General features: G+C 43.3%; 5 protein-coding genes and 1 non-coding gene across 10 annotated transcripts in view; all 6 read right to left on the bottom strand.

Annotated features, from left to right (window-relative positions):
* Positions 1-21,353: 21,353 nt before the first annotated feature.
* Positions 21,354-341,094, bottom strand: NTF3 (neurotrophin 3). Of its 3 annotated transcripts, none has more exons than XM_053661416.1 (2): positions 341,059-341,094; positions 21,354-23,271 (listed from the first exon to the last, which is right to left on the bottom strand). In XM_053661416.1, exon 2 carries the CDS (start codon positions 23,248-23,250, stop codon positions 22,480-22,482), a length of 771 nt encoding a protein of 256 aa, XP_053517391.1. In that variant the 5' UTR covers positions 23,251-23,271; positions 341,059-341,094; the 3' UTR covers positions 21,354-22,479. The 3 variants fall into 3 exon arrangements, with proteins under 3 accessions (XP_053517391.1, XP_053517392.1, XP_037016657.2); XM_053661417.1 differs by lacking the exon at positions 341,059-341,094 and adding an exon at positions 84,180-84,208; XM_037160762.2 differs by lacking the exon at positions 341,059-341,094 and adding an exon at positions 89,207-89,466 and having other exon boundaries at positions 21,356-23,271.
* Positions 341,095-403,294: 62,200 nt separating this feature from the next.
* On the bottom strand, positions 403,295-406,100 carry KCNA5 (potassium voltage-gated channel subfamily A member 5). Its single transcript, XM_037160796.2, has one exon. It carries the CDS (start codon positions 405,867-405,869, stop codon positions 404,064-404,066), a length of 1,806 nt encoding a protein of 601 aa, XP_037016691.2. The 5' UTR covers positions 405,870-406,100; the 3' UTR covers positions 403,295-404,063.
* A 14,130-nt stretch (positions 406,101-420,230) lies between these two features.
* On the bottom strand, positions 420,231-432,586 carry NDUFA12 (NADH:ubiquinone oxidoreductase subunit A12). The gene is made up of 4 exons (XM_037160626.2): positions 432,457-432,586; positions 431,498-431,580; positions 428,678-428,765; positions 420,231-420,510 (listed from the first exon to the last, which is right to left on the bottom strand). The coding sequence occupies exons 1-4, from the start codon at positions 432,540-432,542 to the stop codon at positions 420,330-420,332; spliced, it is 438 nt and encodes a 145-aa protein (XP_037016521.1). The 5' UTR covers positions 432,543-432,586; the 3' UTR covers positions 420,231-420,329.
* Positions 432,587-438,813: 6,227 nt separating this feature from the next.
* Positions 438,814-480,236, bottom strand: NR2C1 (nuclear receptor subfamily 2 group C member 1). Of its 2 annotated transcripts, none has more exons than XM_053662280.1 (14): positions 480,148-480,236; positions 470,787-470,860; positions 467,685-467,915; positions 462,237-462,315; positions 460,880-461,059; positions 459,507-459,654; positions 459,319-459,409; positions 455,109-455,293; positions 453,782-453,935; positions 452,848-452,969; positions 446,319-446,458; positions 444,783-444,920; positions 442,712-442,817; positions 438,814-440,581 (listed from the first exon to the last, which is right to left on the bottom strand). In XM_053662280.1, the coding sequence occupies exons 2-14, from the start codon at positions 470,838-470,840 to the stop codon at positions 440,407-440,409; spliced, it is 1,803 nt and encodes a 600-aa protein (XP_053518255.1). In that variant the 5' UTR covers positions 470,841-470,860; positions 480,148-480,236; the 3' UTR covers positions 438,814-440,406. The 2 variants fall into 2 exon arrangements, with proteins under 2 accessions (XP_053518255.1, XP_037016484.1); XM_037160589.2 differs by having other exon boundaries at positions 438,815-440,581; positions 453,770-453,935.
* Positions 457,447-457,628, bottom strand: LOC119060615 (U2 spliceosomal RNA). Its single transcript, XR_005084616.2, has one exon. It is a non-coding gene; the product is annotated as a U2 spliceosomal RNA (small nuclear RNA).
* Positions 480,237-481,712: 1,476 nt separating the features above from the next.
* FGD6 (FYVE, RhoGEF and PH domain containing 6) overlaps positions 481,713-507,622 on the bottom strand; it is a 115,694-nt gene continuing 89,784 nt past the window's right edge. For both annotated transcript variants that reach the window (XM_053662279.1, XM_037160590.2), the window contains exons 10-21: positions 504,278-504,336; positions 504,124-504,195; positions 503,318-503,386; positions 502,740-502,823; positions 501,915-501,994; positions 495,065-495,167; positions 494,429-494,575; positions 493,328-493,430; positions 491,461-491,585; positions 489,532-489,660; positions 488,385-488,533; positions 481,713-486,284 (exon numbers count right to left, since the gene is read on the bottom strand). In XM_053662279.1, the coding sequence (XP_053518254.1) occupies positions 486,248-486,284; positions 488,385-488,533; positions 489,532-489,660; positions 491,461-491,585; positions 493,328-493,430; positions 494,429-494,575; positions 495,065-495,167; positions 501,915-501,994; positions 502,740-502,823; positions 503,318-503,386; positions 504,124-504,195; positions 504,278-504,336 (1,157 nt within the window). In that variant the 3' untranslated portion in view covers positions 481,713-486,247. The remainder of the gene's footprint in view (positions 486,285-488,384; positions 488,534-489,531; positions 489,661-491,460; positions 491,586-493,327; positions 493,431-494,428; positions 494,576-495,064; positions 495,168-501,914; positions 501,995-502,739; positions 502,824-503,317; positions 503,387-504,123; positions 504,196-504,277; positions 504,337-507,622) is intronic.

Here is a 507,622-nt window from a genome sequence, read left to right as displayed (position 1 = left end):
CAAGTTTTATGTGTACTCTAAACTGAATGCAGTAAAATTTTACTTTTCTGGCTTTACTAGAAGCAAAATCATCATTAATATTTTCAAAATCTATTTCTTCACTTATCTTATTTTCTCCTGAAAGTGGTGAGCTACAACAAATAATATTCCTATTATTATTGAAAAGGTTCGATGACTATAAAAGTTTATTAAGAGAAATGAATTTAGAAAGAAATAACAAGTAAGAAAATTAAAAATGCATGAATTATGAAAAAGAGTATGAATTAGGGTGACACTGATACATATCAAAGAGAAATTAAGGGTTTAAGTGTCCTGATTTCATATTTCAAATGGTGATAAGAAAATGAAACAAATTTCAGAATTTGAATTTTTAGCTGTAAAAGCTATTTCCATGAATAGATCTGACTTACAAAAAAAACCCCCATTAACCTAGCTCTTAAATATACTGACAATTTAAGCACTATAGAAATTTCCTGAAATGGTGGTAACTATGCAATATCAATCACTTATAATGTAAAATAATATTGTATTTGGATCTTCTAAAACTGATTCACACATTTTGCTTAGTGTAATTCTTTCCAAATTTAAAGGCGACCTTGAGAATGTTTTTTAAACAATACTTGTTAATGTTGTTCTGTGAAAGAAGTTTTAGTGAGTTGAAGTCAATTAAAAATTATTTCAGACAGCCACTTGGTCAACAGATATTGTCAAATGCAGCAACTCCCTCCACTGAAAATGACATATATCAACAAGCAGATGCTAAAAGCATTACTGATGAGTTCGCTTCCATTTTCAGCCAGAAAGTTAACACGATAATTCACTCTGGTTCTGATATGAATAAAATACTTAAAGTAATGTGAATTCTATATACTTACTTTCAATTGTCAATATTTAAAAACTCCTTGACAATGGCGTGGAGATCGCCTGAGGGAGGGAGGTGGGGACAACTGTAACAGCATGAACAATAAAATATAATAAAAATAATAAAAAACAGAAAAACTCCCCGAGTGTTCTGGGAAGACATCAACCACTAGAAATACACATGTACTGTATGTAGGGAAGTCCAGTTTTCCCTTTTGCCTCAAGCTCCAACATGGCTGGACATGGCTTTGTTTTTATTTACAATTTTGATATTTTATTCAGCATGATTCTTTTACATTAATTTTAGAATTATTTTTAAAAAACATTCTTGATCTGGATTGCTGAGTTTTGTGGCATCTCCCATTCTGCTCGTTCCCATCACGGCCCTTGCTGGGTCACGGTGCCCTGCTGTTCCTGGTCCCAGGTGCCACAAGACACCTGGGGCCCATACCTTTGTAAATAGTCTCTTCATACACCTCCCCTCGAACGACCCAATCTGACTACACCTCTGCTTCCAGCTGGAGTCCTCACTCATACGAGGTCAAAAAATTTGCCCAAGGTCACACAGCTAGCAGGCAGCAAAACCTGGGCTCAGATCCAATTCCGTATGACTCCAGAGTTCTTGCCCGCTCCCCTGTGCTGTGTGGCCTCTCTCTGTCCCTCGTGATAACAAGGACTTGCAAAAAATGAGGTTCTCCAGGGGGCCACCGGCCTGCAGAGGCCCCTGTGCTTTCTCCTCCTGTCTGGAAGTGCAGCCTGAGCAGGGCAAGATTCTACAGGCTGCCCCCAGCTGAGCACACTGCTGAATGTTCCCCCTGCAAGCAGAGGAGTGGCAGGCGGCTGCACCTGGGAGTCCCCAGGCCTGGGGTGAGCGGGCTTTAGGAGAGGCTGCAATGCTGGATTTTTTTTTCCAAGACATCCTCTAATTGAAAGTGACCCCATGCAGCTGTCAGCCTGGAGGCTTTTGGTGTCTATACTCCGGCCTGTGCCAAGTGCAGAGATCCTTGTTGTGATGACATCAAGCACATACGCCCAGGAAGACATTAACAACTGTTTACTCGCGCCTGACAAGAAGGTGCTGGAGAGTGCAACCTTGGGCTCCTGGAGGCTGGCAGTGTTCCTAGTAACCAGAGACCCACATGCACAGCGCCTGTTCATAGACAGAGGCAAGTCCCAGCCAGCCCTAGGAGGGGAGGGACCGGTGGGGCAGGGGCGGGGCCTGGGAAGGGGCCCTTGTTACAGGAACTGAGAACACAGAGTGCAGAGGTGTTGCCTCAGAAGTGACCCGCAGATCACTGTCTGGTCGCAATGCCTGGAGAGAACGTGCATCCTGGATGTCGGACCTCTTGGTGAGACAGCAGCACTGAGGCTGGCTTTCCTCCTCTGCGCCTCAGTTTCCTTTTTGGTAAGGTGGACATGACGACAGTGCCCCTTAGGCTGGGAGGAGGGAAGGCGTGATTTGAAGAAGGAAAAACAAATGCTTGTTTGTTTCATTTTAATAGAGAAGCCATGGGATTTAATTCACACCTTCTGAATTCTAAGAGTCGTGTTTGAGCTATACTATAATTTTGCACATTCAGTTAATGATTTCTTTACAAAGTGAAAAAGAAATACTAGGAAAATTAATGTAAACACAGCCATTTGTTCTACAAACACTTATTACGCCTTACGCCATTAGGAAGAGCAAGGGACCGTTCAAAGTGCCAGGTATATGGTGGTACACAAGACAGCCGAGACCTCAGTACTCAGCCACTCACATTCAGCAACATATGTAATATGATACAGGATGGTGGTCAGCAGGTGAAAGGATAGAGAATGAAGGGCAGTATGGAGGAGGGTGGAGTAGTGGTGATGGGGGTATTCTAGCTCTGGTGGTCAAGGACGCTCTTTCTGAAGTTAGGATTTGAACAGAGATTGAAACGTCATGAGAAAATGATCCAGGAGAAGATCCAGGTCAGAAGGGTCACAGGCAGAGGGAATAGCAAGTGCAAAGGCCCTGAGGTAGGAACGTTCGTGGATTTAAAGAAAAGCAATATCACCCATTTAACTTGAGCAGCGTTAGCGAGGGAGAAACCGTGGGGAGATGTGATTCGGGAGGTGGTGAGGGCCAGGTCATTGGAGGCCTGCTGGGCTGTAATAAGAGGTCTGGATTTTAGTGGAAGTGCAACAGAAAGCCTATGGAGGGCGGTGAGCTGAGGAGTAATCTAACCTGACTCAGGTTTGAACCAGATATTCTGCCCACTGGTTAGAAAAGTATGTAGGGGAGAAGGATGGAAGCAGGAAGAGCAGTTACGAGATTTCTGCAAAAGGCCAGAGGAGAGGTGTTGATCGCTACAGCTAGGATGAGGGGGTGGAGGTTGTAAGAATCGCTTGGATACTGTATATATGATCAGGGTAGAGTTAGAAAAATCGCAAAGGATAAGATATAGTTAAAATAATAGGCTTCCTCTATAAATATAGAGGATTTTGTTTTGCCACAGTGGAGGATAAAGCTGTGGGAGACAGGTGTGGGGAGAGGGATGGAAATGGGTTTGCCTTTGAATGTCCATAGTACTTGCCAAGAAAAACGCACTTTGAGTGAAATTTGAAGAACCGTAACCTCATAAGTAATTTACGTACCTTTCTAATTATTGATCATTGATTATTCTGGCTTTATCTCCAGACTTTGAGAAGAAAGAACTGAATGGGAACCTAATCATACATTGGCATATGGTCCTGGTATTTCTCTGCCTCTTTGGGATTATGAGCTAGTAAGTTCCTGGAGGGCAGGGGCTCTGCCTTACTTAGCTCTGTCACCTCCTGGGTTTAGCCCAGTGCCTGCTGTTTTACTACAGACTTCTGACAAGTGTTAACTGGACGCACGAGGGAAATGGAATGCTTGCACAAGAAAGCAGAGTCAGTTCTCAGCAAAGTGATGGGTATGGACTTACTTGCCTTAGAGATCCTGCTTCCTTGCCCTGTTGAGTGCCAGTGACATCACGGAGGCCCTACTGCCCCACCTCCTGGGTCTATACACCCACAGGGACCCCTTCCCAACCACAAAAGTGCTGGTACCTGCACTGGATTCCCACTTTGCCCAACAGCTCACACCACTGAGCTGAAGGTGGAATGTGTGCTCATCCATGCGATGTGTGTAATCTGTTCTGTTGTTCAAAGGACTGATTTGGGGGATCACAATGTCAGATACTATGGCTGGCCTGAGTAGCTGTGCTTTATGCCACCCAGTGTTTAAGAGACCCTGAACAAACATAATTACATCCTGTAGGCAGTTACCTGTATGTCTTGATGTATACTTACAGAGGGGAAGTTGTATTTTTAAGAATTAAATTAGGCAGTGCGGAGGCAGAAAGTGCAGACCACATGCAAGGCTGCTCTAGAGCACAAAATAAGGGACAGCTGAGATACTATTGAGGTGGTAGGAGGGAGATCCAGAGAGTGTCATCAACCAGCTAATGCTACAGAACAAACCGCCCTAACACAACCATTTATCATTGCCCACGAGTCTGTGGGTGTCGCATAGCTCCACTGATGTTAGCTGAGCAGTCTTCTGGTCTTGGCTGGGGCTTGCTTGTGTGTCTGGTGCACAGTTGGCTGTCGGTTAGTCTGGAATAGCCATGGCTGGGCTGGCTGGCAGTGTTCATGTGTCTCATCCTCCGACAGTCTAGCCTAGACCTACCTTTAAGGCAACTACAGGGCTTCAAGGAGAATAGAATGGTGCAAGGCCTTTTGAAACCTGGGCTCCAAATTTACACATTGATAATTTTAGTGCGTTCTTTGGACCAAAACAGCCACGAAGCCAGTCTAAATTTAGGGAGTAGGGAGACAGGCTCTACCTCTTGATGTGAGGAGTGTGAACTCACATTGCAAAGGACTCGGATTCAGGGTAGGGTGGAGAGCTGGGGCTCTTTTCACACCCAGTCTACCCCGGGGAGCAACTCAGCTTCTCTCTTGTCCAATAAGGTCCTTATGATATGTTGCAGTGGCATATTACAAAAGAAGGACAGCCCTGGGGACAAGCAGGCAAGGGTCTGGGCTCTAGAAAGGAAGCCCTGTTTCCTGTAATTACCGGGTCACAAGGTGTCTCATCACAGGGGCAGCCCCCTTTGTGGTTGTACCCTGTGTATGGGCTTCAGAAGCTCACAGCTTTCCAGATGAACCCTGTACATCAACCAGCAGCATCTCCCCCCTTTACAGAAAAAGGAGGCCCAGAGAAGGGAAGTAACTTATCAAGGTCCAACAGCTACTACTGGCTGCAGGAGAATCTGGAGATGTTTGGAGGAACAAAGAGTGTAAAATCACAACCTCTTCCCAAGTGAGGGAGGAAGTCGAACTCATTCGATCATAGCAGGATGGGGACGGACAGAGTGCCCATGGTGGCCAGGGAAGGCGTCCTCAGGGAAGTGACCTCTAAAGTTGCCACCTGAAAGACGAGAAGGAGATGGCCAAGCGGAAATCTGAGGAAAGAGCGCTCCGGGTGGACAGGCCAGCTAGCGCAAGACCTCCGTAAGGAGACGCAGAAAGGGGAGGTCCTGTCTGCTGCAGAGCCTCACCTGTCTCCTCTAACACAAAGCAAGTTTTGCTTTCCAAACAGAATTTTTAAAAAAATTTCCTATTTGTACAGACTCTGCTAGAAGTAGGTTAGAACCATTTGCTTGGCTGACAGGGGAATAAACACATAGCCCTTGTGTCTCGATGGCCTTTAGCGGAGCCAGCGCCCTGGTGTGTGGGGCAAGAATGATTTGAGCCCTGGAACCGCATCCGATTTCTCCCCAACCCCAGTAACAAGATCTCAGATGCTTGACAAGCGGGCCCCTCCCCGCTTCCCGCACCGGTCCTGCCTCCTGGAATTCTCGGGCAGAACAGCTGCACTGGGGGCTCAGTTTTCAATGAAACAATAAAATACTCCTGCGTTTCCCTAGGAGGATGGCATTTATGACTGGGGTGGGCCAGCTTCCCTGCACAGACAGCCCCTCCCCGATTCCCAGGCTCACCAGCCCAGACGCTCACATGTCCCACAGCTTGTCCTTAAGCCTCTGGGAACAGCAGCATGGGTGCCTCAGAGGTCCTGGCCCAGAGGACACTGGGGAGGGGGTGGGAAAGACACACATATCCAGTGAACAGAAGAACCTTTGCCAAGAAGTACAAAATGCACTGGCATGTCCCAGGTCAACCAACCACCAGGGCACCCTCCCTGGCACCGCACCTTCTCCCAGAAACCCGCCACCCGCACACGCACAGCTGCTTGGGGACACTGTCTGCTCCAGGATAGGAAAGCCCTCCCTGGCTCTGGGAGGTAAGCGGGTGTGGCCCACATTCCTCCAGCACCCCTCCCCAACTCCCTGGTTCTGCCCTGGGCTCTTCTTTAATGGAGCAAGAAGTCTTTGACTTGCGTAAATTTCCCTTGTGCTCAGTGTGCAGGTTGGGACACTGTGCACTGATCCCCAGGATTTCCTTCCAAGTGCCAGACTGGAACTTCCATGCCCAGGGGGTCAGACTTTCCCAGCTTCCACGTGGGGTGCAGCCTGCCGGCTAACAGCTCAGTGTCAGCCTGTCCCCCTCTGCCCCAGGCACAGAGTTAGGGCAGTTTATTTTGCACATTTCATTGAGTTTTGTCTTTACGGCATTTTAAAAAGAAAGCAGTGGGAAGCAGGGCTAGAAAGCGTGCGTCTCATAAACAAACATAATACAGATGAGGTCAGCGTCGTGAGGCACACCCAGGGAGAGCAAAGGCACCCCCAGCGGCTGCTCACCAGAACTCAGCGGACTGAGGGCTGCAATGGAGACCGGACGCATTTCTGCCCTTGGCCCTCTACCCAGAATGCCTTCCCTGGACTGCCACGTGGCTCACCCCCTCACCAACTTTCCAAGTCACCACTCAAAGCTCGGCATAGCAGTGGGGCTCCCCTGACACTTCTGCTTCCAGATGCAACCCCCACCCTACCCTTCGCCTGCATCCTCGGTCCTCTCTACTCTGTTCTGCTCTGTCTCCCCCTCCCCCCGTAACACTCATCACCATCCAACAGACTGCCTGGTGTCCCTCCACTGTCTGTCTCCCGCCATCGTGAACCATCAGCGCCACGACAGACACATCCCAAACGCCTAGATTGGCAGGGAGGATGCCGCCTTGTTTTTCAACATTAATATTAACATCAGTGAATGCTGAATTGTAAAAAAAATAAATAAATTGAGAAATATGTTCAAAATATGGGTAGTACGTGGCAAAAATTGCTCCTAAAAGGTGAGAAACAGCAATTATGATATCCCTATTTCTTTTAGATCCCTGAGAAAACACCCTTATGCCATGTAAGCCTATGATTATGCTTTTTAATATTTTATTTTACTGCACAATTTTGGAAACATACTATGCATGACAGACAGTAGGGGCTGGCTCTTGAACAAGCTAGTCCCAGAGTTAGAGCAGATTCAGGTTCAAGGCAGGAGAGTGAAATCGGGAAAGGCCACGGGGAGAAGCAGCATGACCCGCACTGCTCATGGCTGACGTTCGGCACACACTAGGTCAGGCTGACAGCAGGGCTTTGCCGGAGTCTGGCCTGGGAGCTGCAGCCTGCGCCTGCCAGGGAGCCTTCCCAGGCGCTTGCTGGTTGGCCTTCGCAGCAGGAACCGCCACCTTGTGCCCTCAGCCTGGAAGGAGCTGAAGCCTGAGCCTCCCCAGCAGGACCCGCTTCCCTGCCTGCATCTCATAGAAAATGACAGACAAGACACACGGCTGTCCCTCAGGCCAGAGGAGCAGAGGGTGCCGCTTCCAATTCCAATGAAGCCTTGAGGAAAGGGGATCAGAGGAGCCCCCAGAGCAAGGGCAGGACCTGTGCGCCCTAGCAGTTTCCCTGATGCCCCAGATTATCCCCTTATGACAACATTAACTGTCCTGCAGTGAGCCCTTGTGATGGGTTCAGTCCTGTGCTAAGTGCTTCCCCTGTGCTGTAACTCATTGCTCACTGTAACATCTGTCCTCTGTCAGTAGGGGTACTTCCTTCCATGAGAAAAGGTGGGATCGGAGGGGTCGGTTTGCCCCGGGTACGGTTAGTATGCTGGTATAGTTCATGTCAGGTCCCGCTGTCTGGCTGCAGACCCCACATTCTGAACCACGGTCAGGGCCACACAGGAGACAGGCCACACTGGGACCCTGGGAGTCCTCTCACCTACCTCTGACAATTCTTTGACCCCCAAAGGAATGCAGAGGTTCAGTGTGGAATGGATAACAAAACACAACACTTTAAGACTGCTGAAAAAGAAAAACATAACCTTTACACACAAAACCAGAGAAAATCTTACTTGGGTATATCGGATGAATAGAGTAGGCAATGCCCTCAAAGGCAAATTTATTTTGGGTTCAGAAAATTGTTTTTCTCTCGACACACAAACACAGAAAATGTGTGCAATTTCCTCCCAACCTCACAGAACTTCGCTGCAGCCTGAGACTGTGGGTCTGAGGATGTGCGCTGCGGCCGGGGCGAGGTGGAGGCTGGAAGTGTGTGTTCATTTAGTTCAGAGCCTCAGCCTCCAACCTTGACCAGGGCTGATTCACTGGGCAGCTGATGCAGCTTCAGCTTCAGCTCCGCCACCTGCTCCCGCCCCTTCCACAGGCTGGGAGGGGCCCGAGCAACATATTCTTATGTTATGTGGTTTTTAAAATTTTGTGAAGGTAAGATTTAAAATGATTTTGATATAAAAAAAATTGTAACCAAAAAATCTCAGATCACACTAAAGTATTAATTCATCGAGAGATAAATTTCCAATAGAAATGATACATTTCCAATAGAAGTAATGAATAGGCTCTTGGATTGTTACATAATCCAATTAAAGTAAAGGGATGAATTATATGTTCACATTGGAAAAATAATGTCCCTATTTTTTGCTGATTCAACATAAACTGTTATAATGGATAAAGATAACATAACCCTACAAGTGTGAACGATGATGACAGGTTAGTTAATGAGAGCTGGCAATTCAAAGAGCATTTAAAATTAATCACTGCATTAAAACAGATGGAAATGTCCTGACATTTTTCAGCTGATATGTGAAAGAAACTTGGTAGAGGTTTTCCTAAATTTGGTAACAATTCTGAAAACATACTTGACATTACCAAGATTAAGTTGTGAACCTGAAAAAACTTTACCGAAACATCAATACTAAGAAACAAAACTTGATTCATTATGTTACAAGAGAAACTAAATTATCTTATTCTTTCTATAGAAAAAATATAATCCTATTGTCAGACATGAAGAATATGCAGACAAAAAATATGGGAAGCAAAGTATTATAGAGGTATGCCAGGCAGTTAATTAAACTATTAGTATTAGGTTTTGTACGTTTTCTGGTTGTTTATGGTACCTGTCAGCTTTTAACATTTATAATTTGTTGTGACTTATTTTTCCTAAGTACCTGTATTAAGTTTGCTAGGGCCGCCCTGACTAAGGGCTGTGGGCTGGCGGCTTGAGCACCAGGACTGCGCCGTCTCAGTTCTGGAGGCTGGATGTCTGAGATCAGAGTGTTGGCTGTGATGGTTTCTTTGAAGGGCTACGAGGAAGAAACCCTGCCCCAGGCTCCGTGCGTGGCTTGTAGATGGCCGTCTTCTCCCTGTGCCTTCCCACAGTTGGTCCTCCGATGTGTCCAAACCTCGTCTTCTTATGAGGACACCAGTCAGATTGAATTCAGAACCACCGTAATGACCTCATTGTCACCTAATCACCTCTTTAAGGACCCTGTCTCCGAACACAGTCACGTCCTGAGGCACTGGCGTTAGGACTTCAACACTTGAATGCAGGGGCACAATTCAACCCATAATGGTACCCATTCTTGTATTGTGTTTTTAAAGAGGATTTCGGGGTCTTTAAGTTTTAAGCACCAAAAATCTGGACCTAGACCTATGGGTATCTTTTCTGTTCTTCAGAAGCACCTCTTCTGAAGTTTATAACCTGCGACGCACAGGATGTATTTCCAACTCGATAAGCATTATTGAGGAATTATTGTGTGCCAGGCACTGCTGGCCCTGGGCTTCCGCAAGGATGGCCACAGGTGCTTCTCCAATGCCCGGGAGGGGGAGGGGGAAGGGGAAGGGGAAGGGGAAGGGGAAGGGGAAGGGTGTGCTTGGAGGGGAAGCCCCAGGTCCTCCGGAGCCCAGAGCAGATGCGAGGCGGGGTCCGTGGGTGTGCGGGTTTGGCAGTCACGTGGGGCCCTGAGTGTAGAGCTCTGTGCTTGGCGTTTCATGTTTCGCTGTCGCCAGTTTGAAATTCTTCATTACTTATAAACAAGAGACCTGTGTTTGCCTTTTGCGCCAGACCCCCAACATTCTGTAGCCAGTCCCAAGGAGGGGAATAGAGACGCAGCTTCTGGTTACGGTCAAGGTAACACTAGTGGCTGGCTAGGGTTTGCCCTTCAGGAAAAGTGAGGGATGAATGCTCCAGGAGGGAACGTGTCTCATGTCGAGACATGTGGACAAGAGTCAGGGAGCACGGGGTGTGTAATCTAGAGCTCTGTCCCTCCACACGAGTTGGATGACACAAATTCCACATGGAGAACATGTTGAGGTGCGATTTCTGAAGCTGGAGCCCGTGGGTCTGAGCATCAGAACCCCGTTCACCAACCGTGACTGCAGGTGAGTTACTGACTGTCCCTGGGCTTTAGCATCCCTATCTGTCAAAGAGTCAAGACTTTAAACATGGGCCACTCCTTATCTGGCATCACTGCCAAGTCAGAGCAGGAGAGGCTGTTGCGTGTGATGGAGGCTGTTGTCAGGGAAGGAGGTGGGAGGGTGGGGAACCTCCTACTCCAAGGCTTGGAGGTGGGCATGTGCAAGGCAGGCCTGAGAAACCGGGAGCTGATCAGTGGGGCCATTCTCAGTGTTGGTGAGAGAGGAGAATGGTTAGGAAAACAGCTGGGGCTGCACTTCCAGCAACTCCAAATACCCAGCCAGAAAGCATGGTCTCTAGTCAGTGGAGACCCCCCAAAGCATCTGGGTGGGACCTGATGAAAGTGGTATTTGATGAAAATTCCTGGGAATATTCTCATTCAGCTCCTCTCAAACACCAGATCAGGAAAGGAAAAGCCAACTCTACTGCAGGGATTCTGCAGGATGAGAGGGTCTCTGCCTTGTTAGTTCAGCAATGCAAATGAATTGATTAGCAGGAAGCCTGTGCTCCTAAAGCCACCAGAACTGTGCTCTGTCTTCCTACCCACCCTGAGGAATTGTAGCCTTGCTGACCCTGGAGTGAAAAGTGACATGTGGGTCAGTGGCCTGGAACAGGGCCTGTGAGTTCAAGAGGCTGAGCTCAGCTGCAACACCCACCCCGAGGAGGCTGGTTCCAATAGGCTGAGAGTCACACTAACATGAAGCAGGGTTTGTGTCAAAAGTTCGGAAGGAAGTTTGACAGGATGAGGGAGAGGGGAAGCAATGTGGACAGTGCAATTATCCCAGGACTGAGATCTAGCATCTAGCCTTTCAGCTGTAGGAGACCAAAACGGGCAGTGACCAGAGCTGACTCTCCCAACAAGCCAAGGAGACCAGGGAATGCAGAGTGAGGCTGAGTGATGGGTCAAACTCAGATGAGGAGATGAAGTGGCCCCACCATAGCCTGACTCTTGTGTCTACCTTCTCCAAACCTGGCTTGCATTCTGCCAGAATGCCCCCACCCCCAGGGCTTTCCCTTTAACAGGACTTTGAGCACATCCATCCTCCAGAGAGAATGCAATAGACTATACTGGTCTATTGCATGGGGGCTGATAGACAGCTGGCCACCTCTGCTCATCTGACTCTAGGCAGGCCCAGGACTGCACAGATACAATGGATCAGGTCTAGAGGGTGAAGCTCAGAGCCCTTTTATCCAAGATAAAGACACTTGGGTAACCTAGCTATTGAAGGGCATCTCCTAGTTAACTCCCATAGGACACAGGCTCCCCCTTTTCTGTAGGATGAAGTCCAAGCTCCAAGGTCCAGGTCATGGAGGCCCATTGTGCCTGGTCCTTGCTGACCTCACTCTTATGTCCCAATATCATAAACCTATGTGTTGGCTGCAGGCAGAGTCCCTTTACTGTGTCCTACTACAGTGACCCAGGCTGTCATGAAAGCTCTTGGAACATTGAACAATGCATCATAGTTGTCTGGAGAGATAGACCCACACTGTCACAGTCATCTGGGTCTATCTCTCCAGGAGATTATGCTGTGGTCTCTGGTTTGACACAGAGCCAGTGCAGAGGGAGGAGGGAGTGGATGTGGCCCAGAGACCTTTGACTCATCTGAGTCATGCAGAGGACCAGGGTCCTCGAGTTCACATCCATTGCTCTTGATGGCCACACCGGGCTCTTGGTCATCTACAGTGCATCTGTCTTACCTCTTGCTCAATCAGAAGGACCAGGATGGGGCAGCGCCTCACCCATGAGTAGAGGCAGGCCTGAGTCCTGGGGAAGCCACTCTGCTAGAGCATGAGGAAGAGGAAGGGTAGGTGTACAATGAAACCCCTGGGAACTAGGAATGCTCTGCTTCCTGACTGCTGGTCCTGTCCAAATGGCAATGTGCTTTTGGAGCCTGAGGTATTTTTATAAGAGTGTTAGAAAGCTGCCAGGTTTGGTCAAGACTTAAAAATTAAAAGCACTAGACAAACTGACCTGGGCTACAGGGTGAGGCATTTGGGCAAGAAAAAGAAGCACTTCCCTGTGTGTAGGGTGGCAATGAGCAGCAGAATACTGTGTATTTGTGCAGGGCAGCCTGCTAGCAGCTAGGTTTCCTTCTTAGGGGCCTGCAGGCACCCGTCCTATCTCTCAGGTGGGTGAGTCAAAGTTACTGAGAGCTTCCTGGATGCCAAGCATGCTTCCAGGTGGCTTCTGGGTTTGCCTCCCCTCCAGACAACATCCCTGTGAAGTAGGCAGAGTGGACAGCAGGCTGGAAGAAGGTACAGCTGGACCCATTGTTAAAATACGAAATGACTACAGTACCAGTTGGTAATAACTGCTGTTCCAAGGCCCCCAAGGAATCTCCACTCCCCTTGCCCTTCCCTGGGGTCTCCAGGAATTCCCTGTTCTCCAACACACAAAGAAGGCCCAGGGGAGGCCCCAGGACCCTGCTCTAGCCTACTGATCCACAGTGTGGCCTGTGCCAGCTACAGAACATTTAGCTAGAGAAGTGTTCTCTCTTCCCTAGCAAATTAGAAGTACCTGAGAAGTAGGTCTTACCATCATCTCCATATTATAGGAAACTTGAGACTGAATGAAATAATGGGAATTGCCTTAGGTTACATAATTATGAATGATGAGATTAGGAGTCCAGCCTAGGTCTCCTGGACTTGGGTCATCAACCAGAAGGACAGTCCATAGAGGGTCTGACAAATACGGATTTAACATCCCATGTGGAGAATTCCAGGTCTCTGAGACAGCAGGAGCACTTGCTGGCAGGGCCGATGCTGGGCTGATACCAGGTGGCCCAGCTGAAGTGTCTAAACCTCTCAAGTCTTATAATCCTGTAGTTTGGTCAAGAAGGTATCTATTAAGGCAGTCCCAGCTCTGCCCTACAAGGTCAAGGCTGTATGACCTTCACTGGCTTACTGGATTGGGGTTGGAAGCAGTTCTAACAGCCTTTCTGGGGCTTCTCAGAGGCCATGCAGGTTGCCTTTCCTCTCAAAGTTCTCACCCCTGCCATTCATTCTTAAGGTAGGATGGGTACTTTGTAATTGAACTAGGAATATTTTCATACCTGCCTTTCAGAAAGGAAAACTGGGGGCTGTGGAGTACAAATGACTACAGTCCCAAGAAAAGTTACGGTGATGGGAACCCAGAAGTCTTCTTGAAGCATCTCTTAGATTATAATTCCCTTGGGCACCAGAATCAGAAATACAGCTACCTACCCTCTCCTGCCAACCCTGGCTGGAGATCTGCCAGCAGGAGCCAGAGGTACAGGAATTTGGAGGGAGTGGCCCTGCCCACTGCCTGCCCCCAAGCCAGGCCTTCTGCATCTGGAGGGGGACCAGAGCGTGCACCCTGACAGCAGGAGGGAGTGACTGAGTCTTGTTGCTCTGGAATGGAACAGGTCTGACAGGATAAAAGTTCTTCAGAGGGAGGGAAGGTTGAAGAAAAAACCCTGTGGGGAAAAGCAGCACTGTTCATAATGCTTGCCTCTGTTACAGGGAAAATGGGGTGCCTGAAGTCTCGGGTACAAAGCTTCACCTGGAGCTGAAGACGGATGAGATGACTCGTACGCTGGGTCCAGTTACACTCTTCTACTGCCAAGACTTGACTTTTGCTATTTGGTTAAAGATCCTATGCTTTAATTAGGGCCGTTGTATGCTCAGATATATGGAAAAGTGTGTGGCTTCCCTTGGGCATGCTGATGTTTCATGTCTTGAATTTCATGGCAGCAAGCATTTTAATCACTGGAAATATACAGTAAATAACACCACTCTCACCCTGCCCCAGCTGCTCCCTATGCATTCGCTATCCTTTCACTGTTTTGTATTCCTTTTTAGTGGTTACCACTATCTGAATTATCTTAAAGATGTATTTTCTTACTTATTTTTTTCTACCACACCCTCTAGATGGGAAGCTCCTTTAAAGTATGAGGCTCCCTTGCCCATTTGTCATTAAATTAATCAAAGCCTAGGAAGAGAGCTGGCACACAGTGGGGCTCTAGAGGAGTCTGCTGAGTGAATGCACGTTTGGGTGGATGAATGACGGCTCAACGAATCCTGATGTTCTCTGTCTGAGAAGGTAAACATAGCCCTGGTTCATGACTTTGTGTTTTGTTTCCATTTGCTTATATTTAAAAGTTGTTTTCTTCCATTTTGAGTCTTCTTCCCGACAATTCACTGATGGAATAATGGAGTCTTAAATCTTTGGACTGAAAAGAACATTATTTTTCTATATTGTGGAGCTTCTTGCCTCCAAAACATACTCCCTTTACTGATGACATACAGTTTGGACTAAACCAACATGACCGCTAGTCAAGGAGATTACAGCCAAATGGAACGATAAAGCCAACAAGGTATTACCCATACAACCATATAGCTATCATTGAAGTCGTGTTGTGTGATAAGACATAAAATGACAGGTGTTACAAGAGTTTACAAAGGTGGGAAGCCTAGGCCCTAATGAACTCAGAAGGAGGTGTCGGGAGAGTTCTCTCCGAGGAACAGGAATTGACAAACTGGGATCTGAAGACTCAGCAGGAGCGAGTGACAAGGGAGCTTGAGGACAAAGGAAGAGCATTCAAGGCAGAAGAAGTGACACGTTTAAACTTCTGGGGCAGAAGGTTGTTTGGGTCCTTCCAGAATTTTCCTAAGAAAAAGGACTCTTCTATTTTCCTGATTGACCTAGAGGCTTTCAAAGAGCGAAGTTAACAACTGAGAAAGGGCCTCATACTGAAAACAGAATCACAGTAAATCCTTTTTTGACCAGAATCTTCAGATTTCGGCTTCCCAACATGTTACATTTTCCCCTCAAAATGGAACCTGAATTGTCTCTGACAGTACCTGACCACTACAGCACGTCTCTGTGGAGTGACACGGGTCTAAAGAAGCCCTGGGCCTCAGCACACACATTTCCTCCTCTCGGTTCATCTTCACGTGCTTTGTCCGGTGTCCGATGTGGTGGAGAGTGGTGGGAGGAATAGGCCTTCTGCAGTGGAAGCCAGACCACAGACCCCTGCAGGGAGGCCAGATTCTACCTCCTGATCTGCTCGTGAGCTTTCGCCCATTCTGGCCTCAATGAGACCTATTTGTGAACAAAGAGGCTTATCTGTGCTGGATTATTTCTAAATAATTAAGAGCTGTTCTTTCATAATTTCAAGCATACATCTACCTCAATCATTAACTCCCTATTGTATATCTCTACCTTGATGTCCCATGGACACCTCAAACTCATTATCTATCATTCCCGCCTTCATACCCACTTGCCTTGCTGTTCTGTCAAATATGATTTGGAACAATTATGCCTTCAGAATGTTGTGGTCACCTTCCTTAATGCCTCCCTCTCTCACCTTCCACATCTACTCGTTTACCAAGTCTTACTGATTCCATGTCAAATAATGCTTCTCTAATCTGACATTTCTCCCTTTTTCCACTGCCTTCTCCCTAATCTCTGCCCTCAGTGGTGTTATTGAACTCTGATTTTCCAGCGAGCACCCCACCAGTCTGTCTCCAGTCCACCCATCAGTTATAATGCCACCAAAATTATCTTCTTTAAAAAAATAACTGAAAAAAACCCTAACTGATTCCTCATTGCTTAATAAACCAGTGATTCCCAAACTGTGCAGCAGCAGCATCACCCGGGAACCAGTTAGAAATGTGGGTCCTCAGGTTCCTCTGAGACTTAATGACTCAGAAACTCAGATGCTGGGGCCCAGCAGTCAGGCGATCCTGATGCTAAAATTGAGGGTACCCCAGTAATCAAATGTGAACTTCATAGCCTTTGACACATGGCCTTTACTTGGTTCCAACTTCTCTCTCTAGTTTCCCACATTCATGAAACTCTTATTATCCCAAAATGTTTACTTTCCTCTATGTCAGACCCTTAACTTTATGCATTTTTGCAGATTGTTCTTCTGTCTGAAATATCCTTGCCCTCATTCTTCCTTTTCAAACTGTTACACCTCCTTAAGAGCCATCTTAGAGGTCATCTCCTCAGTGAAGTCTTCCGTGATTGTGCAAAGCAACGCTTCATTGCTCTTTGTCTGGAATTCCTGCAGCCCTTCTGTTGGCAGTCTAGTCGTGGCTGCCGTATCTGTATATTTGGCTTCAATGTAGAGAATGGATTTCTATAAATTCATTAGAGCTGTGTTAAAATAGAGCCAGCTCCTTGTGAGGAGGTGCTTATAGAGAGGACATGGAAATCGTCAAGGCTGCTGTAAGATGCTCTATCTTAAAGTCCTGTCTTTTCACTGCCCTTCCCAGAGGGTTAACATCTCCCATGTTGAGGCCATACATTGAGCAGGGTGTCTGATGTCTAGTAGGCATTTAACAATAAAAAAAAAATGTACTGAATGAATAAAAGATTTCTATCTTGTAAGGGAAGATAGAAGGTTCTGTCCAAATTTGAAGCTCTTGTCTTAGAAGAGTCCCAAGGTTCATGACAGCAGTGCTGACTGTCATACATAAAGATAAGCTACAGCCACCCTCCCCGAGGACAGTGGTCGTGAAGTTGCTGGGGTGGAGGGATGCAGGGTTTGGGTAGGAGGCCCAGTCCTTCTCTCTAACCTCTGAGAACCCCTGTGGCAGTGAGCTGCTGCACTGATGAGCTGAAACCTCCCTCATGGGGGACAGCTTTTGGGAATTCTGCTATATGGACACTGTAATATCTGTGTGCCAAGGGCATGCTACCCTCCTCACTCCCCTTGCCCCACTGAAATTCTGCAGTCAAGGCCTCGGAAGCACTCAGCATCTTCTCCATCCTTGTCTTACTTACCCAGCTAACAGCATGTCCTTCCACAGAACACAGACCTCTGGGGCTCCTTGCTGGCAGCTTACCCTCACCCACTATATGAGCTTGGGCAAGATACTTAACTATATGTCCTCAATTGCACAAAAGAGTTAAAACTACCAGAATAGACATGGTGCCTTACATGGAGGTTGCAGCCAGTGAATGACAACCATTACTATTATTTATTCTTTGGTTTGACTTATCTCCCACCCCTAAACCCACACTGGCTTCCAGTGCTTTCCTACCAAATCAAAAAATCCACAACTTTACTTCCCTCTGTTTGGGCTGGTGGAGTTGGCCTGCTGCCTCTTCTGTCTGCAAATCCTCAACTCAGACCAGCCTGTTTTCTAGCCCCAAGAATGTTCATTTTCCATATGCTCCCCAGCTGGCTACCCACTCTGTCTCCTAAGGGTTAAACTTATATTCTGGAACATTCTTTTCAAGCATTTCTTTTCCTTTAAAAACTTCAATGCATTAATGGTTAGGATATCAAAGCAACTACACACACACGAACACAGGTGCATGCAAAGGACACACACATACACATGTGCAAACACGTACATGCCCACCCACCTCCATACACTTACTTCCATGTGAAAAGCCATCTAACTCATTAGGCTGTTTCACAATTTCCCAATAAACTTTTATGCTTTCTTGCCCCAGAGACGTCTCTAATTGAATGGGCAATGCTACTGCTGAACTCTGCAGCAAATCAACTCAGCCAAACTCGTCCACTTCTAGAAAAGACTTGACACTTTTGGGCTCTTATCTTCTCTGCCTCCTTGCTCCTCCCTACTGCAGGCACATTTGTGCTTGCTTTATTAGCCTTCCATGTGTTGTAACCAAATACTGGCCGAGGACAGAAGGCAACAAATCGAAGGTCCTTCAGAGTGCTTCGACCTGCGCTGTGGTTCTTCTCTTCCAAGCTGGGCTGACCTCCATCTGAAACCAACCAAAAACCCAGGGTGTGCAGTCACCACAGAGGCACTTGCATTCAGGTCACTGTGAAACACATGTGCCTTTTGAGAAGTCCACTCGCCCACTGTAACCTGAGAAGGCATGCATAAGGACGCTGGATCTCCTTAGATCTGGAGCTGGGGAATTTGAGGAAGAAGGTCAGGCTAAAGAAGGTTCCAGTGAGATAATCAGTCTTCGATGTCTGTGGCAATTCCTGGGTCTGTGGAACTGAGCATGTTCCAGGCCCTCTGGCCAGGGTTATTAGGGCTGAGGGTGGGTAGACAGTTGTCTGTTCTCCAGGTTCCAGAGTGTGCTCTCTGAGGCTGAGTGAGCTGGAGCTCTGCGAGGTGAAGCTGGGCCTCGCCGACGGCCTGGCATTGGCTTTGTACACCCAGGGCCATGAGACCTTGAAGCCTGGGGGGACGCATCTTCCTGGGGAAGCCAGACAAATCTCCAGGTAGTCATAAGTGGACTACACAGATTTCATGCTCAAACACATGTTCAAAGGGGATAAAATACATGCAGATGGTTTCTCCAAGCCTCAATGGAGGGTTTTCGCATCAAGCAAACAAAGTAAAAAACACACATAAACACATACACCCGGGAAAGAGACCCAGCAAAGATATCCTCAAAGACGCCAAACTCCAAACCACCAGCCTGGAGAAAGCATTGTTGGACACCAGTGGGAGGGAGGCAGGGGTGGTGGGGGGAGAATGAGAACAAGAACAAAGCTGTCTTGTAAATTTTCAAGGAGGAATGAAACACACACACTCTCTTCAGAAGGTCAGGTAGGTTGCTAGCAGTTTCCTGAACAGAGTTAGCGATCCTCCCCGCGTGTGTAAACTGAGAAGGATTCAAGGCCCATCAGTGGGACTGGGCCACAGGCACTGAGCCAGTGCCATCCTGGGGGCTGCTTCCCATGGGGTAGATGCTGGCTACACTTCCACTGTGTACCTGAGAAATTCCTACCAGAATTCCAGAATGAGGGCTCCTGAAAACCCCACAAAAGCTAGTTGTCGTCATCATCATCATGATGTCACACTCAGGGGCTTCCTATGTACTGGGAACTGGGTGTTTTCCTTACGCTGCAGAACAATCTTAGGAAGTCAGCACCATCTTCATTTTATAGACAAGGAAGCAGAGGCTCAGAGAGGTTAAGTAACTTGCTCAAGTTCACACAGCCCACAAATAGGGGAACCTTAGAGGTGAATAAGAGGGCAGAGGGAAGCCTCCACCAGTGGCAGACAGAGCACGGCATTCACTAAGGAAGTGGGGACTGTCCAGTCTGCAGGGGATCTCATGATGCACAGAGCTCCTGTCAGGACAGGTGAGTTATCCAGGAATATCCAAGCAATAAGGGAAGATGGAGGAGAGTGTGGAGTTTCCAGAAGCTAGACATCAGCCCTCCAAGGCCCTCCAATTGCAAAGATAAGTTTGATTTTCAACCTATCACAATGGCAAATGTACACACTGGATAAAAGTAAGCCTGCTCTGAACCTTCAAGAAGGCTCTGTCCCAGGCCCATAAGCCTAACGTGTTGACTTGGGCAGTGTGTGAATGCCTCCTAATGCTAATGAAGTAGCTGAAATGGACCCGGATAATGCTTCATTGCTCTGCGGCCCAGCGTGGGGGAAGCAGAGCTGTCACATGGCCTGAAGCCAGGAGATCCTTTCGGGAAGGTTTTCTCTCTTTTCCACATTCATTTTCTCCTCGGAGCCGCACCTGCCCTGCAAGCATGCCATTCCAGACCCGCTCTGGACACGGAGGCAAATGCCTTCCATTCGAGGCAGGGCCCAGGACTCAGCCCTACTGTTTAAGGACTGTGGCTTTCCAGGCTGGGGTCTAGGGCCTCTGTTACCTCAGCCCATCTCCCCAGGTAGCCAGAGCCTCTAGACCAGCCCTCTACTCATTTGAAATAGAGGTTCCAGAAGAGGAATAGAAGTTCCAGTCTGAGATCTGGGCTTGGGTCAAGCACAAGCCTTCTACTACCCTGTCGGTGGGTTTGCTGTAGGCTCATGAAAGGATTCCATGCAGAGAACCACACTTTTCATTTCTCTAGGACTTTAATGTGCATCCTGAAATGCAACATGCCATGCAGGGGGGACAGGGAGAGACTAGTGAGGGGGAAATGAGGCTGCGTCATCATTCAAACAGGGATTTAGATCTCTGCTTGCTCCTTACCTGCTCAGCAGTCATCATGGACAAGTCCCAAGCCCGTTTCCCCACCCATTAACTGGAGATGACCGTGACTACCTCAAAGGACCTGTGACCACTGCTGGTGGATGTGTTTGGAAGTGCCCAGCCCACAGAGGGCATGGGGTAAATTCCTCATTTCCTACCCTCCTCTGGGCACTAGAATCAAGCGCAGTGGAACGATGCTCTTCACCAATCACTGCTATTTGCTGAGCCTGTTTCAAAGACTCATGGCACACAGGACACACCTCCCACTGGGCATGTTTTAGAGAGGTCCTGGGGCACGGGCTGATCTCCATAGAGAGAGCACCCCTGGGCCTTGAAGGCAGGGCAGTCCAGGGAAGGCCCAGGACAGGATGGCAGGGCAGGGACAGTGGCTTCTGCAGTGGGATGGGGCACCCCGCATCCGTGGCAAGATGGGAGATGAGATTCCTTAGGTTCCAACCTCAAGAGCTTGAGGGACCACTAGTGTCCTCCTCAGGCCTGCCATGGCAGGACAGGTGTGGCCATCTGCACAGGGACCCCTTGGCTGCTGTGACTCCTTCCAAGACCCAGTAGGCACTAGGGAGATTCCTTCCATTTGAAATTTTACACTGCAAAGTGATGAATCAACCGAGAACAATAGAGACACACAGGAGCTGTGAAAGAAGAGAAAAGCTTTCATGGAAGGACGTTCGCTGCCAGACAGCAGGCTGTCCAGCACGCCGAGGAACACTTGTCAGAGTGGCACAGACGAAACTCAAAAGAGGGCAGAGCCAGACTGTCAAGAACCTTGTACGTAATTATTAAAAAATTCCAAACTTGATGCTCTTGAAATTGGCATAAATTATCTTCCTGAATTTACTTGCATTGCAGGTTAACATGCTTAAAACTTTTGTGCTCAATAGTTTTTTGATAAAACATATTAAAAAACATGATACAAAGACACACAATAGCTGAGAAAGAAGAGGAGGAGAGGGGGGAAGGGACGGTGACTCTTGAACGCCTACCCTGTGCCAGAAGTCTACAGGGGTTATTTAGCTGAGTCTCCAGGACAGCACCATGAGGTAGGCAGAATCCCATCTGTCTTTCTGACCCTGGGTGACGTGGGCTCAGGACGGCTTCCCAGCCATGCTCCAAGTCGCAGGGGAGTAGCTGGAATTTGAACCCAGGCCTGACGGCAAAGTGGGAGCTGTTTCCAATTCCTCTTGCAGCTCTAGGAGGCACCGCCAGAGGAGGTGCCACCAGAGGAGGCGCCAAAGGCGCTCCGAACAGTAAATTCTCTCTTGTGTGTGGACTATTCATAAGCCATTTCAGTCTGCTTCTGGGTAACCATACAATTATTCTGTTACAAATAGTTAAAAATTTTTTCCTATGTATTTAAAGGATGAAAACCACTTACAAAAACAAAACAAACACCAAAACCAAAAAAGAAGAAAAAATCCAACCCTTCAACAACCCCAAACAACAAATGTGCTGAAAAGAAACTTCCAAAACTAAAATTGCCAGGTTTGCTGTAATTGTACTAGGACATACCACTGGGGCGAATCATCATTCTGACTGGCCAAGCTGACAGCTGGGAAAGGAAGAGCAAGTTCTTGACAGTGAACTTGTGGCCAGAATTGAGAGTAGGACTCAAAGCTACCGGGTATCCTTTTCTATGGACCTGACAAGTGTTTTTAATTAATCAAACATGAAGTATACAGGGGCAGGGGGGCAGATATTACTGTGTCTACACACAACTCTGACATCATCTGATTTTAACAAGTTTACTAAAACGACAGTCATGGCCTTGACAATCAATACTGAATGCCAAATACTGGTGTACACAGATTTTACAGAGTGGCTCCTGAGAGCTGGGTCACAGAGTAAGGTTTAACAGATGGGAGAGGCCTGAGGGAAGGCAAGCACACTGATTTTATTGAGAAAAAAGCTTATATACTGTAGGGTTGCTGAAGTTTAATAAATAAAGGTCAACTTATAATATATAAAAACAATATAAACATTTATATGCTACATGCATATCATATAATTTAAAGTAATAATTTATATATGGGGAGAGATGCCAACTCATGTTCTTCCGATCTTCCTCGACAAGGCACACACACAGGAGGTGTCTATTCGTATCCACCGCCAGCCCACGAGTTTATTGTTTTCCGACGTCAGTGCTCGAACGTAGGTTTGGGACGTTTTGCACTGCGAGTTCCAGTGTTTATCGTCAATCCCCCTGCACCCGTTTTTGACAGGCCTGGCTTCTTTACATCTCGTCTCATAAAAGTATTGTTTGACGGGAGAGTTGCCGGTTTTGATCTCCCCCAGCACCGTGACCTGGTGTCCCCGAATGTCGATGGCCGAGGACTTGTCGGTCACCCACAGACTCTCGCTGTCACACACGGAGTACTCTCCTCGGTGACTCTTGTGCTCCGCGTACCTCTTCCGCCGTGATGTTCTGTTCGCCACCACGGGGCTGCCCACGTAATCCTCCATGAGATACAAGGGAGGGGGCTCCAAGGGGGTGCTGTCACTCAACAGGACCCGGGGTGAGTTGTAGCGTCTCTGCTGCCGCAGTTCTGTGTCCATTGCGATCATCGGCTGGAATTCCGACTTGGTGGGCTCGCCCTGCTCCGGCTCCCGGGGGCCCTCTCCTTTGGGCAGGGTGCTCTGGTAGTTTTCCTTAACGTCCACCATCTGCTTGGAAAGCTTGTTTTTCAAAATATCTGCCTGGATCAGCTTAATAATCAGGGAATTTAGCGAGTCTTCTGGCAAACTCCTTTGATCCATGCTGTTACCTTGGATACCACGGAGATAAGCGAGAAATATCACATAAAACAAGATGGACATCACCTTGTTCACCTGTAAGATCTGAAAAGGAAACACAGGCGTTACTAGCAGGCGGTGGTAGCTGATGTCATTCTGGGACCAGCCACCTGAGGTCAAGTGTCCCTGTGTGGGTGAGAGAGAAAAGGGTGTCACCACCATCTTAGGTGAGCAAACAGAACTCTGACGTCCACAGACAGAGCTTGTCTGTCTCTGCCCTCAGCCCTGGGAACTGCTGCCTTCATGCCACTTTCCTGAATCTCTAGGGCGCCTTTCCCTCCTAGACGACCAAGCCTTTAGCTCAAGTCTTTCTGCTAACACCATGGCGGTGTGATGGGGAAAGAGATGTGTGTTGTGTGTGTGCATGCGCATGCTGTATAAGCATAAGGGAGAGGGCAAAGCACATTTTTTTTAAACAAAATATACCAAAAGCATTGGTGGAGAGAATTACAGTTTAAAAGGGTTAGGTCTCTGCCTAGGACCCACAACACGAAGGTGGAGGCAGGGTGAGGACGGCGCTCCAGTCCTTGGCCTGGGCTGTTCCCCAGACAGACGGCACCCACTGCACTTGCACCTGATGGCTTCTTCATCTGCAGCTTTCTGTGGCCGTGGACCATGTCCTCCCACTTCTTTAAACATCACCGGAGCCTGGAAAGACCATATCCAACTCCCCCTTGGCAAAGTATGAAGAAATTAAACCTGAAAATTATAAATGCATCTTTATAGCCTTTTATTGGGAGCAGCATCCTTGCAAATATCTCAAGAAACAGCTCGACTGTCCTCAGCTGCAGCCCCCTGGGCTCTCGAAGGAAGACCCTGAGGCTGGGGGTCGGGTTGGTTGCTTCTATATTTCAACATCTGAAATGGACTCATCCCTGGCTGGGCCACACCTGGTGGAGCTGTTCCATCTCCAACCCTTGGAAATGAACATGTGGGGCCACTACCCACGTCGTGAGAGGGCCTGAGTTTCAGGGTGCTCTGCCAGCTTCCCAGCGAACATGTTGCCCAAGGACACCCCACCACCGCCTGGCGACCATCTTCACAAGTAGGCGGCAGAGGATGCGGCAGCAGCAGCAGCAGCAGCAGCAGCAACCAACTGACATGAATGAGCCGGACTTGTCCTGAACAGCAAGATTCCTTGCAGATTATTTTCGTTTGTTTGTTTGGCTTATAAATGTTTACATTACAAAATGTTTCTTGTAGTGGTTAGATTTCTAATTCTGCTATCTCCTTGTTTAATGGCATTTTAACCCATCAACACTCTCATTCTCCCACCCTGGTGGAACCTCAACACGGTTGTCGCCCAGTCCTTGCAGAATCAGTGGGCTGATCTCAAGATACCTTCCTTGCTGGTCTCTCACTAGAGCAAAGCCCAGATTCTAAAAGCTTGGCCCTGGAAGGAGACTGTCTTGTTAGGGTGGCTGCATAAGTCATCCTGACCTGGACCCTGTGACACACCACCCATTCACCCAGAGGTACCCATTCTTTAATTTCCACCACTACCATCTCGCTGGCTCCCAGGGGTATACTGTTTCCTGTTTAAAGTTCTAATCAAGTCTGGGAGATAAAAACCCTTCCCTCGGTTCACCTTTGGTATTTTCAGGAAAACTTGACTAAACCCGGGAGGAAAACAGAAGGAAAATAAACATAGGTGTCAAGGGGAACAGAAAAGCTGTCCTGCTTACCCAGCACCTGTGTCTGAGCCTGCCCGTGCTAACTGGTTCCCAGGACCCACAGGCGTAGCCTCTGCTCCCATCATCTCATCTGAAAAACTTCTCCCTTGTCCCCAAAGGCCGGCAATGCTGCAGGCACTTTGTTCCAATTTCCGCCTCCTGGCTCCTGGCCTGTCTCTCTGATAAGAGGACCATCCTTTTTCCATGGGAACCACTTTCTGGACAACTGACTCCCTCAAGATCAAAGCTGAGCAAAGGAGTCTAGCTTTGCTTCCCGACCCTACAGTTTGCCCTAGGAACCGTATTGTCCCAGGGAAGTTGTTCCTGTTCCCACAGGATAACTCACTTCTGTCTCACTCTGCACATAAGTGGTATTTCTTTCAACTGTGCAGCACCAACAAATTTAAAGTTGAAAAACACAAATATGGCATACATATCACTTGAACTATACCCCCTTCGCCCACCTCCTCACTCCCAAACAGAATACAGTTGCACTAAAGTAACTTGAGACTGAATGTCAATCAAAAACCAAATTTTTTAATCCCCCCGAAACCCAGTCACTATAAACCCAGAATACACAGTGTAGCTGCTCATAAGGAAAGAGATTAAATATGGTTAGTGGGGGGAGGTCCCAGGCAGAATAAGAGTCAATGTACAGATTTGCAAGGTCATTACAAAGGTGAGTTGCTGGGAAGAATGATGGATGATGCCAGTGGACTGGGGATGTGTCTTTATGGCTGGTGGTCTCCCTACAGAACCAAAGAGTATTAGAAGGAGAAGAGTTTTCAATCCAACTTCATTTGATAGATGAGGAAACCCTAAATTGCAGTTTGAAGAAGGGGGGTGACACTAGGGAAAGAGAGAGGGGTGCTGTGAACTCTGGCCCAACTCCCCTTTTCGTCACATTACCACTGGGCTCATACGCCCCACGCCCCAGCCTCATTCTCTACTCAAAAGACACTTGAATATGCTTTCCAACCCATGTTCACGTGTTGTCCCTCACCTTGAACACTTCCATCACCTCTCCCATTGACATTCTACCATTCCTCACTGCCTGGTTCAAAAACTAGCTTTCCCATGAAGCTCCCGGCAGCAGCAATTGCCACTCCCTCTGCATTTCCTGCAGCATGTTCTCCAAAGGGCAGTCGTGGTGGGTATGGCAGCCCCCGGGTTTTACACGGTTTACCCACTCAACTCTCTCTTCTCCGAGGCCAGGAGCCCTTTCCTCCCTGTTTGCACCTGTGCCCCTCCCCGGTGTCCACACCACAGGGCATACAAGGTGGAGGTGGAGGCCTGGGCGCGGTGAGTTGGAGTTGGAAGCTAATGGCAGAGTTGGGTGGCGAATGGCAGAACCAGCTACACAATGGGCGGGGCCTCATGCAAAAATCATTGTTATTTGTCTGTGTATAATGTGTACTTCTTGTCCAAATTTTTGAGGGAAAAAATAAGAGTGTGAATTATACATGGGTATAATGATTATGTACCATGGATATAATAATGGGTGTATAATGTGCACAAAAACACAGGTGCACCTGATACATGGCAAAATACGGTATTTAGAGGCAGGGTGGCTGCAGGAAGTGCGAGTGCACTTGGGTCAACGTGCAGAGTCTCCAGGCACGTGTTCCGTTGTCCCATTGCCTTTCACTTACAAATCACGTAACCTGAGATAAAATTCTTAAGAATTTCAAGATGGCAACCACGGAGCACTGCACCCTGAGTTCGACGGGTCCCTTTCTGGGTGTGGGACCCTGCGCCACTGTGCTGGTTGCACACCCATGAAGCCAGCCTTGGCTACAGAAACTAAGATGTTCTAGCTCAGTGAAACTGTTTGAAAGTAAGAGTAGAAATCCATTTTTGTTCTAGAGGGACGGGCAAAGCCCACAGAGTACTGTACAGCAGGGTGTCAGGTTCAGAGTGGTGGACAGTTGCTGTGGCTTTGGCTGTAAATCTGGCAGAGAGAGCCTGGGGTTGTGGGAAATGCAAAGCCCTTCAGACTGGCCACTTTCTTCCTCCGGGCAGTGGTGACCAAGGATGGAGGGAACTAAATGGGGCGGGGGGGGGGGGTTTGGGGTTGTGAGGGAGAACTGTTTTATCACTGACACTGCTACAAATTGCCAAAGTACGGTGAGCATAAAAAGCCGACTGACTTTAGTTGGTTTCATTGTTGTTTCTAAATTCTCTACAGACAACACTGCTGCTTGTACCCTGGTGTGCTTTCCTAGCAACCCACACCTCGGTGGACACAGCCTCTGGAGCGCCAGGGCATTTGGTGGGTTAGAACACAGTCGGCGTTCTGACTCTTTTAGAAGGCCCTGCCCCCTTCCAGAGTCCCAACACACAAACTTGGCACAAAGAAATCAGGCCAGCACTGGTGGGGGTGGGGTGAGACAAATGGGGAAAAAAGCTAATAATATCAAAAGCTGCTCAATGCCCCTGAGAACAGGTCCCGCCATTTCTGGATCTGCACTGTTTATTACCACCAAATCCCAAGGCTTCCTGTGATGCTCTGCACTCAGCGGTGAGAGCAATCGTCTGCAGACTGGTCAGTGTTGCTGCACTATTTGCAAGGCTGCGCTAAAACCCAGCAGGCTTCCTGTGGACTCCACTAGATAATCTGCTTTCAGCTTTTTCTGTGAAGAGTGAGCCCTTGAATGTGGGTAGGAGAACTCACCAAAACACAATTTGGAAGTTGGAAGCCGCCCTAGACAACCTCCTCATTTGTACAGATAAGGAAACTGAGGCCTGGAGTGCTGGTGAATGGAGTCGTCTAAGGTCAGACTGCTAAACTACAGCAGACAGAGATAGGTGACACTCGGTTCTCCTGCTCAACAAAGAATCACGGGGCTGGTGCCTGGTGGAGGTTATTGTCAGGGGCGAGTGGTGAAATCTCTGTGAAAGCACTTTGCACAGCATTCAGCACAGAGGGATGCCCTGGAAACACTGGTGGAACACAAGCCTGAATTGTCTGTGGCAGCAGAGATGCTGCATCCCCACCCTCCATGCGCTTACACAAAGTACCAGGGGACTAGTTCCCTGGAGAGGGGCTGTGGAAAAGGGACTGCAGTGCCAGTGTGACCCGGGAACGGCATGCAGTGAATTTCTGGATTTAGAGGGACATCTGTGCTCCTTCTCTGGTGCTCAGGGTAGTTTATAAACAACTAGCCTACTGTGTCAACACGGTCGGCATGTCTCCTCCTTGATGATGGAGCCGTGTCTTTTTCATCCATGCGAACCTGATGCCGAGCACGGGGCTGGTCTCATTTATTGAATGAGCGCCTACTACGATCCAGGTCTACCCGAAACACTGCTTACGGGCCCTCAATCTGTATAGACTTCTGCCAAGTCTGGTTTGGAAGCTAATCAACTCTGCCTTCTTTTCCCAAAGAAAATACAGGCCCTGGCTCTGAAGTAGGCCAGGGTCCCTGGGCTCTTCTTGGCTGTAATTGGAAAAAGACCTGTTAAATACCTCAGTAAAACCCCCTTCCTACACTCTCCCCAGTGCCCATTTCCCCTGCAAGGAGTTTTCCAAGATCCTGACCAACTTGCATATGCTGTTTTCCTCACTTAGAAATGCTTTCCCACATATGGTGTTTTCTCAGTCCCTGGAGCAACATTCCTACAAGGTTTCACCATCCCTCAAAATACTCAAAAGAGAGCAATTTCTGATTCCTCCTTTTTGGCTCAGTTTGCAACACACACGGAGGGTTGCGGGTATTTGAGAAGCAGATGAAGTGGAAAAGGAAGCTGGGGTGAAGAATGGCACAGGATCTGAGCACAGAGCAGGCACCGGGTCTGCCCTGACCACGTGCGGAGAGCTGGGGCCTGTCTCTGCCGAGTTCTGATTTCCCTTCCCCGATACTCCCTGGCTCCTTCTGACCACACACCAAAGACCTCACTTGTGCATACCTGTGAAGCAAATTTTTAGCCTGGCCAGAGTGGAAGCACCACAAAAGTGCTATGTGCCACGTACTGACATACATCTAATCTCTAACCTTGATAACAACTCCTCTGAGACAGGTACTTCCATTTCTGATGTTGGATGGGGAAACTGAGGCACGTGTTGGTTTAATAACTGGCTAACAAGCAGGAGAGCCACAGTCTGATCACAGTCTGGCTCTGGAGTTGATGCTCTTAACAATTACACTGTCTCTCTGTCTGTCCCTGCTCCCAAACATTCCAGAGTTTATTTCCAGAGGAAGCTCAAGTTCCAAGCCTGGGGCCAGGACAGCTGCCACCAGCAGGTTGAGCATCTCTCCAAGAAGCCTCAGCCCTAAGCGGAGTTTCCAGGGATTTGAGGCCACCACTCCCCATATTCCCTATAAAAACATTGGCCATGAAATCAACAAACAAAATTCATTACTCCGGCCCCTTCCTGGGCCTGACGCTCTCCCAGGTGAGTCCCTCTGCAGGTTGCCCGTCCCTGCGGAGGCCGTGTGTGGTAGTGGACAGAGGCTGTACCTTCTCTAGCTCTGGGTTTGGCGCCAGTCCTGAGAATCAGGGTGACAAACAAAGACGACCTACAGACTAGCTTTCCTTAGGGAGCAGGCACGAGATCAAATGTGGCAACACTTTTAAATCTGCCAAGCTTTTAACGTGCAAATTCAAGGCACTTCTTGATTTCTCGTACAGCCAGGCCCTCCGGAGGCAAAGCCGTCCTCCGGCTGGGGTGAACAAGGACACCGTCCAGCTGTGTCCAGAAGGGCCTGCTTCTTTGGAGAATTTCTGCAGCTATGACATGGTCTCTGACTAATGCTAAGGGCTCAAAAGACCACATCCTGCCAGATAACCCTAACATCTTGTTCAGGGAGTGGAAAAGGAAAGAGGTGGGAAAATGATAAATTCTACAGTAGAATGACAAAAAGGAAAGGAATGCAGTGGAAATATTAAACTGAGGCCATATAAAAGACTGGCTGAGCTTGTTCCCCGTATCTTAATTGCAAAATTAATTCAAATTGGCTTTGTTCAAACGCAGCTCCTGAGGTCTAAAAATTAGTCAGTGGGGCCACGTGAAGACGTCCTGACCCGTGAGAAGGTGGGGAGTGGGGAGAGACAGGTCCTGGTGGAGCCTCCGCTGGGGATTGGTCTGGTTTGGGTTAATCTCTTTATTAATGATCCGAAGCGGGAGAGAGGAAGAAGTGGCAGGTTAATTAAAATGCACAGATGACGCTCAAGGGGAAGGTGCTATGAACGTCGGTGAGGACAGACCAATTACTCCCCAGCACCCATGGGGCTTGGCAACCCGGAAATAGCATGATGAGATTCAAACTGGAAACATGAAGGTTAACTCACTGGGGACCAGATGAATCCAAAACCAACAAGGGAGGGAAGGGCTCGTAAAAGGATGAAGGCAAGGAGTGACTTGGAATTGTTACACTAAGTGAGTGGGAAATGAACTCACATGAATAGGGCCGTGTGGGTTTCCCCTATAGGACACCATTCTTTTCTAAAACCCACCTCATTCACTCTCAACACACCTTTGGAGTGGTGGCAACTATCACATTCCCTGTCGTAGGAAGCACACAAAAAATATGTAGATAAATTGAGCTTTAGAGAAGGCACAAAATGGAGCCAACATCAGAGAGCAAGTCAACACTGCCACCAGACGATGTGATGAGAACGCTCTAAATTCCCCCAACAAAGAGGGCTGGATGATCTAGAGAAGGAAGGGCCGCCTCACCGTGCTGTTTTGGGTGAGACCTCACTTGAGAACCCCGGGCCCCCGGGGCAGGTCTGCATCTACACAGAGTCAGGACAGAACAGAGGCACAGAGGCAAATGCCTAGTCTGTTCTTTAAAAATCCCTCATTCTGCATAGTTCCTCTGTTAAAACTCCTAACTCAGGGTTCTGAAGCTGACTGACATACTTGGCCCAAGATCTGGAAGAAGACAAGGTCCTCGGTTTTCAGGAAAAACATATTCCAGAATGAAACAAAACAAGAGAATCTCAGAAGGACGACCTGTCTCCCTCGGTAAGGAATTTCTAAATTGGTCTTAGAGGCCAATAAATGGGGACTAGAGACCCTTGAATGGACAAGGAACCTACATTCCAAAAACGAGCCCGATGCCCTTAGATGGAAGTTGAAAGCTGTGAGTTTTCTTTGCACAGCTGTCGGGGAGGAATCTTACATTGTTCAAAGCACACCCTCCTCTGGCCCCAGGGCAGGGAAAGATGGAAGGTATGGCACATGTCAAAACAATGTACACCAGCAGCTCCAAGAGGAAGGCAGCGCAGTAAGTCCTCGGGCTAAGGAACCCTCTGGCGTGGTCCCATTTTGGCAAAGAGATCTGAAAGGGGCTTGGTGTGCCAGCCCAAGCCCCAGAGAACCCAGATTTACTTTAACCTTTCCACACTACAAAGGCGCATTTCATGGCCAGAGGGTGGACAAGGAAGGATCTGCAGAGAAAATGCGTGTCAATCTAGCTCCTGGCCATAGGGCATTTATCTAGTAAACAGTTTTCTTTGTTCTGGGCACTAATACGCATCCCCCACTGGGCATAAAGGTGTGCATGCATGGGCTTGTGTGTGAGCTCACACACACGCACACCACACGGTGTACTGCACAGCTCCCAAGGATGAGGATGGGTTACAGTCAGGCTGGTCCCAAATTAGCATATCATTTAATGCTCTGACACATTTTGGTTTTGGTTTTATTTTCTGCATCTGGTCTAACTCCATTTTCCAAGTGTGAAAATACACGGGGAAGGTGGCTGCTTTGATTACATAGACAGTTTGGGGAACACCTTGTGTTAAACTCAGCATCAGAGAATAACTACTCCAAGTCGACCTTTTTGTTCTTAACTTACGGCTCATGTTTGAGGTGGGTTTATGAGTCATGCATGTGCATTACCTGCAACATGCTATATAGCTGTTGGTTAATATTATTATAAGGGAGGGGCTGCTGAGAATTGATCTGTAATGATTATAATGATGATGATGATGAAGAAAAAGTATCATTCTTGTCCACCTAGCCAAGACTGAGTCTGGAAATGGCAGAATAAAGAAGGCGGCTTCATCTGGAGAGATGGAGGCTGAGGGGAGTCCCAGAGCATGACTTCCCTCCACACTCTGGCTGCCTCTTCTAAACCAAGACCGCAGCTGGCTTGGCAACACCCAAACCACTGCCTGTGTATCAGCCAGAGCAGCAACAGCAAGGCCGGGATCAACCCAAACCGTAACAGTTTGGCCCCATGAGGACTTGGCCACGGTAAGTGTGGGCAGATGGCAGCCTTTCTCCTCCAGTCTTGACAATCAGCCCCGTGTCAAATACACTGTATGCCTCTCCCTCACACCTCCTCCTGGCCCCACAGCCAACCTCCTTTCAGGAGGATGCGGGATTGGCAATGGGGTCGTGGCTGTCTCTGGTCTGAATCTCTTCTCCAGGAAGCTGCCAAGGACAAGGCGTCCTTGCACACTGCAGGTGTCTCCCCCTCTGCTCACCTCGGCTGCCATCATTCACCAGTACACCCTGACAGACAGGGAAACTGGGACGAGAGAGGTGGCTGTGTGGTGACTTCCTGAGTCTCTTCTCGCCCAGTTACGAAGCGATGCTGGATGTGCACACAGAAAGAAAATCCATCTCCCGCTGAAGCTGGAGTGAGCGGTAGGCACTTCATAAATGTTCTGACTCCAATCCCAAACAGTCTACTGAGTCTCTTTCTGGGCAGCTGGGAGAGACTAAAAACCAACCCAAAGCTCGTCCTCTGAAAGCAGTTTTGGCACCAACACCCCGAACCCAAAGCTGCCTTTAATCACAGACACAGTCATAATAATCGCCAGCATTTACTGAGCCGTGCCATATGCTCAGGACTTTGCAGGACACTTTGCGTGGATTATCTCAGTTAATCCTCACAGATATGATTATTATCCCCACTTTGCTGCTGAGGAAACTGAGGCTCAGAGGGATTAAGTCCTTTTGCCTGAGATCACACATCGATTGAGAGGCAGAGCCAGAATGCCAACCTCTGTGTGTGCGACCGCACAGAACTCACTTTTAACCAATACTGGGTAACACCTCCCAATCCACTCCAGAGTCTAAGGCACCTGCTACTGGCTTGCAGTGAATCAGGCAGCAAGCACCACACTGGTGTATTAATGATTCTTTCCCTTTTTTGAGAAAGAGGCATCCAAGACAGGCTATCTGAAATGCGGAGGGCATTTCACAATCCGAGGCTGGCATCACCAAGTCACAGCAGCTGAAAAGCCTATTTCTGCAACTTGGGGATAATGGGCTCGTTCACCTGTGCTTCAGTCTCCCCAACTGGAAACTACTCCTTCCCTATTTCCTTATTTGATGGCAAAGAAGACCCGTCACCCAGGGATTCTTTGTGAAAATTGCTGGTGAGACATATTTCTGAGTCTTTGATTTTCCTCCATTTTAGTATATTTGCAGTTGACAAGGAAAAATGCCGAGTTGACAAGTAATGCCGACTCTTGGAACACTGCCCACTCTGATCTGGAGCTGAAAACCAGCTCTGCCAGTGAGCAGCTCTGTGGCTGTGGGAGAACCATGGCCAGTCTTGGGGTCTCAGTCCCTAACACAATTTCTCCTCGGGGGTGCTGCTGGTGTTTAGGGAAGGACAGCTCTTTGTTGTCAGGTTTTGTCCTCCACACATGAAGCCCTGGCCCCAACCTAAGTAACAATCATGTCTCCAGTTATGGTGACAGCTTAAAAAAGCACTCATTCTTTTCAAAACACCATCTGAGATGGCCTTACCCCTCCTGGTTAAGAATCACCTGACATAATGCCAGTGGACTGAAGCAGTTGTTCTTAGCCATTTTTGGACGATTGACCCTTTTTAGAATGCAACAGAAGCTAAAAAACCTTTACCCTACAAAATAAATCCGTGTGCATATAAGAGGAAAAACTGCAAAGTAATTTCAAGGCAATTCACAGATTCCATAGACAACCACAGATCCTAGATGAAGAATTCCTGAACTAAAAAGTTTCAAAGGTTCTTTCTGGATACAGTACTATATGCTTCACAACTGCCAGACCTGAGTCCTTTCTTCACTAGATCACATGATCCTTACCACCGGTCTCATTTTCCAGTCCTCCATGTTTCTCTGCATCCCTTTGAAACTATGGAGCCAGACAATGTCATCCTAATCTACTAGGATTCTCACATAATAGGAAATATTTGATGAGAAGGTAACCTGCCCAAAAGGAAACAATAATCTAGTGGAAGAGCCAGAACTAGAACCCAGCCCTCCAGAGGTCCAGCCCTGGGCTACTCATCAGCAACCAGCACAGAGCAGTATATTTAACAACAGAAGGACAGAAATCTGCCCACGAGGCTCAACTGTCATCAGGGCTTTCTCAGGGAGTGATAGAGTCCCATGTGAGACTGACCAACATGGCATGTTTAACACTACATGTGAGAGGGCTGGAGCCCTGGCAGCCTCACCCAGCCCAAGAGGTAGCCCATGAAGGCAGCATCCTTCTCTCCTTCCTCTTACAAATATTTGTGTGGCATCAGTGCTATTACCTAGTGACATCCACATTTCTCAAGTGCTTTGGGACTTTATGCATTTTCCTTTTCATCTCTCATCCTGCCATGACTCCGGATGACTTTACTTCCAACCTGGTGGCTTTGCCATCCCTTTGGTCTCCTCATTCTGCAACATCCTCAAAACCGGTGTGCTCCATTATCTCCATTATCTTTGCAATGTTCCTGTTTCTGAAGAGCCAGCTGCCACTATGGTTCTAGGGATGAGGAGCACTGGATGTGGCTGCCCAGTCTCTCATGAGAAGGAGCTGGAGGTGGGAGGGCTTCAGAGCGGGCACAGGACACTGGCCCGGGAGACACCCCTGGAAGCTCGAGAGAGGAGGCTTCAGCACAGTCTCTCTTGCTCCATCAGAGAGCAAAAGTGGACAAATCCATCACTCCACAACAGCGTCTCGCCAGAAAATACACTGTGGCCAGATACTGTGCACAAGGACGTTGCTAATTTAAAACATGGCTGCTGATTATTGACTTTCCTCCCATCTAGAGGTGGTGTCCATGTGCCCTTTCCTAGTGTCTGGGAGCCTTGTGGCTGTTCCGACCACAGTGTGGTGGAAGTAAGAGGGCTGGGCTGTTCTTGGAGCCCTGAGCCTCCGTGCGAGTCATCTGATGGTCCCAAGGCCACCACGCTGGAGGGGCTCCCCTGATGCTCTTCCACCCAGCCCCGCCAAAGTGCTAGTCTTGCAAGTGAAGCTGGCCTGGGTGATCCAAACCAGCTCATCAGCCAACTGAATAGCACCAGGCGGCCTCTGTCAATGCCACACGGCACAGGAGAATCCCCCACCCCAGCTCCACCCAAATCCCTGATGCACGAAATCATGACAAGCAATGTAAATGGTTGTTGCTTTACACCACTAGTTTGGGATGGTTTGTTCCCCAGCAAGAGATGAGCGAACACCCAGAGCTGCAAACACTACAAAGGATCAGAAGTGTTATCTTTCAGTCACATGTTGTTAAATTTGCTTAGAAGGGTCTGGGTCGCTCCCTGGATGAAGGATGTAAGGTGGGTCTCCAGGATAACCACTATGACCTACTAGCTACCTGAGGCTGGAACCCTGAAGATCAGCAATGTCACTGAATGTGGCTCTAGCTGAGGTGCTCCTATCCCAGTGGGTCTGACCACAAAGCGGCAACCAGAGGTGTGAAGCTACCCTCCTTTAGGGCGAGTGTGTGTGGTATGTGTGGTGTGTGTGAGAGAGGGGGGAGGCAGGGTGGGGAGGAGGAAGGAGCGAGAGAGACAGACAGACAGACAAGGGTTTCTTAAATAAGGGGTTTCGGCTGAGTCAAAGGCCCCTGGACAGGTGGCTTTTTGACCTGGCTGGGGAAACACAGGGGCAGTGAGAGAGAACGCCCCCACCAAGCCACTACTACTGTAGCTTCAGAGGGTGTCTACACTCAGATTCTTGTTGGAAACTGCTGTGCCCACCACCATCCCACAGCTAGTTAAATCCTCTCATCAGGTTACATTTTCTTCCCACCCACCGGGGGAATGAACAAGCCACTGCTGCAGACATGGCAGGCAGCGGAGGACCCCGTACTATGAGGAAGCACAAAGATATGAACACTCCGTTTCAAAAAGAGCTCCCTGAGTGACGCAGGGGCCCACGAAACAGACCATGAGGATACTGGTCATGTGTACCTTGTCCCCAGGGTGGCTGCTGCAATGCCCAACAGCACTGCCATTGAAGGTGGGTGGGAGGAGGAGTTCCAACCAATACACGTGCTGCTGGGAAACAGGCTGGGCTGTGTGTGTGTATTTCTGTGTGTGTCTGTGTGTGTGTCTATATGTGTGCCCTTGAGTAAGAGCATGCATGTGTATCTGTGTTGTTTACTGGGAGAGGGAGGTGAGAAGGGGAGAAAACCCAAGGGTTAAGAGGGATCCCAAGACTGGTGCACTCCCCTCAGCCTTCCCATTCAGCCACCATGAGACCTTGGACAAGCCTGTTCTTCCCTCCTCCCAACCACCAGTTTGCTCTTCTGCAAAGTGCGGGAGCCAGAGTAAATCATCCTACGATCATTCCAGTGCTAGCTGTCTGCCTGCCCACAGGAGGTCTGAACAAGCTCTGGGCTTGACGCTTTCTCTCTTGTCCCCTTGGATACAGAGAAGTGAGACATGGCTCTGGGGGCCGTCCTTATGCCCCCACCTGACACATACACACACACACCCTGTCAGCTCTGCAAATTTACAGAGTAAGGCACAGGGCTCTGGTGGCCTTCTCGGGTCCCTGCGAATTGGAAACAAGTAAGGACAGGCAGGGGAGAAGCCCAGGAGATGGAAAGAGAAATTCTGGGTCAAGTTTGCATTTCTCATTATTTCTCCAACCCGTCTCAAATTCCTTTTGTTTAGAAACCTCCTTGAGTTTCTGAAGCCTACCCCTCCCCCATCCCACCCCTGAAAAACTCTAGGAGCTCCTCCAGCCTGTAACCCTTCTGGGTAACACGTTCCATATGTCGGTCACTCTGCATGAAACGTCTGCACTCACTTTTCCGGTCACCTCCTCCGTGGTCTCCCCACGCTGCCTCTCCCTGGAAGGGCCTGCCCAGCCCCTCCCAGGCCCTCTATTCGAGAAGCCTGAGGTTGGCTCAGGTTGGAGCACCCTGTGCTTTCCCCCAACCCCCAGGTCAGTTCCCAGTTAGGATTCCTGCAGGTTTGCCCCATGAGTGCCCAGAGCACTTGCCTTTTGCTCGAGCCCACCCGCCGCCACGACAGCTGTGGGGACCCTCCTTTAAGCACTGGGGCTAATTGAGCAGTGCTCTGACCGAGCTGGCCACGTTATTTGCTTAGCGTGTGTGCTTTTATAGCAGAGCAACACAGCATTCTATTGTCTTCCTTCCCCACCCCAGCTTCCCCTCCTCCCCCATGGCTACCCACCACGATAAATAAAGGCTGAAGAGATTTTTCCAGTGTAACTTCCAATGTTCCTTTTGGGGTTGCAAACAGATCTTCCAGCCTTCCTCGCTTGATCCCTACCTCATGCACCTCCCCTATAAACCCTGCCCCCTCTGATACAGCGTTTGGCCACTGAACTTGACTCTTGGCGGGGGAGAGAAAACAACTGCAATGCACAGTTTCACACCAGTCTTGATGGGTTTCTACAGCTCTGGAGGGGTTGAATTGGGTGGGCTGAAGATGACCTCGAATTGGTCAAGGGAGCCGGAGAACTGCATGCAGCTCTTCTTCCTCAAAAGCCTCATTGTACTGAAAGGCTACAGGCCCCTATGGGTGCTCTGCAGAGCCAACAGAAGGCATCTTGAAACAGGAAATGAGGCAACCTTTTAACCTAACAAGTGTAGGCAGGAACAAGTGAGGAAAGTGGGGAGTGGACTGAAGGCTCAAGGCTTTCCAAAACAGACACATGGGTCTCAGGCAGAGAAACACATCTGGAGACATGGCAGAACCATCAATTCTTAAAGGAAGGAAGGATGGTACACTGAGCACCAACTATATGCCAAGGACTGCAATTTAAAACTTAATCATCCCATCCCTAGCTTTTCTGGTGGATACAGAGTTAGGAAAATTATAAAGAGAGGGTACTGCTATTTTAAAGCTGAGAAATTTAGGGCATAAAGTTGGTGAGTGATAGGCTCACAGTTGTCAGTCACAGTTTATGGTAAAGCTAAAACCTGACTCCCAATCCTACATGCATCATAAGAGATAATCCTCTCTATTATCAAAGTCCTAAATCCAGAGTCCAGATTACGTGCCTGTGATCTCTTCTCAGGAAGCAGAGATGCTCCATCTACCTGCGAAGTTTGGGAGATCCCTTACAGTATAAAATGCAGACAGTGTTTTCCCCCCAGGCTCACCATTTCTTGGATGCACCAATTTATACAAAGGGAATCATTTCTAAAGCTAGGCCATCTCCATTGCAAGAGCATCCCATCCAGGGAGGTGGATGGGGCCTGTCATTGGCTCAAGTTCTACACCCACTTCTTTTTAAGCCGTCCCCTACTCCTGTCTTCCCCCAGTGTTGGCGCCATTCAGTCTAAAGATTTATTGTATTCTGGAGATCAAACAACAGGTTAAGCTAAAGTGTGTGTGCAAAGCAATCTCAACAATACCTGTATTATAAAAATGATAATAGTGAAGGAAAATATGTTTGATGATGTGTTTGGATGATGCATGGTGGCTAATGAGACAACTGAACTAATGTAATTGGGGAGATCTGACTTCAAAAGCTTCAATTATGCTTGAAGGGCTTGGCGAGGAGCCCTGCAATTTGGTGCTAATGAATGGATTAACATGGAGGATAAGGGGGAACCTGCAAATTTGCAGGAATGTGTCCTGACACTGTGCTGGGCATGCAGCAGGGGGGCCAACAAGGACCTGATGAATTGAAGCGAAAAAAGGTTGGGGACCTCAGGACAAGTAGTTATTTTTGGCCAACAGACCAGTTCTTTTGCCACTGGACCAATGTGCTAGGCATTGGAGCCACCTATTTCAGGGAGCTCTGTTTCAGTTTGCTAGAGAGAATGCTGTAGCGAGTTGCTGGGCGCGCAGTCTAAATGACCAGGTTTACGGGATTTTACAGACAGGACTGCAGAGAAAGGTCCTTCTAGATCTGAGGTCCTGCGATTCAGGGTGGATGTTGTGAAGGCAAAATGCTCCACCTCAGGGAGGTCCATGGGGCCACCGAGGTCTGTGGGGCAGCGCGACTTCCACCCCAATGTGGGTGAGTCACGTCGTGGAGGGGACAGGATTGTTGCTGACTGATCAAACTAAAGGGTCTGGAAACAGACTGGCCTTGGTTCAGAATGTGGAACTTTGATTCTGTAACATGATACATTTTATTTCCCCTTGCTGATATTAATAATGGACTTGTCTAATGCCACCCTAACAAAAATTTATGAAGCACTGACTCACCCGAGAAAAGGAAGAAGTAATGATCTCAGTTTGTATACTACTTATGCTTGTGAAAAGGTTGGGTACAAATCAAATTTTTGTGAATTGATTTATGTTTTAAAGTACTAGGAGGGTTTGCAATATCAATCTTACTGTAAATTCCTGCAGAAAGCAGTAAATAATAACTCTTGAATTAAAAAAAATTATATATTGACTAGTTTTAATTTAAAGCAAAGGACACCTTTAAATGCAGAGCAACTCTGCTGTAAATACATTACAATTCCACAGTGAACATAAATGCTTTGAGACTGAAGTCTTTACCAAGGGAAGAAGATTTATTCTTTAATTAGCTCTTCAACTGTCTGGGTACCTTGCTAAAATGTGTGATTCCGCATGACAGTCTTCAGGAGGCTGCACACCTAGAAGAAGGAAAGAGGCCGGAGAGTTTCCCTGCAGGAAGTTCCCATGTTTCCACTCCTATGCCCTAAACATGTCAACCTAAGTTCCCACGAAAGTCTTCTTAAACATACCAATAAGGAAAGGGACAGAAGGAAGACAGGGCAAGCAGAAGTCACGAACTCTGTACTTAGTGAAGGCTCAGGAATAATTATAGTCTCAGTAACAATGACAGCTACGTCACTGAGCCTTTACTCCATGCCAGGAGTGGTGCTAAGCATTGTGCAATCACAACCCAGTTTATTTCTACTGCATGCCCATGAGGCAGGTCGTACAGTTCATGATCCCTCATCTGAAACCCTGCCCGTTATTGTGTGTTACCTAACGTGCCCAGTAGGTCTGGGGCAGCCCCCCATGACTGGACACGTTCGTATGACCGCTGCAAAGATATGTCCACTTGAGTGAGATAAAGAGTATGTTAACTCAGGTTATTCTGCAGCCAAATGGACTGCTGTCACCTTAAAAAATGACTCTGGGTTTTGAGCTTTTCAGGGTTTGGAATTGTAAACGAAAGACTAGAGATGTGTATTATTCTATTTCATAAAAACAAACGAACAAAACTAGCTCAAGAGAAGTAGCTTGTGTGAAATCATACCATGGCCATGGTCTTGTGAAGATTAGTAGCAGAGCTGGGATGTGAACCAAGGCATGTCTGATGCTGAAACCACACTGCTGAGCACCAGGCCATGCTTGTCATGGCCCCCACCCTGGGGCCTGAGGAAATGAAAACTTTCTACTGAGGTTTTCCGAGGAAGCCAAATTAAACTGTGATTGCCTTTCCACGTTTAAATAATTTTTCCTTAAATACGTTTTTCTATAGAGATTCTTTTTCTTTATTATTATGAAAGCATGCTGAGGAGCAATCTAAAAATACAAAAGTATGTAAAGAAATCTACCAGCTTCCACATATATTTTTATGGAATATTTGTGCCCAGGCTTTTTTTTTGAAACATGTGAAGTTTTCTACGTCCTGCATAGTTGAGATTGTTTAATATACATCTTTCTGTGACTTTCTTTCTTCATCTCATCATTTAAGCATATTATATATCTGAATCCCATCATATTAAAACTCTACATAAACAAAATGTTGACAACTACATAATATTCCATCCTAGGAATATGCCATAATATACTGGATTACACTGCCTTTGCATGAAAAATTAGTATTTCCAATTCTCCACCCTCATAAATAATGCTGCAATAAATGTCTTCATATCCAAAGCTGAGAATTGGTACAAGCTATTCCCATGGTTCCTCACTTCAGCCACTCTCGACCGTCTGGTCACATCTGCCTTGCAGGTCCCCACCTCAGGTCAGTGCAAACATCCATTCACCGCTGGTAGCCAGCCAGCTGGGAGCGGGGAAAACAAACACGCGTGTGCACTGCATGGTGCCAGCACGCTGACGCTGTCAGGTTCAGCCTTGCTGTTTGTGGAGCCACAGTTTGCCACTTTCATGCTTTCAGACTCATGCCAGCTCTTTCTTTCATTCCTCACAACAGCCTTTTCACACCTGCACTTGTCTCCTGGCCTTGTAGAACACAGAAAATCTTCCCTCCTACTTCACAGAAAAAAAAAAAAAAAGAGAGAAGAAAGAGTCCCTTAGGTAGGAATCTGTCACTCTCTAACACCCCCTACAAATCTACTTAAATTGAAGTGACCCGATACTTTATTATCCAACTCAGAACATAATTGAAAGTAAAAGGGAGCATTATTTATCATTTGGTTGGGGTAACTGCAGCACAGCAGGTCTGCCTTGGCCACCCTGAGTAAGCCACAATTTGCTCGGAGTTGGTCAGTTGTCCTTGCCACACAACCCTCTCTAACAGGATCCGCACTGACAGGCTGGTCCCACTCCCTTCCATTTCCTCAGAAGCCTCACTCCACCAGGGCTCCCTCCCAGCCACATCTCCAACCTGACCTCTCTGCAGGTTTCTCCTCTTCAGTATGTAATGTCTGGCTGTTGCCAACCTTAAGAAAAGAAAAAGGAAATAGTCGTCTTTAAGGATGGCTCCCTGATCCCAGCCCAACTTCACAGAAGAGCACCTGAATCCACGCCTCTCATTCCTGAACCCCCGGCAACAGGCAGAATTCTCTCCTCCCCCCCCCCCCAGCCCCAGGGCCCTCACAAGGCAGCACTCCTGGAACACCTGAGCTCCCGCTGTAAAATCAGACAGACCAGATGCATCGCTGTCCCTGCTTCCTCAACCTCTCACATCTCCCTCCTGCTCTGTGACAGCACTCGCTCATGGCTTGTCCAGTGGCTACCAGTGCTCACCTTTTCACTCTTTCAGTGTCCTTTCCCAGACGCTGCCTTTCTCTTCTCATCTGTGCTTATTATGACTGTGCAACCTCATGCACCCTGTGTATGAGTGGATGACATCCACATCCCCATCTCCAGCACAGACCTCAGTCCTAGACTCCAAGCCCATTGATCCAACTGCCTGCCACACATCTCCACTTGAAGGTCACAGAGGCGTCTCAAGGGCGATATATCCAACACAGAACAACCTCTTCCCCAGACCCTGTTCCTCCTCTGGCCTCGTGTGCTTGCTCTGACCAGGGGTACCAGCACCCATCAGAGATCACACAGCAGTCCTCTTTCTTCCCTGCCCCTGCACCAAATTGATCTTTAATTCCAGTTGATCCTGCCCCCTCCTATTTCTCAAAATCCACCCTTCTTTTCTCTACAGCCCATGCTATACCTCTCTGGCCTGAATTACTTCAGTGGATTCCTCCATGGTTTCTGAGACCCCAATTTTGCCCCCTTCCCAGCCTCCCTATCATTTCTTCTCCACACTTGAATGGAATGATCTTTATAACAGTAAGCCTAACAGGGTCACTCTGCAGCTGAATAAACTTTTTTTTTTTTAAACCTTGAAGACAAAGCCACAGTGGCTCAGCCTGGCATGAGACCCTTCATGATCTGGTTTTCAGGTGCCATGCTTAGCAGTGCTCCTCCGACACGGTGCACGCCAGCCACAGGGAGGGCCTGCGGTTCTGCAGACACTGCATGTGCTCTCTCACCTCTGCGAGGATTCCCCTGACTCCCTCCTTTGCCAGGAACACTCCCCACCACTCCCCCTACCTGGCTGATTCCTATTTGTCCATCTGATCATGCCCTTGCATCATCTCCCTGAGGAAGACTTCCCTTAGCAGTTACCACCTTCTTTTATAACCGTCCTTTTACTTGTTATGTCCTCAGAGACAGTGAACTCTCTTTCTGTGTTGGATGTCCCCAGCACCAAAGTGGCATCTGGCTCATCATAGGTACTCAATAAGAAGCTCCTATAAGCAACATCACTGGATCAAAGGGATGAACCTTTTAAGAAGTGTGACCATTTATTATTTTGTCCTGGTGTAATGATTATGAGTTCTCCCTTTCACACTCACCCTTCTCCAAAGGCCCAAAGTGTGCACCACCTGCACACTTTAGAGAAGCTCATTCAGAGCCAAAGGCAATAAAGTGGGTAGGGTAAATTGGCTAAAGATGCTTATGTGAGTCTTGGCAAAGGGACTTTCTGGATGGGCTGGGTGATGGTGGATGACCTGGGTGATCTCTCATGCAAAACTGCATGTCAGTAACTGCACAGCAAGACTCCAGATGCCAATGAGGAAGATAAAAATTTCAATTCCAGCAGCCCTGGCCCACTGCCCAGAAGCAGCACAGTTTCTTCTCTTTAGGAAGGAGGGCAAGAAGGAAGGCAGATCTCAGGTTCATAGAAAAGACAGCTGCGCTAAGATGACAAGGAACACCCCATCTTAAGATGGTCTTACACCTGTCTGCACCTGAGTCTCTCGTTCTCATACCCCACCTACTAGGAGAGCCTAATGCTCCACAAGGCCTCCTGGCCCTATAGCTCTGGCACAGGACCAGGATTAGATTGGGAATTCCTAGATGTGAATGCTCAAGACCAGAGAACCTGCAGATCAAAGCACCCAACAGGCTCATAAAGGTGAACTAGGACTGGACCAGAGTGCCCCTTAACCACTGCTGGGAAGTCCAAGTCCAGGCTGGGGCAGGGGCCTGGGAGGCCCCCCTATCAGCTCAGTGGTCTCATGGAGCTCTAGGTTATGGCTGGGTTTCATTTTTCCTGAGAACAGGACTCACATGTATTCATTTTTGCAGCCTCGGTGCCTAACACAGTGCCTGGCACAACATGAGTTGTACAATTACATGTATGGGTGAAAAAGAATTTACTCCCAGGAGATGTACAAGAATCTGGGAAGAGCTGGGTAGGCAAAAGGTAAAGAGAAGAAAGGCTTAACTCCCCATAGTGACAAAAAGAAGGTTCAGGTTCATGTCTTTAGCAAGACCATTTGGTGAGAAGAGGCTGCTTTTGAACTAAGTAAGACAGGAATTCTGCTGGAACTCTCTCCCCCAAGAACATTTACTGTATAAGTAAGCCTCAGAGAGGATACCCTGCTGGCCCAAAGAAAAAGAAGATTTGAAAATTTTTTGAACTTAAGAAGTCCACTGAATCATAGCTCTGAGGGAAAATTATGCACTAACGTGGAAATCGGAGGTCGCTGACTCTCTAGGACAGAGAACAAAAGACCAGACCAGTACCTGGCAAAGGTGGCCTTTCATCTTGGCAGTTCCCATGGCCATGGCTTTCTTCCTTAGCACCACCCTCCCAGGGACCCTAGGCATGGTGGGGGTGGGGGTGGGGTGGGAGGGGCAGGGAAGAGATGCAAATGGGAAAAGTGACCAGAGATGGCAGTCAAGCCAGCCTTGAGAAACTGCCCAGTCGCTGGCATCACTGGAAATCAGTGCCTCCCCTCCCCCACCCAAAGCTGGGTCAAATTAGAGCAATAAAAAAACTGACCAGAAAGAACAGAGGGTAAATCACCACTAAAGGGGAAGGCGAGGTTACTGGCAGTGGTGGGGCCCAAAATGTCATAATTCTTAACATATAAATTGCTCTGCTGTAAGCTTTCAAATTAATCAATATTGTAGCTCAATGAGATAGGAAGACCAGTAATTATTTCACTTTTAAATTTAAGAAAACTCAGTCTTTGGAAATTTAAATGATGTGGCCAATGGCAAATAGCCAGTAAGTGACAGAGCTGGGAACAGATACCCGTCCTCTGGTTCTCATTCTTTCCTCCTGACTACTCACGTATATTACAGGTCTGATCACGCGTGCCCTTCCCGCCACACCGTCCTCCCACCCTCTCTGCACCAACACGGTCCTGGAATTCTTACCCATCCCGTGAAGGGTGAGAAATTTCAAATTGTTTCTTAATAACAAATAATAAATAAATCCCAAAACTCGTTTACAGCCAAATTATGTATCGATGGCACCCTTACCAATAGCTAAATAATACCTCTAGCCAGAGGATGCCTTCTCGAGAGGATCTCAGATACCACATCTATCAACATGAAACTGGATGGAAATGGACAGCATGTAGACCAGGTCTCAGGACCCCAGACTGATTTCCTGTCTTACACATAATTCGTTCCTGCATCAGACCTGCAGGGTTTATGCCACACACTGGGGAGTTGATGCCCCTACCTCCCCCAGCCTTCCGACCATCGACAAAAACAGAAAAAAACCTCTAGGATACCTAAATCCCACTTTACACCTGCCACTAAAAAGCAGAAACTTCCCTCCATGAGATGTGTTTCTGCATTCCACAGAGATCCAGACATTTAACCCCAGTGAACAAATTCAAATCTGTGTGTAGAGGTCCTCCCTCTTTCCAATGCTTCTCCATGTAGAGTTCTTACTGCTCATCACCGCTTCCCACCCAGATTCCCTTCCTTGTCTCCAAGAAGAGCTCCCTAAGAGTATGGCCACAGAGGAGATTCCCATAATAAACAAGACTAAGGCTGACCCTTCCAAAGGCCTCTGGGAAGGGTCTGCGCCCCTGTGCATTGGTGTTTCTCCCTCTGTCTACCCTACAACTCCTCATTACAATTCCAGTCCTGTTACTTTTCATTAGTGGGAACAGAGTATTGACTGATCGTGTTTCTGTATTTTAGTGTTACTTTAGAATTCTAACATATTATCGCATTATGGGTTTCCAAACTCACTAGGTGTTTCTGTGTGACAGATGAAAAAACTGAGGCACAAAGGCCACTCCATAGTTGGTGACACAAGAGGAAGTATGCACCCAGGTGTCCCAGCCCCTTGTGAATCACTCTTTCCAGAGGCAGTGTGCTCCATGTTAAGAGCCCACGAAACAGTCTGTAAAAACCAGAGGACTTTTTAGTGCTAGAAAAGGCCTTAAAGTGATGCCATGTTTCTTAACACAGACTACACTGTGAATAAACAAACTAGTTAAAGTGTCTATTATGAGATCTAGTAATAGGGGAGAAGAGAGGACACCAGTAATGGAGGAGAGGAATTGATGGCCATTTGTGTTGCCAGAAGGAAGGGTGGGGAAAGGAAGGAGCTCAAAGCAGCTGTTGACAACACGTCCAGCTTCTGTGAATACCAGCCATTGAGAAACACACATTTTGTATTTCAAAATAATAGCCTTTATCAGAAGTCATTTGGGCTACATACTTATTTTACAATCAGTATTTTATGGCAGAGAAGCTTTAAGACCACATGGCATGCCCAGAGTGTGCATTTGGACTTTGTAGGTGAGGGAAACACCAAGTTTTCTGGTGTCGCAGCTCTACTGGGCCAGTGTGGGTAGGCAGAGACCCCTCCCTGGTCCCCCTTACCCAGCCACTGTACCAGGGACCCAGGAGAAGGCAGAGCACCCTCACCCAGGACTGGAGGTAAAGAGGAGGGCACAGGCCCCTGCCCTGCAGCCAGGGGAAGATGGGTGGTGGGAAGATGTATCAACAAGAACTACAGAAATGGTTCACTCAGGTCACAGCAGGGCCCCCAGGAGAATGTCCCAGGAACAGGGATGTCCTCGCTTCCACCTCGGCATCAAGACCATGACACAGAATTCAGGAATTAAACTCAGGGTGAGGGGGTGTTTTCCTGCTGTGAAACTTGGATGCCCTGGACACTGCTTCCAGGAGCCTGTGGCAGTGAATCCAACTTCCTGCTCTCAGTGGAGTTCAAAAGAGCTCTTGTCCCCATACCAGAGAAGGGGAGGAGTCCCAACCCTCTATGATTCTTGTTCCCCCATGAGAACCTCTATGCCAGAGGTCTCTTTTAAAATGAACTCATGATTAAGTCACAGTGCAAAAGGGAAATGGTGTTCTTCTGTTGTGCTTTTTTAAATATAGGGAGTTTCACTAAATCAAATATACAGGTAATTAAAAAAATGAATGCCATGAGTCTAAAATCACCTCAAAATTAAAGGTTAAAAAATACATGGTTCAAAGATTACTATTATTTTTGTATGTGAAGGAAACACACACTCAATAAGATTTGTGACTTTCAAGGAAGGTTTGGCCAGTGCTTTGACATTTTGCTTTATTGGTCAGGGTTAGTTGTAGGTTAATTATAAAATTATTATTATAAAATCCCACCCAATTCTCTGTTCTTCTGTAGCCTGTAGTTCAATGATAATATTCCTGTTTCCCCGTGATCCTGTGCACTGTGCCTCCATCACTGCCCGGCAGCGAGTGTCACTGGCCCCACCAGGCGGTGCCTCCCAGCTCCGTCCTTCCCCAGGAGCCTGTACCCTCCAGTCCCTCCCATCTCCCTCCATGGAGCAGGTCTACGTTCTGCGGCTCTAGACCCTCCCCTCCTAGCCTGTTGTTTGGGAAAGGGGCTCTGATGTCGTCATTATGCTCTGACTCTTCCACACTGTGGCTATGACTGTTGTAAAGTTAAATTTTCAGAATTCACACAAAATATATCTCTCTTAAGTGCCCAGCTCTGCACATTGAAGCCATGATTTCCTGGAATTGTCTGTTATAGATTTACAAGATCTCATTCAGCAATTCAACTGATCTCTCTGTTCCAGGTGACATGTACCCTCCCCAATGAGCTGATGAGTGTTAATGACCCAACAGGTTAGGGAGTCGGGGCTTCACTATCACTCAGAATAGTGTCTACCAGGGCAGTGTAATTATCAGGCTGATAGAATTCAGTACGGGGTGTGTATACCATGAGTTCCTACTACTAAGTTGTCATTTCCAAGTTCATATCTATAGTGCCTTCTATGGCCTTTTGTGTATCATTCCCCAGGGCCACCTCATTTCTTTTCTTCCTATTAAAAGAAAGAACTTATAATAGGGGCAGAATGAAGACTGACTGATGAGAAAGCACTACATGGTATTGGTGAGATGTGGGGAAGCAAACCGCCCACCTCACTCTTCATTACATGGATGAGATTTATGGTGAATGATAAAAGAAGTCTGCCCTCAGTTTACAACTAGTTTTTGACCCAGATTTAAATAGCTTTTCTTAAAAAAAAATTTTTTTAAAGAAGCCCCTAGATGAATCTGGTTCAGGTGATATGCATTAAGATACTGATTTCTCAGATGAATCTGGTTTAGGTGATATGCATTAAGATACTGATTTAGAGAAAGATGAAAAGAAATTACAGGCATGATAAAAAATGTACCTCTCTTACAATATATAATATACATACATTACATGTAATATATACACATATATATTCATTTAAGTGTGTATATATAAAACAGCCCGAGAGGTGGAGGACACAGAGTAAATTACATGAACAAATCAAGGCAGAGTTGATATCACTGAACAGACTGTGATTATGTTGATTGAAACCAGATTTAAAGAACCAGGGGAATTTGTTTGGGAACAGAGAACAGGACCATAATATTCCCTCAGAGAGGAAATCTCATCAGAGGAAAACCATGGGGGTGGGAGGCTTGATGTGGGGAGGTGGGGAGCAGAGCAGGCGAAGTTGCTTTATGGCTGAGTTTGGGAAAGTGAAATGAAAAGGAGTCACCTACCTCTCCACTAGCAAGTGTATAAAAGGAATACGGCATGGTAAATCCAGGGGACCCAGGGGATGGTGGGGCAAAGGGGAACCTGGGCAGAGAGGGAGGAGGAGAAGAGGAAAGAAAGTGAACAGGACCTGCCCATTTATCCCTCTGCTTTTGTGAACTGGGAAATAAATTCACTCCAAATTGATAACTAAAAAGTACAACATACCTCTTCTCTAACTGTCGGAATTTGAGGATGGACATTCATCATACATAAGTTTCAAAGAAGCAAGATTAATGGACAGGTCTAGCAGGATGCATCAAAAGAATCTTTTCAGACAAAACCATTTGAGGAAAGGTAAGAGGCAGAAGTCAGAAGAATCTGGCATTTGGCCAATCCCTTAGAGAAGAAAATGCCAAATTCAGAATTCCACCCTTCTGGGCCAGTCAAAACCACTCACAGCTGCAGGTGACCCCAGCCCGGCTGAATGACAAAAATCTCTCAGACACAACACAAGGTCATGGTCATGGTCATCTGGGGGATCTCCCTAAGTACATGCTTTAAAATGATGGCAGCATTTAAGGTGAGGAACCCTACAAAGCAGGATTTTAGTACTCGGGGGAACTTGGAGATCATCTGCTCCTCACCTTCATTTGACAGCTGCAAGAACCAAGGCCCAAGATGCTCAGGTGAGCTGCCCAAAGTCACACAGCCAGGTAATGACTGAGTAGGAACTGGGTTTTACACACCCAATTAAATATGTTTCCACTGATTTCTTTTTTAAGTTTTAAAAAATCTGTGCTGCTTTTAATAATTTTGTAACCCTCAATTGATAATTAAATCATAGAAGACACTCAAAGGAATGTGGCCTAAGAATAGGCAAGTTAAACAGGGAGGAAGAACAAGCACCACACTGAAGACCTTGTCCTCCCAGGCACCACGATGCCCACATTTGGGAGGTCTTTGAATGCAGTGCTATGATTCCCATCACTGAGGTTATGGGAGGGAGAAAGGAAAAGGTCTGATGAAGATCTCAGAACCCAAATCCCAGGACCAGCTCTTCCTAATTTCCTTCCCAAGGCCCCAAAAAGGGGGCTTTGGACAGTCCCCACTCTTCAAGGGTGAGAAGGAAAACTTCTAGGGCTGGTCCATTCCTGAGGCTCTCTCTCTTCTCCTTTCCTTCCCATGGACAAAGCGAACAAGTACGGAGAGTTCAGGTTCCCTAGCTGGGCCCAGGGAAGACACTCCCAGTCCTCCCGGGAAATCCCAACCTGCAGCATTTCTTGCCTGTTCATTCTAAAGTAGAGGAATTTTCATGTTCAAGTTTGAACAGGAGACTCTACCCAGGAAGAAAAAGAAAAAAAGCAAATAACAATTCAGTGAGTAGGCAGCAGTCCCTGATTATATTTCTCTACCACATCTGAACAGATTTAGAGTTCCTATCTCCCCTTTTTCCCCTTTTCCAGATCCCCCTCAAATGTGTATGTGTGCACACACGTCACTTCTGGAATGAATCAGTGCCTAGGAAAAGTCTGGATCAAAAGGAGAATTTGTCAGAAGAATTATGAGTGAACAAGCAGTTGTCGTAAAAGACACCCCTGGGGCTGGCAGCACATTCTTCTGGCATTATCCTTGTGGGCTGGGTTTGGAACTCAACTACACAAAAGGGGACAGGCCCCAGTTCCATTTAGACACCAGGGACAGCCATGAATCAGAATAGCAAGAGCTGCCCTCTCCAAGGTGCATCTCTTCATAGGCCACGGCAGAACAGAGCTGGGTCGGCCTTTCAGGAAGGACATGCTAATTGCCATGTTCAGAGATAATGCTTCAGAGATGTGCAATGCTCTAGTATGAACCTGTCCTGAGACAGGCTAATGGCAGCTCAGCCTGGAGGATGGAGCATGGGCACCAGGATACCCCAGGTCTCCTTCAGGCCCCCGCTTCTGGCTGGTGATACCTCAGAATGCTCAGGGCTCTTCAGAGAGGCTAAGCCATGTCTGGTACAAGGACAGTTAAGTCAGGGAACCCGCCTTTGTGTCCTGACCCTGCCACTGGAGCAACCCATGTCATATCTCTGAGCCTCAACAGGGAGCTCAGAAGAGAAATTTCTTGTGGAAATGTTCCTTGAGTAGCCACTCCTGGTACATGGTACCTGCTGGATAAGCATGGAAGCTGCCATGGGAGAAAGGCCAAGATTCTGCTGTAGCTGCTACTGCCAAGGTTTCCTACATGGGGGGACCTTAGTAGGACCACAAACCTGGGACTCAGGGCATCCAGTTTCACTAGGTGAGTTGGGCATCTGGAGGCTTTGATGCAAGAGGGTGGGCAGGGGAGTTAGACATACCCACACTCAAAGGCTGGCTCTCCAACCTCCTAGTAGTCTGACTATGAGTAAATATAATTTTGAGAAGCCCCAGTTTTCTCAACTGTAAAATCAGGCTAATGATACCTACCTCATCAAGCAGTTATGAAGAATAAATGAGGCATTTCTTGTGCATAGTATGCATTCAACAAATAGAAGATTCTTTCATTTAGGAAAATTCCTACCTTCCACCCTAGTTTTCCCGCTGGTAAACTTCTGGGCACTAACTCTGCCTTCCCTCTGCTTCCTGTGAATTCTGGGCAGATGAAAGAACATAAACATAGGCTGTCATGGTGCTACCACCTTAGAAAGTGGATATAAAGAAACTGTCATTCTCTGCAGCAAGAATCCTTCCAGATAAAAGTTGGGTCAGCTTTCCTGCTCTTGGCAACAAGCTCCAGCCTGAGTTCTCTGCCACCTTGATTCCAGCTCAATACCCACAGCCCACACTGGCCTCTCCCAGTTCCAGAATCCACCACACTTGGGGGAAGGGGCCACGCCTCACTTAACATGGAGTAGGGATCAGCCCTGGAATGAGAGCAGGAGATTTCCTTTGAAGCTTGGTCTCGCACTTGCTACTTCTGTGAATTTGGACATACAGATTCATCTCTCTGAGCCTCAGTTTCCACATCTGGGAAAAAAAGAGTAATACCTGACCTGTCCACTATTAGGAGCTCTTTTCAGTCTTAATTTTAAAAATGTGAGTCTTGGATAAATACCAAAGAGAAGGAAGATGATAATGGTGACATCATTTCACATATGAATGACTTGCCTTTCTAATGGGGCTATAACTTGTGTCAGTACTCGGAAGTGGAGAACTTAGCATTTCCTGACTTATATTCTCCATCTCCACCCCTCACCCCTAGGATATAGATGTTTATAACAATGTTGGTGTCCTATTGATGTTTTGTCAATAGGACACACAAAAAAAGAAGTATTCCACTAATTCAAATAAACTACAAATAAGGCAGAAGATAGTCATTCTGAGTAGTGACAACTGACAGTCCTCCTAGGTGAGAGCTCCCTGGATCAGAGCTCTCAGAACTGGGTGCAGCATCACAACCCTCTGGGGGCAGTTAATATGGCACATTACAGATTCTCGGGCCCCACCCCAGGCTTACTAAATCAACATCTGCATGGGATGGAGCCAAACAGTCTCCATTTTCAAAAAGTCCTCCACAGTGACTCTAGTAAGTATCAGGTCTGGAAAACATTCCATGTCTACCTGTCAGCCTCAAGACTGGCAGGACTCTACCTCAACAACCTCAGCATGACACCTGGCACAGAAACTGGCCATAAAAAATTTGCTAAAAACAAAACAGAAATAGACTCATAGATATAGAAAATCAATTGATGATTGCCAGAAAGGAGGGGGATGAGGGTTGGGTAAAAAAGGTGAAGGAGAATAAGAGGTACCAACTGCCAGTTATAAAACAAGTAAGTTACAGGATATAATGTACAGCATAGGAAATAGAGTCAATAATACTGTAATAACTTTGTATGGGGACAGATGATTACTAGACTTATCATAGTGATCACAAAGTAAGGTATATAAATGTTGACTCATTGTGTTGTACACCTGAAACTAATATAATATTGCATGCCAACTATACTAAAAAAAAAGTGTTTGCTGAACTCAGCTGAAATTCCAAGTTGGTGGCCCTGTAATGAAGAATGTGCTGGGGCCCTCAGGATCCAGCTGTCTACCTGTGCCTGTGCAGCAGACAGAGAAAGCACAGCTCAGACCAAGCCCCAAAACTGGACCCCTGACTTCTATGTGCATGTGGAAATAGATACTACTTGTTCCCACTCCCATCTCAAAGAGGCATGGCAAATAAATAAATACATAACCCTATCACATTTTCATCATCATCATCATCATCATCATCATCATCACAAAATCACAGGTGTCTGACCTAGAATGGGCTAATTCAACCTCCTGATTTTACAGGCATGGACGCAGAGGCGAAGAGAGGCAGTAGCTTGGCTGAGCTGGTACTTTGGTGGTGTGGTCTAAAGGAAAGTGACCTGAGCCAGCTGTGCAGTTATCCGGGCATTTTATAGGCTTGCCAAGATCCCACCCTAGACCCATTCTTGTGCCCATACACACCAGACTTCTGTCTCTAAAACCCAACCTCAGCAAAAGAAAGATCCCTGTCTGTCAGGCTGTGCCCCTTGTGTAAAGCCATCCTCATGGCTATCAGTAGCCTCGGGGCTTTTTACCTCCATGGCCTCATCCCCTTTGCCTGCAGGTCCTACTGTCCCACCCTTGGCTGCCTAACCACAGAGAGATGTGCTGCAAGACTGATCTCAAATACTACAATTCCCACCTCCTCCATGAAGCCTCTTGGGATCTGCCTCTTTGAAATTCCCAGGCATATTGATGATCTCTTTTGCAGATCTTCTATTTCACCTCATCCTTTGTGTATTTTTATCCCTCAGGACAGTTTTTAAGCTGTGTAAGTGTAAGGGCAGGGATTATGGTTTTTATCTGTCACTATCCCCTATATTATCTAGCGTACATCCCAGTGATGAGGGTGTATTTGCTTAATGAAATGGAATCTGGACCTGATGCAATTGTCTGGGTCCAGAAGAAAGAACATAATGCCATTGACTAACCTTTGGTACGAAGTGCCCACAAGTGAATGGAAGAAAGAACAAGGCAAAGTCCAAAAGGAATTTGAAACCACAGGGAATAAATCTATTCAGCTTGGCTTTTTCAGTGCATATCAGTAGGCCAGGAAGAGAAATAATAAAATGTACTACATATATGCTTCCTTACTCAAGGTATTATAAAAATACCTTGAGAAAGGCATTTGAAGTTATTGACATTGCAGGATATGCAAATTTATGATATTAAGACTTCAATTTGTTCAAGGAGTATTCCCTGAGGTTGCTGCTCTGGAAATAAGACCTTCGCAGTCTAGAGGCAAGGTCCAGTGCCAGTCAGACACCATCTTGGAGAAGGCATTCCTGGGTATGCTCTCCCTACACACCCCTCTCCAATCTTTTCTCCTTGGAATGGGATGAACTACAGTGAAACCTCCTCTAAAAGCCTGTCCTACCACCTCCACGTCAACACACTTCTCTGTCATCACACCAGGGGGAACACCACAAAAACAAGTTGTTATGCAAAGATCTCTCCTCAGACCTCTGTCAGGACTTTCCTCCATCACAGTGACGCAGGCCTGGTGGGGTGCACATCCACACATGCAATGTGTCAGGTCCTCACCCATGGGGGTTGACTCTGTCCTCCCAGGGTAATGAGGGAGCATTTTATTAGTTTGTGAAAGAAAGATTTCATAAGAGCAGGAAGAATGTGAAGTTAAAGTGAGGTAGATTTAGAGGGCCCAGCTGTTCTCCATCTGCCTTCACTGAGGACATTAAAAGAAGCAGCAAGGCTGAAAGATGTACCATCTATTGTTCCACACATTGTGGGGGGAGGGGCATGATGTGTCTCTGCCACTTCATGTTCGTATTTGTCTATCATTAGTGCATCCTTACGACATGCGTGTAGTGCTCTAGGCTCCACCACATGTTACCTTCTATATGTCATCTTACTTAATCCTTACCTCAGACCTCTGTGATAAGCACATATATTCTTAATTTAGAGAAGGAAACTGAGGTTAGATAATCATTATTAACAATTAATTATTAATAAGTAGTAAGTCAGGGATTAGAGTTCAGGTATCGTGACAAACCCTAATATTCTATTAAAGTAGAAGTGACAAGTGGGTTTCAATCTAAGTTCCGAATCCAATTGATATGTGTGTGCCTGTGTGCGCATGTGCGTGTATGTGTGTGTGTATAGCCATCTGGAGACTTGTATTGAGGATTAAAAAGCATTGTAAAGCTCAGTGGGAATGGAACTAGTGTTATGATTGATTTGTGATGTCTGCTACAGGCCTAGGAGTGATAGGGAAAGAGTGCTGTGGTTGACTAGTGATGTCTGCACCGGAGAATGGTAGTACATGCACTGAATTTATTTGTCATCCCCACAATAAAGCATAATTCAGTGAAAGAACAGGTCACTCTATTACAAAGTTTTATCACAAATCCTATTCTCCACCATACCCTTTTAAAGTTTCCCCATACACAAACCCCTCAAACATTTCCAACATTTTTTCAATTTCTCCCCAAGTTCTCCACATTTCTTTTTAATAGCTAAACCCCCAAAATAAGTCTTGGATCAGCGTGACATATTGATGCAGATTTTCCTTCTAAGGGCTTCTTCCTGTAAACAACCCCAGTTTCACCCTCCTTTTACCCAGAAAGGCCCTTTGGGGATAGAAAATACTCTCAAAACAGAGAGGGAGCATGTTTGACATGACCCTGAACGACCATTCCCTGGAATGACTGTTACTGCCTGAGGGCTGCAGCCAACAGACCATGAGGAATGGTGTCAAGGACAGTTGCAGCACCAGGCTTGGGAGTCACAAGGCTACACGTAGGCAGCTAAGTAGTCACTTTCAGGGTTTAGGCAAAACAGGACTGCCTGCTTTGAGCAGAAAACTGAGGACAGCAAAGACCATGCTTAATGGCCAATAGCCCTGCAGCCTAAAAGTGATTTACTGCCTGTGCAGCCAACCATTAAAAAGAAATAAAAGGGAAAAGAGTGGAGGGAAATGTCTCTTCTTCATTGTAACTCCACTGTCTTAATCATCGAAGTCATTTGGACATTGTGCTGCAGGCAGCACTGACCGCAGCTGAGAATCTGGAGAAACCGGATCCTATCCTGAGACCCCTTTAAAGCGATTAAACTCCTATCAGGCCAGGCTGGACCCCTTGACAGCCAAGACGTCATGCTTGGAGCAGCAACCTCAGGAAATGCTCATTGGGCAAATCAGGGCCTTAAAAAATAATTACAGTTCACACATCCTGAAGCAATAATGACTTCAAAACCCCTTTCACGTGTGATTTATATCTAAGCGTATTTCCCCCTTGAACCTTCTCCCCCATTTCCATTTGCTTGCTCCACCCATATCCAAGTAGTTAGAAAGTCAATATTCTTAGGTCCTGCTAAGAAGTCCAGATGGAAAAACCCTGGTCTGTTTCAGGAAGAAAAGAACTGCTAACACCACCTGCCATTAAAATTCTTATACACCCAATTGTGCATGAATGTGAGTATGTGTATGTATTCCAAGAGATTCAAAGGAAAAAAGAGAAAAATTAATTAAGTCTACACCTCTCTGCCAAGGTTTCAAATGCTCTCTGGGGCCTGGTTGCAAGGCGAAGAAATGTAGTCCTAAAGGGCTGCTGGTTCTGATCCGCTTTATTGTAGAAAGGAGAGAATGAGGTTAAATCTGGAGTAGGGTGTTGGTGTGGACCTAGCCCTCTTTTGCTGTCCCTGGGAAGGTGCCCCAGGTCTTGGGAGGAAATGTGCATCCATTATGTTCCAAGCATTGGCATCTGCAGAGGTAGAAAGGAACATGTTATGATAGAAAACTCTCTCAGACGACTGGCAATGTGGCAACAAAGGAACAAAACAAAGACCAGTTCTGCTTCAGCAAGGTCCCATGTGGGAAGCTGACAGGTGGGATCAGAAAAGGGGAAAAAGCAAAGGATTACCGAGCCCCTTAGGACAAATTACAATTGGAATGAGCATCTGGAATGGCTAATCAAATATCTTTTCAACGTCAGACTTCAAGATGTGAACTGAGTACACAAACTGAGTCATCCAACCGAGCAGAAAAAAAAGAATTAGAGGCCGGAGACCCCAAAAGAGAAGGCAGCTGAAGAAATGTGGCCCCTCAAAAGCTCTGCTAATGAAATCTGCCCTAGGAACACAGGCTCTTCTGGGAACCAACAGCAAAGCACCTTGATAACCTAGGTCTGGAACATCAGCTGAGCTCTGGTCTTTTTCCTCATATTGCAACTGCAGGTGTAAAGACATAAAAATGAAATTCCACAGCCTGGCCAGGATCCAATATGTATGTTCCTCCCTGAAGATAATTAAAAATTAGAACAGCCCCAAAGAGGATGGAATCACTTACAAGACCTCCAGGAAATAGCCTCTTGCTGGGGTGTGAAGGGCTGTCCCCTTAGCAGGGGAGTAACAGCAATATCTTTGAGAGTGAAGGACAGACATGTCCTTAACTGGGAGACTTAGGGACAGGCACTAAGCCTGAGTTTCCCGAGGCCTTGGCTGAGATGATCCTCTACCATCAAGAACTGGTTGCCTCTAAGTAGCTTCCAAAGAATTTGACTGGGGTCAAGCAGGAAGGGTGTGGTCAGTCTCCATCCTCCGACTTCATCCCATCTGAGAATCCAGAAGAGGAAGAAAAGACAAAGTCTAAGCAAAGAAAGGAGAAAGCTAGTTTGGGGGGAGCCAAGTAAGGTGTTAACCTTGAAAGGAAGGAGACTGCAGCACCAATGTCCTTAAAGGAAATCAGCAAAGGTTGAGCTGAAAATTCACTACAACAGTCACACCTGCTTCCCCAGATCTAAGGCTAAGGCAATTGTCCACGGCATGCCATCAGCCCAGACTGAAACATGAGTTACCATCTTGTAAAAGAGAAGAGTTTAGACATGTCCCTGTGTGTGAGCATGTCTCCAAGTGTGTGTGTGTGTGTGTGTGTGTGTGTGTGTGTGCATGCTCTCTCCTTCTATACCACTGGCCACAGAGGAGGAAGGACCAGTTCATCTACCTGCCAAAAATAATTTCAGAGGTCGTTTTAATGGACTTTCAAAGAAGGAATAAGATCCTTGTGGGAAGAGATGAAACCTTATTCAACTTTTTACCTGGCTGTGTGGCATGGAATAAATGCTTACCAAAGTGAATGAAGGTTACTCACCTGTTCTGGGAATTCATAAGGCCACCCTGAGGAAGTTCTTTCCCTAATTCCAGCCCTGGTCTTTGGTCCTATTCCAACTTTCTGCTGGGTAAACACTTTTTACTCACTCATCCATTCGTATAATGGCTATTTATTGACTATTTATTATAAGTCAGGCACTGAGCTAGGTGTAATTATAAATGATGCTATGAACAATCAGGAATATAGTTCCTGCCCTCAAGAAATCTATAGTCTAGTAAGAAAGAGGTTGAACCAGAAATTAGAGTAAGAAATGTTGGGTGTGAGGGAACGTACAAGGTGCTATGGAAGCATGGGGCAGGGAGCCCTGGCCTTAGAGAACAGATTAGAGACAACCTCCTAAAGGGAGTGATGCTCAAGCTGACATCCGAAGGGTGGTGATAAGAGTCATTCAAGAGGCATGGGGGGATGGAACAGAAAAACACTGTTCCAGGTAGTAGGAAAAATACCTAAGTACTGGGGCTCAGAGGCAAGAAGGTACAGTGTGTATTCTGGGAAACAACAAAATCCAGTATGGCTGAAGGAAACAGAGGAAAAGAAAGAAGAGAGGAGAGGGGGGAAAGGAGAGAGTAAGAGAGGAAACCATTATACAATTTCAAGTAGAAAAATGACCCCCTTAGCCTTGCAAAGTACAGAGCATGGCCAGAGATGACTGGGGAAGTGGCAGATCTGGACAAACTGAAGAGATGCCTAGAGGTTAGAAATGGGAGGACCTGGAGGTTGCCCAATATGTGGGATAAGAGAGTGGGAAATGCCAAGGATGATTCCCAGGCGTGTCTGTCCTTCACCAAATGCAGCAGCAGGTGGTTCCATTTACTAAGCTGGAAAACAATGGAGAATATTCACTTAGAGGTAGAGCAGGTTTGAGGCACAGAGCAGGCCCCTGTTCAGTTTGGGACACACTGATGTTTAGGTACCATAAGCCATTCTGGTGGAATATCTATCAAGCAGCTACATATGTGGGTTTGTGGCTTAAGAGAAAGTGCCCGTATGCCTGGGAGTCAGCCGCATTCAGATGTAGGAGACCACTGGAATGCCTGACACTGGCTGTGGAGAGTGTGTGGGGACGGGAACCTAGGTCTAGTGGAGGAGAAAACATCGGCTAAGAAAGGTGCAAAGACGCTTCCACAGAGGTAGGACCAAAAGCAGGACAGTGCTGTAGATCAGGGGAAGAGAGGATTTCAAGAAAGATGACAACGTGGGAAAGGGTGCTCCAAGGGCAAACACGACGAGGCTGGCTCTCTTCACTGGGTTTAATGACACACGGCCATGTCCAGGGGAAGGCTCTGTGGCACGTCAGTGGTGGGAGCCAGAGGTGGGGGGTTGAGCATGGGACAGCAATTGTGGAAACCAAGTCTCCATTAAGGAAGTTTGGTTGTGAAGAGGAGGAGAGAATCGAGGTAGGACCTGGAATAAAGTCATCTCCGAGTGGCAAGAGGGACACCAGGAGCCTCTAGTTCACAGACCCTAGAACTTTCTGGCAATGACGGTCATGACTGGTCACATTAATTTCTAACTTCTGACCCCACATTCCTAAAATCCAAATATGCCATGAATTTACACAGTTTCTATTCTCTCCGGAATTCAAAGAACTTCATAAGTATTTCCTCTTTGTTCTCATTCTGTATCTGTGCAAAAAAAGTAGCAAGAGGATAATCATCTCCACTTTGCAGGTGAGCAAACCCCGGCAGAGACCCTGTGGGTGGGTGATGGTGGTAGGAGGCAGCTACTGCCTCGCCGATCTCTACGGGATGGACGGCTGCGGGACACTCGGCACACGTGTGCTACTAACAGATCAGTCATTCAGAGATTGGCCAACTTGGGCCCAGATCACTTGACCTAGGGGGGCTTGTGCTGTTTCCTTGGCTATTCCAGGAAGCCTGGTAAAAATCAGAGCTCAGAAACAGAATCTGGTCCTTGTCATCCCATCTGCGCTGAGCTACTGAGAGAGAATCATACACAAACCTTCCCTATAACAGTCTGACACTTAGCAGATTAATGCCAGAGCAACGACCCCAGTCACTGCTGCAAGGGGTGGAGGGGCTCACTGACCTCACAGCCTGACAGAAACACAATGAGGACCACCTCAACCCAGAGAGAGGTCTGAAGAGCCAGTGTCAGGCCTACCTGAGGAGGCTGGGTGCAGTCAGCCCCGAAGTACGGGGATCAATTAAATAACCTTGGCACGGTTCCACCTGGGGTTCAGGAGGCCAAAGCCCCCAGTGTTCAGTGCATTTCTAGGGTGAGAAAAGAAAGCTGCAGAGTTCCGGCCAACATGGAGGTGTAGATAGAAACCCTTTGCTTCCTCGCACAACCAAAAGGAGGACAACAACCAATCTAAAACTAATAAACAACCAAAAACGCCAGAAAATCAAACTGTATGGAACTCTGACAACCCAGGAATTAAAGAAAAAAATCAACCAGACTGGTAAGCGAATCTGGCTGCAGACTCCGAAAAACCACGGCGAGGTGGCTAAGAGGCAGGGCTGACTGCCGAGCTCCGCAGAGCTGCACAGGAGGGACTGACTTAATGGGAAAACTGAGACTCAGAGCTGACTGTGGGCTACGGCTGGGGTTGCTGTGGTGGGAGATACTTTCAGTCTGACATGAGAGTCTGTTGGAAAGTGCACTAGAGACAAGCAGGCGGCTGCATTGTTCCCTCTCTGGCCCCTCCCCCGCAGGCAGTGCCACAGCAACAGGGAGGGCTGCCCTGCCAGGGTGAATACCTAAGTTGCCCCTTACAACTTATCAGGTGCACCAAGACAGAGAAATATGGCCCAAATGAAAGAACCTCAGCAAAACCTCAGAACTAAGTGATGAGGAGACTGCCAACCTATCTGATGGAGAATTTAAAGCCCTGGTCATCAAAATGCTCACAGAGCTGATTGAGCTTGGTCAAAAAATGAAAGAACAAATGAAAGATACCCAAAGTGAAAAAAGCAAAATATTCAGGGAACCAACAGTGACAAGAGAGAAACCAGGATTCAAAGCAATGATTTGGAACAAAAGGAAAAAATAAACATCCAACTGGATCAGAACAAAGAAACAAGAATTGAAAAAAAAATGGAGAGAGGCTGAGGACTCTCGGGGACAAACTGAAACGTTCCAACATCCAAATTATAGGAGTGCCAGAAGAAGAGCAACAGCAAGAAATTGAAAACTTATTTGAACAAACAATGAAGGAAAACTTCCCCAATCTGGCAAAGGAAATAGACTTCCAGGAAATCCAGGAAGCCCAGAGAGTCCCAAAGAAGTTGCGTCCAAGGAGGAACACACCAAGGCACATCATCATTAAGTTACCCAAGATCAAAGACAAAGAGAAGATTCTAAAAGCAGCAAGAGAAAAGGAGACAGTGACCTACAAAGAAGTTCCCATAAGGTTATTAGCTGGTTTCTCAAAAGAAATCTCACAGGCAAGAAGGGGCTGGAAAGAAGTATTTGAGGTCATGAAAGGCAAGGATCTACATCCAAGATTACTCTATCTAGCAAAGCTTTCATTCAGAATGGAAGGGCAGATCGAGTGCTTCCCAGATAAGGTCAAATTAAAAAAGTTCATCATCGCTAAGCCCTTATTATATGATATGGTAAAGGGATTTATCTAAGAAAAAGAAGATAAAAATATGAACAATAAAATGACAACAAGCTCATAACTATTTAACATGAACCTAAAAGAAAAGAAAAACAATGAGAACAAAAACTAAGCAAACAACTAGAGCAGGAACAGAATCAGAGAAATGGATATCACACAGAGGGAGTTCAGTAAGGAGGGAGAAGGGAGGAATAGAGGGGAAAAGGTACAGGGGAGAAGAAGCATAATAAGTAGGTATAAAACAAATGGGGAGAGATAAAAATGGTATAGGAAACAGAGGACTCAAAGAACTTATATGTACAACCCACAGATAAGAACTAAGTGGTGGAGAATGCTGGAGCATGGGTGGGGCAGGGTGAAGGGGGGATAAAGGGGAAAAATTGGGAAAACTGTAATAGCATAGTCAGTAAAAATACTTAAAAATAAAATAATAAGGCCCTAGCTGGTGTAGCTCAATGGATTGAGCGTGGGCCTGTGAACCAACCAAATAACTGTGGTTTGATTCCCAGTCAGGGCACATGCCTGGGTTGCAGGCCAGTTCCCAGCAGGGGACGCACAAGAGGCAACCATACACTGATATTTCTCTCCCTGTCTCCTTCCCTTCCCTTCTAAAGATAAATAAATAAAATATTTTAAAGAATAAAAAGAAAAAGAAAGAAAAAGTCAAAAAAAGAAAGCTGCAGTATATTGCAAAATTGCAAAGATAGTTTATTGTTTATTTTTCACTCACTGACTCAATATTGGGCTATGTAATTCTCAAAAAGGGCTGCTACTGGGCCTACTAAAGGGCATTCAGAAGGTGTGGAAGTGTTCCTGGTTGGCATGGTAACTGGAACAGTGATGTTTAGTGCTTGCAGCATATCTTGCACCGCTCAGAACTGTCCCATCCCAGCAAACTGATAGAATATTCCTGAAGCCCAACCACTGGCTGCAGAATTCCTAAGACACTTGAAGGAAGAAGTCATCTGTAAGCAAACAACTTGCCTGCCCTGCAAGGGGATCACACTCCTCCTATTCCTCTCCCAACCCCCCACAGCACTGAAGCTCACCCAGTCTGGGGGGGCCACTACGACCCGCAGCTTGCCAAAGTTGGTCCTGTTTCCCTACGCTCTCTAAATCATCTGATTCTAACCACTGACCTTCATTCCTGACCCTTTTCCCTGGTCATTTTTCACTGACTCTGTCTATAATAAAGGGCTTCAGTAATAGGATGGGCAGAGCCAGCTTCTTGCATGGCAGTGTCTTTGAGTTAGCAGTGAGTCCTCAGTTTAACTGCTGAGTGGCTGAGCAAGACATTCACTTCTCTGAGGCACACCTACCCTGCCCTTCCCCATCATCCATAGAAACAGGGTGCAGGTGCAGGCAGGCTACACTGAATGGCATGAGCAGGGCTTGGCGCCTTTGAATACAGGGGCAGGGTGTGGGGAGGAGCAGGTGGGTACAGAGGGAGAACAGGCCATCGGAGCCCTATAAACAGTAATATAAATGGAGCAACTTTAAAAGGGAGCCAGAGTTGCTATGCTGGAGGAACTGCCTTGTTGGTCTTATACTGCAAATCTTGGAATATTATTAAAACAGGGTAAAATAACCTCTGGACATTGTGTCCCAAAGAAGTGTTTCCAAAGATAACAGAAAGCAGTGATCATGACTACTGGACTGATGACTACTGGCCTGAAAATGAAAAACATCGTTTAGAATTAATATCCTGTGTTATGTTATTAGCACCAATAGAAGTGTTTTCGTTCTATTGATGTAATTGTCCCCTTCCCTTTCTCATAAATACCCCTTGTCTTTGTCTCCTAATCAGACCGCTATCTGAGCTTCTGCCAGGATCAGAGCTGCCTGAATGGCTGTTCTTACTGATCTCAAATAAACACTGGTTTCCTCTCGCTTGGAAGGGCCTTTTAATTTTTAAGTTAACAGCTCAAAGATTTATTTAATTGGTTAGAGCAGCACTTCTGGAGTCAAAGCTGAAGGCCAGGCCCAGGCACCCTGTCCCCACCCGGCTTATAGGCAACTTCCTCCTGCCTTCCAGATAACACAGAGTACGCAGCCCAGGCAGCGATGGACTGTGTTCAAGAAGCTTGGCATAGCCTCCCAGAGCCGACGATGATCAAAGACAGATGTAAGCAGTCAAAGAATAATGGGGATCATGAAAAGGAGTAGCAAGCTTACACATGGAAAGAAACAGGAGTTGGGAGTGAGAGGAGTGGGAGCCACTTGCAGAGGCGCAGGCAGGCACTGGCTGCGTGTGTGCCCGGGAAGGCTGTGGCAGGGCAGCCCTGCTCAGAAGGTGTTTCCACAGGAAGAGGGGCTGTGCTCTCTGCAGCAGGCCAGGGCCCAGAGCTTTCACTGTTCTGGCTAGAAAGGGGATCCGAGGCAGCATCCCCCACCTCCCAATCACGCCCATGGAGTAACCAAGGTCAGGAGAAGTTAAACACACAGGCCAAAGCCATGCGCCTGGTGGCAGGGTTGGGACAAAAACTCATGGCTGCAGAGCAACCTTCCGCAGTGCTTCATTCGCTGTCTCTTTGGGACCATCCCGCCCCTTCCCACTTACCTCCACCCTCTGCTTCTCCAGCACTTCCCTCTCTTCTCTACCAGCGGACTCTTGCTGTGCTACTTTCTCTAGTCAGCTCTCAGAAACTCCCAAATGGATAAAAGAGAGAGGCAGGAGTCATATTGAAAATAAAAAGGGTGGGATGGAGACAAGTAAGGCAAGGCGCCTTCCTCCTTGGCCATCAGTATTGCTGAGACAGACAAAGACCCCACTTGAAGGTCTTGTCCCTATTCATCCTAACGCTGCAAAGAACCCTCTGCATATTGGCACAGAGCCTGCCCTATGCATGCCTCAGGCCTGCCCTACACACGGTGTGTGCGTGCAGTTATGGATCCTCAGTGTCTTTTTTTCCTGTTGTGGGTTGAATCGTATCCCTCAGAAGAAGACATATTAAACCCCCAGTACCTCAGAATATGGCCTTATTTGGAAATAGGATCTTTACCGAGGTAATCAAGTTAAGATGAGGTCATTAGGGTGGGCCCTAATCCAATGACTGGGGAAATTCAGCCATAGACAGACAAGCACAAGAGGAAGACCACGTGCAGACATGGGGAGAATGCCATGTGAGGATGGAGGACTGGAGTGATCCATCTGCAAGCCAAGGAACACCTCAAGCTACCGGCAGCTAAGAGAAAGGCCTGGGACAGTTCCTTCCCTAGGACCTTCAAATAGAGCCTGGCCCTGCCAACACCTTCATTTAGGACTTCTGGCCTCCTGAGTGGTGAGGCAATGCACTCCTGTTTATTTAAATGACCCAGGCTGGGATTCTTTGTTATAGCAGCCCTGAGAAAAATCACATGCTTACCTACTCTTGTGCTCCTCCTAGGTGGCCTGCTGTCCCCTAGGGCCTCACTGTATTCGTCCACATCACAGAATATAAGGTTGAAGTTCTGGTAACATGCCACAGAGTACAATCTGAATCATGTATACTATGCATCAAGAGAGTTCCTGAAACTGTCTACAAAATTTTGCACAGTTCCCAACACAGTTCCTTCCCACTCCCTCTAAGCAGGCACTCCAGAAAGTCTTGCTGGCCATGCCACCCCTGGTGTTGCTGGGCAGAGGGACGACCGTCCGCACAGATGCCCCTGGTCTGTGGTCAGCTGGAGAAAAAATCCCAAACAAGCGGGGAGCTGGGACGGGTAGGAGGCTCGGAAAATGGGATTAGAAAGCCCAACACATCTGTTGGGAGAACAAATACAGTGTGACACGGATCAAAGAGATTTCTAAGTAACAGAGAGAATGTTTTACAACGCAGCACCAATAAAGCCAACTACAAAAGCTGCCAGCCAGGCTCCAATTCTTCCTAAATGGAACAAATAAACTGATAAGGTGGGAGAGACAGAGAGGAATGGGAAAGAAAGAGAAACGTGCACATGTGGGCAGATGGGGAAACCAGAGGAAAGCCCACGCTCTGTGAAACAGTGTGAGTCCCAGGGAAGGAGAGAAAAGGACAGGAAAACACTGAAAGGGAGAAGAGAGCTGGGGCTGGGGACTGGAGGAAAAGTCTTGTTGTCAGTCCCACACACGTTGTAGTGCTAACATCCTGCAAACCTTAGAAGCCAAAACAAAAAGAGTATATATTAATAATAATACTCTGTTATTGATTTCTCCATCTTAACACTTATCTAATAAACCACCACTTATTAAATGCTTTCTATGTGTCAAGCAGTGTTTCCAGCATTCTATTTGGATTTAGTCATTTAAAATTGGCACACTGCAACGAGGTCATTGAGGTTATTATCCCCATTTTGCAGATGAGGAAATTGAGGGTGACAGGTGTGTAAAGTTACTCACTGAAGGTCACCCCACTAGTAAGGGATGGAACTGGGATTCAGAACCAAGCTGGCCTGGCTCCCGCACCCATGTTGCTTTCCACTGCACTCTGAAATGCATGCGAGCTGAAAGGCTGGGGTTGACACGGGGAGAAAGACAATGGGAGAACAATCCAAAACTTAGCTCAAGAAAGCACATAGGCCTGGAAGATCAGGCTAAGGAAGCAAAGGGGAGGCGTTGTCTTTCTCATCACCCACGGTGCTCTTCACTGCGGCTGCACGTTGTGAGGTAGGGGGAAGGCAGCGACCCTTGGAGCTGGCCAGTGGGCCCTTCTGCTGTCCTGCCAACTCTGATCTCCCACTCAGAGCAGATAAGCCTTTCAAAAAATCACTGCCTTTCTTCAATATGTCATCTTTAATCCCAGAAAGGTAACATTTAGAAATCCATTCTAATAAAATAACCAGAGATGTGTATAAAAATGTATAGAAAAGGAGGGTTAACTGCAGTGGAAAAGCAGCGGCCACAATGAAAATGTGACCCAGTAATGAAATGGTTAAAGTACGGTGCATGATGGAATATAGTGTTTCATTTTATGCAAGTACAGTTAAAGATGCGGGATAATACATACAATGCAATATTAAGAGGAAAATGCCAATTAAAGATTGTTTATAAAGTATGATGAGCTCCCTTATTAAAAGAAGGCAACAGGGCAACTCATAACCATACACACACACAGACGGAAGAAATAATAAGTTCAAGGGACATGTATTAAAATGTCGATGGGATTTCTGGTACTTGTCTTCCTCTTTATTCTTCTTAACAGTTCCCTAATTCTCTAAAATGAACATGCATTGGAACAGGTACTTATTTCATAATCAGAAAACAATGTTGCATGTTGTAACTATCTCTGGAAGGACCCCCGAAGAGAGGGGGTCCTTAGCTGCCATCTTTCACCGTCAGTCTTATCCTCTTCCCATTGAACAGGAAAGGAAGACTTCCAGCAGCCCCAACTCAGCTCTGTGGGCCTCCTTTGGCTGTCATCTTATAATCTAGGAAAAGTGAAGGAGGCAAATGCTTTATGTTTCTGATTATATCAGAGAACTATATACAGGTTCATCATCCCTGCAGATTTAACAGGGAACCAACAAAGGATCTTGCTCAGGAGGCTGGGGACGCCCTGTGGAGGGGTCCTGTCACTTAGTGTATGTAGTAAACGACAGGTGTGCTCTTTACTCAATTACAGCAAGAAGGGGGAGAGGCACGGAAGAGAGGGGCAGAAGGGGAGATGGGAAATTCTTTACAAACAAAGAAGAAGGCAGTGTGAGGTAGGGGTTAGGAACGGACACCAGAATCAAAAAAGGAGTGATTCCAAGCTTGCTGCCACCATTTCCTAGCCATTTAACCTTGGGCACCTTGTGTGGTCATTCCACACATTTTTACTGAGCACCTGCCGTGGGCCATGTAGCATGCAGGTCCTGGAGATGCGGTGGCGAGGCAAGGACTCAAAAAAGCCCTGCCCCTATGGAATTTATAATAGAGAAAAAGAGACAATATATTTTTTTTAAAAAACAAGTGAAATATGTAGTTTCTCAGATGATCAAGCCTCGACTGCCTTGTTGGCAAGATGGAACAGTGATAATAGAACAGCTGTTTCACTGAGACGTTGTGAGGCTTCATGAGATGACATATATAAACATGGGTCTCAATTCAATAAACATTAACTATTACCACTGTTTTGAGATTGAAGGAGTGAAATTTACTCTTCTTGTCTGAGTGGTGACATGGGTAAAGTCCAAGGAAAGGTTTCAACCATTCAGAAATCGCAGAGGCAAGGGGGACTCAACCCAAAGTGATGAAGAAAAATTAACCCAACAATACTGTTATAGGGTATTGAGTTTCCTAATGACAAAAACAAAGAGCAAAATTTTTTCACTTTGGGGTTTATCCAACCTCCCAAGAAATCAGGATAATCCCTGATCACTTCCACTACCATTTAATAAAGATAATATCTGTCCTTTAAAATTGGCACACTCCATCCTTCTCCCACTGCAGGATGGAAATCAACAAAGGGCGCAAGACCCAGGGACTTTCACCTATGCCCATGCTTCTCTGGTAAAATTTCCTCCCCCGGGGTCTCTCTAAAGATGGCAAGGGCCCAGAGCAAAAGCAAGGCAGTCTGCTGCTCTTCCAAGTCCGCACATTTCTGGGGCCACTGGGAGTCACAAGATCAGTTAAAGACTCAAGCAGAGTTCTCCCAAAGCCTGGTGGAGTCAAATTACAAACCACTACGCAGATGCCCACCTGGGCTTTAGGGACTAACGCCCAGCACGTGAGAGTGTTTCTGATCCACGCCCCAACCACTGGCCAACGGCCAATGATCCTCCCAAGGAGAAAGGAAAGAAATGACACTGTGGCTAGGGAGAAGGAAACGCCTTCCAGAAGTCACATCCGAGAAGCCTTGGATTCCAGCCTCCTAAAGAGAACAGAAGTCACCAGGGGCTGGACAAAGGACACAGACAGATGTGTGTATTTGTATGTGCGTGGGCCATCAGATACATTTGCAGGAATGTTTTGAGTAACTAAATGCAGGGCTTAAGTCAGAGGGATTATCCCTGGGTTTTGCAAACCAGTAGCTTATTTTTGGTGGACCTCAGAGGGTCTAAATGATTTCTTTGCACTTGACAAAGAGTAGAGCTTGTTAGTGCTTTTCCTCTTCTCTGTAAATCCAAGTTTTGGCACAGCTCAGTAAACTTGGGAGTTAGAACTGTTAGGTTTTTCTCTGAAGCCCTGCTCCTACACTCAAGGTGAGTCCTTGTCCTGGGACAGGGATGGCAACAAGACAGCGAACATTCAGAGAGACACTTCTGGGAGGCTACAACCTGCAAAGCAGAATCCCATAGTGCTGAACTAAGAACAGATGAGAAGACCCCAGGACGAGTTTCCAGAAAGTTCAAAGAATACTCTTAGGTGGAAATAATGCAAACTGAAAACAGGAAAAGGGAAGAGAAGCCATGAAGAGATACAGTAGGCCTTTCCCCCCAAACCACAGTGCCCTGGGAAATAGGAAGAGGTTGCAGAGACCCAGCTTCTGAAACCACTCTGTATAGACTCTCTCCCCTTCAGGCATATTGGTCAGCCCCGGGACAGTCCGTGCTCTTCCCCACTTTGTGCCTCTGCCTGTGCCATCCGGATCTACCCCCAAAAATTCTCTTGCCTCACTGGGGGAGTCTCCTCCATCACCCACCAGAAGGCTTTGGAACTCCAACTGCCCTCTGTGTGTAACATCCCCATGGCCCTCTCATTTCTATCTCAAGTTTTATTTAGTTGGGGATGTCTCTTTTCCCTGGATAAACTCTAAGTTCTTGGGGGTGAGGAATCATGCATGTTGTATTCCCCACCAGCGCGGGACACAATACCTTACCATATCAGGCCCTCAGTAGCTCGTTGCTGAATGAGTGGCTTTTTTAGGACCAGAATTTATGCCCATTAGGTCACTGAGCCGAGTTCATTTTTCAGATTAGATAAATGAAGCATACTGAACATTCTATTTTTCTTCCTCTGGTGCTCCTGGTAATGGCATCATGCATTGGCAGACAGAGATGCTCTTTCTGGGGGTGGGCCTTAGGAACCTGGCCAGCACAAAGGTGTGCCGTCCTTCCGGGGCTGTGATCGCTCCTTCTGTGTCGCAGCTTTCTTTCATCTCACTCATCCATCAGCAAATCCTTCCAGTCCAGATCCCGAAGATCTGTTCTCCCAGATTTCTGTTACTTCCAAAACAGATCCCAAATCTTCTAGCTTCTTTATACCTCCCTAGTGACCACCCAAGTCCAAACCACTTTCTCTTGCCCTTCTTGGCATCTGATTTGTCTCACAGCCCCCACAGCCTGTCCTCCACAAAGCAGGCAGGGGGGCCTTTTAAACAATGTCCCTCATGTGACAACCTTCCCTGCTTCAAACCCTTTTATGGCTTTCCATTTCCTGGGGGGAAAGAGACTCTGACTTCTCAATATATATGGAGGGGGATGGGGAAACCTTGGCTTCCTGTCACACACCTCAACCCATCGCACAAATAAACTCTGTCTATAAGACCCTGCAGACCCTAAATTCTGTCTGTAAGACCCTATGGCAATTGAACTGCTCAGCCTCTCTCACTCTCTATCCCAGCCACCCAAGACTTCCTGCCAGGTCTTGAGCAAGACGATCTAAAATGCCCTCTTCTATGGTCTAGTGCATCACTTTGTTTTACTTCCCATGAGGGAGAATTTCATTCATTTGTCTACCTATAATATGCTTGTTTGCCTCCGCATTTATGGCTGTCTCCACTGGAATAGAGGTTCCGTGAGGGCAAAGGGTTAACTTTTCTCGTCCACAGCTCTACCTACAGCACCTGGAACAGTGCCTAGCACATCACGGGAACTTATTAAATATTTCTGTGTGGAAGGATCTTTCTGGTACTGATGCAAGTATTACCTGCTGGCGGAGTTCTCCCTAATGTCAACTAATGCCAGAAGAAATTCTTAGAGATCAGAAACCAAAAGCCAAGACTTTATAGCACTGGCCAGTAATTAATTAACTGCTTTTTACTATAGTTATCTAGATGAATTTCCCATGGAACAAAAGCCGGCTTTTAAAGAAAACCACAAACCTCCCCACAAAGATACATCAATGCTGAAAACAGTCTTGCCAAATTCCAGATCCTTGTACTGTTGTAAGTTTGCCAGGAGTTTGGTTTAGTGTAACCAACATTTTTTGAACACTGTATGAAGTCCTGGTGGATATGAAGATAATTAGAATAGGGCCCTTACCCATGAAGAGTGTACGTGTACAGACTCACTGGGGAGACAGACACACGAGCACACATAATGTAATCATGGTAAACCAGAGATGTTTCGGGCTTTAGAAAAGGCTTCCTGCATGGGCGCCTGTAAGAGTCAGCACGGCAAACAACATCAGGAGAGAGGTTCTAAGCTTTGGAAATAATAGGAAGAGAAGTATGGCTGCGAGAAACCCCATGCGGACAGGACACCCAATCATAAAATGTGAGGCAGGCAGAGTGTGTTGTGGAGGGACAGGACAAGTTCAAGGAGCTTGGTTGTGCTTGTGTGTGATGGAGAGAGTCTTTTGACCACACCAGATTTTTTCAAATACACAAGTGTTAGGCACTATTGGCTATACTCACACTTCTTCTTTCCCGAAGAACAAAACTGTTCAGCAACCAAAATCCCAGCTAATGTAGGGGAAAAAAAGAGTGAAAGGCAAGATGATAGCTTGGGACCTTCTAAGATTAACTCAAAAATTAATCTTAACAATTAGATAAAAAGGCTCCAATAAGAATAATGTCACAAATGATACTGTGTGGTTCTTACAGAAAAGCACATATAATAGCTTCACTTAAAGGAGGATGAAAGGAAGCTAGACAGACAATCTGCTCCTGAGCAGAGGGGATGCCATGCTGATAGGCAGCATGAAAGAGATCTGGTTTGTGATTAGGGCTGTGCTGGACAAGCTGCTTATCCCCTCTGAGTCTCAGTTTCTGCATTTGTAAAATGGGCAAAATTATTCCATCTTGCCAAGTGGTTCTAGGGTTTGGGAATGTGCACATAAAGCACCTAGCACAGTGCCATTCCCCTGTTGTGATCCATATGCAAATAAATAAGCCAACAAATCCTGAACACATTATAAAAAAATTATCACCCTAAAACTCCTCCTCCTGGATCACAAACTAGTTATCTAATTGCCCAGGATTTAAGGATCAGAATCTTTGCCATTTTGGCTATGTAAGGCCTTCATTGTTTAATCTTTCATTCAGCTCGGAAAATGCAGGGAATTGACAGGGTAAAGCTCGCACAAACTGGGAACTGCATGTGCACACTGAGGATCTGCACTTTCTGAATTGCAGAGGTGGAGTCCAGGAGGAGCTTCAGAGAGAAAAGCCTGAGATCTGTACTTGGGAAAAGATGCTGGAAGGAGTGTTTGGGCTCCCAGGGCTGCACAGCACGTGTGAGGGGGACTGGAGGACTGGCCCTATGAAGCCCCACCACGCCTTCCTGAACTACATGCAGAATTCATTTCATGGCTGTCTTCTCCAGCAAAGGCCCTGACTGCATGGCTGCCCAAAGATAAAGACCAGGGATGGTTCTGAACATGGCCTGAAGCTCAGCAAAAACTAGTCTTGCAGAGACACATCAACCTGTCCATTCCCTCACTGGGTGCTCCATGCGGTCTGCTTATTTGTCACCCATATCAGTCTGCATTTTGGTGACTGCTTCTCTCCTCCCTGTCACAGGAGCTCCTAAGGAGACTCTCTGCCCCACAATTTACCACAGGACTGTGAGCAACTCAGAAGAGACTGACCCCTTTCAGACTGCACTGTCTAGGCTCACCTGAGCAGCCTCGCATGTCCCATAGCTGAGTTCAGTTCTGGTGTGATGTATGGATCATTTTAGTGGATATCTTCAGGGTAAGTGCCTGGTCTACAGGCCCTCGTTCGGAAGAGCGGATCTTTGTGGAAAGGTTGGGCCTCTGAATTTATTTACATTCTACATGACCTGCCCCGACTCCCTGGTCTGCAACTAATGAACTGGTGTGACCCTCTGACTAAAGCTGGGCCGGCCAGAATCTCTGTCTACAGAATTCCCTGGGCCCTGGGAGAGTCAGCTGGTAGACCCAGAATGAGAGGGGGAGCCGGGCACTGATACACAGGGAGCAGAGCCACCTGATCCTGCAGACGGAATGGGCTTCAGGCTCTTTGGTCTCCCCTGAAGCCTGGTTGCAATTCCTGCCCCTGAACTCCCCAAGAGGACACTGTAGCTGTTTCCTCCCACTTTTGGTTAATGATATTCAACATAGTAACGTCATGATAGCAATGACTGACATTTATTGAAACTTGACCTTGTTCCAGACTCAGAGTTACATACTATGCCTTATGAGTCCTTCTAACAATGTAATGTCATCTTCTACATTTAAGGAAACTGACTGAATCTTAAAGATAATGTCAAGGTCTCCTGGGCAAGAAGAGGTGGAGATGGGATTTCAAACCAGGCTGATGCTCTCTTTTTAATCACAAAAATATACAGGTAACAAAACAAGTCCCTGCTCTGTGGCAGGCATGGTGCTAAGTGACTTAGCTCTTATCACCATTATCTTCACTACAGTGATCTGCTTAAACATTTCACAGGAGCATGGTATTCTTAAGAACTTGGAAGAGAGTCCCATTGAAAGGTGGCAGAATGAGTACCCACTGCAATCCTCCTCTTCCTGTATCAAATCACAACAAAAATATATTAAAGGTAATTTGTAGCTACCTAGGCTTGAAAACAAGGGGAACTTTTTGTGGTAAAAAATGATAAGGAACCCTTAAAAGAAGGTAAATATTCAAGAAACCACAGGCAACTCAAGAAGTTGAAGCCAAACACAGATGTCACATGCAAGGAACCCAGGAGAATCTGCCACGAGAGATGAGTGGGTGATGAGAGTGACCGACACCCATCCCAGGAAAGCCAGCATGCACAAAGAAATGGCAAAGTCCACTCCCAGATAAACTCAGAACCAAGCAAGCCATTAAAGAGCAATCAGAAAGGGACTTTGAATACTTCATGATCTCAAAGACATAAGGCACTGCATCTGCAAAATGATAGTAGAGATGTTTTAAGGGGACTTTCATAATGATGAGAAAATAAACCAAAAGTGGGCCCACTGCAGTAGAAAAGGCCATCGATGAGGTCTGCAACCAGCCCCATGATGGTGCTGGGAGGTTCTGGTTTGGAGGTATGGCTGTAACTGCAAAGAAAGAATTTACAAGAACAAATGGCTGGAGACAAACTCAGTGACCAGCCTTGCAGAAGGGGTGGGTGACACAGACTGACATAAACTCAACTTTCCCGTACCACATTATGGCTGCCTGTCCACTCTCAACATTCTGTCCCCTGAGCTGCCCCTCCCAAATAGCAGTGCCCCGAGAGCTTACATACCCATGATGACATCATCAGAAAAAGGTAAAAGAATACATTTCATCTTTCAAGACACAGCTGTAACATTGCTTCCCATTGCTTATGGGTGCCACATGACAGCTACCTCCCAAATGCTCAGAGTGGCAGGAGCACCCAGGTGCTGGCCAAGTCTGTTGAGGAACATGTCCCCAGCTGACCTGGAGCACAGCCCTCTCCCAAACAGAACAATGGGCTACTAGCATTTCAACCAAACTGTAACAGTTTAAACCAGAACATGTATTTGTAAAGTTAACTTACAGCTTGCAAAACATGTCCCTATGCATGAGCTCATCCAAAACTCCATGTGAATTATGTTAAGTAGTTAAGGTTTACTATCCCAGTTTACAAAAGAAGGAAAGAAGGCTCCCAGAGGTTGTGCCTATTAGTGATTGACAGAAGGGGAAATAGAGCCTGGGTCCTCTTGCTTAACTGTTAGTTCTCAGTTTCCTTCACTGTAATGAGGTTTACATTCCTTCACCATTAGCTCTAAGGCAGAAATAGCCTGAGGAGCACTTTCTCCTTAAACTCCCTTGCACAATCCTGTGTGTGTGGGGGGGGGGGGTATTGGAGGGCCATTCTTAACTTCTCCTACAGGTGATGTAGCTAATGTTCCTCAATACTATAGTCAACTTTCTACTCAGTCCATGGTCTCTTATGAACATGTTTTTGATTAGACTTTAGAAAATAAAATAAACTGTCTACAGTCCAGATATAAATGCTTCAGCTCATCTCTCTCCCTCCTCCTTAACACATTACTCTCCCTGATTTTTTTAAAAAGCCACTGCTGAAGGTGACTGAACTTGGGACGGGGGAGGGAGCAGTAACGGGGAGAGGTGGGTGGGATGGTGGCAGCTGCACAGTGCCAAGAATGACTTCAGTCCCATCCACATGACGTACAGGGGGAGCAGCAAGAGCCCTGTGGGGTTTTGCTATCCCTGCTCTTTGCAGGGCTCATGTCTGTCAGTGACATGCAATCCTTAAGCAGTTCCCTGTGCAAAAGAAGGGCTGTCCCCATGTCACTGCCACTGCTGCAGATCACGGCTGCCCCACCATCCGGCAGCCTCCCTCGGATCACCCTCCTCATATCTGCTCAGCATGGCTCACTCTATCACACCACCATAGTTCCTGAACCACACTTAGGCCATGCAGTGGTCAGGAGAATCCCAAATCTAAAATGCTTCCAGGAGCATGCACTTAGCAATGGGTGTGAGACACCCAGCCCAGCCTGCTGGACAGCATATGAAGGAATGTCTTTTTGTAAATGAGAAACTCAGGGATTGCAATGATTCCTCATGGTCCCCTTCACTATTCAGGTTATATGTGGTTGGAAATGTAGCTTTTTTTACAGACTTTCCCAATTTTTTTAGACCTTTATTTTTAGCTTCCTTTTCTGACCTTCCACTCTGCAGCACTCCTGCAAGCCCTGACCTCCAACAGGAAAACAAAAGGAGAACAACTACTTTCCGACCTGGAGTCCCTTTGGTTAAAGCGGGTCCTCAGCCTGCACCTGTTGGAAGCACCATCCAAGATGGCGCTTGGGCCGATCTGCACTGAACTGAGAGGTAAGAGAGGTGCTTGCTTTCCCACTGAGCCACCTGTGCCTGACAGCAGTAGCCCCGGTCCATGGCTAAGCCTAGAGTAGGAGCTGACTGTTATGCATATTCCCAGGGAAACGGATCCTTCAGAAACTGCAAACCATTTTGCATTCTGAATGCACTGTGGACTGTGCCCTCCAGCCTGGCATAACATCTGCCTCTGAGGGCTGTTGGAGGACTACTGAGATGCATACGAAAACATAAAAGTACCTGTGTTTATGCCTTGGGAATGCTGGTCTATGTTCCTTCTCTCCCCTGCTTCCTACCATTTACCCTCAATACTCCCTTCAGTAGATGGACGGGGAGCGGGGCACTCCAGAATCTCCTGAGCACCTGTAACCTGCCCTCCTAATCTCCAGTTTTGGAAGCAAATGCTGGACACATAGGGAGCAGGAGGGCTCAGCTCAAATGAGCTGAGCACCCTTAATTAAACAGGGTGTTCTCACAAGCACACTCAGCGTGGGACAGGTGCCGGGGCAAAGTTGCAGAGGGCAGGGACAGGGCTCAGGGGTCATACTGTAAGTTAGTGGTTCTCGATCTTGGCTGCACATCGGAATCACATGATGAGCTTTAAAAAATACAGATGCCTCTGTCCCCAGATACCCCAGATATTCAACTGGGGTATTGTATCTGGGGTACAGATACCCCAGATATTCAACTTTAATTGGCCAAAGTTAAAAGACCTCAAAGTGCAAGGTGAGATCAGAGCAGTAAGAACATGGGAGAGTCTTCGTTGAGCAAAGGCCTTTGCCATGACACTAGGGGTTCTCTTCGGCTCCCTTTGGCTTTACCAGTGGGAGTGTGTATGTTCCCACATCCAGAGCTGTTGGATGGCACGTCAGGTGTCTGTCTGGGTCACTGGCACACACACTCTCCTCAAATATGCTAAGCAATGTGACCATGCAGGTAACTATATAGATCCACTACTAGCAAAAGAAGTTCTGTAGAACTGGTAATTGTTTAGAGGCTTTGAAACACACACGTGCACATGTGCACACCAACACACACACACAAATCTATGGGAATCATCTACAGGTGCATCTGATGTCCAGGAATCCAGCTTTCTTCCCTCAGATGCCCCAGAAACCTCAGTGCCTGTCCACATTCTACTCTGAGCCTTTGAAAACATCTGAAATGCAAGCAGCCCCCTCTGGAACAAGTCACTGTCAGTTTCAGACTTTCTGGGGTGCAACTCCAAAGCCCCTTTCATTTTGGATTCTGAACTAAATCCAATTGGTATGGGAATGCTAGAAGAAGCTAAAAGGCTGGGAGACTTCCCCCCACTGCCAACCACCCATTTTAGTCCCCGTTTTCTACATCTAGAGCTAATAATCAATTTATCGACACCTCACCTATCTTTGCAGGCTGGTTTACCCTCCCCAGGAGTCATCACTGATCAGACTAATCAGAAATACAATAAGTCTTGATAGTCCCCTTCTACATTTCATTCATTTGTTCAGTCACTCATTCATTCTCCCATCAATCCAATCAACAGTCAATTTTCCATTGAACAACTGTGTTTACCAACAGCCATCTTCCACATTGCAGCCAGAGTGAGCTTTTCAAACAAAAGCCTGAGTGTGCCCTGCCCCACATGAACTTTAAATCTTCAGTGGCTCCCATCACCCATGGGGTAGAGTATCCCGATCCCCACTTTTGGCTCCTGCCTACTCCCCACCTCCCTGGACACCCCATGAATGTCACCATGCATCACCTACCTTGACTTCTTTTAGTTTTGTCAGTCCAAGTTTTTCTCACCTCAGAGCCTCTTTCCACCTGCCTCCTCACCTGAAACTCTCTTCTCCCACCTCCTTCTATCACCGATGATTACAAATCACATCACAGGCCATCAGAACACTTCCCAGGAATTTCCTGGGGTTCTTGGGCTCCACATTCGCAGCTCAGAACAAATGATTTCTCCCCGCCCTGGCTGCTCTTGGAAGAATGTCCCTTTCTGTCTCTACCTTAGCCCCTTCGACTATTTCTCTTTGGATGAAAGTCACAGACATCCTTGTGCCACAGGAAAGAACTTGAAAACCTGCTGGAATCCTTCTCCAATCCCCTAACATTTTCTTTTCCTCTTAGTCAAGACCTTCTCTAATGGCTCTGTCCCAGACTGCCTCTGTCAGCGGTCCCTCAAAGAGCTGCGGAGACTCGCAGCAGACAGACGGTAACTTTATACAGCAGCCCCTAAAGGAGATGTAAACACCGACAGGGGGACTGGGACGATACACTGCCAATTCGTACAAGAGCCAAAAAGTAAAAAGGAAATGTCAGAGGATTATAGTGACAAGCTGAGGTCTCTCTACCAGTAACCCAACCCAAATTCAACTTGATTTCCTAGACTTGCTAATAGACCACAATCTAAAATATCTTTCTCTCTTGTACTCTCTGTCTCTTTCTCTCTCTCTTGCACACACACATACACACATAGACAAGAACAAGAAATAAACACACTGAAGATTTTTCCCTGGTGATCATTTAAATGCTGAGAGAGAGAGAGAGAGAGAAAATATGAGAAAGTGTTATGAAAACGTTTTTCCCATTTTAATCCACAAGCATCAAAGTCACAGATACTTAAAAAAACTCCGAAAAGCAATGAATAGTAAAAGAAACTCTAGTGTGAGGGAATCTTACACTTGAGCTATGACTAATGCTACTGCAGTTTCTATCTTTGACTCAAGTTCTATACGGATATGTTTTTGGAAGGAAGGTCCCGGCAGATGTGGACAGAAGCAGCAGCCTGACAGGACCCCTCATGAAGACATTTACCTCCTTGTATTTGTATGGCACCTGAGATTCCTCTGGGGAAAGTCTCTCTCTCTCTGTCTCTCTCAAGTCTCTTGTCACTGTACTCCTCTGACATTTCTCTCTTACTCTTGGATAAAATTGCTCAGGTAGAGAGAGAGAGAAAGTATAAGAATGTGTGGGGGGTTGTTAGGACAGGACCACACCTTCAAGTGCCCCTCCCTGCATGGGACCCAGGTGGGACTCAGGCTCTACTGCCCCTTGACAAGCTGGAAACCAAGAGCCCCCTCCCACAGCGTGCAAGTGTGGTACCTAATGCAGGGTCAGGGGTGGGAAGATGCTGAGACAATGAGACCCACAGCCCCGGGTCACAGCAGGAAGGATCTCAGGCCTCCTGGGCCCCAGAACCCCCGATGCAGAGCCTGTTCTGTGGTGTCACGCAGCGCCTCTAGAAGGCGCTCTCCAAACCCTGGGGTTGCTCTAACCTGCCATCCTTGTCTTTCTCAGTCACCCCAGCCTGCAAGGACTTCTCCTTCCTCCAAACTGCCAGAGCCTCTGTGGTCCCTGCCACTCACGTGCCACTTACCAAACATATCCTGCCCCATCCTATGGCCTATTTCTCCACAACTCTGTCCTGACCTCCCAGTTAGAGTGCAAGGCTCACGAAGGTGTGGCCTGTCTTTCGCCTCCTGCTGCTCCACATGGGACCTGGCACGGAGGTTCCAGACAATCAGGAAAGACAGGAGGCTCCCTTAAAAATAACACTTTTGTTAAGTAAATAAGAAAAACACCTAACAGATGTGTTATGTTTTTTAAAGGCTCTCTTCTAAACTCCAAAAAAATCACTAAATAAGGACCTGATGTCTATCCCATTTTTCCTGGTATCTGGACCAATTAAAAACAGGATGTGGAAAAAAAAATGCTGAGGAGCTCACAAAGCAGAAGGGACTCAGAGGACAGAAGTGGACAGTAGATGGCAGTCTGTTCCTGTGTCAGAAATGGCCACAGAGACAATATGCACCAAGGCGGCAGGGAGAAGCCCTGAGAGCTCAGGCACCTCAGGCAGACCGGCCTTCCTGTCTGCGTGGGCCACAGCCCTGAGCAGGACGCTTCTGAAAATCAGACCTGTGAGCACACACACCTGCACAGCCAAGCCCTCAGGCCTGTCCCACATGCACCTTCCCCAAGCTCTCCCCACAAACAACTAAGGGGCACATGTCACAATGGGCTCTGAGATGCTCAGAGACTTGGTCTGACATTGGGAACTCGGGGACAAGAAAACCACTGTCCTGCCAAAGTGAAGAGTGTTCACTTTGCCTGCTCCTGACCAAGAGGACTCTCTGTCACATTCACACTACAACGCAACACTCCAGTGGGACCACTGCACTTGACCTCCAGGCTCACACTGCCCCTCCCTGGAGGACACTAATGTAACCCATCTGTCTCCCTCACCGAACTCTAGACCCTCAGAATCAGAGCTGCAGCATCCACCTCACATCTTCTCCAACATCAACACAGGCCTGAGCCTTAGCTACCAACAGGATGCTTACTGCATAATCTTCTAACACGTGTTTTCCAAGTGTCTAGACATCGGTTGCCCTAATTCATGTGCAATGACACTCAATTTCCCTTTGACTAAGAGTCCAAATTTGCAGAAGAGCCAGGAAGACTAAGCCATGGCAGGGAGGGGTGTACAACTAGAGAAAGAATAGCCTTTCCTAGTGGGCAGGCTTCATGACCTCAGGCCTGGTACAGGCCAAATGGAGACACAAAGAACAGGGCTCTGGACCCTTGACAAGTGCGTCACCTCTCTGAACCTCTGCACAATCACTACAACCCATCATGCATTCATTCCTCCAACTCATTTCTGTGGCAGACACTCTTTGAGGTACTGAGGGACACAAAGATGAAAAGACCAGATGATATTCTAGTGAGAAGATATAAATGCAAAAAATCTCCCAAAAACCAAACTTCAAGCTCCTAAGTGGTATATGGGATGGCTGCTGAAGGAGCCCCAGGCTCTCTGTGGAAGGCAGGGAGGCTGCCCAGAGAAGGTAACTGTGAAACAAAGAAGTGAAGGATGATTTCCATATCCTTGGTGGAGATGGAAGGGAGAGTGTTCTGAACACATCATACACACAGAATGTATCCTCCAAGGCTGTCTCCAATTCAAGAGTAGATCTATATTCCTGCCACTAGTACAGTTTTGCAATCAAAGGACATTTTTGTCTACATGGAAGTCATATCCCCTTATGGAATCATTCATCCAGGTTTTTCTACTAATTCCCAATTCCGCTGAAGCAGGAAATGATGAGGCAGGAAAAACTTTAGGCATCACCAGAGCCAGTAGCCCATAACTCGCTCACTTAACACACGAGGAAAGCGAAACCTGGTGTGGTTCAGGGACTCCCCCAAAGCACAGTTGATTTCTGAAAGAGTTAGGGGGGCATCTGGTCTCCTTGCTCATAGTTCAGGATCTTTCTGACTTAGCTTATTGAATTCAGCTACACAGATAATGTTATCACACATAAAACTCTCCCTATGCTCCCTATTTCCAGTTCGAGATCTGCCACAAATCTGGCAAGCTGGCTTCTTCAGCACGTTATAAACATGCACTCATCCATATGTTCAATAACTTATCTGGCACCACATAACTTAATTTCCTCCTCCTCCTCCCCATTACGTTTCTGCATGGAAGTCCTCCAGGCCAACTGGGACACCTGGAAATCCCAGGCCTGGGCCACGGTGAGCCTCAGGGACCAGCAGGATCATGGAATATGTGAGTTGTCACAACTGGCAGAGTCCTTTTGACCTTCAACTGAATCTAAGCCCCTCCTTTTCCAGAAGAGGAAACAGGCCCATGGAGGGGGAGTAATTTGCTCCAGGTCACACAGCTAGAGTCCTTTGCAAAGAGCAGCGTGGAAAGCTGGGTGTCAGGACAGCTGGGCTCCATCCATATCATAGGACACACTTATTGGGAACTGAGTGATATCCAGAGCTGCACTTCCCTCTTGAACCCCATGGTAGCGGGGCCATGACCTATGAACCATCAGGAGTAAGTCTTCTAGACATGGGATGGAAATAATCCCAGACTGAGAATTTGAAACATATTCTCTAGAGGATCGTTTGGAACCAGACGGGGAGGATATTTTTAAATGCCAGGGCCTTAGATGCAGAAACAGAGGGAAGGAGGCAGTAAATTTCAAGGACCTGGCTATCATTAAAAATTGTAATAGGGAAGCTATGTCATCATATAAAGAAGAAATGTACCACCTGACACATAAAAAGTTATTTTAAACCAAGTTAACACGTATTTTTAGAGCACCTACAACCTCACCAGCATTAGGTTAGTGTTTCACATTTATCTGCACATTGCAATACCGTTAAGCAACAAAACGAAGTCATTCTCATTAATTCCCTTGAAGATAAGAATGAGTGGGGGGAGAAAGAACAGCTTCGGCCACCCCCGACGAGACAGCACATGCAACCCAAGCACCCTGCTGGCTGCTCTGCCTCTGGTACTGCCCGGAGGAGGGCATGCAGCAGGCAGGTGCTGAGGCTGGAGGACTCTACAACTGCTCTGTTCCGACCCAACAGAGCCTAGGGACCCCAGTCCTTAGCAGCAACCTCTGACCCTGCCCTCTCAGCCCAAAAAAACATATATATATATTCACATTGGCCCTGGTAGAAATGGAGGGAATTCCCTGGCCTATCAAGGAAAGCCATTTTCCAATTTATTTTTTTTAAGATTTTATTTATTTATCTTTAGAGGGGAAGGGAAGGAGAGAGGGAGAGAAATATCAATGTGTGGTTGCCTCTTGTGCGTCCCCTGCTGGGAACTGGCCTGCAACCAAGGCACGTGCCCTGACTGGGAATCAAACTGCGATCTTTTGGTTCAAAGGCCCACGCTCAATCCACTGAGCTACACCAGTCAGGGCCATTTTCCAATTTCTGAAAAGCCCTCATGGCCTCCATTCAGATTTTCTTTTACTTTGATTCTGTGCAATCCTTATCACAGGACTCAAGAATGCTGGGTGGGACCTACCACCTCTTGTGGGCGTGTGGATCAAAACCAGACGTCCAGCTCCATGCTTGTAGAGTTCGCAAGGAGGCAACTGTAACTTCAATCAATACCCCCATTTTGGAAGGGCAGATTCTCTTGTCGACAGAATGGGAAGTAAAGGGGGAGGCCAATGGGAGCTAAGACAGATCTGACACATGCTTGCCAGCAGGTGGCTAGAAAACCTCAACATTTGTCTTGGAAGTGAAAATGAACCCTCCAGTGGAGTAGGTTTCCCTGTGGGGTGATAGACTTTGCAGAGGGCTATCAAACAATTTCCCATCTGGATGACACCACAGAGTGCAGAAAACAGAATCTAACTGGCAGGTGACGGATTTGGGATGATGGCCACAGGCTTCAGGATAGAAAGCAGACACCAACATCTAGTTGTGTAGCCATAAGCATACCTCACATCGCCTTAGTCTCCCGATCCGTACACGAGATTATTTTGGGTAGTTAGATAATGAATGCCATACACTATTTGTAATCGTGGCCTGGCACTCAGTAAGTACTCAAGTATTAATTATTATTATCATCATCGATCATCTTAAAGGTGGGTCCTTATCTTAGAAACACTGACACTAAGAGGCATTTACCTGGAAGCTAGATGATTAATTAGCATCAGGCCTACCAGAAAGCCAAGCCCAACCTCTTTCAGCTCTGTATACACTGTGCAGCCTAAGCCAACTTCGTGAGCATTCTTGGCCAAAACAAAACATTATGGCAAACTCTTCGCATGACTTTCTGTCTTTGACTCAGCTATTCCCCCAAATATAAAAACAGGAGCTCATTTAGGGTGTGCCAAGATGCACTTCAAGCAAGACATACTAGCACTGACTGGGGAGGAGGAAAGGGCTGCTATAGAATCCTAGGGTGGCAGAGTTGGAATGGGACTTGGAGATCATCTAACTCCAGCCCTTCATTTACAGATGGGTAAATCAAAGGCAAGAGATAACGTCCAAGATCAAACAACAGCCGATTCGTGGCAAAGCTCAACTGCAAACCTGATCTCCCACCTCCAAGTCAGTAGGCTTTCTGCTGCCCCGTGCTGCTTAAGATCACTCTCACCTGGCATCTCTCAACATCAGTAAGCTGCCTACAGCTCTGGCCCTGAATGAGCAAGAACCTTCATCCTTTCCTTTCAAAACTCCCTGTCTGAGCAAGTCCATAAAAGATTTGGGGCCCCAACAAATGTCTTCTCTGGAGATGCTGTTAAAAAATGAGCAACCGCAACAGACCCCACCCAATTTCACTTCAAAATCTGTTCTTCTCCAGCTAAGCCAGTTATAGTCTGAGGTTTGTCCTGCAGCGACGCCCCAAGACACAGAAGGCCTCCGGTGGTTCACAGTTCAGATCGCTTGAAAAGGACCATGGTGCTGATGAGGACAGGAAAGCGCCGTGAATTCTGACCACCCTGGGGTGCATGCCTCTTGGTATTCTGGGGTAGAATAAAAGGCTGAATTATGGAAAACTATTGACAACAACAAATACTTTAAAGATCTTGGGCCATCTGCATGTGCTTTCACAGCTTTTAAAAGGGGTCCGCCGAAAAGTTTCCTTTGTCCTGCCTTAATTTTTATAGAAATCTATCTAGGCACGAATGAGGTACAATCTACACTGGCTTCATATTTCTTAAAAGCTCATATATCTTCTATCTCCCTATACACATAAGCTGAAAGAAGTTGCTTCTGACTTTTCCCACAAGCTGGCCCTTCTGCGAGAACCAAAATGATGACAGTTCTATCTGAGCCAGGGACCCATACAGCTGACACCCACAACATACACTCTACAGATGCCTCCCGCTCCCAGGGCCACTCCGATGCTCACGTGTCCTGCAGCACACACACGTCCCGTGCTCTCCTCTCACTCTCCACACGCCTGTCCGTGCACAAAGTGCATCCACAGACCTTATCAGCAGCACCACACGGGGCTTAGGCTTGTCTCCAGGAGAAGATTTGGTCTTTCTCCAACAAACTCGATTTTAAATAAAACTAAATCTAAAACCCGAGCTACGGTCATTAGTTCAACCCACTGCCAGAAACTGCCTGCCTCATTAAAGAGTAAAACAGCAGCTGGTGAGGCCTGGAAGCTGGTTGGTGGGTTTTAAAAATCTTTAGTGCTGGCCTGACTCCCCTCTCCCACTTCAGCCAATGCGTGGATTTACATTCCTTCCAGTTGGGGTAGGACACACTGCTCAGAAGAGGTCTGGAGAAGCCTGGAGCAGGAGCCCCCACTCCATTCGTCATCCCGAATGGAGGGGAAGCGGAGAGGCCTGAACATCTGATACATCTGGGAGTGGACCTGCAGAGATGGGAAATGTTGTGTAATTAAACTCTGCTGGCTTGTCCTGCCTGGGGAATGTGAGACCCATCAGCAGTGACCTCTTCCAATCAACTTAATTGGCCCAATCTCGCCAAGAAAAGCAACAGAATTGGTTTAGTGCCTCATGGAAATAGCTTAGCTCCTGACTATTTATGGCCACTGAACTCAAGGATGGGAGCCTGACTCTGAGCCAGGAGCCGACAGCACGTGCTGACTTCTGGGAGGACTCGGAGGCTTTAGTGGGTTTCCGTGTCCCTCTGCTTTCATTTCTGTCTCTGGGGAAAGTGGCTGTACCAACCTGCTGCACTGGGTACAACACATGTCACATCTCTGAAGGCTCTTAGTTCCAAGGACCCACAGTTTAGAGTCCTTCATAATAATCCAGGATGGCTGGTCATCACTGACAATTACTATTTTCTCCCTTCTCAAAGTCACATTCATTGTGGTGTCACGGTCTGCACAGTTTGTGTTAAAGTACAGGATCATGTCTGTTTCTGACAATTAATAACATGGGTTTTTGGGCCACCTTCCAAAAAGTACGACAACCTTTTATTAATACAGATTTCCATCAACTCTAATCTAGGTTTGGCTGCCTCCATTTAATGGATGAGTAAGCTGAGGCAGTTAAAGAAAGTCCCACTCACCCAGCAGGTGAGCAGTAGACATTAAGACCATTTTACAAACTTACACTGTTGGGAGGAAGAGGCACAGATCCTAGTTTTACAATGGTTCATATACATGCCAGTGCTCGTATTCGATTAGACGTAATCTCTGAGTAAAGCTTTAAACTCCTAAACACACCAAACTTTGACTGGGAGAAAAGCAAAGTAAACTTTCCTCCCTGAGGCACTGAAGACGTTGCCCTTTTGCAAAAGGAGAAACAAAACAGAGAATCAGAGAAATGAGAAAACCTCCCTGAAGTCACACTGCTCCATAGTGGCAGAGTGGGACGAAAACCAAGACATTCCCAATATGGAGTCTTCCACCCCTACCACGCCACCCTCAGAAATATCTGCCACCAGATCTGACCAAAGGTCAAACCCTTTATTAATGCTCCCTCGTACAGATGCATTCCCAGAAAAATAAAACTGAACCTCATCATGGCACAGCTATCATTTTATAAATTCAGAGAGGTCATGAGTCAAATAAAGTCCCCCCAGACATGTGCTCTCACACTATTAGAACTTAACACGAGAGGTTCCCTATCACCTGGTCTAGACCAGCAAGTGTGTGTGGTCAAAGCACAGCATCTATCTGTTCTTTCAGCCACCTCGCCAGCTCTCTCAGGGTCTGAACCCAACCTACTTCACCTTCCCCTCACTTCCCAGAGGCTCAAAAGCCTACAGCTCTTCTTTTATCTGTACCTTTTTTTTTTACTTAAGATGCACATCTGAGCATCCTTCCTCAGACACACCTACAAAAACACAAACCTACTCCCCCCCACACACACAGAGCCAGAATATGCTTTGTTCCAATCCTCATGGCTAAGTTTCTCCCAGTTACTTAACTCTGACCTCAGAGTGTGTGTGGGCACATGAACACAATCATACACACACCAGGTTAGCTTCCCCTCATAGCCCAGAAAACGGCAAGATTAGCGAACACTCCCAACCCACATCTTCCCTGATTGGTGCTTCACCCTTCTGCAGCTCCACATGTCAAGTTTTATTCCTGCCAGTAAGTAGGCCCTTCCCACTCAAAAACTCACCCCTCAAATGTATGGGGACCTGCATTCTGACCTGGACTGAGGCATCCCTCACCCCAGTTCCCAGCTCACACCCCTAAAAAAAAACAGTAACATGCTCAGCTCCATCCCCATCACACAAAACTGTACCTCATCCCCATCTTTATGTCCTCTTGTTACAAAACCACAGATATATTTCAAGTCAGCACCCCCTTGGTCCCCAATATCCATAAACATCTCTAAAAATTGAATCATAGTTCTTGAAGAAACCTCAACTAGCATCAAGCTTGCTTCATTCCTCCTGGCAAAACTGCAGCAGTCAGCTGAGCTCCAAGAAGGAATGTTTCCAGGGCACTGTGCCATGGCCCAGTACCCAGCAGTGAGCTGAGCATCCAGTAGTCATTCCATAAGTTTTCATTGATAGCCAGTATCAGTTGGTGGCAGTGAATCCCTTATTAAGTAAGAAATCTACTATACAACATAACACTACTTGCATCTCTGCTACTAGCCATGCAAAATATATTCCTCCACTGGCTCTAATCCTATGCGTTCATCCTCCCTGACCCCCACTCAGTGCCAACACACAGAGGACTCTTCCTCTTAAATGTACATCATCCCTCATTCTAAGCCTTCTCCAATTCCCTCCTCTGGGGTTGGGGGGGGGGAGGAGGCAAAAACCAACCCAGCATCCTTCCCTGACAAGTCTCTCTAATAACAAGAGTCTGAGGAGCGCACCATTTCTGCCTCCCACACACCTCACTGCCATCCCAGCCAAACTTCGCAACACACACTTGTAAAGTTCACACTCTGCTCTTCTCAGATCATCTTTCCCCACCTCCACACATGTCCCTCTGGTAATCCTCAGGCGCCCAACCTTCCACACACATCCACCTTTCACTCCCACACACAGCCTAGCCGCCCTCCCACGCCACACCCACCCCTTGTGTCTGTGCAGGCATGCACACGCCATCTGTCTTCAACACATTGTACCTCTCTCCTCCTGCTCCGACACCCTTCTCAAGTGCAGATTTCTCATTAGCTACACCTATGTTCCCACATGCTCTCATCTCCTGCTAGTCACACATATGCTCCCCTCAGAGAGTCCTCAGAAACACCTCCACGGAGCAGAGGAAGGGTGGAGCTCCTGCACTATGGCCACCTCCCAAACACAACCTCAGGCAAATTTCCAAAAACCTCCTTCCCTTACCAAACAGAGCAACCAAGGATCCCGATCTAACCTCCACAGGAAAGCAGACCCTGTTACACAGAACCAAATCTTCCACATCCAGCTCAGTGAAGTCCTCACCAACACACTCCCTAATGCAACCCACCAGCCTCCAGTCTTTCTATTTTCCTCCAACACTGTTTACAGAATCCAGTTTCTTTTCATGTCACCTCACTCCCAAACCAAGGTCTCAGTGTGAGCCCCAAACAGAGGCTGCTGGGTTTTTATCCCCTGAATTCTACTGCTCGACTTTCTTTGTGCAACATGTCAGGGAAGGGATTGCGGGCCGAAGCGGGGACAGGCTGCATGTGCTGGAGGATTCCTGAGTGCTGTGAAAACGGACGGACTGAAAAGTTCCCTCTGTGTTACAAGCGTCTCCCTTCCTGACATTCAGGGCACGGAGCTTAGATGTTTTTCCTGCTCTCTGTTCTGCAGAGAGGGAAAGGGTATCTCTTTATTAAGAAGCAGGTCGTCCAGCACGTTCTGTAATTGTCTGAGTTGCAAACATCAGACTCCAGGAGTGACACCCACCCCCTTTTAGCCCCCGCCTCCACCCAGCTCCCGCCCCCAGCTCTTCGCACACATAAACAAGTCCACGGGCGCGCAGTCTCCGAGCTCTCCAGCTCTGAGTCCAGCCCTCCGGTTTGTCTAGGCAGCTGCCTCCACTCAGACTCTGAACCTGCCGCCCGACGCCAGAGGTCGCGTTCAGGTTCAGGTTCGGTGTTTCCTACACCTGGAATCCCCCGAGCCACAGATCCAATGAGAGGGATCCTCACTGATCTGCAAAGGGTTCTCCGTTCCGTGCACGTGAAGCGCGGCTGCGGAACGCAGCAGCTCAACTCCCCCAAAGAAGCAGCGCACCCACTGGCCCCCTAAAGCAACAAGCCGAGTCCCCTCCCCCACCCAGCCCCTCTTCCTCCAAACTTTCAACTCCCAATCGTCCCAAATTTCATAACGATTATGAACAGAGCTCTGGGGCAATGAAGCGAATTGGACCGTTGTGGATCCTTTCAACACCGACTTGGCTCCACCGGTCCCCGGGTGTCCCAGCCTTCCCACATCTCCGCCTCAAATTCCTAGAGCTGGTTCAGAGAAACCGCGAGGATTTCCCCAGGGATGGCCCGGTCCCCCCATGACCGCCGCTACTCAGCCGGGTCCCAGATGCCCTGGCCGCGCTCGGAGTCCAACATCTGCGCAGAGACCCTGGGTGGGGTGGCCGCTGGCCAAGACGTGCCCCAAGTGCAGGCTCGTTTCCGAAAAAAGCTTTCCGCGGAGCCAGAGGGACTCCAGAGCAGGTACGTCGCGCCGGGTGAGGAGTCTCAACTCCCCAGACTTGGAAGCGACCCTCCAGGTCCGGAGCTCCGAGAGCCCTCCCCCAGCCCACGCCCCGGCAGGGGCAGCCTAGCAGTTCGGAGAACTCCAAGCGGCTAGGAACTGGTCGCGGGGGGCGTGCCGGGGAGTGGCGGTGGCACCTCTCCTCTTCCCTGCCCGGGATCTGTCGGTCACCCCCTTTTGTTACAGGATGCGCAGGGAGACTTCTCTGCAGGAGCACACGCGTGTGTTGGGGAAGGGGGTGGCAGTTCTGCTGAATCTCTTCCCTGCCCTTCTGTCACCCCCATTTCCCCTCGCCTCCGCCCTTCATTTCCAATCCAGGTCTCTTAAACTGATCACTTTCCCAGATATCGAGCGGTTTCTTGGGCCGCAGAGGGCCGAAAGAGTGGAGGTGGGGAGAAGTGTGTGTGTGCAAGTGTGTGTGTGTACGGGGTGTTGTGGTAGCGCCTCGGCCGGGGCTGATCCCAGCACAAACTTTGGGGAAGACGCAAGCCCGGGAAAGTGAGTGCAGCGCGATGGGGGTGGGGTGGGGTGCAGAGTCAGGGCCACCGCGCTCCTCCACTTTAAAAAACCCCACGACGCCCCCCAGTCACGAACCTGCCCACCCAATGTGCCCTCCTCCCCTTACCGTGGCAGAAGTAACCATGGCATCCGTGTGACTGTTTCCAGGGACATCGACATGAAGAGAAAGGTGGACGCAAACTTGGTCATTCAAAGTCTCCCCCAACCCACCGCCGCCACTACCCAGCAGGGGTAAAAAAAAAAAAAGAAGAAAGAAAAGGGAGCAAAGTAGTTGCTCCGGGCTCTCTCGTGGGGCCGCGCGCGGAGCTGTTCGGTAGGGAGAGGAGCCTTCAACTCTGAGTCCCGTGAACATAATCTGCGCGGTTATAACCAGCCAACCCAGCCAGATGGCTCCGCGCTCAGCGCCTTAACCCCTTGTGCGCCGCGTCGTCCGCCCCCGCGACGGACGGGTCGCGCGCCTAGTGGGCCTGCGCCCAACGTCCGCCCCTCCTCCCGACTTGGTCTGGGTGCCAGTGGGAGGACTGGGCTATTCCTTCTGGCCCCTCTTAAAGAAAAACACCAAAAACTTCCAGATGAGTTGTCTGCTCCAGTCTCCCCCATGATGTCCCTTTTAGTGATCCAAGGGAAAAAACGAAATATTCAACTTTTTAATACATTTTACATGTTAATCTCTCCAGCCTGTCTTATTTGTTCTTTTTCTTAAAATTTTCTTTTTGCTCTCCCTTTTTTCTTTTTTATTTAAGATTTTTCTTTATTAGGCAGAAAGACCTTTCTTCCCCCTTTCCTCTGGGCGGCTTGGGTCGAATGTGTAAACTCCTCCTCCAAACCTTAGACCCTTCCATCTCCAGATCTCTCCCCACCCCCTATCTAGCCCACCCGTCCCTCCTTCCCTCACCCTCCATCACGAACACACCCAGGGACAATCGTTCCCCAGCGAACTTGCTGCCTGCTCGTGGGGACCGTATGTGTGCGGGTGGTAAAAGGATATCGAATCAGAGAGGTATTGGGGGAGAAAGGGTTGGGAGAGGGGGGTGGGGTGAGGGTGCTGGGGTGGGGGACAGAGAGTGCGCGTGTGCGCGCACGACGTGAACGGAGAGCCGGGTGGATCGGAGCCTCCAACCTCTGAGCCCCTCTCTCCAAACTAGGTTCGGGCCCTGCCGCTGAGCACCCGCCCAGCACCCACCAGTCCTGCACGAGGGGACCGTGCGTGCGGGAAGCAGAAAGACAAGAAACAATCAGATTTCTTAGTAGACCTCGGAAAATAGTGACGCTCACTTCCCCACTGGTGGATTTTTCGAAGAACGGAATGGGGGGAGGGGGAGCAAAATCTCTTATTTCGAGATAATTTTAGCTGCCCGTCAGACCCCCACATGTTCTGACCATTCTCTCTAAATTTACCAGGTTAAGTCATCTTGCTCTCACCCATTTGCCATCGAGAGATTGGGGCGGGGGTCACTTAGGGGTCAGTGAGAAATCCAGAGCCTCAGAGCGGAATTCTGCGCTCCTCCTTCCCTTCTACCCGGCTCCCCAGTCTTGGCCCCGCGGATCTCATCTCCGACCCCCCTCGGCTTTCCTTGCCATCATCTCAGCCACTCCTCACTCCATCTCCGGCCAGGACCTTTTGACTCTGCGCGCCGTTGGGGGAGGGAAGTGAGTACGTACCCCGTTTCCTCCCCGCCCTGCCGTTCCAGGTGTCTAATAAACAGTCCACTCTGTTTCAGCTAGGGTCCAGGTTCAAAACATCCACATTTCTTTGACTTGTTTGAAAATCGGGTCACATGCCGAGAAGAACCGGCACTTTGCCTACCAGATCAAACTGAACCCCACATGGAGAGAGGCTGCGGGGTGATGGGAAGGGATGAGGAGTCTGGGGCCTCCTACTAGACAGATTGTACCTGCCTCATCATTATCCTGGCTGAGGGAGGCTGCCACATCGAAAACGGCCAGAAGCGCCCACGGAGGCCCAGGGGCGGCACCTCCCACGGTCCCTGTGAAGAGTAGGGTTCTCCTTCAGTGCTTCCCTCAGGCCAAAATGTCCAGGTCCTCCTCCGGGCCAGATTAGGCTGCCAAGCTGTTCCCTCCGCCGAGCACACAGCAACATGAAGGCTGTACTGGGCGTGCTCTGTCAGGTTCTGGTTCTCTCCCCCTGCTCTGGCCCGCCTCCTTGCCCTCCCTCCACTTCCCGCCCTTGCCCCCCACCTCCAACCCTCATCTCTCAAAGGGGAGATTCGGGGCCCAGTGTTAGTTCCACAGGCCGAGTTCTAGGGTCACTTTTTCTGGAGCTCAAGGTCCTCCGGTAACCCGGAGGTGGGAAAGAAAGAGGTGGCTGGCTCCCACTTCTGTGAGGAATGGGTTAAAAATACGTGCGGGCTGAAGGGCCTACAGCTTCTCGGTCAATGGCAGTCTGGAGGGAGGAGGGGAAGGGAGGGGTCAAACCTGAATTTGAAAAATCAGAAGAAAAAGAAGAAAAGGCAGCAGTGAGTTTAAGACCGCGATTTGTTCTGCAGATGCCGGTCATTGAGTGGCTGCCTTACTTTTCGAGGACCTAGGCAGTCACAGGAAGAGTTCCTATTATTTCCCAGCTGCAGAGTGTTTTGTCCTGAGCTGGTGGGTCTGTCTTTGCGTGCAATCAACGTGTCTTGTAATACGAGAGGTGACACCTTAATCTTGCCAAATATGTGTGGTGCCTTTGGGTGGAGGGGGCTAGGGAGGGGTTGAGGGAAGGAGAGAGGAAGAGTGAGAGAACCCTGCAGAAGCAGAGCGTACAAGATCCACTTTTCTCACTTTTCTCTAAAGGCACAGTCACGAGCCCTCCCCTTTGTGGAAGACATTTTTCAGGCAGTCTCCGGAACAGGGACAATGCCTTTTCCTTTACTGTTCCTCTTTCTCCTTCAGAGCAAAAGATGCTCTTCTCACCTCTAAAGACGACTAGGGGTGGCCACCCAGGTCTTCCTTTTAGCTTCAGGGAGGGTGGTAAGGTAATAAAAACAGGGTGGCCCAAAAAAGGAGTAGAAAGGTGTTTCTTTTTCTTTTAAGATAGGATAAAAAATTATTGTAATAGGGAGTCCTTTTGGAACTGCAGAACATTGTGACTTGTAAGCCAACCTGATTTTCTAAATAGAGAAAGAACTTTGTGGTATCGATAGTTAAAGCAAAGAACAGAATTGGGAAGTAAGCTGGTGAGTTCAGCCCATACAGACAGTCCATCCAGAATGAGGTCTTTTTTTATTAGCTAGGTAATCACCTCCCTCCCAGTTGACTCATCGCCTGGGCCCTTCATCTGCTGACTGTATTCATAGGTTCCTGAACCTTTGTTTTCTCTCTGCTGCATCTGAATGTAAGGCCCTGACTCCTGAAAGTGGTTCATGAGAGCAGAAACCAGATCCAGTGTTTGAAAGCCCCTTTTCAAACTCTCTCCTAAAGCAAAATTCTAGAGCTCAAGTTCTGCCCACCCTTATCTTTTGCAATAGCACCACTCTGTGGTTGAAACATTGAACAGAAACAAAATGGAAATGGTAGGAATTGTGCCTTTACCTTTTGAAAAACAGCATTTATCTACTTGATGTTTCATATAAGTGGACTGTGTATTGGGGGGCAGTACCCACATATGATTTGTTAATTCATCGTGACATGCTGACCCAAGAAATAAGAAAATTGGTCCAAAGAGCCTCCAAGGATCCTTTCCTCTGTGACTGTATGTGGCAAAGACAAGCCTGGTTATTTCCCCTCATGACCATACAGCTAGCCTAGAATATTTATCCTCTCCTATTGTTTTTCTTTTTCCTGTCTCTGAGGTTGCTAAGCTGCACCCCACACTTTAGCTGAGCCTAAAACATTTGCAAGTTGCCTCTTCTGCTGCTGGAGGGCACTGTGGGGAAGTTTGGCAGAGTGGCTGCAGCTACTTCCTTTTGCCCTACCTCCTCCATCCCCACCCCCAGTCACCCAGACAGCTGCTTGAGTGGATGGAGCCCAAAAGTCTATAGTTCTGAAACAATTAAAGTGAGTGCAAAGGTGTGTGCTTAGAGACTGGGAATTTAAGTGTCAGGAAAGGCTTCCTGCTACCTTGGCTCCTGGCATTCAAAAGATTCCTGGCTGCCCACCCATTACTGCACGCAATTAGGTGCAGCAATACTAACCCACAGTCACACCAGTTATCACGCCAATTAGCAACTACGCCCAACCCAAATACCCTCAAGGGTCATGTGTGAGGGATTAGTCCTTTTTTCCTCCCCAAACTGGGTGCAGTTGTCCACAGACGCTGAGTGTGACTTGTCTGTATTTATTCAGCAAGCCCAGTCTTCACTAAAAGTTGTATCATCTCAAGAAAGCACAGCTCTGCTGTTACCAGCATTGATCTCTAAGACAGAGCGGGGATACTAGAGATCACATTCTATCAGCCTCTGTGTTCCCACTCTACAACTGATAGTTGAGAAAACTGAGATCCGAATTTCTTGACTTTCCCCAGGGAAACAGAAAGTATACAGTAACAGATAGAGAACCAGGACTCATTGAAAGAGTGGATTTGGGAGTATGCAAACCTGGGCTCCACTCTGCCTTCTTCACCTCGTAGGTGTGTATCTTTGGACAGGTTGCTGAACTTCTCAGAAGCCATCTGTAAACGGCAGAAACAATGAGAACCACATGGGAGGATTATGAGGCCCGAATAAACTCATTGATTTAAAATACTCAACACAGTGCCTGGCACAATGGGAGTTTTAACTCCCAGCCTAAGGGTCCTTAATCTGAAGTCACTGCCACCCCAGTGGTGAGGGATCTCAGCTTTAGAAAGATACTTGTCCTGTTCGTTATTTGTAAAATGTTGAACATTTCATTAATGTAACTGCATGGGCATATATGTTCTCCTTTGGACAAAGGAAGACATTAGTAGGATGAAATAGTAGACATATGCACTTAGACTTTAGAAGCTACACTTTACCTAGCTTCCTAATGTGGATCTCAAAGAATGTAAAAGACATACTGTATTTTTTGGACTATAAGACACACTACCCCTACCCTAAAATTTGGGAGGAATAATAGTTGTTAATGCTGCTGTTGAGTTCTGTTTTACATTTACATTGGTGAAATATTATGTTATTTATGTCATTAAATATTTTACCACATTTTTTTGCTTCAAAATTTTTTTCCTATTTTCCTCTTCTAAAACCTAGGTGCATCTTATTGTCTAAAAAATACGGTAGTTGAAGGATTTCAAAATCTCATCTTATGCATTCTTTGTCTCTAAGGCAGAACTACCTCATCATTTAAAAGAAAATTCCACCATGTCCTTCAACTCTTAACAGATTGCCTGGTATATTATTGGTTTGTTTTTATTGCTAATTATGTTCCAGGGCTTACATTTTACAATATAACGAATTACACTGAACAACGGTGGATCAACTCATTTTGTGAAACGGCATACATATTCATAATTATGTTTCAAGAAATTACCCGTAATGACAGAGGGAAGGTATGTATTCCTACCACACAGGTGGATATAGAAATCATAATAAAGTCTCCTATTTCACCAGTCATGACATGAATTCCTAACCACCCTATAAATTAACTTTATGCTGCACCAAACTCCACTCATAAAAAATGACATTAAGGTTTCCTAGGTAACTAATGCATTTCCAAAGGGAATAAGTCTCAAGAGACAAAGAGGGCAGGGAAAGGGTGGGGGTGGGAAAGGAAAGAAAAGGAAAGAAAAACATTAGATTGGACCCATGGGACATAAACAAAATATTTCATAGGGAAGAACTCATAAAGTTTCATTACCTGGGTTTGACAAAGATATGGCGCTGCCATTAATTCTATCTTTAGACAGTAAAATACCCAGGAGGCTGCCCTCATCACGTGTGCCAGCACTTCCCATTTCAGGTCCAGATTTGCAAATGCGGAGACCAGTCCGTCCCTTCCATGGGTCTGCGGAGCTGTGTCCACTCACCAGCTGGCCTATTCTAGGGCCCTCCACAGTTGTGTTTAGGCATAACTGAATGTTGAGATGAATGTGGAAAAGCAGGGTCAATTAGGAGGTTTCAGAATTTGCAGATGCTTTTGATCTTAGAGACTCTGGGGCCTTGGAAAAGATCTGTCAGCATCAGGAGAAGGCTGGGACCCAAGGGTTGGACAACCAGGGTCCAGGTAATCTTTTCACTGTGACTACCTTCATCTGGGGAAGGGTTGGGTGCTAAACATTGAATGCTTAGGAGGAAATTGAAGATTATAGGTGGAGCTTAAGCTTCAATTTATGCTGTAAGAACACTGAGTAACCATGAAAGGCAATGCTACCCAGAGAATCACCAGGGAGCTGGAGACTGTCACTGTCTCAGGAGCTAGAGCAATCTCTGAACTTTTGAGTTCCTTGGTTTTACCGTGTTTAAAAGGGATTTACCCTCATTTTCTTGTATAACTAGGAATAAAAATAAGGGAAAAACACACGAATAAATATACTATTGGGAGTTTGTATTATCTGCCCTCCTCCACCTTCAGTAGCCCTGGAATGACTCCTGAGTGAAAATGACTGCACACCCCAGCCAGGTGAGCTCTGTGCAGAGCATGTGAGTTTCCCTGCTGAGTCCAAAGCAGCAGTGTTCCTGCCCCTACCCCCACGCCCAGGGCTGACAGTGTGAGTGAAGCCTGCCTTTTGTACTCTCCATGGCTGGCTGGGAGGAGGACACAGGATGCAAGTTCATGGCTGGAAAAGCCAACTGGAAAACCAGCACTGTTTCTATTACACAATTCCTTCCATTGGAAATTGAAATCATTTGGAGATTTTACCTCTATCTGGGGGTTTGGGTGGGATTAGGATTAGAAGAGTCTTCTGGCCACAACCTCCATTTACTACCCCAACTGGGTAGTAAGAGGCAGGAAAAGTCTGGAAAAGTAAATGCATAGCAGTCCAAAGGTGCAGTTTTCCCAAGGATGTAAGGATAAATAGGATGGAGACCTAGGTCTCCTTACCCTGAAATAGGAGTCCCGTCTGGTCTAGCCATGCATGTAACAGTGACATATACTCATTGTCCTCTGGGTACTCTTCTCTGACACATCTCTCTTCAGAATTTGAGCCTGGAAGGACATGGCAAAAGTCATTTCATTCATCCTGTCCTCGCCTCCTGCCCCCAAGACCAACCCTCACAGACAGGACTGGTGTGAAGTATACGGAAGCGGGCAAAGGAAGTTCATCCTATTACCCGTATCTCCTTGAAAACATTCTTCTCTCCACTCCAGCCATCTAGGAAAGCTAAGAAAGGAGCAATAAATCACTGAGTCTTTTACTTCAAAGATTTTATGCCCAGAGTTCCCAGGAAACACTACACAAAGGTGTTGACAGTTATTGGGGGTCAAGGAAAGCTGAGTTCAAGTTGAACTAAGCTTATATACCTCTACCATCCCAAACATACACAAACATACACAGACAGACACACCCCTGCAGCCAACCCACCTGATGGTTTATTATTTACCAGTCACTGATAGGCCTGTTTCACTGATAGGCCTGCCCTTGTTCTCACACTGAGAGGAGGCTGTCCTCAGCCTCCATCCAGAATGCAAATAATGCTCATGCAACAAAGAGTACCTAATATGGGCTTAGCACTAGATTACTAGACCAGGAGGCAGAATTCATGTCTGAGCTCCCATGTGATCTTAGGCAAGTTAGCTGTCCCCTCTTAGACATCAATTTTTCAAGTCTGCTAAGGGGAAATAATAATAGCACAGACTTTAAAAACTGAGGTATAAAGACTTTACATAAGGTGCCCAAGGATACATGGGTATGAGTGGCAAGACAGGTTTGAACCTCAACTGACTGTTACTGATACATCATCCAACCTTGAGAGGGTGGCGTTTTTACAGATGAGGAAACTGAGACCAAGGAGGCAACAAGCAGCTTGCCTAAGATCACTCGGAGGAGCTCAGACATGAGCCAGGTCTCCTGTCTCTAGTCCATGGCTAAGACCAGCAGTAGCAGCGTTGCAGTATCTGTAGTTAATTCTCCTGGGCTCAAGGTTGTCCAAGGTGGTAGAAAAAGGGAAAGAAATGGGAGGATGGAGAAGAGTAGGGCCAGGTCCTTCTCTGGGCCCTTTGTGTGCCTTAGTAAGAGGATGTAACTCACACCAGAACAATGACTGGGAACATGGAGGAAGGACTGATTTAATCACATACTCATCTCCTCAGCACGTTCCTCTGTCAGGACACACCTCTAAGACTACACAACAGCCTTGGATGAGAGGTCTCCCACCAACAGCAGGGCAAAGAAAGCCGCACAGTGCCTAGTTACTAAGACATTTTTCCAAAGGGACAGACCATTGGCTAGGTTCCAAAGATTGAAAGACCTTTAATCCAAAGAACTAGTGTTTGCAGCATCAAGATACACAGAGAAAAAGTTAAGCCTCAAGTTTCTAACAAGTAATAAGGTAGATGCCCATGCAGAAACTACAGATTCTTGGACTGGAAATTATGGGCAATTGATGTTTTGTTACATATGTTTCATTTGAATCCCATCCAGTCACAAATGTACATTCATGCAAATGTCTCTTCCTCTACCACAGACATAGACTTAAATGCCACTTAGAACTCAGACTCAGCCGGCAAGCCAGCATTCAAAACCTGCCTGTGAATGAGCTTTAGGATCTGGAGCTGCTGCCAAGATAGTAATCATCAGGCATCAGATTTGTATCTCACTGCTCTACCATGTCCAGCCTCTCTGCCCCAAACAAGGATCAGAGAAGTCCACTGGTCCTTCTCCTACTGCGTAAAAAGTCTTTTGCCAAAAGTTTTCAACAAGTCCAAAAGATGAAATTAGCTCCTTTGGAGCAAATGGAAAAAAGAACATCACAAATAATGACTGATTATTTTCCTACCTGAATCAATCTCCCCAAATGATATTATGGGAAGATTAAAAATAAAGTAAATAGAGTTAAACAGTGAAGCTGGAGATAGCCTTCTATCCACAGAAATTAGTAAGCCAAAAACTGTGTCTTTTTTCCAGGGTTAGCAGAGTCCATGGTCAAGATGAGAATGGAGTTATAATTGGCAGGAGATTAACAGTATGAATCACTGGTCCACACTCCGTATCTCAAATTGGAAAACAGACTAGCTGTAATGTAAAATAAATGAATAAATGACTTACATTTTTTTCATAGTTGGAAAGTGCCTGAGATTCCTCTAGACAAACTCCTCATTTTACAGTAGGAGTTATAAAGGCTCAGGAAAATGAAGGGACTGGCTGGAGGTCACACAGATAATGAGACTCACCGGTGGGAGTGTGGAACCCAAACTTCTGATCCCAGGAGGCTGCTCTTCCTCTACTTTCTCCATACGACCCCCAGGAAACAGACGTTATCTCCTGCTCTCCTTCTGAAAATGCTCCACCTCCCTCCAACTCCTTCCTTATCTTTCTGTTATTTACTTCCACTTATTTTACATTTGATTTTCTTTATTTTGTTTGCATTGTGCACTACTGGCAAAAGAAGAGGAAATTAATTTAACATGCAGAGGGCAAGGTTTCAGTAGGAACTGGAAAAGAGTTTTAATACATTGGAGAGTGAAGGATACGTTAAAAGAGAAGTGGATACTTTCCTATTTTTGATGACATAGGTTTGGTCCTTTCTGAAGAGAGAGGATTAATTAAATTAATTAAATAAACCCTACTTTTCAATAACATTATAGATAACCTTTTAAGGTTCCCACCTGGATGAATTTTTTCCCATACCATTCTTCCTGCTTTAAAAAAAATTTCCTTCCCCTTGTGTTAAAAAGGGGAAAATCTATTCCTCTGGGGGAATGTTTCAATAAAAATAGAATTTTTAAGTTTTTCTTGCAATAAAGCAAAAAAAGCTATAGATAGATAGATAGATAGATAGATAGATAGATAGATAGATAGATCGATCGATCCTAGGGTTGAATTGTTTACTCTCCTATTTACCTCTTTAGTCTTTCCTTGCAAGAGAACCGACACCAATGCCTGTCCTTGGGGCATCAAGAACCTAGGGGCATCCATCCAATAAATAGGAATTGAGAAGACCTAGATAGAGAGAGGGTCATGATGTAAATGAAAATGTGACTGTTCTGCAAGACTCCAGTGCAAATTTCAAGTCAAGACAAGAATAAAGTTCTAAAAATCAATGACCTAAGATTCCACACCTTAGAAATTTAGTAACAGAAGAATAAAATAAACCAAAAGTAAGTAGGAAGAAGAAAAAATAAAGATAAGAGAAGAAGCGAAACTAATAAAAATCAATAAAGTCAAAATTTGTTATTGGAAAAAATCAACAAAATTGGTTGATCTCCTAGCTAGACTGGTCTGGAAAATGAAAGAGAAAGACATTGCCATTATCAGGAATGGAAGAGGGATTGTCACTCAGATCTCATCAGTGTAAAAAGGAAAATGGGGGACCATCGTGAACAATTTTATGCTCGTGATGAATTTGACAACTTGAATGAAATGGAAAAATTATTTGAGCTAACAAATGATCAAATAGACTACCTGAATAGCCTTTTATCTATTAGAAAAATTAAATTTGTCACCATAAACCTTCCCAGTAATAAAACAATAGGAAAAGATGGTTTTATGGGTAAATTCTATCTAGACATAATAGCATCAAAATTAAAACACTTTGCAAGCTGTTATATGAGGCCAGTAAAATGAAAACACAAAAAACTGACCAAGATATTATTTTTTTAAAGAAAGAAAAGAAAAAGAAAGGAAAAATTGAAAGAAATAAAGAGAAATACAATTATATGCCAATACTTTTATGAACATAAATGCAAAAATTTGTAACAAAATATTAACAATAGAATTCAAGAATATATATTATGACCAAGTAGGGTTTATCCCAGTAGTGAGAAGTCAGTTAACATTTGAAAACAAGTCAATATAATTCACTCTATTGATAGAAAAAGAAGAAAAATCATCAGATATTTTCAATAGAGTCAGAAAAATATTTAACAATATTAAGTTCAGAACACACAGAGCAAAATAAGGGGACTTTATCAATTTGATAAATAGAATCCACACAAAAGCAGCAACTAACACAATACTTGATGGTAATCTTTCCAATGCCTTTTCCTTAAGATCAGAAATAAGACAAAGGATGCAAATAAACATCTTTCAGTAGGAAAATTGATAAGCAAGCTATTGTATATTCATATATGGAATACTCTTCAGCAGTAAATGAGAAGGGATTATGGATACACACAACAATATGGCTGAACTTCAAAAATATTATATTAAATTAAAGAAGCCTTATACAAAATTATGTATCTTATGTTATTTCATACTTATGAAGTTTTAGAACAGGCAAAAACAATCTAATAATCTAAAATCTAATAATTTTTGTGAAAAAATAATGATCATAGCTATTGCCTCTGGGATGGTGGGACTGGAATGTGATGTGAAAGGGACGTGAGTGATGGAGACCTGGATTGCACAGTGATATCTGGCCACCGAACAGAGTATAACATGATAGACATTTGGGTTGCACAGTGACACAGGAAATGACAGAGGTTTCAGGAGTGGTAGAGGTCTGGACTCTGTCAAAATTCAGTCTATGTTCACTTAAAATTGATGCAATTTGTTTTAGTAAATTTTGTGTCTAGAGAGAAATATCTGTAAAACAATACCAAACTTTCTTATAAAATGCATGTTAACATATTTAAAGGGAAGTGTCTTGATGTCCTTGATGTATTTTAAAATACATCAAATATAAGATGGACTGATGCACAAACAAAGGAATGGACAGATGGGTAGAGAGACATAAAACAAGCCAAGTGTAAAAAAATAAATAAATTATAGAACCTTGTCTGTGGGTGCATGGCTGTTCACTATTAAATATTTTTTATGAAGAATTGATTTTTTTAAAAAAATTATTTATTTATTTATCTTTTAGAAGGGAAGGGAAGGAAAGAGGGAGAGAAATATCAGTGTATGGTTGCTCCTCGTACATTCCCTGCTGGGAACTGGCCTGCAACCCAGGCGTGTGCCCTGACTGGGAATCGAACCTCGATCTTTTGGTTCGCAGGCCCACACTCAATCCACTGAGCTACACCAGCCAGGGCTGTCCACTATTAAATATTGTACCTGTTGTTTATGTTTGAAAATTCTCACAATAAAATGTTGAGGATAAAGAGGAAAAAAACACATTTGAAGTGTTTTTTAGAGAGTGTAATTAGAGAGCTGACATGCAGGCTGCACACACGGGAACAAGATCTCAGAGAAGGGGGAAGCACAGAAGGGTAAAATTGACCTTTGCTTTCCTCCTGAGGCATAGGCTTCTTTTTAAGTAACAGCTAAGAGAAGGAAAAGCTGAGGTGAACTTCAGTAATCTTTCCAGGCCTCAGAGACAAAAATCAGAGTCCAAGATTCACTGAGGAAGGAATGCCTCCTGTTTGGATTGTAGAGAGGCTAGTTCGTAGGAGGAAGGGGAAACCAAAAATAGAACCATGTTTGCAATGACAGAAACCCAAGGTTTAATCAACTCAAGCCAAAAGAGAATTAAGATGATCTTTCCTTAGCCTAACTGCCTGACAAACAAAAGAAAATCTTTACTAGAGAAAGAATACACCATGCTTCAATTATTTGCATAACTTCCTTTACACATGTCAGGAAACATGTCCAAGTGATTAAGAAACAAGAGAAAAAACATCAGACAATAGGAAGAAAATCCAAGAATATCCATACATTGGAGTTACTAGACAGACTTTTCCAAAATTATTTATAAAAAATTTATAGCAAGATGAAGAATATCATGAATCTATTTTAAAGAATCAATTGCTAGAACTGAAAAACTACAACAGAAAATTAAGAAGGTTAAATACAACTGAAGAGAGGTTGGAGAATATCCAGGTGAAAGGTCAGTGAAAAAAATAATGGAATATTTATAAAAGAAAAAAAGAACATATGACTTACAGAGAAAATATGTAATGTCCACATTAGCTGGTGTCCCAGTTAAGAGAGGAAATAGAGAATAGGGCAGTAGCAATATCTGAAGACAATGGTCAAGAACTTTCAAAATTTGATGAAATACATGAACCCACATATTCCAGAAGTCCAGCATACATGGAACAGGGTAAATATTGAATAGAAAGAAAACAACCCTTGACACATCACAATAAATCTGTTGAAAACAAAGACGAAAAAGAAAAAAGGAGAAAGCAGCAAAGAAAAAAGGCTATACCTGCAGTTGCAATAAGACTCGCAGAGAGGATGGGTCGGTGCAAGGGATGACAGGGAGGAGGGTGTGAGGCCCCTTCCAAGGAATTTTTACAACAGTTGTGCTTGCTTCTGCTTTAGGTTCCTTACTTACAGTGCCCTTTCATAAAAGTGCTCAAAGTTTCATTACTGTTTTGCCAAAAATCAGTTGTACCATTGACTACAATTTCCTCTGATGTGCCAGTGAGGGTTTAGCAAAGTAATCCAGTGCCATGGAAAGAGCACTGCATCAGGAGTCAGAAGACAGAGGCTTTAAATCTGTCTACATCGTGGTCACATGCCATGCAGTGCTCATAAAGACACTTTTCCTCTCTGAGATTCACTTTTAATCTGCAAGATGAGGGGGATATAGATAATCCAGATTTAGATCATCTCTAAATCCCACTCCCTCCTCAATTCTTAAGTTTTAGAATCCTTTTTAATTTGTCAATCGGTTTCAGCTTCTGAGATGATGGATGTGTTTGGAACGTGCCATGACTAGATGATGTTGCCAGGTGACCTCATGAGAGAGATATCTTTCCCATTCCTCCCCCTGCAGTCTAGGGTGAGTAACTAAAGTTTTTCATTCTCAACAAATAGATAATGAGGAGGTTTTCCTCTGTGTGTGTATGAGGCAATAAATAAATTCCAAATCTATTTGTAGCCCCAATGGAGAAGGGGCAGAGACAAAAAGAAGATACCCAGTTACTTTTAAAATTAAAATCTTCAGATTCCAATCAACTATACATTAATGTATCGAGTGAATTAGCATTTATGATCTTAAGACAACTGTAATGTTTGTGGTATCATAAAAAATGAACATGCTTTTATTTTCAAAACAAAAGAGAAAGAGTACTGCAGGACATTATAGGTTAAATTGGACATTCTACAATAGAACAGATTATCAAATAGATGGTTTTGAGTTCTTAGACAGGCAACAGTCTCTAGGATCCAGGAACAGTTCACTGAAAACGTGCCACACGCGGGGCCCCAGGGCATCAGTGGGCTGAGATCAGTCTGTAGTCAGGTAGGTCCTAGGAGACACTGGCAGAGAACTGCGTCCATATTCCACATTTTCCATTAGTGACTTGGAAAAACACAAGAGTCCAAACTTTCCAAATGTGTGGATTACTCCGCTCTTGGAAATATTTATTAATATGATGAATGGCAGAGATAACATTCAAAAGAATTTTGAGACTTATAACAACTAGCAATATCAAACTAAAAACTGAAGAAAAGAACACAAAATTCAAATTCTGCATTTAGATGCAAAGGGAAATTGTGGCATGATAGGAATGTGGAGATCTGGCTTAATGGCAGGAGCTTCAGTAGAACACAGAACCAAGATTCGGATGCAACCTTAGGCTAGTCCATTTTGAGGGAGCTACTCCCAGGGAAACTGGTCAGACATGTTGGAAGTAAAGGAGAGAGGGGGTTGGCTGAGGTCCTCAGGGCCAAAGTCCCTCACAACCTGTGAGTCCGAGTGCAGAGTTTTATCTTTGGATCTGAGTGCAAGGGACTTCCTTTTTCTCTCCACTGGACAGTTTATCTTGTACATGATACAAATGTACATGTACAAGAAGTTTATGTCTTGTACAGGAAGCGTGTACAAGAAGCTCAGTGAAGCGTATGTTACAAATAAGCTTCACTGAGACATCCTTTATTTATCGAATAATTAATTTTTAAAAGCATTTTAGCAGCAACTCAAAAGAGCTTTTGGAAGCAAGATACTTAATCCATTGGAAAATATGTCAGAGGGTATTTTTGTGCCCATAGGCTGAAGCTGGACTCTGGCAAGAAGTCATAGTCTGGAGTCTGAGAAGATTCCAGAAAGCAGAATCAGAAGGCAGAAAAAGTTTTTCAAGTAGGTGAGAGAGGCTAGTGGTGAAGAGCTGGGCTCTGTGAGCCAAACCCAGAGACGAGGCTAAATCCCAGCTCAAGGATTTACCACCCATGTGACCTTGGACAAGTCACTGAACTTTTCTGTACCTCTGTTTTCTTATCTGTAAAATGAAGAGGATGATGATAATAATAGTACACACCTCACAGAGGTGTTATGAGTATTAAATGAGCTTATACATTTAAGCTCTTAGAAACAGTGGTGTGACCTTTGGTGTGTGTCATGCTTGATGTTTCTGAGTTTTGGTTTTCTCATCTGCTAAACAGGATGATAATGTTACACACTTACAGAGCTTTCATGAAGCTAAATTATGACAAGGCACAAAATTCTTATCATGTGTCTGATACCTTGTATGAACAATGAGCTTGATTGATATTAACCAGAGGGAACCACAAAATTTATGTCAAATGCCCAACATGATGCCTGACTGCCAACAGACGCTCACTCCCTTATGTGTGTCCCTCTCTCCTCTTGTATCATGTGCCCTTGTATCCCACTATGGTGCCCAAACCTGGGACATTTCAGGTAAAGGATAGTTAATAAATGTTTGAGTGATTAATGGATTGTCAGTTCAATGTTCTTTTCTTATCATTTGGGTAAGTGGTTATTTTTAAGAGAGCTGAAATGTCAAGATATGATTAGAATAAAACATTCTCAAATTTAAATTTGGCCTTAATCCAAGGGATAATCAATGTGAGAATTCCAGGTACTAATACAGGCTAGTGCTCCACATGTTTGGCCCCAGCATCTTGGCAAGTCGTCACACCATGCGCACCATGGTGTGTTGTGCCCGAGTATGTCAATCACTCAGGGGTGGCTCTTCCTCTGTGGTCCCTGGGTTCATGGTTCCAATAAGGTATTTATCATATGGTGTTTTAATTCATCTGTTTGTATCTGCCTGGTCCCTATCAGACAGCGAGAGACATCTCTGGAGCTGGGTCACATTCATTTTCATACCACCAGTGTCTGCATTAGGCTTGTCAAGTACAAGGTGTTTGGCAAATGCTGAGTGAAGGAATGAAAAACTCTAAGAAAAATAATCAAATCATATGGCCCTCTTGAAACAGGAAAATGCTCTGCTCTTCCATCTGCAGAAGGCAGGTTTTTTGTTCCCAGTGGTGGAGAAGCCTCATGTGATCACTGGGTGGGACCCACCTTGGTTCACCTGTCAGAGAAAGGCCTCCAGAACTATATTTCCAGGACTTGGCCTTGACATTAAGAATTGAACACACCAGGCAGCCATGGAAGGCACACTTATACTGTAATGGGAAAGAGGAACTATATCTTACTTTACCAAGAAGTAATTTAATTATGTAACAGTTAATCAAAACTACACATAGCTTTGGGGGCCCCTGATCTCCTTCCTTTTCCCTTCAGCATAGCTTGATTTTAAGAACAAGGGAAATCAATGACACTGTGTCTGTAGGTCAGTGATCCCCCTCAACCCCGCCCAGATCTGACCTCACTGGCATTTGTCTGTTCTGAGGGATTAAAAGGGAATTGTCCAAGTCTTTTGTGGGGATTGTTCAAGCTTCTAAAATGGACTCCCATCACTTCCCTGAGGGGTTGCTGTCTGGTCCCCTCCCACCTTTGGTCTATTCTCCACACTGCTGCTTTGGTAATATGCCTGAGAAACAAAGATTGTCCAGTCAAAATATTCTCCCTTCTCTAAGCACCAACTCTGTTGCTGAGCCTACAGGATGAAATTGGAATCTTTAGCACACATGCCCAGCGCTTTCGCCTTCCCCTCCTCTGTAAGACACCACCCAGTATACCCAACTAAGACTTTACCATGATTGTGATTTTGTATTATCTGTTCCTTCTGTCTGCAATTTCCTTTGCATATCACATCTCTCCTGGAATATGAAACAGAGCCTGGAGCTGTGGGGCCATCCCCATAACCTTAGAGAAGCTCAATTCCAAATTTGTAGGGAAGATTTACTATGGCCAGACAGTCAATATCTTGGCCTTTTGCAGATATTGTAGGTTTTTTGTAATGAGAGTAGGCTTATGACACCTATTTTATTGTATCAAATATGGAGAGCTGCCTTGCTACTATGGGCTGAATTGATTCCCTCTCAAACTCCCATGTTGAAGCCAAACCCCCACTACCTCAGAATGCAATTATATTTGGAGACAGGCCCTTTTAAAAGAGGTGACTAAGTTAAAATAAGGTAGTTAGGGTGCTCCCTAATCTGATCTGTACACTCCCTGGTATCTGTGAGATTAGGACACAGATACCAGGGATGTGCACAGAGGGAAGTCCAGGGGAGGACACGGTGAAAGGCAGCCATCTGCAAGCCAAGGAGAGAGGCTTCAGAAGAAAACACCTCTGTTGTCACCTTGACCTTGGACTTGTAGGACTTCTTGGACCCAGAACTGTGAGAAAATACATTTCTGTTGTTTAAGCCACCCGGCCTGTAGTGCTTTGTTATGGCAGCCTTAGCAAATGAATAGATGAATACACTAGTAACTGGGAAAAAGATTTTTAAATTTATCTTTGAATTCTTTAAATTCTTAGTACTTAGAGCTTTTTGGAATATAGAAGATAATTAAAAAAACATGTATCAAATGACAGAAGGCATCTGGGACTGGAATCACCCAATGGAAGGTAGATGTAAGCACCATGTCCTGGGGCAAGGACATACCCACCACAGAGGAGATCTGGGAATGCCCAGGAGTTTAGGGCATTGATACAACTGGTAGGGGATTCAAGGCCCTGCTGTTCATTCCCCCATGGCAAGCCAGGTGCATGCTCGGCTACCCCCTGAAAACCTCTCTTCCCACCCGAAGACCTAAGTGTCAATTTGGGATGGCACTGAGTCCCAAGATTCTTGGATTGGTTTTCCTTTGTAATACAGAAATAAGAGAAGATCTCCTTTTTTCCATGTCAAAACTTATTAGCATAACCTCCACCCCACATACTGCCTTCCACCTCTTAAAAATAGGACATTCCTCTTTAGTGAAATAACATGCCAGCCACAAAGACAAATGGAGAGCAGCAAGAAAAAGAACTGGGGAGGCTGTGAATCGCTTTCTTTCTTTCCCATATAAATATAGTAAGAGAATGTTCAAATGCATAATAGTGCTTTGGGGAAAGATCTCAGCCCATTTATAGGGGAACAGTGAGGACTCTGCTTTTTACTGAGCCAACTTCTACTTGAGGGAAAGTTAATGTTGGAGCCAAGTTATACCCAGAGTGACCTTTTCCTTCTCTTCCTACTCAAACTACAACATTTCCAGATGTCTTCTGGGATTAACTTTCCCCTTTCACCCTACCTATTATAATATTCCTCTACCTATATCCTCATGCACTTGCACAATCTGTAAATTCCTCCCATTTTTATTTGTTAATATATATTTTTAACAAGTTCACAAAGCTTTTGCTTCAAGGTGTGACTGCCTGGCTTAGTTTCTGATGGCCATCAGGTAGGTGCTCTGCACATGTTTGTTCAATCTATAAATATATGGATCAGATTAAGCTTGTCTTCTTTATCTCCGCCCTACGCATAGACACACACACACACGCACACACAGATTATGTTGGTTGACTGCCTATTGCCTGTGGCTAAAGAGAGCTAACCTGGTTGAATGTGTAACTCCAAAACACAGGAAAAAGCAGTGAACGGAGATGCTTCTGGAGAACCTAGATGACCAAACATTGAATAATAGAGCCACAGGGACACTAAGGCCATTCACCTAGTACTGGAAGAGCCAGAATGAAAATAAGGTCCCTTGATTGGTCCTGTTCAGTCATCATTTGTGGCTGCCTGTTTTAGAAGACTAATTCACTAGCCTTCCCACTGATTCTGAAAGCCGTCTAATGTTTTCAAAAAATTCTATGAAGATTTGGGAAAAGAGAGCATGTAAAAATGGAATAGGCTAGAGAGAACAATTTTCCTTCCTGAGAGCTCTGCTGGGCAGCCTGGCTAGGGAATTTCTCTTAGCCCCCTTCCCTGCACACGCACACACACACACACACACACACACGCACGCACACATACACACGACTCTCCATTCCTAGACAGCCCATCCAGCTCAATGGACTGTCAAACTTTCACTTGCCTGACAGAGTGTCTTCATCCAAATTTGCCTTTAAACAGAATCTCAAGCTCTGGGCTGCTAATTTTTCATCAGTTCTATCAGGACTGCCCAATATCAGCTTTCATCATGTCAATTGCCCCTATTCCAGAAAAAAATAAAACATTATAAGCCCAAAGAAATGAATGGTGGTGGGACATGTATTGCCAGAAGGCCAATGGAAAGGGATTATTTCAAAGGAGGGGCTTTCTGAGGTCACCCCACAGTGTTGCCTGCATTTTAAGCTGCCTCTGCTTGATACATTGAGGCTATAGACAGCCTACAGAATTTATACTTGAAAGAGCTTGGTGAGAGGCCTGATTAGACTCACGTCTTTAACGTGGTAAAGTGAACATGTTCTCTTATAGCTTTATGTAACCATAACATTTAAATATGCATAAATCTGACTATTAATATCAAGCGATAACTCATTTTGATTCCATTTCTTAGTTTCTAAGGGTGCAGTTCTGCAAGGCAGTAAGACTGTGTCTCCACTTCTCATTCGGGATGTGGAAACTAATGATTTCAACTTTGTCTTAGCCCTCCAGAGTTGAGGATAGCTCCTCCTATAAAGCAAATTGGACAATGCAGCTGATGAATGAGGCAACACTAATTAATGAACGTAGAATGAATGGCTTATTATGGTAATTCATTCATTCAGCATACATTTACTTATAGAGCAGCATGGTTTTGGTTTTCTCAAGGAGATTCCAACATCTCCCTGGGAATATACATAAGTCAAAATCCATTGTTCTCAGCAATAAGGTGCTAGAGAACAACACTTTCAACTTGAGGTCTTGCAGGTCAGAGCACCCCATCTGTGATGTAACAGGTGTTATTATCATCCACTTGTACTTTTTGTTTCTCTCTTACATGGGCTCAGGGAAGCCATTATTCTTGTGCATGACTAATGCAATGATCCTTACAGTTCCTCCAAGTTCATATGTGTCCCAAGCATTAGTTGTCAAATGAATTTTTAAAAATCTAGCAGTATAGAAACGTGCAAAGAGAAATAATTTAATATTATAAAGGGGCTTCTCTCCCACTCAGGCAATTTGGGAACCACTGGTTTTGTGAAAAAGCTTAGGCTTCAGAATTAATGAGACCTGAGTTTCAGTTCTGTAGTTTGATCAAAGTAGTTCACTTCTCTAAGCCTGTTTGCATCTTCCTCTATGAAATGGGGGTAATTATACCTACTTCAAAGAGTTGTGAGTGGGTGTGTATGCATATGTGTATTTGGATTAAAAAGAGAAAATACCTATGAGGTGCTTATCACAATATGTGGAACACAGTAGGTTTTCAATAACTCTTAAGCTCTAGGTCTTCCCAGTTTTAATCCTGAGAACTGAATTAAGCTATATTCATCTCTCCCTCTGAAGATGGTTCCCTACACATGGACCTGAGGGGTGGATAAGACAGAATTATGAGGGTCTCGGGTGTCTACCCTGTGGTCCACTGGCACCCTTGTCACCTCAGAGAACTTCATTGGAGGAGATTCCCATCTCAGTTCCTTCTCTCTCTAGGTTCATTCTCATTCATTCTCTCTCTCTCTCTCCCTGCCCCCCACCAAATAGGTTCTCAAAGAGCATTGCCAAATGTTCCTATTCAATTTCTAGTGCACTGAATCAATGTCAGCTGAACCTCAAGATGTTTTTCAGGTTTGCTTCTATATCCTTACGTAATTAAAAATGGTTGTGGAGTTGGAAAAATAAATGCATCTCCTTGCATCAAATGGTAATAGATCCCTTAGTTTAGAAGCATTTCTGTTAAGGAAAAGCTCTAGCCAGTTCTCTATGTAGCTGAACTTCTCTACTTTAAGCAGATGCTTAATTAGAACACAAAAGAAAACTCTGGGGGACTTCATAATCCAGCCAAGGGAAACTGTGCAGTAACCTCAGAAATCTTTCTCAGTATCCAGCCATTTCCCAGGCTCTCCAGTGAGCCTACCTGGGTTTCTCTAATTTAATCAGCCATACAAAGGAAACAGAAGTGTTGCATTTGGCCCTGGGGAATTTTCATTATGTTGTGCTATTAGAAGGGAATACTACCTTATGGAATAATATCAGGGACAGACGCATGTAACATCAGACCTGGAAGGGTCCTTGGAGACAATCCAGCTCAACCCCAGACTTTAAAGAACAGGAAACTAAGACTCAGAAAGAGAAAGTGCTTTGCTCATACTGTAGTTGGTGACAGATCTCGGGCAACAACCCAGTATTCTAGCTCATGTTGCTGCCTTATCTTTTTGGTTCTGGCATAGAAATTCTGTGGTCTTTGCAATCCAATATGCTGAGGTTTGTGTTCATTATTTATGTTTAAACATTGGTGATTCTTCTTATTACTCCTATTTCATTTACCAATCCTTGAAGGTCACATTGAAAAACAGGGTTGAATGAATGGAGTCAATGACTGTTGTGTGGCTATATGCACTGGACTGAATTAACTAGACAGTAGACAATTATTGGCTTCATTCAATGTCAGACAGATAGTGGTCCTTCCCCATCAGTGCCTAGGAAACCAGGCAGCCTCTTGTTTCTCATCCTCACAGGGACTCCCATGTAGTAGAGGCTCAGTGTTATCTTGCTAAAAGAAAAAAAAATGAATAAATGAGCAAATGAATGGTTTCCTATCTGTTAGAGTTCTACTCTATTTGTGTTCTTGTCCTTTTTTTCAACAGTGTCTAGAATCACGGATTTTTAGAACTAGAAAAGAAATTTCTGGACTATCAAATCCAACTTAGTTGCTTTTAAGAATGGCATTCAAAGACAGCAAGTACTTAGTCAAGAGTCACAGAGTGACTCAGTGCCAGGGCTGGGACTGGATTCAGCTTCTATGATTCCTGGTCTAGGAGCTGACTACTTCCTATCACTCTATTCCTTCTGTCCTGGCATTCTTCTCAAGAGCATCTCACACCTTGGCTATTAACCTGAAAAGCATGTTTCAGGAGCTGCTTTATAAGCTCATAAGATGACCTGCTCCAGGGTGGCATCTTCATTAAAAAAGAGCCCAAAGAGCTGAAATAATGGCAAGTGTGCAAAGTGTGGCTGACTTCTGGTACTGAAAGGGAAACACCTGCTTTTCCCCGAGCTAGCTGAGACATACCTGTGAAGTCAGTGCACCCCCAGGGTCTCTGAGAACTGGAACAAAGGAGCATCATCATCACTCTCATGCAGGGCACATTCTCTCATATGATGTACATAAGTTTGTGAGGTTGGTAGAAGAAATACAATGACCATTCTTCAAGATGTGCAAATCAAGGCTCAGGAATTAGAGTGGGTTGGCCAGGGTTTGGAGTTACAATAACAGAGTAAGGACTCAGGTGCCTCGTGACAGATTTAGGATGAAGGATAAAGGTGGATACATGTCTTCCAGTCTCCAGGGCTGACTGCAATGAGAAAAGCTACTACCTTCCACATCACATTTCCTGACACCAAATTTGAGAGAGAGAATTAGGTTGAGCAAACTGTGAGCCTCAACATGATATTCTTCTTCCTAAGATGCCCAATAAGAAGCCATGTAAATAAGAGTACTTAATACAATAAGAAAACCTGGAAATAAGATAGATGTATTTTTTTCTACTTCATAATAGTCCAAGGTGAGCCACTGAGACTAAGGTAAGGGGCAAGGCAGCTTTGCTCCATGACATAGGAAAGGGACCTGGGTTCCCTTCACAGTGTGACTCTGCTGTTCCCTTGGTGTTGTCCTCCTCTGCAAGACAGAAGTGGGGTCTTGACCACATCTCCCTTCCAGACTAGGGGAAGGAGAAAGAAAAGAAGTGAGGGCAAACAATTGCCTTGAAGTGTATGACATGGAATTTCCACATGCCAGTTTTTTATTGGCAGGGACTTCAGTCATAAAGCTACTTTTTTCTGCACAATCCTGAGAAATATAGTTTGTAACTGAGTTGGTATGTGTCCAGCTAATTCATGTGTGTGTGTGTGTGTTTTGTTTGGGAGTTAGAGTCAGTTCACCAGATCAGTCCAGGGAGTCTGAGAGCAGAAATTCTCAAACTGTGCCTGTCAAGAGCCATCCCTAAATCAGGGGAAAGTGATAGTGTATCCCAGGGAATTGATGCAATAGAGAAAGCAAACATAAAATTACTTTGTCTTCTGTTTTATCATAAAAGTTAATGTGAAAATTTTCTATTCCATAATATATATGAAGGGGTATCCCCAAACCCCCACAGAATTATCTCCTGGAGGGCAAGCCCCTCGTAGTACAGGCTTCCCCACTAGGTGAGTGTTCTAGGAACCCATCTGCATCAGTGTATCAGCTGGCATTACTGTGAGAGGCTGCATTTGGCGTCAGTGATTTTTTTTTTCCTGAAGACTCTTTCAGCACGTTTGCCCACTTCATGATGGATGATTTACAAGTGCACCTGCTCGCACCATGCTGAATGTTTAGCAGTTTTTGACCTAAAATGGCATGGTCCCCGTGCCCCAGACTCCCTATTCACTGGATCTTGCCCCAGTGACTTTTTTTTTGTTTCCCCAAATGAAAAAAATCCTCAAACAAAAACATCTTGTGATGTGGAAGAGGGGAAACAATACATAATTTTTCATAAGTAAATTCCAGTTTCTTGAGGTCCACCTGCATGTGCGTGTGTGTATAATATACATGTGTGTATAATATAATGTAGTGAGATTAATATTAATAATAAATTATGTCTAAAATTACTCAAAATCAAGTAAAATCGACCATCCAGGAAAAAATATCTCATTTACTCGATGGTTTCATGTACCTGCTGGCATAAAGCCAGGCATTCTCAGAGATATGTGTCCCACTTTCTGAGAAATATGATTGTCAGTGAATAAAAATTAAAGTAGGAATGAGCAGATCTAACATCCCCTATCGTATCAAGTCTTGGGAGGGATAATTTTTCCAACCCTGAAATGATGATGATAATGCCCATCCCCCAGCCTACAGTGATTGACTTTGAAGTACCACATACACGTGGCATGCCATTTTACTGATCATCAAGCAGGCATTGTCTATCCTGACAAGAGGCACTGTGCCTGTCTGCTCCTAAGCTGTCATGGTGTGTGAAGACCAAATTAAGCTAAGCAGTAACAGCAAAACTATGATAATACACTGTGCTCCTGGAAGTGACCCAGGACCATAATACACACACACACACACACTCTCTCTCTCTCTCTCTCTCTTGTTGGAGGAGGAAGCTGCTTCCCCAGTCCTGGGCTCATTTCACAGAAGTGGGAGTGGGAGGCCTGGCTGGGAGGTGACCTTCATTAGCTCGGAACCGGTGCTTCCTCTTCTTTCTGTCCCCACTTCAAGATTTATTTATTCATTTGCTTTGGCGCAGTTAATGGGGGCTCAGGCTGGGAATGGCGGGTGGCCAGTAGACTGCTGAGGATGGAGGGTGTTATATATTGCTTCCTGAAGGGTGACGTCTGGGGGCGGGCAGAGCTGGGGGAGGGAGGGAGGTGAAGGGAGTTGAGTGGCTGAGGTCCACCCTCACTGAACAACTAGTGACCAAGATGGATGATCTCCCCCAGGGAGCAATTAGAACATAAAGTAGCAGTATGAAAGAGGAGGGGAAAGTTGGAGTGGAAAAAGAAAAGGAGTCATGGGGAATCAAGACCCAGTGATGTCCACATCTCAGGATAAGGCAGATAAACCAGGCAACAGAGGTGGAGATGAGGTGGGAGCCTGGTAGCAGTTGCTGACTCACACTCCTAACAGCAGGCACACACCGAGGGCAGAGGCAGCTGGGTGTGATTTAAGAAAGACCTTTGTGTCTCTCCTTTGCACCTCCTATCTCCATGTTTGATGATGCATGAAGTTCATTATTTAGGTTTAGGATTTTGAGTCCCCGCTCAGGAGGCAATATTTTAAGCTGTCATCACTGTTTTACACCACAATGTGAATGAGCTGTGCGGTGGTGGAAGTGGGGGTGGGAGTTGTTAGGAGCAAGTTAATACCAAGAAAAAGCAAATGAGAGAGTACGAGAGGAGACATGGGGAGAAGCAGATGAGATCAAGGACCCCAGAAACAGAGTCTTCCCTATCACCCTAATCCTGGTGTCCCGTGCTGAATCTGCATGGTTCAGTGCCCTGAAGAAACACTGAGGATGTGATGAAGGATACTTGAAGGCGGTGGAGCCATGGGTGAAAGGAAGGCATGGATGGAGGGAGAGTGCAAAGATTTAGAGAGACTGGTAGAAGACTGGTTCAGGGACAAGTAAGTGCCAGAAGTAGATTCTTTAGAGAAATGTTGATGGAAATGAGGTTCAAAAGAAAGGTCAGTAGGTGGCAGGCAAAATGTGAAGGATCTTAAACATGCACTTTGGAGTTTAGACTTGATTTTGTAGATCACCAGACAGAACACCAGAGCTTTCTGAGCAGGGAGAAGAGAAGAGGAAGTTGAAAGGGAGGATGAAAACGAGCACCCTGGACTTTGTCTCCATGACACCTTGGAGCTTGTTCTCCATGACCTCAGAGTATGAAGGGAGGTTTTACCCTCCGTACCCTGCAGCTGAGGAGCTCACAGGCTTTACAACTCACCCAAGAACATTTAGCTGAAAAGCTGAGATTCAAATCCAGGTTTATCTGACTCCCAAATCTGTGCCTTCCTGTGACAATGTGTTGGGTGTTTTATTAAGACTTAAAATTTCCAATAATATTCCATGCTTTCTTAGTGAGGGCATTAGTTTCCTTGGGCTACCATAGGGAATGACCACAGACCCAGTGGCTTAAACCAACAGAATATTTATTCCCTTACGGTTCTGGAGGCCAGAAATCTGAAATCGAGTTTCCCTCTGAAGGCTCAGAGGAGAGTCCTTCACTGTTTCTTCCAGCTTCTGGTGGCTTCAGGAATTCCCTGGCTTGTGGTAACACTATCCCAATCTCTGGCCTCCATCTTCACAGGTCTGTCCCTTCATCTCTTATGAAGACTCTTGTCATTGGAATTAGGACCCATCCTAATCCAGAATGTTCTTGCCTTCAGGTCATCCTTATTACATCTATAAAGACCCTTTTCACATTCACAAGTTCTGGGTAAACATATCTGCTGGGGGCCACCACTCAACCCACCCAGTGAACTTGGTAGACTATGGAAACCAGAGGCTCTGAGATACGCTTCCTCTCCTTTTACTCGCAGAGTCAACAGCTGTATGGTTATGGAATCCTCTAGGATTTTAGCATCATTGGTCTTATTTTCTTCTCACAACAGCCTGGCTAAGGAATGAGAAAGAAGAGATGATGCCTAGATGGGAAAACAAGGCCCAAACTGGAGAAATACCAAGTGGGTCCCAAAGTCAGGCCCAAGCTAGACTTCCACAGTCTGTGGGGTGAGTAAGAAAGGGACCTTTTTCTTTACCAGTGGAAACAGGTCCTGCTTCCAGACTCTCTGAAATAGAGTAGTGGCATCTCTCTGCCTGACTAGCAAAACCAACTTGACCCTGTGACCTGTGCTAAGAGACCCTTAGCTAAAAAGACCTTTAGCAGATGGCTACAGTCACATGCCTGCAAGTGAACAAAAAATGTTAATAACCTGGGTCAAAAAGAAAATGGGTTACTGGCTTTCAGAGAACACCTCTCACCCATTGCAGGTGTTCCTGGCTGGCTGCAGCAATGGGTGTAGGTGCCTGGGGCTCCTCCTTATTGGCCACCTCCAGGGCTCACCACCAATCTCTGAGTACAGTGATGTCTTACATTTGTGAATGGCCCCTGAAGGCCCTGAACTCCAGGCTCTGGTGCAGCCCTCTCCATGACTACAGGGAAGGAGGTGTTTTGAAAGCCCTGAGCAGCAGTCACTGAGTGGGCCCGGTGGAGCGGACAAAGAGGCATGCTTCAGTATGAATATGTCTTATGTGTCAGGAGAGGGATTTGAGTATTATTTCAGAGGCCCCTCAGTATCTAAGTGAGGTGTCAAGCCAGCCCTGTGCTCATAACTTGGAGGAGCTGTTTGTCTGTGCCGGGACCCAGATGTCTGACATGTGTTTGCTGGGAATGGCAGGGAGTGGAGCAGAGAAGGGGAAGTAGGGAGAGGAGAGGAGGAGGAGGAAAGAAAAGTGGATAAAAGAGATATTGGTAGGGGAGTAAGAACTGGAGAAAGGCAGAGAAAGATAAATAAAAGGAAGAGAAAGAAGAATTAACGGAGGAAAAGTTATTGGTTCCTGCATGACTCCTGACTAGAGGACAGCCTTTGATCATCACGTTCCACTGACAGGATGCTCTTTGAAGCCTTGAGCAGAAAAATGTAGGATGTTCCCAGCCATGCCATTCCCATAACAATAACAAGATAAGTAAATTGGTAAGTTCTGTCTTTTTAATGATGATTTTTTAAACTAGTAAATACGACCTCATGATAATTTAAAATAAATATTACCTCCTTCCAAAAAATATGTTTTTGATGACTCTCATTACTAATGCTGCAAGCATAGGCTTACTGGGCAGAGTGCACCAAAAAGATAAGCATCTGTAAAAGGAAGGTGACATCATCTGTGAGAGTCCTCACATTTATTTCTTAGTTCAAAATGTACTAAACTATTTTATAAGTACTATATTACTGGATTTTATGAGGAAAGCAGGTTTTTACTCTTAACTGGGAAAGCATATAGCTAAAGGGGAACAAGTCCTTCAGGCTCACCCTCCAACTACTTACATTTCTCCAGAGTGTTTAATAATGATAAACATGTGAGAGGCCTGTGCAACATGAGGAACGTTCTACTTCAAAGCTGTCCAAAAATGGAAGGCCCAGCTTCAGGAAGAAGTGAGCAGCTCATTGATAGGGAGTATTATGGTTTCAACTGTGTCCCCCTCCCACCTAAATGTATGTCCACTTCCTAATCCCCAGTACCTGTGGATATGCCTTACTTGGAGATGGTGTCTTTGCAGATGTAACTGAGTTAAGGATCTTGAGATGAGATCATCCTGCGTTTAAGGAGGGTTCTAAATCTAGTGACTGGTGCCCTTATAAGGGAAAGGAGAGGGAGCTTTGAGACACAGACACAGGGAAGAAAGCAGAGACCGGAATGGTGCTGCCACAAGCCAAGGAATACCAAGAGCCACCAGAGTTGGAAGAGTCAAGGAAGTTTCTCTCTAGAGCCTTCAGAGGGACTAGACTTGCTTATAGATGCTTTGATTTCAGACTTCTGGCCTCCAGAACTGTGAGAGAATAAATTCCTGTTGTTTTAAGCTACCAAGTCTGTGGTGATTTCTTGTGGCAGCCACTGGAAACAAATACAGAAAGGTTCAGGCAGGTATATATATGCCCCTTCAGTAATGAAGGGGCATATATACCCCTTCAAAGGAATCTGAAAAATCAGAAAAGCAGGTCATTTGGCTAGGTGACTTTTAAGGTTCTTTCTAATCCTCAGACTTTAGAACTCAGGGCATTTTTACTCAATGGCATTCTGTTGAATATTATAATCTCATACTTTAACTTTTATATTTATATAATTTTATATAAATATATAACTTCATATTTTATCTGTAATGACTATATGCCATAAAATGACTGTGTCAGTTTCCTAACCCCTCTCTTACTATCGATGAAAATAATTTTAATATTTTTTACTATGATATATAGTGCTGCTCCAGATCTCATTACTCATGCAGCCATCTTTGTTCTGATGTCCTACAACAGTGGTTCTCAACCAGAACTGATGCCACCCTCCTAGAGACATTTGATGGTGTCTGGAGACTTTGACTGCCATAAGCTGTTGGAGAGGGTTGCTACTTGCATTTAGTGGGCAGAGGCCAGGGATGCTGTTAAGTGCCCTACGATGTGTAGGACATCTTTCTACAACAAATACTACCTAGTCCAAAATGTCAATAGTGATGAGAATGAAAAAACAGGCCTTAGGGTAAAATCTTGGAAGTGGAGTCAATAGGTTCTTGTGTTTGATTCTAGACATGAGTTGGAGGGGTATAAGTAAGCACCTTGGTTAAAGCAGAGGTTCAGAGAGGTAGAGACCTGGCCCAGTGGTTGCATGGCTGGCTAGTGGCAGAGCCAGGGCCACAACCTTGGTTCAGACTTCAGTCCAGTACTGTCATCATCCTGGCCTAGCTGTCTCTCCTCTGTGGTCTAAATACAAAACACTCAAGAAGTCGTCACAGGACCAAGAGCCATTGAAAAATAAATACACCTGAGCCTTTGGCACTGAGATGCTCTTGTTGTATTTGGGAAAATGAAGTTTACTCCTCTAACCAGAAAACCAACTTCCACTGTGTTAGGAAGATTTTCCTGAACACTGCAGTCCACACTGCCCTGTCATATCACCAATGCCTCTCATTGCCTGCACTGCTCATGAAGCACTTTAATATGTCCTGGCACATGGTAGGCCCTTAATAGATGCTTATAAGATGCCTGAATGTTATCATTTTAACAGCTTTCTGTGAACAACCAAGATATGCAATTACTGGTCTGCAAAGGTGGCTGTAGGAAAATATGAATTCATTAAAATTTGGAATGGTGGCAGAACCTCCACATTCTGCTCCTCCATCTCCTGAGACTCAGGGGCTGCTCCCCATCAGTCGAGGAAGAGCCCATTCCACTAGGACTTTCAGAGCACAGTGCAGTGGTGGGCTACCTTCGTGTCATGTGGGGGCGGGGAGCTCATTAACAATGCAGATGACTACTTTATGGGTTTAAAATCCATCCCCTCCCTGAAGCCCAGAGACATGTTTCCATGTAGATAGTTGAAAAGAAGCTCCCTCCCACAACGTGGTCATAGAAGGAGCTTTGGGTATTCAAGAAAATTGATTTGGGCAAAGGACTATTCCTTGTCAGCCAATGTGATGAAACTGTAATAAAGCACAGGGCAGGGAAGGGGCAGACACTCCTTTAGCATAATAAGGTAAGGATTACTACCTCCCAAGAAATAAGTAAAAGAAATACAAATTTCTCATGAACACTAGACAAGAGTTTTCAGAATGACATTAATCTGAATGACATTAACCTCATGATGCACTGGTTTCAGATCCTTTATAGTTAAAACAGGCACCATCTAGGGAAAAGCCTTTTTGCTCTCATTTCTCTTCTCCTGTCTTCAATCTAGTCTAGAACTTCCTCTCTACCCCATGGCTTCTCACCCCTTGAAAACCAGAGCGTGGTCTTCCTTTCTACCAAAGCCATAGAGGCGGAGTATCAAAAAATGTCATTGGGTTTCAGTGGATGTTTCGGGCATAAGAAGGCTGAACAAAAGGGGGTCTTCTTACTCTCCTGGGAAGAAGGCACATTCTGAGCAAGGGGAGAGTGACCAGATCCTCTCAGTAGGGAGCTGCTTCATGGGGACCCAGAGTGGGTTCAGATAGAAAATGGTAAGAAAGAGAAAAAGAGGGGCAGTGCCCACCACACCCATCCTTATGGTCATCTAACAGCTCTAAACCATACCCTCTTTGTGGATGATTGAGTGGCAAGAAGACTTTTCCCTCAGACTGGAAGAAGGTAAATAAAATTCCCCTTAATTAGTGTCACTTACTGTGGGATAATGAACAAGGGTCCTCTTTGTAAGTTATATTTATATTTAAAAGACTGAGAACCAAAGGGGTCTATTAACAACATCATGGTAAAATATCATGATATCAGCCCAGGACACCAAGCACTGTGCTCTTTCCCACATCTGACTGTCTCTGTGACCCTGTGAGGAGAGAGAGGACCCAACTGTATGGTCTCTGGGGCCAAGCAGGAGATACACCTGTCCACAGAGCCACAGGGTTGGGTGTGATGTCCTATTTTGTGCACCACATAGAGTTAATGAGTGCCAACATGTGATTCGTAGCACTTAACTTCTCCCCTCCATGTTACAGTGAAGCTGAGAAGGGCTTGGCTCTCATACAAAGCCCCAGGAGAGTCTTCGAAAGGCATTGATCATTGCAGCAGAGTACATTACCTGCCCGAAGGGCAGTTTGGTTGCAATGGAGCAGTGTAAGCATGCAAAGTGTGCTGCAAACAGAAAGTCCTATTGTCTGCTACACAGTGGATCAAGGGCACTGCACACCTGTTGTAAGATACTCTATATTTTTAAAGGAGCAAAATATCTTTCCTGCAGCAAAAGAAATTGTTCATAATCTTCTTCTTACCCATCAAAGCTCAGTGAAAGCTTCACCTTTCTTTCTGTTTTATTTTTCAAGATTGGAACATACTGGCATAGTCCTTATATTCCTTTCCTTCTTGTCCTTTTGCCAATTTTTATCAAAATAGGAAAGGCTGGAAGGTGGATGTGGAGGAGGCAGTGACCATGGTGATGAGAGGATGGACTACAAGTAATAGTCAAGCATTTAACACATATATTTATTCACGTACTTGGCAACTAAAAATATTGTGTATCACCCAATATATATTTACTGAGCAAGCACCCATCATACTGGTACTCTGAAGGACAAGAAAGATTTATAAGACAAGTCTGGTTAAAAACTAAAGTGTATACCTTAATTACCCCAATACGAAGAGAAAATTCATTGTTGTAAGATATGCATGTAAAATAATATAAGATTTTAGAGAGAACTTTCAGTTCAAGACATCATGGTAGGTTTTGTGGAGTCTTGAGATGGCATTGTTGTTGGGCCTAAAGTATACATTGAATTCAGGCAAGGGAGAGTGGGAAATAGTAGGGATTATTAGCAAATGAACCTGCATGAACAAGACAGCAGCAGGGAGTTACAGGTTAAATACTGACGATGGTAAATTGTATAGATAAAGGGTATGATAAGAAGCGGTGGAAATTATGTTTGGAAAGTTAGGTAGGCATAGATGGTGGACCATATTTGGGGGGTTATGATGGCTGCATAGGAGTAGAGTATGATGAAAGTGATAATTCACCCACACTCATGGACAGCTGAATGGGACTGAAGCAGGAAGAACATATAAGGCTTATGCAGTGGCCCAGAAGAAGGACCTCAACTGTAACAATGAGCTGGAATGGAGAGGACAGTTTGGCTAGATGTTAAATTACAGATATTGAATTGGTGGGATTTATAATTTTATCAAGCCAAGAAAAAAGATGAAGTTAAGGATGATTTGCAGATTTCTAAGTTATAAAATAAAAATCATGATGATCAATTAAGAGAAATAGGGTACAAAATGAAAGTATCTGATTTTGGAGGAGAGCTCAGAAATTCCATTTTGGAAACATTGAGTGTGTCAGTCCATTAGTACATCTAGATGGGGATGTGTAGCAGCTCTTTTTTTTTAACAATGCAAGATTGAAGTTTCAAAACTAAGAGTCTTCAGGATAGAGGTTATAATTAGAGCAGTGAAATTGGCTAAGACTGTCAAAAACAAGTCTATAAAAAGAAGAATGGAGCAGAGAAGAGAGAAGAGGTGAGGTCAGATCTTTGGATAAACTGTGGTTTAGAAGGCATGAATAAAAGTTAAAAAGAACAGAAATTGGAGAAGGAGGAAGAGGTAGAAAAAGAGAAGGATGAGGAATAGCAACTGAGAGGAGTAATTTGAGAACCTAGAGACAAAAAGAGCACTACAGTGTGCTGGAAACTGAATCAGTAAAGATTAGGTTTACAGTGTAAATGGAAAACCAAAATAACTGTGGTTAAAGTTTTTAGGGATTAATTTTCCTTTCATATAGAAGAAATCGGAGGGAAACAATCAATGGTTTGGCATATCTGTACAATGTTGTCGTCAAGGACTATGGCTCATTCTGTGTTTCTGTTCCATGATTTTTCAGATATGGCTTCTTTGTTAAAGTTGGCCTCATGGTCCAAGATGGCTGCTGGAGCTCCAAATATCATGTCCACAGGACAGTTAGTGGAAGAAGAGGGAAGGGCAAAAAATGCTGACATCACTATTTGCACTACTTTTAAGATGCTCTCTTGTAAGTCTTATCAGATCCATATTATTGGCTGCAGTTAGCAATGAGGTTGGGAAATGTACTGTGTGACTGCCCAGAATAAAATCAGAGTCTATTATTAGTAATTAAAGGAGAAACAGATATCAGATAAGCAATCAGTGGGCTTCTTTACCTTTCTACCTTTTAACTTCATAGAAGCCAAAGGTAGAAAGCATTTTGTAAAAGAAAGAAGAGTTAGTAGCAGTGGTTTTAAAAGTGGCCACCAAAACACACTTCAGCAACACCTGGGAACTTGTTGAAGTTCCTACTATGTCAGACATGGCACAGTATGAGAATAAGATATGAAGACAAGTAAGGCAGGTGTCTGCTCTCAAGGAGTGCACATGCACTCTAAAGAGAGGAGCTGGGTGGGGAAAATACTGAATACATGCAACTGAGAGTTTTGGGGGTAGACCCGGGTGCAAGCCTATGTGGGTCACAAAGGTCCAGTCTTCCTGGAAAAGAGAGGTCCAGGATTTCACCCTTTCAATTGGCTCCTGTTCTAGATTTGAAGTCTCTCAAGGATGGGATAAATTCATCTCTGTATTACAAACACTTTCCTCCCTTCTATTGCTGACCAATAGGCCCTGCAGACCTTGAGAAATGACAGTTCTGCTACTGCTGAAGCTAGGTTAGTCACAGATAGCAATGTCTTGAATTTTCAAAACCCCCTGCTGTTGTATGTTTTGCAGACTCATGTTAGTATCCAAGGGTCAACCCTGAACCACAACTAGTACTTTGGTTAGTGGGTGTGTGTGTGTGTGTGTGTGTGTGTGTGTAAAACATCTGGAGGACATTAAGAAAGTAAAAACCCCAATTCCATCATGCTGAAACACAACATTGTTATTAAACCCAGATACCCCATAAAAAGTTTTCTTTGACTCAGAAAGGAAATATTTGCCCCTACACCTGTTGTTGGCTGTTACCAAGTGACTTCCTATGGTCTTTGCTCTGTTGCATTTCTCCCCCTTCTTTTAACATTTTCTTCCTGAAGGTTATTTATTTTGAATTCCTCTCAAGCACTACTTATCCACAAAACACGGTGAGACCTTCTCATGGTGATGCCCAGGGTAAATAATTGGCTCTGTATCTTCTATTCCCATTATAAAAATGTCTGCCTAGGAAGCTGTATTTAAATTCAACTCACCACCCTATTAGGGGTGTTGTCACCCTATAGAAGATCTACAGGATGATAACATAGTGCTGTGTGTGGGGCAGAAACAAGCACAGCCTGACTGCAATACAGAGTTAAACTGGACGGGTAAGACAGAAACAGCTGAAGGATTTTGTATTTTAGTCTAAAGAGTCTAGACTATTTGCCCTAACCAGCCACACAATCATGGACAAATCAAGCCCCTTCTCTGGAACTCAGTTTCTCCTTTTGTAAAATGGATAAGGTTGAATTAGAAGCCTTTTGTAGCAGGTGATAGGAGGAAGCAGTTAAAGCAGTTCAGGGGCAGGTTGGAAGGATTTCTAGAAAAGATTAAGCTGGATTGTAGAATGTGAGGAGTTGAGAAAGTACTGGGTCCAGAGAGTTCACCTAAGAAGTTACTTCACCAGGCCAGGCTGCTTCCTGCTGGCACCCTGGCACCCAACCTCTGGACCTGAAACAAGAGACAATGTCTCACTGTCCCCCTCACTGTCATCCCCTCCCTCTACTGTTCAGAATTCCAAGTCAGGTGTCGGAAATGTGCTTTATATTCTTTACTACTTCAAAACTGCAGCAATTATTAGATCTGCCTGTAGATTATGTTATTTAATGTATTATTTTAAAAAGCACATTTATCATTGTATTACAAATGACTATTATTTTGACAACTGTATCTCAATTAAACTAGTACCCTTTTTGATTCCATATATTTTTTTCTCATGGCCATGGCAGAACTCCTAGAGCAGGAGTCTGGGGAAATCCTGGGAAGACTGTGATTCTATTGAGAAAAACTCTTTAATACATATTTGGTTATTAGAAAAGATAAAGGTCAGCTCCTATTTTGAAATGGAAAAAAATGGTGACAATGAGGAACTCAACTGCTGAACATGGGTTGTCCAGAGAAGCAGAAATTATCATATTGTTCAGGGTCTTTGCTTCCCCTGTGGGTTGGGATCTGGGGCTGGGGCACGTGGGGGCTGAGAAAGGGTGGTGCAAATTGACGTCACAGCCCGGTAAGGGCATGGCTGACGTGCTTGAGCAGTTGTGGTCATTGCTACCAATGTTAGGTTTTCCTTTCCTGTACTTTAACTCTCTCATGCTCTCATCCATCCACAGACATGTTTGTTACAACCCAGAGTCAGTTCTTACTTGGTGACTGAAGGGCAAAGCAGTGAGAGGAAGGGGCAGTAGCCTAGAGAAGCAATACTGCGCTGCTGGTGGCTGGCCAGAGACAACCTAGTCAGAGGTGACCTGCAGGGCAGACATGCTGGCCTTGCCATTCCTGAGGAATTCCAGAAACCCTAGGTTAGAAGACCTGACAAAGACTAGATTCCTACAGACATGCAGACTGGGGGCTTGGCTGTATTACCATACTGCACTGACTCTACAATGCCAGGGGACTGTAAGATGCAGTACAGCTTTATGTACCAGTAAGAACAACAACAACAACAACAATAAAAACACTGCAATTACAGTTTTGAGACACCATCAACTGTTAGATGGATCTCGATTCCAGACACATCAAGATGTGAATCAATGTGCCTCTCAGAATTGAAGAAATACAGTAAATATTTCACTGAGGAGTGACTCCGCCCACCGAAGATTGGCAGCTTCGGGGATAGTCATGTTTCCTATAGTAATCTTGGATGCCTTGTTTTTCTCTTCTGTGTGAGCTCATTGCAAACCAGGGCTGTATCCTAGCCATCACTGTTTCCTTAGCATTAAGCATAATGTCTCTCTCATGGTAAATACTCCAAAAATATTTGTTATATTAATAACCAACTGGGTGAAGTTACTGCTGAAAGCAAGAGTTCACGAAAGGTATGGTTCTATAGCCCCTATCAAGGTGAGGGGGAAGTGAAGGAATACAGCCAGCCCAGTAGCAAGGATTCTTTCATCACTGACATTTTTAGATTTTTTAGCTCATGGTGATAATAAAAAGCAGATCAACTTTTAAGCCATTGTACTGTCCACAATGTACCCCCTTTGTTTGCACCCAGGACAGAACACTCCCTCCAGGTCTTTGTGTGTCTCATGCCAATGAGTGAAGGAGGAAACTCCAATTCACAATGAATCAAACGAGAATAAATGTGACCCACTGTCTCTGGTGACTTACATATGCTGTCATGGCTTCCCTTTATTCGAGATTTTGCCCTGATACCCTACAGATCTTGAAGAGCACTGACAAGGTATACTAAATGCAGAACCGAAACAACTAACCCAACCATCAGACAGCTCTAATGAAGTATTTCCATCATGTTCCAAACGCTGTCCTCTCATCTCACTGTGACTGAATCAGCACTGCCAATCCCATAAGGAATGATTCCCCAAGGGAGCCATGGAGCATTTGCTTAATGACTTTTGAGATAACCTATGCTTTTGGCACCACAGATTGTGCAAGGAGAATGCCCTCACGGGGCTGCTACCCCTATACGCTCTGCCTTCCAGCCCTGCATCCTGGGGACTGGCCCAGCAAGCTTGGTGAAGGGGTGATGGAGACAGAGAGACAGGGAGGTGCTGACTGCAGCCAGGTGGCTTGTTAGGATGACTTGTGAGGCCTGGGGCAGCCCTGTGTTTATGAGTCACTGCAGCTAAGTTTAGTGCTGGCTTCAGTGGCAGAACAGATGGGCAGTCCGAGCAAAGACATTCTGCTGGCATCTAGCCCAGCATGGCCCTGTCCAATTGGTCAGCTTTAGGGCTGACCCAGAGCAGCCAGGTCTGAGCTGACACAGACACATGCAAGGCACAGTGCTCCCAGGTCCCAGGAATGGCAGGCAGAGGATAGAAATCCCTGCGTGCCCATCATTCCTTCTCCCCTCATTCATTGAGAAACTTTTATTGAGCACTGGTTATATAGAAGTCAATACAGCAAGCTCCTCCCTCAATGACCTTACAATCTAAATGGAAGATAGACTGTAACTACATAATTATATCAACATGATGCAAATAGATAGGAAATGGACAGGAAATAACGACGACTGAAACTTAGACTTGAGGATTCTCTAAAACCTATCATTTGATTTGCTTCAAATGGTAATCATGTGAGGTTGTGTTATTATCCCCAAGTTTCAGATCAATGCACTGAGAAGTAAATTGCCTAATGTCATAGAGAAATAGATTGAGGGACCTGGGAGTCCAGGAAACCTTCTCAATTGCTAATTAAAAAGCCCTTTCCTACCATTCTGCTGTGAAGTACATGGTGTCCACTGGCTTGGTTAGGAGGGAGAGTGGTGGAAGAGTCTTTGATAGTTTAATAATCACAGTATTGGTAGTTTAATAATCTTGGCATTTCCTGGCTGCCTCATTCTTTCAGCCTCCACTCCAACTTTCGCTCCAAGTCTTCCACTCCAACTTTCATTGCCTCCCCCAAAACACTGCTGTACCTTTTCCTTCCTGGGCATGAATGTACTTTATCCTCTTTACATTGTTTCTTGCTTCTTCAGAAATATTTCACTTCATTCCTAGAAGTGACCTTGGTATGAAATATTGGGGCCTGTGTCCTGGAAAAGGAGAATGGGCCAGTTGGTGGGAAGGGGTTGATGTGATGTTTATGGAGGTGCTAGGAGAGTACTATATTACTTGAAGCCTTCACCGAACCTTTTAGCTCCTTCCCCATCTCTCTCAGGGTATGGTTAGAGCTTGGCATAGTGACATCCATTTTACCTACATCCCAGAATCTCAGGCCCACATGCAATTTCTTCAGGGAAACTCCTTCTTCCCCTAGGTAGGGAAAGAGGGAGCAGGCCTCTTTCAAATTTGTTTTATGCTTTTACAGGCAAAAATGGAGCTCTTGTTCTGGGATTTGTTATGATCCTCTTACTTCCTGGGTTTTCAAGCCTAGATTCAAACATGCTCCCTCATTTTCTTTTATTTTATTTTTAAAGATTTTATTTATTTATCTTTAGAGGGGAAGGGAAGGAGAGAAACATCAATGTGTGGTTGCCTCTCATGTGTCCCCCCCCACTGGGAACTGGCCTGCAACCCAGGCACATACCCCAACTGGGAATCAAACCATGATCCTTTGGTTCACAGGCCCACACTCAATCCACTGAGCTACGCCAGTCAGGCCCCTCATTTCCTTTTAGATACAGCTCTTGTTCACGTCTAAATTCTAGTGTTCAACACAAAACATAAAAGTGTCCATAAGAGAAACTCTGGTCATTATTCTGATCAGGAGAATCCTTTTGGGTGTAGGATTTGAACAGGATTTCTTTGGGATGTAGCAGAGAGTGGGCTGAAGGGGCGGGGGTTGTGTGGTTGAGATGGTGCTGGGGCGGGGTGAGAATGCCATTGTGGTTTATTGATAGTCGGCAGAATGACAGTCTTGTTTCATCATATAATGAGTGTTTTCAAGGCACTGAGCCAAGACCAGCCATAAAGCTGTCGAGGAAAACATCTCTGTGAAATATTCCCTCGCTTACAGGGCAGATGCCCACAGAGGCAGCAGGCATCGCCTAAATCACTCCTCCAGGCGACAATAAAGCATGTGATCTGGAGGAGGTGGAGGTGGTGGGCTTCTTACAGCTAGTGGGTGACTGAGCCAGGATTGGGACTTAGGTCTATTGAACCTCAAGTTCATGTCTTTTCACAGACCCAGAGTATAGACATGCAAGGTGATAGTCATTCTGATTCTAGTTCTACTACCAATTAATTAGTTTTGTGATCTGGTTTCTTACCCTCTCTGGTTTCTGTTACTTCCTTTGAAAGGCATGGCTTTGGAAAAGCTGATCTCTAGCTCCCTAAAGGCAAGGGCTATATTCCTAGGGCATGGAATGCTGCCTGGTAGTAGGAACAACATGAATACCTATGGAATGAATGCATCAATGTTCTATGATTCTATGAATGTCCATTCTCATATTAGCTCCAATCTCCATTTGCTTACAAATGATCATCCACACTGTCCATTTTATAGGGTGAGTCTTTAAAAGAAACTGTTTCTAGTTCATTTTATTAGCATGGTGCCTATTCTAACATGTTTGGGACAAAAGAGGCTTGACTTGTTCTACAACAGAGATGATGTGGTGGTAGTGAGCATATGGGAACTTTGGATGTTAGAATTCTTTCCACTTGAACAAGAGTCCTTTTGCATTCTTTCTCTTCAGCTTTAGGTCATTGGTTTGTAACACATCAATGTGTACTTTTAAAATCTGTAGTTGTTTTAAGCACATAAAAATGTACACTGTTCATGAGGAAGTGTGTGTGTATGTGTCATATTCTTCAGTGTAGAGGACCTATATTATTTTTGCTTTCCCAACATTTATTTCTTTGGGTAACACTCTTCCCTCACTCTCACATTATATACCATGAGTAGAGCTGACCTACCTACTTCTAGACTGTGATTCAGCCCCAGATAATTACAGCATGAAGCTCTCCTGGACACAGGGCTTTGTTCAGTGATGGGCACGTGATCCAATCAGATCTAAAGAAGCTCTGTTCTGGGGCTTTTGATGGAGCCACTGAGATGAAGGCTTGATCTTTCTGCCAGACATAGAACTGTGTAGATGTAAGCCTGTACTACCTGTAAACCTTCTTACTTCCACCATGGAGGAGGACTTGCCTGAGAATTGAGCCTATACAGAAGAAAGCAGAGCTGAGAGACAGAGAAAGACATTGCTTGAGTACCAAAGCCAACTGGGACTGAAGCCAAACCTCCCCCAGGTTTTAGTTGTGTGAGCCAACAAGATCATACTTTTAGTTAAGCCAGTTTGGGTTGGGTTTATTGTCACTTGCAACTAAGTGACAAAATTCCACTAAACTGTGAAGATCTGAGTAATCAGAACTGGTGTTTTCTCTTATTGTCAAGTCTAAGTTGTGTGAATGCCTGGCCCTGGTTTTCAGCCTGGGTGTTCAAGCACAGCCTCTTTTACAACCTCAGATGAGGATGGTATGGGACAGAGGGAGGGGAGTGAGTAGGTGGGGATTGGGATGCTGGGCGGAACCTAGACTGCAATGATCTGATACCACAAATGGCTCCTATAAGCTTTACCTAGTTTTATGACTGTGCTAGGTTCCACAGAAGATTCAAATGAAGTAAGTATTCAAGTCTTTCAATTTAGGGGAAATTTCTCCCATCATATGTGTCATCTTTTCATGGCCTCTTGGTTGAATTGTCTAATTCAGGAAAATCAATTACATAAACCATCCATATGATGAACTGTTTTTCTGCTCCCCATGTTTATTATATTGTAATTGATTATCTCACATTATATTTTTCTTTTGCATTTGCAAAAATTATCTTGAGTCTTTTTTCTATGTTAATACTTTGATTTTCAACCCAAACAGTCCCTTTCCTCGCTGTTTCTTATTTATTTTTTGCTCTGTAATGCTATTGTTTTTAACCTCAAAAAATCTTCCTTATATCAGCAAACATCTTATTTATCTGTTTTATCATCTGGTCTTTAAGCTATTTTTTTAATTTAGTTCAATTTCTATTAAATTTTTCCAGAGTGTGATGTATAAACACTTAGGTTTTCTTCCTTTAATTATGTTTCTTCCATGAGGAGATTTTCCCCCCTGAATTTTGCCTAGTTCTGATTGTGGTAGTTTTCACACAGTGCCTGATGTGAGCAATCTGTCCAGACCTTCTAGTTGTTCTGATGGCTGTAGGTGAGTTTTGCTCTCTGTGGCTTCCCTGCTTATCAGAGTCCGAGAGGATGACAAGTGCATTTATCCACTTCTCTGTGTGAGGGTCTGAGGGCTTGGAGGAAGAGTCAGCTGGGGCTATGCCTATTTGTTTAGTGTCCTATAATAGAATTCACTCCCCTCCTGCAGGGTGTGTATCCTTCTGAAAAAATTCTCCCATATTCAGAGGGGATTCCAGGACCTTAGCTTCCAACAGAGAGGGCCAGCCTATGTTTATTTCCTCTTTCACCCAACTCTCTTTAATAGTCCTATGTATTCCCACCCAGCCAGAGAAGGTTGTGTCTCTTTGCTTGTTTGGCTGCTGTTAGTAAACTCTTGCTGACTTTTAACATATTTTTCCCTAGGACTAAGTGAAGAGACATCCCCAGAGGCAGTATAGCATCATTAAAAGAATAAAGGCTCTGCAACCTATCAGACTAGTCATGGGACCCTGGATCACTGTGATATTCAATCTATTCTTTGGTCATGAGAACAGTCATTTCACTTTGTGGTGTGAACCAGGGATGGTGTACGCAAAATGCTTGTCACATTATACGTGCTCCACATGATGACTATTTGGGTGTAGGGGGAAATGAGGGACTGTACCTCCTCTTTATTTTGTCTCTAGTGCTTGGGCACTAAGGAACTTAGTCTATTTTGTTGAATTGTATATAATATGGTGCCTGGAGAGGTACCACACTGCTGACAAGAGTTGGCATCCATTAGATATCTGTTGAATAAATGCAAATGAATAAACAAGTCTCCTTTTAAAAATATCTTAAAAGAAAATGAGCTTGATCTATTATAAGCTAAATATAGATAAATCCCAAAGGATGACTTCTTAACACTGAGCAATGACAAAGCTGAAAGAAAAGCTGCAAGCTTTTTTGGAGGGTTGGGGGTTGGTGAAGGTGGATCTGGAGGTTGGGGGAGAAATAAATTAACTTTTAATCTCATATAGTTTTTGGACTCTGAAAATTCATTGATGAGAATCTTTGATATTAAAGAACTACAGAAAGCTGAATGTTTTCAAAAGCTATTTGTGTCACATAATTTAAGTAGGCATAGGATTTTATGAGAGTAAATTAAAACAAGCAAACCACCACTTAACCCAAAGCAAGGCAACCCAGTCAAAATTCCATGCTCCAACTGTTGACAGTTGGAGTTCTATGTACTCAGCTTGTTCATTTGGTCAGAGTCGAGGTACAACCCTAAAAGGTGGAGTTCTGAATATGGAAACCCAGGAAAGCTTGTATTCTATTACTTGTGAAATACAATGCTGCTATATTTGTTCCCACACTAATGTTGAACCTTACTGAATACCCAATTCAGAAAATCCCAGCATGGGTCAAGGAGTGAACTGTATTACTGTTGTGAATGAGAAGGTGTTTTGGGGGGTGTGTGTTTCAGGACAGAGCGAGGGCAGAAAGAGCCCACATTTCTGACCCTAATCTAGCAGTTGTTGATGATCCTGCACTGCCTCCTCTAGCCAATACTTCTCAATTTAGCACTAAATTGTTCTCAAATGGTTTTTCACATTAGTTTCTTTCCCTTTGAAAGCAGAAAGTTATATGTACTCTTTGAATCTCTCAAGTGCCTAGCTCAGTGCAAAAAAGAAGGACTTACTGATTGCCATGGGTTGATAGGATTTCCTTTATGAAGTGTGGGCACCAGACCTACCATGTATCTCAGTATCAGGTGCCAGACAGTCCAGCATGCAAATCAGTCATGAGAAGGAGCTGACTTAGCCCCTAGAAATTTCTGGTATTTATGACTTTTTATTTTTGTCCTTAGTAGGGAGAAAACTTAGAGAGCTGAGTGCAGTTGGGTTGTCAACAGAGAACTAGGCGGAATGGGGCCAAAAAGCAGCAGTTAGAAGTGCTGAGAAATTTGGGTAGACATGCTTGTATGGCTGGCATTTTGAAAGTGGAACAGAAATGCCACATGTGTGCACATTCACGTGCACGAGGATGCACACAAGAATGTGTTCAAGGACCTATGCTGGTAACTCCTAGAAAGACAATAAAATGTAGAAAGAAAAAAATGAGGTATATTTTTTGTAATAGATCATATTTGAAAAAAATACGATGATATTACTCTTTGGATATTTTTCTTTTTTTACAGTTAGAGAGTCTTTTCTGCATTTGCCCAACCACGTCCCTGGGAAAACAGGGGCAGATCAATGTTGAGACAGGAGGCCATCAAGTAAAGGAGCCATCTCTGCCTCCCTGATACCAACCACCACCCCTCCAACCTCAGGACTCAAAGGCCATTACATGAATGCTTGGCCTAATAGGGCACCAAGCTGTGGCCACAGGAATATTAGCCAGACACTGTCGTACCTCAGATGGCAGGAGGGATGGGACTGGACCATTTAAACAAGCAGGGAAAACATGATTCCTGAAGAGGACCATGATTTGGGTGCCACACGGTGACCCTAAAAGCAACCCACATCCTTGAAAAGATGTAAATGACAGATATTTAACTTTTGTTGTTTGATCACCCCTTTTTCAGCATATCTCTTTCTCAGCAGTCCAGGCTCAGAAGAACAGCAACACTGTAGACAGGCAACTGACATATCTCTAAGTACTGGGAGTCTGTGTGGACGTGTGAGTGCATGCATGTATGTGAGAGCAGGACAAACAAATATGGAGAATGAATAAAGAAGAAATCTCTCCAGTAGATTTTGGAGAGCATTATCAATGATGACTTATTGCCTACTTCCTTCTTGGGCTTCTGTGACTACCAAATCAAATTCTCTCATAAGATTTTGTGATCACAGCTGAATTTCTTTCTCAGAGAAAGAAGAGATAGAGGCTTAGGTTCGGGTCAGATTTCATTATTTTATAATTGGTCTGGACAAAAGGAAGTTTTTAAACTGGGCTTCAAATAATGAGGCAAAATTTATGAAATGTTCCTTGAATCTATCACCAGATACTTTTAAGAGAGAATTAATCATAGACCCTGCAGGAAAGGGCTGCTGGAGAGAAAGTCTGAGGGAAGGGCTCAGGGTTGAGCTTTTCAGAAGGAAGGCAAGAAAGAGGATGGATAACAGAGGCGAGGGGGTGCATTACCTCACCCCTCAGTCCTGACTCTCTGTTCTGCTTTCTAGAAGAAACGAGCCAGTCTCTCTCTCTTCCACTGCACCCTGAACACAGTGGCCCTATTAATCCTCCTAAATCACTGCTCTTCTCATCATCCCCCTTCTAAAGAGTCAGAGGTGGTGCCCTATTACCTGGTAAATCAAATCAGGCTTCTTGCTTAGATTGACTTCCAGAATTCAATCCCTCCCAGCCTGTCCGGCTAGATCTCCCACAGCTTCCAATTGCCACCTCTCTCCCAGTGGCCTAGACTCCTCACTGTTTCCTGCACAGATGGAGCCTTTCCTACCTCTGTGCTTTGCTTGAGCTGTTCTTCCTAATGGGAATAATGTGCTACTTCCCTCTTCTCAGCCTCCCTCTCTGACCTTTAGGGCCCAGTCCAGCCCCACCTTCTCTATAAATATAGCTCCCTCTGACTACTCTAGTCCCTTCTGATAGCCTTCTTCTCTGAATCTAGTGATGTGCTGGTAGATGTTTAACAACAGACTCTCTAGGGGGTGAGGGTGAGGAATAAGTGCATTCATATACATATGAGTTCATTATAAATTTTAGTAATATAAAAATGTGACATATATATCATATATATGATATATATGACATATGAGGTCTGTCCAGAAAAAGTCCAGCCATTGTTAATATAATGATAACCATTTGCATGACACCCATGTAACCTGGCAGCCAAGGAGAGTGGACTGGAATGCACATGGGTAAACAATGAGGACTTCACTGTACTACTCAGTGGGGGCAGTGGATGCCATTGAGTGAGCATGTGTACTGTGTGGCTGTCTCATTCAAGATGACTGAGTGAGTAGAGCAACAAATCTGCATCAGATTTTGCATTAAGCTTGAACATTCCTCCATAGAAACTATTCAGATGATTCAGAAGGCTTTTGGGGGCGATGACTGCAGCACAAATAGAAGTGTGGCACAAACACTTCGAAGGTGCTCGAGAATCTTTTGAAAGTGATCCACATTCTGGAAGGCCTGCAACAAGCAGAACACCTGAGAAGGTTGAATGTATATGGGCTGTAATCCACAAAGATCGGAGACCCAGGTGACTCAGCTCCCCTATAGCCCAGACTTGGTTCCCTGTAACTTCTGGCTTTTCCCAAAACTAAAACTAAAATAACCTTTGAAATGGAAGAAATATTAGATCATCGATGAAGTTCAGGAAAATATGATGGGGCAGCTGATGGCAATTCCAAAAAAAGATTTTGCAGAGTGTTTTGAACAGTGGAAGAGATGCTGGGAGAACTGGGTGAGGTCCTAAGGTGCCTACTTTGAAGGGGATTAAGGCATTATTGTCCTATGTACAGTGTTTCTTGTCTCTTGTATCTTCTTCAGTAAATGTCTCTATTTTCATATTACGTGGTTGGATAATTCCTGGACAGACCTTGGAGATGATTATATATGTATGTGTGTGTGTAATGGAATATTATTCAGCAATAAAAAAATGAAATTTGTCATTTGTGACAACATGGATGGACCTAGAAGGAATTGTGCTAAGTGAAATAAGTAAGACAAAAAGACAAATACTGTATTATTTCACTTATATGTAGAATCTAAAAACAAAAACCAAATAGAAACAGACACATAGTCATAGAGAACAAGCTGATGACTGCCAAAGGGGAGTGGGTGGGGGATGGGAATTTTTTAAATGATGGATGGACAAAAAGAAAAAGATGTAGCTTATTCCCATGCAGGTTTCTCAACCCTAAATTAAGAAGCTCTTGAATAACTTCTAGCAATACCTGACAAACCATGCAGCAAATTCTAACTGAGAAATTCATAATAAAAATGTATAGTACACAATCTACAAATAATAATAAAATACACAATATTTTATTGTAAGTTCCATGTAGCCAATTGATTTTCACAGAATGCTTTCACTGTTGTTTGTCAAATTCTTGTATCTGTAGCCAGCCTGTGATTGACAAACAAGTGCTGTTCATGAATGATGGTTGACACTTTAATTAATAAAATGAAAGTGAAACAACAATGACATATGTTACAATTTCACTTGCTTTTCAATGGCATCAGAGACTTCTTTGCTGAAACAGACACTTTTCAAATACTCAGAGCTTGTATACATGCGCTATTCACAATGTCATGATTATAGACATTCCTAATTTAATTTGTAATTATTAACATTCCCTTCATCACTGTCAAGTCTAGACAATCAACAAAACAATAAACCAAGCCCTGATCTGTATCATTTACCAATTTCTGTGGTGTAAATAGCCCCTCCCTGGCCACTTTCAAGCTGGTGATGTGACGTTACTGCAGTTGGGAGACATGCAACAGCACACTCCCAACTCTATACAGTATTTCTGCCATGCAGGTACAATGGACACAAGGAATCTCAAGTGCACAGGTAATAGGAAAATGCTGTAACAGTATTAGAAAATGATGACTTTTGAGTATTTACAACCTTTGTTTTTAATATATTTAATTGTATGTTTATGTAATATAATTTTTAATTTTAAAATCCTGAAAATTTAAGAATCAGGTCTCACAAGCCAGTTCAAGTTGTCAGTCCAAGAACTTTCTCACACCACTGTCTGACTTATATTTAGAAAACTACTAAGTGCCAGGAACCATATGGGACACTAAGGATAAAGATGAGTAACCGCATCCTAGTCCTCAAGGATCTCACAATCAGGTGGGGACTATAGATGTGTTGCCAGGTAATGACAACAGATCTTGCTATAATGGAGGCATGAGTGGAGTACTAAGGATTCTGGAGGCCCAGGGAGAGGAGGCCATCAACTCATGGTGGTCATCAGGAAGGCCATGCACAGGGGATGATCTTAAACAGAATCCAGAAAGATGATGAGAAATGCATCAGGTCATGGAAGTCTAAGCATGGAAGGAGAAGCAAATGCACAAAGACTTATGTTCTTGCAACACCTTGCAATTTTGCATGGCTGGAGATGGGGTGTGGTGGGGAATGGCCAGAGATAAGAATATGTAGGAAGGCTAGATGATTACGAAACACTCATAACCATTACCACACTCTTCAATGTTTAATCCCCATTTTTCCTGGGTGTACATATGCAAAATGTTTGCTTCTTATGAAACTAAATTTTAATTTTCACCTATGTAGTACTGACCCACGTATCTTTCCTGCTAGCTGTGCAGAGAGTCAGAAGAACTTTTTGGATTATTGGTACATTGGTACGTGGAACATTTATTTCTTCCTGAATGCTTAATTCCTTCAGTCTCTTTCATTTCAAACAATGGAACACAAGACTTTAGTTCCCCCTTATTAGACAGGCCCAGGTGTCCAAAAGGTTAAAAGAATCCTAAAAATCAGATATTTTTTTAGAGGCATAAATCAGGCCAGTAGCAGGGCTGAATGGAAGGTCCAGTTTTTCTGTCCAGGCATCTGCCCGCTACACCTGTGATTCTACCTTAATTTCAAATGTTATCCACATGTTATCCACCCTCTTGGGTGATTCTGTAGTTTCCTGTGACATGGTGATATAGAAAACATTTGAAATGTGAAAGGATATTACGTGATTCAGAGAACTGGGTTAGTTGGCCTAAAAAAATTGAGCTAGCTTGAGCAGGGAGCACATAAAATATCTGAAAAACAGCCAAAACCTTGTCAAAAACACTTGGAAACCAAAGCCTTTGAACACAGAACTGTATAAGGAAGATTTTAGAAAATTGTTTTGCTTTGTGTGTGTTCAATATATTCAATTAATGAGAGCTTGGTTTCTAAATACACAGAAGAGATTTTTCATCAAAAAAGAAGCTTTTATGGAGTTTCTAATTTCTAGTTTTTGCCTGTCACTTGATATAAAACATCTGGATATCAAGATTTTTTAAAGCCACATGGGAAAGTAGATAAAATTGCTCTCTCTTCTAAAGTGTGATGAAGGTGTGTTGGTGAAGGGTTATGCAGTGCAGTCTCCTCGGTGACAATGCGACAAGTCAGTAAAGGTTGAAAAGACAGAACACTTTAAATGTCAGGTGAGCACACTCACTTTCTTGGCAGGAAAGCCTGAAGAATCCAACTGGGAAGAAACTCTTATCTCCAGAGTGAGCTGTGGAAGGAATCTAGAAAGAAGAAAGCTGTGGAAACACTGGAGAAAAAACACCAAAAGCTGTGTGGCTACCTACATGTGTCAGGATTACCTGGACAGGACAAATGATAGGAAATACCCGTTCAGCATCAAGTTGACATGCAGAAAGCCTACCTCAGGTAGTCATTCCCATTTACCTTCACAATTCTCAAGTGATCCAGCTTGTTTTACCAACCAACCACTCAGTATTATATCTAATGTCTCTTCATGGTCAAGAGGAGGAGTAAAGGGAAAATGGAGTGGTTTGGATTCCAGCTCTGGCTCCACCCTAGAAAGACAGATGGTTGTCAAATCCACCCACAATTTGGACCTTGGTGGCTGAGACCATTCCTAATCCTGGATCTGCTCTCCTGGCATCCCAGGTATGCCTTGGTTACAGTGATTATCACAGTAGCTTTCCAATTACTGATCTCTTGCTCCACCGGACTACAAGTACCTTGATTTTAGTCATTATCTCTTACCCATCTATTTCCAAAAACATAAGCTCATATATGAAAGATTTGATAAATACAGTATCAATAAAAACTTATTTATAAAATTTATTTATTTATTATCCTCACCTGAGGACATGCTTATTGATTTTAGAGAAGGAGAAAGAGGAAAGAGAGAAAAGGAGAGAAACATCAATTTGCAAAAGAAACATCGATCGGTTGCCTCTTGTACATGCCCCGACTGGGTACTGAAACCACAACCTAGGCATATGCCCTCACCAGGTAACTAACTCATGACCTTTCAGTTTATGAGATAGGGCTCCGACCAACTGAGTCACACCAGCCAGGGCAAGGATGAATACATTTTAAAATAAGAGTTAGGTGATACTTGGCAAATCACTTTTTTTTTCCAGTGGGACTCAGTTTCTCTATCTTTATGATGGAATGTTGGTATAAAGTCCCTTCCAATTGTCATATTCCATGCTTTGCTGTGTGTGACTCTTCTCTTTTCCACTTTATAACTTCACAGGGTGAAGAAAGGCCTTTTAAAATATATATTTTATTGATTATGCCTTTACAGTTGTTCTATTTCCCCCTTTTATTCCCCTCTACCCTACACACCACATCCCCCACTATTCCCCCTTTAGTTTATGACCACGTGTCTCAAGTTTTTTAGATTCTATATTTCCCATACTATTCTTGCCCTCCCCCTATCTATTTTCTACCTACTGTCTATGCTACTTATTTTCTGTACGTTCTCCCCCCTTCTCCTTCTCTCACTCCCCTGTTGCTAACCCTCCATGTGATCTTCATTTCTATGGTTCTGCTCCTGATCTAGCTGTCCTCTTAGTTTGCTTTTGTTTTAGGTGTGGTTCTTTTTTCTTTTTTATTTTTATTGATTATGCTGTTACAGTTGTTCTATTCCCCCCTTCATTCCCCTCCACCCTACCTCCCCATCCCCACCATTACCCCCCCTTTAGTTTATGACCATGTGTCTCAAGTTCTTTAGATTCTATATTTCCCATAGTATTCTTGCCCCCCATCTATTTTCTATCTACTGTCTATGCTACTTATTTTCTGTACCTTCTCCCCCCTTCTCCTCCTCCCACTCCCCTGTTGCTAACCCTCCTTGAGATCTTCATTTCTATGTTTCCACTCCTGATCTAGCTGTCCTTTTAGTTTGCTTTTGTTTTAGGTGTGGTCCTTAATAACTGTGAGTTTGCTGACCTTTCACTGTTCATCTTTTTTATCTTCTTTTTCTTAGGTAAGTCCCTTTAACATTTCATATAATAAGGGCTTGGTGATGATGAACTCCTTGAATTTGATCTTATCTGAGAAGCACTTTATCTGCTCTTCCATTCTAAATGAAAGCTTTCCTGGATAGATCAATCTTGGATGTAGGTCTTTGAATTTCATGACTTGGAATACTTCTTTCCAGCCCCTTCTTGCCTGGAAGGTCTCTTTTGAGAAATCAGCTGACAGTCTGATGGGAACTCCTTTGTAGGTGACTGTCCCCTTATCTCTTGCTGCTTCTAGGATTCTCTTCATTTTAATCTTGGCTAATATAATGATGATGTGCCTTGGTGTGTTCCTCTTTGGATCCAACTTCTTTGGGACTCTCTGAGCTTCCTGGACTTCCTGAAAGTCTATTTCCTTTGCCAGATTGGGGAAGTTCTCTTTTATTATTTGTTCAAATAAGTGTTCCACTGGTGGCTGTTCCTCTTCCCCTTTGGTACCCCTATAATTTGGATGTTGGAATGTTTAAAGATGTCCTGAAGGTCCCTAAGCCTCTCATTTTTTTGAATTCTTGTTTCTTCATCCTTTTCTGTTTGGTCATTTTTTTCCTCTTTCTGGTCCACTCCTTTGATTTGAGTCCCAGTTTCTTTTCCATTACTGTTGGTTTCCTGTGCATTTCCATTCATTTCAATTAGTTTAGCCTTCATATGTTCCTCTAATTTGTGACTAAAATCAACCAGTTCTGTGAGTATCCTGATCACCAGTGTTTTGAACTGTGCATCTGAAAGTTTGGCTATTTCTTTATCTCTTAGATTTATTGGCTCTGGGGCTCTGAGTTGTTCTTGAGCCATGTTTTGATCTGTTTGTGCCTGTTATGTATGAGGAGCAAAGCCTTAGGTGTTCACCAGGGTGGGGCGACCCAGGTTGCTGGTTTGTGACACTGTATGTGGGGGCGGGGTCAGAGAGGGACAAAGGCAGTCCCCTCTGCCACCTCCCGCCACTGGGGCCTGCATGGTCTGTTCCACCACCCACTCCTTCACCAGTTTATCTGGGCGAGAATGTATGACTGTGGTCAGTCCTTAGTGAGTCCACCGCCTTGCGCCCTCTGTGGGTCCTCCCACTACTCCACACCTGGGATCCACCCACAGCTGCCTGTCCTTCCATTCACATGCCCCGGTCGGTCTGGTGGATCTTTCCTGCCCAACCTCGCTCTGCTGCTAGCTCTGCCCCTCTTACTGGTTTGGCTGAAGGGTTCATTGTCAGACTTCTGCATAGTTCAATTTTCTGTGGTTTGGCTGCATTTTTGTTGCTAAAACTTTGTTGTTTTTAAACTTGGTTGTGCAAGAAGGTACAGTGCTTCCACCTACGCCTCCATCTTGGCGGAAGTCCCCAGAGAATTCTTATACATCTCCCCATGACTAATAACCCTGCAGGTTCCCCTATCATTAACATTTTGCACTACTGTGGTATACCTGTTACACTGATGAGCCCTTATTTGTATAATATTATTAACTGAAGTCAGTAGTTTAGGTTCAGGTTGACTCTTTGTGTTGTGCATTCTATGGGTCTTGATCAATGTGTTATGACATGTAACCATTGTTACCGTGTCATAAAAAATAGTATAACTGCTCTGAAAACCCCCTGTGCTCTATCTAGTCATCTCTCCCACCTTCTCCCTTCCTTCTTGAAACCACTGACCTTTTTACTGTCTCTATAGTTTTGCCTCTTCCAGAATGTCATAGTTGAAATCATACAGTAAGTAGCCTTTCATACTGGCTTCTTTCACTTAGTAATAAATGCATTTAAGTTTCCTCCATGCCTTTTCATGGCTTTATAGCTCCTTTCTCTCTATCACTGAATAATATTCCATTGTCTGGATATACTGCAGATTCAATATCTATTCACCTACTGAAGAACATCATGGTTGCTTCCAACTTTGGGCACTTATGAATAAAGCTGCTATAAAATTCATGTGTAGGTTTTTGTGTGGACCTTAGTTCTTAACTCATTTGGGTAACTGCCAAAGAACATGATCACTGAATCATATGGTAAGTCTGTTTAATTTTGTAAGAAACTGCCATTGTCTTCCCAGTTGCCCTACCATTTTACATTTGGCAACGGAAGAAAGTTTCTGTTGCTCTACATCCTTAGAAGCATTTTATCTCTCTCTTCAACTCTCCTGTGTTCACTATTTTAATGAACAGAACCACCATCCATCCCAACACTCAAGTCAGACACATTTCATGTGTCTCTCCTTCACCACCCAAAAGAATCAGTCACTAAGTTCTGCTGATTCTTGCACTGGCACTGCTCTGAGATTCATTCCTTTTTTTTTTTTTAATCCTTTCTGCCTCTATCCATGAAACAGCCTCCTTTTGGTCTGTCCCTGCTGTGCACCGCAGGCAGCTGTCTTCTGAAATTCTGTGTTGCCTCATCATTAAAACAAATAAAAGCTTTGAAGTTTTCTCCTTGCTCTCTGATTAAAGCCCCAACTCTCCTAGATGGCCTGCAAGGTCTTTAGGAACCTTGCTCTGCTAACCACACCTCACCTCCTTGGCTGTTTTGTTTTCTCCCCTACTTACTCCCTGCAAGTTGGCTACAGTATTTGTAGTATTTGCAAAGCTGTTACAAACCACTGCATATGCTGTTCCATTTCCCTGGAACTCTTCCCTAGGTTTTCTCCCTGGAGAATTCCTATTCAATTTCAAGGCTCAACTGAAACATCACTTCCCTTAGCCACTGGTTAAGTAGGGTCTCCCTTCTTTGGGTCCCCACTGAGCCCATGGTCTAGCTGAGTTATGCCCTCACCTCACTGGCCAGTATTTATTTGTGTATGGATCTGTGTTCCCCTCCCACTCCCATATCTGTGAATTTCATTATCCTTTAAACCTAGCCCACTTATAGAAGTTTAACGAATTGAATTTAAAAAAGGGCAACGTGGGGAGGGGAACAGGGCTAACTGTGGTTCACATAGGCCCTAATTACTTTAAAGAATGCAGAACCTCTCAACCACCACTGGCTGATTTTACCATATAGGCCTGAAAAACGACAGAACGGGTGAAGGTTCTGCATAGCCTCTGGCCCCACATATTTTCCCTTGCTAACAATTTTGAATAGGTTCAGAGATAGAAAAGACCAAGGTTATTGCTAACTACTACTCTTGTACTGATGGAGGAGGAAAAAGTGTAAAATTCGAGACATGCAATTAGTTAGATGGCTGCAGAAAAGCCATAAAAATTACTCATTGTCACGGAAGGATTTATTCTGGCTCATGAAAATTATCCTGCTTCAGAGAACAGGTTTGCAAGTAATTGCAACAATTCTGCCTGAATCTCCATGTACTCTGAGCCTGGCCCTTGAGGCAATCTCTTGCAGGTGCCTTTGTGTGCACATGGGCAGGGAGAGGGAGGAGCCGTGGCAGCTCTTAGGTGGCACCAGCCATTCATGTTCTGCGACTCACTGTTTTTCCTGCTCATCAGTAGAACTTCTCATGTGTAGTCAGTTATTTTTCTATCTCTTTCACAGAAAGCATTTTGATAACCTTGGAAATTATGTCCCACTTCCCACTGGATTACCTAAGAAACGTGCTCTGAATGTGACTGTGACTTGCCTGTGGCCACTCAGCCTGACAGAACAAGCCTCACTCAAACTCTGAGGCTGTCCCACAGGCTGGGTTGGTCACTTCTTACAAAACTCCTCCCAGCTCTTTTAATTATCCCAGAAAGGATCCTTGGCCACCTATTTTGTAAGCTTCCTTGTTACATGTTTTTTTAGCTGCTTGAAAGAGATCTTACTAAGTCAAACAGATCAGAGTTGCAATCCCAGCTCTACTACTCGCCGGCACATGACCCCGGAAGCCCTTGAGATGATTCTGGAGAGCACATCTGGGAAGGTTCTTTTGTGAGAACAGAACATGGTTTCCCCTCAGCAGTGATGGGTGGACATAACTTGGTATAAAAGTTGCCTTGTGACTGGATGGAAGGCTTCCTCTGATGGATTCCACACATACAACTCCAGAGCAGGAATGAGGGTCCCGGAGTGGGAGAAGGCCTGGGACACAGTCTCCCTAATCTCTTTCAGAACAACCCACAGTTTTGGCCTAACCTTCCTCTTGCAGAACCCAGAACATCTGATCTGGGGCTCCCAGAATCCTGCTCTGCAGAGGTATCACACTTCTTCAGGCCTCCAGTGACTTCTGAAAATGCTAGGAATGTGGAGATATGGTGACCTGGTGAAGATGGGGATGGCTGGGCACCAGGAGCGGGAAGAAAGTCGTGGAGGGGACTGGGTTCTAAGGTGAGACTGGGAGCTAAGTCTCTGCATTCTTTTCTCTGTTCTGAGGCAGACTTGTTTCTCTGAGAGTTTGGTGTGAAAAAGAAAAAAAAATGAGTAATTACAATCATTCTTAAACTCTCCTGATTAAACTTCCTTAAGATACAGAAACATCTACCTATCATTTATAAAAATTTAATATAGTGCTTATGAAATAGCTAGTACTGTAGTAAGACTTCAAAAATATTCACTCAATCTTTGAAACAATCCTTGGAGGTTGGTATACTATTATCCCCATTGTATAGAACAGGAAAAAGAGGTATAAATATGTTAAGTAGCTTGCCCTAGATCACACAGCTCCTATGTGTCAGAGCAAGGATTTGAACCCCGCAAGTCTGGCTTTTAGTTTGTGCCCTTACACCTACTTTTTGAAAAACAAAGCAAAAAACTATGCTGTGCTGCCTCCCAGTCTCAGAAATGCCTGGGTCCTCCTAACGCTCATGACTGTAATCGCCGCTCTTCAGCCTTCCACCTCCAGACTTCATCCTGTGTCTGGCCATCACCTGGAACCTCTTGTATTGTTTTTATTTTTTTAATGGAGAGATTTATTTTTAGGGGAAATAATTATTTTGAAGCCTCAACAGAGAGAATTTTTTCAACTTTAAAATTCTATACTTCTATTATCTTGATAGGTTTAGGAACACTGTAGTCAGAAAAAAAAATCACCCAAAGGAAATTTAATTTAACTTAGCTGCTGTATCTCAAAAAAAATCTTAAAATAAGAATGTACAAGACTATTGTTTTTAGTTCAGTTTAATGTTTATCCTTTACCTAAAATCTCAACAGCCATCCTGACCATTAGTTTTATAGCTATAAGGACAAGGTCTCCATCTTTTCATTCAAAATGCGTATGGCAGTCACGCTCCCTCCAGCCTCCTTACAGACCTGTATCAGTCACCCTCTTTGTTCTATAACTGCAATGCCTCTCTTAATTGCTCATTCCCTTTAGCTAAGGCTTCAACATGCTCCATTCTCTCCCATTCTAAAAACAAAAGTAAAATAAAATCTCCCTTTGACTCTTGGTAACCTTGTACGTACAGATCTTGCTCCTTCTCACACAAACTTCTTGGAAGATTAGTGTATGTTTTCCTTTTTTAATTTCTCATTAATCCAACTGTGGGGGGATCCCCCTATCCTTTTATTTGCTCTCTTGTGTTTTGCTTGATTTTGTTTTACAGATAAGAAAAGATACAAAAGAGTAAAGAAGCAGGATATACCTGCTTCAGTAGAAAATACACATTTGAACTAAATCATTCTTGCAGTCTATTTAAATGTTTTAAAAATTAAAACATTGTATCAAAGAGAATCAAATAGGAAAAAAAGAAACTGGTTTGGAAAATGTTAAATTTGATGAGGGAGTCAGTTGCCAGCATCTGTGGATATCTTAATGGGAAGATAACATGTTTTTGATAAAAACACCCCCTTTATTTCCATTCTTCATAGTGATACACTGTATGCCACATACATTCTCTTGAAAACTGAAGGTGCAATGTGACTTAAATGAAGAATGTCTTCTTAAATCAATACTTCGTAGGATGGAGACATGCAATTCCTGCTAAGCATTTTCATAGTCATTATCACCATTCTAAGACACAGATAATAAGACAAGATTGTTGCCTTAATCTTAACACTGTGGAACCAGCATGAGTAATAAGAAACAAAACAAAACCTAAATTTCTACAACTATTTTTATATGGTGGCATCCTGTTGCTTATCTGTGTCTGGCCTCTTGATCAGGTTACATTCTTAGCTACAGATTCCTTGATTATAGCACATTATAATGATTATAATAATAAAGTCTAAGTTGTAGTGATGAGCAAATGACAAAGTGTGTGTTAAAAAATTTTATAAATTAAATGCAATAAAAAGTTTTATTATTCAACATGAAACTGATTATCAACTCTACTTATGTGTTTGGAAGTATTAGAGCCCATTAAAATATGAAATATTCAATGATTTGTCCAAGATTTAGCAGAGATGAGTGACAAACTTAGAATATTAGAAGGCTACTCACAGGCTCTACAAGGCAACTCACTTACCACACTCTAGTCTCAGCTCTCCTACTCAGTTCATCCTAACACCACCCCCTCCCCAAATACTGACATTTTTATTTTCTTTGTTCTTTACAAGTGTGGGTAATGAAGGCCAAATGCAGATCATTTCTGCAGCTCAGTAGCTATAGTTTGCAATGGGCCTGCACCAGACCCGGAAAAGACATTACCAGCTCTCATCAGTCTCTCATGAACTGTCAACCTGCTGGAAACAAAGGAGGGTGGGGGAATGGCATGAGGGAGGAGGTTCTGTGGGGGAGGGTAACTTCTGCTGGGGCGGGGTCCCTGTGGCAAATGGGGCTCCTTCTGGGAATTCAGTTCTACAGAACCACAGGTATGCACAAACAGGGGAAAAAAAGAAATCAATGAATGCCTGGTCTGTGTTTGGGCTTGTGGAAACGGATTGCATTTCCTTTCTTTTTGTCTATTCATAGATTCTCGGACCACTAATTCCTTTAATCAATAGCAAAAATTTGTACCAGGTGTCTCAGAGATGCCAGCATTTGCTTGTCGGGTTAATGCCACTTAATCTCTCTTGCAGAGCCTGCTCAGGGACTCAAGGTAGAACCCACTGGGGGGCTGGCTTCTTCATAGTGTTTAGGAAGAATAGGACCAGGACTTGAGTGGCAACCTCTGTTTTGCCAGTCGTTACTTATCTGGATAGCACTTTATAGTTTAAAACTATTTTCTTATTCACATTCCAAGAGCCAGACAGGATAACGTTTACTGTATTTCAGGAAAGAAAAAATGCTGCCAATTAAAATATTGTATACTGTTGACTCTAAGACATATTCCAACTTCAGAGACATTAAAATGTGGTTAAATAAGTCTACGTATGTGCATGCATGTGTATATGCATAGCATGCATTTGTGTATCTTGGAATCAATGAAATTTAGTTCTATGCCTATTTAACAGTCAAGAAAGAACAAGATACGGAGACATGAAATGACAAAGCTAAATTCCTACTCCCTTAGTTTCCAGTCTTCTCGTTCTTAGTGTGGCACAATTTGCAAAACACTGTACTTAGAACTTGGGCAAGCTGTAGACCTACTCTGGCTTTCACTTTTCTCATCTATGAAATTAGGATGGGAATATGATCTCTCTGTTCCAGACAGTTATTATGAAGCTCAAAGTAGATGATGCAGTTGGATCTTCTATTTTTTTTATCAACTGACTAAGAATTTACCGACTTTTCCTTTGTGGTAAGCACGATGTCAGGTTTGAGGAGTTGAATGGAGAGAGACAGGATTTCTGCCTTTGTGAAATTTCAAATACAGCACTTTGTAATTTTCAGAGGACTATACAATTAAGAGTATTATCACTGTTACTGTCATCATAGGAGATGCTGACAGAAAAGCCTTTGAATGGGGTCTAATGGGTTGACAATAAGGGAATAGAAGGTGGTGTTCCACCTTTGCCTAAGAGGATCCAGTACATATGATGTCTAGAACCTTCCCAGACCTAATGGCAATGCCTGAATGTATGAAATTGAAATTCTGGCCCCAATACACTTCTCCAGTCCTTTATTGCTGGGTGACTCCCTACTCCTCCTCCAGTCCCCTGAACTTGCCATATGCTTTCTCATCCATGTGTCTTATTATCATCCTTTTATCTTCTCAACTCCAGTTGGAAATACCCTGCTCATTCTCAAGCCCCAAGTTTTTAAAATATTTTTCTAATTACTTCAGACCACAGTGATTTCCTTCTTCTCAGTTCCTTCAGCATGGTTTTGCAGCCCTGGTCATTTAGCATTTACCATATCCTAATTTTCTTGAAGAGATCTCTGTGCATGTCCTGCCTTCCTACCTAAAGAAAGGGCTCTGTCTTATGCATCATTGTCTCTCTTTCAGTATCTAGTATCCATGTATTGGCTATTTGTTGCTTGTTTAGGCCATGCCCATTTTAAACTGCCTCTCCGCCTTCACCCTCGGGGTCTGTCTCATATAAGTGAATGCAGCATTCTATAAAAGGGAAAACTGTTTTCCAGCAAAAGTTTTTTTGTGGTGAAACCAAAGGTAGAGACTGCTACAGCACCTCATCCAAAGATGTTCTCCACATTGGCAAGAAAATCTCAGATATTCCACGCAGCAACATTTTTACCGATATGTCCCCTAGAGCAAGGAATATAAAGGAAATAATAAACAAATGGGATCTCATCAAAATAAAAAGCTTCTGCATGGCTAAAGAAAACAGTATTAAATTAAAAAGACAACCAACTGTATGGGAAAACATATTTTCCAATGATACCTCAGATAAAGGTTTAATCTCCAAAATATACAAAGAACTTACAAGACTCCACTCTAAGAAGACATCTAACCCAATTAAAAAATGGGGAAAGGACTTGAACAGACACTTCTCCAAGGAGGACATACAGAGGGTGCAGAGACACATGAAGAGATGCTCAATGTTGTTAGCTATCAGAGAGATGCAAATTAAAACCACAATGAGATACCACTTTACACTGGTCAGGATGGCTATCATAAACAAAGCAACAAACAACAAATGTTGGAGAGGGTGTGGGGAAAAGGGGTCCTTAGTTCACTGTTGGTGGGATTGCGGACTGGTACAACCATTATGGAAAACAGTATGGAACTTTCTCAGAAAAATAAAAATCAACCTGCCTTTTGACCCAGCAATTCCACTGCTAGGATTATATCCCAAGAATCCTAAAACATCAATTTCAAAGAACCTATGCACCACAATGTTCATAGCAGCACAATTTACAATAGCCAAGAGTTGGAAGCAACCTAGATGCCCGTCAGTAAATGAATGGATCAAAACATTGTGGTACATATACACAATGGAATTCTATGCAGCAGAGAGAAAGAAGGAGCTACTACCCTTTGCAACAACATGGATGGAACTGGAAAGCATTATGCTGAGTGAAATAGGCCAGGTGTTGAAAGACAAATACCATATGATCTCACCTTTAACAGGAAGCTAAACAACAAAACAAACAAGCAAACAGAATAAAAACAAAGACACTGAAACAGAGAACAATTGGGCAGTGACCAGAGGGGAGAGGGAAGGGAATTTAAGGGGGGAAAAGGGGAGGGATTTTGAGGAACAAGTATGAAAGACACAGGGATGAGGACTAGGGGGCGAGGAAATGGGAGGGAGGTGGGGAGCACAGGGCAGGGGGGGCTGGGATTGGAGAAATAGACAAAAAACTGTACTTGAAAAATAACTAAATAAAATTAAAAAGAAAACAAAGATGTTCTCCAAACTGAGAGATGACGCCAAGTGACATTGAACTTCTTAAGATATGTATGATGTGCCCTACTCTGCTCTGCTTTCTGTTGTATTTTTCTAACACACTTTCCATACTCTGATCTTAAAGGAAAAAAATGAATTGGTATTTAACCCTAGAAGAGAATAAAGTTAGCAAGGAAAGCCCAACAGCACCTGGCTCTATAAACAGTGTTTACAAATATTTGTTGAATGAATTAATGAATGAATGAGCACTAGTGAGCTATCTATATGAGAGGGTTGCCAAGATAAGTGGCAGAAGCTAGAGGCCAGAAGCTCAAGGCACTTGCGCCTGGTGCTAAATCTTTTTTTTTTTTTTTTTTTTGCCAACTCATTGATGGTGCTATTCCTACCTGAGAGACTATCTTAGGATTATAGCATCTTAGATCTCTTCCTCGAATAGGCCAACCCACTCCCACCTCAAGACCTTAGTTTACAGTAGTCCCACTGTCCAGGATGCTCTTTTTCCATATTATATGTGTGGTTTGCATTTTTACTTCATTCAAGATTCTGTTTAAATAAAACTTCAGCATAGTCCTTCTTTCAAAACCACACCATAAATAGTACTTTCATCACTGTCTCTCAACCCACTTATTTTTCTTCATAATACTCATCACCACTCAGAGCTGTTATAGTCTAGGTGCTGCCTGAGATGTTCAGGGAATAGCCTGTGTGTGACCATATGCAGTGGTCTCTCTTTAGAGGACATATTATGTATATATTGCTTTACTTCTTCATTGCTGTATCTCATCACTAGAATCCAAGCTCCAAAATAAAGACATTGTTGTTCACTTAATCTCTAGTGCCTAGAATAGAGCTTGGCAGGTAGGTATTCAATATATACACTTGTTAGATGAATAAATGGATGGATGAGACCTGACACTAACTTTATCTTCACCTCTACATCATGACACTGTTCTCTTACCTACATCCCTTGTTAAAAAATGGAGAGTAGAGTCTTAACAACTGTCTTAGATCCATATCATGTCAACTTATAGAACATTAATGACCATCTCATGCAAGCCTCTTATTTACATGTGCAAAAACTGAGGGTCTGAATTGTGCTGAGTCCTTAAGGACTCAGTAAGTTCTTAAGGCTCACCACAGAAAAGCGAAGGTCCAAGTGTATTCAAATCCATTGGGTCTTTATTGTGGGCTATCATGTGCCTAACATGAGGTTTCGATTTCGTTGTAGAGATGAGAGAAAAACCTATATCAAGTGCAGAGACCTTTAGGGCCCAGCTGTGATGATCTGTATGTGAGAAAGAGGATCAGAGAGTTCAGAAGGAGCTGAATGCGTTAGGGGAAAGTTCAGGGAAGAGGCAGTAATTCCACTGGGCCTTGAAGGATAAACAGGCTTGGTAGAGATGAGGTATATTCAGGATGTGTACAAAAATGAACAAAGCCGTGGCAGTGGTAATGGTCTAGCACCTAGATTCCAGATATATTAACGGGACAGAGTAGGTTATAGTGAAAATTGTTTGCCAGAGTGAAAGATCATAAATAGGAGAGGTACAACATGGAGAGGTGAAAATCAGAAAGAGAAATAATATTGCATGAGACAAGCAGTTGTAGATCGTTGACAAAAAGTGACATGATGGAAGGAATGAAGAAGTCAAAACAGGTTGGATGGAAGGGAAATGAAAGAGACAACTGAAGGCAGAAAAAGCCATGTAGGGGTTGCACCAGGGAGGAAAGAGTTTGACTGAGATGCAGGCCACCTCATACATGGCCCCTTCAGCCTCCACCACCCTCAAATGTCTCCTACTTTAGGCCGGAAACAGATTCTACAGCTCTCCTGGGAGCCCTGATTCTATCATTCATGACCCCAAAGCTTGAAAAGTTCTTCCTTTGCTTTAACTTTAACCCTCCCTGTGGTCATTTACATTTTCCTTCCTGTACCCAGCAGTGAGGGGACAAGGAAGTAATCCTGAATAGCAGACTTCATGAAATCGTCCTAGAATGGTACTGCTGAAAGGAATCTGTGAAACCTTAACATTTTACTTTCTTCTTTTAAAGATCAGGAAACAGAAGGGGAAGGTCACACTGCTAGTCTGTGGCTGGACTGGGAGCTTCTACCACCACCCACTCTGCCATTTCAATCCCCTGCTCACTACATCCCCCCACCCTGCTGCTCCCTCCACTCCCACTAGCTCAAAAGATAAAAGTTTCACTAGTCGTCTCTGGGAGCAAAGAGCAAGCTTCCATAAATGGGCTGCTTATTTTAGGACCAAAGAACCTTTATTTTTAAAAGGAGGTATTGATTTGGCTGACCATCACTGACATCCCATTGACAGTTTACAATTTTCCATGTTCATTTCCAAATCCATTATCCTCTGCACCTGAGTACATACACACCTGAGGATCCACTCTTGTGCTCCTTTTGGCCTTTGAAATGATGGGTAGCTGAGCTGATTCCTTTCCTGCTCCTTGTCTGAGCAGCTGTGGGCACAGCTTTTTATGGCATCAATGCACATCTTGACTTATGGCTCCAAAGCAGTCCTTCAGCCTGGTTGCCTGGGGTGCACACGCCTGAGCTTTAGATTCTATCCTCTTCTCTAATGCTTTAATTGCAAGCAAAACCTCAAGGAGAGATTTCCCACAATAATCCCACTTCAAACATATATACCCAGCAAATGCCCACTAGGATAAGTTTTGGGGTTAGGAGGAATGTGCAGACCTGACCACAACTCATTTACATGTCATGGATTTCATTCCTCACCTGTACCTAGAATGTCTTTATCTCAGGGCAGTTTTACCACTGCCAAGTTATTTTTCTGACTCAGCCAACGTTTCCATTTTAGCATCCATTGCTCCATGTTGGTCAGTATATAACAGAAAACAGAATTTGCTTACACACTGGAAAATTTAAAATGTGCAATTCATTTGGTACAGAAACTTTCCTGGGGGCAGAGATCAGGCTTTCCTGGTGACCTGGTGCAGTACATACACATTCAAGGCACCCTAAACTAGAACTTAACTTACTGAGGTTGTCTTCGGGACAGCTGAGGATTAGCTGTGTCAGGAAGATATATTCCCTGACTTTTCTTTTAGGGTCCTAGAGAAGGAATTTTCAGGGTGCTCTAGTGTCTTGCTTCAGGAAGCTGGAGAGAGAAATTATTCTTGCCCCTGCTTATAGAACCTTAGGACAGGAATTGATCTTACTGGTTGAAAGAGAAAAAAAGCTGAGGGCCATGAAGAGTCAGTGATGTGGTTCATTCACCAAGGAACTGCAGAGATGAAGTCAGAATGGAGGACTTGGTCTTTCTCAGACTCCATCCTGCAGGCAGGACTTTGGGACATCAGCAGCTAACCTAAAACACTGTGTACATGTAGAGGCTCCGTTGGGGGTGCTAAATTTGGTCCTCCTTTCTACTTCGACTTACTCTGACCTCTCCCAATAAATACATGTTTATCTCTTAAGGAAAATAAATCTTATCTCATGGTCTGCTTGGACTGAAAAGGCAATTAAGAAGTCATCTACAGTCTATTCACCCACCTCTAGGCAAAGCCACAGTTTACCCAACAGACATGTTCTTCATGATCTAGATATATTCAGACCTGAGACTGGTGTTGTCACAGTGGACCCATTTCTGTAAAAGATTATGTTGCCTGAGTTTGATTTCAAAAGCACATGAGGGGCCCTGGCTGGTGTGTATTGGTTGGAGTGTCAACCCATAAACCAAAAGGTTGTGGTTTCAATTCCTGGTCAGGGAACATGCTTTAGGTTGTTCGTTTGACCTATGGTTGGGGCACAGGCAAGAGGCAGCTGGTTCATGTTTCTCACATCTGGATGAGGACTTTAAAAAGCACAAGAGGGAATAAAAAGACAAATAGCCCAATTAAAAATGGGCAAAAAATTTGATTAGACATCTCTCCAAAGAAGATATACAAATGGCCAATAGAATATGAGGAGATGATCAACATCATTAGCCAATTAGGGAGATGTAAATAAAATCACAAAGAGATACCACTTTATACACACTAGGATGGCTATAATAAAAAAGAAAATAAGTGATGAGGTGGAGAAATGAAGACCCTCACACATCAATGAAAATATCACAAAAATGGTGCATGCTATTTGGCACTCACAAGAGCCAAAAAGTGGAAACAACTCAAATGCTTATCAATTGATGAATGGGTAAATAAATTGATGAATGGAATATTATTTAGTCTTAAGAAGGATTAAAACACTAACACATGCTACAACATAGATAAATCTTGAAAACATCTAAGAAAGTCTGTCACAAAAGACTATTTCTTATGATTCCACTTATGCAGAATGTCCCAAACAGGTAAATCTACAGAAATAAAAAGTAGATTTTTGCAATTGCCTAAGGCTGGGTGGGATGGGAGAAAGGGGAGGTGACTGCTAGTGGGTAAGGGGTTTCTTTTCAAGGTGATGAAAATGTTCTGGAATTAGTGGTGATGGCGGCACAACTCTATGAATATACTAAAAAAAAGCACACTGAATTGTATACTTTAAGAAGATAAATTTTATGGTATATGAATTATCTCTCAATAAAGCTTTTTTTAAGCCATCACAGACAGAACAAAAGCATGATAAGAAGAAAATAGGTAATAAAGGAACCAGACAATGAATTTATTATAAAAGAAATACTTTATATTTTTAATTAATGTATTCCTAACCAAATTTATGTATTTTGTAATGCTGCAATATTTGATGACCTGGGAGTAGCTTTGGTGCTCTTCCAGAATTCTTTCTGTCTTAAAATCCAGTATGTATATTATTTAAAAAATATGTAGTTTTCTCAAACTGAGTCCTACCCCGAAGCAATTGCAAATATGAGCTTCTGAAGGTTTTCATGAAGAGACAGCATAGCCAGCCCTATTTTAGGACCCTTGTTGAGTCTGTTTTCTCCTCCACCAGTCTGTCTGCAAACCTTAGAGGAAGCTTCTACACTAAGCCCCTCATGCACAATCTTGTGGAGAAGCCAGTGACATGAGTTCATGTTGGCTATTCTCCCCACTGCAGGTTGGGGTGAGGTTGGTTTTCTTTGATTATCTCTACTAGGGTTGGGATAAGGGGGAGCTATGGAATAGGAATCTAGATCTGACTCCCCAATGGAAGTCACATTGACTTGATTCTGATGAGTGCTTTAGGGATTAAGAGACTATTCTGGAATCCAGCTAGAACAGTACTTGTCATGGGGAAGGTTAACAGTAGCAGCTAGAAGTGTTGTGTACAGACCACTCCATCTGGCTTCAAGAGGCCACTCTTCAGGTCAGCATCTTGACCATCTGCATAACCTTGGATGGTCCACTTACTCACTCTGGGCTTTAGTTTCCTCAGCTATAAAATGGGAATAATGATTCCCTTTTTGCTTGGGTTTCATAATCACAAAGGTTGTTAGAAATAATCTAGCACAGTTTGTTTTAAATCCTACACCCTGTTGGATCCTACCCCTCATTCCCATATACCCTGTTGATAGTGTTGACAAATGACTGGCCAGCTTCTTCATAAGTTGGGCAATCCTAAAATGACTACAATATATTAAGCTGAAGTTTGTTAGCTTGAAAGTCTTAACTGAGACTCTTAAGTGCTCCCACTGTATCTTTCACATGACAGAAGTCTCAAGACCAAGATCTAGTACCACTGACACCTTCCCTTTGCCAGATGAGATCCCTTCACTTCATCTAAAAACTTCTCATGTAGCATGGTTTCAAGTACTCTATCATCCTGGTTGCTTTTTTAAACACATTTCAAACTGCCAGCTTTTCAAAGTAGTAAAATCAGTATTGAAAAGTCAACAGAATAGTGTGGAACTGTACCTTTCTTCTGGACAGTATGTTCTTATTATATTAGTACAAAATTATTAGTATTAGTGTTAGTATAAACTTGCATTTGTCTTCATGGCAACTATATTCACAGGTAAGTCACATTATGATTACATCCTGTGAAATCTACAGCTCCTTTTTCACATAAGATCCTTTAACAGAATCTTCTTTAATTCCTTTACATGCATTCTTCAGTTTTTGGACTAAGGCATCATATCTTGTATTTTTCCCATCAGGTTCCAAGATTTCAGCCCATTCCCCACACTGCAAATGAATATTTGTTTAATATGGTTTGATGATGCACTAATAACAAGAAATGGAGTAAGAATAGACATACCAGTTCTTCCCTTAAGGTTCTCTGTTGAGAAATCAATGACTACAGATCTAACCCCAAAGCTGCTAGAGGTGCGCATGCAGAATGATATTGTACTCATCCAAGCTTGGGCTTTCTGCTGCTTCCAGAACAAGTCTTTTCTAGTCATCCTCAGATCTTCAGCCAGGAGTCATACAATGATCATTTGAGCCAAGTTAGAAGGCTTCAGTGAGAGAGGCAAAAAGGGAATAGGTAGAAGAGAAAAAAATGAGGTAATAAAGGGAAAAAATGGTTGAAGACAAAGTGAGAACTCTAGTGAGTAATTTTTGGACTATTTAGCTTTGACCACATTCCTATTCTTGAGTTCCATGGGATACCCCAATATTTTCATGATTAGTTATACTTTATTTATTTGCTTATTTATTTTTTGCTGTACTGTATGTAATTTCTTTTACTTGACATAGTGCTGCCAATTATAAATACTCTAAGAATACAGTTATAATTATGCTAATGATCTTAACAAATGTGGAAACTGTGGCCAAGACAGGTTCAATCAATGAAACTAATCAACAGTCATTGGAAAAACACTAAATTTTGGGAGATCCAAGATGGTGGTGGAGCGACTGGAAGTTACACTAACCTCCTCCCAGAACCAAGCTGGAATCTCAACTAAATTGTGGAGAAATCATCCAGAATAAATAACTGAACAATAGTGGGAGAAAAGCCTTATAACCACAGACAGACAGAAGAAACAGCTTCAAGATAACATGACTGGCAGGGATTATGGAGGAGATGTCAAAGGGTTGGCTCGGCCCCCATGAGTGGCAGCTGAAGTGCCAGAGGGGTATCTCAGCAACTGGGGGTATCCCTCTGAGCAGTGAAGGGTCTAAACCCCAAACTGGGCTCCCCAGCCTACAGCACCAGAGCTCAAAGACTACACAGATAACATCCAGCTGCAAAAAGTAGCAGGGTTTCTTTCTGCCAGAGACAAATGGCTGGAGATCCAGAGAGGCGTTTGAAGGGCCAACACATAAATTTTCATCTGAAGCTACTTACCCTGGGCTCTAGCAAAGGGGTGGGGAACAGAGTGGACTAGAGATGCTTGAGGAGAGTCTGGGGATGGTGGCTTTGGGGAGAGAACTGAGAGAGCAGCCACCAGGATCCCAGTGTTATCATTCCCCATACTTCAGGAGCCATCTTGCTCAGGCAGACCACGCCCCAGAAGTGGCATCAACCTGAGAGGAAGAAATAGCCCCACCCACAGAAATTACTCTGCCCCACCCTGTGGTACTTAAGCCTGACTGCTGACTGCAGAGTGACTAGATTAACAAGTGAAGGAGTTAGCCACAGATGGTAGATCTGCTAGTCTCAAACAGGCTGCCTAAGGGCAGACTGGGACACTATCTAACATTGCTAGAGGTGTATCCAGAAAGGAAAAACACTGGTAAATACAAGATTCTACTGAGAGAAAATCCACCATGGTCTTCTCCATGATTTGTGATATTTTCTTTCCTGCATAGTTTTTAACATTCATTTCTTGTCCTTCGAGTTTGTGTATATTAAGTCACTAGATTTTATATTATAGTTTATTCCAATTATCATATTTTGCTCCTTCCTTCTCTTGCCCCATTTTATTTTCTTCTTTCCTCTTATTATTTTCATTTTAAATTTTGTTTTCCCTCTTGCTACAACTTGTTCCCGTTCTGCACTCTTACTATTTCTCTCCTGTCCAGCCTCTCAAAACCAAGTTTCTTGTCAATGGTCATCTTACATTTTTTTCATTTTCAAAAACCCACATTCTCTCTTCACCTTTAGCAATCTTTGGTCATTGGTTGGGGATAGAGTAGTTGTTGCTGCATTTTTTTCAATTTTATCTCTAGATCTTCACTATTCTTGTATTTCAAGTCTGAAATTTTACTGTTTCTCTCTCCTACTCCATTCTGCCTTAATCTTGTCCATTCCTTTTTGTCTCAAATTTTAACTTTTCCTTGTCTTAGCCTGGTTTTGTTCCTCACTCGTAGTATTTTCTCTCCTTCTACCATCTCAAAATCAGTTCCTTTTCCTCTATACATCTCTTAAGCTTTTTTTCTTTCTTTTTTCCCCCTCTTATTCTCATTCCACCTGTATTAACCTTAGCTCATTTGTTGTTGATACTGCTGTGGAGAATCTTTCTCTCCAATTTGTTTCCTTTAAAAAAATTATTTATTTACTTTTGTTCCTTTTTATTTCTCTCTCTCTCACTTTATTTTTAAAAATTTTTTGTTTAAACCTAATACTATACACTTCCCTTCTCTTATTCCATTCCACCTTCTAATTCCCTTTTTTATTTATGGTGTAAATTTTACTTTCTCTCTTTGCATTGCTCCCATTCCCTACTCTTATTAGTGGTCCTCCCTCTAGTCTCTCAAAATCACTTTTCTTTCAGTTAGTCATTTAATATTCACTTCTCCTTTCTTATAATAGTCTTAATCTCATCACACCCTTAATAATACTGGTTCACTTGCTGTTGATAGTGGGATTGTGGGTAGGAATTATTTTTGCAGGTGTGGGTTTGTTTCCTGAGCTGTGTAGTTTTGCTTTGGCAGGGCCAGCATAACAGCATACAAGATACAGTGGATGTAGTAACACTCAGTCAGCCAGCCGGAGGGAAGGACCCACCAAAGAATGACCCAACAACAATCAAAACCCAGTTACATCTGGAAAGCTAACATAAATGGCTTAAAGGCAATCCCAAGAGCAACAAGTTCACAAGATTAAGAAGACTGTACCACTGAATCCCACAGGTCTCCTATCATAGAATTTCATACCACAAAGGCAGGGGGTCAAAACTGATCAATTTAAGAAACAGAAACAAATAAGAAGAGCCTCCTCTAAAATGGGGAGACAAAAAAACAATCCCTAATAGAAAGACGAGAAAGAATCCCCCAAAAGAGTGCTAAATGAAATACAGGCAGGTAAACTATCAGACACTGAGTTCAAAACAATAATTATAAGGAAGTTCAATGAGCCCAGTGAAAATTACAAAGAAGTACAGGGAATCTACAAGAAACTTACTGCAAACCACACCAGCATGAAAAAGGACACAGAAACTATCAACAAGGGCCAGGAGGAAATGAAGAATATAATTTCTGAATTGCAGAACACAGTAGAAGGAATTAAAAGTGGGCTAGAAAAAGCAGAGGATGAGAAGGACAAGGTAGAAAAAATTTCCCAGAAAGAGAAAGAAAAGGAAAAAAAGACTCCAAAAGAATGAAAAGGGGTTAAGGGAGCCGAAGAACAATATGAAACATAATAATACCCATATAATAGGGATACCAGAAAAAGAAGAGGAGCAAGAGATAGAAAACCTGCTTGAAAAGCTAATGACAGAAAACTTCCTTAATTTGATGAGAGAAAAATTCACACTAGTCCAGAAAGCACAAAGGGTCCCAATCAAGATGAAACCAGAGAGGCCCACTCCAAGATATATTGTAATTAAAATAGCAGAATTCAAAGATGATGAGAGAAAATCTTAAAGGCAACAAGAGAGAACCAGGAAGTAATATGCAAGGGAGCTCTGATAAGGCTAGCAGCTGATTTCTCAACAGAAACAGAACATGCCACAAGGGAATGGAAAAAAATATTCCAAGTAATGAAAACCAAAGGACTACAACCAAAACTACTCTACCCAGAAAGGCTCTCGTTTAAAATGGAAGGTGAAGTAAGAAGTTTCCTAGACAAAAGAAGGGTAAAAAAAGCACCTCCACCAAAGCAGAACTGCAAGACACGCTAAAGAGACTTCTTCAAGAAGATGAAGAAGAAGAGTGAGAGAGAGAGAGAGAAATATAGGCACAAAGGGGAAAAATGACAATGAATAAGTTACCTATCAATAATAATCTTTCACCCAAAAGAAACAAAATACACATTCTTTTCAAATGCACATGGAACATTTTCAAAGCTAGGCGATGGGGTAGAACACAAACGAGCCTCAACACATTCAAGAAAATTGAAATTATATCAAGCACTTTCTCAGATCACAATGGCTTGAAAGTAGAAAACAACATCAAGGAAAAAACTCAAAAACTCTCAAATTCATGTAGACTGAATAACATGTTATTAAACAATGAATGGGTGAACAATGAGATCAAGGAAGAAATAAAAAAGTTTATGGAAACAAATGAAAATGAACACATAACAGTCCAAAACCCATGGGACACAGAGAAGGCAGTCCTGAAAGGGAAGTTCATAGCAATACAGGCCTACCTAAAAAAAAAATTTTTTTTAAAAATAGAGCCCTGGCTGGTGTAGCTCAGTGGATTGAGCGTGGGCCTGCAAACCAGAGGATTGCAGTTTGATTCCCAGTCAGGGCATATACCTGGTTGCAGGCCAGTCCACAGCAGGGGACCCACGGGAGGCAACCGTGCATTGATATTTCTCTCCTTCTCTCCTTGTCTCCTTTCATTCCCTTCTAAAGATAAATGAATTAAAAAATAGAAACATTTTAAATAAACAACCTAACCCTATATTCACAAGAACTGGAGGAAAAACAACAAACAAAGCCCAGAGTGAGTAGAAGGAAGGAAATAAGATCAGAGCAGAATATAATGACATAGAGACTAAAAGAACAATTCAAATAATCAATAAATCCAGGAGCTGGCTCTCTGAAAAGATAAATAAAATTGATAAGCCTTTAAGTAGACTCATCAAGGAAAAGAGAGAGGACCCAAATAAATAAAATCAGAAATTAAAGAGAAGTTATAACCAGTGGCACAGAAATACAAAGGATTGTAAGAAATTACTATAAACAACTATATGCAAAGATATTTGAAAACCTAGGTGAAATGGACAAATTTCTAAAAACATATAATCTTATGAAACTGAATCAAAAAGAAGCAGAAAACCTGAACAGACTGATAAGAGCTAGTAAAATTGAAGCAGTAATAAAAAATTTCCTGGCACTCAAAAGCCCTGGATAGCATGGTTTTACAGGAGAATTTTATAAAACAGTTAAGGAGAAGCTAACCCCTATCCTTCTCAAATTATTCCCAAAAACCCAGGAAGAAGGAAGACTCCCAAACTCTTTTTATGAGGCCAGCATTATCCTAATTCCACAACCAGATAAAGACACAACAAAGAAAGAAAACTACAGGTCAGTATTGCTGATGAATACAGATACTAAAATCCTCAACAAAACATTGGCAAACTTCATCCAGCAATACATCAAAAAGATCATACACCATGATCAAGTGGGGTTCATTCCAGGGATGCAAGGATGGTACAATATTTGCAAATCAATAAACATAATACATCACATAAACAAAAGGAAAGACAAAAATCACATGATCATATCAATAGATGCTGAAAAGTATTTGATGAAGTACAGCACCCATTTATTATAAAAGCACTCACCAAAGAGGGAGTAGAGGGAGTATACCTCAACATAATAAAGACTGTATATGAGAAACCTACAGCCAATATCATACTCAACAGGCAAAAACTAAAAGCTTTTCCCCTACCCCTAAGATCAGGAAAAGGGCAAGAGTGTCCACTTTCATCACTTCTATTCAACATAGTACTGAAAGTTCTAGCCACAAAGATTAGAAAAGAAAATGAAATAAAAGGCATCTAAATTGGAAAGGAGGAAGTAAAACTGTCATTGTTTACAGATGACATGACAGTGTACATAGAAAACCCTATAGTCTCCATTAAAAAACTACTCAAACTAATAAGTGAATTTGGCAAAATGGCAGGATACAAGGTCAACATTCAGAAATCAAAGGCATTTTTGTATACCAACAATGAAATATCAGAAACAGAAATCAGGGGGAAAATCCCACTTACTATAGCAACAAGAAAAATAAAGTACCTAAGAATAAACCTAACCAAGGAGGTAATAAACATGAACTCAGAAAACTACAGAACACTGAAGAAGGAAATTAAAGACACAAATAAATGAAAGCATATACTGAGTTCATGGACTGGAAGAATTAACATCATCAAAATGTCCATAATACCCAAAGCAATTTCTAGATTCAGTGTAATCCATACTAATATACCAATGGCATGCTTTGCAGATCTACAAATATTCCAAAAACTTATATGGAACCAAAAAAGACCCAGAATGTCCTCAACAATCCTGAGGCAGAAGAACAAAATTGGAGGGATCACAATACCTGATATCAAACTACATTATAAGGCCACTGTAATCAAAACAGTCTGGTACTGGTATAAGAACAGACCAGACCAATGGAAGAGAATAGAGAGTCCAGAAATAAGCACATATTTCAATGGTCAATTAATACTAGACAAAGGGAGAAGGAGCATAAAATGGAGTAAAAATAGCCTCTTCATAAATGGTGTTGGTCTAGACAGGTACATGCAAAAAAAGAAACTAGACCACCAACTTACACCATAGACAAAAATAAACTCAAGATGGATAAAAGAATTAAATGTAAGTTGTGACACCATCAAAGTCTTAGAGAACACAGGCAAAGAAATTTCAGCTATTCCACTCAGCAGTATTTTCACTAGTATGTCCCCTAGAGCAAGAGATATAAAGGCAAGAATAAACAAACAGACCTCATCAAATTAAAAAGCTTCTTCATGGCTAAAGAAACTATTATTGAAATAAAAAGGGAAGCAACCATATGGGAAAATGTATTTGTCAATGATACCTCAGACAAGGGTTTGATCTCCAAAATATATAAAGAACTCACATGACTCCACACCAGGAAAACCAACAATTCATTCACAAAATGGGCAAATGAACAGACACTTCTCCAAGGAGGACATGTAGAGGGCCCATAGACCTATGAAAGGATGTTCAACAACACTAGTCATCAGAGAGCTGCAAATTAAGAACACAATGAGGTACCACTTGACACTGGTCAGAATGGCTATCATTAATAAATCAACAAACGACAAGTGCTGGTGAGGACGTGGAGAAACAGGAAACCTACTACACTGCTGGGAATGCAGACTGGTGCAGCCACTGTGAAAAACAGTATGGAATTTCCTCAAAAAACTAAAAATGAAACTGCCTTTTGAACTGGTGATTCCACTGCTAGGATTATACCCTAAGAATACTGAAACACCAATTCAAAAGAACCTATGTACCCCAATGTTCTTAACAGTGCAATTTATAATAGTCAAGTACTGGAAAAAGCCTAAATGTCCATCAGTAATGAATGGTGCAAAAACTGTGATACATTTACACAATGGAACACTACATAGCAGAAAGAAGGAACTCCTACCCTTTGTGACAGCATGGATGGAACTGGAAAATATTATGCTAAGTGAAACAAGCCAGGAGGTAAAAGACAAATACCATATGATCTCACCTTTAAATGGAACCTAATCAACAAAGCAAACAAGCAAGCAAAACAGAACCAGAGACACATGGAAATAAACAGCAACCCAATAGTGACCAGAGGGGAGGAGGTAGGAGGATAACGAGGCAAAGAAGGAGAAGGGTCGAGTCAAGGAACATGTGTAAAGGACTCATGGACAAGAGCAATGGTGGAGGTGGGGATTGAATGTGGGAGCGGGAGTGGGCAGGGCGGGGGACAGGAACTGGGGAAATTGGGGGCAGCTGTAATTGAACAATAACAATGAAAGAAAACTAAATTTTAATGTGTCTCAGGGAAATAAAGAATGGCCAAGGGAATCCAAAGTCTTTAAGCAGAGAGATGAGAAGGTTCATAGAATTTACAAGGATATGAAGGGTTTTATGAAACATATACTGGGCTTTAAAACAGAAGGAATTCTGGCAGGGGACCAAAGCCATTCCCTGGGTCATCAAATATTTGAATAGGTTATCACTATCTGTATAGCTTCTGCCCCCATGAAATTTGAAATGAGACTAGATAACCAATGACCCTGGATGGTGAGACATTCAATCAAAATTCCTGAGTATCTGTTTTGTATCTAGTAAAGTGCTGGATACCTGAGAAATGCCAAGTACAGCCCTGCCCTTAAGAGGCTTAAAGTATCATTAGGAACATAGAACTAAATCACTAGCAAACAATATAAGGCAGAATATAATTAGTTTTCCCAAGGTGTGGTACAGATCTACCTATTATTTAAAAAAATCAGTAAGTGGAAAATGCAGCATACTCTGGAATTGTAGGGCAAAGCTTCAAGAATAAGTCTGGAACATATTTCAATAATTCACACGATAGGAAGATAAGAAGAAAAAGAAGAGAGGGAAAATGAGAAGAAGGAAGTGGGATTAGAAGAGGTTGTGGTATAAACCAAAACACAATGGAATTAGTATGGTTGGCATTAGGAAATGGACTTGGCTGAAAGCTGCCTTTGCCATCCCCCTCATCTGTGGATCTGCTCTGCCTCTGCTCTGCCTCTGCTGTTCTATAAAACCCTTCCTAAAACCACAGTTCTCTGAACTCCCAACACACTCCCATCACCCTTGTATTTGTCTTCATAGTTTTAGTTATCTGGTATTACCAATGCCTACATCATCTTATTTGAAAATTTTATCTTCCCAACACAATGGTAAGCCCCCTAAGGATAAAGACTGTGTGTATTTTGGCATTCACCCGTAACCCAATGCAATAAGTTGAATTTCAAGTTCTTATAATAAATAAACATTTATTAAATTAACCATGTGGAATCTGGATATGATTCCTCCTAGGGAGGTGCTGCCTCTTTAACTCTTAATTCTCCAACCCAAGGCCTTGCTGAGTGTTGAAGTCAGGAGGTAGGCACATGAAAGAGGAGGAGACAATGAACCTCCAACTGTGCTTCTGTTATTAAGATTGCAGCAACCATCTCAGCTCTGCTCTTACTAAGTAACTCATCATAGTCTCAGCATCCAAATGTGAAGTAGACATTAGGTACACTCAATTAGAAGCCAGAGGGGATGGGAACTGGGGAACTGGGGGATATAGGTGAAAGGATTCAGGAGTACAAATTGGTAGATACAGAACAGTCACAGTTACATAAAGTACATCAAACAGAATATATTTCAGTTAACTATGTATGATGCCAGTTGGGTACTGGAAATATTGGGGGAAATACTATATAAAGTATATGATTGTATAACCATTAAGTTGTACACTTGAAACTAGTATAAAAATAATACTGAAAGTAAACTGTAATTGAAATATAAAACAATAATTAAAAAAGAAGTCAGGAAGCAAGTAAGATCTACATTAAAATAGAAAAAAAGGACCCTTGTTTCTTCCACCGTCTGCTGAGATGCTTTCATGAAGATGCCAAGTTTGAGATGAAAATGGCAGCTCCAAAATATTAAGACCCAAAACTACTTCATATCCCTTTAGAAGCCTTTAGAAAGTATTTAGATTATCCTATCACATCTATCTTAATACTCTTCTTATATCTTTTGTAAATTAAAACATTAGGTGAAAGGCAGCCAGGTATTTCAACAAATTTGCCTCCAGGTATGAAAACATTATCTGCTGGTTTTCATTCCTCTACTGGACTTAGGACCTTTTTGGCTTTACTGTGCATCTTATTGCAGATCTCTATGGTTATGTAGCCCCTGCAACTGAAAACACTGGTGGTGGCCCAGCTCAACTGAGATGGAGAAGTGGAACTAGAGCCCAAGGTGCAGAGTTTGGGGAAAAACTAGGCTTCTCTGGATCCATAGTATATGGGATTCTATGCTAACTGTGCCATTTATTTGCTGTATGTCCTTGGGAAAGTTATTTGATCTAAGTCTCAGTTTCCTCATCTGTAAAAAATAATAATAATTATAGTGTAAAATTGGGTGGTTCCAAGGATTAAATGGGATTACACATCCATGAAGCCTTATGCACAGCAGCTGGGCTGTGTAAGCACTTGATAAGTGATAGCTATTATAATTATTATCACTTAGTGCATTCTAAGAGCATTCCTCTGCTCATCCCTGTTCAGGTAAGTGGTTCTGTCTTGAATAGGGCTTGTCTACTAGAGCAAAGGGGAAGTGATTGGTCTGAGTGTGTGGCTGGCCCTGTATGTTGGTCAAGAGGTGTATCCTGAGAACATTGCAATTATCATGGGTGTGTCTCAGCCCCAAATCAAGTTGGAAAATCTCTTGACAAAGGCAGGTCACAAGTCTGAGCTACATGCAGTGCTCATGTCCTGGGTAAACCCTGCTTCTTATTCTGCCCAGTGGGCTGTTCCCACAAAAAACAATTTGCCAGTCACATACTCTTAAATGTCTCCACATCTCTCTTTCTTCTGGACTCTTCTTGGTCTTTGGACTCAATGGAAAGCTGGGGCCATTTTAGGGACCTGCTTTCATGCCCTTTGAAGGAGCCAAACATAGCCTATGCATGATTCTCCTATATGGACCTACTGGTAAATGCCTTGTTAAGCATATCAAGACTGAATTGACATGGGGGATTACATGCTCACTCATAGGGTATGCTTGTGGAAGCACCAAAACCTTGCCCTAAGCAAGTCTTGTCATTTATCTACCAGAGAGTCAGTCCTGCCATATGAGAATGTTCCTTTAGAGTGTTAAAGCTGTGTAAAACTACACATACCTCTGGAGAAGATGAGTTGTTAAGTCAAAACCAGGCATTAACCCCTTCATGTGAAATAGTTCACAGGTGTCTCACTCATTGTGGAAATTAGGAAATAAATAATTAGAAGTCTACAAGAAATAAAACAGAAGCATTGGGTAAAAGGGCAAAGGGGTCCTGTGACACATGAAGGACACCAGTCCAGAGCATGGAGCCCTGGGCATTTGGGCAATGGGAGGATGCTGGCTTCCAGTAGCCTGGACAAATCTATTGAAAGGGAGATGGGAGAGCAAGGACAAAGCTTCCACTCACTGCACATCTATGCCCAGATTGTAGGAGTCATTCTTTTTGCTCTGTCTGGAACTGAATAACCAAGCTTGGAGACGTAAGGCAGACCCTTATCAGAGAGAGAACACATGTAACAGGATTAGGCCCCACGGACATGAATAACTCAACCAGGCTGGCCCTGATGTCTTCCCAATCTGCTCTGAAGGCAGTGATCCCACAGGCTGAGACATAACCTCACCACCAAAGCCAAAGTATGTCATGGAGCTTTTAATAACCCTGCCTGTCCCTGCCTCCCCCACAAAGGGCAACAGCTGGCTTCACCCTCCCTTCTTCTCATTGTCACTTTCCCTCTGTGATTCCAGGGCATTGTCTTCGAATGGGTGTCCACATGCTAAGAAGCATGCTTTCTGGATATAATCAGCAATCATTTTATAATTTCTCTAATGTTGTTGTTGTTGGGATTGCCTCTCTACGTGATGGTTACAAAAGACAGGTGGGGAGATTCAGTATAATTAGGGGCCCACCAAACTTTGAACTCACCTGTAGTTTTAGTCCTACCCGTGTTTACCTGAACCACCCAGGCCCCACTACACCTCCTACCCTCAGCAAAGGAGAATCTCAACATGATCCATGGGAGCTTCAGACCAGCACCGTGAGTCAGCCCTACATTTGGGGACTTCCTCTCTCCCCTTGCAGTGCCTGCCTGCCCACTGGTGGAGACCCACAACAGTGTGCAGGAGCCACACTTACCCAGTAGCAAACCCAGTCAATTACTAATTTCAAGGAATTTTGTGACCCAGTGGACATCACAGTGGGAGCTTGAAATTAGCCACAATGGGAGTATTTACATCACAGAAGTCAGCAGAAGCTTCAAAACAGCACACCACTGCCCTCTCCTTCACTCCGGAATCTTGCTTCTTCATCAGCCTACCAAGGCTTTTTCTTTCTATTCTCTCCCACATTACATTTCCCCGAGTAGGTGGCTTTTCTCTTTGCTCTTCACTACCTCTAACTGGAAAGGATCTAATAAAGTACTTCCTTCTATTGTATTTGTATTATTTATTATATTACAGTTGTCCCATTTTTCCCTTTTGCTCCCTTTCACCCAGCCACCCCTCTAGCCAAGAGTCAATCCCCTTTCCATTCTTCATATATGTTCTTTGATTAGTCCCTTCCCTTTTCCTCTATCATTCCCTCCCTCTCTCCTCCCCTCCTACAGTTGTCAGTCTCCTCCTTATTTCCATGTCTCTGGTTTGATTTTTCTCATTAGTTTATTTTGTCTACTAGATTTAAGTTATAAGTGAGTTCATATGGCATTTGTCCTTTGCTGACTGGCTTATTTCACTTAGCATAATAGTCCCAAGTTACATCCACGCTGTCACAAAAAGTAGGACTTCTTTCTTTCTGCTGCGTGGTGTTCTATTGTGTAAATGCACCACAGTTTTTTAATCTATTCATCTACTTATGGATGCTTGGGCTGTCTCCAGCACTTGGCAATTGTAAATAGCACTACTATGAGCATAGGGATGCATAGGTTCTTCTGAATTGGTGTTTCAGGATTCCTATGGTATTTTCCCAGCAATGGAATGGCTGGGTCATAAGGCAGTTCCATTTTTATTTTTTTGAGGAAATTCCATACTGTTTTCCACAGTGGCTGCACCAGTCTGCATTCCCACCATCAGTGTATTAGGGTTCCCTTTTCTCCACATCTTCACCTGCACTTGTTTGTTGATTTATTGATGATGTCCACTCTGATGGGTATGAGGTGGTATCTCATTGTGGTTTTAATTTGGATCTCTCTGGCAGCTAGTGATGTGGCGCATTTTTTCACATGTTGATGGGCCCTCTAAATATCTTCCCTGGAGAAGTGTCCTTTACGTCCTTTGCCCATTTTTAATTGAGTTGTTTGTCTTCCTGGTGTTGACTCACATGGGTTCTTTATACATTTTGGAGATTAAACCCTTGTCAAATGTATCAATGACAACTATGTTCTTCTACACAGTTGGTTCCCTTTTCATTTTGATGATGATTTCTTTAGCTGTGCAGAGACTTTTTAAATTGATATAGTCCCATCTGCTTACTTTTTCCTTTATTTCCTTTGTTCTGGGAAATACATTGGCAAAAAATTGCTATGTGGATGTCTGAAATTTCATTGCCTATGTTTTCTGCTAGGATTTTTATGGTATCACAACTTATATTTAAATCCTTTATCTATTTTGAATTTATTCAGGTGTGTGGTGTATATTGGTGGTCTAGTTTCATTTTTTTTTGCATGTACCAGCCCAGTTCTCTCAACACCATTTATTGAAGAGACTGTTTTTACTCCATTTTATGCTTGTGCCCCCTTTCTTGAATATTCATGGACCATAGAGACATAGGTTTAATTCTGGGCTCTATATTCTGTTCCATTGATCTATGTGTCTGTTCTTATGCCAGCACCAGACTGTTTTGATTACAGTGGCCTTGTAGTATGTAGTTTAATATTTGGTGTTGTGATCCCTCCAACTCTGTTCTTCTTTCTCAGGATTGCTGAGGCTATTTGGGGTCTTTTTTATTTCATATAAATTTTTGGAATATTTGTTGTAGATCTGTGAAGTGTAGCATTGGTATTTTAATAGGAATTGTATTGAATCTATAGACAATAATAACTGCTACCCCTCTGGTGACACTTGCTCTTTAACTTCAGACAATACCCTACACTAAGGGCATAACCAAGTGGCTCCCTCCATGGCATTCTGAGTAGCTAGTCTGGGGTGGAGACCTTGCTAAAACTTTTGCTTCCTTCAAGGTCCTCCCAGTGTATTAGGTGGCAGGGTGGTACCATCTCCCTGCCCAGAATGATGCAAGTGCAGCATGGCCTGAAGGCAGACAGTAAGTGAGGTGAACCTCTGGGGCCCTTCCCACCTAAGAGCTCAATCTTAAATCATGTTTTCAAGTATGTGGATCCCTCCATATTTTAAACATAAGTATTATTCTACTATCTTAGCTTAATTCTTCAAGAGTCAGTATTTCCCTCCAAATGAATGAAAGTCCCCAAGAAACAGAACCAAACTTTAGAAGTGGGTGTGTGCTGTTGTTTTAACCCTTGAAATCCTCCATCATCCCAGGCCAGGACACTCCAGTCATATGTGTGTGTCCAGTTGGAAAGGAAAAATCACCACCCTCTAGTAAAAGGCACATACTCTGAAAGAGCAAACCAGTTGATTCTCAAATTCTTGAACTATCTGAAGTTTCCTTATCTTTTTTCCTAATTCTTTTGACTTCCCCAAGGTAATTCCTGACCTCACCTCAAGTTCTCCTTGAATGACCATGGAGCCTGGGCTCTGGCAAAAATCTGCTAAGGCAAGAGGTAAAGAAATAGTTGCTCTAAAGCTTCCACATGCCATTTTAAAAGGAAACATGAGCCCTGCCACACTCAGTCACATCTGCATTGGGGCAAAGACCCATGTGATGAATTCTGGACAATAATGGTTGAAGCCTTGACTTCTATTTATACATCCCAGAATCAGGTCAGTTTTGAAAACTATCATATTATACTTTACTTTGATTCCTTGTTCTCTACTCTGACACTTATTACAGCCTTAATTAATGATCTGTGGGCTTTCTTGTTTAAATTATGTCTCCTTCCCTGAACTGTAAGCTCCATCACGGCACTAGCAATCATGCCTGTCATATTCATCAGTATGTCCCCAGCATCTGGCAATATGGTTGCTCAGTAGATACTTGTTAAATGATCTTAAGATTTTTTTCAACAAACAAGAACTTCTTCCCATATGTTGAGGTTGGACTTGTTTTTCCTCTGGCGGTACAGCAGCCTGGATTTAATAGTATTGAACCACTATTTAACTAGGAAGCAGAGTGGTCTAAAAGCACAAATTCTCTAAAGGTTTCAGCTTTTTTGGTTATTTAGTAATTCTATTGGAAAATTCACTTGCTAATCCCAACTCAACAATGTAAGACCCCAATGACTCTTACCAACTCATTTACATATTTTTGTGGCCTAGTTAGCTCAGCTACTGAGAATGGGTTATTAATGAGGCCATGGTCAGAATGAAGCTGAATAAGGGATGAGAACTATGACATGAAGCTCATCAATTTTCTGGTTATACAAGCCCTTCTGGGAAGACTGCACATGGTTCCTTCCACACATACCCATTTGCCTTGCTGGCAAAAAAACACCTAGGTCTTATCCTTGCTGGGTCACAAAGGCAAGTGATTCCCCACCCAAATAGGATAATTGTCCTTGTGCTCTATCTCCCAGGGCTGTTTTAAAGAGTTGAGATAATGGTTACAAAAGTCCTTGAACAGGAAAAGGTACTGCGCTGAGCTGTCCATTCATTATGTACAGAAGATGATGCTGATCTGTTGTCAATTAGGCATGTGTTATGCTTTCTCAGCAGCAGGGCTGGGCTTCCACTGGCTCATGTACTCTCTCTGACTTGGTTTTCTTGAAAATAAGAAATGTGTAAGGCCAGGACTGGGTTATAGACACTATCAACTGTTCCTGGCATCTGTGCCATTTTCATAAATTCTGATGATACTTTTCAAGGTCCAGATTAGACCTCCCACTGCTCATCTTCCCAGTCCCCTACTCTCACATTACTGAGCACATTTCAGTAAGTGTAAAGCCCCCAAAGTCATTTCATGCTAACAAAGTCCTAAAGTCAGGCCTATAGATCATTACTTTCCAAGCACGACCATTAGCCTGCTTGGAGTTCATCTAAGTGTTTTATGGTCTAGACCAGAGGTTCTCGAAATATAGAGCCTAAACCAGGAGGAGCATCACCCAAGAACTCTGGTAGTGGGGCCCAAAAATCCTTGCTTTAACATGATCTTGCACCGATTCATGTTCAAGTTTGAGAACCACTTGTAGTCTCAGACCTATAGTCTCTGAGAAACATATTGTAGTCTCAGAATTCTTCAAATTAGAATTTGGAATGCAATTGTAGAAAAGCCTTTTTAAAAATCCTATTGTTTCTCCTCTTCATTGTTCAGGTGAGTCAATTAAAGCTGGAACGATTTGCCAAAAGATATGGTACATTCCTAGCAGAGCTCAGTTTCATGGATTCATATACAGTGATTTGATGGTATCTATAAAAATTTTAAATGTGTTACCTTTTGACTTTCCATTTCTTGGTGTCTCAGTGTCTACCCTCCAGAAATATACACACAGATGTGGAAAGGCCTGGACAAGGTGGGCCACTATAGATCTAGTTGTAATAGCAAAAGCCTGAAAACATCTAATGGCCCATCAGCATGCAAAAGGCCAACCAAGCCACTGTACATCTATCCAAGGAACACTATGCAGCAGCTAAAGAGCATCATTGTGTAATAATCTCATGCTGAGAGAGTGAAAAAACACATTGCAGAATTCAGAGCTTGAAGAGTATAGATTACAGTATTTCCATGAGCTCTGGCCTTGAAAATGTGTTCATCTCGTGTGTCAGGGTAAAAACCGGACCATTTTTGGGCTTTGACCCTTCTCAGCTAAAATGCAAATCCCCCCTCCCCGATCTTTTCTCCTAATCTCTAACCACACCCAAAAGCAGAACTGTCTTGGAGATAAGGAAAATCTCCAAAGGCTTGGTGCAGAGCATGGTCTCTCTTCCAGAGCTCCAACAGGTGATTACCAAATGCAATGGTCACCCAGATTCCCTGCATGCCAGGGAACAGATGCGCAGTCTATGGAGGGCTCCCTCCTAGAATTTTGGGAAAACCTATTCACAGAGGTGGGGGGAGGGGCTGCAAAATGTCTCTGAACAGGTTGGCTGCAAATGCACATGGCCTGGCAACCTTCACTGCCCTTAAAAAGGAAAGAACTTGCTGTGTTTTGAGACAGTCCATTATCACTTGGGAAAAGAAAAACAAAACAAAATCCTAAACCTTCTTCCAGCCTCTGCTGCCTACGTCCTTCCAACTCAGGACGATTGCCAGCTTTAAATTTCATCTATCATTTGAGACCATATGTGGAAATTCTGATCACTGACATTTTTATTTTTATCTCTCAGACTGAAAAGGCTTGTCTCTCTTCCAAACCCCTCTTATTAAAAAGGCTAGAGTTGACTCCAAGTGCTGCAGGCAGAATGGTGACAAGTGAGGGGGAGAGAAAGTTTGGTGCTTTGGAAAGGACAGAGTTGGAGAAGGTCCCAGCTTGTCTCGGGCTCTCCTGGAGGGCACCTGCATCATTCACAAAGACTACACTACCTCTCTCCTCCCGGGACCTCCAAAAGCCTTTGACTTACACAATCAATCTGTTCATTCCCTCTCCCCTGCACACAGTTCCATGTGTCGCTCTCTATCAATAGAGATTTAAACAGTAAGCTCCTGGAAGAACATTAGTTCCTTCTGTTTCCAAAACATTCTTTTTTCTTACTTTGGCATTACATTTTTGGCATTGGGTGCCCTAGCTATTTGCCTTTAGTAAATCTATAACTTAATACTTACAAAGAGATGATCACTAAAAGCCAATATGGGTTCACTGAGAACTGGCCGTGTGGAACTAACCCAATTTTCCCTTTTTAAAATGGTTACCAGGTTGTAAATCAGAAGAATGCCATAATTATATAGAGTATCTTCATTTTGGGAAGGCACTTCTAATAATCACAGTTAAAAAAAACTAAATGGAGAGATAAAGGTTTATCACAGCACTGCAAGTGGATTCACAATTTAATCAATCCCCTGGACAAAGGTCACTGTGCCATGACCAGGCCCTCTCCCATCATGCCCTGCTTGAATCTTCTTCAGCGATTTCTGCAAAAGCATAGAAGGGTTGTTTACAAAGTCTGTGTGGATATATTAAAGAGAAAGACAAACAATTTAGATAATAAGATGAGGATTCAAACATTCTGAAAAGATAGAAATGTTTAACTAAAGCTAAAAGATAGGATTTTTAACACAAATTCTTGTAATCAATGACATAAACAGAAGATGAAAGAGACCTGGCTTAATAGTTTTCAATGCAGAGAAAAAAAAGAAGCCTGGGGTTTTCATTGACATAATCTCGAGAATGCAGCTGCCATGAAAACCAAACACGCTGGGGTTCTATTAATAGACGTGTAGAGCAGATCAAAGGGGACAACCGCCCACAGCACCTGCACTGACCAGACCACAGCTGGACTCTCACCTTGTCCTCTTCTGCAAGTCACATTGTAAGAGGGACATTGACAAATAGTAGAGTATACAGAGGGCAGGAATTGGCATGGTGAGCACCTTGTATCTGAGTTATCTATGCTCCAAGAAAGGGAAAGGCTCAAGAAATTATAAGGCGGCAGATTTCAGCACAATGAAAGAAAAAAATTCTTAATAACCAAAGATGCCCAATAATGGTGTATTTTTCTTACAAGTTAATAAGCCACCATTCAAGGAAAATGCTCAAACCAAAGCTATAAGAAACATCAAATATTCTAATGTCCTTTCTAAGACTGCTTCCAACTCAAGGATTCTGTATTTGTGTGTATTTCTGGATTCTTTTCCTCCAAATCAGTCCCTGGACTGGGGATCATGATATCTGGATTTCAAATGTCATTTTGCTAAAAACCAGCTGGGCATGTGACTTCTCTCTGGGCTTCAGTTTTTCATTTGGAAAGTGAGAGGGTTGAATTATATGACATCTATGGTCACTCTTAGAAGAAATATCCTACTTACTTTTTGTGAAGTTATAAAAATAACTGAGTTATAGAAATCACTAATTAGGTGGAACTAGATTCTGGGATCTAATCTTACAAAGCAGAAATTCTAAGATCTACTTGAATACACCATTTTTTTCTTTTTTAAAAAAGTTAAGGTAAGATTGGTTAATAACATTATATAAACTTCACTGATTGGTTAATAACATTATATAAACTTCACATCTCCTGGAGGTGCCCTCCAGGAGAGCCCGAGACAAGCTGGGACCTGCACCAACTCTGTCCTTCCCAAAGCACCAAACTTTCTCTCCCCCTCACTTGTCACCATTCTGCCTGCAGCACTTGGAGTCAACTCTAGCCTTTTTAATAAGAGGGGTTTGGAGGAGAGACAAGCCTTTTCAGTCTGAGAAATAAAAATAAAAATGTCAGTGATCAGGTTTACAGTAGTATAATTCAATATCTGTATACACTATAGTGTGCTCACTACCAAAAAAGTCCAGTTTCCACCCATCACCATACATTTGACACTTTTTACTCATTTTTCCCTCTCCTCCCAGTTATAATATTCTTCCCCTCTAGTTATAGTATTAACTTTTTTAATAAACCCCAGACTATTTTTCATATTGGCAGTACCAATTTACAGTGTCATCAACAGTATATGAGGGTTACCCTTTTTTCTACATCCTCCTTGACACTTATTTCTTGTCTTTTTGATTATAACCATTCTAACAGGTGTGAGGTGATACCTCATTGTGGTTTGAATTTGTACATCTTTAATACTTAGTGATGTTGAACATCTTTTCATGTGCCTGTTGCCCATCTGTATGTCTTCCTTGAAAAAATGTCTATTCAGATCTTCTGCTCATTTTTTAATTGGGTTGTTTGGGGTTTTTTGTTGTTGAGTTGAATGAGTTCTTCATATATCTTGGATATTCATCCCTTATTGAACTTGAAAATATCTCTCCCATTTAACTGGGTGGCTTTTCATTTTGTTGATGGTTTCCTATATTATGCAGAAGCTTTTTAGTTTGATGTACTCCTATTGGTTTATTTTTGTTTTTGTTTCCCTTGCTCTTGGACTGAAATCCACAAAACATAGCTAAGGCCAATGTCTAGAAGCTTTGCACCTATATTTTCTTGCATGTTTATGGTTTCAGGCCTTACATTCAAGTATTTATTCCATTTTAAGTTACTGTGTATTGAATAAATAAGATAGTGGTCTAGTTTCATTCATTTGCATGTGGCTATCCAGTTTTCCCAACATCATTTATTGAAAGCATCACTTTTTCTATTCCCTTGTCTCAGTCCCTGACACAGGATATCTGGAAGATAGCTCACTAATTTCTGCAAATGGACATTTTCAGCAATGGTGGCTAGAGGGCTCTTCTTTAAAAATAAAAGTATCACGAAACATTTAATTTTATGCATTGCTATAACCCCAAAAAGCTGTGAAAATCTTTATACCAGGACTCATAACCCCCATAAGTACTCTATAGATACCTTTAGTCTTAACTGGAAGAAAGGTAACTAACTGTGGCCACATTGAAAAGTGATTTGATTATATCTATTAAAATTTAAAAACAGTTTTATCCTTTGAGCAGCTATTCCATTTCTCAGTGTCTACCCTAGAAAAACATACATACATGTATGGAAAGTCCTGAACAAAGCTGACCACTGAAGATCTGTGTGCAACAGCAAAACACATCTGAAGGCTCATCAGCATGAAAAAGGCTAACCCAGCCATTGTATGACTGTCCAAGGAACATTATGAAGCAGCCAACATGTGGGTACTGATGTGTAAAAATCTATACTTCATGCTACTGAGAGAAAAAAACAAATTTCAGAATAATATATTCAACATAGATGCATGCTGTTTGATCTGCACAGAATGGACCTAGTACTTAGCCTTTGATTTTTCTGAACTGTTGGCTAACATTTCAAATTAAAAAATTATATATTAAAATGTATTTATTTTTTAAAAGAAGGAGCTCCTACTCTTTGTGACAGCATGGATGGAAATGAAAAGCATTATGCTAAGCAAAATAAGCCAGGCAGTGAAAGACAAATACCATATGATCTCACCTTTAACAGAACCTAATCAACAACACAAACAAACAAGCAAAATATAACCAAAGACATTGAAATAAAGAATGGGCTGATAGGGACCAGAGGGGAAAGGGGAGGGAATTTCATGGGAAAAGGGGAAGGGTTTGCAGGAACTTGTATAAAGGACACATGGACAAAAACAAGGGAGGCATGGAACTGGGAGGGAGGTGGGGAGGGCTGTGGGGGGGGGGCTGGGATGGGGGTAAAAGGCAGAAAACTGCACCTGAACAACAATTAAATAAAAATAAAAATAACTTAAAAAGCAAAATTTACTTTAAAATCAAAACTGATACTTTATTGTGTATATAGCATATGTAGAAATAAAATGTAAAACAACTATAGCACACAAGGATGGGGGGAAATGAAAATATACTGTTGGGATATCCTCAATTATACAGTGAATGGTGTATGTTGTTTGAATACAGGCTCTACTAATTTAATTTGATTATTGTGAACTCTAGGGCAAACTCTTTTAAAAAGACTAAAAGAGAGGAAAAGGTTGAGAAAGAATAGATGGCACAAACAGAAAAGAAAAGCAAAATGAGCAAGTTAAACTCAAATGTTAAATACATTAAATACGAAAGGTGTAAATACTCCAGTTAAAAAGCAGAGATTGTCTGATTGGGGGAAAAAGCAACATTTAGCTAAATACATTATTTAAGGTAATATAAATAAGTTAAAATAAAATAATGAAAAATATATGCCATACAAACAGCAACCATAAGAAAGCTAGTGTGTCTGTGTCAATATCAAAAAGTACATTTCATTACAAGGATCTCAATAAAAGACAAAGAAGAACATTTAGTAATAATCAATGAATCAATTCCTTAAAAAGTCATAACAATCCTGAATGTGTATGCACCTAATAATAGAGTTTCAAAATACATGGGGCAAAAAGTGATAGAACTGAAAGGGGGGAATAGAAAAAATTGCTATTATAACTAGATATTTCAATACCCTTCTCTCAGTAACTGACAAAACAAATAGGCAAAAAAATAAGAATATTGAAACATAACACTATTGATTACCTTGACCTAATTAACATTATAAAACACTATCCAACAACAGCAGAATACACATTCTGTGCACATCAAGCTTTCACCAGAATAAATCATATTCTGGGCCATAAAACAAGTCTCTATACATCTAAAGGAGGGGTGAAATAATAGAAAACATGATTTCAACCACAATTAAATTAAATTTTAAAGTAGGCTGAAGAATTTTAAGGGTAATTATAATTGTAGTAGGAGGATGGGTGAGAGATTCCAGAAATAAATTTGCTTAAAGTCATCAAAAGTGTAGAACTGATCTTCTTGATGTGTGAGGTGGCACAAAGTTTAATTGATTCTGCTACTATCTGCAACTCCTTCAGAACCACAGACCCCTTCAAAACTTCTCCAGTCACCAGCTCAGTGTCCAGAGATCCCTTTTTTCAGAAGCGAAGTAGGAAGTTGTTATATGGTGTGTTCTGAAACATGCCATGAAGAGCTTCTGCCCTTTGGCCCCAAGTACCTCCCTCACTGCCTGTCATGATGACTGCCACTAATGCTGTATTGGCCATTTGCTCAAGTATGAAATACTTGAATCCCTACAGGTATGTGACGATATTTTAGAGTAGACTACTTTATCATTAGTAAACAGCTGAGACCATTAATGCACCGATGCATTTTTATGAATGGACATGAGAAAACATCAAAATGTCTAGACTATGATCCTAAGTTGAACAAGCCTAGAAGGCTTGCTTCTGCACATGCACTGAAGAAGCTCATGGTGATGAGCATTACAACAGAAAAGAAAGAGGAAAAGGGCAGAGATCAGCATACATACAGTGCAGGAAGCAGCTGTGGACCCAGGACTATTTATGATTTTCTTAGGACCACCTGTGTAGTGGAAAGGTAAGACCACTAGTGCCATAAAATTGGCTCCTGCCTCCACTGTAGGTATGATCATAGATCTGATTAGAGTGAGGACTTATTCCCTCACTTTTCACTGCCTCCCTGAGGGATGTGAATGACTGAAACATATCCTGGCAAGCACCCCATGGGAGACAAGGCCTTTACCATGGAATGTTCCATGACGTGGACCCAATAGTCCCAAAGGGAGTATTTTCCTAAGGGGTACTAGCTAGATTTATTTTGTGGATGGTATTCCTTTGTTTCCCAGGGTTTAACCAGAAGTTCTTGCTCTACCCCTGATTCTACCCATAAGATTGTCTTTTGAGATTATTGTGGCCATGTGAACCTCTTAATTTCTGCACCATGGAAAACCTAGAGAACCTGACAGGTAAGAACCCTGGTTACCTCCCAGTGTGCTTTAAGGAGCCAGCCCTTCCTTTGAGACCACATCCTTCTCCCAAATCTCCCTTCACCTGAGGTCTGTCAATTGCATGCTTCTGCATAGCAATAGTTGAGCTTCATCTATCTTTCAACTCCTTTAAAAAGGGAAAGACAATTCTTCATTTAAGATTCCTCACATGCAAGTGGGCTCCATTAATATTTGTTGGATTGTGATGCATTATGTTCTATTAAAATGCAAAGTTTCTCAGAGTAGTGCAGATTAAACCTTATCAGCCAGATATGTGTTATAATAAATATAGATAATTCTCTCCCAAGAGAAGTTTGGCTGGAGGGATAAGATATGAAGATGGTGGATAATTCTTTGAAGAAGTCAGATAGACACTAAGATTTGAAAAAGTATTTTGTTAGAGGGATATTAAGGATCCAAAAAAGAATTCAAGTGTCTTACAATATGACCAAGGGTGACCATGTACCCATGGTCATGGGAACTAGTGTGGGATACCCACACTATCCACAGAAGTGTCCTATCAGCAGCTGTGTTTCTGCTGTGTGACCCTGATCCCACAGATATAACTGGTTGGACCAGGGGTGAATATCTGGCTGAAGCTGAATCAGAACTATTACCTTTCCTAAGAATTGATCCATGAGACAGGGATTAGGCTTTGGAGATGTCAGTCTCCTCAACAGCATAGCAATGAGCACTGTGTCTACACACTTCAGCTGCCTCATGCCCTTGCATAACCAGGTTGTTCAACTTCTCATAAAACTTGAATTTGACTTCTGTTACCTTTCAACAATAGATATGTAACTAACACAGAAAAGCATTTTGTTTCCCATTTCTGAGACGAGAAACTCTGGTTTGTTGTTGGAAGGCAATATGACCTGAAGAAACTTACTCAGGCTTTGAAGTCAGACAAAAACCAGATCAAATCCTAGCTCCATTGCTTTATGTGGCCTCTGTGACCTTAAGTATCTTAGCTAAGTCCTCTAAGCTTCAATTTCACTTTTTTGTGTGTGTATAGTTTTTATTGTTGTTTAATTACAGTTGTCCCCATTTTTCCCCATTACTCTCCCCCCCACACTCCCATTTCCTACATTCAATTCACGCCCCTCTGTTGTCTTTGTCCTTGGGACCTTTATACATGTTCCTTGATTTGACTCAATTTCTTTATGTGAAAAGTGGAGTTAGTACCCTTTATGTCATAAGATCATTACAGGGCATAAAAAAGCTAATACATGCAAAGGGCGTGGCATATGATAGCTGCCAAATAAAACTAGTTCTGCTTTTTTCTCCTGTGTTCTTCACTTTTCTCTAGACATTCATCAATCAATATTTCTATAAACATTCAGACTCTAGAGTTTCCAAGACAATTTCTCTTTGATGCTTTTTAATGAACAACTACTCTTGTTCTTTTTTCAAGTGCACTAGTACAAGCACATACAGACAATGTGGTGCTGAGGGTGAGCACATACAGGGGGACAGGAGGAGAGCTGGTTCCACTATAGACTCTGACCATGAATACAGTTGTATGAACTTATATATGTCATTTCCCCTCTCTGGGATTCTTTCACCATCTGTATAGTGAGAAGTTTGGTCTAGCTTAGCATTCTAAAGTATAAGTGTTGTACCCAACAGGGGCACTATTGGCATGCTGAGTAGCATAATTCTTCGTTAGGGAAAAACTGGTTCTCACATTATGTGATGTTTAGCATCCCTAGTCCCCACCTTCTAAATGCCAAGAAAGCCTCCAGAAATTATAATCAAAATTTTCAGAACTAGGCACGGAGTACGCACTCTGTGCAAAGTGATAGTTGACTATCACTTTGTTAAGTAGAAATAAAAGAATTTCAGAGATCAAACCAGATTAAGCTGGTTGTTTTAATAAAGGATTTCTCAAAACCTTTACTATGTGAATGTGTAGAGTGAATGAATTCATGTCTCCCTTAACCCAACTTTTACTTGGAACTAAACTTGGATACACTGATAACAAGCAGAATGTGTCCCAAGGAAATTGTATTTTGGATAGCACCCACTGTGAACCACAACCCTATGACTACAACTTCACACCAATACAGAGCAAAACACCGTCTAAGAGAGAGAATGAAATAATAATCTCTGTTGTCATTAGAGAGACTAATTAAAGAAAATTCTGACTATCCTACACTTTTTGAATATGTCTACAAGTAATAGTGAAAGTAAGAAAGTCCAGGTGGCAAAACCAAATGGAATGAATGCTACAGCTGAAGTAGAAAATACAAGAAATGAAATCTGCCTGTCTTCAAACCTCAGTTGAATTTTGTAGGTCAAGCTCACTGAGGTGGCCACAACAGAAGAGTCAAAGTCCCTTCACTATGTCCCTAATAATTTAATATTCCATTACCAGTGAAGACTGAATTTTACATTTTCAGCCCTCACCTCTCCAATCTAAACATAGGTGCTTGTCCAAAGATACACAGCTAAGTTAGGGAGTTTATGGCTCCATTTTCAAAGACTATCTTGAAGGTCTGGGACAGATTCTCTTAGTTGCCATTAATATTTTCATCAAAACTCCATGATACATGTTGGTCCAGTTCCCCACTTCTTCTGTGACTGCTGTTGGCTGGTGAGATCGACAAAGGTGAATGGAGCTGGGGTCAATGAGAAAGATGCTCCCAGTGAAAGATTCTGAGGTTCTTCAAGCAAACCTCAAAAAAACCATAGTCAAGACTATCCCAAGTACTCTGGGGAAAGCCAGATGTGTGACCTGGGAAGTGGCCAGGGTAAAACTGGGACCGTGAACCTGTCGACTCAGTTTCTTTTCTTGCTGCTAAAAGTATTTAATTAGTCAGTAAAAATAATTAGTTCACCCACTCACTTATTATACAAATATATACTGAGAACCTAACTGAGTGTCACTGTTCTTGGTACGGGGAAAACAACAGTATACAGGATAGGCAAGGTCCCTGCACTTACTGAGGTTGATTTGCACTCACGTAGAGTAGACGGATAAGAAATAACTAAGCAAATAGATGCATAATAAAATGCTGGGAGCCCTGGCTGGTGTAGCTCAGTGGATTGAGCGTGAGCTATGAACCAAAGGGTCGTGGTTCGATTCCCAGTCAGGGCACATGTCTGGGTTGCAGGCCAGGTCCCCAGTGGGGGCCATGTGAGAAGCAACCACACATTGATGTTTCTCTCCCTCTCTTTCTCCTTCCCTTCCCCTCTAAAAATAAAAAAAGAAGTAAAATATTTTTTTAAAAATGTTGGGAAGGGGCAAGAGCTATGAAAGAAAAAAGAAAAGTAAAGAGTTAGTGGGTGATAAGATGGGGTTAGAAAACGATGGTTTAATTCAGAATGGTCACAGAGAGCCCCTTCCAAGAGGGTGATGGCCATACAGAGGCACACAGGAAGGGGTAAGACATCTGAAAAAAAAATTTTTTAATTTATTGTTGTTCAGTTACAGTTGTCCCACCTTTTTCCCCCTCGCTCACCCCAACCCCGCCCCCCCACTCCCACAGTCAATACCCTCCATTGTCCATGTCCATGGGTCTCCTGTTTGTGTTCCTTTGCTTGTCCTTTCCTCTTTCTCCTGTATTCCCCTTCCCTCCTCCCCTCTGGTCACTGTCAGTTTATTCTTTATTTCCATGTCTCTGGTTCTGTTTTGCTCATTTGTTAGTTTTGTTGATTAAGTTCCACTTATAGGTTAGACCATATGGTATTTATCTGTCACCACCTGGCTTGTTTCACTTAGCATAATGCTCTCCAGTTCCATCCCTGCTGTTGCGCAGGGTAGTACCTCCTTCTTCCTTTCTGTTGTATAGTATTCCACTGTGTAAATGCACCACGGTGGGTTTTTTTTTAAGATTTATTTTTTATTTTTACTTCAGAGGGGAAGGGAAAGAGAGAGGGAGAGAAATATCCATGTATGGTTGCCTCTCGTGTGTTCCCTGCTGGGAACTGGCCTGGAACCCAGGCATGTGCCCTGACTGGGAATCAAACCATGATCCTCTGGTTCACAGGCCTGTGCTTAATCCACTGAGCTACACCAACCAGGGCGCACCACAGTTTTTTGGTCCACTCATTTACTGATGGGCATGTAGGCTGTTTCCAGCACTTGGCTATTGTAAATAATGCTCTTATGAACACTGGAGGGCATAGGTTCTTTTGAATTGGTGATTCAGGATTCTTAGGGTATAGTCCCACCAGTGGGATCGCTGGGTTGAAAGGCAGTTCCAGCTTTAGTTTTCTGAGGAAATTCCATACTGTTTTCCAAAGTGGCTGCACCATCTGAAAATGTGAGGAAAGAGAATTGTAGGCAGGGGGAACCAGTGTGAAGGCCATAAGCAGGATTAAAGTGTGTGTGCTCAAAGGAGCATGAAGGCCAGTACGGCTGATGCAAAGTGAGCTATGTGGGACTCGGAGATCAGGGAGGTAGGCAGGGCCCAAAGGGCGTAAGGTCCTGGAATCCACAATAGCAAGTTTGGCTTCTGGGAGTTTGGGGCAAAGCAGTGAGTGACACCATCTATTGTAATATTTTACACAGAACAAAACCATTTCAGATGTCACTTGGAGAACAGAAAGTAGGAGATGACAATAATGGAAGAAGGAATGGATCATACTGGGGCATGATTAGGAGAAGGAAGATCAGTTAGGAAACTATTGCAGTATTTCAGGCAAAGATGATGGTGGCTTGGACAAGGATGATAGCAGGGGAAGTGGTAAGAAAAATGATTGGATTGAGTAGTGTTTCAAATATTTCATTTATTCCCCTATATTTCCCAAACTTTCTTCAATTAAATTAGGGCCAGACACTTAGTTCTGGCCAATGAGTAGAACTGATATGTGTCATATCCAGAGTATGGCACTGATGAGCTCGGGTGTCTCCTCTGGCTCTCTGCGCACCACCCCGCCCCCCCCCAAACTGTGGACATGTGTGCCAAAAGATGGATGAGGCTCTCCCAGTGCATATTGAACCAACTTTTCCTATTGTATTCTGGCATCTAACATTGCTTACTCTGAAAAATATGACACACATTTTGAAGGTGACTCTAACAGGACATACTACGTGTATGAATGAGGGAGAAGAGTCCAAGACAATGCCACACTTTTTGGGGGTGTTACTGTAGGGTGAATTATAGTGGCATTCATACCGATGGAAAACACTAAAGAGAAACACCAGGTCTAAGGGTAAAGACCAAGAGTTTGAATTTGGACATATTAAGCTTTCATTGTTCATTAAATATGCAAGTGAATTTGCCAAACAGATACTTAGATGCACTGTCTTAAGCTATCAACTGCCTAGCTGGGTGCTGAAGATTGCTCCCCAAGCAGAGACAGAGACCCTCGACAATACCAGGACATTTACTCGGAGATTTGTCAGACAGTACCAGATTTTGCTGCAATTGACAAAATACCCAGACAAACAACAGAAAACAAACAAAAAGCCCCAATGGCTTAAACAAGATAGAAGTTTTATTTCTCTACATAAAGAAGGCCAGAGATAAACAGCTCAGGACTGGTGTTACAGTTCTGGACATCAGTCCCAGCTGGCTTCCTTCTAGCTTTCATGCAGCACAACCTGGGTCAGGGCAGCCCATGTCTTCTGAGTTCAAGATGTGATCAGCTATCATGTGTGTATCTCAGGGGCAGGATAGATTAAGGAGTACATAAGAAAGGAACAAAGGGCACACACTGGCTATCTTTTAAGATCTCTCAGAAGGGACACATAGCTGTCACCGAACAGAGTTTACCCGTGGGAAGAGAGACCAAGAAATATATATTTGAGTAGGGGGGTCCTAGTGCTCACCTTAAAATTGGGGAGAATGAAAGAAATAAAATCATGAATATCTGGGTAGGCAACTGGCAGTCTCTGCCATTGTGTGATTAGATATCTGGTGGTGGCAGAGTAAAAAGATATTGAAGTTTGCGTTGAAGTTAGTGTAGAGCAAAACCAGAGTCTACACAAGGATGGCCATACAGCTAGGTACAACATCAGTCACATTCCACAATTGGAAGTGAAAATAAATCCTATACTAAAAGCAAAATTCTACACTTGTGTTGCATAAAAGCCTCATTTCAAAGCCTTGTTAAAGACATCCTTTTTATTTCCATAGTCAATATTTTTTCAGTAAGGAAGTTGAGATATTCAGCAAAATACTGTTGGCTAGATGACCTTTCGGGTCTTTTGGAACCTAAGAGTACACAAAGGGCATCAGCACTGCTTTGTCTAGGTGCTCTAAAAATGTCCAAGGAATGTCATGGACCATATGGTCCTGAGCACATGTTTTCACTGCATCTCATTTTTTTAAAGGTTTGATGGACAAGTTTCCACTATTTCTCTTTGAGCAGAAGGAGAAAGAGTGAGTGATGATGGAGTACATAAAGTCCAAAATGGCAGTTCTGGTGATTTCAAATGAGCAGAATCTTCTATTTGGGTGCTTTATGCTAGCAGCAGAGGAATTCAGGTACAAAGGGAAGAGTACTATTTTTTACCTCTAATAAGGTTAAACTAACCTACAGAGAGGTATTTCTCTGTCTCACAAAACACTACTTTACATGTATAAGAAGTATTCAGAGGCCAAATAAAATTGACAAAATTTTATTTATCCAAAATTATATAGGCTGCTTTTGGATATTAATAATTAATCTCAGAGGTTAAAATTCATATTATGTCCAAGGCTCAGAGTCCTCTGGTGAAAACACTTAACTTTGCAAAAGCTAGTGCTTACTCTTATTTGACCAAGAGACACCTTCCCCTCAAAACACTTTTCAGCACATCATAAAATGCTTGAATTCTTTGGAACACAGTTTGGGAAACCATATCATGAGAGAGCACTGACTTATTTATAACAAAAGAGTCTTTTTTAAAGGTTCAGTACTTTTATTTAAAATCACAATAAAATGAATTGCTAGAAAAATGAAAACAACTGCAGTCACATAAAATATAAGCCAAATACTTTATTATTAGAGCCAATAGTCATAAAATTACTCTGTCAAAATGCTGAAAAAGTTTCCACCCATTTACTACACAAAGCTCTGCAGTTTTGTCACTGAAGACAGGTAACAGTTGGTGGACTGGGGTCAGTCCATAAACCGGCATTAGTACCACTGCCATACAGCCTTGTCCCTACTCCTGCATCCTTCCTAATGTAGTCTGTTCCATTCTTTACCTGGTCTTACCATGTTCTACTGTTTCTTATGACCAAGAAGCCAACATTTGTACCAAAATACGACCAATGAACTTGGGCTTAACTCAGAGAAACAAAATGAAAGAAACCCCAACTTGGCTTTTGGAATTTCTTTTTAATATGAGAGACAAAAATCCTCTCTGTCTAGAAACTGTACTTAGCTGGCCCTGTCCATCTTTTACCCTTTTCTGTAACTGATGCTGTACCCAGAGGTAACTGGGACCTTACATGAAGAGAGAAAATAGACAATTTCAGGCTAGAATTAGAGCCCTCCTTGCATTCCTGTGGACCAGTCCAGCTCCCCTTTTCCACCCAAGCTTTGACCCCTCCTGACTGATACTTTCTCAGTGATCACTTCTGATATCACCTGTGTCTTTTAGCTCATCTATCTCTCTGAAGTTGGTCCACTGTCCACTCTTTATCTGACTTAGATACCTGGTGTAGTGGGACTCCTGGATTTTCAGATCCCTAATATTAGAAAGGTACCCCATTTTTTCCCCGATGCCTCTAGTTAATACAAGAGTGAGAACCTTCCAAAAGTAGATGAGAGGTCTAATCCTGGAGAAATGGAGTGTGTAGGGTTCATCCTGAGGGGGGAGAGAGTGAGGATGAAGACATACCTAAATGACAAGGTTGAGACAGAGATGAAGAAATGGGTCATTGTTAGTTATTCAGAGGCCAGGCTCCTTCAGCTATCAGGGGAGGGTGAGTTGGAGGTAAAAGCGATAGAGATAAATAAAGAACCAGTTTTCATCTCATCTACTGACCGCATCATGAAAAACTAACTCATATCCAGCTAAGATGGAGAACTACTCTGAGACAAACCTAATAATAAATGCCTTTGGATATAACTAGTTATTTGCAAAAAATTAGGCATATCAAGGTGGTTCTGCCACTAGCAGAGGATGGAGAGAAATGTGCTTCATACAAGAAATTTCAGGACTGCCTTCCAGATCTTCTTATACTGTCAGAATCTTTTGCCTCAGTCTACTGACCAGGGCTAAAAGCTGTCTCCCATCAGTCAACATACACAGAATATAACACAAGAGGGAGGAAAAACAACAACAATAACAACAATAAAACAATCTCCAAGCATCACACCAAAATAAAATGGTGGAAAATTCAGATAGACAAATTCTTATGTTGAAGGAAGTAAGTATTTCTTCCTCTTGAACTTCCTTCCATATGGAGAGCTATCCATTAGCACAACACTCCTGGCCCCTTACAACCCCTCATTCATTTCTCCCGAAGACAGGAGAAGTGACTTTCCTATCTGGTGCTTTGGGGATGAGCAATTGAACTGCACAATACATCTCTTCCTTCTTTGAGATGTGCTTGCGAGGAGTTTGTATCCTAAAAAAATTCTGAGACATGCATTCAAATCTCTGCTTTTAGGAAGAGAATCTGTGATTGTCAACTGCTATTTGTGCCTGTTCGGGTGTGACTGCCTCATCAGGGGTTCAGTATTAGAGAGGTCATGTCACCACATTCTAAGCTATACTTCTCACCAACTTTTCAACAATAAGGGGAACCTATTATTCTCTTAATGTCTAGTCCTCTACCTCAGTCTGTTCAGAATTCAGGCTTGAAAAACATAAGAGCTCTGTATTGACCCTTCAGATCCCCCAATAATTCATGGTTACTTACATTGTCTCTTATGCAGATAGGCTCTCTTCTCTGCCCTACCTTGTAGGGTTCTTACAGAATTTATTCAATCAGTGTTTAAAAAGCCACTTTGTGAATTGTGATGTAATATACTAATTTAAAGAATTAGTAGTGATGATGTTGATGATTACGTTGTCAAGAATAATGACAGCAATAAGCTGAAATAGAATTTCTCCATCTTGGTCCTTGCCGCTAATCTCTTGTTCCCCCTCGATCTTCTCCATGCCCCTACACCAGCCAACATGTCTCAAGTAGATGGGGAATATCTTAAAATGAGGCATTTAAAACTCAAATATCCCTGCAGAGTGCAAATGCTCTTTAATTTTTCATTCTAGGAACTAATTCTAGAAAATGTAGTTATGAAGAAAACATTTTGGTAACATTTACCAATATAGTTAGGGCCATGAAGGTGGTAAAATCACAACAAATTGGATTCAGGGACAAATAATAAATGTGAAGCTCCTGTAATATTTATTGGAATTTCTAAGAGTTTCCCAACATTCTTGCTGAGCCAGTCAGAATAAAAACAAATGCTCACGTTTCCTGAACATTTCCTGGTATGATGAACATTTCCTTTTATTTAGAAGAAGAAATAATTAGAATTGTAAAGTCATACTTCAATTAAATAGTGCTTGAAAAAAACAAACATTTTTATTTAGGAATGCTTTTAAAATGTAATGCAATATGCCTTTAATGCCTTACTTTTTCAACTTTTAAAATAGAGGAAAGAAAAATGTATAAATAATATTTGCTTGCTGACAAGGCTGTTTTGAAAGTTAATAAATGAGTGCTTATTAAGTGTCTGGCTGAAAGGTGAGGAGAAAAACATCAAACATCATCTCTGTTATTCTATTCCAAATGTTCATCTGCCACTAATGAACGCCTGAGCCCCAGGAACAGTCTTTTGTACTCTTGTCTTTGGAGAGAATCACCTACAAGTTTCCTTTATCCTGGTGAGAAATCATAATTAATAATTCATCCATTATACTATCGCAGACATGAGGCCAAGGATGCACCGCCCCGGGTGTTGGCAGGCTCAGCACTGCTCTCTCTCGCTCCACTGCCTGTTATTTGTTTGCAGTGCAGAGACGTGTCCATGGCAAAGACCCATGAGGCCTGAACAAGACAGGCAAGGTAACCTCTGGGTTAATTCAGATCCATGGCTTTGGAAGATATGTTTGGCATCGTGCTTGGAGATGACCACCGCTAGCAGAATCAGAAGAATGAAGGGGTCAAGGACGAGTGAATGGCTGGGGGATGGGTCAGAACTTACCCAGGCCTGGAAGCTACAGGAGCATTTTTTACAACCCATCTTTTCTGGCTTATGGTGAACTTACTGGCATACCTGAGATGCTGTCAATCAGTGCCTGTTGGAGCCTGCCCATGACATGTGCCCCTCACTCAGCAGAAATTCACATAACAAACTTCGATTCAAGGCATTGATGAATGGCCAAGACTTTGAGGAACCACATACTCCCTTCCCAGAATTTACAATATATGGCAAATCCTAGGGAATCATCATGCCTCTCCACTGCCACCATGACCCTACTTGCCCTGTCTTTACCCTGGCCACAAGTGTCTGTTCTTATGGGATTAACAACGGAATATGCTAAAACAACCTAGAAAGGAAAGCAGTCATGAGCTAAAGAAACCATTCACTAATCCAGAGACTGAATAGGCACAAGACAACCTACTTAAAATCTGCCTGCTGTTGACTGTCAGACTTTGGTCAGTGGCCAGACGCCTCGACACAAACAGGGGGCAAGCTTCCATCCCAAGGTTCTTCCTTTGTTAATGTCTGTGTCATGATGTAGCTCTTCATAACACATTTAAAGGCAGAATAATGGGCTGGATGGGTCAGGAGACTGCTTTAGAAAGGTGTGTGTCACTTCAGTCACTTCAGAAGGTTTTATACTGTATGGGATCCCAGGAGACCATTCCATGCAAACTCCTAATTTTATGGATGAGAAAACAAAAGGCTCAAGGAATGGCTCTCTCAGAATTGCATGTTTGGTATGATGCTTATCAGAGGGAAATAGGAGAGGTGGGAGGTAGTAAAGGGTAAAGAGGAGATACATGGTGATGGAAGGAGACTTGACTTGGGGTGGGGAACACACAATACACAGATGATGTATCATAGAATGGTACACCTGAAACCTATATAATTTTACTAACCAATGTCACCCCAATAAATTCAATAAAAGAGAAAAAATTCCATGTTTGTTTGTGCCAGAGCCAAAACTCCCAACATAAGGGGTTCCCCCATTACTCTAGGTCATACCCCTTAATTATGTCCTCCTAATTTGTCCTCCTTCCATAGTAAAAAAAAAAAAAACCCAAAAACCAAACTACATTTTTCTCTTCCCAGATCTAACTGCCTCCCATTGTTCAAAGAAGAGATCAACTACCACCTTGTAGACTTCCCCTCAACCCTTTCCCAACACCTCTTTTATAGCACTCTCCACTTGGCAGATTCATTGTTTGTGTGTCTATTTTTGCTAGGCCTTGAGCCCATGTTCCCTACCTCATCCCAAATACACACAATAGGCACTTAACAAATTTTATTTGCTTAAAGTGGCATTGGTCACAATACATATAATTCAAGTGGTGGGAAATGTACACAGTGTCAAAGACTTGCCTTAAAGGGAAAATCAGAAATGTCAAAAAAATCAGATCAAACTTAAATCTCAAGGGGTAGATACAAGAGGTAATGTTCTGGTGGCCATAGTGTGATTAATGATGAGGGTCTGTGGTGCTGCACAAGACTTCCACTTTCCATAATTTTATTTTGGGCTCAACTTTTATTGTATGTTAGGTTTGTTTAAGAAAACTCAGGTCAAGATTAAGCACATCTGGAACATAAAGTAACCCTATTCCTTACTGTTATGCAAATGCTAACACAACACACAGAACTCAGAGCTTAGCACCCTGTCTCCACACAACCATTGGCCATGAGGAATGTGGGTGAAGGGTGAAAACATGCCAAGGCCCCCAAGGCTATGTGTGGATGCTCTGTGGTTGGGGATGCAGGTCATCATGGTAATAAAGAGCACAGGGCTAAGAAAAGACCAGAGAATGATTTTACTTTTGACAGTTCTAGATCAGTGACCTTGAAAAAGTTATTTAACACCTTGAGAGCCCAGTTGCACATCTCATGGGCTTACTCTGAAGATAAATTAAAATCCTACTCTACACCTGGCACACATACAGGAAGACTCAGTGAGTGGTTGTGGCAGTGATGGCTATTTTTCATCATGGAAGAAAGCTGTCAAGTTTTGTGTCCTTTTCATACCCACATCCTGTCCCATAACATTATTGTTCATCTACCCACCCCATCAAGCCAAAAATAACTCTTAGGATCACTGGTGTACTACAGTGGCCATGAGTTCCAGCTCTGCAGAAATCAACCAGAATTTAAATTTGGGCTTTGCCTTTTACTAGTTGTGAGACCTGGAGCAATTTTTTTAACTCCTCTGTGCTTCAGTGTCTTTATCTAAAAATGGGGGTGATAATAAATCCTACTGCATAGTGTTGCACAAGGACCAGATTAATTGGTTCAATACAAAGTTTTTGGAACATGCTTGACACAGAGTAGGCTCTTCAATAAATGTTAAATAATTTTCATCTTTTAACCCTTTCTGAGATCCCAGAGAGTCTTCCCCCAATATGTGCTTCTCTCTCTCTCAGGCCCTTGACATTGACCTCTGTGTGCTGAGGAGACCTGTCCATGAGTCAAGGCAAAAGTCAGGAAAGAGGGGAGAGAATATGAATGGTGAAGCCCCAGCCCCATGGACTATACAGAAGCAGGGGGTCAAGTCAGAGTCAGGAATCAAATCTGGGTCAGCATTCAGGATGCAGGTTTAGGCAATGTCCAGAGGTCAAGAGAGGTTTGAAGTTGGCACAACAGGCAGAATATCTAAAAACACTGAAACTGCCCTGACTGGTGTAGCTCAGTGTGTTGGGTGTTGTCCTGCAAACTGAAAGGTTGCAGGTTTGATTCCAAGTCAGGCCACATGCCTGGTGTTGCAGGCTGGCTCCGATCAACGTTTCTCTCACATACTGGTGTGTTTCTCTCCCTCTGTTTCTCCTCCCCCTCTCAAGAATAAATAAGTAAAATCTTTGAAAAATAAAAATCTTGAAACTGAAGCAAAGTTATCCAAGGAAGAAAGCCTTTTAGACAGTTTTATTTTTATAATCCTCCCAGGGCATGGTCCAAAAAAGCAGCTCTACAACCACACGTAAGAGATACAATTTAATCATTCATTATGTCAGTAACTCTGAACAAGTGCTTGCTATATGCCAGGCACTCCTTAGCAGTGAGTCAAATAGACGGAATTCCCTATTTGTATATTTGTACCATATTAATCTCTGTGTAAGATACAATCATGTAGGATAAATTCCCAAGGGTAGGTCCTGATTAAGAGCTCTATACCAGAAGAAAAAGGCAATGGTTATGTGCAATTTACCTCCCCACACCTCTACCCTACTCAGTGTATTCTGTCCAGTTTCATCCCACTCAGGACTACATATCGAAATAGAACATTATTACAAAGGCAATCTTGGGTCCTCTTCAATTTATATAGAAAAGAGACAATTTGCTTGCAAATTTTGGTTCCCTACCACTAGTAACAAAATTTTAGCTTCACAACTCACAGGTAATCATGCATCTTTTCCCATCAGTGTGAGTTTGGACACAAGGTCCTTTGGTGTGGCTTCTTACCACTCTTGGCAGATTCTGAAAGCTTCAAAACCCAGTCAAGACAAGCTAGGGTGGTGAGAGTGTGCATTGAGCCTTGGGGACAGTTAAGGCCTCTACAGAGTGAAGGCTTGAGGTATCTCTTCTCCCCTCCCTGGCCAGTGACCACAGATTCATTCCAAACAGCTTTCCTCAGTGGCCAGTGGGAAAGAGAAGCTGAAAAGCTCAAGGCTAGTGAATCTTCCCAGCTGCTGACCAAGCACTTTTCTGCCCAAGTTTGAGGCTAGGTCCTCAGCATGTTGGTGTCAGTACTGCCCCAATGTGACCTCTAGCTCCCTGGAATCTCAGAATGATAGTGTGGAGATGTTCTGGTCTTTTGTAGAGCTGGTGGGAATTTCTGTTGCTTACTGGTTACTATGAAAACCCCTCCCACAAATAAATATTTGGATAAATATAAGAAACAAGCCCTCTTAAAGAGCTGTGTATTTTATTTAAGGCTGAAAGTACTTAAGCACAGTTCAGAGTGCATTTTAACTGGCAATGGCCAACAGTTTTGAGAAGGAATGTTACTTCTCGTTGACCACAGCTACCCACTCCTAACTTCTTTTTCCTGTTTAGCTTCTTTTCTTTTCCTCTTGGTTCTTTTGTCTTTACATTTTCTCTCTCCTGTTTGTCCTCTCAGCATCTTTTGTCCATTGTGTCTCTTATGTGTCTCCACCTTCTTCCCTTTTCTCCTACTTTGCCTTCTCTCACTATAAAACGGGGAGTATTCTGGACAACTAAATCTGTATAGAGCTGGTTTTGATCAGCTCTGGTCCTTAAGACCATGAATGACAGAAGTCCTTATCCCTTGGCCACCAGACACAGTATAGGCCTGTGGCCAAGACCCACTTCCGGTGCTTGCAGGAGAGATGCTGAGCGGTCCTCCTGACAAAGGCACAGATGGTGGGTGATGGAGTCCGGATGCCGAGACTTAGGGCAGGTCAAAACAATGATCACTCAAGTGTAAACTGTGCTAATTGCTGGGGACAAAGGGAGAGCCAGGCCCCAGTGGAGGACATGTCAGGGTGGTGTGCCATAAGCAAACGGTAGCTTACATTGCTCACAGATGGATATGAAGGGTCCTGCCCCAAGCTTCTAGACTGCCTTGGTTTTAATTCTCATTTTATTGGTGTAGAGATTGAGTGCTGCCATTTCACCCCAGCACATAAAAGTTGATTTTGATCATTTATAGCTCTTTCCCTAATGGTGGAGATATTTTACTTGAAAGACATCTCATTTAAAGCATTCTAGATAGATAATTGATGGATATCTATAGATGACAGACATACATACATACAGATACACACATAAATACACAAATATGTATATACGGTGTTTGTGTGTACACACATATTTTGTTGTAAAGTAAAACAAAGAAACAGAATACTTTACAAAACCAGTAAATATCCCAGTGAATAAGGAAAACAACCTTGAATACACCCAGGTCAAGAGAGAAAACTTTACCAGCCACCTAAGCAGCCCTTGCATGTACTTGAACTCAGAGCACCATTCTTCTAGCAATAATCACTATTCTAGTTTTATACACATCATATCCCTGAATTACTTTATGGTTCTATCATTTGAGTACATTCTTAAATGCTGGAGTTCAATCTTACACATTTTTAAAACTTGGTCTTCTAAACTCCCTTTCATCTACAGTTTCTTTCTCACTCCTTCTCTCTCTCTCTCTCTCTCTCTCTCTCTCACAATATGTGCTGATGAATCTGGGCACTTGACCTGCAGTCTGGGTTTTGGTGAATGTATATTCATGGTGCAGTTCTCCATGCTCCTTTGTCCTCTGCATTCCCTACAAACTGGCAGCTAGACTCTAAGGTCACATCTGACCAGACTTAGAGGTAATCCCTTTAGCTAGACTATGGGTGGTGGTACGTTCTTTCATCACAGAATTATGTCTAGTTTTTACTCTCTTTTTAATGTTAGTAGCCATTGTTCTCAATACTTACATTCATTAATTCATTACAGATTGGTGATACCTTAATCTACTATTTCATTTTTCATCAAATAGCTTGATTATTTGTATAAGAAAACACTTTTCCTCCTTCACCATTTTGTTTCTCAGTGGTATAGCTCATACAGGACAGGCAGAATAACTGATGGAATTTAACCTTTCATTTATCCAGTTTAAAAAAAAATAAATTGGTTCCCTGTCACCCTCTGGAGGTGACCAATTGTATGTATCATTGTAAGTCTGGATTTAGAAAGATTTCATGCATTTCACTTCATTGCAAATTCCTTTCCATATTGAAGCTGAAATTATCCCCTCTCTGGCAGCGTACTGGCAGCTTTTTAATAATGGCTCCTGAGCGTTTTGGACATGACCCTAGTAGTCTCATAGTTTTCATGCTATTTGGTATAGCAAAGTGCTCCAGGATCATCTTGCATAGTTCTCTGAGAAGCCCTGTTTTTTTGTTGTTGGTTTTCCAATGGGAAAGAGTATTTCAAGACCACTGTGGTCATTAAAGATGCTGATTGCTACTGGGTTGTATATATAGATTGTATAATCAATAGATAGATATTCTACTATATATACACACAAGGAGTTCATTTATTTCTACTAATATTTCCATTTCAAACCCATGGCTACATGGTACCTCCTCAATCTCTTTTTATTTGCATATGTCTCTTTCCACCCACACTAGCTATTGAGGACAATGGAATAATAGAATTAAAATGTCTCATAACATTTCATTTGCTCTCCTCTATATTACACAAACATGTGTCTCAGAATAACAACATTAAGACTACCTCCACAAATTATGATTACCCAAAGCAGTTGAAAATATTTGTATATGTTACCCCCATTTTTCCCCTTATTGTTTTTATGGTTACACTATATCTACACTATGAGAGCATATATCAATTTGATACTATACTCTCTCCTGCTTCACTCTTATTTCATCTCAGTGCTAAAAATATATGTACTGTTTTAGTCTGTGTATATATAATTTAATGATTACTACTAGTCCTTGTGTCTATTTCTCTGTAGTCTTTTTCTGATTCTGAATGTTGATAATATATAGAAAACAACCTGTCTCACCTTTTCTTCCACTGAGTATCTTAAATAAGCGATTCCATTTTCCAGCAGTATAAAAATCTGATGACAAGTCTGATGATGAAATGATTTTTTTGTTCCTTCTAAGTAATGTACTCTTTTTTACCTGGGTGCTAATAATAAGTTTTTAATTTAAAAAGACACATTGTGCACTATTTTAATATCTGGTTTAAATACTTTTTTGTTTTAGAAAATTTTTCTTGTATTCATTCCTTTCCCTTGCTTTGGTTTTTTGCTTCAGAAACATCTATCACTGGTATGTTGGATCTTCTTTGTCTATCTTTAATATCTGTTACTTTCAAATACTTTTAATTTCTTCATCTCTTTCTGATTTAATGTTTTATTCCTTTTTAATTTATATTTCTTCTAAGGTGTTACCTGTTGTCTTTATTCATTCTTACGCTTCTTCTACTTTAGTCTTCATTTCTAAATTATTTTTTATTTACTTATAATTTTTTTCTGTCACATGTCCTTTCTCTTTCTTGGTTTCCTCCACTGTAAAATGAGAATAATGGTAGATACCTGACTGGACTTTGGGATATTCATGCAAATAACACATGTGAAGTTTCCTGGTGCACTGCAGACCCCCTTCATCCGAAATTATTGTACTTTGTTTTTGTCTTTGACCAGTCCAAGCTGACGGGGTTTTTGCAAGTGACATTACGATCACCCTTGTGCTCATCATTCATCACTGTTGGTATTGTGGTTGCTACTACAGACTTTGTAGCCCTGGCATGGAAAAGGCAATTAGTTGACTACCAGAGAGTCTCTGGTGATGCTGACAGTTTTTGCACAGTTTAATTTGCGGGACTGTGGAAGCAAAAGCTAGATCAAAGGAGTGGTTTGGGGATAATTTACAAACAATTAATTTTGAAATAGTGTGCAACAAATTAAACTGGTGTTTGGAAGTTTGTGGTTGTGGAAGCAAGTTTCCAGCTCACATGCATGCCTGTGTTGCCAAATGCTTCTCTGACACCCGTAACAGTGCCGAGGGCCTGGGTCTCTTCCTCAGGATGTGGCTGCTCAGGCAGCTTCCTCTCAGAACCACTGTCCAAGGACCAAAATGGAAAGCCACACCACATGCCTCCATGAGGGCAAGCAAGTCAGCGTTCACATCAGTGTGTACATGCATAGCTTGTTATGGTTGATGAATTAGTTGAAAAACATGGAAGGAGAACAAAGCCAAGTCATTCTGTATAAAGGCCATTCTTCAAGCTCACTCATTTGTCAAACCCTTGTTTTTGAAGCTACACAGAGCCCTCCGAACACGTTTCCAGCTACACTGTTACAGAGAAAAAGCTGACATGCTGACTAGATCATCAACAACCTCATGCCAATGACTGAATCAGCTCCCACTTCACCACTTGGTCTCTACCTCTAAGGACTTTTCTTCCACCTTTTCCTTTCCATCCCAGGAAGGAAATTTTAAAAAATAGGAAAGAAATATTTATCTAGTTTCTATTACGTGTGCCTCTTAGTGAGGTACGTTTAAAAGGGGATATAGGCCTATACATAGTAATATGTAATTTAAAATGTAGCAAGCTTGTCAAGTTTTCCCTTTTGGTGTGGTTAAGGCAACTGATACCCTGACTCTTGTCATGACTTCTTTCTGAGTGCTTAGTTTTGTGTTGCCTTTAATCTCTTTTTTAAAAATTATTTATTTTTATTGTTGTTCAAGTACAGTTGTCTCCATTTTCCTCCCACCACTGCCCCCCACCCTGTGCCCTACCCATACCCATCTCCCACTCTCAATCCTACCCCCCTTTGGCTTTGTCCGTGTCTCCTTTATACATGTTCCTTGGTAACCCTTTCCCTTCTTTTCCCTGTTATCCTCCCCTTCCCTCTGGTTACTGTCACTTTGCTCTTTATTTCAGTGTCTCTGGTCATATTTTGCTTGCTTGTTGGTTTTGTTGATTAGGTTCCACTTACAGATGAGAGTGTATGGTATTATTCTTTCTGTGTCTTGTATGACTGCATATTGGTGCTGGTTAATGCGGTTGTTTCCCATACAGAGCTACCTTCCTAACTGCAAGGAGCTCTCTGCACCTCTCTTATTCTGCGTATCCCAATGTTAGATTTTAGAGGACACAATCTTCAACAACTATATACGTCAGTAGTTTGGTGACTTTTGTCCCTAACTGCTAATCACAAATCCATACAAAAACTTGAAAATTCCCTCCAACTAGAAACATATGTCTACTTTTGCCCCCTGGGACTGCTTTCTCCACCCCTTAACCTGGTAGGAAAGAGTTGTATAATCTTCCGTGACTTTAACTGAAGTCTGAGAAGTTCCTGACAGTCTCTCTACTCCAAGGCATGTATTTCCTACAACTTAACTGGTTGCCATCTATTTGACATTACTCTATGTTACCCTCCACGCCCAGCTCCATAGCAATACGTTAAAACTGCATCCACTGCTGCTTTCCTATAATTTTTTGATCACCTATTTGATTCACATTATTATATAAATGTGCTTTGTTTGAACATATCTTACCACTTTGTCCTAATCTCATGTCTACAAGATAGCTTTTAGAAGAAAACTGATGCCCAGAAAGACTGAGAAGCTTGTCTGAATCCACCCAGCCAAGAGGTGGTCGAACTGAACTGCACATTTAGGGCAATACTAATCCGAAGTCCTATTCTTTCTGTCAACTTCAGCACTCTTGGCTGAAGTCACTGTAACCTGGGTGACTCCCATAGAGTCAGACCAGGCAGAACTCCGTAAGTGCATTTCTGAGCTGTATATCAAGGCTACAGGCCATAACACTCTCAGAGAGTTTCCAGTGTGTTCCTCTGTTTCCCCCCAGTGATAGGCTGAGTTCTGGTGGCAGCATGGATTTCAGGGGCAGCTAAGCACATGTAACCATATACATGTTTACAATAACCAATGTCTCATTTATAGGCCTTGTTCTTAGGTAGGCTTATTTCAATAGACATCAAATGTCAGCAATAGAAAAAAAGAGATCAGGTTAAACCAAGTCCCTTGTCTGAAAAGTTAAAGCCGAAGAGAACCAGCCCACAGTACCACTTAATAAGCAGGCAGCCTCTGTCCCAGCAAGATGGGGTTGGGAATGTAAAGATGCATCATCTAAGCTTTTGCAACCTGGTGGTGGGCACCAAAAGGCAGTCCTGGAGGAAAGAAGGCTTGTGGATGCTAATGGTAATCTCCGGAGATGCTTCACCAGGATTTAGGCACTAGCCTTGACCACAAATGCTTTGTGTTTGGAATTCACAATGGAGAAGGTACTTTGTCTATACTATATAGTGGTTCTATAATTATTATCATAAGACGATCATTAAAATATTTTAGCAACTGACTGAGCTCAACACAAAACAGTAACACATATCAGTCTCTTGTTTGTTAGGTACTTAATGGCTAAGATTTAGAGACCATGACAGACGAATTGGTCAAAAGTCACAGATAATCTTTAACTTCCTGTTCTGTCAGTTTTGTCCATGCCATCACTCTTAAGTAGATAACATCTAAATTTTATTTGCCTTTCACAAATTACAATAGCTTTTTACATAAATTACTCTGTTACTTGGCACCAAAACCATGCAAGTTAAGTAGAACATGTATTGTTATTTTTTTTACAGGTGAAAAAGGCAATTCGGGGAGTTTAAAGACCAAGGCTACACAGCTATTTCTCAGCAGAACTGAGACTTCATTGCAGGTCTGTGTAGGCGGATGTGCGAGCTTTCACAGAGTTATAGATCAGGGTACTTTCTAATGTGGTTTTAAGCTCAATCTGCATAAAATTTTCACTCAAAGTCTTGTTTGCTTCTGGGCTCAGAGCTCTGACAAAGTTTTCCCAGGTATCAATGTCTCCCTACCTTATTTATTTATTTATTTATTTAATGGTTATTAAGTATCTGCCTGTAAACAGGTACTGGGGACATGCTGGTGACTCCACAAACTCACAGAGCTTACGGTGTAATAAGCAAGACAGACAAATAAGCAATAACCAAGTAGGTAAAATCCTTCACAGACAAAACACAGCATTATAGGAGCACATATCATAAGAGGGTGTCCCAAAAAACCATCTGAGAAGTCCAGGCTTAGACTTCACTGGTGAGGAGGGAGAGAAATGTGCCAGGCTAAAAAAACCAGTTTGTATATGAGCCCAGAACTGAGACTACATAGTGCATCTCGGAAGGAGAAAGAAATATGGTTTGATGCCTGGACCATATAGTGCTGGGCAAAGGAGGTTAAGAGGTGAACCTAGAAAGCTAGACAGGGGCCAGGGCACGGATGCCTTTATAAGCCATGATAAGAGTCTGGGACTTTGTTCTGAAAATAATGGGCAACTATCAACGGGTTTTAAATCTGGCTGTGACATGGGGCTTCCTTTTTACAAAGATAACTCTGACTATAATAGAAAGGAGAGTTTGGAGCCAGGGGAAAGTGGACACAGAGAAATCCAAATACTTTGGAGGCTGTATTCTCAATTCATTTGATAGACACATGTCTCTTAAAGCAGAGGAATCCCTGAGTTATTTAGTTCCATATTGTTCTGTTTTCATTTATCTCTTCATTATACACTGAGGCAGCATTGTCATTAGACCTGGGCAAGAAGGACCCGGGTGGCTCAGTTGGTTGAAGCATCATCTCATACACCAAAAGCTTGCAGGTTCGATCCCTGGTCAGAACACACACCTAGGTTATGGGTTCAAACCCCAATCAAGGCATGTATGGGAGACAACCAATGGGTGTTTCTCACTTGTACTATCTGCAAATCTGTCTTCCCAACTAGTCTGGGTTGTTCCTTGGAGGGCAGGAACCACCTTAACCATCTTTGTTTCCAGTCTCTATCCCTCCCTACCCCACTGCCTCTGATTTGCATATATTTGGTACTCATTAAATACATGTCAAGTAAAACCACGCTCCTATTAGAAAACTATTAGAAACGCTCCTATTAATGCACTATTAGAAAAAATTAAAGTTTATAATTCTCAAGAAAAATTTCTCCCTAGTTAGCAACACCAAGCATTCCACGTCCTTCATTAAATGGCACTGTCCTGAGGGTGTCCTGAGGGTGTGCGGAGGGTGTGCACTGAAGTGTAGTAGAAAGGACATGGCTGCCAGACGTTGGTCCCAGCTCTCCTGTGCATGATGCCAGTGACCTTGGCATTTCTCTTTTATAAACCTCAGTTTTTTCACCAATCAAGTGCTCTCTCCTGATATATCACCTATTCTCTCCTGTGACTCTTTATGATCTTCTAGGTTCTCGGATGAATTAATTAGAATCATTGGCACCTACCCCACCCAGCCTGGTAGTGGCCACATACGTCTCTTTTCTGAGCATGAAACCAGATGTGAGGCTAATCTCACACACAAAAGCAATTTGGCCTTCGCACAAAATGTTAAGCCTTTCAGATGCTGAAGAAAAATATGCTCCTCCTAATGCTAAATCACCTTTTGATTGCAGCTTTCTGCCCAAGCTTCCTGTATAAATATTAGCACTGCCAACTCAGCCCTCATCTTCTTTGGATTTTATTAGATGGTGGGAGGAGATCTAGGTAAGGTTGCACATATCCAGAAAGGTCTTTATCAAAGTCTTAGTTTGCATGTGTGTGTGCTACTTTCTGCCACCCTAATCCGTAAAGTCTTCTGGAAAGTGATTCTCATTCATTACTTTGGAATCCCATCTTGTATCCTGTCATCAAATCAACATTACTGCTTTGTCAAAAGGTTTTGCATTGGAGGAAATAAAATGTCTTAACCTGAGACCACAGAGTCAGTGGCTCATGAAAACACATAAGGAATGCTCTTGAAGTAATTAACTACAAATAATAACAATAACATCTAAAAATACAAAGATTGATGCAAATTTGTTTTTATAAGGGTGTGGAACAGGGTGAAGTGAACAGTTTTTGCAGATCAAAATACTAACTTGCATTGGACCTGCATACGTTGGCCTGGTGGTCTTTAGCAAGATGAATTGAAAAGTAAAGTATCAGAACCCTCCTTGGTAATTTTCTATCAATTACAGATGCTCTTTCTATCCATCTGCTTCACTTGCCATAACAAAATACCACTGTGGCTTAAAAAAAGAAATTTATTTTCTCACAGAGGCTGAAAGTCCAAGATCAAGGTGACAGCCGTGTTGGTTTCTGGTAAGAACTCTCTCCTTGGCTTGCAGACGACCATGTTCTCCCTTTCTTCCATATCCTCACCCCTGGTGCACCTTCTTTTTATAAGGACACCAGTCCCACTGGATTAGGGACAATTCTGATGACCTAATTTAACCTTAAGTACTGCCTTACAAGGACCTATCTCCAAAATAAAGCTACACTGATGGATTAGGTCTTCATCCTATGAATTTGGGAAATGAATTTGGGAAATGCATCCTATAGCTTTGACTCTTCAAAGCTAGTTTTTGGAATGACATAGGTATGGTACTGAGACACATAGTTTTAAATCACCTAAAGGCAATTCAGGTGCAAATGTCCCATAGTTGTTTTATTTTTTAATATATTTTACTGATTATGCCATTACAGTTGTTCTATTTCCCCCCTCCCTTCCCCTCCACCCTGCACATCCCCTCCCCCACCATTACCCCCTTTAGTTTATGACCACGTGTCTCAAGTTCTTTAGATTCTATATTTCCCCTACTATTCTTGCCCTCCCCCATCTATTTTCTACCTACCATCTATGCTACTTATTTTCTGTACCTTCTCCCCCCTTCTTCTTCCACTCCCATGTTGCTAACCCTCCATGTGATCTTCATTTCTATGGTTCTGCTCCTGATCTAGCTGTCCTCTTAGTTTGCTTTTGTTTTAGGTGTGGTTCTTAATAACTGTGAGTTTGCTGACCTTTCACTGTTCAACTTTTTTACCTTCTTTTTCTTAGGTAAGTCCCTTTAACATTTCATATAATAAGGGCTTGGTGATGATGAACTTCTTGAATTTGGTCTTATCTGAGAAGCACTTTACCTGTCCTTCCATCCCAAATGAAAGCTTTGCTGGATAGATTAATCTTGGATGTAGGTCTTTGGATTTCATGACTTGGAATACTTTTTTCCAGCCCCTTCTTGCCTGGAAGGTCTCTTTTGAGAAATCAGCTGACAGTCTGATAGGAACTCCTTTGTAGGTGACTGTCCCCTTAGCTCTTGCTGCTTCTAGGATTCTCTCCTTCATTTTAATCTTGGCTAATGTAATTATGATGTGCCTTGGTGTGTTCCTTCTTGGGTCCAACTTCTTTGGGACTCTCTGAGCTTCCTGGATTTCCTGGAAGTCTATTTCCTTTGCCAGATTGGGGAAATTCTCCTTTATTATTTGTTCAAATAAGTTTTCCACTGGTGGCTGTTCCTCCTCCCCTTCTGGTACCCCTATAATTTGGATGTTGGCATGTTTAAAGATGTCCTGAAGGTCCCTAAGCCTCTCCTCATTTTTTTGAATTCTTGTTTCTTCATCCTTTTCTGTTTGGTCATTTTTTTCCTCTTTCTGGTCCACTCATGTGATCTGAGTCCCAGTTTCCTTTCCATTACTATTGGTTTCCTGTGCATTTCCCTTCATTTCACTTAGTTTAGCCTTCATATGTTCCTCTAATTTGTGACTAAAATCAACCAGTTCTGTGAGCATCCTGATCACCAGTGTTTTGAACTGTGCATCTGAAAGTTTGGCTATTTCTTTATCTCTTAGATTTATGGGCTCTGGGGCTCTGAGTTGTTCTCGAGCCATGTTTTGATCTGTTCGTGCCTGTTATGTATGAGGAGCAAAGCCTTAGGTGTTCACCAGGGTGGGGTGACCCAGGTCGCTGGTTTGTGATACTGTATGTGGGGGCGGGGTCAGAGAGGGGCAATGGCAGTCCCCTCTGCCGCTTCCTGCCACTGCGGCCTGCACGGTCTGTCTCACTGCTCACTCCTTCACTGGTTTATCTGCTCGCAAATGTGTGACTGTGGTCAGCCCTCAGTGAGTCCACCGCCTTGCACCCTCAGTGGGTCCACTGCTGCTACTCCACACCTGGGATCAGCCCACGGCTGCCGGCGTGCCTGGGTTGCACCCCTGGTTGGTCCACTGGATCTTTCCTGCCTGACCACGCTCTGCTGCTGGCTCTGCCCCTCTTACTGGTTTGGCTGAAGGGTTTGTTGTTGTCTGACTTCTGCATAGTTCAATTTTCTTTGGTTTGGTTGTGTTTTTGTTGCTAAAGCATTGTTGTTTTTTAAACTTGGTTGTGCGAGGAGGTACAGTGCTTCTACCTACGCCTCCATCTTGGCGGAAGTCCCCTTGATCTATTTTCTAATTCTTGCCAATTTCATAGGTATAAAGTGGTTTATTTGATTTTGCATTTTCCTGATTAGTAGCCAGTTGGTCAGCTATTCATATATACATTATCTCAACAGCTTTTGCCTCCTAGCAATTGTCTGCACATGTTCTAGACCCATTTGCACTTGGATTTCTTACTGTTTCATGCAGATTTACATACCTTTCTTATATATTCTGGATTACACTCAGTCATGTGTTTTGCAACATATTTTCCCTGTCTGGCAACTTTCAAATTTGTGTAAAGAGTTCTTTCTCAGAACAAAACATTTCATTCTCACGTGGTCAAATCCAAAGTTTTTCCTCTTGTGCTATACACTTTTGGCGTCTTGCTAAACAAACCTGTTCAGTAAAGAATGCAGAGACAACCTTCCAATTTTCTTCTAATAGTTCTACAGTTTGGCTTTTCACATTTGCACTTTTAATCCATGTGGAATTTATTTTTGTAAGTGGTTTGAATTTGCATTCTAATTTAATTTTTATCTTTGTTTTTCAATGCCCCACCACAATATCTACTACATAACTGACACTTTCAGTATTAATTTGTGATGTCTCCTTCATGATAAACTAAGTTCCCCTACATATATGGGTACTGTTCCCAAATCCTCTGTTCTTTTTAACTGGCACATCTCCCCGTCTTTGCACCAGTATCATGCTAGTTTTAATTCATTTGTTTTTGCAATATGTTTTAAAATCTATAGGTAAAGAGAGTTTCCTATTTTTGTTATTTTTCAAAATATATAAACCCTTCATATACTTTTACTTTTCCACCTACATTTTAGTGTTAGTCACATTGCATTATGTAAATTTTATACATTACTTGGGTGAGAAGTGGTATTTTTATGTTTCTCATTTATGACCATATTATAGTCCTCTATTTAATTTTTTAAAAATGCTCTATTAGTCACTTTATCATTTCTTTCCAGGTAGATCTTGTACATTTTTATTAATTTCTGGTTACTTTAGAACTTTTAATTATGACTTTAAATGGTATGTTTGTTAGCAGAGTTTTTGTGAGTGTATTATCTTGTAATAAATGCTACTTGCTTTCAAAGACATTTTCTGATTGGTTATTGCTGTCATAGTAGTTTATTGATTTTCTTAGACTATGTAAATGATCATTGTATTTATTATGACTTTTCTCTTTCTTTCCAATTTGTATGCCTCTTATTTCTTTTTCTTGTTACTTATCCATTGGGCAAGACTGTATTCTGCTGAATAAAGAGTTGCAATAGTAACAAATATCTTCATCAACTTCCTAACTTTACAGGGAATGCTTCTAAATTTTTTCAAACAAGTAAAAAGAACAATCCGAAACACTTAAAAGAGATTTTAGAAGTGTAACAGAAAAAGTGATCACATTATAAACAACAAGGTTAAATTATGGGTAGATACAGTGGCTTCTCAAAAACTATGAGCCTGCTCTATTGTTGTCAGAAAGGGTTGTTATCAAGCAATAAAAAGGTGCCACATACATAGTAGAACTCAATAGTTTCTCCTTCATTTTATCCAGGATCAAAAGAGAACTGAATCAACAAGTTGCTGGCTATGAAAATCAATGTCAACTGGTGCTATGTTCTTATGAATTCTAAAATCTTTTGTATTCCATGTTTTGGCAACACTTCTAGAAAATGGGTATTTTAAAAGAGTTTTGAACAAATAAGTGACATAATCAAAATGATATAGGTTGACTTGAACCCTTCCTCTCTTTGACCCCAGATGCTGGAGATTACTAGGCTTATGGATTGTCAACTATTCAATTCCATCATCTCTGTCCATGTGGCCTCATTGTCTCCCTCCTGGACTATAGAACAAGCCTCCTGACTTCCCTCCTGACTCTCTTGCCTCCATATTCTTTTCCTTTATTATATCTTCCATCCTGTCACCAGAGTAATGGTCCCAAGGGCAATCTGACATACCCAGCCTTTTGAGACATTGTGTCTAAAAAGCATAAGCATCTCCTCAGAAAAAGACCAGCTGCTGAGAAAACAGTATCTGCTGGAGTTAAATCAGCCCCATCTCCTGAATTTCATTAGCACCTTCTCATCTCCATAATCATGCTTGTCAGTAGTCTGCTGAAAGGTCCCTGGCATCTTCCAATGTGACCTGTTGACTGACTTTACTGTGATGTTTGGTGTCACTTACTTTGTAATAGGATTTGGCATTCACCTTCATCGACTTCACACTACTCTTCAAGACCTGACTCATGGCCCACTTCTGGTTTCCTTTTTACTCATGGCTAAACTCTCACCATATCCCCACAAAGAAACTTCTTGACACCCGTCTGCATCTAATAAAAACCCTGTACTGCACAACACAACATGCAAGACCTCGCACTATTCTCCTGCATATCTCCAGTCACGCCAACATCCCTCTGAAACCCAATCTGCTGCCAGGCCCCCTGCTAGCCATGCACATCCATGCTTCTTGGTCTCTGAAATTGCTGTTACTCTCTCTTAAATGCAACTTTCCTCTTCTTTATCTTTTAAACCCCTATTTATCATAAAGAACCAGTTTAAATGTCAGCTTTTCTGAAGCGTCCCCACTTTGCCTCAGTAGTTACTAATTTCTCCCTCGGTAGTTATTATTCCTTAAAATACATCTGTATTATTATCTTACATTACTTTTTGGCTATTATTGGCTTTCACATCTGCCTGTTCAACTAGTATACGAGTTATGTAAACCTTAATTTTTCCTTTTCCCAGAAGCCAGTTTAACAACAAGGACTTAATAGTGTTTGAAAAGTGTGCTGAAAAGGTGCTGAAAAGTGTTTGTCTAACATAAACAATATTTGGGGAAGACTGACTTGGTGATAATATGAGTTCATGATGAAAGACTGAATAGAGAGTAACCCAAAGGCAACTGCTATGCCTTAATCATGATTGAGGCAGGACTGGAACTGAGATGAGGACAGAAAGAGTGGATATGAGATCCTAGGATAGAATGACAATAGTCATAGGAGCAGTGAGAGAAGCATTTTAAATGCTCTGGAATTTTGAGTGTAGGTGCCTAGGGGAATGGTGGTCTATTAATAGAAACAGGGAAGTAAGGAGGAGTAGGTGACCTTGAAGGAGAGGTTTGGAGTCATCCAGGACATACAACTGCAAAGGCCCACAGGCCTTTGAAATGTGGGTCTGTTGCTGGGAGTATAGGTTTAAAACAGATTGGGGAGAAGCAGTAGTTGAAGCTGTGGTAAGAGATTGGAGATATTACTTGGGAGAGAGTACAGAGAGAGGAAAAAACCTGCTCTGGGAAATGCTCCGCTGGGGGGAGCAAAAGAAAGAAAATAAGGACACAAAATGAGGAGGAAAAGGGGCCAGAAAGTAGGCGTGAACCGGGATAGTGTCTTGCTGCAGAAGCCAAGAGGGAAGGATTCCAAAGAGTAAAAGGTCAACAGTATCACATTCTGTATAGAAGATGGGACTGAAGAAGAGGCCCCTGGATTTGTCCATGAGAGAGCATTGGTGACCTTCAAGAGAGCCATTTCTGGGCAGGGTAGGGGTGGGGACACTGCCGGATGTGAAACAGAAAGTGGGTGGACAGGAAGCGGAGGTGGCAGGTGCTGCCCATTCTCTAGAGAATTTGGCAGTGTGAGGAGGGAGAGAGGGCAGGTGGGGCTCTGAGGCCAGGGGAGGGCTGCCGTGTGTGTTTACCACTCCATTCCCAAACCATGGCCATGGCAGGTGGAGTCTGGCTCTGAACTACGGCTCATCGTCCCCTCTTCATTTCTATTCCAGGGGCCCTCACCCTTTGCCTGGTTTTGAGAGAGCCCACAGGCTTTTCTGCTTCCCTTTCTCTACCATCAACTGCTTCCTCCATGCTAGGGGAAAGTCTTGTCAAAGCACTTTTCAGATCCTCTCTCTTCCATGGTCAAAGAGGAAATTAAGCCCACCTAACTACACAAGATTCTCCATACTTAGGCATCAACCTCCTTTCAGAATTCTCTCCACCCGACTCCCATCAGGCCCCAGCCTCCACCTCAGCCACAATGGGTGCTGCACTGCCCGAGCATATCTGCCACTTTCCACCCCTGTCTTTCCTACTTAACCCCTGCCTTGTTGTAGTCCAACCAACCTCCAAAGCCACTTTCTTCCTGATCGCTTTCTTTTATTCTCACATGTTTCCTTTTCCTCTATTTTTATTCTGGAAACTAATCTTCTAGAATTGGCTCTTGTCACAAGACATCATTCTTTTTTTGTAAAGAATTTATTATTTATACATACAGTTGATGTTGAAAAACATGGGTTTGGACTGTGCAGGTATATATATATATATATATATATATATATATATATATATATATATAGTAAATACTGTAAATGCATTTTCTCTTCTTTATGATTTTCTTTAAAATATTTTCTTTTCTCTGGCTTATTTTAAGAATATAGTACATAATACATATAACACAAATAAACATGTGTTTATCAATTATTTGTGTTATCAGTAAGGCTTCTGGTCAACAGCAGGCTATTAGTAGTTAAATCTGGGGGGAATCAAAAGTTATGCACGGATTTTTTACTGCATAGGGGTCAGTGCCTCTTACCCTACATTGTTCAGGAGTCAACTGTATGTATCTATATCTATCTGTATCCCTATTTACAAAATGTATATGTTGAGTTTTTATCTACACACAGATGCACACTGTCTTCCAACTGCTCTGTGAGGACGGGCCTGTGTTTTACCTATTTCGAGCCTACTACAGGTCTATATCAAAAGGACTCCATACATTTAAATTGAATTGCAAGGGAAAGAATCCTCCAACCCCCAGTTCAGCAAAGAGGATGTACAAATGGGTGGTACGTGGGGAGCTGGAGTTTTCCCCTGTCCAGACAGAATGGCTCCACGGTGGGTGGAGGGCCCTTCCTCTCCTGAGAAATCAGACAGACACCCCATTGTCAGCAGCACTCTCCTGCACTGCTGGGGGCTGAGCACAGCTGCCGTGCCACACAGGTTGGCACCCGGCGATATTTAATTCAGCGCCTTACCATAGGCTGCCTTGCATTGTTCTTTAATTGTTTCCCGAGTGGCTGTCTTTCCACTCCAACAAGATTCAAAACAACAACAGTTCCGTTGACTGCACATCTGCGCACTGTGTGCCAGGGACTTTCACATAGCGCTCATATTTAAAACCTACAGGGTTAACCTCGTGTGTTAAGTATTACTATTGTTATTACAGTTTTTCAGGGGAGAAACTGAGTTTCAGAGATGGGCCAAAGGTCATGTGACTATAGATGACAAAGCCAGAATATGGACCAAGGGGACTCAAACTCCTTTTCCCTTTTTTTACTCTTTGTGGATAGGACAAGGCTTGAACCCCTCCCTCCCACTCCAGAGCCAGGCCCCCGACCCCACACCCACCCCACAGGGCCCAGCAGCATGCTTGGCCCAGAGCTCACCGTGTACCCCTTGCATTAAATTGAAGGGGAATGTGCCCCCTTGCTGTTTTTTTTTGGACATTCCATGAATTTATTTATTGGTTTATTTTTTATTTTCCCTTGCTGTTCTTATTGCTGCCATGCTCAGTGCCAAGCTAAGCCCTGCAGATGTGAGGGCAGAGCTATAAATATTTGCTGCATTGTTCTCCTTGTCAGTGCCAAACAGCTTCAGCTCTCCTTCCCTAAGCAAGCTAATGAATAAATGAGAGATGCCACCTAGACAAAGCCTTGCCTTGGGCTGCAGCTGAATTGTTAAGGGGTGTGAATTCATTCTGTGACATTTAGTGACTTTTATGATGGAAGGAATTGGAGATGGGACCAGTCTATATTGGCCACATAATGTCCCACTGTGCTGCCAGGACCAGAGGGAAGGAGGTTTCCCCAAACACAGCTGCCCGCCAGCAGCCCCAGATGCCCAGGCAGGGGGAAAGCCTGGCACTGCGGCCTCCCCTTCCTTCCCCTCTGAAGCATCATACGTCACCCTGCCAACAACTTGTGGAGCAGGAGCTTTTATTCTAATAAAAGCATAAAAGCCCCTCATATCTGAACAGAAGTGTATAGTTTACAAACAACTTCTGAGATCTCATGAGGCAGTGTGAGGAGGGCACATGTTATAAGCCTCCCTTCCTTTTTCTTAATTATTTATTTTTAATTTTTTAAAATTTAATTGTTGTTCAAGTATAGTTTTCTGTCTTTTACTCCCATCCCAGCCAACACCCCCAGCCCTCCCCACCTCCTTCCCATTTCCACCCCACCTAGTTTTTGTCCATTTGTCTTTTATACTTGTTCCTGTAAACTCTTCCCCTGAAATTCCCTCCCCCGTCCCCTCTGGTCAGCCTGTTCTCTAAGCCTCCCTTTCTAGAGCATTGAACCAAGACTCAGAGAGGGAAAGTGACATGCCTAAGGACACATAGCTGGTAAGAGGCTGGTCAGACACAAATGCAGGTCTCCTGGTTTCGGGTCTTTCTGTTCTTCCACAGCTGTTCCTCTTGGCAACGGTTTCAGGACACATCAGTATGATGTGCCCTTCTGACACAGCCCACTCGTGTGAGTCCTGGGAGTATTATCTGTCTCCGTCCTCTTCGGGTGAACAGTGTCTGAATCTGGATATTCCCATGGAGAAATAATATTCTTGAGGTTGGTTTACAAACTACAGAGATGGGATTTTATTTATTTATTTATCCTCACCCAAGGACTTTTTTTTAAATCATTGCTTTTAGAGAGAGAGGAAGAGAGGAAGGGAGAGAGAGAGGAGCACTGAGGCAAGAGAGAAGCACTGATCAGTTGCCTCCCATATGCACCCAGACCAGAGACTGGGGATGGAGGATAAAACCTGCAACCTAGGTATGTGCCCTCACCAGGAACCAAACCCACAGCTTTTCAATTACAAGATGATGCTCCAACCAACTAAGCCACACCAGCCATGGCTGTAGATAGGATTTTAGAAAAGAGTTCATAGCAGGATTTTTGATACCTTGGGTAAAATTGCTAAGAGTCTTAATAATATCTGAAAAGCTTGGAGCAAAGGAATAGTTACCATCCAAGCCATATCTGAAGTTCTAGAAGCCACTTTAAAAAGAGAGCTTTCCTTATAGCTTTACAGAAAGCTGCATCATAGAGCTCAGTTTAGGACTCTGCAAACTTTAGGTGGAATGTAAATATTCCTGTTTTTCATACATTAAGAAAAGTAACAAAATCAATACAAATGTTCCTTGACTTATGACAGGGTTGTGACCCAATAAACCCATCATAACTTGAAAATACCTTACATCAAAACTGCATTTAACATACCTAACATACTGAACATTATAACTCAGCCAAGCCTACCTTAAATGCACTCAGAAATTACATTAGCCTATAGCTGAGCAAAATCATCTGACACAAACCCTATTTTATAAAAAAAAGTGTTGATAGTCCATGTGGTTGTATGGTACTCACCACTAACATATACAGCTGAAAGCACACTGGGCCTGAGCATGTCTGAACCACTGAACTAAAATCAATTGCTGGATAATGGGATGCTACCCCAACAGTGTCATCAATTTCTCTCTGTTCTGATAAGGCTTAAGAATAAATAGCTGGTAGGAGGCATGGGGGCACTGACACTTGTGGATAGTTTAGCAGGCACAGTTTTCTTCAGTGTATCACTGTTACATTAAAGTCAAAAAATTATAAGTCAAACTACTATAAGTCAGGGAAGGTTATTTTTGAGATACTGATTTGCAACTGGGAAATGCTTGGCATGTGCTAAGGTTGGACGCTTGGCCCAGCTCCTACCCTCTAAGGAATACAATTTAGGAGTCTTAAAGCAGCCCTGATTCCAGGGACAGAGTGCCTTCTCTAGAACAAGTGCTATGCTGCCTTGTACGTTCATCCCTCAGACTTGCCACCAGGTGACAAGGAAAGGACTTTGAGATCCATAGCCAGGGCAAGACATAGCCTCAGGTGGCACCTGTATGAGCTCATCCTGCTTCCTCCACATGTTCAGGCCACAGAGCTTCTGGCACTTTCTCGTCTGTCTCAGTCCTCCCAGACCTGGAGGTTGGTCAAGAAGGCGGGGCCTGCGTAGTCAGTATTGGGAAGGACCCTGTCTAAGAACACTTCCTTACACATGCGCACTACTGCTCTTTCAGTCTCTTCTCTCTTGAGGGCAGAAAAAGAGCCTTTTCTCATTTTCTATTCATTCATTCATTCAACTTTTTTTTCTTAGTACCTATGAAGAATCAGGAATTGTTTTAGTTTTATATTCTGGGAATGCAACAGTGAATCAGACAAACAAAAGCCTCTCTCCTTATGGGACATTCATTCCACTCGGTGAGTCTTCCATGGAGCATTTAGTGTCTACAACAAAGTCAGACAAGTAACGAAATGTACAGTTTTTTACATGGTGATAAGTGCTATGTGGTATGGGAGGCACAGAGCAGACTAAGGGAGACTAGGCTTACAGAGAGGAGAGTTGCAATTTAAAGTGGAAGCAGGCTGAGTAGGCCTTACCAACAAGAGGGTGAGATTGAGTAAAATCTTGAAGTGGTAGGGGGGTGACCTCTAAGACTATCTGGGGCAAAAACATGTAGGCAGAGGGGACAGTTGGTTTCCAAGTCTCTAAGAGGGCAGTGTCCTGGTGTGTTTAACTAGGGGCCAGAAGGTTGGCGGGTGGAGTAGACTGGACCAAAAGTACTTAGTAGGAGATGAAGTAGGAGGGTCATGGGCCTGGGGGGGCACAGACTCTCTTTGGACCCCTGTGAGGCCTTTGGCCTTTTCTCCAGAGAAACAGAGTCATTGGAGGTGGCCTCCTGACCGGACTTTTGTTTTAACTTTGAGACTTTGGGGTTTACATTGGTAATGGGCTATTGGGGAACAATGATAGAAGGAGAGGGACTCGTAGAAGAAATTTCAGTACTTGCAGAGGTGATGATGGCTTTGATCAGGGTGGTGGCAATGGAAGAAGTGAAGCATGTCACATTCTGGGTCTATTTTGAAGGTAGAGCCAATGGAATTTCCTGTCAGATTGGTATGGAGTATGTGGGAGAGGAGAGAGGTCAAGGTGATTCCAAGGTTTTTATCCTGAGCAACTGGAAAGATGGACTTGCCATCCCTGAGTTAGGAAAACTGTGAATAGACCAGTTAGGGAAGGCAGAACAGAAGTTCCTTCTTGGACTTGATTTCTGAGAAGGAACAAGGCACAGTGAGAAGATTCTGGCTCTGCCACTGACTACCTAGGTGACCCTGGAGAAGTCACTTTGCCTCTCTTGAGTCTCCACCTCCTCACTGGCAAAGTGGGAATGAGAACAGTGTTACCTACTTCGGAGGAGCTATACAAGGGCTTGAAACCATGTAGGGATCAGCACAGTACCTGGCACATAACTGGACTCAATAAATGGTAGCTGTGGTTATTATTCATACAGCACAGGGGCCGAACCCAAGTGTAGCAATCAACATTTTCCAGTCTCCGAAAGGCCATCTGTGTGTGACTGAGCAAACGCCTCTTTTGAAGTCTGAAAGGTCAGCGCTTTGCCAGCTGCCTGCTGGAGACAAAAGGCAGCCTGATTTTCCCCACTGTTGCTTTGTGTTTCTTATTTGTCTACCTCAAGCAAATAGCCCAAGGCCAACTCCGAGCAGTGTCGGGACAATCCCACTGGAGACTCCCTTGCTGTTGGCAGACTTAAAACCTGTCTGTGCAAAGGGAGGAGCCGCTCCTGTCACCCTCCCACAGTCTCTCCTCCAAGACCCACCTCTTGGAAAACACACTGCCTTAACGTCACTGACTTGGGTTCCAGTCCTACCTGGAGTTGGCCAGGTGGCCTTGGCAAACTTACTTGACACTCTAGGGCTTTTCTCCTCTGCAGAATGGGAGTAAAACAACACATTTTTCAGGGCAGTTGTACATATCATTTATGCCCCAAGGGTTTGAATTCTGATGTTGTCATTTCCTAGCTGTGTGGCCTTGCATAAGTTACTCAAAACCTCTGTGTCTCAGTTTCTACATGTTAAATAGGAAACTGTAATGACACACACCTTACAGGGTTGTTGTGAGAATCAAGTGAATTAATTAAAAATGTTTAAACATAATCTGGCACATAATAGGTACTCAAAAATGTTAGCTACCATTAATTACATGAGGAATAGATAAAAGTGCTTCTAAATACTATGGCACTTTAAATACACAACTATGTTTGCCTTGTCATGAGGTTGGCAGGTCTAGCCCTAATTCTCCTGTCAGAGTCACTTTTTCTATGCCATTACATAGAAGCACCTAGATATATGCAAAACATTAACATTATTTTTTAAAGAAATGAAAGCTGGCTTGACATATATTAAACAATCTTAAAATACAGAGAATTTCACAGTTAATTCTTCAACAGGATGAAAAAGCACCCCCAGATCATCTGACTTTGTACAATGAGCTATGGTTTTTTTAACTGACCCTTCCTAATGCAGAGTTTACCACCTCCATCCTGTCTCCATGGACTGCGATTGCTGTGCAGTCAGGCACCACAGCTCTCATGGTGGCTGGGTGTGTGTGCAAGCTGATGGTTTATGAATGGCACACGTTCAGACTGAGCATGAAAAACATGTGGGCATATGTCAAGCTAAATTTTTAAAAAGACAAAAGATATATGAGAGATTCTGAGATCTGCAGTGCCAAGAACACACTAAAGCAATAGCAGTCAACGTGCATGGTAAAGCAGTGCTTGCTGGTTGCCAACTATGTGTCTTCAGGCCGGATTAATCTGTGCTCTGGGCAGATGTACAAGGCATGGCCACATGCGAGGCTGCTGAGCACAGCTGCCCCTCTGCTTGTCTTTTGTTCTTCAACTACCGAGCGCCTAGTCTGCAACATGTGCTGTGTCTGGCCTAGCCCATCAGTGGGTTCACCTTATATATGTCTGTTTTTGCAGGTAGATTTCTTTCACTCATGTTGAGGAACTGGACTCCTCTTCTATATCCTGCCGCTTACCAGCTGAATGTTATGAGGCCAACTGCTTATACTTCCTGAAGCCCCTGATCCTCAAATTCCTTGTGCACAAATTCAGAATGACGCTATCTACTCCTCATGTTGGTAAGGAGGATTACGGATGAGTTCTGTAAATAGTCAGGCAGCAATCACTGGAAGGTACTGTTGCCCTGACCTTACATAAGCCCTTTTGTTTTTCTGCATCCAGGTTCCTCCTGGTCTGCAACAGAACAGCCAATAGATTTCTGTTATCTAGAGCATAAAGAAGATTTATAAGCACCAAAAGGCCACAGCTAGTATTTGTTCCTTTTATCTAACTCTTTATTAGCACTATGGCTGTTTGTATAATGCAGGCTGCCAGGGACATTTAAAAAGGAGGTCAACCACTTACCCACCACCCAACTTCTCTGTCACACTTAAGTTTCCTATGGTGATTTATCACTGGGACCTAATTCAGTCCACACCACTAATTCATGTAGCCTTCAGTAAATCATTTCTCTTCCTTTGAGTTGAGATTTCTGTAAACAAGGGGTTGTCTTAAGAACTCTCCAAGGTCTCTGCAGCTGAAATATCCCATTTTCAAAGGTACAGCATGGGACAAAAGTAGGTTTACAGTTGTGAGTATGCAAAACAGAGTTTATTCTTGCATCATTACTTATTAATTATTGTATTACTTTCTATACAAACAACTGTAAATCTACTTTTGCTCCACTCAGTACATTTCTATTACTTTATCGACAGACATGCAATAAACAATTTATCCAAAGCATTAAGATGCATTTGTCATTCATTAAAATTATAAAATCCACTGATATTCTTTGGACTGTATACTTTTAAGCATTTCTGACAGCCTCTTAAAAGGAGAGCAACTTGAAGGTAGATTCTTCCATCAGCCAAGGGAAAACTCCACTGGCCTCATTCACCTCCAAGTCTTATGGATCACCATGACTTTCCTTCAGAAATCAGGAACCAAGAAGAATTTCACTTAATGATGAGGGAGTAGCAAAGCTGAGCAAGTATAATAAATCAGGGAGTAACCATTTGAAGGAGCTATGTGAAAACATAGTGTTCAGATGGGCTCTTTTACAGGGGCCCTGTTCTGCAGAGAGATGAAGGAGATCCGCACAGAAGAAGACAGAAGTGGAAAATGTCCACTTTCATTCAGTTTGATGCCCTAATTACACAGATCCCAGAGAGGTGAAGTGACTGGCCTAAGGTAACTGATACCTACTGGCAGAATGTGTTTCCTTGGAGCCCAGTCCTGTCTATTTCTACTCCATCTCCTCCTTCAGCCATTGCCCAAGAGCAATGAAGGTGATTTTTTTCCTTTTCAAAAAGAGCAGCAGAGATTTGAGACTCACTTGGTATAGCTGTCTGATAACATTCAGTACTTCTTTGTCCTTAGAAAATCCCTAATTGGCTTCCATCCATCAAGAAATGGAGGCCAATTAGTATGTGTCTATAATTATTTAATTCTGAAAGCCTTGTCAGGATTAAATAATTCTGAAATTAGTAGAAGTCTGAAATAATTCTTATTAGTAGTCTAATAAGACTACTAAATTAGTAGTCTTATTCAGTTATCTCATTAGATTTCCCAAAAAGGTTTACTCCCATTATATTGGATGGGAAAGCTGCAGACCAAACACACAACTGTTGGGAACCACTCTGCCTGGTTTCAGGAGTTGTAACTGCCCCCCATGGCTAAGACTGAGTGAGCAACCTCTAGAATGCGAGCCACTAAGGAGACAAAGCTTGTCTCTGGTAGCAAACACTGCTTCTGCTTCATCCCATGCCCCCAGTGCATGTCCGGATAGTCCATGATGGGTAAGACCCCCTCAGAGGAGGGGCAACCTAAGCCAGACATGATTACTTGGGAGGCCATCATGGAAGGACTTGGGGGGCTACAACAAAGAGGGAGTGATGGTCCCTTGCCCCCCAGCTATTCTGACATAGCCCGAGTCCCCGTGTCCTCTGGGAAAAGCACTTCCTGGCTCTAGTCCACTTAAGCCTGAAAACCTGTGATGGGGGAGGCAGTGCAGCCTCTTGCCAGCTAGAGCGGGATCTGGGGTGATCGGGTATAAGAAAGAATTCCCAAAAGTCCTGTGAAGCCTGCTTTGCTAAGAGTGTCTTCATTCATATGATAAGGGTTTGAGCAGGAAATGAGTATGTCTCCCAAAGTTTCTGCAAGCCCCTTACCTGACAGACACTGACTCAGACTAAGCCATCAGATTTCTTTGAAATGTTATCTACTGTTTGATCCTTGCCACCTGCATTCCTGTGTATTACAACCCAATAAAAGCCATTGAGGAAGGGGCTCCTGGCCTTTCTCCTCTGAGAGATTGGCCACCTCTCCTCCCCAAGCAGATCATGTCTTAGTAGTTTCACTTTCATCCATGGTGGATGAAACACAACTGCTTATATGTGCATGTGCACACATACACACACATGTGTGCACATGTGCATTAAAAATACATAAGTGTGCATATGTTGCCTGTGGAACAGGGTGTGAGTCAGTGGATTCTGTAACATGGCAACAGCTGAAAGACCAGCTGGCCTTCCCGAAGGCAAGTGGCCACCTTGGGCCCTGTCTAGTTCTGAGAGGAAGAGTTTGCGCAGTGTTGACTAAGAGATGATCAAAGACTTCTGGTTCTCTAAAAGTACATGTTTGTTTCCTAGAAAAGAAGTGCTCAGGCCAAAGTCGCATTATTCTTGACAATTATCCTATGAGTGGAAACGAGATATGCTGTACAGTGCTTGCAGAAAGTGGGAGGTTGTGGGGCTCAGGAGCCTCCAGACCCCAAAGACATGTCTATATTCCAGCATGACATAGGGCAGAGCAGTGGACTGATGAGGGGACTGGCCTACCATGATTGCTGCCTATTGGCCATGTGAGGGTCATCACTAAAGTCTGAGACACCAAGATAAGGCATGGTTTCCAGGTCTCCCTTCATTGTATACTCCATATGCTAACGGGGATGACAAGTATCTTTTTTCCAGTATGCTTAAGTGTGATTAATGCCACTGGAATATAGCTACATAAAAACACTACAGGAATGTAAGAGGGAGATCACAATTCTTCAGAGGGACTTTTTGCCAGTGCTGGCATAGGATTCACTTGGCTGAGACAAAACAGATATTTTTCAAATGCTTTCTACTGCTTTCTACCATTACATTAAGAGTTGGGGAAAAGCAGTGTGGTGAAACCATTTTGAAGAGAAAAAAGGCCCCCAGGAGCAGAGTCCAAGCCTCCTGACTCCCTCTCACTTATTTCTTCAATTCTCACTAAGTACAAGCCCCATAATAAGCAATTGGCTGGACTCAGAAAATATAAAGTTGAGTTAAAAACCCCTGCCCTAATCTGCTCAGAGAACCCACCTTTCAGGCCAGCTGTGGACTGCCCATGGGGGTCAGTCCTCCACCAGCACAGCAAGATGCTGGTCAGAGAACCCACCTAAACCAAGCAGAGAGCACAAGCCTGCCCTGGCACTGAGCCTGGCTGGGGGAAACCTGGCTGGTTAGATTTGACAGCACATCTGTCCACAGGTCTGGTCTGGCCTCATGGCCCAGACCTGCTGAGTCCTGTTGTCATTTTTGGCCGTGACCCCATCAACTTCTCATTCTGCCTGTTCTTTATGGACTGAGTTAGGACATCCTGTGACACATTCTCACATCACTGACTCAACTGTCTCTAGGGCTTCCTTGTACATCTGGTAAGGGCTTACCATAGGAGCCTGGGAAAGCTCCGTGATAACAGTGTCCACCCAAGGCTGAAATGGTGAGGACATTTCTTGTCCCTTGTCATCGCTGGCCAGTTAGGTGTGGCTGCCCAGGGTGTTTGTTATGTTGTAAGACTGGCTGGGGGGTAGAGCTGGCAGAAAGGCGGGCTGTCCTCTATTCGGGGTCTCATGGAACATAAGTAGTTTCCTAGAATCATCAGCTGACTGTGAGTTATTAAAAGCCAAATTGTGTAAGTTGAATGGGGTTCTAGGAAAGTTATACCATATAGGGCCCTATACTTTAAAAAATTATACTTTCACATTGCCACTTCAGAGGGCTAAGATTGGGTCTCGTTCCAATTAATGCACCAAACAAAGGAATCCCCCAGTTTCAAAGGGAAGAATAGTAGGCCTTTCATTACTCGATTTACAACTTATCTCCTGGAAATCTTACTTTCCAGGGTGAGCGTTTGGGAGTGGCAATGGTTTATTTGTTTGCTCTTCTTCTAAGCTGCAGCTTGTGGCCAGAGAGGGAAGCAAGAGAAGGCTTAAGGCCTCCCTTTTCTGCCAGAACATTTAATGAGCACACCACAACCTCCTCTAAGATGTGGTTTTGAAGTATGAACCACCAGACAGTGAGCTAATGACAAAAGGGTTAAAGTTCTGCTTTTTGTCCAATGGGGCTGGTCTAGGCACTCATCAGTGGGGGTATGATTAAAGACCTCCACTACTTTCCTGGGCTCCTTAGGTCAGGTGTTCAACTCCACACTTGCCAGAAGATCCAATGTTCAAATGTGACCTTGACAATAGTAAAACAGCCCCATGTACTTGAACAGTATTCTACAATTTATAAAGGATTTTCATGGATTATCTCATTTGAACCATGGAAATGCCAGAGATAAAAGCATTATTCTTATTTTACAGGTAAAGAAATTAAATCTAGAAAAATTTAAATGACTTTCCAACGGTTATATGCTCACTCAGTGACTGACCATGACTAAAGCCTGAGGTCATCTGGCTCTGAAATGCACTTTCCCTCTACCATGGTGCACTCCTCAGCCAGAGAAACAATGAATGGACAGGAAGCTCTTCAGGACTATATGTGCCAGTCTTCCTCGGCAGAAGTACAGATAAATGAGAGCTGATGGAAAACGTCTGCTTGTTGTTTTACAAGAGATGGGAAGGAAAAGTAAACAAAATTTTTTAATGTATGCCTTTTATTTTTTTTAATATATTTTATTGATTATGCCATTACAGTTGTTCTATTTCTCCCTTCATTCCCCTCCACCCTGTACACCCCCTCCCCCACCATTCCCCCCCTTTAGTTTATGACCACGTGTCTCAAGTTCTTTAGATTCTATATTTCCCATTCTATTCTTGCCCTTCCCCTATCTATTTTCTGCCTACCATCTATGCTACTTATTTTCTGTACCTTCTCTCCCCTTCTCCTCCCACTCCCCTGTTGCTAACCGTCCATGAGATCTTCATTTCTATGGATCTGCTCCTGATCTAGCTGTCCTTTTAGTTTCCTTTTGTTTTAGGTGTGGTTCTTAATAACTGTGAGTTTGCTGTCCTTTCACTGTTTATCTTTTTTATCTTCCTTTTCTTAGGTAAGTCCCTTTAACATTTCATATAATAAGGGCTTGGTGATGATGAACTCCTTGAACTTGATCTTATCTGAGAAGCACTTTATCTGTCTTCCATCCCAAATGAAAGCTTTGCTGGATAGATCAATCTTGGATGTAGGTCTTTGAATTTCATGACTTGGAATACTTTTTTCCAGCCCCTTCTTGCCTGGAAGGTCTCTTTTGAGAAATCAGCTGACAATCTGATGGAAACTCCTTTGTAGGTGACTGTCCCCTTAGCTCTTGCTGCTTCTAGGATTCTCTCCTTCATTTGAATCTTGGCTAATGTAATGATGATGTGCCTTGGTGTGTTCCTTCTTGGGTCCAACTTCTTTGGGACTCTCTGAGCTTCCTGGATTTCCTGGAAGTCTATTTCCTTTGCCAGATTGGGGAAATTCTCCTTTATTATTTGTTCAAATAAGTTTTCCAGTGGTGGCTGTTCCTCTTCCCCTTCTGGTACCCCTATAATTTGGATGTTGGCATGTTTAAAGATGTCCTGGAGGTTCCTTAGCCTCTCCTCATTTTTTTTGAATTCTTGTTTCTTCATCCTTTTCTGTTTGGTCATTTTTTTCCTCTTTCTGGTCTACTCCTTTGATGTGTGTCCCAGTTTCCTTTCCATTACTATTGGTTTCCTGTGCATTTCCATTCATTTCAATTAGTTTAGCCTTCATATGTTCCTCTAATTTGTGACTAAAATCAACCATTTCTGTGAGCATCCTGAGCACCAGTGTTTTGAACTGTGCATCTGAAAGTTTGGCTATTTCTTTATCTCTTAGATTTATGGGCTCTGGGGCTTTGAGATCTTCTTGAGCCATTTTTGGTCTGTTCGTGCCCGTTAATTATGAGGAGTGGAGCCTTAGGTGTTTACCAGGGCGGGGCCGTCCAGGTCGCTGGATTGTGACACTGTATGTGGGGGCGGGGTCAAAGGGGGACAATGGCAGTCCCCTTTGCCGCTTCCCACCACTGGGGCCTGCACGGTCTGTCTCACTGCTCACTCCTTCACTGGTTTATCTGCTCACGAATGTGTGACTGTGGTCAGCCCTCAGTGAGTCTACCACCTTGCGCCCTCAGTGAGTCCACTGCTGCTACTCCACACCTGGGATCAGCCCATGGCCGCTGGCGCACCTGGGTTGTACGCCCGGTTGGTCTGGTGGATCTTTCCTGCCTGACCCCACTCTGCTGCTGGCTCTGCCCCTCTTACTGGTTTGGCTGAAGGGTTCGTTGTTGTCCAACTTTCATATAGTTAAATTTTCTGTGGTTTGGTTGTGTTTTTGTTGCTAAAACTTTGTTGTTTTTTTAAACTTGGTTGTGCGAGGAGGTACAGTGCTTCCACCTACACCTCCATCTTGGCGGAAGTCCTTTCAAGGAATCTTCTTGATGCTGAAGTCAGGGAGACTGACAACACATGCCTGAATTACAGAACTGCTCTGGATCAGTGATGACTTTGTGATCCCTAATACTCCCCTTTCAAAATAAAGTGTCCATTTCTTATCCTTGCATTTCATGAGTGTGGTAGGCAGATAATTTGTCCTTTTAGTTTACAGATTTCCAGGAGTTTCATCCACATTTGAACCTGGTGAAGATCATGAGGTACTCTATTTTGAAACTCTAAGCACATGCCTTCCATCAGAAGGTGATGTCTATTTCCCCTCTCCTGGAATCTGCGCTGGACTTATTGCCTTGAGCAACAGACTGTGTTGAAAATTATGCTTTGTGGCTTCTGTATGCAGGATTTATGAGGTCTGGCTGCATCTTCTGTGCACTGTAGAAGCTCTGGGCTACCACTAAGAAAGTTCAATTAAACTTGCTGACTAGAGAGGCCAAGTGGAGGAGCACTGAGGTGCCTCTGCTGACTTCAAGCATCAAGTAGCATATATGTGATTAAGTGCATCTTGGATCCTCTAATCCCAGTAATGGCTAGTCAGTACCAGGTGGGGCAGAATTAAACCACAGCTGCTGAGCCTTTGCACTAGTTTTGAATTCACAAAATCATGAGCAAATTAAATGGTTGCTATTTTACACCATTATGTTTTGAGACAGTTTGTTACAAATAACAAAATAATTTTAAAAATACTCCGTTTTCATAAGACATCTTGTCCTCTATAGGGTGGGGCAAAAGCAGGTTTACAGTTGTGAGTACGTGAAACAGAACTTATTTTTGTATTATTATTTATGAATTACCATATTATTTTTCATATGAACAACTGTAAACATCCTTTTGCCCCACCCTGCACTGTGACCACACTTTTTACTTTCTCTCTGAATATTCTTAAGAAACATCCAATTTTCAACTTTTAGCAGAGTATAGGACATTTTATTATTAAAACACTTACATAAATGTTAGGAAGGCACGATGACTCCCTGGGACTCTCCTGAAAGCATTAATGCAATGACCAAAATTGAGCAGACAAAATAACCAAAGACCCAGAGGTAACAGTAGACTCGGTCATTGGAGGTATCACCACAGACCTCCAGGGTTTAGAACCCTGCTGAGTGGCATCAGAAAAACGCCCAATTGCAGTGTTTCTGGGAGACTTATGTTCCAACCCCAGCAAACACTCCCAGCCATAACCATCATCATCTGGGTCCTGCTTGCTTCTGAGTAGAGTATGCTGTGGGAATCATCAGAGTCCCCAGGATCTCAGCCCACAAGAAGAACACACACCAGCAGCTGTCCCTTGGCTTTGAGAAAGGTCACCAATTAGGACTCTGCTTACGTATAAATTTTGAGTTGTCCTCACCCTCTGCAGTTACTTCTAAAAAATCCACTGTTAGGCATGGGCCCTGAAGTACATTGTTCTTCCAGATCACTGAGAACCAAAACAGGCCCAGATTCTCCATGGTGCTGTTTATACCATGGAAAGAGAGGGGAAAGGGGTAATGTGAAGAAATTTGGATTTGTTATAGGATTGAAAGCAGCAGATATGTCTGACGACTTGCTTATTTTGGCTTTGGACACAGAGGCGATGGAGGGCTCCTGCCTCTCAGACTCATTATCTACATTATCAACAAGATTGTAAATATTCTTACTTGACACAGACCAAAGTCCAAACAAGGAGCCAACTAATAACTCTGGGAATTTCTCCCAAGCTATGAAGATACAGATGACTTGTTTTGGAATCCAATGAGAAATATAGAAACTAAAAGCCAATGGTATGAAAATATCACCAAGACTGCCCTAGATAGCCCTAGCTGGTGTGGCAAAATTGGTTAGAGCACTGTCCTATAACTGAAAGTTTGCAGTTTCAATTCCCAGTCAAGGAACATGCCTAGGTTTCGGTTTCGATCCTTGATCTGGGTGCATACAATCCTGGGTATGTGTAGGAAGCAACCAATCAATGCTTCTATCTTGCACTAATGATGTTTCTCTCTCTCCCTTCCTCTCTTATAAAAGCAATGAAAAAAGATGTCATTAGGTGAGGATAAATAAATAAGACTGAAGATAAATGTTGTGACAGACCTATCGTCCTCCAAGAATCTGTAGAACTGGGTATGAAACTCAGCCAGGCCACTAACCTCAGCTGAACTCCACTGCTGGATGAACCTTCTACACCCATGACATTCTCTCCTAAAATCTATTACTTAACTCATACCCCACACTCACAGCACCACAAACTTGATCCTACTTCCTCAAAAAATGAGACCATCAAGAATAAAGTACTTCCAACTTCCAACGTCCTTCACCATCACAATTTCAAATTTGTCCTCCATGGTCAGCTTCCGTCCTCTGGGGTCGGAAGACAAGGTGTTTCTCCCCAGTTACCAGTTAGCTGATCCCGTGGTTCTTGATGCTGTCCCCTGCCACTGCCTTAGGACTGTTTTAACAGCTGCCTCTTTCCTTGCTACATCTTCAACCTCTTACTTTCTCCTGGCTGTTTGCTCTCTGCCCATAAACATGCCTAAGTCTCTCATAAAATCCCTCTCTTGATTCTAAATTCTCCACCAACCAGCAATGTGTCTCTAATCCTCCTGAAAAAATTCCTGTGTTCCTGGAATAGATGTGTATACTCGCTGTCTTTACTGCTTCACAACATGATCATTCCTCAACCCATTTCAGTCTGCTCTCCCTTGCTGCTCCATTTCAACTGCCCTAGCTAACTAAGCTCAGCATGCATCCAGGAGCACTATGTCCTACCCATTTGGATGGTTTTCCGTCCTTATATTTTTAGTCCTTATCCACCATCCTTTTCGCATTTAACATTGTGACCATGAAATCCTTACTCCCTTGGCATCTGTGGTACTCAGCTCTTTGGTTTCAGCTTGCACCTCTTCATGATCTGCTTTTGACTTCATAGAAGATACTTCAGTCTCCTCCTTAAATATGCCATTCTCAGGAATAAGACCTTGATCCACTACTAGTCTTCCTAGAAACACTCTTTGAATGGTCTTAGGAACTCATTGTTTTAAGTACACCCTGTATGTTGAGGACCACCATATCCCTATCCCCAGCCCTAATCTCTTCTCTGAAAGTCATGGGCAATTATCCACTCTCATCCTATTTCTTCTCTTTTCAATAGTACCATTTCTCAATCCATAACTCATCATTCATCTTGTCACTCATGTGAGTAACTTAAAATCATCCGATACTCCTCTTTTTCTCATCCTCCACATCTGACCACTCAACAAATCTAGCTGAATTTACCTCTTTAATACTTATCAAATCCATCCCTCCTCTCTATACTTCTGCTACCCTCGTTCCTATCCTTATCAGCTCTCCCTCGGCTTATTAAAGTGAGCCCCCACTTTGAAATCTTTCCTTCTATATTATTCCCTCAGAATCTACTCTTCAAATAAAAACAGAATGTTCCATCCAAATGTAAACATATTATTCCCCTGTTCAACCCTTCCAAGACTTGCAATTATCTACAGAAATAACTCCAATTTATTTGCCAAGGCATAAAAGGCCCATTTAATTTCATTTTCTACCACTCCCCATTCTTGTGCTGTATGTTTCCATATTGACACACTGCTAGTGGTCCCTCATACTCACTATGTCCTTGCACACCTGTGCTTTTGCTCATGTACAAAATTTTCTTTCTTTCTTTCCCTGCCTGGCTAACTTATTTGCCTTCAGAACTAAATGCAAGCATCAACTCCTCTGAGAAGCCCCCTCCAAATCTGCAGTCAGAGTCAGTGTCCCTCCCCTATCTCCACAGCCTCTTAATATCTGCATCTCTCTCTCTTATCACCTACCCTGGCAAATTATATGCTCTATTTTTTGTGGATGTGTATTCTCCCTGACAATATGGAGTTGCATAAGAACAGGAACTAAAATATCATTGTAATTTAGTAACTAATACACAGTCTGGACATAGTAGACAGTTAATAAATGTCTAAATGGGACAGAACTACCTGGTTGACCTTAGGAAGCCATCTTCCCAGTTAGGCCTCAAATATTTCATCTGTAAATCAGTGGGGTTGAATTAAGTGATTTTATTAAAGCTTTCTTCCCTCTGTAAAAATCATGCTTTTGTGCACTTCTGAGCAGGGAGGTGTTGACAGGGCAGAGTTGTTCAGCTGTCTTCATTTTCATTCTATTGCCTCTGGAGTAGATTAAAAAATAAGAACAAAAGTTACAATAGTTCACACTTGCTGCATGGGTCAGGGACCATTGCAGCATCTTTCAATGAATGCAGTAACTCCTTTGACATTCATATCTAACCTATGCATATTATTATTATCCCCATTTTTCATATGTGAAAACAGAGAGATACAATAACCTTCCCAAAGTCACATGGGTTGGAATAGTCAGCCACTGAATGCAAATTCAGAATGTCTGATATATAAGCCTACAGTCATACCATTACATTAGAGTGCATAGACAACCAGATAGAAAGACACACAGACAGACTGATAAAGGGAGGGGGGAAATGACTGCTGCGCTGAGTTACAGAGAGAGGAGGGAAATTTGTAACTCATGTCCTGATGCCCACATGAGGCCTGACTTAGCTCAGCACATGACAAGCAGCAGCCTGGTGCTAGTTAAGCCACTGTGGCCTTCTCGACGTTGTGTTGGTAAAACAAAAAAACAAAAAAGGAAGAGTTGGTAAAAGTGGACTTTATAAAGAGTTTTTGGCATAATGAATTCTTCCTGCATTTGTCATCATAGTGCTAATTAAGCTACATTTTGTGGGCTTTAAAGTGGCTCTGGCCAGAATTTCCTAGATATTTTATTGTAATTTAGCATTAGTCAGGCTTCAGTTAATGGACACAGGCGGCTTTATTCACCCTGGTTTGGGCCCCGCCATTGCTATTATATCTTTTGATATTCATCCTCATGACACTAATCAGCAAGTATTGATTTAGACATTGTACATTTCCATAGGAATTCCATTTTAATTCAACATTAGAGTGCCATTAAAATGTAAAGGAAAGGGCATGCAAAAGTCACCTTAAAGCATTACTGTCTTAGGAGAATCTGCTGGTTTTAGTCATTCTGCTAGCACTGCTTGGGGTAGGACAAAGACCCAGACATAAGTGAATAGCTGCCTTTATGATTCATACTGAGGCCCAATAGCTGCTTTATGACATGGCCCATTGGTCAGGGGTTTGGAGTGGTGATGGAGGGGAAGGAAGGTGGCTTGGGGTGGAGAGCACTCTCCTATATCTTTGCCCCACTGGAGATTCTGCTGAGGCCTGCACCACCTAGCAGCATCTTCGAGGAACAATGAAAACAGAGAGGATGTGATGTGGGGGTGTAGCAGTCCAGACTGATCTTTAGGATAGAAGGAAGAGAAAGGATGTCAGAATTCAAATGCTTTCTCATGCTAAAAACACTCTGAGTCCTTCTCCTTCCAAAAGGAGATGCAGATGCAGATGGGTGAAACTGCATCTTCAGAAGTCCTGTGGCCTTTTTTTATTCTTTCTCCATGAAATTAATAGGCCTTTCTGGCTTTGTTCATCCCTTATATCTCCTTATGTCTTTGGCTTCTCTGAATTCCACTGCCATCACCCTTCCCTTTTATGAGCTCTTCTCCCTTTGTGATTCCACTCCCTCCTACGACCTCGATACATGCAGCCATCTATAACACTGACAACCCAGAAGTCCACTGCTCCTTCTCAAGACACACATGCACTTATCTCCTGCACCTCTTCACCTGGGGGGTCTGACACTCACCTTAAACTCAATATATACAAAATTGACCTCATTCTCTTTCTCTCAAACCTGCCACTCCTCCTATATATTCTGGTCATCACCCTCCATCCATCTATTGCATGTGCTGGAACCTTGACCCCTCCTCTTCCTGCTCCCTTATATTAAATCTGTCTCATGCTGCGGACTCTGTCTGCCAAATGCCTCTCAGATCAGTTCTTTTCTCCAGTTCTTATCTCCAGTCCCCAGCTTTGTTCCTGACACCCTGGGTTATGTCTCCTGTTGTCTGGATTTTTCTCCCTACTGACAGCCTAAAGCCCAGCTTTTACACTATTGTGGGTTGCATTGTGTTCCCCCAAAAGATATGTTCACCTCTTAATCTCCATACCTGTAAATGTGAACTTACTTGAAAATAGGGTCTTTGTAGATATAATCATCTTAAAATTAGGTCATACTCAATTGGAGTGGGCCCTAATCCAATATGACTGGGATCCTTAAAGAAAAAATGGGGAAGAGACACACAGACACACTCAGGAAGGCAACACGGAATGAAAGAGGCAGAGATTGAAATGAAGTGTATACAAGTCTTAAGAAGTGCTGCACTCTTTTTAAATTTTTCTCTATGTAACTATTATTCAGGGTTCTCTGGAGAAACAGAACCAACAGAATATATGTGAATAAATGCTAGATAAATAAAGATACTGTTTGTTATAAGAAACTGGCTCACATGACTGTGGAAAGTGACAAGTCCCAAGGCCTGCAGTTAGCAAGCTGGAGACCTAGGAGAGCCACTGGCACAAGTTCTAGTCTTAAAACCTATAAACTTGAGACCAAAGGAGAACTAATGTTTCAGTTCACATCTGAAGGCAGGAAAGGACCAATGGCCCAGATGAAGCAGATGGTAGAAGGAGCTGCCTCTTACTTTCTACAGTCTCATGTAGACAGTCTCATGCACCCAGGAAATTTCTCTCATCTCTGCTGCACACATATTGGGATACCCACCCACCAGAAACTCATTTAGATGCTGTTAAAATGCCAGGCCAAGCAAGAGAGCAAGATCCTGGCTTCCCAATGTAGGTGCAGCAGCCACCATCCCACTTCCATCAGCAAAGCCACAATGGAGCTTAAGAATTCCTTTCTAACCTACGGAAAATGGCAGGGGGAGGTTTCTGGATTCAGACAGAGGTCAGCCTCTCTAACTGGCAGGATAGGAGCTTTCTGGGGGACGAAGAAAATTCTGCTGTTTGCTGCCACATGAATGGACCTTGACAGCATTACGCTAAGTGAAGTAGGTCAAGCAAGAAAGACAAATACTGCATGACCTCACTTACATGTGGAATCTAAAAAACAAACTCACAGATACAGGGAATAGATAGGTGATTGTCAGAGGTGGAGAGTGCAAGTGGGGGAAGTGGGGGAAGATGGTTAAAAGGTACAGACTTCCAGATATAAGATAAATTTAAGTTCTGAGGATTTAATATATAGCAAGGTGACTGCAGTCATTAATACTATATTGTATTTGAAGTTGCTAAGAGAGTAGATCTTGAAAGTTCTCATCATAGGGAAAATGTGTAACTCTGTAAGGTGATAAATCTTAACTAAACTTATTATGGTAATTATTTCATAATATATACATATACCAAATCAGTATGTTGTACACCTCAAACTAATAATGCTACATAAAATCACATCCAATAAAACTGAAAAATTTCAGAAAACAAAAACCAGCTTGAGTTGTATAAGAGGCAGCAGGGTGGTGGGAGCTTTACCAACCTCCTCCTGTCTGTCCCTGGAGTCCGTTTTCAAGGCTGTTGCTTGTGGATGTTCCAGACCATTGACTACTGCTTCTTTCTCCCCTTGGGTTTTAAGACTTTTTTCAGCATTTCTGGCTATGAACCCTGGGATGCTACAGACCTGTGGCAGCTCAGTGCCACAGCCAGGACTAGGGTGAAAAATTTAAGGAGGAATCCGCTCTCAGGGCCAACTCTGCCCTAGCATGACGCTGAAGAAGATGCCACCTTCACTTTTACGCCCTCGATGGTTCTGGCCCTGCCTAACACTGCCCATGTTGGCGTAAGATGACCTCATTCCATGGCTTATTATTAGGAAGCACTCTTGCCCACAGATACAAATTCTCTAATACCAGTTGTATCATAATAATAAAGATGACGTTTGGTCTCTTACCTGCTTCGGAGAAAAGCATCTGAGAAGTGGTATTACATAATGCAAAGGCTCTGGAGCTATATACATTGGGTTGTGTCCTGGTTCTAACACTTACTAACTGGAGACTCTGAGCCAGTTACTCCATCTCCTGGAGCCTTGGTTTTCTTGTTGGTAAAATGGGAAAAATAGTACCTCTCTTTTAAGGTTGTTTTGGGGATTAAATTAGTTCATACACAGAGAAAAATCACAGCACTGCTTAATACTTAATAAATCTTTAATAATATTAGAAAACAGTACAAGTTAGATAACATTCAGTGGGAAACTACAACTTGCACCTTGGTACTTACATTTATTTAAATGATGTATAGTACCACTTTTATTTGAAATACATTTGAGTGCTTAGGGATTGGTGATTATTAAACAGGTTTATTGTTATGTTTTTATTTTTATAGCTACTTCTTAAGTAATTGGGTCATCAAGTAGGTGTTCATTTTTCATCAGATACAAGGGGTTAGCTTCTGCAGCCCCCTAACAAGTTAAGCAATTATCCAAATTGCATGCACTATGTCAAGGGAGCACATTCAGCTGATAAAGAGCTTATCTTTATGGCATAATATTAACGGCAATCATCACCCTTGCCTTCTAATGGGATTGCCAACAAACAGGCAAATGAGTCCAACTCCTTTAGGCTTAGTATAATGGACACGTTAAATCCAGGAGTTTTAAATTTCTTAAACAGTATGTATTTTACAAATATATCACACTAGACATAGATCAGTTCGGAACCACTAATAACGACAACTCTCTGTTACACTCAACTAAATGTATGTACCAGTAATATGCTGATAAGTTTCAACAATTCACTTTTCGAAGGAAAAAAAAGCCCTGATTTGCAGCATTCCAAATTTCTGTGGTGTAAATGCTCCTGCCATGCCAATCCTGAGCTCCACTGAATGAAGAGAGAGTTCGGAGAAGAGTTTTAATTCACTGGATGCAGAGTTTGGGGAAGAGATGCTCTCATGAACTAGTGCAAGCCGTTCCATCATTGTTCCCCCGAAGTAGACATCCCTTGTCATAGAAATGTCAGATTAGAAGTTAATTTGGCAATAGAGTAATTCACTCACCAGGGTCTTGCATTATCAACTCTGCTAGTACATAGTACTTATTCTAAGCCTGTCAGAAATCTTAACTCATTTAGTTCTTGTAAAATTCCTATTCACAGATGCAGTAACTGAAGCACAGAGAATGTAGTGATTGGCTGAGGGTCACACAGCTGGCAAATGGTAGAGTTAGGATTCAAACCTAGGCAGTCTGGCTTTAGCTAGCAGTGTTTCTAGCCACTGTGCTCTATACTTGGTTCATTCACAATCTCTTTATCTCTATTCTGGTCTCTATCTCTTTCTGTCTCTCTTGAATAAAAATGTGTTTAAAACATGCCTATCACAGCATTCCATTTGTTTTCCCCATACATTCAATACAGATCATTACTATTTTATCCTTTGGTTACATTTTTTTTTGTTCATGTACCTCTCCTACCAGACATGACAGGAATAAAAAGAGGAAACATGGCAGGCACTCCATAGAATAGTTGGTGTATAAATGACTCTTAAATCACTCTCCCACCTACTCTGCCTCCTTTACTAATATGTGACATATGTACAGGTTAGAACAGAGACTATCTTTGTCATCTTCCCAGTAATTAGCACTGTGCCTCAAACACAGCTGGCACTCACAAATGTCTGTGGGATGAATGAATCCAACTGTCTACTCCTGCACATTCCATTGTTTTCGGTGTCACCCTATTAAAAGTAGCCCATTTTCAGGCACATCCATGAATATTGAACTTGCCTTTGTTCATGCCTGTGAGCTTGTCTTGGCCTCCTTCATGAGCAGAGACTGTGTCTTATTAACTTCATAGCTCCAGGCTTGAATATAATGCCTAATGCTTCATAGTGATGCCAAATGTTTTTAAACCAAAGCAAGCAGAAGGTGTTCCATAAGTACTTGTTAATGGGTAAGTAATGAAGAACCTGCTCTTCAAAGTAGAAGATGTCTGATAGGAAAGCTGTTTGAGTTGTTAATACAGGTGAACAAGTGATTATATATATATGAATATATTGTGCTATATATATATATATATATATATTCATATTCCGCTGCAAATCCAGGATGCTGGTGACAGAAGGACAAGTTGAATGATTGTGCTGATATACTGAAAACAACTTTAAAAATAAAAGCAACAACGTGTCCCAGTAAGAACATTGGCATGGGGACCCACAGATCACAATCTGAGGTCTGGTGCATCCACGTGTGCACCATAAAACCCTGGGTGAGGTACAAGTCACCTTTCTAGGATAAGCAATCTATAAATCTTTCCAGCGAATGGTTCCTGATCAAAGAACTAATGTATTATTATAAGTAGAATGTTAATGTCCAAGAATTGCTTTGGAACCCAAAGAGTTAAGCATATGTCTGCCGCTGAATAACAGAGATGCTGAAAAGATAACACGTGACCATGGTGTTGAACAATTCATTTCATAAATCTCAATGAAACATAATGACCTGATTAATTAATTGCCTTCTCTTTCCATTCCAGGCATGAGGTAAGGATGGAGGGTGAAGAAAAAAAGGAGGGAGGAGAGCAGAAGGGTCTGCATTCTTAAGTGGTATGATTCAATTACCTCTGCAAGATCTCCAAAGATGAGCATGCAATTATTATTAATTGAAAATAGTACTACTGATAATGATAACAATCCATCACTTTGCTGGGGCCTGTTCTAAACAAGACTATAGGCACTGACACAGATTAATCACATAGCGTCCCAGGAGCTATGGTAACTAAGGTTTGGATGATTCTGCCTTCTGAATGGTGGAGAAAAAGAAGCCCAGATACAGTTTATTCAATCCCATCCTCGCCCACTCTCTGAACTCCACCTCTGGACTCCACCTTATCTAACCTAGGACATGAGTATCCACTCTCCTGATAATCATATTTTAAAAAGTAACAGCAACAACAAAAATAACCTTCCTTTAATAAGGGCCCCAAAATGCTAATATTTGGAAACTGCTTCTGGGTAATCTACCTCCTCCTTGCTACAGTCTATTCCATAACTGGAGACTGTGACCTGGAAGGGTGGACACAGATGCTAGAGAATACAGTTGTATTTCTACTTCTATGGCCCTAAACAGTATGAAATGGGACCTTGGTTTTCCTGCCTATAAAATAAATGTAATACTGATTACTATCTCTTTTGTTTTGTTAAAGTGGAAATTGTACGGAAAATCCATTGTATGTCTTTGAGAAAATTGCTTTGTATATAATTCAGAGATTATTCAGGGCTTTCTTCTGGTATTTCTTTTAAAAAATCATTTAAGACTGTTATGTTAGGAAGCTAATGGCCCCTTCGAATTTAGATAAAAACAATCCCATGCAGACATTGTTAGTAATTAACACATCACCGTCTACACCTTTGACAATGGAAAATATGGCAAGAATCTGGTACCATGAACAGCCAAATTCAGAGAAGATATGGAGAGGCAGCCCAGCCTGGCCCAGACGTGGTCAGCTCCTCCTTACCACTCATGCACAGATTATCCAAAGAAGCCTTGAGCCTTAGCTTCATTTCCTCCCACCAAGTCTGCACTGAAAAAGTTAATATTTAACCACTCCACCCAAAGTAAAGGAGCAAGCAGAAACACAAAAAAAGCAAGAGGATACAGCTTCTCAAAGCTGATACAACTTGTCCTTGACTTGTCCTTTGTCTGGGATCATCCACCCAAGAAATAACTTGAAAAGGAAATTCCAAATACAACAGTAGAGTTCTACCTGATTCTATCAGTGCAGGGAACATCCTGGTATTTGCCCTGTACACTTAGCAGATTATTTCTCAGTCCAATGCAACTAATCTCCCTGTAGGGAATTGGGAGCTTCTACAGTGACAGAAGAGAACTAAAGCATTGTTAAAATGCATCAGCTCATTCTCTCTTGTACTCTTCTCCTGCTTTGATCCTGAAATAGGGAAGCCTCACTGTAAGAGGCACCAGACACAGGAGTTCCCCCAAAGCTGCTTTGTTGCTTTAGAGTTATAGATCCTGGAGAGTCGGGATAAGCTAGCCATTGTCTGGTTTTGTCTAGACTCAAATAGCTATTCTTGTTGCCTACTTTCACTAAAACAGAAACTTGAGCATGAACAAACATCCTTATCTATACTTTAGAGAACAATTAATTTAAATTGGTTCTTCTTTAGATGCAATAATCATTTTTATTCCCATTTTACTGGTGGTAATATAAAGCATAATTTTCAGAGTAAACCCCTAGTACTGGAGCAGTAAGTCCTGAAACACACCCTAGTGCCCCTACAATCTATCTGGAGCTCTGGGAATAACCCCAAAACCTGTGGCAAGGAAGGATCACATGCTGGGGTCCAATCCTAAAAATCCTACACTCTGCCAACCTCAGTTCAAATCTGTGGTCACTCACTACACACAACTGTCTTTTAGGCACCAGGAAAATGTGGCAGCAGAAAGTATCCAGGGCTTTGCTACAGGCCTGAACTCAGCTTCTCATGCAACCAGATGCTGAAATCCATCAGGCTGTTCTTGGAGCCACAGCTGCCTCTAATCTTCCCAGTTCCACTTCAATTTCAAATCCATTCCAAAGGTGTACCCTCATCCATTAGCTATACACCTGGGGAAAGTTTTAGAACTTGAGTGAATAGTAAGTTACCAGGAAAGTCTGCTCAACATGCATTTACCCCATTCTCACAGGTCCTAACTCACAAAGACTGGGATGAGAAGGGGAAAAATCTGAATTCTAACCAACTCCTCAGGTGATTAGATTCATTCTCTTCTTGGTTCATGATTTCTTTGCCTAAAATATGGGAGAGAGTCCAGTCTTTTGCAAGGTTCTTCCATGCCAGAATGAATGTCTGGGTTACGACATACCTGGTATGGGCTGAATTATGTCCCTTCCCAAAAATATGTTAGAGTCTAACCCTCAGAACCTCAGAATGTGACATTATTTGGAGATAGGCCTCTGGAGGGAGAAGTAATCAAGTCAACATGAGGTCATTAGGGTGGGCCCTAATCTAATATGACTGGTGTCCCTGTAAAAAGGAGAACATTTGGACATAGGAAGACATATATACCAGGGAGAATGCACATGAAAATTAGACACCAAAAGCCAACGAACTTTCAGAAGCTAAGAGAGGTACCTGGAACAGATCCTTCCCTGGGCAATTTAAAAAAAATTACAGCCTGCAGACACCTCAGTCTTGCACTACTATCATCCAGAACTGTGAGACAGTAAATTTCTGTTGTTTCAGCCATCAGGTTTGTGATACTTTGTGATGACGGCCCTAACACAATGCCTAAGCTCCTGGAGCACATGGACCTGGTGAATGTTCCTCATCATGACTCCGAGTAGCGCTGGAGACTTGCCCCACTGAGTCAAATTCGGTCAACATGGATACCACCAGAGGAAAAGCTACTGGCAGCTGAGTCCCTACTGCTTCCCGTTGGTCATGAAGTAGAGACTCTTGTCATCAGGGGTTAACTGGGGGCCTGTTTCTTTCCCATTTCTTTTGGTTCTTTTGAGTAGTCACAGGGTTTGTGTCACTCTGGGTTACTCTGCTACAAAAAAGCAACACCGGGTCTCTTCAAAGGCCTTGCAGATACATCAAACCATGTAACGGGGGCAGTATGCACTATGAGATAACATTAATTGGGCTCTACCAAATGACAGGCACTCTTCTCACTGCCAAATAGAGATATTACCACTATCCAGGTATCTCATAGATGAGGGAACTGAGACACAGAGATGAAGTTGCTTGCCCAAGGTCACACACCTAGACAGTGCAGCAAATGTCAGGCTAATCCAGCAAGCAGAGAGGATGACATAGAGCACAGAGTGATCCATGTAATCAAAATATTTTCCAAAAAAGGTATTTTTATATTGGTCGTTGAAAAAAAAAGTTTGCTAGTCAAAAAAGGCTGTGTGTAGGGAATGAAAGAAAGATTCTTCGGAGAAAAAGTAAAGCTTCTCTCAAGTGTGGGTGAGCTCACTGGGTTCAGAGAAGTCTAAGATGTCTGGCCGGCTCAGAGGGGGCAAACCCCATTGCTAGGCCCTTGTTCCTGACTGATTTCCTGAGGCGGTCGCCATGAAGATGACCCACTGTTTCTTCCTAGAATGTGGTCTCCTAACAGGTCACAATTATCACCACAATTACTATCCTCTTTCTCATCGTCACTTTTCCTTGCATTAATGTATTACTTTGCAATTGGTAAGTGCCTCTCATAAGCATCACTTCATTTGTTTGTCATGACCTGCTAGGAAAGAAGCAGAACTTTAATCAGAAAATCTCAGTGATGTGTTTCAGGTCTCCAGCTGACTCCTTCTGCAGCCAAGACTGTAATCCAGGAGTGGTAACCCTCTCAGCCTACCCAGGTTCTTTCTTCTCCAGCACCCAAAAGGCCCCCAACCTGGGCTGTGGGCTGGCAGGAGCTGTTGGGGTTGGGTGCTCTGTCCGAAGCCTTGCTCCTCCTGGCCCTGTGACTTATCTCCACGGCTCGCTGCTCAGAGGAATTCAGAACATGCTGTGGTTATTTGTGGAACACTTTGTTTCTGGGAGATGGGGGCTTACACAGCTCAGAAAAAGCAGCACTTGCCCACACAGACAACGCTGCACAGGGCTATTAATATCCAAGCACAATAGCTTAATGAGGAGGTGGAGTGTGGTTTGCCCTGGCCACAGGACCTCTCAGCCATGGAGATTGTATTATTTTACAGCAGCCCTGCTAATACCCCAGGCAATCAGAATCTTGCCCCCAACATAGACAGCAGAAGAAAGGGAGGGCCTTGAATGGAACTACAATTGCCTGTCCTCACCACCTTTCCTGGGAGATAAGGACAAATGGAGGCTTGAAGTCTCAAAATAATATTTGATTAGTGTCCCCTTTTTTCCTAAAGCTCTAAAGCATCCCAAGCATTCTGCATTTGTTCTCTTTCTCAGTCTTATAGTTATCTTTATGCCTAGGGAAAGGGTAAAGGTTTTAAATGCATTTATTCACTCAGAAAACATGTACTGCATATTTACCATGTGCTTGAACCATCCCAGGCTCTGACCATACTAAGATGAAGAGGATCATGTTCATTTACTCAAGCTCACAGGTTGGTGAGCGAAGCCCATTGAGACATTGTTATATCAGAGTGTGATTATAGCTGTAACAAAGCTAAGCATAAGAGGCTGCAATATCTCAAAGGAAGGAGTGGTCTAGAAGAAACAAAAGTCAAGGAGAACCAAAGAGGAAAAATTATTGCTATGGGTTTCAGGGATGGATAGACATTCAGCAGGACGGGGCAGGGAAGAGTATTTCAACAAAGACAAGCCCAAAAGCTAGGGAAATATGCACTGGCCTGGCACCCAAGAAAAAGGACTCAATCCCAGAGAGGAAGGGGATAGCATGATGGGCTATGAAGGTGGACAAGGAAGAGCAGACTTAATGCGTAATGTCTTCAGATCTTTTTCAAAAATAAATAAATAAATACTTCCATGAGCCTCTCCAACTTGCCTTCACTAGGTGATGGTGCCTACCACATGTCAGACTGTGCACACACGCCTCCTACCCACATGCTTCAAGGCCTCTGTGAGGGTTCTGCAGGTTTCCCGCAGTGTCATCTACTTCAAGAATGGTGGTGTTATCCTAAGCAGAGAATACCTACCTTCAAGATATCTGGATGGCAGAATTATGGCCAAGGCAGACATGTCAGAATGGAAATAGTGAATACCTATCAGTTGCAACTATTGAAACCCAAACCATTCTCACCTGCTCAGAGAGCTAGGAGGCTGGGGAGGGCCCTGTAATTGGCACACCAGGCTTGGGGTCTCACCTGCTCATTTGTAACATTTAGGAACCACCGACATACCCACATATCATTAGTGCAAATTACTCAGGTTCATCTGAAACACTAGTCCTTTACTGCATCAAAGAATAAAAGGCCTGAGGGACCCCCAGATTGAACCTTGAAATGTCATTAACTAAATCTCTGTCCTCGCAGCTCCCAGAACTAATTATAGAGCCTGGAGTGTCTGGGGCCAGACCCCTCTGATATAAAAAGGTTTATGAAAGGCAAAGGGGGGAGGCAACAATAATTCTCACCCTATTATATTCCTTTCAATTATTTACAGTAATGGGCACTGATGGTGAACAAATATAGAGACTGGAATCCAGTGAGGTCACACGGGTGTTCTGGAAGCCAATGATGCAGTGCTGGAATCTGGGGACACCATGAGGCAATGTTTCAGCTGCCCCTGCATTCTTTACCTCCCATTGTTTCTGTCTCTCTCGCTGCTTCCCCTCCCCCCACTACCAAAGTTAAGAGCACAAACCCAACCCCCTGGTGGGAATTCTGAGCTTCATCCCATATCCAGGGCCGGCACATATCTTCCTTCCATCCACAGTTTTAATAAGATGTTCACATACATTCTAACTGAGCACAGTAAGAAACAAATGCTGCAGCTCCAAGGGCAGCAAAGAAGGTGCCAGTGAGTGTGACTACAGATCACCTGAGTGTCATCTAACCTCTAGGAAGCCCTCGATGCAAAAGCTTGACAGCACCAGAAACCCATGTGCTTACTGTTTCCCAGCCTCATCAGTATGGGGTTGATGCCTCAGCCGACTGGCTTCTGGCTGGTGAAATATGGGCAGTGATATAAGCCACCTAAGGCCTGTCCTTAAGAACACCCTACAAAAATCCTCCAGCTCTTCCTTTCATAGAGGATGAAATAAAAGGTAGTCTTTTCCTTAGATGCCACAGGTACCAGGTATAGATAAAGACGGAAACCTCTTGACCCACCAGTTATCAGACTGTGATAGGAGCAAGAAATCAATGTTTTTAATAATGTTATTAAGCCACTGATGTCATGGTATGTCAGATGTGGCAGTCAGCATTGTTTTTCTCAATGTAAACCTTGAATAGCCTAGTCACTAGGCACAGAGATGTTTATTCAGCATAAACAAAAATAAGCCTACTGCATTAAATAAATCTCTTCTTCTTTCTCTTGATTTAATGGGTCAATTTTCAGAATAACCCTTGACCTGCAAGATGGAGGAGAGGTTATGGTAAATAAGTCCCCAGAGATGAACAGGCCCTGGGTCACTGCCTGGGAGCTGGGACAATTTAACTCCTTCAGGAGTAGGACAGGAAGAGAACCTCTCCTGGGACAGACTCCAGCAGGCTTCCTAGAACTCTGTGCAATCAGAAATAGTGAAATAAGTAGCAACAAATTTGAGAAGCAACTTAAAGCATGTGTGTGTGCACACATACACACAAACATGCACGTTTTTATCTTTTTTAAATTTAATCTTTATTGTATCTGTTTTCCACTACCATTTAGTCCCCTTATACCCCCCTCCCTCCAACAATCACCACACTTGTCCATGTCCATGAGTCGTTTTTCCTTTTTGCTCAATCCCTCCCCCCTTTACCTCCCCACCCCCACTAGCTGTTATCCAGCTCTCCATCTATGAGTATGTCCCCCTTTTCCTTGTTAGTTCATTTTGTTCATTAGATTCCAAATATGAGTGAGGCCATATGGTATTTATCTTTCTCTGACTGGCTTATTTCACTTAGCATAATTTTCTCCAGGTCCATCCATATTGTTGCGAAGGGTAAAACTTTCTTCTTTTTTATGGCTGAGTAGTTTTCCACTGTGTGAATGTCCCACAGTTGTTTTACCCATTCATCTACTTATGGACACCTGGGTTGCTTCCACATCTTGGTGACTGTAAATAATGCTGCAATGAACATAAGGGTGCTTCTGTTCTTTCGATTTTAGGTGTTTTGGGTTCCTTCGTATATATTCCCAGAAGTGGGATCACTGGGTCAAAAGGGAGATCCATTTTTAATTTATTCAGGTATCTTTCCACAGTGGCTGTACCAACCTGCATTCCCACCAAGAGTACACTAGGGTTCCTCTTTTTCCACATTCTTGCCAGCACTTGTTTGTTGATTTATTGATGATAGCCTTTCTGACAGGTGTAAGATGATATATCATTGTGGTTTTAATCTGCATTTCTCTAATGATTAGTGACACTTTTCTTTTGTCTATGGGCTGTCTGTATGTTCTCTTTGGAGAAGTATCTATTCAGGTCCTTTGCCCATTTTTTAATTGGGTTGTTTTGGATGTTGAGTTTTGTAAGTTCTTTATAAATTTTGGTTATTAACCCCTTATCAGATATATCAGTGAATATGTTCTTCAATTCTATGTGTTGTCTTTTTATTTTGTCGGTGATTTCCTTTGCTGTCCAAGAACTTTTCAGTTTCATGTAGTCCCATTTGTTTTTTTTCTTTTGTTTCCCTTGCCTGAGGAGATATATCTAATAAAATATTAGATCTTATATTAGATATATCTAATAAAGATATCTAGTGTCAGAATATCTAATAAAATATCTGCTGTGAGAAATGTCCAAGATTTTGCTGCCTATGTTTTCTAAGATTTTTTTATGGTTTCAAATCTAACATTTAAGTCTTCAATTTATTTTGAATGTATTCTTATGTGTGGCATAAGAAAGTGGTCATTTCATTTTCTGCACCTATCTGTCCAATTTTCCCAAAACCATTTATTATTGGCATATAAAAATATGTAGCTGATTCCTTGATATTAATTTTGTATCCTGCTACTTTGCTGAATTCATTTAGCAGTTCTAGGAGTTTTATTAGTGGAATCTTTGGAGTTCTCTATGTACAGTATTATGTCATCTACAAATAATGACAGTTTTGCTTCTTCCTTTCCAATTTCGATGCTTTTTATTTTTTCACCTTGTCTGATTGCTGTGGTTGGGACTTCAATACTATATTGAATAAGAAAGATAAAAGCAGACATCCCTGTCTTGTTCCCAATCTTAAGGGTAACACTTGTCGTTTTTGCCCATTGAGTGTGATGGTGGCAGTGGGCTTGCCATACATGGCCTTCATTATGTTTACGTATGTTCCCTTTAATCTCACTTTGCTGAGAGTTTTTATCATAAACGGGTGCTAGATTTTACCAAAAGCTTTTTCAGCATCTATTGATATGATTATGTGGTTTTTTATCCTTCATTTTGTTTATATGGTGAATTACATTTATTGATTTGCAAATACTGTACCAACCTTACATTTCCAGGATAAATCCCAATCATGGTGTATGATCTTTTTGATGCATTGCTGTATTTGATTTACGAATAGTTTGTTGAAAATTTTAGCATCTGTGTTCATCAAGGATATTAGCTTATAATTTTTTTTCCTTTGCGGTGTCTTTATCTGGTTTTGGATTTTCACACCACTGTCCCTTCAAACTGTCGCTTCAATCCTTCAGAAAAAAACTGAAGGATTTTCACACCACTACCTTCTGGACTGAAATGTTTCTGTTGAGAAATCAGATGACAGTCTAATTGGTACTCCATTGTAGGTAACTACCTGCTTTTCTCTTACAGCTTTTAGGATTCTCTCCTTGTCTTTAAACCTTGTATTTTAATTTTGATGTGTCTCAGTGTAGGCCTCTTTGGGTTCAACTTGTTTGGGACTTTCTGAGCTTCCAGGACTTGTGTATCTTTTTCCTTCATCAGGTTAGGGAATTTTTGGCCATTACTACTCCAAATAGGTTCTGGAGCCCTTGCTTGCTCTATTCTCTGGTGTTCCTGTGATGCAGATGTTACTTTTCATGTTGTCCAAAATGTTTCTTAAGCTCTCCTCATTTTTAAAAAATTCTTGTTTCTTTTTGCTGTTCTGCCTGGGTGTTTTCTTCTACTTTGTCTTCTAAATCACTGATTCAGTCCTCTGTTCCATCTAACCTACTGTTATGCTTTCTGGTGTATTATTTATTTCAGATATTGCATTCTTTATTTCTGACTGGTCCTTTTCTATGGTTTCTATGTCTTTTTCATGCCATTGAATATCTTTATAATCATTACACTAAACTCTGTACCTGATAAATTGCTTGCCTCCACTTCATCTAATTCTTCTTCTGGAGAATTCTCTTGTTCTTTCACTTGGGATCCATTTCTTTGTCTTCCCATTTTGGCTGCTTCTTTGCATTTTCTGCCTTAGTTGTTAAACTGATCAACGATATAGCCTCAAGCTATAATCAGCAGCCCAGCTTAAGCACCACAGGGTACAGCAGACTAAATCTGTGGGTGTGGCTACTGCTTCCCTCCAGGCTGATGCCACTTGGAAAGGAGTGCTCTGCCTGAGAAAGATGGCCTCTGTGTGTGGGGAATGATTTAGCACTGGGATCCTGGTGGCTGCTCTTTCAGTTCTCTTCCCAGAGACACCAACCCCAGACTCTCCTCAAGCATCTCTAGTCCACTCTGCCCTGCTTCTGCCAAAACCCAGGGTAAGTGGCTGCAAATGGAATTTTGTGCATTGGCCTGTTAATAGGCTCTCTGCATCTCTAGCCATCTATCCCTGGCTGACAGAAATCCCACTGCTTTTCACAGCTGGGTGTTATCTGGGTTCCTTTCTGGCTTTGGTGCTGTAGACTGAGAAGCCCAGTTTGGGGATTAGACCTCACACTTCTTAACGGGAACCCCCTGCCCAATGAAATACCCCTCCAGAACTTTAGCTGCTGCCCGTGACAGCCCAGTCAGGCCTCTTGTGCCTCCTCTACTCTCTCTACCAGTCTCATTATGTTGAGGTTGTTTCTTCTATCTGTGCAGGTTTTGAGCCTTCAGGATGATTTCTCTACAGTTTAGTTGTAACTCCAGATTGGTCCTGGGAGGAAGTCAGTGTAGCTTCTGCTTACTCCTCCACCATCTTGGATCTCCACACACTTCTTTTTTCATTTGGAATAGCCTTGCAATGTGTGTCCACCTTGAGAAATGATCTGACAGAGAAAAGTGATACCCAGTTACATGGGCTATTATGGGTTGTAGATTGTTTCCATACCCCTGAATGGTCCAGGACCCAGTTTTTGAAACGATTAGCCATGTTTTTTTAACCAATGACATTTTCTTTCTTCTATGAATTCCTTTTGTGTTTCTCCTTAATCTACCTCCCCTCCTTCTATCTCTACCTTAGCTCTAAACTTTGAAGTTGAACCTGAAGTTGAACTGTTTCTATCATCTAGTTCTATGCTTTCGGGGGAAAAAAATGAACATTGAATATTTTAGAAAACAGCCCCCTGTGATTTCAGACTGACATTATACTGGCTTTAAGTCATCAGATGAGTCTGACCAGCACTTAAGACCTTCCCAGAGTCAGGCATTTGGTGGTTTCTAGCAACTCAGTCATTAAAGCATAAAATCAGAAACAGTAGACAGTTCCAGAGTCCACTCTGCTTGGACTCTGCAAAGCAACATGTCAGGAATCATGAAAACCTATGGATTTCACTGAGAATGATACACACTGGAGGTTTCTCTGCCATGTTTCTCTTACCACCATCTTCTTCCTAAGTATGTGACCACCTCACCCATACCTCCTCTCTCTCCAGGATATTGCTATGGCCTTCTTCTACTTCTTCCCCTCAGTCTATTCTATTTGCTGCTTGCTACCAAAATACTCTCCCCAAGCCCAGCACTGGCCATATCACTTCTCTTCTCAAAAGCTTTCCATGATTCCCCATCACATTTTGGAAAAACTTTAACCTGACATTCAAAGCCTCCAGAATCTGTACCCACTCTATCCTTCCAAGCCCATCCTTCTCTATCCCATTTCCTTTATTTTCAAAGTCCCCATGATCACTGAATCCCAGACCTCCCTACCACCTCCTTAAAGGCCATGACGGCCCTCACTGACTGGGAAAATTCTGCAAATCCTTCAAACTGTCCCCCTACCTTATGGCCTCCCTGCTCCCTTTTGCTCCCATGCATACCTGGTTTCTCCCAGTTTACAGTGTCATAGCTCTTTGAACCTCCCATCTATATTTAACACATTCTGCCTTATATTATAGTTATTACAGATTTGTTTGTTTTATCTCCACTGTTAAAACATTAGGCCTTTGAGAGTGAGGCTCATGCATTATTCATGGTGACTTCTGTCATGGTGCATGTCTGTACCTTTGTAGGGTAGTTGCTCAATAAATGTATATGCCATTGACTAGAATACAGGGCAGGGGTGAATCATGAGTTAACCTCACATTCGTGTTTAACCAGGCTATTATCCAAAGTGGGAATTAAGAGTTCGCCAAACTTTCTTGAAATTTGATCAGACAAATCTTTAAAGAGCAGCTTTTCTTGAAAAAATTAAAAAGAAGGATTCAAGTCATCAGAAAAATAAATAATAGCCATCTAATTTTAGTTCTTAGCCAGAGATCTGTCCATCTGAAAGAGATCTGGCACCACACCCTCTGGAACTACAAACTGCAGGGCTTATGAGCCCAGAGGTTGCACAGAAAGAGAGCACTCTCCATTTCCCAACTGTTTTTCTGATTCCTTCTACTAATCAGGAATCTCCACTGGAAAATGACACCAGGTGTGTGTCACTGAGTTTCTCTGACTCTCAGGCTTGCTGGTGCCTCCCAGACCCTTTGATCCTCTGCTCTCATTGTCTCCTGAAACCAATCCTTTCCATCTTGTATTTTTCCTCCTAAATCACCTGATACCTCCAAGCAACCAGGTGTTTCTTTCAGAAGCCAGAAGCTGATAACCTGTGCACCCTGATCTAAGCCCCAGCCAGTGCCCTTTGCAGTGGAATGCTCGCAGAGACTCTTTCCACTAAGGGGGGGGGGGGGCAACTCTCCTTTTCAAATTTGTTCATCAGTGAATTGAAGAGGATGCCAGAAATGTCTGGAGCTATGAAAGACCACTGGATTAAGTAGATAACTTTACAAGTCAATTTTTTCAAGATAACCTCTCTGTACATGTTTTAGTTAGAAAATAAATGAAACCCAATTAGTCCTGTTACTTTACAGACATCACTTAATCATCTTCACAGCTTGATCACAAATTCATAGTTTTTGAGACAAAAACTATGTCCTGTATATGTTTTGTGTCCCACACCATATCTAACCCCAAACTGAAATTATAAGCACATATGCCTGTTCACTTGTTTTTTTTATTGTTTCTTTGTTGAGAAATTTTCTTGGATTATACACCTCATTGACCTTTTCCATTAATTAGAACAGCCAATTCATAATAGTTGCTCAGTATTTTATTAGCACTCACAGAAGCTCAGTAAAGAAGTACAGAGGACTGTCATTCTCTAGCTATTTTGGAATCAAGAGAATCTGGGATCAAAACCAGAAAGTTTGAGTAATTTCCCAAGAATCACCCAATAAGGATAGAATCCCTCAGTTACAGAAGGAAATTTCACTGGCACGGGAACGCAGCTGCTGTGTAGTGCTAAGAACACAGAACACAGTCAGCTGATAAATGTAATTAAAGTTTCTAGAAGGGAGAGTCCTCTTCGCCTGAATCCATCTTGACCCCAGTGGTATTTCCTACATCTAAGGAGAAACGGATATAAAAAAAAAGTCACAAAAATGGAGTATTTCAGGCCATTCTTCTTGCTTAAAGGGACAAACCACAAACACTTCTCCCAGGATGACTCCATGAAGGGTACGGGTGTATGCTAAGGCACGGGGAAGTGGAGGTCTGAGACTGGGCTTGTCCCCATGGTTTGCATTTGACATTCAGCCAAGACCAACTTTTCCATGTTTCCCAGAATACAGAGGGCCTTCTTCTAGCACAGACAATGCCAATCTTTAAACACATCTGAGATGGAGACACATGTTGTCATGCCAGCAGAAAATGTCCTTTTTAGACATCTTACACAATAGTGAAGATCTGCTGTAGGGCAACGTCCATCCCTAGGGACACATAGTGCATTTGCACACCAGCACCAGGACTCCTTTAAAAGTCTAAGATTCTGATCAAACTATATATGTATTCCTGCTTGGAGAGCCTTAGCGGGGTACCCCTAGAATCAAAGGCAATAGTGCTTCCATGACTTTAAATTCATGAGCTAATTCTAAGCATCTTCACAATCTGTGCCGCAACCTACTTGGATTACAAGCATTAACATTTAAAACCTTTTCAGAGGTTTTGTGTGTAGGCAATAAAGCTGAATGGGAGTGCAACAGGCAGACCAAAGTAAATTCAGTAAAATATATAACATGAGATTTTTCTCAATATTGGAAGAAGCAAAGAATCAGAAAACCTTAGTTTATTAATCATGTGACTGAGTAAATTACTGACCTTCCTGAGTCTCAGTTTCTTCACTTGAAAAATAAGAACTTAATACCTACTTCACACGGGTATAAGGATTAAATGGGGTAATGTATGTATAAGTGCTTTAACAATGGCAAAGAATGATACAAATGCCCTTCCTATTGTATTATTCATAGTGCCCCTGCCTGACTGCATCTACTTAACCTGCTCTCCAAGATCTAGAATCAGATTTCAACCGTATGGAATCATCCTTGATGCAGCAGATGGGTTTACAAGTCTCTTGGTCTCCTCATGCAATTAACAGCCAAGAAGTCTAAAGCTTGCATTGTTTACACGGAAGATGTTTCTTGCTCTTCTCTTGCCTGTTCCCACGCCAGACCATCTGAACTCACCACCTTTTTTGTTTGTTCAGTGCTATTCTTCAACTTTGTGGGATCCCAAAGTCTCGGCACATAGACTCTGTTCAACTATGTTATCCCACTATCGATAGCTACTTTCCTATGAGTTTACCTCTAGGATTTACAAAGATTTTTTTCACATATCATGCCCAAATTATGTTTCTCAACAACCTTCCGAACTAAAAAAGATGTGTATTTTCGTTCTCCTCTTATAGGTAAAGGAACTGAAGCACAGAGGTTCAAATGGCTCAACTGACTCAATGTCCAGTGCTCTTTTTTCTGATGTCACATTGTCTCTCTCCAAAGATGTAAACTTCCCAGAGGCAGAGGGAACTTCAAGAGAAATCTCCATCTCACAGTGAGGTTACAAAGACTCAGAGAAATGGCAGCACACTTACCAATGCCATCCCTGTCACTGCCATCATGTCATTTCTTATACTGACACCATATAAGCTGCCATATAAGCTGCCTCTATATAAATAGCCTGTGTTTTGCAAGAAATTTGGGAGACTGTTTTTGACCTTAAGAAACTTACTAATGCCCTGGCCGGTATAGCTCAGTGGATTGAGCACCAGCCTGTAAACCAAAGGGTTGCTGGTTCAATTCCTCGTCAGGACACATACCTGGGTTGCAGGCCAGGTCCCCAGTAGGGGATGTGCGAGAGGCAACCACACACTGATATTTCTCTCCCTCTCTATCTCTTCCCTTCTCCTCTCTCTAAAAATAAGTAAATAATTTTTTTAAAAAAGAAAAGAAACTAACCATCCACAGAGATGAGGTTAAAATATAAAATACTGAGAACTAAAGGCAACATAAGGGTAGAAAGCATTTTGCCCAACTGTTGTTGGAAAAGCCATCTTTTCTCCACTTGCCCTGGGAAGATGTATCAATCATGTCCCAAGGCCTTGAAGATTTCACAGTGTGTCCTGGAGTCCTGACAATACAGCTACCTAAGGCAAGGCCATCCTGGAACCCCAGAATGGATGTTTTTTTCTTATTCCACCCTAAGTGTCAGAAAGCATTTCATGAGACTTTCCACTGAGGGTACTCTTGGGCTGGCAGAGGTGGACATACAATAGCCATACGTTGGCCTAAGTGAAGTTGGCTGTGGCCAGAAGCCCTCTTCTGGACTAGAATTCTACCTGCTAAGGCATGAGTTTTTGCTCCCTGGACGCTTTCCCCAGAGCTACCTGGTCTGCAGGATAGACAAGATGAAATCAAAGTAAAATAGGGCTCCAGGCTCATAGTACAATTTGGGACCAGAACCAGAGAATGGAATAGATGAAAGAATCCAGCAGCCTTATGAATCTGAGGCTTATAGACCCCCAAATGATGACAGGTGGACAGGTGCTATGGGAGGACTGGGCCAGTCAAGTCCCAGGCTGTGCTCTGTGGCATTTGGAGTTAGAAAAAGCTAATCATGAACCCTTGCTCTTCCATATACCCACTGCATGGCTGTGGACTGGTTATTTTAGCTTCACAGAGCTTCCGTGTGGCTGATCTCATAAGAGGGCTACATTAGTTTCAATGCCTGTAAGCACTCAAAAAAGCTGGCTAGCTATTATCATTTTTATCCTGTTCCATGTATAGAGATAAGCATGATCCAAATAGAGCAAAGAATTGCAAAGGCAGTTCCCGGCCAGGAGAGTTTTCTGAAGTGAATCTTGTATATGTGTCTATGTGTATGTATAAAAGAAACACATACATTTGTATTTGTGTGTGTGTGTGGGGGGGTGGTCTGTCCAGAAAGTATCCAGCCATGTAATATGACAAATAGAGACATCTATTAAAGAAGACAGAAGATACAAGAAACAGTGTACAAAGAACAATGATGTCCCCTTCAAAGTAGGCATTAGGACCTCATACAATTCTCCCAATCACCATCAGCTGTCCTGTTGTATTTTTCTGAATCTCATCAATGGTTTGAAATGTCTTCCCTTTCAAAGATGATTTTAGTTTGGGGGAAAACCAGAAGTCACAGGACATCAAATGTAGGCTATAGAGGGGCTAAGTCACTTGGGTGATTTGATGTTTCACCAAAAATGACTCTACACGAGACATGACGTATGAGCAGGTACGTTCATTGTTGTGATAAAGATGCCAAATATCAGTTGCCCATAGCCGTGGCCCTCTGAATCATCTGAATAGTTTCCACAGAAGAATGTTTAAGCTTAACACAAAATTTAATGCAGATTCATTTCTCTATTCACTCAGTCATTTTAAATGTGATGGCCGCACAACATACATGCTCATTCAATGGCGTCTACCGCCCCCACTGACCAATACAGTGAAGTATTGTTTTTTTCTTTTTTAATTTTATTTATTATGCCATTACAGTTGTTCTATTCCCCCCCTTCATTCCCCTCCACCCTGCACCCCCCACCCCCACTGTTCCCCCCCTTTAGTTTATGACCATGTGTCTCAAGTTCTTTAGATTCTGTATTTCCCATACTATTCTTGCCCTCCCCCATCTATTTTCTACCTACCGTCTATGGCTACTTATTTTCTATACCTTCTCTCCCCTTCTCCTCCTCCCACTCCCCTATTGCTAACCCTCCATATCATCTTCATTTCTATGGTTCTGCTCCTGATCTAGCTGTCCTTTTAGTTTGCTTTTGTTTTAGGTGTGGTTCTTAATAACTGTGAGTTTGCTGACCTTTCACTGTCCACATTTTTTATCTTCTTTTTCTTAGGTAAGTCCCTTTAACATTTCATATAATAAGGGCTTGGTGATGATGAACTCCTTGAATTTGATCTTATCTGAGAAGCACTTTATTTGTCCTCCCATTCTAAATGAAAGTTTTGCTGGATAGAGCAATCTTGGATGTAGGTCTTTGGATTTCATGACTTGGAATACTTCTTTCCAGCCCCTTCTTGCCTGGAAGGTCTCTTTTGAGAAATCTGCTGACAGTCTTATGGGAACTCCTTTGTAGGTGACTGTCCCCTTATCTCTTGCTGCTTCTAGGATTCTCTCCTTCATTTTAATTTTGGCTAATGTAATGATGATGTGCCTTGGCGTGTTCCTTCTTGGGTCCAACTTCTTTGGGACTCTCTGAGCTTCCTGGATTTCCTGGAAGTCTATTGCCTTTGCCAGATTGGGGAAATTCTCCTTTATTATTTGTTCAAATAAGTTTTCCACTCGTGGCTGCTCCTTTCCCCTTTCTGGTGTCCCTATAATTCGAATGTTGGAGCGTTTAAAGATGTCCTGGAGGTTCCTAAGTCTCTTCTCATTTTTTTGAATTCTTGTTTCTTCATATTTTCCTGTTTGGTCATTTTTTTCTTCCTTCTGGTCTACTCCCTTGATCTGAGTCCCAGTTTCCTCTTTATCACTATTGGTTTCCTGTGCAATTCCCTTCATTTCAATTAGTTTAGCCTTCATATATTCCTCTAATTTGTGACTAAAATCAACCAGAGTTCTGTGAGCATCCTGATCACCAGTGTTTTTGAACTGTGCATCTGTGCTTAGATTTATGGGCTCTGGGGCTTTGAGATCTTCTTGAGCCATTTTTGGTCTGTTCGCCCCGTTAATTGTGAGGAGCGGAGCCTTAAGTGTTTACCAGGGCAGGGCCGCCCAGGTTGCTCATTGGGTTGTGATGCTGTATGTGGGGGCGGGGTCAGAGCAGGGAAATGGCAGCCCCCTCTGCTGCCTCTGCTGCGTCTTGCTGCTGGGGCCTGCTTGGTCCTGTCTCACCACCCAGTCCCTCGCTGGTCTATCTGTGCACGAATGCGGGACCACAGTCAACCCGCCACCCTGCGCCCTTGCTGGGTACGGCCGGTCGCTCACTGGGTCGTTCACTGGGTCACTCACTAGGTCCGCCCATTGCACCCCCACACCTGGGATCTGCATGCCTGAGTCCGCCTGACCGAGTTTTCCTGTGCAACCCCGCTCCGCCAGCTGCTGACTTCGCCCCTCTTACCAGTCAGGCTGAAGAATTTGTTATTATCAGACTTCCGAAAAGTTCAATTTTATGTGTTCTGGCTGTGTTTACTGTTGCTAATATTTTGTTGTCTCTAAACTTGGTTGTGGGAGAAAGCACGGTATCTCCACCTATGCCTCCATCCTGGCGGAAGTCCTGAAGTATTGTTTATGCATGTGCATTCTAGTCCATTTTCCTTGACTTCCAGGTTACATCAATGTTGTGCAAACCATTCTCAATATATTAAAAATAGCTAGACTTTTCCCAGACTCACCTCATATATACATTTTTATATATAAACAGTATTATGGAGTCATGGCACATAGCAAACATCGAAAAAGGTGAAAGACAGGACTCTAGCTCTTGCCCTTATTTCCACACTTCCTAGTCAGGCAATCCTGGGCTACTCACACAACCTCTGTCTTTCTCAGTTCCCTCATCTATTAAATAAAAATAAGAGTACCTCCCTTGTCTATTGTGCAGAGATATTTTTGTGAAGGGCAAAAACCATTCTGTAGGAAAAGTGCTCTGGAAACATAAAGGGCAATTATGAAAGACAGTTACTATTTAAACCTAAATAAGAATCTGGAAACTGAAATATCCTGCTATACTAGGACCAACATAACACCACACTTTAATCTTCTGTTTTTCACTCCCTACTCTCCACCATTCTGACCCTCTGTTCTCTCCCTATTGCTCAAATTCCCAGCCTTGTATAGGCATGGTCAGCAGTGTAACTACATAGGCTGCAAGCTTTGGGAAAAATTAAAAGACAACAAACACTGGAAAAGCATCTTAAAAACATATGTTAAAGGCACAAATGTGGCAATCATCTGTGGAAAAAAAATGGAAAGAAAATGTGATTGATTTCCCTGGAAATTACAGAACAGAGAAGCACTGTGGCCATCATGGGAGGAGAGAGGGGCATCTCTCCATCTGCCCTCACTGAGCCTGAGCCTGAACCTGAACCATGTGATATGGTCCTTCTATCCCTTCCGGGCTCCTTCCCTCAGGGGAGGGCAGCCATTGAGCATCTGTAGACTGACGGCTATGGATGTTCTCTCAGTTACCCTAGGAATTTGGCTGAAACTAGTATTGGATTCCTCAAACCAGCCCACTTTGCACTCTGGGAATGTCAGGATTGTCCCAGCAAGCTAAAGGGGAATCCAATGACCACTCACTAGGCTATCCCTCTTCAACATTGCTCAGAGAGCAACAAATTCCCATCCTGTACTAGATTATGACAGTCCTAGTATCCAGGGCCACACTGTGAAGATTTCTCTATCCTCTGCTCAGCAAGTGTCTGTTATAGAGATTTACACCAGGGTGAAATGCAGAGGGCTGAGTGTGAATGGAAAAACTAGTACATGTGCCCCTCCCCCAGTGGCCTCAGCATCTGTTACTCAGAGGCTATTATGGGCTTCTGTTCCTGGAATCTACCCTTTTGTAACACCTAAAGTATCCAATTATGATTTGTAAAATATGTCACTATTTCGATGTGCACCCCACTGTTTTTCTATAAACACTGACAATTAACTGAAGAAATTCATATTTATTGTACACCTGCTATATGGTAGGCACTGTGGTGGGAGTCACTGCCTTCTTAGAATCTCAGACCAAGTGAATCTCCTTTAACAGCTATTTATTGAGCACCTATATTGACATCTGGCATACTGATTGCTGCTGAGGAAGTAAGGATAATTTAATTGTCAATCCAACCCCTTATTGTACAAGGGAGGCTGCCAAGGCTCAAAGGAGATGGAGTAAATTACCCAAGGTCACAGAAAGGGTGGCAGAGTCAGGTTTCCTGCCTCTCATTCCAGTGCTCATCAACAACACTGATGCTCTGTCCAGGTTCTCTTGGGAGTATGCTCTTAACTGCCCCAGAATGGGAAGAGCATCAGCCCATCAGTCAGGAGATCTGGGTTCATGTCTTGGCTCCTCCAGTTTCTCTGGAAAAGTCCCAGAAGCAAATACCATATGGCTAATACTGTTTCTTTGCCTCTGTTTTCCTGGGATCATATTAATCTTGTGGGTGCTCTCCATGTAAACTGGTGGCTGGAGGGAATTAGGTCATGCCTGTCAGGCCAACTGAGGACAAGAAATATAGAATACCAGGAAAGGGGTTAGGATGGGATGGAGAGAGATTAGAGGTGGACTCTGCATGCAAGGAGAAGTCTTTTTTGACCAGAAACCTAAGAAATACTTGGGAAAGCAGGTGAACTTTGAAAACATACCTGATGGGGTATTGAGGATCAGGGCATGATGTGGACTAGAACCTCAACTTAAGGAAGTGTCCTGGGTTGGTGCCATCTCCAAAACAAGCAATCACCAAAAACATTCCAGCACTACACCCGGCTCTGAAAAACAGTCTTTCCTAGGGCTCTAGATGGAGAGGCCTTCCATAAAGCCTACGGAAGATAAGGAGGTTGCTATTTTCCCCCCACCACCCCAGAGAGAAGGCAGCACTGTGGATTGATTCTATGGTGCTTTCTGCAAGATGAAGTCGCACAGCTTCCACCGTGGTGGAGGCAAGGAGAGTGCGCCTCTGTGAACTGGGCATGTCTCCACCTCCCTCCACTTTGTGCTTTTCCTGCCAATTAGCACATCCGTCCTTCCCCACAGGTGGGGAAGTGGCCCATGACTACTGTCTGGCCACTCCAATTGTGAAACCTCACCCAGGAGCACATGGCAGGGATGGGGGACCCCTCAGGAGAAGAACACAAGGGTCCGGAATCAACTGCCCTCTTCATCCTTGCAGGAGAAAAGAGGGGGAACACTAGGCTTGGATGGCAGAGAAATTCAGGGGCTGGTTTAAGGGAAACAGACTGCACTGCTTACGGCCTGCTGAGGCTGCCAGCAGCCCCAGATGGCGCAGAACCTGCTGCTCTTGCTGAAAATTGATTTTAGAGGCAATGAGGGAAGGAGGGGAAGCAGGGGAAGGGGTACAGAGTGGGGTGGGTGGGAAGACTTGCCAAATGGAGGGTGGGATTTAGAAGCTCTGATAAAGACACTTAGTCAAAACACTCTGCAGTCAGAGAAAACCTCAGCAGCAAGGTGAAGGGGATCTTTTCTTGAGATTCCTTGTCTGTTATATTCCATTTTCATCTCACTACTTCTTCTCCATCCTCTCTCCATCTCCAATGAGCATTCTTTGAAGACCCTTCTTGGATGCTCACTCTGTGGGGGGCAGATCAGGCTGCAGGAGCCTGGCCTTGGAAAGCCCCTCAGGCAGTGATAACCCCCATCCTCCTTCAGAGAGAAGTGATGAACCTAAAGCTAAGGAAGCTTAGGCTTCAGTGACCCTTGTTTGTTCAAGCCCTTTCTAGGGCCCTGAACCTAACTTGGTAAAGTAGTCCCCTCTTATCCAAGACCCCAGAAGATGCCTGACACCATGGGTAGTACTGAACCCTAAACATACTGTGTTTTTTTATAGGCACATGCCTTTTCATGTAAAGAAAGCACCTCATGGTTTCTCTTGGGCATATCCAAACTGCCAGCATCACTAGTGTTGTACGTTGGGCCATTATTAAGTAAAATAAGGGTTATTTGAATACAACAAGCACCGAGATACCACAATAGTTGATCTGATAACCCACCTGGCCACTAAGTGACGAATGGACAGCATGGAAACACTGGACACAGGGATGATTCACGTTTGGGTGGGACAGAGGAGGATGGCACAAAATTTCATCATGCTACTCAGAAGAGCACATAATTTAAAGGTCATGAGTTATAAAATTTTTTATTTAATATTTGGATGACAGCTGACTGAAATTGTGGAAAATGAGACCATGAATAAGAGGGGAATACTATAATCAAACTTTTGTGTTCTAGCAAAGGGTCGCTGGTTTGATTCCCAGTCAGGGCACATGAGAGGCAAGCACACATTGATGTTTCTCTCTCACTCTTTCTCCTTCCCTTCCCCTCTCTCTAAAAATAAATAAATAAAATATTTTTTAAAATCTGTGTTCTTTTCCTTGAAGATGGTGGCAAAATATATGTAGGTAACCTTCAGGCTCCACAGCATTCATACTGCCCCCACACCCCAACACCCCAGTAATTTGGTCATTCTAAAAACACTGACTAGGCACCCCTACAGGCCAGGGACTGCACCGAGCACTGGGGACAGTATGTCCACTACTAGACGTGATGCTCACTGATTGTAATACAAGTCCATGCACACAGAGGGGACAAAGTGGAGTCAGAAGAGAGCTCACATCCTGCTGGAAGCTTAAAAGGAAAAGCATCGGGATGGAGGTTACATTAGAGATGTGACTTGAGAGACAAAGATGCAGGGAAGGTGCGGTCTACAGGATAGGTGAGGACAGGTCATTGAAGGTAAAGAGGACAGACTTGAAAGTCTGGAGCCAAGTGGAGGGAGCAGCGCCTGTTGGCCCAAGCGGGAACTGTTGGGGGTAGAGGATGGCCATCCCAGGTAGCCCTAGTATGGCCACGCCAGATGTGCGCACTCATGTCCGCAGACAGTGAGGCTTCACTGGGTAAGATGAACACAACTGGGAAGTGGCTCGTAGACTGGCTTGCCTGGAAAGAAAACTGGAGGAATGAAGCCATCTGACAAGCCTGGTAAACTATACATAAAGCAGTGGGAATGGGAATGGCCTGACTTCTGGAGAGGAGGCAGGCAAGATTTTTTTTAATTTTTATTTTTAAGGGCAGACAAAGTGAGGACAGTAGGCCTCTCAGGGCAGGTACCCAGGACAGGGCTTAGTGTGACGAGCCCATCAAAAGCACCCAGCCAGTGAGGGAACAGGCATCCTGAGTCTTCAGCCTTCCTCTGTGACACACTTCCAGTTTCCAGTGACCCCACCAAACAGCCTAGGAGAAAGCTGAGAACAATTCCCTGCTTCTACATCACAGAGGAGGAAACTGAGGCTCAAAGGAAGGACCTGCCCAGAACCACCCAGGATGGCAGAGGTGGAGTCAGCAAGAGAAGTCAGGCTTTAGCCCAGTTCTCTCCCTGTGGTTGACATCATTAGGAGTCACAGCACAGCCCGGCAGTCCTCACAGCTGCGAGGGGCAGGGATGCCTGCACTCTGCAAAGACCTGGTAGGCCACAAACGCCATGACAGTGAGGCCATCCCACCAAATATTTGGGGCTAAAAAGCCTGCCTTACTGAAATGACTCTCCTTTCCCCTCACTTGAGTCTTTTCTGAACAAGAGCTTATGTCATTTAAAAAAAAATCCCCAGCCCTAGCCAAACCCTGAAAGAGGAAGAATGTGACCTCTCCTGACTGGAAAGTTTGGGATTTTTTTTCAAGAAATTATTAAGAATTATATCAAAGTATTTGCCCAGCCTGGGAAGGGCCATTCTCCCCGAGAGGCATGTTGCCATTTGCCCCTAACTCCTGGGTGCAGAAGGCAATTTCTTAATCTCCTCCAGGGTGTCAGCTTCATCTTCGACCTAGAGAGCTGACTCCCTCCTTTTGGGCTTAGCTTCATCGTGAAAGAGAAAGTAAGGATGACTCTGCATAAATCCTTCTGCACAGTAGAAGAGGCGCCAGGAGGGCCTATGAGAAGATCTAAGCCTCTGAGCAGCTGAGACATTCCCCAGAATCCGAGGGAAGAAGCAGTTCCTACTGCCCACATTCATCCACACCTGACAATTAGGCAGGGCCCTGGGAATGCCATGAGGACCAGGGATTAGGGACATACCCAGCCTGGCAGGGCCAGCAATTTGGAGAGTTCATCACCATGCTGGCCTGCCTTTGAGGAGCACCTTGGAAGAACCACACAGACAACAGCCCCACAGAAATTATACCAGTTAAACAGAAGCAACTGCCTGAGTGAGGTAGAGAAATGCTCCCCTCAACTGTTCCAGTCCACTGAGGAAGGCAAAACACAGAAGCACTAGACTGAAGGGCCCCAAACCTGGCCTGTGGTATCCCTAGCTTCTCTCTTCTCAACACTTTCTGCCTTGGTGAAACCTTGCTAATTGACTCCATAGAGGCTCCATGCTCTCTCCTGACCAGCCAAAACTACCCCCTGGAGTGCATACGATTAAGTCACTCATACTAAGCTACAACTTTTGTAGCTACCCCTCGCAGGTCTACTTACACCAACAGGAAATAAAAATCGAACCTGCTGACCTCTGTAGCAAATACACTAGAATTGAGTGAAACCTTTGGGGGAACATGGGTCAAAAAGATCACTCCAATACTATGATAGCGTGAAAAAGAACTAGAGTGAGAGGCAGGAGACTTGGGCGCTATAAGGACTCTGCAGCTAACCTGGTGGCCAACCCTCAACGAATCACCTAAACTCTTTGGACTTCTAGTTCCTTCTTTGAGAAATCAGCGTTGATAGTCCCAGCTCCCCACCACAGTTGTCAGGAAAAAAATAAAGTGTATTAAGTACATAGTGTTACCACCATGTCTGACAAGTCATAAGTATCTAATAATTCCATTTGTTCATTACTTCATTCCTTTACTCAATTAATTGCTCACAAAATCCCTTCACGAGGCATCAGTCCCATCCACCTATAGCCTGTTCCTGAATCTGAGCCCCAGCCTACGTTGGCATCCACAAAGCTTCTAGAGTCGGTCCTTAGCACCTACAGGTCGCACCTATAACTACAGAACCCAGAAATCACTTGTCGGTGACTCAGTTTTCCAGAGGAATAGCTGGAAAAGGATGAGGCCAAAAAGGGGAAGTCCGTAGCAGATTAAATTCATTTGCCTTGTCTTTGGGCAACTAAGAAGACTATTTTTAGCTACTTCCAAATAAGCTTCCTGCTAAGCGTCCCCAGGACCTGGCTCTGCTCACACTTCAGCCTTGGGAGAGACCAAGTCCCAGAGAGCTAGGTAGCAGGCCCCCAGGGAACAGCCTGGGACTGAGCGAAGGGATTTCTTCTACATATTCATGGAGGATTTCAGGCATGACAAGACCTGTTAGGACATTTCAGAGTACGTCAGTCAGAAATTTAAAAATCTCCCCCATTTTATATTGGAAGCCCTCCAAAGGCTGTGACAGAAGCTAAGGCTGGAGCTGCTATAGGGGGTAAAGGGAAGACATTGGGCTGGGTCAAACCTGAACTCCAGCTTTGCCACTTGATCAACTCTGGGTGGCCTTGGGGAAAATTTCTTCAGCCTTTTCTTGGTTTTCTCACTTTAAACCATGAATGATAATATGTCTGAGGTGCCCAACACGGTGACCTGTAGCTACTTCTGTTGCGGTTACTCTTATTACCATTAGAATGTTACAAGAGCCAATGAGCTTACACTGGAACATTGTAGGTCACCTGCACGGTTTCCTCAGGGGAACCAGCAAGGCTCAGTCAGAAACTCTCAATCTTTCCTTTAACTCTTGGCTGAAATTTCTCCTTATAATTCAACCTTCAGGTTCAGACTTTGACCTCCATTGGAGTGCACAAACTCTGACACTCCTCAGGGGTAAGGATGACAGTACCCTCCTGTCAGGTGATAGACAAGATGTCTTTAGGAACCAGCAGAGAGATTTGAAAAAGAAAGGCAAGGAACAGTCAAATTACATATTTCCAATGTCCTACTTTTCCATTGGCTCCAAAGAATCCTCAAGTGATTTTTTTCCCTGCAAAGCTGAAATATACTCTAACGCCTCCTTCCCTTTCCCCAGACCCAGGTAACTTAAGGAAAACCAAGAGACATCAAAGGAGGGAAACCTCGGAAATTCCATTTGCCACCAAGTCCAGATCTTGACTTTCTCACTGTCTAAAATTGATTTCTTTGTGATCTGAGGCAGATGAATATTTTCATAGCAATTTTACCCCTTTCCCTGTTTCTGAGCTCTTCAAAATTTGGAAAACTCTTGCATTTATGTCTTGTCATTGGATCATCATCCCAGATCTCACCAACAGACGGTGGAGGAAGGAGATGCAAATACAGGTCAATTTTTCTCCATACCCCATTTGTATGCCAGTGCTTTTAGGTGGCTGAAAAACTGGAGGAGGGGCTATTATTTTTGCAGAATCACACGAGGAAGTAGCCAAAGTAGGAGATCCATAGGGCCATGCATCAGTCCTCCTGGGTACCATTAACATGCAGCCTGCATTCTTCAAGACAGCACAGGGTTTGGTCTGTCAGGGAGTGATCTATGATGTGTCACTTGTGCTATTAACAGACATTTTCCATTTTGGCAGTCTCAGCACATTTAGCTCCTTTTCCACAAGAGCACTGCTCTCTTCTCCATTAAGAAGCATTTTCAAATTCTTCTAGTCCCTACCTGGGCAGTTGTCTCATGTCTTCCTCGTAGCGCAAGGCTGGACTCTGTCACCATGGATGATTATGGGGACATTCTCTGTTCTAAGGATTGAGCTACTATTCTGTGGTCTGTAAAGTACAGGGCAAGGGAAACTACCCTGCACACTGTGGGATTTCAATGAGTCTCTTTTAATGAGGGAATTAATCAAAGGTAGACATAAAAAAAAGAACGACTGTATGGTAGAGGTTGTCTGCTGATGAAAAAGGTGGTGTCAGCTCTCTGGACCAGGACTCATAGCAAAGGATGAGGAAGGAGAAAGGGCTGAAGATGGTACAAGTCCTGCCATTTTGGTGCTTGTGCTTAGCAAAGGCAGAAAGACTTGTATCACAGCATGTAGTAGAGGGTCCCAGAAAGGGATTTCTTCTACATATTCATGGAGGATGTCAGGCATGACAAGACTTGTTAGGACATTTCAGAGTATGTCAGACAGAAGTAAGAAAATCTCTCCCATTTTATATGTTGTTGCCAGTTTAAATACTTTATTTGGTTACTCCCTGCTCAAGAATTCCCAGTGGTTATGAAGGAAGTTTTAGCCTCTCCCACATGCCAGTTGCTATCTTACCATACAGTCTTTAGGATCCACTAGCTTTTTGATCAGACTAGCAATGCTGTGAGAATCCAGGAAAAAGGGATCCATAAACAAAACTCCTCTCACATTAATAAAACCCTGGACTTCTTCCCAAATGAACTTTCAAGTCACAATCAGATTCAGTTCTCCCCTTGGCATTCAAAGCCCTCTGTAACCTAATCCCATCATACTTAGCCAACCTTAGGTCTCATTCTCTCCCAAGGAAGGATCACAATAAAATGGTGTTCCCATTTCTTCCCTTGGGCTACTTCCCATGCCCCAAAATGCTTTACTCTCCAATTGCTTCTCTCCATGACAATCAGAAGTCAGTCTGTTTCTCTGGGGGCCTTCCCCCACTACCCCAGCTCACATTCTTTAAATAAGTCCCTACAGCACAGATGCCATATTTTCATGAGTTGACAGAGACCACATGGCTTCTCTCCTTGTATCACACATTTTGACTAGCATGGTGCTCAGCAGCACTGAGAAGCAATTCAACTATACTGAAATCAACAGAAAGTGATGTCTAATAAATACCAAACATGGCTAACTGGTAAGCCAGAGTTTCTCTACTGGTGGCCTAGGAGAGGGAAACAGAATTTGAGGAGGTGGAGAACAAGAAGGAGAGAGCAGAAATGAAGCCTGAAATAATCCCCTGCCTGCTCCTCGTACCATCAGCAGAGAAGCAGTAGCTGAGCGAGCGCTGGTCATTCCAGGAGCCCTCAGTGCTGCAGGAAAGCAGTTCTAATGGGGATCAGCAAGTGAAAGCTCACTCAGTCACTCTGCTTTTCTAGCAGAAGGTATCAGTGCCACCCTGTGGCATTCTTTTGGACCTTTCTTTGAAATGGCCAGATATTTTGTTGAGGATTTTAGCATGTATGTTCATCAGGGAGACTGGCCTATAACTGTCTCTTTTTGTAGTGTCCTTATCTGGTTTTGGAATTAGAATAATGCTGGCCTCATAAGATGAGCTTGGGAGTCTTCACTCCTCTTGAATTTTTTAAAATAGCTTGAGGAACACAAATGTTATTTCGTCTTTGAATGTTTGGGAAGCAACTGAAGCATCCATCAGTAGATGAGTGGATAAAAAAGCTGTGGTACATTTACACAATGGAATACTACTTGGCTGTAAAAAAAAAAAAGAAGGAAATATTACCTTTTGTGACAGCACAGATGGACCTGGAGAGTGTTATACTTAGTGAAATAAATAGTCAGATAAAGACAAGTACTGTATGATTTCATTTATATGTGGAATCTAATAATCGAAATAAACTAACAAAGTAGACACTCATAGATACAGAGAACAGACTGATAGCTGTCAAAGGGAGACAGCTGGGTGACAAAGGTGAAGTGATTAAGAAAAAACCCTCACAGACACAGACAACAGTATGGTGATTACCAGAGGGAAAGGAGGGCAGGAAGAGGTGGAAGAGGGTAAAGGGAGGTAAATGGTCATGAAAGGAGACTTGACTTGGAGTGGTAAACATATAGTACAAAATGCAGATGACGAATTATAGAATTGTACACCTGAAACCTATATAATTAACAAATGTTACCCCACTAAATTCTATTAAAAAGGGGGGAAAAGAAATGGCTAGATACTTTTGTTAAAACAACCATTAAAGAAAAAGTGGAATCTATGGACCAGGAGGGAAATAGCAAAGCCAATTTGAAACTAACTTTGGCCAAGGAAATGGTGCAATCTAGCTTTAATGTGATTAAATCAAATTGCTTCCAAAAGGACATGGAATTATGACAGCAACTTCTTTGGGGGCACGCTGGGATTTATCCTCTTTTGGAGAGCCAAGCCTGGATTTAACTTTTCATGAGCCTGAGGCAGCAAAGATACAGTGGAGCTCCAGAATGTTATTCTTTCACAGAGAAAAATTTCAACGAAAGAAGAAAGCTCCATTAGGAAGAGCAAATGAAAGAGCAGAGCTTACAGGATAACCTGGAGTAAACAGGTGCAGGCTCCAATACTCTGGAAACAAGTAATACACAGAAGAATGAGAAGACCCCTCTCCTGTGGTCAGCCTGTTAATTTCATAGCTCTGTGAACAGATGGAATGACATCATTCTTGCAAGCTTGTATGTAAGGGGCCTGCAGAAACACATCAGTGACCTGTATGACATTATACTGATACATTCAGTTCATATTTAATGCATACAATACCCACTAAAAATAGTTCCCATCATTAAGCATTCATTATGGGCTTGGTATTAGCCCATAAAGAACTTTACATTTATTTTTGTTACCCCATAAATGAGATCATCTCATAACAATTCAGTGAGTTAGGTATCATATCCATTTCTCAGGTAAAGAAACTGAGGATCAGAGATGCCAAGTGTGACTAAGAGCACCCAGCTTGTCAGAGGCAAAGTCAGAATGCAAACATGGGTCTTTCTGACTCCACAGATCCAGTGTTGAGACTACATAGAGACAGGCTGAAAGCACTGAGGGCTCTTGTACTCTTGGTATCCTTCCTCCCACCATGCATTGGACTTTGCTATAATCATTTATTCCCTGCCAGACAATGAGCATGCTGAAGTCACTGCATCCTTAGCACTAGCAAGGGGGTTAGTTTCTTCAGTCAGGTTCTGCAGAAGCAGACCCTAAGAGGAGGAAATGTGCAGTACTTGAGGACGTGCTCCCAGGAGATACTGAGAAGGGAGTAGGATAAGTAGGACAGATGAGGAAAATCCAGGCATGGCTATGACTGCAGATGAGCTACAACTTCAGTCTGATCATGTAGAAATCTCTGGAGTATGAATTACAACTCAGAATGTGTCTCCCCCAAAAGCAAGGGAGCTATGAGCCACCCTGGGAGGAGTGCTTGGGAAACTTCTGGGACTTTACAATTCTTGCTGCATAAGCAGCTCTAGTAGCCCAAGGGCAATCCTCTGAAGAAGGGCACAACTGCAAAACATTAGCAGCAAAACACTCAGAAGCTGAGGGATGGGGACACAGATAAGAAATGTCTGCTACAATCATGGTCAACAAGCTTTGGAATCTGGATTGAAAGCCTCATGTTAAGCATTGAAGTCAAGGAGTCAGAGAACTCTAGGGCAGGAACCTGAGTCATAGCACAGCTGAACGAAGGACCACACCTTTATACTACTTCCTGCCTTTACACCTGCAGGAAGCCAGTTGCCAAAGCCATGGCAGGCACACAGTGTAGGTCGGGGGCTATGGGGCAGGATACAATATCACATGCTGTAGTTTATCTGTGAGTCTGGGCACGGGTGAGGCCTCCACATCAATGTCCAGAGTTCCACCACTGTTGGTGGAAAGGAAGGAGGGAGAGCTTGGCACAAGGATGTTCCACTGACCAGAAGGGGCCACAGGAGATGACCAATAGCAAAAGGAGCCAGATCATTTGATTGTAAAAATCATGATTTGATCATTCAGCCACTAAATGACTATTCAGAGGCCTAAGAACCTTGAGAAATCCATAGATGACATTCCGTAACTAAATCTCCAGACTAAGGAACAGCCCCATCCTATATATCAAGGGGAAATAGACCATTTTCGCTCCCATCCGTGGATCTCATTGCATTAATTATGACAAGGATGGGCCAGGAACAGGATGGCAGCCTTGTGGAGGAGGTAAGAATGGTCTATATCCTCAGTCAACCCCATGAAGACTAGCTCAGCTTCCTAAAATACAAGGAGCTGAAAACCAGGGCTGGGAGGTGGCTCTAAGGAACAGGGAGTGGAGAAGCAGAGATTAGAGAAGACAAGAACAAAGGAGATAGAGGGGGTCCCTCTGGCTAAGAGGGAGGAGGGTAAGGATGTTAAAGCCAGGTCTCCTGGGGCAGTGGGTAGGTGGGGGGATTACAAACCCTCTGAAAGAGAGCCAATCTGTCCCTTTACCTAACAGCTTTACCTCCCAGCAGGGGCCTGGCAGCACTCCAGCTACTGATCTCTCTTCTTCCTGGCATCATTAGCCTACATCAATTGCCTTCTTCCTCTAGGACTAGAACTGGGAAACTCCCTCCGCAAAGACACTTGTGCCCAATCTCAGGCTCTGCCCATGTGACAGCTGGCCCACCTAGTGTTTTATCCTCCACCTTCCCCATTTCTTCCCCTAAATGCATCCACTCTGAAAGTCAGCTTTGATGCCTCCTCCTCCTTGTCTCCCAAGACCAATCACCAGCTCACATTGCTTCTTCCTTCAAAGTATCTCTTTTGTTTTATTTATCTTCTTGGACCTGTAACAGAGTGGAAAGAACATAGGATGTGTGGTCCAAGGATATCTGCTCAAATACCAGCTTTTCCACCTGCTGGTCTTGTGAAAATGAGTGTTTCCTCCTTTCCTTCCTCCTCCCCAAACTCCCCCACTAGCATCCTGTCCTCCACCATCTGGACTACATGGTGATCACCTCAGGATCCACCAGCCAGAGGAGCTGTGTACACACACCCTGACCCACTCCCCACACTTTCCTCCCAGGCTAGATGCTTTCAGTTACCAACCTAAGTTGGCTTCTGCCCCAACAGAATCCATCAGAAGTTCTGGTCCTAAGACAAAATCTTACCCCAAATCCCACAACGGTAAAGTTGTGTTTTTTGACCTGCCTGTAGTCCCCTGATGAATGTGGCCTAATGAGACAAAATGGGCACTGTAATACAACTGTATACTTATATATGAATTAATGCCAAAGAGGTTAGAGTTGTTAGCATTATGTACATATCAGTAAAATGATTAAAGAGGGTGGAAAGCCAGGAAAAAAGAACTATGGAAATGGGTATGTGTTCTATGATGTAGTGTATTACTAGAAAATTTGAGGTGTGGTAAGGCCAACAGATAAGGAGATAATTTCCACTGGAAAGATAGTTTGTTACTTAAGAGCTCCTAAGGGCAAGGGACACGCCACTCCGCAGGGACCACAGGGTCAGTCAGGAGGCAGAGGGAAAGGGAGAGACTGTGGACGAGAGCCTTGTTTGGTTTCTGTGGGAAGAAACAGGCAAAGTGGGGTAAGCAAGCTGAGGGCTGGCAAGTTGGAGTTACTCCAGCAGGCTCTGGGTCATAGGCGCTGTCCCTAGTTGTCTGGTACTTGGCCCTGGGATGACCCGGGCAGGTGGATAGTGGCCAGGAATGGAAAAGCCCAATAAAGGAGGTGGTTGGGTATGGGCTCTGGTTGGGTTTGTTTGTATTGAAAGTCACACTCACAGGCAAGTTGTGTACTATCTCCAGGAAACAGTTAACCCTGAGAGGGGCAGTCTTCAGTGTCAGCAAGGTCCCAGATGTCAAAGTATCAGAATACAGAAAACAGAAGATATGGTAAAGAGAGTGAGGTCAGGAAAGAAAGAAAGAAGGCCATTGCTGGGATGCACTTGTTGCAGGCCTATTTGTCTCGAGCATGGTTCTGTCCCAGGGGAAACCAAAGTAAGTCAAACAACCACGAGGCCTACCATGCTGGGGAAAAAAGAAAATACTGTGAGGGTAAGTCCAATGAAAGCCTTTGCAAACTCACACAAACTTGTGAAATTAGGACATAATCCCTCTTATTAATATTTAGTACTGATTAATCCCCTTGGTCCAAACAAAGAATTTTAGTTGTCAGGGTAAATTTATACCTAGACTCTGAAAAATGAATATGTGAATAATGGTTCTTTATTAGCCTAAACTGACTTTTTTGACTATGACATTGAACAACGTTGGGGGCAGGTATTAACAGTATGGTGGGAATGAATTTCTTTTTCAAACTAACAGATCTGTGTCAATAACATATCCCCCTCCCAAATAATTAGCAGGCTGGTCATTGATAAGAACTGAATGGGTGCCAGATAAGTCCACTTGATCCTGTCCCCTACTGTACCTTGCACACAGGACTTGGGGAAGGAGGCAAACCAGGGTATCATCACATACAACAACATGCAAATGTAGTACCAACACATGTGTGTGCCTCATATTTAATCACTAAGCAGAGATAAGATTGCATGAAGTATGAACAAGCCCTCTTGTTCACACAGATGAATTCACATTTGTGATGTTCTGGTTTATTCTCTGAATGCACAGAGAACATAACAGCACCTAGCTTTTAGGAAAGTTGTCCATTTTTCTTGAATTTCCACTTTTCTAAGTAGAAGCCTAATTTTTCCCAGTCCATGAACCACATGGTTGGTCAGTTAATCAAAAAACATGGTTCAAATGGGCAACTGATACATATAGAACACACATATGATAAACCTTTCATTTTCATTCAAAACATGCAAGCATGTTTATTGTAAAACTGTACATGTAGGGCTAAGGCCACAGGCCTGGGGATATAGATCTGAAGGTAACTATTCCAGCCTTTCTCTTTTTTTTTTTTGCACAAACAGCATTCTTAATGAATCCTTGACAATTTCCAGCTTTAATTTCTTGAGTAGAATAACAGTTTACAGGTGTGAAGAATCTGAGTCCAGAAACTTAGACTTTTGTAACTTTTGTTTTGATCTTTTATATTTATCCCTCCCACATCTAATTGATATCTGTTCTTTTTAGTAAGTCACCTTCCCTGAGACATTCCAGAGCATTCAACTTAGTTTTCACAAAAACTTTCATTCTTTTTACACTTATATTTTATCTAAGTAGTATTACGTTACATTAAATTAATTGCACAAACAAGTGTGACAGCAAAAGCAACTGACTCTTTGTAGACCCACCACCCACCTGGAGGCTGCAGGTGGGGGAGGAGGGAGCCCACCCCCACGGCCAGCAGCATGTGGCTGACACAGCAGCAGTCTCCCTGCATTAGGAGGAAACAACAAGATTGGCTAAAAGAGCTTCTCTTGTATATCCTGCTTCCACCCCCTTCTTTTGTTCTAATGCTAACAGTACTTTATTCAGGTGTAATCAACATACCTTAAAATGTACAAATGTTAAGTGTCTATAGCTCAGTGCTCAAACTATCACCCAAGCCAAAATAAAGAGCATTTCCGTCATTCCACAAGGTTCCCTTCTCCCACATTCTGGACAATCCTTGCTTCCCCAAAGATAACCAGTGTTCTGTTTTCTGTCACCATGGATTAGGTTTGTCTGTTCTTAAACTTTATATAAAAGAAATCACCTGAACTTTTGTGTCTGGTTCCTTCCCCTCAGAGTCATGTTTTTCAGGTTGATCCATGTTGCTGCAAGTATCACTAGTTCTTTTTTTATTGCTGAGATGTATTTGATTCCCAACCTCTTAACTGAATTTACTGGCAATCAATCACTGAAGTTGAGGAGAGAGAAGGTAAATGGAGCCGTTTCTCTACAATCCTTTTAGCTTTTGTTCAAGCTCTGTAGCCTTCACTAGTTGCTCGGAGCAGGAATATGTTCACCCACACGTCCAAAGGATTATCTCCTCCACCGACTAGTGCACTGACAGATCAAAACCTGAAGCTACGAGCATTATCTGAGTGATTGAGAATCTACCAACTTACTGTGTTGGGCCTCTCTTTTCCTCTACCCCACTCCACAGACAAGGAAGAACACCAGTTTTGTAAAACTATCTTAGCTCATCACAAGACTGGTAACACACTGTGGTTTGCTCAGAAGTCACTGGCCCATCTCTAATACCGACCAGATAGAGATGGGCACTTACTCATCAATATTTACAAATCTGCCTGAGGAAATCTATGAGGTTGGGTTTGCCTGTATTGCCAAATGAATCATTCATCTGGTGTTATTTGAACTCTCTTTGGTAAATAGCTTAGGATAGTATAATTCATTAAGCCCACTTTGGGATGTGCTAAAACTAGGAAAGGAGACCAGCCCTCTTCCTCTCCTGAGTTCAGTGCTTTTGAGAATTTCATCTCTGTATCAGGAAGGATCAGTGGCCCAGGGCCAAGTCCATTTGGCAACTCTCAAGGCTCTGCTCAGCATGACTGACAAGGCCAGTGGTTGTTGAGAGGTGCAAGGAGCAAAAGGGAGGGTGGAGCTCAGATTGTTCATGCTGGGCATTTGGCAAGTCACACTCCTGAGGCTGGGACAGTGCTCCTTGATCAATAGAGACAGTGAGCAAGATGGGAAAAGAGTCTGCTAGCAGATCTGATCCATCCTTCACTGCTTGGGTTGGTTGGTACTAACTGTCCAGAAATCATTAGGCTGTTGTCTGGCAGCACACCCCTGATGAGCAAGGTACAGTCTGCACTGAGATTTTGCTTATAACTTTGGCCTTTTGTTGACAGGGGTATGGAGGATAAGTAAAAAGGTTGAGAAAGTATAAAACATTGGAAAGTATAAAACATTGGAAAGCTTGTTAGGCTGTCTGAACACTTCGCTCTGTCACTTCCATAAAAAAATTAGAGATTTGTCTGCTATGATGCAGACATGGAAACTGGATTTTATGCTTAAGAATCTGCTGGCTGAGCTCAACCATCAGGATGTTAGCTTATTGATTTGCACCTCTGTGAATTCTCCAAGAGCTACAGATTAGTCTCAGCTTGGTTCTACTTCTTTCTCAGAAGAGATCTGATTTCCCTAGATGGAGTCCAGGGTAGAGAGCTGAGACTCACAGCTCTGACTCACAGCTGACACTCTCTATATCAACAAGGCAGTCAAGGTTCTCAGACGCAAGAAGGAACTGCCCTCCCCCATCACAGAGGTACACTTTCAGAAGGTTAGAAGCTTCCTTGCAAAGTGGTTAGAAATCTAGGGAAGATAACTAAAATACAAAGGGGGAACTCCAATAAAAGTCAAACTCACAATGTATTTTTGAGCTGATTCCAAGGTAAAAACCCAAATGTTCTAACAAAAGCCTAACAAGGAGCTTCAAAGGGTGCAATGAGGAAGCCAGGGAACCAGAATGACAAGATGGGGTCTCTCCAGGAGGCCATATGTGAGAGGAGAACCTGCCTGTGCCACTGAGCTCTGCACAGCTGTCAGGTGTAGGGACAGCCAATAGGAGGTCCTTCTCAGTGGTCCACCATTCACTGCTTACATGACACCAGCTGGTCAACCCCACCCATGTGGGGAGAACTAGAGTGGTGATGAGGATTGGAGAAACCTTATTCTGGATAAGGACACCTTTAGATTTCTGCTTAGATTCACTTGAAGAAGAGGACCAGGACTGAAGTAAAAATGACCTCAGGTCTAGGGAGAACTTTAAAAAAAGAAATGTTTTCCCCACTTTCAGTGAGGTGGGCACAAAAGGAAGTACAACTGGACAATCCAAGAAAGACCACAGGGTTGGCCTAAGGGAGGACTGTGAATGTTATGGAGCTATGATCATCTTACCTTCTGATCAGCCACATCAAGCAAAACTCTCAGCCATTCCTTAAGGGCCCACTTGCAAAGAGAGGCTCTTTGATACCCCTCCTCTTGTCACAGAACATACCTTCAACCTCCCTGGTCACAAGATCCACCCTGGGGTAGCAGCCCCTCAGAACACAACCCTCCCCACACAGTCCTGGGTCTCCCCTCCCCCATTTCCTCTGTTTTCTTCATTGGCTTCCCCTTCACACGCCACTTCACTAACTGCCACCCACAACTTGCCACATCCATTTTCCAAACCAATGCTCATGATCTATGTATAGTCTTGCTTATCCTTAAAATCGGCATTTAAGTCCCACCCTTCCAAGTAGCCTACCTGGGCTAATACTACCTGAGAGGGATATAAAGGAACTCCTCATAAATGTACAGGAGAAGTTTATGTCTCAATTCTGGGTCTTGCCGTAAGAGTTGACAACCAGATTGGCACATTTATCTGGGTTTATAGTTCCAGAAACAGAGAGTCCAACCAGGTGTCTAGCTTCTGAAAGAGAACAGGGCCCCCATCACAGGGCTCTGGGTTATTTGCCTGCATCATTCCCAGAACATGTTTTAGCAACCTTTATAGATTAACCAAACTGACACCCTCCTTAATCAGGTTCTTCTCTCATTGTTCCTCCTCCAGAATAACAGCAAACTCAGTAAGGAACTTCACTGTTCATCGTTCATCCATTTGGGAGGTAAGCAAGCTCTCCATCTTATCTCTGTTTTCTTCACGGATAGGACTAACTGGAAGAGAGAACAAGGGATAGAGAGGGCCATGCTGAGCAAAGAAGCCAGGTTCTACAGAAGACATTAATACTATGTTGATACTAAAAGTCAGAGCAGGCAAGCTTTGAGGAGGAAGAGGAATAAACAAGAAGAAAAGCCAGGGAGCAGTTCGTCCTCCATGATCCCTTAGCAAACTCCTGAAAAGTCCTAAACTTGACCAAACCACATCTGGGAGTCCCCAGGGTCAGAGCCAGCAGGCAGAAGTATGTGTCAGTTTCCACTTGCAATTGTTACTGAATCTTTAGACGTGTGTACCCTTCCTTGGCAACCAGGTGTAAGAGATAAAGGTGCACATTAGCTTAAGTGCTCCACAGATACCATATCTAAGAACAATTGAAATCTAGAAGGAATGAGAATGTGCTCTCTCTTGACTTTTTCTCAGTCTCTCTCAATGTGTACATGTATGTGCAGGTGCATGAGGGAGAGGAGGTGAGACATCCTGGCCAGGTTGGCAGGTCACCATCACCATCTCCTCCTGTCCATTATGATTTCCCTGCAGTCACTTCATAATGGGACTAGAGAAAGCCACCAGCCTCCTCTCTTCCAGGGCTGGCAATGTAAAGATCAAAAGAGAGAAGGTGATAAGAAAGCAGCAGACAAATGCAAGAGATTATGACCCTCCCAATCAGTAAAATAGGGCCTCCCCACCTTCAGTCCTGGCGTCCTCATCCTGCCAGCAGGGCCTGGGCTGTACCTCCCACAGCCGCTCAATTTAGAGATCCTGCGGAGGAGTGCCCGCTGATCCCCAGAGACCCACAGGGCTATTTCCAGCTCTCCGGTTGTCTCCTCTCTGCCAGGACTTGTGATTCAAAGCAAACAAGGAGGCCTGGTGGCTGTTTTTCTCTGGCCTCTATAGAGGTTATGGGTCAGTACCTGCCCCCAAAACCTCCTCCCTCAACCAGAAGCACAGAGTTGCACCGATAGTCTGAGGGCCCAGCCTCAGAGACTATCTCTGACCCCCCTCATCCTAACTAAGGAAAAGGGTTCCTCCGTGACTTCCACAGGGTCACACGCAGGATGCTGGCAAAGCCCACAAGGAACCCAGGCTTCCTGACTCATGATCCTGGGCTCTTCTATCTCAACCTTAAATGTTACTTTTATTGGTGAGTAAACCAAACCCCAAAAATAACTCTTGTACTCCGACCTAGGACTAATGTCAAGTGACCTAAACCAGCTCCAGGAAAAACAGCAGTTAGTGCACATATATCTTTGACTGCTCACTTCTCTCCTGCCTCCTCCTCTTCCAGCATTCGATGCCATTCTCTAGACCCCGATTTTGGAGTCCTCCACCTGCCTGGCAATGTGTTCCCTCCTAACAGGAGGGAAGCTGGGCTCCTCCTGGCTGTTCCCTTAGTCTCTCTGAGTCGCCATTTCCTCATCCATAAACTGGAATAATGAAAACAGGGCCCTGACTATACCTCTGAGATCAAATATACGGCAGGGCTTTGCAGACTAAATAGGGCCATAGAATGCCAGTTATGTTTATTCAAAACATTTTCTTAAAGCTACTTTCACTCAAATGATGAAATTCTTTGTAAGAACCAGGAAAAGCCACCATGGTCAGGACCCATCAGTTCTGCTATAGGTGATGCTGCTCTGTCCACACTCATTTAAGTGAAGATTTGGCACTGAGTTAATGGAAGCAGAAAGTTGTCGGTGTTCAGTTTGGGTAGCAGTTTATTCCTTCAGAGGAGTAGAAGATCTAGGAATGAGGAGTAGGAAGGATGAGATAGGTGAAGGTTTGAGAAGAATAAAAACTGGAGAGTTGGGGTGGCCCCAGAGGACCCTTAAATATCTCTTCCAAGTCCTCTGCTGCTCGCCCATCAAGGTCTTGTTTATTATTTTTCTGGCTTCAGACCTGGGTGCCTGAGTCAAGCCCACTCTGTTATTTTGAAGCAGGAAATTATTGACCCGTAACACAAGCCTATAATAAATAGCCTTGTGTAATAAAATGCAAGCCCTCTACAGAGCCCTGCATTTGGAAAACACTGAGGCATGTGCAAGTTGCTGCCCAGAATATATCTGGTATCTGGCTGCCCCCTCCCCTCCTTCTGCAGAACAGGACATGGTCCAGGCAGGACAGCCCACAGCCTGGCAGGAACCGGACTCGGCCCCTCATCCACAGACTGACTGCTCAGCACGGCCTGTCAGCATTTGTCCTTACATTTCATGTTCGGTACCTTCTGATGAGGTGCTGAAGTTAGCACATTTGAAAACATCATGTAAAAACAGACCAGACAGCGGAACAGCCTGCAAAATAAGCAGCTCTCTATCATTACCCAGGGTAGGGAAGTGCCCCTCCAGCCTCTCCAATGTTGGAGGCTGGAAAGCTGTGGCAGGAAATGCTGGCTATGGTGGTGCATGAAGGGCCTGAGCTGGAGGGGCAAGGTAGGCACCCCAGGCAGAGCTGAGCTCAGCTACAGGGAGGAGCCACACCTGCTGCTCCAGTGTGGGTCTTGAGGAGGCTCTCCAGAACCTGGCTTTTGACGTAAGGAGACAGGGCACAGAGCAGCTCTCCTGGGATTCAGGCCCCAGCTGAAACCTCCAGAAGTGTCCCAGGAGCCATGGAAAATCCTGGCCAGTTTGCAGCAATGAGACCGTTTTTTCCTGTCCAAACTCTTTGGCTCTCCCTCTTGTGTGATCTCTGATGAGGATGAACAGTAACTACTGCCTGATGTCTTGTAAGCAGCCTCTAGGTCACTACGCCTTAGGCAGGGAAGCAGTTAACATTAGTATGGTCTGGGAGGGACCAGAAGGCCCCATTCCCTCAGCAGTCTATTTTCTAAAGCTTCAAGTCCTCTCATTAGTGTTTCATCCTTTTCACACCAAGTTTTCTCTCTGCTGGTTAAAATGTAAACCCTTCTGAACAAGGGAACAGTGCCAAACCCTGCACAGCTCAGTGTGACTGAGTTTCTGATGGCTCGTGGGAGTGGGCGTGTCCAGAGGAGGGGCAAGAAGGTCAAAAGCACTGGACCTGAAGGGGCCAGGGGAGTGTGAATTGGGGGGAAGGAGGAGGCTGGATGGGAAAGAACCTAAAGAAGAGGGCAGAGCAATGACTGTAGAAGCTCAGCATAGTGGAGCATGAAACTTTGAGTCAGAAGATCAGGGTTCAACTCCCAGCTCTACCTCCTATTTAGCTGCGGTTTCTACGAGCTTGTTTCCTCATTTCTATGTGAGATTAATTTTGCCTACCTCGCTTTCCTGCCTTCCAGGGTTGCCATGGGGACACGATTAGATGGCAAACGTGGAAGTGTTTTGTAAAGTGTGAACAGCTCACCGGTGTCAGCAGTGGTTATTTGTCAGCTTCCCCCTCAGTCCCCCCATCCACCTTCCGCCCCTCTGCTGGTTCCTGCACACGGCGGCTGTTGGCAGAGTTACAGACCTGCTGACCGGGCTTCTGGTAGAGATTGCAAACAATACCCCACCTCCTGCATCTCGCCAACCTTGCAGCATCAGCATCCCCCTGACACCACAGGCTGCCAGCCTCAAGCCTTCATGAGAACCAATGAGTGGAGCCCCCCAGTGTCAAATCTGGGAGGCCGAGCCCAGGGCCAGCAGGCGCTGAGTGGAGTTGTCGCTGTGCAAAACAGGAGGGGTGACAGAAGGGAGCTCTGGGGGGCATAAATGCCTTGGACCCAAGCCCTCCCTCTCCAAAGGGCTTGATCTATGTCTGCCTGTGGCAATGGCTGGAGAAGAGAGCTAGCCTGCCCCTGCTTGATGCTGGGAAAAGGAGGGAATTTGCCAAACAGAACTCTAGAACGAGTCACATTTGCCATCTTTGAGAAAGGAGAAGTATCTCAAGTCCTCTCTAGCCTCAACCCAGGGCTGATCAGAGGGATAGGAAGTGGATGGAGTCTTTTCGACCCCCATGCTCCTCGGAGTTGCCTCCCCAGGCAGATTTGCGGAGCCGGGAAAACCTACCTCCAGCACCCCTGCACCACACTAGCCAGGCGTACATGTGCACATATGTAAAGAGGAATCTAGTTTTGTTTTATCACCCCAATGTTACTTCCTGCCCCTGAATACCCACTGAAACTCTGAACGAGTCCAGGACTCCATCTCGTACTTATGATACCTTCTTCTCTACACCCCCTCTAAACACACATGCACCCCAAAATGTATGGGTTTCCTAAGAGAATCCTCTGGCTCTCTCAGGACTCCAATTTGGCAGTTAAAAGAAGAATCCAGTTTAGTGGGTTTATCTGAGGAATGCGATGATTTCATTATTTAATTTATCTGAAATTTATTTTTGTATTCACTATGCAGTAAAAATAGAGAAAAGATAGAAAGCTACCCAACTGGTAGTAAGAAGACACTTTTACCCATATATAAAACAAACAGAAAATACTCCACTTATTTTCCCTATGGACATCGGTTTAAAAACCTTTCTAAATTACTTGCCCCCAAAATTCAATACTCTTATCAGTAATGCAATTTTTACCTTCTATGAAGATGGTTGTGTTTTATCTTGGACATGGAGGATAGAAGTTGAAAAAATACCAGAATGTATTAAGAGTTTCTTCAAGTGTCTGGTATGAAGCAGGCAGCCTACAGGTCTTGGGGTCATTGCTAACCTCATGCAGAAAGACCAAGAAGCCCTGCAGAGTCTGAGAAGTAGGGAACGAGAAGCTGATGCAGAAGTCTGCATTCTGACCATGCTAATCAGCGTGGCTGTCAGGGGAGATAAACTCTAAAACGATTTCTATGATGGTAGTAGCAGAGCTCCAAATACTGCTCTGTTGGTGTGCAATCCCAGGTGGCTGGGTCGGGGAACAGTTCCATCGTCACTTGCCTGGGCCACACAACAGCCTGCTGACTGACAGCTGCCTCTACTCTCCCCTTCAATCCACTCTCCATACCACCATCCATGTGTGCTTATCATGTCAATGTTAAGATTCCTGTATTTCAATATCTGTCACCTACACAAGCATGTCAAATGATTTTACAGCACAAGACTTGGCCTAGTGGGAACATCCTGTCCTCAACATACCTCCCACCCTTATCTACACAACACAGGTCGAACTCCATAGCAAAGCACAACAACCCTTCAGGATCTGGCTCTGCTCACTCTTCTAGGGTCATATTTTATCACCCTTCTCCTGTACCCAGTCTTCTAATTTTATTAACACATTTTCAGTTTCTTGAACATGTCCTCGCTCTCATCTGTCTTGCCATACACAATTCTTTGGACTGGCATTCCAGCCTGAATTAAGTGTTCCTTCTCTCTGCTGTTGGCAGCAGCAACTGTGTGGTCTCAACATCCATCATAGTACTTATGCAAAAACTGTCTGTTTCCCTACTAGTGTGAGAACTCCAAGTTCATGTTTTATCCAGTTTTGTATGCCCAGCCCTAGCACAGTGCATGAAACATGCAGATGCTCAATGTAGTCTGACATAATTTACTGCATCCAAAACAGTATAGTATACTATAGTGCAGTATGGTTAGAGAAGACAGAGTGATGTTAACTGCCAATAGGCGTAGACTCAAAGAACTAAGGCCTTGACAGGAAAACATTTTTTAAAAGATGTGACAGTGAAAAGGTTAATCCAAATAGGAAATCCCATTGTAGCCCTACTATTGTCATTCAGCTTAGCCATTCATTCATTCTTAAACAAAATGTATTGCTTACACTGTCAGGATCAATTAGGTTTTACTGCAAAAACAAATTGTTTCCAAAACCTCAAGAGTTTAAAAGAACAAAAGTTTACCTGTCACTTAGGCAACATCTCCAACATGGGCTAGTGAGGGTAGGGGCCATACTCTACATTCTCAGAAAAATTCCACCATCTTTTGCTTCACCATCTGGAGCACACAGCCTTCTTGTTTACAGGGGAAGAGACAGGTGGGGCCACACACACTAGTTCTCCTATGTTTCCACCCAGAGTGACACACATCACCTCTGCTCCCCAGCTCATTGATCAGATTAGTCACATGGCACCAAAAACAGCAAGGAGGCTGGGAAACACGAGAGCTAAGAGCAAATGTCTGGTAAGCAAACTTGTGCTTTTATACTACAGTAATTTTCCCAGTCATGAACCTATATCAGTGGGCCAAGGTTCAGAATCAAGTCCAAGCATTAATCTAGCCTTTTCAATAGAATGCCCATACCTGTGCACTAAGTCACACTATTACAGGGACTGTCCTTTCCATCATGTTGGCCTAGATACTGAGAAGTCTTCAGCCTCATTTTTCCCCTTTGGAAAGAGGGTTCTGTTTTGATTCCTCACCTTCTCCTCCCATCCCTTCTTCTCCAGGCGTGCTCTATTATCCTTTCTCAGGAATCTGCATCTTGCCTCTGTCTCTACTCAAGGAATCTGACAGTCTCATATAAAACCAAAGTTTCATATTATCTTGAGAGGCTGAGAATAAAACCAAATTTCCTTCTAAACTCGAAAATATCCCAGCAGACATCAAAAGCACCATAAAAATATATAAACCTTTTCTTGCTTTGAATCCTGTTATCTGCATTGAGGCACATGGCCCAATGACAAAGTGCAGAGGTTTGTTTTCTGTCTTTCCTCTTTTATTCTCCACACACTCTTTGCCAATAGTCTGGTGACCTTCTGTCACTGTGAGTTATTCAGGCTCTCCATCCCTGACTGTACCTTCCAGACAGCCTCTTGTTTCACACCCAGATAACCCTTCCCTTCCACCCAATAAAAACCACCTGTCCTGAGTCCCCTTTCTCCTCAGATGACCTGTGCACAAAAAGAACCAAGAGTGCTGGCCTGGCCAACTGGTCAAACACCGAGAGGTACAAGATTATTTGTAGGATCTCAGGGCCCAGGGCAAAAAGAGGGAGGTCTGGCTAAGCCAAGTAGCCAGCTGGCTCTCTTGGCTGGATGTTACTGTCAGCTCTCTATCATGTATTGGTCGGGAATATGCATTTAGTTGGAAGACACAGAGTGAGAAGAATAAAGACCACAGAGGGGCCACCTTGTGTTTTTCTCATATATTAGCAGCAGACACAAGTGGGCTGTGTGATCAAGAGCCATGAATAAAGCCGGGGTTTTTTTTTGGTTCCAACTTCCTCTCTAAACTTTCTCCCTTTCCCTGTGCTTCATAGAGACACATTTAATTCACTACCTGCCAATGGATGACTGCATTTTTTAGAAAGAACTGCTCAGAAAGGACTACGGATAATACAAAAGAAGGATCACTAGTAACTGAATCTCAGGCTACCATGGTTATGTCAGTGAGAGATATATTTTCATAAATGGGGACCACCCAAAAAGTCTAAAATTATACTGCATAGACAAGTCAGCTAACCTTGACCTGTCATGTGACATACCCAACATGTCCACCAAATACAAAGCCATGAAAGTAGTATTTTGCTATAGTACAAAGTGAAGAGACAATTCATGGTGAGCTTATGACTTCTGCAAGGAGAAAGTTAAAGCCAGCTAGTGCGGATTTTCAAAGAGCAAATATAAAAGCTGGTAGTGCTTAAAATCCACTGTCCAAGTGGATTTAATGAGATGAAAGAAAAATAATGCACATAGCACTTAAAAAGCTACTCAGCTTTTCTGACTTAAACCTTTTCTGTATAATATTAATATCAGATGAGAACTTAGAAGTTATCAAATGCCCAACTGGCATAGGAGTAAATCCCCTTTCTTATGTCCATGAGATATGGCCTTTCGACCTGTCTTGATAACGCTTAGAAGTGGATATTAATTGCCTTGTCAGCCCCCTATTCCCCTGGAGAATCATTCCAATTGATTAAGTAAACTGTTACTAGTACCAACACCTAGGCCTGTAATTTGGTAATTCTTACCTTTTAAGATGCTCAGGTAAACACTGAAGCCCTAATATACTATCAGAGATGGCATACTTGTCAGGGAAGCCTGAGAACAGTTTTGTGGAAATACTACAATTTCCCCAGTATCCTCCCAGAAGCTGATCTCTCCCATCAGTCATGCATGTTTAGTGTCAGCCTTTCTTTCCATGGTACTTCAGTTTTTCTCACTCTTTCCCTCTTTATCGATCAATAATAGCTCTGTGTGCTACAAAGAGAAACTAAAATGCAAGGACTGTGTAGCTGTCTGGGACCAGTCTCCTCCAGCAAGGCAGCTCTCTTGCTCCAGGGACTGAGCTCACTCAGGGACTGAGGTCCCTTCCCCTTAGTGGCTCTGCATGGACACAGGCGAGTTGCCACTTGCTCAGCCTCTCAGCATGCAGGGATGGAGCAGAGTCCAGGGGCAGTAGTTTTAATTTAAGCAGGTGAAGCAGAAATTGGCACACATTAATCCCACTCAGGTTTCATTGGTGAGAATTTAGTCACACGGCCCTGACTCACTGCTAGGAAACTGGCGAGCAATGTGGTTTCTAGTGACACAGACATGTGCCCAGGAAGAAAAAGACTTTGGAGCTTTGGAGGGACAATTACCAGGCTTCCACATATTCTATGCCATTCTTTCTTTTTCCTTCTTTTTCTTTCCTTTGCCACGTCTTTTTTTATTCCCCTTGTTCACTTCTCCTTTCTTATTCTCTGAACTAGCAAAAATATAGACAACTACATTTGAACAGCAATAAAATTAATAATAAAAGAAAATGTATAATTGTGTGTATGCATGTGGAGTGTATATGTATATATGCATACACACATGTACATAAAGAGCATATATGTGAGTACATATGGATGCTCTTCCATATATATGCACACACATGTACACACATAGAGGTACCTGCAGCCTGTGGAGAAGGCATACCACCCATGCAGAACCACCTAGGGTTCATCTCTGGTTTCAATCCTGTGGTTTCCTCTTTCACGCAGGCCTCCCTTCCCCTAGGTCCCAGGTGCAAAGGAGGTGGGGTTTCTGTCAGCTCTAAGCTTTGTGCTCAGCTCCTGAGTGAATGGGCTCAGACTTACTTCATTGCTAAAGGAGGAAATGAACGCAAAGGGAAGTGCCTTTCTCTCCGCATCTGCACTCACTCTCTCCTTTGTCATCAGCTTGGCTTGAACTCCCTGCTATTCACTCCAACAACAACCAGGCACAATCATCTGATTGACTCTGCTTGTGCTTTTAGGAGCCTAATTCTTTAAGGTCAAACAGGCAGTTCCTACCACTGAAAAATAAGAAAAGAAATTGACAATGGATCGCCAAACAGAGGGATTAGAGAATCCAAAGTTGGAAATGAAGGCAGTAGGAAATAAGTTGGTCATGTTCCAGCTATTATGCATGCAACAAATGTCTGAAATATTTTTTAAAGTTGTTTTGGAGGGTAGTAGGGGATGGAGTACAAAGATGACTCCTTTTTAAGTTCTCCAAAATGTTACCTGCATAAAGAATGAACAAATGTCAGGGACAGGCACATCTTGGACTGAACTTCAAATGAACTGATGGCAGGCCTTACCATTCTGAAAATAAAAAAATTGAAAGCTGCCAGGGCGCAGAGCAGACCAGGCATTTGCATTCAATTTAAATAATGTGCAACAATCTTTGGTTGGATGGGGAGTTTTTAGCCCTGTCAGAGAACTTTGGAAGTACTTAGAGTGAAACTGCCAAGGATATCCATGAGCCACTGAAACCCACCCAAATGCCTACAGTGGGTTCACTGTCCCTCGTACATAGAGAGGGGTCTTCTATCTTCAAATGGCAAACCAGGTGCCCCTGTCAGAAACTTTCTCCAGGTGCATCTGGTCTAGAGACTAGTACTTTCTGGTGTTTGAATTATAAGATAGACTCTCCTCTGACCATCTGCCAGGGTAGTTCAGCTGCTGAAATTCACATTTTTTAAAGAGCAGTTCCTAATGTTTAGGGCCTAGGACTTGGCCACAGCATGTTGCCTCCCTTTACTGATTTTCTAGGCCCACCTACAGTGAACCAAATGGAAGCCCTGACAGAAATAAGGATAAACCTGCAAAACATACAGTCAGCCCTGTAAGGAAAATCACACGCCATAACCACCATACAGTGCATGGTCAGTCAACACCTGCTACAGAGAGTCCACTCTTCGAAAAAATGTCCTTATGGGTCCATGGCCGGGCTATATGGAATTCTCCAAACAAGGTCATATGTACAGGGATGTGAAGCAAATATCATCTATCATTACCAAACCCAATTCACAACCTGACATAGTTAACTGAGATAAGGTCATTTAAATAACCCAGACAGGGGGGCAGGACAGTATTACTCTCATTTCTGATGCATATTAAGGACAGCGTATGTTGTTTTGTTTATACCCTGATCACTATACAACACAAACCTCCTCAAATGGCTTAAAAATACTTCCTAATATATTGGCCCCACAGTTGTTCTGAAGGTTTGGAGAAATAAAGTATCTGTTAGGAGTGTGCCTGGAACAAGACAAATATCCCTCGTCCCCAGCGGAGATTATTTCTATCAATAAACTGACTCTGGTAGCAGATTAAAGATAGATGCAAAAAGTGCAATATGCCTCTTGAGTGATGGTGTCAATGTCCCCTCCTCTTGAATCTGCATGGCCTGTGGCTACTTTGACCAATAAGGTATGGTGGAAATGATTCCACCATGAGGACTGGCAGCTTCACTTTGGTCTCTGGGACCTAATGTGAATGGTGCAACTCTATTAATAGAAAGATCTCATGGAGATGCCCTGAAATACATAGAGACGGACAGGGACCAGGTGACCCCAGAGGTCTGTACCAAGGCGCCAGGTATGTGAGTGAGATCAGGTCAGCTGCTCCAGGCCACTTGTCAGCTGAGTACCACTAAGTGACACGGTTCCCCACAAAGCAGGACAATTGTCCAGCTAAGCCCTGCCCAAATTCTTAACCTGCAGTTATACAAACTGGCTATTGTCTTAAATCCATTGTGTTTTAGAGGAGCTTTTTACACAGCAATAGATAACCCAAAAAGCTATATGTATAATTATAAAGTTGAAATAGCAAAAAGTGATAAACTATGAATGTCCTGCAATCACAGGAACCATATTTTTCTACTCTCAGAGCAAGAGGAATGATCTGATCAATGTGGGAGAGCCAGAGAAAACTGTCCCCCCAAATCAGATATATTGATCATCAAAACTAAAATAAATAGCACTGAAGTTTAGGTGCTCAGTGAGGAAATGCAAACCCATGAACAACTCTAGGTCCTGCCGTGTAAGTCCTCTGTGACTGCAGGCAGCACAACCCTTCGCCCACACTCACTGGGGCTTGCCATTTTCCTGCCCTGAACTCCCCAAAACACCAGGCATCCACCTTTCTTTAAGACACAGCCAACCAGGGACTCCTCCCTTGCTTCCAGGAGAAGGACCATGGAAACTAGCCATTATTGGCCTTTTCAGTGATAAGCCAGCAGTCATATCAAAGTGAACCGGAGAATGGCGGTAGCAGGCTGTTTGATCAGAGTGGAATTATAGCAGCTCATTTTCTAAAGTGCCAGGAGACCCGGAGATGAACCTTTGGGTAGAAACGTAAACCGCAACTGCAGCACCTACGTGGAGGTGCAATTCATCAATGGGCATGACGGCTCTGTCAACAAGAAGGGCTCTCTATTTCCTGCTGATAGACAAAAGCAATCTCTCTGCCTCTGCAGTGGACTCCTTAGACCCCTGAACTCCTTACACACTGTGGCTGTCTGCAGGGAGTCCCACCAACTAGCCTTTTCCTGGAGTCAGGGTGCTGCATGCATTATCAGGGGCTTGCAGAGCAGAGGTGTAATGGGGACTGTGGTATTTATGCCCCCCAATTATTTCCTCTAATCAAACATGGGGGTAGTTTGAAGTGAGGATAGTTTGGGGTATGAGTGAGACACAATTTTGTCTCTTCTTATTTTCTAATTGAGATGTAACAGAAATAGTCTTAGGAGTAAGAGGGCTGCTTTTGCTTCCTGGTGACATGGGACCAGCAGGCTGTTGAAGACCAAGGTGAGATATGAGGCAAAGTGGCAGGCACCAGCCAGAACACAGCTCAGCCTCCTCCCACCCTCGTGACCCCACAGAGCCCACAGTGCCCACAGTGCCCACAGCGCCCAGCCCAGCAAAGGAGCACCAGCTTAGAGTCCTCCTGCTTTCATCCCTCCGTCCCTTTTCTTACCAGCCTTAGCTGGATCCCTGCTCACTGCACTTCCATCCACAGAACCTCAGACTCCTCCTCCCAGCTCCCAGGCACTAATTGAGTGGGGGATGGGCAACCAGAATTCCCTGTCAGAACACAGGGAGCAGTACTGCAGAGCTGGCTCTGCATCAGATCTGATCTAACTCACACATATTCTGGAAAGTTCCATTAAAAAGAGCAACTGCATGTTCTTCTTCAGATTTTCCTGCCTAAAATGTACACTATAGGGATCCTGGTTAATTTCTGACAAGCACCCTGCCTTCACTTGCAAGCTTTCCAGAGGTATCTGAAGTCTGTCTCCCTTTCTTCCTACCTCCCCTTCCCATTCCTGGCCATAAATACCTGCTTGAAGTCTGGGATACCTTGTTGAGAAAGCCTGTGACAGTGTAACTCTCTGGCCTTGTATTTCACCTAGGGACACCCTCCCCATCCTAAAGCCCTCCCACACAGGACGTGTGCGGAGTGGAGGCAGCACCCCCTCTAGTGGCCAGTGCCCACGGGCCTCTGACTCTTGCCCGAAGCTGCTGAAGAGAACCTGCTACATCTTTTTAGGGGTTACCACGGACCCCAGATTCTAAAGAAGAAAAAATACTTTTCTTGATGTTTTGAAAATAAATCCTTTCTCTGTTCAATGCAAAGGATGCCCTGGGATACTTCAGAAAATGAGCTTCCATCTCCCCTGCTCCCCTCCCTGCCCTCCAGTATTGGGGTCAAAAGCACTGCCTTCTCTGGTCCTCGGTACCTCCATCTTTCATATGGGAAAAATAATTTTTCCTGCTGCCATTACGTGGGATAGCCCACCCAGAGCAACTGTACTCCTGTCCTTCTAGTTCTTCAACTCCATTCTCTGCTTAAAACTCTTCTGAAAGCAGGATAAAATTGTCACATTGAAAGTATTTGTCCCTTCCTCGGCCCACTCCCTACCAGAACAAGTGTCAGGGAAGGAGAGTCTTAAGAAGACTTTTAAGTGTTCCATGTGTTGTATGATAAAATTACACCCACCACAGCTCCTAGGTTCTAACCAGGTAGGTAAAGAGTGATCCAAATTTCTACTGGGTGTGGGGTTATTAGCAGGCCCAGATTTATCTGGGTTCATTCTCCAGGAGTCTCCCACTGCCTCTACAGTGAAGCCAGATGCTTCGGGGTGCCTCCCCACTGCAGGCCTGCACCAGTAGGACCAGCCCACCCTCCAGCCTCCTCCCTCTCCATTGCCTCCTCTGTCCCGCAAACAAGAAGATTCCTGAGGAACAAAGAACCCTCTCTAGTCCTCCCACTTCCACATCTGTGACTGTGCGAACTCATCCCCATGTTCTGTCCTGCTTCCCACTGAGTGCTCCCAAATGGCACCCTCGCCCCCAGATGTTCGCTGCACCTTCACACGGGCTGAGGGCCCTCTAATGTGTACATACTAAATACCACAGCACCCACCCCCTTCAACTACAACTGCCAGGTTATCTGTCCATTACGGTGGATGTGGAAAATGTCAGAGATCCGAGGGGCAGACAGGAACCTCACAAACTCACTTAGCCCAGCCTGCTCACGTCCTGATAAAGATTCACTGATTTTCTTTAAAGAACGTACAGAGAAATAAACACTACGACTTCCACCATAATACATTATATGCCTCATAATCTGTCAGCACCTGTAACTTCTTAATAGTCAGCCTCAACTCATATTATTTCAAAAAAAGACCATTATTCAAGAACAAAGGTATTTTGAAGTATTGAAGGCCATGATTTAGCTCTAAATCCAAGAGAAGACTCTTTCTCCCACCAGGCCTTCTGTAATTCACACAAAATTATCTGAAGTCCTTGAAACCCTCTTTCTGGAGATATAAAAATTAGAAATATCTTCATATATTTTTTTTATTTTGGAAAGTGTTGCCTAAGAATAATCTGCCCTCAAAATTTCTTTTATCTTGGCACTCTCCCACAAGAGTCATCTGGAAAATATAACTGTTTAATGCATGTGAACAATGAGGATAATCCTCAGGCTTTGGTGTGGGTAGAGAAATGGGGATGAAGATCAAGGAGTCTTTCTTCTTGGTGAACACAGAGAAGAAAAGCCTGTGAGATAAAGGAATATGATTGACACGTTTCTGGGAATGATTTGCTGTCCTCTGTGCTGATGTTTTGAGTTCCACTTACTGTAACTTTCAATGATTAAGTCAAAGACTAAACTCTGCCTAAATCATGGCAACCAAGACATGGTTCTAATCTGGCTACTCAGTCCAGCTAAATGGACCCCATTGAACAATTCCCTTTACAAAGTCATTCAGGGGTATAACAAAATGGTCATTTTAGTCACTCATTAGATTCTTCAGAAAGCTGCTTCATCATTTAAAATGTCCCAAACCTGAGTCGTGGTCTTGGCCCTGGTGGAGTTCCTCCCATAACAGATGAGCCAGGGCAGACTCTCTGAGTAAGGAGATCTTATAAAAGATTTCTTTATCATAGTTTGAGATGCTATAAGAGGTTAGACATTGATGAAAGCTACTCGATCTCCCTCACTGGACGAAGTCTCCTTGAATGTTGTCAGAGAGCCTCGGATTTGTGGTTGGGGAAGTCAAGAAGCCCAGATTCCAGGTTCTGGCCCACTGAAGAATAAGTAATGTATAAAACAAGTGGGCAGCCTTATCACATGTACTTTCCACACCAGAGATTTGGAGTTGAAAACTGGAGACAACATGGCTTGGTGACCACATCATAAATGCTACTTCAGTGAAATGTAAATAATACCTCCTTAGTTCACACACATGTGTGCCATGCATACAGACACACGGAGATGGAATGAATGAGTCAGGAGCTTTGTTGTCAAAATCAAGGGAGTATATGGTGCTTTGTGGAACCGAGAAAATTCAAAGCAGAGCAGATGCCTGCCATTCTGAGGGACACCCTGGAAACTGAGAGGGGAGGAGTGGGGTCTGGAGATGAGGAGCGTGTCGCTCAGAAGTAGAAGACAAGCTCCAGAGCCTGTTGTTTGGGGTTTACCGAGACATCTGCCTGGAGGAAGTCTTGCATTCCTGTGGCATGTGCTTTCTTGCATCTTTCTCATTCAAGCAGCCTCTTCTGCCTAGAGGGAGGGATAAGACTTCACAGGAGGGGACTCCAACAATTCTGAGGGATCCTGTGAGCAGATTCCTTCCATGGGGTATAAATGCACAGCACTGAGGGGACTGAGAATCCCCCAGCTAATGGCAAGATTATTTTCTGACCCTTTTTATTCAGTAGATATTAAGACCAGTCATTACAGGTAGTAATTCTTATCTAGACTTTTCTTTCCTACTATAAAGACATGGTGTCCTCTGTTAGTTATCCTGGGATGATTTTTACACAGTATTTTTTCACTAGAGAAAAATCAATGAAACATTTGCAAATGAAAAGCTCATATTCTCTCTCTCACACACACACACATACACAATGGCACTGGGTTTTGATTCGTTATGGTCAACCAAGAAAGCTGCTGTGTACTTTCTTCTTCGGACATCCCCAACTGAGCTGGAATGGAGTGGATTGCCTACGAGGCATTATTTCATTCGGGTGGATTCAGCCAATAATTGTTCTGTGGTTTCTGACTAATTCTGTCCCTCCCTTTGGTGCAGTGCAGCCTTTCAAGGAGAGAGAGGTTTGAGGGTTACTTGGCAGCTTCACAACTTCCATTTGCTTAAAAATGCAGAGACACTACCTATATTCAAAAGAAAGAAAGAAAGAAAAATAAATGAAAGAGAGTACAAATTCTGTTGCTCCAGGGAAGTACAGTCATCCAAGTGCACACATTTCATCCAAGAATGTCGCTGGCTGAGCTACTTCTTCAAGTCAGGTGCAGGAACAAAGCCTCTCGTTTGGGTACCCAGATGCTTGCTTTAAAGGACCCATAAGAGAATAATATATCAGACATCAGCATGGGAACAAAGGAGGTCTACAGAAATGATGAGGACCAAATACCTGATGCTGAGCTATACTTTTAAATATGTTGGGGTGCCTTACAAAAGTATACATTCTGAGTAAATTCTGAACTAAACCTAATATAGATGTCAAGCTGTGGTTAGTGGCTTCCATATTCAGTAGTTAATCTCTAGTATGGGACAGAACAATTACATATATATTTGGTTGGCTAATATCAACATTAGCTGCTAATATCAGTGATATCTGACTCCACAGATTTGTAAGTCATTTTGGATTAACATGCAAATTGCTCAACTACTAATAATAGTATTTACTGAGTACTTCTATGTACCATTATATGACGATGTATTTTGCTTGCATTGTCTTACTTAATTCTTACAACATCTCTATAAGGTAGGCACTAATATTATTTCTATTTCATAAATGAGGTTTCAAGAGGTTAAGTAATTTGCCAGGGACACACGCAGTTGGTTTCAAACCAGGTGGCATGACTCCACAGCAGAGCCTGATTCCTAAACTTTAAGTTATACTGACATTTGTCAGAAACTACAGCAACGATTCTTGAAGTAATTATGCCTGCCTTGCCTATGGATCTAATTAGACTGTAAGTTTTCCTGAAGGTAGATGTCAGCTTCTCGTTTTCTTTGATTTCCCTCAAAATACTTAGCATAGAACTGTGCACAAAATAAGCTAAATAACACCGACTCATTAACTAACTCAGGGAAGTTGGCCAACAGTTAATTCCTATCTCCTGCCATCTTGCTAAGTGTTTGGCAGCTCTGCTCCACCCTCAGTTGCTGCTTAAGTCTGTTAAAACGTTAAAGAGAGGTTTGGAAACAGGATTGTGTGTTGATAATTATTTTTCCTGAATCACTGGTAATACTGAAAGGGAAAAAGGTATGAGTGAGTTGCTAGGTGAGAGAAAAACAGTACGAGGAATCTTCTTAGAAACAGAGAAGAAGGAAAAAAGAGAGTAAGTGAGAAAGCAAGAGAATTAAAACAATCCGCTGATAGAGAAGGGCAGTTCAGGCAGAACTGTCTAACTGTGGTATGTTTATATTGCTGCATTTAAGTATTTGATATTGATATTTAAGCATTTGATACACAGCCTTATAAAGTTTTATTTGGATAACTTGCACTTACAACAACTTGGCTCTGCACCTAGCCAAAGGAATAAAAACATAGCAAACAAATTTAAGAAATCTGGGGAGGGAACTATGGAGTCAGTGGGTAGTTCAAAAAAGCTCACAGTAAAGGCTAGTGAGATGCATTTGCCCCGTCCCTCTCTCATAAAGGGCTTCTTTTCTGCATGGGGACTGAATCATTGGGCAAAACACTTGGCTGCCACTCTGCTTGGCCATATTTTCTTGAAGACATTATAAGATAGTGATCACAAACATATAAATGTCAACTAGAAAGTCAGTAAATAAGTATTTATTGAGTGCCTGCTTTCTCTTAGCCTGGGACGATCTAAAAGATATGTATTACGATACCTCCATATAATTTAGTTGGAAAAGCTATAAAAAAAGGGTGGCAAATGCATGGTACCTACACTGGCCTTGTCTCTGCTTGTCCTTGGGGCAGATATCCTAAACCAATCAGTGATACTCACTGAACCCACACACTCACTGAATCAGAACGCTGCCTCAGAATCATTCTCATAACAGGACTCATGCAACCCTTGCCAATCACTCAGTGTTCTCCCAAGAAAGGAAACCTAGTTCCCGTCCTTGCCCTGGACCATCACAAGTAGAACAACAGCAATCTAACGCAGTGAATTATGCTGTGATAAGTGGTATAGCAAGGAGTTCAGAGGACATGGAGATTCCTCGGGGCCATAGCACACAGGCAACTTGACCAACAAAGTAGGACTCCAGCTCCACATCAGAGGATGAGTGTGGCTGAGACAAACCTGAGAAAAGGAGGGCCTACCCATGGCACGAACATGAACAAAGGCACAGAGTGACCCAGGAGGCCCCATGTCCACAGAAGACAGGTAGGACTTGGAGAATAATGTATTCGTCCCCAGTAACCTGACAGAGGACCGAGGGGTCCAGCCCTGGTGGGCGCTGAAAGGGAAGATGACTGACTACCTGACAACTATCACTAAACACTGTAAACCAAGGAGAGGCAGGAGGAAAGGCCCATTGCCAGGAAACGTAGTCACATATCATAGCAGAACTCAGGGCCACCCACTTAGAGAAACTATGAGAAGTGCCAAATAGAAATCATGAGCTTCCAAAATTACTATATGGGAATCTTCTTCACAGTGCTGAATTTTCAGTGGCAAATGTACACAGAAGTATAAAAGATCACAGGAAAATTAAAATGCCTTGTGGTTTTCCACCATGGAGAAGATAAAGCTGCTGAGGGTAGGGTGAAAGGCATCTACAGATGTCTTCAGGAGGTGGCCTGTCACCAGCTGTTTTGATCTTCACTGAAGCTGCATAGAAGGGTTATGTTGTAGCAGGACAGCATTAGGAAAGACATAAGAAATACTTTATATAGAGTTGTTACACACTGGTTGGATCATCAAGAATAATGTGTCTCCTTCACTGGATGTCTTCAAGAACAGAAGTACCCTTATTTGAGCAATTATTCATATTATTCTAGGGGGAGGAAGAGGATAAACTAAATAGCCACTGAAAGCTCTTTCCAGGCAGGATGATAAAGCTGTAAACAGCACACAATCCTAACTAAACAAAACACTGTCTTGGAAAAGCTCCTTCCGTCCGTTATTTGAGGTCCAGCATTCTGTCCCTCCTGCCTCATCCCCAATCCCCAAGTTGTAACCATACCACTGCTCATATAAATCTGCAGGAAGAGTGTAACCAACTCACTGATACTACATATTTCCCAAACTTCTCTTCTTTGCTTGCTTTGCTAACAACCTAACATTGTAGGTACTGCCACTGCCCATTGTGAATTGGGCTGTTCTCCTGGAAGTGAAATTAACTGAATGGAAATAGAACCAAATTGTCCCATTTCAAAAGAGGTAGAAGCTGCTATGAAAATCTACATGTTCAGGGAGTTCATTGAAGAAATGGTGTAAGGGATATGGTTGGGAAGCATTCAACAGGATTGGTGACTTAGGGGATATCATGCTGTTAGCTGACTGCACGTGGGCACACCCTTCCACCTCTCTGGGGCTCAGTTTACTCACTGGATGACAGATGATTTTCTCAATGTCCCTTTCACATTTATGATTCTACTATCGAGAAGCATCTAATGCTCAAATGAAATTACACATGGTTTGAAGAGTTATTTTTGGACACATATGCACGTATATACACAACTGTTTACCTTACTGTCACCAAGAAATGCTTCATGAAAATACTGCACTTCTTTTTTTAACATTTTTTATTGATTATGCCATTACATTTGTTCTATTCCCCCCTCCATTCGCCTCCACCCTGCACACCCCTCCCCCACCATTCCCTCCTCTAGTTCATGAACACGTGTCTCAAGTTCTTTAGATTCTGTATTTCTCCTACTATTCTTACCCTCCCCCCATCTATTTTCTACCTACCGTCTATGCTACTTATTTTCTATACCTTCTCCCCCTTTCTCCTTCTCTCACTCCCCTGTTGCTAATCCTCCACATGATCTTCATTTCTATGGTTCACTCCTGATCTAGCTGTCCTCTTAATTTGCTTTTGTTTTAGGTGTGGTTGTTGATAACTGTGAGTTTGCTGTCCTTTCACTGTTCAACTTTTTTATCTTCTTTTTCTTAGGTAAGTCCCTTTAACATTTCATATAATAAGGGTTTGGTGATGATGAACTCCTTGAATTTGGTCTTATCTGAGAAGCACTTTATCTGTCCTTCCATTCTAAATGAAAACTTTGCTGGATAGAGCAATCTTGGTTGTAGATCTTTGGTTTTCATGACTTGGAATACCTCTTTCCAGCCCTTTCTTGCCTGTAAGGTCTCTTTTGAGAAATCAGCTGACAGTCTGATGGGAACTCCTTTGTAGGTGACTGTCCCCTTAGCTCTTGCTGCTTCTAGGATTCTCTCCTTGATTTTAATCTTGGCTAATGTAATGATGATGTGCCTTGGTGTGTTCCTTCTTGGGTCCAACTTCTTTGGGACTCTCTGAGCTTCCTGGATTTCCTGGAAGTCTATTTCCTCTGCCAGAACGGGGAAGTTCTCTTTTATTATTTGTTCAAATAAGGTTTCCACTGGTGGCTGTTCTTCCCCCTTCTGATACCCCTATAATTCAGATGTTGGAGCGTTTAAAGATGTTCTGGAGGTTCCTAAGCCTCTCCTCATTTTTTTGGATTCTTGTTTCTTCATTCTTTTCTGTTTGGTCATTTTTTCCTTCCTTCTGGTCTACTCCCTTGATCTAAGTCCCAGTCTCCTTTCCATTACTATTGGTTTCCTGTGCATTACCATTCATTTCAATTAGTTTAGCTTTCATATGTTTCTCTAATTTGTGACTAAAATCAACCAGTTCTGTGAGGATCCTGATAACCAGTGTTTTGAACTGTGCATCTGAAAGTTTGGCTATTCCTTCATCACTTAGATTTATGGCCTCTGGGGCTCTGAGTTGTTCTTGAGCCATTTTTGGTCTGTTCAGGACGTTAAGTATGAGGAGCTGAGCCTTAGTTGTTTACCAGGGCAGGGCCACCCAGGTTGTTGGTTTGTGACACTGTATGTGGGGGCAGGGTCAGAGAGGGAGCAATGGCAGTCCTCTCCGCTAGCCCAGTCCGTCCCACCACTCGCCCCGTTTATCCGACCCGTTTATCACCACCCGGCCTGTTTATCCGAGTGGAATTGTGTGAGTCTGCTGCCCTGCGTGTGGTCTCAATGCTTGCCTCTTCACTGGTTTATCTGCATGCAAATGTGCGACCTATGGCAAACAGACAGCCACGCCTCTTCCCTGTGTCCACCCGTAGCCAGCCCACACCTGGGATCCCCGCCTTTGGCTGCTTGCGCACCACCTGGTCGGGGATCTTTTTGGTCAACCCGCTCTGCTGCTGCCTTCGCCCTTCTTACCAGTTTAGCTGAGCATTTTGTTGTTTTCGGACTCGTATTGTCGATTTTCTGTGTGGTTTGGTTGTGTTTATTGTTGTTAAAAATTTGTTGTTCTTAGATTTGGTTGTGCGCGGATGCAAGGTATTTCCACCTACGCCTCCATCTTGGTGGAAGTCCAATACTGAGCTTCTTGAGAGCAAGGACTATCTTGTTCAGTCCCTACTTTCACTCTCCAGCACCTACTATAGTGAGAGTTCATTCATTCAGTTCATCATTCTTTCATCATATACTGATTAAGCACCTTTGATTTTTTTCCAGGAACTTTAGTAAGGAACAAGAATGCAGTGAATTTTTTAAAATGCAGACATAGTTCTTGATGGAATTTAAAATGATCAGATTGAATAAGTCAGCCCGCTTTTCCTGTAGCAGCATGAATGGGTTAATTCTGAAAACTTTATAAGGGTGGTTCTCACAGCCTGTATCAAAAGCACCTGGAGGACTTATTATAGCAAAGATTTCTTATTCAATAGGTCTGGGGTAGGGGGTCTGAGAATTTCCATTTTGAACAAGTTCCCAGGTGATGCTGCTGGTGCTGCTGGTCCAGGGACTACACCTTGAACACTGCTGCTCTAGAGCAAAAATTCCAAACCAGTGGGCCAGAGCCCCAGGCCACTATATGACATTTTATGAGCAGTAAGTAAAATCTATTGGCTGAATAAATAAAAGTAGAACTGCCATTACGTGGGCTTTGTTTAAATATTTTGATGTTAAAAAGAAATTCTCACTCCCAAAAAATTTAGGAACCCTTGAACAAAAGCCAGAAAGTCAATCAGGTTTTATCTCCTTTGCCAGCACTGATCTTTTGGCAGAAGTTTCTATAATGTTGTGTTGAGAATGAACATCAACTATAGTTTGATCCCAGATTCAAGAGAGTAAAGTACATTTTCTTCTGAAGACCAGCACTGAGGAAAGGAGTGGGATGAGGGAAGGGCATGGATCACTACAGGGGTTAAGAGGATGGAGCAGCTACAGCAGAGGGAGGATTGACCAAGAGCAGCCCCTCCAGCACTTTCTTTTCAGGGGGGACCGAGGGCATGAGCTGTGGCCAGGTGGTCCCCTGCTGAAGTCAAATTCATGTTCCTGCCTGAGCAGGCCTCTCAGGGCAAGCCCTCTGGGCTTCAGCACTTGCAGCAACAGGCGTGGGAATGGCTGCCCCCGACCCTGGGAGGGCTGTGCATTCACAGGGCATGTGAAGAAGCTAAGACACTCGGGGAAGAAAATCAGACATTAGGCTTAAAATCTTATACACAACTAGTTCTTTTTCTAATTCTTTGATTTCCAAGGGCACTGGTGACAGAAGTTGAAATTTCCAGACAAAATTGCAAATTAGAAAATGTCTACACTCCTGATGCTTTTTCCTTTCCTTTCATGCCCATCACCAAAATGCCTAGAGTCCAAGGATTTTAGGGACTAAATGCCTGTGTCCCTCCCTAAAATTCAAGTGTTGAAGCTCTAACCTCCAGTACGGCTGAATTTGGAGATGAGGCCTCTAAGGAAGCACTTAAGGTTAAATAAGGTCCTGAAGGTGCATTCCTTCTACAATGAGATTGATGTCCTCATAGAAGAGACTCCAGAGAGCTTGTCACCTGTCTGTCTGCACCCACACACCAAGGGAAGGCCTTGTGAGGGCCTTCCCTCTACAAGCCAGAAGAAGAGCTTTCACGGGGAGCTTAATCAGCCAGCACCTTGTTCTCAAGTGTCCAGCCTCCAGAACAGAAAAAATTCTGTTGTTTTATGCCATTTGGTCTGTCATATTTTGTTACAGCAGCCCCAACAGACAAATAAAAAGGCCAACAGATCTTCTACTCACCTTCATTCCAAAACCTGCCTGTCTTGTCCTCTGAACACTTTTTAAAAAACTGAACATAAGTCCAAGTTTAACGAGCTGATCCATACTGATAGAGTATCTGGAAATAAATTTCATGCCCCTTAGTTTCCCAAGAAACCTAGTAGCAAGGGGGACTTTTGACACTCATGAAAAACAAACTTGTCCCTTCCTTCCTTCAGGCCATTGGCTGGTGTTGGGGCTGGAGAGCAGAAGAGGAAGCAACGGGAAATGAAAAGCACGTATTTATTTACTTATGCACATAGTATGAGCCCAGTGCTTTGCTAGATTCTAGGGAAGCAAAAATGAGTAAGATGCTCCCTTCACTCCAAAACCTGACATTTGAATAAATAAAAATCTAATAAAAAGAGAAAAATGCAATAATTCATTGCTATATTTGAAGTTTTATGGTATCTATGAAACTTACCTTATAAGCAAGCCTGGTTTTATTATTTTCTTTTTTAAAAAAATTATCGCTGTTCAATTTTTTCAGTGTTCAGGAGACAAAAGGAAGTGGGTCTCTTTAAGAATCACCACCTGGCAAGGAGCCAAAATTATCGAAGAAGAAATCTTCAGAAATCTGAATAGAGTAGACTATGTATTTTGATGTACATCGGGATGGGCTGAGCAAGCAATATGAGAACTCTGCCACCAGTGAAATGAATTTTGATTGAAAGGATAACCTCTTCCAAGGTTTAGACCCTGGGAGTCAGTCTATTGTAGAGTTTATTCTCTCTTTGTTTTTTCTCTCTCCCCACCTCTTCCCTCTCTCTCTCCCGCTCCTCTCCCTCTCCCTCTGTCATAAAATAGGAAATCCTGCAAGATTACACTTTGTTAATGAGATCAGCCCAATTCTGCAAAGAAGGGAATGTGCAGGCACTCTGGGTTCATGAAACAGGTAAGAGAAATACAATAACGGTGCCAATTAGAGTAATCTGACTAAGAATGTTCGACACCTAAGAGGGAGAGGGGTTGGGGGAGTGTAGACGGAAAGCAGTCTTATCTCAACCAGCCTGGAGAGGGAACCAGCTTGCTCCAGAGCTCCAGGATAGTGTTAGTTTTTCGCGCACACTTGGTGTTTCATGAAGGTTCCTTTGTTTCTATCCCCATAGGAAGTCATGATATTTAGTCAGAAAGGTACTCACCTGTCACTAGGTATTTGTATTTAGTGAAAGTTGATATAAATATTTTGTGCCATTGTTAGTAACCAGAGATGAAATTATATTTAGACTTTATATTAACAGAAAGTTGCTGTTTATAGAAAAAGCATGAGGAACTGGACTATGTGTGAATCTGATGAAACCTAGAGTTTGGACACTCAGTCATATCCCCAGGGCTTTGCAAAGATAAGGAAAGGGAAGGAGGAAGGAGGAAGGAGGAAGGAGGAAGGAGGAAGGAGGAAGGGGAAAGGGGAAAGGGGAAAGGGGAAAGGGAAGAGAAGAGAAGAGAAGAGAAGAGAAGAGAAGAGAAGAGAAGAGAAGAGAAGAGAAGCAAACGAGGAAGGAAGGGAAGAAAGGAAGAAGAGCTAGCACAAGCCAACCATGATAAGGAAGGCAGGATCCATCCCTAAACTTGGCTTGATGAGCATGAGGTGGTAACAGGTACCCCACCTACACTGCCTACCATGCAGAGGTCCTGATTCCAGATTTAGATTTAGAACCTCAGGGTCTGAAAGAGTTAACTGGTTCCCTAAATGCTTCTCCCCCGCCCCCTCACAGGGGCATTTTACAGGATGCCTGACTTGTCAAAGAACAAGGACATGCAGTTCAACTAGGAACTTGCCCCCCACCCACCGACCCACAAAGACATGTAGGAGGGTAGAAACCTGAAAATTCTCTGGAAAAAAGAACAAAACAAGAAAACAAAAAGCAGGGTTTATACCAAATTGTCAGACACCCACATACAAATTTGTTTGCAGATAAAAGGATTAGAGAATATGGGGGAAGGCAGAAACCGAATGAAAATAGAGCCAGTGAGCTTGGGCATGTTGTCACACACATTTTCACTGGACTTGAGGAGACATCTGGGGCCAGGGAGGAGGAGGGGCACTAGGAGACACTCTGAGTGGCAGCCTGCACCTGATACTTAAAAGTTCTGTGTCTGGGGAAATTCCTCCTTTGGGGCCCCGAGGAGAAACACCTCCTGAATCTCTTCTCAAAGGCTGAGGCACTGCAGTAGAAGGGAAGGGAAGGGAAGGTTGTAAGGTAGCAGAGCATGATTAGAGCCTGCGTTCAGAAGTGTGTGGTGTCCCTGGGCATGGGTGGGTCTACCTGAGCCTCCGTGTGGCATGAAGCAATGTTACCCCAGAATAGATTAACTCGGGGGATACCCAAGTGATTGAGCCCTCAGCATTCATTCACAGTTCACTCATTGAACACATGTGAGCTGAGCCTCCAAGCCCATGGCCCCTCCCTATTGCCCTATTGGAATTCACTTACAAAACACTAATTAAAAGGTAAAATTAAGAATTTCAAGAGGGTGACTGCACAACATAAGATCTCAAGCTCTCTCTGAACACTGGGCTCCATATAATTGTGTCGGTCACACACCCCTGAAGTTGGCCTTGTCAGCAATATGTCTTTCTAAAAATGTTACATTGTTTAAGTAAACTTAGTTGGGTTTGTTATTTTTAACCAAAACTGAAAATAATCCAGAATTTGGTACCAAAGAGTGGTATTGAGGAATCTGAAGTGAAACTGAGGAACTGGGCCCCATTAAGATACAAGGCAATAAAAGTCTACCTAATATTAAGTAATAACAATTTGGCAATTTATAACTTGGAAAATTGAAACGGCTTATTAAATTATTGCCTATGGTTACTTATCCATAGAATGTGGTGCTCACTGAAGCCAAGGTCTTGGGACACGGGGTGGCTGCTGCTTTGGGAAAGAATGGGTGACAAGAGTAAACCAAGGAACACACAGTAGAGTGGCTACTTCTAGGTAGCATGAAGAATGAGAATGATAGGATCAAATTCCTAAATCTTCTGCTCAAGGCTCATGACTAAGCTCAAAGACTTTTTATGATGCCATTAAGAGAATCTCTCATGTATTGCAGGCACAGGGCTCAGATAAAAAACATCACAGTTCGGTTCTATGGGCTGCCAGTTGGCAACAGTTAAATTCCCAACCTCAGGAGAGACCTTATGTGAAAGTTAAGATATTGGTTAGGAAAGACTGGGAAGCTGAGAATTTGAATAGGAATCTGTGGGATCATTAGAGTATTTGAAGTAATTCCTATATCCATGAGCAGAAGCCTATTTTCCTCCTCCTTTGTCTAAAAAGCTGCTATGCTTTGCCTGAAAGATTAAGTCTTTTGATGAGTTGATTCTCCTCATATCTCATTCCAATTACTCAAAATTATCTCCTAACCTATAACTATAAACAGATCTCAACATATCCTAGAGAGTCAAGAACACAGTCAAATCCAACACAAGTCTTACATGCTTTTCCTTACTTATATTACATATTCCAGATAATGTGTGAAGAAATAGATTCTGAGAGTCTTGGATTAAGGAGGGAAGAAATTTGTAGATTAGGATGAATTTATTGATACAAGTTCACTTATTATTCTGGATTCAAGCAAATCATAACAGCTAAGTTTGATTCTAATTATGTTCTTGGTTGAGATATGAGATCTGAACTAAATGGTGCCTCAAGTAAAATAAAGTTTATATGCCAGAAATTCTTTAGTGTATTATAGAAAAAAGAAGTTGAATAATATGAGAGATGAAAATGCTACAGATGGCCCTGGCTGGTGTAGCTCAGTGGATTGAATGCAGGCCTGCGAACCGAGGATGGCGGTTCAATTCCCAGTCAGGGCACATGCCTGGGTTGTAGGCCAGTTCCCAGCAGGGGACTCACGAGAGGCAACTATACATTGATATTTCTCTCCCTCTCTCCTTCCCTTCCCCTCTAAAGATAAATAAATAAAATATTTTTTAAAATGCTGTGGATGTGTAATGTGTAAATGCCCATGAATGTCTTAACTCTGTAACCTAAAATGTTCAATTCATTAAGACCTTTAAAAAGTACATTAAGGAGGAAAGCTCCAGCTTCTTTAATCAAAGCTTTAGAGGTCGTTTGTTCAAGGCAGTGATCTGATCAGACTCAGCACTATTGAAGTATGCTTCCCAATTTCAATGGTTTGGGGAGGATCTCTCATAATGAGGCAAATAATACCTCATTACCACCACAAACAAGGAAGATATGGTTAGCATAATAAACAGCATGGTCTGTATAGTTATTAGAATGTTCTCAACTATATGGATTATAAGTGATGGCTAATTCATCATGAGGTCATCACTGCCACAAGAAATAAGTAGCCCAACTCCAGCCCTGGAAGACAGAGGTTGGTCTTAGATTCTACAGTAAAAGTCATGACATTAAGCAATTTATTAACCCAGATCTTCTTGAATGAGGAAGTTGGTTACCCATAAAAATATACACCATGAATCTTCTTCTTAGTCTTCTCCAAAGAACATTGTATCCATGAAGCAGGGTAAAAGTGCCCTGAGAAAAAGGAAATACTAAGATGTGTGGGTTTATGAGCAAAGCAAATAACTGGTAGCTTGACAATGGACCTTAGAAGAGATGGGTAACAGGCCAGGCAGCCCAGGAGACTCCAAAATTAAGTGAAGCTTATATACACAAGGGTCTGAGCAACTCATTCCCCTTCCTGAGCATTACATTACTCCTGCCTCATTGCCACCCCCCTACTCAGTCCTTGACTCTGTGGGGGGTTCTCTGTGATCACGTAGCCACGGGTGAAAAAAATTAGATCCTGATTTGATATGGTTCTGCAGAATATGCTGTTCCAGCTAGAGTATTACAGCCCTAACCAAGAATGGCTCAATTCAGTAGAAAAAGAAAATTCCCCCAGGAAGAAAATTATAAAATTTCACTTCTTTAAAGTAGGAAAGATAAGGAGGTACATCCCTGGGGCCAACTGCTGTTGCTGCTCAGGCCTTGGGAGTAGTCCATGTAATTCCTTAAGACCCTCACCCCAAAGCCCTACATGCCTTCTCTATGTAGCATGAATAGATCCTCCCTCAGTAACAGCCCCCCATGACATGACAAGCCCCATCATAAGACAAGGGAACAGCAAAAATATAGGGGCAGAACCTCTTCCGCCACCAAATGTGCAGTGAAGCCTCAAGGCAACTACAGAAAGCAAAGTAGAGGCAGTGTTGTTGCCCATCACACATCCCTGAATCCCATTACTATAGAGTATGAAACATATCTTCTTTAATGGGGCCAAATTAGATATCATAGCATCTTATCATATGAGCTGATGATCTCAAAAGCCCTTGGAATGTTAGGAAATGTTTCATGAGTATGAGATAAGATTATTGTTGATATTCTCAAAGTGGATTAGTAGTCAGTACACAGGGTCAACTATTAATTAACCCACTGACTGGTCCTAGTTTATAGTTCTAACATAAAAGATGACTGAAGGGTAAAACAAATATTCAAGGGAAACTTCCTTTAAAATACAGTGGCAGGCTGGGTTCCTGCTGGAATACATAGGCTCACATATGGATTCCTCATTCATAACTGTAAAACTCCAGCCAAGCAATAATGATCATAATAAACTAAGAAGACCTTGGGTTAAATAAATGATTACAGTTGACAAAAAAGAGGTGTAAACATAACTCTAATTAATTAATTTATAATCTCCCTTCTGAATTTCTGGCCATCAGCCATGCTTCTAATTAAACCGAGTGCAAGAGTGGCATTCAATCACCCAAAGGGGTGGTTCAGGGGCATTCTGAATTTCTCAACAAGCTGACCACACCAGTCTTGATTTTTCAGCCTTTGCTTCTTTACCTGTGGAAACTCAAGTAAGGCTTCACTTGTTAGTAAGAGCCTCCTCCAAACTATCATTCATCTTTGGTCAATCTTTATTTTTATTTGGCAAGAATACAGAGAAGGCAGGATGAAAAGCAAAAGATGAACACTGTATGTATTTACCAGATAGTCCTCCCATGGGCTATATGGACCAAGAAATGGAGCAGGTCCTTGTATTTAAAAAGTTAACAAATGATATTCCTAAAAATGAAAACAAAACAATAACAATGTGCTTATCTACCTCAGATTGTCAATGATATAAGGGACATTTGAAGGTTAGTAAGTCCATCCCCCTATCTGACATGAGTCTCTTATAAGGACTACAGACTGGTACCTTCTTCTTGAGGTCCACCATGGCCTAAGTCCATGCCTGAGTCCGATAGGCCTGAGTCCATAGCCTCAGGGCTATCGACATGCATGTCATGTGCTTTCCAGCTTCATGAACCACATGTGATCAAAATACTCTAAGGAACTGATGTATTTCTCACATATACTCAATGACATCTGTTCTTTAGACTGCCAGCCATATTTGATGCTAAGGGAGAAAGAGAGAGCTGTCTCCCGTACAGAAATTTTTGCCATGTATCTATTGTGTGGTGTTGACAGTCCTTCATGCAGTATGGTGCGGAGGCAATGATAGCTCAGTGAAAATTCTCTCTAGAATCCAGTGATTTATTTAGCTAACAGCTTAGTTAATTATGTCAGTTTGACAATTTCAAGAGTGAAGGAAAAACACACACAGGCTGGATGAGGAGACTGTCTCAGTAATATTTTACATCAAGATATGGTTAAGAAACCCAATGATTTCTTGGTAAAATCTCTAAGCTATCAAGCATTACCCTATAATCAAAACCACCACTGAATTTTGAAAGAAACTTCTTTTTCACCCCCATACTTGAACAAAGCAAAGTAAGGCAAAATAGCAAGTAAATAATAAGAATTTATTTTTCAAATGATGGGATGTTTCCTCTAGGAAAAGGAGCATTTCATTGGGAATCTGGAAGCCTGAATTCTAGTTTCTGCTCTGCTTCTGGATAGTTCTCTCTTGACCTTAGCTTTCTCACCATATGTGAAAAAGAGGCCAGGTTGTAGGGAAAGAGCCCTTGTAGTTCTCGCCAGAATACTGTTAAGACCACGGATGGTCAGGGTGCAAGAGAGTCCTGGGATAGAGACAGAAGTTGGGCAGACGCTTGGATTAAGCAGACATCACAGGTTCTCTGCCTTAGAACCAAAGCCATATTACCCTGGCTTTAGACCTTTCTTGTTTCCTATAGCATTGGTCTCAATGCCTCTACTTCAAGCAAAGGCTCTACCATTATATTTCTTTTCATGCAATTCTTCCTGATCTTTCTCCTAAGGCCTTGAGGCTGGTTGTGATTTACCCATCCTTTCTACACATATTTTTGAGTGTCTGCTATAAGAAAGATACTGTTCCCAGTACTGGGGCTACAGAAGAAAAAATAAATCCCTGTTGTCCTGGAGATACCTGCTAGAGCTTTAATACTTTACTGTATGAGAAATGGGCCAGGTAACATTCTCACATTGAGGATGGGAAGAGGAGGAATCAAAGGGAAACAATTTCAGCACTCTGAAGATGGAAGATAAAAATGAGATCTGCAAACAGACTGTAATAAAATAGTTCACAAGTTTGTAGCATACCTTCATACTCTTCCACAACTAGCAATAATAAGTACAACAGCAGTTATAACATTAACATTTACATGGCACTCTACAATTGAGAAATCCCTTTTACAAATATCCTATCATTTTCTTCACTAAAAACCCATCAAGGTATTATTAGTTTTGCCTTTAAATAGCTGAAAATGATGACTGCACAGAGATTTCTAAACAATCAGCCCAAGTAATTAATAAACACCAGAGCTGAGACTGAGTTTGGTTTTTACTTCAAATCTCACACTGGTTTTGTCATGATAAAGCTGAGAAACACCCTGAGTGTTTGTTATTCCATTTTCTTTTTCAAAAGACTGTTCTGGTGGACTGAAGCTTGCCAAAACCTCATTCTAACTACAAATCATGGTGCCTACCCCAAGACCTCACCAATTGCTCCCAGAGTCACTTCTTAAATCTTGTTTTAGCCATCAAATTTTGGTTCGATAAGTAAGGCAGTCATTTTAATAGTATAAGAGAAACTAAGGGAGGAAATGACTAATCCCTCACTACATTTTGCCAGTTAACTGAGACAAAACAATTCAAGAATGGATTTAGAAGTCTGTCAAAGGTTCTAGGGACACAAGTTTTGGGGATTATCTTCAAATCCATAAAAGATGCCTCATTTCACTTTCACTGAACATGGTAGGTGGAAATCACCAGGCTTGTAACATAATGAATTTAAAGACCAAGGGAATTTGAAGAAAGTGAGAGCTATAATTCAATGGAATGGACAGTAGCCTCAGGAGCTTGCAGAATCTGCTTCTCTTAACATGTGGTTTCTCTAAGAGGCTTTCGTGAAGAATAGGATTTGAGGGTGATGACTGAAACGAGTTCATGAGGTTCCATCCAGTCTCCACTGTGTAGGCTCAAGGCAGAATGGTATAGAAAAAAGAGTAAACAGACAAGGAATCAGGTGGTCTGGGCTCTTCAGGGCTCTGTCACCACTTGGCTGTGTACCCTCAGGCAGGACATTTAACTTCTCTGAGCCCTGGTTTCTTCGTCTCAATCATAAATAAATTAAACCAATGGATCTTGGTTTAACCTCCCTAACAGATTATCACGGGAAACATTTGCAATAACCTCTACCATATGTTAAGTTCATGAGGGCAAACTTCTTGTTTGTTTTTATTATTACTGTATCAAGTGTATGCCTCAGGATATCTACTAAACCTGGTAGACAGTAGGCATTTAATAGACATTTCAGTAAATATGTGTATAAATAACACATAAAACTACTCCAAAATGTAGAAAAATGGAAATGGAAAGTAGCGCGGCTGCATCAACTGCCTGTGGAGACTGTTCCAATATATGCCCCACTGCCTCTCCCACCCCCACATTATCCATCCGCTAACCATTCCTGTCAGTCAGGAGGATTTCAAAGGGACAAACCAACAGCACTGATCTTCACAAAACAAAACCAGGCCAGTGGCAATGAGAAGCACAACATAATACCTGGCAAAAGTGGGTGTTAGGGACACTTCTCCTTTAGACCACCATCCCTCTTGTTTTCCACGAGTCTCCTTGAAGGGAATGTGAAGGAATCTACTCTGCCATTTGGATCAGAATTCGCCAGGAACATGGGCATAGAAAGCAGAAGGAAAATATTTCAAGGCTATCCTCTTTGAAGAATGCCTTCTGATGAAACACTCTCTATTCCTTGAGAGGGCAGTTAGCTTCTGTCCCAATTGACTGCAGGCAGTTATGATCAGACAATTAAATAGGCACATATCCTATATAATCAAAAGAAGCTAGTATCCATCTCTCAACTAGATATTAACTTAGCATTTTTCCAGACAACCTCACTGCCCTATCACAGGGTTGCTTCTCAAATATAAATGTCAAGTGAGGCAGCAAAAATTAATTTAATATGCTTTATGGGCACTGGGTAATACCCAGAAGGCTAACAATGGCAGAACAGAATTATAAAAGAATTGAGAGTGAGTATGCTTTATAGACCCTGGCACATTGCCAAGGGCAGTAGAGTAAGTGGGAGAAGGAAACACTGGTAATTGGGGTCAATGGTCAGCTTTCTTTTCAGCATGAGTGGTTTTTAGAACCACCAGAATTTTTCCTTCCAAAGACGGCACACAGGCTTTTTGTTCTGAAGCCTACCTCGGAGACAGGCTGCTCAGGTTTTCTGATGTACAGGTACCAGGTGGCTAGAGGTGGCAACAAATTTCGTTCCAGCAACTGCAGAATTCTTTCTGCAGGAAATTAGGACAGGAGCATCTAACTGGTATCCTGTCTACATGGAAACATTTTAGCATCTGCTTAAGTGGCTAGCTCTGAAATTAGATTACCTACGTAGATTCGAATTCCACTTTTGTCATTTATTGACTGTGCAACCCTTGGCAGTTTTACTTACCCTTCCTGTGCCTTAGTTTTCATATTTATAAACTGGAAATAACACTGGCAGCTATTTCATAGGGTTGTTAAAAGGATTAAATCAGTTGAACAGTGCCTGAACATAATAAGTACTCAGTTAACACTGATTGTAATAATCATCCTGTCAATAAGTATGAAATGTAAAGTTTCCAACTTTAGATAAGGAATGGCTGTCTTTTCCAACTTCTTCCTTTCTCCACTAGTGTCCAGAGATCATAATGCTTCTCTGACTCTAAGATCCTGTTCCTGCTTTTGGATACCCATTTCCATCAAACAGAAGAAAAGATGAAAAGACCACTTCTGCCCTGGATGGTTTGGCTCAGTGGATTTGAGCACCAGCCTGCAAACTAAAAGATCACTAGTTCAATTCCCAGTCAGAGCCCGTGCCTTGGTTGTGGGCCACATCCCCAGTTAGGGGCGTGAGAGGCAACCAATCACTATATCTTGCATGCACTGATATTTCTCTCCCTTTCTTTCTCCCTCCCTTCCTCTCTCTCTACAAGTAAACACATAAAATCTTGAAAGAAAGAAAGAAAGGAAGGAAGGAAGGAAGAAAGGAAGGAAGGAAGGAAGGAAGGGAGGGAGGGAGGGAGGGAGGGAGGGAGGGAGAGGGAAGGAAGGAGGGAGGGAGGGAGGGAGGGAGGGAGGAAGGAAGGAAGGAAGGGAGAGAGAGAGAAAGAGAGAGGAAGGAAGGAAGGAAGGAAGGAAGGAAGGAAGGAAGGAAGGAAGGAAGGAAGGAAGGAAGGAAGGAAGGAAGGAAGGGAGAGAGAGAAAGAGAGAGGAAGGGAGGAAGGAAGGAAGGAAGGAAGGAAGGAAGGAAGGAAGGAAGGAAGGAAGAGAGAGAGAGAGAGAGAAAGAGAGAAAGAGAGAAAGAGAGAGAGAGGAAGGAAGGAAGGAAGGAAGGAAGGAAGGAAGGAAGGAAGGAAGGAAGGAAGGAAGGACCGCTTCTGAGAGTCAAAGACTCAAGCCTCAGTGCCTATTTGGCTACTTAGTAGAGTTAGTAGTAGAGTCTACTCTAGTTAGTAGAGTCTATGACTTCATCATAGAGTCATTTTCCCTCTTTGGAAACAATTAGTTTCCTAATTGTTTACATGACAGGGTTGGACCAGCTGATCTCTTGGAATGCTTCTAGTCCCAAGATTTAAGATATCTACTGCCCTCATGGAACCTCAAAGACCCTCATATGTAATTTAGCCTATCTTCTACTTTGTGCTGAATGCTAGGGATGCATCAGCAATTCCTCTTTCCCAAGTTACAGTTTCACCATAGTTTCTGCCTCACCCTCTTCCCACTTATCCTTCTCCACTTGGCAACTTGGAGATACCAATATGAGTTAGTGGGAGGAACTAAAATTTTCAGAGTGCAATAGCCTGAAAACGTCCCTCTCTTCTAACCCACTCCTACCTCTCCACTCCCACCCAATTTCTAGCAGCTTCTCAAGATTCCTGGTGTTTTTACTTCTAGAGTATCCTTGCAACTGAAGACATTCTGTAAGAGGAGAACACATGAGTCTGTCTTATGCAGTCATGAAGCCATCATCCTTCCCTTAGTTTATCATTAAATCAGCCAGTAGTTGGTGTCCCAATATCATGTGTAGTAGTTAGGTTAAACCCTAATCTATATGCAGTAATAAAAGTCAGGATAGATAAGAGATTATAATATAACATGATTCTTAAATTAGGACCCTGATGTAAAGAAATGATACATGCCAAAAAAATGGCTTACCAGTGCTCTCCTGTAGAATTCATGTCTGGCTCCCCTGCCAAACTATGAGTTCCATGAAATGGGAAATATATTTTTACTTACCAAAGCATCCCCAGCATCAAACGGAGTGCCTAATACATAAAGGGCTCTCACTAAATGTTGGCTGAATTGAGTAAATGAGTATAAATTTGTCTATTAGATTAGTCATTTAGAACTTAAAATCATACAATATTTATGTCTTGGAAATGAAATGGGAAAAGAAAATTTCGCCAAGAATAAACGGGAATAGTAGAGAAGTGATCACCAAGATACTTCTGTTATACGACAGGAACTTCCTGGTTTGGCCACGTGTGCACCGCACTGTCCCTGCCCTCTAAAAACTGGCCTCAGGAAACTCTCGGTCCAATCACCTCAAGAACTGATGCCCAGGAAGACAAGAGACATCTTTGAAAGCCAACCTTCTGGGCAGGTCACAGAGAGTATGTCGGCCAAAATAAAATTTAAAATGAGCATGAGTATAAAAAGAACAATTCACCATGATAAGTGGGGATTTATCTCAGGAATGCAATATTAAAATTAATCAATATATTATATTAACTTCTAAAGAAAAAAGATAGTATCAATTGATACAGAAAAGCAGATGACAAAATTCAATATCTATTCAAAACATAAACTCTCAGCAACATAGGAATATTAGGGAACTTTCTCACTTGATAAGTGGCATCTACAAAAAAAAAATCAAAACAAAACCCAATAGCTAACATTATACTTAATGGTAAAAGATAGATTGCTTCTTATCTAAGATTAGAAATGAGGTAAGATGTCCATTCTCATCACTCCTATTCAACATCATAATGGAATTCTTAGTGCAATAAAGTAAGAAAAAAATAGTCATCCAGACTGAAAACAAAATTGTCACTATCACAGATGACATGACTGTCTACATAAAAGAAATCCCAAGGAATCTATAAAAAAATTCTAAAATAAACAAATTCAGCAAGGTCACAGAATACAAGACCAACACACAAAAGAATTATTTCTAGATAACAGCAATAAGCAATTAGAAGCTAAATTTTTTAATATGTTATTTACAATACCTCTTTAAAAAGTAACATATTTAGGTATAAACCTAACAAAACAGGTCCAGAATCTGCATTTTGCAAAATGCTGATGGAAGAAACCAAAGAAGATTTCAACAAATGGAAAATCATACTCAAACAGTCAAGGTGGCAATCCCAGTCAAAATCTCAACAGGCTTTTTTTTTTACATAAAAACTAGTAAGCCAATTCCAAATTCATATGCAAAAGTAAAGGAACTATAATAGCCAAAGCACTTTGAAAAAGAATCAATTTGGAAAACTTATATTTCCTGATTTCAAAACATATTATAAGGCTATTTTTGGTATAATAACTAAATAAATAAAAAGGAAGAGAGTTTAGAAATAGACCCATATGTGTATGAACAACTGATTTCTGAGCAAGGGGCAAAGGCAAATCAATGGAAAAAGAACTGTGTTTTTAACAAATGGTGCTGAAACAACTGGGTATGCCTATATAAGAAAGTAAACTTCAATCAATGGCTCACACCACACACAAGAATCAACTCAAAATTGACTGTAGACCTAAAGGTAAAACTGAAAACTTTAAAAATTTTAGAAGAAACATCTTTCTAATCCTGGGTTAGACATGTGTTTCTTAAATATAACACCAAAGACCCCTAAACTGAAACATGGAGACACTGGACTTTATCTCAATTGTCTCTGCTCTTTGAAAGACACTACTAAAAGAATAAAAAGATTAGGAGAAAAACTTGCAAATCATATATCTGATAAAGGACTTCTATCTATAATACAGAGAATTCTCAAAATTCAATGATAAGAAAAAAATAAAACAAATTTTAAAATGAGCAAAAGATTTGAACAAACACTTCACCAAAAATATATATGGATAGAATTAGGCACTTAACACCACAACCACTAAGGGAAACTAAAGTTAAAAACATGATGATATATCACCACTTATGTACTGGGTTGGCCAAAAAGTCCACTTAGTTTTCTCCATAAAATAAAAGACACATTTTTTGTTATCACCAATAACTTTATTGATTTGGATATGTTGAGTATGTCAGCTATCTCCCACATGGTAGAACACTGATTATTCTCAATGTGATCACTATCAACTTCAGCTGGTCTACCTGACCATGGAGCATCGTCCACTGAGAAATCTCTAGCACAAAACTTTGCAAACCAATTTTGACAAGTTTGATCAGTCAGAGCACCTTCTCCATACACTGCACAAAATCTTTTTTTTTTTAGTTTCAGTTGCACTTTTACCTTTCTTGAAATGATAAAGCATAATATGCCAAATTTGTTGCACATTTCCTTTCATCTTCAATATTAAAATAGCTACACAAAAATTCACTAATTTTGATGTTTTCCCTAAATGCATGCTGATATGACAGCTGTCACAATACAATCTAATAAAATTGTATTGAATGAAGTTAAACAGAACTAAGTGCTACTAGAGCTACCTTATGGAAAAACCTAATGAACTTTTTGGCCAACTCAGTATTAGAATGGCTCAATAAAAAAATACTGACAATATCAAATGCTGACAAGAATGCAAAGCAACTAGAACACTCATATTCTGATGGTGGGAAAACACAATGGCACAGACACTCTGAAAAACAGTTTGGCAGTTTCCTATAAAGTTAAACTTATACTTATCATATGACTTAGCAATCCTACTCTGAAGTATTCAGTTGAGAGAAATAACTTACATTCACATAAAAAACTGGTCATAAATACTTACTGTGGTTCCATTCATGAAATTACCAAAAACCACAAAGGTGAATGGATAAACAAACAGTGGTCAATTCATATGATTGAATGCTAGTCAATAATAAGAGTGATAAAGAAGTGTGGATACACATAACGACTTTGATGAACCTCCAAGTCATTACGCAGAGCGAAAGAAGCAAGTTTTAGAAGGTTACATACTGTATAATTTCACTTACATGACTTTCTCAAAAGACAAAATTACAGTGATAGAGAAAAACCAGGGGTTGGAGACATGGGGAAAATGTGACTACAAAGGGGTAGCATCATGGTGTCCTTTGGGGTTAGGGAACTCTCCTATGTTCTGATTGTAGCAGTGGTTACATGGTTCTATATATGTTCAAACACATAGAGTTGTATACCTCTGCAAAAGTCAATTCTGCTATATTTTAATTTAAAAAAATGAACACATGGCATATATATATATATATATCCCCCAAGAGAGTCCAGTGGAAGAAAAAGAGGCAGAATTTTCCTTGGTTCTTGTTTACGGTCTGTCTTGAATATGAGTCTTGGGTCTTATTCAGCAACAACCCGCAGAAGCTATGCCCCTTCCATTCCTCTGGTTGCCTCTTTGGGTCCATGTCTCTCTCTGTGGCATTGGAACAGGCACTCCATGGTGGGTTGGGGTGTCACTGCAAGACTTAAACATGGATCTTGCCAAATGACTGAGCTCCCAGTAAGTGTCATATAACCATAAATCAGCAGCAGTAGTAAGGTCCCTCTTGTCCAACCCCTCCCTCTACTATACTCTGGATTACCTCCAAATGCCACCAACCCAAAACAGGGACAGTCACTTGTCCACTCACTTCACAAATATTTACAGAGTCCTTATTGGGTACCAGGCATAGCCAGGTACCCTGTTGTCAGGCTGAGACCCACAGCATATTCTGGAGGGCACGGCTGTCAGAGCAGCTACCTTCACAAGGGCAAGCAGTGGTATGTCCTGTCCCAGAGGCCATAAGTTGTTATCTCATTTCCCATCTTTGCAGATTTTAAATGCTTTCCAATACTCCACCTCTTTCTCACATGAAGATTTAAACATAGGCAGATGCATGTCCAGTATGGCAATATTTTTCTATTGACTCAAAAACCTCCATTAGCACGTTTCCTTAACTCTCTGATCCCATTTAGTTTGTACTTGAGACGACTTTTCTCAGCTTCCTGAAAGAAAAACTTTGTTTCCAAAGATAAAATATGAGACTAGCGAGATTAACTGTTAAAAAATGGCAGTGATCTGTCCAAGGTCATCCAACAGATTGGCAATAGAATTGCAACTACAGCTTATTCCACAGGAGTGCCGAGTTCTTCTCCACATTCAGACAGGAAAGACGAAGCTCATGCACACAGAGGAATTGCTAAAATCCCTCTCCAAAAACTGAGCAGAAATGGAAGAAACTCTCTCCCAAATATCTGCACAAGCAGTACAGGGCAGAAATGCTTTCAAAACACAGTCATATCCTGGGGGCAAGAGATGTTTTTGAAGATGCTGTGATGACAGCAGTTCACAACAGACCCACATTCAGGGAACTGTTCCAGCATGCCAGAGGCAGGGAGCTCTTAACTCTCGTAATTCATCCTCACACACGCCAGCTAAACTGAAGCAATGTTAAGGGGCTGACAAACCACAAAGACCAGGAAATGCAGAGTGAATGCTGATCGGAAGAGCAATAGAAGGCAAATGTATATCAAGGCATAATCTGGGAGCACAGGTCGCCTTTTGAGGCTTGGAAGCAATTGTGATGATTTCCCAGAACACACAGAGGCCTCCAGCCAGAAGGTGCAGAGAGAGGGACAGGAAGGAGAGGGATGCGATCCTCCGCTTGCCCAGCACACATTGCAAATTTGCTACCAGGGTGAGTGTGCAGTGAGGCTGGCCTAATGCTTCACCAAGGTCAGGGCTTCACTGAGACGGTTGTCTCCCATGCTTAATGTAATGCTTTCTTAAATTAGTCCCGTTTCTCTGGGAGTAAGAGCAGTGTTAGGGAATCAGGGTTAGTTTGAAATGGTATCACCAAGTGGGGCCATTCAGTCACATGAGACAATTCCACCCACTCACCCCACCCTCTACCCCTGCCCCCAGCATGCATGCAGGTCCCATCATCTACATAATTTTCCTCTCCTTCCCTCTTCCTGATCATTCATCCACCAACTTCAGATTCTTTGGATAAGAAAAACAGATTTCAGTAAATAGGCCACCGTGCAGATAACAGATATTCAGGATAGACAGAGTTAGAGAAGAACAGAGTTCAGAAGACAGCTCCAGGAAGCCACTCCGTGTTCCCATTCCCAGGCTGCTCTCCTCCCTGCTTTAGTGACCCATTTACCACCTGACCCAGGACACTAGGCAACTGTCCACCAGCATCAGTTTCCACCCATGTGGCCTCCCTCATCTGCGCTCCTGGTTGTTTAACTGAAAGATAAAGACAAGTTAATGCCAAGACCCTACAAGGTCTCTAACTAGTGACAACTGGTACTATAGTGAGACTGAGTTTTGGGAATGAAATTCTGATACTATTAATACCTTTGACCTTGGCAGTCCTGAGTGGTGGGAAGAGAGCACTTGACGGACATCAGCAGATCGCCATGCTAGTCCCAGCTCCCACTAGCTGAGCGACTAAACAAGGTACTGGCCCCCTACAGTTCTCACTCTGATGCAGCTGTGTGCTCTACTGTTGCCAACCAGATTAGGGAAGGGCACACGGCAGAATTTTCCACCCAGATGGCCCTTTTTCTACAACCCTTGACCGTTTTTATCTAGCATCTCTCAGGCTTCAGACACAAAAGCTCTGCTAGGTTCCCAAACAGAGGACCGGAACCCTCTGATGCCTTTTGATGGGACCATGTTACCAGGCCACTGTAGGCAAATGACATTCTGAAAAAACGTGTTCTCCAGTATGAAGGCCACCTTTTTCCAGCCCTCACCCCACCTTTTCCCCATCCTTCCCCTCCATCTCCATAAATCCAAATGGCAGAGACTAAGGACAATTCTCTGGCTACCACTGAATCTGCTACTCCCTTTAAGAGTGCCAGAAAGGGTTGTGGCATCTGATGAAAGAAACCTTAGGGGGATGCTGCCCTCTTCTGGGAAACATGTGAAAGAAGGACCCCAAAGAGCAGGAGTTTCCTCCCTTGTCTGCAATTCTCACTGGGAACAAAAGGCACTGCGCTGCTCTGTGCTCTGGGGACTGCCAAAAAGGATAGCCTATACGGAATCATATGGAAACAGAGGAAACATGGATGAATTTCATAATCCAATAATCAGTGAGAACTTCCCTGAAAGATGGGGAAAACTCCCAAGAGGATCTAACCTTAAGCATGGCTCAGTCTCCTGGAACCTTACCACTGGGGGGAAAAAATCTCCCTCTATCTAATGAATCTCTCTCCTGCTAAAATTTAAGCTCACACTTTCCTTATGTCAGGGATTAATTGACTGAACAAACCAAATTTGAGTATTTTCTACGTGCTTAGCTCACAACTAAGTCCCAACCTTGCCCTCAGTGGGCTTACAGTATAATCTGAGAGGCAGAAAAGTGGCCAACGGGGAAAAAAACTAACATGTGAATGTTCCTGGTGTGTTAAAAGAGCAGACAGGAGTCCTAGGCAATGCAGGCTGACGTCACGTATCAGAATCCCGAAGAAGGTGTCCTCAAGCAGAAGACACCTTGATGTAGCCTTGAAGAATGCCTAGGACTCAGGGAGTGATGGTCAAGGAGAAAGGTGACAGAAGTGTGAGAGAGTACAGACACGCAGGTGGGAGAGGAAGAACAATACTTGTTCTTTCTTTCTCTCTTGTTTTCTTCCCTGCAGGGATGAGAAAACAATAGGTCTTTTCAAACCAAGTTGGACAGCACACCCTTGAAAGCAGTGGTGACTGTCAGTTTACATACAACCTTCTGTCCATAAATAGCACCCTGCATGTATTTACACACCCCCCTCTGAAAATAGCATTGGCTGTTCTCATAGTGACTTTGAACTCAGAGTTTATATTTAGATTACTCTCTCCCATGTATTTATATTTCTTTTGTTTACATAAATATCCCTCTCCCATTTATTGCTGTCGTGTCTGGGCACCTGATGTCATTAGAAGAACACACAGCAACTTCGCTCCACACAAATTGGGCAGCTAGATCCATCTCTCCCTTCTCCCCCGTCTGTTCCCAAATGTGTTTCTTAGAATATCACAATTCCAGGCTTGAGGCCTGAAAAGAGATCTAAACCACCTTTTTTCTATACTCCACCTCCAGCCGGATTCCCTGGAACTGGACTGTTTAAATTTCACAGGCCTCCCAGGAAGGGAGCGGCACCCCACTCCTTGTCCCAAATTGGCATTTTGCAGGGCTTGGCAACCACAAACCATTGGCCCTGCCCTCAAATGCTCACAAGCTGTGTATCTGCAGCCAGTCCCTTTTCTCCACCAACATTCCCACTTTATTTACGTCTCTTTGGCCCTCAGTTCTTTTTTTAAAAACAATTAATTATGTATTTATTTTGTTAAGTTGTATTTTTATTTCCATTACCATTTATCTCCCTCACACCCCCTCTCCCCACAATTTCCACATTGCTGTCCATGTCCATGAGTCCCTTTTCCTTTTTGCTCAGTCCCTCCACCTCCTAACCTCTTTTTGCCCCATAACTGTCAGCCTGCTCCCTGTGAGTCTGTCTCTATTTTGCTTGTTAGTTCAGTTTGTTCATTAAATTTCACATATGAGTAAAATTGTATAGTATTTGTCTTTCTCTGACTGGCTTATTTCACTTATAATGTTCTCCAAGTTCATCCATGCTGTTGCAAAGGTTAAAATTTTCTTCTTTTTTACAGCTGAGTAGTATTCCATTGTGTAAATGTCCCATAGTTGTTTTATCCACTCATCTACTGATGGACACTTGGGCTGCTTCCATATCTTGATAACTGTAAATGATGCTGCAGTGAACATAGGGGTACTTAGTTCTTATTTATATCAATTCTTTCACTGTTTTCACTTTCATCAGAACCTCTCCTCTGATTCTGTGCTTTCCTCAAGGTTGAGGGTTCAGAATCCTAGTGAAATTCTGGACTGAGGTGAAGACCACTAGAAGATTGCCTCTGAGTCCCTGGGATGACACCCAAGCCCAATCAGGTATGTCCTGGTGTCACCTCAGGTTGTCATAAATGGCATTAAGATGGATGTGAAATCTGGACCCTTCTCTACCCTTCTCCAGGAGAGTGGAAAGAATGCAGGCTTTGAAGGCAGATGGTCCTGGAGACAAAACTCTGCCATATACACTTGTGAAGTCTTGAGCAAGTCCACAAACCTCTCTGAGCCTCAGTTGTAAATGGGGGTAGAGTAGGTGTCCTATAGTAACTAAATTCTCTTTCTTTGTCTTCCCTTGAGAAACCCACAAGTCTCTGTCATTTTTTTTGAAACCCTATTGTATTCCAATGAAGAATTCTATAGCTTCTGTAGGTTCTAAGGAAGTCTAATTTTGCCCTCTGAGGTGACAGTCACGCTCCCAGGCAGGTGCAAGCGATTCCTAATGTAGAGTGGCAGCTTTGAGGCATTCTCGGGATCCCTGGAAAGAGACTAACTTGCTGCACAGCCTCAGAGCCTTCCATGGACTGCTCAGGAAAAACAACGAACAGAATGCTGTTCTGTGGTGCATGGCATCCCAGGTGAAATGCATGTCTTCCACCCCTGATAAGCAATGAGCAGGCAAAGTAGGAGGAGATGGAGAGTAGGCACTCAAAGAGAGAACACCCCAGTGTAGGAGGTTCAGACCACCGAGGACAGGCAAGGCCTGCAGACACCTCATTGTCAAGCACTACCACTCATTCTTGGCTCTAATGTCTCTCTCTGGCTCCCACTGAACATACAACCAGTCTGGCATTTATTTCAGGTAATCTTGTATTTTATTGAAATCTCAAACCAAAGGAGGAAGGAACAGAATCAAAATCTCAGAGGAAAATAAGGTTCTAAATTGTATTCAAGTAAAAAGCTCTTCTTGAATACACCTGCTTGGTAACATGGGCAAGGACTCTCACTACCTGCTCACTCCCATCTCCCTCCCAGTCAGAGTCGGTGTCCCGGCTTCTGGGAGGTGGGTGGGGATTGAAGCCCTAGGTACTTCAGAGAGCCATTGGCCAAAGCAGACAGTTATCAAGGAACGTGGAGGATTCCTTGTTGGACCAAGGCCACTCACCCAGCAACATAGTCCCTGAAGAATCCAGTTTCATTTATGAAGCAGAGAGTCAAAGGGGCTGCAGACACATCCCCTTTCCCCTCCATGACCTGCACAGCTTCTACCTTCTTTCAGCCCGGAAGTGGATATCAGCTTCCCCCAGGAAACCAACAGGGTATGTCTTGAGGAGCTTGTGCTTCCATGTTCTTCCATAACCCACTGTTTACCTCCTCATTAGTCTCCTGCTGAGTTATTTCTTGATGCCTCCTGATGCCTCATAACCTCATTCCATTTCTAGTGGGGCTCTGATCAAAGTAGCTCCTAAGTCTCAATTGGCCTAAGAGTCAGTCAAGTCACCTTCTTCTCTTTCATTCAATAACTATTTGTAAAGTCCCTACTATGAGCAAGATTGTCCTAAGCATTTGACACCCATTAATGAACCACACAAGGAAAAACCCTCTATGATCATGAAGCTTCCATTGTCTTTCCTGATCTATGGCTAATACTAATCCCCAACATTAGTGTTGCACTTCATTCCTGACCATTATCTTTACATTTACTTTCTACTTGAACCTCACAGCAGCCTTCGAGTTTGACTTGGCAGGTTCAAAAGGTACCATTAGTAGATAAGAAGAGAGATGAATAGTGAGCTGATAACCTATTTCTCATAGAGTGATTCAGAAGTGGGGTCAGAATTAGAATCCAGAGCTTTTACTTCTCAGTAGAGGGGTCTTTCCTCTGCAGTTCTCTGCCACCTGCCTTGATGTTAACAAAATCCAAGTCTGTCATTTCTGAGTCAGTGCTATTCCTCTATAAAGCCTCTAGGCCCCTTAACCATGCTGATCGTCCCCATCCCTGAGTTACTGTCATCCTCTGGTCTAGCCACACAGGACAGCAGTTACTCAAGTGTCCCATTAACTGTTCATGCTGTTTTGAGTGTCACACATCCCCACTGAGAATGTAAACTCCTGGGTGACAGGACAGCATAGAGACCTCTGGACCCATGAGTAAGTGCCTCTTGATCCATGTGCTGCAATGGTCTATGAGGTGTCCCAAGATGAGTGAGGTCTGCTGTCTCAGAAGATGACCTCTGCCTGCAGACAGCCTCATCTGTTTTTCCTGGTGAGCTGTGAAAATCATTCTGTATGTGCGCCATTCTATAAAAAATGTTGGGAAGCTCTACTTACATTCCCTAGCAGAGTACTGGATACAGGGTGGGTGATTAGTAGATACCTCGTAATGTGCTGAATGCTAAAAAGACAAACTTCACATGAATCCAGAACTAGAAAGGATGGGGGATATATCTGGTTATTGCAAATGGCAACTGAAGCTAATTGACTCAGAGAAGCTATTGACTCAGAGAAGCTAATGACTTGTTGAAGTTCACACAACTAATAGGTATCAGAGCTGGGAAAATTTTCCAAGTGGCTTTAGGTTTGCCTCTAAGTTGACAGACCATGGAGAGTGAGAGGCAGGGAGACAGAGCACCCTGGAAACTGGCTGAAGTTGGAAACCAGGCCTTTTTCATTAATCCCACGTGCCCAGCATCTCCAAGAACAGCTGGAGCCACTTGACAGAGGTATCCACTCCCATACAATGCAGCATCTCCAAGGGCACAGGGGATACTTGGAAGCCAGATGTGATGGTTGGAGATTGGAAGTTAAATGTTGTTGGTACTAAGTACAATACACTCCCCCACCCCAACCCCTGTTGACCTCACTAGTAGGAACAATTTTTTTAAGAAGGAAAGAAAGGCTGGGCAGAAACACATTTGGCATGCAATGTAACATGCAAGGTACTGAGACAATACATGGCCTATCAATAACTCATTCCCTACAGCAGGGTCCCATCCCTGGGCCACAGACCTGTACCATCCGTGGCCTCTTAGGAACCAGGCTGTACAGTAGGAGGTGAGCAAGCAAGCAAAACTTCATCTGTACTTACAGCCACTCCCCACTGCTCACATTACTGCCCGAGGTCCACCTCCTGTCAGGTCAACAGTGGCATCAGATTCTCATTGGAACACAAACCCTACTGTGAATGGCCCATGTGAGGGACCTAAGTAGCATGCTCCTTATGAGAATCTAATGGCTGATGAACTGGGGTGGAGCTGAGGTGGTGATGCTAGCGCTAAGGATTGGCTGCAAACACAGATTATAATTTGCAGAGAGGTTCGACTACACAGAGACTATAATAAATCAATTGCTTGCAGACTCATACCAAAACCCTATCCCTGAGTGGCAGGTGACAATTAAGCTGCATCTGGTGGCAGGCTATAAAGCCTTCCCCCACCCCTGTCAATGGAAAAATTGTCTTCCACAAAACCAGTCCCTGGTGCCAAAAAGGCTGGGGATTTTGCCCAGGCTATTGGTTAGAAAAAACAGGAGCACTCATGGAAAGAGATTATGTGACACCCAGAAACCACAGGTTTGAATCCTGACTCTTGAGTTAACTGGGGATGGGGCACCGTTGCTTATCATCTAGTGATAAGTTTTCTCAGCTATGAGAACGGAAGAAGCTCAGACTAAGAAAGTATCTATGATTCCTTATATTTCTGACATTCTGGCAAATTCATCTTTCTTAATGTCTTCATTTTTAGCAGGAGAGCTGTGGTTCACAAAGCTATATTCTTCCTGTCTGCCTTTAGCAAGAAAAAAAAGATAGTACTGTACGAGTTAGAATGTAATGAAATCAGAGCCTGTATTGTGGTGCTTAGCATAATGTGGTGTTTGGCACATAGTGGACTTTCATTGACTATGTATTGAGGAGGGAGAAAACAGGAAGGAAAAAAGGAAAGAAGGGAGGAGGGAGGGAAGAAGGGAAAAGGGAAGAAAGGAGGAAGGGAGGGGAAAAGAAGGGAGGCAGGAAAGGAGGACCAATCAGGCACATTGTTTTTGTCCAATATGTACAAGTCCTTACTCCAACCTAAATAACAAAAGCTAACTTAGAACTTATTCTAAGTAGTTTTCTAAATTTTAAACCTATTGACTATAGAATATTTATGCCCAAACTGAGAAAGATGTTATTTTTATCCCCACTTTACAAATGAAGAAATGGAAGCACAGAGCAATTTGACTTGCCCAAAGCTATCCAGCTAGAAATGGTAAAGTTGGGACTTTACTTTCAATCTTTTATTCCCCAGCTGTGTCTCCTACCTCCATATAGTCCCTACCATCCATCATGTTAAACTAAGTAAAAAAAAGAACACAGAGGATGGTTGGGGGCTGAGAAACCAAAAGGCAAAAAAACAGGAAGAATCCAGCTTCAGGAAACTGATGCAAGACCACCTGGATCAGGAAAGCATGATACTTAGGCTACAGAAAGACTGAGGTGGCCAAGGTAACTGGCTGGTAATTTTCCAACATAAAATGTTATTACCTCAGGTAATTAGGGTGGGGAGAGGCAGGAGAAGGGGGATCAGTAATAATGGAAAGAGACATGACTTGGAGTGGTGAACACAAAATAAAATATAAAATATACAGATGATGTATTATAGAATTGTACACCTTAAATCTATATAATTCTATTAACCGATGTAACCCCAAAAGTTCAATAAAAATACATTTTAAAATAGTTTATACTCTTAAATACCTTCACTTCCAACAGTGAAGTTACTTCCACAGTAACATGGCTCAATGGAGAGAAATGTTGGAGCCAAAACATGTCTCAGTGGGAATATTAGCTCTTCCATTTAGTTTGTGACTTCAGGCCAGTTATACTTCTTTGTGCCTCAGTTTCCTTATCTGCTATCATAATGATTCTATATAGTCTTTAAAGCATGTAGCCCAGAGCCCGACAAATAGTCACCCTTTAATAACAAAACTTCCTTCACTTCTCTTTATTTCTGGGACTGCAGAAACTTAACCTCGGATTATATTGTTAATTGTAAGATGAGGTGGAGAGACCCAAAGGGTGCAATATCTCTAATGTCATAGTCCCAAGAAAGAGCCACAAGCTGTCAGGTGGTGGCAGGCATGCAGGAAGCCAGGATGCTCGCGAGCTAAGCCAGAGCTTATCACCTTAGGCCCGGGCTAAGGCCTATCCTCCACTCTCAGGCAGGGATCCAATTAAACCACAGATAGCTCACCCTCATCAAAGATCCTCTTAGTGCAGCAAGCACTCCATACACTTCCTTGGCAATCAGGTCCTTCTTTTGTCTAACTGGTGTCCCCTCTATTATAATTTGATCTCACTTCCTTTGCTCTGAAAGAAAAACAGCTGGTCACCACCACCCACGTACTGGCCCTTCCGATAAAGGATGCTTGTGCCAAAAGATGGGTTTCCAAAAGCCTGCTCTCTCATCCTGTCATAAAACTCGATCCAACTGAGTTGGGAGCTTTGTGGTTTAGATGTCAGTTGAATCAACCTCGATGGGTACCAGGAGGTCTGTGGGCAGCAGATGATATTTCCTATGCCACAGGAGTGGGCCTCGTGGTCTTACTATGGTGGCAGGTGGAACAGGGTCCACCTGTCATTCCATTAACTTCACAAGGTATGAGTAAGAGGGGAAGGTTTCTGGTTATGTCTCCTGGCCAGAGCAGCAGGAGGCGGGCAATGGGAAGTAAGACCCAGATGTTCCCCTAGAATAATGTGGGTGTTCCAAAGAGGAAATTTCAATAGCCTATGAATATGTGAAAAGTTATCATCCTCACCAGTTATCAAAAAATATAACTTAATTTGAAAAGATGACATTTTATATTGACTGGGAAATCTTGGGTTTTGTTTGTTTCTTACAGTTAATACAGTTTCAGTGCAAAAGCAGGAACTAAAACCCTTTCCAACACAGCTGGTAGAAACGTCAACTGGATTGGACTTTCTGGGGGCAATTTCCAGTCTGAACCAAAGGTCTCAAAACATTCTTTCAAACACATTTTCACATATTTTACAAATATACTAACATGCATAAAATTAATTAAGCTTCATTCACTGCAGTATAGATATTTTTTAAAACTGCAAACATTTTTTGGAACAAATTACGTTTCCAGTGATAAGGATTTAGTTAAATTAAAGTTAATCATGATTGTAGAAAAGTGTAAAATCATTAAACATAAAAAATATCTAAGAACAGAAAAATAGTCAAGATATATACAAGTAAAAATACCAAAGTATCAAAAAAGTATATTCAACACCTAGCTCTACATTGATGTCAATATTTATGTCTACATATAAACAGAGAATTATACAGGTCTCTCTCTTTCTCTCTGGAAGGAAACATGCCAAAATATTATTTGTAATCAAGTCTTGTTGGTGACATTTTTAGATCATTTTAAAGTTTTTATTTAGTTTTTGCTTAAAGTGGAATCCACAATTATTTTTTCAGTATTTTTACCACAATTATTATTTCATTTGTATTGGGGAAAAATAATAATGTGATTTTAAGAACAAAAAAGAATGAGAAAACCCTCCCCCACCCCAAATCCCTTTTAAAAAGGAAAAGCCAAGATCAGCCTTAAAAAGAAAATCTCACCTACGGGCAATATGCAGGTTAAAAAGAAGCAGAGAGAAAGGGAGGCAGAGCACAGGCTTCATCCCAGGAGGGGGCCGGGTGAGTCACACGTGCACGTCTGCCTAGGAACCTCAGCTCCGTCCGGCTGAACCAGATTCTCCCTCTGTAAGTGTCTCTTTGCTTTTTTTAAGATCTTATTTATTTATTTTTAGAGAGACAGGAAAGGGAGGAAGAAAGACAGGGAGAGACATATCGACGTGTGAGAGGTGTGAGATGTGTGAGAAGCACATCCACCAGGTGGCTAGGACCCAGCCTGCACCGCAGGCATGTGCCCTGACCAGGAATTGAAGCGGCAACCTTTTGGTTCTGAGACCAGTGCTCAATCCACTGAGCCACACCAGCCAGGGTACAAATACCACTTTAAATCTTTGCTCACAAGTATCCCTATGTGACCTACCAAAGAGAAGTAAAAATGTATATTCACACAAAGACTGTACACAAATGTTTGTGGCAGCCTTATTCAGAACAGGCAAAGAGTGGAAACTTGAACAAAATGTGGTGTCACTCACTGTAGCCCGGAATATTATCCTGCAGTTAAAAGGATTAAAGTACTGAAATATGCTACAGTGTGGAAGAACTTCAAAAGCATTATGTTCACTGAAAAAAAAGCCAGACACAAGCACTGTATATTGTATGGTTCTATTTATATGAAACATCCAGACCAGGCAAATCGATGGGTATAGGAAGGAGGTTAGTGATTGCCTAGGACTGTGGGCAGCGAAGATCAGGAAATTGGCACTGACTGCAAATGGGCCTGAGGCCTTTTTTGGGAGGGCTGGAAATGTTCTAAAATTAGATTGCCATGATCGCTATACACCTCTATAAATACACTAAAAATACACTAAATTGTATATTTGAAAATGGTAAGTTTTATATCATATAAATTATATATTGAAATAAAACTTTTTAATATGTACCCCTAGCTAACATTGTACTTGAGGGACCCAACCCATCAATGTATCTATTCATTCAAGTATTCACCCATCAAATATTTTCGAGTGCCCACAATTTGCCAAGTATTAATTACTCTAATAAAGTGAGAGTGAAGGCAACAAATTACCAACTGTATTTTAGTGCTATGTAAATCAGTTCCTATGTTGATACCTATCAAGACTCTTAAACACGGGAGGAGGGACTTTTCTTATTTGTCTTTTCAGTCCTCAGACCACGCAGAGTGCCTGGCATGTCGCAGCCCCGTTTCCACACACGTTGTTGGATAAATGAATTAAGTAGATACCAGGGAGCCTGAAAGTGGGGTGAGAGCCCTGCCTTCCCCAAGCTCATCCCTAGAGCAAAACAGAAGGAAGGAGGGTGACGAGGGAAGACTAAGCCAAGGCCATGGAAAGATTAACCAGGTTTGGGAGGGAGTAAAGTGTGTGTGATGGCTCCTTCACACCATTTCTTTCAAGATCTTGCCCAACATATGAGATCAGAGACTGGAAGCTTCTAATTCTCAGAATGTCTGAGCTCTATGCCTCAGACAATTATCCCAAGCCCACTCTTTCTTGGGGGATGCAATGGGGAGCTCTACCGAGCTTCTCTGCTCCCACTTTCCAATGAGCTGGAGGTCCCTATTTGGCACTGGCCAGCTGGTAGGACATGGAAGTTAACATCAGGGCTGCACCAACCCCGACTTCCGCCTCGAGTGTTCCAGAGCTGCTTTTATTTCCCCGCCCCCCCCCCCACTTGGAGAGGGCCTCTTGGAACTTTGCAATGTGTGCAAAACTATAAAAGAGAGTTATTCTGTTTGATCCAGTAATTTTACTGCTCAGAACAAATTGGAAGAAAACAGAGATGTTCATAATGATGGATGTATAAGGTCGTTTGCTGTGGTAATATTTGTAACATTGGTGACACTGCAACTTTGGAAGCTTCCTGAATAAAAAACCATGGGAGAATGATTGATTCATAGTACAGGTGTGTGATGAAATTCTACGCCATCACAGCAATCCTGGTGCAAGTGATACTATTTGTAAAAGGATCTGACCTTGGTATATTAATAAGCAAGAAATGTACACTGTAATACACTACATAGAGTATAATCTCAATTTTGTAAATTATGTCTGTGCTCTCTATTTGGAGGGAGAAACAGCAGGGAGAGAGCTTCCACACGTGGAAGGACTGTGGTTTGGGGCAGCAGGGTGTACAGGCGGCAGGTGAATGAATCCACGCACATGTGCATGCACAGAGAAAAGCTGCAGGATGTGCATGAACGCAAAAACAGTCTTTATCTTAGGTTGGTGGTATTATGGCAGACGCTGTGCGTACTTGTGCTTTTTGGAATTTTCCAAAGTTTCTACAATGACCAAAGAGCAGACTTTTTAAAAATTAAAAAAATAAAGTGAAGGTCTGCTTATTTACAGCAAAAGGAGCAATAGTTTCTGGAAAAGGTACCCTAAGATGTCAGGTAGAGATTTGTTCTACAAATTACCCTATCAGATATATACCCTAGTTGCCACTGCAGAGCATCAGGTGAACAGTGCTCTTACCGGGAGTGAGAACCACCCAGCTCCTTCCTCTGGCCTGAAGGGTCTGGTAGAGGCAGAGATGGAATCTGTGCTCAGAAAACTGCCAGCATGGGACCTGCCCGTGGCAGTCCCACAGAGTCCTGTAGTGTACATGTCGTGCCCTGTCACCCGCCTTTCCTGACTGCTGTTGTCCCCTCACTAGTTCTCAGGAATTGCTGTGCAGGGCCTCAGGGAGGACAGGGGCCTACAAAGAAAATTTGGCCCTGGTAAATCTGTCTTCGAGAATTTCATGGGCCGCAGCATGGGTGCTGTCTGCCTGGCCAGCCTCCCCCCATCCACAGCTTCTGGGATGCCTGCTCCGCCCACACCCAGGGGTGACAGCCAACCCCCCGCCCTCCACCAGTGCAGACCCTGTGCCCATTCTGGAAGAGGGCAAGAAGGGGGAGGAGGAAGGCCAGATGAAATAGGGAGAAGAAAGTTTTTTGCAAAAATCCTACCTTCTTCACAAAGCTTCCCCTGCCTCCTCAAGCCCTTGGCCTTACTCCCTCCTCCAGGCTTCCAGAACATTCATCAGATCATCCGTCAGCAGGTACGTACCATGCACATCCTTGCTACCCTTTTATATAAATACACTTTGTCTCCACTACACAAAGCCACTCTAAGTACAGACGGGATGCATTATGATGTGTTATTTATTCCTGTGACCCCACACCTAGCAATGGCCAGTGATTAAGAACCCCTTACCAACTAGGTCATTACCTGTGATGATACTAAGATCACAACTCCATGCTATGCTTGAAAGTGACCCTGTTTTGCCTGGCCTTCCATGTCTCTGATCGTATATGGAGTGCTTGATATTCCCACAGAGATTTACTTCTGTCATCACATCTCATGGTGACTTATGAGGACAGCAAAAGGGGGAGGTAGAACATACCTGGTGTCCAGAAGATCACCAAGCTACCCCTCAGATCCAAGAACTTTGCTACTCACCTCCTGTGGCCTGGTGTCCCTCTGCAGGAGGCTCTCAATCAGAAAACTTTGAGAAACCTCACCAGTCAACAAAGAAACCAACATCCAAAAATTTCCACAGACACCACTGCCCATATTTCTTTAAAACGTGCGAGGAGTGTCGTCTCCATCTTCTGCAGCAGTGAAGCCCACCCATGAGATGGGAAAACAGCAAGGCAAGGGGCCCACGCTCCCTCTGAAGGCAGCACCGTCTGTGCAGTGGCTTTAAAGTGGGGAACACACCCCACAGGCACTGGGAGAAACCTTGGTTAGTGCAGGGAGAGGCATTAACCTTTCAGAAGGTTGCTCCCGTCTCAATTCTCCTTCTTCCCTTCAAGGAGACTATTTCAGTCAGGCGCTAGGATCTCCTTAACTCCTCTCCAAACACTTAGCTCCCACTTAACCCCCAGTAAGTAGAATGATAGCCCTCAACAGATCAGAATGTCCAACTAGTTTCTTCACACTGGTTTCCATTAATACACTTGCCCTTTGGTCTCCAATATTTGAAGCAGTAAAGTTGCTTTTCTTCATTGGCATTTGTGATACAGTTTCCTTTTAAAGGAACTAGCTTTAATTTAAACAGTGGGTCCAGCTAAAGAAAAAGTATTAAATAATAGTAGTACTGGGGTTAGCAGCTGTGCCCAAAGTGATGAACACTGTATGCTCCAGGCCAACGCCTGGGACCCACTGGGAACTGAGAAAAGGAGAAAAAAGTCAGTGCCCAGCTCTCATCTTTGTCCTGACACTTTCCAGTGTGTGGCCTTGGACGGGCCACTGAAACGCTCTCCATGACTGTTTTCCCATCTGTAATATGAGGAGAGTCGGTAGGCCAAAGGCTTTTAAAGTATATTCCAGTTCTGAAATTGCAGGCTGCTTTATTATTTGGGGTGGCGGGGAAGAGCATAGAAAAAAGATAGTAGTAAAAACAAGTGGAATTCTTCTGCTTGTCGTCTTTGAAGATAGCAAAGGGGAGCTCTCTTTGATTTCACTATGAACTGAGACCTAAAAGTAATGCCCATCTGTTAGCAATTCTGTCTGCCATCCTCCCTCACTCCTCCACTGACCCTCAGAGACAGGGCGAGCAGCAGCCCCCAGCTTCCTCCGAGATGGCAGCTACTTAGTTCGGAAGATGAACAGCCAGAAAGGAAAATGGAGAGTCGTGCCTTGTCTGCCTGGTCGGAGGGCCCCTCACTAATCTCCCCATCCTGAAACCCGAGGCCCTGGGAATGGCCTGTTCAAGAATGGCCTGGGCCTGGCCTAATAGACAGAGAACTCCTTGGGGGATCCTATCAGCCCCCTCTGATCTCCCCATTGTGACAGGTGAAATGAGAAGCTTGGGCACAGGTCAGTCATCCCCCTTTCCAGAACCCTGAGTGGAGCTGGGGATGGATGGGAAGCAAGGGCAAGCCCCCTGTGTTAGCCTTAGAGGCCTTTTTGAAAAGAAAACGAATTTGATCTTGGATAGATTTTTCTAATAGTCCTCGAAATGAGCCGAGCAAAATACATGAATCTGAACAACTCAGAAGTGGGTGATGCTGTATCATGGCTCTGGACAAATCAAGAAAGGGAAACAGAGACCAGACACCTGAGACACGGCAGGGATGCGCACTGCTGGCTTGAGGCCTGGGGGCCCGTTCCTCAAACAGCATCAGACGTGTTTACATCTGCAATGTTTTTAAAGAGGGGGGCTCTGAAATAAAGAGCCTGGAGACTTACTGTAGAAAGAATCTCCCAGTTCACCTCCATCTCAGCTTTTGCCAGCAATCTTTTCACTCTAACCAATCACAATTCATTCTTCTGGCATCTCCTCAGAATCTGTACCCACAGATGCTAACCTGGAGTTGTTCATTGTTTCTGTCTGTCTTTTGTATCAGGGCAGCCAGCTGAAATGCTTGTGGGAAAGCGCTCGGTGCCTGTAGGATGAGGAGTGGTGGGGATGGGTGAGACGGAGGGTCCAGACTTATCTCAAGGTGGCAGCTGAGGCTCGCTCGCCCTGCCTGCTGGCAAGGAGGCCAGCTCAGAGTCCCTAATTATTTGGGTTCTACCCTCAATTCCAACATGTTGTGGGTGTGTGGGGGTGCTCCCCCATACCACCAAGACCAGCTGGGTGTCCTACAGTTCACCGTCATTCTGACACTAGGGAGATAGCGTCAGATCCCAGATGCCAATCCATAATTGGCAGAGGTTGTTACCTCTGCTTGAGAACGACTGGCTCTATAAGTCAGAGGTACCGTGACTCCTCCTTGGATTTGATAAATGTGCAGGAGCAGCTCACAGACCTCAAACATTTTACTTATCAGATCACTGGTTTATTATAAAGGCATATACCATAACTTGGGAACACCTAGGATTAAAAATACAGTCATACTTTGGTATTCGTCAGCTTCAGGACTCATCAAACCCTATACTCATCTCCTTTTGACAAGAAGAAAGTGATTCAGCACTCGGCACTTGCTCAGAACTCATTGCACTTGCTAGAACTTGTATGAGTCACGACAATGCTGCCCCACAAGAGAAAATGCTTCATCACTTGTCGCTTGTTCACTGCTCATTGGTGCTTGCAATTCATTCAGTACTCGGTTTAGGCACTCGTCCTGAGTTCCAGAATGAATTAACAACAAGTACCGGGGTACCACTGTATATACATCATGTTTGCGGGTAAAAAACGTGAGTCCGGTTGGTAACTCATTTCATCCGTCTTTCTTTCCAGCTTTTGCTTCATCAGCTCATCCTCTGCATTCCTGCCTCACCTCAGCCTCTGCCTCCTCACTCTAGAAACAAGGCTTAAGTCCAGGGGTATCCAACCTGCAGCCCAGGATGGCTATGAATGTAGCCCAACACAAAATCATAAATTTACCTGAAACATTATGGGATTTCTTTGTGTGATTACATGTCAGAATGTATTCAGTGTGTGGCCCAACACAACACTTCTTCTTCCAGTGTGGCCCAGAGACGCCGAAAGGTGAGACCCCCTGGCAGGACTTACTGAAGTAGAAGGAAACAGCTATAACAGAAAATGTCCCTAGACTGTCCACTTGACACCACCCTGTCCAGTTCCCTGCTCCTTTGTGCACACCTCAAGGGGTCAGTAACGTGTTCAAGCAACAACCTCTCAACAACATTACCCAAAAACCTAGTGCCACAACCATGGCTCTGAGTCATGTAAAGAATGGGTTTAAAATGGAAAGAAAGGGGGGTATAAAATTAGATCTGGATTTAGGTCAGGCAAAGGTCAGGGAATTTAAAGGCATTCTGGTTTCAAGGAACGAATATCTAGAGTAGGAATGTACTGGAGAATAAGGAACAGTCCTGTTTATCTAGAGAGTGAGGTACATGTGGGTGAGTAGTGGGCGACAGATTGCACTGGGGCCTGAAAATGAGGTGCGATGGGCTTTGACAGACATGTGGAAGAGTCAGGCCGCTCTACAGCCTCACAGACTTTCACCCACACTCACTAATGAGAGAAGGCAACAAACGTGTATTTCTTGGGTTTTTAAAACATAAAATTACATTTTCCTCAATTTTTAGTAGCCTTAATGCTGTTAGGGTGATTGTCCGTATTTGTCTTGTACCTTACTTCACCCAGAACTTAACCTTGCATCCCTCAAATCTACATGCACCCTGTTTAAGAAGCACCACCATAGGTCAGGAGGAGGAGAGGGATACAGTCAGAGCAGGAACAGCATGAGGATTTGTACAAGCCAGCCAGGCAGGAAGCCACTGGACTGCACGGGTGAGAAGTGACAGCAGCAAGAAGAAAGAGCAAAGACAGACTCCAGGTAACACGGCCAGACAGACTTCAATGTGTTCACAATCCACACCTGCTGAGTGGGTTGGGCTGATACCCTTCAAACCATGCAGAGCACATATTTTACCAACTAGGAAATGTGCTGGAGCTGACTGGGTTCCAGAATTAAGCCAACATCTAAAAGACAAATGCAGCTTCTCAGGCCTGCTGGGGTTTAGGGACAAGTTAGAACTGGCAGCTTCTCAGTTCAAAGAAAAGGAAAGAACTTCCCCAGTTACAATAGGCTTAAGCCAGGCTGATAACATCAGCAGGTAAAAGCTCCTTGGATAGAGAGTTACTTTGACCAAACAGTATTTTCATGGGTTAAATGTAAATGAACCAAAATTATGTGTGGCCAGCTCTCCCCACATGGCGTTCAGTGTGGATGGGATGGAGGTGGTGGGGGTCAAGAAGGACATTGACAGAAAACATCTGAGGTTCTACCTAAAAAACAAAAAATAAAGATGTGCAAAAAACTAGCAGCTGTTGCTCCCAACTTACTTTCTCCGATCCTAAAACTGCCCTGAATGGGCAATGAGGCAGAACTGGGCAGATTGAACTAGCCACCAAGAACCATGAAACCTACCTTCCAGGCCTCATCTCCCTTTCCATGTGTTCTTTACCATCAAACTCTTATAACTATGTCCTCCTCCAAAATATCTAGAATTCATCCTTAATGCAATTCAACTCTCCCAGGGATAGTTTAACTATAAGCTTTAGTTTTAATTATGGAGAAAAGTCTATGCCCCACTTTGAAAGTAATGTTAGGTTCTAGTTAAAGGATGGGAAGTATTATTTCCAGCAGTAAGTCTTCCTTGGGCCCATGGAATCCACTACGTTGGCTATAAGCTACTGAGCCCATGTGTAAGGCCGGTTCTCTTCCCACCTGCCCACCCCTGGTCACCCAGCAACACTTGCTTTCTTTTGGGAAGGGAATTCAATTCCGAGTTCCCACTGCAGGTAGCCCCAGCACTTCTCTTGATCTGTGTTTTGGATGCCTTCTCCCAGCTGCAGATGAATTTCCAGAGCCACCCCCTTTGGTTGCATCCCAACCAAAACCTGGCCAGGAAATACTCCAGCCATCCCGGAGAAGGGCACACAGTACTTTTCCCTTCCCTGGGCAAGACCTGAGGCTGCCTTTTGGCTCTCCATTCTTATCCTTGTGAGGCACCTTGGCTGGACAATAGCTTTGAAAGAGCTGCTTCATTTGGCAGACACCTCATCTCTGCCTTGTGAGTACTTAATGATGTGTGCAAAACGTACATTCATCACAAAAGACAAGCAACTTCACATGGATTCATTTTCTCTCTCTGGGACACGTCTGGTCTCTCCCTGCCTCAATGACCTCCTCACCGAAGGAAATGTAATACTAACTGAATTTGTACCCAGTACCTTTTATCCTTAAGGCTCAAATTCACTCTCACCAGCTCTCTCCTACACATACACATTCACAGTGAAAAGGTAAAGACAATTTTTCAACCGTTTACTCCCCTTTCCTTGTTCTTTTCTGACAAATGTTCCCTGATCCTGGTGACTCCTTTGAGGGCCTGACCTTTGTCCTCTGGCATCTGGTCCTGTCTGCATGCCTTATCCTTTCTCAAAGTTTGTCTTTGTCACCCAAATCCCACTATTCTTGAGTTAGAATATCTAATTTGATTCAGAAAGTGCCTCATATTTCTCCCTCCCAGTGTTGGCAACAACCTCATCTGAGGAGAAAAATACTAATCTGGGTTCTAAAACCTGGCCTTTAGATCTTTAGAATCTTTAGAATTTAGATCTTTAGAATCTTCACCTGGCCTTGGGACCTAAAGGGGTAGAATATAAGTATATTAGACTTGAAATATCTTAAGAATAGAGACTATGTATTAACCATCTCTTTATTCCCATAGCACAAGCTCAGGGTCTGGCAGACAATAAGTGCCCAGAAGTGATTGATGAATAAATGAAGGATTCTGTGCTCTTAGGTGGGGACATGAGGTATGAGTGTGGTCTACCAAGAGCCAGTGTCAGTGAGGACTGTTAAAGTCTGATCACTCTGTAGAACATTTAAAACAAACATCATCAGTCCTCAAGAACTAGTTAGAAGTTCTAACATCATACTGTGTTCAGATTTTGGAGTGACATATTGCATACCTGGAGCTTTAAGAATGAAATTAATAAAAATTTAGCAAAATGAATGGCTATTATCCCAAGGCTAAGGAGACCAAATGATGGTTTAGGAACATAGGGGCAGAGATTTGAAAATACCCAAAGCCATCAGAATGACTTGGGCTAACTCAGTGAGGCGGTCTGGAAAGCTATCACACCTAGACAGCCACAATGTAATTAGGAAGGACTGTACTGACCAAAGGGCAGTGCACAGTTATTCATCGAAAGCAAGAATTTGCAACTGGTAATTCAGTGCTACCCAAGGCAGAAACTGGTCAGAATAAGGATTCCGGGATGATATACCAATGGTTGGTTTTAAACAATGGTGCAAATACAGTGGAGAAAGTCTTTTCAACAAATAGCACTAGAACAACTGGTTATTCATAGCAAAATAAAATAATTTTAAAATTAACTTCAATTTGTACTTCACCTTGTTTACAAAAATTAATTCAAATTGTATTGGAGACCTAAGTATAAAACTTAAAACTATAAAACATCTAGAAAAAAACCTTTGTAGCCTTGAGTTAGGCAGATTTCTTAGACGTGGCATCAAAAGCATGATTCCTAAAATAGCAAACTGATAAATTAAACTTTACCAAAGTTAAGAATTCACACTCTTCAAAAGACTGTTAAGAAATGAAGATACAAGTGATAGATTGGGAGAAAATAGCTGTAAATCACGTATCTTATAAAGGACTTGAATTCAGAATATTATAAAGTATTCTCAAAACTCAATAATAAGAAACTAAACAATCTGAATAATAAAATGGGAAAAGATTTGAGTAGATACTTCATATAAGAAGAGATACAGGTGGAATATGAACACATGAAAAAATGCTCCATATCATTAGTCATCAGGGAAATGCAAATCAAATTGAAACCACAATGATATTCCGCTACACACCTATCAGAATAGCAAAATTTAAGAAAATAACCACATCAAACATTAATAAAACTATCTATGGAAAAACTAGAACTTTTCATACCGTACATTTTGGGTGGGAATGTAAAACAGAACAACCGGTTTGGAAACCCTTTAAGCAGTTTCTTAAAACATTAAACATACACGTCTCTAAGGTCAAGCCATTCCACTCCTGTTTACTGAAGAGAAGGGAAAGCCCATGTCCATACAAAGATTCATACATAGATATTCACAGTAGCCTTATTTCTAACAGGCCAACACTGGAAACAACCTTAGTGTCCAATCCACAGGTGAAGTGATAGACTGCGGCAAGTTCATACACTGGGCTACTGCTCATCAATAAAAAGGAATGAACTACCGATATACCTAACCACATGGATGAATTTCAAAATAATTTGGCTGACTAAAATAAGGAAGACAAAAAAGAATGTATATTGTGTGATTCCACATTCAATAAATTACGAACTAACCTTTAGTGGAAAAAAGCAGGCATTATAAAGAGGCGTAAGAAAGATTTGGGGGGGTAATAGATATGTTCATGATTGTGATAATAGTTTCCAGGTGTACACATGTCAAAATGTGTAAAGTTGTTCTCTTTAAATATAAAATTTATTGTATGTCAATTATGCCTCGATAAAACTGTTCAGGGTATCCATGTCCAAGTTCAGACATTTCCTCTCCCTATCTGTTACTACAGAAAGCAGGGAAGTGATTGGAACTTCCCATCACTGGAAGTTTGTAATGATTCGCCTGCTTCGAAATGCCTTCCTTTTTCCTTCGAGGTGGACTGGGGGAGGGACAGAAATTCAGCTTCCAGAGAAACTCAATTTCTGAGCTGAGTAGAATTCATATAAGAAAACGCATATAACAGGGCACAGTCAGGAATTCCTACTAGTCACACACCTACAGCTGTATCCTCACAACAGACAACCCAAAATAAGAAGCAATGGACAGGCGATCCAAAGAAGCAGCTGCTTGAATTTCTCCTAGTAATCAAGATACCTAAATTAAAAACACAGTAATAAAGCCATTTCACACCCATTAAATTGGGGAGAAAAGTATAAATCTGACACCACTAAGTGTTGGCTAAGATGTGAAACAACTGCAAGTTAGATACTTCGCTGGGGGCACATTCAGACAACCAATTTAGAGAGAAATGTGGCAAAGATAAAGACTCATAGCGTACATACAGAAAATCCACGTCTAGATGGCAACGTTGGTACACACACGAGAAGGGTTTGAAACCCTCATCAGGCACCCCCAACTATGAAGCCCCGCAGCCCCAGACAAGCCCCCAAAACACCTACCAATGAAAACCAACAAGACCCACAGGCTGGAGGGACTTGAGCAGTGCACGCGCGCAAGGACTCACCCAACCCGCCAGCGAAGAGCTCGGAAGGTGGGGCTGGGAGTCGGCCTGGGTGAGGCCCTCTGACTGCCTGCGGAGCGTGGGCCTGGGGGGCGGGCATCTGGTCGGACACAGATCTGCAGCCTGCAGGACGCTGTCTGGGACCGAGCGCCATCTTCACGCTCTCTCTCCACCTTCGTCTCGCCCTTTCTCTCTATATAAAACATATATATAAATATACAGAGAAAACATACATATTTTTTAAGTCTAAATGTTTTGTGGCTCCAGAATACCTGTTACCTCCTGGATGGGAGCTTTGACCCGCGTCTGCCGCCCGGAGTTTGCTGCTACCACCAGTGACACCTGTCCTCGGCCTGGCTCTGGTGACCTGTGGGGCTTCCGTGGCGGGTCCCCCAGGACTGCAACCAGCAGGGAAAGGTTTCGCAAGCTGCCACCAGCTCCAGGGTACAACCGGAGGAAACAGACCCAGGGGCTCAGTCTTTCTGGGAAAGAGGCCTATTAGCTCCAGGTCACGGCTGCAGCCGAGGGACCAGGCTTCTGATTAAACACAGCGGGGGTCTGACTGGAATCCTTCCCAGAGACTTCAGGCTACGCGTGGGTGCTGTTCTCGCGAGGGTGCTGTTCTCGCGAGGTCGCTCTTCGCGCGGGAGCTGCCTCTGCTGCTCCCCAGAGGGCCCATCCCTCTGGGAAAGAGCTTTTTACGTGCCAGTTGCACCTGTTTGTTTGGCGGCCCTCTGGGGCACACTCCTGACTTGCCTGTCTCAGGTGGGCAGTGGGCTTTCGTTCTGGGGCCCCACAGGACAGGAACTACTGGAGACTTACATACTGGCAGGGTCACCACCCTGGACACAGACAGCGGAATGAGATACACGCCGCCAAGTCTTCCTGTTAGAGGACCATTTGCTTGTCCTGGAGCTCCAGCCTGAAGCAGGGGTCAGGTTTGGCACACTTTTAGAAGCCTACAGGTTTCAAATTATGTTACAAAGCTATAGTGATCAAAACAGTATGGGTTGGCATAAAAACAGATCAAGGGAATAAAATAACCCCAAAATTGTGTGCGTGTACCAAATGTTACAATATATAAAGATATATTTATGTAGCCATACATGTGGCTATATGTTAAGATTTTATAAAGCTGAGTGGTAAGTATTCAAGTGTTTAAGCTATTCTCTAAATTTTTCTAAAGTTTGAAACATTTTATGTTGAAATGTTTAATTGAACAGGAGGAAAACCCCAGTATTTGTCAAGTTCAAAATATACTTGAAATGTTTATATAACATTAAAATAAAAGCTTGACCTAAGCTTTGGGAGGAGTAAAGGTAATTTTATAGGCCTAAGAAAATTTGTTTAAATACTAGAAAGGAAGAAAAAAAGAAATAAGCTAAAAATATAAACCAGTTGAGTGAGGAGACACATAGCCACTCCTGGATAGGGTGGGGCCGTGAGGGTGGGGAGTGACAGAACCCGCTGCACAGCCCCAGGGAGTCTTGCTAGGGTCAGGAAAGATCAGTAAACCAAGCAAGCAAACAAACATTGGGAAAAAAAAACCTAAATATTTTTTTGAAAGAAGTCAAACTCAGGAGGGGAGAGATGCCACAGCAAGCAGCACCCAAGTCAGGTTATGAACGGTGACAGCAAGCTCAGATCCCCTAGCAGCTGGCGAAGTGCCTCACAGGGAGGTGAGAAGGGAAATGGTACTTCGGCGAACGCCTAGAATTAGTATTGGCAGAAGCTGTGAAATGGTAAGAATGCTTTCAGGCACTTCTGTTTAGGGATCTGAGCAGGCATTCACACATGAACTTAGTTAAGCAGAACAGCGTTCTGATGAAACTCGAGGAAAGGCAAGGAGTCTAACAGGTAAAGAGCTGGGTTTCTGGGGTGAAGAAAACCAGTGTTGGAATCTGAAGCCCACACCTTCCATTTGGGTCACCCTGAACCTGTTACCTAACCACTCTAAACTTTAGTATTCTCTTTAACGTGGCCATTGTAAAGATTAGATGAGATGGTTGTGCCATCTCATAGGTGACACAACAAAAGTTTTGTTTAGAAACTACTATTGTTATTATCATTCTTGTTCATCTAAATGTTCAAATCAGGTGATACAAATGCTGTAGCTTGTTAGAAAAGCAATTCGGGTGGGACAGGCCATCATTTTGGTTATATCATGTACGCTCTAAAATAATTTTCACTAAAATACTTTATAAAAATGAGAAAGTTTGTTTGTGTATCTGTTTCTGTCTACTTAACACACCTAGATTCATGGGAGACTCAGGGCTAAGAGAACTTTTTTGTGAAAGAGGAAGGGACAGAGGGAGGATGAGAGGAAAGGACCTGTGTTCAAATGACTTGTCCTCTCCGGGCCCGTTTCCTCATCCAAAGAAATCCACAGATGGAGGTCCACAGTAAATAAGCGCTTTTTCCACAGTGTTTTACTCAATATGCCACTTAGTAATTCAGCAAAAAGTCAGAGAATTTGGGCAGCGAGTATGCATTGATGCATCTGTACATCACAGACATTCCCTGATGTATCTGCCAGGTCTGGATCAAACGGGATGTTTCAAAGGGACCATCAAACAGTTTGAACGCCCTGAAAGCTAATATGAATGCGAACCAACAACTCTTACAAAGACCTGGGCCTCCATCCCAGGAGGCCTCCCCAGAAAGCTGCGAGCTCCCTCACTGTTCTCCAAGGCCTCAGTTCACAGCTATTTTCCTGGACCTCGTTCACTTCTTCTGAATACTTCCTGCTCTGCCTTTCTCAGCTTTATGGAATTTGCTGGAATGACGCAGCTATCACCCGGAAGTTTACAGTCCGTGGTGGTGGTAGCAGAACATAGGTCTCTTTGGATGTTGCATCTGGGGTCCACTTCTTAGCAGCTCCTTTGTTAGAGGGTCTTTTGGCTTCTCTCTTCCTCTTTGATTTTTCACCCTGAAGAGATTCAAGTCAACAGTTGCAAGAAATATCTACCGACGACCTCTGCACACAAGAGCAAGATCTGGCGCTTCACTCATAGGGCACGGTTCCCAAGGTGAGACCACCCCCCCCCTTGTTTTCCCTTCACAGATGAAGACTGTCAGAGAAATGGCAAATAGCCATGCCTTCAAGTTATGAAACAAAGCTTAAACTTCAAGAGGCTGACACACAAAACACAGCAGGCCTCTGGACACAACCCTTGGCCTCCACGTGAAAGAAGGGGCCATGAGCCTTGCCCTGTGGGGACAGGACACACACAGACAGCACAGTCTTAGGAATGCTCATGTGCAAATGTATAATCCAGAGCAGATTCATCTGGCACCAGATATAAAAATGGCATGAGAATGCAGATTTTAGATGGAGGGTGGGCAACATTTTTGACATAGCAGTTGAAAAAAATCTGAAGATTTTGCTGGTTGGCAGGTCAGATGTGGATGCCAGTTGGGCAGCATTCCTCAATGTGGGGGTACATTGCATGGTCCTGAGCAATTGCTTCCTCGGAATGAGTCCATAAAAGGGAAAAGCTGACACGAAGTGGCTGAATCTGATGGATTTGCATGGCAGACAGGAGCCCAACTGGCAGATTTGGGAGGCTTTTTTCAAGGGAGAAAAAGAGTCATGTCTGAAGAGATGTTTCTTACAATTCTGGCTAAGTTAGGAGAGAGTGTAGGAGAAAAGCTACTGCTTATTAAACACAGGAATATAAAATACATACTGTGCTCCTCTGGCCTTAAGGACAGTATCTTAAGCATGAAATGGCTATAAAGATGAATAAGCATAGGCCAAGACATAAGTTACTCAAAATGCAGTAGAAAAAGATAAAAATCAAGATTAAAGAAAAGGTCAGTTTCAACAGGTGTCCGCAGAAGGAATTCACCCATTCAATCAATAAACATTTATTGCCTGCCTGTGGCAAACACGGGACCAGGTTCTGGTGACGCTAAGACAGAATTCTTGCTCCCAAGGGTCTCTGAGTGAGTAGGTAGACAGTGTCCCAAGCAAATAAGTTCAATACAAGTTTTTGGAAAAGATGGTTTGGTTTAATTAAGAGTTAGGTCATAACTTGGAATGAAAAATCTTTATAAATGGGATTAACCCTTCCTGCTTAAGATGTTTGAGATCAAAATAACCTCTACAGTGTGGGCTCTATTGATGCCTTTGCTTCATTTTGTGTAGTCTGAAAAGCACAGAGGACGTGCCATCCACACCCACGGTTTCAGAAAGACAAGGTGGATTGTGGCAGCAGGGTCCAGAAGGCCGAAGACCTGAAAGGTCACCACACATGGATGTAAAATAAAAATTTTCACCATTGATATACAGAAAAAGGAGTTTAAGAAATCTCTAGAAACCCCACACATAGTCCAAGATAATTTATACAACAAGATCTGAACATTTTGAGCAATTTTGGAAGTTTAGAGTGAGTCATGTTAGCATGTCTCCCCACAAACACACACAGGCACACAGGCACACTCACCTGTGCAGCAGTTCAGAAGGAGGCAGGTTTCCACCGTGGGGCAGTGCAATGGGTGGGCTTCTGAGCCAGGTAGGTCTGAATTCAGATTGGACTCCACCACACAACAATTGTGCGGCTTGGTCAAACTAGTTAACTCCTGAGCTTTAATTTCTTTATTGTATTAAGAATAATATAATACCTACTCCATGGTGGTGTAGGGATTTTAATAATATTACTCATCATCTGCTGAGTACTAACTCTGAGCCAGGGGATGAGCAAGGCACTTCGTCAATAGTATGTGATTTAGTTTGTCTAACAGCCATGCAACGTAGGCATCCTTTCCCCCATTTTAGAGATGGGGAAACTGAACGTCAGAGAAGCTAAGTAGCTGGGCTGTCGTCACACAGTTAAAGGCAGTTGTCGATGAGATCCAAGACTGGTGTTTAGAAAAACTTCACTGTGATCCCCTGCAATGAGCCCACGGCACTTTGTGAGGAATAAAAGTCATTCAATGAATGGAGTTCCCACAACCCACACCCCTCTTTTCCATGTTTCTCTCCTTGTTTCCCACCTTAATAACCTTTTATTTCTCTCCATCTCTCTCAGTATGTGGACCTCCAAATGTGTGCTTCTAATCCATTTACCTGGGTCTACGTAAATCTTGTGCATATGTTCATTTCTCTGTTTGTCTCAGAGGCTGTGTCTGTTTGTCTCCTGTGTGAAAGAGTTTCCTACCTGAGTCTCTGACCGGCCATTTCTGTATCTGTTCCTCCGTGTCTTTGTAACTGTCTCACAGGCCCAGCTTTTTCTCCTTCTGTTGCCCCCTCCTCACCACCTTCTCTTCCATTTCTTCCTTTTTCTTCTGCTCCCAAGTCCTTCTCCAAACTGGACACAGTCAAAGACAGTTGTAATAAAATTTTCTGCTGGACTATAAATATTATAGTTTTAAGGTGGTATGACAAGAGCAGCTTCTTTTTTTTCTTTTACTCCTTTGGGATTTTTTTTTATAGTTCCTGTGCCCTTAGTTATTGCCTGCCCCTTGGGAATCAGAGACAACAGTTCTTAAAAATTGAAAGCACTCCTGCCTCTGGTGAAGTGTAAGCCAAAGGCTGGGTTAATTGGGCTTTCGTTTATGGTTTCAGAACCACTGGCCCAGTGAGCAGTTGTTCCGTTCCTGGCCACGGGCACATACTCTGGTAGGAAACAATTTATTTGAGGTTTTTCATGAGAGCCTTTGCGTATACATGCCCCTTCTTGGAAAAAGAAAATAATTCATTTTTTCCTTGTTTTTGAGGAAGAAAAAACATCCTCCAGTCCCTCTTGTTTATGTAACCTTACTAAGGGAGGTACAAATATGCTCGATTCCACAGAAAAACAAAAGTTGAAACTGATTTTCCCCACGAAACTTAAAAACCCATATTTACAAACAAAAGAAATCTAGTAGAATCTGCTCTGGGAGGAAAGAAAATCTCCTCAGCCTGCTGTGAAAGTATTTCAGTGTGGCCCGTGGAGAAAGTTGGGCCAATAGAAGAGTCCGTTGCCAGAAGCAGAACGGGGGTCAGAAGATGAACATCATCCACAGTCCAACCTGACCTGGCAGCTTTGTGGAATGAGAGGTCTGGGGGCTCATTTCCTCCCTGGCTTCTTGAAGATGGGCTACCTTCGCCAATGACTCAGTAACTGTCCAGACCAGGAAGTTCATGATCTACATGAAGGTCATGTTTTCAGTGGAAACAGATGGTCATTGACATCCTTCACCCTGGGAAGGCAACTGTACCCAAGACAAAAAAATTCAGGAAAAACTAACAAAAATGTACAAGACCACACCAGCTATCATCTTTGTTTTTGGAGTCAGAAACCAGTTTGGTGGCGGCAAGTCAACTGGCTTTGGTATGATTTATGATTCCTTGAATTGCATGAAGGAAAATGAACCCAAACACAGACCTGCGAGACATGGCCTGCATGAGAAGAAGACCTCGCGAGACACAGAAAGGAATGCAAGACCAGGACAAAGAAAGTCAGGGGGACTGCCAAGGCCAATGTTGCCACTGGCGAAAATGGTCTGGAGATTGGACAACAGAAGGAGTGAGAGTCGTCGGTGACTTGATCTGTGGTGATTATGCAGATTTTTCATGAAAGGATTAATAACTAGGAACTTTAAAAAGAGGAAGAGGGGCCTGGGGGCTAATGAAAGATGGGAACGTTTCATCCTTCCTGAGCAAGTGGAAAACTCACTGCATGAGCAAGGCTTTTTGTGGTTTGGCAGAGGAAGGACAGGGCCCCGGTGAGATGTGCGGGTTTATGTATCGGATTCACATAAAGGAAAAGGTTAGACTATGTGGATAAAAAAAAGGCAATGCTCAAAATGCATTTTGTCTGTGACATGTTCTGTATCATGCCATAACAGTACCTTGTCATGGCCTAAGGAAAGAGAAACATCTCTACTAGTCATTTTGCATGTCAGTGTTTTCTGGGAACCCCTAGTCTGGGAGTGGCCATCTAGTGCACAGAAAAAGAATCATCGACTTTCGGGCCTTACCAGACAGCAAACTGATTCTTCTATAAGAAACTCTCGATTCTTCTGCAACATTTGCACTTTTTAGAGCTCTGATTTTGACAAACGAATTCCTAAAATCCAAACACTCCAAATATATATTGTATTTGCCTGAATTCCCAGTAAAAACATTTTCTACTGGACACGTTTTGTGACTTTTCTTTAGTGCACTCTGGATGGTTCCTAAGTGATCAGGTCACTCCCTTTCCAAAATTCACCTACTATCTTCCCACAGTCCCTTCTGGAACCTTCCCTGGCCCCCAGGCCTCCACATTCTTCCATTTTTGACAATCAGGTCGATGTTTACTTGCAAGCCAGGGTCTACCATATCTCCCATCATGTCTGGTTTCTCACAGTCTACCAAAGATGGTTCAGCAAGCACACTGCAGATTTCCTCAGGCCTCTGCACTGGAATTTCTATAAACCAGAAAGGTGAAGCACATAAACACCCCCAACTCCCACGGTTAATTCCCACACTGTTGTCCATGTCTATGGGTCATTCATACATGTTCTTTGTCTAGTCCTTTCCCCTTCTTTCCACCATTATCCTGCTTCCCCCTCCCCTCTGATCACTTTCAACCTGTTCCATGTTTCCATGCCTGTGGTTTTAGTTTGTTCATTAGTTCGTTTTGTTCATTAGATTCCTCTTATAGGTGAGATCATATGGTATTTGTCTTTTGCCAACTGGTTTGTTTCACTTACCACATTCTCCAGTTCCATCCATGCTGTCACAAAAGGTAGGAGGTCCTTCTTTCTTTCTGCTGCATAGTATTCCATTGCGTGAGTGTACCATAGTTTTTTGACCCACTCATTTACTGATGGGCACTTAGGCTGATTCCAGCACTTGGCTATGATAAATAGTACTGCTATGAACACAGGGGTGCATAACTTCTTTTGAATTGATGATTCAATATTCTTAGTGTGAAGGGGGAAAAATTGGGACAACTGTAGTAGAACAACAAAACATTATTTTTAAAAAGGTGAAAAAATACAGAACACCTAGGGGCTCTCTGACACCTCTTCACCCATGGCAGCGTCAGTTCCCTCCCATCCTGTCCATTCCAATTAGAACGGCAGAGCTGGGGAGGAGCTAATGAGCTCCACCATCTCTCTGCTACCTCTGCATCCAACCGGTGTCCTGAAGCACTGAGCCTTGTACTTGACTCAGCTCCAAATGTACCCTAAAAGTCCTTTGGGTTGCTTAGCATTCATTGTAATTCTTGACTCCTTAAAGCTTTGAGAAAAGCTCATTTTGGAACAAATTATAAAGATGACAGAGGAAAAACTTTTCTTTCTTCAAAATAGTAGATTTACATCAGACTAAAGACTGGGGAAATTTGGGGGCTCAGAGTAAACAGAAAGCTCCACCTTAATGACTTCATATCCCCAGTCCTCTAAATCCCTGGAAAAGAAATTCCTTTTGCTCTTCTCACTATTCTCAAGAATCTCCTATTGGGTGGGTACTAGACTTATTGGGATAAACACTTCATAAGTTATGGAAATGTCTAATCACTATACTGTACACCTGAAACTAATATATTACTTTATATTAACTATAACTGAAAAAAAATTTTCAAAGGAACCTCCTTCTTGGTGTCTCCCTGACTTGACCCCCATCTGTTGTTCCGTGGACCCTGAGACATAGTTAGATTGCAAGACACCCAGAACTAGAGGCCCCATTTATTCTTCACAGTCCTGAGTACAAAGCCCCATGCAGAATGGACACTGTCATATTGAACAACAAACAATGCCCTTGCCTACTCTGAGCCACTTACCAGTTGTTCAGGACATGAGCTTTAAGCAGAAGTTTAAATCCTGACTACATAACCTTGGGGACTTTTCTCGATCTTCCTATCCTTTGACTTTCACTTATGCAACCAATCTGATTGGATTGTTGTGATGAACACATCAGATAATACATGCATGATCAATAAATAGTAACAGTGTTTTATTATTATGTATCATTATCAATAGTAAAATGAGGACATGGAAGTTGTCACACAAGATTATTTTGAAGATTAATTGAAAAAAGTAGGTTAAAAAGACTGGCCACATCGCTGGCATTTAATAAATGTGAGCTTCTTCCTTCAAAAATTGATACTATTATAAACTACACTGTCAACAATTTTAGACTAATTGATGAATATGGTTAAAAATAGAGTTAACTACAGCCCTGTCTGATGTGGTTCGGTGCATTGAGTGCCTGTCTGGGAACCAAAGGGTCGCTGGTTCAATTCCCGGTCAGAACACATGCCTGGGTTGTGGGTCAGGTCCCCAGTAGGGGAGGGCATGACAGGCAACCACACACTGATGTTTTTCTCCCTCTCTTTCTCCCTCCCTTCCCCTCTTTCTAAAAATAAGTAAATAAAATCTTTTTAAAAATAGAGTTAACTAAAAGCAACAAATGTCAATTTGCAAATCTTTGGCATATTCAAATAAAATAGCCTTATCTCTAAAATTGTCTTAAACTTAATTGAATTAACTTAGATTTTTTTTGAAGTATACCAGTGTTGTGTGGTATGGTGGTATAGTGGAAAGAGAAAGTAATTTGTCTTTGTAGACCTGAGTTTTAATTCATAAGATGTTAGGCAGGACACATAACTCCATTAACTCCTCATGTGCAGAATGAAAGTTATAATAAGTTTTGTACAACTTATTATATAGGGTACTGAGGTACAGATCAAATAACTGAAAACATATTATAAAGTGTAAGTCATTCTCTAGAAATTAGATATTATGAGGGGATGTGGCCATAATTGCAATTTAAGGCATACACGAGAGTTTCAGAAAATAAATTTAGAGCCTAAATCTAAATCATAAATCTCTAAAATCTTTATGTTGATCCACTGGAATCCGTACCTAACCTGTCCTGATGTTGGGGGTAGGGGGAGGTTGGCAGGTTAAAACTACATTAGGGCATGATCCAGTTGTTTGAAGAAAATTTTTAAAAGAGGATATAATTATTATTTTCATACAAGCATCAAATAAAATATCATCAAATATTTTTATTTAAATCGTTAATTAATGAAGGAGTTGGTAAGATGTCACAACCGGTCAAAGGAGATTCAAATGAAACACAGGTTTACGTGAGGTGAAGTAAGCTTCAATGCGTTTACTTACAAATAGACACAAAAACTTATCTATCCCCAGGCAGCAATCAATTGCACTCTAACAGCCCCAACAAATTTGTAATATGGAATCATTTACACTAATATCAGTTTTATACAACTTAAAGACTTCTCAAATAGCTCAAGGAGAATGAAAGGAAAAGACAATTTTGATGGTTGAACTACTCAAGATACCCACAAATGTAGATATACATCCTTTTAAAGGTTTTTTTTTTACAATTTTTTTCTAACAGAGCTGTTAAAAAGAAGACAACAGACTAAAAACTGGAGCAACTTATGCTAAGCACCACATCACCAAACCCACCTGAGACTTCATTTCACCACATCTCAGCTCTCCTGGAAATGGAATCTCAAACCATTTGCTCAGGAATGTCTCGATCAGGACGAGTTAGGAAACCTGCCTGATGGACCCCTGCCACCCCCAAAGGAAATAACTTTGCAATGATCAACCCACTTTTTCGCCTGGTATAACTCCCTTCTGCCTATAAGTCTTTCATTTCGTACAGCTCCTCAGAGATCCTTTCTACCCGCTAGATTGAATGCTGCCCGATCATTGAATAAAGCCAGTAAGATCTTTAAAACTTACTCAGTTGAATTTTGTCTTTTAACAGAGTTAAGCAGGTTAAGCCAATAACTAATTAGTTATTAGATCAATGCCGAGTACTTTCTGTGTGTTTAAAGGACAGAGTGGGATGGGAAAAGCAGTGCGTACCACTTACACGTCGTCTGGACATCAAGGCACTGAAGTCTGGGTTATGGAGCTACGGAAAGTGAAGAAGCCATAGAAAACTCTGCCTTCTCTGTCTTCTACCTTCAGTCACTTTCCTCCACCCTTCCAATGCTCTGGTCCACCAATTCAGAGCTACGTAAAGCCCTTAATTAAGGAAGGCTGTCTGTAGCAATCAAATAGAAATATTTGAATTATACATGGGAGTTGCCTACAGGGTTCCTGGCAATTTCCAAAGAGAGTTTTTTGAAGCTCCTCTTAAAGAATCTCTGTGAAGGGCCCTGTAGTTGTCTATTCCAATGCCCTACACGAGAGGTCACAACAGCAGGCCAGGTGCACACCACCCCCCTGAGCAGCTCAAAGACAGAGGTTTCATATGAATAGGGGAGGTAGGAGAAAGTGGCGGGGAGGGGGCTGGTTAGCCCTTAGTTTTCGGGGAGTAAAAAGAATCTTTATTATCACCACCACCAACAGTAGCTAATTCACAGACTGAAAACCTTTACAAAGCTTGATACAGCTATAAAATCAGTGGAATCATTTTGAATGCATCTGCTTCAGACAAAATTATACGAGGAGTAAAAGGAATCAGCCAAAACTTTTTAAGTGTATTTAGCTGGACAATGTCCAGTTATCTTTAAACCAGTTTTTCAAGTTCTAATAAAGTAAACAAAATGACCAAACGCTTTATAAAATTGTGAATCTCTGTAGCATATTTTGTATCCACTTAATAAGATTAAAAACATGCCTTTCCTGTTTCCAATGATTTTAATCATTTGTTGTTATTGTATGATGTCTTATATAATACATGTGAGCAATCATTAGCTCTGATTTAAAGCCCTGTATTTGGTTAGAAATGTAATCTCCTAAATTACAACATAGCTTGAAGGGGAAAAGAGAGATGTGCTTTACATTAGTGCACTTTATTACAAGATTTCCCAGAATGCCCTTTGTAAAAATTGAAGTGTTCATACAATAGAAAAGATTCCCTGATTTTTAGATTGAGAAAATAATTAAGTGACTTTTGACATTGAAAAGTGACTTCTCAAGATTATATATAGAGATAGATTTGTATTTAATACTATATATAGAATAGTATTTATACATACATAAAATGTTTGTGTGTGTGCGTGTTGGTGTTTGTGTGTGTATTTGCATGTACTGAGTCAATTCTGTTTCTTTGGAGAACCCTCACTAATACAGATTTTGGCCTGATAATGGTTCTTGAAAAACAGAATCTTGTGAATGAGTGTCTGAATTGGTTCTGGGGTCTCTGCAATTCATTCTTTGAGCTGATAAGATGTCAAGGGCATTAATGATCATTTCCTGTAGTAAAGAGGGCACTGACAGATGATGGCATGATGATGTCACAATAGAAATATGCAAAATATCACCACTGGATACTGCTACTCAAACACTTATAAGAAGCAAGGTTCTTGGTGATCAAGCATTTGATATATTAGGATATATTTGATATATTAGGTTGCCATTTTCATCAAATGGCAACCATGAGGAGAGACCCAAAAACCCCAGAATTATCTTCCAGAGGACAGGCCCCTTGTATAACAAACAGGCTTCCCCCACTAGGTGAGTGATTCAAACCTATCTGTATCAGTGTGCCAGCTGGTGTTGTTGTGAGAGGCTGTGTTCTGCTACGGTGAATTTTTTTAAGATTCTTTCAATGCATTGGCCCATTTCATGATGGGTGATTTACCAGTTTACCTGCCCACACCACACTGAGTGTTCAACAGTTTTTGACCAAAAATGGCATGACCCTTGTACCCCACCCTCCCTATTCACCTGATCTCACTCCAGGTGACTTTTTCTTTGTTTTCCCAAATTTAAAAAGTCCTCAAAGGGAAACTTTTTGCCAATGTGGAAGAGGTGAAACAAAAAAAATGGCAGCAGCACTAAGAGGCATCAAAATTGAGTTCAAAAACTGTTTTGAGCAGTGGAAAAAATATCTTAATAAATGTATTCCATCAAATGGGGAGTACTTCATCAAATGAAGCTTAAACATGTAAAAAGAAACATACAATTTTCATAAATGGGGTCTGGGGTTTTTTCAGTCCCCCTTAGTATAATGAGATTGGCTGGTTACTTCTACTAATGCTGCTGGACAATGTGGGGAAAGAAAAAGATAGCTCAGGGATTCAAATTCCCAGCTCAAACAACACATAAATAACCTGAAAATTTCTTAAGTCTTCCCTGAAAATAATTCTTACATCCAGTAACCAGAGCAATTAAGTTTCTGAAAACTGAACACCCATGTATGAGGGCTATTCAGTTTGTAAAGGCCCAAATGAAAGTCACTGGAACCGCCTCTACCTGGAGAAGTAATAAACCAAAAGAAAAGCTGTATTCCTGGAAGGGTTTCAGAGATTGGTGCCCACAACAAGGGCTTGAAAGTGCAGGGCAGTAACTCATTCCCGGTGTATCCCTGTTCGGCTGGCTTACTTGGCCCATGAAGGAAACACGTGGATCTTGGAGAATGACAGTGGATTAACATGAACTTAACCAGGTGGCGACTCTAACTGCAGCTGCTGTTTTAGATGTGGTTTCATTGCTTGATCAAATGTGTACATCCCCTAGCACCTATTATGCAGCTATTGATCTGGCAAATGCTTTTTTTCTTGATACCTGTTAGTAAAGACAACCAGAACAATCTGATTTCAGCCGGCAGGGCCTCCCTACCTTAGGTGTGTAGCAGCTCTTCAATTCTGTGTCCTGATTTAGGGACCTTAATCACCTTTCTCTTCCACAAGGTATCATGCTGGTCCATTGCATCGATCCCATTATGCCAACTGGACCTAGTGAGCAAGAAGTAGCAACTACTTTAGACTCATTGGTAAGACACTCACCTGTCAGTAGATCAGAAGTAAATTCAACAACAACAAAAAAAATCAGAGGACTTGACCTCAGCGAAATTCCTGGATGTCCAACGACCTGGGGGCATCCTGAGATATCCTTTCTAAGGTGAAGGATAATGTGTTGCATGTGCCTCTTACGAGCAACACATGCAACATAGTCCTCATTTGGGAGCAACGTATTCGTCATTTGGGTTTATAACTCCAGCCCATTTACTGAGCAACCTGATCGCTGCTGGTTTTGAGTGATACAGAGAGAAGGCTCTCCAGCAGGTTCAGATCACTATGCAGGCTGCTCTGCCCGCTGGGCCATGTGATCCAGCAGATCCCATGGTGTTTGAAGTGGCAGCAGGAGAGAGGAATGCTGTTCAGAGCATTTGGTAGCTACCGGTAAACCACAATGCAGGCCCTTAGTATTTGGGAGCAAATACCTGCTTATTCCTCGGCAGAAAACTACTCTCTTTTTGAGAAATAGCATTTTGCTCACTACTGGGACTGAACACTTCACCATAGGCCACTAAGTGATGATGCAAACTGTGCCGTCCATCATGAATTGGATCTTGTCTGACCGACTAAGCTGTAACATTGGGTGTTCCGGCAGCACGCCACCGTCGAATGGAAATGGGATACCCGAGATCTTGTGCCAGGCCCCGAGGGCACAAGGGAGTCACATGAGAAAGTGGCCCAATCCCCACGGCCCCCTCCTCCTGCATTACCTTCTCTTTCCTCACATTTAATGCCTCATGAGAAGTTCCCTGAAATGAGTTAACTGAGGGGAAAAAAACTCAGAGATTCCACTCAGTAATGTGGGTGAGCCTCGTCCAGTCAGTTGAAGAGCAAAAAGTGAGGTTTTTCCGGAGAAAAAGGAATTTTGTGAGCCAATTCCTTTAAATCTCAATCTCTCTCTCTCTCTCCCCACTGTGTGTGTGTGTGTGTGTGTGTGTGTGTGTGTGTGTGATTTGCCAAAGAGAGAGAGAGAGCCTGTCTTATAGCCATAAGACAATATAACTTAGTGTTTTCTGTATGGTCTTGATCCAGTTATATAACTTTTTTAAAGCCTCAGTCTACATTCTGATAAAATGAGAATGATAATATCATTAGGGGCTTAAGAGGCTTAAGTGAGACAATTTGTGTAACATTTAGTACTCTAAACTGATAGTTATTAAGCAAGCTTTGGTCTAGAATCCCTGATTATAAATAAAGGTAAAGTTACCTAAAACTGGGAGTCCATAAGAGCCAGCTGAATGGGAGATGGGGTGCCTGGGTGGCCTCTAGCATCTCCAGGGGATGGGCTAGACACTAGTGTCTTGGGCTAGATGAAGCTCCTGGCATTTTCTAGTTTCATTCTTTGGTCCCAACAGATATGCATCCCCTATATGCCTTCTCCCCACAAATACACATTATATTCTAGCTTATACTTCCATCTCCATGGTGACCAGGAACTCGGGCAGCAGACCTCCCACAGATGTCCAGTTCATGTGAGAACAGTCCTCTTAGTGCCCTGAGTCAACTGTAGGGAGGGTAACAAAGGATGTGGTGATGGGGAATGAGGAAGTGAGTTGAGCCCTGACTGTACTTGAACTAGGCATTGGTATTCTCTGGAGCCAGGAAGAAAAGAAGCAGGAGGAGAGAATTCAAAACGGTGCCTGAAGATGGCTAGGTCTGGAAATATCAGCAAGGGAATGAAAACAGTAAGACGGGGGGTGGGGGGGTGCTTCCCCTGGAATTTTGGCCCAAGATGACATTGCTTTAAATCCTGTATAAAAATAAAAGAGAAAATGTAATTTTGTCGGACGAAGGCTACTACTTTCAATTCTCCCATGGCAAAAAGAAAAAGAAAGAAAGAAAAAGAAAAAAGCAAGAGATTCATTTCTGGACTTTGCCAAATCACAGAAAAGCACATAAGAAGGATAATCTAATTCCCAAGCGGCAGGATAGAAAACATCAGAATGAATGAAATTTAAGTCCGAATGCAAACATCCATGGAATTTTTTCTTAAAGGAAGAAAAAAAAACAGTGAGATTAAGACTTACAGCATCTGAAGGAGTGGGTTAATCAGAATACCAGTTATTACCAGAGTTTTGTAACTCAATGGCACTCCCACATGTCAGATTTTCTGAAACCACATCCCTGAGAAACCACAATGTTTACTCCGTGTTTAACTCGCACGTAATACACCCGTGAGCATTGTTTGTGCCTTCCCAGACCTCTCTCATTTCTCCTCTGCTACAGAAAACTTCTTGCCTATAAGAATCATTAAAGTGGTTCAGGTGGGGCTGCCCTGACACCAGCCGGCCCTGTGCCCTGCCAAAGGGGTGCTTTTGCAATAGAGGCCTCACCCCCTGCAGCACTTCAGCCCTCAGGCCAGAGTGAATTGCTCAGAAATGGGTACATGACGGGGGTGATCATAGCCTTCCCGTGACTTGGTACATAGACTTTAGGAAAGAGCAGGGCCTTTCTATTTCTCTAGGTGCGTGAAAGCTGAGGATCGGAAATCCCAGAGAGGCTTGGAGTCACCTGTGCCATTGCATGCGGGCGCCTGCTGAGAACAAAGATGGTGAAGAAGGAAGGATTCAGACTTGAGACGTGAAGAGAGACTCAGCTCTGATGATAGCTTTCCAGCAGGGAGCTGTGCTTCCATGGGACTAGCACCAATAAGAAAGGGGCCGCTCAAGGGGTGTGGGCCCCAGAAGGAATGCTTTTCCTGTTAACCTCCTGAGGTGGGTCCGTGGAGGACAAGGGAAGTAAACCATCCTGTCCCCAGAGTGGAGCCGTGCTGGCTCCCCGAGGAGCTCGCTGCTCTGCCACACGGCCCCTTCTGCCTCTGTCCAGAATCAGATGGTGGCTGCACTGAAGACTTGGCTCCTCCCCAGCTTCCAGTGGGAGTTTTCAATGAAAAGTCTCCGCAGATAATATCTTACCGTATTTTTCAGCCTATAAGATGCAGCTTTTCCCCCCCTCTCCCCCCAAATTTGGGAGGGATAATGGTTGTTAATGCTGCAGTTGAATTCTGTTTACATTCACATTGGTAAAATATTATGTTATTAAATATTTTACCACATTTTCTGCTTCAAATTTTTTCCCTATTTTCCTCCTTCAAAACCTAGGTGTGTCTTATGCTCCCCAAAATACAGTAATTGAGGCCACATGAAAGGAGATGTCCACACCTTCCCCAGCATCTTCTAGGTCTCTAAGTCATAAACATCAGCACAATTTCTAAAAGAGCTCCCACCGGTACAGTTAGTTACTGGACATAGGAGGGACAAATATGCACTTAAACTTAAAATATACCTTCCTATGAGGGGCTCATCACGATGGTCTTAATGGAAGCTTAAACTGGTGAGTGTGTGTGTGTGTGTGAGAGAGAGAGAGAGAGAGAGAGTGAGCAACTATGTTTGGCACCAGCTCAAGAAGCCCTAAACCTATGACCCTTGAAGGCAGAAGGGTGAATGCCAGGGGACTGGAGTGGGGGAGATTAGAGTGACAATTTCCATCTCAAAAGTCAAGGCCTATCCTGACTCAGGCACAAATGGAGCAGCCCACACACTTGTACTTAGGCCCCAGGGCAACTCAGACCCAGTCCAATGTGGGAACAGGGGAAAAAAGGAACGAGGCAAAGGGCAAAAATAGGGAGGGATCCAAACATGATATTAAACCCTAAAAGAAATAAAACAGATCAAGTGGAGGCAGAGTCGAGAGGGAGCTGTTTTAATGTTTATGAAAATCTTAACCTAAAAATTGAAATCTAAGACATTTCATGGCCTTTAGAGGTGTATGGTCGTTCTTATAGAAGGTTGGGAAAGACTAAAAGAAGAATCAAAGAGCAGGCCTGGGGCCAAATTTCAGTGCTACCGTGTGTTCGTTATAATAACTGATTTACATGTGCAGGCCTCGTGAACAAGGAATGAAGTGAGGATAATGCTGCCTCCTTTAAAGGACTGCTGAGAGGAAAGAATGCCAACGTGCATGAGAAGGGACTGCGATAGTCTCTGGGAGGCGGCAAGTTCAGCGAGTACCAGCTTTCATCTTCCTCTTCCCTGTGCTGTAGCTATGTCCCTGGTGTCCGGGCCAAGGCTCCTAAGTACTAGTGCCATACTTATGCCCTGATTCTGGGACGAGACTATGAGGCCAGTGGACACGTGTCACAGCTCAGGCGTGTACATTACAAATGGTGGCCGCAGGGCTAGGAGACTCCTGACTCCTCCTAGAAAGAAGTATAAGGTAGTGAACGGGCTGACCCAGCACCAGTGGAAGTCCACCTGCCATGCTGGCATCACCTTTTACTGGGCCCCAGCTGTTCCCCAGCTACCATTTTTATGTTCACAACAAGCAACTCATGGGGCTTAAGTGGAATTGCAGAGTGAGAACCATCCATAGCAAATACCTCCTTTCCAAAACCATATGCTGGGCCCCAGGCCAAACAGCAGGACACATGCCTGCCTAAGATTTCCTTGAATCAGCTGCCAGTGACTCTGCAGCTCTGCTCCCCAGGTTTCTGGTAAAACAGCTCAAGTCTCCAAACAAGCTGTGCCCGTACATATACAAAGGAATGGCAGGTTTGCCAAAATACTTCTTCCAGTGTACCCTATGGGATGGAGGGTCACAGGGGCAGGAGGGCGATTAGCCCTGCACTCACAGGTGTGTAGATACAGATCTTCTTGAATGCCTTAAAGTACTGGGTGCCATGCACAAACAGAGGAATGGGCAGTTACTATTTCTTAATAACATCTTTTTCTAATTTCAAAAGTAATGCATATTTAATGTCGACATGTAAAACCATGTGTTAGGGTAATTAACATTAACTCCTATAACAAACAGCCTCAAAATCACAGTGGATTAAGAGACTAAAAATGTATTTTTCGCTCACACAAAGTTGAAGAAAGATGTTCGTAGGCGTGTGGCTCTTTGGTGACTCCCTTCAAGCAGCGACTCCAGTATCCAGGATTCTTCTCTCTGGCTGTGCTGCTGTCCCCAGGCCCTCAGAGCCTTCAGCTAGATCTTTTGCATTATTTGACCTGTCAACCAGCACAGAGAGAGAAAGAGAGAGATAGAGAAAAAGAGATGGAGAAAGAGTCTCTCAGGATTTTCTAAAGCCAGGCCTGTAAGGACACCACTTTTTCGACTTTCCATTGGCCAGAGTTGATCTCAGGCCAACGTACAAGGTTTCCCCACAAGGAGACCGGGAAATACTGCTTTCCCATGTGGCTCAGTGGAAAATGATACGGCACTGCCAACACAGAGCCCTGCCTCTGCCCTACCACCTGACAAGTACTCAGGGCGCCACAGATATACATACAATACTTACGTGCGTACAATATAATATACTTGCAAAACGACATCATACAACCTATACCCTCTTATAGCATTTTTTAAAACTTTGCAAGTAAACTATAAATATTTCTCAGTAACCCAGTTTTAAGAAGCTACAGCGTATTGTTCTGTTTGGGTTACCATAATTAATTTTGTCAATCTGTTGCAAGACTGGTTCCAATCTAGTCATCTATTGGCATCTAGTTTTCGTTTCCTTTCATAACTTGTGATGTAATATATACATGTGTAATATCTCTGATTATTTCTCAGGAAAAATTCCCAGAAGTAAATTTGTAAATTAAAGATAGTACATTTTTTTAGGATTGATAAAATGGCTTCACAATACTTCCTTTCCTAGGATTTTACTTTGGGATGTTTAACCTCCATGGCAACATTGAGTTCTTTGCAGACAGTTCTAACTTTCTAGTGATGTCCTTGCTAAAATGCACTCATCGGCTTCTATTTGCTAAGAAAACAGACTTAACTTTGATAAGTTGGAAGAGAAAATGCAAAGTCATGGGGACTAAGTTTGGCTGAGCCCATGCTACACACCAGGCACAATGCAATATGCTTTACAAAGAATTACATTTACCATTTATGACCTTGAGAGGTGTTATCCTAGTATTGTGAAGAACACCAAGATTCAGGGAAGCTCAGTCATTTGCCCAAGACTGTTAATGGTGGAGTAAACACTCAAAGCACCACATGCCTCGGGCAAAACTGTGAGACTGATGGAGGAAACGTGTTCTCTGTCACTTCCCCTCCCCTGCCTTTGGGTTGCCATGATTCCCCTATCTCTAGCCCTGTTACCCACCAAAGCAGGAACAGGTGCCATACAGGTATGACAAAGGGCACTGATCAGAGAATCAGAAGAACAAAGCTGGGGTCCTGTCTTGGTATTTTTCAACCAATACGCTACACTTACCTTGGTGAATCTGTTTTCTCATTTGTTGAAAGAGGCATTCAGACCAGATAACCTCTGAGTCTCTTTAAAGTCCCCAAATCATAAGAAAGAGAGCCCTAGGTTTGAAGGTCCAAAGACCAGGACTTGAGGCTCAGCTCTGTCATGTGCATGGGGAGTAAACCTGGGGAGTCACTACCCCCTTGATTCTCAGTCTCATTAGGGACAAATGAGGAATTTAGGCCAGATGCATTTCAGATTCTGTACACGTCTGGTTCCAGAACTTTCTGCAAAGCCTAGCCGAAGACCCGACACATAGTAGGGTACAATAAATGTTTATTGACTATTGACTCTTCAAGTGTCTCCATTCTGACAGTCCCCAAATGTGCCGAACATGTACTTAATCTCATGGAATTTGGGTCCTGCTTGCCCTGAGTTATTCCACAAGAGAGACAGACTTCTGATGCAAAATATCAGCTATGACACCATGTCTATGTCCACATCTAACTAATCTAGACACATGATTTTTCTATAGCTGTACAGGGCCTCACTTGGTTGTAAATAAATGTTTACTAGGAAAATATGATCAAATATTTGGGGCTCCTATGCTTCCCCTATCAGTCCCAGTGGAAGAAGACCATAGAAAGAGTGACTTGTGGTACCAGCTATTGTTGAACTCCTGGCTTGCATAACCCTTTTTGAAAATTTTGGCAAGGTACTCTACATGCAAATCCAGAGACCTGAATCCACTACTCTGCCTTGAGAAGTAAGCCAAATGTCATAGTGGAATTATAGTTCTGACACCATGGTTCCCAATCTTTTGGAGTTCAAAGACCTCTTGGACAACCTGCTTAGAGGCTATACATGGCCTCTCTCTAGAAAAATTCATACATACATGCACACAGGTAATTTTTGAAATATTCAGCATTGAGCATAGTCCATAGGGGTCCCTTGCTGGGACAAACACTAGCCTGCATTGTGGAGACATCTGGAGAACTACTAGAGAGAGGCCAGAGCAGCTGGGCTGTGGGATTTTAGTCGGATTTGGACCAGTATGGAGGCATTTGGATGTTTTAACACCCAATATAGATGTGCTAGTATAAGCCACTTTAATAGCGGATTTGCAGATACATGTAAAATTTTGTATATAAATTCAAGGGATTTAGGGATCTCTTAAAGTTTCATGGATACCAAATAAAGAGTCCCTATATTTTTTTAGCTTTCCTTCTGAAAAATAAAATAAAATAAAACCATTTGGTTAGGTGATTTAGGTGTACACACTTTCACTTTTGAGGTGATTTTGCACCTACAAAATGAATGAATAAGACTTGCCTACTATCAGAAGTTCCTTCCAAAACATCGAGTCTATGGTCAGTGACTTAGAGAGGGCCTGTACCTCTTATGTACTTGATTATTTAAAAAGTTCAAATGCTGGCTCTTCAAACCCTTTTATGGAGCTAACTAGGGTATAAATAAGTTGGCATGGGGTCAACCAAGCCGAATAGCTTTCTAAAATGAGTCATGAACTCCTATGAATTAAAAACTTGTTTTGCAATCATGAGAGATAGAGGACAGCTGGTCACCACAATCTGTAAAGTGACCTTTCCTGTGTTTAAATGCCTTGTTGAGTCATCCTTTTGGCCTTTATTACTCCAAGCAAGCAATTTCAGTCTTAATTTCTCTTCAGTCTTAATTTCAGGCTGAAAGAGACTAGCAGAGATCTAGGCCTGGAACTGGAGAACAACTCCCACCAAAGTGAGTTGAGAGAAGGTATTCTTTCACCAATAGACAATCTTCCTGCATTCAGTCATTAGTTATTTCCACAGCTACAAGTTCTTTCCATAAAGTATCCAGCCATGCACTATGAAAAATAGAGACATTTACTGAAGAAGATGCAAGATACAAGGAACATTGTACATAGGACAATGATACCTCAGTCCCCTTCAAAGTAGGCACCTTGGGACCTCACAGTTCTCCTAATGTCATTGTTAGTGGTTTGAATCAAGTCATTAGCAACCGTAGTACAATGTTCCTTCCACTCTATTAACAGAAGCCACAGAATGAGTTTTGCCATGACATGTTTCCTGCCAAGATCCTGTGTCAAAATCTTGGATACAGTAGTTTTTGGAATCTCCAGATCAGCTTCTAGTTCTGACACTGTCAGTTGCCGATCTTTGTGGATTGCAGCCCATACACATTCAACATTCTCAGGTGTTCTGCTTGTTGCAGGCCTTCCAGAACGTGGACCACTTTCAACAGATTCTCAACCATCTTTGAAGCATTTGTGGCACATGTATTTGTGCTTCTTCACTCATTGCATCATTCTCAAAAGCCTTCTGAATCATCCTAATAGTTTCTGCAGAGGAATGTTCAAGCTTACTGCAAAATTTGATGCAGATTCATTGCTGTACCTACTCAGTCATTTTGAATGCAATGGACACACAGTGCATATGCTCACTCAACAGCTTCTGTTGCCCCCACTGACTATTACAGTGAAGTCATCATTGTTCATGCATGCACATTCCAGTCCACTCTCCTTGGCTGCCAGGTTACATCAGTGTTGCACAAATTGTTCTTGCTTTATTAATAATGGCAGGACTTTATTAAAGATTACAACAAGTGCATCAGTTATAAACCATTAAAATCCCTACTTGACTTTAATAATGGGCCACCAATATTTTCACCTTTGTGCATGTGGATTTTTGCTATATCCTTCTAGAATATAGAGGATTTTCGATATAGCATCCCTTCTTAGAGCAAGCTCATTTCAAAACACTTTGTAAAAATGTAACAAAAATGAAGATAAAAAGGCAATAGAATGAAGACGGAGGAGAAAGTGGAGGGGGAGGTAGAGGGAGAATGTGAAGGAAAAGCAGAGGGAGAAGGAATTGGACCAAATTCTCCCAGTTCATTTATAACATGTGCAGCGATCAGCCTTTAAGGTCACAAAAGGGAGCAAGTCCTATTGAAGTAAAAGTAGAATTCCCCAAAAGTAAATTTAAACTCAAGGTGGGCATAGCACCCAAGACTCAAAACCCAACATTCTATTCTGTTCATAGACTAGGTATTTTAAATCAATAATATTTGAAGCAATGGGTAAAAGAGTACTTTCACTCATCCTGTCATTTACATAATCTATAAATTCATAAGGCAAATTATATGCAGAAAAATCAGTAACAATAGAAATGATGAAGCATCATCTGGTCCAGGACTCAACTTCAAATACTGAGGCCATCTGCCCTTTAAAGTTCAAGAAAAGTCCATAGTCATCTGTCTCAGGATAAATCCATGTGGCTTCTGAATGAAGCTGAAGTGCATGTGTTTCTCGTTCCTCCAAGATTTAAGCTCCTCAAATTCTACTCAGAAGAGCAATCAGATGTCAGTGTGAAAACTTATACTCTCCTCCCTCATGCTAAATTAAGTCCTTGTACTTCAAGAATCCATTAAGGTTGGTGGCCCACACCAGGCCACAGTTGTTGAGCTATGACCTGGGGGAGAGGGTCTCACAACTCTACAACTGGCTCGCAGTGAGGAATGCCTATTTCCCCTCTTCTGCTGGCATCTGGGTCACCAGCACTTCCTCAGCCTGTCAGTCTATTTTTCTTCCTCTAATTTTTTTTAATGAGTACCCGATAGCTGGGAATAGCTTCCTAAAACCCCTTCTTTGTTTCTCCCTGAAGGGATGATGAATTTATGGGTTCGCTTAAGAAAAATGACCCAGGACTTCTGGCTGCTGGATTCTGTACTTTGTTCCCCAGATTACAGAAAAGGCTTATATCTCTTTGAAACACACCAAATTATCCCTAGATCAAAGTCAAAGCCCTTGAAACGAGTGATAAATGATAAGACCTACTGGCCCATGACTATTCCTAAAAGGGATTCAGTGGTGAGAAAGAAAATCTGGTTCCAATAGTGGTAACGGAAGTGAAATACTTTATAATCCTATTATAATGAGAAAGGATAAGACCCTCAGGAGTCCAGCAGTCTTTTATTGGACTGGTCATTATGCTTAGAGACCATGGGTGTATCTCAACATGCATATTCACCACTGGGGTTATTTTTTAGCTTTACTCTTAGTATCATCTATGATTTTAAAATGTTAAGAGTATAATTTTGAATAATTTAAGTAACTGATGGAATGAGACATTATGAAGAGTTTATTTTTTAATAGCCAGAAATTATTATTCCTCTATATCACATTGGAAGTTTCCATGGCTACAAGCAAATATCACTGTGAGCAGAAAGAGCATTGAAATAAGAGTCAAGAGAAAAGGGTTTTATTCACTGATTCTTCCCCTACCCCTCAGGGTGATCTGAGCCGACTCATCTTCCCACCAAGGGCCTCAGTTTTCAATGTGTCAGGTGAGAGGCCTGGACTCTGTGATCTCTTTAGATTCCCCAGCCCCCACCCCCACTTCTTTGCCTTATGGACAGTGGACCCTGGTGGATCTTTCCGTGAACATGAAGGATCTCAAAGGAAGGTCACTGCACCAATTCTCATAACACTGGAGGTGCAGGAAAGGATTGGGCTGGGTGTGCCCTTCTCATGAAAGTTGTGTGTTGTTTTCTTTTAAACCAAAATGTAACATTAATTCCACAATTTGGTTTAATAAGCATTTGTTTTCAAGCACTTTCTAAATGCAAGCAGCTGTTCCAGGTGCTTGCAGGTGCCATAAAAACAAAATAAAACTGGTCTTCAGGAACTTACTAAGAAAAATGGGATGTGCACAGATAGCAACATCAGGATGCAGCCTGTGACTAGTGCTGAATTAGGGGTAAAAAAGACGGCTTATCTGGGAGGGAGATACACAAACTAAAGGAATCTAGCTGAAAACATTGAACAGATACAGTTGAAGAAAACTTGTTTCTAGTGTTCTATAAGTCTTCTTAAAGAGTAGTCTTAAGGGAAAAATATCTGCATTGACTGGGGGCTCTGGATATTTATCTTTAGGATTCATGGCTTTGTAATTACCAGCCCAGATCAGGACGGCCCTGCCAAATGGGTCAAGAGGAAATGCATTCTCTTGAAGGTTTCCTGATCCTGTCTCTGGCAGGTGGCATGAATGCCCAGGCTTTAAACCCACATGACTGCTAAAAAACAGTTTGGCATTAAAGATGACTTCCTACTGGAAATGACCAAAAAATGGGTTAAGAGTGAAAGGGTTAGAACATTTCAGAAGATCAAGGAGAACAAGAAACACCCATCCCTCTGAGGCAGGCCAGAGAAGGGATGGAGAGGCAGATGCCCCTGGGAACCCTTTCTGAGTCCTGGATTGCGAGGACTGCAGTGGCACACACCTGTGGGTTCGGTTCCGTTCGCTACCCCTCTGAAGGTCGGGACTCTTGTCATCACCAAAAGCCTTCCAGTCAGTAGCCCCCTGCCGCTCTCCATCTTCTTGAATATGGAGTTGTTCTGTTCAGATTATGGTCTGTAAAGTAGCTTCCCAGGGGCCTTATTCTGGGGTTTAAATGTCCTGCTCTAGGCCATCACAACTTTTGTAAACTGGAAGAACTCTCCTGCTCCAGGTGGGGTGCAGATGGAGACCTTTCAGTTGGAAATTGGTGCCAAGGCCCCAGAAGAGGGGCATACCAGCCAGAGGCACTTGTGCTAATATGTTTGAATAGAGTTCAAAGGACTACAAGGCTGGTATTTTTCTTTTCTTTATGAGGATGTTGGTCAAAGAAACCCGGTATACTTTTGCTGACAGAGACCGTTTTTGTAGGGGAAAGACCACAAATTAAGTTGGAAATAGCCTTGCATGGACTGAAAGTCTGTACTGGAAACAAAACAAAGTGGGGGCATGGCTTTTGCTCACACACTTGCTTTCATACAGGGTTATAACCTATGATTCCCCTGCGGGCAGTAAAGGGTGGGAATTAGTCTCTGACACTCAGGTAAAGGTGAGGTCCTCAGGGAGGAGAGAATTAAGGTTGTAAGTTAGTAAAACTACACAGGCTGTTTATAAGGTGTGCTGATCACAGTGAGAGGGTTAGAAGGTAAACACCAGAAAAACTTTAAAGAATATTTGTATTTGCTGAGATATTTAACTTTCTTTAATCAACAGTGTATGGTATGTGGAGCTCTGCAGGTGGTGGTTAATGATCTCATCCTCTCCCCCATGGGGTCAGCCTCAGGGTTGGGAGCCCAGACTTTCATGTCTTTTTATGTGGTAGTCCTTTCTTAATTTTTTTTTCTTTATTGCCTGGTCAGGATGGAGGTAATAACTCTCTGATCTCTCAAATTATTGATATATATTTTGAAGAATAACTGACATAGTCCAACTAGAGAATATCTCTATACCAGAAGCTTTATGAGAAGCTCTATTCTCCTTGCTTTATGGTAATAGAGAATATCTCTATTCTCCTTGCTTTATGTTTTCATTCTGACGTGGTTACTGAGCAATAAACCAGTCTTTCTCTCTCGCCTTAACCAGGCCCTCTCTGGGCCCTTCCCTTGGTGGAGTTAGTACATTAACAACTGAGCATGGTAGTCTTTCTCCTTCTTTTTTTGGCCCCTCTCTCTTGACAGTGACCTTGGGCATGTCCATAATGCAACCCCTGATTCTACCAAGATACCTGGGAAGTAGGGAGTGAACAGGGAGCACACCTGAGACTATGTGTCTCATCTACTATTTGAATTTGCTTCCTCTATAATAAAAATGATATTTGATACCCATCTACTCAATTATTATATAATTATATATAAAAATAGGGGATGAAGGAAATCACCAATGGTTCAAACACAAACTCCACCTATTCCCCCATGACCCAGGAGAAATCACAGGGGTTGACCCAACTGGATCCCCTCCCTCTAGTGATGAGCAAGGCTACACAGCAAGGATGCCCTTGCACAAGGTGGATTTGGACCCTGATTCTGTCACTTACTAGCTATGAGAATGTGGGAAAGATATTTAACTTCTCTGATTCTTGATTTTCCCATCTAAAAACAGGGATTAAAAATAGCTACCTTCTCATACTGTGTCACTCTGTAAAAACAATATTATAAGTTTATGGAAAGTATCAAGAATGATTCTTGGTATTAAATAACTAAATCAATAAGTATTAAATAAATAAATAGTGCTAATGGTTAGACGGCCTTTCTTCATTTACAAGCTACACTGATACCCGAGAATCATTTGCAAGTGGTTTTGGCAGTCAGTCCTTCCTCACGACTCCTAGATACATAGAGATGCACAACACACCTAGGGACGTACACATTCTCAAACAAGTTTGATGCACCTGGGCACGATTCCCAGATCATCTCTTTGGAAGATGTCCAACACACATGTAAGGGTCAGAGTAAAATCCTCAGAACATTGCAAATAAGAGACAAAGGATGAGAGATGTCAATGGCTCATAACATGTTGCAGGGGCACCCTTTGGCAGGTGATGCCTAAGGAAGGAAAATTATAAAAATAGAAATGGTTATCAAGAACAGAGATTGCAAGTTTGGTAAGAAGTGTCAGTAAGTAGGACTGACATAGCTAAACCATCGAGAGGAAAAGGTGGGTGGCCAGAGTTACAAGAAAAAATCCTCCAAACATGTTAAGAATGAGAAAACAAAATTTCCCAGGACCAATCTATTACAGAGTGAAGCTCTGAAAATAGATCAAAGTGGAGCTGAAAGGAAAGGAGAAGGACATCAAACAATAGCAGAGGTGGTCTTATATTGGGTGTGCCCATAGAAGGGCCTGTGAATGTGGGGAGCCAAACACCGGGGGACAGAAGCTCCCTGGGGAATAAGCAGCAGGAAAAGGTCATGAGAACTTATGTTTAGATACTGAGACACAGAACATTTCCAATCTGCACTGCTCTCAACTGGACTGAAGATTTACAGCATAATTGGAGTTGGAAGAAGGTAAACTAGAGATAATCTAGTCCTACATACTTGATGGTTCCAGGAAGCAGAGATAAAGCTCTTGCATAGGAAAAGTATTTAAGAGTTGGGAGAAGAGAACAGGGGCACGGGAGTGCAGAAGGCAATTTATATATTGTAACATAATGAAGTTACAGGTTTTTTTTAAAGGCATGAGAGTGGAACTTCCCAATTTCCTTTTTTACTTACAGAATCAGTCATTTTTATTTGTTGAGCCACTTCAGATCCTTCCAGTCTTACCTGTCTCTCTAGTCATTGGCCACTTACTCTGTGAAAAGTACAAATGATCCCATGCAGGCACAACCCACATGACCTCATCTCTCTGCTGGGTCCTCTCTGTTCCCGCCCAGGAGTTTCCCATTGCCAACTGGGGAATGCTAGGTGACCCCACATATTCAGCTTGAAAGTCCAAGGGAGTTGATGCACATTGGCCTAGGTTTTAACCATGGGACACAGGAGCTGGTAGATACATTTCCCTCCTTCCTCCTTGTAGAAGGACAGTCCCGGGTGTCAAGCAGTGGGCAACATAATACCCTCTCATATTTGCTCTCCCCTCCATCTCTGTCTCACAACTCTTTCTCTTCACTCATGCTTCCCGAATAAGTTAGCTTATTTATACTCTGCTCTCGGGGGAATCCCAGCTGGCATGATGGTGCCTCTAGACTGTAAAGCCTTTTGGGATGAATATTGTATACTTCGACTGACTACCAAAGCTGCCTGTCAAAATGCCTGAGTTGAATAGAATAAAAGGGCCAAAGGAGGTGTAAAGAGACATCAGACTAAATACTTGCCTGGTTGGGGCTCAAGCTAGGAAAAAAAGATCCATGCTCTTGAGATGCTAAATAATCTTAAGAGCCAGAGATCCCTCACACAGGGTTACCTCCAACCTTCGTCTCTTGCACACTCTCATCTCCAGGATGGCACGTTAACAACCCAAGTAGAAACACAGTCATCTCTAAGCCACCTCGAAGGATGTGAAGATCAGTTCTCTGGGATATATACCCCAACGTGGAATTTATGGATCATATGATAATTCTATTTTAATTGGGGGTTTTTTAAGAAACTGCTGTACTGTTTTCCATAGCAGCCACAGCATTTTGCTTTCTCACCAACAGGGCACAAGTTCCAATTACTCTACATCCTTGCCAACACTAGTTCTGTTTCTTTCTTTCTCTCTTTCTTTCTTTCTTTCGAAGTGAGGTGTTGTGAGGTGATCCAACACTTGCTTTTTATAACTAAAACTCCCACCAGCCCACACCCACCATATTCACAATATACCAACAATAAAAGGCTCTACTGAATATGAAAGAGACAAAATGCATAAAAACATATGTGTTTCAGTAAGTCAATGCTCAGGTGTAACTGTACTTACAAGAAAAAACTGTTCCCACAAATTTCCCGAGTGCTTCCTAGGAGATGGCCATGCCTCCCCTGAGGCCACCAGTGCTGGTGACTGATAAAAACCAATGTGTTATCCCTCCCAGAAACACATGGACTTTGGTAAGAGTCAAACCTTAAGCCTAATGAGCTTCAGCCTCATCAGATGTTAGGGGAGCTATTTTCAGAGAGACAGACAGATCTCAGTAGCATCCCTGAGACACAACATGAAAAGAACCAACTCCTCCTTCCCTCTCCTATCCACCCAGCATTTGCCACAACTCTCTGGATCAACAACTCCTCGAGCAAATCTAACCCCCACAGCCTGCTTGGAACTGCATGGTGATGCCCCAGTGACCTTAGGGCAAAGGTCAAAACTTCATCTCTCACTTCAGAGCTGAAGAATGAGAGGGTCAGAAGGAGAAGTAGTTGCTCCTGGGCCACCAACAGGTGAGACAGGTGGGACCAGAACCCAGTCTTCTAGTCTTGGTCCTGTAGTCTTTTGACCTTATTTCATCACAAGGATGTAATATTCCTGATGAGGTGGGTGAAAATCACTGGAGGCAGCTCCTTCTCTGGAGTGGTTTGAATGCCATCCCTCCTGAAGGCAGAGGAAACAGCAGCTGAGAAACTGATGGGGGTGAGTCCGACTACAAGGAGAGAGATGAGCATAGACCAAAAGCCTGGCATAATGAACATCGTACCACTCAGACAAAAAAAAATCTGGTAACGCTCTGGTCCACAAACTCCTACTCAGAGTTAACAAATTAACTGGTACCCCTTCTGCTCTAATTCAGAGGCATTTGAGTAATGCAGAGCAGTGAATTTTCCACGTTTAAGTCCAACATCGTACGGAATTTCGATTTCTGAATCCCTTCTCTCTTTTCAGCCAGCTGTCTCCTTTCTTCATGGTGCCCTTTGTGTGGAGGCCTCTCAGGACCAGTCGGCTCCTATCATGGGAATAATTCTGTTTCCCACTAGAAGGGAAAAGAAAATTCACCCATTGAACCAAAGCAAATTGCAGTGACAGCATGGAGACCCTGGAGAGGCGCCATATTGATTAAATGTTCAAGTTAGTGAGGAAGGGGTCAAGAAGAGGAGGAGAAAAGGAACTGTAGGAGGAGGAGGAGGCGGCATAGGGGTGGAGAAGGAGAAGAGGTGGGGAGAAGCATTCACCTTCTGGCAGCGTGAGCCCCTGGGTATCTTCCAGAGTAATTTGCTGGGTGGACATTTAGAGTGATGAGGGCCAGGCAGGAAATTGTGCACATCCCTTCTGTAGCTGCTCTCAGATGCAACGCTCCACTGTCTCCTCCTCGTGGGGATCAGCACTGCCAGGTGCAGACGGGATTCTGCAGATCCTGCCCTAGTGGTGTAGTCTACACTAGGCAGCTGGGTGCAGGTGCAGCCAGCACCTGAGGGAGTTTCCAGGAAGCCCTGAATCCTTCTGCAGAACCCTCGAAAAAATGGGTCTATCTCAAGTGTCAGCTTAAACGATTCTCTCTGCATTAACAGTCACCTTTAAACAGAGTAATAGCAGCTCACGATATCACTGCACTTGACAGTTAGTTCCCAAAGTGCATTATCTCACCTACCCTCACTGCCTCTCAATAAAGGAGAAGTTATTGTCCTTGTTTACTGGTGAGGAAGCTGAGGTTCAACGAGATTAAGTGACTTGCCCAAAAGGAGAGAGGAACATACAGTGCCTTGCTCTGCAAGGGAGCCCAGCTCTCAGCACTCAGAAGCCACCCTCCAGACCCTGAGGAAAGAGGTCTAGCTCCTCCCATTCCCTTTTTCCCCCTCATCTCCTGTGTCGTGATGACATCATCTCCCACTCTGGCTTCAGAGCCACAGCCTTGGTCTGATTTTAAGTCTTCCATGTAATTTCTTGGTAGCATGTGAACTCAATCAAAATATTGTCAAACAATTCACTTTTTTAAAAGTTCCTATTAGAAATTGAAGGATTTCTACTAGTGACTAGGGGATTCAGTGATTAAAAAAAAAAAATTTTAAGCCCTGACCAGTGTGCCTCCCTCAGCTGGTTGGGCGTCATCCCTCAAAGCGAAAGGTCACCAGTTCAATTCCCCATCAGAGCACATGCCTGGGTTGAGGGTCCAGTGTTTCTGTCTCACATCAATGTTTCTTTACCTCTCTTTCTCCCTCCCTTCCTCTCTCTCTAAAATATATATATAAAAGCCCTGAAATCCAGTGGGCAACAAATTATTCTCTCCACTCCACAGGAAAAAAAAAGCTACAAAAGGGCCCGCTGCCTCGGGCACAGCACAGATAGACCAGCCCCGACATGACACTCTTTGCACCTGGCATGTAATCCGCAGCCAAGGACCAATCTCCTTTGCAGAGAGGCAGGAAACTGGACAGTGGGACTTTGGGAAGCCCGCGAGCCTGGGGTCTCTGATGTAGCACTGTGACAGCCTTACAGGTGTTGTGACTGAGTCCTCCAGACCCAACCTCACCCAGGATCTGTGGAAGGGGGTTCGGGAGGCTGTCACCCTAGGTTTACACTGTGCATTCTTGGTGTCTACAATCAAGTGGGTCCCTCCACCTCTCCAGACATTGGTTTCCCCCTGTGTGATATGAGGAGCTGGCTGTACTGGTTTCTTCTCGCTGCCTAATGTGCTGGTCCCAGAGCAAGGCAGCCTCATGGGCTGCTTCTCTGCACCCGCCGGTTGCTGATGAGGGTGTTGACTGAGTTCATCTGTTTACCAAGACAGATGCAGCTGTCCCCAACCGATTACTTCATCACAGGCGCTGACAGACCCTCCCGGCAGGGCTCTTGGCACTCCTCACTGGGGAGCATCTCCAATCAGTGCCCATCCTCATCAAATTCAGATTTATGGAGTGTGAGGCTGGAAGAGGCCCCAGGAAGGTCATAAAACACATGCTCTCCAGGCCCCTGGGAGCTCGTGTGCTGACTCCTGGGCCTTTTCCCAAGACGCTGAGCCAAGCAGGTCAGTATCAGAGTTCTCAGCCTTCATTCTCTGGGGCGGGGGCAAATGGGACCGAGGGTCACACCAGTGCAACCAGGTCACCCCGCAGCTCTGCATCAGCTAGGTGATCAACCTCTACAGAAAGTCATATAATTTTTTTTAATCTATAATTTTGGACCACCAATCTTGCTGTGGGTGTGGTGAGGAACAACAGGTGGGGAGAGCCTCGAATCTAAACAATTGCATCCTCTTTGTAGCAATAGACGGTGTTTTTAAACAGTTATTGTGTAACAGCCATTATTCTAAGTCCTTCACATAGTTTTATGCATTCACCCCTCGCACAGAAATGTATAGTTTACCCCATTTTACTGACAAGAGAGCACTGCCTTTGAGAGTGCAAGCTGTGTGCCTGGGACTTAGATCGAGGTCTGGTGCCTTGCTCTTGCCATTGCACCCCAGCTTCGTAGGGGTGACCACATACTCCATGCACCAAACAATGGCAGACAATGGAACAGTCTATCAGTAAGAGCTTAAATGGAGTGGTACTGAGTACAGATGTGTGGGGTTGGGAGGAAAGAGAGGCCAGTATAAGAGGGGGGATTTGGGGGAGGTTTCCTTGAGGGGGTGGGTGGGGCTGGCCTTCCCAGGGCCAGTAGGATTTCTCTGGGTGAAGCAGAGCAGGTGGGTCAGGAGCAGGGAAGAGCTCGAGCACAAGGTCGGGGAGAGGGAACCATATGCAAGTGGAAAAGAAAGTGGAGTATGTTTCATTCGCACCTTCCTTTTCACTGTCCTCACTCACAGCTTGATTTCCAGGGACTCTTAAGTATCTGTGAGATACTACACTCTGCAGGGATCTCAGACAAATGTTTGCTTTCCGATGAGCCTGTGGGAGAGGAGGCAGTGAAGAGGCCACCACCCCAAGGATTTTCTGTACTCATCTGCGAGGCTGCTTCACAGGGGTTTTCAACTGTTCACATCCTTGTGGAAGAAATTCATATGCTAGATTTGGGGGCTGTGGACAAGAAGGGATTAAACTACACCCTCCATGACTGCACTAATCTCGTGGTGACTTTTGGTCCTGGTTTGCTCTCTGACACACACACAGGCAGACTCGTTGCATGTTCTAATAAGTTTCTTCAGTCCATGCCTCCCACCCTGTGCAGTGTCTCAGCTCAAACAGACATCCCGAGAACACCATGCATCCTCAAGGACCCCAAGGTCATTTATTTAGACATTGATCACAATTTGGCAGCACATCTGGGAGGGGGATGGGGCACACATGTGCACTGTTACTAAGGGGTGGCTGCCACTCTTCTGCTGCTGAGACCCCACGCTGGTAGGCCCAGAGTTGGATGATCGTGTACACCCAGGGTAAAGGATACTGGGTTGTTAGCAAACCAGAGACTGCTGGACTGGAATCCGGCTTTTAGTTTCAGGTATTACCACTAACCTACAAGTGCTCGCTGCTCCAACCTAGCTTCTAGAATCAGGGTTGGAGCCTGCCCACTCTCCTCCACACTCATCCCTGCTTCCTCTGCGCCCTCAACACACACTCCATGCACATTCAGAAATGGGAAAGGTCAAGCCGCAAACCCTCCCCTGATGGCTCTGCCCCCCCAGATTTATTTTTAGCTTAGAAAAGACCCTTTTTCTTCTGACTCATGGTCCTGCTGACAAATATGCCCTGAGTGGAGCAAGCTAAATAAAAGCATAATTCCCCACGTCACATTCTTTCTTATCAAAGGGGCCCTTGTAACTGCATCCTGTTTTGTCATTTCCCTTCCCCCCCTCCCCAGGGGCCATGCTCTGAGGGCACTTCTGCAGAGCAGGGTGCTAAGGCCAAATAATCTTCTCCCTATGCTCAACACCTCCCCACATCAGTCTCAGGAGATTTAGTTTAACTCCTCAGGGGAGGCTACTGGGCAATTTGCTCAGGAGTCACTCGGCTGATGTGAGAGCGGCGCTATGTCTGCAGGTGACTCAGACTAATAAGGGGACCGGACACCAGCGTAAGCTACTGGTTTAGTTATTAGACCCTTCATACTATTTTAGCCTAAGGATTTCCAGAGTGGGTTGGAACCAGACGTGCTTATGAGAGCGAGGTAGCAGGCCCTGCTGTGAATTACAATTTTGGATAGCTCTGGTCCCTTTTCTGGATCTCAGTCAAATCCAATCATTAGATCCACTAGTTCCACACCTTTTTTCTGTGACCTCCTAGTCAGTTTATTGCTCATTGGCTCAAAGGCGAGTGGAAATGAAGACATGGATATCTATTCAGCGTGTCTACTTGCCTATTATTCTTTTTATAGAAAAATGGCTAAATGATCATTGAAAATTGGACACTAGAAGCTAAAGGGAAGACACCTGAGTCTTCTGTGGGTTTCAGTTTTCCATGTCGTCTGTCACTACAGGGAACAGACACTCAGTTGCAAGCATCCCAAACTGTACGTTGAACAATCTCATGTACCACCTAGTGGCTCACATTTTTCTAGCAAACTGCTCCACGTCCATGATTTTGTAACCTGTTCATAACAGTCCTGGGAAACAGGTGTCACTGCCCTCATTTTGTAGCCGAGCAAGCTGAGTTTCAGAAGAGACTAAGTCTTTTGCCCAAGAGCTCTCATAGGACCCAAAACAACCTTGACCCCAAGTCCTCTCACCCGCACTCAGAGTCCTCCTGCACGACCACTGTGGGACAAACGCCTGCCACACTGTGAGCTAGAAAGTCTCGTTATGATGAGTTTTTAGAGTTGGGGGCCTTTGGTGTCCCCCAAACTGCAATGTACAAAATCTTCCACACTCTTCCAGGTAATCCCCCAACTTTCCTGGGATGTTGTCCCCCGTGGTCACAGGACCCAGGATTGCAAGCAAGAAAGGCCCAGGCACACTGCTGGCTCTCCTACCACTCTGCCTTCTCTGCTCCCTTGGAAAAGAAACCGAATCTCCCCAGCCCAGTGTTTGGGCTCCTGGGAGCCTCGGCCTGGCAGGGGCCAGTTGGATTATCTTTATTGGCTAAACCCCTGGGGAGGTGCACCAGATGTCCCCATTTGACCAGCCATTGCAGTTGTGTCCAGCAACGCCCAGCTGTTCCAGGCTCTGTTCTCAGAGCATCCTATTTATCTGGGACTTCTTAGTGCCATAGCCAAGCTGCCACTGGAGAAAAGGATGCTCCATTCCTGACATCAGGGGGAAAGTATGAATCGGGAATCTAGGAAATGCTGCTAAGCCTTGCTTCTTCCCGACAGGCACTCGCCCCTCCCTTTTCTTCCCACTGGACCAAGGAGGTATGCTTCTCTTTCCTTCCTTGAAGAATCTAAGCCAGGCATCTCTCCTTTCAGAAAAAATTTTCCAATCATTTCTGAAAATCTGCTACATTTTAAGGGCAATCTCATAAGGGGATTAGTTTTGGGGTTTTAGTTCCTTGTCTCTAGAGAATTGGGGCAACAAAACTGGTTGGATACCTCAGCTCCACAGAGCTACCAAGGAGAGTTTGAAGTCCAAGGAATTATTGGGAACCTTCAACCCTTTACTTCCTCTCCCTGCCCAAATGTTATCTCATATTTACCTACAAGAATTGGGGTAAGATACCACCCTAGCTCAAGTTTGATCCAGACAAGAATCAAAGTCGTCTTCAATTCAGTGCCTAATGCAGGCAGAGGTGTTGAAGAGAAATTCACACTGCTTTGGAAGCCAGGGGACTGTGATCCAGTTCTGACTGTGCCCCAGACTTGCTGTGTGAGCTGGGTGCCCACAGGTGGCTGCTCATCTCACAGCAATCTCTAGGGAGTGTTTGCCACCCTGCCCCAGTGCTGAGGAGAGTTCCAAGCAGACTGCGTATATAAGCAGTCTGTTCTCCCATATCTGGATCCAAATTAATGAATGAGGACTTGGTTACTGACCTGGACTGAACCAGTCAGTCCCATCCCCAGGAACTTGGGTTTGGCACTAAGAGGGCTTCTGGAACCGATGAGAGATACTGATGAGAGATGCCAATGGCAGCCATGTGAGCAGAGACAGTTATGTGAAGAGAGAGGAATAAAGGCTGGAAGAGGAGAAGCTGACCCCGGTAGCAGAGAAAGACACACAGGTGACTATAGCAAGCCAGGAAGTCAGCTCTCAGCACTTATGCATTTTCCCTGGGGAATTCACTTCATTCAGCTTAAACCAACAACAAAAAAGCAATTTATAAAGGATGTTAAAATTAGTGGAGAAGTCTTTAAAGAGAGACACAATATATGTATGACCTCAAAGAAAATTTGTTCGATACCACATAAAGAAAGCTGGCAATAAGCACAGGAAGGTAGTGATAAAAGTTACCATCACCAGTGACGGGACATGTCAACAGCACACACCCCCAAGAGGACACACCGAGAAGGACACAGCCCCACTTCTGTGATAACGGTCATAAGAGTCAGGCACCTAAATTCAAAAAGTCATTTGAAGAAAACATCTCAGAGACTCACACTAAGAGACATTCTACAAAGTGTGCACACTCTTCAAAACTGTCAAGAGCTGAACACAAGAAAAGACTGAGAGGAGGAAACATGACAACTAAATGCAATGTGAGGCCCTGGATTAGCTCTTGGAATGGAGAGAGGCCATTCCTAGGAAACATGGTGAAATCCAAAGGAAATCTGCAGCTCAGTTCATAGTATTGCACTGATGTCAGTTTCTCGGTTTTGTTCTTTGTACTATGATTATGTAAGATGTTAACATTGGGGATATTTGAGTAAAGAACATGTGTGATTTTGCCTTATTTTTGAAGTTCTTCTGTAAGTCTAAAGTTATCTCAAACTAAAAAAGTTTAAAAAGAGGGTGGGGTGTAATTTCTTATCGAGATAGAGGGACCCCACTGGAACTGAAAGGCATGGATTTATCTGAGCCTGAGGTTTATGATCCCTCCCATGACTTTTGTTTCTTTCAACCAAAAAAGTCGAACGAGTGCACCCTGCATAAGTCATTAAAATTCTCAATACCTCAGATGGAATCTTCCCCAAACCAACACGTAACATTGAACTTAATGGTTAGCACCTTATAGGTTATCCCGCCCTCCACTCCTAACCTGCACATGCCAAGTTGCAGCCCCAGATGGGGACAGTGCTTCTACAAGGACCTGGAAGAAAGAAATGCGACTCCCTTTTAATCACCTGAGCAATGGAGGTGCTTATTTCCTAGGGTAAATTATGAACTTAAAAAAATATCACAAACTTTTATAATTAGAATGTCATCCCCTGACCATCCAACAATTTGGAAGTCATCTAGTAACTAGTAACATCTAGGAACCACCCACCCAAAGCAGGAAATCTTCATACGTTCGTGCCGTGCAATACAACACGCCTAGAATATTGGGGGGATTGGCACTGCAGTCAGCCTTTCCATCTGTCGGGTTTCTACTCATTGGGAAGGCTTTCTTGTGCCCAGAGTGATGCCAACCACCCTGGATGGTCTGGGTCGGGTCTGGTTTAGCCTGTTGTACAGATGTAGTTATTACTGGTGCTTCTTCCCATCTCAGAAATGGCCTAGCTTAGATGCTCGCTCACCTTCCTTATACTAAACCAAAAAGAAAAAGATCTCTGCATTAAATGTGAGGACTAAGATGTTATCATGCACAATACCCTTTTTCAAATAGTGTTTCGAATATCTGAAAACAGCTCTCTTGCCCACGCCCACATCAGATAGTCAGAGTTCACCCAGCTGAGTTCCATCGGCCACAGTCTCCAGAATCCTCACCGGCCCTCACAAACCCCATGGTCGTACTCTAAGCCAGAATGGAACACAAAATCTGCATGGGGTTTGACTACTTTAGAGGCATTGGAATTATTACATTATTATCCTATCAGTCTTTGTAAGGTGTCATTGGCCAGCATTATTTGTAATGTAGAAACCAGAGACCAAGTAAATGACCCACAATGGGGAGATAATAGTTTATAGTATAATTATACAGTGGAATAGTATAAAGCCATTATGATCATATCGTAACAATATACTTACGATGAAGGGAAGTAGCTCACGAGATCACCTTAAACTTGTAGCACAGGACACGTCGGAGTGAGTCAGCACAGCCACCTGCAGCAACGGGGAGACTCTCACCAGCATCAGGCTGAACAGGAGAAGCAGACACAGTAGAGGGCGATGCCATTTCTGTACCATTCGAACCCAGCCAACACCCGCGCATGGGGTTCGAAGTCAGACTCGTGGTCTCCCTTTGTGGGAGGAGTGATTGGCAAAGGGCCGAGGGGCTTTCGAGATGTTGGCCAACGTTCGTTTCTTGACCTGGGTGTGGGGTCACAGGATGTGCTCACATTGTGAAAATTCGAGCCTATACTTTTCACTTGTGCATTTCTATGTATGTATTTTATACTTCCAGAAAGTTAATACAAAAAGAAAAACACTGGTATGTAAAACTCAGTGTGCCGGGGGACAGGTAAGCAATTCTGAAACTACTTCACACGTGCACCAGAGTGGAACAAGTAGTTAAGTAAGATACAGGTAATGGGAGCCCAGTCCCTCACTGCTGGAGAAAGAAATTACAAACACATAAGGGGGGAAAGCTGGAATGAACCCTGTGAGGGTGGAGGAGAGTTGAAGGCAACCATGTGAACTCGTGTGTGTTCATACAGAGAAACACACACAGAAGCAATGATAGATACATGTGCGTGCACAGTTAACACACATACACAGATTTCTCAGGTCCGTCTGCTGGAAGGACTTGGGGAGGTGGGCAGTAGCACCCCGATAGCAGTGAGCATCCCCTTTGCCCAGATCTTGGGTTTTAAATATCATCCTCCAAGGAAGGAGCCCAGGGCTCCTAGGAGAAATAGCCAACGTAGGGTAACAGGAGAGAAGGAATCTGCCTTCCAGTCCTAGCAGCCTCTTAAACGAGCTCTCTGGTTTGGGACAAACATTTCAATTCCCCTACAAAATAGGAGAATTCTGTTGGCATTGCCCACCTCACTGGGTGATGGTCAGGTTCAAATAGCACAGAACTTTGAAAAAGTAAAGAGAAAGACAAAGAAGCTGAGTTGGGGTCACTGTCATGGTTAGCAGAGCCCCACTGCTGAGGACACTTCTGTAACACCATGAAGTGTAATCAGAGACTAGGCCAAGCCACCGTCTGTGTGTACGGAGGACTGTGTCCTGTCCTGAGTGGGGTCTGGGGGACGTGTGTGGTTCACACTGAACTTGGGCCTCCCACCTCCCCAAGGCCCCTCCTCTGAGCTCAGCTTGTGGAATCACATTTGTTAGTTCGTGGGTCTGATCCTTGGCCTGGCCAGTGACCCTCAGTGATGGAAACAAATCTGAAATGTCTGTATTCAACAAGAACCCCCTTTTCCACTTAACTGTGAACTGTTAGGAAGGAGGAAAAAAAGTGTTTGCAATATGATATTTTCTCACCAGGTGGCACCGAAGGCCCATGTTTGAGGTTTGCTTCTGGTCTCCAGTCTTTGGTGGAAACATCCTGTTCAAAACCCTGTCCAAGGGAACCAGAGCAGGTACCACAGGCTTTACAAGTTGTTCTCTGTGGGCCACATGTCCATGGAGACAGAACAAGGGCCGAGGGCCTAAAACTGCATCCACCGTCAGATGGAAATAAGGCAAAAATAGGAACATGCCAAGCTGACGTGTGCTCTCTGGCAGAGTGGCGACCTCCGGCTGCGGGGGTCTTTTAAATGAGTGGCCTCCCAGCCGGCTGGAGGCTGCACACCTGCCTGGAGACAGGCGATGGAAAGGCCGACCTCTCCAGGACCCTGGCCTCACTTCTGATCTGGAATGCACATTTTGGGGCCTATTGCAGATTTAGGGCCCCATCTTCAAACTCTGAACTTTTTGTCATTCATGCTGCCTAGCTTAGAAGTTTTCCCTAAATCTCAAATTGTACTCATGACATTCTTTCTGTTGAGTAATCATAGTTGAATTTGATTGAGTACCTACTACGTGCAAAGCATTTTTCAAGAATGATCTGACTTAATCGTCACGACCACCCAGTAAGGCAGACTTCTCATCCTCACACGGGGGGAGCTAAGGCTCAGAGAGGTTGCACAGGAAGTGAGCGGCCGGGCCAGGACTTCTACCCGGGTCTGTTACATTTCCAAGTTCAGATTCGTACTTACCACGCTGTGGAGGCTGCAGGGCATATACTTGAGTGGGAGCTGTGCTAGGAGCTGGGTGTGGAATTTGGGACACAATATCTGACCTTAGGACATACAAGAAGATACAGACATAACTGAAATACAAAGGGCAAGTCTAATATACTCGTGCGTGTAAAGTATGGTCGCAGCCAGAACAAACCAATGAGGCTGTGAGGTCATCAAGGAAGGTCTAAAACCGTGAGTGGTGAGGAGGAGCATCTCAGGCACAGAAAGGAGACCGTGCAGAGGCACCGAGGCACAGACTTGCAGTGTCTGCAAAGGAGGGAGAACATGGGATGTGTGAAGGCCGGGGGAGGAGAGAAAATGGAAAACTCTGCTGAACACTGAAGAAGCGCAGACAGCACGGCACAGAGGCTGGGTCCCCAACAGCAAGGACAGGGTCCGGGCTGGTATGTGTCGGAGGGCTGCTTCCCAGGGCACAGGGTGCACTTGCCCGTTGGCCAAGGCATGTTGAATGCTTTTCACTTCCCATAATGATTCAAAGAAACCCTTGCTACCTTAGTCAAGGGAAGGGAAAGGACAGCGTCCTCTGTTGCCATGAATCAAGAAGAAATCAGCAACTTGAAAACCACCTTAAAAACTGACTGGGAAGATCAAGCTCATCTCTTAAGGTTCCCTAAGAACCAAGGGCTAGGCTTTAGACAAAGCTTCTTCAAGTACGGATAATGCTCAGAACACAGTAAACGCCTGGCAGGAGCTAGCAGGAATTCGGGGGTAGGAGTGGGCACTATGATTTTTAGGGAGGCTGCAGAAGTCTCTTCCCTTCCGTCTCCTTTAGGACAAATGGCCCCGACGCAGGGTTGGGAGCTAGCTCTCAGCTCACCTTTGCCGTCATCACCCCTGGGCTCAGGCAACCTTCCATTCCACAGAATGTCATCTGGACTGACACGTCTTTTGTCTTTGACCTCCCTGGACTACCCCTTAACTTAAAAAGCTTAGGAACACCAACCTGGGGCCCTCCAGCGGTCGGAGAAGCCAACTATTACGTGTGTGGGGCCAGCGGGCCAAAAGGAAAAGACAGTAAGAATGCTCTTTTCTCTACCCTCCTTTCCCTGTGGTCCAGGTAGAAAATTCTCACTCCCCAGATTGTCTTCCTGGACACGATATGAATGACCCTGAAACAAGCAAGATGAGCCCCAGCAGCCCCACCTTTCACGGGCACCTGACCTGTTCTCACTCCCACGCTCCCTCCGTGGGATCTGGCGCCCTCTCCAACCAGGCCCTCACGTCAGAGGGAGCTTATCCTTCACAGCCTCCAAGGCCTTATCTTGCTTAAGAAGACAAATCTGGCACTGCAAGAAATCAAAACATTCTCTGGCTAGCTCTGGCTGACCAGGGCACAGTTGTCTCTGACCCACTAGACGTGTAAAGTGGCTGCTATGATTATAGAAATAATTTTATGCCCGTGACCTTCAAAAATAGTTGCATTACAGAAAGGCATGAAATGAGGAGACTTTCTCTCCCCTGACTTCCAGAGATAACCACTTTCACCCTTTCTGGGGTTCATTCTCTGATGGTCACATTGTAGCGTTAAGTAAAATGCTTGTGCCTCTATCCCTTTATTTATTCCTTGATTTAGTTAGAATTTTAGGTTTACTGTTCACTCTTACGTTTGGACAGGATCTGTTCATCTCTTTCTGTGAAAGGTAAGGAATTCTGTGAATTTGCCCTTCCCTCCCCCTTTCCTCCATCCTTCCAAATTCCAATTATTGTGTTATTCTTTCAATGTCAAGATAACAACACTCACATTCCATGCAAAACATATCTTCTGGGACTTTGACAAGAGTAGGACCCTGGTTTCTCATTTTCAGTGTCAGGGTGGGGCATGTTAACAATAGTTCTGTAAAGAAAAAAACCCAAACAAGCCAGTACCTCCCTTTGTTGTCTGAGCGCCTCCATCCCCATCTCGTCATCTATTAACACCACGGGAAACCGGAAATAAGATAAACAATGTCTACGACTATAGGAGAAAGAAGATTCTCCCCACGCGGTCTTCTTCAAAGAGCTTCCCCCTACAGCCTCCCTCTTCCCTGTTCGTCACCAGGCAGCGTCAGCTCACCCAGCAAGCCCAACGGGAGTCCGTGAATAGAAAGCCAGACCGACTCCCAGCCTGGGGTGAGGGCGTAGGGGTGGGCAGTAGGGATGAGGGAGCCTTTCAGCACCAATAGTTGATGATGAAGCAGGTTAGAAATTTAAGTTCCCAGGTGACGTGGGCCTTCTCTCAGCTTCAGGAGAGGGTCTGAGTCTCTAGCATCAGCAGAACCCCATAGAAAAGTCCAGAATGATAAAAGACTCTCTCTACTAATCCAATACTTTTAATTTCTTTCCAAGAGGAAAGAAAGGAAAATCCATAGAAGTCTGAAAAAATGAGAGACTTGAAAGCCAGAAGAACATGTTCCCTCACTGCCATGGCCCTGGGAGAGAAGGACGTGAGGGCCAGATTCCAAAACGGGCCCCGGCAGGCAGAGGCACCATTAGCAGACACAGACCAGGAGACAAGGCCTTAAGGAGCAGGTATCTGAAAACCTCCTGCTACGCTGTGATCCTCAAGTAGAAAGAAACTACAAAGTCTCTGCCTCGTTCTCAAAGGGCAATAACCTCAGTTATATAAAGTGTGTATAAAAGTCCTCTACCTTCCAGCCCAAAGTACGGGCAAGGAAGTCCGTCTCCAGATGGGAGTGCTGAGTGGGAAAATGCTCCCTCAAGAAACCACAAGACTTCAAGGCAACGTTGAACGTGAACATGGTATCCAAAACTACCCTCTGCCCATGATGGAGGATCACATCAATATTGCAACTGGTCCTGAGCTGTGATACCCACTGCTGGGCCTCTTGTGGAAGCAAATTTCATGTTGATCAACCGGGACCCTGCGACCAAGAGACCCAGGACTTCCATTTAGACAATTCTGGTAAAAAAGAGCTCAGAGTAAAATTCTTCAGACCATCCTGAGTAATAGCATGAGTGAGGATAAGCTTTGCTAAACTATACCTAACACAACTAATTAAGAGACAGAAAAATAGATATAAGAACAAGGCATGCCCTGGCTGGTGGGGTTCAGTGGGCTGAGCATCGGCCTGTGAGCTGAAAGGTTGACAGTTTGATTCCCAGTCGGCACATTCCTGATTTGTGGGTCAGATCCCTACTTGGGAACAAAGAGAGGCGACCCATCAATGTTCCTCTCTTCCATGGAGGTTTCTTTCCCTCTTCCTCCTTCCCTTCCCCTCTCTCTAAATAATTTTTTTAAAGGCTTTAAAAATAAAAAAGCACAAGTCACCATGAGTGTCACCTCATTCACACATGATTTCTTGTAGCAGGAAAGGACTATCTATCTATCTATGGGATGCCACCGGTCATCCGATAGACGAGGTCACCGAGTCCTGGGAGCAGGTCTGGCCGTGTGTGAGGCACGACGGGGCAGGAGCAGCGCTCAGGCTCCTACAGCCACTCACTGCCTCTTGAGGTTCCTATTGGAGGTGGGGTGGTGGTGAGGATTGTGGGGTGACAGCTGAAATAATAGCACCCATTTCCATTCCCACTGAAGTAGCACAGGAACTGCTGTGTTCATTTCCAGAGCCACGTGGCCTCAGCACTAAAGAGACCAGGCAGTGCGAGAGGTCTGATGGGTTGGGGGGGGGCTCTATTTGAGGGGAAGAAATCTTGGTTCCATTGATCAACTCATCCCTGATCTGCCTGACCCTCCCTCCCGCCCCATCTTTTGAGCTCCTGGGATGCCTAGATGCATGTCTTCCACACCGGAAAGGCCGATTCTCTGCTTAAAGGAGGAAAGAGAGGGACCCTGGGGCATTTATTTCTGCTGGCACCCAAAGCAGAGTACCTGATTCTGGCTGCATTTGCTGTAGTATAACACAGTGCCATTCTCCTTGCTCATGAAATGGTCCGGAAAGTGGAAGCATAGCCAGATCAGGAGTTCTGAAACTCAGCGTGCATTCGAACCATCAGGAAGGCTCAGTGGCACCTCAGTGACTGCATCCCCCCTGATTCAGTGGGTCTGAGTCAGGTCTCGATAACACCTGTCTAATAAGTTCCCCAGTGACACAGATGCTGCTGGTCTGTGGACCACACTGTGCGAACCACTGGCTAAAGCACTCCTTCTCAAACTCTCTGGGCATAGACGTCACCTGAGTATCTTGTTTCAACAGAGTCTGATGCAGTGGGTCTGAGGCGAGGTCTGAGGTTCTACAGGTTTAACAAGCTCCCAGGTGATGCCGGTACCACTGCTGGCTCAGGGATCAAGTGGCTCGAGAAGTTACTTTCCTATTAGTCTACTCCCTGTTTCCTAGACCAAGCACAGGTACATATGGAAGGGAAGAAGAGCTCTATTCTTCCAGAGAAGCTGACCAGCCCACTCCCGGACAGCTCATAATGATGCTGAGCCAGTCAGTAAGGCCAGCACTCAGCCCATTCCATTAGTTCCAGTAGCCAAGAGCTTGCACAGAGTGGGCTCGCTGGTGTTATTGCCCCCTGGGCTGGGTGATACTGGGGGAAGGTGTAGCTAGTTAGATGGAGGACTGAGACCTGGGGCAGCAGGAATGACCGAGGGGAGAGAAATCCAAGAAAGTTCAGGAATACCTTAGCATGAGCCCGGTGCAGAATGTCCTGTACTGGCACCAGCTTGCTTAGGGGAAAAAGAGAGAGAAAGAAAGAAAAAGAAAAAGAAAGCTGTTCTAAAATTGGCCTTTCTACTCTTGGGAAAGTTAGATTCTTTCCCAACAGCCACTAGTCTGAGGAAGATTGCAGGGGGGGAGGGGAGACAGATCTCTCCATGCACCATTACCTTCTATGATGGATGGCTTTTCCCTTGGGCTTCGTTTAAAGCCAGCAATCTGAGCCTTGGCTCAGGCCCAGGCCGTCTGGGAGCCCGGTCAGCCACAGCTGATAGCGAGGGCACCGAGAGCCAGCACCTCGGTGAGGTTCCCAGCTCTAGCCATGGATTTCTAATTATAACAGTCTCCTGCTTTCAGGCTGTACACACACTTCTCAAAAACACTTCATTCATTCATTCGTTCCTCTCATCAGTAAATATTTATTGGGTATGCACAGCATGTGTAACATTGCATTATGCTGTCAAGGAAGGAGCTGAGGCCCAGAAAGCCATACGGATCACCAGACTACAAGAAAGGCAAACATTGCCCTGGCGTTCCGATCTCCTCATGGCATTTTTGTATGTGGGAAGCCTCAAGGGAAGTGCCTTTCCTGGCCCAACGAGGAGCATCCAAGGTCACAGGACACAGTCAGCCCCGGAGCCAGGACTGCCATTCAGGGCTCATCCCATCGAAGCATAACGCGTTCCGTATCCCCCGGCAGGTCCATGCAGGGCCTCCTCCACCTTCTCTCAGACCCCACAAGGAGGAAACAGGTTCAGAAGAAGTTTGAAGGTCTGAAATGAGACAAAACAAGAAACCCACCAAAGGGCCCCCAGGAAAGCGCAGTAGGACTACCCCATGCTGCGTGTTCTCCCTGCGTCATGCACAGACTGGTGAGGAGCGATCCTGAGCAGGCAGAGAACTAGCAGGTGGCTCTGTGTTTCCTTCAAGCTCTGTGACTGCCTGTGGCCAGAACGGACCAAGAACCACCCTCTCCTGGTAGGAGTCTGAAGTGGCTCCTAAATTCCAGAAGTGGCTCCTAAATTCCAGAAGTGGCTCCCGAAATCAGAGCTGAAGTCCACCCAGATAGAGGGCCATTATTGGATCAGGATCTTGTTCAGAGACCCCGCAGTGTAGACTTTATGGTTGGGTAGAGCAGACGAAGCTTACCTTCACTTCTTATGGCATCTGATCTGACCCTGGGGGGGCGGGCAGAATCACCGTGTGCTTTCAGAAACTGACCTACCTGGGCTCTGACTTCCGAGAGTCTAACTGTATTCATGAGTCTGAGTGGACTCCTGGGTACAGCGGTAGTTCTGACAGGCAGGCGGAACTGAAGGCCATGGGTGGGGTGACAAGTGTGCCACAGCTCTTCACAAACAGGATTCTCCTCATCTTTGTCCTCTTACCAGCTCTTTCCCCTTTTCTTTTTTCTTCTTTCCTTCAGGTGTGTTTTTATCTATTGTAGAATTTTCAAATATTCAGGAAATAATGAAGGAGCCCCTGCCAAGATCTAACAGATTTGTGTACCTGGCACATTTGTTCAAGATATTGTCATTAGGAAATAAAATCACAAATAAGCGCTGAAGCCCATCTGAACACCCCGTCTTACTCTCCGCCCTCCCTCCCAAGAGGAAATCGCCCTCCTGACGTCAGCACGCATCCTTCCCCTGCGTGGGTTCCACTTTATTACAAATTCACATGCTTGTTTACAAAGTTCGCATGGATGATGTCCTGGGGCAGCGACTCAACCTTTTTCATGTCATGGCACATGCAAACTAGTTACTAAAACTCTGTGCTACACCAAAAAAAAATGTATTTTTATTGATCTCACACACACACAAAAAAACAGGTATAATTTTGATTCATTCACACTGGATGGCTATTGTTGAGTTGGCTGTTGTCATTTTTTAAACTGACAACCTGAAGGAAAAGCGGTCAGTGCCCCTGACTAAACAGTCAGGTGTTGCACATTTAAAAACATTTTGCGGCACACCAGTTGAAAGTTTCTATTCCTATGCACATGTTCTTTTGCTCTTTGTGTTCCTTCACTTGCCGTTACGACTTCAGGGGTCCTGACCCATTCCAATCTACCTCATTTGCCTTAATTGCTACTGAGAGACAGCCAAGCCCCTGGACTGGGATCACTGGGTGAGGTCTGGGTGAAGACTTTGCCTCATTACCCTAGAATCTGCCTCCTGGGACTCTGACCGGGTATTTGGATCCAGCGCTGTGGCCTCCCAGGTTCCGGGGCTCCCCTGGAGCCGGCCCCACACCCAGCACTGCATGCCGCTTGCTCAGTGGGGCCCCTCAGGACAGTAGCTCACCTGGAAGCCATCAAAGCAGGGTAGATCCTTGTCCAGGGCAGTTAGAAAATGCTAGGCCTGAGCTCTCTGGGGTTCTCTTGCTTTTTCCACCACCTGAGGAAGGAAGGACCACTTTGAGCAGCCAGAGCCAGGGAACCATCAGGTCACGGCCCTCGCTTCACACAGCTGTGGAATTTTCACTCTGCCTTTTCCTTGTTCTGAAAAGCAAGGATGAGGCACAGTGGGACTGAGCACCTGTTTACTCTAGCAATCCCTCGGGTGGACGGAGACAGGGTTAAGTAACGGCCTGAGTCTGTAACTTACATGCAGATTCACGCATCTCGGGGGTAGACAAGACCCTAAGGTTCCCATTGTAGGGGACTCAACCTCCATGTTCCCATTCCTGATCTCATCCCCATCATAAAGCCGCAAATGCCCCACGGCAGGACCCTCACCTCATCACTCTAACTCCTCAACTCGCATTTATTGAATGCTGTTCTTAAGTGTATTGAACACAAAGCGCAAAATTTGGCATGAGATATAGGGTGGAGGTGGCAGGGACGATAAATATTAATAAAAATCAAGTTCCCCCTGCGCTCCCTCAGGAGCCCCCGCACTGGTATCCACACCTCCCTGATACAAAGTAGATTCGGAGGAGGAATAACGGAGTCACGTGGGGCTGGGTGGGGCGGATACACAGGAACTTCAGAGGGACGTGATCTAGGGCATCCAGAGAACTTCCTGGATAAAGCGCATGTAACCTGGGTGCAGCCCAGGCCCTGGTGTTTACAGAGGAGTCCTCCAAGGATGCACCCCATGCTTGGAACACAGATGAAGTCACAGGGTCTTCATTAGTGCTTCCTGGGAAGCCATGTCAGCTGTTGTTGGGAGGGAGGAAGAAGAGAAATGAAAGAGAAACCAAGCAAGGAGGTAGAAGCTGGGTGGTAAGGACCCTCTCCTCATCGTTTATGATGAGAACAAAGCCCAAGTGTGGTCCTGTGAGGAGGGCAGCAGCAGAGCACAGACAGACAGGACGCAGCCTGAGCCTCAGCTGCTGCCAGTCGTGGGCCACAGACCAGGCCGGCCCACGTGGTGGACAAGCCTGGATGGACTGTGAGGAGCGGAGGCAGTGCCACAAGGTGCTGTGGAACACACCCCCGGCCCCTCTGCCTGCAGCCGCGGTCAGGTCCTGGGCGAAACTTGCTTCAGTGACAAGAGAAGGTGTCTTCTGCTGTTCCCCAGGAGGACCTCATAAAACTGGAAGGAGAGTTGGGAGATGCTTCCAATCTGGGTTATAATAATGACTCCTTTACAGTTCATCTTGCTCTTTCATCAACATGAACTCATTAGGTTTAGAATAAAACCTGGAGTTTAATCCACAAGGTTACTGTCACTTTTTTATAGAAACTGTTCAGAGATGCCAAAGAGTCTACAGTCAGTTCTCTGATAAGCTAGGGACACAATTCCAGTCTTCTGATTACAAATCCTGGGGGATTTCCACTGTCTCTCTAAGACCTACTATGCAATGGACGAACACTGACAGCAATGACGTCAGAAGGAACAGGCTCAACCCTGGCTGGTGTGGCTCAGTGGACCGAGTGCTGGCCTGAGAACCAAAAGGTCGCTAGTTTGATTCCCAGTCAGGTCACATGCCTGGGTTGTGGGCCAGGTCCCCAGTAGGGGGCACATGAGAGGTAACCACACATTGATGTTTGTCTCCCTCTTTCTCCCTCCCTTCCCCCTCTCTAAAAATAAATAAATAAAATCTTAAAAAAAAAAGAAAGAAAGAAAGAAAAGTAGGAATAGGCTCAGAGTCCAGACCCACCTTTCTCTTTAGCTTGTAAAACCGCATCTGTAGTGACGATGCCGGAAGGTGGGGAAGAAGGCAGAAGGTTTAGAGAGAAATGCCTCCGAGCTTGCAGGACAAGGCCACCCTTAACTGCAGCTTCACAAATGGCATAACAGAGCTGTAGAGAGTTGTGTGGCAATGAGTGATCCAGGTGTGCTCCGAAAGAGAGCCGGGTCTGGGCATCTCAGAAGCGACACAACCCTTAATTGCCCCGCTGTGTGGAATGCCCTGGGGTGCCAAATCACTCTAGGTTGACCTACAAGTCAGTCAAGTCGCACCCTTCCCTTACCATCCCTTGACCCTTTCCTCCTCATGTTCTCTTTGTCCCAACTATTGATATTGGCCAAGGTCCTGGCAAGTTGTATGTTCCCAAATGAGCCATGCACTCTGAATAATGTGTCCTTTTCAGCATTTTTGGCTAAATTAAGCCCTTTGTTTAAATGTATCTGTTGCTATCTGAAAATATTTCTCTAAACTGGAAAATAACTTCATTTGTCCTCTTAAGGTGGCCACTTTCCTGGCGTCAGGAAATGGAAAAATTGCAGCGTTTGCATTCAGGCTGCTTTGAAGTTGTGAAACTGATCCAAAATCCTCCCCCTGCCACCCAAGAAAAAGAGCCCCAGGGTCTCCTGTTCATCTTCTGTCTTCTGCGCCTCCTCCTACTCTGCACTCAAGTCTGTACCACAATGAGCAGCTCAGTAAGCGCCCTGGGTCATCTGTGGCTCCACCCGTTTCCGCCCCCACCTGCTCCCATCCCGTCTTCAAAGCTTCACAGTACATGGGCTCACAGGAGGGGAGCTGGAAAGTCAGGTTTGGAGGGGGTCATGGCATCGCACTGGGGGTGAGGAGAGGCTGAACTCGGGTCTAGCTGCTCCACTCCCCAGGTAACTGTGGGTCCTGGGGAAAGTGGGTATGCCTGTGCCATTTAGATATTTAAGGGGGGGTTGGTACCACGGAAAGAGGAGGAGAGCATGTGGATCCCTCCCCTTGAATTGGAGAGGGTCCCTCTACAACTGCATGTTTTGCATTCCCAGAATGAGATCCTTGGATTTTATTGGGTGGGAGCTAGGGTTGTTGTGGAAGGAACCAGAAACCTGAACCATAGTTCCAGGGGCTGCTGCCTAGGACTGTAAGTCATAATACCAGGCACTCTCTGGGCAAAAGCCCGTCCAGGTGCTCCCCCAGGGCAGTCACCCTAGGAAATACTGCCATCTGGTGGGAGCTGTGCAACCTTCCCCCTTTCCCAGACCTCCTGCCAAGGAATGAGCAGCATCTCAAAATGGCTGAAGGGTCAGGCCCTGGAGGCTCCGGGGTCTTCTAGACCCTCCAGGGCTTGCTGTCCTCATGGCCCTCACCTCCCTAGGGGTGGAAAACCCGGGGCTACTGCCTCAGGTCTGTGCTCTGAATCCTGGGCACACATGTCCTCCAGCCCCTCTCATGCCAGCCTCCCCTAGTACGGAAGTGTATCCTACCTCTGCGTCTGCCCCAGCTGTGCCTCTGCCTGAGATGCTCCCTGTCCCCCAGGCACCAGCCCATGCAAGGACCGCCCATCCTTTAAGATCCAGCTCATTGCCTCATTGGCTCGCAGCCTCCAGTCTTGGCATCCTCCCGTTTGGTTTCCCTAATTCTGACTTATCCTGTAAGTCATTTTATGTTCCCGCGTCCCCTCCACATGCCCGGCACATTGCTCAGCAGTCAGAAGATACTCAACAGATGACCATCGATTGATGACCAGCTTATATCGTTCTAGTTCCAATAAGTACATTTCTTGGTTTGGGAATCTGAATGTGTAACTGGCTGCGCCCAGTCTTTAGAAGTGGAGGAAGACCAGAGGCACTTTTGATTCCATTTTAGAGATGGGATGGCAAGGTGATACAGAGGATTCTGAGTGTTTATGAATCCGTGTGAGCTGGACACTGAAACGCACACATCTGTAAGTGTCACTCCAGATCAACGGAAGTGGGACGAAGCGGAGGGTATCCAAGTGGGATGACCCTAAATGTTACCCAGCTCTGTGGTGGGATGCAAACAGTTCAAATCCTAAATCTCAGTTCTGACTCTGTTTACTGAACACCTACTAAAATGTGAGTGATAATTCAAAACACACTTGTCCAGCAAAAATGCCTTGAGACCAATGCCTATCTCCAGTCACATAGTGAATTCAGTAAGTGCTCGTGGGGAAAAAAATGCATGAGATAACATGAAAATGGTGAATAAACTGGGAAACGCAACACGGATTCTCACTGGTAACATTTGGAGTAGAATCTGCAGCGGGAGTGGTTTGGGGCTCCCAGCACCCTCTCCCTGTTCCTTTCTTTTATAACAAGTGTTCCTGTGCTCTTGTGATCTCTTTCTCTCTCCCCGCCCCACACCCCAACTCTCACCCCCACACACATCTATCTGGATGATAACCCCTGTCAAGCAGGGGTGCTTCTGACAGCAGAGCCCAGGGGCGCCCTGGTCCCATTTTTCAGGCTCAATTCCTGTGTGTTTGTGTCCCGGGAAGCAGATCACAGCAGATCCAGCCCCTCCAACAGTAACAGGCATGATGGCCATTCCTAGTTGCTTCCTTTATTAAGTAGGTCGCTGCTGCCAGAACCTCTCAAGGCCCCGCTTCTGATGCTTCCTTGGGCCAACCTCGCATGACCTACTCCAGTGCTTCCTCTCTCTGCTCCAGCGAGCAGCCCAGGGCGACTCAGAGCAGGCCGGCTTGCGAGGCTGCTGTGCGGCTGGGAGCAGACAGAGGTGGTGGACAGATGAGCAAATGTACCGGAGCGGAGTCAGAAGAGGGAGGTAGGAGACCTGGGTCCCGCCCAGAACTAGCCCCTCTTTACCTGTCTGGTCTTCAGCCTCCTCATCTGTAAAAGGAGAGGCTTGGGTTTGAAGATTTCTAAGCCCTTCTATTAGGAGAAATTCAGCAAGCACAGGCAGGCTGATGTACTTGTCCTGCGGTCACCCTTGCTTTCCAGGAGGGACGGGAGGATCGAGGCCTAAGCGTCCGCAAATGGCTCCCTGCCTGTGGAGCACTGGCTGTGTCAGGCACTGCAGTGGCTGATTTGTGTACATTTAGTGGAAGCTTCTAACAAGTAAGTGTATTAGGCCCGTATTCTCATCCCCATTTACAATTAAAGGGACTGAGACTCTGTTGGTTAAAGTAGCCTAGTTGGAAGGAGGGAGAGGTATTTTTAAATGTAAGACATTCTGACTCCAAAGACCCTCTTGACAACAGGCCGATGGGTCACAGGGGGCCCTGTAACAAGGGGATAGTGCCTGCATTAGTCAGGATTCCCCAGAGAAATGAACCAATTGGATACATAGAGATATACCAATAAGGAGATGTATTGTAGGCATTGGCTCACACAGTTACGGAGGCTGCAAAGTCCCACCACCTGCCATCTGTAAGCTGGAAGTACAGGAAAGCCTGTGCTGCGATTCAGTCCGAATCCCAAGGCCTGAGAGTCGGAACGCCAATGGTGTAAGTCCCAGTCTTAGTAAAAAAGCCTGAAGGCCAAGAGCAACAGTGTGTGAAGGCAGGAAAGGATGGATGTCTCAGGTCAAGCAGAGAGAGCAAATTCACCCCTTTCACCTCTTTGTTCCATTCAGCCCCTCAATGGATTGGACGATGCCCACCCACCCGCATTGGTGAAGGCAGTCATCTTTATTCAGTCTACTGAATCAAACGTTAATCTCTTCCAGAGACGTCCTCCCACACCCAGAAATAATGTTTTACCTGCCATCTGGGAATCCCTTAGCTCAATCAAGGTGACACACAAAATAAACATCCCATTGCCCTGCAGACACAGTGGCACATTCAGTTTATCACTAAAATAAACATCGTGATTACACTGTTTACCCATCCAGTTTTTAGTCATTTCATTTACGCATGCATTGCTTCATCTGCTATTCCTAAGAGCTCCATGGGGTTGTAGGCTAACCCTCTGCTGAAAAAGGAGAAAATACGAGGCTGCAGAAAGTTGACTTGCTGACAGTCACCCGCTGGTAAATGAGGGACGACTAGTGTCCTGGTCGTCTGCCTTCACTCGGGCTTCCTGCTGCTGGACCACTCGGGGCCATTTGCCCTTTCGGTCCTCAGTTTCCCAATTCACAGCAGGAATCGCTGAGCGTAAAGACCCTGCCTCTTGCTCACTCCAGGATAAAGATGGTGTACCAGCAAAGAAGTCAACCTCTCCCAGTGTCTGGCCCACAGTTCTTCCCTTTTACTCCTCTTCACTCCCCCTGTTAAGTTGGGCCGAGTCAGGCTCCGTCCGCAGGCTCACCACGGCCCTGCCCAACTTACCCCTAACTCCTGTCTCCAGTCTACTCATCCGAGTCCTCAGGTTTGAGATCAGTCTCTGCTCAAGGTCAAAACTGGAGAGACCACAGCCCCTCAGTAAAGAGAGGGTTTGGACCCCGTAATTCAGCAGGAATGTGGCTCCGCCATTCACAGCCTGAGGTCCTGGAGTGACTCTCAGAAGAGGCCAAGTTGAATGGCGGGCTCCGTGTCAAGGGCACTGGGGTCCGAATACTTGCTCATTCTCTCACCGAGAGCTCCTTCCCTCTCAGCTTCAGCCTCCTGAGGCACCGTATGGCGGCAATAACAGTGTCCACCTCATGAGTTTATTTTGAGGATTAAATGAAATAATGTACATATACTGTTATTATCATTGGAACCTTATGGAGGTTGTTTATAGATTTAATTAAATATATATGTGAAAGCAGTATCTGAAAAATAAGAACATTCAACAAGTGTTCATCCTTTTTTGGCCAACATGACAATTACTTGAGCCACATTAAAGCAGAGAGGATGCTATTCCTTTGCATTCCCGGCACCTATGTCTGGGGTATGTAGCAGGAGCTCCATAAATGTTTGATGAAACAAAGAAAAGAGACGGTAAAAGAAAAGAGAGAAGAGGAAGGCCTGCAATTTTTTTATGTGTTTATCTGCCTGACAGATTAAAAAGGAGTCATCTGTTAAAGGGTAGCATCATTATCATCTAGTAATAACATCCTATGAGAATAACTATGCATTTCATAAGTGCACTATATAAATACAAATCCTCTGATCCCAGACACTCTAAGGATCTGAATTAGGAGGACCTGCGCTCCCCTCCTGTACTTCTGTTATCTGGGTTTCCAATTCAGCCCTTGGCCTGGTGCCCTAAGTACCCTGAGCCCTCTGTCACCTGCAGGAAGGAGGTGGCCTCCCTCTGCACAAGGCCCACCTCCACCACTGCGCTCCCTGGGTTCCCTACAGGACAGCAGAGGACAGGAGCAAGGTGGCCAGAAAAGTCACACTGCAGGTCAGCACTCAGAAGATAAAGCCTCGGCCCCGTCTCTCACACCTGCCACCATCAGCTGGGGGCCCGAGGCCCACCACTAAAATAGCCCCTTCTTGGGAACCGTCACTGCACACCTCCCTCGTCACTGCTGAGGCTTTGAGAGCTCACTCCCCAGAAACACAGAGAGTCAAGGTGATAATTACAAAAGCAATAACCAAGATTAGGACAATGCCTGTGGACTTGGGAAGACTTACAGAGACGCCTTCATCGGAACAGCAGGAAATAAGCGGGTTCCTTCACCCTCCCCTTGGGGCCAGCAGACTGAAACAAAGAGATTTAACAATCTGCTCCAGTGACAAAGATGGGACCCAGGCCCAGACTTTTTTCCTCTAAATTTAAAGTCATACAATTTGCATCATAGCATTGAGGATACAATGACTTTCCATAGTATGTTTTCTTTGAAAGACCTCAGAGATTTAAATTCTTAAATATTTTTTTCTGCCATCATAACACCTCTGGCTACTGGGGAGAGCCGCCTCCCCACACTTGACAGACACAGAAGACTGAGGCAAGGAGTGCAGTCCGACTGACTCGAAACTCACACACACGTGTACAAAAGTCGTAAAAAAGGGTGTGCTCCTTACTCCCTGTGCCCGCCTCCCAACCATCACAGTTCTTCGCTTGAAGGGGGGTCTAGGGTGGGATTTTCAGGGCACTGTACACACGTCCTATTTTCTCGCCACATCCTTTGACTTCTGAGTACCTGAGATCCAGCTTTTGTGGGCAATTTTTGCCCAAACCTCCAGGGAAGTGGAGGGAAGAAAATGATTTCCTCAACCCTCTTACAGCCCTTGGCTGGGTCTGGAAAATATCATATTTTGCCATGTACAATCTGCACTTTTTTCCCCAAATTTTTTAGGAAAAAATAAGGATGCAAATTATACATGGGTATGATTACATACCATGGGCACAGTAATGGGCATAACAATCCTGCATATAATGTTCACAAGGACATGGATGCACATTACACGCAGCAAAATATGGTGACTGACAAAGACGGATTAACAGGAAAAAAGCATGCATGTTTTATTAAATTTTGACATGTAAGTGGGACGCTTCCTAAGAGAAGAAAGACCCAAAGAAGTGACCACAGCAGGAAGGTTTTATGCCTTTTAGACAAAGAAATAATACATTTGTGAAGAATTGACAAGACAAGGAGTTTTGGGTTGGCAGTAAATGGTGAAGAAGTAACGGGGAAGATAAAGGTTTGTTTGTACAGTTTTCTCGGCCCCAAATTCCTGTCTCTGGTGGTAAGAATGTCTTCATTCCCCCGAGTACAGAGCACCTGTCACCTGAGGGCTTGTGACCTGTCTCAGGGAAGAAGGACGAGGGAGGGAGGGGGCAGAGTGACCTGCCCATTCCTGCTGTCTTCTCAGTTCCCTTCAGCTTAAGATAATCAATATTTCAAGGTGCTATATTTTGGGGTGGGGTGTCCTGAACTTTGTCAGAAGTAAATCAAGAACCACACATTTGAAAGACTCAATCCTCTCAGCCACTCTTCAAACAGGCACTTGTCAAAGAACAAACAAATAACTATGGAATGGTTGAAGAAACAGATAAGGGTGGACTTCGGATCCCTGTCAGCAGTGTCCTCTGTGTTAGAAATCTCCACCAGCGCCTCAGCTACTATAATCCCTCCAACAGTTACTGCCACTGCCCTCTGGGTAGCAACTGGCAGGGACTTCACAAAGCCATTAGGTTGTGTTATCTCGTTGACCCTCGCAACGACCTCACCAATTAGGTCTTTTTATCATCCTCTTACAGATGAAGGGACAGAAGCTGAGAGAGTTTACATGGCCCGCCCAGGCTCACACCTCTCAGGAGTAAGGAGCTGAGTACGGGAGGGAGGATGGGGGGGGGTGGCTGTTCAAAGCCAGATCCACGTGACTGCAGGGTTTGAACCCCTAGCCAACCCAGCAACATTGCTGGGACTATATTTTCATTTGATTATGCCAACTTTAATGTTGGTAATCATCGATGATCCACCTATGTGCCTGGCACTTTTCGGCGGTAACACAAAGCACACAACGTTTTTTAAGTTATGAAGCTGAGGCTAAGAATCTTAGGGACTTGTGGAGATGGAAGTTTGAGAAAGAAGACGAACTGCACGGACTGCGGAAAGAATGTAGCCTTTGGAGCCAGATGGGCATGGCTTGTGCACTTCTTTACTTAAAAAATATCATTGATTATGCTGTACAGCTGTCCCAATTTCCCCTCTTTGCCCCCTCCACCAGTAGACACCTATTCCCTCAGGCAATCTCCCCTTAGTTCATGTCCATTCTATACCTATTTCATTTCCTACATGGTTCATAAGCCCCCCCCCCATCTATTCTGTACCTACCAGGTGCACTTCTCAGTCCCTGCACCCCTCCCCCTGTTCTCCCCCCTCCCCTTCCCAACTGATAACCCTCCCAGTGACCTCCATATCCATGATCCTGTTTCTGTTCTGCTTGTTTGCTTAGTTTGCTTTTTAGATTCAGTCATTGACCTGGTCTCTACTTTGCCCATCTGTAAAATGGAACTAATAATATCCATCCTACACAGTTTCTGTGAGGATGAGCTAAATTGTTTATCAAGCACCGGGCACACTAAGTGGCCCAAATAGACAATCATTCATGCCACACATTTTACTTGGAGACTTAGAGCTGATGGTCTGAACAAAAATGGTCCCTCGTTTCATGGATAAATGGTCATTCTTCTTATAGTAGCTACCCAAGTAACATGGCGCAGCATCAGAACATGTAACTACAGGATAAAAGGCTGGTCTCAAACACTGCCTAATAACTGCAACCAACAGCTTTCTCATGGAAACTCAATAGGTCGACCAGAGTCCTCACAAGTGAACTTCAGAGTATCTTTGAAAGCAGGCTGCTATGTGAGGAGTTAGACTAAAAGCCTGGGTGTGGTGGTCATGCTGAGCAGACATTACAACATTTTAAAAGAGGAGAAATGCAGGTGGAATCTGTTGGATGAGCCAGCTCTATCCATAAAAATAACATCAGAGCTGGGACCACAGCACGATTCTGGCAAAGGAGTGAAGGAAGGTGGTGCTGCAGGCCAGTGAGCTAAGACCACGAGGAGCCGGATTCTGGCGCCAGGCCGGGCCCTGCACAGCTGGGCGTCTGGGGAACGCCCCCTCGCCCTCTCCGCTCTGCCGCCCATCCGTGGGACTGGCGGAGCCCTGAGGTCTCGTCCGCATTTGCCAGTCTCTGATTCCATAAATATAAAATGGGGGAATAGTCATATCAAGTTAGTGTTTCACGGCAATGAGACTAGCTTCAATAACCAATTGGGGCATCTAGTAAAATTAAAGACTAGAGCGTACCTTGACGTATTTCAGAAGGTGGAATTTCTAAACACTGGACATCAGCAAAGGAGGCCCGCCCTAAGCGGTAGTGGTAGATAAAATTCGGGTAATGCCGGGGCAGTGCTTACGTCCCCGGGGATTTCTGACTCTCCTTCTAGGCAAATCTTCCTTTCCGTGCCGCTGCGGGGCCTGCAATCACGTGACTGGCGCCAACCAATGAGGGGGGAGTGAGGGTAACTTGAAGGCTAGGGAATGTGAGTAAGAAATAAAGTTTCGTTTGATGACCTTGGGACTGGTACGTTATTTTGGTGACTTCAGCATAGTCTAACCTGTATCTTACTGGCACAGTACTCCATAGTAACGTTTTGGTGATTTAATAGTTTCATGGAATAGAGACTGGCATCAGGTATGGAAAAGCTCTTCATTTGAATACGACTGCCTCCTACCTGATTAGATGCCACCGCATCCCCCTACTGGGGCACCATTTGCTTACAGCCCTGGAAACCTACGCACGCAGAATACGATGCGAGGAGCAACGCAGCAGCTGCAGATACGTGGTAGGGTGGGGGTGATACAGGGTGCAGCCAGGGGGGCCCCCCAAAAAAAAGATTTAGAAAGGTGTCCAGAATTCAAAGTGTATAGAAATATTGGAGAGACATATAAGATGTCCTCACTGCCCCCCCCCAGGGGGAAGGGATGAATGGAGCCAGGCCATTGAGAGCTATTTTGCATAGCAACAGTTTTGGAGCTAACCTCTGGAGGAATGGTTATTTAACATATCTATAACCTTTAACTGGTTTCATAGATATATTAAATAGCAGTGGCCAAGTTTGGAGCCAGGAAGAAGGAAGCAGAAGGGACTGAGGATGGAACTAGGGGCTGCTCTCCTGGGTGAGAAGGGCTTGGACTCAGAATGTAACAAGGGGCTGCGCTCCTGTGCGAGATAGCCTGTGTGGGAGCTTGGAAAAGACTGGCTCCGAGACATGAAGGGTCCCCGCTTGGCCAGATGAGAGAGAGCCACGCAGTTTCAGCAGAGTGAGGACCCCCTCTAGGTGAGGTGAAAGAGGGAGCCACGTGGTTTTGGTAGGGTGTGGACCCCCTCTTTCCCAGGTGAAAGGGAAGAACCACGCAGCTTTGCCAGAATGGAGATCCCTGCAGCCAGGTGAAGAAAACAGCCACATGCTTTTGGTGAAGTGCGGACTCCTGCAGCTTTGGTAGAAGAGGCCCACGCGGCTTTGGGGTGCCCCCTTTGGCTGCGGGGCCTGAAAAAGCAAGAGAGACTTTGACTGGAACTGGGTACAAAGGACTCTTGCCAGTGGACCATGAGAGGGTACCACAGTACTTTGGATTAACTCGAGATCCTGCACAGTGACACAGCTGACGGTGCCAGCGGCCTGAAAAAAGGACGTGTGCTCTTTTCCTGATTTACGGTACCCGGAGTTGGGACAGTGGGAGAAGGGAGCGCTGTGTGGGTGTAGGTGTACAACCTAGAGGACTTTGATATTTTAGCGGAGGCATTAGGCCTGAATAGCATTAAATAAACATTTTGTTTCCTTTTCACAAATCTCTGGCATTAAGAGATGTCTTTCCAATTGGCGGCGGACAGAAGGGCCCAGTAGATTTTAGTATTTTGTTTTTGGGAGGGGCCCCTGTTGTATAGCAGTTTTGGGCATCCCTAGGTGGGCCAAATATTGTATTGCCCCTCCCTCGGACCTCCTGTTGTTCGGTAACAGGGGGAATAAAACCATTCTGCTTATGTTTTTCCGTCATTAAATTTCAGGTTCATGGAAATAATCCTGTTCATTTGCAAAGGATTTTACAGTTGTAAAAAGGTCTTTCATTCAAAATGCGTTGTGTCGTGCATTAAATATTCACAACCCATAAGGCATGTAGTACGAGTGCTATTTTACAATCCAGGGATTTGAGAGCCACACAGTTTAAGGGACTGTATATGGTTGCCAGTTAGTAAGTGGCAAAGCTGGACTTGAACTTGTATCTCCTGATTTGTGTGGGACTCATTCAACTGTATCACCTTTTCCTCAGCACCCTCACCCTGAACAGAAGTATGTTTTTGTTTTCACCTATGCTGGTCAGGCTTCCCTTCAGCGGGGAAACCCTGCGCCGATCAGCTCCGCATCGTGATTAGTTTTTTGCAATGTACTTGTTCAAAACACAGTGTTGCAGGCAGAAACCGTGCGCCCCACACTCTCAGGGCAGTGCAGTCGCTCTGGTGGGGGCGGGGGGGGGCGGTTCTAGGAGAAAATGCCATCCACTGGACCTGATAAACTGCAGGCTGGCTGTCTGGTGAGCCCTGAACTCCTGCCACCCGGCCCTGGTTGTCAGTCCTGGCCCTGATCTTGCAGAGGCTGGCAGCCTGTGCTCCGAGGCATCTCCCACTCTGGACTTGGTAGTGTCACACCTCTGAAGTCTGTGTACGGTAAGCACCACTTAGGGTAATGAGCCCTGTTACCTCCCGCTCTTCCCTTGAAGAGTTTGAAGGCTATGCCTCTCCTCTCATCCATGTTTCTCCTTTTGGTAAATCTTTGGTCTGGGTTGTTTAGCCTCCTTTCTTTAATTAGCTTTACATGAGTAAAATCTCCCCATGTTCTGGGTCACTGATACCTGAGTCTGGGCTGGGTCAGAAGGACTCAAAGACCTGGGCAGAAAGCTCCACCAGCAGGGGTCTTCAGAGGTGACAGAGAAGCTCTCTTCATCCCTTCCCTAATTAAAGCACTATAACCAGATGCCAAGCGCTTCAGAAGTTACCTGTGCAGTCCCTGGGTTGCCACAGGTCTCCTATGAATGTAGGTGGTGACACACCAATCTTTGGGTGTGATACCGTGTCTGGGGTCCCCATGCTTGACCTCACCTCGCCACAGAAGGCACACTAGGCAAACACAGAAAGGGACGTGTCCACCTCTCTGGGATTTGCCATCGGGACCCCAGGTCCCACGCAGTCCCCACCCTCCTTTCCCCTGAAGTCACAGGCCCAACACCCATTTCTCTCCCAGCTGATCAGATGTGGTTGATTCTTCCTAAGGACCGTCTTCTGCCACCGAGGGCCCAATGCTGAGTTCACTCTCTGGGGACAGAAGCCAGCAGGAGGCCCCGCTGCTTCACTCCTCTCACAGGTCCAGCCTCAGGGCTGGAAAAAGCAGCGGAGAAGAGGAAGAGAGAAGCTGCCTAGAGGGTTGCATAACAACACACTTTCCTGCTTCTCATCTCCGTCCACCCCAAGGCTTCCAAAGCTGGGGTTACACCACAGGGTCCTTCGCAGTTGTGGGCACAAACAGACTTTCAGGTCCTTGTCATTAAAGGCCTTGTCTCCTGCTTCCACCTCGTAGCCACCTGACAAGGCGAAACCACCCCATTTTGCACCTTCACGGCACCGTGGACATCTCCTTAGGTGCTTTTTGCTTTTTCATCGGCAATTTCACAGAGATTTATAGGATGATTTGGTTCATGTCCTTCTCCCTCATTAGACTAAGCTACATAAAGTCAGAGACCATACAGCTGCCCCTCTCCTGGCCAGTAGGCACTCAATAAATATTTGTCGAATGGATGGATTCATCTTCACTGCTGACATAGCAAGAGAGAACAAGCTTCAGCTACAGCAAGAAGGCTTAGTTCCATGCTGCCCCAGAGCCGGATTGCCTGGTTTCCATCCCTGCTTCTGCTGCGTGCTTCTCATGGGACCTTAGGCAACACCACTGTCCTTCTTGTTTTATTGTTCTTTGTGGAAGTGATAGTAGCACTCACTCCACATGGTTGGGTTGAGGATTAGATAATACAGGTAACACACTTCAGACAGTCTGGGGAACATCAGTGCTCAATGAACATTAGCTAACTACAGCCTGCTTGCAGATGGTGGGTGGCTGAGACAGAAGTTCTGATTCTTTCCCTTTGCAAGATACAAGAAAAGAGCCGTGATACCTTACACATATGTAAGGAGGCAGTTTTGAGAGTGAAGACCCTCCAAAATTTTTTCTAACTGTAATTGTTCAACAAAGGTACTGGCTGTACCTAGAACAGGTGTCTCCATTTGAGACAAGGCAGGCGTGGTTGGAGACAAAGCAGACAGTGAGATCGGTGAAGGAATCAGGGTGTAAACCATGGCACCTTTGGCAGTGGGTAATTGATCACAGGTATCTAGGACCAATAAGGGATTGAGTGGGCGTCACAGTGAAAGGAAAAAACCCTCCAGATGTGATGTTTAGAGGCCTGATACATGTCACAGAGCAATTCCAAAAAAGAGAGCACAGTGGTTAGACCAACACCAACTCCAGAGCCAGAATGCCTAGGCTTAAATCCAAGGTAAGCCATCCTTTGCTCTGTAACTTGGGCATGTTACTTAACCTGTCTGGGTTTCAGCTTCCTCATCTGTAAATGGGAATGATAACAAAACACCAATTTTCCAGAGTTGTTGCAAAGATTAAATATGTAAGAGCACATAATAACCCAGCAAATATTAGGTCTAATTAAAATCACAGGCTTTAAACACAATGCCCATCACTAGCTTATGGACAAATGAGTGTCCATTTTCCCTAGAAGGGAAAATCATTTGAAATAAAAGTCCACGTGAAAGTATAGGAAGTACATTGTAGTTTGGCTCCACAGTTGATGGCCTAGAAGGGCCAAAACCAGAAGGATGGCAACAGAGTTTCAAGAAGGCGTCCTGATGAAAGACCTCCTGGAAGGGGTTCAGACTGTGTGGGTGCCACTATGAAGCCCCTCATACCGAGCGGATGCTCAGCAGTCAGGTTGACCAGATGACTCTCTGGGATGCCTTTCTACCTTCTTCTTCATTCAACCAGGTCCCGCGGTCCCCAGAACAATGCTGCCTGTCCAGCTTCCCTCGGCCCCACGTCCTTTCTATAAAGCTACTTTCCTGCTTAAATCAGACAAGAAGCAGTTTCTACTGCTTGTAACAAAATGTTCCAACTGGAAATATAGGCTCCCCAGATTTACTAAGTCAGAATTCCTGGGGAGAGGCTCCATTCGTGGGGATGTTTGGAAGCGCCCTGGGTGATACACACTGAAGTTTGGGAATGGCTGCCATTGTTGCACTCGGAGGCGCCTTCCAGCTCCGATGCTCTCTGATGTTTATCTGGTTGTCTGAACTCCAAGGCGCACAGCTTTCAGAGGCTGAAGCCACATCTCTGACGTGGACGGACAGGGAAGCAGGAGGCCCGGGGCTCTCCCCACACCCACACACCACACGCACATCTGCCGTGGCTGTGACCTCCGAGCCTGGGGTGCTTGTAGCAACCCACAGTCAGGGAGCTTGTACCACCTCTTTGTTAGGAAAAATAACTCTGTCTTTTCCAGGAGCCCTGAATACATTGCAGGAGGAAAACAAGCGAAATTCTACCTGCACTTCATGGACGACTTTCCGGCAGAAATCAAGTGTGATGCTATGGAATATGTAATGCTGGTCTCCCATTTGAAGCAAGATGCATCATCTTCCCATCCTTCCTCGAATGGGACAAGGGAAATAAAATATTTCCATAATAATCAATAGCATCTTTAGCAGGAGAGCTAAAGATTTGTACCCCCTTGTGATGACAACACATGGTCAAGTTTCCCCCGGGAAAATGTGCTTGTTTGGATCTGCTGAGGCCCAGCATGGCCAGGCTGCCTGGGTCATGGTGGCGGCCCCTGGCCTGAGGGAGTGAGGCCACAGGCCCAGGAAGGGCTGGGCAGGGCATGGAGGGACATTAGCAGTTGTGCTGAAACGGAGATGAGCAGAGAGAAAGGGAAACCGTCTTGGGCAAAGCAGCCAGTGCGGAGCTGGGAGCATGCTCGTGCTTTTGCCGTTGTGGGTCCTCCCCACGGGTCCTCTGCCCCAGATTTCCCACACATCACTGTTCTGCCTGTCTTCTGGAAATACCGTTTCGTCAGGTTAATGTCCCCTCCACAGCTGCCCTTACCTACAGTACAAAATCCGTTTCAAACTCCTCATTCTGCTCTTCAAAGCCCACCCCAGCCTGGCTTCCGCCTGTCCAAAATTTTGGCCCCAGAGATTCCCACAACCCCCATGAAATGCCCACAGAACTTCTGCTGAAGCCCCAGAACCTCACTCTCCTCCCAGGGCACTCCTCCTGTACGTAGCTCCGGGCTTTTCTGACACAATTTCCCCTTCTTGTTCTGATTTCCACCCTTCCCCACCCTGGCCCTTCCTTCCCAACGGGTCATCCTGCTTTTGCCTTAAGGCTTGTCTTCAGTGCTCAGCCCAGACCACTCACCAACAGGGATCTTTGCTCCTCTGCGGTTGAGCCTTAACAGCCCTTACCAGCTGGCAGAAAGTTCTAATCTAACTCTGCCAATTATTAGCTGTATGGTTTCTCCAAATTCTGACAGCTCTACGACCTGGCAAGTGTATCTCTGTGACTGTAGATAATGTATATACAATGTCTACCATGAATCATGGCACACAGTAGGTGCCCAGCAAGTAGTAGCTAGCAGTAACAAAAGCCCCTATTACCTTAAGTTCTTGAACCTCATCTTTACCACAGTTGACAATACGATTTGACTATTGGTGTTTTCACTGTACTCCTTCTCCCCAGGGTGTTTAGCTCCCTTCTGGGTTCTTAGGAGGGTCTCAGAACATACTTTCTGGGTTCCCTGGGTCTTTGTGCTCCAAGATCCCTGGCTTTTTTCTTAAGCAAAATAACCAAGGTGATGAAGCCTGACACCTGCTTTGCACTCAGCTGGCTTCACAGAGCCCCAGAGACAAATCAAAATACCAGTGTTAGGATGAAGTCAGTGTGTGCTTTGGAGAGGAGAAGCCCTTGAGAGTTTCGGTCACGATCTGAAAGCCAGAGCTTACTCTGCTGGGCCCTGAGAGCACCAGCCGCTTGCTAAGGAAACCACTCGGTTGTCAAAACACAGGCTGGCTTCCCCGTCCAGGGTGTCAGCGACATCTCAGAGAAGGGCAGAGCAAGCTCTTGGGAATTCAGTGCTGATAAATGATTTGTAAATGTCACGTAGGCCCGCGGGTGACTGCCAGTGTAGCTGGAAGTCGCCACTGTCGCAAAGCAGTGGAAACTTGTGAAACCTCCAGCTTTCCTGTATAAGCTCATGTACCATATTTTTAAATTTATGAGCCGCAAAAAATGACTATAAATGTACTTGTTGTTACCACACCACAAGCATGAAATCTTCCCTAAAGACAATTTCCTAGGCTTGTTTTTTGACTCAGAACTCATAATCTCATTGTTTCTTTACTCCATCAGGTATTCCTCCTCTCTGAGGCTGTTGATTCAAACCATCAACTAACGAGTATTTATCACGCTCCACTGTGTACCCAGAACTCTGTGGACAGCCAGGAACGACAACAGAAGGAACCGTGGCCTCTGTCCTCAGGTCAGATCTGCATCGCCCCAGACCCACAGCCTCCACTCAGCAGTCAAGCCCGTCAACGGAGTTTATCCATCACTGCTGTGTGGGGGACTCAGGGGCTGTGCCGGTCTGGCAAGGTCCCGGTTCTCATGGAGTTTGCATTCCAGTAGGAGCAAGAGAAAGCAAGCAGGTAAACAAGTATTATACGTTCAGAAAATGGCAAGTGCTGTGAAGGAAATTAGGTAAGAGATCGGGAGATGGTGTTGGAGGGGCTGGAGGCCACAGCAACCTTTTCTGAAGAGGTGGCACAACTAGCTGTCAAAAGTGCTAACATACAAGATAAGAGACTTGAAAATCCCTTGTAGCAGGGAATCTGCCCGTAACCCCTGGGGAAGCACAGAGGGTAAGGCAATGAACACAGAGCCACTGCCAGCAGGAACCTTCTGTGTCTCTGGGTCAAGGGCTGCACTTTATCTGCAGCACGAAGCACAGCATCTGACTCAGTAGATGCTGAATGACAGTAATGAGTCACAAAAGTCACAGCTCACTACACTCCAGCAATCCACTGAGGACTCGCCATGTGCTAGTTCATTTAACTCTCAAAACCACCATATGAAGAAGGTACTATTATCCCCACATGACAGACACAAAGAGGTTTTCACAGAAACTAGGCTGGAGCTGGAATGCAAACCCAGGCACTCTACTTGCAGACCTCCTGACCCCCCCCCCCCACTGTCGTGCACGTGGCATGAATGAATGAATGGATAAGCGATCCTCCCACTTGATCTTAGCTCTCCTTCATTTCCAGGAGGCACGCAGAGGCGGAGGCTGTCTGCTGCAGGCCTCGGGTCATCGGAATCCACATATTAAATCGCATGTGGAATGCGGCTATGCTCAAACGTTCACACCTTTTTGAATACGCAACAGAAGAGCTACCTGTCTCAGACAGGAGGTGGTCTGAGAGGGCTTTCATTTCTGAGACTGAGCAAATCAAATAGTAAAAGAAATGGCACTTTGCCCTGGCTGGTATAGCTCAGTGGATTGGACCCAGACTGCAAACTAAAGGGTCACATGCCTGGGTTGCAGGCTGGGTCCCTAGTACGTCAGAGGCAACCACACATTGATGTTTCTCTCCCTTCCACTTTCTCTAAAAATAAATAAACTAAATCTTAAAAAAAAAGAAATTAAAAGAAAGATTCAAAAAGAAATGGCTTTTTTTCTCCTTTGTAGCTCCTCAGGTCACAGGCAGATTTTTGCAGTTGAGCCTTAATCACTCTAAACTCATTATAATACTGACCAACAGTGGACACCCAGCGTCCCGCTGTGGTCAGGAACGAGCCCAGATCTCAGGCCTGTGTTGGAAATGAAGCTCAAGCTGAGGGGAGGGGAAGAACCAGGACGCGCAGGGTTTCACACACATTGCCACAGGACCGCTTGGGTCCCGCTCTGCAGGGCCCGCTGCCAGGCACAGCCCTTCCCACCTCCGCCCTCTGCGAAAACGACTCCTTCGCATGGACCGTCCTCCTGTTCCCCCACCTCAAGCCTCCCCCATCCTTCCAGAGCCATCTCCAACCCTGATCCCTGCTTCTGTTTCTGTCACTTGAGCCCTGAGTGTGCTGCTTCTTAGACTGTGGGTACATAGTCCTCTTTGTCTTCTTACACATCCCAGCTGTAGCACAGCCAGGAGATATTCGTGCACAGTAAACGTTGCTGAGTTAAATTCGATGGTGGTCCCACTTTGCAGGGGTAGGTTTTGTCCTGGAACTTCACAGCATCACCATCATTATCACCAGCATCGTCACTGACCTTCTCCAATGGCTTCCTGCCTAACACTTGTCTAAGTAGTTTATTTCAGAGTTGCCTCTGAAACAATGCCTTGCTTTTATGCCTATTGTATAGCTGAAACCAACTGTTTTATAGTACACCATTTAGGAAGATGCCCCTTGCATTTGGTCAAACGGCTAATAAATAACAAAACTGGGATTCGCACTCAAATCTACATGCCTCCAAGCCTCTCACTGCCCCAGAACTTTTGACTGCCGGAGGCCTTCTCGGCTCTGGTCTGAGGGCTCCTCTTGCCTTCCCAAGCCTCTCCCAGCGCTAGGCCTGCATCCCAGCCTTTCTGTCTTTAACCTCCTGGAGACAGCACACCCTCCAGATGCTCTGCCGAGGCCCTGAGTTCACTACTCCCCACAGTTCTTTTTATCTTCACCCAAGGACATGCTTACTGATTTTAGAGAGTGGGGAATGAAGGGAGGGAGAAAGGGAGAGAAACATTGATGTGACAGACATTGATTGGTTGCCCCTAGTATACACCCCAACCAGGGACTGAACCCTCAACCCTGGCGTGGGCCCTGGAGAGTAAACAGCCTGCAGCCTTTCATTTTGCGGGATGATGCTCCAACCAACTGCGCCACACTGGCCAGGCCCCCAAAATTCTTTAACCCACTCGCCATCCACCGTTCCACTGTCGAGCTCTGCCTCCATGTATCCTTCTGCTTAACTCCCACTTATCTGACTCTCAGATTATAGTTAAACTGCATTTGATTTCACTAGTTCATACCAAAGTGTAAGTGACTACTAGCCTCTTAAAGGTCAGTCGGTGGGAATTTGCCCTTTTATAAGAGGATATATGCCAGATTCAAATACTAAGTCTGAATGTGGTCCCAAAGGAGAGTCCAAAAATGTTTTGAGCAATGGTAGCATTTTCTAGTCACATGCATAGCCTTCCCCAAGATGGCCCCATAGAACACCTATTTATTTGTAAGTTTGAAGGTCTGTACATATATATACATAGAGAGAGAGAAACAAAGTCTAATGAAATGTCTCATTAATGTACACTTCTTTTTTTAATTTTTATTTATTTCTTTTTAGGGAGAGGAAGGGAATGAAAAAGAGAGGGAGAGAAACATCAATATGCAAAAGATACATTGATAGATTGCCTCTTGCACACCCCAACTGGGGATGTGCCCTGACTGGGAATGGAACTGGGGACCTTTTGGTGCGCAGGCCAGCACTCAGTCGAGTGAGCCACACCAGCCAGGGCACCACTGATATATACTTTTCATTGTGATTCTACCGTTGTTCCTTTGTTGCAGGTTAATCCCCTCTCCCTCTGAAATTCAGGGTCCACGCTGTAAATCCCTTTTGTTGCGCACAAGCACAAGGGTGGTCCGGGGCCCAGGGTCAGACCACAGAGACTTCCTCCTTAGCTTTGCCCTCCGGGCATTTTCCAGAGAGGCCCCAGCAAACGTGCCTCAGCAAGGGCAGAGCAGCCCTTTCCGAGCTGCAGAACACACATCTGTGTGTGGCTCTGGGAAAGTCCACGTTCCACTCAGACTCAGGTCTGTCTCGGTGACCGCCAGCTGTCAACATCTGGAACCCAGTTGCCCACTCCAAGAAGCCACCCAAACAGAACTGCCTGTGTCCATCGTCGGGCCGGTGCCGAGGCCCAGGGAGGGTGGGGAGGGACCCTGCAGCTGGGAGGCCATTGGGTCTGTGCTGGCTTATCTATCGGATAAGAAGAGGTGACCTGAGCTGAGGCCATCAGCTCAACCGGGGTGTCAAAATTTTTTTGAAATAACTTGACACTTGTGATATGTGGCAGTAAAAGCATCAAGTAAAATATTAGAACTTTGGGGGAGTTTCTTAACTTAACGTTTTGGTTAGTATTGTTTGTATTTTGAATTACATTTAGAGGAACAGCATATCCCTTTCAGTGCTTAAGATTTCTAACCCTGACCCTGGGCCTGGACCACCCAGGTGGCTCAGTTGCTGGGGCTTCATCCTGCAAACCGAAGAGTTGCAGGTTCCATTTCTGGTCAGGGCACACGCGTGGGTTATGAGTTCAGTCCCTGGTTGGGGCCTTTGTGAAAGGCAACCAATTCATTGATGTTTCTCTGCTTCTCCTTCTCCCTCCCTTCCAATCTCTCTAAAAATAAATAAATAAAAATTTTTAAATAAAATTTTAAAAAAGATTTCTTAATCTCTTGTCTGGGGATTGGGGAACTACATTATACTGGGCTGGGGTTGAGGACATGAACTAAATGACACACAGGTCCCTCCAAGTCTTCCATGTGCCTAAACCCCAGCACCCAGCACAGCACCTGGCATGTGGGAGCGTGGACGATGCGTGGCGGCCTGGTTATGTTTGACCCTGCAGGCTCCGCTGCTACTGGCACTACAGTCAACCAACCTGGCTCCGGGGGCTCCTCCTGGAAACAGCAGAGAATGATGGAAAGAGAGACCATCGCCACCTCCACTGCACCCCCCTCTACCTCTTTTGGGTGACAATTCACTCTATTTTCCAAACTGAGACATTTGGGGAATGAGGGGAATGGAGTTCTAGAAATAATTCTTAGCACTTCGTTGAGCAGCAACAGGTATACCCTTGGGTATCCCCAGCAGATCTGAGGCATGTGACTCTCTACCCTGAGCAGTATTTCTCTAGTCTTCCACCTCCATCCCTCGGACCATCGTCTCTCCCATCCCTACCTGATGCCTCTTCCTTGGGCCCTGAGACACTCCCCCAAACGCCCCCCGGAGACTGCATTCGCTTTCAAATTCTAGGAGTCCCACTCCCATCAGATGCTACTGTCCACTAGAACCACACACGTGGTGAGTGAAGGCAGAGCGGCGGCACCAGGAGGCTGGGGAAGAAATGGCCACCATTCTTCCACCGCTTCCTAGATGCCAAAGCATGGCGGTACCAATCACTGTTCTCCAACATTCAGTGGGAGAGGCCCCGAGTGAGGCATTCTATTGTAGTATAAAATAGCTTTGTCAAGGGCTTAACCCAGTTCCTCATGCATAGCAGGTACTTCGTCAAAACATCACATATAAATATAGTGACAAAGCTTGAAAGGCTTAGGACATAATTCAACAGTTCAGGCAAGAAGTCATTAAAGGAGTCGTTTCAGTCCAGAAAGCCTTCTTACTGAGCACCTGCTACATTCCAGGCCCGACTCTAGGCACTGAGATGGACAGGAAGATGGCAAGAAAATTCCTGCTCTGAAGAAAGGGTTGGTTTGAGCTTGAGTGGAAGGGAAGTAGGTAAACAACTGACCACAGTTGTGAGGGAGCAGAATGTGTTCAATGGTGAGAGCACCGAAGACAGGGAAATGGCTTTGGACTGGAGGGACTGAGGATGGCCCTTCTGAGCAGAAGATATTTGAGCAAGAGTCAGGTATTCCAACCGCAAGGACGACTAAAGGGAAGGCATGTTGATGGGTGTCATCTAGGGCCATGACCCTGTCTAGCGTAGCTACAGAGTATAGGTGTCTTTGGGGTAGATGATGCAGAGAAAGGAAATGCTGAAAAGGAAGATTTAGTATCGCATGATGGAGGACGTTAGGAGTCAGGAGAAACGGACTGGAATTATTCGGTGTAGGAGGCCTGGAAAGCTCTGATGGTAGGGGTTGTTCTCCGGAGAGATTAATTTGGAAGCCATGTGCAGGGCGGACTGGAGGCAGACAGGGAAATAAGAGCAGGAAGGCCAGGAAGAAGTTACTACGCTCCCCCCATTTCACGCCTGGGGCCCTAGTGATGTGGACTTTATAGGCAACTTCATTACCACCAAAGAATAACAATAATATAGCAGTATGTACACCATAGAGAGTACAACAGAGGAACAGAAGCACAAACCACTGACCGTTGTCCAAACTTGATATTTTGTGAGAAAAACTTCCTTGCAACTGGATGCCTCGGCCACTTAAGCACAGTTGGGACCACCTGCCCCAACTTGCCAGGTGATACCCATTGAAAAAGGGCAAACGATTGCAGTAAGAGAAAGTTGTATCAGCTGGGGAGGAGAGAAACACACGTACAGGGGCATCTTCTGTCCCACTCCCACGAATTAGAAAAAGGCCGCACTGGAGCCACCACTTGCCTTCCAGCAGAAACTCCGTTCTGTGTTCCCTCTGGGGAGATGGTCCCGCTGCCTGGGACGGCCGCATTCCTGCCCCTCGGTGCTGTGTGGCCAGGGGTGGTGCTGGCTTTGAGTCTGGAGCTCTCCAGGAGGCCTTGGTTTTCTCCACTCCCAGTTCTCCCCAAGGTCTCCACCCCTCTGCTTCTGCAGGAAAACATATGCTCCCTCCTAATGCCCTCAGAGTCCCACGTCCCTGTCCCCCACTCCTTGCCTTATTGCATGCCTTCTCACGCTTCACTCACATGATGCTCTTCTCAGATCACACATCTCTCTAAAGTTGTACATATCTCCTCCAATTACTGTTAATTTCCTCCGTGACTCTTGCCTTAATTTAAAAATGATCTAGCAGTCCTAGCTGGTGTGGCTCAGGGGATTGAGTGCCAGCCTGTGAACTAAAGGGTTGCCGGTTCAATTCCCAGCCAGGGCACATGTCTGGGTTGCAGACCAGGTCAGGTCCCCAGTAGGGGATGCACAACAGAACCACACATTGATGTTTCTCTCCCTCTTTTCTCCCTCCTTTCCCTCTGTCTTAAATAAATAAAATCCTATAAAAAATTTTAAATTACCTAGCAATTTGCTTAAGTGATTATTGATTCTCCCCCAATGGACTAGAAAACCAATCGGGGAAGACCCCTTGCCAATTATTGCCAGTGCCCCAGTGCAATGCCTGCCTGTCAAATAAATATTTGTTGAATGAATGGAGGAATGAATAAAATCGAGTAAAATCAGATTGGAGGAGACAGATCAGGGTTTCACAAGTGTGAGTGGAGACCCCGGAGGCAGCCTTTCTGGGCAGAGTGGATGCAGACAAACTGAAGTGGCAGGGATGGGCCTCGGGAGGCCGGGGGAAGGCAGCTTAATGAGACCTGGGGGACATACATGCAGAAGGAGCAGCGTGCTGCACACACAGGGACATGCAGCCTGGGGGGCAGGAAAACAATCCCGGTCTAGATTACTCTAATTGCGGGTAGGACCTGGATATACCACCTTTTCTCTCGGGGTCTTCGCTCATCTGTAGCAGTGAGGCAGACCAGGTTATTTTATAAGGTCCCTTCCAGCTGAAACATTGCATGGTACAAAGTTTGACATTGACAATGAATGCCAGTTAAGGGAAGGGAACGAGCATCTTGCTCTGTCTGAAGGCCTGTGGTCCGTGGTTGATTCGCTGCAGGCTGGGCCGCACCTCCCCCATCGTGCACACTCCTGCATGTGTGCACACCTTGTGCACACAGAGGCCACACCAGCCCAGGGCCCATCTCCACAACCAGCGAAGAGCCAGGCAAGGAGGGGCAGAGACGAGCATCCCCAAGGCTCCACTAAGGGCCGGAGGAGCAGGAGGCCCATCCTCTGGGCCCACTTCCACCAACAGCTCGGGGAATACCTGCTGCTCAGAGCCCTAGACAGAATTTCTGGTTTGGCATTTTCTTCCTTCTGCCTAGAAATCGAGTAGCCTCTCCCATGGCTGCCCAGAAATATCTAATTTTCATGAGGAGGTAGAAGCAAGCTATCCTTTCCCAATAAGATTATCCCTAGTCTGGGAAATGCCAGCCAGCATGAGATCCCCTCCCCAAGCCATGGGTTGGCATTTGCAAGAAATGCCAGTTCAGTGGAGTAAAATCAAACCAGGAGCCAGGTCAGGGCTCACAGGCCTGAGTGGATGCCCAGGGGCAGCCTCTGTGTGACCCATAAACTGATGTCTCGAGGCTCATTTTGACATTTTTAAATGACTGCATTTTAAAGTTATGTAAGCACCTAGAGTAACAGCTTCCCTTTTGCCTTTTGGCCTACAGAGACTGTAGTATTTACTATCTGGCCCTTTTCAGAACCTTTGCCCTGAACCATCTCTGAGTCCCCTGCCATTGGTTAAAACCAGAACTCCTGCAGGGAGTGGGACCAGCCTTTGACCCCAGACTCCATTGCCAAATGAAGGTGATGGGCAGCCGCCCTCCTCTAGCCACTGTTCCCACTTCCCTCATCCCAAATGCTCTCCCTTCTTCCTAGCCCTCCTTCAAGGTCTCTAGAAGCTTCCCTTTCTACTCCATTGTCCTCTCCCTCCCACTTCTGACTGGAGATGCTTCATTTCAGACCCCCCTACAAGGTACTCATCACTACAGCCTTGCTTTGGACTCGGTTTTGTTTTACCCTGATTGCTCCCCCACTGGGACTGGGAAGCGCATGAAGGTGGGGACCACTTCCTCATTTTTGTTCCAGTGGCCCCAGCACGCGCAAGTGGCCGCTGAGTAGGTGTGTGCTGCTGAGGTCCAGCCCCAGAGCAGAGCGGCTGAAGAAGACCACTGAGGGCCACACTCCACCGTGCACAGCCTGCCCCTTCTGGGGGAACTTGGAGCAAGGTGTCCCTGCACCAAGAGGGGACACTTTGCTCCGTACACGCCAAGCCTGGAAGCGCTAATGTCATTACCACTAAAATAACTCAAAGCCCAACTCTACGGAGAGATTCCTCAACCCTGTGGAGGCCTCAGCTGATCTGAGAGACACAAACTCTTTTCTTAAATATTGCTACAAATATCGGGTGCATGGGTTTAAGGTCATGACTAGCTGTGCGTTAGCAGTATTTTTATTTTATTTTTTGCATTTCAGCACATACTAGTAGTGAATGTATCTCTCAGATACACGCAACCTATGCTGTAATTCTTTTGACTGTGACCTCTGCTGGCACCCTGTTTCGCTCCCCCTTCCCCGCCCCACCCCGGGGATGCCACTGGCAGGGTGAATCAAGGAGGTGGGGCTTATAAAGCAAGTGAAAAAAATTTTTTCTGAACCTGTTACTGCTTAGTGTTCAGTGGTCATAGAGGCAAAAAGTGGGCGGTGAGAAGGGGTCAGGATGCTCTGCAGCCCTCACAGCAGCGCGTGGACCCAGCACAGCCCTGCTCTCCGTGCTGTGGCTGCGACCAGCTGGTGGATTATAAAGGGGGGGGGGGCAGTTTCCTGCGGTGGGGGCCAAGGAGCAACATCTGGACAAAAAGCTTGGCTGAGGCCAGTTGATCTAATCTCCTCAGGAAGTAAAGGCAGCGGGAAATCAATGAGAGCAGAGAAGGGGAGGTTGGGAGAGGCAGGGGGGGCCCCTTACCTCAGGTGGCCTGAAAAGAGCCCTGACATTCAGGTTTCTTTCCTGCTGGGCATGTGAAGAGGGGAGCCATCAAGTCTGCGATGAAACAGTGCAGCCTTCACCAGAACCACAGCAGCAGGTGCACTGACCAGACGGGGACCTAAAGGCTTGCACAGCCTCGCGGGTGCCCATCCCGGTGTCCCAGGGCAGACACCACATCACTGGCCATAGAGATGAGGGGCTGCAGCAGGGGATGGGACACCAACTCTGGGACCCCCGATCCCCTTTGTAAACCTGTTCTGCAGTGTCCCCTACTTTCACACAAAGCAGAGAGACTCTCTCTTTCCCACCACCGCATCCCAGGTGAGGATTTGTATAACCTTGCACCCATTTACTGGGCATTAAAGATGCAGGCTGTCAGGCACCGGACACATCTAAGATGCTCTCTTTGTTGCTTAAATGTAGAGAAACTGACCTTCAGACCCAAGGTGGTAACTTGTCTGTTGCCTTCAGGGGAGGGTTGAGCCTGCAGCCAGGTGTCCCAGTCCCAATCACGAGGTATGTGCTGAACTTCACACGTTGGCTTTAAAGCCATAGAGGGCTTGGAGGTGAGGCTGTGTGGAGTTGAGCTCTGGCAAAGTGCCCTGCTTTTAGGCAGATTGCAAATGATAAATAAATGAAGCATCTCTGTTCTTCCCCCTTGGCCCCAGCATATAACCACACACAACAGAGCCCTGCCTGCACACACAGCCCATTTCCTCCTCAGATTTGCTGCTGAGAGCTCCTGGCTGGGAATGACTCTGGTCAGTCACGGGCACTGGCTTTATTATTGTGTCGGCATCTTATTTAAATCCACATTTCCCATACATCAGGCAACCCCCACCCCCACCCCGTGCCCTGGAGACCCGGATGCTGTCATGGGGGAGGTGTGATTATAGACCCCCAGCTCACCCTGGTGAGGAGGTAAAACAACCTCCTTTTCAGATAATTCAGCAGAAAAAGCAACAGCAGCGATTTGGAGCCTCCCCCGGGCCTCCAATAGCTCATCCCAGAGAGAAACTGCAGCCAGTGTTATACCTACTGTGATACTGTCCCTGCAACCATCAGTGCAGAGGAAGCAGAGAGATTCATTCTGAGTTCAGAGATTGCTCCAGAAAAGGCAGAAGCCAGCCTAATGTGGGCAAGCAGACCCTTCCCCTTGGCCTCTGACTGCCTGTCCACCAAAGGGCAGCGCATGCCCTCCGCCACAGCACAGGCGGCAGGGACAATAGGACAGGTGCTGTTCCTTTCCTCGAGACTCTCACACCAGAGCCTCGTTTGGAGAAGAGGCTTCATGTCTGAGACTCAGACCTGTTTCTCAGAGCTGCTGGGTTCTGAGCAGGGGATGGGACGGCAAGGAAGGCTTCCAACTGCAGGCAAAGCAGGTCTCAGAAGTCCAGCACCGGGGACCACAGGAGTGAGGGGGCACTGAGGTGGTAGGGGGCACTGCCTCTAACTCCTTCCCACTCCGTGCTGAGGTCTGGGTCTAACACCAACATGTCATAGGCGTCTCTGAGTCACCCATGGAATTCTCTCCTCCAAGTACAACCAAGTCACAGAGAGGACCCAACAAAAAAAAGAAAAAAAAAAGGTGATGATCAAATCATTAGCATTCCAAGTTTTCTACCCCAATGCAGGTGGCATTTGCTCTGACTCTAAAACCAGAAACAGCGAGTGACAGACCTTTTTTAAATTAAAAAATAATGCATCAGCTGTAGAAAAGCACTTGCCTCAACCAAGTAACTTTTTATTTCCTGGGATAAAAAGAAAGAGAAGGAATTATCAGAAGTCTTCCTCCAACATCATTAACATGCTTTTCAAAGAAAGTTATAAGAGTTGTTTAAGGCGCACAGAAAATGTCAGAGCTGCCTTTCTTCCAGAACATTCCTTGCCCTAGATGCAAAGCACCGATACCACATCTCAGAAAAGAGAGAGGCTTACAGACATGGAACCAGAGCCACTGTGACCAGACTCTCTGGCTCTAAGTTTCACAGAAAAACATCACAGTAACTCTCTCTTCCATAAATATGACATATGTCTTGAAAATGTATCCAAAATATCTTCATCTGAACTATAGTACAAAAATCCACTCACCAGCCATAAAAATATTCCCCTATACACAAATATAATCATATGTAAAGCAAGTTTGGAACACAGGGATGGGGGGGTGTTACAAAATCTCTTGGGATCTGGGCTATTTAAAGTCATTTTTGTTTGGGTTATTCCTCTGCTGGGTATAGGAAACTGGCTACAAATACATCCATCTCGTAGCGCTCACCATTCTAACGGCTCCTGCGTCATGGAATGTGGTACTTTTTAAAAATAGGTGACCCTTGAAGTCATGGAAAGAAGAGGGAATATGGGGGGTCCAGGGAGAGGAGGGAAGGCAGAGGCACAGACTTGGGTTGGAGGGTGGACGGAAACACTCTGTGGTATAACGTGGACATTCAGGTTGGGCAGCTTCTGCCGTCCCCACCGGTCAGCCTGGATCCCCCTTACAAATCTGTCTCCCGGCTGGTGTCCAGGCAGAGGGCATACAGGGACCTCCGCAAGTCCACATTGCTCTTGGCCTTGAGGTTACACTTCTCCAGGGAGCAGCTGTCCTTCGGGACTCCCTCCGCGTTTTCCAGGGACCCCTTGCAGAAGGACCCTTTGTTCCAGCTGGCCTTCCGCTGGCCTCTGCTGTCCGGCCCTGTGCCTTGGCTCTGGCTGCCCTGCTCCTCCTTAAGGACGGCCTGCTCCTCGTGGTCCGTCTCCCGGTGGTAGAAGTAGTTGAAGTTGGAGACAATGACGGGCACCGGCAGGGCGATGGTGAGGACCCCGGCGATGGCACACAGCGAGCCCACGATCTTGCCCCCCACAGTGATGGGCCGCATGTCCCCGTAGCCCACCGTAGTCATGGTGACCACTGCCCACCAGAAGGCGTCCGGGATGCTGGAGAAATGGGTCTCCTGGTTGTCAGCTTCTGCGAAATAGACGGCGCTGGAGAAGAGGATGACGCCGATGAAGAGGAAGAAGATGAGCAGGCCCAGCTCCCGCATGGAAGCCTGCAAGGTCTTGCCCAGGATCTGCAGCCCCTTCGAGTGGCGGGAGAGCTTGAAGATGCGGAAGACCCGCACCAGGCGGATCACGCGGAGGATGGCCAGGGACATGGCCTGCTGCCCGTTCTGGCCGCCCCCGCCGCCCCCTGGCTGCTCGGCCAGCTCCGTGCCCAAGGTGATGAAGTAGGGGACGATGGCCACCACGTCGATGATATTCATGATGTTCCGCGAGAACTCGGCCTTGCTGGGGCAGGCGAAGAAGCGCACGAGCAGCTCGAAGGTGAACCAGACGACGCACGTGGTCTCCACGATGAAGAAGGGGTCCGCCAGGGTCCTGGGCAGCGGAGGCGCCACCGTCGGGCCCGAGGGAGGCACCGCGGCTCCGCTGCCGTTGGCGCCCCGGGCCGGCCCCGCAGGCGCTGCGGGCACCGGGGGATGGCGCAGCAGCTCGCGTTCGTCCCGGAACTCGGGCAAGGTCTCCAGGCAGAAGGTGATGATGGAGATGAGGATGACCAAGACCGAGACGATGGCGATGGCCCGTGCGGACCCCGAGCTCTCCGGGTACTCGAAGATCAGCCACACCTGGCGCTGGAACTCGTTGCGGGGCAGGGGCTTCTCCTCCTCTTTGATGAAGCCCTCGTCCTCCCGGAAGCGCTCCATGGCCTCGTCCCCCAGCTGGTAGAAGCGGATCTCGTCTGCGAACACGTCCAGGGAGACGTTGACCGGCCTCCGCAGCCGCCCCCCCGACTGGTAGTAGTAAAGGATACCGTCGAAACTGGGTCGGTTGCGGTCGAAGAAGTACTCGTTCCTCAAGGGGTCGAAGTAGCGCAGGCGCTTGGCCGGGTCCCCCAGGAGGGTGTTGGGGAACTGCGCCAGGGTGCCCAGCTGCGTCTCGAAGCGCAGCCCGGAGATGTTGATGAGGACGCGCTGGTGGTGAAGGGCCCCGGTGCTCAGCACCGGCTCCTCCCCGGGGCCCTGGGTGGGGTCGCCTTCTTCCTCCTCGTCCCCCGTTGGGAGCTGTCTAGGCTGCGGCTGCGGCCGCTCCTGGGGCGGCGGCGGCTCGGGCCGCCCTCCCGGCCCCGCGCCCCTCCGCGCACCGCACCTCCTCGGCGCGGGTTCTTGGGCTCCATCGCTGAGCCCAGCCGTCGAGGGGCACTGGAGCTCCCCCCCTGAGGCTTGGCCGCAGCCTGCCCGGGCCTCGCCACCTCCTCTGACAGTCATGGCCCCGCCGTTCTCCAGGGGCACCAGGGAGATCTCCATGGCCCCGGGGCCGGGGGCATGCTGCGCCCCGGGGGTCGCCGCGCCCCGCCCCCCACTCACACGCCGCGCGCGCCTGGCGTCGGCTCCTCTCCCGCCGTCGGCCGGGCGCTCAGTGGGGCCGGCTGGGGTTGCTGGCGCGATCTGGGTCCTGACGTCAAGAGGACGCTGCCCTGCTCCCTGCCTTGCTCTCGGTTCTGGCAGCCCGTTACCAAGCAGCCGAGAGCCTCCTTCCAGAAGAGCAGCCTCCAGCCGCCCCTCTCCGGCTGCGCCGCGGCGCTCGGCCCCCACCCCGGGCGCCCCGCCCGCCCCCCCGCGCTCCTCCCCGCCGCTCCTCCTCCTCCTGCCTCCTCTCTCGGTCCCCGGGCAGCGGGCGTCTCTCCGAGGGCACAGCTGGGGCCCAGAGCAGGCGAGGAAGGGCTAGTGGGAGGGAGTGGGGAGGACGGAGGAACAGGTCGTTCCGAGAGCGCCGAGACTCCCGGGGCAACCAGAGGAGAACAGCGCTGGATTCCAGTTCACCTGGGAGCCCGCTGAGCGCCGAGTGGACTCCAGGGGAAATGAATTGTCGTGGGGTGAAGGGATGAGGCTGTGGCCGCGTGGGAGTGAGAGAGGAGAGACAACAGTCCTTCTCACATTTCTGCCTTGGAGGAATAACTGTTCTGTCTTCTCTGAGAAACAAATTCAAACTGGGAGGGACTTGAAAGATTAGATAGGTAGGTGGGAAGGTAGGTAGATTGATCGATCGAGCAATAAATAGAGAGAGCGATAGATTTCCAGACCAATGGAGTAGCATCTCTCTTCCCAAATACGTACAAACCCACCAACAGGTGACCGCCCGAAACCTCGCAGCGCCCCCGCCTGGCCCCGGGAAAGCCCCCTCCCAGTGCAGACCGCGGCGGTCAGCCCGGCAGACCCAGCGACCCAGCGCTGCGGGAGCCTGGATATCTGCTGCCTGGTCTGGTATCCTTGCAGACACAACCCTCCTGCCCTCTGCACAAATCCATCTTCAAAAACCTTAGCAGGGAAGGGGAGGAGAGGTAAAGAGATCCTGGTGAGAGTGACTCCTGCCTGGAAGGGAGGCGCAACCGCGGGGGCGCGCGGTCTGTGCAGGGACAGTTGGGAAGAGAGAAGCAGGGAGGCCGTGGAAGCCCCAGGGTTGGAGAACTCCCAGGCGTAGAATAATAACCAGCGTTTTGCTCTTTGATGCACCAGGCCCTGTCTCAGCACTGGTGTATTCCTACAGCGGCCCGTTTTGTAAGTACTATCATAATATTACCCTCCTTGAACAGATGAGGGAGATGAAGCACCATGAGATTGACTATGTTGCCCAAGGTCATGCAGGTGGAGGGCGGCAGAGCTGGGATTCAAACCGAAGCAAGCGGAGTTCGGGCTCTCACTGCCTCCACTCTACTTCTCTACAGAAATGGGGAACCCTCTTTCCAGGTGCAAGTGCTCCCTCGCTCGCCCCACCCCCAACACGGGCCCGAGAGCCTCAGTTCCCTGCTGCAGGAGGCAGGGGGGTGGCTAAGGAAACAGCTAAGTCCCTCTGGGTGGACACACTAGGCTATCTGCCCCGGCTCCTGCAGGCTTCCAGGGGCACCTATAGCCCAGGGAAGTCTCTTTCAAGGCATGAGTGGCAGTTCCAGATGTCGGCTGGTTTTCAGTTCCCGTGAAGTCACTGCGTTCTTGAATGTCTGTTTGATTAGTTTTGTTCCCGCATGTTGTGGGAGATTTATGTATGTGGGTGTTACAGCCTCTTGTCCGTGATCTACACAGAGGAGATGTTTGGGAGACTTGGAGCCAGGTGCATGCACAAGGGTCTGTCGAAAGCAGGGTGTGGACGTACCAGCTCCTGTCAGGGTTGGAGGGGTACGTGTGTGTGCGGTTTTTGAAGTGCACATGAGGGTGGATGTGAACTTGGCAGGTGTAAATGTTTTCACTGAGTGTGACTTTGAGTGTGTGGTTGGCTGTGCTTGCAGATGTGCGTGAGTGAGGCAGGGGCGTGAAAGTGAAACTCAGTGTGTGGAAGCACTGCTCGTCCACCACACCTCTGACCTCTGACCTCTGCTATTCCTGCTCTGGCTCCTCCGGGATTTTTATTTTCTCTGGCTCTGAGGTGGCCAGACAGGACCAGGTCTGCCCCCGGGGAGCCCACGGCTTCCTGAGCTGGCAGAGGGTGACCTGAGACCTGTGGCCACTGTGTCTTATAAATACAGGGACACCATATTGGGTCGCCCGGGCCCTCCTGGGGTCCCTAAGGGGAAATGTTCTCTGGACCTTGCCTTCCAGGGGCCACTGGGGAAACTGTTCCCTGAAGAATCAGCACGACATAAACAATCCTGGGAAAGCACAGAAGTCTGGCTTCCTTTATTGGGGTATTTTCTTAAATCTGCGTTCTGCGCATTGGCTCGCTTTCACAGATTTTTGCAAAATTACCTTCAGATGTCACATGTGGCAGCCATCGGCATACACTGCTAGGGTCTCCCTTAAAGAAAGAACTGCCTTTTAGCTTCAAGGAGCACAGTTAGCCAACAGCCTCCTCTGGCTCTGCCTCAGCTTCATGCGGAGGCCACACTCTTCCTGGGCAGCCCTCTGCCAACGACCGAGCACCCCAGGGCTACAGGGGCTGGGTCCTTTCTGCCCAGCACAGACTCTGCTACTGTGCAGCCTTTGCTCCAATCTCCCCACTAGGTCGGCTGGGTCTCCGCAAGCAACACACTGCAGTCTGAGGCACTTCCTGCCCAACCCTTCCTCCTCCCCTCTTCCCTTTCACTGGGGGGTTTCCCCTGATGAGTTCTGCAGGTTCTTTTTTATCTTTCTTTTGTTATGTCCCAACAACCCTTTGCACATCTAACTCTGTCTCATGGTCTTCTTTGGAAGAGGACACAGTTGATACGTCCCATGACTGAACCTGCTTTCTCCTCCACCCATCTAATCCCCGTAGATAAGCTCTTTCAAAGCACAGTTTACTGTGCAGGTCACCTGAGCAACTTGGTAAAAGGTGGACTCTGACCCAGGGTGGGGTTTCGACTTCAAACAAACTCCTCAGTGTCACTGATGCTCCCGTCTGAAGATCGCACACTGAGTAGCAACCCCTCTCAAATCCCAAAGAATGTCTCTGAAGGCATCTAGGTTTGCAGCACCTAAATTATGTCCCCCAGAATGAGACAGACAGAGGAGAACAAAGGGAGGTCTTCTCTCCAATCAAGACTGGTACTAGCAGATCGCAGGAGGAACTGGGAGGAACTCAAGACTATTATCAGGAGAAGTAAGATATAAAAAGAAAGGAGAGTTAGGCTGGAAAGGAGAGAAAAGAGAGAAGAGGAGGGGGGAAAGTCTTAAATGCTGCCTTTATGAATCCATTCAAAAATATGGATTATGTACCTACTATGTGCAAGGCATTGCAAGGTTCTGGGACTACATTGATGACCAAGACACATTTCCTCTGTGGGGTTGCATACTGGGGAAGGCAAAAGCCACCGACTGAGCATCGAATTTTACATTGGTTGTTTAATTACAATTTTAAGGGGTACCATCTAGAATATAGGGTGCTGTGAGAATAGGGGAGGGCCTAACCGCATCAAGGACGTAGAGAAGCTTTCTGAGGTGATGATGAGCAAAACAAGCTGTTCCAGGTGGAAGAGTATGTCCCGAGGCCTTAGGGAGGAAGGAGCGGGGCTGGTTTGAGGAACTAAAGGAAAGCTGAGGTAGTTGGCGGACGGGCCTGGGGCGGAGTTCTGTGAGGTTGGGCCGATGGGGTTGGGGAAAGCCAGGCCAGGAAGAGCTCGCTGGGTCGTGTTTCTTGGTCTCCCCAGCAAGACAGCGTAATAACACCCAACTCCCTTCCATCCTCAGATACTTTGCTTTGCCTCTATAAAGCAAATGTGCCCGTATGTTTTTTTGTAAGGTCTTCATTACATATTTTAGCCTCTTCTCCCTCTACACCCTTACTGGAATATCTTTATCTCTGTGTGTGTTTATATGCATATATATGTGTGTGTATCTGTCTACTGATCCCATCTGCAAATGATCTACTACACCATTTATCTATCTGTAGATGACAGGTAGGTTGGTAAATAGATAGATAGATAGGTAGGTAGATATAACAGAGTGAGATAGACATAGCTTGAAATCAAAGACTGCACTGTTAACATCTCTGACTTGTGTGGCAACATCAAACATGACCACAAGTCCGTACTGTGAATTTCAATAGTATGTGTTGATGCAATTGCCCACCTCCCTCCCCCACCCCCATTGACAAGTTGCTGGGTTATAAACACAGTGTGACTACTTTTCTCAGTCTCTCTTTTGCTCATGTCCATCCTGTGGAGCAGAGAGGGAGGGGAGACTTGATATCGGAGATTAGCTAAACACTCAAACTAACTGTAGAAATGGGAACTAGCCAGAAAATGTTCAGACTCATTTGGATGGCCTTATAGGGTAAGCAGTGAATTAAATCTGTCTGGGCCCTTTATTCAGCTTATGTATTACTGCATTATCTCTTACTGGTCAAACTGCCTCAACTTTGTGGACTAAAACCACTTTGTGGATTGGAACAATTTAATAGTTTGGACTGTGCAACTTTATTCCTAAATGGAGATAGTGTTTGAGACTTCAAGTTACTGTAGTTCTGTTTATTATGTAAGAATAAACCAAAAAATAAAAAACCATGAAATCGGCTGAAACTTCATCTAGGTCCAGGGGAAAGCTTCCCCCACTGGGTAAAATATTAAAAGACAAGAGGAAGCAAAAACAAGATTCTGTTGGAACCGTGCCGCTAGTCTTTGCCGTCAAACATCGACTTTGCTTCTCTGCCTCCGGGCAGGTTACGGACAAGGGAACCTCACCGCGGTTGTGATGAGAGGTTCCGAGCAGTAGCCCGGTCCTGCTAACAGTCTGTCCTGGGCCCAGGCCGGGCTTGGGCTACTAATGCCCCTCCCTTTCAAGGGGAAGAGAGGCTCTGCGGAGGGACTGTCTCCGAAGCATCTCCAGGTGCTCCTCCAGCGGGGCTCCACCACCCAACGCCCAGGCTCTGCTGAGACCTTGGGTTTCTTAAGGGAGAGAGGCTCACTCCGAGCTGTTTCCCCCTGTGCTATTACTCTGGTAAAACACTTATGTCAAATTACCTCCATCGCCCTCAATCGCCTCTCCATCAAAAAGAGGAGATTGAAGAAAACTGCCATGGCATCATCTCCTCCACGAGGGAACCCGTCAGCCCCAGATTCAGGAGACACTTTCTCCCGCCTCCCACAATTCCTCGGTCAGCATCTCTGTAAGGGGACGTGGAGGTGTTGGGAGTCCCGGGAGACAGACATCTCAGGACTTCTTAGGCTGGGCCCAGGAGAGCCAAATAGAAGGCAGTGTAGTTAAAATACACTAAAACACCTTTAAACAACAACAACAACAACAAATTTTAAAAGAAAACTTGATGACCAGGTGCTTGATAGGCTGGGTCTTACTGCTGAATGTTACTAAGTATGTGCTTCTCTAGTGCATCACTATTAAATAAGGGATCGCTAAGATATGCTGTCCAGCAATAATTGGAAACAAAGTATTAGTCAGCAAAAGGGTAAAGCCCTCTCTCACCTGCCCCTCTCCTCCAGGTGTATCCCCCACACAGACTTGTAGTAAAAACACTTTAATGAGGGCAGCAGCTGTTCTTCCTCCCCCTGCCCTGCCCTCCCCACTTGTCCCTCAATGCAACACCTTGGGAAGGAAGCCCTGGAAATGACTTTCCTTTCCTGTGCGATGGAAGCGCCAAAGGGGGAATGAAGCAAAACACACGTACAAAACAAATGCGTTTGTGGGGTGTGGGGAGAGAGAAGGCGTTTACTGTGTTGAGACATGGGAGCAGGAGAAGAGGCTGAGGGTGGGAGGAGAGGGAGAGATTATGCTGGAATTGACCCAGATCTGAGAGAACCTCGGGCGGACTGTTCGGACTTCCTGTTTGGAGGGATTAAGATGGGAGGCCATTCACAAATCAGGGCTCACATCTGGAGCTTGGCTTTTTCCCTCCCTCCCTCCCTCCCTCCCTCCCTCGATATAATCCAGGAATGAATTTGTTGGTGAGTCCAGGGCATTTTTTGGAGGCCAAACAGAAAGGACAGTGACCTAGATATACAGGGGTGTCCCTGCCCACCTCCCTTTCCTGCCACCTGCCGGGTTAGAGGCGCCTTGTGACTATTTTTCTGTCTCTTTAGCTCACGTCCGCCCTTTCCTCCCTCCACACACCTCACGATGCTACTCAACTCGCCTAAGATGAAAACCTTCTAACTTCGGACTTGTGAGCCAAGACCTTCCTTCGGTGTTAGGGTTGGAGATACTGGCATTATTTTTTCCTTTCTCAACGACAGCTGCAGCTTTGACTTCCCAACACTCTGCTTTGGTACCCGAATCAAGGGAAGCATTAACTGAATATTTTATATTCATGGCTTTTCCAGCTAGATTACTGCCCACATTACATAAAGATATATTTATGAATTTAGGTTAGGTATCCAGGTACACGAAAAAAAGTACTTTAGAAGTGCTAAGCAAATGTAGGATAATTTTATGATTATGCTAAGTCCGGAAGAAAAATCTGTGGTCACTACGCAACTCGTGCCAGGCAGGAGATAATATTAGTCCCAGTAATAGGTAATATTAGTCCCGGTCCCGGTCGCAGGCACACTGGGCATTTCAGAGCCTCTAGTTCTGCAGGTGGAGTCTCTTGCTCCCAGAGGCGGCATCTCCAGAATCTAGACTCTCCAGCTTTGGTAAGAGCTCAGCCTCCTCCCCCCACCCAACCCCATGCGGGATTGTTGCTCTCACCATCTCTAGATCCCTTCAGCCTCCCCAGGTGGGGCCGCATTTGGTAGCCAGAAGGGTCCAAATCCAATCTCAGGACAGGCTGGGCAGAGGAGGCGCCCAGCCCTCCCTGTTTGCTGTCCAACCTCCGAGTGGTCTTACAGTGCTCGGGAGGTGGCACTGCCTTCCCCCTCCTCCCTCCCTTCCTCTGCACTCCCTCCCAGACCTTTACTCCAGACTTTGTCCACTCTCAAGCCACACTGCTCTTACCTTAGGGTAACGGCACTTGCAGAAAGAGACTCAACTCAATCTGTGTTGAGCCCAGTTGCCTAAAGATGGGATGATCGTGTGGTGCTTTTAAGAGGACCTACGGTCAGGGAACTGCCACTTTCTTTCATGCTGAGGACGCCGCAGGGTTGCTGTCAACCCCTTAGAACTGAGTTTCTTAATCCTTTCTTTTAAAGATCGAAATAAAACTCACAAGGCTAAGATTCACCATCTAAACTGTTTCAAAGTAGTTTTTAGTGTCCTCACGATGGTGTGCAGCTGTCCCTGTGGTCCGATTCCAGGACATTTCCATCGCCCCCCAACCCAGGCCTGTGAGCGGTTGACCCCGATTTTCAGTCCTTTTTTAACTCACATGTCCTAACAGCCAAGAATTGTACTGAGTTTTGTTTCTTGTTTGCTTTATGAAAAATACTACGATGGTTTGTTTTATCCACTTTATCGATGCAAAATTTTGTTCTCATGTTGTGTATGCGTTTCCAAACTATAGATGCCTCCCAGACTGGCCCCTGTGGGCGTCTCTCTCAGCCCTGGTTGAATGTTGGTTTATCGGGTGAGATGATGCTTGTGAGAGGGGCTTATTTTGTGTGGATGGCTTTTTTATATGCCCAGCTGCTTCTTCCATGAGTAAATTTCTGATTATTCCATCAAGGTCAAGTGAGAGCATCTGGTTCTAGCAACTGGTGTTGCCTTAGATGAAATTCTTAACACTGCAAATTCATTAATCCTACCTGCAAAGAGAGAACTTTTCATTAAGGTGAAAACAGTTTTTCATGGTCACGTAAAATTTAAATTTCAAATGAGGATGCAGATTTTCTGGCACTTAATTTTTCATCCTCTTTTCACTGCTTAAAAGATTATGGGAAATTCAGCTTTACTGAGTGACATAGGAATGATTGACAACTTCTTATCAACTTTATTGTGGCTCTGAGTTCCAAGTCTCCACGCAGCCAAATCCGCACATCGGCAGGCCTCTCTGTCACGGGAACCACCACGGGAGGCATCGCACACAGGCACTCTGAACACCTACATCCATCCTCCTACATCCAAGCATACATGCAGAGGCTTCAGGGAATGCCTGCTTCCACTTCAGCACAAGTTTAAGTTTCTAAGATAAAATTCTTATCTTCATTCATACCAGTAAGTCCTAACAAGCACTACTGGTCTATAATATGCCATATTATGAATCAGAAATTCATCTAACAAAGAAGATGGCACATACCAATAATGAACTTCACTGCTACAGGGGAGAGGTAATGAATTCATAAGGATGTTATTTGAGTGAAGACGTCCACTTGCAAGTGAAAGCTTAAGTCTGTCTAGGTCCAGAAAAATCATGTTAGGAAAATGTACTGGTTCATGTAACTACAAAGTCCAGCTTCAAGCAGGGCTAGAGCGGGTGTTAAACACTGTAATCGGGAGTTCGTCCTGTTCCTTCTCTTGGCCCCACTTCTCGTCGTACGAACTTCACTTTCAGACTGCCTCCCTGAAACTTGGTGCCTCCTAGCCACGCCTGGCATAGCCCCTCCAACCTCCAAGTCTTACAGATGAGGAATTCTCCTTTTCCAGTATGTCCAACTGCAGTCCTGGACTTCAGTTTCAGTGGCCTGTCTTGGGTCACTTACTCATTCCCGAACCAATCGCAGAAGCCAGTGGAACAAGACAGTCTGAGAATTACAGGGCGGGTGCAAACCCACTGACCCACACGGTTGTAAGTAGGGGAAGCACGATCCCCAAGAGCTGTCGGGATTCTATGACTGACGAAAGGAAGAGGGCTGTGGGCAAGCACGAACCACAGATGTCCAGACTGAGGCTTGCCAGGACCTGGATTCTCTCCCTGGCATGTCCTGGTGGGTAACCCAGGGGTCCCGTGTCCCACAGCTGCTGGGGACGCCATTCACGCTGTATTCATGTAGGTGAAATCTGCAGCCCAGAGGCCTGAGCCAGGAGGGCTGGATCGATACCAGACACTAGTCCGGGAAACAATTTTCTAGGACCAGTCCTGTCCCAATGCATTTGTTGAACAATCTACCAGAAGTGGACAAGTATGTCATCTGTAATTCCAGTGTTTCCATAAGTCTCAGGACTAGACCTTTCTGGAGCCAGAGCTGAAAAATGTGGCTCAATTACCGTGCACCTGTGACGCAATTCCACTTCCTGCTCATGCGCACTTGGCACTGGTGTACGAGTTCCCCTCTGTTTAGGGAGAAGGGCGTGAATAGGATTTCTCCCTAAGTAGGAACATGAGACACAAGGCTCTGCAAGGTGATCACAGAAGTGATTACAAACCCTTGAAATAATCGCCAGTGTTTTTGGAAACACAGCGCAGCGTTGTGGTGATCAATGTACGTTTTTTCTTTCTCTTACAAAAGTTGCTCAATGAAACGATTTTACTTTCCTGTTTATAAATATTTGCATGCTTTAGTGTTATTCCCCACAAGTGCATTTACTTCCCGAAATTTCAGAATCTGCTGTTCGGGGCTGCAGCTGACTCATCATCTCACCTCTAGCAAAATTACCCAATCCGACCCACAGTTTTACTTCAGGTGGGTGGTAGGTGTTCAGTAAATACTGAACACACATTACTTACTGGAATAATTTTGTTCATGCCTTTTCTCAAAAAGGAACAGTAAGTACTATGAAGAAAATAAAACAACTTTATATAAATAAAATGTAAAACTAATAGGAGGTGTCAAGCGAGCTGCTTTGGGTTGGGGGACACAGATACTGCCGAGGAGGTGACTCTGGTGCACTGAGAACCCGGGGTCCGAACGGGGGAGCTACACGTAGGCCCTGCTGCTGCAGGCAGGAGGGACGGCCAGTGCAAAGGCCCCCCAACAAGAACGAACCTGGATGTTTACAGAAGTGCCAGTCAAACCCGCAGTGAGACACACCGCCCCACACCTGTTGGAATGGCCGGACCAACCAGACAGGAAACAAGTGCTGGAGGGGGTGTGGAGGGACAGGAGCCCCATGCACTGCTGGTGGGCATGTCGACTGGCGCGGCCACTGTGGGAACGAGTACGGCAGCTCCTCGAAAAGAACTAAGAAGACCTACCAGTAATCCCTCTTCTGGATATCTACCCCAGAATGTTGGAAATATTATTTATAAAGATATATGTACCCTTACGTTCTCTGCAGCATTAATCACCATGGCAAAACCATGGAAACAACCTAAGTGTCCTTCAGCTGATGACTGGATGCAGAAGAGGTGGTACCTACATACAGTGGGATTCTACTCAGCATCAAAGATGATGTGCGATACTGCCATTTGTGACAGACAGTGTGGGTGGGGCTTCAGAGTATCAGGCTAAGTGCAGTGTCAGACAGTAGAGGACGAGAATCCCATGATTTCACTGATAGGTGGGATATTAGACAGCAACAAATGAGAAAAATAAAACAAACTCATAGACACAGACAACATATGGTGGTTACCAGAGGGGAAGGGGATGGGAAGGATGAAGTAGGGGGTCCAATACGTGGTGAGGAAAGGAGACTAGACTTTGGGTGGTGGACACACAAATGGTGTGTCATCAAACTGTACACCCGCCCTGGCTGGTGTGGCTCCATGTATAGAGTGCTGGCCCGAGAACCAACAGGTCGCTGGTTTGAGTCCCAGTCAGGGCACGTGCCGGGGCTGCAGGCCAGGTGCCCAGAAGGGGGTGTGCGAGAGGCAACCACACACTGACGTTTCTCTCTTTATCCCTTTTTTCCCTTGTCTATAAATAAATAAATAAATAAATAAATAAATAAATAAATGCTTTATAAAACTGTATACCTAAAACTTACAGAATGTTATTAGCCAGTGTTACCCCAATAAATTTAATTTTTAAAAGAATATAAAGAAGGTTGGTATCACTGACATATGGTAGGTGTTTGAAGGAAGAATGAGAAAGATGATGTCTGAGAGGAGATGGGCACATCACGCACACGAGCGCGGATTCCTGCAGACGCTAGTTCATTCTTTGCCTCTTTTCTGTGAAGTGGGTTTCTTGGCCAGGGCACTATCCAATGTACGACAAAGCAGAAGGTGTTCTAAGTCCATGAATGTTAGTGGTGGCCAAAGTATGACAGGCAAAGACAGCAGATCCAAATTCAGAGTAACATCCCATTTCCAGGAAAACAAATCAGGCTTCCCCCCGAGGGGCAGAAGTGCTGTGGAATGAGGCTGCTGTCCTTACATGTGTTTTACAGTGCGTTCCCGCAGAAGCCAGTGCTGAGACAAGACCTCCTGCTCAGGAGATGACCCCATAAGCTCCTGGCTGCTTTGTTCTAAATCTCCTTGGATTCTAGGTCTGATCCTCAAGGGTCATTTGCAAAGCCCTTGATCAACCCCTCACACCTATTTTCAATGTTGCTCTTTTCAAGTCTTTAACATGTAGCCAGTGACCGGTTACACATCAGAGCCCGACTCAGGTCGTTTCCTTCCAGGCAAGACACAGGATAAAGGCACTGCTTGAGATCCTGCCCGATTCCTGCTGAAATCCTGCCCTCTGCTGTCCAAGGCGGCCGCCCACAGGGGTGCAGTGGACAAGACTACACTTCCGGCTGCTGTGTTCAACATCTATACACCAGGCTTGGCTTCTTTCACTCTCAGCTGATTGGCCAACAACTCTCCACAAGGACAAAGTGGCAGACCGGTGGGGACAAGGTGTGGGAACAGTGTAGTTAAAAGCACAATGGCTGGGAAGAAATCTGCTCAAACCAAATGCCTGGAAATGGTCAACTTTATGAATCTGTAGAAGAGATAGCACCTCGAACCCTGTGGTCCCCAATATACTGGTAGTGAGTTGGGGCTGTTTCCGAACAGGGAAATAGTGATCTTTCTGAAGGGGTTTGTGGCCTTGTTCCCAAATCCTGTGGGCTTCCATCGTGACTTCTGTGGACAGACTTGTTTCTGACTTCAGTGAGTGTCTCGGGCTGCCAGACGTTCCGAGGGCTGAGGGGCGGAGCTGCTCGGGTGGCAGCCTGAGCCTCCTACAGGGACTGTTTCTGCTCCGACAGCTCTTCGGGCACCTAGTCAATAAGTGCAGAGCCCGGCGTGCTATACACTGTCCCTACCACAAGGCACTGTGCATTTTTCAGTTGTAGAAGCAAGATGTAGCAATGCGTCCTTAACACAGGAGGGGCTGTCTCGGCGTGCACTAGCCCACCGTACCCCTGGGGATGTAAATTACTGCCAAGGACATACCGCTCTGTTACTTGTCATTCTGATGGGAACAGTGCTCGAAGTGGCCTCCCCGTGGCCCTCCTGTCACAGGAACTCTCACTCCCCAGGGCAGGGAGCTGATGCTGAGATTATGCAAAGGATGTGCATTCTGTCTACACCGAGGAACTGAGGAAATAGACCAGGGGGACACGGGGAAGGGAGGGGAGTTCAGTGCCCCAGTGGGCTTACAGCGGAGTGGGGTCCGGCCTCCCTCCTGTAACCTCTATTCTGACCGGGGGCCACAGGGTATTTCTTTTCTAAGTACACGTCACCTAAAGAAGTAGCAGGCTCAATACACATTTCCATTATAACAGCACAGCCCGTAAACCAAGGGTTCTGGTCCCGAGGATTAACCCAGGTCTAGGATTTGAGAAGCCATGATCTTCTATCTTAATTCAAGTGTCAGTTACTAGACCTAAAAAAACTTTTAGGTCTACCTAAAAGTTTAGGTCTACCTGAAAAAGTTTTCAGTTACTTAAAAAAAAAAAACCTGGTTGAAACCTAAGGCAGCTGCCTGTTGCTTGCATGCCAGACTCTGAGATCACCTGGATGCGGTAAGACTGTGCAGACCGGACATTTCCCTGTGTCTACCTTCCCACCTTCTCTCCCCCCGTGAAGAACGTGCCCATTTTTGCTCTAACAGGCGAAGAAATGCCTGACCCAGAAAGAACAGCAGGCCGAGAGAGAACTTCTCATTGCCCACAAGTCTCCCTTGACAATCTATCCTAATGGCATTGTTTTAGGCCCCGGTGGAAGTTACTGAAGGGGTACGCGGGCAGAGCACATGAGATCTGTCTAGCACCGGCCAGCTTTTAGCGTTCGGTCCTGCTCTACAGTGGTCCCTAAGCAAACTACAGAAGTCACACACTGGACATAGTATCTCCTGAGGGTGCCCAGTTCAACCTGATCCTGCTAAGTAAGGGGTCCTCACTCAGCGGTGGGGCTGTAAGAAAACCTCTTTCCTGTGATCAGAGAGACTTTCAGAAGAACTGTATGGTGTGATTTTCTTTAGCCCGGTAGGTCGCAACCTTAGCTGCAATAGAATCATCTGGGTCAGAACCCTCCGAGATGCTGGTTTAAAAGCCTGGGCCACTAGAGCTCAAACATTGCCCTGGGTGACGCTCAAGTGCGACCAAGGACTTTCTAGCTCCTTCCAGATACCCCCTGACCTACAGTCAGGACCGCACTCTGTCCCTCAATTCCCATTAAGAAACCTGAGGTTAGCTATGCCATACAAGTGCCCAGAGTTTCACTGAATACCTTGAACTGAGATTTGGGAATCAGGGTTCATTCTCTCCTTTAGGTTATCCAGTGCCCTTGAGAGCAACTGTCTGACTCCATAATCTTTGCATTCTTTAAAAAAAAATACAACACCATTATATTGTTCTATGGGGGCTGCTAACCAGTGTCCAAGGACCTTATCCCAGGAGGCTCGTGGGTCCTGGTGACTAAAACCAACACAACAGCTGGATGAGCGACCTGACTGCTGAAGCCACCTGCTTTCTGTCCAGAACACACAGGGATGTGGCTCTGCCCTTCGTCCCACCCGGACACAGCCAGGGCCCAGGATCCCTCACGTCCCCGGAAATCTTTTTCCCACCACCCATTTTCTGAAACCAATCTAACATTAAAGTTCGTCTGTTTGAAGCAACAACAACAAAATCAATGACCCTAGTTGGCGTAAAGAAATAAGAACCCGTTGGGTGGATCCTGGGACAGTTCACACACCCAGACACACCATGAAAGAGCCAAAGCTCAGGAAGTAGGAAGCCTCTGAATACCCCCCCCCTCAGAGAAAGCTGCCACAGAAGCCACCGAGCTCTGGCCACTACTGACCTCTCTCTCTCCAGTCACGTCTCCCCTTCCCTCAAGGAAGTCTGCTGGGCTCAGCTCGGGTTCAGGTCTTCCCCTATCGGTCAGCTGTGGCGGTGAGGCCGGGTCCTGAAACACGGACATGACCCCTGGGACGAGGGGGAAGTGTAAGCCAGGCGCCACCCCGACAGAGGTGTATTTCAGTTACCCGTGTTGGTACGCTGCTGCTTTGCAAATGATAAATGACAAAGGGCAAAAACACACAAAAGACACTGTTTAATCAAATAATTTTAATCAGGTTGACAGTGATCAGTAAAAGTGCATTTACATGAAAACCCCCATATTTTACATGTGTAAACTGTTTTCCATTGTCTTTACTTGTAAGGTGTTGAAGGTGGGACCCACTCCTGAATCTTCTTCCTAGTGGTGGAATAAGGTACATACTGTTCTGGGGTGCCGCTCACGTTGAACTTATGGTTTGCCCAGATGAATCTGCGAGGAGTAGGTGGCTTTGTGGTTGGAGGATCATCAGTCATGCAGTGAAGCCACCGATGCCTTAAGGAGGGGAAAAAAGACAACGTGAAGGGGCAGAGCAGTGCGGGGCGTGGGGGGCCATTCTGTTGCTCGAGCTCAAGTCCTATATCCGTCACTCACTGGCTGAACTCTTCTATGCCTTAGTTTTTTCATCTGAACATCTTACTTCCTAAGGGTGGTGTAAGCATTAAACAAGACAGTACTCAACAAACATTAGCTACTGTTACCACCCTTACCGTATTTCATCAAGTCTGGGACACCACTGATTTTGAGATACACCACTGTTTCACGTACTTCTAACGACAGAGAAATGCTGCCAACTAATGATGACATGACTGAGCAGAGTGTGTATTCTAACCTTGGATGCAGAAGCGCATCCTCAAATTGATGAACTATAGGATTACGACGAGATGCTAGCGGCTGACTCTAGAGCTTCTGTGTGCTTGGGCTACTCTGGCTCGTGGGAGTTTGAACCCAATGCTGAAGGAGAGGAAGAGGGTCTCCGTGTGAATCGTAAATTCAAGTTCAAGTCTGAACACAGAACATAAATTTGTTATCTTAAAATGATTAGATCACAGCCCAAAGTTCACAAGTGTTTTGGCCTAAGTGTTTAACCATTTCAAGCAATCCAGCCCAAAGAAGGAAGCTGGGGGCTTTCCTCAGAGTCCATAGAGGAATGTCTCTCTAGTGACAGAGAAAGGGAGAATCGATGTCCAAGGGATGAGGAGTAAAACTGAGCAGGAAGCCGAGCTGTGTTTACATGGGAGAGGAAGGAGAAAGACGACTCACCCCAGATCCCCCAGGCTCAGAGCTCCTAAGACAGACGCGACCCTGTGGGAAAAGGGAAAGAGGATCCTGACAGCGACAGGGACAGCACTGCAGCTCCAAGGGTGGGGATGGAGGTGGGTTGGGTGGATGGGGGGGGGGGGATATTGCCCAGCTACAGAGAAAAGGGCAAGAGGAGGAGGTTTCAGTAAAACAGTTAAGGCTGAAGCTAGTAAGAAAAATTTATGATGCTATGTAACTTCAGAATATTTGCTAGCCATAGTTGATAGATCTAACTAGGTAACTGACTAAACCATTAAGAAAAGAGATAAAATATTATTACCACTGCTGTATTTGAGACTAAAGATAATAGTACTGTGATCAGCTGACAGTGTGCAGAACGAGGAAGTCTGCATACACTGCGCTGCTGTCCCTGTTACGCCCCCAAAGGAAGCGTGGATCACTTAGCAAGAGTGACCTGGGCCAATAAACCACGGCCGCCCCACCGCGGGGCTCTCCAGGCTGGTGAGACAGGCTCCCCAAACCAAGGCTGCCACTTATCAAGGGGCTTCGTGTAAACTCAAGGCACAGCAGAGACATTCAACTTTACCTCGCTGAGTCATCTTAAGTAACTACAGGACATTTTATTCAAATACTTGCTGTTATAACTCCTGAAGGTTAAAATGGCATTTAAGGAACCACAGTCCAAAGATTTTTTTTGTATCTTATTCAGTTACTTAAGGGACAAATTGAACTCATGGAGAAATAAAAAATGCTCAAAAAGCTAAAAGATATTTTTTTACCACAGTACATAAAATATGAAAATGTTTATCTAGTCAGGAGTCAGGGGATGAGCGAACCATCTACGGTCACTGTGGCCAGTGACAGACAGTAAGAAACAAAAAATGTTATTGTCTGCTGGGCCGGCATCGCCGTTCTGCCGTAATTAGTATTAAAGAAAGGCTGCAGACTGGTACCTTCCAGAGTTGCACACCAACGAGCTTTCGCGACACAGCTGGGTCTGTTTATTCTCATGAATGCAGGACGCCAGTGGACCGACGGCGCCGCCGGAACACTGTCTCTGCCACCTCACAGTCACTTCAGTTTGTGTCCCCGGTATTTTCTTAGAGGACAAGATACCAAGTTACTTAAACTCAGTGATAAAGTCAGTGAAACTACAAATGGGAAGACTGGCAGAAAGGGGAACAGTTCTAAATACCAAAGAGATAAACATTCATAGAGGAACTAAAACATATTTTGGGGGAAAATTCAGAACTCAAATATACTGAAGTCATATCAAAATAATGGGAAACAGACGTTAAGTCACGATCACGACACAACTCACACGGAGATAAATCCCAGGGCGGCTGCCGTATTTTCAGCTGCGTAAGAGGAAGAAGTGTGTCAGGCGGCAAGGGAAGGACGCCGGGCCTTTCCTGGAAAGTACACTACTTCCCAGACAGCCTCTCCGCCTGAGGGCTTTCAAAGTGCAAAATGAAGGGATTCATTTCAAAAATCACTTGCAAACAGTCTTTCCAGGTTAGTGAAAAGATTAACAACAAAGATTAAAATGTTTAATTTTCCTTTTCAGAAAATTCTCAGAAATAAAACATTACCAAATAACAGCGAACAACAAACAACAAAGCTATAGGCTGTTTTGAATCTTTCTTCTTTTTGGATAATATATATTATTGATATTGATATTATCAAGACTGGTTTCTAACCATAATGTTCATGTTTCAGATGCTTTCACTTAACATCACTGAGCCTAGAAATACCAATGACCGTTTTAGTATTTCAAAAAAATAAATAGGAAAGACTCAAGAAAAACTCCAGACTGTGTTTCCAAGGTAAAAATACCCCTCATACCGCCCTGGCTGGGCGGACAGGCTGGTGGGAGCGCTGTCCCTGCAACCACGAGGTGGTGGGTTTCGATCCCCCATGGGCACTGACCCATGTTTCTCTCTCTGTTCCTCCTCCCCTCTTCCTTCCTCTCTGGAATCAAAAACATACACTTGGGTGAGGATTAAGAAAAATACTCATCGCACTAGAACTACTATTACTCCATCCCACTTTAGTTTATGAAACATTCTCGCACATGATCGCTTAGCCACCTATTTAATATTTCACATTTGAAAACTGAGCAAACAGAACTGAAGTGACTTTCACAAGGTCCCACAGCGCACGTCACGGTGCTGAGGCTTGAGCACAGCTGCCCAGAGGCTGAAGAGAACCCTCTGATCAGTAACTTGAATTACAGTCAACAGACGAAAAGCAGGTTAGAATTATGGTAATATCTAGGTACCCACCCAAATCCGAGATCCGTCTAACCCCAGAACGGGACTGATAAACTTAACAAATTTAAAAAAGAAAAGATAGTTCCTTACAAAATACCCAACTCAAACTCGGTCAGCTCCGTAACTATTACTTTTAATTAGGTGCAATTTGAAATAAGATCCCAGTAGGGTCTGATGATTTTAAGGATCAGTGGAAAGTTTGTTTAAGCACGTTTCAAAAGCTCGTGACGACCAGGAAAGCTGACGTCACTGGACGTCGAGGTTTCCAAGATCAGAAGGGGCCTAAACGCTGAGACAAAGTCCAACAGCAAAACAGTGCTATTCCCCAAACAGACTAAAGACAGATAAGACAAGGCTAGCACATCAAATTTGGGGGGAAAGTAAACATTTCTCAACAAATGATGCTAGGATAGTTTGAAAAAAAGTCAAGTTATATTTCCTAAGACAAATATCAAAATAAATTTATAGACAGATTAATAATCAGACATAATATGGGTATATACATTCATAATACATATTAGTTATAGAACACGAAAGAAAATTTCTAAGCTTAATGTCAAAGGCAAAATGGCATAAAAGAAAATCAATAGTAATTTTACTACCTAAAAGTGTAAATGTCATAAATGTCCTAAACTCTGAAAACAAGATTAAAGGATAAAAGAAACAGGGAAAACCATCTGAAATATACAGAAAAGTACTTCATCCATCATCACAAGTCAGAAAGAAAAACTCGAATATCCAGTAGAAAAACGGACAAGAGACATTAAAACTTACAAAGCACGCACACCCCGCGGCTGCAACGATCTGACCTGCGCACCGGGCGCAGGAAGTGAGGCTGGGACGGCGCACGCCTGCGGGGGACGGACTGCGGCTCCGTGGAAAAACGCAAGGAACGGAACCAAGAGTAACAGGAAATACTTAAATAGCAGAAGAATAAAACATCGGTAAGAATTACATTAGAGAGTGTTTTATGACTTGAGAAAACGTTTACGCTATGTTGAGTTTAAAAAGCAGGTTATTTAGTGAATTTAACAATACTTAGCATTTATAAGTCAGGGGCACCATTCTAAACACTGTACAAATATCAGTCCTTGTAACAACAACTCTGTGGGACAGATGTCATTATCCCAACTGAATAAATGAGGAATATCAAGAGTTCGAGTAATTCACCCAAGGTGGAGCTAGGATTCAAACCCCGCTATCTCTTCAAAAAACCCCTTTACGTTCAAAACAAAAACAAAAGGACACGAGTGCACAGAAAAGAGATCATAACAATTATATTTAATGTTAACAATTGTTTGTCTCAGTGTAGTAGAATAACAGATTATTTTTATTTGCTTTGTAAATAAAACAGGGCATTTGCTTCAGGACATTTATGGCATTTTCTGAATTTTCTGTAATGGACATGGACTACTTTACAGAAAGAAAAAAAGCTATCAAAATACCTTTTCATAGCTTTTTCTAATTCAAATCAGCTAGAGATGGTTTTAAAACCCTGTCCAAGTCATCTGTCATTTTTTTGAGATTATAACTATGTTCTGTCTACTTCTAAACCCATTCCATCCCCATTAAGCCATCATTTTTAAAAAATCACTCTAAAGTATTCAAATGTTTTGGTGAAAGACTGTTCTACTCAGTCCTCCTTAATGGAAAATTCCTCTAAGTCAATTCTACAATGCAATGTCATTTACTACAGTTACATAGAAAAGGGTCAAACTGTTTTTATTTTTTTAAATCTAGAAACCTCAAAGTTTTTCTACACATGACTATCTCCAGCAGATTCTATACACTGATAACCTGTGAACACAATAAAGATTTCTTCTGGAAACTGGAATCAAGAGCAGTCAGTAATACACAGTTTATTTCCATACCCCAGTATGAAATTTTCCAACAACTACTGTTTGTAAAATGTTAGAATCGATCTTAAGTGGAGCACTGAATAGTAGATGAAATGTGTCAAACAAAAACTGAATTTTAAAAATCAAAACAATCTGCCCTGGCTGGTGTGATTCAGTCAGTTGGGTGTCTCCCTGTAAACCTGAGGTCGTGGGTTTCATTCCGGGGCAGGGTACACACGGCTGGGTTGCAGGTCGGCACCAGTCCAGGTACCTATGAGGCAGCCAATCGACGTTTTTCTCCCTGTCTCTCACTTCCCCTCTCTCTAAATTAATGGGCGTGTCCTCAGGTGAGGATTAAAAAAGAAATAGAAACAATCTTATCTTCTACTCGTAATTAACACTTTAACAGAGAAAGATTATAAATATAAAAATTCTGTAACATATAAAAATCTACTTAAACATTTCTTACTACACAGCTTCTTAATAATCTGATTTTCTGGAGCAGAAATAAAGTAAATATCAGGAAGGATCTCTTCTGAAAAGAATCTTGCAAACTGTACTTGAACAACAATTAAAAATTTTTTAAAATCTTACAATCCACTGTATTAAGCAATGCTCGTTTCAATTCAGTTCAAGGAGTGTTTTTCAGGACTCCTCCCTGCTACCTGAAAAAGGCTCGATTAAGCAGATACACGAAAAGAAAGAAAACATTCCCTGCCACTGAGATGGCAACTTATTAAGGGGTATATTTCAAAAGACTAAAACAGATGATTCAGTGGGACATGGGACAAGGTATTAAAAGGGACAGGAAAAAGTGACAATGGAATTCAGAGGTAAATCTAGCTTTAAATTCATACAAAGGCTACAAAAGGAAAGACAGAATAACCATTTTTGGATCAGCCAGAAGTGAAAGAAATTATTGTATCCTAAAAGCAAAATAAGTGATTGTTTCAAGTAAAACAGTACAGTCACTCAACAAATATTTGTTGAGCAACTACTATGTGCTAGACATTGTTTTAGGCTTTAGCAATACCACAGTGAACAAAGTTCTTATCATCAAGAAGCAAAGTAGCTGGGAAAACAATAAATTAAATAATATATAGTAACACGTCAGGCAGAGAAAAGTGCTACCAAGCTGAAGGGGACACAGTGTGAAAGAACAGGGGACACGGTGTTCTGAACTAGGGTAGTATGAGAAGCTACTGGAGCAGGCACTTGACTAAAGTGAGGCATGAGCCAATGTGACATCAGGGGAAACAGTACCAGGTGACTGAGACGAGTGTGCTCACTGCTCAAGGGGAGTGAGAGGCCGATGTGGCTAAGTCAGGGGTCAGCAGGGCTGTGACCAGGGCAGTGTGTGGAGTGCCTGGCAGGGCTGAGGTCACAGAAGGTCTTGCAGACCATGCAAGGGGCTGGGGTTTTAATTCTCACTATCATGAAAAGTCAATGGACAGTTCTGAGCAGAGAGCTGATGTGCTCTGATGTACATTTTGAAATAATCGCTCTTATCAGTCAGCATGTAAAGAATACTGGTTCTGAAGGAATGGAATCAGCCAGTTGGGAGGTTGTGGTAGGGGTCCAGGCAGGAGGTAATGGGGCTTGGACCAGGGTCACAGTCACAGCGGTAGTGATCCTGCTTCTCTACACAAGCTACTGAAACACCTTAAGCCAACCGAAAAAACCTCATCAATGCATATAGCTGGCCCTCTGCATCCATGGATTACCAACGGAAGATGGAAAATGGTACGAACATTTAATGAAACGATTCACATATAAGTGCACCCATTTCATTCAAGGGACACCTGCATAAACCCCAGAGCAAGGATGCAAAAGAACCTGACACTGCTTCTGTGACCTTCCTGTCAGAGAGCAGAGCCTGAATCTAGCCACCGGACAAGCCCACACCAAGGCGCATTCTGTAACATAACTGGCCTGTAATTTTCCAAAGTATCAAGATTGGAAAAAGCGAGGAAAACCTGAGGAACCAACCCAAAGTGAAAGAGACTAGAGGAAAATGAGATGCACCTGAAATGCATGATTAGCTTCTCTTGCTACAAAGAACACTGTTGGGAAACTGACAAAACCTGAACGGGGTTTGGAGATGACCGCAGCAGTGGTGTGTCACTGGGAATCTCCGGACTTCGATGATTACATTGCAGTTAGGGAGGAGAATGTCCTAATTTCCAGGAATTACATGTTAAATTACTCAGGAGTGCTAGGGTGTCATCATTTTGGCAACTTAATTAGAAATGGTTCAAATACTGGTAACTTTACCATGGCAGTGAACACTCTGAGATTATCCCAGCTGTTACTCACTAGAGCCCCAAACTATTTCTGATGATCAAGTCTGACTAAAATAAAATGTCAGTTAACCTGATACACTTACTTCTAGTTTTTTTGGTGAAATTTTCTAGACTAACTAGAAAGAATCTCCAGAGTTTACTGTGTATCAACCAAATGGTATTATTTCAGCAACCTATGGAATACAGTTAAGTACTTCGTTTTGAAATATTTAATATAAAAATTTAGTAATTCAAGCAAAGGCATTTAGAATTTCATTTCAAAATGGTCATATTAGAAAATCAGTTTTTAGAGATCTAAGGAATTTGGGGGTTCTCATTTTACAGGTGAGAGGACAAAGCCCCAAAGAGGTTAAAGAACTTGCTTAAGATCAGACGGCCAAATAAGATCTGAGCCAGAGTTCTCTTTGCCCTTCCCTGCACCCACGGCCGGGCGATACTGTGGTGAATTGTTTTCCCCTGAAGACAGCCACAGCACTCTGTATCCCAATATCTAATGTGAGGCTGGCACACCTCCATCAACAGACAGGGTCTAGGTTCTCTCCCATTAAACTTGGGCAGAATTCTCTCATTGCCTTGACCAACGAAATGTAAAATTGATACTAGATGATTCTGAAGACTAAGTTGGACAAGGCATTATGGTTTCTGTCTGCCTCGCTCTCTCTCTGAACGCTTGACTGAGGTCCCCACTATGTCCCCAGGTGACTGCCAACATCAGCTCCCAGACAATGCGTGAACAAGTCTGCAGAGGTGTCCAGTACCCAGCCTTTCAATCTTCCACCTGAGGCCTGACTCCTGGGGCAGAGATAAGCCATTCAGGCTGTGTCTTGTCTAAACTCCTGATGCACAAAAACTGAGATATATAACTGAGGCAGATGCTTTTGGAGTACCACTTACTGCCTTATTAAGAAATAAGCTATTCAATAAATATTTTTGTAATAAGACAAACATTGCCAAGCCAAAAAAGTAGAAGATTCATGTAGCTTACCATTCGGGGGGCACCATGCTTCCATCCACGTCCCAGAATGTGTTTTTGCCATTCATTTCGGTAGTATATACAACCCATCGGTGACGGCCTGTGGGGAATGATTGACATTTAGAAAGATGTGAGAAAATAAAGACAACCTTAGACAACAAAACAAAACATAACTGCATAATATCGAAGAAGACAACCTTTTCATTAAGATAAGCCTTCTATGTGTTCTTATGTAAGAGAAATGTTACAGGACGAGCAGCCCAGCTGTGACGGCGAAGGCAGGCTCCGGGAAGTGTATGGCAGCCTTTTACGAACAGCCTGGCAGCTGCCACAGCAAACTCCCTGCAGAAGGACCAAGACCCACTCAGTGGGTGGGGCTTGGGCCTTTCCCACAGTGGAGAGCCCTTGCTTCCACCCAGGGCAAGAAAACAGTGCAGAGGGTAGAGGGGTGTGTTCCCAGCTGGCCAGGGTATTCAAGAGAGAAAGTGCTCCTCCTGAAAATGGGGCAGGAGAAATGTATTCACAGCAATCATACTTAAATTATATTTCCACATATATATATATATTTAAATATATATTTTGAAATATAGTTCAGAAATCGGCGATTATACATAATAAGCAAACTATATATAAATAATGGTTAAATTAAGTAGGACAATTTATCAAAATATAATCATACAGCTGCACTCTTTAACACATTTCTGTGGAGAAGTCGGAGGCCTAACTGCAATTTACAAGGCTGTTTCTATTGGGTCCTTAAGATGGGCAAAGACCTGTATTCCAATCAAGACTTTGTCACTTATTGTCAGTGAATATTAGGCAGATTTTATGAGCCTCAGGTTCTTTGTCTATTAAAAGTGAATGATTATAACTATATCTTAACATTGCTGTGAAAATTAAATCACACACACATATACCCAGTTCTGCATCAAACATGTGAGTGCATGATAAATATTAAATCCTTCTACCATTTCCTCACTGCCCCTACCCCACAAACAGGGAATACTGAATTCATCTCTATAATGGATTTAAACCAATAAGCAAAAACATAATCTGTATTTGCTTTAGAGTTTTCCTAGGTAAACATATAATCAACAAATGTCAACTAATGAAATTTAAACATAACCACACCTATTTAAAGAAATAAAGCCTTTAATCAGGATTTGCTTCTTCTATTAGAGAAATCAATTTTGAGAATAAGTAACTAAAAGTAAACCACAGAAAAAAGCAGAAAATACAAAAAAGTGGAAGCATATACCATGTTTATAGATAAGAATTAACATCATTAAAATATCCATACCCCAAAGCAATCTAGAGGCTCAATGCAATCTTTATCAAAATTGGCATATTTCACAGAACTAGAACAAGGAATCCAAAATTTTATATAGAACTGCAAAATTGTCTCAGCAATATTGAGAAAGAAAAACAAAGTTGGGGGTATCATGCTACCTGATATCAAACTATAGTACAAGTCCATAGTAATTAAAACAGCATGGTACTGCCCTGACCAGTGCGACTCACTTGGTTGGGTATCATCCCGCAAAGTGAAAGGTTAACAGTTTGATTCACAGTCAGGGCACATGCCTGGGTTGTAGTTTAGGTCCCTGGTCATGGTGTGTATGCGAGGCAACTGATTGATGTTTCTATCATCGATGTTTCTCTCCCTCCCTTTCTCCCTCCCTTCCTATCTCTCTAAAAATAAATAAACAAAATTAAAAAAAAACCCAACATGGTACTGTCCTAAAAACAGACATATACATCAATGAAACAGAATAGAGAGCCTAGAACTAAACCCACATCTATACATTCAAATAATGTTTGACAAAGGAGGCAGAAACATACAATGGAGTAAAGGCAATCTATTCACTAAATGATGCTGGGAAAATTGGACAGCTAGATGCAAAACAATGAAACCAGACCATCTACTTATACCATATACAAGTAGAAACTCAAAATTACTTAAAGACAGATATAACACTCACAACTATAAAAATCCTAAAGGAAAGCAAACACAGTAAAACCTCTGACATTTCTCTTAGCAATATTTTTTTCTGGTATATCTCCTTGGGTGAGGGAAACAAAAGAAAAAATAAACAAATGGGGTTAATATTCAAAATTTATAAAGAACTCATACTACTCAATATCAATAAATAAATAAACAAACAAATAAAAGTAAACTCTAATCCAGTGAGGCAGGGGTACGTGAAGGCAGATGGAAGAAGTAAGGTTCCATAGAGGTGGGCCATGGCGACAGAGCCGGGCCTTAATATATCAAAAATTTAAATGTGTATTATACTCAGACTCAGCAATTCCACTTCCAGACATTTATTACATCAGCCTCTTGGTTGCCTTCAAAGGACCAAATGTAATTTCAGCTCCTTAACAGTGAAGAAGTAGTTACATTTACAGTCCTAAAATTATTTCAGCCCTTTGAAGGCAACCACAAGGCTGATGTGGCCCCCCGTGAAAATGAGTTTGACACCCCAGGTTTACAGTAAAAAAAAAAAAGGCTGAAGGCAATCACAATGTCTATCAACAGTAAAGTGTTTAAAACATAATGGTGTTGCTGTGAAAAAAATGTAAATAAGAAAACACAAACATCCAAACAAAAAAGGCATGCTGAAGATCCATCCAAGTCATATGCGCAAATAATCATGGTTTTTATGTAAAAATACAACTACTTACAAACAACATGCACAACATAATCCCATGAAATAAAAAGTATATGTAGCTTTTACATTGATTAAAGACGCTCCTTGTATATTATGAAAAACAAAGTCAAATCGTCTCAAGCTCACTCCCATTATTCACACCGAGAAATACTGCACTCACCGAAAAACTGCTTGTCGTCTTCATAGTATTTGTTTCCATATTTGTCTTCACCCACTAATGTACCAACCCTCACATCATTTAGCCTGTGAATATCCCAAAGAAAACAGACATTTTAGATTCTTTGTTCAAAACACAAATGTAAATAAAGTTAGAATACTAACTTTCAGCAACAAAGGCAATTAGGAAAACGAAGAGATGCTTGGGGATAATCACTAGCTGCAGACTTTCTAGCCTTCCTCTCCAAGCTCATACCACCCACTGCTCACGTACCAGTTTTCAGTTTTCTAAAATACCTGCTCATGTTGCCTTCAGAACCACATGGACGGCACAAGAAAAGATAAATTGACACAATTTATATACTTAAATTACACTAAATATATAGATACAAATTACAAGACTACTTTTATCTACTATCAGGGCACTGGAGTGGGCAAAAATCTTCATGAAATCAGGAAGCCAAAGCATTTCAACCTAAAAATTATATAAATGTCCTGGCTTTCATTCGACTCTGGGTTTTCAATTGGCTTCCATGGGCGATGCTGTCAGTCGGATTCAACGAATGTTGGGACTAGTAGGGATCGTTATGATCACCTAGTTTAACGCTTTAAGGTACAGAGAAGAAAGAGAAGAAACTGAAGGCCAGTGGAGGGAGGCAGGGCGCTCCCAAGGTCACAGAGCGAGTGTTTGACAATGCTCATTCCTCTCCAGAAAGCAGGGCAGGGGGCAGGCCCGGTGCCCTCGCCTCCATGTCACACAGCTCTGTCTCTAGAGCTGGCTTTGGTCCTGTCTCTGGGAGATCCGTGGAAAGAGACTTCGGCCCGGGGTGGAAAGGCAGAGATTGGGCCGCTTGTCCTTGACGAGAGCTGTCGTTTCTCCAGGGTGACCCAAGCCCGAGCCCCTTTCCAAGATCCCAACCAGGGCAAGTCCAGCCCGGAGCATGGCTATTGCCGCCTGCCTACCTGAAGAGCATTCGTAGGTAGCCTCGGAGGCCACCGTGGCCGCTGACCTGTTGCAGCCCGCGCTGCAGAACCTGAAGGTACTCCATCTTGCCCCGCAGGCCCCGCCCTTCGGGTACGCCGCTCAGAAGGCACCGGTAGGAAACGAACAGTCAACTGCAGGTAGCCCGGCGCAGAAAGTTCCCCCAGCTTGAGCGCCTTGGACAGGATGGTTCTGCGCGTGCGCAGACCTGGAGCGCCCCTGCGTGGCCACTTTCCTGTTTCCGAAGACTTTGCCGTGGGTTTCCTTGGGAAAGCAAAGGCGCAACAAACTTTTATTGGTTCTCGGAAGCTGCATTCAGAAAGTGGAACATGTGGTGGAAAACTCACCTAACACTAGGCTCTTCCAGGTGGAGGGTTCCTCCTTTGGCGAATCTCAACTCAGACTACGTCAAAATCGTTTCTAGGGCCAAGATTCTTTAGAAACAAGATACCATTAAGGAATCCAATATTGAACACATAATGGTATTGAGTACATATACTAGCGTTGTGGAATAGCGAGGAGGAATAGAAAGGTATATGATTAAGTATCTGCTCTCAAGGATTTGATGATTTAATTGCAAGGCTAAAATTCAAAAATTTAAAATTATTAGAAAAGTAATTCGTGCGTTATATATGTAGATAATAAAGAATATACATATATTTCTTCTCTCCTTGATTATCTGAGTTCCTGTCATCGCACAACTGTCACACAGGAATGGAGCATCACAGTCGCAAAGAAGTCCCTAAAACCCGTCCCCCCTCACGGAGCTGCCAGGAGTGGGGCCGGGGTTGAGGCCGGTGGCCTCAGCTCCCTTGCTTGTGGACACTGTAAACCTGACCCAGCGCATGGCACAGTCCCTGGTCCTCGGGCATCCTGCTGCCCAGGGAGACGAAATAGGTGTGCTCCTGGAACCTCACCTGGTCAGGGGTCATCCTTGTAGAACTCCACCAGCAGCAGCAGCATGTGATGAAGGATGTCATTAGTAAGGAAGCTGCTCCGGACGTTGGCCAATTCCACATTTGTGGGGATAAGTCACTGGGCCTTTGCTGGAAAGGACACCAGCCATCCCAAGCCTCCCATCCCATGAGGACCCTGTCCTGTACATCAGGCTTTGCTGTGCATATTTAAATTTTAAATAATAAACAATATTAAATGAATATTATTTCTAATTTTCCTATGGCTATCTATATGCTTTAAAACCGATATTCCTCAATCCATTAATTTGGAACATTCTCTCTTGACTCAACTACTTATGATGAGAAATTTAGACCCTCGCTTCCTTCACCTCTTCTCACCATTTGCTCTTCCAAACTCAAGTCAACATATTTCGTCCAAAAAGCGAAGGTTTTTAAGATTTACTCTCAAATTTTAACTGCAAGCTTTAATAATTGTCTGAGTTTAAAGACAAACAATATTCCTTGAAAGGATCAAGTAATACTACTAGACCCAGGGGAGGGATTTAATTTTATGCTACTAAACCTTCAACCCCAAAAGAAAAACTTGCAAATGAGGGTCAAATGTCTGTTAGACTCTGTCAATCACTCAAAAATCAAGTCACATTTGATTTTGCCTTGTTGAACTATGACTTCCATGCATTTTTGCTCTCCTATTTAAAAAGTCCATCTATTTCTATATATCTAAGAATTCGAAAAAAGCCAACCACATTATCACCTCACATTAAGGTAATAATTCTTTCATATTAAATATTGAGAACGGTTCAAATTCCCTAATTCTCATAATATTTTTAGTTTTTCTGAGTAAGACTCATAGTTTGTAACTGGCTGATTTCCACTTAAATTTTATGAAGGGGAACCCTAAAAAACCAAAATTTATTTACAAAAAATTGTGTACTTATTCTCCCACCCAATTACTAACCAGGCTCGGTCCTGCTTAGCTTCTGAGATGAGATGATAAGGAGTGAATACAATGTGGTATGACCGTAGATTTATTCTAAAAGTATTCCCCATTTGATGCAATACACCTATGATGTTTTTCCCCACTAATCCAGTTTTTGAACTAATCCAATTTTGATGCCTTTTAGTGCTTCGGCCAGTTTGTCTCACCTCTTCCACATTGGCAAAACCTTTCCCTTTGAGGACTTTTTTCATACAGGGTAAAGAACAACAACAACAAAAAGCTGCCCAGGGTGAGCTCAGATGAAATGGGAGGGCAAGGCATGGGGGAGGGGGGTCCGTGCCATTTTTGGTCAGAATTGCTGAACACTCAGTGAGGTGTGGGCAGGTACATCATCATCAAGAAATGTGCAAAGGCATTTAGTCTTAAAAAAAAAAAACAAAAAACCACCCTCACTGAAGCCAACCCAGCCTCTCACAATGCCAGGTGGTACACTGATACAGGTGGGTTCCTAGAACACTTACCTAGCAGGGGAAGCCTGTACTACAAGGGGGCCCACCCTCCAGAAGGTAATTCTGGGTTTTTTTGAGGGGTTCCCTTCTTGTAGTCCAAGGGTTTCTCCCATTCTCTACCCTTTTTTTGTCCTTCCAATTTACATGATGAAGAAATAGGCAATTTCTCTGGTAGAATTCCCCCTAATGTACATTTTGTCGATTTTATCTGTTCTTCTACCCCCTGTAGATTAGTAATTAAACCTACATGCTTGGCCAGATTAGTGGTTTTCTTTTTGTTGTCCATTATTTTTCATAGATGATGGTATCCTTCCATCAGGAAGTACACATGGTGTCTGCTTGTTTCACTTTTTTTGTGATTGTAGCAGTCATTGATGAGCAATGCCAATGCAATAATTTCCTAACCATCTTAGTTGCTTTTTAACTTGATTTTTAAAATTGAGATACTGAGTCACATGCAGTTGTAAGGTAATGCAGATCCTATCCTGTTTATGCCTTTCTCGGTTTCTCTGAATGGTGAAACATTTTGCAAACTAGATCATTACAACCAGGATACTGACATTAATACAATCCACTGATCTTACTCAGATGTCTCCTGTTTTACTTGTACTCGTTTATGTGCATGTTTAGTTCTGTACAATGTTCTCACATGTAAGTTCCTGTATGTTACCTGTCAAGATACTGAAGTTACATCACAAGGATCTCTACTGCCTTAATAACTATACTTCTCTCCCCCCTACACCTCTTACCTACCTGTATTCTCTTCCTTAAAGTAGTAGTATTCTACTACTACTACTACTACTACTAGAGAGTAGTAGTATTCTCTTACTACTAAAATGTTAAGACCTCCTGATTTGATACTCCAGTATTATCTTTTATTTCCTATTTCTTTGTTTTTTGTTATACTTTTCAGTGTGACTTACTCAACCACTTTATCTTCTAACCCTTCTAATGAATTTCTTGGGCTATCATTTTTAATTTCCAAATTTCCAATTTGGATGTTCCTTGCTCCAAATTTTCCTTTCCAAAGCATCCTGTTGTCATTCAATGGATACATCTAGTTTCTTTCAAAATATCAATAAGGGTGTTTTCCTGATCCCTGCATTCTATCTGCCCACTCCACCATGTATGATCTAAATACCTAGTTATCATGGCTCTATACTCATATTTAATAGTGGCCACTAACGAGCTGCATGGAAAGCCCATGTTTATACACATGACTTGAGAACTAGTGGGCTTCACTGAAGTGATAAAATGGGAATCAGATTTCTTATCCAGACACAATGAAAAGTGACTGTGTGTCTGGAGATCACTTCTCTGGAGGCAATTAGTTTCTCTGAAGGAAAAAAAAAAGAATAACCAATTTAAAAATAAAAACAACTAGAACTGCCAAAAAACTGAACTGTACAGAAGTCCAATAACCAAGGAGTTAAAGAAACATTCATCCAGACTGGTGGGAGGGGTAGGGAAAGGAAGCCGGGGAGGAGAGAATGTGGGGCAAGGCAGTGGCTGGCACAGCTGGCGGACCGGGAGGTCCCACATTCATGGCAGAGACACTGGGAGGAACAACTGGGGAGCCAGACAGACTGTGCAACCCAGGGCTCCAGCTTGGGAACAGAAAGCCTCAAAACCTCTGACTATAAAAACCTGTGGGGGTTGCAGTAGTGGGAAAAACTGCCAGTCTCACAGGAAAGTCCATCAGAGGGACCCACAGAGTCCTAGAATGTACATGTCCCCAACTGCCCAGAAGTCAGCACCAGGGCAGCATCTGAAAGGGCACAACTTGTTTGTGGACAGGAGGGGAAGTGACAAAGTGGGGCGAGAACCAAACAAGCAGCATCATTCCCTCTTTGACTGCTCCACCCCACACAGCACCACAACACAGCAAAGAGGGTTGCCCCACCCCTTACAACGTAACAGGTGGGCCCAGATTAAAAAAATATGGCTCATATGAAAGAACAGATCAAAGCTCCAGGAAAAAAAAGTGACGAGAAGACAGGCAACCTATCAGATACAGAGTTCAGACACTGGCTATATAATATGAAATAAAAAATATACAGGGAACCAGGACTCACATAAATGATCTGGAAAAGAAGGAAGAAATAAACATTCAACTGGAACAGAATAAAGAAACAAGAATTCAAAAAAAAAATGAGGAGAGGCTTAGGAACCCCTGGGACAACTTTAAATGTTCTGACATCTGAATCATAGGGGTGCCAGAAGGGGTAGAGGAAGAGCAGGAAGTTGAAAATGTTTTTTAAATAATAGTGAAAGAAAACTTCCCCAATCCAGTGAAGGAAATAGAAGTACAAGTTCAGGGAGCTCAGAGAGTCCCAAAGAAGTTAAACCCAAAAAGGAACACACCAAGACACAAGTAGACAGTTTCCTACAAAGGAATATCCATAAGTCTCCCAGGTAAATTCTCAAAAGAAACCTTACAGGCAAGAAGGGGTTGGAAAGAAGTATTCAAAGTCATGAGAAGAAAGGAACTACATCCAAGATTGTTCTATCCAGCAAAGCTATCATTTACAATTGAAGGGAAGATAAAGTGCTTCCCAGATAAGATCGAGTTAAAGGAGTACATTATCACCAAGCCCTTATTATATGAAATGTTAAAGGGATTTATCTAAGAAAAAGAAGATGCTAAAAAATGTGAACAGTAAAATGCCAACAAACAACCATCAATAACTGAACCTAAAAAATAAAAACAAAAATACACTAAGCAAACAACTCAACAGGAACAGAATTACAGAAATGGAGATCACAGGGAGGGTTATCAACAGGGAGGGGAAGGGGGATGGAGAAGAATGGGGGAAAAGGTACAGGGAATAAGAAGCATAAATGGTAGGTACAAAATACACAGGGGAAGGTTAATAATAGTATAGAAAATGGAGAAGCCAAAGAACTTGTATGTACAACCCATGGACATGAATGAAGCAGGGGAAATGTTGGAGGGAAGTGGGGTACAAGGTGGAGGGGAATAAAGCAGAGAAAAAAATGGGACAACCGTAATAGCATAATCAATAAAATAGACTTAAAAAAAAGAATGCAGATTTTTCTCTTAATACATATTTTCAACCCTATACCTAATCCAAGGCTTCTATTATCCCTGGTATCCTGTAAGTCAGGGAAGTCAAACTCATTTTCAATGGGGCCACACCAGCCTCACGGTTGCCTTCAAAGGGCCAGATGTAATTTCAATTCCTTAACAGTGAAGTCCTAAAATTATTTCAGCCCTTTGAAGGCAACTGCGAGGCTCACGTGGCCTTCACTGAAAATGAATTTGACACTGCTGCTCTAAGTCCTATGATCTTCCAGTTAGTTTTTAACGAGCATTAACCTTGCTTGAAAAGGGGGAAAAATAGAAAGTGGTCACCTCACTGAAGTATAAAGACAGTTCAATGATCCTGTACACGGAGTTGCAATCAATCCTCTTTTCTATGACTCAAGCACCATCTCTATACATGAGCACCTGGGCCCTCAAGATACTATCTTTTCTGAATACTGCAGGGTCCACTGCCTCCTCTCACTACACTGCCTTTTACAGGCGCTCGGGCCAGACCTTACTTGATTCTGGTGCTGCTGAGTCAGTTTTTCTCTACCTGGATTCTGATTCCCAAAAACTCACTCACCTCTCTTATCCTTTGATTTTTTCTCTTGTTTTATTTATCATTCTGTGGTTACTCTTTCCTGTCATTTTATTGATATTTCAGGAAAGAAAATAAATTAACAGTCATTTGTAATATTTAGCTAGAAGTTTTCAAATTGATTTATAATAATCCTAAAATAACTGATATGAAAATGTTTTCCATAGTTTTCCCTTTCTAGAAGTACTTTAATAAATCTTACTAGAAATTTCTTAATTATGTAACAAACAAGCAAAAGAACTCTGAAATCAATTATATTGTCAGGAAACTGAAATTTGTAGTGCAGGTCACACTTTAATATACTTTTAAAAACACTTCCAAATGTTCTGATTACACATTTAATCAGAAAAAGTACCTGCAAGAAACATGTGTGTTAACTGACTGTTAGTACATTATATCTAAACCCTTGGCTCACTACTTAGCATTTCTAAAGGTAAACCTACCGACTTTCCACTTGTGTATTTCATAGTAAATGTAGTTTTCCCCAGTTGATATTGTAAATAAACTTGATAAAATCATGGTTTAAGCAGGGAAAAAAGATTCCCTTAATAAGTTGGTAGACTGTAAGTTGATACTTTAAACTTTAGATTTATTATAAAGTAGTAATTAGTAAAATCTATAGCCTTCCACAAAATTCAGCTTCTTTTCTATTGCAAAAAAACTTTATAAAAAGTGCACTCTGAGTGCAATGAAAACCCCATATTTGTTAAAAAATAAAAAACAACAAATAGACATACAAAAATAATTCATCATGAAATCAGAGCAAAGAAATATTTAACAGTATCGGGTTTGCTAAGGAAAACATTACTGTGGAAGATATCCGAGGAGTTTCAAATGCTTTTCTTGTAGTAACAACAAGGCCCTAGGCTGATACTCAAATGGCTCTTCCCTCTTCACGGCAGGAAAAAACCCAGTGCATATCCCTTTACATATTGGATTTTTTTTAATTTTAAGAATTATCAACTGCTGTAAAATCATTGTTTTACTCACCTTGAAAACACAGACTGGCTATAATAAGCCCATCATTTAACAAACTGTATTGCTAATGACCTAAAAGAAATTGGCTAACCCCCGTGGAAGGGTCAGGAGACTGCAGTCATGTGGATCAGAAAACAGGGAGAGGACAGGTGTGCTCTGCGGATGGGAGAGCAACACTTCCACACCCAGTCTGCCATCCGTCTCTACCACCTTTAAAACACAGCAGTGAGGCAAAAGTATTAAAACCCTACCTTATTCTCAAAAACCATTTTCTTCTACATATGTAAATAAAAAGTGCCTGTATCTAATCATTACACACCACTAAAAAACTTAAGATCACGAATGACCTGTGTCTCATTGCCAGCAATGAGACTGACACAGGCTAGGGGTGCCGTGATATTTACAAAAGACAAAAAATATATTCAATTATTATTTTCTCTGGCTCTAGTGTTATCATTACACCACTGTGCATAAAACAATCTTTTGACATAGTAATGAAAACTGATTATATTATAGAAGAGTAAAATAAAAGGACATCCTCAGATATTAAGTGTTTCTACTAGTTTGTAATGAAATTAAACATGAATAGAACACAATTCTGGAAAAAAAAAAAAGACTGATTTATTTGCTTTACCAAAGATGATAAAATGAGAGATCTTAGACAGTTAAAAGGTGACAGCTCTAGTTATCATCTTCACCAGGAGTAAATCCATAGTATTTCTTATTCACTTAAATAAGACAGGTAGGGAAATTCTAATTCCTGCTACCTTCCAGTCACTTCAAAAATTCTTCTTAAGAAAGTCAAAATTAAAATACTTTGGTTTTCTGTTATTCTTTAAAGTCAAAATTTTCAGATGCCCTGAAACCAATGAGTTCCATTTGGTGTCTTCCTGTGTTCTGTGCGAGAAAAAACAGTAAGTTTATACTGAGCTCTCAGCTTTCAAATGCTGTGACCAATTATTTGTGAGTTATAATCTGCAGGTTCCATTTTTAAAATATGTGGGATAACACTGTCAATTCGTACATTGCCGATGAGACCTTTGAAAAACAATTCTTCAGTGATGGTAGCATTCATCAGTCTCAAAGCTGGCAATCGGAGAAGTAGTCTGGACAACCTAAAAATAAATAAAGGGGTGAGAGAACAAGGTTATAAATCAAAGAGAGATTTAGTAGAAAAATGTAATTTCTACATCTGTATTTTTTGTTGCCTACCTTGATAAAGGTCTAATTTTCAAAAGTTAAAATAAAAACCAGTGTTTTCGAGCCTTAGTGCATGACAATCAACTGGACAGAGACACAGTCAGACAGACTTCAGAGGGAAGCCTTGCTCTTAAACTGCCACACTGTTAAACCATGGTTCGAGTTACAATGTTTGAAATGGCTTGGGAGCTCATTTGAGGTTGTAAGAACAGCTATATTTTGTGTTATTGGGGCACACAAGGATCAATGGCAATAGTTTTCTTGGTTTTGCTTTACAAAAAACTACTGGAATGGTAAAGCAGGCAATAGTTGCTATGACCAGGAAAAGCACAGAATGGGAAAGAAACATCACGGGACTCAAATACTGACTCAGCTGCCCCCTAGCTGAGAATGTGGGGGGGCCACTCACCTTGTCTCCCTCACAGGGCTTTTTGTAAAAATGAAGGGAATGACCTCTGCCAGTTTCTGTGCTAGTGAGGTTCTCAAATTTTGGCAGGATAATGTCTTATGGGAAAGTATATTATACACTGAAAACTGCTATCCAAAGATAATTTATTATTTTTAAGTAATTAGGAACGTAAGAAACTGAGAAAAAATTCCAGACATCAAAGTACCTGAAACCTAATAGAACAGAAGTCAGCAAACAACTGTATTATCTATGGAAGAGAAAATTTAAATACTGTATTTACTTTATAATGACGCATAAAACAACTTCAGACACTTTAAAAAACCTGAAAAAACAGCCCTGGCCTGTGTGGCTCAGTGGATTGAGCGCTGGCCTGTGACAGAAGGGTTGCTGGTTCAACTTCCAGTCCAAGTCAGGAAACTTGCCTGGGTTTCGGGCCAGGTCCCCAGCTGGGGGCACGTAACAGGCAATGGATTCACTGATGTTTCTCACATAGATGTTTCTCTCCCTTTCTTTCTCCCTCCTCTCCCCTTGAAATAAATAAAATCTTAAGGAAAAAAATCTGAAAAAAACAATTATGACAAAACCAACAACAAAACGACAGCTTTAAAAAAAACTTGTGGTATGTTTATCCTTCCTCTAGTCTAAGGCCCTGTACGCCAATCCTCGAGACCAAACGAAATCAGCAGCTCCAGGATTCAGTGATCTTCCTGTGGCTACAGGAAGATCTACTCCCCACATGTATTCTACTCCCCACATTACTCAGCTCCTGTTGTTCCCACTGGCTGAGTTGCATCCACAGAACTGGGAGCAGCAGGAAAAGAAAACTGGTTACATAAACTAAGGCTGATTTTCACAACTGAACTGGCTTATAACTCTATTTAATATGTGTAAAGTTCTTCTTACTAGCTTAAAGTATGTTAAATAAATAATGTCAGTAAACACATTTAAATCACCCTTGCTATGAAACAGGCACTATTCTATGCTCTTTACATATATTAACTAACTTAATTGTTATACTAATTGTAAAATGGAGATGCTGTTGTTATCTCCATTTTATGGGTAAAGAAACTGAAACAGAGAAGTTAAACCACCTGCCCTTGGTGAGGTCAGGAGTCAAACCCAGGTTTTCTGGCTCTGATGGCCAAGAGTTTACAATTCTGTCCTTCAAAAACTGAACTGATTTTATAAATTTTTTTTCAAAGGACATTGGCAAGAAATACATTGGTAGAAATATCATAAGCCAAATTTGAAAGTTATTTATAAAAATCTCATGGTATTTTTTTCATTCATTTCCCCTCCTTTTACTAATAAAATGCATTATTTCATCAGAAGAAAGTAAGAGTTTGGGTGTTATGGTCAGATCACGTGGGTTCAGCCAGCCTCTGCCTTTTCTTGTGCAGCCTTTGACAAGACTCCACGTGCTGCAGTCTCCTCTATAGTCAATGCAAGACCCGGACAAAATATTACATGTAAAGCACGTGCAATAATGCATATTGATTTTAATAGTATTTTCTACTTCAAAGGTCAAGCTTAACGGGAAATTTCAATTACTGTTGGAGTAGAAAATAATGAAATAACAGATTCACAAAAAAGTTTTAAGATGAATTTAATTAAATGGTATTTAACTTCTAAATACCTGTAGGTGTCATCTGGATATGTTTTGGTTATATAATCCTGAAATTCCACATAAGCCTTTTCCTGAAATTTCTCAATCTGTTCCATGTTTTCCAGGCCTGGATGATCTGAAACATAAAAGAATGTATTACTAGCTTACGACTGCACGTTCACTTAATAAGGCACCTAGAGTAGAGATGGAAGGCGGTAAGAAGAACCGTCCAGTCGAAATGGAGCTTCATCATATGTGTGGCTCTTTCCATGAATATTACCAGACAGCACACACTGCACTTTGCACTTACCCTTAAAACTGTTTCATCTCAAACACATGTTCTAATATCTAATAAAAATGGAGACCAATGGGCTCTACTAAAATAGATAATATTTTAGTTTATCCCAAAAGTGGTAGAAGGAATTTTGCTCACTTTACTTTTAACAGGAAAAAAAATGGCTTAGCTTAATTAAAAAGGTATTTTTAATCCAATAAAACATTTGCAGATTATATTCTGTATTTTTATTTATTATTATTAAGTAAAAAGGTAGTAACTATGAACATCATCTTATCAGACAATTAATGATAGCAGAAATATAATCTATAGATATTTCAATGGTCACTACAAAATTTCACAAAAATGGAATTAAAAGAACTTCATAAAATGTCTAACTTAAAAAATATTTAAAAGTATGGAAAGCTCTGTTTTGTCTTAAGAGAATTAAAAATTAATGAATAGAAAATATTGGGAATACTTAATAAAATTACATCATACCTCTAACTTCAATCTATGTTCTTTCAATTTTAAGGAAAATGAAAGCAGCAAATTGGTTGTGATAAATGAAGATACATGTTAATTGACTTATGTGAAACATTGTTAAGAAACAGTACTAAAAAGTTTTAATTATCTTACTGGTATATCACTGGGGTAAGAAGCAGCTTTCCTAAGATAGTTTTATTATGATATATAGGAAGAAAATACATGGCAAAATGAAAACTACAGAACCTAAGAGAACAGTCCATTTTTCTTAGTGACTGATCACTAAACTTACTGGCAATTCCCATGTGAAACCTAGAAATGGGCACAGTAATAAGAGACCTTTTCCTCTGTTGCTGACTCTAACCAGATGTTTGGAAACTGACCCCATTAACACAATACTCAGACCTCATTCTGCCTTGTAACAACCACCAGCAAAATAGACCTAAGAATTCAAATGCAGATGTAACAACTGAACTCAAGGTCAGAGATGTTACTTCAGTAATTCCAACTTTCCTTTTCATACCCAGGTGCCTACCATTCATAAAATGCACTGATTTAAACTGTGTAATTCAGTGGTTTCAAATTATTCACACAACTGTGCAACCATCACCACAATCTCATTTCAAAACACTCTTGTTACTACGAGAGAACTCTGTACCCATTCGTGGTCACTCCCTATTCTCCCTTGTCTTTATTCCTTGGTAATTACTAACTTCATGTCTAAAATTAGCCTGTTCTAGACATCCCTTATCAATGGAATTATATCATACGTGGCCTTTTGTGACTGGATTTTTCCACTTAGCATACTATTTTCAAGGTTAATCCACATTGTAGCATGTGTCAGAACAACTTTATAGATGAATGAATGATATTCTATTTTTTCCTACTATTTTTATTGTATTTTTTCCATTACCATTTAGTCCCCTTGTACCCTCTCCGTCCCTGCAATCACCACGCTGCTGTGTCCCTGAGTCTTTTCCTTTTTTGCTCACTCCCTCCACCCCTTTAGCTGTCATCCTGTTCTCTGAGTGTCTCTATCTTCCTTGTTAGTTCAGTTTGCTTACTAGATTCCACATATATATGAGTGAAATCACATGATACTTGTCTCTCTCTGAGCAGCCTATTTCACTTAGCCTAATGTTCTCCAGGCCCATCCATGCTGTCACAAAGGTTATTGTAAGTGTTTATTACATTTGTTTACTTATTTACTTGCTGAGGAACACCTGGGTTGCTTCCACTTTAACTGCATCATTTTATATGCCTAGCAGCAGGGTATGAGGGTTCCAATTTCTCCACAATGTCAAAAATTATATTTTAAATAAGAAGTCAGTATTTACGTACCTGGACTGAAGAGTACTATTGCCTTCAGGTAAGCATATTCATAGCCATCAATGCAGAGTTTAACCATGCTATTACAAAACTCCTGGAGTTTGAAGATGTGCTCCATCAATAATTTTCTTCTTTCTGTTGACATTTTGTCTTCAATTAAACACAAACAGACAAACATAAGCTTCTTGTTTTCTGTTAAAATGTATGACCATTTTTACCCAACATATTTTCTTCTCACTAATTTCCAGCTTTAAATATAAACAATCTATAAATGTTTAAAATTCAGTATCTCTGCAAGTATAGATGAAACTAATGAATGATCATTAGAGACTGTTCATTCAAGAAAACAAAAACCATGCTGTCAGTATAAAAAACCCTAAATGTAATAATGTTTCCTTTAGGATATACCTTTGAGAAGATAAGATATGAAGATAATCATCTGAAACACTGGCCAACCAAAGTTCAAAAAACTTAAATTTAAATTTTGGTAACAGGATTTTATTTATGCTTGTAATTGATTTTAAAAAATGAGAAAAATCACCTAGATTTTTAAAAGTTATCAAGACTACTAAAATAAAAATAATTAGCAAAAATACAGTGAAGACCAAAGAAAAACTAAGTAAACTTTTATGATGAATATTTTAATTTACTGTGGAGGGATATGTTTAAAACCCATCTGGCTGGTCAACCACAGCTTCAGCGAAGGCAGGCTGCATAACACATTGCGCACTACGAGAAATCAAGATCAGGAGTCCACACATGAAATGGGCACGGAATGCTGCTTTCCAGATCTACTGCTGACAAAATTTAAGGTGACGTCTCTGCCCTTGAATATGAGGAAGCAGATAATTTAAAAAGCATTTAAAACAATGGGAAATGGAGTGTTGTTAGGAAATAAAAGGTAATTCCCATTTTATAAATTATTCCTAAACTTGAGTGGCAGTTTCTATTTGAGGATGGGGCACTTTCTTGGTCAGTTTTATGACATTCTGAAGGCAAATAGTTATAAATCAGTGACTGCTTGTCTCCTTGAATGAATAAAAGCTGTAACCACCTCGACATCAAGAAAAGGAAAAAAAGACAGTAAGGATTATTCTGTGACTCTTCCGTATTTTTAAGATAAAAGAATACCCCTGGTGAATTGACAAAAGAGTTTTGGAACTCAAAGGGTTGAAATGAAGAACAGTAGTTTAAAAACGGGTTGGAAGAACACATTCTAAAATAATCAATCGCTTCTACATAAGCTCACCCTGGATTCCTTGGTACCTGTGACGAAGCACAAACATTCACAAAGCCTGGTCAGAAAGAGCCAGCCAGACTTACATGTAATTGTTTCAATTTTGTTGTGTTTTAAAATATTTAAAAATTTAAATATTCAGAAATATTTTCTTGGTGATCAGTGAAACTATCAAAATGTAAAAATAATCTAAAGCAAAAAAGATGCTGGTACCTAAGGCATTATCATCAGAGATGTAACTTTATTAGTAACACTTGATAAAACTGACATCCCCTCTCATGTCCCAGCAAAGGAAATAAGGTGCTTTTTACCTTGTTGAAGGCTACTGTGAAGGCAGTTGACGAATGTTGCCAATATAGTTGCCACATTCATTACTTGCCAGCACTGGGCAAGACCAAGAGTAAAAAGTTCATTCCAATAAGCTTTCACCAATGATATGCTGTTTTCTTGCCTATTAAAAACACCCCCCCCCACAAATTAGGCATTATTAAAATATATTTTATAAATGTCACAACTGACATGTATATTTAAAGTAAAATACCACTGAAGTACATTTACTCTAGAAAGATTAACTGGGCACGGACTTAATCAGCTCTGTGTTCTGTACACCTGACAGCACCTGGGGAGTAAGGCTTAGAAATTTAATCAGTCAGCTCATTAATCAACCAGCCAGTTTATAAGAACAGTTTCAGACTACAAAAGTTGGGGGTTTGATGCCACATTTCATGGAAACAGCATAAAGATTTTTTTTAAAAAATGAAAAGCAAAAGCATGCATTTAAAAACCTTTTTCAAGTTATATTTTTCTTTAAATGCCAATAAATACTGTTTTTTAAAAGACAGTTAGAATTATTTAATGACAGGTAAACAATTTCCTGAGGTAAATGGTCTCTTCTTTAGTTTCAGATGAGATGTTATCCCTGTGAGATAAGAGGATGTTACTAGGAGTAAAGAGGATAAGAAAGGTCAAAAGTTCTTTCCTAAATTTCTTCTACATAAGAAACCTCAGTAGTGTGAGAGAATAGAAGTATTAGAGGTCAAAAGCCAGGGTTATAAAACCAGTATCATCCATTTATTATCCATTTAAAATCAGGAAATCAAGTTTCCCAAGTCTCAGACTGTTTAGCTATATAAAACGCAGAGACACTACACAACCTCCACCTCCTTCAGATAAGATGTAAACTATTATGTGAACAGGCCCGACATAAAGTACAAAAGCCAGGCACTGTCTGAAGCACTGGAGAAACTGCAACAAACATGATGGATTAAATCTGTCTTCATGAAACAAAGGGGCAACATAACAGATATATCTTTTTATATAAATAAATATTTTATATAAATAAAAACAATATTTTATATAAATAAACACATATACATATCGTTATACATATATTAAGTTAGTTTCAGGTAAATAAAAGTCCTACATTACTATATAGAATGCTGCAGTAGAAAATGGGGGAGGAGGGGTTGTGCTCAGGTAAGGTGGTTGGGAAGATTTTACTAAGGGCCTGAGATTCAAGTCATTTGAGTAGAGAAAGAAGAGAACTTAAAAAAAAAAAAAAGTCTAGAGGAATAGTAATCTAGGAAGGATGGAAAAGGGCCAAACTAGCTGAGGTGAAAACTACCATGTGGTAGGCACTCATAAAAACTCGAGTGAATTATAAATGCTCTCCTCGCTTCTCTCTAAAAAAGTTCCACCCTGGCTGGTGTGGCTCAGTAGATTAAGCACCAGCCTGAGAACTGAAAAATCGCTGGTTCAATTCCCAGTCAGAGCATAAGCCTGAGTTGTGGCCAGGTCCCCAGTTGGGGGCTGTGCCAGATGCAACGGATCAGTTTCTCTCCCTCTCTTATCCTCTCTCTAAAAGTAAATACATAAAATCTTAAAAGTGCAATACATTGGCCTCTTTCCCTCGGATTATAAAATATAAAGATGATAACTGCCAATACAACAATAGCCATCAGTGTGAATGAATCAAAATTATGTGGGTTTTTTTTTTTGGTCAGAGCAGCAAAAAATATTATTTTTTGGTATGCCAGAGCATTTTAATTAGTTTATGTAGCATCAGTTGAAAATCAATGCCTTAATGTATAGCTCACTTAAAAAGTAAAAATATTCTCTCACCGCATTCCTCTTCCAAGGCAGTTTATCATTTCCCCTTCAGTGCCACCTTTTCATTTATATTTTATACTTCACGGTGTTCTAACTTACTGGTTTAGGTGTCTGTCTCCTATACTAGATTAACACCTCACTAAAGGCAAAGACACCCAAGTTCATTTCTGTATCTCTGTCAACAGCACAGTAGATGGCACAGAGAAGAAATTCAGCAAATGAATGCAGGGGATGTAGAACAGGGGAAGTAAAAATTTAGAAAGATAGAGTTAAAAGGACCCCGTGGGCCTGGACACTTTTCCTATTAAACAGTCTTTAAACCAAAGATTTCTTTTCTCCAAAGAGGGTGAAGTTGGTAAGAACATCCTGATAGGATCTTCCTGGCTGGTGTGGCTCAGTGGGCTGAGTGCTGGCCGTGAACCAGGTCCCCATAGTTAGGGGCATGCGAGAGGCGACTAATCCATGTCTCTCTTGCACATCAATGTTTCTCTCCCTCATTCTCCTTCCTTTCCCCTCTCTCTGAAAATAAATTATTTAAAAAAATCATGATAGAAAATATGTACACACTGATTAAAGGAACTTAAAATTTTTAATTAAACCTTTAAAATTAGGTTAATCAATGTGTTTAACAGAAATCACTTACCAAGTTAAAACCCATATCTAACTTTATGACATTACATTTTATTTGAGAATGGGATATATTCAAACAAAAGCCTGTATTGCCATTTAAGAGTTACAGAAAGTAATTATTCTCACTGGGAATTACTCAGGTCAAATCTTTAATCCAGGCTGATCACTGTTTCCCATTTAGTATCTGAGAACTAGCTATTTAAATTTTATTTAAAAGTAATGTTTAAATGGAAATAAAATCAGTATTTTTAAGTCTCCATATAAAAATAATAAAAGTTTTGATCTCAAAATAAACTATAACAAGATACTATTTTTATTTATCAAAAAAGATGGATAAAATCCAGAACTAAAGAAGGTGTGAGAAAATAAGCATTCATCCTCATACATTGCTAATGTGGGTACAAACTGTCTCAGTATCTTTTCTGGAGGACAATTTGGTAGTACCTAGCAAAAACCTAAAAGGAATACCATACCCTCTTAGAGTCAGCAGTTTCACTATTTATAAGAATGTATTTTACACAAATACTAACACAAATACTTAGTCTTCATCTATCTGAATAATTCAAACTCTGAAGTATTTAGTAATAATATATAGAGTTTACACAGCAGCTACACCAATAGTTAATTTTAACTGCAAAGAATCCTGTGGCTGTTACACTGAACCAATTTTCAACACAGATGACAGGGATGTGTGGCTGCCGCTATAAAATTACACTATGTTATAACTGGAAACCCCAGGCTTTATTTTTGGTTTCTTCAACATTTGGATTCTTTCCATAGGATAATCACATTTAATTTAACAGAAATACTTAATATCAGTGGTGTTACAAATAATCAAGTAATTCAAATCACTACACCTAAAGTCCTTCCTTTTGTTGTTTTACTAGAACAATTGATAGCCTATTATTATAAAAAATAGCACCAGGGTACTTTTCAAGGGGTAAGTATGCCTTAAATTATATGCCTGGAGAACTAAACACTTTAAAGTAAATTAACTGCTAAGGTGTAAATTTACATTGTATTTTAATTTTTATTAAAAAACAGACTGAATTATACAAGTTAAATGTTATCCTGAGAGCAACAGCTAACAACTGTTTTAAAGGTTAACCTTTATAAATCATGCTGTCTAGGTAATAGTATTATTAAGTACATTATTTAATACATGATACTAATAGTATATCCAATGCCGATTAATAAACCAAATTATGAGGTTTTAAGCATGCCTTTTAAAGTCATAACTCAGAGCCCTTCTGCTCAAGATGGAGGTGTACGTAGATAGACACGCTTCTCTCCTCCTTGCACAATCATAGAAAGCATTACAACCAGATCTCAAAAACGAAAAACAACCAGAACTGTCAGAAAATTGAGCTGTATAGAAGTCAAACAACCAAGGATTTAAAGAAGCCGCATTCATCCAGATGGGTCAAAGGGTGGAGCTGAGGAGACAGGGCAGGAGGTGGAGGTGGTGGGATGGACAGTTCCACACTCACGTGTGGTCCCGCATTCATGTGTGGTGGATAAAAGTCAGGGGGGATCCACTGGGAGCAAGCGATCCCAGCCCCAGGCCAGACTGCAAAGAACAGGGTTCCAGCACTGGGAAGATAACCCCCCATTACCTCTGGCTGTAAAAACCACTGGGGGTTGGGGTGGCGGAAGAACTGCCAAATTTTGGCCACTTAAAAATGGTCCGCATAGTTTTTAAATGAATGCAAACCACAGGGCAGCTGGACAGGCACCAACAGCATATGGGAAGTGGGTGAAGTGACTGGAAACCAGTCAAATGCTGGCTAAACCCCCAGAAGCCAAGCAGTAGCACTGTCCCTTCTCTGAGACCCCTCCCCTCACACAGAGCCACAAAGCAGTGAAGTGCATTGCCTGGCCCTGGCAATCACCTAAGGCTCCGCCCCATACAATTTACAGATGCCTCTCCTACATAGGCCACACTGCTAAGACAGGGAGTAAAAGCAGCTCTACCAAATACACAGAAGCAAATATAGGGAGACTGCCAAATTAAGGAGGCAAAGAAATATGGCCCAAATGAAAGAAGAGAACAAAACCCCAGAAAAAAATCTAAAACAAATGAGATAAGCAACCTATGAGACGCAGAGTTCAAAACACTGGTTATCACAATGCTCAGAGATACTGAGTACAGCTATAAAACGAAGGAAGAAATGAACGTTACACAAAGTAACATAAAATCTACAGGGAACCAACAGTGAAGGGAAGAAAGCTGGGATTCAAATCAATGATTTGGAACAAAAGGAAGAAATAAACATTCAACCAGAACAGAAAGAAGAAACAAAAATTTAAAACAAACAAAAAAAACAAACATGAGGAGAGGCTTAGGAACTTCTGGGACAACTTAAACTGTACCAATGTCCAAATCACAGGGGTGCCAGAAGGAGAAAAGGAAGAGCAAGAAATCAAAAACTTATTTGAAAAAATAATGAAAGAAAACTTCCCTAATTTGACAAAGGAAATAGACATACAAATCTATTAGACATACAAATCTAGGAAGCACAGAGAGTCCCAAACAAGTTGGACCCAAAGTGGACTATACCAAGGCACATCATAATTAAAATGCCAAAAGTGAAAGATAAAGAGAGAATTTAAAAGCAAGAGAAAAAGCAGAAAGTTAGAAACTTTGCAGGCAAGAAAAGGCAAGGACATACAACCAAAAAATACTTTGTCCAACAAAACTATCATTTAGAATGTAAGGGCAGATAAAGTGCTTCCCAGAGAAGGTAACATTAAAGGAATTTATCATCACCAAGCCATTGTTAACATGAACTGTTAAAGGGAGTTAGTTATTTAAGAAAAAGAAGAACATTCAAACTATGAATATTTAAAATGACAACAAAGTCACAACTATCAACAACTGACCCTAAAAAAAAACTAAGCAAACAACCAGAACAGGAACAAAATCATAGATATAGAGATCACATGGAAGGTTATCAGCTGGGAGGGGGAAATGGTGTAGGGATTAAGAAGCATAATTAGTAGGAACGAAATAGACAGGGGATGTTAAAAATAGTACAGGAAAGGGAGAAACCAAAGAACTTACACACATGACCCATGGACATGAACTAAGGGGGGACTGCTGGAGGGAAAGGTGCTACCACACAAAGAGGGGCAAAGGGGGAAAAACTGGGACATCTGTAACAGCATAATCAATAAAATGGACCTAAAAAAATGACAGGAAAAAAGTCATAATTCAAATATGTTTCTTAGTTACATTAAAGTCTTCTCTAAGAATAAAGGATGGACACATTTATCAAATAAATATGATAAATTTTATGTTCTTTATTTTATGTTCTTATTCCTTAAACAAATGAATAGAATATGAAAGTGAATTGTTTACAAAATCACAATGGTGAGTAGAGGCCTGTAACTAGAACAAGGATCCCGTCACTAGAATAATCTTTTTCTAATTATGGGCTTAACAGTTTCCATGGTTTCTTTGCTTCTTTATTCCAGTTACCTTAGAGTTATCTAAATAAATTTGGCAAACTTTAGGTAAAGCTTGGGTTTCTTATAGTAGACCATTTTCACTAACACCTGATTACTTGAAAACAGAATATAGATGTGCTATTCAGCAGAAGAACCAAAGTTCTAAATTATCACAGTGGTACTATGAGTTTACATTTTCTTCCTTTTCTTTGTTTCCAATCACGTGATTGGAAAACAGCTATTTCTATTTCTAAACACACTCACTGCTAACAAGTTTCAGCTCCTTATTCAAATGCCTGAGATGAACACTAGTGGTCGGAGGGAAACAAACCCTGGGACGTCCCTGCAGGCTCCCCATCTTTAAGTCCTTCAGGGACAGCCTACTGGGAATGCGGGCCGTAATTTACCAGCTCTACCGCACATATCCCATTCGAATTGTTAAGCAACTCAAATTATGAAATGTGGACACTCTTCCACATAAATATAAATACAGAAAATACTAGCTGCCATGATTTGTAACATAAATGACAAAATTTAAAAACTTATGCTATAACTTTTTTTCCTTTAATATAGATCCTCCCAAAATAAAATTTCTTGCTGAATGTACATTAGTGCTACAAAATCACATGTTTAAGACTTCACAACACTCACCCTAAAGCCTGGAAGGAAGGAATGGAAAGTGCCCAGTGCATGGACAAGAACAGCAGTCTGGAGGCAGACTCCCCGATGTAGTGCACGTTCAGGTACTCCGGCATGGGAGAAGGCATGGTGAGCTAGTGTGGACAGGCATTGAGGGAAATTCTCTTAGGACTGACAGTTCCAAATTGTCATTTCTTTGAGGAAGTTAAATGTAAACATATTACATATGAATCTAATAGAGTTAGCAAAGGCAAGTCTTGAAATAATCTAGGTCACTGGATTTTACAGCTACAAATAGGATTTAAAATAAATGAGTAGATCATCGTTTCTAAAGCAATATTCAGACGAGCAGAGTCCTACATAATAAATACCAACCATGATATCATCTGATGATGTTTTTTAAAGTTACTTTCTGTCTTGGTCTAACAATGTGTTTTTTTTTTCCTTTCCTCCCTTTCTTTCTTAACAATGGTATGCAACCAATTCAGTGTAAGGAGCAATCAATCCTGTATGTTACATGCTCTTTCCAATTAGGCCATGGAGTTAAACTCAGACGGTTACAGGGTGAGAAGAGCACTGGGTGAGGCAATCCTGCTGGTGCCACCTGGGAGATGAGTGTTCCCAGATAAAAACCAGTGCATTTGACACATCGTGAATGTCAATATTTAAAGTAAAAAACATATGTATAAATGTTCTAAAAGCTAACTTTTACAGACTTAACCCATTAACTGATGTCACTATGACTTATAAACAGGATTTATTAAGCCATTATTTTATATAGGCAAATGTACATGTTTTAGTTATGTTTTGAATTCTATTAGGGATATTTCTGACTTTTAAAAGCACAACAAATATACTTTGATTTTTGAAAGGAAGATTAAAATCAAAATGGATAATACAACATAAAAATTATAAAACATATATATGGAAATACCCTGAAAGCTACATGTGAATCGCTGAGAAGTGGCCCCTCTTTTTCGATGTAACTTATGCTCGAGTCTCCAGCAATTAGGTGTACGCTTCCTTCCATGCCCTCTACTGAGCTCTGACAGGCTGCGCTCTCTCCAGGATTCAATGCTTTTGCAAGAGTGTCAAATGCCCTATAAGGAGACATCAGAAGCTGTGAGCTTGGCCAATCTCCACAATTAAGTAAAAGTTCTACATAAAATTCTGGAATTAAGATTTAGGCCTAAAAAACCGTTTAGAAAATAAAATTTTGGTGTATCACTGAACACTCTATTTCAGTGATATTTATGACTCTCCAAAAACAAATTAAGACTTCATATGTATGATATGAAAAATATATTAATATATTACCAAAGAACTAGTCTTTTAAAAATCTTATGTAATTAAGGGGAAGGAAATTCCTTATACTTTGGTATGAAAATATGCTTTTATAAGCTATGTAGTTGTTACTACAAGATATCAGCCCATTTACTTTATAAAGAGCAATTATTTAGAAAGAACAAGGGCTAGAATTTATGTTGACTTTATTCTATATAATACAAAGTTAGGCTTTAATTTTACTTAAAAATTCAGAGAATATTTTTAAACTATGGTTATATAGCTACATCTAAACTGTAAGAATCTGAGATTAGGATGGCAAATAATGAACTAATGGGAGAAAATAATTTTTCAAAATAGTTCCCCATATTTTTTAATGAGATGCTTTCTAGAGTTCCTTAAAAGCCGTTGTCCAATGAAGTATTTACTGAGACTCTCAAAGGTAGTTTCTTCAATATTTTTAGGTGATGAACAGAGCGTGAAAATAACCTGAAGAAATCTGATTTCCACATTCTAACTATTAATATTGAGAGAACGAAAAGCAGAATTGAGAAGTTTCCTGAAGTATAACTTAAAAAATGTAGTTTGTTCAATTAAGTTTTTAAACCGATTTCATCATTAAAAACTGGTAGGGAAAATAAATGACTTGCATAATAAAACAAATGTTTAACTCTAAATACACAGAAGATAAAAACTAGCAACTACACTATCTAAAATGTTAGACTGGTATTATCATCTTTAGTGGGAAAAAATTCCTGAAATTTATGACTACATTCTAGCTTACAGTGTTCACTTATTGATTACTTAGAATGTAACTTACTGGAAAACACTTGACACTGAATGCAGTTAAAACTTACTATCCCTTTAATTTTCTAATAGAAATACTTGTTTTCTGAAATTTCTATAAATAGTATTCAATATATAAATATTGTAAGAAATACTGATGGACACTTAAGCTAAAGGACATTTAAGATCAAAACAGGCCTTACCTTGAAACATCACCATTGGTATGCATTTCTTGGTTAAATTCACACAAAGAGGTATCACCATTGCTTAAACCTTCAATCACAGACATTTTACTACTATTTTGAGAAAGTCCTTTAGTTTTTCCAAGATTTGCTAATGATGTAACCACACTAGCCAATGTACTTAAATCTCCCTGACACGATTCAGCCTTAAAAAAAAAAAAAAAAAGGAAAGGTATTAAAACTCTGCAAGTTAGTATCAATAAACCTTTAAATCTGAAATATCCAATTCTAGATTATAAAAGGACCAAAGAAAAGTACTTAGATTGAGATGAAACCTAAAAAGTAAATCAAAGAGCTTTGAGCATATAGAAACTTCTTGAGGAAAAACCGTTTAAAAACATCATGTACATTTCCTATGTTTGTACAAAATGTTTATATAAAAGCTACTTCAAACCAAAAATGACACTACACAGCCTCTTCCTCTAGTAAAAGGATATTAAATTAGATGATCCTTTATTAGTATTAAAATTCTGATAATTTCCAAGACATATTATATAAAGTTACACAGAATGTAATAAAAGTATTAGTGAAAAGAAGAAAAAAAAGTAAATTATTGAACAAACTTCCTAGGATCCCAACTTTTACCAGCTACTGTGTTAAATATGTTAAATACCAGGAAATGTATCATTGAAAAATCTATTTACATGTTTAAGATACTATGTTACACATTGCTTATTTTCCTGTCTTCAGCTTATTTTTCTTAATGATGTATATATCTGCATATTATTTATATTATTAGCTATGATTTTATAAGAGAATTTCCTTAACTCTTGACTACCCAGAGATATAATTTATATGACAAAGGCAGATACGTGCTTGATTGCTCTTCTATTTATCAATGTTCAGAGCAGTTACGTCAATGCCCTAGAAATCTCTAATGGTAACAGATGAGTTTGGAGTATCATTTTAATTTCACAGATTTTGACATAGTTGATGTGTTTAAATCCATTAGTCATTCTATTTTATTTTAAATGCTCAAATTATTTCATCCTAACCTAATGAGAGGCCTTCTATTGCCTTCTATGGCACATTGACAGGATCCCTTAATGATGTGGGTTTTTTAAAAAACATTTTATTTATTTATTTTTAGAGAGAGATGAAGGGAGGGAAAGAAACATCAATGTGTGGTTGCCTCTTGTGAGCCCACCACTGGGGACCTGGCCTGCAACCCAGGTATGTGCCCTGACTGGGAATCAAACCACCCACTCTTCAGTTGTAAAGTAAAAGATGCATTTTTCATTTTCACCAAAAACTTGATTGATTTGGATATTTTGAGTATATCAGTTGTCTCCCATGTGGTATAACATTGACTGTTCACAATTAATGTCTCGATTTGATCGCTATCAGCTCCAACTGGTCTACCCAACTGTAGAGCATCATCCAGTGAGAAATCTCCAGCACAAAACTTCACAAACCACTTTTTTTGACATGTTTGATCCGTTCCAACACTTTCTCTATATATTGCACAAATCTTTTGTGTTTCAGTTGTGTTTTTACCTTTCTTTAAATAATACAGTATAATATGCCAAAAATGTTACTTATTTTCTTCCATCTTCAATATTACAATAGCTACACAAAAATTCATCATTTTTGATAAATTGGCCCGTAGCTCAGTGGATTGAGCACGGGCTGTGAACCGAAGGGTCACTAGTTCTATTCCCAGTCAGGACCCATGCCTGGGTTGCAGGCCGGGTCCCCAGTTGGGGCCATGTGAGAGGCAACCACACACAGTTTTTTTCTCTCTTTCTCCCTCCCTTCCCTTCTCCCTAAAAATAAATGTTTTTAAAAATGCACATTGATATGACAGCCTGTCATAACGCAATCTAACAAAACTATTTTGAATGAAGTTAAAGACAACTAAGCACTACTAGAGCCATCTTACAGGATAAAAAAACCCCAAACTTTTTGGCCAACCCAGTATTTTATTTAATCCTGCCCACAACCCTGTGAAACAGGAATCATCACCCCTTTACTGCTGACCAGAATTCCCCATTGTCACTACAGCAGTAAACAGGGGAAGCAGAGTGGGAAGTCAGGTCTGGTGGGAAAGCCCATGTTCCTAACCATTCTGCTCCAGTCCTCTCACATGAGTAAAAGGGTGTCACAGTTTTAGGTGTCTTAATTTTCAACTAACACTTACATTCTCTTCCATTTCATAATATGTCTATGTAACTAAATTTTGAAGTTTTGCTACTCTTATGCAATGTGGAAAGACTTCAATCTCTGACTTGACAATTTGGGAACCATTTGTCAGAAACCACACAAGGTTGTTACTGTAATTCTTTTATCATTTTTATTTTTTTGGTGCACTGTTCCTGGAAGTACTGCAATACTAGGTCGATGTGTGGAGTGAAGCCCCTGTTCCATCTCCTAACTCCAAAAATCCATTTAGTATATTGTCCTCCAATAGAGGACATATCAGATATTAAACTGGTAAGAACAGACACTACACTTGACCTCAGCCAAAGGCCGAGAAGCAATGCTATTACAATTTAATACAAAGATATATAGGAATGCACAATGTCTGGTCAAACAGTAATTTCTGAACAAAACTTAATTCTCTTCCTTTCCCAAAGGAATTAATGTGTCAAAGAAATTGTAACTACCAACGTAATCTTGAATCATATCAACAAGGCTAAGTAAAATCTTGTAACTCCAAAGTGTGTGCTAAGAGGCCAAATCTCTCATTTAGTAGCAACATGCAGAAGCCAACCAGTGAGGCAGACACTCTCACTCTCCCTATTTTACAGATGAAAAAGGAAAGTGAGGCACTGAGAGGTCAAATAACCTGCCCAAGGTTGAGCAAGTGGCAGCTGAAATTTGATTCAAAAGCGCAAGTATTAAGAATGCCTTCAAGTATCCAGCAACAAATATATAACAAATTTGGCGATAGGATGAACAATCTTACAGGGTATATAAAACCAGATCACGTTACAGGCCGAGAGGAACAAGCCATAAGGGCTCCCTAAAATCTGTTTTCAGATGGGAGTCCTCAGGAGAAAATTTTTTGTTCTCATCAGGGAGTTTCTGAAGACTACAGAAATTTCATATGCTTGATATAAATAAACAAACCTTTCTTCCCCTTTAAACTCCCTGCTCAATAAGGAGCTGCTCCAAATCTCTAAGACAGGGGTGTCGAACTCATTTTCACCGGGGGCCACATCAGCCTCACGGTTGCCTTCAAAGGGCCGAATGTAATTTCAACTCCTTCACAGTGAAGGAGTAGTTACATGTATACAGTCCTAAAACTATTTTGGCCCTTTGATGGCAACCGCGAGGCTGATGTGGCCCCCAGTGAAAATGAGTTTGACACCCCTACTCCAAGAGAACCCAGATGACTTGGACACATAACAGGAGAGCTCTTGCAATCCTATTCCTACTGTTCACTCAAGTCCATGATTTGAGTCAGGTGTGTTAGGATTTCTCTTGGCACTGTAAAATCTGTAGTGCAATATAAAAGAAGTATTAAAATTTTTCATGTATTATAAGTATCTATTTAGGAGGACTTTTATTTCAAGATGAAAAACCACCTGAAATACTTTTAAATGTTTGTCACTTTCACATTGAAGCTATAATTGTCCTAGTGGAGTAATAAACATTAGTACTGATAAAGTTAATTTTTATAGTATTTGTATCCACAAAATGGAGGGCAGCATAGTGGGCCCCCTTCTGCCACAAATCTTAACAAAGTCAGCCTGTACTTACAGAAAAATCAAGGAAAGCTATCGTAACACCAGTCACAATCTTCCAACTCAGCTTGGCTAGCTTATCTGAACCTAGGAAAACAGGACCAGCTCGCCTTAAAAGGAAATCCCTGACCCTGCAGCCAACCATGCCCTGCTCCTTGCTGCTGCTTCTGACTCTCTAGAAAACTCAATCTTGCCCCAAATCCTCCATGGGAAAGAGTGTTCCACTGCTTATGAGGCACTGTATTCCCCAATGCATGGATTATTTTCCTTTCAAGAAAGAGCACCAAGCTCACTGCTAAATTGTTTTAGTTTTGTCATTTGACACTACCAAACAGTTGACAATTTATATTTTTTTAAAAAGCCAACAACTTGTAACAGAAAATATTTAAAATCAAGTCAACTGACTAAATTGATAGAGATAAAGAAAAGGAAACCATTTTAAAAGCTTAAAAATATTTAATCTTTAATTGCACCAACCACACCTTATCTGGCGTCATCAGCACAGCTGACTCAGTTTTTACTCCAGGCTGATGGATATTCACAAACATTCCTGACTCTAACAGTCCCGTTGACCTGTGACAAATAAAAACAAATTTTAGCCTTAGTTTCAGCTGGAAGACAAACGAGTGGCCAGCTGCGCAGCACGTGTTACGTGGTGTTTCTACTCCACCTTGCGGTTTCACTCTCCGTCACGAAAGTGGGAGTTGCAGCCAATGGGCTTCGAAGGTCTTTTCGAATGTAGATTTTTTCTGTTGAAGCTGCACAGTTGGAAGATTTTTCTCGTGATACTTCAATGGGTTTTCTTTCACACTGAACAGCTACAAAAATGTGTTAGACTATGTCACAATGCAGAATTTACAGACAATTATAAGTATAAGCTCTAGGTCAGCAATGCTGCTCATGGGAGACATGGTTTCCATAACTGAACCCAACAATAACCAACCACCAATCTTCAAAATTATCTGCACATTTAACAAAGTTGCTTTAGAAAACTAATAGTAAACAGTAAAAATGGCCATTTTGCATCTCTCGTTCTCTTGTCTCTTCCTCTCACTGCTGTGGAAGAAATGTAGAGGAACTGAATGAAAAGTGAAGTCAGGAGTCCCTTTACTTATCTGTATGAGAGTTTTATAAAATGAAATCATATTTAACCATTTAAAAACAATACTAGTAAGAGCCACAAAAAAGACCAGTTAGATTTTTCCCCCTTTTGGTTGAGGGCAGTTTGAGAAATAATTCAACTACTTAGTCTTCATTTATAAAATATATTTCACTTATTTTATAAAAATTATATTTCATGATATTAAGGAGATATTGTTTGTACAGTTAAATGCACATTTTCTGAGGGAAAAAAGCCAACAACATTCAAATCCAAGTTTTGCCACTTATTAGTTGTGTGACCTTGGACTAATTACTAAATTTGTTTATGCATATTGTAAAGTGGGTAACAGTAGTACCAACTGTATAGACTTTTGCTATGAGATTAAGAAACTTATTTCATACACTACAAAAACTCAATCAATATTAGCTCAATCCACATTAGCTATCAAAAACTAAACTTATTTAACCCTGGCTGGTGTGGCTCAGTGGACTGAGTGCTGACATGAGAACCAAAGTACCACAGGTTCAATTCCCAGTCAGGACACATTCCTCAGTTATGGGCCAGGTCCCCAGTAGGTGGTGCTCAAGACGCAACCACACATTGATGTTTCTCTCCTTCACTTTCTCCCTCCCTTCCCCTCTCTCTAAAAATAAATAAAATATTTAAAATACATATATATTTTAAAAACAACTAAATTTATTTAGTTAGTTGTGCTTTTTTTTTACCATGTTCAAACTGCAGATCTGCAAGTGGCATATAGCCACTCGATAAATATTTGTTGAATGAATTAAAAATACATACATATGTACATATTTCGATATTTTAAGTTGGAAAGCTATAAATTAAAAAGCATGTAAAACTGACATTTTAATGTGCTAATTTTAACATACTTCTAGAGTTTTCCTGAATCCTTAATTTTCTCCTTTAAAGCTAATACGTACAGTCTTGTTTCATTCCAAACGCAATACATCTCTGTAACCTGCAGTATTGACAGCGGTTTCGATGGTGTTTATTGATTATACAGTCCTTTGATCCTCGACATGAATAAACTAAGTTTTTTCGGATACTTCTTTTAAAAAATCCTTTGCAGCCTTCACAAGTTACTGCTCCATAATGACGCCCTAGAGACAAAACATTTAGAAAAGTCACATATTTTCATAAGCCCATTTCTTCACTTTAAACAACATATATGAGATAAAACTGAGATTTCCTAGTTTATGACATAAGAAAAAATTTAGGAATTACCAAACAGAAAATGAAGCAACCATATTCTCTGATAGGATATATTAAACAACATGAATTTTTTAAATTTTATAAAGTAATCTCAACAATGGTATAGAAAATTGGGGAAAGAGAAGAAACAAAATCACTCAGAACCCCATAATTTAACATAGTAACTATTTTCAGGTCTGATATCACGAATTATACTTGTCAATTAGTGTAAAAATATATTTTAATCTGAAAACTGCAATCTAAAAACAGGTATATCAGTTCATTGGTATTTGAATGATAGTAATTCCTCCTCACTGTGGGTTCCACTTTTTAAATCTCTGGAAATATCTGTTGCACTCTTGATTCACCTATCATTTCACAAACTGTTTCTCTGGCACAAAATCTATTATTACAAATTGAACACACTCTGAGGAAAGCTCCACTGAAGATCTTTGTAATTAAGCTATAGGAATAGATTAAAGAAAACAATAAAAAAACCCTGTGCCCTTAAACTATATCCCTACGGCACTTGTGAATACAGATGAATGAATGTGGGTTCGTATTTCTGGCCAGAACTAAGATGACTTAATGTTGAGTACTAGTAATAGGTTTGGGGAAATGCCTGCTGAGCTATGCAAAGAATTAAATAAAGATAACCAGAGCTTTCCACCTTATTAATTCCAGTTACTTTGTATTCCTAGAATGAGAACAGGGCTCAACAGGCAGGTTAATAACTTAACATTATATATTACTAAGAATCACAACTCATTTTTAAGCAATTCTTTGACAAAACTGTTATATTCAAAAAAATTTCCACACATTCAGTTGACTTTCAAAAGGTTAACTTTGATAATTCTTTGAAATACACATTTTACGTCACTGCAAGAAACTGCAATGGAGAGAAAAATCTTTATGTGAATAAAAAGCTCTGGGGAAAAAAATCAGTTAAATTCCATGGCTACAAATATGAACCATGAAAACTACACGCTCCTTTGTTTTCTCGTGTTACTGTCAGTAAAAGAAACACGGTAGTGTGGTAGTTATTTTAACAACACAACACAGATAGGAAGGCATTTTTAATGTTACCTGATGCTTTGTCTCCACATACTACGCAAAGATCAAAAATCTTATTTGGTCCTTGGTCTGAAGAATTATCTGTTAAGAGCTAAATAAACACCCCCGGCAAATAAAAACAAAACACAGTAATTTGTTATTATTCGATAATGAGTTCATGTAAAAAAAACTAAAAGGACATTCAGTTAGTCTTACTTTCTGCTTTCTTTTTTGTAAGTTATTCTGAAACTTTTAACATTATTATGCATATACCAATTAAGCTATTTGTAATTTTCTTAACAGGTAGAAATTTCAATGTTATAAGAAGCAAAGACAGATCTTTTACATTTGTTTCATAATAATTTAAGTAAACAGACTATTAAACACATGAATACATAAGTAGTTTTAATACATCTCACAAACTCAGCCTTTAATATTCATACAAAACACATCAAATTATCACAGCAGTTATTAGTCCCATCAAGGCACTTGTCTTCAGAACTTCCGCCAAGATGGAGGCATAGGTGGAGACACCGGGCTTTCTCACACAACCAAGTTTAGAGACAACTAAATATTAGCAACAGAAAACACAGCCAGAACACGGAAAATTGAACTTTTCAGAAGTCTGTTAACAACAAATTCTTCAGCCTGACTGGTAAGGGGCGAAACCAGCAGCTGGCAGAGCGGGGTTGCACAAGAAAACTCAGTCAGACAGACTCAGGCGCGAGGAACCCAGGCGCAGGGTTGGACCTAGTGAGAGACCCAGTGAGCAACCGTGGGGAAACAGCGAGGGAGCAGGGCTGCGGGTTGACTGTGGTCACGCATCCGTGCGTGGATAGACAAGCGAGGGAGTAGGCGATTGGACCGGGACCCAGTGGGTCCCTGCAGCGAGTGGCAGGCACCGCCATTTCCCAGCTCTGACCCCACCTCCACATACAGCCTCATAACCCAGCGACTCTGAGTGGCCCGGCCCAGGTGAACCACCTAAGGTTCTGCTCTTCACCCAGCGACACATAATAGCAGAGGGGGCCGCCATTTCCCCGCTCTGACCACGCCCCCACATATAGCGTCACAACCCAGCGACCTGGGAGTCCAAGGCTCCGCTCCTCACACTTAACGGGCGCGAACAGACCAAAAATGGCTCAAGAAGATCTCAAAGACCCAGAGTCTATAAATCTAAGTGATGAAGAAATAGCAAAACTCTCAGACGCACAGTTTAAAACACTGGTGATCAGGAACCTCACAGAACTGGTTGATTATAGCCACAAATTAGAGAAACATATGAAGGCGAAACTAATTGAAATGAATGGAATTGCACAGGAAACCAATAGTGATGAAAAGGAAACTGGGACTCAGATCAATGGAGTGGACCAGAAGAAAGCAAATAATGGCCAAACAGAAAAGAGTCAAGAAGCAAGAATTCAAAGAAATGAGGAGAGTCTTAGGAACCTCCAGGACATCTTTAAATGCTCCAACATCTGAATTATAGGGGTACCAGAACAGGGAAAGAAACAGCCACCAGTGGAAAACTTATTTGAACAAATAATAAAGGAGAATTTCCCCAATCTGGCAAAGGAAATAGACTTCCAGGAAATCCAGGAAGCTCAGAGAGTACCAAAGAAGTTGGACCCAAGAAGGAACACACCAAGGCACATCAGAATTACATTAGCCAAGATTAAAATGAAGGAGAGAATCCTAGAAGCAGCAAGAGATAAGGGGACAGTCACCTACAAAGGAGTCCCCATCAGACTGTCAGCGGATTTCTCAAGAGACCTTACAGGCAAGAAGGGGTTGGAAAGAGGTATTCCAAGTCATGAAATCTAAAGACCTACAACCAAGATTGCTCTATCCAGCAAAACTTTCATTTAGAATGGAAGGACAGATAAGGTGCTTCTCAGATAAGATCAAATTCAAGGAGTTCATCATCACCAAGCCCTTATTATATGAAATGTTAAAGGGACTTACCTAAGAAAAAGAAGTTAAAAAAACATAAACAGTGAAAGGACAGCAAACTCACAGTTATTAACAACCACACCTAAAACAAAAGCAAACTAAAAGGACAGCTAGATCAGAAGTGGAAACATAGAAATGAAGATCTCAAGGAGGGTTAGCAACAGGACAGCTAGATCAGGAGTGGAAACATAGAAATGAAGATCTCAAGGAGGGTTAGCAACAGGGGAGTAGGAGGAGGAGAAGGGGGGAGAAGGTACAAAAAATAAGTAGCATAGACAGTAGATAGAAAATAGATGGGGGGGGCAAGAATAGTATGGGAAATATAGAATCTAAAGAACTTGAGACACATAGTCATAAACTAAAGGGGGGGTAATGGTGGGGACGGGGGGTAGGGTAGAGCGGAATGAAGGGGGGGGAATAGAACAACTGTAATGGCATAATTAATAAAATAAATAAATTTTAAAAAAAGGCATTTGTCTTCAAACAACTTAGAACCTTTCCAAATGGAATGATTAGAATATGCTCCAATGGCATAAAAAATAACGCTAAATTGTTTTAAAGAAAACGAGTTATGAGGAAAACAATGTTGATGATGCATTAGCTTACAATCATGGGAATATAACTGATACACAAAGGCATAAACGTTTCATCAGTGGGCTACCGCAGGTGTGGGCTGGAGAAGTGGTCGAGAGCACAGACTCTGAAGTCTGATAATCAGCAAAAAGCCCAACCTTGGCACTGCCTTGGGTAACTACCAAGCCTCTAGATTGTATACGGGGCTCATCACTAAGGACAGCTAATGCTAGTAAAGAAATACTCATTTCTGCTTTTAGGTTTATCCTTCAACCTTTTCATCATTTTCCTTCAATCCTTTGAAAAGTGAACAAAGTAATTCACCCCCAAAAATGTGATATAGCATCTCGTGAACACCACCTCCCTGCTTCATAACAACTCACAAAGTAATTATCTACTTTGACTCTTTTTCTTCTTGAAGGAGTGTGAATGCCTTCAGGAGTAATTCTGATTTTAAAAACTTTAAACAGTCCATAAAATAGCTGTCCTTTATTATGTCATAGTGGTATTATTTCTTTTTATATCACCATAAAAATCAGCCAATAAAAAAAAAAGACCCACACTCTGGTATTAGATGTTCTTTAAAAGTATCTAAGACAAATATTACTCTTTCCCTTAATAGTTTATCTATTGCAAATGGTGCTAAATTGTACCTGCTACTTATTTCCAATGGCATAAGAGAGTAAGGGACTTGCTCACATGCCATCTTAGGTCCCTAAACCAGAAACCAAATCATCTTGGCACAGGGAATTCCATCCTATTTGTTTCTCTTTCATTGCTTTCAGCTATGATCCATAAAATACCAATATTACCTTTATTTTTATACTATAGAAACTTTACAAAAAATAGTAACTTTACAACGGAGAAAGGTGACACACATTTCTTCTGGTCAAGGTTAACGTCACCAATCATAAAGCATGATGACATTAGGTACCCTCGATATGATGTGATGAAAATGGTACTTCATCTGTGCTACCCCGTCCCCCAAACCAACAACCCCAATCTAACAGGAGAAGACCAGCCAAGGTGTCAGAGTGGGGCGACCCCCACTGTGCCTGACCAGCACTCCTCAGAACTGTCAAGGCCGCCCAACACCAGGGAAGGCTGAGAAACTGTGACAGTGGAGAGGAGTCTAAGGAGACACGGCACCTAACTGCATACGCCACTTTGAAACAAAAAAGAATATTAGGGAAAAATTAGGGAAAGCTAAAAATATCTATTAATTTTCATTAATAATATATCAGTACAAGTTCATTAATTAAAACAAATGTATCATACTAATGCAAAAATGCTAACAAGAGAAACTGTATGTTGGGAGGTTATATGGGAACTCTATAGAGTAACTACTTCACACATTTAAAATGTAAAACTTCTAAAAAATCAAATCTATTAATAAAATAAAGATATGCATGTTGTAATTGTTTTTAGTGATGGCTGTCTTGTTTTAGGACCTTAGCAGCTTGTAAAATGATGTAATTGTAATTGAAAGAATAGAATCTATTAGAATGTATAGGCAAGATTTTCTTTCTTTTTTTAAATTTAATTTTATTTATTTATCTTTAGAGGGGAAGGGAAGAAGAGAGGGAGAGAAATATCAATGTATAGTTGCCTCTCATGGGTTCCCCTGCTGGGAACTGGCCTGCAACCCAGGCATGTGCCCTGACTGGGAATCGAACCGTGATCCTTTGAATTGTAGGCCCGTGCTCAATTCACTGAGCTACACCAGCCAGGGTGATTTTCTATTTTATAAATTAAAAGTTTTTTACTACCATAAGGAATTTTCTTTGATCAGCTTTTTATTAAAAAATAAGGAATCCAATTTTAAGAGGGCACCCCCCCAAAATCTCTCTGAAGGTAAACTTAAAGAGTTCATTTCATTTGTATTCATTGTAGCAAAAAGCAGTAAAAATATCTACATAACCACAGACATTAGTATGTAAAAAACCTAACTGGCTCTTGAAGAATCACGTATAACTAGCAAAAATTATAGCACCAACGCAATGTACAGTTAGTCTGCACTCCCGAGTTCCAAAATATTAAAGCAGACCACAGAGCAGATGGCTTGCTACCTCAACCAAGATGCAGATGACAACAGGAGAGGTGCGGTGACAGAGACAGCAGCTATGCCACCAACTTCCGGATTTGGAAGCTGCTTGAGAGGAGGCACAGGCAGCTCGGTCCTGGAAACCGCAGCCCCAGAAGAGCCTCCTGACCTGGCAGTTTGTTAACTGTGCGGACGCAGCAGGGCTCTGGGAACTGAGTTCTAAACTGCGCTCCAGTAGTTATTTTTGGAAACCTGACCTGGAACTGTTTTCTTCAGCCTTCCCAATTCTTTGAGCTCTCTAAAATTCTACTTTCTTAATAAAAAATTCTCTCCTGAGGATATGTTTACTGATTTTTAGAGAGAAGAAGGGAGGGAGGGAGTGTGACAGGGAGAGAGAAGGGGGAGGAGAGAGGATGAGACACAGAGAGAGAGAGAGAGAGAGAGAGAGAGAGGGAGACAGAGACATAGATGAGAGAGAAAAACAATGACTGGTTATCTCCCATAACACACCATGACCAGGGATGGAACCCACAACCTAGGTATGAGCTCTGACTGAAGGCTGAACCAACAACCTCCTGGTGTATGGGACAAGGCTCCAACCAACTGAGCCACCCGGCCAGGGTTTCTCTATATTCTTTATTAAATCTCTTCCTGCCAAAATAGCCAGAGTGGATCTTACTGTATGCAACTAAGAACCCCCAAAATACACGGGTGTTAAGTACATGTAAAGAAAAGTACAGTGGCCTACAGGAGAGGGCAGTCACCACAGATAATCTGCACAGCACATAATTTTATGGAAGTTTTTTTTTCATACTGAACATGCAGGACCTAAAGTTTTAATGCCAGGATTTAGGACACGCTTCTTAATTCTTTTCAAGCATAAGCTGGAAAGATACTCTGTAGTTATTTACCTGGAGCTGTTGTGCAGACAGATCAGGAGTTGTGAAAAATAACTGGTTGACACCTGCTGCATCCGGAGTTGTGAGAAAAACTTTCCCTGGCGTGGAATCTTGCCTGGCCAGAATGACTTTGCTTGGAGTCGAGCCATCATGATTTGTCAGAATGAACTGCTTTCCTTGTGTGTTATGCTCAAGGGCTGTCACAATCTGGATTTTCTGGCCAGTTTGCTGCTCTGTAACAACCTAATGCAATCATGTAGCATTAATAATCAAATCAACTCAATTTTTTTTTCTTGAAGAACACAATTTTCTCATACCTTCAACCCATTACATATATACTCACTATAATACACACACACACACACACACACACACACACACACACACATGCCTTTTGAATTGGTAATTCTACTTCCATGAAATCCTATCTTTCAGAAATAAACAGTGTGCAAATAAATAAAGGTACAATAGTAGTAAGAACATTTAGACCTCACTACTTTGATTCCTTCCTTCCCCTTCCCTTCCACCTTCCATTTAGACAAACATGTCTTTGGTGTATTCTATTTGCAAAGCACCATTTGTTCTGGGTTCTGAGAAAGAGAAATAAACAAAATCTTTGTTCTCATAAAGCTTTTATTTTACTGAGAAGAGACAGATAAAAACCAAATAAGCAAATACTATTGTCAGGTGGTATTAGGTGCTATGAAGAAAACTAAAGCAGGGTAAGGTGAAAGTCACTGATGGAACTGCACAGACTTGAGTGAATTAACAGACAAAGGTTTAGGCCTGGCTAGGGGAAGTACATCCCGGGTAGAGGAAACAGAACATAAAAGAAGGTGGTGCGGCAGAAGTGTGCTGGACAGGCCCGAGGCAGGACGCACAGGCGAGAGAGCTGGGTAAGTGAAACCAAGTGGAAGAGGGGGATTATGGTGACATAATTAAGAAGGGGTCTGAGTGACAGCAGGGGCCAGATCATACAAGGCTTCCTAGACCAAACAAACTCTGGACTTCCCACCACGGGGAAGGGGCTATACTGGAGGTCTACGGAGCAGGAAGTGCCAAGACCTTCAAAAAAGATCGTTCTAGATTTAGTGTCAAGAGCAGATTGTGAATGTAAGAGCAGGATGAAGGGAGACAAGATGCTACTGCACAGATACTGGCAACATCTGGGTATTATTACACACAGCAGACATTCTGGGTGAGAACAGGGAAGTAGCCATGCTGGGGCATGGGGACAACTGGATTTGGGGTGATTTATGAAGGGAAAGGTGACACGCTGATGGACTGGATGTGGAATATAAGGAGAGAAGTGTCAGGGATGACTATAAAATTTTAGCCTGAGGAGTTGGGAGGAAAGAATTGCCATCCACCGAGATGGAGTACTCTGAGGAAGAGCAAATTCATGAATTAAGAGAATTAGCCCAGCACCGAGGATTTTTGCTGTTCCACAAATACTTTAGAGCAAAGTCATTAAGCCATTTTAATTCTTTGACTCAATTTTTAAATGGCAGAGTTGGTTTGTTTTCACCTTTTTCTGTTCCCTGAAATACGTCCATCAAGATTACTTTCTATGCAAAATCCATCAAGATTACTTTCTATGCAAAATTTACAACAAAGTTGTGAATCACTAATCCGTTTTTGTTCAGAGCAGACTGTACTGATTATAGCTGCTGCCAATTTGAGTTTTTTGCTGAGCATTATTTCCATCCTGTCCTATTTTTCTAGGTGCAGTTTTTAAATGTTGCCAATTTTATTTTATATAGATTATTTCTACAAAGTCCACTCTATCCTCCCTGAAATTTTTTTAAGTTGTCAATGACACCCAAAGATGTGACTCTGCATCAGTTCATCTACAACAAATTTTACCATGTAAAATTCAAGCTGTTTTATGGGTTTTTAAAATTATTTCTATCAGTAATATTCACTGTGAATGGAATAAAAATCTAACAGCTGACCCTCATTTCTTAAAGAAAACAGCATTAAGTGCAGGCACGGTGCAACTGTAACTGGGTTGGACACTTTGCTTGGATGAGTAAAAGGATGTTTACTGCAGCACAGCAATTGTAACTGGAAACTGAAGCAATCCAAATGGGCTTCAATAAAGAACAGTGAACAGATTAACAGACTATGGACAAAGTTTCCCAGCCTCTGGATCCCATTCCACTCAAAAATTACTAAGTGTCCCACAGGGCTTTTGTTCATGTGAGTTACTGTCTAGCTTAATGGAAGCTAGATTTCACATCTGCCTCTGCATTTAATCTGTTGCAATATGTTATTTGGGTTAAAATATAAAAGAAAAGAAATAAAAAAGAAAACCCAGCCTTACCTTTATTGATTGAAAAGGGGAGGAATCTTATATTAAGCCTCTCCACACTGCAGAAACTGATCTTGATACTATACCAAAACCTGGTAAGTGGCAACTACAAGTTTGTTGCAATATGGAATCAGAAACTATATAAAAAGCTATCAGTCTATCCTGTAATTTGAACGGATCCTTTACTCATGAGTGATGAGGGAACATCATGCATTGGTCATCTGGGAAACAGTGGCTATGTACACCTTTTGAATGTTGATATTTCATCATACAATCTCACATGTTATGTAGTCTCTGGAAATTTCTATCGTATACTGTGAGAGAATGATAGTGAAAAGGCAAATAATATTTTAGTATTATTACAAAAGTAATTTTGACTTTGCTGATTTTCTGCAAGAGTCTCTAGATGATACTCTGAAAACCCTGTGGATTATAGTATCTTTTAGTAAGCAGTAGGATGTACTGTCTACAAAATGAAGCTCTATTGACATGGATCTGCTCCCACTGGTCCATTAAGGCTGCCCTCAGATTTTGTACCCTCCAAAAATATTCCTGGATCAGGTCCCCACACTCCCCCACAATTCTTCATTGGCTGTTTTCTTCTGTGCTGCCATAACACCCTATACAACTACTATCGGCACTTACCATATCCTACTCAGGTGGTCCGATTATTTAACTATCTCTTACTAGATTAAAGCTAAGTAGGGGGTATCTTTTATCTCTGTACTGCAGAACCTAGAACACACATTTGGTGTAATTAAGTTTGGTGAATCAGTGAATGAACTATAAACTACACATACCTCTCCCATCTGTTGTTCAATAATTTGATGTGCAATTTCTTCTATGGTTGCCATGATCTAACTGCAAAAATGTCCTGCCAAAAATAAAAAGATGCCTTTTCATAATTATACCCATAAAAACATATTTACTGAAGAATTTAGAAGTGAAATTCTATGGTAGTTAGAATTTTCTTCAAAGCAATCCAGTTAGATGGGTGGGGTGGGAAGGAATAAACCAAACAGAATTGGCCATGCACTGAGAGGTACTGAAGACTGGTGGGGTTTATACAGGGGCTTATAAAATTATTCTTTCATATATTGAAAAATATCTACTTAAAATAACTATCAACCAATTTCACTTTTCAAAGATACTGAAGCCTAAGAAGGAGAACTCTAATACAGATCAGTAGTTGATTAATTTAAATGAAGGTAATCCTATCTGTAAACAAACATATCACTGTAGCCATTTAACAAATTATCAAATATTGTAAAAAATGACAAAATAAATGCACTGATTTGGAAGGTGGAAAGAATTTCTAGAATCATCTCACGAATGATTGCTCTTCACTAGTGGCAATTTCTTATGTATTAGGGTTAATTTGAATTTAATGTAAAGCTGTCCTCAAATGGACTTGAGAGCCTGTAAGATTAGCTGACTTTGACTTTTGCCTTTTCTCTATATGAGGTAGTCAAGAATATAAAATTGCCCTGGCTGATGTGGCTCAGTGGACTGAGTGCCAGCCTTCGAACCAAAGGATCGCCAGTCTGATTCCCAGTCAGGGCACATGCCTGGGTTGCAGGCCAGGCCCCCATTGGTGGGGGTGCAAGAGGCAACCACAAATTGAGTTTCTCTCCCTCAAAATAAACAAACAATAACATCTTTAAAAAAAAAAAGGGAATCTCCCTACCTTAGCTACTCCCTATGTGGCTTCTTATTTCCAACTCTGTAGTCAAGTACCAGGAAAGGAAAAGTAGTCTTCTCAAATTCTAATTTTAAAATCTTGATAATGGATTCAGGCTGGCCTAAGTTAGGTTGTATGCTTATCTCTTGAATTAACAAATGTAGGTGGGGCAGAAAGGCAGAAAGAAAGGTTAATATGATTGGCAGTTTCTCTATTTTCAGAAGGCCTATTTACCAAAAGAAGGGACCAGTACAGACATGCCTACTGATATAGTCAGTAGACCCAGGCAAGACCCAGGCAATCACTCCAATTTGTTTCTACTACTAATGCAGAGAACTCTTCAACCAGATGTCCACTGAACACTACTACTAAGCTACTCAAAAACTTTATTCAGTGCTGACTGCAATTTTCTCCTGTCAGTTGAAGTAATCCCAAGGAGAAGAAAAATCCCTTATTCTTGTAAGATACTGTATCAAGAGATCTACTTTTGGCCCTGGCTGGTGTGGCTCAATGGATTAAGTGCCAGCCTGCCAACTAAAAGGTTACCCTTTCGATTCCTAGTCAAGGAACGTGTCTGGGTTGTGGGCCAGGTCTCCGGTAGGGGGCGCATGCGAGGCAACCACGCACTGATGTTTCTCTCCTTTCTCCCTTCTTTCCCCTCTAAATATAAATAAATAAAATCTTTTAAAAAAAAAGTGAGGCCGAGGCTGTTATACTTTCTTATGAAACAAAAGATATTAGGAGTTACCAGTCACCCTAATGTATTGATATTCAAAAATCTTCTTGATGGGGATAGTCTACCAATAGTTGGAAAAGAATGAAGTAAGTTTTGGGTTACCAGTCCAGACTTTATCCCCAGCTTTAAAGGAAAGCTAAAAAATGAGGCAGCTCATGAAAGGGAATTCAGTAAAAGGAAAAGAGATATATAGTCTTTAAGTGTTCTAAAGAAAATTAAAGTTAAAAGGAATCATTCTTCTTAACAAAAAAGTATTTAAAACATAGGCAAATGAGTATGAAACTATTTTTATGTATGTATGAGGTCTGTGCAGATGGTATCTAAACATGTAACATGAAAAAGAGGCATTTACTGAAGAAGATACAAGATACAAGAAACACTGTACAAGACACTGATGCCTCAAGTCCCCTTCAAAGCAGGCACCTTGTGACCTCACACAGTTCTCCCAATCATCATCAGCTGCCCCATCATATTTTCCTGAACCTAATCAATGGTTTGAAATCTCTTCCCTTTCAGAGGTGACTTTAGTTTTGGGAAAAGCCAGTAGTATCTGTGGAGTAGCTATGATAATATACACAGATCTCAATGATACTGCTGATGTTGTAATCCTCTGAAGTGGATTTCTTATTCCACACCACAAACCCCTCCTTTGAGATTCATGTAAGTCAATTACAAAGTTCCTAATGCCTTTATTGTTGTCATTCATTAATTTCTGGCTCAATACCACTTTCACTGACGATTCTGACAGTGCTGTCCCTTTCCTGCCACCACCATGGGTGAGTTCAGTAGTCATGAGAACTCAAACTACAACCCAGTCTTCACGTTTCTTGACCTCAAGTCCAACAATATTTACCTAATTGCTGCTTTTAATATTTTGCTGCCAGAGTGACCTAATATACAGTATACTTCATCTTATTTCACCTTTTAATATTTGTGAAAGACTTCCCTTTATAGAATTTGTTATACCACCCATTCTAACTATACACACTACTTATAACTCATTGAATTTATCATGTTGCTTTACGCTCCCAAGTCTTTGCTAATGACTTCCCTCTCTACCACGAATGCCACAGAACCTCCAGATCGACCTACGCTAGTTTTCCAACAATAATTTTAACTCCAAAACTTGAGACAAAAGGGCATTATTTACATATTATTTTTTTATTTTTTATTTATTTTTATTGATTATGCTGTTACAGTTGTTCTATTCCCCCCTTCATTCCCCTCCACCCTACCCCCCCATCCCCACCATTACCCCCCCTTTAGTTTATGACCATGTGTCTCAATTCCTTTAGATTCTATATTTCCCATGCTATTCTTGGCCCCCCCCATATATTTTCTATCTACTGTCTATGCTACTTATTTTCTGTACCTTCTCCCCCCTTCTCCTCCTCCCACTCCCCTGTTGCTAACCCTCCTTGAGATCTTCATTTCTATGTTTCCACTCCTGATCTAGCTGTCCTTTTAGTTTGCTTTTGTTTTAGGTGTGGTTGTTAATAACTGTGAGTTTGTTGTCCTTTCACTGTTCATGTTTCTTTAACTTCTTTTTCTTAGATAAGTCCCTTTAACATTTCATATACTAAGGGCTTGGTGATGATGAACTCCTTGAATTTGATCTTATCTGAAAAGCACCTTATCTGTCCTTCCATTCTAAATGAAAGTTTTGCTGGATAGAGCAATCTTGGTTGTAGGTCTTTGGATTTCATGACTTGGAATACCTCTTTCCAGCCCCTTCTTGCCTGTAAGGTCTCTTTTGAGAAATCTGCTGACAATCTAATGGGGACTCCTTTGTAGGTGACTGTCCCCTTAGCTCTTGCTGCTTCTAGGATTCTCTCCTTCATTTTAATTTTGGCTAATGTAATTATGATGTGCCTTGGTGTGTTCCTTCTTGGGTCCAACTTCTTTGGGACTTTCTGAGCTTCCTGGATTTCTTGGAAGTCTATTTCCTTTGCCAGATTGGGGAAATTCTCCTTTATTATTTGTTCAAATAAGTTTTCCACTGGTGGTTGTTTCTTTCCCTGTTCTGGTACCCCTATAATTCAGATGTTGGAGCATTTAAAGATGTCCTGGAGGTTCCTAAGACTCTCCTCATTTCTTTGAATTCTTGCTTCTTCACTCTTTTCTGTTTGGCCATTATTTGCTTTCTTCTGGTCCACTCCATTGATTTGAGTCCCAGTTTCCTTTTCATTGTTATTGGTGTCCTGTGCAATTCCGTTCATTTCAATTAGTTTCGCCTTCATATATTTGTCTAATTTGTCGGTATAATCAACCAGTTCTGTGAGGATCCTGATGACCAGTGTTTTAAACTGTGCGTCTGAGAGTTTTGCCATTTCTTCATCGCTTAGATCTATGGGCTCTGGGGCTTTGAGATCTTGCGACATTTTTGGTCTGTTCTGGCCCTTTAAGTGTGAGAAGCGGTGCCTTGGACTCCCAGGTCGCTGGGTTGTGACGCTGTATGTGGAGGCGTGGTCAGAGCGGGGAAATGGCGACCCCCTCAGCTGTTTCTCACAGCTGGGTGAGGATTAGTGTCTTAGGTGGTTCACCTGGGCCGGGCCACTCAGAGTCGCTGGGTTATGACACTGTATGTGGAGGTGGGGTCAGAGTGGGGAAATGGCGGCGCCCTCCACTGCCACATGCCGCGGCCCGCCGGCCCGGTCCAACTGCCCACTCCTCGCCTGTCTACCCGCGCACAAATGCGCGACCACAGTCAACACGCAGCACCGCTCCCCGGCTGTCTCCCCCGAGGTCGCTCGCCTGGTGGCTTGCTGGGTTGCTCACTAGGTCCAACCCTGCGCCTGGATTCCGTGTGTCTGGATTCCGCGCCTGAGTCCGGCTGACCGAGTCCTCCTGTGTAATCCCGCTTCACCAGCCGCTGGTTTTGCCCCTTACCGGTCAGGCTGAAGAATTTGTTGTTAACGGACTTCCGAAAAGTTCAATTTTCCGTGTTCTGGCTGTGTTTTCTGTTGCTAATATTTAGTTGTCTCTAAACTTTGTTGTGTGAGAAGGCACGGCACATCCACCTATGCCTCCATCTTGGCGGAAGTCCTACATATTATTAATTAAAGTCTAAAATGTTATATATAACAGTCCTAGAAAAGCAATTTGCCAAGGTGTATCAAAAATGTTCACTCACTGGCCCAATAATTCATTCTATTTCTTCCATTCGACACGTATTTTAGTGCTTCCTACGGGCCACGCATGTTTCTAAGTGTTAGGGATACAGAAGTATTAAAACGAAGAAAATTCCCCTTGAGAAGTTTATATTTAGATGAGGTGAAAAAAGAAAAAATATATATACAGTATCAACAAATGGTAAAAAGTGAAACAGAGAAAAATAGATTGCAAACTACTAACAGAAAATAAAGGGTGGGGGAGGGGAGTTGCAACTGTTTAAACTCATTGGGGTGGTATTGGTTGATAAGATTTCACAGGTTTCAAGTGCAGATTATTATGATACATATCTGTATATTGTATTGTGTGTTCACCGCCCACAGTCAGATCATCTTCTGTCACCATTTCTTTGGCTCCCTTAACCCTTTATTACCTCCCCAACCTCCTTCCCTTTGGTAACCCCTGTACTTTTGTCTATGAGTTGCAATTTTTAATAAGGGATTAGAGATGGCCTTACGGAAGTGACATTTTAGCAAACACAAAGGTCAAGGATTTGTGCAAAAATATTCTCATTCAAATCATGCAGAAGAAAAATGTTTAATGATGAAGAGAAAATGCTTATGACAAACTAAACGCAAAGATCAAGAAACAGCTTTATTTGCAACTGATTTTAACTATGTTAAACACACAAGGACTAAAACTAAACATTCTCAAATGCTAACAGTCACTTTTGCAGGTGGAAATTTACAGTCTATTTACTATCTTCTTTATGCCTTTTGAATGGGTATCTACTGTAATCAGAGAAGCAAGCATCGTATCTTCTGTGGACCACTGCATCTTGTGCTCATTTATCTTCCAGCGGGGTGTCCAGTCTTTTGACATTTCTGGGCCACACTGGAAGAAGAGTTGTCTTGGGCCACCCATTAAACACACTGTGACATGTAATCACACACACACAAAATCTGATAATGTTTTAAGTAAATTTATGATTTTGTGTTGGGCTGTATCCATAGCCATCCTGAGCCACATTTGGCCTGTGGGCTGGACACCCTTTTAAAAAAGCACTCTGTCCTTATTTGCATAGATGGCCATCTTCAATAAGAGACTTCTAAGAATAAAAACTAGTTCTTCAGTGAACTAATTTTTTATTTAAAAATTTTTTTTATTTACTTATTTTTAGAGAAGAGGAAGGGAAGAGAGAAAGAGAGAAACACTGATGCAAGACAGGCTACCCGTCACACGTCCCAACCAGGGACCTAACCCACACCATAGGCCTGTGCCCTGACCTGGAGTGGAAACTGCAATCTTTCAGTTTGTAGGACAATGCTCAGCCAAGCCATACCGGTCAGGGAGGAACTAATTTTTTTCAGTGAACCTCTGGTGTTTAACATGCCCAGTATTCATATCTAAATTCAATAAGTATTTACTGAAACATACTTATCAGGTACTTGTAAGATTTTGGGACTCGACGGTGAACAAGACAAAAAAGATCTTTGCTTCACGGAGCTTTACTGTAATGAAAAAACATTTTAAAAAATTTACCATCTGCCCTGGCTGGTGTAGCTCAGTGGATTGGGCACCGGCTGTGAAGCAAAGGGTCGCTGGTTCAATTCCCAGTCAGGGCACATGCCTGGGTTGCAGGCCAGGTCCCCCGTGGGGGCCGCATGAGAGGCAACCACACATTGATGTTTCTCTTTCTCCTTCCCTCCCCCTCTTTCTAAAAATAAATAAAATCTTTAAAATATATATTTAATAAAATTTACCATCTGCTAAATGGTATGAAGCAAAGTAGCAGGTGATAAAAGAAAAGACAACAAGTGGAGGGGAGTTGACACAGGCAGTAGAGCGGCCTGGACCTCAAGTCAATAAACCCGAGTCGAAACCCCATTTTTACTATGTACCAAATGACTACATGTCACTGGACCTAGGGATCAGTTTCCTCGTAAATGAAATGGATTCAATAAAATCTCCAAAAAATTGTAAAAATTCCATTTAAGTGAAAATATCTATACCAATGGCTGTCTCTTATAAATAAGAGGTAGTCCCTGAAAGTTAGCTGAGTAAATAAAATGCTCTATAAATGAACCAAAGGAGCTCAGAAAACACGGCACTGGAACTGGAGAGGAAGGGTAGGAGGAAACTACAGAAGAGACACCAGAGGTAGGTGCTGAAGGACAAAGCAAAAAGCCTGAGGATGTGGCCTTTCCTACTCTAGAGCTGGTTGACACACGCGAGATACACGGTATTGTACTTCAGGCAGATTTTTTTTTTTTTTACATCTACCTCAATCTCATCTCTATGTACCTTCCCCACAGAGAACAGTATCAGTGTTGCCACCTTCCTATTCAGATTCAAAAGTTTAAGCCTGTGATTTCTGACATCAGACACAGCTCATTTTCTTTTCCCAGTATCTGTTCTCCCCTCCTTCTTTCCCCATTAGGCCCACCCCCATCGACTGAATGTAGACTGCTGTCGTTAGTATTGACAAAAGCGGTATTTTGTAAACTTTGTGCTGTGAGCCACTAATGGAAGGGGAAATTAATTTAAGTCCGAATATCTTTTCTTATAAAAAGGAAAACAATAGAAATTAGTGCATCAGGTGTAGTGAGAATAAGAATAGTCAGTCTCCTGTAGACTTGATTTCAATTTAATCTGGGTGTGTGTTGAGTCACGTATTTCTACCTGTGCAGTACAGTCAAAAGAAAAAAGATTGAAAAAAAAAAGTTTCTCTCTTTATTCCTCCTGATGGGGTGGGTTAAACATCTCTGAAAAAATGATGGAAGTTAAGTTTTCCCTCACCAGAAAACACAAGTTCACATGCTTTTAAACAATAAATTATGGTATATGCTGAATTTCCAGGGGTTCCTAAAACCGCCAGTGGCCAGTCCAGGGCCTTTAAGTTAAGAACCTTCAGGGTAAAACTTTAGTGACTGCCAGAACCGACGTTCCTGAACACATATTTCATATATGCAGCTTTGAGTATATGACAGGCCCCTAGAAGGCAAAACCCATCTTTTTTTGTCAGCAACTTTGACAAGTAGCGATATCTAAAGATGCTTACAGAACTGAACCACATCTCCTTTTTCCTGCTTCAGAACCTCAAAGAATAAAGTCTCAGCCTTTCTGGTATTTTTTTTCAATATTTATTAAGCTCCTATAACATGCCCAGCACTGTGGACAGAGAGTTCCTTTATAGTCTGACTTCCTCATCTTCTCATTTTATCTATCACTCTGGAGAGAAGTCTCTCTCCTAATACAATATTCCAAGCTCCTCCTCCCAGATAATTCCAACTAATCTTTAAGACTCAGTTCAAATGTTTGTATATATATACTGAGGTTAACTAGGATCAACAGACTTCTGTTAACTTCTAATACTTTATTCAAATTTTTTGTGCAGGTGAATTTTTCGGTAAGGCCAGTCCATGGCTTTCAAAAAAGATTTTGAGGTTGCAGGTCTTATAGTGCAAAAACAGTAATTATATCTATACTATTAAGTCTTTAGCCTATGCTGTTTCTTCTATCTTCTCTAATCCCCAAGGGTAGAAATTACACTGTGTGTGCGAACAGTATTTTGGGAATGTTTGCTAACTCTGATTTACTCCAGTAAAGCCCTTTCTAAAAGAACACTGAATTACCCCTACAAGGAATGATAACAATAGCTGTATCTCATGTGATCCACTGTTTTATAAAAATGAATGGAAATACCCTTTAGAGCTACCAATTGCACATACAAGCAAAATTTAAAAATCGTCATGTATGAACGATTGTTCAAAAACCTCCAAGTTGAAGGCATCGTTACAACTTCCAGAGGCAGAGAAACCCTAAATGCCTTACTTTCAATTCATTTTGCTTTTCCTTTCCAGTTTTTTTTTTCTTAAACAGGCTGACCTACTTACTGAAAGTTATGGGACAACTTGGCAACATTTCCAATTCATAAAACGGTATCTACAGAAGCTGGAGGCAGAATTGCATAACAAAAGATTCCAAGCTACTGGAAGCTTGGCCATGCTCAAGTGCATTCTGTACCCATGGCCGATCTATTTATTTCTCAAAAGACACAGGTCCGAAGGCAGTGACTACTCCTGTCCCATTTGTTGTGAAAGGCGGGGGCTTTATGCCGTCCCTTCCGTGTAAGCACGAGATTTTGTAACGGGCCCTCCATGAAAGGGACTCAGGCGGGGAACCGCTTCTCTGCGTCCCGTCCAGCTGGCCACCGAACCCCCGGTGCTCGGCTCCCAGAGGCAGGGGAAACGCCCAGACGGAAGCTTTTCCTGTAGTTGAAAGGTCAGAGGCTCTGCGGGAGGCGCCACGGCAGAGGCTGCAGCGCACACCGAGCTGCTCGCGGACTCGCACCCAAGACCCGCCGCCAGGCCCTGCTCCACAATCTGGACCCCCGCTCCCACCTACAGCCTCTCCTTGCCCCGAGCATTCCTTCCCACTGCTCCGGCCACTCTCCGCACCCCCAGCCCAACCCAGCAACCTGCCGTGAAACTGCCAGACGAACCAGCCCCGCCGGCCGAAGCCCGCAGGCTCTGGGGGTTTCTGGGGTGCGTCGGCTGGCAGTTCGGAGGGAGGGCCACCCCCGCCCTCTGCCCAGCGTGAAGCCGCTTTTCTCAACACCCGCACTTCTTACCGGCTTCTCTGTCGAGTTAAGTCCCGCGCCGGGCGTGGACCTGGCGGTCCCGCTGCGACGGCTAGTAGAAGTGTCCGGGAGGGGACAGTTTGGAGAAAGCCGAAGGGGGGGGTGTAAAGAAAAGTAGGGGCAAGCAGCTTTCTGGGTTTGTGTATTTGGGAGGGGGTCAGAGTTCGTGACCTCTCAGCTCCCAGGTACGCGCTCCCGTCTGCGCCTGCGCGTGAGTGGTGTGACGAGGTGGCGAGAGGAAGTCGTGACGTTCCCTAGGTGGAGGGTTGAAAGAACCGAGCCTCTCAAAATCGACTGCCCCCTAGCGGTGAGGAGGGAGATTGCTCTGCCCTTGCGGGCATCCGGATCAGGGTCTGGGAGGAGTCGCAGGTGCCTAACATCCTGTTTGCTAAAGGCAGTCGGTAAAGGTCTTGAGACAATGTTTCATGTTTGAGTAATGATAACCTCATCAGTTTTAGGCAGTTTTGTCTCTAGTTTGTGGGAAACTGGGCTCTGTTACAGGCTTCTAACGTTTATTAGAGGACTAACAAGCCTGGGTAGATCCCAGTAAGATATTTTAAATTCCCTTCAATAAAAAGAGAAGCTGGGGTAGAATCCTGTGTAGCAAGGCAAAGTTTTACTCATCAACTATTGTAAGTAAATAGGTATAGCTGCTAAATGGTGCAAGGATATAATCACTTAAAATGTAAGATTTTGGAAGGCTCTTTTTTGTCTGACTTTTCCAGTGGTATTCCCAAGCCTATAGGACAGTACCTGGTAGTCAGTAAAAATTTGTGAAAGGAGTATTGGTGGAACATCACATTCTGACGGTGATCGATCGCCTGTGGCACTAACGTGTGGTGGGAAGAGCTGTCCTGTGTGACAGTCTGCACTTTAAGAGAAGAGGTCCTTAAAATATCTTTAGTATTAATCAGCACCAAAAAATCTATCATGTATTAAGGCCAGAAACCCAAGTGAGGAAAAAAAAAAACAAAGGTGCACTGAAAAAGGGAACATGTCCTCCGGCACTTCCTTCTGGAACTAGGAAGCCAAACACAGAAAGAGGAAATGTAACAATCCCTAACAGGTATAAATATAATTTATGCCTCATTCTCTAAAAGTCCACCTCTTCCTTTGGCATTATTTGTTTGATGGTTTTAAGGCAGCTCCTCAGTTCTCCCTCTCTCCACCCCATAAATCCTTCAGATGGTCTCAAAAGTGAAAGCGAAGCAAGCATACTATAGGTCCAATAGAAAAAGGCAATCTGAGACCTTTTCTCTGTTTTCAGTGTATAATATACATGCTTATAGTGATGCTTGTGGTTACCCCTTATTATCCAATTCATGTAAGTTACAATAAGTTGACTTATTAAAATGTGGAGGTAGTAGCCATTTGGGGAACATCAGTTGTGGGTGAAAAAGAGTATCCCCTAATTAGGCTTCAGAAAAACAGGTGTGGTTCATCTTTAAATGTGACTAGTAAAAAAAATTACAGTTTAAAAGACATCATCACACCAAAAGTAGATAAATTTATTTTGTATAAATATAATACATAATAACATTATTTACAATGCTAACATTTGATTTATAAAGGATCTATTATCTCTATATGGACAATAAGATACAGACTTATCAATTTAGGTAAAAAGTGTTTCTAGAAATTCATAAGTCATTAAAAAATACCATTTCAAGATTGGTTAAGATGCAACGACCAACTTATACAAAAGACTGCCACCTTTAAACCTCCCCCCTGAACAAAAAAAAAAAGAAAAGAAATTTGACACATGGAGGCATTTTGAAATTTTACTACCACCTTTGTCTTAAAAAAACACTAAAATTATTTCTCTTTTATTAAAGGGGGGGAAGTTATAGGTATGATTTTCCTTTAGAAAATAACATTCAAAAGTGGCACAGGTTCCTGAATAATGTCTGTGTATTGGGACACTAAAAAAACCAACAGTGATCCATTAGAAGTAATTTGATTTACCAAACACTGAGTATCAGTGCATGGGAGGCACTCTGCCAGATGCTGAGGGAGAATCTCAAATGAGAGAGACACAGTTGCTGCCCTCAAGGACAGGATGTGATAAGTACCATAAGAAAGATGGTTTACGAGCTAAGGGCCATTAGAGCCCAGAGAAAGGAAAGACTAGATCTAGTCTGAAGAAATAGGGGAGAAGGAACAGGGACGAGAAGGACTAGGATCAACTTCACAGAGAAGTCTTGGGTCCACGGGCAGCAGTGGGGGTGGAGGAAAGGGTGAACAGAGAAAGGCTGGGTGAGGGTCAGCTGGGGTATATGGTGTCTGAGGAGATGTGTTCCCTGCCAAGCCACTGGGAAGCCAATGAAAGCTGAAGAGCAGGCATGAAACTAGAGCTGTGCTTTTAGTCTCTGACTAGGAGACTAAAGGTAGGAGTGTCCAGCCTTTTGGCATCTCTGGGCCACATTGGAAGAAGAGTTGTCTTGGGCCACACTTTAAATACACAAACACTAACAAAAACTGATGAACCAAAAAAAAAAAAGGTTTTAAGTAAACGTACAGTTTTGTGTTGAGCTGCATTCATAGCCACCCTGGGCCGCAGGCCACAGGTTGGACACCCCTGCGTGGCTCTGGCAGTGTTTAAAATGGGACCATGCAAGGAAAACACTGGAACTAGAAGAAAAGTCGCTCCAGTCATTGGGACCCAGGGGCTCTGCAGCGACAGAAGGGCAGTGAAGATGGAAAGGATACAAGAGCAATTGCAGTGCACTCTGTTAAGACGGAGTCGGATTATGGAGCCCAGAATGGTGTTTTTCCATTACAGAAGAAAATAAACAGATTTAAGTGAAAAGAAAGTAAGTTGAGTTTTAGTGATGTAAAGTTTAAAATGCTTAAGGGCATGTGTAGATATCCAACAAGCAGTTGCAAATGTGGCCTTGCAGGATGGTGGAATGTGTAGGTCTAAGACCTGAGATTTCATGAGGGCATTTTGGGGGCTGTGTTTGAGACGTAGATGACAAGAATCCTGTCCTTGAAGTGTAAGGAAAAGAAATACATTCAAACAGTGTTCAACAAATATTATCTCTTAAAAGATACACGGTAGGCGTTTTGCGAAACTGATACATTAGACATAGCATCTGCCTTCAAGGAGTGTATGATATATAATAAGAGAAATAGGATTTACTTCTGGAAATCCCAGTGACTAAGCCTGACTACGCTGCACCTCAAACTTCAATGACAGTACAATGAAAACACACTCCAAGACATATGAACATATACTGTGATAACATTTACATTTTAACTAAATTACTAAATACCAGGCTTTCCCTATTATATTCTACCAACCAAATACAAAATACACATTTGGCTAACAAAACTACACTTTAAAGTTGTCTTCTTCACGTAGTTGTTTCATTACATCATTGTATTAAACAAGGCTGCTCTGATGATTTCATCTTTAGAAATGCTACTACATATTCAACGGATCGAGCTTTTGGTTGAAGAGACCAAATTGAGAATCGTGGGCGAAGGACAATAGCAGGATACCGGGTCCATAAGGAAATGGGAGAAAAGGTTGGAGAGAGGTTTGGAAATGTGAGATGAAGTCAAGATAACCATTCTCATTTTCCCAGGGCTCTGGTGAGACCTCTGTATTTACAGCTGCCACAGGTAAGGAGGCACTGGCCGGGGACGCAGACTAAGCACGCCAGCCTTCCTCTGGTTCAACCTGGTCTCCAGGTTACTTTCAGAATCCCTTTTGGCCTAACTTTGTAACTGCTTTTCTTTCTCCTTACGAAAAAAGATATTTGAAAAGAGTTTTGATTGAAGCACGTGTATCAGTGTAATAAAGTATTCTTGGGATCTAGGCACCATTCATACTTTATTCTCATTTGTAGAATGCATTCAATATATCATTTTTTTCTAAAATGTTAGCTATCAACAGATATTTTCAAAGTAGCTTTATAACAAAATGTATATAAATAGGTTTTTTTGGGTGGACATTGAATTAGCCAGTTTAAATAAATAATTGATCAGCTTTAGTAAGTTACGAAGATTGCTAAAGGGGAAAGGGAATGTGATCCTATTCCACATTTGATATATCTCTATGGGGAGGGGGTTGCAACCTGATACCTTCCTCAAAAGGCTGTATTTTATATTTTTCAAAACCCTCCATGGGGCTAAGCCAATAGCTAGTGCAATCAGATGAGTTTCACATGTAATTAGAATTACTAGAAGTTTGTGCAATATTTCTTATATTTAGATTTTATAACTAGTTCTTGATTTAGCCAGCTGCTAAAAGATAGAATAGCCTGCCTGATTATTTTTTAAGATTCTGAGGCTTAAGCCAAACCTTGTAATCAGAAGGCTGAGAGCTAAGGAAGAGGCAGGGAAGAACTCCCAAACAACTTATTTTTCTACAAAATGCGAGGCCCACTGAAGAGGAAGGAAATACTTTATAAGGCATAACATTGGTCTCCGAAACGGATATACTAAAAACGGCAGAGATTTTAACATGGAAGCCTTATTTATGCTATCTTGATTACAATTAATGAGTGGCAAGGAAGTACTGGTTCACCTATAGTAGCAGAAAGACGGGGGAGATAGCAGGTGAGGGCTGTGTGTGAGGTTGCAACAGTGTTTAAAATGATTCTATACAAGCAACAGCCAGAAAAAACTACAGTAGCCAACTCTAGATTTTAAACAGGGTTGCAACAAAAAACATTCACAAGGCTTCTGAAAGGCACACGGTCATTCATTCTCTTGGCAATCATAAATATCACAGTGAATTAGGAAATCCTTTATATAAATGAAAGGAAAATTCTCATGCCCTTTAAAGAAATACTATATGAAAAACCTTCCCTTTTTGGATAACTTACATTTAGTTTAAACTCAATAAATGTTATGACCATCAGGAATGACTTTAATCACAGCGTTAATTTTGTTTTTCTTCTGCAAATCTGTAATTTACAAAGTAGTTCCTATGTTGAACAATGAGTGCACCAGAATTATGAATGTAAATCTTTCCTAATGAGGTGCACTGACAGTTGGTTAAAAAAATAACGGACTTTTAAAAACTTAACAGAGAGGACATAACACAAAGTGAGAGTAAAAAATCTTAAAAGAAAAAGAATACTATACAATTTTAGTTAATACTGGCTTAGAATTTGTGCTTTTTTGATATGTTAATTCCAGTTCATTTTTAAAAGCACACTATTATAGGAAATGTTACATTCTTTTTAGACATAAATGCCACTACTGATCTGGGCTCAGAACACTTAGAATAGCAAAAGACATTATATAATATAATGCTTCCCATATTTTGCTTTTTAAAAAAAAACACCCTTCTATTTGTGTTGAACTGGTAGCATTTTTAAAAAAGATTAGATTTAATTAATGCACAGGCTATAGAATTGTTTGTGTTCCTCTGCAAATGAAAATAACTTCTTTCTTACTTACATACAATTAAATAAAAATTCAGATTCTATCCTTCTGCTCTAATTCCTTGATGATGTGATATGATGTGAGGTACATCATAAGAGAAATACTTGAGATAATTTAATGGAATTTCATTTCACAGTTACTGAGGTAGAAGTTGGCTGTGTGTTTTTTCATTAAAAGATACAAAAATTCATCTTAGTTTACTGATTTAAAGATGCATTTTTATCACAAGCAGTTTTATAATCATAATTTCTAAACCAAACACTGCATGAAACCTGCTCCTTAACGTGTGTTTTTTATTTACAAAGACTTTCCACTAGTGAGAATGTTATTACAAGGTAACACTGTAAAGCACATTGAGAAAACTGTGGACTGTGTCACAAAGAGTTAACACAGCAAGCATACAGTATTAAGATACATTTTCTGGTTTCTAAAGAAAAGGTACTTTAGAATTCAGTGTGAATTTCAGAAATAATTCTGATTTAAGTAAACATCAAAATTTTAATAAATAACATACATTAAAAAAACATTAAAAAATTACCTTATACCTAACAAAATAATCTTATTTTTGATGAAGATTTTGGTTGGGTTTATCTTGGCAGTGTTGATTTGTATTAAATTTTTGTACTTTATTTACTCCATTCTGATGAAATTCCACCCTTTTGGAATCACAGAAAAGATGAAACCAATACTGCTACAATATTGCGCCTTCCTGAAATGCTTCTATCCACCTATTAATAAGAGAAATTTGTTAGATTTGTAAAATGCAATTTTCCAGTATGTGTTATGTTAATATAGATAATAGCTGTGCATGTGAACCTAGTGACCCTAACAGAGTATTTAAGATCTTGCCTATGGCAAACTAGAATTCAGTATATATGGAATTCTGTGCACTTGGTGATTTGGCCAAAAAATTAGCCTGAAAAGTGCATCTCATGTCTATGAGGGATGAGGAAGGGGCCATTTCATGTAAAAGCTCTGGGAAGTCCTAATGATCCTGTTTAGTTGGTTTTGGAAATGGACAGAGCTGCAAAGGTCTTTATTTGAACCCCCCTTTCTGTTCTGTTCCTGTATCTTTCTCCCTTAATCAGAAATTCCTTAGGCATCCACAGCCTGGACCTGCTCTAAAATGTTCAAAGAAAGGGACTCTCACATCTAATCTACTGGTAATCAGAATTTTGCCTGCAACAGAGACGTGTCTCAGTTTCACAGAAGTCTTTCCAAAACCCTTTAGTTTCAAATTTTATCTGACCATACACAGCTGCAATTATCTGGAGGACACTCGGGGGCTGTGTCTTTGTGCCTCCCTAGTAGTGTAATTGCTTATGAACTTGCTAGGAACATTTGAAATCACCACTTTAAATAGTAAAAACAGCGTAAGACAGAATTAGCTCAAATTTCAAAGGCAGAGTTTTCAAAAATTTAAATTTTAAGTGCAAATGGCATATGTTATACCATAAAAAGCCTCTTAAAAAAAGCAAAAAATTTCCATTGAAGTTAACACATTTTACTATTCTGTGATATGCAAAAAAGCAACCCATATGATGAACACCCTCAAAGAGAAACTCATGATTACAACTAAGCTGATTCCCTTTACCTAACTAACTACATTCAATCCTGTCTTCCCCTTTTTACTGATTTTTATATTTTGCTTTTCTGTTTTTTCAATTCTGTCTTGACGTGATTTTTATCTTGTCAATTTAAAGATATAAGCAAAACCTGCACATTTAAAAGCAATAATTTTCTTAGTTTGGTGATGAATGCAGATGAAGATGATGAAAAATATAATCTCTAACAGAATATTAGGGCAACAACTATTTTATCTAAGTAATTTCTACAGAAAAAAATAGCTAAATGACATAATTTTAAAGTACTCTTCAGTACACAAAAGGAATTATTTGGGGTAACAGCTACACACAGATATCATAAACTCAGGGCAAAAAAAGTCTTATAGAGTATTTGTAACATTGTACCTGATTACTTTTCAGGAACATACATAATGCTGGTACTTAATTCTTACTGCCTTAAGAAGTGACAAGCCTTGCTTACTTAAAGCATCTGTTTATATCTGCATGCACCTTTTGCTTCAGAAAATATGAGCACCTCTTAGTGAAAACAAAAATGTGTTTGTGAGATCAAAATACAAATCTAATGGAAGGGGTGAACTGAATTGTTCTGCTCAGAAAGGACCTTGATTTCACAGAAATATGCTCCTTTATATTAAGCAACCTCATGATATCTAAATATTCTTATAGGAATGTTAAAAAGACTATTTCAACCTTTACCATCTAAAATCTATTTTGATATAAAATGAAATGGAATAAAATAAAAATAAAATCTATGTCCTCCTACTCAGTCATGGGGAACAGCATGGGAGCCTCTTAATGTGTTTGACCTTTTTCCCAAAGACGTTAGCAAGCAGCTGTTCAAACTCCTGCCGTTCCCCAGCACAATGGAACCACTGGACTGCCAAGTCCTGCGATGTTCCAAGAGAAGATTCTTACCCTGACTGAAGAAAAGGTCAAATGCCTCAGCTCTCCTTCCTCTCAGCAGAGCAGCATCACGCTGCTTCCTCAGAGGTTATGTGCACACAGAATATTTTGGACAGAACCTCCTATTTTTCTTTTCCCCTCTATCTCCTGAAAATATTCCAGATACTTTTGCCTGTCTTTAAAAACAACTGTTTGACTAATATCTTAACTCGTTCTAACTTAGATCCTGATTAAATTCTCAGCTGTCCCCATGCATGGAAGTAAGCTATCTTACTATCAATCATTTAAAGTAACAACTCAAACTTTCGTGTATAAAAGAAAAATGTCTGAATTACTTACTTCTGAGCTGAGTGAGCATCATCTGCTTTGAATACATAAAATACCATGTTTTTGTGCAGTAACTGAAATACTCTAGACTCTGAATTCTCATCTTTGACTTGAGTGACAGTGAATCCTAGTAAAGGCTGGCTCTCCAAAGCTGCCACGTCCTAATTTAAAAAGACACAGGGGGAGATGATTTTTAAAACTGATACAAGATTCAGAAGTGCGAACTCCTGATGCATACAGCTCTAATTTCGTTTTATATATGCATATGATAATTCTTGCAACTTACTCAATTTTCCTTTATTCAACAATATTTATTGAGCCACCCACTCCCACCTACTCTAGGAGACATTGTGCTAGACAATGTGATCACATCCATTGAAGTTCACATACTTCCCCACAACCATGGGAGGTAATGCAGACATTACAGCTTAGAAAGGGAGGTGATTACCCCCGTCCCTCTAAGGAAAAGCTTGGACCTGAGAGCAGAGGTTTTCATAGACGCTGGAACACATGGTGATCAGACAGGAGGGAAGCATAGTATTAGAGCAACCAGAAGCTGCTTATAACCCAGAGACGGTCTAGATCTGTGCTGACGCCTGATCAATATAACCTGGAGATTTTCAACGTGCTGTCACGCAACATAGCTTGGCAGAAACAAAAACCTCTGTGTTCAGTGACGTAGACAGTCATATGACACGAGAGAAGCAGTTTTACATTTTAATACTACAGAAAATGCCAAATATTTCTGAGTAAGAGCTCTCCAGACAAAACAAAGACCCTGTTCACATTAAAAATAATGAACAACATCTCCCCCTCCAAAAGCAAAGCAAATCCAAAAACAAACAATACAAATAGGTTAAACAAATATGGTAACTATTCCCAGTTTTCATTATAAAACAAGTCCCCCAATTTACACCTCTTTTTTAAAATAATTAATTATTTTTAGAGAGAGGAAGGGAGGGAGAAAGAAAGAGTGGGAGAGAAACATCAGTGTGTTGTTGCCCCTCACGTGACCACCACTAGGGACTTGGCCTGCAACCCACGCATGTGCCCAGACTGGGAGTCGAACTGGCGACCCTTTGGTTCACAGCTCGTGCTCAATCCACTGAGCTACACCATCTAGGGCCCAATTTATACCTCTTTAGATTCCAGATCTTACCTCACTTGCAGCGTATGTGTACAGCACTTTATTTTTTATGACAAACCAGAAGTGCTTCCAAGGTTTTTTATTGCCCTTTGATCTGTACAAATAACCACTCATAGAAGAATCTTCTGTGTTTGCTGATACCTTAAAGATAAGCAAACCCCATACGTAGTTTAATGGTGTTCAGACAAAAGAATTTAAATAATAGAATTACTTTTGATAAATGGTTCTGAAATTAATAGCCATAATAATAATGTTTAGGAAAGAAAGTGCTTATTTTCAAAGTCTGCTGCTGTACAAAGGGGAGATGTGCCATTGCCGTGAATGCGAGAACCCTTCCTTTGAGAAGCAGCTTTGGGAGTCTGCTGGGTTTGTGTGGGCGTGTTTCTCAGTGGGTTCGTCTGTGTTTTCTGGGTTGCCAGAAGAAAAATAATTCCAAAGGTCAAAGAGGCTTTTTTAAAGCTGCATTTTGGGGACTGTGCATGTTGTTTATTGCTTTTCTTGTTCTGGTAATTAGGGAAAGTTACTTAAAACTTTAACTCTGTCCCTGAAATAACAATAACAATAAAACTATACCAACAGAAAAATAAATAGAAAGTTCTGCTATTATTGGTGATTTTAAAGATCAGTTTCTGCCCCCCCAAGTTTTGGTCTGAAAAACAAGAAGCTTGTTTTACTTCATAAAGAGCTAAAAACTGCTTTAATCTCTGGACAAAAAGTACATAGTAAGCTCTTAGTGATTATAATTTGGCAGTCCAGACTTCTCTTTCCTGTTAACACAGGAACAACAGAGATGTAAAAAGCCAAGTTTGGGACTTGTGGTATGGTGAACAGACTCTCAAGTGGCTCCCGGTGACCCCTGCCTCCGGAAGTCACACTCTTGTATGATCTCCTCCCGATGAGTGTGGGCAGGCCCTGTGACTTGCTCCTGACCAACAGGACATGGTGAAGGTGATGGATGTCACTACCCTGATTGTTACATTGTATAAGACTTCATCTTGCTAGTAGACAGCTCTAGAGACTATCTCCCACTCTGGCTTCGAAGAAGTAAGCTGCCATGTTGGGAGGCCCACGTGGCAAGGAGCTGAGGGCAGCCTCTAGGAAGAGCAAAAAAGTAGCCATGGCCCTCAGTGTTACCGCTGCAAGGAAATGAACTCAGCCAACAACCCGAGTGAAGATGGAAGCAAACCCTTCCCTAGTCAGTCTCCATATGAGAACGCCACAATGGCCAACACTATGATTGTGGCCCTGCAGAGATCCCAGCTAAGCGATGCCTGGACTCCTGAGATAATAAATGTGTTGTTTTCACAGAGTAATCAAGCAAGAGTCAAATTTAGACTCTACCAGCCACAAAACTAGCACAAGTGGAACTAATTAATGAGCTAATCAAAGTGGGAGTGGCCAGAATGCAGTACTGGCTGATCTCCTTGGCTGGCTGAACACTTGAATCTGACAAACTGGGACAGGATAGCAGTGATGCCTGTGTAGGCTATTATCACTTTTTAAGCTTTTCTTTCAAGTTTAAAGGAAAGACAACCTAGTATTAGTGATATCAGCTGTATATAACCAACCAATGCTTACAAATAACCATGAAGATCAGTAAATGTTTATAAAAGGCCCAAATATTCTGCAGAGTTCTTCCTTCTGGTAAGGGGTCACTCAAAGTAATTAAAAAAATTCACACGTGTTCAAATTAGCTTTACTATCTATCATTGCTATAAAATGTTCTGCAAACCTTTTGGCAGCCGTTTTCTAAATGACTCAGGTCACATGGGAGACTGAGCCTGATAGAGAGGCATCAGCCACACCTCATCACTAGTATTAAAATGCGTATCTTAATAGTAGCGAGAAATGACATCTTCCTTTATGAATGAAAAACAGTCTATTATATGAGTATGAATAATTTAGCCTCTATCAGGTTGCAGGTTTAATGGAAACACTTACTTCTTTGAGAGCAGCTGGGATTTTTTTCTGTTTCCTCCCTGATGGGATACTTTGTAAGACCGATGATAAGGCACTTGAAGCTTTGTGATTTCCAGGAGATCCAATCTTAGGAGAGTGCTGGTGATCTAAAAGAAATCAGGTACACTTATATAGCTAATGGTAACCATTCTGCAACACCATTGAAATTAGATCAATAAATAGGGCATAAAATATCCACGGAAGGATATGCCAGAAACCAATGACACTGATGGGAACAGAAGATGAGTGGCTGGAAGTTGAGTAGGAGGAAAATCTCCCACTGTCTAGGATTTTATACTTTTTTCAACACTAAACCATATGAAAGGACTATTCTTTTGTGCCTTTAGAATTCTGAAATGTTAATGTGCCAGCAACTTAAAGAAAAACTGAAAAACTTCAATCCTGACTCAAAAAAAAATTCAACATAGTTTAGTATCTAGATACCTGATCAAGCAATATTACACTGAATGAAGAGCTAGAAAAGGGGCTATAAAACTAGATGAGCAGGCAATGAATTCTGACTGCGCACGTTCAGGAGAGGCTGGGAAGAGAATGAGATGTTCAAGTTGGCCATTAAGGTATAAGTAAGAGTTTGCCAAGCAAAAAAAAAAAAAAAAAGACGAGGAGGAATGCTCCATGAACAGAGGTCAGCATAAGCAAAAACAGACTGGGATGAAATTAAATCATCTATTTGGAGAATAATGAGTCTGGAAATAACAGGCCGGTTCTAAGGAACCTGGACTGTTTTTTAGGCAGTGGGAAATCAAAGGCCTTTTAGGCTGGAGAGTGACATGAGCAGACTGAATTTAGAAAAATAAATCTGGTGGTAGGAAAGAGGAAGGATTTGCAGCAAGAAAACCTATTAGGAAATTATTACAGTAGTCCAGGTGAAAGACAATGAAGGCCTTGTTAGGAGATGAAGAAATCAAAGAGAAAGACAGGCTTTCAGAGATAAGTTTGACAAAATTTACTGACAATATGGGTGTGCAAGATGAAGGAGGAGGATTCAAAAAATGAATTTTGAATGTTTGCAGCTTATATTACATACTCAGAAAACAAATGGAGGAATAAAAAGGCTGGCAAAAGATGAATTAGATGGATATGACTTCTTGGAAAAATGTACACAGACTCAATATACATATTCTGAAATAGTATGTCATCTGATTTTATGCACTTAGAATTCTCATTTGCTGTTGAAAAGCTATTCTTCATGGAAGTGAAAGATAGTCTTTTTAAAATTTAGAACCTAAAGGTTTCGGGAATTGAACTGAAGATCTCTCCCTAAAATAAAGATCTGAATGGTCCTGCTAGTTGCACTGACCCTAACTGTAGGGATGGGCGCCTGCGGATAATGAGTAAGCAGATATGATTTATCACCTTGTACTTGGTGAAAAGCTACCTGTTTAGATGTATAATAAAACCTCACTAAATCAGTCCAAGTGATCAAAATTAGGCTAACAAAGTGACACCCAGTATATTTCCACAGAGAACTACTTAACAGGTAGATAAAAATGATTCTTAATGAGCACAGCTGTGAACCTAGAAACTTCAAAATTACTTGGGAGTTATACTTCCCTTGTAATTACTTTAAGCATTTCACCCTATAATTACCATTCTATAATTAATATTCTTAGCAAAACTGTTTTCAGAATTAAAAATAAACTCCAGCCCAGCCTCTCTTGGAAATACCACTAAATATTAGTTAAGAGATCTTAACTAAGGAAGAGGATCTCCTCCTTATTTTGTGATCACCAATCTTACTGCTCATGTGTCTAAGATGATCCTTTCAGAAAGCTGTTTGAAAGCATCTGGGAAATAAAGGAATACTGGGTTAAATCTTACATATTACCTAATTTCTGCAGTTCTTGGAAACAATGTTCACATACTCTTGCTGGTTGATTTTTCAGGTAATCTAAGCCACACTTATTTGATGAACAAGCTTGGCATACAATCTGAAAACACATTGGAATTACTCAATTTAGAATAATCTTTGTATCCAAACCATCAGGCATGTTACCATTTATAGGGCTATCTACTGTTCAAAACCTTTGTATAGTCACCGAATCTCAGTAACAACTCCGTGGAGTTCAAGTTCATAATGACCTCATGCACAATACCCCACTGGAAGGTACAGAGGCCACAGATTATTACTGAGTGTTTACTACAAAAAAGTAATATAGTTAATCTGTGCAAAATGTTTGAACAGTGCCTGGAGTGCAATAACTGCTGTGTTACCTGTATTATCATCACTGTCACTGTCATTATCACTGTCGTAACCATGGCCACCTCTGCTACACCGCTCCCAGGTGTCTAGCCTTATATTGAATGTTCTCTAAATAAGACCTCATTTAATCTTCACAGTAGCTCACTGAAGTCATTGTTACTATGCGCATCTTACTAGTGAGGTCATGAAGACTTGGAAACTTTACTAGTGATAACTTCAACACTGAAAGTTGCCCCTGTTAAATACAGCAGGTCCTTGAATGATGCCATTTCATTATAACATTGATGGGATACCACAGACACTTAATTCTGGCTTATGTCAAGGAGCTTACAGTAAAAGTGGCTTCACTGTAGGTCGTTTCACTTAAAGTGCAGAACCAATTGATGACAAAGTGCAGAACCTATAGAACACTTACTATATTGAGTATCTCCATAAATTCAGTTTAAATAATTATCTGCAAATGTGAGGGTCTACTGTGAATTTGTATGTTTTTTTAAAAAATGGAAATTGTCTACTATTGACAATCTAAAATAACCTTGAGGTAGAAGGAAATAAGTTCCCTGACAAGATTGCCCCATGCCCAAATATTTAAAGAAAATACCATCCACGATTCAAGTGTCCTCCCGGCCCCACACACAGTGGCTTATGAGGGGAAATCCGCTCCTGCGCTGTGTACAGCCGGAGCTACTAGAATCTCCAATGGCCATGGACCCTGTCCCCTCCGACCTTTCCGCAGGCCCGGCAGTGGTGTCGTCTCCAGGTCAGAGTAAATTCACTCGTGCAGATCATACACATGGTGGCTCTGGTGTCGGGAATCCAGATCGGAGCCTTTGACCCCAGGGGACTAACTTCCTCTTTACTTTCTGCATCAGCCTGTGGAAGAATGACTTCTGATTACCTCACGTTCACTGCTACAGAATCAAGCCCTTTGTTTAGCAGTCGTGGCTCACAATGCTGATGGTATCATTAAGGATATGGGGAGAAATATGGCATTATTATATTTTTCATGCTCTCGGGACATTAAGATTAGCTACATCCTAACAATTCTCTAGTACAAAATTAATTTTAAAAGATGCCTAGGGTAGTGTGATGATGATGACAGTTACTTAGTTTCCTTAAACTACAATACAGTTTGTAAAGTTGATACAATGAGGCTTTGTAACTAGAAAAAAATATGAATATGCTACAGGCTGTCACAGACCTGCAGCGAGACATCAAAAGGATAACGACTGAGCTCTGAGATTACACAGAGACTGCCAATCCTTCTATGAAACACATGTTGCTTTTCTAAACCCCTGGGAAAGGTTTCTTTAAGACAAAAAGTAAAATGCCCTGAAAAAAAGGAGAAGGAAAAGACAATACCTCATCGAGACTCCTACTAGGACAGAATGTGATTCTTTTCTTGGCGTACTCTTCTATTGACCTGGAAATCGCTTCCAGCCATTCATCCCTTTCTGTGGCAGAACTGTTGGGGGCAAAAGAAGGTTCCATCAACCAGATGTCAGCTTTTATTCTTGGCGTTTTTCTTACTTCTTTTCCTTCTCCCTTGGCAACAGATTCCACCACGCTGCAATAATGCTGGTCACAGACAGCAACTCTGAGGTTTATGTGCACAAATAATCGGAGCGGGCATTAGAGAACGCACAGCACTATAGCAGATACGATGCTTTCTTCCTCTGCAAAAGTGCTGTTTTACACCGAGTGGCTTTTGAGGTCTCCTAACTTTGGAGGTATTTTTGTTTGGTTTTACGAGCTATTCACACACTTAATAATTATGATTATTTATATAACCAAGGAGTTTCCTCAGATAATAATCCTAGAATTTAAACATAATCCAAAGACTCAAGTTTCAAACTCAAATTTATAACATAGAATACTAAATATTCAATATGTTTAGATGGGTAACTACTACTAAAATTTTCTAGAAGGGGCAGTGGGCTAAGGAAACATATATTTGGTACCATAAACAGATGTTTAAGGAGTGGTTACCAGGGGAAAGAGCCCAGAGTTGTTAGGGCGCCTCCACCTGTAACAACTTGTCACATTTGCCGTTTCTACCCTCAGTTTGTCAGGAGGTCTGATTCAGATCTAGAGGAAATGAGACAAAAAGGGGGAAAGCCGACTCTGAGAAAAGCATTCCTGTGGTGCTTCTGTACGCCTCCTCCTGCCAAAACTTGGGTCATTGCAGGTGATCGCTGGTATCGGCGCATTGTATTTTGCACCCCCAGGACAGAGAGACACATTTTAGGGTGTGTGTTTGCGGAGACAAAGATAATTTAAAATAAATTTAGAACTCTGTCATAAAATAAAATCCATCATAATAATGGGAATGTGACTGTGTAAGACAATGTGTATTTTTCGTCGAGAGGCACAGCAAGGGATGTAGGCGTGAAATGACCTGCCATCTGCAATTCGCTTTAAAACACTGTACAAAATAGGAAAACTGACGGCATAATCTTCTTGATAATTTTTGAGTCTGGGTGACAAATATATGGTTTTATTATTCATTCTAGCTTTAAGTATACTTGAACTTTTACTCTAAAATACTTTATTAATAAAACTTTATATTAAAAAAATGGAACTTATGTGTCACACTAAGATATTGAAAACGTGTATGGTTGTGGCTTTTTAACCCTCAAATGATATTTTTAAAATGAAAAATTCTATAAAAATAATGGTATGAATAGACATATTTTATTGTATTTCGATGAACTCAGAGCAGGTCAAGGAGAGACTAGATACTAAGAAACCACTCATTTTCCCCACAATAATCATTCTTAACTTACTGTATTTTGCCATGTATAGTGTGCTCCATGTACAATGTGCTCCCATGTATAATGTGATCCCGTGTAGAATGCGCACCCATGTTTTCTGCCCCAACTTTCAGGAAAGAAAATTTTTGCTTTATTTTTTTAATTCAATGTGTTATTTATTTATATTTAGATACTGTCATAGCTCCTGGCAAACTGAGGGCAGGAATGGCAAATGTGACAAGTTGTTACAGGTGGAGGCGCCCTAACAACTCTGGGCGATTTCCCCTGGTAACCACTCCTTAAACATCTCTTTATGGTACCAAAAATATGTTTCCTTAGCCCACTGCCCTTTCTAAGAAATTTTTGTAGTAGTTACTGATCTAAACATATTGAATATTTAGTATTCTATGTTATAAATGTGACTTTTTTGCATTGTAAAGGGTATTACTTTGCATACGGATATTGTTATTGCTTTCTAGAGTTACACTTTTAATGCATAAGCATAAATAAAATAATTAAAAGCAGTTATATAAATACGGAATTAGTACTACCCATGTATAAATGTGCGTCCTTATTTTTCACACAAAAATTTGAGCAAACGGCCTGGCTGGTGTAGCTCAGTGGATTGAGCACGGGCCTGCAAACCAAAATATCGCACTGGATTCGATTCCCAGTCAGGGCACATGCCTGGGTTGCAGGCCAGTTCCCTGCAGGAGCCAGTTACCAGCAGGGGACACACAAGGAGCAACCACACATTGATATTTCTCTCCCTCTCTCCTTCCCTTCCCCTCTGAAGATAAATAAATAAAATTTTTAAAAATAAAAAAAAATTTGAGCAAACAAGTGTGCATTATACACAGCAAGATATGGTTAAGTGCCACTTAGATTTTCCATTCGTATGGCTGTTAAAAGATAGAAATCCAGTTTGCAAATAAAAATTTTAAGCTAGTATATTTCTCAAATTTTTATTATATGCCAATAACAAAATAAAACAGAAACAGCCCCCATCTGTCCAAACCAAACCAAACCGCTTTAGCTATGACCTCGCTGTTCAACCAGCACTGTCACAACTGGCGGACATTTAACAGTGACTACATGTCAGTCAGCTGTGTCCAAGGCCTCGCAAATGCCCTCTTACCTCTTCCTCAGAGCTACGCCATGGGGTATATACCGGGTTTTACACACACCCGACCCCCACATCACCATCCGCCACCAGCATTTACAGATAAGGCAACTGAGGATTTGAAACGTCAGATGACTCGCTTTAGACAATGAACTACACTACAAGTAGCTATCAGACCCACGCATGGCTAAAGGCTGAACCCTTCACCACAGTGTCACCTCTGGCCTCTGCTCATGTTCTCTGAAGAACTGCACTCTAAAAACACGTGCTCCGATTTCCAAGCAAACATTCGTAAAATACTGCCATTCCTCCCTCCTCTCCTCCCTCCCCACCTTTTCACTAGAAGAGGTAACAGAAACAGAGAGGCAGATGGCCAATCTGGGAACTGCCGTCTGATTTTTCTGGAGCCCCGAGAGCATACGGAACGTGATTCGACTGTGCAAACCGTGTTGCATAGGCTGCTCTTTCATTTAATCATTCCTGGCTCTCTCTGGTGTGGTTTCTGCCAAAACAATGTTTATCAGCTCTTGAAAACACGTATCTCACAGACCACACACATTTGCCACAGCATCAAGTAAAGACATTCTAGCTCTCCTTTTGTAACATGGGTAGCAGAAGGATCAGAATCTTCCTTGGATCAAAAAAAGTTAAACCAAATATTCTCTTCTTTACGGAGTGTGCATATTACCAAAAAGCAAATGTATGTTTCATAAGCATAGTTTTCCCATTAATTGGGATGAATTTCCGAGGGGAAAAACACTCCAATAGAACGACTGCTGGTGTGCCAGACCTTGTTACACCTTGTTACACTCACTACTTGTGTTAACTGTACCTGCCACTCTGAGGTCGAAAGGCCACCCTGCTTCAATTCATCTGAGTAGCATTTACCGGAAGCCTACTAAGAGCCAGCTACTAAGCCACAAACTGGGCACACAAAACACACCTCATTTGTAAGGGCTTACATGTAATTGAGGTGAGACACAAAACCAATAATCACCACGATAAAGTAAATGTAAGGTAGACAAGTAACACAGAAGTAGTCAACTACCTTCTGCGGGTGGCGGGAAGGCTTTGCAGAGGTGATGACGAGGACAGAATTGGAAGAATTACAGGAGCTTGACAGGGAACTTTAGTTTCTCTGTGCACCCTCGTTCAGTGTCCTCGGTTTGGTTCTCACCTCTAAGCTGATGATTCCCAGGCACAGGCCTCCAGCCCAGCCTCCTTCTGGCATTCAGATCCTTACATAAACTGTCTCCCTGATGACCCCGCTTTGATGATACATAGGCACCTCACATTCACTGGTCTCTCCCCTAAAGCTGCTCCTCTCTGAGTGTTCCCTATTATGGCAAATGGCACCACAGCCCAATACACTGGCCACACTGGGGCTCACTCTCAATGCCTCTCGTATCCTCTATGTCCAGTTAGCCACTGCCTTTAGTTCCCCTTCCAAAGCATTTTCTACACAGCAACCAGATACTCTTTTTAAAATGCCAGTCTGATCACATCATTCCCTTGTATAAACCTTTCAGTGGTTTCCTGTGGCTTTTAGGCTAAAGGCCAAAATCCACAAGATGGTTCTGTGAAATCTCTCTCTGTCCCTCCAGGTTTATCTTGGGTCACTTTCCCTCTCATTTTCTATGTTCACGCCACACTGGCCTTTTAGTTCTTTGAATATGCCATGCTCCTTTCTACCTTCGTACACACTGCTCCTAATGACCAGGAACCTCTTCCTTTCCTCTTTGCCCACCCACACAACTCCTATTTATCCTTCATCATCAAATAGACATGGGGGTCTTCAGGGAAGCTAAACCAGACTGCCCACTGTCCACCAAATCTAGTTCAAGGCCCTTGTTTTGTAGCCTCATATCTACTGGTAATTTTCCTGTATATTACTTAAATCACAATAATAACTGACTATGTTAATATGTGATAAGTGTGTGTCTTCCCTAATGAACTATAAGCTTGGGGAAAATAAGGCCCCTTTAATTCTCCACTGTATCCCAAATGCCTGGCCCAGGGCAGAGAACAAAGTGATGAATTCTAGAAGGAGGTAGCCACCTGCACAAGGAAGAGAGAAGGATGTGAAGTAGGCTGGTGTGCACAGAGAATCATAAGCAGATCCACGGTGGTGGAATGTGCCAGGGTTATGCAGGGGCGAGTACAGGAAGAGTGAGTGGAGCTCAGGCTGGTGAGGCAGACAAGAACCAGATCAAATGAGGCCCATTTCCCATGTTATACAGCACTTGCCTCATTTGTGGTTGGGGCGATTCAGAAGGTGAGCATGGCATTCAGTATGCATTGGTTTCCTTCCCCCACATCACCCTAATCCTCCCCTTGGAGATTTGCTTTTCCTTTATCAAGAACTTTCCAGTTTTATCATTTCTCCTGCATGTCCCACATTTGATCCATCAGCAACCCTGTGGGCTATGCCTGAGCCTGAGCACTTCTTACCACTTCAGTTGAAGAGACCATCACCTGCAGCCTCTTACCTGGCCTCCCAACTTCTGCTCTAGTCTCCAGGGGTCTATCTTCTACAAAGCAACCAGTGTGCTCTTTTAAAAATATAAATCAAACCAGATCAGTTCTTAGCTTAAAACCTTTAGATGGTTTCCCCTCACACTTAAAAATCTGAATGACTATCCTAAAGCCTAGGAGATCTATCTGGAAAGATGTGAACATCCAGATATTTCCCTGATTAGAAACCTAAGAAAGATTTGCCATCATTTCCTGAAGTGTTTAATTTTTAGTAAAATAGAATTTTGTTTTTAACAAAGCACATTTTGAGTTAGGAAACTTAAGTGCAATTAAAAACTTGACCTTTCTCTAGGCATTCCTCTTTGGATCTTTGAAAATAACTTTCCTGATTCTAAGAACCAAGTTTAAGTATTTGCAAAGGGCCTGATGTGCAGGGACTTGATGTTCTTTGCACTTTCGTTCAAACTCAGAAGAAAGAAAGAAGATGATCGCTCTGGCTGGGAGCTGGGGAGCATCTGACAAGCCCTGAGAACAGGTATTTTCTTTTGTCATCCTGAGATCTGGTGCTGGGCAGCAGTGGCCATTCCACCTGGGAACAGCGACACGACCAGGGAGCTAGCTGCTCTTGTGGCCTTCTGATTTTGGTCTGAGTCCTTGACATGCATGGACACTGGCAAACTTACTATGGTTAAAAGCATCAATCTAGTGTCAGATATACCTAGGTTCAAATTTCAGCTCACTGCTTACTAGTTGAGTAAATTGAACACGTTTTTTAGCCTTCAGTTTTCTTATATGGAAGGTCAAGACAACACCTATTCCACTAGTTATCATAGAACTTAGAAAATACATACAAAACGTTCAGCACCACGCCTGCTGCAGAGAAACAAATGGTTCCAGTCACTGCTCTAGCTGCTACTAAGACTCTATTTGGGTTTAGCAGTTTGGACACAGCTGTAAGAACACTGCCTGGGTCCAAATCCTCACCCAGATAACTTTATATTTGGGTGGATTTTCTCACCATTAAATGGGTGTAATAGTGATCACTTACCTTGGAAGGTCGTTAAGGAGATTTCATAAATTAATACACAGAAAGTGCTCAGGATAGTCCCTGGCACAAAGTAAATGCTACAATAGTATTTGCTACAATTTTTGTAACATCGAGAGTTTGGTCTGAGAGCCGCAACAGACTCACTACCGCGATCCAGCAGTAGAGCATGCATGCTATGGCTGTCGTCTGTCCCTTCACTTGTCAAATCCTGCCGAGCACCCACTTCTGCCACTTGGCCAATAACTCCACAACATATGTTCATGACTCATACAGCTTTACGGTTTTTCTTACGACTTTATTTACATTAAAGTATTATAGCTTGATTTACATATGTAAGTCACTGAAAGTTCTAGTTTAAGGCAATGTGGTATACTAACAACAGATTTAAAAGCAAAAAACTTGTATTGTATCCTGACTTTGCCAGCTATATATCCGTAAGACAGGAATTCAATTTTTCTGTAACTTAATCTTCATTTTTAGCGAGATGACACCTAACCTCATAGATTTGTGTCCTTTCAATGTTGTAAAAAGGTTGGAAACATTCACTTAAAAAATGTTCAGCAAAGCATTTTTCAGCATTATTATTCTATTCAAGGGAACATTTTACCTTTGTGCTTCTAGCACATGACAGCATTAGCTCTCAGACATTTTAATCTACATGGTAAACCAAGAGAGAACTGCATGGTATTCGGAAAGAAAAGAAGGAAAAAAAGTTAAGTCTAATTGTTAACCTAAAAGTAACAAAAAATGCTGGAGATGGCTGACCCTATCAATACTGGCAAATGCTGGTCTATTCATAGTTTTTAAATTTACCTGGCTGAGAGAATGAAGGAACGTTCTACACTCTCAATCTTTAGTTCATTCTGATACGCTTCTTGGGTGGGTTTTTTGACCTGGAAGAAAGCAAAACTATTTGAGCAAACTCATCCTACTGAAAATCTCATCTCTGAAGTGCAGCTAAAGCTGCCCAGTGCCCCAACTGCTGACATCCACCACCAACCCTCATTAATCTACCACTGCTCTCCCGCATCTACTCTCTGCTACAGATGAATTTAAATAGCTACACACACAGGCCTCACTTGCCCACCTTCAGGCCTTTGCTCATTATTCCCTCGATGTGGAGTGCCTTTCGCCACATCTCAGCATGGCCAAATGTGACCTATTCTTGGCTCTTCCTCCAAATAGACTTCCTCAATTCTCCTTCTTCCCTAGTTGCCACCAATCCCTCCACCATGTCCCACCAAAAGCTGTACATTCTTTGTTTTCTGAACCCCCCAACAAAAACTTCAACTGTGCCTTTCAGTGATATTTATTACTGTCTATAAGTGTTTATGCACAGTGTATTATCTTCCCTACTAGTGGCTAAGCCCCTGGGGAGACAATCATAGGGGAGAGACAAAAGGAATCTTGCTTCCTTTTATCCTCATATTCCCCACCACACCTACTGCTATGTTGTTTATAGTAGTTCTCAATAAATATCTTATTACAAATAAACTAATGTATGAATGAACAAATGATGATGAGTGAAGAAATGAACACATGAACAGTAATACATGAAGAAAAAATTAAAGATGACTATCGTAGGAATTTTCTTCCTAAATATATTTAGGTTAAAAAAAATCTAACAGCTGCACAGACCTTCATTCCAGCCAATGAGAGCATGTTGTTCAGTTTATACATCCCGGACTGCAATGGTGTTGTATACAAGAGGGCATCGTTAAACTGAAAGTAGAAACATTTCATAGGATGAAGCAACAAGTTGCAGCTACAAAGTTATAAGACACAAGAATAAAAGAAAAATATTACGTCTGTATTAAAAGCTCTCTGAATAAATACTCATGCTCTGCTTATAGACACAAGAACCACTCAGAATGTTTCATTAAAACATATGACAAAAAAATTTCTTTAAAAATGTGCTCTCTTTCCAAGTGTTGTAGACAAATTTAATGGTTTCTGAATTCTAAATCCCACTAAGGTATTAAAATCTGCCTAAATAAATAATTGATTTGTTTTTTTAACAAGTTAAACATGAAATACACTGAATTCAAAAAAAACTTTTCTGGTTATGAATCTTTGTTTCCTGTACTTGAAATGCAAACAAGCAATGCAGTCCATCAAAAATCCCACAAAAGCTGCTATTTGAATGTGCAAACGTCACCTTTTATTAAGCAGCTACGCCTGCCTGGGGCTCATCAGAAACACACACAGCCACTTACCAGGAAAAACACTCGGGGCTGCATGTCCTTCCGAGATAGCTTCATCAGAGTTCCTTCTTTGAGAAAAACCTGATTCATCCAAACAGACACCCATTTAGACCTACCATCACGGCACAACAACAACACACATAGAATTTCCTTTTCAACTTCCTTTCTCCTGTTTTGTTTTTTTTTTTTTTCCCTTTGGGGGCTGGGCGGATATAGTTTCCTTGTGACTTTTTAAAGTCATGTTTCTTTTTAGACCCTGTAAGTCCTTTAGGAATTGGACAAGGCTGCAGTTTCATAAATCTAATATTGGCCCCAGGGGTACTCTGTGGTCTGAAATGTATTTGACCCAGTGTGGGTCAAATTATCCTGTGCTTTATCCTGAGGCACAGCCAACATCCTGACAACTGAATTTTATAGTTTTCCTCAATTCATTCCCTAGGCCCTTTTTGTGCTCTATTAGGGGCATCAAAATACCAATTTTCTCCTTCCCCTCATAATCTTCTTTTACATGACAGATTTGAATGAAATTGTCTTTAAAGTTTTGTGAGGTAGGCCAGTATTATACAATAAAATGATCCTATCTAATCAGATACTCTGTAGAGACCCCTGCCATTCTCCTAATTGAATCCGACTTCTTCTCATGGTGACTTCCATCATAAATGTTTTGAATGGAGAGAATAAACTTAGTTGATTCAGACTGGGTAAATTAAGAGTAACAACAACAAATACCCTATTTGTACAACTTAAATGAAAAATAGCTACAAACCGTGCCAAAAATCATTTTATTAAATTTGCAAAAGGCAGTCTAAAACACTTACCCGCCCAGGCTGCACTATTTCATGGTGTCCGTTCAAGCTGTACTGAATTTGCATAAGTTTTTGGAAGTTGTCCTACAGAAAGAGAATGCAGAGCATATAAAGGCCCTGACTCCCAGGTTCAATGGTACACTAGCCACTGAAATTAGTTACTTACTCCTTGCTTCATGGTGTCATTGGCGTGGTTGGCTACCTCTATAACAACTGCAAGGGCATCTAAAATATGTAGGAAGAGAGGGGCATTTGGTCATTACCAATAAATTGCAACATCGAGCAATTTCAAGTGACAAGGTTGCTAGTTCACAGCAACCAACCATGGGAGGATCTAGGTTAACTGTGAGAAAAAGTATGGATGATGAAGTACAATGAGGGCATGAAACAAGCAAAATACAATCTTACAAAAAAAAAATGAACCAAAGAAAGTCTAAAGAGACACTACAGATAATGTGTATCAATGTAAGAATGTCAGGAATGTTTTGTACTGAGATTTGATTAACCGCTGAAGTTTACAAGGATAAGGATAGGATTTCACCTGGAGGCTAAGGACCATCCCAATATAACCTGTTGTGAGGAGAGAAGGAACCAGAACTACTGGGTTGGCCAAAAAGTTCACGTTTTTTTTCCCGTAAAAAACACATTTTTCATTTCCACCAAAAACTTGATTGGTTTGGGTACTTTGAGTATGTCAGCTGTCTCCCATGTGATATAATGTTGATTATTCACAATTAATGTCTTGATTTGATCACTATCAGCTTCAACTGGTCTACCCAACTGCAGAGCATCGCCCAGCGAGAAACAACTTCGCAAAACACTTGTGACATATTTGATCAGTCCCAGCACCTCCTCCATGCACTGCACAAATCTTCTTTTGTGTTTCAGTTGTGTTTTTACCATTCTTTAAATAACAAAGCATAATATGCCGAAAATGCTTCTTATTTTCTTCCACCTTCAATATTAAAATGGCTGCACAAAAAATTCACCAATTTTGGTAAGTTTTTTTTAAATGCACGCTGATATGACAGCTCTCACAGTACAATCTAACAAAATTGTTTCAAATAAAGTTAAAGACAACTAAATGCTACTAAAGCCATCTTACGGGGGAAAAAAAAACAATGAAAATTGTGGCCAACCCAACACAAGAAAACTGTGTAAGAGGGTCGGGGCTCAGCTGCCTTCTCTCAGTCGGATCCCAAGAGGGAAGAAATGTCCCACGGAAACATACGAGGCCTTAGGGAATTACAGGCATTATTTTGTAAGCAGGGTTATTTAGCTTCATCTGTATTTTATTCTTTTTATTCAACCCTTGTCTTCAGCAACATGTTTTTGAATGATCCACTCTTATCATCTTTGTAACTAGCTATAAAAAAAAAACCTCTGAACTTTGTCTCCTTTTGGGCTACAGCTGTCCTCAACCCAAGACAGTGGTGTTCCCCAAGGGACATCTGGACATGTGCAAAGACAATTTTTGGCTGTCATATGACTGGAAAGTTCTCTGGCCTTTAGTGGGTAGGAGCCAAGGAGGCCAAACATGCTGTAATACTAACTAGAAACCTACACAAAGGTTACGCTGTACGACATGACAGTGGCATTCCCGCTGAGAAAAACTGGTAGTGCTAAAGAGGGGACATGCCCTCCCGACGCTGGTGTGGCAGTGACAGCAATCACCAACAAAATGATAATTAAAAAAAAGAAAAGTCCTGATTGGTGTGCCTCAGTTGGTTGGGTGTTGTCTTGCAAACTGAAAGGTCACTAGTTTGATTCCCAGACAGGGCACATGCCTGGGTTGCAGGTTCTGTCCCTGGTTGGGGTACGTGCGAGAAGCAACCAATAGATGTTTCTCTCTCACATGGATGTTTCTATTCCTGTCTTTCTCCCCGACCTTCCCTTCTCTCTACAAATTAATGCAAAAAATCTTAAAAAAACAAAACAAAAACAAAAGATCAATTTCTAGAAAAGAATTGAGGGTTTTTGTCCAGCAACTGTAGCTTACCAAGAGATTCTCTTTCTAGTACCAATTTGGGAGGTTTCTATATTCTTTAAATACAAATGTATTAGTCTCACCATTATTAAAGGAAAGCAGTATTTCCTTATAGAGACCTGATCACGTATCAGAATGCCCTGCACCTGGCACTCATCAGGACAGATATTCAAGAGATGACGTGGGCACATATCCGCTTCTTGGTCTGCTTGAACTCTAAGTGGCAGGGAGAGAAGCTTTTGGAGGCCATGACCAAGCTGCTGCTGTTTGGTTGCCCAAATTCCAAGCAGCATTCTCCCCCATCCATTCTGTAATTCTGCTCCCCCCATGCATCCATTTGAGACACCATGGCTGTTGCTTTACCCCCGCCCCTGCCTACTTTCCAAAGGTGTGTTTGTCTCATTTCCCCTCACACTTGGGCAATCTCATATACGACTGCTCGCCATCTTACTGTCATGCCTCTGGCCAGTCAGAGCACTTTGCTGTTTACTGCTTATTCTAATTAAGCTTTTGCTGAAGTATGCAATTTCCTTTGAAGAAGCTCTTTAATCTCTGGCCCTGTACTGGTTTTATCTATAGGATAAAGTTAATAATTCACTGTCCTTGAAGGCAGAAGCCCTGGAACAGATGTTTTCTTGAGGTCCCACTTGCTAATATCTGTTTAAAATTTTTATCTTCACGAGACAGATTCTGATCTGGAATGCCCACTCTGGCTCTCACCTACCCCTCAGCTCCTCTCCACTTCCACTTCTCTCTACACTAAGCTCTGTCTCTTCAGTCTTCACACTTTTCCTCCTCTCCCAAGTGATTCTGTACTTGTTCAGCACATCCTGATGTTATAGCTATCTGCTTTGTTCTTGGTCTGTTGGGAAGGCTGTTTTTTCTTCAACTAGATTATGTGTTCACCAAAGACAAAAACCATACCCCTACTCCAAACTTTCCCTTAAAAAAAAAACAACCCTTTAATAGGATAACATTTCCAAATAGATGTTAGAGAAACAGAAGTGAAATAATTAAAAGAATTAATAAGAATCTCTACCAAATGGGTTAAAAACCTGTTCAGTTTTGTATCTGAAAGTATAAAGGTTGCACAAGAATAAGATCAAAATTTATAACATTAATGGGATGCACATGGACTTGTTTAATGAGTTTCTGCATATTCCAACACGAGATATACTTATGACATTTGAAAGAGGTAGTATGGGGATAAACAATAAAAAACCCATCACTATCCTGAACAGAAGTAATCCCTGAGTGTGCGTGTGAAACACACACACTACAGATTATCCCATGAACAAATACACACACACACAGCGGATACTCCATGAACATCAACGAGTCCATTGTACTGTAACAGACTATTCTCCTCAAGTACTACCGGGCGAGGGTGGTGGAGGCTGGTAAGGCTAATGCCTATCCTTAAACAGTCCCAGAACAATACCCTACTTTAACCATTGTCCTTGATTTGTTCAGTTTGGTCACTTCATGGCCTCATGATTTTAAAGCTTAAAAGGACCTTGCAGA

This window comes from Artibeus jamaicensis, unplaced genomic scaffold, assembly GCF_021234435.1.
Source record: "Artibeus jamaicensis isolate MK-2021 breed Jamaican fruit bat unplaced genomic scaffold, CSHL_Jam_final contig_233, whole genome shotgun sequence".
In the NCBI taxonomy this organism is placed as follows: domain Eukaryota; kingdom Metazoa; phylum Chordata; class Mammalia; order Chiroptera; family Phyllostomidae; genus Artibeus; species Artibeus jamaicensis.
This window is presented reverse-complemented; position numbering and strand designations above follow the sequence as displayed.

Excerpts from the sequence above, each read along its gene's own strand:
- KCNA5 (XM_037160796.2), bottom strand. The coding sequence starts at position 405,869 with ATGGAGATCTCCCTGGTGCCCCTGGAGAACGGCGGGGCCATGACTGTC.
- NR2C1 (XM_037160589.2), bottom strand. The coding sequence starts at position 470,840 with ATGGCAACCATAGAAGAAATTGCACATCAAATTATTGAACAACAGATG. Across the intron at positions 462,316-467,684 it reads TGTCTGCACAACAGCTCCAG|CTCTTAACAGATAATTCTTC; the intron begins GTAAATAACTAC and ends GTGTTTATTTAG. Across the intron at positions 442,818-444,782 it reads AATAGTACTCTTCAGTCCAG|ATCATCCAGGCCTGGAAAAC; the intron begins GTACGTAAATAC and ends TTTATGTTTCAG.
- NTF3 (XM_037160762.2), bottom strand. The coding sequence starts at position 89,452 with ATGTTCACGGGACTCAGAGTTGAAGGCTCCTCTCCCTACCGAACAGCT. Across the intron at positions 23,272-89,206 it reads CCATGGTTACTTCTGCCACG|ATCTTACAGGTGAACAAGGT; the intron begins GTAAGGGGAGGA and ends TTTCCTTTTCAG.
- NDUFA12 (XM_037160626.2), bottom strand. The coding sequence starts at position 432,542 with ATGGAGTACCTTCAGGTTCTGCAGCGCGGGCTGCAACAGGTCAGCGGC. Across the intron at positions 428,766-431,497 it reads AGACGACAAGCAGTTTTTCG|GCCGTCACCGATGGGTTGTA; the intron begins GTGAGTGCAGTA and ends CATTCCCCACAG. Across the intron at positions 420,511-428,677 it reads AGCATGGTGCCCCCCGAATG|GCATCGGTGGCTTCACTGCA; the intron begins GTAAGCTACATG and ends CCCCTCCTTAAG.